The sequence below is a fragment of the Schistocerca nitens genome, chromosome 10 (assembly GCF_023898315.1).
Source record: "Schistocerca nitens isolate TAMUIC-IGC-003100 chromosome 10, iqSchNite1.1, whole genome shotgun sequence".
Lineage (NCBI taxonomy): Eukaryota > Metazoa > Arthropoda > Insecta > Orthoptera > Acrididae > Schistocerca > Schistocerca nitens.
In genome coordinates, this window is record NC_064623.1 from 46,094,732 (window position 1) to 46,566,935 (window position 472,204).

Genomic DNA, 472,204 nt, shown 5'->3' on the forward strand with positions numbered 1-472,204 from the left:
ATATATATATATATATATATATATATATATATATATATATATATAATTTTCGATTATTCGCTTTTGAGAAAGCGATAAAACTTGAGTAGTCATGATTTCTTCTTCTTTCTTCGTTCTTCCCAAATTCTCTTCATACGTTCACTGTGCTCTCTCTTGCGTTCTTCCGACCATCTTTTTCCCGTCCTGTTCTCCGTGTGTTCTTGTTTAAGTGTGTGTTGCTGTATGATGTTTCTAAACTCTTCTCTGTTGTTTATGTTGTCTTGCGTGATCCCCAGTTCTTTGTCTTCTTCTGCTCCAGTGATCCACTTTGTCTAGTTTTTGCTCTTGTTTACTATCCCCAAGATTTGTCTTGTGAGCCTGCTTCTATTCACCCTGCTGAAATGTCCTTAAAACTTCATCCTTCTCTTTCTAATGGTGTCTGTTATTGTTTCTATGTCTTTGTAAATCTCTCTCGTTGGCCTCTTCATCCAAATACCTTCCCGAAACACTGGTCCATATATTTTCCTCAGAATTTTTCTTTCCTGCTTTTCAATCTCTCTGGTCTTAGTATGACCATGAATCACTGTATGTTCTGCAGCATAAAGTGCTATTGGGTTCAGTCCTGATGGTTGATTATCTCTCCCAGATATATGAAGTGGGCAACTTGTGCCACTTTCCTGTATTGAGTAGTAATGGGGAGATTACCTAGAGGTTTGTTTCCCACATACTGTGTTTTCTCGTTGGAGATTTGTAGCCCAGTTTTCTGTGAGATTTCGTGTGGATTTTCCAATGCAAGTTTGGCTTCCTCTCTGTTGTTGGTTAGAATGGCAATATATATATGGAACATATAATTTTTTTCTGAAGAGAGAAAGAAATTGATACACCAGCCTAATGTCGCATAGGGCCCCCGTGAGCACGCAGAAGTGCCGCAACATGACGTGGGATGGACGTGACTAATGTCTGAAGTAGTGCTGAATGGAATTGACACTGCGAATCTGCAGGGTTGACCATAAATCCGTAAGAATACGAGGGAGTAGAGATCTCTTCTAAACAGCATGTTGCAAGGAATCCCAGATATGTTCAATAATGTTCATGTCTGGGGTGTTTGGTTGGCAGCGGAAGTGTTTAAACTCAGAAAAGTGTTCCTGGAGCCACTCTATAGCAATTCTGGACGTATGTTGTGGCGCATTGTCCTGTTGGAATTCCCCAAGTCCGTCTGAATGCACAATGGACATGAACGGATCCAGGTGATCAGACAGGGTGCTTACGTACGCGTCACCTGTAAGAGTCGTATCTAGACGTATCAGCGTTCCCATATCACTCCAACTGCAGACGCCCCACACCATTACAGTGTCTCCACCAGCTTGAACAGTCCCCTGCTGTCATGCAGGGTCCATGGATTCGTGAGGTTGTCTCCATACCCGTACACGCACATCCGCTCGATATAACTTGAAACGAGACTTGTCCGACCAGACAATGTGTTTCCAGTCATCAACAGTCCAATGTCGGTGCTGACAGGCCCAGGCGAGGCGTAACGTTTTGTGTCGTGCAATCATCAAGGACACACGAGTGGATCTTTGTCTCCGACAGCCCATATCGATGATGTTTCGTTGAATGGTTCGGACGCTCCCACTTGTTGATGGCCCAGCATTGAAATCTGCAGCAGTTTGCGGAAGGGTTGCACTTCTGTCACGTTGAACAGTTGTCTTCAGTCGTCGTTGGTCCCGTTCTTACAGGATCTTTTCCCGGCCGCAGCGATGTTAGAAGTTTGATGTTTTACCGCAGTCCTGATATTCACGGTACATTCGTGAAATAGTCGTACGGCAAGATCCTCACTTCATCGCTCCCTCGGAGGTGCTGTGCCCCATCACTCGTGCGCCGATTAAAACACCACGTTCAAACTCTCTTAAATCTTGATAACCTGCCATTGTATCAGCAGTTACCGATATAACAACTGCGCCAGGCAATTGTTCTCTTATATAGGCGTTGCCGACCGCAGCACCGTATTCTGCCTGTTTTCATATCTGTGTATCTGATTATGCATGCCAATACCAGTTACTTCGGTGCTTCAGTACATAATGTTTCAGAGCATAAACTTAAGAGCACGCGCCAGATCGGCTGCAGACGCCTGTTTACGTGGAAGGCCGCCACAAGGTTCCGCTTCTTCCTCCAGCTCCGCTGTCCACTTCCTCGTTGCTGGCCCACAGGTAAACACTTTCGCGCAGTCATCTTGTAAATCGCATGTGTTGGAAGTATCGCCAAATTACGTCATACGTTGGAACAGTGCCAGCCATGGCACAGTCGTCCATCGGATTTTGCATTGTTCGCCAAAGACAAATATTGCTGTTGCTAGAGAAAGAATGGATAATACTAACTGTCCTTTAATAGCTTTTCCAATATGGTTCACCGAGAACAACTTGTCACCTCATTCTTGTTCGACGGAATCTTGAGCACCAATAACTCTCACCCTCACCCAAATTCCTTAAAGAATCGATTTCCCGCGTAAAAAGCAGCTTCAAATTATGTCTGTGGTTTGCCGGAAGTGTCTAAGTGCTCTCGTTACCAAATAGCAGATGAATATAGTGTGGCTAATTTGCACACCGTAAGTTACTTCAGCCCAAGACATAGAAACAGTTTCTAACTTTAATAATTGACATATTGTTGTAAATCTTTAACGTAAAATTATACCTATCTAAGAGTATATTATCGCAGCATTCGAAAATTTTAAATTTCTTCAATAATTATGTGAAATACTCAAAATCAAAGGTTTGTTAACCCTGGTAGTCAGTAGATAGGCAACCTGGAGCTTTAACAGCCTGACAGTTTCATCCATTTAGTATCATAGAAGATTGCAGAGCCAACAAATGCATGAATTATCGAACCATCAGCTTAACAGTTCATGCATCCAAGTTGCTAACATGAATAATGAATATAAGAATGGAAAATAAAATTGAGGATGTGTCGGATGACGATATCTTTGGCTATACGAAAGGTAAAGGTATGAGAGAGGCAGCTCCAACGTTGCAGTTTGCAAGGGATCCGTGATCCCACGAAACTAGCCGTTAGTATCCGACACCCAGGTTGATAGCAGACAGGAATCGATTGTCGAGCGCTGCCGGTGGCAGTGAAATTAGTGTCGACTGAAAGCAGTACTGGGAAGACTCGCAAAAAAAAAAAAAAAAAAAAAAAAATGACGGTCGAGCTGAGTACGGTGTCAATGGCGCATGTGCCGAGTGAGGAGTAAATTGTAAATTCACCGGAGTGTGGGAACTGAGCGCGTGGCCCTTCTCGTCGTGGGGTTGACCCTCATCGATATCGATCCGCGAGTGATATAAAACCAAAAGTGACAAGCGCCGAATTACGTGTTTCGCGTCGACCGAGTTGGCCAGCAACAACCATGGATTGCAGTGAGGATTGTTGTGAATGTTAACCATCATCATTGCGTGTGACGAAGTACTTAAAATCAGCAACCAATTAAAGATATAACCGTAACTAACCGTGTAAGGCGAAGGTAGAAACTGCCTCAGAATTTGTGTGTTAATAGAAAATACATGTCAGTGTGTTTACCGCAACATTTGTGGTCTTTAATAATAGAAAAACTTTCAATCATTAACTATTCCGTCTCAGAACAGCCGCACTCTGTTGAAATACCCCCGACCCGCAGCAGAAAAACCGATGGCCTTTCATCCATTGAGCAAACGTCATATGTTCATAATAATTAAACGTTTGGCGGCTTCGATAAATCACACAAAACCCAATAAAGGATACAACGGAGGTGTTTCAGGTTGATAAAGAAAACAAGATTAAAGAAAATCGGGGGACGTTCATAGAATTTGTGAACCTGGAGAAGGCTGTCGACACTGTAAAATGGTGCAAGATGTTCGAAATTATGAGAAAAATCTCGCAAATCACGTGTGTTGGAAGTATTGTCAACTTAGTTCATACTTTCGAACAATGCCAACCGTGGCACAGTTGTCCATGGGATTTTACATTGGTCACCAAGACCAGGGAGAGACCGGTAATGTACAACACGTGCGAGATACAAGAGGGAATAATAATAGTGGACGACCGAGACCGAAGTGCTCAGATAGAAAAGGGTGTAAGGCTGGAATGTAGTTCAAAACGAAACTTCCTGGCAGATTAAAACTGTGTGCCCGACCGAGACTCGAACTCGGGACCTTTGCCTTTCGCGGGCAAGTGCTCTACCATCTGAGCTACCGAAGCACGACTCACGCCCGGTACTCCTTTACTTGTGCCAGTACCTTCTTCTGTAAAGTTTGGAAGGTAGGAGACGAGGTACTGGCAGAAGTAAAGCTGTGAGTACCGGCCGTGAGTCGTGCTTCGGTAGCTCAGATGGTAGAGCACTTGCCCGCGAAATGCAAAGGTCCCGAGTTCGAGTCTCGGTCGGGCACACAGTTTTAATCCGCCACGAAGTTTCATATCAGCGCACACTCCGCTGCAGAGTGAAAATCTCATTCTAGTTCAAAATGGTTCAAATGGCTCTGACCACAATGCGACTTAGCTGCTGAGGTCATCAGTCGCCTAGAACTTAGAACTAATTAAACCTAACTAACCTAAGGACATCACACACACCCATGCCCGAGGCAGGATTCGAACCTGCGACTGTGGAATGTAGTCTTTTGCCTGTAATGTTCAATCTATACATCGAAGAAGCAATGATGAAAATAAAAGAAAGGTTCAAGAGTGGAATTAAAATGCAAGTAAAAAGATATCGATGATAAGATTCGATGATGACAATGGGGAATGAATAATCTAATGGTTACAGAACACAAAATGAAAAGAAATCGAAGAAAGACACCAGTAATGACAAGCAGCAGATATGAACACAGCGAGAAACCAAACACCAGAATTGGTAACCAAGAACTAGACGAAATTAAGGAACTCTGCTACCTAGACAGAAAAATAACCCATGACAAATGGAGCGAGGAGGACAGAAAAAGCAGACTAGCACTGGCAAGAACAGCATTCCTGTCCAAGAGAAGTCTACTAGTATCAAACGAAGACCTTAATTTGAGGCAGAAATTTGTGAGAATGTCCTTTCGGAGCACAGCATTCTATGGTTGTGAAATGTCGACTGTGGGAAAACCGGAACACAGGAGAATCGAAGCATTTTAGGTGTGCTGCTACAGAAGAATGTTGAAAATTAGGTGGACTGATAAGGTAAGGAATGAGGAGTTTGTCTGGAGAATTGGCGAGGAAAGGGATATATCGGAAACACTGAAACGAAGAAGGGAGGATGGTAGGACATCTGTCAAGACATCACGGAATACCTTAAATGTCACTAGAGCGAACTGTAGGGGGTAAAACCCGTAGAGGATGATACGATTGGAAAACATCCAGCAAACAATTGAGGATATAGGCTGCAAGTGCTACTCTCACAGGGGAGGGATTCGTGGCGGTTTGCATCAAACCAGTCAGAAGGGTGATGACTCAAAACAAAAACAAAAAAAATTGTTGGTCAATATAAGACTGTTCTATTTGTTTTTGTTGTGCCTCTGTCCTGCCGCATTGGCGCAGAGTTAGCGAAGTTGGTATGGTTAGTTTCAGAAGTGCATGGATGTCCTTGCTGTTGCGATCCTATTATCCTTAGGATAGTATATGTGTACCCCATCTGAGTGGCCTATTATTCATGTGAAAGTGAGTGAAAGCTATCGAAATGTTAGCCAATCGTGTAACTGAGGTGGGACTTGGGTATCAGTCCAGTATTCACCTAGTGAGGTGTGGAAAAGCGCCTAACAACCACATGTGGGCTGGTCAGCACACCAACACTCATCGTTAATCCGTCGGGCAAATTTGATCTGGAGCCAGCGCATTTCCACGTCCCGGAAGCATCGCTTTAACACACACATCTATGCGGGTGGGTCAGTTCATCAGTATAAGACTCTTGCCAGAAACAGTTAACCTTCTTACTGCTACGTGGCAGAGTTTACAGCTATGTCTGATTTGTTACATTGTCATGCATCTCGTAATGTACTGGTTGCTGAACATTTCCGATGCCCTCCTATTTTTCAGCTTTATTGTTATTGTTTCAAGTGTTGGGCAGGCACTGGCAGAGTTAATGGTTTTTATTTACATTTTTTAGAGTACTGCATGCATGCTACAACAAAGGTACAGTCTCACAGAAAAACATTTCAGTCACCTGTAGGATTTACAGAAAACCACAAAGTGTCTTGAAATTCTGCAGAAAGTACTTACATCAAATACATGTAGTAGAGACTGAGAGATACCATCTGTATGGTGCGTTCTGTCCGTATTCTATTGTTGAGTTTAATTACAAAAGGCAGTTTGTCAAATTCACAGTTCCTGCGGATATACTTATCTGTGGTAGTTGGTTGTCTAGAGGTCGAAGTCCACAGTTCCGTTATATATTTGATGTGACCTTAACTTTATAGATGACAAACGAAAACTTAAAGTAATATTTGTGTATTACTATACTTTTCGGTACAAAAGCAGTAACACAAGTATCTCGTTACCTCATTCTTGCCACCTTCATCATATTCAAAGACAATATTCCGCCATCTCGAAAACATGCACATCTGTAGCTTTCAAAACATCTACTTGCTGCACTCATCGATTTCATGCCAAGACTCTCAACACAGCTGCCCAACTGACCAAATTCACCTGAGGCAACTGCAACTATTCTAGTAGCTTCTAACGTCATTCCCAAGACCCCAAACTTATGACATGTCTCAGTTATGGCTGATCAGATGAAAGAAACGAAATTTCATAAGCTTTAATTTATGCCAAGGACCATCTATATAGATAATTCGAGTGCAAGGGACTAAAAAAATCACTAAAAAATTCCAAAATAAATCTTATTCTGAGTGTTGCTGTTTTGCAAATCAAACGATTCCCTATGATCAGAAGATTCAAAAATTGAAAGTCAGTATAGACAAATGTTACGTGCTAGTTTATCTACAAACTGTAACACAACCTATTTTATATTATAATAAACACACCCCAATTTGCAGTGTAATCGATCCTTTCTTTGCATGATAACTGCAGACAATGTTCACTAGTGCCAATGATTGTGCAGCTAATTACCTCTTTCTCTCCTTTTCTTTTATTATGATGAGAAGGGGCCTGTTATTGTCTGCAGCTCAAATGGTTCAAATGGCTCTGAGCACTATGCGACTTAACTTCTGAGGTCATCAGTCGCCTAGAACTTAGAACTAATTAAACCTAACTAACCTAAGGACATCACACACATCCATGCCCGAGGCAGGATTCGAACCTGCGGCCGTAGCGGTCGCTCGGCTCCAGACTGTAGCGCCTAGAACCGCACGGCCACTCCGGCCGTTGTCTGCAGCCTCGGGAGTTTCTTAAGCCAGCTCTGGACATCGGAAGTTAACTTAAAAGTACCAGAGGGTCGTAAACTTGTTTGGCAATCTAAGCAGCTCCCTCAGCAGGTATTGGGCACAGAATTCACTGTGTCCCATTTCCACGCAGCAGGCACGTTGGGGACCACCTGAGTTCCATAAAACTACACATCTTTTTGGAAGAATAAATTCTGAAATCCATGCATAGCACTTAGAATGGGAGATCTTGCAATCGGTCACTGTCCGAGAACGTGGCACAAAATAATGTTCATTTAAATTTCAGTAGCAGGACCTGTGATGGACTCACAACATTCATTCCTGGAGAAGGTGTATTTTCCCACACAATTCTACGTGAAAATAAGCCTGTTGTTTGGTCAGGGTTTGAAATTGGTCAATAGTGGGAGAGATTTTCTGCCTTCAATCCCATGCTATGCCACTATTGGTTAAAAATGACAAGATTCGCGGAAGTAGCAATTTGCTAAACTTGTTCACAAAATCATTATTGGTCAGAACTTGCAGAGTCTGCTTCAACTGACCATGATACTACTTCACTGGTGGAACCAGCTGTGTTTCGGGGAGTGAAGTCAGAACACATTTGAGATCGATCAGTACGCTTGCTTCAGTGGCATCATCGAGAATGCCCTTCACTTTAGTCAGTCACAAAAAGTGCACGACTGGTGCCATAAGAGGATCACTTCGAAGATGAAATGCGATGGCGTGCCATGGTCCTCCGTAATGAAAAAAGATTCTGCTTCCACGCAAGTCATCGTCCTTTGCGTCTGCGACGTGTAGGACATGGACTGGGCGAGTGTTGCGTCGTAGAGCGTCATCATTCAAGACATACTGGCTCGCCGACCGGAGTGGCCGTGCGGTTCTAGGCGCTACAGGATGGAGCCGAGCGACCGCTACGGTCGCAGGTTCCGATCCTGCCTCGGGCATGGACGTGTGTGATGTCCTTAGGTTAGTTAGGTTTAATTAGTTCTAAGTTCTAGGCGACTCATGACCTCAGGAGTTAAGTCGCATAGTGCTCAGAGCCATTTGAACCATTTGAACATACTGGCTCGAACGCAGGCCTTGTGGTCTGGTGTGCAATAAGCTACAGCTCTCGTTCACCTTTTGAGTTTCTGGAGGGGACCCTAAACAATGCTTGGCACGTGTAGAGTGTTGTTAGACCCATTCTTTTGCTTTCTTGTAACAGGAAAGTGCTTTATTGTTCTAACAGGATAATGCTCACCCACACACTGCATGTGGAAGTCAACGTGCTCTAGCCAGTACAGTCTCCGAACTTTTCTCCAATTCATCATGTGTGCGATATGATTGGACGAGAAGTGACTTGTTTGTGAGACGCGTCGGCCAACAACTCTTACAGAAACGCGTGAACAGGCCGAGCTGGCGTAGCATAACATATCCCACGACAGTATTCGCCATCTGCACAGTCGACTGGATACCAAATCAGCACTGCTTCTACGCCCTTGGAGTCTACACCACACACGAACATGATAGTTTCAGCATGAGTCGATACTTGGTACTTTAGAACCGCTTGTGCTATTGATCTGTAAATGTAATGATTTCATGTACTCCACAAGCACTGTTGCAACTGTGGGATCTTGCCCACTCTATGCTAATAGGGTGCCTATGGGATGCAGTGTTCTTGGAATGCAATAGAACAATTTCAAAGAAATAATACACTCCTGGAAATGGAAAAAAGAACACATTGACACCGGTGTGTCAGACCCACCATACTTGCTCCGGACACTGCGAGAGGGCTGTACAAGCAATGATCACACGCACGGCACAGCGGACACACCAGGACCCGCGGTGTTGGCCGTCGAATGGCGCTAGCTGCGCAGCATTTGTGCACCGCCGCCGTCAGTGTCAGCCAGTTTGCCGTGGCATACGGAGCTCCATCGCAGTCTTTAACACTGGTAGCATGCCGCGACAGCGTGGACGTGAACAGTATGTGCAGTTGACGGACTTTGAGCGAGGGCGTATAGTGGGCATGCGGGAGGCCGGGTGGACGTACCGCCGAATTGCTCAACACGTGGGGCGTGAGGTCTCCACAGTACATCGATGTTGTCGCCAGTGGTCGGCGGAAGGTGCACGTGCCCGTCGACCTGGGACCGGACCGCAGCGACGCACGGATGCACGCCAAGACCGTAGGATCCTACGCAGTGCCGTAGGGGACCGGCCCGCCACTTCCCAGCAAATTAGGGACACTGTTGCTCCTGGGGTATCGGCGAGGACCATTCGCAACCGTCTCCATGAAGCTGGGCTACGGTCCCGCACACCGTTAGGCCGTCTTCCGCTCACGCCCCAACATCGTGCAGCCCGCCTCCAGTGGTGTCGCGACAGGCGTGAATGGAGGGACGAATGGAGACGTGTCGTCTTCAGCGATGAGAGTCGCTTCTGCCTTGGTGCCAATGATGGTCGTATGCGTGTTTGGCGCCGTGCAGGTGAGCGCCACAATCAGGACTGCATACGACCGAGGCACACAGGGCCAACACCCGGCATCATGGTGTGGGGAGCGATCTCCTACACTGGCCGTACACCACTGGTGATCGTCGAGGGGACACTGAATAGTGCACGGTACATCCAAACCGTCATCGAACCCATCGTTCTACCATTCCTAGACCGGCAAGGGAACGTGCTGTTCCAACAGGACAATGCACGTCCGCATGTATCCCGTGCCACCCAACGTGCTCTAGAATGTGTAAGTCAACTACCCTGGCCAGCAAGATCTCCGGATCTGTCCCCCATTGAGCATGTTTGGGACTGGATAAAGCGTCGTCTCACGCGGCCTGCACGTGCAGCACGAACGCTGGTCCAACTGAGGCGCCAGGTGGAAATGGCATGGCAAGCCGTTCCACAGGACTACATCCAGCATCTCTACGATCGTCTCCATGGGAGAATAGCAGCCTGCATTGCTGCGAAAGGTGGATATACACTGTACTAGTGCCGACATTGTGCATGCTCTGTTGCCTGTGTCTATGTGCCTGTGGTTCTGTCAGTGTGATCATGTGATGTATCTGACCCAAGGAATGTGTCAATAAAGTTTCCCCTTCCTGGGACAATGAATTCACGGTGTTCTTATTTCAATTTCCAGGAGTGTATTAGTAGTTTTATTTCCAGAAAATTAACTGACAGTTGTATATTGTGTATTAAACCAGGGACCTAGAAACGACAGGGAGGCTTGGTCCCGCCGTAGCCTCAGTGGTCCACAACCCCACAATAGGCCACAGCAGTCCACCCACCTCACCGCTGCCCCACACCGAAGCCAGGGTTATTGTGCATTTCGGCCCCCAGTGGACTGCCTCCGCTTCCCCCACAACCCCCCGGGAACATCACACTCCAGACGAGTGTAACACCAAATGTTTGCGTGGTAGAATAATTATGGTGTACGCATACATGGAGACAGTGTTTGCGCAGCAATTGCCAACATAATGTAACAATTTGTACAGAAACCAGATGGCAGTTATAAGAGTCGAGGGGCACGAAAGGGAAGCAGTGGTTGGGGAGTGAGACAGGGTTGTAGCCTCTCCCCGATGTTATTCAATCTGTATATTGAGCAAGCAGTAAAGGAAACAAAAGAAAAATTTGGAGTAGGTATTAAAATCCAGGGAGAAGAAATAAAAACTTTGAGGTTCGCCGATGACATTGTAATTCTGTCAGAGACAGCAAAGGACTTGGAAGAGCAGTTGAACGGAATGGACAGTGTCATGAAAGGAGGGTATAAGTTGAACATCAACAAAAGCAAAACGAGGATAATGGAATGTAGTCGAATTAAGTTTGGTGATGCTGTGGGAATTAGATTAGGAAATGAGAAAGTAGTAAAGGAGTTTTGCTATTTGGGGAGCAAAATAACTGATGATGGTCGAAGTAGAGAGGATATAAAATGAAGACTGGCAATAGCAAGGAAAGCGTTTCTGAAGAAGAGAAATTTGTTAACATCGAGTATAGATTTAAGTGTCAGGAAGTCGTTTCTGAAAGTATTTGTATGGAGTGTAGCCATGTATGGAAGTGAAACGTGGACGGTAACTAGTTTAGACAAGAATAGGATAGAAGCTTGCGGAATGTGGTGGTACAGAAGAATGTTGAAGATTAGGTGGGTAGATCACGTAACTAATGAGGAGGTGTTGAATAGCATTGGGGAGAAGAGAAGTTTGTGGCACAACTTGACTAGAAGAAGGGATCGGTTGGTAAGACATGTCCTGAGGCATCAAGACATCACAAATTTAGCATTTGAGGGCAGCTTGGAGGGTAAAAATCGTAGAGGGAGACCAAGAGATGAATACACTAAGCAGATTCAGAAGGATGTAGGTTGCAGTAGGTACTGGGAGATGAAGGAGCTTCACACGTTAGATTAGCATGGAGAGCTGCATCAAACCAGTCTCAGGACTGAAGACAACAACAACAACCATGTAACTGAAGGTGAATAAGGGGAACCAGCCAGCATTCGTCGAGGCAGGTGGAAAACCGCCTAGAAACCATTCACAGGCTGGCCGGCACACCGGACCTCGACACAAATCCTCCGTGCGGATTAGTGCCGGGGACCGGCACACCTACCCTCTCGGGAAGCAGCGCGTTAGACCGCGCGGCTAGCGACAATACTTAACTTTCTTTACGGCAAATGTCGTCAGCAGAGGCGACGTGGAAACAGTACTGTTGTTGCTATACACAGCGTGCAAGGAAAACACTTGATACGGATCACAACAGTCTGACAGCGTAGTACTAATCGCGTTGCAGATTTTGGTCGATCTCAGTGGTCGAGGCTAGCAGGATCGTCGTTTATATGCACTTGTTGCAGGGGGCGCGCCTGAAGCGGTGCGGTCCAATTCCGCTCACCATTGGCCGCCGTTTCCTCGCAGCCTTCTCTGCTCTTTGCCTCTTCGTTACGGTGCTTGTGGTAACGCTACAGCAGCAACAATAAATCTTGAGTGAATTGGAGACCTCTAAAAGGGTGTACTACATTTTTCTGGCAGCGTATTAATGAACTTAATGTACTGAGCATTATTGCACTTCATTTGCAGTGTAAGTAAAAATCTAAAATAAAAAAAATGTTTATGGAAAAGGATTGCAATCGCGGAAACCAACACAAAACATAAATGATTTAGTTTTTCTAAGCGGTTGCCCATGTAGAGCTCCAACACCTATTACTTTCCTTCTGGTCAAGTCCAGCCTGTATCACAGATCGAACGCAATTTGTGAAAACCGCACTTTACAGCTTCGTGATTGTGGAGCCAGCCCCCCTCCCCCCCCCTCCCCCCCTCCCTCCCTGTTGTCATTCATACTGCTGAATACAATTTCAAGCCGATGGTTACATTTTCACAGAGTGTGCGCAAGATGGGTGTCATGGCAGCTCATACAGACGAACCCAGAAGCAAACGTCTGGCCACTGGGCCGATGTTCCTCCAGAAGCCTTAAGAGTAAGGCAACGAGTTTCTCGCACCTATTGCCATGGTCACAGAGGTTAAAAGATAAAAAAAAAATATTAAAAAAGACGTCCTTGTCATGTTCTACACAAGAAACAATTTCGAACTCCTAATTATGAAATTATTTTTAAAGCTGCTTGGAAGACGCTAAGTGCTCCAGTTATCAAACCGGAATAAGAAATAAGAGATGAGATGGAAAGAAACAACCGCTAAGCAACTGTGTAAAACTCGTGAAGCGTTTATTAATGAATTTTTCGACAGCTGCAGTACGTATTTTGGTGACTAGTTTCGAAGCAGCCGGTTTATTTTCAAACCTGGCCTCCTGAACCTGCACTGAAAGTACCTGATCTCAATAACAGACACGGAAATGGCTATGCAAGCATTATGAAATGTTTACAGAATGATTGTCACAGTCTGCCTATGCCTCCTAGCAAGACTTTGATTTTGACTTGCTAAGGCTCACAGAATGAACGATTGTTTCCACTTTATTTTCGACACCTGTCGGATATCTCATTTCTTTTTTATGCACCCGATCGAGTATGTAATGATGTTTTGTCTTATACTTGATTTGTGAAAGATAAACGTATAACTTGGAACATGTCAAGTCACCAATGATTGCTCAGTGGGATATGGTAGACGCCAATAGTCATTTTCTCCTGATCGTATTGAGCAATGTACATGTAAATTTCTTTATTCAGCAACACTACCATTACAAAAAGCAATTATTCAGGTACAGTCTTGTTAATGATAAACAAAATGGCTTGTTTTTTTTTTTTTTTTGGACATCATAATTTTTGGCAACTTCGTTCTGCTATACACTGTCCAACAGAAACTGCTAATTATCTGTAACAATCAATATTGTTTTTAGGCGGCTTTCCACATCCCACTAGGTGAATACTGGGCTGTTCCCCACGTTCCGCCTCTGTTACACGACCCGCAGACATTTGAAAACGTTGGCACTATTTCATGGATTACACTAGACGCAGACAGCTGGTTTATACTAGTTCCATCCCAGGGGTTTGGGGTGGCGACAGGATGGGTATCTGGCCACCCTCTGCAACTAACATCTCCAAAACCATAGTAACGATGCCGACCCTGCGTTGAAGTGGGACAAAGGCCCAAAGAAAATGATGATGATCTTCAACAATCAATAGTTTCGTGAAGTAAATTTAATTATAGAAGGAAATTAGGAAGGTAGTAGAAACAGGAATTTGTCATTTATTAATTTCACTAATAATACATTCAGACATTAATCTTTAGTCAGCAACATCAAACAGTCGAAATATCTGACACTTTGTGCTACAAATTATATGCAACATAAGATGAAGACGATCATAATTCACTTACAAAAATGCAAATGCAATGCCACAAGTGTACATAATCATAGTAAATAGGTATACGAGGTGCATTCAAGTTCGAAGGCCTCCGATTTTTTTTCTCCGGACTGGAAAGAGATAGAAACATGCGCATTGTTTTAAAATGAGGCCGCATTCATTGTCAATACGTCCCAGAGATGGCAGCACTGTACGGCAGATGGAATTTTACCGCCAGCGGCAAGAATGAGGTTTTAAATACTTAAAATGGCGACGTTTTCCTTACTTGAACAGTGTGCAGTCATTCGTTTTCTGAATTTGCATGGTGTGAAACCAATTGAAATTCATCGACAGTTGAAGGAGACATGTGGTGATGGAGTTATGGATGTGTCGAAACTGCATTCGTGGGTGCGACAGTTTAATGAAGGCAGAACATCGTGTGACAACAAACCGAAACAACCTCGGGCTCGCACAAGCCGGTCTGACGACATGATCGAGAAAGTGGAGAGAATTGTTTTGGGGGATCGCCGAATGACTGTTGAACAGATCGCCTCCAGAGTTGGCATTTCTGTGGGTTCTGTGCACACAATCCTGCATGACGACCTGAAAATGCGAAAAGTGTCATCCAGGTGGGTGCCACGAATGCTGACAGAGGACCACTTGGCTGCCCGTGTGGCATGTTGCCAAGCAATGTTGACGCACAACGACAGCATGAATGGGACTTTCTTTTCGTCGGTTGTGACAATGGATGAGACGTGGATGCCATTTTTCAATCCAGGAACAAAGCGCCAGTCAGCTCAATGGAAGCACACAGATTCACCGCCACCAAAAAAATTTCGGGTAACCGCCAGTGCTGAAAAAATGATGGTGTCCATGTTCTGGGACAGCGAGGGCGTAATCCTTACCCACTGCGTTTCAAAGGGCACTACGGTAACAGGTGCATCCTACGAAAATGTTTTGAAGAACAAATTCCTTCCTGCACTGCAACAAAAACGTCCGGGAAGCGCTGTGCGTGTGCTGTTTCACCAAGACAACGCACCCGCACATCGAGCTAACGTTACGCAACAGTTTCTTCGTGATAACAACTTTGAAGTGGTTCCTCATGCTCCCTACTCACCTGACCTGGCTCCTAGTGACTTTTGGCTTTTTCCAACAATGAAAGACACTCTCCGTGGTCGCACATTCACCACCCGTGCTGCTATTGCCTCAGCGATTTTCCAGTGGTCAAAACAGACTCCTAAAGAAGCCTTCGCCGCTGCCATGGAATCATGGCGTCAGCGTTGTGAAAAATGTGTACGTCTGCAGGGCGATTACGTCGAGAAGTAACGCCAGTTTCATCGATTTCGGGTGAGTAGTTAATTAGAAAAAAAATCGGAGGCCTTAGAACTTGAATGCACCTCGTATGTTGTCAGAGCACAGTGAAGAGCACATAGTGAAATATGCTTCGTTAGGTGCAACACTTGAGGCTTATATATATACAAAGTTTTATGGAAAACAGTCCGAAATGAATTCTTGTGCGCTTCAATGATCTCTGGAAACATTTATGAAATTCTCTGTTCCTGAAAATGGAAACGGCAAGTTGAGCCAGAGGTATGTGGCTACTTAAGTGAAGACAATATTCGTAGTAAACATTGTACCTCGATGCTACCTGCACTGTCAGAGCCAATAACGATGCCTTATAACTTTGATTCCTTCAGTATGCACAGATGTATTCATAAGAAAAAGCCTGAGTCAAGAGCAGTTTCACCAGCTACGCGGTTCACGTAAGTCATGGAGACTGTAATGACCTCATTTTGTACGCTATCAGCTTGACAGTATCTGGTTTCTCACGGAGAGTCCGGTAGTAGCTGCACACGACTACCAGAGAGTACAGGTTGAACACTGGAAGAAAAAAGTGAGAGATACACAAAGAATGTAAGCAGAAGTTAAGCATATCAAAATATAATGAATATTACTGAGAAATAAATCACTAGGGCTATACATCAGAAAATGAAAACTTTTGTTTACATTGAAAGACACATCAACAAATGTTTTACGTCACCACGAAACGTCGCGCAGGTGTGTTGCAATTGTGACTGTTCTCTTACCATCAGAAGGTCACATCTGGCGCTTGTAAGCATACACACAGCTGCCATGAATGTTACCTAGAGGTAGAACGCCGTGCTCGAATGGACTGCACCATTTCAGTGGAAAATACAGCAAGAGTAGGGACGCGTTAGAGACACCGCTAGGACAGTAATGTGGACATCCATGATGCCGCGAACAACAATCGGCACGAATGATCGGGTCTGCATCAATACGTTACGCGCAGCGGGCTTGTCAACCAGGAGAGTTGCTCAAAGTCTGAACCGAAAGCAGTGGGATGTAGTGCGGACGTGGAATCGGTTCCAATTGACAGATAGTATTGATGACTTACCCACGTTTGACAGGTGCATTGAGGAGCGTTGCACCCGGGAGAGGTATCGATGTCGGTCAGTGAGGCCTAGCACGATGTCCGCGTTCCGAAACATCCCAAAGGTGTTATATACAATTCGGATCAGAACTCTGTGCAGGCCACTCCACTACAGAGATGTTATTGTCGTGTAACCACTCCATCAAAGGCCGTGCATTGTGAACAGGTGCCCGATCGTGTTGAAAGATGCAATCGCCATCCCCGAATTCCTCTTCAACAGTGGGAAGCAGGAAGGTGCTTAAAACATCAGTGTAGGCCTGTGCTGTGATAGTGCCACGCAATACAACAAGGGGTGCAAGCCCCCTCCATGAAAAACACGACCTCCACCGAATTTTACTTTTGGCACTACACACGCTGGCAGATGACGTGCATCGGTCATTCGACATACCCACACCCTGCCATCGGATCACCATATTGTGTACCGTGATTTTTCACTCCAAACAAAGTTTTTGCAGTGTTCAGTCGTCCAATGTTTACGCTCCTTACACCAAGCGAGGCGTCGTTTGACATTTGCCTGAGTGACGTGTGGCTTATAAGCAGCCGCTTGACCATGAAATCCAAGTTTTCTCACCTCCCACCCAATTGTCACAGTACTTGCTGTGGATCCTAATGCAGTATGGAATTCCTGTGTGATGGTCTGGATAGATGTCTCCCTATTACACATTGCGACCCTCTTCAACTGTCGGCGGTCTCTGTCAATCAACAGACGAGGTCGGCTTGTATGCTTTCCCTTCACATTTCCATTTCACTATCACATCGAAAACAGTGGACCTAGGGCTGTTTAGGAGTGTGCATATCTCGCGTACAGACGTATGGCACAAGTGACAACCATGTCACCTGACCACCTTCGACATCCCATGAGTTCCGCGATATCTAATGACTATTGAGGTCGCTGATATGGAGTACCTGGCAGTAGGTGGCTGCACAAGGCACCTTGTATGAAAAACGTGTGTTTTTGTGAGTACCCGAATACTTTTGATCACTGAGCAAGAAATCATGCTAATGGACGCACCACGATTGGAATCGGGGGTTGTTTACAGGCGAAACTCAGATCTGTTTGCACCCTGCTAATTGCAGACATCGTGTCTGGAGGTAATCAGGTAATACTGAACGCCTCCATCACTGTGTCCCACTTGTGTAACAAAGGTCATGGTGGAGTGATGTCCTGGAATGGCATTATGTTGGGCCACCGTACACCTCTCGTGTTGCTGAGGGCAATATCCGTGCACTACGGTCCAGAGACGAGATTCTGCAACCGGTAGTGGGTCTGTATCACCAACATTTTGGTAACAATGTTATCTTCGTGAATGGTAACTCGTGTGCTCAGCGCGCTGTTCTCGTCAGCAGGTTGCACCACCACTCTAGATTCACAACACTGATGTGGCCTGCCTGGTCACCAGACATAAACACAATCGATCATGTGTGATATCGACTGATGCGAGCTGTTTCTTCTGGATGTCGACAACGAGCACATATTCCGCATGAGTCATCACTGAAGAGCAGAACAGTTTGGACCAGGTGAGGATCAGAGCCTGTATCCGAGCAAATAGGATGTTCCACCACTTGGTGTCATCGATCAGGAGTGCTGTGAAACACCCATCATGGGAAACACATGATTTTGTCGTCACATTAATGTTGATTGTTACTGTTATTATTTGGTAATCTAACACATTGCAAATGAATATATACAGCCCGCAGCTCGTGGTCGTGCGGTAGCGTTCTCGCTTCCCACGCCCGGGTTCCCGGGTTCGATTCCCGGCGGGGTTAGGGATTTTCTCTGCCTCGTGATGGCTGGGTGTTGTGTGATGTCCTTAGGTTAGTTAGGTTTAAGTAGTTCTAAGTTCTAGGGGACTGATGACCATAGCTGTTAAGTCCCATAGTGCTCAGAGCCATTTTTGAATATATACACATTCCTCACAGCCAGTTTTTGTTTTCTGTATCTTGAATTTCGAAGTAAAGGGGTGATGCAAATCATTTGCTGGTGTGTGTACGTTTCACCTTTCTATAGAATTATAAACCATTCATTCAGTATTATGAGAATGAAAGTGACTACTCACCATATAGCGGAGATGCTGAGTCGCAGATAGGCACAACAGAAAGACTCTCACAATTAATGCTTTCGGCCATTAAGGTGTTTGTCAACAATAGAAACACATACCCACACACACAAGCGCGCTCACACACACAGAGACACACACTTCCGCAAATGCAACTCACACACACGACTGCAGTCTCAGACAACTGAAACTGTGGTTTTAGCTAACTGAGACTGCAGACTTTTGTATGAGTCGCGTTTGCGTAAGTGTGTGTGTGTGTGAGAGAGAGAGAGAGAGAGAGAGAAATATATTGGCACAAAAGTCATTCTACTGACTAGACGTGTTTATGTGCTACTAAGTAACAGAGTTAATTTTAACATCATCACCCGTTATCAAAACTGGGTATCTCCTCTCCCATTCTGCAGCTACACATATCCTCAGTCCATCACCAGCAGGTACTTCCTGAAACTCTTCTTCCCTGAGATTGACATTGCAGCTCTTTATGTGGAAACCTGTCTATCCTCTGGTATCTTAAGAACTTCTTGTTGAAAATTAAATCGGTATGTTTCAGAATGATGTATTATATATTCTACATGCCGCTGTTGCCACTACTCCTCTGCCCCTCAAAGTTATGCCACTTAGAGAATGTACGGATCTCATCTGTGTGCTGTTTATTCTGCTTCCATATTTTGTCAAAGAGCACTGCCTTCACTGGCGTACCAAGGAGCCAATTTTGATACAACATTACGAAATCTGAATGACATTTCTTTTCTCATTTAATTACCAAATCTTCTTTATAATATTTAATTCAGTATGCTTGCTGAGATTGTTCTCTAAGGCTGAGAGAGGTGGTTGTTAATGTTGTCGTATCTGTACTCCTGGTAATCAGAAATATTTTGCCCAGGAACGCCTTATAAAAGAGGGGTGTTTAACAAACTTATGATTCCTAGAAAGGGATGGCAGATAAAATGAGGGTGTATACACTTGTCACGACTCCGTTCATGATCAATGCTGATTATCATGTACTCCTAGCCACGACACAATCCTTACCTACAATGCTTGATCCATAAAATGAATTTATGTTTTGGAATATGGCCATTAAAAAAGGTTGGTAATATTTCTCATAACGGATAACTTGGAGGTCTTTAAGCTATAGGTGACGTTACGGACGTAGCATCTACATTTATTTCATTGCATATTCCGAATATGATTCTGATTTTCTTGTAAGGGAACACACATGTCGTGTTTACATTGTTCCTTTTTTGGTAGCTTCGTGGGAGTGGGTGGAAATTGGAATGCATGATATAAAAATCACCTAATGAGAACAAAAGATCCTTTTACCACAAGTGGTGACAATGTCTTTCAATTAGATATGTAATTGCCACCAAGATACACTTTAAAATTCATTCACAGTGTAGAGTGTTCATGGCACGAACACGGGCAAGTAATTCAATGTTCGATTACCACTTCTTGAATATTCATCAACTAGAGGGATCCTTAACGGTATATCAAAATGGGATGCAGAGAAAACATTGATTCTCTTGCAAGTGAATTCAGCCTCGTGTTTCTGACATTATTTGTTTCATATACACAAAAACAATAGCATAATCCTTCCAAGTGCATGATTAATTTCTGCGTATTGTACAATCATCTTTTTGTGGCACATTATATAAAATCTTGGCTTCAGAATTCAGGGTGGAATATGTCTTACACTGATAAGCCAAAACATTATGACTACAGCGCCGTTGTATCATGCATGGTGGCGCTGCGGGCACATGAAGCGATGACAAATGTACAGGGTTATTACAAATGATTGAAGCGATTTCACAGCTCTACAATAACTTTATTATTTGAGATATTTTCACAATGCTTTGCACACACATACAAAAACTCAAAAAGTTTTTTTAGTCATTCACAAATGTTCGATATGTGCCCCTTTAGTGATTCGGCAGACATCAAGCCGATAATCAAGTTCCTCCCACACTCGGCGCAGCATGTCCCCATCAATGAGTTGGAAAGCATCGTTGATGCGAGCTCACAGTTCTGGCACGTTTCTTGGTAGAGGAGGTTTAAACACTGAATCTTTCACATAACTCCACAGAAAGAAATCGCATGGGGTTAAGTCGGGAGAGCGTGGAGGCCATGACATGAATTGCTGATCATGATCTCCACCACGACCGATCCATCGGTTTTCCATCTCCTGTTTAAGAAATTCCGAACATCATGATGGAAGTGCGGTGGAGCACCATCCTGTTGAAAGATGAAGTCGGCGCTGTCGGTCTCCAGTTGTGGCATGAGCCAATTTTCCAGCATGTCCAGATACACGTGTCCTGTAACGTTTTTTTCGCAGAAGAAAAAGGGGCCATAAACTTTAAACCGTGAGATTGCACAAAACACGTAAACTTTTGGTGAATTGCGAATTTGCTGCACGAATGCGTGAGGATTCTCTACCGCCCAGATTCGCACATTGTGTCTGTTCACTTCACCATTAAGAAAAAATGTTGCTTCATCACTGAAAACAAGTTTCGCACTGAACGCATCCTCTTCCATGAGCTGTTGCAGCCGCGCCGAAAAGTCAAAGCGTTTGACTTTGTCATCGGGTGTCAGGGCTTGTAGCAATTGTAAACGGTAAGGCTTCTGCTTTAGCCTTTTCCGTAAGATTTTCCAAACCGTCGGCTGTGGTACGTTTAGCTCCCTGCTTGCTTTATTCGTCGACTTCCGCGGGCTACGCGTGAAACTTGCCCGCACGCGTTCAACCGTTTCTTCGCTCACTGCAGGCCGACCCGTTGATTTCCCCTTACAAAGGCATCCAGAAGCTTTAAACTGCGCATACCATCGCCAAATGGAGTTAGCAGTTGGTGGATCTTTGTTGAACTTCGTCCTGAAGTGTCGTTGCATTGTTATGACTGACTGATGTGAGTGCATTTCAAGCACGACATACGCTTTCTCGGCTCCTGTCGCCATTTTGTCTCACTGCGCTCTCGAGCGCTCTGGCGGCAGAAACCTGAAGTGCGGCTTCAGCCGAACAAAACTTTATGAGTTTTTCTACGTATCTGTAGTGTGTCGTGACCATATGTCAATGAATGGAGCTACAGTGAATTTATGAAATCGCTTCAATCATTTGTAATAGCCCTGTATATAATCGGATCAGACACCAACGATGGATCAGCCTAGCGAAGATATGGGCTCCAAACGGAGAAATCCGTTGAGATAAGCGACTTTCACAAAGGACAGATTATTATCACAGACAGGCTATGAATGAGTACCTCGAAAACGGGAAAGCTGGTCGAATGTTCACGTGCTACTGTCGTGAGCATCTACGGAAACAGGAAGAAGGACAGTGAAACTACCACTAGGCGCTAAATTGCTGGACGTCCACGACAAACGTGGAATTCGGGCGCTTGTCTGCTCTGTAAAGTAGGGTAGGTGGTGATCTGTGGCATCTCTGCCGAAAGAGCACAATGCTGGTGCACGCACAAGTGTTTCGGAGCACACCGTCCATCGTACATTGTTGAACATGGAACTCCGCAGCACACAACCCCTACATGTTCACATGTTGACTCAACGACATCGTCATTTACGATTGTAGTGGGCAAGGAACCATCGGAATTCAACCGTCTATCAATGGAAACGTGTCGGCTCTTTGGGTGAATTACATTTTTGCTACACTATGTCGCCGGTCGTCTGCACAAACAACCGTCATCGAGATGAACGGCGGCTCGAAACGCGCACCGCGCCACGGACGCAGTCTGGTGGAAGCGATATTATGCTATGGGAGACATTCTCCTGCGCTTGCTTGGGACCTGTAGTAGTAATCGGAGACACACTGACAGCTGCGAATCACTGTATCCCTTCATGCGTGATGTCTTCACCAACGGCTATGTCACCTACCACGTATATAATTATCCGTCTTGGAATCAGAACCGTGCTACAGTGGTTTGAGGACCATTATAGTGAGCTCACGTTGACGTTTCGGCCACAAAATTTTCCTGATGTAAATCCTATGGAACCCATCTGGATCGATACCAGGCGCCATCGATGCGTACGCAAATCAGCGGCCCATTATATACGCGAATTGCATTACCTATGCGTAGACTTTTAATGCCACATACCTCCGCAAATACAGCAGCAAGCTGTCGGATCCCTCATAAGCCGAATCAGTTATGTAATTCTTTCCATAGACGGAAAGAAAAGCTATTAAGCAGATGGTCATAATGTTTTGGCTCGTCAGTGTATGTGGCAACTCTTGACAACACCCCAATCGCTAGGTCTCTCTGTCGCCGTATTTCCAAAAGAATTCAAATATCACTCTTTCAAAAATGCCTCGTGGGATTAGCCGAGCGGTCTAAGGTGCTGCAGTCATGGATTCAGCGGCTGGTCCCGGCGGAGATTCGAGTCCTCCTTCGGGCATGGGTGTGTGTGTTTGTTCTTAGGATAATTTAGGTTAAGTAGTGTGTAAGCTTAGGGACTGATGACCTTAGCAGTTAAGTCCCATAAGATTTAACACACATTTGAACATTTCTCTTTCAAAAATGAAGTAACGCTCTTTAGGTGGATACACTGGTTACAAACTGTGCCATAGGTCATGTCGTAAAAGAAAGGCCAAAAACGTGTAAACTTTATGAAGCCTTATTAGAGAGAGAGAAAGAGAGAGAGAGACATGGAGAAGTATTGAAAAAAAATGAATTGTTCATATTAGTCCCCACTGGAGGAAGTTCGGCCACCACATGGAAGTTCTCTAGTTGCCACCACATTGAGTGACTTGCGTGTCAATGATGATAAAATGATGAGGACAACACAACATACAGTCCTCGATTGGAGAAAATCTCCGACCCATCCGAGACTCGAACCTGAGCCTACTACATGACAGTCAGACATGCTGACCCCTCATTTAAGAAGGAGAACTATTAATATGACGAGTAGAACAAAGGAATGTACTACTACTACACTATAAACCAAGTCCAAGCTATCAGTGAAGAAGATGTTTGAACGTTAGTTTGAATATTACGGATTCGTAAACAGTAATGCAGAATTAAGCTTAGTCAGTGCGTCACAAAAGTCATTTCAAACTTGTAGCACTGGGAAATCAAATGCGTTCAGTAGCAAGATTGAATCAGTTTTATATGTTTTGTGAAACTGGCTTAGCGGGACATTTCTAGTACCTTAAGAAATAATGAAAAAGGAACTGCATAATCGTAGTGGCTGTTGAGCGGATTTTGTCCGCGTCTGTGTCAAAATTGTATACTTACACACATAGATGATGATACAAACAAATACTCCTACTTTAAGGTGAACAACAGCGATTGCACTATCCGAAAAACCACCGTTGTATACGATAATGCCTATTACAGCCATTACTATGGTCACCAGGATTTCCGTAGCGACCCACGGAAGAACCATGCCGGACTTTTCCTGGAATATAAAAGAAAAAACTGACGTTACTGGGACAGATTTGCCTCTTTAATACAAGTATACATGCTATGTTTGAAGCACTATGTTTTTGTCATCCTGAAAAGAAACTTTTCCAACATACACTGATACAAAAAGAATCGTTTCAACAAAACTGATAAAATATATTTCTTATCAAAATCAAAACTGTAAGTATGGGGCCTATGCCAATGCTGGCTGAGTGATTTTAGACATATAATCCTTACCCCCACTTACCAACGAGTTATAACCCTTTTATCTCTATTCGCCTCTCCTCTGGTGGACTATTATCCTATTGGTTGTGGTTTAGATCTTCATCTTCAACACGCACTTAATTAGGATAATTTATCACACAATTAGAATAATTTATTACCTTGAATAATTTATGAGCAAATAAGGCACTCCAAGATGGTTGCCACTGTTGCCTGTCATTATTACCCTTATCACTGAGACAGTTGTGAAAATTTATTACCAATATGGCGGACACAAGATGGCTGCCACTACGATGTAGCCATCCAAGATAGCCAATTTATTGTAAACATAAAATGATGGGAAATTCAAAAAATACAAAGTGTTTTGTTAAAACAACTGCTGTAACATTTTATAAAATTACCTGAACATCATAAAGTTAAACGTTGTTAAAAAGGAAGCATAACTTTTTATTTACATCAAAACTTAACTGACAGCGACTGTAAGAAGCTCACCAACCACTTGTGCATGCACTGGAGGTGTGTGTGTGTGTGTATGTGTTATTGAGAGTCAGTATTCCCACCTGGCTTTCGCAAATGTAACAATAATAGATTATATGATATAGGTAGCAGAACTACTCTCCACCACACACCATAAGGTACCACGTGGGAGCTACACACCAGATTTTCGATATAGTTTTCATATAGACAATAGCATTAACTGGGAAAAGCCTTATGGAACACAAAACATTAATTATAGTAAACATTAGGGGGGGCACAGGCACAGATTGTGTAAGGATGGGAAGGAAAATCGGTTGTGTCATTCTCTAACAAATCATCAATCTCATCTCGTAAGGATTCCTTACCACACAACAGTACTCTAAAAGTAACTGTATTGCAGCACCTGTAGCGACCAGATCACTGCAATGCTGACCTGTACATTTCCTCGCAAGGCCAGTGACGAATTCCACGATCAACCCACCTTCTACTGTATATTTGTTTAAATAAAACATCTCTCCTTCAGTGATGATTAACTATACCTCTAAAATACTGCTATACACATGTCTGTGGGCTACTGTAATTGTCAAACATAGAATCAGGGGGTCTATGAGTGTACTTTGTTTAAAAAATGAGCCTTGTAGACACATAGTGTAATTGTTACATAGCAGGATAGCATTTTGTTTGTTACATAGAAAGAGCGTATATTGCTTAAAAAATGAACCCATCGCCTACACTGTGAAATTTTTATTACTTACGAATGTACTTTATTTTAAAAAATGAATCCATCACATATACAGTGTAATTGTAATGTAACAAGAGTATGTTGTGTTTAAAAAATGAACCCACCATCTACAAACTGAGAGTGTTACGTAGTAAAGGCGTCAGTTGAAAACTGAACAAATACAGCTGGTTTAAACATTAAATAAAGAATCCCTGCACCTCTCCTTCATTTACATGAAAACATAGCTGACATCTGCTGTAAGAGATCAAAAACACACACACACACGCGCGCACCTTCCCCCCCGCCTCCCCCCGCCACATATATATATATATATATATATATATATATATATATATATATATATATATATATATATATATACTTTCTTTAATTTTCTACCATTTTATACCTAGTATAAGAGGAATATCTTGGACTGTGACGTCATAGTGCTAGTCATCTTGGGCCCACAATACAGGGTAATAAATACTCTTCATTCTTTCAGCGATAAAGAAGACAGTCATAAATCAAGCCTCTTATCGTTCTCCCATCCTATAGGATAACAGCCCGTCATTTGTACGTATGGCACTTGGCCTAGGAAGATGGGGAGATGGTGAGGGGCAGCCAAAGGAAGTCATAAGTAACTGGTAACTAGAAATAAGAATCACAAATCATAGATCATTGGGCCGGAAATAGTATAGCCGCATACGAATGTACATAGAGCAGTGACAATGATATAGAGATATACAGCCTCAGAATTTCATTAAAATCAGCAGGACTAGAAAACTAGTTCTAAAAAGCTAAATTTTGTTCAGTTCCTGGTGATTGTAGTGTAATTCTTTAGTTATGCATTTTACCTGAATTGCTCCATAAAGGAGAAGTACACTACAGATAGCCTGCATAGCGGAATACACAAGGACTTCTGTCAGGAGTGTCTTAATAACTGAAACAGAAATAAGAAAAAGTATTAGTTGGCTTTCTGATAACTAATATACTAACAAAAAAGACAATAAGGAATCACATGAAAATATATAATTGTATCAGATGTGAGAGTGACAACACTGTGAGCGATCTGGCAACACTGTGTTTCTCTGCTTGTGTAGATCGGCGTGCCCATCCCTTCCAGATGCTCAGTCCGAGTTTCAGCTCCGTACTGCCACCATGTGATTTTTCAGAGCGTTATCAGCGAAGATGCTCTTTTGGTGTGTGCTACGAAAATGGAACAGCGGAATATAGAGCAACCTTATGTCATCAAATTGTGTGTAAAACTTGTGGAACCCGCGAGCGTGACCTTTGAAAAGTTGAAACAGGCCTATGGCGAACATTCCTTACCAAGAGCAAAAGATTTTCGGTGGTACAAATTATTTTTGGGAGGCCGAGAATACGTTGAAGATGAACCTCAATCAGGGAGACCTTCAACTTCCATAAACCGACGAAAACGTCGAACTTGTGCGTGCTCTTCCTCAAGGACAAACTGTCAAATAAGTTTTTACAAAGACGAACTTGAAAGGCTCACGGGAAGGATGAATCGAATGAGACCGGACACTGCAGATAAGTGGATGTTGCATCATGACAACGCCCCATGTCATATGACCACATTCATGACGGAATTTTTGACCTCCTGTTGATCCACAGCCCCCTTATCCAGATGATCTGAGTCCTTATGACTTTTTCTTTCACAGAAATTGAGAAATGTCTTAAAAGCAAATTCAAATGGTTCAAATGGCTCTGAGCACTATGGGACTTAACATCTGAGGTCATCAGTTCCCTAGAACTTAGAACTACTTAAACCTAACTAACCTAAAGACATCACACACATCCATGCCCGAGGCAGGATTCGAACCTGCGACCGTAGCGGTCGCGCGGCTCCAGACTGTAGCGCCTAGAACCGTTCGACCACTCCGGCCGGCCCCGAGGCAGGATTCGAACCTGCGACCGTAGCGGTCGCGCGGTTCCAGACTGAAGCGCTTAGAACCGCTCGGTCACACTGGTCGGCAAATGTCTTAAAACAACGTCATTTTGGAACTCTGGAGAACATTTAAAAGAATGTAACTGACATGTTAAAGGCCCTACCAGTTGAAACGCTGCTACCAAGTGTGGCAACAATGACTCCACCGGTTTATAGTTGTCGAAGGGAACTTATTCGAAGGAGGCAAAATTGTTCCCAGTAGTTTCACAATATTGTTGTTTCAAAAAAATAAAAAGCTTTGGTAGATAAAAAAATCAGAGTCATTAATTATCTTACACATCTCGCAGTATCCGCTCGTTCTACTGAAATGCTGAAGACTTTCGGTTTAAACTGTGCCAGTAAAATCATGATTCTTTAACGCTCGCCCCGCACAGTTGATCTGAATTACGTTACGCCTCACACTGGGGTCCACTGGACCCCAATACAGTGTTATCATATATGATGTTTTCGAAGCTCATTAATATATACATTGGACTGTCTTATGTCTATCGAGCATATTAAATAACTGTAGTGATTTTTTTATTATTACAACAATAAGTAACACATGTTATATATAAAATGTACATAGTATTATTAATAAATAATATTTTGTATTTCTTTATGTTTAACTTTCCCACATCTGAACGTGTATAATGCAACACAATGTCTTACTTGACTTTATTTAGTTATTACAACGAGTAATATACGGTATTTAAAAAATTTGGTATAAGTTACACTTCAACACTATACTGAAAATGAATTTTTATATATATACTTTATTAATGTATAAAATCAACATGAGTCTGAGCTAGAATGTATAAAGTAATATAATGTAATATAAAATAGTGGCGTATTTGAATTTTGCCCGATATTTTGGGATAGGGTGTTTACAAAATTACTATTATATCATATTTGCGCAAAAACACACAAGAAAAATGAAACTAATGTATATCAGAATCGAGTCACCATTTGTATTGTCAGTGAGCACACTCAGTACAAATTAGGGCTTTATGTTCTTCACAGACAGCCCTTTTACAATCCTGTCCGTTGACAACTGGTTTTCGTCAGTTCCTCTTTATCAGACAATAATTGAAAACTTTGGTTTGACAATGTTGGGAACTGTAAGAAAAAATAAACCTGAAATACCACAATCATTTTCACGTTCTCAGAATATCGCAAAAACAAAGTTTGCCTTTGATGTGAATAAGACGCTACTGTCATATGTCCGAAAGAAGAATAAAGTTGTACTCTTGCTGCCTACCATTAGCACCATGAACAGGTTCTGACAATAAGTGGGACGGATTCGTTTCTTTCTGTTACCACCTTGCCAATGTATGGAATTGCGTCTAGCATGTCCTACGTCTTGCAATCATTAAACATCAAAATCTTAATTCCATATTTGTCCGGTTTTGAAGGCATGTATGTTCTGAATGGGCATCTGCCATGGAAGCCCATTAGATGCTAGTCTGTTGTGCAGTAATCGAAAGGGGTGTATAGGGACTTGCAGTTATCAATAAATATAGTCCAGATGTACTGAATGAGTGAAAATTTGTCTTCTTGTTTCCTTTGCAATCGGGTTGCTTCTTAGTCATCAAATTTTAGACAACTCAAAAACTGAAATCGACTTTGTGACATTGTACCGCGAAACAGGAGAACTACAAATTTAGCGGACCAAAAATCTAAATTTTTGTGAGCAGCCTTCTTTACGTTGCAGAAATGCAAGAGTCCAATGGCAGCTCTACGATATTTGTAGTCTTATGGTAACTTTCCGCGTTTCCGATTGAAGAACAGTTGCGAGTAATTTTGTCGTTCGTGTAAGTGACAAACATGTACAGCATTTCATCTGTCACTAATAACTGCCATGCATCAATTGGACTAGAAGTGGACCTTGTTTGACCCTTTGGTCCTGGGAGGGGAGGAACTAAATTTCTGGATTTAGTTCTTCCTCTCTTAGATGGTGTAGTTGAAGACCACTTATAGCCATTCTAGAAGGATGTTGGCGTTGGAAGAACTACCATGAGTAAGATCATCGTCTTCTACACTCTCTTCCGTACTTGATGGTTCCTGTATTTCGAAAAAATTACGATCTTCATCAGAATCTAGGCCTCCAAATGTATCTTCTTCCTGCTCCAACAAGTCCATAAGTGCATTATACGCGTTTATATCTTCAACTGTTAAGAGTTGTTTGCCCATTGTCGCTGATAAATAAAATAATATAGGGCTACACTGAGCGGAAATAGTTATAAGTCACACACAATACATATTTCAGTATTGTATACTTACCAGGTTATTATTTTCAACCTACATAAATGAGTTACACAGAAAGCACACTTGGGTAATCAAGACCCCACGGACGTTCAACAAACTTTATAGCTTGTCACTACCGCAACAACAATGCAAATGTTTGACTTATATCGCATACGTGTAGGCAGTGTTACCAGCCTAATACACACTAAGTTTCAATAAACTATTGCCAACATACTCTGTAATACACAACAAAAATTACGCTTGGGTCCCTAGGACTAGAGTCTGCGGTGCGAGGGTTAAGAGTCGAATTCTCATATATAAAACAGCTTGAAACTTCTGATCAACTTGCAGATGAGTTAGTGCGTTAAATATTTTATTTTAAGCATGTAAGCGAGAAAATGTTTAGACAAGGTTTGAAATTATGCTTAAGATTTGTTGGAAGTTGCTGAGTGCTTTCCTTATGAAAGATTGTGTTACTATAATCAGAGCAATCTACTCTCCATTTTAACAAAAGCAAATTTTTCACACATTTCAATGTTTATTATGTCGTATCTGCGGAATTTTGTGTCGTCTCTGATATGATATTGCAGTTACATTCAGTGATATGTATGCACAGGCTGCAAAGCATACTGTGAATAGAGTTAATAGAAAAGAAATAATTGAATAAAGCGTCATATCTGGTGCTGAATTTTATGTAGTAAATCATAAACATTTTTTGCTTTCATCATTTTGTGGGGGTATAAGAAAGAAAATATTTTGTAAAGTTTGAAAATATGTGTGAAGTTTGTTGAAAGCCGCTAAGTATGTCATTCTCAAATACTGGATAAATGAAATCAGGGTATTTTACGTTGCCTCTAGATAAACACAATTTCTAACTGTGGTACTTGTCTTATTGTGTTAAGCTTTTAAGCCGGCCGAAGTGGCCGTGCAGTTAAAGGCGCTGCAGTCTGGAACCGCAAGACCGCTACGGTCGCAGGTTCGAATCCTGCCTCGGGCATGGATGTTTGTGATGTCCTTAGGTTAGTTAGGTTTAACTAGTTCTAAGTTCTAGGGGACTAATGACCTCAGCAGTTGCGTCCCATAGTGCTCAGAGCCATTTGAACCATTTTGTTAAGCTTTTAACAACAGATTATACCTCTTAGTGAGTGGATTTTGATAGCATTTTAATTTTTTAAATTCAATACATAATTACGCTAAATATTGCAAATCAATTTGCTGTTGCCCCTGAAATCCGTTAGATAGGCAACCTGCAAATAGTGCATCATAATATATTCCACTATACTAACGAACCTGGTTGCTAGTACTATCTCAGTTTAGAGAACCTGTTCCAACCTTAATCCTAAACGGCACAGAAATAATATTTTCTTCTAGTGCAAAGGACTTGGGGATAATTGTGGACCATCACTTAGACTCGGCAGAACACACAACTGCAATTTATAAAAAGATATCAGTGTCACTTTATTCAGTACAGAAACTTAAAAAAGTATTTCCTCTCGAGCTTAAAAAAAACTCATGGAGACATTAATATCGCCCATATTTGATTACAGTGACCATATACTACAAGCAACTGCATAGAGAACTCATCCTAGCTCGTACTGCAAATGAATGTTTGTGTACTATAAATACGTGACGTCCTCTATTTTGACCACATCACTCCTGCCTATGAACAATTATTACCGCTAACTGCCAATAAGTTAGAGATTATCTTAACCTATGTTTGCTCTATCGTCTTCTCAATCATTGCGCTTTCTCTCTCTTCCTTATCTTCAACTCTCATACGACTACATGAGCAGCGCAGAAGAAATGTTCGTTCTCAGCGAAGTCGTTACTGTACCACTGTGTAAGACTGCCACGTTCTCTAAATCATTTTCTGTTTCAGGAACACTTCTTTGAGAAAATCTTCCTTAAAATATCAAAAATATTTAATTCCTTTCGGACAAGGGAGCTTAAGGTCTACGTATCATAGTAAGCATCTCCTTCATAAACTTGTCTGCAGCTCACTATCGGCAACACTCCCGCACCATTCTGCTCTCCCCCTAGTTGACAATTTTGTTCTTTCTTAACGGCCATTACCACTTTCATTTCAATGTTCTCATCTTTCTTTGTCCCTTCCATTTCTGATAATACTAAACACAGCTTCAAATGTGCTAAACTAATCTACATCATTCGTAATGCCCTTTATTCTTGTTCTTAATTTTATTATTATTATTATTGCCATTTATTATTATTATTAATGCAAATTATTATTATAATGAATGTTATGTTTTTGTATCTGTTGTTCCTGGTTAGATGAAAGAAAGACCCTGAGGGCCCTCACTTGGTCAAGTTAAATAAGTAATAAATAAGTAAGCAAATAAAGAGAACAAGGTATATCCGGAAATGATACCAGCAAACACTTAAATCGATCCAAATTCAGAAAGTGAAATATGTTTGTTCAGGTGTGTCTTCTGAGATTAAAGACAACAACAAAAACGAATCTCTCTGTTTCTTGATATTCATCCCTTGCCGAAGTTCAGAGTTGAAAAAGATAATTCAGTTGCAAAGAATCTGAAATACTATCAAGTTCTCCATTTAAATTATTCTGGAAGAGAAAAAATCAAAAACGAACTATGAGAAACGAAAAAAGGCAGAAAAGAAAGAGGAAATAAGAAGCTTAAAGCCAAGTTTATGAAAATAAAGCATGAAATAGGAGACAAAAAGAGCTCAAAATCTAGCAAATGAAAATAAAACAACGTCTACGACATGAAGAAAGAAAGAAAAGAGTAAGAAGCAACCTTTTCTGCCAGTTGCAATGAGAGCTTTACAGATAATGGGGTGTAGTGTGGACACTGTCAGCGAAGGCGCCATGAGATGTGCCCTGATTATGCAGACTCAGAACGTTATGTTTGTGATCACTGTTAAAATTTAAAAGTTGTGCAGTCTTAACCACACCCTCTGTAGCCTTACCTGACAAGATCATTACGACTGCACAACTGTCATTTTTTCAATTGCTAGAACAAGTAATTTTTAGTTAGATTTAAGTTTTATATACTCGATATAGTTAGGTTATTAGATAAGAAACACATTGAGTATATTTTCATTTGTTTTAGAATAAAAGTTTTGTCCACAACAAAAATGTGTTAAATGCAGATACTCACCCAACTCTCCTCTATTCACGCCGTCATCGATGTCCTGATAGATGAGCAAATAGTACACTGATGTTCCTATCTGCACAAAGCTTAAACTCTGCAATGTAAAAATATTCTTTTGTATTCAATTGGTTCCAGGTTATGTTTGATATATTGATATATTTTATTAAAATACAGAGTCTGGCTTCTTAGTAATAACGATCTTGTTGTTTAATATCTTCAAAGTCTCATGCAGAAAAGTTAAGATGCTTTGTGAACGTATATGTGGATATGCACACACCTCAGACATTCAGCACTTTGCCTATGGGTTTCTGCAGTAAAACAAATTAAGGAGGAGACAAGTAACTGGCCAATAATATGATTTCCAGGCTTCTTGTATGTGACAAACTGTAGCACTCAGAAATGAGTACGAGCTGAAGTATGTAACTCTTTAATCACAGAGCACTTGCCTGCAAAGGGCAATAGGTTCCGAGTTCGAATGTCGATCAGGCACACGGTTTTAATCTGCCAGGAACTTTCATATCAGCGCACACAGCACTTAACAGTGAAAATTTCATTCTGGAATTCCTTATATAACTTACTAAGAAACACTATTGTGTCAAACCAGAAATATTTTCCAGCTGGTCTCAGACCATCATATTCAGAAACAATCACACTAAATGTGACTCTCCAGCAGGTCGAGACTTCATATGTACACTGCCATCTGATGAGACTGTTGACATTGTGCTGTAGATCTGCAGAAGTCTTAAAGAGAATTAAAGTCAACATTCCCTAGATCGCTCTTTCCCTTCATCATGAATGTTTCTACAATGTAGTTGGTCGCATTATAAAATCACAGAACTCGATTTAGTTCTTATATTTTGAAGCGAATTAAGAAATAAATGGCCAAGCAAAGCACAGGTATAGGTATTGAGTACAATGCAGAATAGAGACTTTCTTAACACCAAATAGTGGATGACAGAGTGGTGGAAGAAGGGACAGACTTCTCCTAGACTAGCTGAATGAAGTAAGCTGAGCTTACTTCAATAAAAGAAACTTGTATGGAACTAAAAATATTTCCCAGGAGTTTATATCTGGAATAAAAGAATCAGATCTGGAACCAGAAACATTTTCCTTGAAGTGGATATCTTGAATATGGAATCACATAGAGGTAAAATTTGGACCATTATCAATTAAGAAGAACAAGAATGGGATACTACAAGCTTCTGAAATAGAAAGCTATCCATGCTTGTCACAAATTTGGCTGGCACACAAAGTTCAAAATAAACAGGTACAAAAAAGAATAGGTTGAGAAACATGTTTAAGAATAGGGTGAGTAAAAAATTCTACAGAAAAACTAAACAGAAGAACCTAACACTTGCTAAAGCATCCAGTTATAGTTAACACGGTGACGGGAGCAGCAGAGGGATAAATAGTAGGTATGTAAACAATGGATATACCATGCAAAATAGCTCATAGAGTAGGTTAGGTGTAGTAACTACGTAGGGATGAAAAGGTTAGTACAAGATAGGAAAAGATGGAACAGCATGAAACCAGTGGAAAGACTGATGGCTTGAAAACCAGAGAATATTAGGTGGAACTAGAGTACATACATTATTGAGGTACAGCACCCAGGTGAAGTCATTGCAAGGAAGCTGCAATACCTTAATTACTGTCATTTTTTCCTTGTGTACTCACCACAAACAAGATGGCAATGATAGTCGTGCCCATTCTGAGTGTGCACCCACAGCAACATCGGTGCATAAGAGCCATCTCAGCAACAGTGTTTGGTTTTATAACTGGGACGATGCTCTGTAACAATGGGACGATGGTCACATTACATATGGAAGTTTGAAGCATATTAAGAAACTAATGGCCAAACAGTTATGAGACTTGATTGGCAACATTGATTCCAGTCCATATGCTCAGTACCTTCAGCTAGATGACTGATCATGTAACTTCCGTATTATTATCGATCTATTACTTGAATTTCTCTAGATGAGAGTTGCAACATGTGTGAATGCAAGTACTCTGACACTTTCATGTAGGCAGAACAATAGAAACAAGAACTACCTGCACCTCGATCTAGTTATCTTTGAAACAGAAACGAGTACAGTACACAGCTTGTTAATCTTCCCATTGAAATACAATGCCTGACAGATCGTTTGTTCACTGACAAATTTACTGATAATATGACTACAGAATATGGACCTTGGGTTAGTGAAAAAAATTTCTCGGTAAAGTAGTCATAACATTGCTGAAAGTTTTGGGAGGGTCACAGTGGGTTGTTTTAACAATGGTAAATTTGTCTACCGTTTGGCAAATGAATACACAGGTTTAAAGTAGCTCAGTGTTTTCTAAAAGTGGAGAAACTTACAGATTCACTTTTAATAAGAAAGTATCGTTCGCTCTCTCTCTTTCATAGTGTTCATACAATTGTAGAGACAATACTGATTTTATGATTTGGCATATTATCTCATTTCATTGTAACTTTGTTACCACATGCCAGGCCTGTTGTCAAAGTTGTCAGTTAAGATGAGAGAGGGGAGATCCTGCATGCCATCTATATGTGAATTGTAGAAATTTTGTTGTGTATGTTACCGTATGTAAACTGTTAATGTATCATATTTTCTGAGGCTTATATTGGTGACCAGCTCACCACTTACTAAACAAGCGAGAAAAAAAGCCTAGAGCCACTCACTATAGCCAGTGTTCCACATCTATGTTCATTAACCCAGATTGTTTTTCCGATCTGGGCATGGGTCATACCCTATTCTCACAAGAACCTGCCCGTCAGTATTGGCTATTTATTCAGATACTGGTAAATGGTGACCTGCTTATAAATATATTTTGGCATTTGAAAATTGTCATCACAAGCAATTTTCATCCTGGCCACAGGCATAACTTCACTCTGATATACACTCCTGTTATGTCAGCTCCATTTATTACTGCATTACTGTAGGATGACGAATGAACCATTAGTATGTCAGAGCACTAGATACACAGTAATATTTTTTGCATCTCATGCACTTCTGGACCCAAAATGTTTGTTTACTATTTCTCTGTCACAGACGGGATGACACTTGGGAGGTAGTTGAATGCAATGGATAGTGGGTTGTGAAGAAGTTATAAAATGACTATCAAAATAAGTAAAACAAAGATACTGGAATGGATTCGGATTAGGAAATGGGGCACTAAAAGTAATAGATGAGCTCTTGCTAATTGGGCAGCAAAATAATCGATGATAACCAAAGTGCCAATAGCAAGAAAAAATATGTAAAAATTAAAATTTATTAAAATCTAGTACTGTATGAATGTAATTGTAAAAAATATTCGTCTAGAGTGTATTCTTTCACTGACAGGAGTTGAACTTGGATAATAAGCACATCACACAAAAAGAGAGTAGAAGAGTTCGAAATATGATCCTACAGGAGATTGCTGGAAATGGTTACACTAGATAAAAAATGAAGAAATAGTGAATGAGATTGGAGAAAAAGGAGTATATATTACAACTGGTCTAAAATGAGGCGTTGGAAAATAGTAAACATTCTGAGGCATCACGAAATCGTCAGTTTGGTAATGGAGGGGAGAGAGTAAAAACTGCATAGGGAGACAAAAGGTAGAATAGAGTAAGAAGCTTCAAACGGATGTAGGCTGCAGTAATTACACAGAGATGACGAGATTCGCACAGGATAATCTAGTGTCGAGAGTAGCATCAAACTAGTCTTTGGACTAAAGGCCACAGAAAAAACTAACAGAAATTTCCTGTTATCTAATCTTTAGTGGCAGCTCTGCTGCCATAGCCTCTACCATGGCAGAATTTACTGCAATATGATTTCCAGTTAGATTACATCATGGTCAGACAAAGATTCCGAAATCAGAAACTGGACTGTAAGGTGTACCCAAGAGCAGATACGTTTAGATAACAATTTGGTAACGATCAAGTGCAGACTGAGGTTTAAGAGTCTAGCGAGAAGGAAACATCGTGCACAAAAGGTGGGACATGGAAGTGCTACAGAATGATGAGATACGCTGAAGCAGTAGATACTTCGATACCAAATAGCTCATTACGTAGTTCACTTGAAGACGAATGGACAACTCTAAAAAGGGCAGTCACAGAAGTTGAAAAAAAAGACATATGTGCAAAGAAGGTAACTGCAAAGATACCATGAGTAACAGAAGAAAAACTTCAGTTGATCGACAAAAGAAGGAAGTACAATAATATTCAGAGAAATTCAGGAAACCGGAAATACAAGTTACTTAGGAACGAAATAAACGGGAAGTGCGGGAAAACTAAGGCATAAGCTCTACATGAAAAATATGAACAAATCGAAAAAGAAATAACTATCTGAAGGACTGACTCAGCAACCAGAAAATTCAAAACAATCTTTGCTGAAATTAAAAACAATAGCCAGAGAAGAAAAAGTGCGATGTCAATAGCATTGCTTAATTCTGAGGGGAGAGAGAACCAGGTGGAAAGTCTCTATGAGGACGAGACTTGTCTCATGACATGATTCAACAAGATACAGGAATCGATAGGAAATAGAGAGGGGATGCAGTATTACAGTCAGAATTTAAAAGAGCTTTCGATTACTTAAGATTGAATGAGACAGAAGAAAAGATAAAATTCCATAATAATTTCCTAAATCATTGGAGCAAGTGGTAACGAAACGACTCTTCATGTTCAGATATAGAATTTTTGAGACTGGGGATATACCAACAGACTTTCGAAAAAACGTCATCCACACAATTCCGATGATAGCAAGAACAGACAAGTGCAAGAATTATCGCACAGTCAGCTTAACAGCTCATGCATCCAAGTCGCTGAGAAGGATAACACACAGAGGAATGGAAAAGAATCTGAGAATCTATTAGGTGGCTTCAGAAAAGGTAAAGGCCAAGAGAGGCAGTTCTGAGGTTGCAGTTGATAATGGAAGCAAGACTGAAGAAAAACCAAGACACGTTCGTAGGATTTATCGATCTGTAAATAGCGTTCGACTATGTAAAATGGTACAAGATGCTCGAAATTTTAAGAAATATAGGAGTAAACTACAGGGAAAGAAGGATCATATACAATATGTGCAAGAACAAAGAGGGAACAATAAGATTAAAAGAGCAAGAACGAAGTGCTCCAATTAAAAAAGGTGTAAGACAGTGATGTAACCTTTCACCCCTTCTGTTCAGTCTATATATGGAAGAAGCAATGATGGAAATAGAAAAAAGTTTCAAGAGTGGAATCAAAATTCAGGGTGAAAGGATATCAATGATGAGATTTACGTTGTTATTCTCAGTGAAAGTGAAGAATGATTACATGATCTGCTGAATGGAATGAATAGTCTTATGAGTACAGAATACCAATTTATAGTAAATCGAAGAAAGACGAACGTAATGAGACGTAACAGAAATGTGAACAGAGAGGAACTTAATATCATAACAGCTGATCACGAAATAGATGAAGTCGACGATTTCTGCCAGCTAGGCACCAAAATAACACACGACGGATGGAGCGTGGAAGATATAAAAAGCAGACTGGCACTGGCAAAAAGGACGTCCTTTTCCAAGAGAAGTCTACAAGTATCAAACACAGAAATTTCTGAAAAAGTACTTTTGGAGCACAGCGTTGTATGGTAGTGAGATACGGACTATGGGAAAATCTGAACAGAAGAGAATCGAAGAATTTGAGATATGGTGCTACAGGCTAATGTTAAAAGTTACGTGTGTAGACGATGGATAGACCACGCAGAGTTGGTCACAGAGGTAACGAATGAGGAGGTTCTCTGCAGAGTCGCTAAGGCAAGGAATATATGGAAGACACTGAAAAGACGAAGGGACAGGGTGATAGTACATCTGTTAAAATATCATGAAATAACTTCCATGGAACCAGAGGAAGCTGTAGATGGTAAAAACTGTAGAGGGAGACAGAAATTGGAATATGTCTGGCAAATAATCGAAGACGTAGGTTGCAAGTGACAATCTGAGATGAAAAGATTGGCACAGCACAGCAATTTGTGGCAGGCAGCATGAAACCAGAAGTATGATGACCCCAAAAAATAAAAGTACTTGTAAGATCCATAATAAAGAGCGCGAAGCGCATGGAGTATATAGCTGATGCATGAACAGTTCATCTCCTAAATATTGTCTGCTGCATACAATCCATGTTTACCGAGCGAGGTGGCGCAGTGGTTAGCACACTGGACTCGCATTCGGGAGGACGACGGTTCAATCCCGTCTCCGGCCATCCTGATTTAGGTTTTCCGTGATATCCCTAAATCGTTTCAGGCAAATGCCGGGATGGTTCCTTTGAAAGGGCACGGCCGATTTCCTTCCCAATCCTTCCCTAACCCGAGCTTGCGCTCCGTCTCTAATGACCTCGTTGTCGACGGGACGTTAAACACTAACCACCACCACCAATCCCTGTTTTTCGTTACAAATCTTACAAGTATTTACACAGGTAAGTTACAAACGTTCAGAATTACATGTATGGGGTTAGGAATCTGTATGGAGCTAGGAAAAATTATTTTATACCTCTTAGTCCGATTCGGAAACGCAATGAATAAAAAATTTAATTTCATTTAAATAATTTTCTGCTTAAAGATCACATAAACTATATGGGATTTGCATATGACTTATTTTTACTAGCTATTAACATTGAGAAGCGAGAAATCAAGTAACAAGTCTAAAAAATACAGTACAGGAAAAGGACTCCAGAAACCATTCAAAAATACTGAGATAAAGGTGGCAGTACCAATAATAATTACCCATAAGAGTAAATAATAGTAATGCGGAAATAGTAAAAACTAGGAGAAAATAAATCATACAATTTGGATGAGAAATGAGCATGGCAACTAGAACTAACAAAAAGAAAGCTCAAAAATTAACATGGTCAACATACAGTCTATTAATCAAAGCTAAATTAAAACATTACAAGATTGTAGTTCAACCAGAGTTGATACATGGAAGTGAAACGCTATTCAAAGTCATCCAGAAAAACAGCTTCGACAAAATCCTAAAAGCAAAGAGAAGAATAGCTAGAACATGGATAACTAAGGAATATCAAAAAGATAGACAATGACGGATAGTGCGGGTTAGGTTAGTGGTGTTTAACGTCCCGTCGACAACGAGGTCATTAGAGACGGGCGGATAGTGCGAAATGAAGTGGTGTACAGTGAACTGAAACCCATTACGGACACTGTATGGTCACATTATGACGACATCAGAAACCAGATTACCAAGAAAAAATTTAGATAAACTTTGGAAGATGAAGGAACAGGTAGAATGAGTAATGAAAATCTGGGAGCATATGAGAAAGTTAGTATTAATCCTGGACGATTTGCGAAACAATACAGGAAATTTTTAAGAAAAATGAAAACCATAAAAACTAGATTTAAATAAAAAATAAACAAAAACGATAAGCAATGAAAAGGGTATTTACAGAGGAGAAACGATAAAAAAGGCCAGCACTAATGAAAAGATATTGGGCAATTCGGAAAGGAAATCTACTGAAGAAGATGACCAAGTAGTCCAATGAGGCGGTAAAAGCGGAAGAAGACACATTCTGCTTCATTCCCTTTGGTAATATGGACAAAATTAAGAAAAGAGTTCAGTAAACAAGAGCTCTAATTTGTAAATCTTAGGTGCTATGAGCACTTGTTCATTTTCGCTAATTCTAAATACTTATCTTCTAGAAAACAATTGCCCATAGCTCTTAAGTTCTGTATTTTAAAGTCTATATTTATCAGACTTTTCTTTCTTGTTCCCATCTGTACTACCAGAACTCTACAATCTTGGCAACAACAGGACTAGTACATGTGTTCAGTCGACAGAGGTATTATAACGATTATCGCTTATATCTTTCGAACCGTTCGTTTCCCGATTAGTGTCTCTTGCCTCAAATTGATACCCTTACCATTCTCCTTCAATACCGAAAGTTGCTAACACCATCGTAGAATCACCATGTATTAGAGTTGTAAAACTACTGCTCTCTAACGTAGACTGCCATAAGCAAGAGTAGAGCTTCGGTAAGTCAAGATTGTAACTGCATTTCCTGTATGTTAGGTGTGTTGCATACATATCAGGCGCTACCTCTTCCGATCGCTTTGTCTGTCTATGCAATCATTGTCTTACTAAAATCTGGATGTGGTGAACCGTTCAGAAAGTGAGTGAGTACATATAAAGGACTACGTAACCTATGAAACTTTTAAAAATAAACAATAATCATAGCAAAATTGAAACTGTCAGTGTTTGACTCAGGTTTTATTCGAAAATTATTGATCTGTAACCTGAAAAAGAGGGCTGTTGTAGTAAAGATGAAAAACAAACAAACAGATTTATTATACAGGGAGAGTCACTAACTATTTCCACCAAGAATAACTCCGAAAGTATGATAGGAGCCGAAACGTTTGTGGGACAGAAGTTGCATGGGAGAACGGGGCCATAATATGACGTTGGGTTTTTGTCGCTAGTTGAGGTCACTGCAGAGATATGAAGGCCAATTTTTTTTAAATGGGATGCTATAGTTTGGTACTTATTTTTTGAGAGCGGCTATCGAGATGAATCCAATGACGTGTAACAGTAAGGTCAACGAAGGTCAGCGAAGGTCACATAGGTGGCATCAACGTCCATTTACAGAAGGTGTTCGAAGTGATGACCACTGGTATCAATGCAGTGCTGCAATCTTCTTATCACAGATTGAGTGGTATTCCTTATCACTTTGGCACTAATCGAAGCACATGCTCTGACAATTCTCTTTCGTTTATCTTCGTCTGTAGTAGGAACGTCTTTATAAACGATGACTTTTACGAATCTCCACAAGAAAAAATTGCAGAGGCTTCAACTCTGACGAACGAGCTGACCACGACACATCTCCTCCACGTCCAATCCGACGGTTTGGGAATTGTCTCTGCAACTCATTGCTAGCCATCAGCGAAAAATTTGCCGGACACCCATCGTTTTGATAGCACATTCTGTTCCTTGTTCATAAAGGTATTTCTTCCAATAACAGACATAATGTTTCTTGCAGGAATGAGGTATACTTCCTACCATTAAGATTTCCTTCTATTGAATGGGGGCCTATAATTCTGTCCTCCAGAATCCCACACCATACACTCACCGACCACGGTTTTTGGTGTGCAACTTGCCGCAGCCAACATGGATTTTCAGTTGCCCATTAATGCTTGTTACGCAAATTAACAATTCCACGGTTCGTGAATGTAGGTTCGTCAGTAAATTAATGAAATTAATAAATGTGTCATCCCTCTGAATCTGAAGTTGAGCCCATCGGCAGAACTCAGTGCGACGCCTACAATCCGTACCAGTTAATTCCTGGTGGAGACTGATGTGGTAAGGATGATATTTATGGCGATGCAGCACACGGACAACACTACCCTGTCTCATGCCTTGCGATTTGATGCGAACTAACACAAGGATCTCGAAGTACAGTTGCAAGACTACCAATTTCCATTTCCTCGTTAGTAACTTTCCATTGCCGAATATGTTTCCGATGTGTCAAACATCCAGTTGTTCTGAGTTTATCGTACACATATTTAAATGTACGACGCGTATGGTGAGTAAGTTGAGGATATCTTTCAGCGTATAAGTCTCTAGCTCTCACTGAATTTCGTTGGCATTTTCCGTAAATGAGAAGCATATCGACTTGTTCTTCGAAGGCATACATCATTCACATTTGCTTGATATGACGATAATAGTCTTACTGTTCCTGTTACGGTTGTATTACGAAACCGTCGAATGGTGTTTACATGTCTATGGCACGTTAGATTGATACGCCGTATTCGGCGAATATGTACTCTTTCAGGATATACGAGAGAGAATTGTCAGGGCATGTGCTTCGATAAGTACCGAAGTGATAAGGAATACCACTCAATACACGAGAAGATTGCAGCACTGCATTGATACCAATGGTCATCACTTCGAACACCTTCTGTAAATGGACGTTGATGCCACCTTTGTGACCTTCGTTGACCGTCAATGACCTTACTCTTAGACATCATTGGATTCATCTCGATAGCCACTATCAGAAAATAAGTACCAAACTATAGTATCCCATTAAAAAAAATTAATTTGACATTCAGATCTCTGACGCAACCCCACCTAGCAGCAAAAAACCAGCGTCATACTATGGCCCCCGTTATCCGATGCAACTTTTGTCCCACAAGCTTTTCAGCTCCTATCATACTTTCGGAGTTATTCTTGGTGGCAATAGTTAGTGACTCACCCTGTACAACTCTAGAAAACGCAATTTCCTTAAAGAAAAGATAAATTTAGAAAAAGAACGCAAAATAAAATCATATGAAACGTTTCTTGACTACTTTGTCAGGCTCATATGAAACATGTTTCTGTTATTCATAAACAACTTTCGCACTTATCAGTAATAACAGGAAGCGATTGCCTTTGACTAAGATGAAGAAAGTTCTATTGAATAAAAACAAGAATAATTATAAACATTTTTCTGTTTGTGCATGTACACTGTCCTTGCATCAGATATAAATGCATTGGTTACATAAAAGCGCAGAAGTTACGCGATCAACTAATTTTTAGTACTTGTAAAATGCAACTTGTATGTTGTAAGCATATAAAATACACAATGGACTAACACCGACCGATGTGTGGTTCTAATTATGTGTAGAACAAACAAAGAGATGTCGTGGGTTCCCTGTTTCTCTCTGACACATTCATTTATGTCTTTTTTCCCTTACGATGCCAGCACTAGTAATGGTAATCCTAACATTTACTACGCTATTTATGTAATGTACCAAAAGAATCGTACGGTAGTTTTGGTAGAGCGCCACTTACCGTATCTGCATGTGCTACCGCCGCATTGTGATGCCTGGGAGTAACTGTAAAATGGCGTCCGCTCGACCCCTCTGCATCCACTCGTAGCATTTTGTAGAACCTGCCCCTATGCTGCTCGTTGTCACTGCCGTCCATCAATCGCTTCTGTGAAATCTTCTCAGGGCTTTCCATCTTGACGTCTTCATCTATTGCTGGAATATTATCGACTGTGTTCACAGTATTTAATGCGTCCACTATCATAGCTCTTAGTTCCGCCGTTGGTACTTGAGTATTATCGCTGTCCATCTCACTTACCGTTCGTTTTGTCACCGTACGCGCCGTTCATGGTGGCGGTTGGTCGTTTTGAACTTAGATTTGGGCTCCTCGTAGATCCCAGCTGCGCCTAGCGGGATCCTCTGTCTCTTCTACACTGACTCTTCCACGTGTGCGAGGCCAGCGGTTAAAAACGACCCGAGTCAAGGAGCGGGAAGGAAACTGCGGTTTCGCTCTGAATGCGTCAGTGCAGGCACGCATATTGTGCGCAGTCAAAACTACCACCGTGGCCCTTAGCTGCGCTAATAATAAATCTGGAAATCCGTCGTGTCTGTTTGTCTTTGAAGATGCTGATCTCCAAAACTAGTAGAAGACTTTTCGTGGGGTTTTCGCAGGAAACGTGGTAATGGCTTGGGGTACCGTATATTTTTCAGTTTATCAAAATCTGATCACGAAAAAAACATAACGTTATTAAGATTGTAACAAAAATTACTTTTCCGCCTGACGTTGCGTAATTGTATGTATATTTATTGTCTGTGTGTGTAAACGTGACTCAATGATCTGTGTTTAGTGTAATTGTAACGTGTTGTATGAAATTGTCTTTTAAACAGATAATAGTTAATTATTTTTCCACAGATCTTCTTGCAATCATTTAAACTGCGAAAATGTTAGCAGAGACTTATTACACCCAACACTTCGGTGTGCTAAATAGCTGATTATAATTATTTCCTTTTACTGAAGTTGTAATCTCCCCCCCCCCCCCTTCCTTCTTCCATCTATTGTCCACTTTAAACAATGCCCAGCCCAAGAAATTAATAAGCAAAGTCTTTTATGAAGACATGAGACGAGTGAAGATTTCCATAAAATTTCAAGTTTACTTAGCTTGTCATGTTGAGATGTCTCCAGTTCTTCTTGCCTAGGGGTCTGATTCTTGAAGCTGAAAATCCAATATTAGGTTCTCACGGTTGCTTTGAACTAAATAAATTGGAATATTGTTGTTGCAGAATTTTTTACGTAAATGTACTTTCCACTGATTTTCTCTCATTTTAATATATCATACAGTATTTTTATTTTTCACATTAACAAAGCCGAAATTACATTGTTAGCACCTATTATACAAAAATACGTACAATCACATGGGGGCAAGCTTACGACTCTGCGGAAATAACTATATTCCAAATGGTTTACAATTTTTTCTTAACAAATGAATTCGTACTAGTTTTCGTTACATTATTAATTTCGATTATTATTTCATAAATGAATCCAGAAATAAACATAGGAAAAAGTACAGGATTGCGTAATTAATAACAGAAATTTTAAATGTGCAAATAATTCGTAACTTCAAATGTTTCTAAGAAAAATAATTTTAACTGTATATTCAGAAGTAGTACTTATCGATTATAGCATCGAAACTAAAATAATGTATAAAGTAATTCTTTTTCATAAATTTTAAGCCGGCCGGAGTGGCCGAGCGGTTCTAGCACTACAGTCTGGAACCGCGCGACCGCTACGGTCGCAGGTTCGAATCCTGCCTCGGGCATGGATGTGTGTGATGTCCTTAGGTTAGTTAGGTTTAAGTAGTTCTAAGTTCTAGGGGACTGATAACCACAGCAGTTAAGTCCCATAGTGCTCAGAGCCATTTTTTGAATCATAAATTTTAGCTTGGAATATAACATACTGTGTATAATGTTTTAAGAAAAGCAACTGAGATAATATTGACCAGTCTAAAATTCGAAAAGTAATAATGGTATTGACAACTACTGTTGAGGAAAAGTAATGCTAGAGGTGGGTGTCCCGTTACAAAGTTACAGTATCATGCATATACGTTATTGCACATCAAAGCAAAAACAGCATATGGACGTGAACTCTTTTGGTCCCAGGGGTTGAAACTTTAGGGTTTGTTTGAATGTATGTTTATTAATAGCAGACTGGTTTGCTAATTGTTATTGCATGAAGAGTATTCAGTTATAGCTTTCCCTGTAATGGCGCCTAAGTGGAAAATAAAGTACTCGACATTTGTGGTCCACCACAGCAAAATTTGCAACAGAAAACAAAAATCATGACTGAGCCGCTTTAGTATTTTCATAAATGCATAAACTAAATAAGTTAGGTTAATAATATCGGGGCTGTAAGAGCCATGATTACCAAAAATAGTTGTATAGACCGTAACTGCGGACAACAATATAGTAAGATCATAACTAAAAAAACATTTAATAGTTGTTGGAAAGGAAACAGTTCTTCCACAAATGTAAGATTGTTTCAATAGTAACAAATAACATATTGTATTCTGAAAATTATTTAGCGAAATTAACATTTATTACACTTGTTACAGTTCGCAGCTTATGGTCTTGTGGTAGCGTTCTCGCTTCCCGCGCACGGGGTCCCCGGTTCGATTACCGGCGGGGTCAGGGATTTTCCCTGCCTCGAGATGACTGGATGTTGCAGTGTCGTCTTCATCATCATCATTCATCCCCATTACGGTCGCAGGAAGGCAGTGACAAAACCACCTCCTCTTGGACCTTGCCTAGTAGGCGTTGCGGGTCTCCCGCATCGTCCCCTACGCTCCTCTGAGTATGGGACCTCATCATCATCATCATCATCATCATCATCATCACACTTGTTACAGCCCTCTTATTATGGAACGTAGGAAGAGTGCGTCTTTCTAGGTCGGCGGTACTACATAAAAAGGTAAACGTCTTTTCTTTTATCAGACAAATGAAAATTAACAGAATCTATATTGTCTTTTTTAATCATTGACTACACCGATAATAAATCGTGCTTATTGCCTTTGTCCTTTTCACTCGAAGTACTTCATATGAAAAAATTCCAACGTTTTACTCGTATAACAGCCGGCCGGTGTGGCTGAGCGGTTCTAGGCGCTTCAGTCTGGAACCGCACGACCGCTGCGGTTGCAGGTTCGAATCCTGTCTCGGGCGTGGGTGTGTGAGATGTCCTTAGGTTAGTTAGGTTTAAGCAGTTCTAAGTTCTACGGGACTGATGACCTCAGCAGTTAAGTCTCATAGTGCTCAGAGCCATTTGAACCATTTTTTTACTCATATAACAGGAAAATATTAAGTCCTTTCTTTTTTTCAAGTATATTCGGAGAGAAAAATACCCCAAGAGACGCCACACTGCCTCCCTGTCGGTCTGAACACGTTAATCTCTGAAACTACTAGAGGGATTTTATGGGGTTATCACTGGTAAATTTAGCGTCTCTAAGGGAACCGTATAGGCTATATTTCATCAAAATCCGATCAAGGAAAGAAATAAGACCTTCATATATATTACACTGAAGAGCAAAAGAAACTGGTACACCTGCCTAATATCGTGTAGGGGCCTCGCGAATACGCAGAAGTGCCGCAGCGTGACGTGGCATGGACTCGATTAATGTCTGAAGTAGTGACGGAGAGAATTAACACCATGTATCCTTCAGGGTTGTCCACAAATCCGTAAGAGTACGAGTGGGTGGAGATCTCTTCTGAAAAGCGCATTGCAAGATATCCCAGATTTGCCCAATAATGTTCAAATGTGGGGAGTTTGGTGGCCAGCGGAAGTATTTAAACTCGGAAGAGTGTTCCTGAGCCACTCTGTAGCAAATGTGGACGTGTGGGGTGTCGCATTGCCCTGCAGGAATTGCCCAAGACCGTCGGAATGCACAATGGACATGAACGTATGCAGGTGATCAGACAGGATGCTTATGAACATGTCACCTGTTACAGTCGTATCTAGACGTATCAGGCGTCCCATATCACTCCAACCGCACACGCCCCACACCATTACAGAGCCTCCAGCAGCTTGAGCAGTCCCCTGCTGGCACGCATGGTGCACAGGTTCATGAGGTTGTCTCCATACCCGTACACGTCCGTTCTCTCGATACAATATGAAACGAGACTCGTCCGATCAAACATGTTTCCAGGCATCAACAGTCCAATGACGGTGTTGAGGGGCCCAGGCGAGGCGTAAAGCCTTGCGTCGTGCAGTCATCAAGGGTAAACGGGTGGGCCTTCGACTCCGAAAGCTGATATCGATGATGTTGCGTTGAAAAGCTCGCACGCTGACACTTGTTGACGGCCCATCATTGAACGATTCTCTTCAGTCGTAGTTCGGCCTGTTTTTGAATGATCTTTTACCGGCCGCAGCGATGTCGGAGATTTGATGTTTTACTGGATTCCTGATATTCACGGTAAATTCGTGAAATGGTCGTTCGGTAAAATCCCCACTACCTCGGAGACGTTGTGTTTTGCAACGCTCGTGCGCCGACTACAGCACCACGTACAGACTCACTTATATCTTGGTAACTTGACATTGTACCAACAGTAACATATCTAACAACTGCGCCAGATACTTCTTGTCTTATACAGGGTGTTACAAAAAGGTACGGCCAAACTTTCAGGAAACATTCCTCACACGCAAATAAAGAAAAGATGTTATGTGGACATGTGTCCGGAAACGCTTAATTTCCATGTTAGAGCTCATCTTAGTTTCGTCAGTATGTACTGTACTTCCTCGATTCACCGCCATGATTTCATACGGGATACTCTACCTGTGCTGCTAGAACATGTGCCTTTACAAGTACGACACAACATGTGGTTCATGCACGATGGAGCTCCTGCACATTTCAGACGAAGTGTTTGTACGCTTCGCAACAGCAGATTCGGCGACCGATGGATTGGCAGAGGCGGACCAATTCCACGGCCTCCACGCTCTCCTGACCTCAACCCTCTTGACTTTCATTTATGGGGGCATTTGAAAGCTCTAGTCTACGCAACCCCGGTACCAAATGTAGAGACTCTTCGTGCTCGTATTGTGGACGGCTGTGATACAATACGCCATTCTCCAGGGCTGCATCAGCGCATCAGGGATTCCATGCGACGGAGGGTGGATGCATGTATCCTCGCTAACGGAGGACATTTTGAACATTTCCTGTAACAAAGTGTTTGAAGTCACTCTGGTACGTTCTGTTGCTGTGTATTTTCATTCCATGATTAATGTTATTGGAAGAGAAGTAAAAAAATGAGCTCTAACATGGAAAGTAAGCGTTTCCGGACACATGTCCACATAACATATTTTCTTTCTTTGTGTGTGAGGAATGTTTCCTGAAAGTTTGGCCGTACCTTTTTGTAACACCCTGTATAGGCGCTGCTGACCTCGGCGACGTATTCTGCCTGTTTACATATCTCGTATTTGAATAAGCATGCGTATGGCAGTTTCTATGGCGCTTCAGTGCATAAAAATGTATATGTTCCACACTTCCTCCAAAAGCACTGGACCGATTTTAACCAAACGTGATGAAAATCTCACTTACTGTCTGGCAAGAATCGCTGTGGGACTAAGAACCACCTCCCTATCTAAGTGGTATGAGTGGGAGTGAAAAAGAGGCGTCGGCCACGGCGCGCGAATACTCACTTTTTATTCATCTAGTGTTTGAGAGCGGACCGTTTAGTGAGTTGTAACAAACTTTATACATAATTTCAGATCTTAAGCAAACTTTTTCTTCCGAGACCCCCCCCCCCCCCCACCCACACAACATGCTTACAACATTTTACATACAGGGTGTTTCAAAAATGACCGGTATATTTGAAACGGCAATAAAAACTAAACGAGCAGCGATAGAAATACACCGTTTGTTGCAATATGCTTGGGACAACAGTACATTTTCAGGCGGACAAACTTTCGAAATTACAGTAGTTACAATTTTCAACAACAGATGGCGCTGCAAGTGATGTTAAAGATATAGAAGACAACGCAGTCTGTGGGTGCGCCATTCTGTACGTCGTCTTTCTGCTGTAAGCGTGTGTTGTTCACAACGTGCAAGTGTGCTGTAGACAACATGGTTTATTCCTTAGAACAGAGGATTTTTCTGGTGTTGGAATTCCACCGCCTAGAACACAGTGTTGTTGCAACAAGACGAAGTTTTCAACGGAGGTTTAATGTAACCAAAGGACCGAAAAGCGATACAATAAAGGATCTGTTTGAAAAATTTCAACGGACTGGGAACGTGACGGATGAACGTGCTGGAAAGGTAGGGCGACCGCGTACGGCAACCACAGAGGGCAACGCGCAGCTAGTGCATCAGATGATCCAACAGCGGCCTCGGGTTTCCGTTCGCCGTGTTGCAGCTGCGGTCCAAATGACGCCAACGTCCACGTATCGTCTCATGCGCCAGAGTTTACACCTCTATCCATACAAAATTCAAACGCGGCAACCCCTCAGCGCCGCTACCATTGCTGCACGAGAGACATTCGCTAACGATATAGTGCACAGGATTGATGACGGCGATATGCATGTGGGCAGCATTTGGTTTACTGACGAAGCTTATTTTTACCTGGACGGCTTCGTCAATAAACAGAACTGGCGCATATGGGGAACCGAAAAGCCCCATGTTGCAGTCCCATCGTCCCTGCATCCTCAAAAAGTACTGGTCTGGGCCGCCATTTCTTCCAAAGGAATCATTGGCCCATTTTTCAGATCCGAAACGATTAATGCATCACGCTATCTGGACATTCTTCGTGAATTTGTGGCGGTACAAACTGCCTTAGACGACACTGCGAACACCTCGTGGTTTATGCAAGATGGTGCCCGGCCACATCGCACGGCCGACGTCTTTAATTTCCTGAATGAATATTTCGATGATCGTGTGATTGCTTTGGGCTATCCGAAACAGGAGGCGGCGTGGATTGGCCTCCCTATTCGCCAGACATGAACCCCTGTGACTTCTTTCTGTGGGGACACTTGCAAGACCAGGTGTACCGCCAGAATCCAGAAACAATTGAACAGCTGAAGCAGTACATCTCATCTGCATGTGAAGCCATTCCGCCAGACACGTTGTCAAAGGTTTCGGGTAATTTCATTCAGAGACTACGCCATATTATTGCTACGCATGGTGGATATGTGGAAAATATCGTACTATAGAGTTTCCCAGACCGCAGCGCCATCTGTTGTTGAAAATTGTAACTACTGTAATTTCGAAAGTTTGTCTGCCTGAAAATGTACTGTTGTCCCAAGCATATTGCAACAAACGGTGTATTTCTATCGCTGCTCGTTTAGTTTTTATTGCCGTTTCAAATATACCGGTCATTTTTGAAACACCCTGTATTTGCTGTTTATTTTCGCATCAGACATGATGTTTTAATTTGTTACTTCTTTATTACAACTTGTGCCAACGGCCTTTCAGCAATGGTAACACTTCTTTCCATCATATGATCGAAGTTAAACAATAACGGGATGGGCTAGATCTTGGGTGGGTGACAGTCCGGGTGGGCCAAGTACTGTAGGCGAGCTGGGTGCAGTCAGCCCTGGTGAAGACAACTGAGGAGCTACTTGACTGAGAAATAGCGGCTACGGTCGTGAAAACTAACGATGGCTGCTAGAACCGTGTGCTGAGCACATGCTCCTACATCCACGACGCCTATAGACTCAGGATGACGCGATGATCGGTCGGTACCGACATATATTCGATGTCTGTTCGGAAGTAGTATGTTCTATTCCGATGTCTGTTCGGAATAGAACATATCTGGCAAACTGAGAAAATACCTGAGGACTGGAGAACTGCCCTAATTCATCCATTGCATAAAAAAGGGGAAAGACCAGATGTTAATAATTACCTAGGAATCTCTTTCCTCCCGGTCACATACAAAATTCTCTCGCAGTGTTTACTTGATCGAAACCACGAACAGTTAGAACCTAGAACTGATGAATACCAAGCAGGCCTTAGACCAAATAGAGCCTGTCCGGAACGAATTCTTATTTTAAAACTAGTCCTTAGGCACCAAAGGATTTCTAATAACAATATTGTATGTACATTCGTGGATTTTAAAAGGCCTACGACTCAGTTGATCGTGAATCCCTTATTCAAATTCTAAAGGAACAAGGGCTAGATAATAAAAATCTAACACTGATTAAGGAAACGTCAACCGACACTATCTGTAAAGTCAAATTCGAGGGAGCCGTTTCTGGACCATTTGATATAAAGGCTGTTGTTAGACAGGGAGATGAAATCTTCCCATTAGTGTTAAACTGTTTTTTGGGAAAAGTAAAAATATAATGGCAACAGCAAAGTCGAGTCAAAATATAGATCAATCAGTCAAGTTAGGTAGAAGTAATATCAGAGTAGATTGCCTCGCCTTTGCAGATGATCTGGCAGTTTTAACTAGGGATATTACCACAGCTCATAAAGAAATTGAAATTCTTAAAGAAGTTGCGGAAAAAGCAGGACTGCAAATATTATTCGAAAAAAGGGAATATATGACATGCAAAAACCAAGCACCAAAGTTTTTGAACACGATACATGGAAAAGTAAAAACAGTTTATCAGTTTAAATATCTGGAGGAAATCATACAAGAAAACGATCTTGAAAAAGGTGCAAATGAAGTTCGCTGTCAATAAATGGCAACCGCATTCAGATTAACACAAAATATTTATAATAAAAAATCACATTCTAAATTCAGTAAACGCAGTCATTACAGCACTGTAACCACACCTACATGTCTTTACGGAATAGAAACGTCCATTTTAAATAGAAAGAGGGATATTGAAGAAATTCAAAACAAAGAAAGAAAGATTATTAGGAGAATATTAGGCCCCAAAATTACTGATCGAGAAACTTATAGGCTGAGAAGTAATAAGGAAATAGAAGAATACACAGACATACATGGTGAGATGCGAAAACGGAGACTTAAATATTATCGGCACATTAGGAAAATGGCACCCACTAGGTTGACAAAACAAATAGTAGAATTCTACGAAAACAGAAGTAAGATCAAAACTGAGCCAATGAAATGGATTGCTGCGATTAAGGAGGATCTTAAAGCAGCCGGTATAACTCAGGCAGACCTTACAGATAGGAAAACATTCAGACAAAAGATATTTTTTACAGAGCGAAATTATAAAACGAACTGGAACACCGTTGTCTGATGAAAGAAAGAGACTTCATTCTGAAAGAATGAAACAGATTTGGACACAAAGGAAGGCCAACCATCAAAAGCGACATTGATTGATTGTAATTCGCGAGGTCCTATTGAGTCCACACGTGAATAATAATAAAAGCCAAATGTCTACTAGTCTGCGTTATGCTGACGATTAAGGCAATCTACTTTTCACTAATGCAAGTTCTGACAGAACAGCCAGTGGTTTATTTGAATACGTAAAAACGGGTGTAGATGACTCAGGATGTTCAAAAACCTTGTTGTTCAAACTGTCGGTGGTGCAGCAGTAATGACAAGACATGTTCTGAGCTCCATACTTTAACACCAGTATCATTCTGTTACCTTCATCCATTGTTACAGTCATATACTTCATCTCTTACTTTCCCAGTCTGCGAATTATATTAAGAAACAAGCCAGCTCTTAATTTCTCTTAGTGCTTTACCGTTTTTTTCTCACATTCCGTTTCTAATACAGATTCTCCTAAAGCCTTTGCTGAAAAGAAAATTCAAGTGTCGCACCTGCACGATGGAATTTCACTTCTGGGCTTAGCAGCACAGTTCGACACGTATTTCTTTTCCTTTTCATTTCTCAATGTAAACTCCCCATCGTAGCCCCCTCAGATTTAGCGCAGAGATAGCTCACTGAATAGCCCGTAAAAAACTGAACACAAATCAAGCATGAAAACAGGAAAAAGGTGTACTGAAGTGAGGAAAAAGAAGCAAAATAGAAACAGTGAAAGGTCCAGGTCGAGATGTACAACATCGACCGAATGTGAATAGCAATGGCGTAGTGGATATGTGGTCACGGTGTTAGACTGCGAAGGGCTGATCCTTGCTCAAATCTTCCTCGTGCTCCATTTTTTCACAAAATTATACCTATTCGTCCGGTCTGTTCGCTGTATTTAAATTTGTGTCCGCGGCTCGTGGTCTTGCGGTAGCGTTCTCGCTTCCCGCGCGCGGGGTCCCGGGTTCGATTCCCGGCGGGGTTAGGGATTTTCTCTGCCTCGAGATGACTGGGTGTTGCGTGTCTTTCATCATCATTACATCCTCATTCACTCGCAAGTCGCCGTAGTGGCGTTACAGAACTTATGGAGCGGCGGCCGAACCGCCTCGCGAGGTGTCTCCCGGCCACCAATGCCAATTATCATTATTCAAATTTGTGTCTATGTCGTGGAGTAATGTCCATCTGCAAGAGCGAGGTGTAAGAAAGTGACCTCCAGACGTATGTATTTTCAGGTACCACATGTTATGACTCTCACATTCCGTTTTGGAAGTTTTGACTCTTGAACTGCTTTGTTGTAACACCGTTTATTTGTTGTTCTTTATTTCTACGAGAGGTTTATGCGGCATCTCGCCCTCTCTCACTATTCATCACGTTTTCTTGCGACGGTAATATGTCCTTAACACACAACTCATATTCTGTAGCCAATGTATAGTCTGACAACAGGAAGAGAACAGACACATCAATGACCGGAAAAAGAGTGGTGGACGAGGAAGATTTGTACACACATCCCCCGCTTTGCAGTCTCACACCGTGACTACACAACCACGAAGGCGTGGTTCCTGCAATTCGTTTGATGGCCACATCTTGAGCATGGACTGTTTCTATTTTGCTTCTTTTTTCATGACACCATCTTCCTGTTTTCATGCTTGATCTGTGTTCAGTTTTTAATGGGCTATCCACGGGCCATTTTACCACTAATTACGAGGGAGGGGGGAGGGGGGGATGCGATGGGGCAGGTTCCCTTGTCAGAGCAGCACTTGCAACCTACGTCCTTAATTATTTACTGGTTGTATGCCGTCTTCCCCCCCCCCCCCCCCTGTTCACGTTATATCCACTGCAGCTCCCTCTAGTACCGTGAAAACTATTCCCTGATGTCTCAGCAGATGTCCTATCATTCTGTGCCTTCTTCTTGTCAATGTTTTCCATATATTCTTTCCTTGCTGATTCTCCGGATAACTTCCCCATTCCTTACCTTATTACGCCACCTAATTTTCAAAATTCTTCTGTGGCACCACATCTCAAATGGATCTATTCCCTTTTCTTCCGGTTTTCCCACAGTGCATATTTCACTACTATAGAATGCTGCGCTTGAAACGTACATTCTCAGTAATTTCTTCCCGAAATTAAGGGCTACGTCTGATACCAGCAGACTTCTCTTAGACGGTAATGCCCTTTTTTGTGAGTGCTAGTCTGTTTTTGTCGCTATTTTCATTTCTGCTATTCCTCATTGCTTTCGTATCTCCTCAACTCACTCTCAATGCACATTATGTACTGATTAGTTCCTTCCATCCAACAGATCCTGTAAGTCTTCTGCACTTTCACATAGGTACAAGGGAGATAACTGCGAAAAAACCTTGGGTAATAGAAGAAATACACCAACTCATCGACGAAAGAAGGAAGTACAAAAGTGTACAGGGAAAGACAGGAATACAGAAATGTAAATTATTCAGGAATGAAATAAATAGGAGTTGTAGGGGAGCCACGGAAAAATGACTGCAGCAAAAGCATTAAGAAATCGAGGACGAAATGACTGTCGGAAGGACTGACTCAGCGTATAGAAAAGTGGAAATGGCACCGCTCGAAGTGGCGCAGTGGTTAGCACAATGGACTCGCATTCGGGAGGACTACGGTTCAAACTCGCGTTCGGCCATCCTGATTTAGGTTTTCCGTGGTTTCTCTAAATCACTCCAGGGAAATTCCAGGATGGTTCCTTTCAAAAGGCACGGCCGACTTCCTTCCCCATCCTTACCTAATTCGATGGGACCGATAACCTCGCTGTTTGGTTTCTCCCCCAAATCAATCATCGAACCAACCAACCTTCGACGAAATGAAAAGCAAGGGTGGAAACATTACGGATGCAATGGGAATTCCACTGTTAAATGCAGAGGAGAGAGCGGATTGTTGTAAAGAATACAAATAAGGCCTATATCGGGAGAAGGAATTGTCTGATAACAGAAGAAGACATTGGAATCTATACGGAGGAGATAGTGATTTCATTATTTAAAAGATCTATGAAAGAGTCGATCTCTAATAATGCGGAAGGAATGGATAAAATTCCGTTGGAATTCCTAAAAACACTGGGAAGAGTGGCCACCAGACGGCTATTCACGTTGGTGTGTGCAAACTGTGAGAAAGGCGAAGTACCGTCAGACTTTCGGAAAAATATCATCCACACAATCCCGAAGATAGCAAGGCCAGATAAGTGCGAGAATTAGCGCACAATCAGCTTAACACCTCATGCATCCAAGATGCTGACAAGAACAATACGCAGTAAATGGAAAAGAAAATTGAAGATGTGCTAGACGACGATCAGTTTGGCTTTATGAAATGTAAAGACACGAGATAGGCAATTCTGACGTTGCGGTTAATAGTGGAAGCAAGACTAAAGAAAAATCAAGACACGTTCATAGGATCTGTAGACGTGGAAAAAGTATTCGACAATGTAAAATGGTGCAAGATAATTCTGAGAAAAGTATGGGTAAGCTATAAGGAGAGACGGGTAATATACAATATGAAGCCAAGAAGGAACAATAAGTGTGGAAGACCAATAACGAAGCGCTCGGATTAAAGACGTGTAAGGAAAGGCTGTACAATTTCGCCACTACTGTTCAGTCTATGCATAAAAGCAACAATGACGGAAACAAAAGATTCATTGATGGCATTGCTATTCTCAGTGAAAGTGAAGAGAATTACAGGATCTGTTGAATAGAGTCACCAGTCTAGTGAGTACAGAATGTGGATTGAGAGTAAACCGAAGAAAGACGAAAGTAATGACAAGAAGATTAGCATTAAAATTTGTGATCACGAAGTAGACGAGGGTAAGGAATTCTGCTACCTCAAAGCAGTGTAACTTGTGACGGGCGAAGCAAAGTGGATGTAAAAAGCAGAGTACCATATGCAAAGAGGGCGTTCCTGACCAAAATAAATCTTTTAGTATGAAACATTGGCCTTAATTTGAGAAATAAATTTCTGAGAATGTACGTTTGGAGCACAGCGTATATGGTAAATATCATGGCTTGTGGGAAAACCGGAACGGAAGAGAATCGGAGTGTTTGAGATGTGGTGCTACAGAAGAATGTTGAAAATTAGATGAACTGATAACTTAATGAATGAAGCCCCACAGAATCGACGAATGAAGAAATATATGGAAGGCACTGACAAGAAGGTGGGGCAGGATGTTAAGACCCCAGGGTAACTCTATAGAGAAAGGCAGAGGCTGGAATACGTCCAACATATAATTCAAGACGTTGAGTGCTAGTGCTCCTATGAGGTGAAGAGGTTTTCAGAGGGGAGGAATTCGTGGAGGGCCGCATCAAACCAATCAGAAGACTGGTGAGCCAAAAATATGTGCAGAACACACTGAATAGATTTGTTATTACCTTTTTGTGTATTATTTATCTTTCCTTCCGATATTAATAACAATTACTTCTAAATGTTATGGATCGATCGTAGTGCACTGATGGCAGGGAGTCACCACATGGGGAAGTTCGGTCACCGAGTTGCAAGTCTTTTCAGTTGACGGCACAGTGGGCGACTTGCATATCGGTGATGATGAAATGATGATGTGGAAAACACAACGCCCAGCCACCAAGCATAGAAAATCTCCAACAGGAATCAAACCCATACCTGCTGCGTGGCACTCAAATGCACTGACCACTCAGCCAACGGGGCAGACTTCTAAATGTTAAAATTTCCATCTCCCGGAAAAGGCAGACAGAAGAAAATAAATCCACAGAATAATTATTACTGTGATCTGTGACCTATAATCCAGGTCGCATTTAATCATTGCTAATAGCTTTATTTATATCAGAATTAATGGTTAGTTTCATAACCATGTCGAAAGCGGAAAATAAAAATATATTACAGAATTCCATACGTAATCCACCTTCCTTTAGGAATTAATCGAAATCTTACAGTTTTGCAGATGGAAAATAAAGGTAGAGAATTAGATCTCTTGGAATAATTTTCAATTGCTACGTATGTGGAGAAAAATTACAATATGTTAAATGAACGAATTACAAACAACACAAATAACTTTCTTCTTTATTTGTGGAGCTGTTATAATTTGAAAGTGGTATGTTTAGCTACCTTAAACGTCTTTTATATTAGTGAAATGGAAGCTTTTAGGACCTGCTGCGTGATATGATTAGTACATGCGGTCATTTCCATAGGGGATGTTTGCTGGACGAGATCTTTGGTAACAGTGTCTTTGATTCCTTGACAACGACCATAGAGTAGGAATATCTATGGAGTGAGCATGTCAAGATTGAAATGGAATTTTTGCGTGACGTTCGTTTAATGCCGTTTGTTTACATTTTGTGCTAAGACGGAAACTTTAATATTACACATATTAGTTCCATTTTTATTCATTCATTTATTAATGGCAGCAATGGTGAATAATCGGTGCAAATCGAAGTACGTTCCGGTGGTAAGTAATACGGAGATATAATTGTGGTATTCGTAGCGGGACTCTCTTTCCTCAGTATCGAGACAAAGTATAACAAATTTATTGTTGTGTAGTCACATTTGTGATTGCATAGCATTAAATTTACGAAAGAAATGCTAGATAAATCCGAAAGTGGGGAAAGGTGCCAGTCAGTATGTAGGCCTACGAGTGTACGCATTTCGAGTGGTTTTTCACTTGCACAGAAGATTTATAAATGAAATTCAGAGTCATCACATCCGTACTGTACAGATAGCCAAGCCAATTATTGTTGTCTTAATGGGATATCTATAACTGTGTGATTAACATTTTATTTTCGCTAAGGATTAACAAAGATTGCAGCAGAAAGTAAAAAAGAATCTCGTTCATGAAAATATTTCAAAGTAAGACAATTTGTTAATGTACTGCTTGTTATAATTCCAAACTCAGAGTTCCGGTTCAGAAATATTCGATAATAGTCGTCAGCCATTACCAATGGCGTAACGAACATGCAACGAACGTCGTAAACAATATGGCTACTACAAACGGCCTAAGCTAGATATGTGTGTCACCACAATCAGACTTTTTTTGTTTCACATTCGCAGTGTTCGCCAACTGTCCACAACGTGAGAGCTGCCAACATAACCTAGACCTCGGGCTAAGTTACGCATCGGTCGTCACCGAAAATAGTGTTCTTTTGCTTTCGTGTGTGTTGGCTTAGTCAAGTCTCAACCATACTATTACCGTGCAGCCTAACGTACATCTCGAGCTATGCTAAAAATCTGTAGGCTACCACAACTAGGTTTTCTCGGTTTCACATTCGTTGTGTTTGCCAGCTCACAACCAACTTGTGGAAGTACCCACTAAAACCTGACGTCATAGCAGCCATTAACATTAGCTCAGTGCTCAAAGGCTACTACTAGTTAGTTCTCTAAACCCGGCTCGATTTGATTCTAGGAGCTGTGACGTTGTGGTGGATGATCTGGTACGAGTGCGAAGCGGCAGTCTGTTTTGTTTAGGGTCGCTAGCGCTTTGTTCTATTCTATGTTTATGTAAGGACGATGTTATTTGTACTGGTGCGACCAAGTGGTGTAAGCAGGAATTATCACTAGTTGTGTTGGGGCTCTGACACAGATAGCTTTAGCTCTTGGCTCAAGTATTACTGATTTTGAAATGGATCAGTCATTGTTCACCAGACGCATTTTATAGTGAAAAATGGAAGATTTGCAATCCGCGGTCTCAATCCGCCGATGCACCTGGTTCGAGTGCTCGAAGTTCAGTTTGTTCGTTATAGTTACGTCGACGTGTTGATTTTGTTACACGAAACCGGTATCATTGATGTACCATGACCGATTTCATTTATCGTGAAGTGTGTAGGGAAGGGAGGTTTCGTTTATATTTGTTTCGCGCATGTCTCCGGGCTTTGTCTCTCTAGACCATTCTGGTGGTTTTATCATTTTTTGTTAAATTTGTGATTTTTTATTATGTTTTTCAGTGTTTTTCGCATTTTTTTTATCTTTACTGAGTATCTCTGTTTCATGATGTAATGTATGTCTGTTAAGCTGATTGCGTCTAAATTTGTTTATATTTAGTTTGCCCCCCACCCAAAACACCCCATGATGTCATGGGTCAAAGCAGACGGGCGGGATCGGACGCTTCCGTATTTCCCAGTTTTTTGTTATATCTGTTTATGAGCTCATTTCAGCTATATCGGTTAAGTATTTTTTTTTTTCGACACCAGTTGTTTGTTCGCTCTAGTTTCTAGTGTACGTGACGCCAACCGACGTTTCGTGGTTTTCTTATTTTGGTGAGTACATTGTGGTATTTTCGTGATTTTGTGGTTGTTTTGTTTTCTCCAGTTTGCCGCAATTGCCCCATTAGGATCAGTACTTATTATTAATACTTTATACGATACCGTAATTAAGATCACGTTTTTTCGGTATTGCAATAATTATCATGACGTCATGTTCTCCATCGTTCATGCCCACGAGAAAGACTGGATGTGGCACTTACGTCATGTCAAAGTGTACGGATGATATCGAAGACTTGTTACGTTTTCGGGACACTTTCGCTTTACCATACTACGAAGAAACGTCGTAATGCCACCATAGCATAATTTATTAAACCAGAGGTCCGGCAATATGAAGATCGGTACAAAAATTTAGAAAAAGTTCTATTCCTCTAACGACGAATAAAAATATAGCGACACCTGTTTTGTGACACAGCAAATAAGCAAAATAATTTTGATTTTATCTCTTCTAACCTTAAAACCACGTTCACTTCAGATTTTGAATGCAATTATAAACATGTTAATGAAGTCCTGCTGTAAAATCTACGATGCTTTTGAATGGGATCTGCCTGTGCTGGCAATGTAACAATATTCAAAATCTGCACAACGTTTATCAACAAACCTTACGCCACGTGTGACTTTGGGGTCATTGTTTGTCGGCAACTACATTTCGGTTTTGCACATCTAAATGCTCACTTCAGCTAAATGTAATTGTTAATTCGGACCGAAGGGAAATTGTCGGTGCTAAATGAGAGTTGTAACAGCGACTCTAGTGGATTATGTACGAACTAGTGTCGCAAATCGAATGGAAGAAAACTGTGGTGACGGACTTACCTGTAGCGTAGCTCGAGGCCTAGGTTGGGTTGGAATAAGACAGTTTGGTCGTTAACTCTCAGCAATCACATTTAAAATGATTGGTTCAAAACCTTTGTGGAGGATTTGCGCCGATGGTGGTTAGGCAGGAAGCTAATAAAACAGATTCAACTTTTTGTGGAATATTCCGTTTTATATGACAGCATTCCACACAACTATAATTATGGTGCCACGTATTGCCATATGCTCGACGTTATGATCACATTTATCGAACGCTGTTTTCTCATTGATTCCGCGATTGTACTTAATCAGTCGGCACTACATGTTGCCAACTGGTATTCGGTATTTCACGAATTTTTCGTAAAACACAATTTCCAGCGCACTACATGCTAAGTAGCTGTTGTACTTCTTACCTACATTCCAGTACCGTAAATATGTTTCTTATATATGTTACCGAGCGAGCTGCCGCAACTGTTACAACACTGGACTCTGATTCGGGAGGACGTCGGCTAAGAACCGCGTCCGGCAATCCTAATTTAGGTTTTCCGTGATTTCCCTAAATCGTTTCAGGCAAATGCCGGGATGGTTCCTTTGCAACGGCACGAACAATTTCCTTCCCCATTCAAACTCATTGCTGATAGCTTTTCTTATACCAAAATTACTCCACGTTGGAGGCGGAAAACAAAATATTATAGAATCCTAAATGCAAGCCGCTCTCCGTTAGGAACTGATGGAAATCTAATAGTTTTGCAGATGGAAAATAAAGGTAAAGGATTAGATCTCTTGGAATAATTGTCGATTGCTGTGTACGTGGAAAAAACTAAAATGTTACAAATTACACACAACTCTATTTTTAATTTGCGGAACTGTAATTATTTAAAATGATCTTGTTAGCTACGTTAAACAGCTGTTATATTAGTGACATGGACGCTTTTAGGATCTTCTGTGTGTGATATGATTAGTACTTGCGGTCGTTTTCATAGAGGATGTTTGTTAGATACGAACTTTGGTAACAGTGTCTTTGGTTCCTTGACATGAACCATGGAATAGGAATATCTATGGAGTGAGCATACTGTAATGTCAACATGAACGTGGAATTGTCACGTGACGTTCGTTTAACACTGTTCAAAATTTGCGCTAAATCTGAAACTTTAACGTTACACGTATATGGTCCATTTGTTTCCATTTATTTATTAGTGGCAGCCATGGGGAATAATCGGTGCAAATCTAAGTACGTTCCAGTGGTAAGTACTACCGTGATGCAATCGCGGTGCTCACTCTAGTTGGAGTCTCCTTACTTAAATCAACACACAGTGTAATAAATACGTAATATCTTAAGACAAATGTGACTGTACAGCAATTCATTTACGAAAGAAGGGCAAGATAAATTCGAAAGTGTGGAAAGATGCTGTTAGTCTGTGTATTGGATGTACGAGTGTACGCATTTCGAGTGGTCTTCACTTGGAAAGATTATTTGTAAATGATACTCGGTCATCACATCCGTATTGTACAGATGTCCAAGCCAATATGCTTCTTTTACTGTGTTCTTAATGGCATACCTACGATGTGAAAAATAGCTGTAAGATTAATATTTTATTTTCCCTAAGGATTAACAAAAATTGCACGAGAAAGTAAAAAAGAAAACACTTCGTCCCTTCTTAAGTTTTATCGCACACTTCATAGATACTTCTACTGTATGCTGTGTATAAAAGTTCCTTCATCGTGGTGCATGTGTATTTACGTTCAGACGGTGTTCTCTCTCTCTCTCTCTCTCTCTCTCTCTCTCTCTCTCTCTCTCCCCCCCCCCCCCCCCTGCCCGGTGGGTAAGAAACGGAGCAAACGATTTGCTGTCACTGTGTCATCACCAGTGTTCATGAGTGGCATACACCAATTTATTTTTGTTCCAGTACAATTGCTGATCAGCTACGTTTTAAAAAGAGCACGTAGTTTCAGAGAATGTTAGAACGAACTTTGACTTTTAGGGTCGACAGAAGCGTCCGATCCCACGCATCGGCTTTGACCCGTGACGTAAGGGTGTTGTCGTGTGTGACGTCGTCATGGCGCGGAGTTTGGCTTGTGAGTGAGTGTGGCGTGTTTGTAGATGTCGTCGTGTTGGGGTTTCTTGTGCTCTCTGGTGGTATGTTCAGGGTTTTCGTTTGTGTGGTGTAATGGGCTCAGTTTGCTTTTGCTGATTATCCAGAACTGTTAGTGTGTCGGCTGTGTTTGTAGTGGAATTCGTTTCAGTGAGTTAACGATTTTGTGTGAAGGTTAACTTAGTGTTGTTCCCTGTACATCGTGTGGTAATTTTAGTCAAATTAATGGGTTGTTGTTTTTCTTCAGGAATGGATATGACGGATAAAATGAAGTGCGCAGGTCAAGGGAAGTGTCCGATCCCAAAGTGTGGCTGTGAATATATTGGTATCGGGAGATGTTTTTGAGCTATATCGGCCAAGGGAAGTGTTTGATCCTAATTTATGGGATCGGGTGCTGCTGTTGAGCTGTATAGCTCAAGGGAAGTGTCAGATTCCAGATGATATTGTGTTTAGTGGTATTTGGGGAGTTTTATGATGTAGGTTTTTTTTTTCGTCGTTTTGTGTGGTTTTGTATGGGGGAGGGTGCCTAAATTTGTTTATATTTAGTTTTCCCCCACCTAAAAACACCCCATTTCCCGCGCTTGTCCCGTTAGTGTCATTAGGGTTTTTGTGGAAAGTGTGTGTGTTTGTTTTTCGATGTATTTTCGTCCTCATAATGTGTACGTACCGACTTTATATGCGGCATATTGGAATCGTGGTTTCTGGTCGTTTCCGCCATATTTCTGACGTCATGAGTCAAAGCAGGCGGCCGGATTGGACGCTTCCGTATTTCCGATTTTTATATGGATGTGTTTTCACTCTATACGATGATGGCACTACTGTGGACATTTCACAGGGCCGAACGTTATTAAAACTTTGCATCCGTGCAGATTCTTGAGTAAAAGTTAGCAATGTCTCCCTTGCATTCTCCATAGTCTATATATTATAAACATGCATAACATACAGCAAAATGTGTGTCGCAGAATTCTGTTTTATCTTATATAAGTTTTCTGAGTTAATGTCGCAGTTTTAGTTTTCATGAATTCAATCAAACTGCCAGCATCAAACCTAACCTAGACCTCGGGCTACGCTATGAATCAATCTGCCGCCACAGCCAGTGTGTGGTGGCACCCACTACTCTCGAATTACATCTTGACTGTCGTAACTGACTGATCTGTAGCATAGCCCGGGGCCTAGGTTAAGTACGAAATGGAAGACTTGGTTGTGAATTCATAAAGAACTACAACTGCAAAGTTATTTCAGAAAACGTATACCAGACAATACACAACCTGCGACTCGTATTTTTCTGACTCTTACGATGTAAATGTACCATACATAAACTACTAAAAGGCCAACTGGGTCAGGGGGTGGGTGGTCCAGATAGAGCCACGATTTCCTTGCAGATTTAAGTTCCAAGCATATTTGCATGTTTTGGCCATTTCGGGACAAATGCATAGTTTGAAGATTTCAATCATGTAACTGCATGAATTTAGACATTCTTATTACATGTTATATCATTTGTCTGTTCTCGGTGCACATATTGCTATAACTTGTATGATAGCACCACTTATTCATATTTTTACATATGAATTACCCCAAAAATACATAAGATGAGTGATTCCGCGAATTTTGTTAGTCTTTAAACAACTCCAGCATCCTGGGTCACCTCGATAAATATCTGTAGAAGTCACTATATTTCACCTTTATAAGTTTAAACAAAAAAGAAAGGTACCAGGATTTTTAAACGATGCTGCCCCCTTATACGATGTTAACCGCGAAAGGAATTAAAATATTATATCCTAACCTCAAGAATCTTACATGTTTACACCATGCACTTCAACTTTTAGTGACACAGTACGTCTAAAGTATGGCAATGTGAATACACTGATATCCTCCACATACGAGATAAATAGACGCACAAAATACTAAGGTTTGATGATTCTGACAGTATTAACTCATCGTTGACTTCTTTCTTATTAAATGCATTCTAGAAAGCATCTGTGTGCCTGGATAAATGCTGCCATTTTTTACTGTAATAATTTTGATGAATTGAAGTCGGCAAGAGACCGCTGTATTCCCTTAAATTTTTTTAGCATTAACGTCTGTGTACTTCTTTCTATTGAAAATCCTTCAGTTACTATCCCTTAATTATATATACGGTCTCTCTTCTCTCGGATATGTCCGAATGAACAGGTACCATTTTGATCCAGCACCCATTATGAATTAAGACAGTGGAATTACAGACATTACATATTATAGGTAATTCTGCGAATTTTGTTAGTCTGTAAACTTTATAGTGAGCTCAAGCATCCTGGTTCGCCTCGGCAAATGTCGGTAGAAGTCACTGTACTTCATCTCAATAAATTTAAATAAAAAAGGTCCTAGTGTTAAGCGGTGCTGCTCCTTATACGATGAATTTCAGGAAAGCAATTAAAATATTACACCCTAACCCAAAATATCTTACATGTGTACTACAACGTGTAGTGACAATACGTCTGAAGTATGACATCGTGAATACGCTGATATCCTCCACATACGAGATAAATAAACGCACAAAATGGTTCAAATGGCTCTGAGCACTATGGGACTCAACTGCTGTGGTCATTAGTCCCCTAGAACTTAGAACTAGTTAAACCTAACTAACCTAAGGACATCACACACGTCCATGCCCGAGGCAGAATTCGAACCTGCGACCGTAGCAGTCGCACGGTTCCGGACTGCGCGCCTAGAACCGCGATACCACCGCGGCCGGCTAAACGCACAAAATACAAGGGCTTGATAATTCTGACAGTATTAAGTCATATGTTGACTTTTTCCTATTAACTGCATTCTTGAAACCACCTGCCCATATTGCCGCATTTAGAGACAAACTATCAGATTTAGCTTTGCCACCATAAACTTTTTGCCTTGATGAACGCTGCCATTTTTTTCTGTGATAATTTTGATAAATGTAAGTCGGCAGGAGAGCGTAAATTTATTGAGCTTAGCATCTGTTTGTTCTATTCTATTTCCTAATTATAGTGTCTTCTTTCGGAGATGTCCGAATGAACAGACACCATTTTGATCCAGCACCGATTATGAATTAAGACAGAAGGGAATTACAGACATTGGCTAAGAGTGGTTCAAATGGCTCTGAGCACTATGGGACTTAACATCTGAGGTCATCAGTCCCCTAGAACTTAGAACTACTTAAACCTAACTAACCTAAGTACATCACACACATCCATGTACGAGGCAGGATTCGAACCTGCGACCGTATCAGTCTCGCGGTTCTGGACTGAAGCGCCTAGAACCGCTCGGCCACCACGGCAGGCGGCTACGAGTGGGTGTGGATTAAAGTCAACGCTCGAACCCAGCGGCCATGCTAGTACACGGACTACCCTTGCACGCCTCCCGACAGATCCAGATTCTCAACTGATCGACACACTAGTAATTTAGTAGCTCTTGCCCCATTACTCGCATCGTTTTGCCGATTCCTGTAAGTGTTTGAGACTGATGCGCGTCTACACTTAAGGGGAGCCGGAGGTGCGTATGCTGCCCATGTTAAAATCACTAAGTTTGAGGAACATTTATGAATAAACTACCAAATAGAAAAATTTGAATTTTTTTAACATATAGAGTGGTTTAGTATTGCAGTTATGGCAGAGGGATTTTGGAGTATCTTTTCTAGTTTCCTTCCAATTATTTTTTTATTAATGACCCAAATTTTTTTTTACAAATAATTGCTTTATAATTAAACTGAAATGAAACTGAAACGTCCCCTTAGAACAATTATACACGACTGTCCTTAAACTGACACACAATATTTTTAGTGCAACGCAGATTTTGTTCCATTATGTCTAACTTTTGAAGCTTTTGCTGTGTTTGTCTCTGATTTTGTTCCATTGTGTCTAACTTTTGAAGATTTTGTTCCATTATGTCTAACTTTTGAAGCTTTTGTCCCATTTGTTGCATTAATTGTAATAACAATGCACTGGTGTCTGAAACATGTTCCTCTGTGCTATTCGGCAATGCATTTGAACCGGCAATATTCGCAGTTTGAAAAGCAGAAAATGTGTCTTGACTTATTTGAGAAAACGGTGAGGACCCAAAACCTGAATCTACAGTATTTGCGAGATTGTTTCCTGTCATTTCGGATTCCTGAGGCGAGCTGTTGCCGACTGATCGATCGATAATGCTTCCCTGTTCACTGTGTACACCATTATTTGCAACCCGCTCCATTTCCCTATGCGCAATTACCAAATTACTACTTTGAACATTAGTTAATTCATTACTCTGTGGCGTTAACACACTGCTTTCGTTTTCACTGTCATTTCTCAGTTTACTTCTGAGCCTAGTATTACGTTTTTCACACGCCATAATTGTCACAATATTTCACACGATAACACAGAAAAGCACAATTTCAAGAGCAAAAAAAAAGAGAACACATTAACATAACACTGAAAATATCTAGTTAATTGCAGCTGCGAAATACTTGGTGCAAATCTACATGCATGCCACAACTGTTTTACTGTACAACAATGAAAAACTAAAACTACAAAGGAAATTCTCTCTATGATTACGCGCTAGCAATAAACAAAAGCTACACTAATTACAAGAAAAAATCAGAATATTCCAGTGAGGTATCCTCGGCTAAGGGTCGACATATGAAACGTCCCCTTATTAACAATTATACAAGACTGTGCTTAAACTGACACAATATTTTTAGCGCAACGCAATCTGACTTTCAAAATTCCCTACAAAAGAATGGCCCTGACTAACATTAACCTATACCTTTCACAAATCACTTACCTCACAAAAATCTTAGTTACTCAAACTACTGCAATACAGCGAGCGCCACTACTGGCAGCTAAATAAAAGATTCAAACTACTGAAGGCACTAACTACTGATAGGCATAGTTAGCAAATGAAAGATTTTAATAGAGAACAAACAATGTATTTACCTCAATAGTCATAATATATATAGTAGTTCATGGCATCCAGTCTTAAAAATTTCATAACTCCGCCATCTCTCCCCCCACATCCACCACTGCTGGCGGCTCACCTCCAACTGCGCAACGCTACGCGCTGTTCACATCCAGCTGCCGCTGGCCAACACTACAATGGCAGACAACAATGCAAACTAGCCACAGACTGCACACAGCACAGCCAGTGATTTTCATACAGAGCGCTACGTAACGTTGCCAATAAGAAAACATAAACAGCCTACTTACAAAACTACTTAACATATAGCCAAATGGCTGTGTAACAATGTAAGTTTGATCACTAGGAGTGCTGTATAAAAATTTCATCTCTCTAGCTTGAGTGGAGTTTGAGAAAATGTTCCTTATATTCGAAAAATTCTAATTTACGGGAAATGGCTATCAAAGTTTCTCAATACATTCCTGCACTATAGAATGGATTATCAGGGTCTTCTTCTTCATCCTCCAAAAGCTTCCTCTTCTGTCTTTTCTGGCATGTTGTTCCATCATACTTCATATGCCTTTCCCTTCTTTTTGCTCCCCTTATCCTTTCTCTGTCAATTTTTTCTTAGTGCTCGTACAGTGTTCACCCCAGCTGTAAATCCTAATGCCTTCAGAACTTCACACTTCACACTGTTCCCTTGGTTGTAGGTTGCTATTGCATCATAAATGCCAAAGTGCAGTGTTTTTATGCTTACAAACACCCCTTTAGGAATCACTTTCCAAATCAAATTGTTTACGCTCTCATTAGGATTCTGCGTCTTTCCGTGCAGACATTTGTGTAACAATTCTGGCTGTGCTAAGTCATGAAAAATTGGTTTTATTGTTCCCTCCTGATTCTTGTACATACTGCATATTACCCGCTTTACACAAGAAGTATAATACTACAAACAACAGGCGCAACACTGAACTAATTCGAAACGGTAAACAGCCAAGAGACGATGTTCCGCGCTCTTATTCATTGTAGTATCGCAACTTGGTATTAGTGTTAATTTTCTTTTCCCTACGTTCTTCCTCTTCTTATATACACGGTTACTAAAACGTGGCATCGTAACCAGAACAAAAGTGTACGACAATATTAAATGGAGCAAGATGTTCGAAATTCTGAGGAAAATAGGAGTAAGCTGTAAGGAAATCAGGGTAATATTTGTCACAGAAAACAACGTAGCCAACCCTTGCACACTCGCTGTATGCGTAACAGGCCGAGAAAATCCCAAGCAGTTCGCCAGGAAGTCACGAGAGGGTGTTACGTGCATTCAGCGGCCGCCCATTTCCTCTGCAGGCGTGGGGGTAAATGGTAATAACTCCACTTCTAGGGCGAGTAGAACAATAATTTAAAGTTTACATTAAAGAGGAATGTTCCAATTAATTTTCGGTAGCAAAGAAATCGTATTTTTTTGGATTTGACCACCTCCGGCTCCCCTTAAGAGATCATTGTCAGTCTCGACTTAATTACATATAGGTAGTCCGTGTTGTTGCAGTGAACACTTGAACTTGGATGGCCTAGGGGTCGCCGCACGGTAGCTCAGCGTGTTCGGTCAGAGGGTTAGCTGCCCTCTGTAATAACTGAGTGAACGGAAGAACGTTGAACTGGAAAGGGTGTCATGGGACGTCCACCACGAACAAATGCAACGAATAATAACGAACAAGATGAGATTAAAAGAAAAAAGTGGTCAGAGTATCTACTCAGTAAGCAGGGGACCTGGGTTCGAATCTCAAGCCGTCACAAAATTTCAACTTTCCCCATTGATTTCACTCACTGCGCACTTGCAGCCGAGATCTGTAATTACTTTGTGTCTTTATCCTCTAATTGTTTCTCTTTTCGGTTTTGGATCCTAGACACTTCCGAAGCCACAATGCAACTTGAATTGCACCTGCGGGAGTGGCAGTCAAGAAAGAGTTAAAGCAAGACCTGATTTACATCAAATTAAATTTCTCGCATTTTGTCATTTGTCTGCGGCAATAACGATGTTGAAAGCCACAGCTAGATTAGATTTAGATTAGATTAGATTAGATTAATACAAGTTCCATGGATCATGAATACGATATTTCGTAATGATGTGGAACGAGTCAAATTTTCCAATACATGACATAATTAGGTTAATTTAACAACATACTTAAGTTAATATAACAACTTTATTTTTTTGTTTTTGTTTTTCTTTATTTTTTATTTTTATTTTTATTTTTTAATATTTTTTTCCTTAATTTATATCTAAAAATTCCTCTATGGAGTAACTGTTTGAACTGCTGATAGTGTGTTATTTGAGAAGGTTGAAAAATCTTTGCACTCGTCGTTTGGAGAGGTGGGTGTTGAGCAAACGATAAGATGAACAAAGTTATGGGATCAAATCCTGATTTTGAGTTTATTAAGTTGACAAAACTGCGGCCAAAATGTAAAAGACTTTCAGCTTGATCTGACTTCATCCGAAATTTCTTCACGTAAGTATGCATTTGTCAGCTCTTGTGACGTAAATAGGTCGCTTACTACGTACAAAAATGTTCTGTCTGCTAAACGTATGAGCGTAAGTGAAGAACAATTGGAGAATTTGGTTGTTGTGTACTGTTCTACAAGAAAGTATAAATATATAACTGAATTATGATATCGCATATTTTTGTTTTGCTGCCACATTGTGCATGTTAAACGATATGAGACAACATGAATGGATGCAGGTTATACGATTTGTTAGTATATGAAAGTCCGTGCTCTAGTTACGAAATTTCTGATAAGGAGGGGAAATACCTTCGAAATGCCTAAAAATCTTGTACTTTTGCAGTGTGACTGAACACACTTGTTAGCTTTGAGGAAGAGGGGACGCTGAGGCGACAACTGAACAATCTTGAATAGAGAGAATTTTCGACCTACTGAACAACGTGAGCCGTCAGTATAGTCTTCGAAGTCTGACGTCACATCTTACGTAGATAATGTCTAGGATGTTTCTGTTCACATGTTTCTGTTTGTTATATCTCGTGTAGTTCTGTGTTCGGTGACACATGTATGCCTAGTGGGGATGAAGATCCATTGAGGGAACAATGTTTTGGATTGCGTTGTATATTAGACCCATAATTATAGGTTTGATTATGGGGTACCGTAGACCGAGGTCTAGGTTAGGCGAATCCTACGAATGTGTCAAAAGTGAATTTCCGGATGGTATGGCCTTGGTTCATCAAACTTTTCCGCAGTTAACGTTTCGTCCAGAGTTGTATTGGACATCTTCAGAGGAGCTCCTAGTTCCACTGAGTGTTGGCGGCTGAATTAGCATCCTATGACTACAGTAGAAATGAGTCACAATTGGAATCAGCTAATTTCTGAAAAAACCTGGGTGTAACAATTTCTAGAGATAAAAAATGGCCCTTTAGATTCACTGGTAGATTGCTGTGATGTGTAGATCGTCTGCAAAAGAACACTTGTGCGTGCCATCCTAGAATATCGCTCACCTGGGTAGGACCCATATGAGGATATTGGACGCGAGCAGAGAAGGGCTGCACGAATTGTCACAGATTACTTTTACCCAAGGCAGAGCGTCACGGAGATGCTGAAGAAACAGAACTGATAGGAGCTTGAAGATGGGCGCAAATTATCCATAAAGTACCTACTTAGTGTTTCGAGAACTATTTCACAGTGGTTTGCAGAGTATACATGTAGATGTTAGTGCATAGGAGCCGATCTTAATGGTTTGAGCACTATAATTTTACAACGAGAGCTACTGTTCACAATTATTAATTATAAATTTACGAAACGTGACAGTGTAACTCAAGGTACATTAATACTATAATGGATAGTTGTGGCATAATAATCCGGTCGGTTTTATTTACGTGCTGGTTTCATTGCCGTGCTCCGTCTTTGTTATCGGAATTGCTTAAACAATATAATTGCAATAGTGCAGAATACCCCTAAAAGCAGATATAGTCATTAATTTTGCAATACTGTATTCTAAATATATCCCAGTCCCACATCCTGGTGTTGCTTGTTTGTGCTAATGTATAAATTGTACGACAAATTTGTTTACAACAAACTGCTTTGGTATTCTAGTTCTCTATCAGTGTGGATGGTACAGATGCTGAAGTCAAATGGAAACATTTAACAATAGTATAAGTTCGTAAGGTGCCACGGCCTTCGTCATTTTGAAAAAAAAAATAATAATTTTGGGTATTAACTGAAGCAATTAGAACGCCGACGTTTCGACTTACTTTGCAGCGGTCTTCTTCATGAAGACATTTAATCTTTGGTTCGGGACCTCCGCTGTCTCTACAGCGTATTTTGTGGACTTTACTGCACGAAGAAGTCTTTGTTCTTAGCCCAATTTACTTCGGTCGATTCGGCTTAATGATTAGTCACTTTTAAGTTCTTTTACTTCCTGATATTCTAAGGCTATGACATGGGCGCTTATGACTTTAGTTGTATTTGCGCCCCAAAACAAACTAAAACCAAAAAGTTTTCACGTTTAACCGCCGTGTAGAGGACCGTTGGGAAGTCCGTCTAAACCTCGGAAATTCCGTTGCTTTAGTTTCATATTGACGTTGCCTAATGTCCTCATCATCGGCCGCAAGTCACCCAATGTGACGCCGAATGAAATAAGACTTGCACTTGGCAGTCGAATCCGAATGGGACATTGCGTCCAACAATGCCATACGATCATTTCATTTCACTTCCAAAATTATTTTGCTCAAAACTTGTTTATGACTTTAATTTTACCCTCTGTTTGTTGATTTGAGCACTGTTGTAGAAACTGTTAGTAATTTACGATGATCTACAAATTCAACGAAGTTTGTGTGCGTGTGCATCTAATATATTAGGTTGGTGAATAAGTTTTGTTTTGCATGCTGGTATTCCTGTTGTTATGGGTTCATTTATCGATTGTCATTTTTTATTTGTAGTTCATTGTGTCTATTTGAGTTTCCATATTGTCATTTTGTCATTTGGAGATAGCGAGCGAAGGTGAGGACGCTAGAAAATAGAGTGCGAAGTAGAGAAATCGGAACATTCCCGAAACGTTTTTCTTTTTTAGTTCATTAGAGGTGAGGACAGCAGCGAAGGCAGCCAAAAATATTTGCGGCGTGTATGGGGACAGTGCCATAGGACATACCACGACAAGAAAATGGTTTTCTCGTTTTCAGGAAAATCTTTTTGATGTTAGGGACTCTCCATTTACAGGAAGGCTTCAGGGTTTGATGGATATTGTTTAAACATTGTGTAAACACATTAATGCACAATGATTCACATCATTGTAATCGATAACTGGCAAATGTGATGAACTGTAATCATTCCACCAATCTTCAACATTTTCATGGACTGGGTAAGGTCCAAAAGACGGGTGTATGGGTACCGCATGTTCGAAACCTAAATCACAAAAAATCTGCGGGTGGCCATATGTGCTTCTCTCCCTGCTCCTCATCAACTGGCCCTTGTACAACATCGACCATTCCTAACCTGTATCCTTACTGGTGAAGAGAAATGGTGTCTTTACGCTAAGATAAGTAAAAAAAAAGGAATGGTTGAGCCCAAACAAAGCAACACCGCCCCATTCAAAGAAATGTCCACATCCACAAAAGATAATGTTATGTATTTGGTGGAAAAGCGACAGTGTGGTGTACTACGAATTGCTTTCCCGAGGTGTAACCATCACTGGTGACATTCATTGTCAACAACTGAGACGTATTGAAGACGCAGTCCAAGAATAACTAGCAGGAAGACTGTGTGAAGTGATGCTACTCCACGATAACGCCTGCTCGCATTCTGCTAGACTGACAAAAAACGCTAAACAGGATTTGGGTTGGGAATTCATTCCGAATCCTCCTTATTCACGTGATCTTGCACCCTCAGATTTTCACCTTTTCCCGCTCTCTATCGAACAACCTTCAAGCAACATCCGTTCCGAATGAAAATGCGCTCCGAACGTGGATCGACGAGTTCGATTTAAGACCACGTGATTTCTACAATTCGTGGTATCGAAAAGTTACCCAGCATTGGCAGACTCGTAAATAATTGTGGATAAAATATTACTGATGAATAGTCTTTGTAATGTGCATCTATTGTGTTTATTAATGGAAGAACGCTAAGAACTTACGCAACAACCTGTTACAAACATCATATGGGGCGTTTATACCGTAAGAATCTGTTGCTGTTGTTGTTGTTGTTGTTGTTGTTGTGGTGGTGGTGGTGGTGGTGGTGGTGGTGGTGGTGGTGGTGGTGGTGGTGGTGGTCTTCAGTCCAGAGACTGGTTTGATGCAGCTCTCCATGCTACTCTATCCTGTGCAAGCTTTTTCTCCCAGTACCTACTGCAACCTACATCCTTCTGAATCTGTTTAGTATATTCATCTCTTGGTCTCCCTCTACGATTTTTACCCTCCACGCTGTCCTCCAGTACTAAATTGGTGATCCCTTGATGCCTCAGAATATGCCCTACCAACCGATCCCTTCTTCTAGTCAAGTTGTGCCACAAATTTCTTTTCTCCCCAATTCTATTCAATACCTACTCATTAGTTATGTGATCTACCCATCTAATCTTCAGCATTCTTCTGTAGCACCACATTTCGAAAGCTTCTATTCTCTTCTTGTCCAAACTAGCTATTGTCCATGTTTCACTTCCATACATGGCTACACTCCATACAAATACTTTCAGAAACGACTTCCTGACACTTAAATGTATACTCGATGTTAACAAATTTCTCTTCTTCATAAACGCTTTCCTTGCCATTGCCACTCTACATTTTATATCCTCTCTGCTTCGACCATCATCAGTTATTTTGCTCCCCAAATAGCAAAACTCCTTTACTACTTTAAGCGTCTCATTCCCTAATCTAAGTCTCTTAGCATCACCCAATGTAATTCGATTACATTCCATTATTCTCGTTTTGCTTTTGTTGTTCATTTTATGTCCACCTTTCAAGAAACTGTCCATTTCGTTGAACTGATCTTTGCTGTCTGTGACAAAATTACGATGTCATCGGCGAACCTCAAAGTTTTTATTTCTTCTCCATGGATTTTAATTCCTACTCCGAATTTTTCTTGTGTTTCCTTTACTGCTTGTTCAATATACAGATTGAACATCGGGGATCTAGAATCTATACTTGTAAAATGTGTGTGTGTGTGTGTGTGTGTGTGTGTGTGTGTGTGTTCGTGTTCGTGTTCGTGTTCGTGTTCGTGTTCGTGTTCGTGTTCGTGTTCGTGTTCGTGTTCGTGTTCGTGTTCGTGTTCGTGTTCGTGTTCGTGTTCGTGTTCGTGTTCGTGTTCGTGTTCGTGTTCGTGTTCGTGTTCGTGTTCGTTCCGCATGTCATTCTAAACCAATGCACCGATAATTTATTACTTCTGTGCTGCTAACATCATTCACAATAATTTTCGCAGAGAGTATCCACGCCACGTATAGCGCTAAATGCACCTACAAAATATCATGGTACCACGCATAGTTCAAGAGATACGACATTATAAACTCGAAGAAGTTATTGGGGGCGAACTATGTAGACACAAGCCACTAGCTCTTAATTTATGGGAATTTTCGGACCTACGGATAAATGATAAAAGGGGGCTGTGCATTTTTCATGACGGTTTTCAGGAAGTTTTGGCCATAAATGTGAATGGAGTAACGAATTTGATAATTGTACTGCCGCATCCTGACGTTTAAATTATTACTTCTTTGCAACTTATCCTATTCGCAACATATTTCGCAGGCATTGTCCACATAAACCGATGAATGTAGCTACACAAGTACATTATTGTATGACACACAGTTAAGAGATATGACGTCACAAACACTGAGATACGTGGAAAAGTGCCGCACCATGCATCAAGTTTTAGTACATTTATTCTTTACTATTAAGACTCTCCTATAGATGCGTCAACGTGCAGCGCTTCTGACAACTTTCAACTGGGAAGTGCAAATGGCTGTAGCCGAAAACGATAGCTGCGTGTAGAGCTATGAAAAGGCGTTACCATAGAAACGTTTACAAAATCACATTGTACACACGCGAAGCAGCTATACGTGTTAATTTGTACATAAGTCATAATTCTTTGTACAACTGTTTCATAATTTCAAAGGTGTTTTTTCGAATAAATGGAAATGAAATTTTTTCTTTATTACGCTACAAACAGTCCTTTTTTCCGTTTCTGATAGGAACTTGGCAAAACGAATACTCGGGCAATGCCGGATTTGTCAGCTAGTCATCCAGAAATGGGCTCGAAGACGGCGTACTTGCTGTTTGACTCAGCCGATTCCTTTTGCGAAGACATAAGTATCCACATACACCGTTGGATATACACCGACTTCTCCTCGATAGCGTGTTGTTCCTTATTTGGATCGCAATGCGGCAGCGATTTTGCGTGGCATACATTCGCAAGCCCATGGTAGCATTCTGAGGCATGTGGTACCAGATGTTGAAAGTTGCTTGTATATTTAAACTCGTGTTCGTGTAAATGTCAAGCTGGTATGTGACAAATGTGTAAAACTTCTTTTTTAAGTCGAAATACGTAAGTCTCAGTGCAGTGCAACAGAACTATGTGTAAATTTAGTCTCGAACGGAAGTCGTGAAGCTCACGCTACACGATGCGAAATTCAGACTAGCCGGTACATCAAACAATTTGTCTGAGATAAAGCGATCAGTTTTCGATGAAATTTACCTATGCCATCTGACTGCAGAACAAAACGACTCAGTTTAAAATGTGGGCCCTGAATATTGCTAATCTTTATCTTAAGTCTTGCAAATAATCACTGTATCAGAACTGTTATTGTAGTTGCACAGAAAATGCATATATAAATTAACAATCTGCGTTTCTGATCAAAGTGCTTGAAAGTTCACAAACTAGCAATTTACTGAAATCTTTTACTAGTATTAAGCCTCTGAACTGATAACTGATATTGAAACGTCCCCTTAGAAAAATTACGTTATTTGATTTTCAAACAGCTGAGCAAAACTGAACGCATTCAGACATTTCTCTCTTTACTTATTCGGATCATCACTAAACAGACACACATTATTTTTAGCGCAACGGAATCTTACTTTCAATAATCTCTACAAAAGAATGGCCCTGACTAACAATAACCTATACCTTTAATGAATCAGTTACCTCACAAAAATCTTCGTTACTCGAACAACTGCAATACAGCGAGCGCCAATACTGCCAGCTAAATAAAAGATTAAAACTACTGAAGGTACTAACTACTGATAGGCATAGTTAGCAAATGAAAGATTTTGATAGAGAACAAACATTCATGACATCCAGTCTTACAAATTTCCTTTTTCTGACGGATAAACGTCCAGATCGTCCGCTCTTAAAACTCTGACATATCTCTCCCCACATCCACCACTGCTGGCGGCTCACCTCCAACTGCACTACGCTACGATAGCGAATATTCCAACAATGCCAACCAGCCACAGACTGCACACAACACAGAGATTTTCATACAGAGCGCTACGTGGCGTTACCAACATAAAAACCTAAACAGCCTACTTAAAATATAATTTTCACAGACACACTCTGACAATCACTATTCCTAACAGTGGACATGAACTTTGACGGTAATTAAATTTATTGGCCTACCTGCGCGCACGGAACGTTCCTCTGCTCTGCAGCTTGTTGCTATGAGGAATAATGATGTGACAGTCAAAAACCAAATTTCATTTGCCGCAATTGTGATGTGCAATGCAAAACGGTTCTTATCAATTTTCATACATACTTCTCAGTGCACAGCTTGCGTTGTGCAATGCAGATGTGCTAACATAGTCGTGAAAGTAAATGAAAATAGGGAAACTAATCTTACCGATGATAAATAAGAAGGAAGACTCTAGATTTGTGCTTCATTAGACAATAGCATAAACAAACCTTTTCATAAAGTTATCACACCTAGAGAAATTATTTAAATTATGAGACAAGACCTTGTGCTTCATTACAAAAAACTTCAACCATACGCAGTGTTCTAACAACGAGAAGCTACAAATATAAAAAAAAGTGGATTACCTTCAAAGTTGGCTTTTATCATTCTTCCATTCCAGCTTCCATCCTTTTTAAACCAAAAAGTTTGCCAGACCATCCGAAAACTCTGCTACTGTTACTCTCTGACTTACCCTGACAAAGCAAGCTTAACCTGAATGAGATTTTCACTGTGCAGAGGAGTGTGCACTGATATGAAACTTCCTGGCAGATGAAAAGTGTGTGCTGGACCGAGAGTCGAACTCGGGACCTTTGCCTTTCGCGGGCATGTGCTCTACCGTCTGAGCTACCCAAGCACGACTCACGCTCCGTACTCACAGCTTTACTTCTGCCAGTATCTCGTCTCCTACCTTCCAAACTTTACAGAAGCTCTCCTGCGAAAGGTCCCGAGTTCGAATCTCGGTCCGGCACACAGTTTTAATCTGTCAGGAAGTTTCATATCAGCGCACACTCAGCTGCAGAGTGAAAATCTCATTCTGAAATCATCCCCTAGGCTTTGGCTAAGCCATGTCTCCGCAATATCCTTTCTTTCAGCAGTGCTAGTTCTGCAGGTTCGCGGGAGAGCTGTGAAGTTTGGAAGGTAGGAGACGAGGTACTGGCGGATTTAAAGCTACGAGGACGGGGCGTGAGTCGTGATTGGGTAGCTCAGACGGTAGAGCACTTGCCCGCGAAAGGCAAAGGTCCCGAGTTCGAGCCTCGGTCCGGCACACAGTTTTAATCTTCCAGGAAGTTTCAAAGTTAACCTCTTTGACCAATATCTCTAATCTCAAACATAATATTACAAGGAATATGATTATATCGATATTACAGAGGTTGAGTACATTTATCAAATTCGTAAATTCATTCACATTTAAGGCTAAAATTTCCTGAAAATCGTCGTGAGAAGTAGTATAGCCCCCCTTTTCATCGTTTATGCATAGGTCAGATAATTGCCATAAATTACCAGCTGGTGGTTTGTGTGTGTATAGTTGGCGCCCAACAGCGTCCCAGACGTGTCCCACGACTTTCCTTCATTCATCAAAAGCGGACAGTCACAGATCGCAGACAGAGCGCTTAGTGAAACGTGAGAGTCATGGTCCGTCGTGACGTACACAGAGCAGCCTGAGAAGTGGCGCCTCCCGCGTATTTGCCAGCATCTGGCCGTTGCGACACGGGCTATCATCGCCATGTCGGCTAATGCGGACTTTAGCATGGAAAGCGAGGAGCGAGGCGGCCGCCTGGGTGCGTTACGCTGAGTTGCGTCACACCAGCTGAGCTGCAGGTAACTGGCGGACGGGCGAAAGTTGCCGGACTGCGGACCGCAGCCAGTAGGGATGGGGGGGGGGGGGGGGTGGTGGTCTGCTTCACATTCAGTTCAATTCACATTGAGCGTCAACGGATCGTCACGTAAAGGAAGCGAACACATCGTCAAACGGCGGTTTGTTCACTCTAGACGGAACGTCACCGTAACGCTATGTTGCGTCGCTGCAGGGTAGGTTGGTTCTTTATTTACGCTAGACGTCAAAATGTCGCCCAACAGATGCGAACGTCAACGTAATGCCACGTTGCCTCCCTGCAGGACGGCTTGGTCCCTCTTAATGTCGAATCACAAACGACGGCAAAGTAATGCGGCAGAGTGAAAGTGAACGTTAACGTCAAATGAGTGTCTTCACACTAGGCAGAACGTCAACGTATTGCCACGTTGGCTCCCCATGTGGTAGTCTATGTCCCCATTAAGTTGGTTTTACATTGGAAGTCAGGATGATTTCACAGAACAGGAACAAACGTCAACGTCAAATGACGGTGTGTTCACGCGAGACGGAATTTGAATGTAATGCAAGGTTCCCTCCCTACTAGGGGCTTGGTTCACATTGTCGTCGATTTACAGTGGGCGTCAAAGTAACGGCCCGGGACGGAAACGAAAGTCATCGTCAAGTGGTGGTGTGTTCTTTCTAGACAGAACGTCAACGTAAGTTAACATTGGATGCAGAACAGCTTGGTTCCCACTAAGGTCGATTTACGCTGGACGTCATAGTAACGACACGGAACAGACGCAAACGTAAACATCAAATGGCAATGTGCTCAAACTAGACGGAACGTCAATTGCCTTCCCGCTGGGGGCTTGGTCCTAATTAAGAATAGTATGCGAGTAATCGTTGAAAAGTCGATTGTTTATGTCTTAAATTCTCTGTTTTTCTGAACAAGAACAAATTTGCTTCGAGGAAACTTTACCGAAGAAATCCTCAAAATTAGCGGAATTCTTAAAAGTAACTGCACATATGACGACGCCTCTATCTGACGGAGGTACACCTGTTAAAAATAGAATTTATTTGTAACTTGTTTGTTTTTTATGAATTTTTAGTCTCTAATGCTGGCTAACCTGTGAAACCGTCATGGCCGCATCGCTTTTGTTTGTACGGACAGTTTAGTCATTGTTTTTTCCGCCGTGTGTGGGAACGAATACCAAAAACTCTTCTCATAGCACTAAATACTTTGAAAATAGGTGTCCTGAATGCTCTGCTATATTTCAATGATGGTGCAGTCTCTCGGTTTAAGGTTATTCAGTTGATGTGGGTGCCTGGTGGACTAAATATTCAAAGAGCTTTAATGGATGTTGACCGCAGGAGACTCTTCAAAGCATATAAATCAATGTTGGAGGCCACCACAGAAGCGAGAATAAGTAGTAGTCTGAAAAGGAAAGGGAAGAGGAACAATACCAAAAACAAGATAAGTATGGACCTAGGATGCGTTAGTGTCATGAGGCTTATATAGAGAAACCAGTTATAAAAGGATCGTGGCATGAGGGTTAGATAGAGAAACTAATTTTAACTTGAATTTCCTGAAAGTGCACTTTCTCATAGTCTCGTACACATCGCTAAAAATCATTAAAGATAGAAGTCTGAAATTTTCTGCACTCTCTTAAAACATACATAACAAAAAAGGAAGGCTATTCTATGGCTTAAATTTAAAAATGAACAACTTTTTCAAAGAAACATGATGAGTTAAGTACTGAATTTTTTTATAATTATCATTAAATTTTTTCAGTCATAATTTGTGGCATTAGCATCTTTTAAAAGACTGCTTTAAAGAAAATAGTGTTTAGAACTTCCAAAAAAAATAGTTTATTTTATTTTTATTCTGAGGCAATTGTAAGTATGCCGTATGTAGATATTTAACTGGCTTTATTTCGCTTGCAACGCAAAACACAATTCAGAAAAAAGTAAGACCAAAGGCTGTGGATCATACATCAAAATCTTCACTTAAAACTTCGAAAAACGAAGTTCGCCGCTTTACCTCCGAGGATGTCTCCCGCAGTCGGAGACGAAACGTCAGGAGAGAGTTTTATACTTCGACCACGGCCTATCTGCCCGGAAGTTTTAAGTGAATACCGGCCGTGAGAGCTTACATTGTATGATACATCAAAATATTGCCAAAACATCTGGTAAAAGACCCCCCAGGGGGCTCATGGTTCGTGCGTGGCGCACATGGGGCCCCGAGCTATTGCAGTCCATTTCTCCTTCCCTGGCTGCATTTCCTTCACCGAGCCGCTCCCTACCTTCGCTCCTTCGCCACTGTCCCTTCTTCCTCTCTCTCGGTGTTCTGATTTATGTCGACCTGGCTATCCAATGAGCCACGTGCGGCTCGTGTTCATGCCGTTTATTGCTTGATATCTTGTCATTGCGGTTATGGCATCTCGTTTCTTATTCGATTTCTAGCATCACTAAGTTGCTGGTTTGCCTACCCGTGAGTAGCAGCAGCAGCAGCGCTTATAGATATGAGTACTGTGGTACTATATTTGCAGCGACCGAAAGTATTTCGGGGTCATGTTGTGTGGAGCAGGGAGTGGCGAACGGACATCAGTTTGGTTGGGGCGCAGCAGTGAGCGTGTCCGTGCAGCGCAAGGGCAAGCCGGAGCCACGGGCGGCGTGCTGCCACTGCCGGATCCTGGAGGGGTAGATGCGAGAGCGAAGACTTCGTTGCACACCAAACCCTGGACGTTTGAGTGAAGAGTTCACTGCTAATGCGACCTCGACTATTCTGAGATCTCGCCTTTGGTCGGCGGGTTGTTGCCCCCAGGGCCGCTGAGCCTGGCGGCAACGAGTGAAGTGTTCACAGTCGGTGAAATATTGCAGCCGTCTTTCTCTGTGTTCACCGAGCGAGGTGGCGCAGTGGTTAGCACACTGAACTCGCATTCGGGAGGACGACGGTTCAATCCCGCGTCTGGCCATCCTGATTTAGGTTTTCCGTGATTTCCCTAAATCACTCCAGGCAAATTCCGGGATGGTTCCTCTGAAAGGGCACGGCCGACTTCCTTCCCCGTCCTTCCCTAATCCGATGAGACCGAGGACCTCGCTGTTTGGTCTCTTCCCCCAAACAACCTTTCTCTGTGTTATTCATCAGTGAATTTAGTTTTGTTCTTCTTAGTGAGGAGCAATCAGCGGTATTTCCTGCCTTGTGGCTGCTAACGCCCCAGTTACCTGCCCTGGATGTTAGTGTACTTTTCCAGCAGTGTAACTTTCCTCGTCGTCTTGATGCTGTCCGACACGGGATGTAGTTCGACAGCCTCTTGTATTGTACTGTGCATATCTACATTCTACATCTACATTTACACTCCGCAAGCCATCCAATGGTGTGTGGCGGAGGGCACTTTACGTGCCACTCTCATTACCCCCCTTTCCTGTTCCAGTCGTGTATGGTTCGCGGGAAGGACGACTGCCGGAAAGCCTCCGTGCGCACTCGAATCTCTCTAATTTTACATTCTTGATCTCCTCTGGAGGTATAAGTAGGGGGAAGCAATATATGCGATACCTCATCCAGAAACGCACCCTCTCGAAACCTGGACAGCAAGCTACACCGCGATGCAGAGCGCCTCTCTTGCAGAGTCTGCCACTTGAGCTTGCTAAACATCTCCGTAACGCTAACACGCTTACCAAGTAACCCTGTCACGAAACGCGCCGCTCTTCTTTGGATCTTCATCTCCTGTGTCAACCCGACCTGGTACGGATCCCACACTGGTGAGCAATACTCAAGTATAGGTTGAACGAGTGTTTTGTAAGCCACCTCCTTTGTTGATGGACTACATTTTCTAAGGTCTCTCCCAATGAATCTCAACCTGGCACCCGCCTTACCAACAATTAATTTTATATGATTATTCCACTTCAAATCGTTCCGCACGCATACTCCCTGATATTTTACAGAAGTAACTGCTACCAGTGTTTGTTCCGCTATCATACAATAAAGGATCCTTCTTTCTATGTATTTCCAATACATTTGCCTATGTTAAAGGTCAGTTGCCACTCCCTGCACCAAGTGCCTATCCGCTGCAGATCTTCCTGCACTTCGCTGCAATTTTCTAATGCTGCAACTTCTCTGTATACTACAGCATCATCCACGAAAAGCCGCATGGAACTTCCGATTCGGCCTTGGTGTTTTCTGAAGACTTAGTGTTGTCTGTCTCTTCATCCTTGCCTAAAAATATTCCATCGTTGTACCGGTGATCGGACGTTAGGCGCATTGGTTAGTCGGTCGGTCGGCGCTTAAGCTGCCCCTAGTTTGAGTTGGCATTATGTTACGTGAGTAAAACTTTGGCTGACTGTCTCACCTTACCTTACGTTTGAGTTACTTTTCCAGGCCGATCCTTGGAACACTTGCTGAGAACCGCTTGTCTTGATTCCTTAGATTGTGATGTTTGTTTTAAGGATATTTGTAATTTTCTACTTTTTGTTGGTGTGGCCTTCAGGCGAGCAATAATTTCACTTCTTTCGTGATACTGCCTTCAGCCGTGTTACAGTAAGTTTTTTAAGCAAACTTGTCTTAAAAGCAAGGTATTTATTTTAAAAGGTGCTGTTTGGAATTGTTTTGCTGTCTTCTAATGCAGGCCTTCAACCGTTTGTTATTTGAAATTGTTTGTGGCCTTCAGCCGAGTAATAATTTCACCTCTTTTTATAATAAGGCCTTCAGCCGTGTTATAGTTTGTTTAAAAACGAAGTATTTATCTTAATATATACTATTTGGAATTGTTCTTCTGACTTCTAATTCAGGCCTTTCAGCTGTTCTTTGATTGAGGTATTGTTGGTGGCCCTCAGCCCTCAAAATTGTGGAATTTTTTTTTCCTGCGATAAGGCCTTCAGCTGTCATACAGTCAATTGTGTTTTTTTAAGAGATTGTTTTAAAATTTTAGTTTCTTGAAATAAAGTTTACTTATTAGTTGTGCAACCGAGAATAACTGATTATGGCCCCATCCACAATCATAGCCTTATCCTGCCCTATCCTGAGAACCCAACTCTCATCCACCTAATTCGATCTATTGCTTGCAGTTTTGTTCCTTCTGCCTGTTCTTTCATCCATCTAGGAGTTTAGCTCCCCACGTAAGTTTTGACCTCCACTTCTAAATTTTCTGTTTTTAGTGTAGGCCCTCCCTAGCAGCTACGTTGAGGTTTCCTCTCCTCCCTTCCTTGCACTCTTCCTTCCCCACCGTAGCCGCACTCCAATCTGACAGGTCACCAGCCAGTCCGTGTGGTGGGGCTGTTACGTACCCATCTGGCTGAGCCCCCTGACAACATAGGGATCACATTACTATACCTGAGCTGTTCCTCCCCATGTATCCCACGGAGTGGTTGCTTGTCTCCCGGGACCATCGGAAATCCTGGCAACAGCCACCATACCAACCAGCCCTTGCTGTGGCTGAGTGGCGCTCATGAGGAGAGCCCCTGATTGGAGTGGGTGGTATCATGGTGGATGCTGAAAATATTCGCCGGCCATTTCATCAAATGGTAAGTGATCACTGAATCCTGCTTTGTGTGACCTGGCAGCTTTCCTTTCCCCCACTACACCATGGGAGGAGGGCCAGGCTCGCCGTCTTGCGATGAAACACTTCCCCCACTACCTCGTCTACACTGTGACAAAGCCATTGTTTTTGTGGAGTCTTTTAGTAAGATGCGGTCGGGCTCCGTGTTGATCAAAGCTTCTTCTGCCGCCCAACCTGCTGCTCTTCGTCTTGTGATCGTGTTGGCAATGTCCCATTGTCTATTACCCCTCACTAGTCTGTATATTGTCCAGCGAGTGATTTTTCATAGGGAACTTACCCTGCAAACTGATTAAGAACTCTGGGCTAATCTGGAGTGATGCAGCAATTGTTTTGTTCGACATGTCCAGAAGGGTCATTAAGACAACCTCACCTATAACGGAGCCTTAGTTCTGGCTTTCGAGGGAGATACGCTCCCAGAGGACGCCAAGGTTATGTGCCACAGATGTGTCCCACCATCCATGAGGTGCTTTTGGTGCTTGGGCATCTCTCTTCCCACTATATAGCGGATCCTTTGTGTAGTGATTGTGGACACCCACTTCATGAAGGAAGCCTTTTCCGCCACCTGCGTGTATCAATTATCATGTACGCCACTCTATTCGCTCGCCAGATCGTCCAGCTAACAAGAGAAAAAAGAAGATCCAGGAGTACAAGTTCCTGGATCGCCCATCGTATGCTGAGGCTCGCCAAAAATGACAGACTCCATTCAGTGTCATTTTCAACTTTTTCTCTGCTTTTTACATCCTTTCCCCTCCTACCTCTTCCTTATCCCAGCTCCAGCCCCCTCTCCCCCTTTCCCCTCCTGCCCTGGGGGCTCTGCATTTGGTTGCTGGGTAAGGGCTTAGCAACTCCAGGTTCCTGAGCTGAAAACTGGTAAGCGCCATCAGTTCTCTTCTACCATAAGCTACGTGCATGCTTCAGCGACCACCGTGCAGCGCAGCAGTGGAATGTTGTGTGTTTCGGAGACCGACAGCCTCGAACTCACCCCCTGGATCACGACAAAGGTACACACCACCTTTAAAAAAAAAAAAAAAAAAACTTTACCCTCAAGGAGTGCTACGTGCTGATGACGTTAATGGCTCCAGAATGAGATTTTCACTCTGCAGCGGAGTGTGTGCTGATATGAAACTGTCTGGCAGATTAAAACTGTGTGCTGGACCGACACTCGAACTCAGGCCCTTTGCCTTTCGCGGGCAAGTGCTCTACCATCTGAACTACTCAAGCTGGACTCACGCCCCGTCCTCTCAGCTTTTATTTCTGACAGAAAGCTGTGAGGACGGGGCGTGAGTCGTGCTTGGGTAGCACAGATTGTAGTGGACTTGCCAGCGAAACGCAAAGGTCTCGAGTTCGAGTCTCGGTCAAGCACACAGTTTTAATCTGCCAGAAAGTTTCAGGTTAATGACTGTTGATATAAAACAATCTCCTGTGGGCAACCTATGGGACACCTGCTGCCCCCAATTGTATAAGGCCTTCTCAGGCATGCAGGGCTCTTCCTGGATCGACGTTTGTTTCCTTAGCGTCTCAAGGGATTCCTATGGAATGGTGTCATCAAACTACTTCTGACAGGACGGGTGTACCATCAGGTAGCACCTACACTCTCTCATAAAAAAGAGCTCGGTTGGTCAGTCCTCCCAAGAAGCAGTCTCAGAATCTTAGTAACAGGGTATTAGTGTGCTATAAAACTTTCGTTGCAACGAGTCGAACAGGGGAAACCTTTGAGAAGGTCTCGCCTTTCTCACAAGACAATGAAAGGTATTGCTCGGTTTCTAAAATGTGTAAAACAACTTCGTAAAGGAACACTTTCAAAACTGCTAATTCAAACCAAGTATTTAAGCTTCTGGGGTGTAAGGCCTTAAGTGACTACTCAGTCAAGACTGAGTTGCGTAACAACCTTAACTTACGGGAGTGGTTTCCTGCTCCAACATAATGGAGGTGAATGCCAAGGAGTTACATGAAGAATGGAAAAATATGGGCGTCACGGAATTGCAGAACTATATGAGGACAGTTCATGACAAATTGGAAAAATCTGCAACATTTATTCTATCGTTTAGCACTCCAGAATTACCTGAATATGTCCTATATCTGTCTTAAGGTTCACCTGTTTGTTACTAACTCATTGTGATGCTTCATATGTCAAAGATTTGGCCATGTCACTATGGAATGTAATGGGAAGGCTATGAGCTGTGGCGGCTTAGCTCACGATTCAGGCAATTCTTGTACACTTTCTCCAGAATGTGTAAACTGCTCTGGGGATCACCCAGTGTGGAGCACAGTCTGAGGTTTACAACAAGGGAAGGAAAACTCAGGAGTTGAAAGCCAAGAGATGCATACCCTATGGTGAAGCTAAAAAAGTTTTCAAAGATATGGAACCTCTGGTTTTTGTTACTTTTTTTTGCATCAACCCTTAACATGCCACTCTCGAAGTGTGATGCCTCCACACAGACCACAGATTCAAGTATGAGCACATGCACTTATCAGTGTAGCTGTGGGGGAAAACGCTACACTTGAAACAGAAGTCACTCAGAAGCTGTCAGCCATGAGCTTACCACCTAAGCCACATTCCACTGCTCACCGTCAGAAACCTACTAAGCCATCTCCTCAACAAGCAACCACCTGCTCCCATAAGTAAAGAAAAAATGTCCGTCGAAAAGTAGTTCCAAGTACAAGAAAGTGGTAGTTAAACTTTAGGATCGGCGAGCTCTCACCTTCTCTGATGGGTATTGTGCTAATGAGGATATGAACTTCCATCGGAGGAATTGGAGAGCCGGGAACCGGCTAATGTTCCCCCTGACCCCTCTGGTAAATCACTGCCTTCGAGGGAGAAAGAAAAGAACAACATTCTCTGAACAATTTCCACCTGCGGGTCTGGGAGTTAGAATAGGCCCAAGGTATTCGTGCCTGTCGTAGGAGGCGACTAAAATGAGTGTCTCACTTTTCGGCGCTATGAGTTCAGGTCCCATTCTATGGGTTGACCTGCCACTTCCAAAATTCTACAGAAGTGCGGACCATAAGGACGCCTTACGTGGTGCATGAGTGCCCTTAGATTCAATTTTCTGAATCTCTTGTCATGGCTTTGCATCTCCACCTGCGATTTAACTATTTTGGTGAGGACACCTTCTGGGGTATGTCGTCTTCTTCCATTGTCTCCTGTCCTCTTTCGCCCCCATGACAATTTTGGATTTCTCTGCATCAAATATGCAGCATGGTAGCCAGTCCATTGTGGTGGGGCTGTCATCTACCCAACACAAGGATTGCACTGCTGATTCCTGGGACATCAAGACTCCTGGAAATGGCCATCATGCCCTGTGGCTGGTTGGCGCCTGTGGGGAGAGCCCCTGATCGGAGTGCTGGCATTGGGGTAGATGACCTGCAATGAAGCAGACTGTCATCTCTTTCTGGTGACCATACGGCACCAGCAGTCTCAAAGAAGGGCAAGATAGAATACAATGCCAACAGGTATGACCCTAAATCGTTTCCCTCCCTCACTAGACCTTGGGAGGAATGTAGAGCTACAGAACGGAGAGAGCCATATTCGCCTCGGTTCTTAGTCTAGCAAAACAGATGGTGACTCTTTTCTACCAACGACGCCCCAATTTTTCGTTGAACACCTTGAGGATACGTTTGGAGAAGTGACATGCGAAATGGCGCAGTCTTGATTCAGACAGCATCCCCAGCCCAATCCTGAGCGTTACTCGCCTGAGACAAGCTGGGTGATTTTCCTGTTTCCATCACTCCCCATAAAAGCCTCAACATGATCCAGGGGATTATTTACCATCATGATCTCCTCTTGCAGTCTGACGACGAGTTCCGCGCCAGTTTAGAATGGTAGGGTGTTCATTTCATCCACCCCCGTTTACAGGGGACCCAAAGAGAACAAGGTTGCTACTGGTGCCTTCATTTGGCCTTGGAGGGTGATTCATTGCCTGAGAAGGTCAAGGTGATGGTTCACCGCTATGAGGTTAAGACATACGTCCCTCCCTCTAGGTGGTGCTTTAATTGCTGGAAGTTCGGGCACATGTCCTCCCACTGTACTTCCAGCGCCACATGTCGAGACTGCAGAAGTCCACTGCACCCATTTACTCCATGTGCGCCACCTCCCAATTGTATCAACTGTGGAGAGCACTACTCCCCCCTGCTCGCCAGACTGCACAGTACTACAAAAGGAGCGGAAAATCATGGAGTACAAGACCCTGGACCGGTTGACTTACACAGAGGCTAAACGTAAATTCGAAAGATTACACCCCATTCAGTTGACGTCGACATACGCTGCAGCTACATCACCATCGCCATCACAAGTGCCAGTGGTTCCCCACTCTGCGCCACGAACAATGGGCCCTCTGAGCCACCAGAATACATCCGCCCCCTTGGTGGTAGGGTACAAGTCTTCCTCCGTTGCTCCAAAAGCACGTACTTCAGGAGCAAGCCCCCCCCCCCCCCCTCAAACGCAGGGGGCATCGGTTCCCTCCCCCCTGCCGGAGAAGCAACAGCCTCCTCCAGCTTCTCTCATGCGTAAGGGGTCCCTTGGGGCCCTCTCTCCCAAGGTCTCCACTAATGCCACAGCGAACACTCGCCAGTTGCTCAAGGAGCCAAAAGCTACCGGATTAAGAGCTTCACGGTCTTCCTCCGTGCCTGAAGCTGCTTTGGAGAAATCTTCCCAGCAAGCCCCTAAAAAGAAGCGAGAGAGCAATCAAACTAAGTATTAGTCTAAGAAACAGGGCCCTCTTGTATCCTTAACACCACCACTCCCCATCAATTCTGCATCTGAGGATACAGTGAAGATCTTACCGTATCCTGCGGACCTCGAACTCACTCATGCCTCATTCACCATAGAAATGGATACAAATACTCTGTCGGAAGCAGCAGGTGACCCTGAGGCATAACCTGCCTCCTTGCGTGCTTCGTGCCTTCCCAGCCTCACTATAACGTCACCCTTCAGTCTGTCTGTTAGAAAACTTTGTCCAACCGCGTATGTCATTGGATAGATCGTAAGCGCGCACTTTTTGTAGCAACCGACAGCGCGGAACTGAGTCGAACGCCTTTCGAAAGTCTAGAAATATGGCATCAACCTGGGAGCCGGTATCCACAGCCTGTTGTATATCATACAAAGAGGGCCAGCTGTGTCTCGCATGACCGTTCTTTCCTAAAACCGTGCTAGTTTCTGCAGACTAGCTTCTCAGTGTCTAGAAAGGTCATTATATCTGAACACAAAATATGTTCCATGATTCTACAACAAATCGACGTCAGTGGGCCGGTAATTATGTGCATTCGATTTTCTATCCGTTTTATAGATTGCCATGACCTGGGCATTCTTCCAGTCCCGTGGAACTTTCCGCTGCTCCTGTGAACTCTGATAGACGATGGATAAGAATGGTGCTATATTTGTAGCATAGTCAACATATAATCTTACGGGGATCAAGTTTACACACGGGAAAGGTGCTTTGTATGTTTGCTGGATTATTCGCGGGGTTGTTCATTTTGAAGTGCTGAAACCTGGACACACTGTGAACTCAGACCCTTACTGAGGACAACTGTATCGAGTAAATGAGTTTCAATTGAAAATTACCTAGTATTTGTCAACAGAAAATGCGTTATTTTGGAACATTAAAATTCAAAACCACACTGGCAAGACGAAAACTTGGAAAAATTAATTGATTGAGGATGAAGTTACTGCCTCACCCACCATACTCGTCAGATATTGCGCCGTCGGATTTCTATTTATTCCGATCACCACATTTTCACCCTTTAGAAAATTTTCTAAAGGGTGAAAATGTGGATGTCCAAAATGTCATCCCCAGATATTTTGCTCAAAAACCAATTGATTTTTTATCGACCCTGCATTGAAAATACATACACTAGATGGCAAAAGATTGTTGATAACGAGGGCGATCACATCATTAGTAATAAGTAAAAACTTTTTAAAAAATTGTGTGTTTGAACTGAATGTAAAGAACGACATTACTATCAGATCCCCTAATAGCAGTCTCAGGGTTTGGATATGACGCAATTATATCTAATGAAGTGTACTCCGAAAAAGCTGCACAAATATTTAGAAAGCTATAGGTAAGATTTCAAAGTGGTTCATAGACTGACAACTTGAATGAAATGTTCAGAAGTGTAAAAGCGTGCCCTTCACGAATGCAAAGTTGTACTATTCTATGACTACAATATCAACCGCAGTTTCATCAAATCACTTCATATAAATGTTTGTAAAGTGACATGAGCCGTGTTTCTGGTATGAGCGTGGTTATAATAATAATAAGCTCCGTCTTTAGGCCCCAAGGGGCCCTTCCGGGACCGTCCGGCCGCCGTGTCATCCTCCGAGGAGGATGCGGATAAGGAGGGGCGTGTGGTCAGCACACCGCACTCCCGACCGTTAGGACGGTATTCTTTGACCGAAGCCGCTACTAATCGGTCGAGTAGCTCCTCAATTGGCATCACGAGGCTGAGTGCACCCCGAAAAATGGCAACAGCACATGGCGGCGGGATGGTGACCCATCCAAGCGCCGGCCACGCCCGACAGCGCTTAACTTCGGTGATCTCACGGGAACCGGTGTAGCCACTGCGGCAAGGCCGTTGCCTGAGCGTGGTTATGCCTCGTAATAATTTCGCATTCGAAGCTCAAAATGAAATTTCCTGCCTACTTTAGGATCATTACTACACTTTGTTTGTGAAGAATCTTGTTGCAACTTCATCTAAATTTCTTAGAACAGTGGCACATTTGATTTTTTTCTTTACCCATAAAAAATTCAGTTAAACTCTCCCATAATATTTGTGCTGTTGCTACATGCGTTTCTATGACAGATGTCATAATAATGCAGTCCATTAATCTCTGAATAAAGGTTGTATATTCAGACTAAATTCAAATTCCGAGTTTCTTTCTGTCAGTGATCACTTTTAAAATAATTAAACTATATAGTTTGCACTGACATATTGCCCTTAATTTCTGCCCTTCGAGGAAGATTGTATTACTCTAATACAAATTAGGTTCAACGAAGTCATGATCTACTGTTATATTTTTCCGCAATATTTACTTTTTCTGTCTGATTCAGATATAGTGATGATTTTTAACTATCCTTCCAGTAGCCAGATAGCATAACATTTTGATTTAAATATTTTCAAAAACAGTCAATAGGCAAACACATTTTTACCTCTTGCTCTTTAAATTTATTGCACATAGCAACGTGAGCTACGTGTTACACCACGTAATCGAAAAACTTCAAGATATTAAAACATAATGTTTGAAAGCAAGGGTAGATAAACAAGAACTGTTACAAAGTGAACATCAACATTTTTTTCAATGCCAATCATAGACTACAGGATTCTTGACAGACCATCTATCTACTCAGGAGGGACGGCTGTCGACTCGGAGATAATCCGATTGTACAACATTGTATTGCACCCGGAAGAGCTATCTGCTTACGCCAGGTGCCCACGACGAGCGTATAACAAATAGAAAACAGGAACAAACATTTCTAATCTTACACAAATAACGATCAGTAACACAAAATTCATTAACTAGCATTAAAGTGTTTGTGACATGCACTACGAAACAAGTTTTCGATCAGCCATCACAATTACCACAAGTATAGAGTTGTTGTTAAAGCAGAGGTTTAGCTGCTCGGTGTGGGATTCGTACCACGTAGGACTGATGGAGGACATGGAGAAATTTCGAAGGAGGAAAGCCCATTTTGTATAATCGCGAAATAGGAGGGATAGTGTCATAGATACGATACGTGTGGTGGACTGGCAATCATTTTTCGTCGCGGAAACATCTTTTCACGAAATTCAATCACCAACTTTCTCCTGCGAATGCGAAAATATTTTGATGACGCTATCATACATAGGGGGAAATTATCCTCGTATTAAATTACGAAAAATCGGAGCTGGCACGGAAAGAATTAGGTACTCGTTTTTCCCACGTGCTATTATGGAGTGGAACGATCAAAAAATAGTCTGAAAGTGGTTCTTCGCACCCGCTCCCAAGCGGTTAAGTGTAAATTGCAGGGTAGTCATGCAGATATAGAGGGACGCAAAATATAAGATGATTATAATTAAACTATCGCTACTTCAGAGCTTTAAGAGGAAAGCCCTGCTCAGCTTGTCCCGACCCATGTAGACTTTCTGCAACTGTAATGCACACAGATGCTTGCGATTCAACCCTACGTCGCCCTACGAGTATCGGCGCTTAACGGTAAGCCCTAACATTAACTCATTAACTCACAAATGGTTCGAATGGCTCTAAGCACTATGGGACTTAGATCTGAGATCATCTGTCCCCTAGACTTAGAACTACTTCAACCTTACTAACCTAAGGACATCACACACAACCATGCCCGAGGCAGGATTCGAACCTGCGACCGTAGCAACAGCGCGGTTCCGGATTGAAAAGCCTAGAACCGCTCGGGCACCGTAGCCGTCTCATTAACTCTACATACAACGTAAATACTGTAACGCACCGTCTGAACATCAGTCCTATTAAGGTGGCGACCCTTACGTAAATAGTTTTCCGTCTGCACTGGCTCAAGTAGCGTAATTATAACCACCATGTGAAAGCGTAATTTCAACCTTTCAAGAACCATATATACACTCCTGGAAATTGAAATAAGAACACTGTGAATTCATTGTCCCAGGAAGGGGAAACTTTATTGACACATTCCTGGGGTCAGATACATCAAATGATCACACTGACAGAACCACAGGCACATAGACACAGGCAACAGAGCATGCACAATGTCGGCACTAGTACAGTGTATATCCACCTTTCGCAGCAATGCAGGCTGCTATTCTCCCATGGAGACGATCGTAGAGATGCTGGATGTAGTCCTGTGGAACGGCTTGCCATGCCATTTCCACCTGGCGCCTCAGTTGGACCAGAGTTCGTGCTGGACGTGCAGACCGCGTGAGACGACGCTTCATCCAGTCCCAAACATGCTCAATGGGGGACAGATCCGGAGATCTTGCTGGCCAGGGTAGTTGACTTACACCTTCTAGAGCACGTTGGGTGGCACGGGATACATGCGGACGTGCATTGTCCTGTTGGAACAGCAAGTTCCCTTGCCGGTCTAGGAATGGTAGAACGATGGGTTCGATGACGGTTTGGATGTACTGTGCACTATTCAGTGTCCCCTCGACGATCACCAGTGGTGTACGGCCAGTGTAGGAGATCGCTCCCCACACCATGATGCCGGGTGTTGGCCCTGTGTGCCTCGGTCGTATGCAGTCCTGATTGCGGCGCTCACATGCACGGCGCCAAACACGCATACGACCATCATTGGCACCAAGGCAGAAGCGACTCTCATCGCTGAAGACGACACGTCTCCATTCGTCCCTCCATTCACGCCTGTCGCGACACCACTGGAGGCGGGCTGCACGATGTTGGGGCGTGAGCGGAAGACGGCCTAACGGTGTGCGGGACCGTAGCCCAGCTTCATGGAGACGGTTGCGAATGGTCCTCGCCGATACCCCAGGAGCAACAGTGTCCCTAATTTGCTGTGAAGTGGCGGTGCGGTCCCCTACGGCACTGCGTAGGATCCTAAGGTCTTGGCGTGCATCCGTGCGTCGCTGCGGTCCGGTCCCAGGTCGACGGGCACGTGCACCTTCCGCCGACCACTGGCGACAACATCGATGTACTGTGGAGACCTCACGCCCCACGTGTTGAGCAATTCGGCGGTACGTCCACCCGGCCTCCCGCATGCCCACTATACGCCCTCGCTCAAAGTCCGTCAGCTGCACATACGGTTCACGTCCACGCTGTCGCGGCATGCTACCAGTGTTAAAGACTGCGATGGAGCTCCGTATGCCACGGCAAACTGGCTGACACTGACGGCGGCGGTGCACAAATGCTGCGCAGCTAGCGCCATTCGACGGCCAACACCGCGGTTCCTGGTGTGTCCGCTGTGCCGTGCGTGTGATCATTGCTTGTACAGCCCTCTCGCAGTGTCCGGAGCAAGTATGGTGGGTCTGACACACCGGTGTCAATGTGTTCTTTTTTCCATTTCGAGGAGTGTACATGTGATGTCGGTTCTTTTAGTTATGTAGCTATGTAGCTCACTATCTTCTCGGATAGGGAGCCACAAGTCCCGTCGCCAGTGAAACATAATACAGGACAATCGTTGTCCAAGGACCGGGTATCCATGGAAAATCACCCGTAGCGTAGTAAAAGAAAAAAAAATTATGAACATACAGGGTGATTCAAAAAGAATACCACAACTTTAGGAATTTAAAACTCTGCAACGACAAAAGGCAGAGCTAAGCACTATCTGTCGGCGAATTAAGGGAGCTATAAAGTTTCATTTAGTTGTACATTTGCTCGCTTGAGGCGCTGTTGACTAGGCGTCAGCGTCAGTTGATGCTAAGATGGCGACCGCTCAACAGAAAGCTTTTTGTGTTATTGAGTACGGCAGAAGTGAATCGACGACAGTTGTTCAGCGTGCATTTCGAACGAAGTATGGTGTTAAACCTCCTGATAGGTGGTGTATTAAACGTTGGTATAAACAGTTTACAGAGAATGGGTGTTTGTGCAAAGGGAAAAGTTCTGGACGGCCGAGATCGAGTGATGAAAATGTAGCACGCATCCAGCAAGCATTTGTTCGCAGCCCAGGAAAATCGACACGCAGAGCTAGCAGAGAGCTGCAAATTCCACAATCAACTGTATGGAGAGTCCTACGAAAAAGGTTAGTTATGAAACCTTATCGTCTGAAATTGGTTCAAGCACTGTCTGCAGCTGATAAGACTAAAAGAATCGATTTCTGTGATTTTATCCTTGCTCAAATGGAAACAGATGAATCTTTCGTTTCAAAGATTGTGTTTAGTGATGAAGCAACTTTCCACACTAACGGGAAAGTCAACAGTCACAATGTCTGTATATGGGGCACTGGGAATCTGCGGGAAACAACTCAGTATGAACGTGACTCGCCTACAGTGAACGTTTTCTGTGCCATTTCAGCCAATAAAGTTTTTGGTCCCTTTTTCTTCGAAGGTGCTACTGTACCTGGACTACAGTATCTGGAGATGTTAGAGAATTGGCTGCTCCCTCAGCTCGAACAAGAAGCACAACAATTCATATTTCAGCAGGATGGAGCGCCACCACATTGGCACTTATCTGTCCAGAACTACCTGAACGTCAAGTACCCGAGGCGATGGATCGGCCGCCAGGCAGCCCGTGACAGCACTTCATCACTGGCCTCCAAGAAGCCCTGATCTTACCCCCCTGCGATTTTTTCTTATGGGTGTATGTTAAGGATATGGTGTTTCGGCCACCTCTCCCAGCCACCATTGATGATTTGAAACGAGAAATAACAGCAGCTATCCAAACTGTTACGCCTGATATGCTACAGAGTGTGTGGAACGAGTTGGAGTATCGGGTTGATATTGCTCGTGTGTCTGGAGGGCGCCATATTGAACATCTCTGAACTTGTTTTTGAGTGAAAAAAAAACCTTTTTAAATACTCTTTGTAATGATGTATAACAGAAGGTTATATTATGTTTCTTTCATTAAATACACATTTTTAAAGTTGTGGTATTCTTTTTGAATCACCCTGTATTTCTAGTAAATTCGCAGCAATATGACAGTGTAAATTATGGCAAAACTACGGATATTCAAGGTAGGACAAGTTACAAAAACTGGTGTTTGCGCGTATCATGTGCGCTCCACACAGTTTTCAGCACGTGCATGACAGTGGCATGATACGTTATGGACATCAAATTGCGCACGACATGGTTTTAAGTGATATCAAGAGAAGCAGTGGATGGTTGCACAAATTCAAACACTGTTACAGAATTGTAAGACGTAAGATAACGAAATTTCAAACAGAGCATCAACTTAATCGTGCACATCAGACTGCAGAATCGGACCGAATATTTGTAGAAGAGATAATCAAACTTACCCGATCGTTCAGTACGGAATTGCTTTTCAATTCCGACCTATCGAGACCTGAAGAGGAAACGCATATGAATGGAGCCCTGGAAATTACAGGTACAAAGAGAGTTGTATCAAGATCAACAAACATCAATCTATTCATGCATTCGTATGGATTTATATCGATTGTTAATCTGGATGGTGAATTGGTTGGAAAGTTATTGTGCTGCAAGAAGTTTTAGGTGCTCAGCCCCCGACGATTTTTTCTCGTGAGCGTGATCTTGCAAAGCCACAAAGGAATATTTACGTCACAGCAAGCGAAAGTGGTGAAATGGGCCTAAGAGAACTACGACTATGGTGTGAACACTGCTTTTGGCCAATAGCTAGGCAAAATAACTTGATTTTCCTTGATTCCTGATCTGCGTATAAGGCTCATACTCCTTTAGAGCAAACTACCCAGCGTGAAAATTGTGTGACATTGCATTTCATACCACTGGACAAATTCAGCCTCAAGCTGTCTGTTCCTTCCCTGCCTATAAAACATACACTACTGGCCATTAAAATTGCTACACCACGAAGATGACGTGCTACAGAGGCGAAATTTAACCACAGGAAGAAGATTCTGTGATACGCAAATGATTAGCTTTTCAGAGCATTCACACAAGGTTGGCGCCGGTGGCGACACCTACAACGTGCTGACATGAGGAAAGTTTCCAACCGATTTCTCATACACAAACAGCAGTTGACCGGCGTTGCCTGGTGAAACGTTGTTGTGAGGCCTCGTGTAAGGAGGAGAAATGCGTACCATCACGTTTCCGACTTTGATAAAGGTCGGACTGTAGCCTGTCGTGATTGTGGTTTATCGTATCGCGACATTGCTGCTCGCGTTCGTCGAGATCCAATGACTGTTAGCAGAATATGGAATCGGTGGGTTCAGGAGGGTAATACGGAACGCCGTGCTGGATCCCAACGGCCTCGTATCACTAGCAGTCGAGATGACAGGCATCTTATCCGCATGGCTGTAACGGATCGTGCAGCCACGTCTCGGTCCCGGAGTCAACAGATGGGGACGTTTGCAAGACGACAACCATCTGCACGAACAGTTCGACGACGTTTGCAGCAGCATGGACTATCAGCTCGGAGACCATGGCTGCGGTCACCCTTGACGCTGCATCACAGACAGGAGCGCCTGCGATGGTGTACTCAACGACGAACCTGGGTGCACGAAAGGCAAAACGTCATTTTTACGGATGAATCAAGGTTCTGGTTACAGCATGATGATGGTCGCATCAGTGTTTGGCGACATCGCGGTGAACGCACATTGGAAGCGTGTATTCGTCATCGTCATACTGGCGTATCACCCGGCGGAATGGTATGGGGTGCCATTGGTGACGTGTCTTGGTCACCTCTTCTTTGCATTAACGGCACTTTGAACAGTGGACGTCACATTTCAGATGTGTTACGACCCGTGGTTCTACCCTTCATTCGATCCCTGCGAAACCCTACATTTCAGCAAGATAATGCACGACCGCATGTTGCAGGTCCTGTACGGGCATTTCTGGATACAGAAAATGTTCGACTGCTGCCCTGGCCAGCACATTCTCCAGATCTCTCACCAACTGAAAACGTGTGGTCAATGGTGGCCGAGCAACTGGCTCGTCACAATACGGCAGTCACTACTCTTGATGAACTGTGGTATCGTGTTGAAGCTGCATGGGCAGCTGTGCCTGTACACGCCATCTAAGCTCTGTTTGACTCAATGCCCAGGTGTATCAAGGCCGTTATTACGGCCAGAGGTGGTTGTTCTGGGCACTGTTTTCTCAGGATCTATGCACACAAATTGCGTGAAAATGTAATCAGATGTCAATTCTAGTATAATATATTTGTCCAATGAATACCCGTTTATCATCTACATTTCTTCTTGGTGTAGCAATTTTAATGGCCAGTAGTGTATTAGTGCATTATATGCAGCTATGCGCCGGCCAGTGTGGCCGAGCTATTCTAGGCGCTTCAGTCTGGAACCGCGCGACCGCTATCGTCGAAGGTTTGAATCCTGCCTCGGGCATGGATGTGTGTGCTGTCTTTAGGTTAGTTAGGTTTAAGTAGTTCTAAGTTCTAGGGGACTGATGACCTCAGATGTTATGTCCCATAGTGCTCAGAGCCATTTGAACCATTTTTTTGCAGCTATGCCTTAATGGATAGTCAGTTTCACGATAAACTCCACGACAGATTGTTTCACGTTCGGTTGCATGCCATCACATTCCATTAGTTCTCATCACCTCGTTACAACAATATGTTTCTATATACGTTCTGTAAGAGTGGATACCTAGCTGAATGTCCTGCACGTTTTGGAAGTCCCAAAGATTTGGATTTCGATCTTGATGGTGCGAACCTTTGCGATCACTGTAGCGCGCTGTTTTTCATTCGGTGTTCATGGTGCAAGTTCATGGTCTGTTTTGAACATTTATTAAATGTCGACGATGTCCATTTTGGAAGGTATAATACATTCTCTGTACTTCTCGGATACTCATTTTCCTTCACCCCCCCCCCCCCCTGATGCAGACAGTGATGAGCCATTGGCTGCTAATATTTTTCCTGTCATAATTGTTAACACAACACGTTCATACGAGCCTTACTAAAGATGGAACTTGCGACCTCGAACTGAAAGGGTACTTTGTAAGATTCGTCAGTTGAATTTCCTCTGGTATTTCGGCAGAAAGCTTCGGGTCAATTTGTTTTCTTTACTAACAATGATTTCTAAAGCGGTATTTTATGTGTCCGTCAGAAGGAGCGTTCCCAAATTAGTCTAGTGCAGCATTTGTTTCATCGATATGTGTTAAGAGGGAGAGTACACCATGAAGAATAACCACTATAATCAGTACTCTGGCAGCTTTAAAAATAATTTTGTTTGTAACAGGAAACAAACGGACGCTTTCTATCGACGTCGGGTGCCACGTGAAAGACGTGATGAGAAGTATTTGTTCGGGCTGAATTCAATTACATATTCCAAAGACGAAACCGGAAATAAGTGCTATACTGGCACTGTTTGCTCCCATTTAGACTGCGCAGGGCATTGTGCCATCCAGTTCACAAGTATGACACTTTTGTGGTCGAGGAAATTTCACCTATTTCAAGACAAAACGTAATTTCGGCTCTAATTATAATTGATAACAGTTCTAAGACATGGTTAGAACCGAGCGAGGTGGCGCAGTGGTTAGCACACTGGACTCTCATTCGGAAGGACGACGGTTCAATCCCGCGTCCGACCATCCTGATTTAGGTTTTCCGTGATTTCCCTAAATCGCTCCAGGCAAATGCCGGGATGGTTCCTTTGAAAGGGCACGGCCAACTTCCTTCCCCATCCTTCCCTAACCCTATGAGACCGATAACCTCGCTGTTTGGTCTCTTCCCCCAACCAACCAACCAACATGGTTAGAAGCCCTCTTGAAATCTGTTCCATAGGCGACTTTCAGAATTTTTGCATGATTTTCGTAGGTGATCGAGCTTCACCAACTTCATGCTAGAAAAAAGGAAAAAAAGACACAATTTTCCAAACGTATAAATAGGAAACACGAAACTTTCGCCCCCCTGCGGGTCCGGGGATTAGAATAGGCCCGAGGTATTCCTGCCTGTCGTAAGAGGCGACTAAAAGGAGTCCATCCCCCTCACGGGGGTAGTTAGCGCCTGCGTCCGGAGACGGACGGTTTCACGACCTATAATCGTGGTCTTTTTGGTTTTTCACTTCTCGTTTCTTCCTTCCTTTTGTTGGTTCCTTTCTTTGCTCTTCTCCACTTCACTGTCTTCCTTACTCTTTCCCTTGACTCCTCCTTGCCTTCTCATTGCCTTTTTCTCCTTGCCTTCTCATTGCCTTTTTCTCCTTGCCTTCTCATTGCCTTCTTCTCCTTGCCTCCTTCTCCTTGCTTTCTCATTGCCTTCTTCTCCTTGCCTTCTCTGGTCTCCGCCTCGGCGTTTGAGACAGTCTGTCCTCTTTCTCCCTCTCTCTTCTTTTTCCTCTTCTTCCTTCCTCCCTGTGCGTGTCTGAAGGCCGACCCACGCGTTCGCACGCGTAGCCGGTGACGGGGTAACGCGTAAGTCCCCGCCCTGGGTAGACATGTAAGGCACGCGCGTACCCCCTGGTAAAGGCCAGGCCCGGGGAGGGGTGATTGCCTGAGCTGATACCTTCTGACCATGCCGATTGGTCCCTCCGTCTGTTTCTCGGGAGGTGTGACCTGAGGTGTAAACATTCACCTAAGGCGGGAGTGCCCTCTGAGAGGGTCCCCACAAGGAAGGAGCGCGCCATCGGAGACGCTGGCAATCATGGGGGATTCCTCCGCAATGGATTCTACTCCATCGCTTTCGACTTCGACCCACAAACGGAAACGTGACCAGCCAACAGTGACAAAAATACTACCGCCTGCCCCACAGTTCCTCGTAGTTTCTCGATCTGAGGACGGAAAGGATTTTTCCTCTGTCAACCCTTTCGTTATCCAGAAGGGCGTAGATGCCATAGCCGGATCTGTCAAATCTTGTACCAGGTTGCGTAACGGTACCTTATTACTAGAAACTGAGAGTGCCTTTCAGGCACAAAAACTGCTTCGGGCCACACTCTTGTACACGTTCCCTGTCCGGGTGGAGGCCCACCGCACTTTGAATTCGTCTCGTGGTGTAGTCTATAGTAGCTCTCTCGACGGATTGACTGACGAGGAGCTTCAATCTTTCCTCGCTGAGCAGGGCGTGACGGCTGTCCATCGGGTCATGAAAAAGGTCAACAATGACCTTGTACCGACCCGGACACTTTTCTTAACCTTCGATAGTGTTAAGCTGCCATCGCGCATCAAGGCGGGCTACGAGGTTATTTCTGTTCGCCCCTATGTCCCGACACCTACGCGCTGCTACCAGTGTCAGCGTTTCAATCACACTCGACAGTCTTGTTCCAATGCGGCTAAATGTGTCACTTGTGGCAGGGATGCCCATGAGGGTGACTGTCCACCTCCGTCTCCTCGTTGTGTGAACTGTCAGGGTGACCATGCCGCATCCTCCCGCGACTGTCCTGTCTATAAGGAAGAATGCTGTATCCAGGAAATTCGAGTCAAAGAGAAAGTGTCCACCTCGGCTGCTCGCAAGCTATTGGCTAGTAGGAAGCCCACGCTGCTCCCAGCGGGGAAATACAGCACTGTCCTCGCCTCTCCTCGGACTACCCGGGAGGTAGCAACCCAGACATGCGATCTGACCTTCAGCACCACGGTCGTCCGTTCGGCCAGTGCTAAGATCGCGCGGTCGACGTCTCCTCTTCGTCCCATCACCCCACAGACACCAGCCCCTTCATCAGCTTCTGCTAAGACGAAGACCCAGAAGTCAGATGCACGGGCCTTCAAGAAGGAACCGTCCCGTGCAGACTTCCTACGTACCTCGACCTCCCAGCCTTCGTCCGGTACTTCCACCAAACGACCATCCAAGAAGGCTAATAGGAAGCACAGTTCTCCTTCTCCGCCACGGCGCATTTCTTCTCCTGCGCCACCCAGCGGTTGCCGCCCCAGGCCGTCATCCCTTTCGCCTGGCCGCACCGCTGGTAGCCGAACATCTGGCCGTTCACCGGCGGAGGAAGCTCCCCCTCCCGGCCATCTTCCCAAGATGGCCGATGAACCTATAGAACCAATGGACGATGACTGTCCGCCTACTGATAGCGGCGGCAGTGCTCGCTCGAAGCCAGGCCCTCAGCGGCCTTCGAGGTGACCCCTTCTCTCATCTTCCTTTTCTTCCGATGGCACTTATTAACTGGAATATTCGCAGCGTTCGCTCCAACCGAGAGGACTTGAAGTTGCTGCTCCGCTCGCATCGTCCGCTCGTCGTAGCCCTCCAGGAAACGAAGCTACGCCCATGCGATCAAATTGCCTTGGCACACTACACCTCTGTGCGTTTTGACCTACCCCCTGTGGTAGGTATCCCAGCTCATGGAGGGGTTATGTTGCTGGTCCGGGATGATATTTACTACGATCCCATCACGTTGCACACCGGCCTGCAGGCAGTTGCCATCCGCATTACTCTCCCCACTTTTACGTTTTCCTTTTGTACCGTTTACGCTCCATCGTCATCTGCCGTTACCAGGGCAGACATGACGCAACTTGTTGCTCAGCTACCTGCACCATTTTTGTTAACTGGAGACTTCAATACCCACCATCCTCTTTGGGGCTCTCCAGCATCCTGCCCGAGGGGCTCCTTGTTAGCAGACCTTTTCAACCAGCTCAATCTTGTCTGCCTCAATACTGGCGCCCCTACTTTTCTTTTGGACACATCTCATACCTATTCCCATTTAGACATCTCTATATGTACTCCCCAACTTGCACGCCGGTTTGAGTGGTATGCCCTTGCTGATACATATTCGAGCGACCACTTCCCGTGTATTATCCATCTCCTGCAGCATACTCCCTCTCCGTGCTCCTCTCGTTGGACCATCTCCAAGGCAGACTGGGGGCTCTTCTCTTCCAGGGCGACCTTTCAGGATCAAACCTTCACAAGCTGCGATCGTCAGGTCGCACACCTCACGGAAGTCATTCTCGCTGCTGCTGAATATTCCATCCCTCACCCTACCTCTTCTCCACGTCGCGTACCGGTCCCCTGGTGGACCGCAGCATGTAGGGACGCTATACGTGCTCGTCGACGTGCTTTACGCACCTTTCAACGCCACCCTACAGTGGCGAATTATAAACGATTACGTGCTCAGTGTCGTCGTATTATTAAAGAAAGCAAGAAAGCCAGCTGGGCTGCTTTCACCAGCACCTTCAACAGTTCTACTCCTTCTGTTGTCTGGGGTAGCCTGCGCCGGCTATCTGGCACTAAGGTCCACTCCCCAATTTCTGGCTTGAAGGTCGCGAATGAAGTCCTTGTGGCCCCTGAGGCTGTCTCCAATGCCTTCGGCCGCTTTTTCGCCGAGGTTTCGAGCTCCGCTCATTACCACCCTGACTTCCTCCCCCGCAAACAGGCCGAGGAGGCTAGGGCACGTGACTTCCGCTCCTCGAATTGTGAAAGTTATAATGCCCCATTCACCATGCGGGAACTCGAAACCGCACTTGGCCGATCACGGTCCTCCGCTCCAGGGCCTGATTCTATTCATATTCAGATGCTGAAGAACCTTTCTCCTGCGGGTAAAGGTTTTCTTCTTCGTACATACAATCGCATCTGGATTGAGGGACATGTTCCCGCATGCTGGCGCGAGTCTATTGTTGTCCCGATTCCTAAGCCGGGGAAGGACAAGCACTTGCCTTCCAGTTATCGACCTATCTCGCTTACCAGCTGTGTCTGTAAAGTGATGGAGCGAATGGTTAACTCTCGATTGGTTTGGCTGCTCGAGTCTCGACGCCTACTTACCAACGTACAATGTGGATTTCGAAGGCGCCGCTCTGCTGTTGACCATCTGGTTACCTTGTCGACCTTCATCATGAATAACTTCTTGCGGAAGCGCCCGACCGCGGCTGTGTTCTTTGATTTGGAGAAGGCTTACGACACCTGTTGGAGGGCGGGCATTCTCCGCACCATGCATACGTGGGACTTTCGCGGCCGCCTCCCTCTTTTTATTCGTTCCTTTTTAATGGATCGACAGTTTCGGGTACGTGTGGGTTCTGTCCTGTCCGACACCTTTCGCCAGGAGAATGGGGTGCCACAGGGCTCAGTTTTGAGCGTCGCTCTCTTCGCCATCGCGATCAATCCAATAATGGATTGCCTCCCAGCTGATGTATCAGGCTCCCTTTTCGTGGACGATTTTACCATCTATTGCAGCGCGCAGTGTCCACGTGTCTTGGAGCGCTGTCTTCAGCGTTCTCTTGACCGTCTTTACTCCTGGAGTGTCGCCAATGGCTTCCGTTTTTCTGCCGAGAAGACGGTCTGTATTAACTTCTGGCGCTACAAAGAGTTTCTCCCACCGTCCTTACGACTCGGTCCCGTTGCTCTCCCACTCGTGGAGACAATCAAATTTTTAGGCCTTACCTTTGACAGGAAACTTAGCTGGTCTCCACATGTGTCATATTTGGCCGCCCGTTGTACCCGTTCTTTAAATGTCCTCCGTGTTCTCAGTGGTATGTCGTGGGGAGCGGATCGAACCGTCCTACTTCGTCTATATCGGTCGATCGTCCGCTCCAAGCTGGATTATGGGAGCTTCGTATACTCCTCTGCACGGCCATCCATCTTACGTCGCCTCAACTCCATAAAACATCGGGGTTTACGACTTGCGATCGGAGCATTTTATACCAGTCCCGTAGAGAGTCTTCATGCTGACGCTGGCGAATTGCCACTCACCTACCGGCGCGATATACTGCTTTGTCGGTATGCCTGTCGGCTACTGTCAATGCCCGACCATCCTTCTTATCGTTCCTTTTTTGACGACTCTCTTGACCTTCAATACGGGTTGTATGTCTCTGCCTTGCTACCCCCTGGAGTTCGCTTTCGTCGCCTCCTTCAACACCTTCATTTTTCACTCCCTGCAACCTTTCGAGTGGGCGAGAGCCGCACGCCACCTTGGCTCCAGGCTCAGGTCCGCGTTCACCTCGACCTCAGCTCGCTCCCAAAAGAGGTCACCCCCGGTTCGGTCTACCACTCCCGTTTTTTGGAACTTCGTTCGAAGTTCAACAACATGACTTTCATTTATACAGATGGCTCTAAGACCAATGACGGGGTCGGGTGTTCCTTTATTGTCGGGGCACAAAGTTTCCAATACCGGCTCCATGGCCATTGTTCGGTCTTCACAGCTGAGCTCTTTGCCCTCTACCAGGCTGTTCTGTACATCTGCCGCCACCGACATTCTGCTTATGTCATCTGCTCAGATTCCCTGAGCGCCATCCAGAGCCTCAGTGATCCGTACCCGGTTCACCCTTTCGTACACCGGATCCAACGCTCTCTTCAGCAGCTGGTGGACGTCGGTACGCCGGTTAGCTTTATGTGGGTTCCTGGCCATGTCGGTATCCCTGGGAACGAAGCTGCAGATGCCGCGGCCAAGGCTGCGGTCCTCCAGCCTCGGACAGCTTCTTGTTGTGTCCCTTCGTCCGATTTTAGCAGGGTCATTTGTCGGCGCGTTGTGTCGCTGTGGCATGCCGATTGGGCTGCACTTACCGACAACAAGCTTCGGGCCTTAAAACCTCTTCCCGTGGCTTGGACGTCCTCCTCACGCCCTTCTCGGCGGGAGGAGGTCGTTTTAGCAAGGTTAAGAATTGGACACTGCCGGTTCAGCCATCGCCATCTGCTGACGGCTGCGCCGGCGCCGTTCTGCCCATGTGGGCACTTGCTGACAGTTCGTCACATTTTAATGTCCTGTCCCGATCTTAAAACACTGCGCCTCGATCTTAACCTGCCTACTACTTTAGATGCCATTTTAGCGGATGACCCACGAGCAGCTGCTCGTGTTCTTTGTTTTATCAATTTGACAAATCTCGCTAAGGACATTTGATGATGTTTTTTAATCCTATGCCTGTCAGTCTGTCTTTTATTGTGTTTTCCCTTTTAGTTGTTGTTGTCAACTTGTGCCTCGCGGTGCATTCTTAGAGTAGTCAGGGCGCTAATGACCATTGAAGTTGTGCGCCCGAAAACCACAAAAAAAAAAAAAAAAAAAAAAACGAAACTTTCGAAACATCTGTGGCCGAACGCAAGTAATTTTTATAGCCACCGAAAAAGCGTCTTTCACAAAGTTCGGTAGCTTTAGAGCTATACAAGTTGTTCCAGGAGGAATGGTCAGTCTTCAGGAATGTGACAGAAACGATCATTCGAATGGAAAAAGTCTCGTGAAGACGTCTCTAAAAGGCATAACTTACGAGCTACGAGCACTTGTTCGTCTTTGCTTCTGTCAATCACGTCTCATCTACTTAAAAGTGCTCACAGCTCGTGACGTATGCCTTTTAAAGCCCGTGTTTACGAGACAATTTTTTCTCGATTTGATCCGTACTATCTCTTCCGAAAATATGGAAAGCAAAGAGCTTGCAGAAGAAGACATTTGTTTAGAGCCCTTGTTATCGCGTTTTTGCTTCGAAAGATTCTTCCTGACATATCCTCGAATACTGGCCATTCATCCTTGAGCAACCTGCATATATGTGTATGATGAATGTGTGTATATATTATGTAGTATGTAAGTGCATGTATAAAAACGTCTGAAGAGTGCTACGAAATTACAGAGCAAGAATACAACTATTTCATTTTGCACTGGGCGAACTTCGTAAGTTTTCCAGCTGCGTCAAATTTCTTCCAGACATCACTCTTCCTAAGCTGGGGGCAAATTTGAATCTGTATGCACTCCATCGCTTAATTTTCGTCTTACAACTTTTACAGTCTCACGTAAAACAGCTTCGTTGAAAGCCATCTGATGTCGAGAGTAGGTATTTTGTGTTACACCACAACATCGCTCGACTTTCGTTCTACGTCATGGCTTCAAGCTCAGCTCCGCATCAGTAATGCTGCACACGGGACGAGTTAGCTTACGTTTAGGTGCCACTGTACGAGTTTTGTGACGTCACTTCCTGACATATCTCGTTGAGAAGCCATAACTTCACGTGAAACACAAAATAAGTATTGCGAAATTTCGGCAGTGTGCCACGAAGTAGAACCAATGGGAAGCAACAACGCTCCCTACGTCAGAAACAGAAAGCAACACGCCATACTGCATTTGTCGTGTTCAGCAGAAGCCCATATTGGGTGGGTTTTATGTTATACCCTATGAATGTACTTAGGGTTGGAACTTTAATACTGGCAACTATTTATTTAGAGTTCGTAAAAAACAGATAAGTGTTCCAAAGGTTTACTGATCTTCAGAGTAGTCGCCAGCATTGTGTATCACCCGTTGCCAGCGATGTGGAAGTCGTAGGATACTCTTAGCAGTGTCAGTTGTGTTGACAGTTCGAGCGGCGCGGTCTATTGCCCGACAGAATTTGTAGCAGTTCTGAAGCGAATGCCGTGAAGTGTTTCCTTCAGTTTAGAAACTGGGTTCAACTCAAGAGGGATTATGTGTGGGGAGTGCAGTAGGTGGTATAGCACTTAGCAGCCCCATCAGTCAAACAAATCAGTAACAGGTTGCACAGTACGTGCTTGAGCATTGTCCTGCAAAATGATGGTCAGGTCATGCAGAAAGTGGCATCACTTCTGCCTCTATGCTGTTCAGTTTTGGAACACAACCTACGACCAGCTTAGAGACAGAAGTGATGACACTTTCTGCAGGACCTGACCATCATTTTGCAGGACGATGCTCACGCACGTACAGTGCAAGCTGTTACTGATTTGTTTGACTGCTGGGTGTACTAGGTGCTATACCACCTACGCAATCCCATGACTTAAGCCCTCGTAGGTTCATCTCGATTTCTAAACTGAAGGAAACACTTCACGGCATTAGCTTCAGAACTGCTACAGATTCGTCGGGCAATAGAACGCGCCACTCAAACTGTCAACACAACTGGCACTGCTAAGAGTATCCTACAACTTCCACATCGCTGGCAACGGGTTATACACAATGCTGGTGACTACTTTGAAGGTCAGTAAAACTTTGAAACGCGTATCTATTGTGTAAGAGCTGTTTCTGAGCACCAGCACGTTGAATGTCTCGAAAAGGAATCGTTGTCATGAAATGACGGGAAACTCGTATTGGTGGTTAAAGAATTTTCGTATTTAGTTATTTTGGCGTTATAACTTGCGTGTAATGAGAGTAAGTAGTTTTAAAGCAACGACCCGATTAAAATTCATGGAGCCGGCCGCTGTGGCCGAGTGGTTCTAGGCGGTTCAATTTGGAACCGCGAGACCGCTACGGTCGCAGGTTCGAATCCTGCCATGGGCATGGATGTGTGTGATGTCCTTAGGTTAATTAGGTTTAAGTAGTTCTAAGTTCTAGGGGACTGATGACCTCAGTAGTTAAGTCCCATAGTGCTCAGAGCCATTTGAACCATTTGAAAATTTATGGAAACACGTCATTTTTATAATGATTTATTATATTATTAAATTTCAACGACATTTCGGAAGCTAATGTAAAGGAAAAGAACGTCTTCAATAACGTAGTTGGTTGAGGCACTGCACCAGAGAATGGGCATTAGATCTTATGAGGATCCACATCCTGCTATAACCAACTTATTTATCGCCTTCGCGTTTTCTAGAAGATTGTGGGAGTTCTTTGTCAGGAGCGAATGTGTTTGATTTGGTGAATTTTTATTTGTGCAAAATGTAATTTAACAGGCGGAAAAACAAATTAAATAAAGCCAAATCCCTGACGAATGCTCGCATGAGACGTCCTATACTTAGTCACACACAAGCTTGAACACTAGCATATGAATGTATAATCGGAATTTGATCAAGCATCAAGCTGCTTGCATAGTCCTGATGCTTTTCGCAAATGTATCCTACACGCCCTCAAGCATGCTTGGGCAAGCACACTTGCTCATGCATGCTTGTCAAGCATTTAGTACCTGTCTGGCCACCTTCACCCTTCAGTAGATTATAAAGCTGATGTCTTTCCTAAGTGGGCATGTATCTTCCATTTTTGTCTTATTACACGTTCACGGAATTAAAGTTTTTATTTATGTACACTACGGACGGAACAACATGACTAGCATATGGTCAGGAAAGGAAACGCTCGTGTTAATAGAGGTAATGTAGGAATTCAACGTACCTCCATTTTTGTGAGCGATCTGTACGGTTTGCGAGCCGCATAAATCCGACAATCGTCGCCGGAGAGCTCTGAGGCGCAAAAGTCGCAACACCTGGCTCGTGCCGTGTGCCGACGCGCTGTCTTTTCGTGACACTGGACATCCCTTCAACGTTAGCTGCCTCGTCCCGTACTCTGGCGGCTTAAGAGGAAACGAGTCGACGTGCGTGTTGCGACCACAGCGCCTCCATTCCCACATTCGTCGTATTCGCGGAATTACAGCGAGAAGAAAGGGTCAGTGTAGCCCCGACGTTAAAGCGACGCCTTGATTCTAATGTATGCAGGCCTCATCACTGGATTCGTATGCCCACGAGAAAGACAGGTCATGGCACGTACGTCACAGCACGTGACACTGCAGGTCTCACGAGTGCCAGCAGGCATCTCTGGCGGGGAGCGAGTAATTACTTCAGACGATTTTCGTAAAACTGTGTGCTTAAATACACGCAAGCTCTCGAAAGCACACGACAAAATGTGAGCGTCGTTTCAATTAAATATTTACTTCCCATGGGCCCTGCGCGGTGCCTAGCATACGCGAAATGTGGCGAAACAGCAGCCTATTGTGACGTCACAAGTTCGTTCCAGGCACGGATATTTGGTTGGCCCCGACCCGTATTAGCTCCATGGACTGAAGGGTGAAGGCAGCCATGCATCTACTGTTTGCTTGACAAACATACATGTGCAAGTGTGCTTGCCCAAGCATACTTGAGTGCATGTAGGATAACTCTGCGAAAAGCATCAGGACTTTGCAAGCAGCTTGGTGCTTCATCAAATTCCGAGTATACATTCATACGCAAGTGTTCAAGCGTGTGTATGTGTAGGGAGGGAGTCTTGTGCAATCATTCGTAAGTGATTTGGCTTGATTTAAGGTGAGACTGAAGGCAAGTGGGCTTCAAAAACTCGATTTTTAGATTTTAGCATATTTAAAATGCCTGGTCTTTCCTGCGTGAAACAGTTTTTGTTTTATATAAGTAAGACAATTTTTTTTGAGAGATATGATGGTTTTCCTGACGCTCTGTGCAATCTGGCATTAAAATGCCATGCCTTCCTTTTTGCGCCATGCAGAGATAATGCACAGCGTTTAATTAAATGAAATTAAACCCATATTTAGAGACCTTTGTAAAGATATCTTGTTGAAGAAATGTCTTCATGGGAAAACCCAAAATTTAAATGAATGTGTCAATTCTTTCATTTGGAACTGGTTACCAAAAACTGTATTTGTTCAGCTTACAACCCTCAAATTTGGTGTTTATGATGCTATTTTATGCTTCAATGATGGTGTAATTAGAAAACTGGATGTTTTGGAATTATGAGTATAAAATCTAGTGGAAATACTGCAAAATCCTTGGTGCAAATAGGTAAAGACAGAATCCGCAAAGCAGATATTGCTAATTTAAAGTGCACAAAAGAAGCCAGACAGAAAAGAAGAGGGACGAAGAGAAGAAAAGAAGATCAGTATGATTCAGATGATGCTTAGTATGGTGCAGGAAAATAGTAGTGGTAAGTAATTCTCATCAATAGCTATACTAGAATCGAAATATTCAACTTTAAATGGATTCTTTTCAAAACTACATTCTTTCACATTGAGGTACCATTATTTGATAAACTAATGGGGTTTGAAACATGAAATTTGGTTAATTTGTACTGCAGATGGTAATAAGTTATTAGAAGTAAATTGAGAACCACCAAATAATCCGAAACTTTCATGATAATTAATGCACAAAAAAAGTTAAATTTTACTAGTGGAAAAGTAATTTTTTTCTTCAAAACCATAAGAGGCATTATGTTCATTTTACTTGTAAATTGAGGCATATGTTACATATATGCAGTAAAAATTTTGTTTTATCGCTCATAGTTCTTTTGGAAAGTGTACCTATTCAAAGGGTAAAATAGCATTGGCAGAATAGGGATCAAAATTGCCTTCCCCTTAATTTTTGTTCTGGTCTGTTAAATTACTTTCTGTACCAAGATTGTATAGTAATGTAGAAAAAGTCGAAGAATACAATATTAACTGCAGAAAAAAAGAAAGATAGCAATACTGTGAGACAGGTTCCATAGCGTGTCTTCCCTGACTGGTTAACGTGCCATGCACCCCACAGTGGTCTGCAGTGTGTATGTCTAGATGTAGGTGAATAATATTTTAGTTTCTTTAACCACTTTTTACTGCACATATTACGTTATCTCTCTAAGCCGTTTTGGTCTCACAAGCAAAACTGCTGCCAAAGCTCTGAGCACAACATTTTCTAGTAAACGAACTGATGCTTCTATGGAGCGTCTCACATGAAACTGGTACGTCTCACGCCTGAGATTCAAGTAACAATGAACTAACTAAAAAAGGATGGGTAGTAGTAACGTCAAAAAACTTGTTACCTATTTATGAGAGATGCTGGAAGCGATGACCTTGGGGATCCAGGCATCGCTGACAACGTTACCAGCAGCATGCTGTAATTCTGCTGGCGTGCTGTTGCTAATTTCTCTGGTAATGTTTCGTTTGAGATCGTCTATTGTACGAGGATTGTCAGCATACACTTTGCCTTTTAGTGAGCCTCACAAATAAAAATCTCACGATCTTAAGTCCAGGGATTTTGTGGGCCAGAGGAAGACTTTGTGATGTGGGCCACACTTCAGTTGGATGTGCGAACGGTTGTTCCATCTTTTTGGACTACTGCAGATAACTTGCCGGTATTTGTTAACTGTGCATAGAAGGAGTCAAAGTTCTGTAGATACCTGAGAGTGTTTAAGGTGTAATTGAAAAATATGGGGCCAATAATGCACATCCCAGACAGTGCACACCAAACTCCTATCTTCTGTGAGCGGTGAGCTTCTTAACGAAGAATATGTAGGTTGTCCTCTGACCAGTACCTGCAATTCTGTGATTTTACATTACGTGACAAATGAAACTAGGATTCATTTGACATGAAGTAAAGAAAAAGGTCTAAATAACCGTTAGCAATTGATGATGTTAACACCCAGTTACAGTATCTTTTTTCTTGATACTCAGCTTCCAATTCTTAATTTCATATGTTTTAGTACACGATGACACGCTGTACAAGATACAACAGCCTGCTGCGATGACCACCTTGCTGATTTGCGGAGACTTCTTGTATTGTCCATGCGAATTCTGTCTATAGTTTCGGGGATCCTCAAGTCGCTCTCCTATGCCTCTACACATTCTGAACGGAACTTACACCCCTAGGTTTTTGTACAGATCCTAAATAGTGCTGGCCGTGAGCAGTTTCCAACAGGATACGCCACCTGAAACATTTCTTTACATTCCTTGATGGAGCCTCTCCTTATGTAACACTCCAAAATATCATTTCGCTGTTCTAATACAAAACTGCCCCATTAAATCGAGCAGAGATGATTAACCATTTCTTGTGCAAGCTTTAAATAAACTGTTATCTATATGTGAATGAACTGAATACATTGATTTCAAAAACTTTCTCCTCATCAAAAGTGTACTTTGGATGATACTCTTTTGCTGAGCAAAACTGACTGTTGGTTGCTCCTGTGTTGCGCAGGTGAATAATTTTATGAAATAAAACTTTAACTTCACGAAATAAAAAATCTGAAATAAAGCAAATGAATCTAAATGCCAAAAGAAAGTAATGGTGTGCTTAACGAAAACTATATAACTGAAACACAGTAGTGAAACGCATTGTGATAGATACGTAATATGGAAGTGCAATGGTAGACTATGAATATTCTCAAAAATAAAGCACTGTTCTGCACCGAAGAAAATGACTGAAAGTAGCAACAATGTTTACACCTGACAATCTTGAAGACACACTGTTTGCACAAGATCTGCCCTGACATAAAAGTGACTCACTTCTTGCTCAGCATGCTGTCTGGAGTACTGACGTCCTCGAAAGCAAATACAAATCAGCAGAAGCAGCAGCTAGGGATAAATAATCTACTCTAAATTTACCCTTGTCAGAAACAGTCCGTTGCTTCGTGTGGTGTAAGGTGTAATGCCCATACAATAAAAATTTAAAACTTCTTTATGAATCATGGAGGTGAGTTTTGCTTTAAAGAAAATCGTTTCCGAGAAATCAAACTCTGATTATTGAAAGAGAGCAAAACATAAGAAGACTAACAATTACGAAATTCCTCATTAGAAAAATTACCTTTAAAATGCCTCCAAAATCTTCTGTATCAAACTAAATAACAAGAAAGTATTAAATGAATTTTCATCTCCATAATAAAGTATCTTAGACAGCTTCTCCCACATTCACAATAACAGATCTCATACTCTGAAAACGTCAGCTGCTCACTACTATGACTCTAAAAATAACGTTGCAGCGCTGCGCAAATGACTGATAAACTAGACGCTACCTGTGCTTTCTTACGAATGGGGTGATTTATTAGGTAAAATTGAGAAAAGATCTCTCTATGTAATTACTGGGAAAGCAAGAATACAACATTTCATTATAATGAATTTCTCTTCCCACATTTAATAATGGGAATTGCACTTCAAATATATCCTTTACGTAAAGAGAAAATATCGTGACGTTGTGAATTATTATTCTGGGATCATAGATATATTTTAGTGCTATGAAAAATTATTTCTGATAAGGATATTAAATATTTTTCTTTCTGACTCGAAATAAATTGAAAATTGTGACAGTTACCTCGTCTTGGTCAATCTAAATATTAATATATTCGAAGATGGTATCTGTTCTTTCGGACATGTCCCAAAGAACAGATACCATCTTTATACATATAAGGGGTGTTACAAAAAGGTACGGCCAAACTTTCAGGTAACATTCCTCACACACAAATAAAGAAAAGATGTTATGTGGACATGTGTCCGGAAACGCTTACTTTCCATGTTAGAGCTAATTTTATTACTTCTCTTCAAATCACATTAATCATGGAATGGAAACACACAGCAACAGAACGTACCAGCGTGACTTCAAACACTTTGTTACAGGAAATGTTCAAAATGTCCTCTGTTAGCGAGGATAAATGCATCCACCCTCCGTCGCATTGAAACCCTGATGCGCTGATGCAGCCCTGGAGAATGGCGCATTGTATCACAGCCGTCCACAATACGAGCACGAAGAGTCTCTACATTTGGTACCGGGGTTGCGTAGACAAGAGCTTTCAAATGCCCCCATAAATGAAAGTCAAGAGGGTTGAGGTCAGGAGAGCGTGGAGGCCACGGAATTGGTCCGCCTCTACCAATCCATCGGTCACCGAATCTGTTTTGAGAAGCGTACGAACACTACAACTGAAATGTGCGGGAGCTCCATCATGCATGAACCACATGTTGTGTCGTACTTGTAAAGGCACATGTTCTAGCAGCACAGGTAGAGTATCCCGTATGAAATCATGATAACGTGCTCCATTGAGCGTAGGTGGAAGAAACTAAAATGAGCTGTAACATGGAAATTAAGCGTTTCCGGACACATGTCCACATAACATCTTTTCTTTATTTGTGTGTGAGGAATGTTTCCTGAAAGTTTGGCCGTACCTTTTTGTAACACCCTGTATAGTTAAGGCTCACCGGCCATTTTGACCATCTTCTTGTGTGCGGATGCACAAACAGTGCCCGGGAATCGGCAGTAAAGCCGCGAGTAATGAGTATAATGGGCGGGGGCAATATGAAAATAGTGCGGGACAATAAGCTGCGAATGTGGGTCCCACAGGAGGCGTGCCAGAGATAAGTTCCTGCAGTCGCACTATCATCTGTGTCCTCGGTGGCTCAGACGGCTGCACGGTAGTTCAGCGTGTTCCATCAGAGGGCTACTCGCCCTCTGTAATAAAAAAAACTCAGTAAAGGAATCAACGATCAACTTAAACGGATGTCCTGTGACGTCCTCCCAGACGAAACACAAGGAACAATACTGAACAAAATGCAAAAAAAAAGGGATAGAACGTCTGCCATGTAAGCAGGAGATCCCGGTTGGGGCACACATTTTCAGCTGTCCCCGTTGATTTATATCAACGCCTATATGCAGCCAGGGGTATTCATTTCATTGTAATTTCACACTAAATATTAATGCAAGTTTCTCCTAGTGTAGTTTTACGTAAAGATAAATTTTCAACAATCAAAGATAACCGTCCCATGTTAACTGAAAATCTGACTTCGTAAATAACTTTCAAATGCAGGTTGGTGAGAATGCAGAGTGCGAGAAATGAAAGAAAACTAATTTTAAGCTATTTTTGGAATTAAAATACCACACGAGCTTCCTCCCATGGAAAGCATTGACCACATTTACGTAAATGGCAAGGAGAGGAAACGTTTGCGTTTCCGACACTGAGCCAGGGACCTTACTACTCCTGCAGTGCACTCATTCATCTTTCTCCCAGTACAGAAAAGCTGCATTACACTGATGAGCCAAAGAATTATGACCACTGCCCATCGCGTGCTTGTATGCCGCCTAATGGCGCTGAGGGCACGTTCAGCGGTAAGGGGAGTATGTGAGCGGAGCAGAGACGAATGGGAATCATTATAGGGTTGATAAGTGCCGCAAATGCAGAAATCCGCCGACTTAAGCGGCTTTGAAGACAGACAAATTGTTGTGGATCAGTGCCTGCGACCGATCATCTCGAAGCTGGCGAAGTTGGTAGGCTACTGTCGTGGGAATCTATGGAAAGTGGTTGAAGAATGCTGAAACCACGAGTAGGCGACAAGGAGTTGGACATCCAACCTCATCACTCATAAACAAAACAATGTTGTCATTTTGCTCAAGTACGGCCTCAATTTCTCGAGAAAAATTTAGCCGGTATACATGATCTCTAGGCACCATCACAATTTTTTAGGAATGAGGTCGTAAAATGGTTGAAATGGCTCTAAGCACTATCAAACTTAAGATCTGAGGTCATCAGTCCCCTAGACTTCGAACTACTTAAACCTAAGTAACCTAAGGACATCACACACATCGATGTCCGAGGCAGGATTCGAACCTGTGACCGTAGCAGTCGCGTGGGTCTGGACTGAAGCGCCTAGAACCGCTCGGCCACATAAGCCGGCAATGAGATCCTAGATCAATAGGCAAAATACGGCTTACTGAACAAATAGCGACGCGCAGTTCAGCAGAACATTTTCTGGTAGATTGACCAGGACTATAGAGTATCGCTTGCCGAACTATTCCAACATTTCCTGCAGTGCGTACTGAGCGAGGAGCCACTGGCGGTTTTCTGTTCATCACTGTTCCTTTAAAACGAAATGATTCAGGCCAGCGTAATATGGTATTGCGAGCGGGCACACTGCCATGTCCCGCAGGACTGAAATGGTGACGAAACTCTCACTGAACTGCAAGAATAGACTCATTATTACAGACAAAATTATCGTAAGCAAACACACAACGATGCACAGTCCACTGCTCCATGGCCTCGACTAAACAGAATGACAGGAGCTACCAAACACGTGACCACATGTCACCCTACTCCTACAACCTGATCCTGTAAATGTCAGTCCTTTCCAATTATTCAAAAACAGTCTTAATCGCATTTATTATTATTATACCGCCAACCGGTTTCAACCCGACGTAGGGGTCATCTTCTGGGCGTTTACACTGTGAAATTATAGATATCAGTCAGAAAGACTACATTATACTACAGCTAAAATTACGTAAATTTAAAATATGTTACCCACTGGTCGACTGCTGGTGGTGTCACTCCTGTCTACATAACGGCAGGAAAGTATGCCAGACTAACCCTTCGTATGGGCTTAAATAGCGTGCTGAGATCACGTGAATACACTGCAACACCCCCAGCGTCGAACAACGGCATTTAATACAGTTTATTATATGTGATTACTAGTCACCTTGGTTTAACATAAATTTGTTGTTGTGGTCTTCAGTCCTGAGACTGGTTTGATGCAGCTCTCCATGCTACTCTATCCTGTGCAAGCTTCTTCATCTCCCAGTACCTACTGCAACCTACATCCTTCTGAATCTGATTAGTGTATGCATCTCTTGGTCTCCCTCTACGATTTTTACCCTCCACGATGCCCTCCAGTGCTAAATTTGTGATCCCTTGATGCCTCAAAACATGTCCTACCATCCGATCCCTTCTTCTAGTCACGTTGTGCCACAAACTTCTCTTCTCCCCAATCCTATTCAATACCTCCTCATTAGTTACGTGATCTACCCATCTAATCTTCATCATTCTTCTGTAGCACCACATTTCGAAAGCTTCTATTCTCTTCTTGTCCAAACTGGTTATCGTCCATGTTTCACTTCCATACATGGCTACACTCCATACAAATACTTTCAGAAACGACTTCCTGACACTTAAATCTATACTGGATGTTAACAAATTTCTCTTCTTCAGAAACGCTTTCCTGGCCATTGACAGTCTACATTTTATATCCTCTCTCCTTCGACCATCATCAGTTATTTTGCTCCCCAAATAGCAAACCTCCTTTACTACTTTAAGTGTCTCATTTCCTAAACTAATCCCCTAAGCATCACCCGATTTAATTTGACTACATTCCATTATCCTCGTTTTGCTTTTGTTGATGTTCATCTTATATCCTCCTTTCAAGACACTGTCCATTCCGTTCAACTGCTCTTCCAAGTTCTTTGCTGTCTCTGACAGAATTACAATGTCATCGGCGAACCTCAAAGTTTTTACTTCTTCTCCATGAATTTTAATACCTACTCCGAATTTTTCTTTTGTTTCCTTTACTGCTTGCTCAATATACAGATTGAATAGCATCGGGGAGAGGCTACAACCCTGTCTCACTCCCTTCCCAACCACTGCTTCCCTTTCATGCCCCTCGACTCTTATAATTGCCATCTGGTTTCTGTACAAATTGTAAATAGCCTTTCGCTCCCTGTATTTTACCCCTGCCACCTTCAGAATTTGAAAGAGAGTATTCCAATCAACATTGTCAAAAGCTTTCTCTAAGTCTACAAATGCTAGAAACGTAGGTTTGCCTTTTCTTAATCTTTCTTCTAAGATAAGTGGTCTGGTCAGTATTGCCTCACGTGTTCCAACATTTCTACGGAATCCAAACTGATCTTCCCCGAGGTCCGCTTCTACCAGTTTTTCCATTCGTCTGTAAAGAATACGCGTTAGTATTTTGCAGCTGTGACTTATTAAACTGATAGTTCGGTAATTTTCACATCTGTCAAACCTGCATTCTTTCGGATTGGAATTATTATATTCTTCTTGAAGTCTGTGGGTATTTCGCCTGTCTCATACATCTTGCTCACCAGATGGTAGAGTTTTGTCATGACTGGCTCTCCCAAGGCCATCAGTAGTTCTAATGGAATGTTGTCTACTCCCGGGGCCTTGTTTCGACTCAGGTCTTTCAGTGCTCTGTCAAACTCTTCACGCAGTATCTTATCTCCCATTTCATCTTCATCTACATCCCCTTCCATTTCCATAATATTGTCCTCAAGTACATCGCCCTTGTATAAACCCTATATATACTCCTTCCACCTTTCTGCCTTGCCTTCTTTGCTTAGAACTGGTTTGCCATCTGAGCTCTTGATATTCATACAAGTGGTTCTCTTCTCTCCAAAAGTCTCCTTAATTTTCCTGTAGGCTGTATCTATCTTACCCCCAGTGAGATAAGCCTCTACATCCTTACATTTGTCCTCTAGCCATCCCTGCTTAGCCATTTTGCACTTCCTGTCGATCTCATTTTTGAGACGTTTGTATTCCTTTTTGCCTGCTTCATTTACTGCATTTTTTATTTTTTCCTTTCATCAATTAAATTCAATATTTAATCTGTTACCCAAGGATTTCTATTAGCCCTAGTCTTTTTACCTACTTGATCCTCTGCTGCCTTCACTACTTCATCCCTCAGAGCTACCCATTGTTCTTCTACTGTATTTCTTTCCCCCATTACTATTAATTGTTCCATTATGCTCTCCCTGAAACTCTGTACAACCTCTGGTTCTTTCAGTTTATCCAGGTCCCATCTCAAATTCCCACCTTTTTGCAGTTTCTTCAGTTTTAATCTACAGTTCATAACCAATAGATTTTGGTCAGAATCCACATCTGCCCCTGGAAATGTCTTACAATTTAAAACCTGGTTCCTAAATTTCTGTCTTACCATTATATAATCTATCTGATACCTTTTAGTATCTCCAGGATTCTTCCAGGTATACAACCTTCTTCTATGATTCTTGAACCAAGTGTTAGCTATGATTAAGTTATGCTCTGTGCAAAATTCTACAAGGCGGCTTCCTCTTTCATTTCTTCCCCCCAATCCATATTCACCTACTATGTTTCCTTCTCTCCCTTTTCCTACTGACGAATTCCAGTCACCCATGACTATTAAATTTTCGTCTCCCTTCACTGCCAGAATAATTTCTTTTATCTCGTCATACATTTCATCAATTTCTTCATCATCTGCAGAGCTAGTTGGCATATAAACTTTTACTACTGTAGTAGGCATGGGCTTTGTGTCTATCTTGGCCACAATAATGTGTTCACTATGCTGTTTCTACTAGGTTACCCTCACTCCTATTTTTTTATTCGTTATTAAACCTACTCCTGCATTACCCCTGTTTGATTTTGTATTTGTAAATCTGTAATCACCTGACCAAAAGTCTTGTTCCTCCTGCCACCGAACTTCACTAATTCCCACTATATCTAAGTTTAACCTATCCATTTCCCTTTTTAAATTTTCTAACCTACCTGCCCGATTAAGGGATCTGACATTCCACGCTCCGATCCGTAGAATGCCAGTTTTCTTTCTTCTGATAACGACGTCCTCTTGAGTAGTCCCCGCCCAGAGTTCCGAATGGGGGACTATTTTACGTCCGGAATATCTTACCCAAGAGGACGCCATCATCATTTAATCATACAGTCCTCGGGAAAAATTACGGCTGTAGTTTCCCCTTGCTTTCAGCCGTTCGCAGTACCAGCACAGCAAGGCCGTTTTGGTTAATGTTACAAGGCCAGATCAGTCAATCATCCAGACTGTTGCCCCTTCAACTACTGAAAAGGCTGCTGCCCCTCTTCAGGAACAACATGTTTGTCTGGCCTCTCAACAGATACCCCTCCGTTGTGGTTGCACCTACGGTACGGCCATCTGTATCGCTGAGGCACGCAAGCCTCCCCACCAACGACAAGGTCCATAGTTCATGGGGGAAGAACAATAATAATCTATGGCCAAGGAGTCCTCACCACAGGGTTTGTAGTCCTATATTAGCCGTTTTAGTAAATTGAGTCAAATGTTTTCTACGTAAATGTACGAATAGATACAATACAAGACGACACCAGTTTTTGTGTCACAAATTGTTTTAATTTATATTATGGCACATTATGTAATATACTTTTACGAATTTTACGAGTTGACTACGGAACATTTGTTATTATTTTATAATAGTAACTCTTTTTAAATGGTACGGTTCCGTTTTCTGTTATTTACTGTAACTTAAATTTATGTTAAACCAAGCTGACTAGTAATCACATATAAACTGTATTAAATGCCGTTGATCTCCGCTGGGGGTGTTGCCGTCTATTCACGTGATCTCAGCACGCTATTTAAGCCCATACGAAGGGCTAGTCTCGCATACTTTCCTGCCGTTATGTAGACAGGAGTGACACCAACAGCAGTCGACCATTGGGAAACATATTTTAAATTTACGTAATTTTAGCTGTTGTATAATGTAGTCTTTCTGACGGATATCTACAATTTTACAGTGTAAACGCCCAGAAGATGACCCCTACGTCGGGTTGAAACCTGTTGGCAGTATAATAATAAGAAATGCGATTAAGACTGTTTCTGAATAATTTATTAATCATACTAATCGCTGCTTCATCTCCACAATCATGTTGTCCAAAAATCAGTGCTTCTATCTACATCTATATACATACTCCGCAATCCATCATACGGTGCGTGGCGGAGGGTACCTCGTACCACAACTAGCATCTTCTCTTCCTGTACCACTTCCAAACAGGACGAGGGAAAAATGACTACCTATCTGCCTCTGTACGAGCCCTCCCCCCAGGGGGTCCACAACTCTTTTGTGGATACGTGCGTGGCGAGCACGGGGCCCCGAGCCATTGCAGCCTTCTTTCTCTCCAGGGCTGCATTTCCTTCCCATCCTTTCCCCTCCTTGTTCCTTTCCCCTCGCCCTCTCCTCTCCCTCTCTTGGTGCCCCTGCTTATGTTGGCCCCGCTATGCTCCTGGTTCTGTTGGTTTTCCAATTCGGCTTTGTTGCATAATCGTCTCCTCCTTTTGGCATTCCTTGCTACCCCTCTGGGGTTTGACCTCCATTCCAAAATCTCTCCTCCGTAATGTGAGCCATTTGGGGAAGAGCACCTTACCTAGTGTCTCCGACGTGCGCCCTCCTAGTACATTCCACCTTTTCTTTCACGTCGTTGTCTGATACTAGGGTGCATAGCCAGCACGGTGGCCAGCCCGTGTGGTGGGGTCGCTATGTACCCTTTTGGTTGAGCCCCCTGAACACACAGGGATCACACTTCTGATACCTGAGCTGTGACCTCCTCATGCATGCCTTGGAGTGGTTGCTCGTCATCCTGGAGCATCGGAACTCCCGGCAATGGCCGCCGTGCCAGACGGCCCTTGCTGTGGCTGGGTGGCGCCCGTGAGGAGAGCCCCTGATCGGAGTGGGTCGTATCAGGGCGGACGCTATGCACATGAAACGCATACGGGTCCAGAACTCTGGCCGTTCTTCTGCGGCCGTCTCTCTGCGTGGAACTGATTCCTCAAGTGCTGCTTCTCTTGCCCCTTCGGCCTTCCCTTCCATGGCTCCCCCTTGGGAAGAGGGCCAGGCCCGTCGGCTAGGGGCGAAACCTTTCCCCCGTTATCTAGTTTGCACCAGGACTGATGGAGATACTTTCACCAATACCAAACCTTTATTCTCTGTGGAACACATTGAAGACAAGTTTGGCGAAGTGGACTCCCTGAGCAAGATGCGGTCGGGTTCGTTGCTGATAAAAACTACTTCAGCTGCCCAATCTGCGGCCCTTCGTGCCTGTACCCATCTTGGCACAATTCCTGTGTCCATTACCCCCCACCAGTCTCTAAATATGGTTCAAGGTGTGATTTTTCACAGGGACCTCATCCTTCAAACTGATGAGGAACTTCGGGACAATCTCGGACGGCGGGGTGTTCACTTTGTTCGGCGTGTTCAGAAAGGTCCTAAAGACAATCGTATTGATACTGGTGCCTTTATCCTGGCCTTTGAAGGGGATACCCTTCCTCAGAAAGTTAAGATTATGGTCTATCGCTGTGATGTGAAGCCGTACATCCCACCTTCTATGAGGTGTTTTAAGTGCTTGCGTTTTGGCCACATGTCTTCCCGCTGTTCCCAGGCCCCTCTCTGTGGTGACTGTGGACGTCCACTCCATGAGGGGAGTTCTTGTGTTCCCCCTCCTGTATGTGTAAATTGTCATGGTAGTCATTCTCCACGTTCACCAGATTGCCCAGTATATAAGAAGGAAAAAAGCTGTATATTATACTCCTGTATGTCCCTCGATCGTTTAACCTACACAGAGGCCCGTAAGAAATATGCACGACTTCACCCTGTGTCCATGACATCTAGTTACGCCTTGGTTACATCTTCACCCCTTCATCCCCCTTCCTTACCCCCATCCCGGACCCCTCTCCTCCTCCCCTCCCCTGCGGCTCCCACACCTTCTCCTATGGGCGCTGCTCCCGCTCCCCAGCCGTCGGCGTCTGCCGGTCAAGGGCGCCTCTCCCGGGATGCCCCTTCCCGGCACCTTCCAGGCCAAAGGTCTGCTGCCGCGCGACGACCGCGAGAGCCGCGATCTGTCGGCCCCCAGGTCGCCCGATCTCCGATCTCTTTCTGTTCCTGATCTTGCTGCAGCTGGCTCCTTTATGCCACACAGCCCTCCTCGATCTCAGCCTGAAAAGAAGAAGAAACATAAGTCCCGGGACAAAGAGCCTCTGGTGTCACCGGAGGTCCCTCCCCCGGCTTCACAACCGGATTCTGACCTGTCGTTCATGGATGTCGCCCCCTCCTTGTCGGTGACGGGTGGGGACCCGGCGGTATGACTGGATTTAGCGTGTTCAGCCTCCATTTAAACTATCGTTCTGAGGTTCTCCAATGGAATTGTAATGGATACTATCGTCACCTTCCGGAATTGAAATGCCTTCGTCTTACTCTGCAGCTTGTGTGGTCCTCCAGGAATCTCATTTTACTGATGCTCACTCACCGACCCTCTGTGGGTTCCGTGTTTTCTGTAGAAATCTGGTCGGACCCCTTCGGGCTTCTGGTGGCGTTTGTACTTTGGTCCGTACAGACATTGCTAGCACGTGGATTCCTCTTCAAACTACATTGGAAGCGGTTGCTGTTAGGGTCCACCTAGACTCTGCAGTCACAGTTTGCAATCTTTATCTCCCTCCTGGCAGGACTCTTACACCTGCTGCCTTAACCGCCCTTCTTCAGCAACTTCCTCCTTACTTCCTCCTCCTTGGGGATTTTAATGCTCATCATCCTTTGTGGGGCAGTGCCTTTCCATCTAGACGAGGTCTTCTTATAGACCAATTTATTGCTAACCACGACCTGTGCCTTCTTAATGATGGCTCCCCTACTCATTTCAGTGCAGGTCATGGTACCTTTTCTGCCATTGATCTTTCTCTTTCTTCTCCCTCTCTCCTCCCTTCATTACACTGGTCGCCACACGACGACCTTTGTGATAGTGACCATTTCCCGTTGATTATCACGCTCCCTTCCCGCTCCCCGATGGACAGGTTACATCGTTGGTCTTTCCAACGCGCCGATTCGCCTCTCTACACAGGTCGTGTTTTCTCCCACTTTGTCGGTTTGTATTGATGACGTCCTACGTGACGTGTCTGACGCGATTATTCGCGCTGCTAGCCTTGCTGTCCCGCGCTCATCTGGACCGTTTCGTCGTTGGCAAGTCCCGTGGTGGAGTACGGCCAATGCCATTGCCATCCGTGATCGCTGTCGAGCTTTGCAACACTTTAAGAGGCACCCATCCGTAGCCAGCCTTACTACCTTTAAACGCCTCCGCGCTAAAGCCCGTTATTTAATCAAACAGAGCAAGCGGATATGCTGGGAACGATTCGTTTCTTCCCTTGGTTCTACTGTCCCTCTGTCACGGGTATGGGCTACACTTCGCTCTCTCCAAGGTTGCCATCGGCAGTCCACCCTCCCAGGCCTTCACCTCCCAGATGGCATTTGTACAGACCCATTAGTTCTTGCAAAACATCTTGCGACCCATTTTGCAGTGGCATCAGCGTCAGCCTCCTATCCAGCTGCTTTCCTTCATCAAAAACAGCGGGCTGAAGCTCCCACCTTATGTTTCACCACTTTTGAGTCGGAATCTTACAACGAACCTTTTACTGAATGGGAATTTCTTTCTGCTCTATCTTCTTCTCATGATACGGCCCCCAGCCCAGATTCCATTCATAACCAACTGCTTCAACATCTCAGTGCTCCACAACGGCAACATCTTCTTCGGGTGTTTAACCGTATCTGGCCCCAGGGTGACTTCCCTTCTCAGTGGAGGGATAGCATTGTGGTTCCTGTCCTTAAGCCTGGTAAGAATCCCCTATCTGTTGACAGCTATCGGCCAATTAGTTTGACCAATGTTGTTTGTAAGTTACTTGAACGGATGGTAGCCCGTCGGCTCAATTGGGTCCTCGAATCTCGGGATCTATTGTCCCCTTGCCAGTGTGGCTTTCGAGAGGGACGATCTCCAATCGATCATTTACTTCGCTTGGAATCCGCAGTTCACCAGGCTTTTTCCCAGCGCCGCCATTTGGTTGCAGTGTTTTTTGACCTTCGCAAGGCCTATGACATGGCCTGTCGCCATCACATCTTACTTACCCTTCATCAGTGGGGTCTTTGGGGCCCACTCCCGATTTTTATCCGCCAGTTCCTGATCCATCGGTCATTCAGAGTTCGAGTTAGTACTGCTTTTAGTTCTCCACGGACCCAGGAGACGGGCATCCCACAGGGTTCTGTCTTGAGTGTCCTTCTTTTCCTCATTGCTCTCGATGGACTTGTGGCCTCTGTCGGTCCCTTGGTCGCCCCTGCCCTGTATGTGGATGATTTCTGCATTTGGGTTAGTTCCTCCTCGATGGCAACTGCAGAACGGCAGCTCCAGGTGGCTATACGGCGTGCCCCTGCATGGACCCTCTCACACGGGTTTCAATTCTCTCCTTTAAAATCGCGAGTGGTCCACTTCCGTCGCCGTACTACAATCCACCCTGATCCAGAGCTCTATCTCGCTGCACAACGATTGCCTGTGGTCCCACAGTTTCGTTTCCTGGGTCTTCTTTTCGACAACAAGCTCACTTGGCTGCCCCATATCAGACTCCTGAAGGTAGGATGTTTCCCTAAACTCAATGTCCTTCGCTTTCTTGCCCACTCCTCTTGGGGTGCGGACGGTTCCCTCCTCCTCCGTCTTTATCGTGCTCTAGTTCTGTCTCGCTTGGACTATGGTTGTCAAGTTAATTGTTCAGCTGCTCCTTCCACACTGCACGTGCTGGATCCAGTCCACCATCGTGGTGTCCGTTTGGCCACCGGTGCCTTCCCTACTAGCCCTGTTGATAGTCTCCTGGTTGAAGCTGGGATCCCCCCCCCCCCCCCTTTCTGTTCGGCGGTCCCAGCTTCTGGTGTATTATGCACTCACTATCCGTTCCTCTCCCACTCACCCTTCCTATTCTATCCTGTTCCCAGACCATGGACGTCGCCCACCCGACTCCCGCCCTCGGGCGGGTTTACCGGTTGGGATGCGCCTTGCATCTCTTTGCCGTGATTTTCAGCTTCCTTCTTTGTCCTGTCTTCCTCGCTCCCTCCCCTCCACCCCTCCTTGGTTAGTTCCTCGGCCTCGAATTCGGATGGATCTCCGCCGAGGTCCGAAAGAACCCATCGCCTCGGTGGTGTTCCGTTCCTTTTTCCGCCAAATTTTATGGGAGTTTCGGGATGCTGTTGTTTTTTACACTGATGGCTCTAAATCTGCTGATCATGTTGGGTATGCCTTCACGTCCTCTGTTGGAACGGAAAGTCATCTGCTGCCACCTACATGTGGGGTGTTTACTGCGGAATTGATGGCAATTTCCCAGGCCCTTACCTTTATTAAACAGTCCCAACACAACCGCGTTTTGTTATGTACGGACTCGATGAGTGGCCTTCTTGCTATTGACCGGTGTTTTTCGCGCCATCCATGACCATCTCGCTGATATTCACCGTGCTGCTTGTTCCATTGACTTCCTTTGGCTCCCTGGCCATGTGGGTATCCCGGGTAATGAGCTCGCTGATCGTTTGGCTGGGGGAGCAGTTACTTACCCCGTTTTCTGTAACCCGTCCTGCAGCGGATTTACGGCTTCACATCAAATCCCACTTCGCGCAGTCGTGGGCCAATTCTTGGGAGGCTACTCCCCTGTCTAATAAACTTCGTGCGATTAAGGTGACACCAGGACCGTGGCGTTCTTCCTTTCGCCTCTCCCGAAAGGACTCGACCACACTGTGTCGTCTCCGCATTGGCCATACCAGGCTGACCCATGGTTTTCTTTTGCGTGACGTGCCGCCCCCACTTTGTGGTTGTGGAGCCTTCCAGTCAGTAGCCCATATTTTCGTTGAATGCCCGCTTCTTTTGGCTCTGCGTGCTAAGTACAGACTCCCCCACACTTTAACTTTGATGTTGGCTGACGATTCCCGGATGGTCTCTCTGGTTCTCAGTTTCCTCCGGGAAAGTGGTTTTTATTCTCAGTTTTAAGGTTTTTAATCTCTCTCTGGGTTTGGGGCAGGGCGGTGAGTGTTTGGGTGTCTCCCACTGTAGGCAGTGTTCGGAGATTCCCGATTCACCTCCCTGACCGAAATCCTCTTTTCTTCCCCTTTTACTCTGTTTTTACCCTTTTTTTAAGGCTTGGTTAGTCTCTCTATTCCCATACGTACTTTCTACATTTTAGCAGTTGTACCTTTTAAGTCACAGGTGGTCTTGCCTATGCAGCTTCAGCATAGTGTTGGGTTCGTTCTCTTGCCGACTTCCCTCATTTTTTTTTTTTTTTTACCAATGACAACGTGACTGCCCTTTTACGTTTTTCCCTTTTTCCGTTTTATTGTTCTGACTTTACTGAGATGTCCCATTAGCGGAATGGAGCATATTTGAAACAAGGGACTGATGACCTTGCTGTTTGGTCCCTTAAACCTCAAATAACCAACCAACCAACCTGTACGAGCCCTAATCTCTCTTATCTTTGTGGTCTTTCCGCGAAGTGTAAGTTGGCGGCAGTAAAATTGTACTGCAGTCAGCCTGAAATGCTGGTTCTCTAAATTTCCTCAGTAGCGATTCGCGAAAAGAACGCCTCCTTTCCTCTAGAGACTCCCACCCGAGTTCCTGAAGCATTTCCGTAACACTCGCGTGATGATCAAACCTACCAGTAACAAATCTAGCAGCCCGCCTCTGAATTGCTTCTATGTCCTCCCTCAATCCGACCTGATAGGGATCTCAAACGCTCGAGCAGTATTCAAGAATAGGTCGTATTAGTGTTTTATAAGCGGTCTCCTTTACAGATGAACCACATATTCCCAAAATTCTACCAAGGAACCGAAGACGACTATCTGCCTTCCCCACAACTGCCATTACATGCTTGTCCCACTTCATATCGCTCTGCAATGTTACGCCCAAACATTTAATCGACGTGACTGTGTCAAGCGCTACACTACTAATGGAGTATTCAAACATTACAGGATTCTTTTTCCTATTCATCTGCATTAATTTACATTTATCTATATTTAGAGTTAGCTGCCATTCTTTACACCAATCACAAATCCTGACCAAGTCATCTTGTATCCTCCTACACCTTCCCGTACACCACAGCATCATCAGCAAACAGCCGCACATTGCTATCCACCCTATCCAAAAGATCATTTATGTAGATAGAAAACAGCAGCGGACCTACCACACTTCCCTGGAGCACTTCAGATGATACCCTCACCTCCGATGAACACTCACCATCGAGGACAACATACTGGGTTCTATTACTTACGAAGTCTTCGAGCCACTCACACATTTGGGAACTAATCTCATATGCTCGTACCTTAGTTAGGGGTCTGCAGTGGGGCACCGAGTCAAACGCTTTCCGGAAATCCTGGAATATGGCATCCGTCTGATACCCTTCATCCATGGTTCGCAAGATATCATGTGAAAAAAGGGGGAGTTGTGTTTCGCAGGAGTGATGCTTTCTAAAGCCATGCTGATGCATGGACAGCAACTTCTCTGTATTAAGGAAATTCATTATATTCGAACTGAGAATATGTTAGAGAATCCTGCAACAAACCGATGTTAAGGATATTGGTCTGTAATTTTGAGGATCCGTCCTTCTACCCTTCTTATATACAGGCTTCACCTGCGCTTTTTTCCAGTCGCTCGGGACTTTACGTTGGGCAAGAGATTCGCGATAAATGCAAGCTAAGTAAGGAGCCAATGCAGTAGAGTACTCTCTGTAAAACCGAATTGGAATCTCATCAGGACCTGTCGATTTATTTATTTTCAACCCGTTCAGCTGCTTCACAACCCCAGGGATGTCTATCACTATGTCCTCCACACGGGAATCTGTACGAGACTCAAACGGCGGTATGTTTGTACGATCCTCCTGCGTGAAAGATTTCTCAAATGCTAAATTTAAAATTTCAGCTTTAGTTTTGCTGTCTTCCGTTGCCAGGTCAGACTGATCAGTGAGTGACTGGATGGAAGCCTTCGACCCGCTTACCGATTTTACGTAATACCAGAATTTCCTTGGGTTTTCAGCAAGATCTTTTTCTAAGGTAATTGCGCAGGTCGCACCAGTGTTTAAGAAAGGTAATAGGAGTAATGCATCGAACTACAGACCTATATCATTGACGTCGGTTTGCAGTAGGGTCTTGGAGCATATACTGTATTCAAACATTATGAATCACCTCGAAGGGAACGATCTATTGATACGTAATCAGCATGGTTTCAGAAAACATCGTTCTTGTGCAACGCAACTAGCTCTTTATTCGCACGAAGTAATGGCCGCTACCGACGGGGGATCTCAAGTTGATTCCGTATTTCTAGATTTCCGGAAAGCTTTTGACACCGTTTCTCACAAGCGACTTCTAATCAAGCTGCGGGCCTATGGGGTATCGTCTCAGTTGTGCGACTGGATTCGTGATTTCCTGTCAGGAAGGTCGCAGTTCGTAGTAATAGGCGGCAAATCATCGAGTAAAACTGAAGTGATATCAGGTGCTCCTCAGGGAAGCGTCCTGGGTCCTCTGCTGTTCCAGATCTATATAAATGACCTGGGTGACAATCTGAGCAGTTCTCTTAGGTTGTTCGCAGATGATGCTGTAATTTACCGTCTAGTAAGGTCATCCAAAGACCAGTATCAGTTGCAAAGCGATTTAGAAAAGATTGCTTTATGGTGTGGCAGGTGGCAGTTGACGCTAAATAACCGAAAGTGTGAGGTGATCCACATGAGTTCCGAAAGAAATCCGTTGGAATTCGATTACTCGATAAATAGTACAATTCTCAAGGCTGTCAATTCAACTAAGTACCTGGGTGTTAAAATTACGAACAACTTCAGTTGCAAAGACCACATAGATAATATTGTGGGGAAGGCGAGCCAAAGCTTGCGTTTCATTGGCAGGACACTTTGAAGATGCAACAAGTCCACTAAAGAGACAGCTTACACTACCCTCGTTCGTCCTCTGTTAGAATATTGCTGCGCGGTGTGGGATACTTACCAGGTGGGATTGACGGAGGACATCGAAAGGGTGCAAAAAAGGGCAGCTCGTTTTGTATCATCACGTAATAGGGGAGAGTGTGTGGCGAGTTGGGATGCAAGTCATTAAAGCAAAGACGTTTTTCGCCGCAGCGAGATCTATTTACGAAATTTCAGTCACCAACTTTCTCTTCCGAATGCGAAAATATTTTGTTGTGCCCAACCTTCATAGGTAGGTTCAAATGGTTCAAATGGCTCTGAGCTCTATGGGACTTAACATCTGTGGTCATCAGTCCCCTAGAACTTAGAACTATTTAAACCTAACTAAACTAAGGACATCACACACATCCATGCCCGAGGCAGGATTCGAACCTGCGACCGTAGCAGTCGCGTGGTTCCGGAGTGAGCGCCTAGAACCGCTAGACCACCACGGCCGGCTGCATAGGTAGGAATGATCATCAAAATAAAATAAGAGAAATCAGAGCTCGAACAGAAAGGTTTAGGTGTTCGTTTTTCCCGCGCGCTCTTCGGGAGTGGAATGGTAGAGAGATAGAGAGATAGTATGATTGTGTTTCGATGAACCCTCTGCCAAGCACTTAAATGTGAATTGCAGAGTAATCAAGTAGAAGGTGGTAGTGGTTGAATGCTTCGCGCCTCACTCAGCAGAAAACATATGACAGCCTTACACTTGAGGCGTACCGATTTTATGTGGGACACCCTGTAGAAGGGTAATTGAGACGTGTGGGGACGTGACTAATTTGCGCACGATTGTCTGCGAAGCACGCAGTACCGTGTGTGGCCGGCTTAATGCGCTAGGCGACGCGCGTCCTCGGCAGAGGTCGCCAAGGTTGTTGACCGCGGCCGGGTTGCGCCGGCGTCGCCGTCGGTATTACGGCGGCCGCCCCTCACCACGCACCCTCCTCCCTCCACCCTCCTCCCTCCCTGTACCTCCTGCCTCGTGGCGCTGTCTGCGGCGGAGGGCCGACACGGAGTCAGCCGCCGCGACGGCGAGTGAAAGTGAGAGCTAGTCGCTGCCGCCACCAGAAGCCGTCTCCAGTCGGTCGTCCGCGCGCCACCGAAGAGGCCCGCCAGCGAGCGCTCGGGTCGAAGACGTCGCTATTGTGCACCGCACTCCGCCTGCCGGGACTGTCCGCTAGCCGTGGGAAGGTACGTTCGCAACGTCGACACAGTGTCGTAGTCGCCGTCATCGTCACTTTCGTCATTGAGAATGATGTCAACTGTCAGACATAACAAATATGCATTCAACATCGCGTTGTGATTGAAGACAGAAAATTTTGGAAAATAACAAATTAAAACCTTCTTTTTAGGGTTCAGTACCTCATATATTCCTGATGGGAGGCGATCTGCAATGTATGGTAACTGAAAAAAAAACACAAGCCAAATCGCTAAAAAGCATGTTATCGGATGGCTGGTTTCGACTTACCTATCCTTTCAACATCGGATCTTATGCTTTTGAATTTACACAACACATTATCTAGCAGTGAAAAGGTTCTTTGACACAGGCAGCACCAATTCGTCATCGTTGTTGTTGTTATCATCGTCATTCTCGCTGTTGTTGTTGAGAATGATGTCAACAACAAATATGCATTCAGCATCGCGTTGTGATTGGTGACCAAAATTTTGTAAAACGGCAAACTAAAACCTTCCTTTTAGGGTTATGTGCCTCATATATTCCTGACCTGGTCAGTCTGGGCGCCATCTGCGATGTATGGTAACTGAAGAAAACTTCATAAGCCAAGATCGCGAAAAGAGAATTTTATTGGCTAGCCGGTTTCGACAGAACTATGCTTTCATCATCGGATTTTATGCTTCTGAATTTGTACAACATATTATCCAGCAGTGGCACCGGCTTTGCCGCAGTGGATACATCAGATCACCGAAGTTAAGCGCTTTCGGGCGTGGCCGGCACTTGGATGGGTGACCATCCGGGCCGCCATGCGCTGTTGCCATTTTTCGGGGTGCCCTCAGCCTCGTGATGCCAATTGAGGAGCTACTCGACCGAACAATAGCGGCTCCGGCCAACGAAAACCATCATAACGACCGGGAGAGCGGTGTGCTGACCACAAACCCCTCCTATCCGCATCCTTAGCTGAGGATGGCTTTGTAGCGTTACAACTAAATAGTCTATAGCAGTATTATCGTTGTCGACCACCGTTTCATATTCATTGTTATGCAACCCATAATCTACATTTTCATCTATTGTGCCCATATCTCTTGACACTAATTGCCTTTTCAAGCAGTTTTCCATCATTAACTGTGACGACACTTTCACAGCCAGTTTCTAATAAGCCACTCCTAGCAACGTTAACTCAAATTCCACCGACACACTGCTGTGATTTAGCCACTCTCTCACCAAATCATCTTTGTGATCGGCCACATCTGAATGACCTCGTCATTGGTGCCGAATTGTGACGTCATAGTGTTATCTCCAGCCTACTGCATACGGCACGAGAAGAGGGACCAACTAACTCTTCCTGTGAGATCCTCAAAATTAAATTCTAAAATCACGAAATCTAGACATAAATTAACAACTTCTGGTGCTTATTCACGGTTATTTATAGCCTGAGAAACACGAAAGGAAGGTGCAGTTCTTATATGCCACTAAATTTGAATGAGATAATTATTAATGCCACAGCACTTTGTGTACACTGTCTGACAAGAGAAGTGAGGCGCCCAGAACACATGCTCAAATGTCAGTGTACTTTCGTGCACATATACACCATCGCCCAGTATGTAATTTCTGTGCGATAGCTAAAACAGCCACCAGAGTGCGTTAGAGCTGTTCATGTTTAGGGTTGTTACCAGACCTGGTAGGATAAGAGGCGTGAGCAGCGTCATATGTTCAGTGATGACTGTGGAGCGCGTGGAGACGGCGCCTACACGTGTCAAATCTCTGCCAGGTGCTGATTACGCTGTCTCACACGAGTACGCGGCATCTCCGTGCCCTTCACAGTGATCAGTCAACATCTGACACCGATCCCGCCCACTGCATATCCTATCCTGGTAACAATCCTAAATACGAACAAACTAAGGTATTATGGCTTCTGTTCTACTTGTCACGGAGAATTGAAGACCATTTTCACAAATTCAGCATCTATAAAAAAAAGGAAAAATTTTATTGAATTACTTGAACTATATACATTGCTGACGTCTCTCAAAATTATATTTCACAAATAAACTGTGGACGCATAATACAGCAGTGGAAAAACATTTCTATCAGCTTCTAGTTACAAATAAAAATATCTGTAAATATCGTGAATTTTTCAAAAGCTGAATATACTGAACAAACAATTTAATAAATTATTTCAGTAAGTTACAGTAGTTCACTATTTTCATTGTCATGTTCACAGCTACATTGTAGAGCTTTCCCATAGAACTATCGAGCTACTTTTGATGATGTATCAAAAAATCTCCTAGTTCCTTTACGTGACTGGATTTGTGATTTCCTGTCAGAGGTCACAGTTCGTAGTAATTGCCGGAAAGTCATGGTGCGAAAAGTGGCAGTTCACCGTAAATAACGAAAAGTGAGGTCATCCACATGAGTGCTAAAAAGAACTCGTTAGACTTCGGTTACACGATACATCAGTCTAATCTAAAACCCGTAAATTCAACTAAATACCTAGGTATTACAATTATGAACAACTTAAATTGGAAGGAACACATAGAAAATATTGTGGGGAAGGCTAACCAAAGACAGCGTTTTATTGGCAGGACACTTAGAAAATGTAACAGACTTGCTAAGGAGACAGCCTATATTACGCTTGTCCGTCCTGTTTCGGAATACTGCTGCGCGGTGTGGGATCCTTACCAGATAGGACTGACGGAGTGCATCGAAAACCTTCAAAGAAGGGCAGCACGGTTTGTATTACTGCGAAATGATACAGGATCTGGGCTGGACATCATTAAAAGAAAGTCTTTTTCGTTGCGACGGAATCTTCTCACGAAATTCCATCACCAGCTTTCTCCTCCGAATGCAAAAATATTTTGTTGACACCTACCTACATAGGTAGGAACGATCACCACGATACAATAAGGTAAATCAGAGCTCGTATGGAAAGATATAGAGGTGTTCATTCTTTCCGCGCGCTATACGAGATTGGAATAATAGAGAATTGTGAAGGTGGTTCGTTGAACACTCTGCCAGGCACTTAAATGTGATTTGCAGAGTATCCATGTAGATGTAGACGCAGATGTTTTTGTCACTCACATGGTTTCTAGGTTTCGTTACAGCTGATTGAGCAATGTCCTTCAAGCTATCTATGTTAGTTTTCTTCACTTAAACAATGATCGAAGAAGGAAAGTACTTTGTTTGGACTTTGCAGGTAGCCTTACCTTTATATAAGAGCTCTGCTGGAGACATTTTGAATGGTAGCTACTCCTTTATTAATTTTGATAGCAGTAGTGTTGAAATCGTATGCATACTAGTCCTAGCCCAAAACCATACAGCTACCATGGTGGCTCAGAAACTCACGATAGTGTGATGGTAAGGCTACGGTTCCAAATTTTATCAATTCCTTTTTTAATGGTATCCTATATCCTATCACAACTATCCTGTCAGAGGGCGTGCACCTGTGACCCCTGATTGGGAAGTAGTGAGCTATTTTGTGTAACTTTCTACCACAAGCAGCAGATGTTCACATTTTGGAAAACTAGTTTTATGTATACGTCGATTTTAGACAAATTTTGCAGTTTTATGTGTAAGATTGAACTAGCAAATCGTAAATTTTCATAAAATATCTGCAGTGTGATGGATTGATTTAGAAGTAGACGAATACATGTTTAACTCATTTTTCGGAAATTTTGTTGTTGTTGAGTTTTGTGAAAACGGTTCTCAGCTGCAACCCTAATCATCTACAATGGCCTTTCGGAAAGTAAAGTACGATCGGACGCGAAATGGAAACTAGAGTGCACAGTACACAGATGTGTCAGGAAGTGTCTCTAGTATGACTGTAGATAGTGACACGTCGCTCTTTTCAGTTCTGAGCCCAAAGTGAGCGCGTAAAGATACCTAGAAAATGGTGTTTCCCGCCATGTAATGTAAAGCATTCCGTCTTGAGGCCACAAGTGGCCCATCGGCACCATCCGACCGCCGTCTCATTCTCAGCGGAGGATGCACATAGGAGGGGCGTGTGGTCAGCACACCGCTCTCCTAGTTGTTATGATGGTTTTCTTTGACTGGAGCAGCTACTATTCGATCAAGTAGCTTCCCATTTGGCATCACGAGGCTGAGTGCAGCCCGAAAAATGGTAACAGCGCATGACAGCCCGGATGGTCACCTATCCAAGTGCCGGCCACCCCCGACAGCGCTTAACTTCGGGGATCTGACGGGAACTGGTGTATCCACTGCGGCAAGGCCGTTGCCTTCTCCCACCATGTATGGGTGCCTATCTAAAGATTTCGCCTGAATTCATGCAACCCCACGTAACGTAACTGTCACGCATTTCCTTCTTCATGACAGTTCTCAGACCCACACTGCACGGTCAATGAGGACTCTCCTACAGCGTTTTTGGTGGGAAGTGTCCGATCACCCATGATATAGCCCGGACTTGGTTCCGTCTGATATTCATCTCTGCTGAAATAAACCGCTGCCGGTGGACACATTTTGGCTTAGACAACGAGGTTCAGTCCAGCGTAGAAAATTGTCAGGAAGGAGGCTGTCTTCTGTGACAAGGGTACTGGAAAGTTGGTACAACGGTACGACAAACGTCGAAGTTGGAGCGGCGACTTCATTGAGAAGTAGCTGGAAGAAGTAGCTAACTGTTGCAAATAAAGTTTTGATTTTCACTTTGGTTTCCATTTCGCGACCGATCGTTCGTCACCTTGTGAATAGCCCTTGTACATACTGGTCGGGTGTGTACATGTAGGAAGTTACATCCTACCATGTCTTGCCAGGCGGTGATACATTATGCAAACCTCTGTGAATTACATGGTGTAGGTTACTTTCCATTGCAGCACGTATTGGAGTTTCTTCCGGCTCCATTCGTGAGTGGAGCACGAGAAGAGTAATTAAACGCTCATCACTTACATTGTAACGAGACTAACCTTGTCGTAACTCTTCTTATTTTAACGACATGTTGGGGTTGTACCTTTGTAGATTCCTCACTTAATATTGGCTCTTGAAAGTATCTAAGTACCATTCGAGGGATACTTGGCGCATATATCTCCAAGAGACTGCCAATTCAACTTTTACGTGACCATCTCCCTGAGTCAAACAAACCTTTGACAATACATGCTGCCTCTCTCTCTCTCTCTATATATATATATATATATATATATATATATATATATATATATATATACGTTCGGTATCCCGTCTTAATGTGCTGCAGCTTTCATGAAACACCTACCATCTTGCGCCATTCTGGAGATGCATTTTGCGCTCCTGCCTGTCTTTGCTTTCTCTCCTCTCCTCTTCTCGTTCCAGAGATCCTGTCCCGGAGCGCCTTCATTGCGAATCGATTTAATCTGGAAATTGCTACGGACTGTCAAGTCAAAAGCTCAGAGAGAGATCGACTCGAAACGGGGTGACATCAGTAGCATTGCTTGCAGGTTTCTCCCGCCGACAGATAATGTACTCTTTCGGTCGGAAGACTGAACATCACGAAGACGTCACAGAGAGACAAAAAAGTTGTTACACATGTCACTTATCTGATAAGCGTTAAAGTAAAAACATTCCTATACTACGGTATATTGATAATTTTTACTTATGGACCGTCTGACAGCAACTGAATAAAACACAATTTTAGTGCCATACGCGTTTCGCCTTTATTTTCTACAAGGCATCATCAGTGGCCTGGAATATGTACATACGTTAGCTATTTAAATTATATTTTTGTCACTGTGGCTATGGGTTATAAACAGTTCTGGTGGTTGGCATTTCCTATTAAGTAGTAATATTTTGAACTGTACTTACAGGTTTCGTGGACAATTTCTTACATATTACGCTCCTGTTGCGTTTTTGGTGTTGTTCTTCTTCTTATGAATGCCAATTTGCGGTTTTTTTCCCGCATTCCACAGCACTATGAACTGAACGCTTGTTTCCATGCAACGTTTTGGTTTCTGTTGCCGACTGTCAAATGTTTTTTCCAAAGATCGAATGCTATTGCCAAAACTCTAGAGTGTAATTATTGAAGTATCTGTGATCCACACACACACACACACACACGGCAATAACATTCGATCTTTGGCAAAAACATTTGACAGTCGGCAACAGAAACCAAAACATTGCATTGAAACAAGCGTTCAGTTCATAGTGCTGTGGAATGTGGGAAAAACCGCAAATTGGCATTCATAAGAACAACAACACCAAAAATGCAACAGAAGCGTAATATGTAATAAATTTTCCACGCAACCTGTAAGTACAATTAAAAACATTACTACTTAATAGGAAATACCAACCACCAGAACTGTTTATAACCTATAACCTATAGGCACAGTGACAAAAATGTAAATTAAATAGCTAACATAGGTACATATTCCAGGCCACTGATGATGCCTTGCAGAAAATAAAGGCGAAACGCGTATGGCATCTACATCTACATGACTACTCTGCAATTCACACTTAAGTGCTTGGCAGAGGGTTCATCGAACCACAATCATACTATCTCTCTAGCATTCCACTCCCGAACAGCGCGCGGGAAAAACGAACACCTAAACCTTTCTGTTCGATCTCTGATTTCTCTTATTTTGTTTTGATGAATATTCCTACCTATGTAGGTTGGGCTCAACAAAATATTTTCGCATTCGGAAGAGAAAGTTGGTGACTGAAATTGTGTTTTATTCAGTTGCTGTCAGACGGTCCATAAGTAAAAATTATCAATATACCGTAATATTACACGCAACTGAGGAAGACAGGACTACAAAAGTTGATCACATTCCTATACATTACCTACAACGTTTTGTGGTGTCGTGCGATGCTCAAGCATTACATCCGACTCAGGAAGCCAGGCTAAATCACCTGTTACGTAAATTGAAAGTGGAGGGGGAGAAGGGATAGAATAGGGCAGGAACTGCTGATATCAGCTGCATCGAGACTTTATACGGGATCACCAGTGACAAGTGAAAGTGTGCTAGAGCGGGATTCGAACCCAGTGCCTTCGGCTTGCTAGCCAGTTGCATTAGCAGCTGCACTACTTGGACTCCGTGTCCATCACAACTGTGCAGACTATCTCGGTGAGCCTCCCCTAGGCTGACCCATGTTCCCACCCAGCGCCACCTATCTGCAGTCCCCACATTGTCCTCCATACTCGCTACTTCGAGATTCCCGCAAAAGGTCCAACGTAACTGCGCTTCCGCAGTGAAGGTGGTGGATTCAGTGCCCATCGATACGAATCAGTGAATGTGTGCTGACACAATACTAATAGCCGAGGCACATCAGGCCACACTTTGTTATTTTGATAGAAACAGCATCTGTGTGATAAATGGCTTTAGGCTACGTCTCGTAACTTCATTATTTTACTATCTAGTAGCCCGTTTTTAGCATAACTTTATTCAAGATTTTAAGTTACTGCTCTTGTATCGGCGCTGTATTTGATCTACGGGCAAGTTTCTACTTTATGTGGCCGTTTGCACCTAGTATTTATGTTCTGCTTTTATCTACTTTCTGTTTCTTTTTATAAATCTCGCTATGACTTTACGTCCTTAGTAACCTTCACATAATTGTAAGTTACTGTATTTCAGCTTTGACAGATTTTTACAAAGGAATTTCGTACTGAAAATTACGTACGTTTTCCTGACGCGTTGTTTGAAGACGATGTTATTTACTTAAAAAAGTTTGTAAATAGCATTCTTATAAATAATGCTTAGTAACTCACGGTGAACTGGTTGCCATCTACCGTAGTGAATGCACAGTTGCCGCAGACCTATTGGGCCTCGGCGTTCAGCAGTGTGTACATGGCAGCAGGATGTAGAACAACGCTTCCAGCGTGTTTACCATATGACAGTTTATACGGCCTGATCCTGCCTTGTGTTCACTGGAACACATTACGCATCCCGACAAGGTAATTACTTCTAATCTTTTTCCGCTTTGTCCTCTTTCACTTGGTGGACTATAACTTTCGTGCAAGTGACTGCTTGCAGTTTCTGCTTATTTTAAATTCATACCCTTTTGCTTCAAGGTTACCGGATGTTATGCTTTTAATACTTGACGGGAGCAAATATTTAATTCCACTCTCTTTTCTTGCACATGATGAGGGCAATTGATTTTTGCGGATGTCTTATCTTCGATAGCCATAGCTTTTTGATCAACATTTATCGGTGAGTCCAATTTTTAATTTTCTTAATTTTGATCCGTAGCAAGGGAGGCTCAAGCGTTTGTAACTGGATTGTATTTTAATGTAGGCCAATCTGAAGATGCCTTGAATTAGACGAAACGCGCGTCGCTAAGGGGAAAAAAGGGAGTAATTTCAACATCACAACCAATACTGTTTCCTTCTCCTCGCCTTCATTGATTGATTGAGATATATTCGTCATTAATAAATAACTGTGATTTTTTTTTTCTTCAAAGTTACGAAAGCCGGCCGCGGTGGTCTTGCGGTTCTAGGCGCGCAGTCCGGAACCGTGCGACTGCTACGGTCGCAGGTTCGAATCCTGCCTCGGGCATGGATGTGTGTGATGTCCTTAGGTTAGTTAGGTTTAAGTAGTTCTAAGTTCTAGGGGACTGATGACCACAGCAGTTGAGTCCCATAGTGCTCAGAGCCATTTGAACCAAAGTTACGAAACTTTGGTGAATGCCTTGATAAAATCTCACTGAAACTTACGAGGAATACCACAGCAGCGCCTCAGGTGAGGGTTAGATAATGTCATTGATCGGCTGGTAATTGGGTTATTGACGGCCGAATGCAGCCATTGTGGAATATCGGCTGATGTTGCTTTGACCGTTACTCCTGGAAACGCTTGCTTATTCACGAGACGGTAGCCGAATGGCACGCAAATCGTGTAGCATCTGACCAGATTAGCTCAGAACCGTGAATACGTTAAGAAAAAGAAATAAAATAGAAAAAAAACTGGGACATCCTCCGCAGTTTGCCATCTGTCAACAAGTGATGAACTGGATGTCAACGATTGTGTACCGAAATCTGCAATCTAGAAATCACGGTGAAAGTTCTTCCTAAAGCTTACTAGGTTATTTACTATCTACATGTTCTATTAGCGGGGTGTATGTGGGAAAAGTGACTCTTTATGCCTTAAAGCGAAATTTCACGATCATCTTCACGATACTTACGAACGAAATAATTACGTAAGGTAAAAGTTTGAGAAGCCTGTCGACTCCGGGATCACTAAGCTTTCAATCTGCAACACAGTGGGCGCCATCACGAAACATCGTGACTGATGAAAGCTGCGTGCCGGGCCTCGAACTTGGAACCTTTCGCGGCCGATTTAGTGGAACAAAGTTAATGGCAGGTTAAAGCACTTCCAGGAGGCAAGTCGCACCGGGATAGCTAAATACCGGGTGATCAAACAGTCAGTATAAATTTGAAAACTGAATAAATCACAGAATAATGTAGATAGAGAGGTACAAATTGACACACATGCTTGGAATGACATGAGGTTTTATTAGAACCAAAAAATACAAAAATTCAAACAATGGCGCTTCATCTGATCAGAATAGCAATAATTAGCATAACAAAGTAAGACAAAGCAAAGATGATGTTCTTTACAGGAAATGCTCAATATGTCCACCATCATTCCTCAACTATAGCTGTAGTCGAGGAATAATGTTGTGAACAGCACTGTAAAGCATGTCGGAGTTACGGTGAGGCATTGGCCTCGGATGTTGTCTTTGAGCATCCCTAGAGATGTCGGTCGATCACGATACACTTGCGACTTCAGGTAACCCCAAAGCCAATAATCGCACGGACTGAGGTCTGGGGACCTGGGAGGCCAAGCACAACAAAAGTGGCGGCTGAGCACACGATCATCACCAAACGACTGGCGCAAATGATCTTTCACGCGTCTAGCAATATGGGGTGGAGCGCCATCCTGCATAAACATCGTACGTTCCAGCAGGTGCTTATCAGCCAGGCTGGGGATGATGCGATTCTGTAACATATCGGCGTACTTCTCACCCGTCGCGGTAGCAGTTACAAAACCAGAATCACGCATTTCCTCGAAGAAAAAAGGCCCGATAACGGTAGATGTGGTAAATCCAACCCATACCGTGACTTTCTCGTCGTGCAATGGAATTTCCACGACAGTTCTAGGATTTTCGGTAGCCCAAATTCTGCAATTGTGGGCTTTGACAGACCCTCGGAGCGTGAAATGAGCTTCGTCGGTCCACAACACGTTACTCAACCAATCGTTATCTTCCGCCATCTTTTGAAACGCCCACACCGCAAATACCCTCCCCTTCATTAAATCGCCAGGTAACAGTTCATGATGGCGATGGATTTTGTACGGATAGCATCACAGGGTACGCCTCAGTGCCAACCAAACAGTAGAGTATGGAATGCCGGTGCGACGTGCAACTGCACGAGCGCTGACTTCCCCGTGCACAGACGAACCCGCTACAGTCTCCATTTCTTTCGGAACTGTCTCAGCAGCATTACGCCTTGTGCTCGGTCGGCCACTACGGGGCCTAAACAACCCGTGGCTTCGAACTTCGAAATCATTCTCGCCACAGCTGCATTTGTCAACGGACTTTTACCCATTCGAATCCCCTTCCTATGGCGATAAGATCGGAACTCTGAACTAGCACATTCCCCATTTCCCCATTCTGATAATACAGCTTCACTAAAAGCGCCTTTTCAGGTGACGTCAACATGCTGCGACTACTGGCGCATCTGATTCTCTCTCTCATTACAGCTCATTTTATACAAGATTGTCATGCGCAGTCACTGACGTTTTGCTGTCCAGCGCCATCTATCGGACATTTTGTGAACTGTTTTTTTTTTTTTTTTGTTCTAATAAAACCCCATCTCATTCAAAGCATGTGTGTCAATTTTTAACACTCTATCTACATTATTCCGTGGTTTATTAAGTTTTCAAATTTATACTGACTTTTTGAGCACCCGGTACATACGACTGATTTTTTTCACTGCTAGGACAACCTCCTCACCGTCTTCTGAGCTATACGGGATGCCGAGCTTAAATCCAAGCGAATGAAACTTTTTTTAAACGCAAATTTATTAATACAAAATACTAATAAAATACTGTTACATATTGGTAATGCTATCTTACAAGAGTAACCTTACCCAATGTAACCCCCTTCAGCCGCTATGTCCGCCTCCATTTTGTCCTGAAGCGATCGCACGCACTCTTTAAAACAGCGCTGTCCACATTCGCGAACACTGCTTCGATAGCGGTGCGTTGTGGTGTGACGCTAGGGTGCCTCGTCTAATGAATAACACTTTCCACTTCGCTCTAAACATAGCAGTCGAGGGGGTGAAAATCCGGGCTATTCGGGGGGGTCAGGACTCCTTTGACCAGAACATGTCAACGATATCAGAGAGCCAGTTTTGGACTAAATGGCTCGTATGAGCTCCTCTTCTGCCATTCGACCCATTGTTCGCTCGCTGACATTCAATACTGATGCCGATTTCCTCAGCGGTTGCCCCGGGTCCTCAGAAACAGGCGCCTGAGCCTTTTCGACGACTGCTGCAGTTGGTGACACGCGTTTTCTCGAATGAGGTTCCCTCGCCGGGTTAGTGGAACCTTCCCCAGACTTTTCCCAAGCATTATACTTGCACACAGTATCATAAACAGTTGATTGGGGTGCCCAAATAATCGAACTATTTCAGTGGGCGAACGCCCAGGGCGAAGACTTTCGATAATCGTGGCTCTTCGGCTGTACTCCGCACTTGTCAGTAACATCTCGGCCATTTTGACGTTCTGATTGTTTACTAAATGCCTACGGCTTTCAAGAACGCCAGTCGCGACCTCTGGAGGAACTATGATATGGCGGGAACTTCAGTTTGAAATTTGTTCTCAGTGCCGCACCCTGTATATAGTGATATTCTGAGATCTCGTTTTCCTTGTGTTCTATAGTTAATACTGGCGTTGTTAGCTTCATCTCGGTGTCATATCGATGCTTCCAGCCATTTTACTGTCTCTGTTTCATTAATTCGTTGAGTAAGCTCCCAATTCAACTTCGAAGTCATTGTTTATCTGCTCCCTCAAACTGCAATCTTTGGTGCGTCTCGTAAATTTCTTTTCAGTTCCGTCTCACTTTCGTATTGTCAGCGTCTGTCTCGCAACAAAACACTCGAGTCACTGCTTTATAACTTTTATTTTTATTTCTTTCCACAATTTACTGCCTACAGTTCTGTGTATTGTATCACTCAGCATCAGATGTTTACTTTATTCTGCATACCAGTATCAAGACGGTAGCTTAGGTCGAAACCTAAGAAGTTAAACACGAAACTTGTTCTAAAACAAGACCATTTAGTTCTATCTGGAACCTGCGGAGTCATTTTCTTCATAAGCTATCATCTTAGTCTTTCCTTTAGAAATATTAAAATATTGTAGACCTTGCGTATTTTCTCTCTGACTTCGTTGTAGTGCTCCAGTTGATGTTAGTTTTCCCTTGACTAACAAAGCAGTCTTATATACTCGCAGCTATTAAAAATTATAGCCGATAAGCTACAATTGTCTCACACATCTATTAATTGTTACGGTTCCAATAACTATCTACCCATGTACATTATGACTTGTTTCTTGATACAGTCTTCCCGATTCAATTACTCGTACATTAACAGAACATCTATAGAACCTTCAGAAGTAAAGTAAGAAATGAATGAAGGAATAATAGGGTTTAATGGACCGTCGACATCTAGGTCATTGGGATACGGTAAAGTAAGAAAGGAAACTTAAGTTTTGAAACGTCCCCTTTTTAACGATTTATACAGGACTGTCCTTAACCTGACACACAATATTTTTAGCGCAACGCAATCTGACTTTCAAAAAATCCCTACGAAAGAATGGCCCTGACTAACATTAAACTATACCTTTCACAAATCACTAAATCACATACCTCACAATAATCTTCGTTTCTCCCACTAATGCAATACAGCAAGCGCCACTACTGCCAGCTAAATAAAAGATTCAAACTATGGAAGGCACTAACTACTGATAGGGATAGTTGGCAAATGAAAGATATTAATAGAGAACAAACAATGTATTTACCTTGCTATCATCATATATATAGCAGTTCATGACAAATTACAAAACTCCGCCATCTCTCTCCCCACATCCACCACTGCTGGCGGCTCACCTCCAACTGAGCAACGCTACGCGCTGTTCACAGCCAGCTGCCTAACACTACAATGGTTGAGTATTACAACAATGCAAAGCAGCCACAGACTGCACACAGCACAGCCAGTGATTCTTTTATACAGAGGTGGCGTTACCAATAAAAAACCTAAACAGCCTACTTACATAGCCCCCATGCTCCCCACAAAAAAATTTTACAAATTTTTTTGGGCACTGGCCAATACATATTTGTTAAAATTTTTCATAATCGTAATTACAATAACAAAGAAATCAAATGCACACACTTATTGATACAATGTTGGTCAAAAGCTAAAATTTTCTCACAGTCCATAAAGACAGTCCTGATTATTCATCACATTGCAGTGTTTTTCTCAAAGTCTGATCAGTAAAAGAAAATGCAAACGGAAGTAGTGGATTTCCATGCAGTCTTGAAGAAGTAGCGTTGTCCTTCCAATGGAAAGACAGTGCTGACTCTTGACATGCTGACAGGTAATGGGCCACAACAGAGCAAACCCACAGCACAGTCAGTCGAAGTTGAAGAATATTGGTACGTAGGTCATCACAGAGCAGACCCACAGTAGTCCTGGTAGAGATTATGGGATTGGTAGGTCATCAAAGATGCAGACCCACTGTAGTCAGCAAGCGCCACTACTGCCAGCTAAATAAAAGATTCAAACTATGGAAGGCACTAACTACTGATAGGGATAGTTAGCAAATGAAAGATATTAATAGAGAACAAACAATGTATTTACCTTGCTATCATCATATATATAGCAGTTCATGACAAATTACAAAACTCCGCCATCTCTCTCCCCACATCCACCACTGCTGGCGGCTCACCTCCAACTGAGCAACGCTACGCGCTGTTCACAGCCAGCTGCCTAACACTACAATGGTTGAGTATTACAAGAATGCAAAGCAGCCACAGACTGCACACAGCACAGCCAGTAATTTTTTTTATACAGAGGCGGCGTTACCAATAAAAAAACCTAAACAGCCTACTTACAGTTTTACAATCGATACCACATGGTTCAAATGGCTCTGAGCACTATGGGACTTAACTTTTAAGGTCATCAGTCCCCTAGAACTTAGAACTAATTAAACCTAACTAACCTAAGGACATCACACACATCCATGCCCGAGGCAGGAATCGAACCTGCGACCTTAGCGGTCGCGCGGTTCCCGACTGTAGCACCTAGAACCGCTCGGTCACCCCTGCCGGATATACCACATGGAAATGAGTCGAGAACTGCACAAAAAAGACAAAGAATACAAGCATCGAACATGGGATTTCTAATAAGAGTAACTGGGTACACTCTGTCCAACAGGAGGAGAAATCGTCCGCAGCTCGTGGTCTTGGGACTAACGTTGCTGCCTCAGGATAACGGGGTCCCGGGTTCCACTGCCGGCCGGGTCGGGGATTTTCTACGCCCGGGGGATGGGTTTTATGTGTTGTTTCCACTTTAAATCACTCCGTACGCATACTTGTAGGTATACTATGTAATCAAAAGTATCCGGACACCTGGCTGATGACTTAAAAGTTCGTAGCGCCCTCCCTTGGTAATGCTAGAATTTAATACGGTGTTGGCCCACCCTTAGCCTTGATAAAAGCTTCCATTCTCAATCAGGTGCTGGAAGCTTTCTTGCGGGTGGTGCATTGAGGAGAGGTATCGATGTAGGTCGGTGAGGCCTGGCACGAAGTCGGCGTTCCAAAACACCGCAAAGGTGTTCTGTAGCAGTCAGGTCAGGACTGTGCACGCTGGCAGATGACGTTCACCGGGCATTCGCCATACCCACTCCCTGCCATCGGATCGCCACGTTGTGTACCATGATTCGTCACTCCACACAACGTTTTTCCACCGTTCAGCTGTCCAATGTTTACGCTTCTTAGACCAAGCGAGGCGTCGTTTGGCGTTTACCGGCGTGATGTGTGGCTTTTGAGCAGCCGCTCGACCATGAAATCCAAGTTTTCTCACCTCCCGCCTAACTGTCATAGTACTTGCAGTGGATCCTGATGCAGTTTGGATTTCCTGTGTGATGGTGTGGATACATGTCTGCCTATTACACATTACGACCCTCTTCAACTGTCGGCGGTCTGTGTCAGTCAACAGACAAGGTCGGACTGTACGCTTTTGTACTGTACGTGTCCCTTCACGTTTCCACTTCACTATCATATCGGAAACAGTGGACCAATGGATGTTTAGGAGTGTGGAAACCTCGCATACAGACGTATGACACAAGTGACACCCAATCAACGGACCACGTTCGAAGTCCGTTAGTTCCGCGGAGCGCCCCATTCTGCTCTCTCACGATGTCTAATGACATCAGAATAGTATCTATTTCCAGTGATTGTTCTGCACTCGTGTAATCATATAAAATCTGTGTTTCTGTCAATGTACACGAAATGCGTTACATCTGTTTATGTCGGAGGTCAATTGCCACTCTTTGCATGAGGCATCGACCTTCTGCATGTCTTCCTGCATTTCACTACAATTTTCTAGCGTCGCGACTTCTCCTGTATACAACACCATCCTCTGCGAAAATCCTCGCGGAACTTCCGATCCGGTTTCGCCTGCCATGTGGTATATTGTGGAAAGAAAATGACGTATAACACTCCTTTGTGGTACGTCCGAAGACTGCTCTCCGTTAAGAGTAACATGTAATGTTCCGTTTATCAGGAAATCTTCAATCCAATCATACAGTTCGTCTGATATTCTGTACGTTCGTATTTCGTTCACTAGGCGGCAGAGCGGAACTGTAACGAATGCCTTTCTAAGCTCAAAGAACATGGCACCAGCCTGGACGCCTGCACCCACTGCTTCCTGGGTCTGTTGGACGGACAGAGCGAGCTGGGTTTCATACTGTCTTTGATTTCGATACCCATATTGTTTTCTACAGAGGAGATTTTCGATCTCCAGAAATGTCACAACACGCCAGCATAAAGCATGTTCCAAAATTGTACAATACATCGACATCAGAGATGTGGATCTGCAGTTTTGTGTGTCTGTTCAACGACTCTTCTTGAGAATGGAAATGACCTGCTCTTTTTTTTCTCTTTCTTTCAATCATTAGGAGCGCTTTGCCCCAACAGAGATCTGCGATACGCTACTGCTAGAAGAGGAGCAGTTTACCTCGCATTCTCACTGTAGAATCGTGTTGGTATCACGTCAAGCCCAGTGGTCTTCCCTGTGTTCAGCGATCTCTGTTTTTCTATCCCATGGTCACTTGCTTCGATACTGGCCATTTCGTAGTTCGTAGGACGATTTAAAGGGGTATTACGGTTTTGGAAAAAAATGTTTAGTATTTCGCCCTCTCATGTATCATCCTCCATTTCAGTGACATTATGGTCACATTGTATCTGCACAGATAGCGTCGATCCGTTTACTGATTTAACGTAAGGCTAAAACTTCTCCGAATTTTCTGTTGCTCGAACTAGCCCCTTGTATCCTCTCAGTTTTTATGTAGCACATACGCTACATCGAATTTTTTTTTTGTAGGTCAGGGAATAAACTAAACTCGCTGTGCCTGATTGTAGTGTATGCTTTAGACAATGTGCTTCACAAGTTATTTATTCGCTCATGAAGTATCTAGTAGATAATCCACTCCAGTTCAAAGAGAACTATGAACGACATAATGATACTATCAGCAGGATAAATAACATTCATTATTCCACATTAATGTTATCTTCGGCACAAAGAGGGGTCACAATACCACAACTACAATTTAACTTACTCGGTAATACACAAAGACTGAAAAATAGCAAAGCAAAATTTGAAAACAATCTGGAGAAGGTTCTCCGTAACAATTTCTTCTATTCTGTAGAAGAATTTCTGTGTAAAAGGTGGTGGGTAGGAATCACTAACATCTGTATAGTTAATAATAATAATAATAATAAGCAGAACTGGCTTAAGAATTTCCGCAGAAAGACACTTTTTTACAAATTATTAAGGATAGCCCAAAATTCCTGGCAAAATAGGAAGGGTAAAAAAATTCAAATATCTATGCGAGATAATCCAAGAAAATGCTTTCGTAACATCTGCACTAGGAGAAAGGTTTCATAACATGGCGAGAGGATATGGTATCACCAAAAAGCTCTACAGTAAAAAATGCCTATCCAAAAATGCAAAAACAGGCATTACAGCACAGTAGTGAAGCCAGAAAACCTGTACTCGTATGCAAGCGAATTCCTGGCATTAAACTATAATTTAGATAAATTACAAGTACTAGAAAGGCGAATTCTAAGGAAAATATTAGGACCACAAAACACAGCAGCAGGTTGGAAATTACGAAGTAATGCTGAAATATACCAAAAAAATAGAAAATATTTTAAGCGTAAATGAGAAAAAGAAGACACATGAGTCTTGGACATTTATTTCTAATGCAAGACAGTAGATTAACTAATAAGACTTACAAATATTTGTGGGGTAAGAAGTCCACATCAAACTGGGTCAACGAGGTAAAAAAGGATTTAAAAAGAAACAACATAAAACCACAAGATATAAACAACAGGGAAGCCTTTCCAGGGTAAGTATTGAAAACGGATGGATTCCAACGCAGGTTAGTTAAAGAGACTGGTTCAATATGGTGTGAAGACAGAAAGAAGAAACATAGCGAAGAGATAAAAGCATACTGGAAGAAAAGAAAAGAACAAAAAATGAAGAACTGAAATTCGAACGCAGTCCTCAAATGGCCTATTTTCAGCACAAAAAAAATCCACATCATTACGGTCCAACGTGCAAATGCTCCATGGGACCTGAAACTTACATCATTTGTATTCGTTTCTGCACTTCCCGGCAGGTTGTGGTATCCGCTTAAAAAACAGTTTATCGCAGTGTCAGCTTGTCTTAGAGAAATAAAAGTAATATTTTTTTTTTGTTTTTAAGTAATTTTGGACTAGACTGTGTGTGTGTCACACGCTGTAGTATGCTAATAAGCCGTATGTCGAAAACGTTCCGTCACTGGTTTATTCGAGCCACGTCAGCGCATTGACTATTATGTCACGCTGAACTAAAATTCACTGCAGATGTGCAGAGTTAAGTAGCGGTTGTTGACCGCAGTGTATCAACGCTGTGCTGTCACAGGTCGCAGTGGAGCAACACCTCTAAATGAAGCGTTCAAGACATTATCCAGATTTTTTGGAAGAAGAGAAAAGTATGTGCTACGTTGTCCCGCACTCCCTGATTCTCGACAAAAACAAAAACACGTGGCCTCCTGCTACGACTTGACTGAACTGCAAAACGCGGGTAGTTCTTTTCCTGAATATCATCACCAGAGGTGAGCACACGTGGTGTTATCAATACGAACGTACCACAAAATGACAAGGGCTCAAAAATTCACGTGAAGAGTCAATGCCTTGACGATATAACCGATGTTCAAGCCAATGTCTCGCGCAAGTTGAACAATATACCAAAGAAGTTTTGTGTGAGTTTCACATGGTCACATGAAAGCTGTGTGTGTTGTGCTCAAGTGGGGAAGGGGGCGAGACTATATAGGCATTAAAAACTCAATCTTTTCTCTTGTTTTTATTAATCTAATTCCAAAACTTTTTGGTCTTGTACCGGTATACTCTACACTATTGAATAAGTTTATTTCATCGCAAAAATACAGCGAGATATTGATTTCGATGTAGCAACAACCTATACTTTCACATTTCAGTGGCACTATTATCAAAAGTTTTAGGTGTTCAATAATGCATTATCTGAGTACTGCACATACATTATAAGTAAAAATCAAATGAAACGCAACACGAAGGAATTATCTGAATGATGAATGGGACGGAAATCGGCAGACATGATGCACGTCTAGACACATACAAATTATTACAATTTATGGAATATTGGATGATCTGTTCAGGGAAATGACTTCACAAATTGAGCAAGTTAATAAAGCATTGCTCCACCTCTGGCCCTTACGCAAGCAATTGTTCGGGTTCGCATTAACTGACAGGGTTGTAGGACGTCCTCTTGAGGGGTTTCATGCCAAATCCTGTCCAACTGCCGCGTTAGATCGCCAAAACCCCGAGCTTGTTGGAGGACCAGTCCATAATGCTCCAAACGTTCTCAATTGGCGAGAGACCCGGCGACCTTGCTGGCCAAGTGGCCAAGGTGGGATTTGGCAAGCACGAAGACAACCAGTAGGAACTCTCGCACGTGTGTGGGCAGGCATTATCTTGCTGAAATGTAAGCCCAGGATGGCCTGGCGCGGAGTGCAACAAAACGGGGCACAGCATATCGTCGGCGTGCCGGTGTGCTGTAAGTCTGAAGCGGATGATAGTCAAAATGCTTCTGCTATCCGCAGGCTGTCACTACTGGTTGTCAGGCCAATAGTCAGATTGGTATCCCACCACTGTCCACAGCATGTCCAGACGCGTCTTCGGCTTGGAATCTCATTGAGGAGCGTAAAACTGTCTTCCGTGATAAATCCCGCTTCGAGATGACTCCCAAAGACCAGCGTGTCGCATGTCGAGCCAAGAATGCGACTCACGAACCATGCCCTGGCAAGAGTGCCTTAGCTCTCGGCATAGCTGCACACGTCCTTCACCATCACACCACACTGTCAGAGGACAAGCCGGAGGCAGGCGGGGAAACTGCGAACGTTCCGTTTTTAATTGGCACTGCAGTCGCATTGCATACGACTTGTCTTTGTATTTCACAACAACACAGATCATAAAAGAAACAAATTTTCAGTATTATTTAATTACTTCCGGCACGCTGAAGACATATAATTTCTATCTGACACAAACTGTCAACTTATGGATAGACGAAGAAAATTTCACGGATTTTCGCGCTCATGTTTCCACGTAATCGTGACTTACTTGGTTTCATAACCGAAAAAAGGTCTTGGACACAAATAGGTGGACAGAAATATTGTAGCACTTTTGCAACTTCATTATGGAGACGTGAAAACTCTGCCTGAAAAAAGGCACGTAGACGTCCTGGACACTTTTATCGTCAAAGGCTTTGTATTTAAAATGGGACTTACATTGCACATCAGCCTGTTACGTGTGCAGATGTACAGTGTTGCTTTCTAGTGAAACAGCAAACTGTCTCGAAAACAGAAGTTATAACTGCAGTGTGCTCAAAACATTTAGAAAGCCCTCCTTGCAATTTTTTTGAAAACCGCAATAACTGCTTCTAATCTATCGTTTTCTTTAAAGCCAGTGGTCTTAGTGAATTGGACGTTGTTCCTCGTAATTTGTTCCATCTACATTGCGATTTTCTTTTTAAATACATCCATCATCTTCAAATCAGAACTAAGTCGTTTCACACCTAGCAAAGTGTCCTCAGCTCGTGGGCTAGTGTTGCTGCCTCGGGATCATGGGATCCTGGGTTCGATTCCCAGGCGGCTTCGGGATTTTCTCTGCCAAGGGACTGGGTTTTTGTGTTATTTCATGATCATTCATGGCAGTGGCTAGATTGGACTGTGTAAGAATTGGACTGTGTAAGAATTGGACTGTGTAAGAATTGGACTGTGTAAGAATTGGACTGTGTAAGAATTGGACTGTGTAAGAATTGGACTGTGTAAGAATTGGACTGTGTAAGAATTGGACTGTGTAAGCATTGGACTGTGTAAGCATTGGACTGTGTAAGCATTGGACTGTGTAAGCATTGGACTGTGTAAGCATTGGACTGTGTAAGCATTGGACTGTGTAAGCATTGGACTGTGTAAGCATTGGACTGTGTAAGCATTGGACTGTGTAAGCATTGGACTGTGTAAGCATTGGACTGTGTAAGCATTGGACACTGTGTAAGCATTGGACACTGTGTAAGCATTGGACACTGTGTAAGCATTGGACACTGTGTAAGCATTGGACACTGTGTAAGCATTGGACACTGTGTAAGCATTGGACACTGTGTAAGCATTGGACACTGTGTAAGCATTGGACACTGTGTAGGAATTGGACACTGTGTAGGAATTGGACACTGTGTAGGAATTGGACACTGTGTAGGAATTGGACACTGTGTAGGAATTGGACACTGTGTAGGAATTGGACACTGTGTAGGAATTGGACACTGTGTAGGAATTGGACACTGTGTAGGAATTGGACACTGTGTAGGAATTGGACACTGTGTAGGAATTGGACACTGTGTAGGAATTGGACACTGTGTAGGAATTGGACACTGTGTAGGAATTGGACACTGTGTAGGAATTGGACACTGTGTAGGAATTGGACACTGTGTAGGAATTGGACACTGTGTAGGAATTGGACACTGTGTAGGAATTGGACACTGTGTAGGAATTGGACACTGTGTAGGAATTGGACACTGTGTAGGAATTGGACACTGTGTAGGAATTGGACACTGTGTAGGAATTGGACACTGTGTAGGAATTGGACACTGTGTAGGAATTGGACACTGTGTAGGAATTGGACACTGTGTAGGAATTGGACACTGTGTAGGAATTGGACACTGTGTAGGAATTGGACACTGTGTAGGAATTGGACACTGTGTAGGAATTGGACACTGTGTAGGAATTGGACACTGTGTAGGAATTGGACACTGTGTAGGAATTGGACACTGTGTAGGAATTGGACACTGTGTAGGAATTGGACACTGTGTAGGAATTGGACACTGTGTAGGAATTGGACACTGTGTAGGAATTGGACACTGTGTAGGAATTGGACACTGTGTAGGAATTGGACACTGTGTAGGAATTGGACACTGTGTAGGAATTGGACACTGTGTAGGAATTGGACACTGTGTAGGAATTGGACACTGTGTAGGAATTGGACACTGTGTAGGAATTGGACACTGTGTAGGAATTGGACACTGTGTAGGAATTGGACACTGTGTAGGAATTGGACACTGTGTAGGAATTGGACACTGTGTAGGAATTGGACACTGTGTAGGAATTGGACACTGTGTAGGAATTGGACACTGTGTAGGAATTGGACACTGTGTAGGAATTGGACACTGTGTAGGAATTGGACACTGTGTAGGAATTGGACACTGTGTAGGAATTGGACACTGTGTAGGAATTGGACACTGTGTAGGAATTGGACACTGTGTAGGAATTGGACACTGTGTAGGAATTGGACACTGTGTAGGAATTGGACACTGTGTAGGAATTGGACACTGTGTAGGAATTGGACACTGTGTAGGAATTGGACACTGTGTAGGAATTGGACACTGTGTAGGAATTGGACACTGTGTAGGAATTGGACACTGTGTAGGAATTGGACACTGTGTAGGAATTGGACACTGTGTAGGAATTGGACACTGTGTAGGAATTGGACACTGTGTAGGAATTGGACACTGTGTAGGAATTGGACACTGTGTAGGAATTGGACACTGTGTAGGAATTGGACACTGTGTAGGAATTGGACTGTGTACAGGCGCTGATGACCTTGCAGTTGAGTGCCCCGCAAACTAAAAATCACCACCTATGAATGAATGTCTTTCAGTTTGGCACGCCTTGGTCCGCCCTGCTCTATCGGGTCTTAATCGTGAGTTAGTGGTTCAAATGGCTCTAAGCACTATGGGACTTAATATATGTGGTCATCAGTCCCCTAGAACTTAGAACTACTTAAACCTAACTAACCTAAGGACATCACACACATCCATGCCCGAGGCAGGATTCGAACCTGCGACCGTAGCAGTCGCGCGGTTCCGGACTGAGCGCCTAGAACCGCTAGACCACCGCGGCCGGCTGAGTTAATGGCTGCATTTAGATATGGGATATTTGCGATCTCTCTCTTCCGTTCCGAACTGAGACGTTTAGCAAGGCTAGAGGCAGTTTTACACGGGGCACGGAGGTTGGGGAGGGGTGGGGTGGATTCCGGCGTTATTAAATGCTCAATGTTCGCTGATACGGTGACATGATATAGGTCGCATTTACTTCAGCAGTATTTAGGTGTGTGCATTGGCAGAGCTGTCTCAGGTGACTGCCGTGAAAAGATTGCTGACGTGATTACAGCCACATGATAGGAATTAATAGACTTTGAATGCGGATTAGTAGTTGAAGCTCGACGCTTGGGACATTCAATTTCCGAAATTGGTAGGAAATTCAGTATTATGCTATCCACAGCGTCAAGGGTGTGCCGAGAACACCAAATTTCATGCATTACGTCCCACCAAGGACAACGCAGAGGCCGGCGGCATTCACTTAACGACCGAGAGCAGCGGCGTTTCCATAAAGTTGTCAGTGCTAACACACAAGCAACACGGCGTGGAATAACCGTAGAAATCAATGTAGGACGTACGAAGAACGTATCCGTTAGAGCACTGGCGTGGCAGCAGACGACCGACGCGAGTGTCTTTGCTAACAGCACGACATCGCTTGCAGCGCCCCTCCTAGAGTTGAGCCCACATCGGCTGCACTCTAGAGGACTGGATAATCGAGCCTCGTCAGATGAGCCTCTATTTCAGTTGGTAAGAGCTGATTGTACGATTCGAGTGTGGTGCAGACCCCACAGAGCCATGGGCCCACGATGTCAACAAGGCGCTGTACAAGCCGGTGGTGGCTACACAAAGGTGTGGGCTGTCTTTACGTGGAATGGATTGGGTCCTTTGGATGTTCGGCTACTTGCCATTGCAACCATTCGTGGACTTCGTGCTACCAAACAAAGACGGAATTTTTATGGATGAAAAGGCGCCATGTCTCCAGGCCACAGTTGTTTGCGAACATTCTGGACAATTAGAGTGAGTCATCTGGCGACCTGAATAACCAGACGTGAATCCCATCGTTCGGTTATGGGACGTAATCAAGATGTCAGTTCGTGCACGAAACACTGAACTGGCAACACTTTCACAGCTATGGACCGCTACAGAGGCAGCGTGGCTTAATATTTTAACATGGGACTCGTTGAGTCCACGCCGCATCGAGTTGCTGCACTACGGTGGGCAATATGAGGTCGGACGCGATATTAGGAGGGGCACCATGACTTTTGTCTCCTCGGAGTACAGTATCCCGAAAAACGCATTCTTCTATCGCACCCTGCTTCCAAACCTTCCGTTTTATTTTTATCAGAACTGTTAATTGACCAATTTCCACTTCCAAACAAGGCTACCTACAGACAGATACAGTACTGGCCATTAAAATTGCTAAATCAAGAAGAAATGCAGATGATACACGGGTATTCATTGGACAAATATATTATACTAGAACTGACATGTGATTACATTTTCACGCAATTTGGGTGCATAGATCCTGAGAAATCAGTACCCAGAATAACCACCTCTGGCCCTAATAACGGCCTTGATACGCCTGGGCATTGAGTCAAACAGAGCTTGGATGGCGTGTACAGGTACAGCTGCCCATGCAGCTTCAACACGATACCACAGTTCATCAAGAGTAGTGACTGGCGTATTGTGACGAGCCAGTTGCTCGCCCACCATTGACCAGACGTTTTCAATTGGTGAGAGATCTGGAGAATGTGCTGGCCAGGGCAGCAGTCGAACATTTTCTGTATCCAGAAAGGCCCGTACAAGACCTGCAACATGCGGCCGTGCATTATCCTGCTGAAATGTAGGGTTTCGCAGGGATGGAATGAAAGGTAGAGCCACGGGTCGTATCACATCTGAAATGTAACGTCCACTGTTCAAAGTGCCGTCAGTGCGAACAAGAGGTGACAGAGATGTGTAACCAATGGCACCCCATACCATCACGCCGGGTGATACGCCAGTATGGCGATGACGAATACACGCTTCCAATATGCGTTCACCGTCATGATGCTGTAAACAGAACCTGGATTTACCCGAAAAAATTACGTTTTGCCATTCGTGCTCCCAGTTTCGTCGTTAAGTGCTGCACCATCGCAGGTCCTCCTGTCTGTGATGTGGCGTCAAGGGTAATCGCAGCCACGGTCTCCGAGCTGATAGTCCATGCTGCTGCAAACGTCGTCGAACTTTTCGTGCAGATGGTTGTTGTCTTGCAGACGTCCCCATCTGTTGACTCAGGGATCGAACGTGGCTGCACGATCCGTTACAGCCATGCGGATAAGATGCCTGTCATCTCGACTGCTAGTGATACGAGGCCGTTGGGATGCTGCACGGCGTTCCGTATTAGCCTCCTGAACCCACCGACTCCATATTCTGCTAACAGTCATTGGATTTCGACCGACGCGAGCAGCAATATCGTGATACGATAAACCGCAATCGCGATAGGCTACAATCCGACTTTTATAAAAGTCGGAAACGTCATGGTACGCATTTCTCCTCCTTACACGAGGCATCACAACAACGTTTCACCAGGCAACGCCGGTCAACTACTGTTTGTGTATGAGAAATCGGTTGGAAACTTTTCTCATGTCAGCACGTTGTAGGTGTCGCCACCGGCGCCAACCTTGTGTGAATGTTCTGAAAAGGTAATCATTTGCGTATCACATCTTCTTGCTGTCGGTTAAATTTCGCGTCTGTAGCACGTCATCTTCGTGGTGTAGCAACTTTAATGGATAGTAGTGTACTTTCAGAAAAGACTTCTTAACACTTACATTTATTTTCGATGTTAACAAACTCATGTTTTTTAGAGAATCTTTCGTTGCTCCGATAGCTGAGTGGTCAGCGCGGCGGTCTGTCACGCTAAGGGACCCGGGTTCGATTCCCGGCTGCGTCGGAGATTTTCTCCGCTCAGGGATTGGGTGTTGTTGTCCTCATTATCATTTCATCATCAGTGGAAGGCAACAGGAAACCACCACTGGAATCACTTCCCTGGACGCTCATGCGGTGGACCTCTCTGACGAGGCTTCCTCTATGACAAGACCTGCCATAAGGCAGAACACGAAGTTTTTTCTTCGTTGCTATAGCCAGTCTGCATTTTATATCCTCTTTACTTGCGCTATCATCAGTTACTTTCCTGCCCAAATAATAAAACTCACCTACTACTTTCAGTGTCTCGCTTGCTAATCTAATTCCCTCAGCATCACCTGATCTAATTTGACTCCATTCCATTACCGTTGTTATATTCTACCGATGCTCGTCTTATACTCTCTTTTCAAGACATCTATTTCTTTCATCTGCTCTTACATGTCCTTTGCTGTCTCTGAGAGAATTACAAAAAAAACCTCAAAGTTTTTATTTCTTCTCCTTGACCTTGCATTAGTTCTCCAAATTCTGCTTCGATTTCCTTTGCCGGTTCCTCAGAGTACAGTCTGAATAACGTCAGGTGGTATACAACCCTGTCTCACTCCCTTCCCAACCACTGCTTCCCTTTCATGCCCATCGACTATTACAACTGCCGCTTGGTTTCGCTACAACTTGTAAATGACCTTGGACTCCATTTTCCCCTGCTACCTTCAGAATTTCAAAGAGAGCATTCCAGTGAATATTGTCAAAAGTTTTCTCTAAGGCTACACACGCTGTAAACAGAGGTTTGCCGTTCCGTAATCTATTTTCTAAGACAAGTCATAGGGTCAGTACTGCTTCGCGTCTTCCTACCCAAACTGATCTTCACTGCGGTCGGTTTGTACCAGTTCTCTTGTTCTTATACAAATAATTCATATCAATATTTTGTAACCATGACTCATTTAACTGATGTTCGGTAATATTCACATCTGTCAGCACTTGTTCCTTTTGGGATTCGAATTAGTACATTCTTATTTAAGTCCGTCTCATGTATCTAGCACATCAGGTGGAATAGCTTTGTTATTGTTGGCTCTCTGAAGGATCTCTATAGTCCTAAGGGAATTTCGTCTACTAGGTGGCAATGCACATGGGTTGTGGGGGAACCCACAAGTGAGAGTAGCGTTTAAGGGTTCAGTTCGAGATGGTCCAGAATAAATAAAGAAATCGACCGTGTCAACTTTCAAGAACTCATCCCTAGGATTTATATAAATCAGTTAGATCGTTGATGGCCAAACGAGAATTGCAACCCTATTCTTCCGCATTGAGAGTCCACTGAGAGAATGGCAGATCTCTGTTCAATCTCATAGTACGCAGTCTAGCCGAAGTTACGTCGCACAAGCCAGCGCTCTTCTTGAGAAATTTCCAGTTAGGTTCGTTCCAGCAAGCGTGGCGTAACAGCTTTGTTTCCTCGGTTGTCCTTTCGATCTCGATCGGAGGTTGTCTGCATCGCAGTCGACTGTGGAGAGGCTTCACGCGCCGACGGCTTCAGCTCACCTCGGGCAGTGGGAAAGTTTTTTCTGTAGCCGGACGCTGATTGTCAAGAGCATGGTTATAGCACGCCCCGCCAAGTTACGGATCAGCCTTGCTCTGGGGCTTTCCTTTAAGTGAATCTGCTCGTCTTAAGTGTTTTTTTTTAATCCAGCATGCTCCCCATCTAGGGGTCCGATCATCTGAAACATCTTTTAACTACACGATATAAAAATTTATTTATTATATCAGTTACACACTGCATCACTTTCAGGTGATTAACGAGTCATCGTGGCAAGGGTCATGATGTAAATCCGTGAGTATTCGGGACACAAGTTGTGAGTAGAATAGTACGAAACCAGATATACCTCCCACACCAACGGTTCTAGAAAGGAATGAACTCCCATGTATAAAAGAACTTCAAACGTACGATTACTTTACAGATCAGTTAATGTGCTAAATACACACTTCAAAACAAGTTTTCCATCACCTCGGTTCCGAGAGTTCCGGAATCTGTACAGAAAATTGGAATAGAGATAACTATAAACATCTTTTCCGCCCTTTTTATTGCTCATGAACACCACACACTGCATGTTGTACCACCATACAGCGATACCTTCCGAGGTGGTAGTCTAGATTTCTGTACACACCTGTACTTCTATTACCCAGTAGCACGTCCTCTTGCGTTGATTCATGCCTGTATTCGTCGTGGTATACTATCCACAGTTCATCAAGGCACTTTTGGTCCAGATTATTCCACTTCTCAACGGCGATTCGGTGTAGATCCCTCAGAGTGGTTGGTGAGTCACGTCGTCCATAAACAGCCCTTTTCAATCTATCCTAGGCATGTTCGATAGGGTTCATGTCCGGAGAACATGCAGGCCACTCTAGTCGATCGATGTGGTTACCCTGAAGGAAGTCATTCACAAGATGTGCACGATGGGGTCGCCAGTTTCCTGCCGATACGATTGCACTATCTCTCGGAGCACGGCATTCACATATCGTACAGCCGTTACGGGGCCTTCCATGACCACCAGCGTCGTACATCGGCTCCACATAATGCCACTCCAAAAGAGTAGGGACCCTCCACCTTGCTGCACTCGCTGGACAATGTGTCTAAGGCATTCAGGCCGATCGAATTGCCTCCAAACACGTCTCCGACGATTGTCTGGTTGAAGGCATATGCGACACTCGTCTGTGAAGAGAACGTCATGCCAATCATGAGCGGTCCATTCGGCATGTTGTTGGGCCCATCTGTACCGTGCTGCATGGTCTCGTGGTTTCAAAGATGGAACTCGGCATGGACGTCGGGAGTGAAGTTGCGCATCATGCAGCCTTTGAGTCGTAACACGACGTCCTGTGGCTGCACGAAAAGCATTATTCTACATAGTGGCGTTGCTGTCAGGGTTCCTCCGAGCCATAATCCGTAGGTAGCGGTCATCCACTGCAGTAGTAGCCCTTGGGCAGTCTGAGCGAGGCACGTCATCGACAGTTCCTGTCTCGCTGTATCTCCTCCATGTCCGAACAACATTGCTTTGGTTCACTTCGAGATGCCTGGACACTTCCCTTGTTGAGAGCCCTTCCTGGCACAAAGTAACAATGCGGACGCGATCCAGCCTCGGTATTGACCGTCTAGGCATGGTTGAACTACGGCCAGCACGAGCCGTGTACCTCCTTCCTGGTGTAATGACGAACTGATCGGCTTTCGGACCCCCTCCGTCTAATTAGCGTTGGTCATGCATGGTTGTTTACATCTTTGGGGGGGGGGGGGGGGTTAGTGGCATCTCTGAACAGTGAAATGGACTGTGGTTCAAATGGCTCTGAGCCCTATGCGACTTAACTTCTGAGGTCATCAGTCGCCTAGGATTTAGAACTAATTAAACCTAACTAACTTAAGGACATCGCACACATCCATGCCCGAGACAGGATTCGAACCTGCGACCGTAGCGGTCGCTCGGCTCCAGACTGTAGCGCCTAGAACCGCACGGCCACTCCGGCCGGCAAAGGGACTGTGTCTGCGATACAATAGCCACAGTCAACGTCTATCTTCAGGAGTTCTGGGAACCAGGTCATGCAAAACTTTTTTAGGTTTAAGTTGTTAGGTTTAAACCTCTTTTAGGTTTAAGTTGTTCTAAGTTCTAGGGGACTGATGACCTCAGACGTTAAGTCTCATAGTGCTCAGAGCCATTTGAACCATTTGAAGGAAACATCCAAATGAGGTGAAATTTGCAGAATGTGTTTGCAGCGACGAGAGGTGCATAGAATTAGCCTGAGCACAGGCGCACATCGCGCTCGCTTCAAGCGCTATATAAAGGGGGAGCAGACAGCCGTGTAGATGTACTGGAATTGCTCTTTCGTGCGATTGTTTTGCATAAGTGGCTTCAGTATGCCTCGTAGCAGGCAGCGAGCGTCTTTCGAGCACGTTTCAGAGTTAGAACGAGGCAAAATTGTTGCCTATATGGATTGCGGATGCAGGAAGTAACGATGTACTCACGGGATCGATTGCATCCACCTCGTTACATCACTACGCGTGATGACAGGCATGTTGTGCGAACGGCAGTGGTGGATTGCTTTGGCGCATCAGGAACCATATCGCAACAAATTCCGTCCGTTGGTGCGTACCATTCGACGTCGTTTGCAGCGGAATGGACTGTCCGCAAGGTGCCCAGTGCTGCGTTTGCCAATGAATCGATGCCGCAGACGCTTGCTCCGGCAATGGAGCGTTAAACGACGGACATGGACAACCAAATGGAACGACATTGTTCTTACCGACGAATACCGATTCTGCCCGCACCACCACAAGGTTCGGATTGGAGTTTGGAGAGACCGTGGTGGGAGACTGTTGAACTGTTATCTGTTGCCTTATCTGTTGCCTTATCTGTCGCCTTATCTGTCGCCTTATCTGTCGCCTTATCTGTCGCCTTATCTGTCGCCTTATCTGTCGCCTTATCTGTCGCCTTATCTGTCGCCTTATCTGTCGCCTTATCTGTCGCCTTATCTGTCGCCTTATCCGTCGCCTTATCCGTCGCCTTATCCGTCGCCTTATCCGTCGCCTTATCCGTCGCCTTATCCGTCGCCTTATCCGTCGCCTTATCCGTCGCCTTATCCGTCGCCTTATCCGTCGCCTTATCCGTCGCCTTATCCGTCGCCTTATCCGTCGCCTTATCCGTCGCCTTATCCGTCGCCTTATCCGTCGCCTTATCCGTCGCCTTACTGTTCCTGCACCCGGTATTATGGTTTGGGGTGGTATTGGATTCCACTTCTGTACCCTCCCCCCCCCCCCCCCAGCCCCCAGTACGCATTGCCGTTACACTAACCAGCCAGCATTGCATCACAATTGTTGGAGCCTCATACCTTCGGAGCTTGCCGACGGCCACATTCCAACAGGATAATTCGTGACCATAGCTGGTACGCAATGTGCAAGATATCTTCGTCGCCCATCGGATTGTACTGCTGCCTTGGTCTTCCTGTTCTCCTGATCTCTCGAAAACGTGTGGTCGATGACTCCGGGACAACTGGCCCGAGGTACATCACCCGCTGCTTCACCAGATCAGCTTCGGCAATATGTGGAAGCAGCGTGGACTGCTGTACCCCAACAACGCATCCAGAGCGTTGCAATTCCGAGGCGTGTAGCAGTGGTTAAAGTCAGCAATGGCGGCAAACCTCAATACTCCTTTCATCATCTTCCTCACTTTACATGGAGCTGCATTTTTCTATCATGTGGTCTTCGTACAACGTGTTAACTCCCAAATCAAATTGGCTATAACATCTCCCCTCTTTCTTCGTGTTGCATTTTGAATGGTCAGCAGTGTATCTCTTCAGTCGGCCTCTCGCGGCTGACTACACCTCGTCCCAGTCCCCCGCCGAGTAAAAATTCCTGGAATTATAGGGAATCCAACCCAGATCCTCCACATTGTAGTCAGCCGCGCTGGGCACTTTTTTTTGTTATCTCTTTTTGTTATCTCTTTTTGTTCTATATTGTTCGTAGAATTCATTCGGGGCGGATCTCCGATGACACCCGTTTAGGTTCTTCAGTCAATTTTTTTTATTACAGAGGGCAGCTAACCCTCTGACCGAACACGCTGAGCTACCGTGCTGTAATGGCACTCAGCTACAGAGGCGGACATGTTAAACCACGTAAGATTTTCAAAAGTTATATCGCAGTGTGTCTGAAAAGGGAAGTTTTCTATCGATGTATATGACAAGTGCTGCTTTCAAGGCTGCAAGACGGGAAATGTAAATATGGAATGAAAATGAAATTGAGGTGAATAGGAATTGTGAAGATTCTGAAGGTGAGTTGGGTAGATCACGTAACTAATGAACAGGTACTGAATAGAAATGGAGAGACCAGAAATTTGTGGCACAACGTGACTAGGAAAAGGGACTGGTTGATACGACACATTCTGAGGCGTCAAGGGATCACCAATTTAGCACTGGGAGGAAGTGTGAGGGGTAAAAATAGTAGAGGGAGACAAAGAGATGAACGCAGTAAGCAGATTCAGAAGGATGTAGGTTGCAGTAGTTATTCGAAGATGAAGAAGCTTGCACAGGATAGAATAGCATGGAGAGCTGCATCAAACCAGTCTTAGGACTAAAGACAACAACAACAACAGAAATCATGGCCGCGACAATGCCTGGAAGGTAGAGCAAGCAAGTTCTTTCTTCAATTGCAAGTGATAGGAGATCAGAAACTTTGTTGCTGCTAAAGACGACAGCAATGTATGCTAAATTTCTCATCCCGTAGCCCCCAAATTATTTACAGAAATAATAATGTATTCATCGTACTTTACTGTAAATATACTACAGGTAAAATTTCGGTAATTCTGTCCTTCCAGGTGTTTAGTTTTAGTGGCCGGCACTTGACCCACAGAAGACACTAATTGCATCAAACTGGGTGGTATGTCTTCGCGACAGGCATCAAGTTTTCCCCATCCTGCGAGGAGAGATACATATTCATTAGCACTCACGCTTCCAAACTCATGTGCATTTTTTTTCTGTATTCCGTACTTCCTCAGCTCTACAAGGAGCAGGTAAAATAATACACAGAAACCTTCTTTTGATACTGACTGGTTAGGTGTAGTAGATACTAAGAACTTATTTTTGTAGCACGCATTCACTGGCTTTTAGTACTAATCAAAGTTTTCAACCCGTTCTTTGCAGTACGGCGCGGGCGAATGTTGTTTGATTATCAAGGACCTCAAAATTTTCCTCTGACCAAAAATACCTTTTCTTGCACCTTCATTCTTCTCACTAGTTTGGTACAGCCCGCAGTGAAATCCTCTCCTGTGCCAACCGCTTCATTTCAGAGTAGCACATGCACCTTAAATCTTCAGTTATTTGTTAGATGTATTCCAATCTCTGTCTTCCCATACAGTCCTTACCCTCTACAGCTCGCTCTAGCAGCATGGAAGTTATTGCCCTATGTCTTAACGGATGTCTTTTCATTCTGTCGCTCCTTCTTCCACCTCTCCACGCCTATCAGTCCATCTAGTTTTTAACATTCTCCTGTAGCACCACGTTTCAAACGTTCGATTCTCTTCTGCTCCAGTTTTCACACAATCCACCTGCTGTGCTCCAAACGTACTTTCTCAGAAATTTCGTCCTCAAATTAAAGCCGATTTTTGACATTAAGATACTTGCCTTGGACAGGAAATCACTCTGCCTGAGCTATTATGCTTTTTATGTCGTCCTTGCTTCGTCCATCACTTTTTATGCTGCATGCAAGGTAGCAGAATTCCTTAACTTCCTGTACTTCGTAATCCTCAATTTTAATCAGTTTACCGCTAATATTTCTGCTACTTCTCATTAGACTGTTCATTCCTTTCAGTGGGTTCTGTTATTTTTGTCCACTTCCACTGAGGATATTAATGTCAAAAGAGAGCATTATCATTGATACTGATGTGTCGTACACTTCACGATTCGTATCATTAGAAATTGAGCTCTGGGTATAAAACAGCATGCAAACTGGGCTGTAAATTTCCGCTTCTGCCGCTAGCTGCAATTTATTGGCAGCCCCTTGCGATCTGCGCGACAAGGTTGACCACTGGTAGCAAAAAAAGGTTTCGCGAACTTTACTGATCCCAGCGAGGCGAGACGGAGAGACCGTACCGTAATCCAGCATTACGTCTGTTTCGTGGCAGCCGATTGTGTAAAACCCTGTCCCCTGTCCATCAGGGACGCTCGAACTCACTGCCGAGGACAAAAATGCAACTGCTGGCGTGTCAGCGATCGATTACGTCTGGCCTCTTGAGGTGCAGACACTGTACCTGCATTGCGCCGCTAAACAAAAATCCTCCTACGCGGACAGAACAACCTAAAGGATAGCCCTTAGCGCTTCTTTCTCTGAAGCAGAGCTCTAGGATATCGTACATATTCGTTAGTGATTAACGAATACTCCACGAGACTTACAGTACCTTTCCGTTACCGGCTGAAACAATTCATTAGTCACGTTGTACTGTAATAAAATAAAAATTTTATTTTTGGGACTCCTTTTCTTTGCTATCAGTGTAATATAACAGAATGAATATGAGCCGTGACTTATATAAAAAAGAAACACACATTAATGCAATGGCTCAGCATAAAACAGAAATAACTAATTTAGGAATATTATTAACAATGTAATATGTTGTTTCATTTAGCCCGACGTGTATAAGCACTCAGTAAACTAGCTCAGTTCTCAGGGTAGTTACGTAATCGTCGATAATTAATTGTTCTTTTCTTATTTACCCACCACTACCGATATTATTCCAGACTCGTGAGAACTCGTGTGCTTATTGCACCAGAGAATATTTGCCAAGTCTGTTCGATGTACACTACTGCAATACGTAACTTAACATCGTGGTTTCGTCTCGATTCCCCCAATATAAGATAACAAGAGTAGCATCTACAAATGAAATTCTATAATGGAACTGGAATCCTGTGAACAGACCTTTTCTGCCTGGGATGTTATCTCGTTATATAAAGAAAATCTATAAATAAAATTGTTAAATTATTAGTAGCTGCCTCCGGTCTCGTGGGATCTGAAATAAAGTTAATTGTCCTAACCGACGGCACGTCTCGTAGATGAGCTAAGAGAAAAATGTTAAAGATTTTTCTAAGATGGCGCCTAACAATGAAAATTCTTTGTTAAGGTACATATCTACTTAAGACAGTCCAGGTATCAGACTAACAATAGATAGACCACATACACAAATTCTTTTGACAAAATAACCATTATATTTTTCGGGTTTTAAGTACGACTTCCATTATCAGCTGGTACAGCAAGATGAGCTTTACACAAGAACGTCCGCTTAGGTCCGAATCCAAGCAGACAAGTGAAAGACAAAGGAAAGATAGTTCATGCATAGAAGCGCAAGAGTCCATGGAATAACATGTCCATTGTAGTTCTATCTCTTCTTCTTTGGCGTACTTGTCGATTATTTATAAAATTTATCGTAATATTTAGTTTACTTTTTTTTAACCCAAGTCCACCCAGGAGAAACAGTACAACGTGTATTCTTTCACGCATTGCAACATGCCCTTTCAGTGGGGATTATGTTTGGAATGACGTATAAACTTTAGAGACATTTGCCATTCTAAGCAAACTTAGTTGTTACGTCCAACATAAATTACAAAATCTGATACTTAACTGGTTTTTTGTTGGCCTCGTTGGCTTCTTCGAGATAAGACTGTTGGCACAGGCTCTGTCACTTAGAAGAAATTACCGAAAGTTTCATTTAGACAATCAGAGTAGCTCCAACTCGTAAATAATATTTCCCGTAATTTTCTCTCTTCAGTATATTTTCTTAGTAAGCCAGCAAACTGTTTTGCAATGAACCAACTGCCACAGAAATACAACTCCGTAGACTGCACAAACGTATCCCTTTCTTACAATACTCCAAACATGTCTCACTCTTACAACCGCTTTGACATGATCCACTAATGCTACATCTCTTCCCGCCAAGCGTGAGGTACAAGAACAGAGGTACCGCAATTTGAGACAGTGTCTAAGCATTTACATAACTGGCAACGAAAGTATTTTACTTACGACAATTTTTTACGTAAATATTACAAAATTTAGTGAAAAAATTATTATATATATGAAGATAGTAACTGTTCTCGAAAGAACAGCTACCATTGATGACCGTGCAGCTTCTCTAGAATAAATGATAATTACTTGAACCCCTCAGCTGCCGACAGATGTTGTTGACATACCTCAATGGGGACAGCTGAAAATGTGTGCCCCGACTGTGACTCGAACCCGGTATATCCTACTTACATGGCAGACGCTCTATCCATCTGAGCCACCGAGGATACAGATGAATAGCGCGACTGCAGGGACTTATCCCTTGCACGCATCCCGTGAGACACACATTCCCAACTGTCCACAATTCTACATATGTAATGCACCTAATAAATAGGTGGCTGAGATCAATAAAGCGTCTGCCATGTAAGCAGGAGATCCCGGGTTCTAGTCCCGGTCGGGGCACACATTTTCAGTTGTTCCCATTGAGGTATATCAACAACACCTGTCAGAAGGTGAGGGTTTCAATGAAAAAAATATTGTTAAATAATTCTTATAAAACTTATGTGTTAATGTTTCTAGTAATTAACTACAAAATTTCCAGTGCACTCATGTGAAACTTCCTGGCGGAAACCGGGTCTCGAACTCGGGACGTTGGCTTTCCACGGGAAAGTACTCTACCAACTTAACTAAGCAAGCATGACTCACGACCCGTCCTCGCAGCTTTACTTCCACCAGTACCTCGTCTCCTACCTTCCAGGCTTCACAAGTGGTCTCCTACGAAATACCTGCGACTAACGTCATCGATTAAAATCGGCAGATAACTGTAACGATTTCACATACCCCGTACGCAGAGCTCCAGTCGGGCGGTCTGAGGTTCGTCTACGAGATGGTTCATCAAAACGCTGACATTTGAGAGTGTAATCTGGAAGTGTTGGCTGTGTTGCAGCACAGCAGGATTCAAGACTCCAGGTTTACGATCAGACACAGCCAAAACCTGTTTGCCCGTCGACCTGGATTTCTCGTATTACGCTGGCGTAGTCTGGCTGTTTCTGCTTCAGGGCGCACAAAAGCGCACGATCTCTGCGTGTGAGCTCGCTGGTTGCCAGTCTTGCGAGCAGCCGAACACAAACATCGCTTAATGGAGAGTGCGAACTTTGTAAAGGCAACTTACAGACTGATCCTTCCTCAGTTTTGTACATACTTATAAAATTTTAACGTCAGTTCTCGGATATCAGTCCGCAGCTCGTGGTCTCGCGGTCGCGTTCTCGCTTCCCGAGCACGGGGTCCCGACTTTGATTCCCGGCGGGGTCAGGTATTTTCACCTGCCTGAAGATGACTGGGTGTTTTTGTTGTCCTCATATTTCATCATCATTCCTGAATGTGGCGAGTTTGGACTGAGCAAAGGTTGGGAATTTGTACGGGCGCTGATAACCGCGCAGTTGAGCGCCCTACAAACCAAACATCATCTCGGACATCAGTTTCCTATCGGTTACCAGGCAGTTCTCGAAGGAACTCGATAACATCGCCTTTGAAATTTGGATTCTCTCTGAGCGCTTTTAAATACGAAACGGTACCATCATGTTGCGAGATTCGCCAATAGCTGGGTGCATAAAGTCTTACAAGAGGAAAGTCCGTGGTTCGATTCTGCTAGCTTTTAAAACTTACGATTGTAGACCTGGCACAAGTCGCATTTAACTTTTTCTTAATTTTACATGTTTCACTCGACCGACGGAAGAATTTTCAGATACCACGTAGCCGAGGGCCACACGCTACAAATATCAGTCCGCCGTTATGCTATTCGTGGAGGCTCCACAATTTTAATTTTTAACTCTCGCTGTTCCCATGCAGGCAAATGCCAGCGCTCGTTACTAGCTTCTCTGTACTTTTATTTAAATTCTGTATTTACCAGGCCCCGGGAGTAGACAACATTCCATTAGAACTACTGACAGCCTTGGGAGAGCCGGTCCTGACAAAACTCTACCATCTGGTGAGCAAGATGTAAGAGACAGGCGAAATACCCTCAGACTTCAAGAAGAATACAGTAATTCCAGTTCCAAAGAAAGCAGGTGTTGACAGATGTGAAAAATACTAACGCTAATTCTTTACAAACGAATGGAAAAACTGATAGAAGCCGACCTCGGGGAAGATCAGTTTGGATTCCGTAGAAATATTGGAACACGTAAGACAATACTGATCCTATGGCTTAACTTAGAAGATAGGTTAAGGAAAGGCAAACCAACGTTTCTAGCATTTGTATATTTAGAGAAAAAGACTGGAATACTCTCTTCAAAATTATGAATGTGGCAGGGGTAAAATACAGGAAGCGAAAGGCTATTTACAATTTGTACAAGAACCAGAAGGCAGTTACAAGAATCGAGGGGTATGAAAGGGAAGCAGTGGTTTGGAAGGGAGTGAGACAGGGTTGTAGCATATCCCCGATGTCATTCAATCTGTATATTGAGGAAGCAGTAAAGGAAACAAAAGAAAAATTCGGAGAAGGTGTTAAAATCCTTGGAGAAAAAATAAAAACTTTGAGGTTCGCCGATGACATTGTAATTCTGTCACAGAGAGCAAAGGACCTGGAAGAGCAGTTGAACGGAATGGAAAGTGTCTTGAAAGGAGGATATAAGATGAACATCAACAAAAACAAAACGAGGATAATGGAATGTAGTCGAATTAAATCGGGTGATGCTGAGGGAATTAGATTAGGAAATGATACACTTAAAGTAGTAAAGGAGTTTTGCTATTTGGGGAGCAAAATAACTGATGGTCGAAGTAGAGAGGATATAAAATGTAGACTGTCAATGGCAAGGAAAGCGTTTCTGAAGAAGAGAAAATTGTTAACATCGAGTATAGGTTTAAGTGTCAGGAAGTCGTTTCTGAAAGTATTTGTATGGAGTATAGCCATGTGTGGAAGTGAAACGTGGACGATAAAAGTTTGGACAAGAAGAGAATAGAAGCTTTCGAAATGTGGTGCTACAGAAGAATGCTGTGGCACAACTTGACTAGAAGAAGGGATCGATTGGTAGGACATATTGTGAGGCATCAAGGGATCACCAATTTAGTATTGGAGGGCAGCGTGGAGGGTAAAAATCGTAGAGGGAGACCAAGAGATGAATACACTAAGCAGATTCAGAAGCCCGAGTGCGCCCGGCCCGAGTGCGAGTTGGCGTAACATCTGTGTTACAGCATTTGCGATGTAGCGACGTGCGTTGTCATGAGGCAGCACCACCCCTCGTCGCAGTATTCCCTGATATTTCGCCTTAATTGCACGCCGTAAGTTTTCCAGCGTTGCGCATTTCCATTTCCCTATGATGGAGGTACCAATTTCCTTGAAATGAATTTAAGGTTGCCCCCAGTAATCAATCGGCCGGCGTCTTGTGTCGATCGCCACCTGTACGGAACTTCGCGCACCATTCCGTAACGACAGTTTTCGATAGACGTGCTGCCCCTTATACAGTCTTCATTCTCCATAGGGTGTCTACTGGTGGTTGTCCTTCGGCAGACAGGAAAAGAATAACAGAACGTTAGTCCTGTTTGGACGCATTTGGTCATAACGTCGCCATAGTTCACGTTTTCACATCGCACACTAATCCTTTGCCTAGATGTCAGTGCTTATATACCCGCATCACAGTCGCACTACGTCGCATTCACGTAGCAGCATCGCCCTCAAACGGGACCTTGCTGACCGTCCCCTTATACAATATGCACACAGCTAGAAGCGACTTTGTTAAAACTGTAGAAATGTTTTGTTATTAACAGCTGCCGGTTTTACTCGAACCTTCGTAGGTGTTACTTTCGGTGTGTGTGTGTGTGTGTGTGTGTGTGTGTGTGTGTGTGTGTGTGAGAGAGAGAGAGAGAGAGAGAGAGAGAGAGAGAGAGAGAGAATTAGGTTATTGAAGTGCGAGTTCTGAGCTTCAAATCGTACAAGCAAGACTAAAATCGATGAGGTAGCCCTTATTAGGGCAAAAAAGTTTAAACGTATATCGCATAATGGAGACTGACAAACGTACAGCGGAAATGCCTCTTGGTAAAGAACCGGAAGACGTTACCCAAGTTGCTGGTGATGAAACACAGACGATGTGGTTATACCCTTATACTAGCTACCAGTTCAACAATTGGAACTAAGGAAGTTAGTGTACTCGATCTAACTTACAAGCGTGGACCGAAAACTGCACTAATAGACTACACTGACGGCTCAGGAATAAATCCTGTGAGCATAGGTAAACAGCAAGGGTCGTGGAAGGAAGACTTTTTCTATCCATCACTCCAATGATATTAGACTCCTTGTGACAGCTCATCTGTGTTGTGGCTCCTTCTCCTTTCTTCAGTAGTTGAATCCTGGATTGGTCGACATGTTTTCTTGAGGATCTCTCACTCAGATGTAAGCAGTCGGTTAAGATCTTTTCGAGTACTCAACGTTTGAGAACCAAATAGTACTACAGGCACTATTGTTTTACACAGTCTTCGTTTCAGCTACTGAGATATGCTTCTAGACTTTAATTCAGAGTTTACAGAGTTAATGTTTTATACTTTCCTTTAAGCAATATAGCGTTCCCGAAGGGTCTGGAAGGCTGTAGTTTTTGCAAGTCGCTGATTATGTAACACTGGATGAATGTAAACTGGGTGATCTGGGCTCCATTTTAAGAAAAAGCTAGTCTTTCATGTTTATGACGTATTTCCTGAACTGTGCGTCGTACAGTGATATAATTCATTCAGAGCTATTTGTGGATTTTGTGTACTAACTGTCTTGTTCAAATGTGTGTGAATTCCTAAGAGACCAAACTGCTGAGGTCATCGGTCCCTAGACTTACACACACACACACACACACACACACACACACACACACACACACACACACCCGAGGGAGGACTCGAATCTCCGGCGGGAGTGGCCTCGCAATCCGTGACATGGCGCCTCAAACCGCGGGGCCACTCCGCGCGGTTAACTGTCTAGCACATAGTCAGTAGTAAAAAAGTAATGAATTAAAATGTCAACTCTGATGTTAAAGTTTGACTGCATCAACAGCGAAAATGTACAGGGTGGAAGAAATAAAAGTTGTTTGGACAAGTGGATATGACTGGACGTGAATGTACGCATAGAACCACACGCCTGCCACGTGACCCACAGCGGTTCCTTGGAACACATTTACAGTCTTCACGTCTGACAGAGCTGTTGCCAGAAGTGACTCTGGTCGCGGCCATAGCTGGCCACCCAGGTCGCCTGATCTGTCAGTGAGCGATTACTTTGTGTGGAGAGCCCTCAAGTCTAACACTCACAGTCCGCAAGAACTGCAGCAGAACATTTCAGATGAGATGGCAGCAATTCTAGCAGTCCACCTTCGATCCGGCTTCAGTAACTTGCCGACCAGGGACCAGAAGTGCCAAGAGATGAATGGTGGTCACTTTGAACATTTGCTACATTCATCTTAGTACTGTATTACCTTTCCCGTGCTGTGTTTCTCTCTACCTCGGAACTCCGTTCTCCGGGCCAGTTTTATTTTCCCCACCCTGTACTAAGCGATAAACTTTTTTTCCTTTCATCATTTTTGGGAGGTGTCAGCGAGAAACAGTTATGGAAAGGTTTGAAATTATGCACAAAGTTTGCTAAAAGTCACTAAAGGGTCTCATTCTCGAATACTGGATGAATGAAGTCCGTGTATTTGCGCACCGTCATTTACTCTGCCTCAAGACAAACACAAGGTTTCTAACTGGTTGTCACATCATGTTGAACTTTTAACGAGTCGAAATAAAGCTTTTTAAATTTTTAAGTTGAAAATCGAATTTTTGTTACCCTAGACGGCCTAGACTGGACACTGCACACCACACAGTCACCCGATGAAGTTGAGACTTCTCGGTCGTGAAATGCGGATTCTCAGTCCGCCAAATGTGCCAGTTCTGCTTATTGACGAATCCATCCAAATGAAAGTGGGCTTCGTCGCTAAAACAAGCCACTCCATTCCCATCATGCCCCGCTGCCAACCGAAAGATTGAACGTCTTAACACAAACTCTTCAGAAGCTATGACGATTTTATTTCATGTAGTTCAATAATTGTCACCCTGTATTATGGCATTGTGACATTATGCTTATCTTCTGAAAATAGTTATCTTTTCAGTTACTTTATATTTTAAAATTTTGAAAAAATATTTATTGCTTGTAATGAAATTTCCTACCAGATTCCCTGTCTGTTTTAAATTTTTCATTTTAGCTTAACCCAAAAATATTAGTCTCAGTAGTAGATGTCACTTTCCCCACTGAATGTCATATGCAACATTTCCAGGTTCAGGGCCTTGTATTTCTTTGAAGAGGATGTTGTGAGTAAAAGTCAACAAAAACGAAGGAAATTTGCATTTTTAAAACTTTTTTGAGGTAGTCATAAAGTACTCCGCCCCCTCATTAATACTCATTATTGAAAGTGCATTAATATTGCTAAGTATTCTGTGCACCTTACTTGCTCATCCATACCTCTTTCAAATGCCTGTTGTTAATACAAATCAACAAAAATTGGCGAATATTTTAAAAAATATTCTTAGGTGGGAATAAAGAATATCTCTATCTCCCCCCCCCCCCCCCCCCCCCCGCCTAATGCGCATTAGGAAAATGCGTTATAGCTCTAGGGTTAAATTTAGCTAGTTTTTGATTGAGAAGTTTGTGTCTACGTGCTGTTCTGAAATGAAAAAGTTGGCACAGGATGGAGGATCACATCAGAAGACTTATGACTCAGAAATTTAAAAAAGTGAATAATTCGTGTGTGTGTGTGTGTGTGTGTGTGTGTGTGTGTGTGTGTGTGTGTGTGTGTGTGTGTGTGTGTCAGTACAGCGCAGCTAGGGAGTATTATGGGAAACCTATGGTCTTACAATCGACGATCGTCTTTTCCAGTGCTCCTCGGCAGGCAGTGTACCAAATAGACCTCGCTACATGCCCCACTCTGCCTTAGAGAGTACGGATATAGTTTAAGCAAGTAGTCACAACTCAGAGATCGCTGATGGCTTTGTTTCTTTCGGCCGATGTTACGCCCTTAAAGCGCACTATTGGCAGATGAAGAGCACAAGTTCTTGCTATACGTTTTTAGATAGTCCACACCCAGGGGGCGATAACACCACAGATGTTTCACCCCTTCAAAGCAGTAGTTCTCCTTTGCGTCTACGCTTGTTAGCTGGAGCCCCTGTAATTTAAACGTCTCCTCTGCAACGTCTCTCTAATTTTACTCAATGAGCGCCAATGTATGCGTGAAAATCAGGGAGTAAGCGTAGCTTATTCTGAAGCCTATTTCCACCCTACATCGAGAACCTTCTTCTGTCCTCCCACCCATGTGAGATCCTCCTGTTGTAGTCCTCGCTAATAATGGTGGATAACGACATCAACAAATCGGCTGATATGGTATTACTGTTACCGGATCCCCTTCCTGTTGCCGTGCCGTTAAGTCTTTCCTTTACTTGAAGAGAATAAAATCTTAAAAACAGAAAACGTAGGATCACCCTGGAAATTATATGACAGTAATAAGATTAAATACGGAGTGGGGTAAAATTAAATAAGGTGCTCCGCAGCAAGGTTCGCTGCTAGCGCATGTGATCTTGGCCTACATAAACGATCTGACCTGAATATTTTTTTTAATCTCCGTGCTGACCAACTGCGAGCACGTAACAAATTCAGTTCCTCTTCTTTCCTTGTTGTTTACTATGTTTCCGTACTTCTTTTTGTTTCCTTGTTGTCTTCTTTCTATTTTTTCCCGATTTCTTATTCAGCTGCCTCAAAAGATTTCTAAACTTAGCATTGTATTGTTAAAAACGTTATTTCTGGTTCTTTTATTCTGTTTTTTTTTTGTTCTTTATACAATCAGTGCTATAATCGATTTCTTTGTATCAGAAATAAATGAATATTTGTTTCGTTAGGCTGTTCCCATTCGTTCGGTAGCAGTGCCCAAAAATATTTACCTTCGAATTGCCGTTACTTCTGATATTTTGTAAATATTTATGTAGATCTCCTCGTTACTTCTCATGCTCCAACCATCTGCAGCTTGTAACAACTATTTTTCTAATAATCTGTTTTTAAGGTACCTCTGTTCCGTCCAGTAACGTATTAAACATTGTAATCGTACTACGGCGGTGTAGTGTTTGTTTCGTTTCTCTAGATATGAAATTGTTGCCGTAGATATTTTTTGCCAAACAATAAACTCTTTCCATTTTCTTAACTCTTACATTCTATTTCAAACTTCTCTCATCCCTCCTAATGTAAAGTTTCTCCGAAATATTACAGTTTTATAACATGCTCTGTTCCATCTATTTGTGTTTCTATGTATGAATTTTGTTCTTCGCCTGAAATTTTTGAGACTAGTTTTATTCGCTATTTTTCTTTTCTGAAAAGGTGTGTTTGAGTAGCTATTCCTGTGAAATTTCTGAAAGTTCTGCAAAATAGTCTGCAAAACGCACGAAGCTCACCTTAATTCCATTTCATTCCCTTCACAGAATTACTAGATCAGTTTAATGATTTTTTTACTCAAATTCCAGGCCGGACCGTTTTTTTGTAAAACAGTTACAGATGTGATGTCCCCTTCTCCGACATCAGTTTTTATTTCATACTAGCTGCACCCGGCCACACATTGCTGTGGCGACTCTGGTTAAACGTGGATGAAAGAAGAGAGAAAACACACGCCTCTAACACACGCTTCTAACTTATAAGCGCATTGGATATACGTCCTAATCTCCTTCTCCCCTCCGTCTTTGTCAATCTCCTCCTGAACATCCCTTTGTCCCTCTCTCCTCCCCACCCCTTTGTCCATCTCCTCCTCCTTCCTGCTCTCTCTCTCTCTCTCTCTCTCTCTCTCTCTCTCTCTCTCTCTTTCTCTCTCTACATCACTTCTTCTATATCTGCCCCTTTTTTCTTTCCTCTCTCCATCTTCTCCTCCCACTTCTGTCCACCTTCTCCTTTCCGCTCTCTCCATTTCCTCCCATCCCACTACCCATCTCCTCTACCTCCCACCACCTCCTCTCTGACCTAAAGCCTTTATTATTGATATTGCAAATTCAGATTCTGTCGTAGTATTCCAATATCAAGCCGATAAGCCACATACATAACTTTCATGTTTTCTCTAAAAACCTACTGTGGGGTGGAAAACAAAACAGTGTATTGTTGTCTGTATACTTCACGTTTAAAAATATACACGCAGGGTGATTCAGTTGTCCCTACAGATGTCGTTTTATCCCACCCGCACTACATCTTTATCAGTAACGGTATCCAGAAACACAACAGCCACGTAATCGATAGTTCCCTCTCAGAGATTTGGATGACTGTTAGCAACTGGAACCACAAAGTAAAAAATAAAAGTGAGCCTTGTCCGTAAGTCACAAGTTATTTTTAGATATACCTTCCGTCTACTACACTTATTCCAGTGTCATCAATCTTTCTTTGTGTTCCAAATGGTTCAAATGGCTCTGAGCAGTAGGGGACTTAACGTCTGAGGTCATCAGTCCCCTAGAACGTAGAACTACTTAAACCTAACTAACCTAATAACATCCACACACATCCATGCCCCAGGCAGGATTCGAACCTACGACTGTAGCGGTCGCGCGGTTCCAGACTGAAGCGCCTAGAACCGCTTGGCCACCTCGGCCGGCTTCCTTTGTGTAATTAGCGGTGCAGACATACATATTTTGGGTGTCTCTCTATGCTTATTCCGTTCATAGTACTTCATCTTTCGTAAATGATTCAGAAACGTTGCCTTATAAAGTGTATCTCACCATAGGCAACCACGAAATTAACAGGAGATTGCAAAATGGGAAGCGTGGGGGTAACAACTTTCTGGTATATAGCCTATGAACCATTTACGAAAGATAAAGTACTATAAACGGAAAAACATACAGAGACATACAAAACCTGTATTACTACACTGCTTATTACACGACGACACATTGAAACTCTTCGGTAACTATGGGAGGAGCAAGGTACATCATCTATAGCGTGTAGCTCACAGATAATCCTCACTTGCATTTCGTACAGTATGATTCAGTTTGTAAAGAGTTGCACAAAGCTCTGTTTCGATTATGTGGTTGTCGCCTGGCTGGATACCATTCCTGATTCAGACGTAGTGCAGGATGCATAAACCGACGTCGATAAGGACAGCTAAATCAAGCTGCATATATTGATAAAGAATATATGTGGGAAAAAAATTTGTATAGTGTTTCTAATGCCTTACCATCGTTATTAAAATTAGCATGAAGGGAAACAAAACAACACATTTTTACAGCAGATCGCAGCATTTTGTTGGTCTCACCTCATTTTAACAGGGAACCTGAACATTGTTGTTTGCAAGAATTTTACTCTATGTCCATCTGAACAGTTTAAAATAACATCGTTTAAAACTTGAAAAAATCGATCCAACAAGATTGGCCGGTCCATATCCGAATGTTGATTAGTTTGATTAGTGTTGTGTAAAAATATGAAGAATATCACTCAGGAACTTTTCGAGATTTTTGATAACAGAACCTCTGTCGGCCCGAACTTTTATTGCATCATCATCACCACAAATTCACAAATGAATGTGAAGAAAATTGGTCGACAACTTTCCGGGATTTTTGGTAAAAATCTTTCCCTTTATATATTATACATATTTCTTACATATTATACAGGGTGTTACAAAAAGGTACGGCCAAACTTTCAGGAAACATTCCTCATACACAAAGAAAAGATGTTACGTGGACATGTGTCCGGAAACGCTTAATTTCCATGTTAGAGCTCATTTTAGTTTCGTCAGTATGTACTGTACGTCGTCGATTCACCACCAGTTGGCCCAATTGAAGGAAGGTAATGTTGACTACGGTGCTTGTGTTGACATGAGACTCATTGCGTTACAGTACTAGCATCAAGCACATCAGTACGTAGCATCAACAGGTGAGTGTTAATTACGAACGTGGTTTTGCAGTCAGTGCAATGTTTACAAATGCGGAGTTGGCAGATGCCCATTTGATGTATGGATTAGCACGGGGCAATAGCAGTGGCGCGGTACATTTGTATCGAGACAGGTTTCCAGAACGAAGGAGTCCCTACAGGAAGACGTTCGATGCAATTGATCGGCATCTTAGGGAGCACGGAACATTACAGCCTATGACTCGCGACTGGGGAAGACCTATACAAGTACGACACAACATGTGGTTCATGCACGATGTACATTTTAGTCGAAGTGTTCGTACGCTTATCAACAACAGATTCGGTGACCGATGTATTGGTAGAGGCGGACCAATTCCATGGCCTCCACGCTCTCCTGACCTCAACCCTCTTGACTTTCATATATGGGGGCATTTGAAAACTCTTGTCTACGCAACCCCGGTACCAAAAGTAGAGACTCTTCGTGCTTGTATTGTGGACGGCTGTGATACAATACGCCATTCTCTAGGGCTGCATCAGCGCATCAGGGATTCCATGCGATGGAGGGTGGATACATGTATCCTCGCTAACGGAGGACATTTTGTACATTTCCTGTAACAAAGTGTTCGAAGTCACGCTGGTACGTTCTGTTGCTGTGTGTTTCCATTCCATGATTAATGTGATTTGAAGAGAAGTGATAAAATGAGCTCTAACATGGAACGTAAGCGTTTTAGGACACATGTCCACATGACATATTTTCTTTCTTTGCGTGTGAGGAATGTTTCCTGAAAGTTTGGCCGTACCTTTTTGTAACACCCTGTATATGGCACTGCAGTAGGTACATTAAAACGTGCTCTGTACAAACGAACATTTACATTTTTATTTATATAGATGACTTGGATACAGCCCGTATAAATTTAATCATGGCATGTCTGATTTATTTAACCTGGCAAGAACACGGCCATCAGGACCTCTCCGTATTTAACTAAGTAATATACACATTTTTATGATAAATGTAACTATAATTACGTTATAAATTACATTTAATATACTGTATTTCAAAATAAGTCATTACTATATCGCAGAAAGAGGGAAAACAATAAATACCGTTTACATTCGTCCAAGAGTATAACAGTACAGACAAGATGCAGGAATTTAGTTCAAACTTTGAGGACTAGCAACAAAGTAGATGAGGTAAGGATCACAGAGGGACAGACAGGGAAACGTGATAGCATGAAGACGTGGAATAATGGAAGTGGAGTGACTGACTGAGAAATGGAAAGAGAAAGAAGCGCAAATGGCAGAAGATGCCAGCATTGGCTTTACTGTTTGACTGAGGAAAAAGTGGCCTTACGCGTTAATTTTTGGGGAACTGTTACGAGGATAACACAAGGAACAATTTCAGCTACTTCTTAAAAGCAGTGCGGCAGTGGATTTTGCGCACGGTGGAGGTCAGCTTGTTCCACATGAGGGCGGTGGCAACAGTTACTTGCAAGTGTTTCAGTTCTGTGAATGGTTACAGCTACGTTAACCCTTTGAACGCTGAACTTTTTCTGGAGGAAGGAAAATTTTTCTTTATGTGGTAATGGTCTTAGGTGGTTTCTTAATGATTTTTAGATGCAAGATTTACACAAATATATGCACTCGTTTTCAAAACACTTTGTAAACCTGGCTTTATTTTATGGAGTACAGTAAGTAGCTACGAAATATTCTCTATTGTAACAGATAATAAAGTGATTATTCAATAATTACCATGCAAAATATTGATATCAGTATTCAGTTATGCAGTGGAATGTAACAAACCAACCACATCCGTGTATTGTGGCGGTCAAGAGCTGTTGCGCACTGTTGACTTACTGATAATTTCATAGTGATTCCCCACAGCTGGCAGCACTCGTCCATGATAAAAGGATTGAATGTTCACAAATGTGTGCCTCAGGTTTCCATAGGGAAAAAATAGTTCTGTTGCAGCTAAGACACTCTAGAAGTTAATGTACACAATTGTAGCTAGGGGGGTCTGAAATAGCTATGTGAGACCTTGTATTTCGGTTAAAATGACACTACAGCTACTATGGTCTCTGATGCGAGGTACAAGAGTGCATGCACAGCAGGGAAACGATGAAGTGAGACATTCTACAGCGGGGGTGGGGGAGGGGGGGGGGGCAGCAGTCATGTACGAGGGTGAGTCAAATGAAAACCTTAAATTTGTAATAACAAATCTAAATTTCGCGCCGTTATCCTGTAAGGTGGTAAGCGTGCTACAAACAGCGTACGGAATGGCCTGTAGGTGGCAGCGTAGTGCAGATGCACACACATCGTCGCAGTATCAGTATAAAGATGGCCGCCCCACTTGCGAATTGCACCAGGGAAGAACAGCGTTCTGTTATTCGGTTTTTGCGCAGTGAAGGTGTGAAACCTATTGAAATTCATCGACGAATGAAGGTTCAGTACGGTGATGCATGTATGTCACAGCAGCAAGTCTACGAATGGAGTAGGAAGTTCGCAAATGGTGTGACTTCAGTGGAAGATGCTCCTCGTCCAGGTCAGGCACAACGAATTGTGACTCCACAGAACATTGCAGCAGTTGAAGCTATAGAGAAGGAAAACCGCCGAGTGACACTGAATGACATTGCAGCATGTTTACAGATGAGTCATGGGCCAACACACCACATTGTGCATGATGTGCTCCAGTTTCACAAAGTGTCTGCAAGATGGGTGCCACGGCAGCTGACTCCTGAAATGAGAGAACGACGTGTTGATGCTTGTGAAGAACTTATTCGGTGCTTTGAACGAGAAGGTGATGGCTTCCTTGCAAGAATCGTTACTGGGGACGAAACCTGGGTTCACATCCACCAACCGGAAACGAAGAGAGCGGGCAAGGAATGGCGCCATTCCTCACCACCAAAACCAAAGAAGTTTCGAAGAGAACCATCGTTAGGGAAGGTTATGCTGACTCTGTTTTTGGACGAAAAAGGCGTCACTTTGGAGCATTACATGCCTAGAGGAACCACTGTCACCAGTGCATCATACACAGATCTCCTAAAAAATCATCTGCGGCCTGCAATCAATCAGAGCGACGTGGATTGCAGTCAGCAGGTGTCCTTCTGCAACATGACAATGCATGGCCTCACACTGCCTGTACAACAGTTGCAACAATCACAGACCTGTATTTTGAGTGTCTTCCTCATCCACGATACTCACCAGACCTTTCCCCAAGTGATGATTTCCATATGTTTGGACCACTCAAAGATGCAATGGGAGGAAAGAAGTTCCATTCTGATGAAGAGGTACGCCACGCGGTGCACGAGTGGTTGCGCGGACTACAAAAAATCTTTTTTCTAAAGGAATTTATGCACTTTGTAAGCGCTGGAGGAGTTGCATTGAGCGTGGGGGAGATTATGATGAAAAGTGATACAGCTTTGTACCACTTCTGCAAAATAAATAATATTTAAAAAAATATTTAAGGTTTTCGTTTGACTCACCCTCCTAACTTTATTGGCCGCGACCAACCTAACTGGGCTTCAGATAGACGGATATTATGGATGTAATATATGAGGGCGTGCTGTTCTCAATGTCAGATGAGGTGTTACATGTCATGCGTATTATTCGATCGACTTGCCTAGCGGTGCCGTAATAACCTTCTGCCGCTAGAGTGCTAAGAAGTGTAGCGTGTAACGTGGCGCTGTGTAACGTACCTATGTTGGCGCGTGAAAAACAGCATACTGTAATCCGGTTTCCCCACCGCAGAATACCTGCCTCAGATCCATAGAAGAATGAATGCTAGGTGCGGTGGTGATTGTATCGACATCATGAATGTATCGATATCAGTAATGCGCGACGTTGGGCTGTTGGTGCTCGTGATGAAGGAAACGGCGGTGCTACGCTCAACGTGTGTGGCAGTGATAAAAGTGGACGACCCCGTACACCAACTGACGAGACTCATCGGAATCGGGTTGACGAACTCGGCAGAGAAAATCGTCAGATAACACAGCCACAGCTCTCACGAGAGGGCGTACAGAAAACTGTGTACCAAATGAGCGCCTCGAATACTCACTCCTCACCTGAGGAGATGGACATCGGTCAACAGTTTCTTTTGTGTTTTGAGAGTGAGGGTGATGGTTTTTCTAAAACACTGTGACTGGCGATGAAAGCTGCTTCACCATTTCGATCCCAGAAACAAGAGAGCGTCAATGGAGTTCCGCCACTAAGAATCAGCACTATTCAGGCCACAAGTGGCCCATCGGGACCATCTGACCGCCATGTCATCCTCAGTTGAGGATGCGGATAGGAGGGGCATGTGGTCAGCACACCGCTCACCCGGTAGTTATGATGGTTTTCTGTGACCGGAGCCGCTACTATTCGGTCGAGTAGCTCCTCAATTGGCATGACGAGGCTGAGTCCACCCCGAAAAATGGCAACAGCGCATGGCGGCCTGGATGGTCACCCATCCAAGTGCCGGCCCCGCCCGACACCGCTTAACTTCGGTGACCTCACGAGAACCGGTGTATCCACTGCGGCGAGGCCGTTTCCCACAAAGAATCACCCATGCCAAAAAAGGTTAAGACCATCAACAGGCAAACTCATGCTCACAGAGTTCTCGGATGTTCAAGATATGGAGCATTTAGACTTCATGCCTGAAGTCACCGCCATAAAGTTCGGAAGTTACTGCGAAATCCTCGGAATACGGAAAGCACGAATTCGAAGAGTTGACGTGAAGTACCCCCTCTTGAGCATGACAATGCCAGACGACATGCGAGCGCTGCAAACAAACCGACGGCTTGGGATAACTGTCATCGATCATCCACCACACAGTTCCGATTTGACCCCATCCGATTTCTACCTGTTTGCGAAACTCAATACTTTCGAGGAGTTCACTTTGACAGTGATGGTGCGGTGCAAGCAGAGGTGAGGTTGCGGCCCCATCGACGAAGGCTAACATTCCGCAGTGACGCTATCAAGAAACTGGTCTCTCGTTGTGAGAAATATGTTCATCGATAGGATGACTAAGTTGAGAAATAAATATATAGACATGAAAATTAAGCTGTAGAATGGTAGTAAACGCCGTTTAAAATTTTTCGCATAAAAAATCAGAGGTATTACTTTTTGTCACGCCCATGTACATAAGCATGCGTAGTTAGTCACAATCATCTAGTATTGTCACTCCTGGTGCCATGTTACACTACATCGCAATAGTGCACACTGGAGGATCGCTGTAGTGTTTGCTGATTCCACAGCTTCTCCTGCTGATGGAGATAGCCTTCCTTTGGATTTTTTTGTTACAAGAAAACAAGCAGGAGATAATTCAGGTTAAAAAGGGCAATGAGTATTTTAATTGGACACTTTTCTCTGTCTGTCGTGCTCTTGGTTGACAACTGGCATTGTCATGAAGAACGATGCGATGTTCTGGGATGTTTTCCCTGACGTCACCGACGAATTACGGCAAAAACAGAAATTATGTTTACCATTCAACATTAGCTGTTCTTAGACAGTCTAGAGAACTGTTCACGATTTGCCCATTGTCACCAGAGAAACAAGTCATCGTTTCCAGAATGAGATTTTCACTCTGCAGCGCACACTCCGCTGCAGAGTGAAAATCTCATTCTGGAAACATCCCCCAGACTGTGGCTAAGCCATGTCTCCGCAATATCCTTTCTTTCAGGAGTGCTAGTTCTGCAAGGTTCGCAGGAGAGCTTCTGTAAAGTTTGGAAGGTAGGAGACGAGATACTGGCAGAAGTAAAGCTGTGAGTACCGGGCGTGAGTCGTGCTTCGGTAGCTCAGATGGTAGAGCACTTGCCCGCGAAAGGCAAAGGTCCCGAGTTCGAGTCTTGGTCGGGCACACAGTTTTAATCTGCCAGGAAGTTTCATATCAGCGCACACTCCGCTGCAGAGTGAAAATCTCATTCTGGAAACACGGGAGGACGACGGTTCAATCCCGTCTCCGGCCATCCTGATTTAGGTTTTCCGTGATTTCCCTAAATCGTTCCTTTGAAAGGGCACGGCCGATTTCCTTCCCAATCCTTCCCTAACCCGAGCTTGCGCTCCGTCTCTAATGACCTCGTTGTCGACGGGACGGTAACACTAACCACCACCACCACCATCATTCTGGAAACATCCCCCAGGCTGTGGCTAAGCCATGTCTCCGCTATATCCTTTCTTGCAGGAGTGTTAGTTCTGCAAGGTTCGCAGGAGAGCTTCTGTAAAGCTTGGAAGGTAGGAGACGAAGTACTGGCAGAAGTAAAGTTGTGAGGACAGGGCGTGATTCGTGCTTGGGTAGCTCAGTTGGTAGAGTACTTGCCCGCGAAAGGCAAAGGTCCCGAGATGGAGTCTCGGTGCGGCAAACAGTTTTAATCTGCCAGGAAGTTTCAAGTCATCTTTGCCTTGGACGTTTGCGAACCAAACCACTGCGATTCGTTCCGGCTGTGATCGCCTAGTTGGAATCAACGTGTAAAGTCACACATGGCGTGAGTTTAGCACTACTGACAGCGTTCCTGTTCAAGGAAACAGGCAGGCACGATCTACTTACCAGAAGTTTCGATGTTCTACACGAAGTCTAGTCTGGGTAAATTAATGCATTGAGGCTCACAGTTTCCTGTAATTTCATAGTGAATTTAGCTGACATAAATAAAAACTGATTTCGTACTTCAGGCAATTTGTTCCACATATATCAGAAATTCATGAACATTGCAACAAGAGCGCTAACATTGCGCAATATCAGCTCTTAAGAAGCATTTATGCAAGACGTCCGTCTCCCAGTTTATCGCATCAGCTGTGCTCTTGCTGACTTTCAGTGGTAAACTCAGAGCACTCGCATCAGAGTCGATACAGCTATTACATTTTAATCTTTTTTGCGCTGGTCACTGGCCGAGCGGGGTAGCCGCGCGGTCTCAGGCGGCTTGTCACGGTTCGCGCTGCTCCTCCACCCCCTCCCCCGTCGGCGGTTCGAAACGTCCCTCAGGCATGGCTGTGTGTGTCGTTCTTAGCGTTAGTTAGTTTACGTTAGGTTAAGTAGTGTGTAAGCTTAGGGACCGATGACTTCAGCAGTTTGCGTCCCATAAGACCTTACCACAAATTTCCAAATTTTACGCTGGTTACTAATAAATGTTCAGATTTATGTTAAATGAAATACATTTTTTTAACTTTGATGTAACCTTTCTCCTTTTTGTAGTGATCAATAACTATAAAAATGTAATTTAGCGTTCCTGATCTTAACAGTGCAATGATCCTGATGTCGACAGTTTTTGTGATATTTTTAAGACGAAACAGCACATTAATGTTGACTGATCTCTGAAATCGACTTTCCAGTTTAAGTGTTAAAAATTAACATTCCATTTGGATTATACGATGTTAGCGTCACTAGTGAGAAATAAGTATGTTTCAGAGTTTCGATCTGAGACATAATCTGTGTTCACTACTGCGATTTCAACCCAACGCAACAGTTTCGACATGAATCACAGTCCATTATGTTTACTCTGTTCTCTAAGCTTTCTAATAATAGTGAATTATCAAAAGATAATGATTTATTATTATACGTAAATTATGTAGCTAAATGTTTCGTCAGTGATGTATCAGTTTGTATTCTTTAAAGTTTGGTTGGTTTTTCCGTCTTTCTCTCATGATGTGGTCATTATCGAACTAAATCAAGGGTTATCCACAGTTAAAGTGCTTTCCAATGCTATATTTTAATACTTACATGACTAAAAGTTGTTGTTATTACTGTTCGTCAGGAATATATCTTTCCTTAATTAACTCACGTGGATATAAACAGAATATTATTATGTTATGTAAGTATAAACGTCGGACATAGTATCCTGATGTTTCTTTGCTAACTGGCATTACATTCAGATATCTGACGTGCAGACGTCTAGCGAAGTACCTAATACATGGGATATACTATTGTGCTAGCCGATACAAGATCTAATTCATTTGTGTCCGTGCAGTGTAATATGTTAAACGGTTCATCTTGGAACCCCCAGTTTCCAGTTTCCGTCTCCTGTTGAAATCCTGATAAAGGATTTTACATTTCCTCTCTTGAATTTTTTGAGCGTTGTCTTACGCAACTGAAACGAGTCTTGTTTGTGAGCTTGAATAAAACTGTGCAGGGCCCATAGGGACCAGGTATTTTTCACAGCTAAATGCTCATGCAAACTCGAATGTACTGCAGTCTTTGATATGACAAGGAACACATCTCTCTCACTGTAAGTAACATGACAGACTGTTTTAATCAATTTCCGGAGAGCATCCGCGATTTTTGGAACGACGAACGACAGCCAATTTCGGTCGACCTCCAGGAAACTAATCGTACAACGGAAGCGCGACGACAAAATTCTGTTAATCGATTCGAAAGCCAGCTCATTCAGAGTTAAACGAAGCTATTAAAGGCATTGTTATTGAGTTAGGGCTTTGCAAAAATCTTCAAAAAAAATCATCCAACGAAAGCCTTCAAGTGAAAAACTCATTTTTTCACAATGCTGTATCTTCAAACACCCGCCGTAAACGACAATTTCATCAGTTTTTGAGCTGCCATTGTTTTAACGATAAAAAAAGTCGGGTCTCTCTGCTGTCGCGGCGACTCAGCGAATCCGCCCAGGAAATTGGCCACACTCTGTAATTAAAAAAACTGAGTAAAGTTTTCGTCGATAGACTTTGAAAGATGTCATGAGGTGTCCGAACAGAATCGATCTCCCGGACGGAGAAAGACAACGAAGAAACAGGCATAAAAAAGGTGATATAACAGTAACGCATGCCTGAAAAATAATCTAATCCCGGATGTTTCAGTCTTCGTTTTGACCTACCCTTCAACTCTCAGTGACGTGAGGAGTCATCAGAAACGACACACAGTTCGGATTCCACGTCAAACTGTAGGTTCCCTTTCCCCGGTTGAGTGACTGGGGTAGGTTAGGGACATTGAAGTCGCTGGAATGGCGTCGAAATGAAAGACTTGCACTCGACCATTGATCCACAGGGATTTATTATCATCATTATTATTACAGGTAAAAAAGACATATTTTGAAACAACAGTAACGTGGAACGCCAGTACTGGTGTATAGTAATGGTCGGTGCGGACTTAAGAGCCAAGCATAGTATGGAATATGTCGACGCTGTGTTCCATCGTATATACCATCTTATATTACGTTTCTTCTGTATGTATACACACACTTTGTAAGCCACCATATGATGCATGGTATAGGATACCTCACAGCACTGCTTTTCATTCCCTTTCCTGTTTCACTCGTAAAAAGAGCGAGGGAAAAACGCTTCCGTAACAGCTCTAAATACTTATATTCGCTGTCTCTAAGCGAAAGGCACGTTGGTTACAGTAGTATCGTTTCTCAATGGTGTTTTGCAAAATGAACGTCGTATTCCCTCAGACTCCCATCTGAGCTCATGAAGTATCCCCGTAATATAAGCGTGTTCTAACCTACTGATAACAAATCTACCAGCATGCCCCTGAATTGCTTCGATGTCTTTCTTTAATCCGACGTGTTGAGTCAGCCACACACTGTAGTAGCACTCAGGAATACGTCCCATTAGTGTTCTAAACGCGATCAGATGAACGACACTTTGCTAAAATTCTCCCAATAAACCGAAGGCGAACGGCGGCCCTCCCTAGAGCCGACGTTAGGTGCACTTTCTATTTCATGTCGATTTGCAACAGTGCGCCCAGATTATGTAATCATTGTGACTGTGCGAAGTATCACACCACTGTACTGTATTCGAACATTGTAGGCTTGTTTTTCCTCTCATCTGAATTAACATAAATTTTTCCATATTCAAAGCGAAAAGCCAACCAATACAAATTCTATATGAAGATGGTACCTGTTCGTTCGACGTGTCCGAAAGAACAGATACTATCTTCGTATGGGTAAGTCTTACCGGCCAATGATCTTCTTCAGTGCGGATGCACTCTCATTGGCCGAACTATTACGGGAACTGATAGTTTGACTGCGGCGAGTAATGAGTTTAGTGGGCAGAGGCACTACAAATGTAGTGTGTGGACAGTAAGTTGGAAACGTGAGTCTCACGGGGGGCGTGCCAGACATCAGTCGCTGCAGTTGCAATATCCTCTGTGTCCTCGATGGCTCAGACCGATAGAGCGTCTGCCATATAAGCAGGAGATCATGAGTCGGGGCACACACTTTCTACTGTCCCCATTGATATTTATCAACGCCTGATAGCAGTTAAAGGTCTGGATTTCACTGTAATTCACTGTAATTTCAATACAAATTCTGTCGAACCATCTCGTATCCCCCTACAGTTGCTGGAAGACGACACTTTCCCCATACAGTACCCATCAGAGCGTTTATTTACATAAAAAGTAACAGCGATCCTGTAACATTCCCATGGAGCATACCTGACGATTCCCTTGTTTCCGATGAACACTCGCCGTCTAGGGCAGCACACCGGATTTCTATCGCTTGCGCCTTCGTCTCGCATTTTGCGCGGGGTTGGCGTGGTTAAATCGGATTTGGCATGTTAATTTGAAGGGATGGCCGGATGCCCTTCCTGCCGCCACCCCGTACCCCCCAGGATGGAATCAGAGTACCCCAGCTGTCTGCGTCTAGTGTAAATCGTGGAAAAGTGCGGATGTGTTTCAAATGTCTGTGAGTCATATAACTGAGGCCGGCCGTGGGGACCAGCCCGGTATTCACCTAGAGGGATGTGGAAAACCGCCTAAAAACCACATCGAGGCTGGCCGGCACACCGGCCCTCGTCGTTAATCCGGCGGGCGGATTCGATCCGGGGCCGGCGCGCCTACCAGAGGCCAGGAAGCAGCGCAATAGCGCTCTTCGCTAACCTGGCGGGTGACAGCACACTGGGTTCTCTCACTTAAAAAACATTCGAGTCAGTCATGTATCTGAGTACCTTATTTCCACATCGACTACAGTTTTTTGAGAGACCGGATTGTGTTGAAGCTGGTGTGCTGGATACCTCTAGAATGGTTTACTAGGTTAAGACCGACACTATAGAGCCAGGGCAGGGTCTCCCACTGTCGGTAGAAATAGTTTTGAAGATTATGACGGTAGTGTTTCATGCACAAGTGAGGAAATAACTCTGGAGTTTCTGCATAGAACGAGCAGTCTAATGAGAATACTCTGTGGAGTGAGAGTAAGCCCAAGAAAGACGAAAGCAATGAGGAGTAGCAGATATGAGGATAACGATAAACATATAACTAAAATTTGAGACGACGAAGTAGGTGAAGTGCAGGAATTTTGCTATCCTGGAAGCAAAATAATACCCCATGGACGAAACAAGGAGGACGTAAAAAGCAGAGTAACGCAGGCAAAGAAAGCATTCCTGGCCGAAATCAATTAGTATTGATTTGAGGAAGAAATTTCTGACAATGTATGTATTGTGGTGAATCATGCATAATGGGAACCCGGAAAGTAAGAGAAATGCTGTGTTATAGAAGGATATTGAAAATTAGATGGACAAGTACGATAAGGAATTATGGGAGGTTTACCACAGATCAGTGAGCAAAGGTATTATGGAAAAACTGAATTTGCTTAATATATGATGGACGTATAGAAGGGATTGAAATTGTACCGACGGCAGATATTGGAATATATCCAACAAATACAATTGAAATTAAGAAAACTTAAACTGGAACGGTGTAATAGATAATGTTGTGGGGGGAAAAGCGATCCAAAGACTTTATTTTTGACAGGACACTTACAACATGCAACATGTCTAGTAAAACCTACACTCTTCTGGAGAACCGCTGCGCTGTGTAGGATGCGCATAAGATAGGACGGAGATCATCGAAGAAATTCAAAGAAGGCAGCTCGTTTTGTATTATCGCGAAGTAGGTGAGAGAGTACCACAGATATGGTATGCGAATTGGGGTTGCAGTCGTTAAAACTAAGGCGTTTCTCGTTGCGGCAGTATACACTATTGGCCATTAAAATTGCCACACCAAGAAGAAATGCAGATGATAAACGGCTATTCATTGGACAAATATATTATACTAGAACTGACATATGATTACATTTTCACGCAATTTGGGTGCATAGATCCTGAGAAATCAGTACCCAGAACACCACCTCTGGCAGTAATAACGCCCTTGATACGCCTGGGCATTGCGTCAAACAGAGCTCGAATGGCGTGTACAGGTACAGCTGCCTATGCAGCTTCAACACGATACCACAGTTGATCAAGAGTAGTGACTGGAGTATTGTGTCGAGCCAATTTTTCGGCCATCATATACCAGACGTTGTCAATTGGTGAGAGATCTGGAGAATGTGCTGGCCAGGACAGCAGAACAACATTTTCTGTATCCAGTAAAGGCACTTAAAGGACCTGCAACATGCGGTCGTGCATTATCCTGCTGAAATGTGAGGTTTCACACGGATCGAATAAACAGTAGAGCCACGGGTGTTAACACGTCTGAAATGCAACGTCCACTGTCCAAAGTGCCGTCAATGCGAACATGTGGTGACAGAGACGTGTAACCAATGGCACCCCATACCATCACGCCGGCTGATACGCCAGTACGGCGATGACGAATACACGCTTCCAATGTGCGTTCACAGCGATGACGCCAAACACGGATGCGACCATCATGATGCTGTAAACAGAACCTGGATTCATACGAAAAAATGACGTTTTGCCATTCGTGCATCCACGTTCGTCGTTGAACACACCATCGCAGGCGTCAAGGGTAACCGCAGCCATGGTCTCCTAGCTGATAGTCCATGCTGCTGCAAACTTCATAGAACTGTTCGTGCAGATGGTTGTTGTCTTGCAAACTTCCCCATCTGTTGACTCAGGGATCGAGACGTGGCTGCACGATCCGTTACAGCCAATCGGATAAGATGCCTGTCATCTCGACTGCTAGTGATACGAGGCCGTTGGGATCCAGCACGGCGTTCCGTATTACCCTCTTGAACCCACCGATTCCATATTCTGCTAACAGTCATTGGATCTCGACCAATGCGATAAACCGCAATCGCGATAGGCTACAATCCGACCTTTATCCAAGTCGGAAACGTGATGGTACGCATTTCTCCTCCTTACACGAGGCTTCTCAACAACGTTTCACCAGGCAACGCCAACCAACTGCTGTTTGTGTATGAGAAATCGGTTGGAAACTTTCCTCATGTCAGCACGTTGTAGGTGTCGCCACCGGTGCCAACCTTGTGTGAATGCTCTGAAAAGCTAATCATTTGCATATTACAGCATCTTCTTCCTGTCGGTTAAATTTCGCGTCTGTAGCCCGTCATCTTCGTGGTGTAGCAATTTTAATGGCCAGTAGTGTATTTTCACGAAATTTTAATCACCAATTTTCTCCTCTAAATGCGAAAATATTTTGTTGCCGCCAGCCTACTTAGGGGGAAATGATCATCGTAATGAAATAAGAGAAATCAGAGGCCTCACTGAAAGCTTCAAGAGTTCATTTTTCCCACGTGCTGTTCGAGAGTGGTAAGGTAGGAAAATAGCTTGAAGACGGTTCGATGCACCGTCTGCCGGACTCTAAATTGTGAATTGCAGAGTAATCATGTAGATGTAGATGAATAAGTGAGGGCAGACGGTGTTAGTGGTAGTCTGAGATGAAGTAGTTGGCACAGGAGGGACCGTCGTGACGGGCCGCAGCAATCCAGTCTGATGATGACCAAAGAAAGGTATCATTGTTAAACACCCGTTATTCTTGAAACCGAGTCGACGCTGAAGTTCACAGATATGCAAATGGTGCAATTTTTTCCACCCGTTTATACAGGGCTCTCGACAATTCCCGCTACAAATTTGTGGGACTTGTGGGACTTGTGGGACTTGTGGGACTTGTGGGACTTGTGGGACTTGTGGGACTTGTGGGACTTGTGGGACTTGTGGGACTTGTGGGACTTGTGGGACTTGTGGGACTTGTGGGACTTGTGGGACTTGTGGGACTTGTGGGACTTGTGGGACTTGTGGGGGGGGGACTGAGTAGACAATATTTTGAATTGTAATGCATGTATGGAAAGGTACAGTTGCTGTGCTACAGCTGTTTGAAAAGATGTTTGCTAGGCAGGTATGCAGCAGGATGTCGTTTAACGTCTATCCTACCTCTCTGAAATCAGTAGAGTGTCATTCACATGTCTGTGAGAATTAGAGCAACATGGCTGAGGACACATTTGCAGAATATACCGACGTGATTCTTCTGAATGATGAAGCTCACGGTAATGGAAGAGCTACTCATCACCTGTATCAAGATCGTTCCCCACAATGTCCGACTCGGCCGCATACCCTTTTCGCCTCAATTACGCAACAGCATTGAGAAAGGATTACCTTCACCATCAGCAAGGCTGACGGGGTGCTCCAAGGAGACGGCGCGCACACTAGAACAGGCGTTACTGCATCACGTTGAAGAGAACCCGTCAATGAGTACACGTGCAATGGATCTTGCTCCCAGCACCACCTTGTATGTTCTACAGAGGCAACAGTTATATTCATGCTACCCTCAAAGGACTTTTCAATTTGGTTGTAGAACGGAAACAGTACGTTTCCAGACATGGGTTCTTATTCGTAATATCATGTACACACTCCCCTCTACAAGACCTAGAAGTTTGTAACGGGAATTTCCGAACACCTTGTACAGCAAGGAGGGAAGTTTCAGTGGGCCATCTTGGTAGTGCACGTCACGCAGCAGTAGGACGGCGTTCGCTGGCGACGGCAGCCCTCCGGAACGTTCGGCGACGCCTCCCCAAGTTTCGTGGGAACAGCTGCGTGTCCTCTGTGGCCAGGCCGTCTTTCTTGCGAGTGCGGGGGCGGAAAAACAGGCGCCACTCTGGCGTTCTGTGGCCAGCGGCGCGTGAAGACGGCCAGCCAGCTGGTCTGCCCTAGCTGGCACCACCACCGCCTTCTCTCCTTTCCTAAGCAGCACCTGCTACACAATCCTATACCACACGACATCTCTTAACTGCTCGTTTGTGTATGAAATGTATGCGCATTTGCGAATACGAACAACTATCAGCTCTTTAAGGAAATGACAATCAGAATATGTGCCGCACCACATCTCGAACCCGGATTTCCCGCTTTATGCGAGTGGTCACCTTAACCGCTTCGGCTATCCCTGCACGACACACGCCAGACTCAATCTCCACAAAATTTGAATTGTATTAATACCTTGAGCTGCCGACGGGCGTTGATATACCGGGTGATCAAAAAGTCAGTAAAAATTTTAAACCTGAATAAATCACGAAATAATATAGATAGAGAGGTACAAATTGACACACATGCTTGGAATGACATGGGATTTTATTAGAGCCAAAAATATACAAAACTTCAAAAAAATGTCAGACAGATGGCGCTTCATCTGATCAGAATAGCAATAATTAGCATAACAAAGTAAGACAAAGCAAAGATGATGTTCTTTACACGAAATGCTCAATATGTCCACCATCAGTCCTCAACAATAGCTGTAATCGAGGAATAATGTTGTGAACAGCACTGTAAAGCATGTCCGGGGTTACGGTGAGGCATTGGCGTCGGATTTTGTCTGTCAGCATCCCTAGAGATGTCGGTCGATCACGATACACTTTCGACTACAGGTAACCCCAAAGCCAATAATCGCACGGACTGAGGTCTGGGGACCTGGGAGGACAAGCATGACGAAAGTGGCTGCTGAGCACACGATCATTACCAAACGACACGCGCAAGAGATCTTACACTCGTCTAGCAATATGGGGTGGTTCTAATAAAACCCCATATCATTCCAAGCATGTGTGTCAATTATTATCTCTTTATCTACATTATTCCGGGGGTTATTAAGTTTTGAGATTTATACTGACTCTTTGATCACCCGTATATCAACGGAGACAGGTGAAAATGTGTGCCCCAACTGGGACTCGAACCCGGTATCTCCTGCTTTCATGGCAGACGCTCTATCCATCTGAGCGACAGACCCCAGGGGGCGGTGCGAGCGCAAGAAGGCACCGATAATGTCCGAAAGAACAGACACCATATCCACATAAGTATGTAGTTCTGGCAATACCGGCCACGACCACCTCCTTCTGGGCGGATGCACAAATATACCCCGAACTCTTACGGGACTTGGTAAGAATGTCTTCCAAGAGTAATGAGTGTGTTGGGGTGGAACACTACGAATGTAGTGTGTGGACATACAAGGTGAGGATGTGCGTCTCACGGGAGGCGTGCGTGAGATAGTCCCTGCAGTCGAACTATCCTCCGTGCCCTCGGTGGCTAAGATGGATAGAGCGTCTGCCATATAAGCAGGAGATCCCGTTTCGAGTCCCGGTCGGGGCACACATTTTCACCTGTCCCCATTGATATATATATATATATATATCTCAACGCCCGTCGGCAGCTGCAAGTATTAATATAATACATATTTCGTTCGATACCGCTGCAAGTCATCCATAGTGTATGTTCTTTCAGACGTGTCCGAAAGAACAGACACCATATCCACATAAGTGTCAATCTCCACATGTCTTCTTTGCTGCCTCACAATCTGTACTTGTACACACCTTATATAATTCTAATACTGGGGTGGACATTTTAATTGAAGGTCGTTGCGAGGTACCGGCTGATAAATACTATACAGCAGTGAATGAGTTATTGAGAATAATTATGCATGTTTGTCCCAAGGAACACTGCATCGTTCTTAATAGCGACACAGGCACTGCAGTATCGTAATGTTTGTGTTCTTAAGATAGCAACGGAGAATTAAGCCTTGAAGTACGTGTAAAGGTGCTATCAAAATTGCACATTGCCGACAATGTGGCCCAACAATGTTGTCTCGCAACATCTCAGCAATACCAAATGCAACCGCATGTAAGCCGCAATGGCTTGCAATCGTGCCCAGTAACATTTGTGGCAATACATCTCCGGCCAACGACTGTTAACACGAGCCACATTGCGGTGTTAAATGCATGAAAGGCAGATGGTGGCAGTGAGGGCAGCTCCCCTGCACTCGCATTTCACAAGGAAAAAAAGCTGCAAACAAAATAAAAATTTGGCTTCTTATACACTGGTCATCCACAACATTGACCACCTACCTTACGAGAGGAGTTTGAAAAGTCCGTGCAAAAATAACTACTTACGTGTTTGGAGTAAACCTTTTTTTATTTCTCGACATAGTCTCCTTTTAGACTTATACACTTCGTCCAACACTGTTATAATTTCTTGATCCCTTCCGAATAATAGGAATTGTCAAAGTCTGTAAAATAGCTATTAATTGCTGCAATCACCTACTTGTTTGAATAAAATCTTTGTCCCGCCAGCCATTTCTTCAAATTTGGGAACAAATAGTAGTCCGAGGGAGCCAAGTCTTGAGAATAGGAAGGGGGGGGGGGGAGGAGAGTGAAACGAGTTGGAATCCTATTTCCCTTAATTTTGAAACCAAAACTGCTGAGCTGCGTGCTGGTGCATTGTCGTAATGGAAAAGGACTAATCGCCGGCGTTTTTCTTGCGGCCCGGTTTTCAAACTGTCCAACTATGAATAATATGCACCTGTAATAGTTTTACCCTTTACCAGATAGTCGATGAGGATTATCCGCTGCGAATCCCAAAAGACAGTCGCCATAACCTTTCCGGCCGAAGGAATGGTCTTCGCCTATTTTGGCGCAGATTTTCCCTTGGTAACCCATTGTTTAGATCGTTGTTTGGTCTCAGAAGTATAGTACTGTATCCATGTTTCATCCACAGTGACGAAACGACGCTTAAAGTCCTGCGGATTCTTCCTGAACAGCTACAAACCATCCTTGCAACACTTCACACGATTCCGTGTTCGGTCAAGCGTGAGCAATCGCGGAACCCATCTTGCGGATAGCTTTCTCATGTCCAAACGTTTATGCAAAATATTATGTATCCGTTCATTCGAGATGACCACAGCACTAGCAATCTCACGCACCTTAACTGTTCTGTCATCCATCACCACATCATGGATTTTATCAATAATTTATGGAGTTGTAACCTCCACAGGGCGTCCGGAACGTTCAGCTTCACTTGTGCCCATATGGCCACTCCGAAAATTTTGAAACGACTTATAAACTGTTCTAATCGAAGGCGAAAAGTCACCGTAATGTTTATCAAGCTTCTCTTTAGTCTCCTGAGGCGTTTAGTCTTTCATAAAGTAATGTTTAATGACCACACGAAATTCTTTTTCGTCCATTTTTTGACAATCACTCGGCTTCCTTGATTCACACGAATGCCAAACACAAAGAAATAGACCAATATGGCTGAAACTTGGTGTTCGTTCTTTCCACAGATGCTACTATCCACCTTTGGCACGGATAAGAGTGGCGACGCGTCGTGGAATGGAAGCAGTGAGGCCATGATACGTCGCTGGAGCGAATTGGCACCACATCTGCACACACAAGTCACCTAGCTCCCGTAAATTCCGGAGAGGGAAAGCAATGAGCACTGAAGCCTCATTCAGACACATTCCAGATGTGTTCGATCGGGTTCAGATCTGACGAGTTGGGGAGCCAGCACATCAGCTGGAACTCGCCACTGAGTTCCTCGAACCATTCCATCACACTCCTGGCCTTTTGACATGGCGCATTATCTTGCTGAAAAATAACACTGCCGTCGGGAAACATGATCGTCATCAGGGGGTGTACATAGTCCGCAACCAATGTGCAGTACTTCTTGGCCGTAATGGATCCACTCGACCCACGGATACCCACCTGAGTGTTCTTTTATCGAGAAAGCCTTTATTTTTGAAAAACCGGATGTATCTAGAAAAAATAAATATCAATTAATTTTTTCAAACAAATATTTCTTTTCCTTGCCGCATGTTATGCCTGTACTAAATGGCAAGTAAGGGAACGTGAGTGTTAACGAGCAATGGAGACCCGATATTTAACGGCATTTTCGATATATCTCGGAAGGTAAGAAAGCAATGGATATAAAAAGCAATCAATAGATCTTTTTATACCCTAAAATTCACATTTAACATTCATTGGTCGGAGCTATAATTTTTTATTCATTTAAGAAAAATATTTTTATTTTGTAAATTGGCGGTTATTTTTGGCCATGTCCTCCCTCTTAGATCGAGATTTATCGAATAAAAACGCTGTTTAAAACGTAATTTTCTATAAGCTTATATTTTCGGGTTTTCAGATTTTTTTTTTTTTTTTGTCATCACTCTACTGACTGGTTTGATGCGGCCCGCCACGAATTCCTTTCCTGTGATAACCTCTTCATCTCAGAGTAGCACTTGCAACCTACGTCCTCAATTATTTGCTTGACGTATTCCAATCTCTGTCTTCCTCTACAGTTTTTGCCCTCTACAGCTCCCTCTAGTACCATGGAAGTCATTCCCTCATGTCTTAGCTGATGTCCTATCATCCCGTCCCTTCTCCTTATCAGTGTTTTCCACATATTCCTTTCCTCTCCGATTCTGCGTAGAACCTCCTCATTCCTTACCTTATCAGTCCACCTAATTTTCAACATTCGTCTATAGCACCACATCTCAAATGCTTCGATTCTCTTCTGTTCCGGTTCTCCCACAGTCCATGTTTCACTACCATACAATGCTGTACTCCAGATGTACATCCTCAGAAATTTCTTCCTCAAATTAAGGCCGGTATTTGATATTAGTAGACTTCTCTTGGCCATAAATGCCTTTTTTGCCATAGCGAGTCTGCTTTTGATGTCCTCTTTGCTCCGTCCGTCATTGGTTATTTTACTGCCTAGGTAGCAGAATTCCTTAACTGCATTGACTTCGTGACCATCAATCCTGATGGTAGATGGTAGATAATAAGTATTGCAAATTTAACACTAGGCTGTCACAGAACGCTTGGACAATGTTGTGGTAAGGCCCGATCCTGTTCTTACCTATGGTGAGCTATTTCCAAAGGGTGGGCGCTGTTTCCTAACCGCCCTTCGAAAAAGAATCTTCTCAGACGGCTGGAAGGAAGCTGCACCTCACAACGAGACATATGTAGAAACCTCAGTTGCCCATTTCCTGCTGACGCTAACATAGCGTCAGCAGGAAATGGGCAATTGAGGTGTCTACATATTGGTTTGGAGGCCGATTGGCGGAAAGTGCTGCATGTTAATACAATTTCAGTCGTTTGTGCGCCAACTGAAACTCCCTGGCTGATTAAAACTTTAAACCAGTTGGGGGACTCGTAACTGTGATCATCATCTTTCGCGGGTAAGTGGTCTGCCGACTAAGGCATCCAAGCACGATCCGCCCTTATAACTTGACTATCGAACTTGTGTGTCGTGTTTCCATGGCTCAGTCGGTAGAGCACTTGCTCGTGAAATGCAAAGGCGCCAGATTCGAGTCTCGGTCACGCACAGAGTTTTAATTTGCTGGAAGTTTCAAATCAAACCACACTCCGCTGCAAAGTGAAAATTCAATCTGGAAAGGTATGAGCGTTTATGCAGTCGTCCTATGTAAGCGTTCAGTATCCCGTGTTTGGACTATTTGGTACGGGTCCAACACACTTGAGCGTTATGGATGGATCCCACAACTATTTTCTAATTAATGCTCTTCGTAGATTGCTTACTTTTCCCAGTATTCTATTGATGCACCGAAGCTTCCCACTTCGTCTTCGACTGATCCTGTGCCACCACTCCTACAAATCGTTAAATCTAGCTATTTGCGTAAATTCATTGATTCCTGCTGTGACTTCTCGACGTTGCAGTCATAGGATGGTATGGTTTTGCGTTTTATCAAGTGCACTGATCATTTAAAGCATGATGTCAATCCTTGCACCACTTTCAGATCATATTAAATCTTTCTGAATATCTGTACTGCTTTTACAGACATTACTTCATTATAGAGTGCTTCGTCACGCACAAATTCTGTGGTTACTATTAATACTCTATGACAAACTGTTAACATACACCATTAACAGCATTCGTCCATACTCACTTTTCTGCGGCACACCTGAATGTACTTTTTCATTTGTCGATGACTGTCCATCCAAGATGTCGTGCCGTGTCCGCCCTTTCTAAAAATGTACTGTCCGGTCACAAATTCCGTTTGGCAGCCTGATAGACCGTACTTTTCTTTTTGAAAGTCAAAAAACACTGCATCCACCCAATTTGCCTTGATCCAAGACTTTCAGGATGTCCTGTGAGAAAAATTCAGGTTGAGTTGCGAACGTATTGACTACGATCAAGATAATGATGTTGTAATGATTATGCTCACCGTGTAACATACGTTGCGGGGAAATTTTACCTCTGGGAAGTGCTCGAATTTGAACTGAAATAGCCGGATCTCCGGACAGCCTTGGCAGTGTTGGAGCGGTGGAGGTGATCGCCCAGCAAGAAGAGCGGCGGTTTGCAGAGAAGGCATCGGCAGCGATTGGTCTCGCTCCGCCGGGAGCCTCACGTCCAAGGGCGGGCCCAGCACAGTGTTTCGCCAGACCGGCCGCTCGGCGCTCGCTCAGTTCCAACGGGACGCTTTTTACGGCTATCAGCCAGCGCGACGTGGCCGGGGCAGCGTGCTATCGTCCCGAGAGCCTAGTCACTGTGCATGGCAGGGAGCTACTTAGTGTCATTGCCGCTTCCTTTCCTACATCATTCGCGAAAAATACGTTGGATATTGGGCCCATCTTATACAAAGGACAAATTTTTTTATCATGATCATCATTTCATTGCCATTGTCATCATTGTCGTCGCCGTTTTCAAAATTGCCATCATCATCATCATCATCATCACCCATGGGGTCCCAGGTTCGATTCCCGGCTTGGTTGGGGATTTTCTCTGCCTGGGGACTGCATGCTTGTGTTATCATCGTCGTCTGTGGCAGTGGCTAGAGTGGACTGTGAAAAACTAGACTGTGTAACAAGTGGGACTTTGTACACACGCCAATGACTCCGCAGTTGAGCGCCCCACAAACCAATCACAACGACGACGACGACCACCACCACCACCACCACCATCACCACCACCACCACAGTTGTCGCCACTGCCATCACAATTTTCACCATTCTCATCATTGCCATCACAATTGTCACCATTATGGGCATCAGTGCCACCCTTCCTGTGTCAGTGCCACCCTTCCTGTGTCAGTGCCACCCTTCCTGTGTCAGTGCCACCCTTCCTAGGTCAGTGCCACCATTCCTGTGCCAGTGCCACCATTCCTGTGCCAGTGCCACCATTCCTGTGCCAGTGCCACCATTCCTGTGCCAGTGCCACCATTCCTGTGCCAGTGCCACCATTCCTGTGCCAGTGCCACCATTCCTGTGCCAGTGCCACCCTTCCTGTGCCAGTGCCACCCTTCCTGTGTCAGTGCCACCCTTCCTGTGTCAGTGCCACCCTTCCTGTGTCAGTGCCACCCTTCCTGTGTCAGTGCCACCCTTCCTGTGTCAGTGCCACCCTTCCTGTGTCAGTGCCACCCTTCCTGTGTCAGTGCCACCCTTCCTGTGTCAGTGCCACCCTTCCTGTGTCAGTGCCACCCTTCCTGTGTCAGTGCCACCCTTCCTGTGTCAGTGCCACCCTTCCTGTGTCAGTGCCACCCTTCCTGTGTCAGTGCCACCCTTCCTGTGTCAGTGCCACCCTTCCTGTGTCAGTGCCACCCTTCCTGTGTCAGTGCCACCCTTCCTGTGTCAGTGCCACCCTTCCTGTGTCAGTGCCACCCTTCCTGTGTCAGTGCCACCCTTCCTGTGTCAGTGCCACCCTTCCTGTGTCAGTGCCACCCTTCCTGTGTCAGTGCCACCCTTCCTGTGTCAGTGCCACCCTTCCTGTGTCAGTGCCACCCTTCCTGTGTCAGTGCCACCCTTCCTGTGTCAGTGCCACCCTTCCTGTGTCAGTGCCACCCTTCCTGTGTCAGTGCCACCCTTCCTGTGTCAGTGCCACCCTTCCTGTGTCAGTGCCACCCTTCCTGTGTCAGTGCCACCCTTCCTGTGTCAGTGCCACCCTTCCTGTGTCAGTGCCACCCTTCCTGTGTCAGTGCCACCCTTCCTGTGTCAGTGCCACCCTTCCTGTGTCAGTGCCACCCTTCCTGTGTCAGTGCCACCCTTCCTGTGTCAGTGCCACCCTTCCTGTGTCAGTGCCACCCTTCCTGTGTCAGTGCCACCCTTCCTGTGTCAGTGCCACCCTTCCTGTGTCAGTGCCACCCTTCCTGTGTCAGTGCCACCCTTCCTGTGTCAGTGCCACCCTTCCTGTGTCAGTGCCACCCTTCCTGTGTCAGTGCCACCCTTCCTGTGTCAGTGCCACCCTTCCTGTGTCAGTGCCACCCTTCCTGTGTCAGTGCCACCCTTCCTGTGTCAGTGCCACCCTTCCTGTGTCAGTGCCACCCTTCCTGTGTCAGTGCCACCCTTCCTGTGTCAGTGCCACCCTTCCTGTGTCAGTGCCACCCTTCCTGTGTCAGTGCCACCCTTCCTGTGTCAGTGCCACCCTTCCTGTGCCAGTGCCACCCTTCCTGTGCCAGTGCCACCCTTCCTGTGTCAGTGCCACCCTTCCTGTGTCAGTGCCACCCTTCCTGTGCCAGTGCCACCCTTCCTGTGTCAGTGCCACCCTTCCTGTGTCAGTGCCACCATTCCTGTGTCAGTGCCACCCTTCCTGTGTCAGTGCCACCCTTCCTGTGTCAGTGCCACCCTTCCTGTGTCAGTGCCACCCTTCCTGTGTCCGTGCCACCCTTCCTGTGTCAGTGCCACCCTTCCTGTGTCAGTGCCACCCTTCCTGTGTCAGTGCCACCCTTCCTGTGTCAGTGCCACCCTTCCTGTGCCAGTGCCACCCTTCCTGTGCCAGTGCCACCCTTCCTGTGCCAGTGCCACCCTTCCTGTGCCAGTGCCACCCTTCCTGTGCCAGTGCCACCCTTCCTGTGTCAGTGCCACCCTTCCTGTGTCAGTGCCACCCTTCCTGTGTCAGTGCCACCCTTCCTGTGTCAGTGCCACCATTCCTGTGTCAGTGCCACCATTCCTGTGTCAGTGCCACCATTCCTGTGTCAGTGCCACCATTCCTGTGTCAGTGCCACCATTCCTGTGTCAGTGCCACCATTCCTGTGCCAGTGCCACCCTTCCTGTGTCAGTGCCACCCTTCCTGTGTCAGTGCCACCCTTCCTGTGTCAGTGCCACCCTTCCTGTGTCAGTGCCACCCTTCCTGTGTCAGTGCCACCCTTCCTGTGTCAGTGCCACCCTTCCTGTGTCAGTGCCACCCTTCCTGTGTCAGTGCCACCCTTCCTGTGCCAGTGCCACCCTTCCTGTGCCAGTGCCACCCTTCCTGTGCCAGTGCCACCCTTCCTGTGCCAGTGCCACCCTTCCTGTGCCAGTGCCACCCTTCCTGTGCCAGTGCCACCCTTCCTGTGCCAGTGCCACCCTTCCTGTGCCAGTGCCACCCTTCCTGTGCCAGTGCCACCCTTCCTGTGCCAGTGCCACCCTTCCTGTGCCAGTGCCACCCTTCCTGTGCCAGTGCCACCCTTCCTGTGCCAGTGCCACCATTCCTGTGTCAGTGCCACCCTTCCTGTGTCAGTGCCACCCTTCCTGTGTCAGTGCCACCCTTCCTGTGTCAGTGCCACCCTTCCTGTGTCAGTGCCACCCTTCCTGTGTCAGTGCCACCCTTCCTGTGTCAGTGCCACCCTTCCTGTGTCAGTGCCACCCTTCCTGTGCCAGTGCCACCCTTCCTGTGCCAGTGCCACCCTTCCTGTGCCAGTGCCACCCTTCCTGTGCCAGTGCCACCCTTCCTGTGCCAGTGCCACCCTTCCTGTGCCAGTGCCACCCTTCCTGTGCCAGTGCCACCATTCCTGTGCCAGTGCCACCATTCCTGTGCCAGTGCCACCCTTCCTGTGCCAGTGCCACCCTTCCTGTGTCAGTGCCACCCTTCCTGTGTCAGTGCCACCCTTCCTGTGTCAGTGCCACCCTTCCTGTGTCAGTGCCACCCTTCCTGTGTCAGTGCCACCCTTCCTGTGTCAGTGCCACCCTTCCTGTGTCAGTGCCACCCTTCCTGTGTCAGTGCCACCCTTCCTGTGTCAGTGCCACCCTTCCTGTGTCAGTGCCACCCTTCCTGTGTCAGTGCCACCCTTCCTGTGTCAGTGCCACCCTTCCTGTGTCAGTGCCACCCTTCCTGTGTCAGTGCCACCCTTCCTGTGTCAGTGCCACCCTTCCTGTGTCAGTGCCACCCTTCCTGTGTCAGTGCCACCCTTCCTGTGTCAGTGCCACCCTTCCTGTGTCAGTGCCACCCTTCCTGTGTCAGTGCCACCCTTCCTGTGTCAGTGCCACCCTTCCTGTGTCAGTGCCACCCTTCCTGTGTCAGTGCCACCCTTCCTGTGTCAGTGCCACCCTTCCTGTGTCAGTGCCACCCTTCCTGTGTCAGTGCCACCCTTCCTGTGTCAGTGCCACCCTTCCTGTGTCAGTGCCACCCTTCCTGTGTCAGTGCCACCCTTCCTGTGTCAGTGCCACCCTTCCTGTGTCAGTGCCACCCTTCCTGTGTCAGTGCCACCCTTCCTGTGTCAGTGCCACCCTTCCTGTGTCAGTGCCACCCTTCCTGTGTCAGTGCCACCCTTCCTGTGTCAGTGCCACCCTTCCTGTGTCAGTGCCACCCTTCCTGTGTCAGTGCCACCCTTCCTGTGTCAGTGCCACCCTTCCTGTGTCAGTGCCACCCTTCCTGTGTCAGTGCCACCCTTCCTGTGCCAGTGCCACCCTTCCTGTGCCAGTGCCACCCTTCCTGTGCCAGTGCCACCCTTCCTGTGCCAGTGCCACCCTTCCTGTGCCAGTGCCACCCTTCCTGTGCCAGTGCCACCCTTCCTGTGCCAGTGCCACCCTTCCTGTGCCAGTGCCACCCTTCCTGTGCCAGTGCCACCCTTCCTGTGCCAGTGCCACCCTTCCTGTGCCAGTGCCACCCTTCCTGTGCCAGTGCCACCCTTCCTGTGCCAGTGCCACCCTTCCTGTGCCAGTGCCACCCTTCCTGTGCCAGTGCCACCATTCCTGTGCCAGTGCCACCCTTCCTGTGCCAGTGCCACCCTTCCTGTGCCAGTGCCACCCTTCCTGTGCCAGTGCCACCCTTCCTGTGCCAGTGCCACCCTTCCTGTGCCAGTGCCACCCTTCCTGTGCCAGTGCCACCCTTCCTGTGCCAGTGCCACCCTTCCTGTGCCAGTGCCACCCTTCCTGTGCCAGTGCCACCCTTCCTGTGCCAGTGCCACCCTTCCTGTGCCAGTGCCACCCTTCCTGTGCCAGTGCCACCATTATCGTCCCCTTTATTTTTGCTGTAGTCCCGTCCACTCGCCTCTGTATGCGCTGCCTGGCAGCAGCGCTGCAAATGCCGACAAAACATTCCCTGGGACATCTTCAGATGGGGGAGAGCAGACCACATATCACGAGCTATGCTTACATGAGGAGGCACACACGTGAGGGCAGCTAACGTTACTACATGTACAATACCTTAATTACTCGCCATAACAAAGCTACTGATATGTGAGTGCAGCCACAGTGAACACTGGAGTGCTCCGGAGCTCGCAGTGTTGAGTTGCGCGACGGTCCTGGAGGTGAGTAGTATTTGTGTTCGCTCTGGAGCGGGTGGGAGGGAGGGGGGGTGATTTTGTTGTGCATTTCTGAAGCCAGGAGTCACTGATCCATCAGTATTGACCAAGTTATTTATGGCAGTACAGAAGAGTTAGAGAATTTGAAGTGCAGTGGATGTGAGTGTCAAGTTCTGTTCAGGCAAGCTTTGCTGTTTAGTAAGTGTAAACTCTTTCAGTAAACAGATCAAACTCAGAGCAGGGCTCGGAGCCAATCATTAGCATACTATGCTTCGCAGTCGTGGCACCACTCCCACTGCTGACGGTTGTATTGCGGTGTTAATGGCAGCCTATACGTGGGGCAGTGATTCCCTACTCCAGCTGCTGCCTGTCTCTGGGCAGTGGTGTGAGATGAGACAGAATGTTGCAGAGAGTCTATTACTTCTTCTCCGAGGGTAGGTGCAGAATGTGAAGGCGTTACAATGCGCATGGCGCACAATATAGCGATCTTCCCTAGTGGTGGTCAGACGACGGTTATGCCAATTCTCAGGTGCCCATGCAGTCCAAAGCATCGCCCCGCTGTCACATCCAAATGCCTCAAAAATCGGGATTTTGCATGACTTGTGCAGTCGGTCAGATAGAGATCCACCCTGACGCCCCTTCAAACTCTGTCGGGTGCTGATGAGTCTCTCACACGAGTATGCGGCATCTGTCGCCTTCACATTTGTGTCTCAACATCTGACGCTACTCACGTCCCATGCATACCCTATCTAGCATAGTAACAACACTAAACACGAACAGTGCTTATGCACGCTGCTCGCCGTCCCACCTGTCAGAGAGATTTGCAACTCTAATCATTTACATACCCGTCGAACATTATTACATTACCTACATCTTTCTCCGCACCATCACCTTCAAAGCAGTCTCCTTCAGAACGAATACACCGATCCTAACATACACCATCTTGATAAGGCATAAAAAACAGCGTCTCGTTACGAGAGAGATAAACACAGTTCTCCTGACTAATTTTACTGGTATGTAACGGATTAGATTCAAATTTTTGAAACTAAACCGTGATTACTGAACATGTTAGTTTGCACTACTTCAGATCTTCTTCAGGCAGATTATATAAGTTCCCTGCTGACTTCCAGACAGCATTAGTTCTGATCGTCTTGAAGCATTCGTGGTAGAAACTTCGCCGCAATCCTCTTTATGTTACGTTCGCTTGTGCCTCGTCTTATTCTCAGAGATATGCAGAGGTCTTGTATGGTCTGTCAACGAGCTTCCAGAATCATACCCTTAACTTCCTGAACATTTCATGCTGTGATACCTGTTGACGATCGACCGGAATGGCATTCATCATAAACCTGTGCCCGGCCATTTTTGGAAACGCTTACACCAGTCTGTGTCGTGCAAAACTGTCGTCACCAAAAGCTCGCCTCTAGTGCTAAAATCAGATTGCAGTTATAAGAGTAGAAGTATGTGACAGGGAAGCACAGATTGACAAGGAAATCAGACAGTGATGTATGTCCCGGAAATTACTCAGTCTGTATATTCAATTAATGGTAAATGAAACCAAGGAAAAAGTTGTGGCAGAATTTGACATAGGAAGGGCTCGGCTGATAAGACATTTCCTGAAGCATCAAGGTATCGTCTATTTCGTAATGAAGGGAAAAACGGGGGGGGGGGGGGGGGTGTAAATATTACAGAGGGAAATCTTGGCACGAATGGAGTAAGTAGGTTCAAATGGATGTAGGTGACAGTGTGAGAAAAGGTTTGTAAGGGATGGACTAGCGTGGAGGGCTGCATCAAACCAGTCTTCAGACTGAAGACCATAACAACAACAACAAAAACTGTATGCAGGCATTGCTCTTTCCAGTTGGACAAAGCAAAACGGCAACTTACGGAAGCACAGCAGTTGAAACTGATGTTGTTGTTGTTGTTGTTGTTGTTGTCGTTGTGGTCTTCAGTCCTGAAACTGCTTTGATGCAGCTCTCCATGCTACTCTATCCTGTGCAAGCTTCTTCATCTCCCAGTACTTACTGCAACCTACATCCTTCTGAATCTGCTTAGTCTATTCATCTCTTGGTCTCCCTCTACGATTTTTACCCTCTGCACTCCCCTCCAAAACTAAATTTGTGATCCCCTGATGCCTCAGAACATGTCCTAACAACCGGTCCCTTCTTCTTGTCAAGTTGCTCCACAAACTCCTCTTCTCCCCAATTCTATTCAATACCTCCTCATTAGTTATGTGATGTAAACATGTAATCTTCACCATTCTATGCTCAGCGAAAACTAAACGAAGTGCTCATCTCACAGCTCCATCTGTGGAGACACGACTGGCACTCTCGCATCCCATGTTGGGCACTGACAGAAGATTTTTGCCATGGGCTACGACCAGAAACACTCAGTGTTTTCGTGTGGTTTCATGTGACATCAAAGTCTTTTCTTCTTGAAGAATGGGAAAAGAATTGACCGGTGACCACATCGAAGTAGTTATACAACTGAACTTCAAAAGAAATTGTTTGTAAAAATTGACCCATCAACACTACACAAACAGGAAAGTTAGAAATAGGGCGTACATAAAGATGGCTGAAATTTTTCTGGAAGATACTGCAACCGAATCGCCACATGCTAAAAGGGTCTCATTGAGGAAAACCCAAAATAGAGTGAACCACATTGATGTGTTGCTGAAGGGTAGGTGCATCTGTGAATGCTAGAAGGTAGTCGATCAGATACTTGGTTATAGTAAGAAAGATGCTACAGAAAGCATGTCTTTTGCTATGAGGACCTCAGCCAATGACTGAATATCTCCTAGCACGGCAAGGGAGCCCTTCCAGCAAAAACTAGAGGAGCTATCCGGCAAGACATCGAAAGATTTCCACTAAAAGAAAGCCATTATATGGACAAGGATATAAATGTTTAAATGCCAGACTTAACATTCTGTTGTTGTTTTGCTCTTCAGGCCAGAGACTGGTCTGATGCATTTCTCCATGCTACGCTATCAAAATGGTTCAAATGGCTCTGATCACTATGCGACTTAACTTACGAGATCATCAGTCGCCTAGAACTTAGAACTAATTACTAATTAAACCTAACTAACCTAAGGACATGACACACATCCATGCCCGAGGCAGGATTCGAACCTGCGACCGTAGCGGTCGGTCGGCGCCAGACTGTAGCGCCTGCTACTCTATCCTGTGCAAGCTTCTTCATCACCCAGTACCTACTGCAACCTACATCCTTCTGAACCCGCGTAGCGTATTCATCTCTTGGTCTCCCTCTACGATTTTTACCCTCCACGCTGCCTTCCAGTGCTAAATTTGTGAGCACTTGATGCCTCAGAACATGTCCTACCAACCGGTCCCTTCTCCTAGCCAAGTTGTGCCACAAACTCCTCTTCTCCCCAATTCTATTCAATACCTCCTCAGTAGTTATGTGATCTACCCATCTAATCTTCAGCATTCTTCTCTAGCACCACATTTCGAAGGCTTCTATTATTCTCTTCTTGTCTAAACTATTTATTGTCCACGTTTCACTTCCATACATGGCTACACTCCATACAAGTACTTTCAGAAACGACTTCCTGATACTTAAATCTATACTCGACGTTAACAAGTTTATCTTCTTCAGAAATGCTTTCCTTGGTATTGCCAGTCTACATTTTATATCCTCACTACTTCGACTACCATCAGTTATTTTGCTCCCCAAATAGCAAAACTCGTTTATTACTAATGACATATAAATCGTTTAAGGAGAAACATCCCCAAATAAAAGCCACCTTATGCATCAGTTTTCAAGGAAAATTCCAGTTTGCATTTCGGACGCACTCAAATAGTCTTCTGCCGCACATATGAAGAGCTGAAGGACTACATGTAAAATGTCCCTATTCCACAGATTCTTGTCCAGGATACATTGTATCTGCGACATTTGACAGTCAATATAATTTGAATTCAAGACATTTAAAAAATGCACTTTGCTCTATAAGTAAATTGAATGGGGATCACTGCTGTCGGCCGCAGTGGGACATTAAGCGGAATCAGTGGCGATGTGAGAAAATGTGTACCGGACCGGGATTCGAACACGGGATCTTTTTCTTCCTGATCTCATTTGGTTCACACTTGTTCGTTGCACTTGTTCGAGGCGGCTGTTCCACGATAGCTGTTTCAGTTCGTCGTTGATCCGCTCACTCAGTTTGTTTGTTTCTTTGTTTTTTATTATTACAGAGGGCAGCTAACCCTCTGACCGAACACGCTAAGCTACCATGCCGGCACACCATCCGGGGCACAGCGTTAGCCCAACTGCACGGAGTATCTCGGTAAGCGCCACGGCCGACCCACACTACCACCGAGAGCCAGTATCCGCAGTCCCGCGGCTTCTCTAAGTTTCTGCAAAGCGTTCCTCCATCAGTCACTGAATTACATTTGTATTCCGAGAACGAAGGAGGACAGAACACAAATTATGTTGTATCGAGTCTGTTACTGGCACTGAGTGACTGTAACCGCTTTGAGAAAACTGAACACTATCTGCCTGCCAGGGGACGTTCGCTTTTCCCTTGTGACAGGGATTTCAGCATACCCAAAAGAGAATCCAGAATATATGACAGGCTCTACACGAACTAAAAAAACCCACAAGAAATTCCAGGAAAGACCAAAAATTTTTTTGTGACAGAAACTGATGTCAAGGATATACTGTATTTCGAGATTTGGCGGCCGAAACTTCACAAGAAGCCTTGTGTTTCAGTCGAAACTTGCCGTAAAAGTGTTTCAACAGAAAATTCACTTTGTTGTCAAAATATGGCACATTTTACACACAGAAACAGTACACCTTTATAACACATTCTTAATTATTGGTTATTATTATAGCCACTGTCAAACACAGTTATTAAGAGAAAAAAAACAGCAACTACTATAGGATATCCGAAAACGTGATAAAAAGATCTCAATCATCGAACGTTTTAATGTGCACAGCTTTTATTTTTTCACGTTGTGAAACGAACCCTGATACTCGCCCCAGAAATCCGCTCGTGCGTGATCAGCTATCTTTGATCGTCTGCAGGAACTACTTAACACTTCGCCGTCCGGCGACACCACAGTGGTGTTGTGTGCATAGTATCGCGCAGTGGCTGGCGACAGCACTGTAGTATCTTTTGCATTCTGTTGGTGTTTTGTTTAGGTAACAATAAGTTACACACATCAACAAGTTTCTTGTTTGTTGCACCTTCATCATGGCAGACGAAAGAGACGATACGATTATTTACGATGAATGCACGGACGTCTTGTCTGATGTTCCGGACGACTTGCCCGATTGGGAAGAAGACACTGGTTATCAAAAAAATGAAAGTGAAGCAGAATCTTCAGAAGGTAGTGAAATACGTCCAAGAATAATTCGGCGAAGCTACGGTTGCCAACTGATTCGGCTGAATCAGACGAAGAAGACACTGCACAGTGGTCAGACTTTGATTTGCCGAGGATGAATTTGAAAGATCCCCGGGTACAAACATATTTCCCAAAGATACACAGAGCGTCGATGATATCGTGCAATTATATATTGGGAACGATCTATTTGAATATATTAGCAACGAAACCAACAAGTACACTGTCAAAATTGCAACAGAAGGAAACTGGATAAAAAGGAATGCCAAATTTGTCGACGTTACGGGACCCGAACTTAGAAAATGGTTTGGGTTTGCTATCCCTATGGGAATTGTAAAAAAAGCAAGGATCGATGTTTATTGGTCAACGAATCCGTTGATAGACACACCGATATTTCGCAAAACGATGTCCTGCACCCGATTCAGACAAATATCATTTTTACATTTTTCCGACAGAAACAATAAACCGAATACTGCCGACCGTTTTGTCAAAGTGCAATTCGTAATTGATTAGTTTTCCAAAAAGTTTAAAGAAACGTTTAATCTAAGTCACTAGAGTAATCTAATTTTCTTATTTAATCTATTGTCATGATGTAACTCTGATGTGTGAAATACTGCATGTGTGGAACACTGGTCCGATGTAAGAGAGGGCCTGATGGCCCTAATCTGATCAGGTTAAATAAATAAATAAATAAGTGAAAACATCTCAATTGCTGAAGGAATGATACCGTGGCATGGACGGTTAAATTTTGAAGTTTACAATCCGTCAAAAATTACGAAGTACGGCATACTCCTTCGGATGCTGTGAGATTCGAGTACGGAATACATTTCCTCATTCAAGATATATTCCGGCGCTGGACGACCTTTACCAAAAACAGTGACGGAACTATTGACACCTTCTGATGGAAACTGGCATCATCTCCGCATGGGTAATTATTATAACAGTGTGGAGCTTGCAGAGAAGTTACTTGAAAATAAGAGTTTGTGGAACGATACGGCAAAATAGAGGATTTCCGGAAAATTAAAGCGCGCAAAAGTCAATGTGTTTGAAGCTTGTCATCAACGGAAAGCTGACAAGCGGCAGGCGACAAGCCAAGTAATCCGAATTAGCACTGCTGGCGCCAAGCGAATAAATTTGTACGAGACGTCCGGACGGCAAAGTGTTAATATGCTCCGCTACCGGTTACATTTCAGCAACCAGCATCCCTGTTACGACGAACCGCAGCTGTATTCCGTGACAGGATTAGAGCAGCGCTCTGCTACTAGGCCATCACAGTGTTGGGCATAGTTTCAAGTTTCGTCACAGACGTAACTGGGGTCGCAAGCTGAACCAGTAGCAGCTCCGTGGCGAAACGTTACCGGAAACCGCAAGCGGCGCACACTTTAAAATCACGTCTGCTAGCGCCGGCGAGGTCACCCCAAACCACAACACAGCCGCTTTTCGGCGGTAGCGAGCTTTGCAGCTGGGACAATGTTCTGTCTTAACTGTGTCAAGGTCCCTCCCTGTACGTCAGACGGCCGTGAGCACGTCTGGAGCACAGTACGTTACATCAGCCGACTCGCATTCCTACTTCTGACGTTTCTTCCGGCTAACCTGGAAGATCAGTGACCCCAGGCCCGATTCTTTAATGAATCGAACTCCCATCCGTGAAACAGCTCCACTACTGACCATTAAAATTGCTACACCACGAAGATGACGTGCTACAGACGTGAAATTTAATCGACGGGAAGATGATGTTGCGATATGCAAATGATTACCTTTTCAGAGCATTCACACAAGGATGGCGCCGGTGGCGACACCTACAACGTGCTGACATCAGGAAAGTTTCCAACCGATTTCTCATACACAAACAGCAGTTGACCGGCATTGCCTGGTGAAACGTTGTTGTGATGACTCGTGTAAGGAGGAGAAATGCGTACCATCACGTTTCCGACTTTGATAGAGGTCGGATTGGAGCCTATCGCGATGGCGGTTTATCGTATCGCGACACTGCTGCACGCGTTGGTCGAAATCCAATGACTGTTAGCAAAATATGGAATCGGTGGATTCAGGAGGGTAATACGGAACGCCGTGCTGGATCCTAACAGCCTCGTATCACTAGCAGTCGAGGTGACAGGCATCTTATCCGCATGGCTGTAACGGATCGTGCAGCCACGTCTCGATCCCTGAGTCAACAGATTGAGACATTTGCAAGACAACCATCTGCACGAACAGTTGGACGACGTTTGCAGCAGCATGGAATATCAGCTCGGAGACCATGGCTGCGTTTACCCTTTACGCTGCATCACAGACAGGAGCGCCTGCGATGGTGTATTCAACGACGAACCTGGGGGCACCGAATGGCAAAACGTCATTTTTTCGGATGAATCCAGGTTCTGTTTACAGCATCATTATGGTCGCATCCGTGTTTGGCGACATCGCGCACATTGGAAGCGTGTATTCGTCATCGCCATACTGGCGTATCTCCTGGCGTGATGGTATGGGGTGCCATTGGTTACACGTCTCTGTCACCTCGTGTTCGCATTGACGGCACTATGAACGGTGGACGTTACATTTCAGATGTGTTACGACCCGTGGCTCTACCCTTCATTCGATCCCTGCGAAACCCTACATTTCAGCAGGATAATGCACGACCGCATGTTGCAGCTCCTGTACGGGCCTTTCAGGATACAGAAAATGTTCGACTGCTGCCTTGGCCAGCACATTTTCTAGATCTCTAACCAATTGAAAACGTCTGGTCAATGGTGGCCGAGCAACTGGCTCGTCAGAATACTGTGGTATCGTGTTGAGCTGCATGGGCAGCTGTACCTGTACGCGCCATCCATGCTCTGTTTGACTAAATGCCCAGGCGTATCAAGGATGTTATTACGGCCAGAGGTGGTTGTTCTGGGTACTGATTTCTCAGGATTTATGCACCGAAATTGCGTGAAAATGTAATCACATGTCAGTTCTAGTATAATATATTTGTCCAATGAATACCCATTTATCATCTGCGTTTCTTCTTAGTATAGCAATTTTAATGGCCAGAAGTGTACTTCTGTGGGCACATTCACAGGTGTGTGCAAAATGTGTACCGAATGGAGTAAGTAGTAAAGCAGTAATGAATTAAAACGCCATGGCTGATGTTAATGTTTAACTACATGAATAGCGAATACTTAGTGAGCAATAATTTTATTTTCCCTTCAGTATTTCGTTGGGGATGTCGGCGAGGAAAAGTTTCGAAAATATTTCAAATTACTTGTAAAGTAAGTCCCTAAGTGCTCTCATTTTTATGTATTGTGTGTGTACACTGACAAAAGTTCCGTCATAACACCTAATATCGTGTCGGGCCTCATTGTAACCGGCTTAGTGCAGCGTTTCGAGGTGACAATGACTCAACAAGTCGTTGGAAGTCGCATGCAGGAGTATTGATCCACGCTGCCTCTATAGCTGTCCATGACTGCGAAAGAGTTGCCAGTGCAGGATTTTTGCAAGAACTGACCGCTCGATTATGTCCCATAAATGTTCGCCCCGGGAGTAGACAACATTCTACTAGAACTACTGATAGCCTTGGGAGAGCCAGCCCTGACAAAACTCTACCATCTGGTGAGCAAGATGTGTGAGACAGGCGAAATACCCTCAGACTCCAAGAAGAATATAATAATTCCAATCCCAAAGAAGGCAGGTGTTGACAGATGTGAAAATTACCGAACTGTCAGTTTAACAAGCCACGGCTGCAAAATACTAACACGAATTCTTTACAGACGAATGGAAAAACTAGTAGAAGCCGACCTCGGGGAACATCAGTTTGGATTCCGTAGTAATATTGAAACACGTGAGGCAGTACTGACCCTAAGACTTATCTTAGAAAATAGATTAAGGAAAGGCAAACCTACTTTTCTAGCATTTGTAGACTTAGAGAAAGCTTTTGACAATGTTGACTGGAATACTCTCTTTCAAATTCTGAAGGTGGCAGGGGTAAAATACAGGGAGCGAAAGGCTATTTACAATTTGTACAGAAAGCAGATGGCAGTTATAAGAGTCGAGGGATACGAAAGGGATAATTGATATTCAATCCAATCTTCCTTCTTCGATCCTCGCTGCTAGAAAGCGTATCATTCTTGTATCACGAATTCTGTTATGAGATAATGACATCTTTTGAGTCATTTTCGACTTTATTCTGGCAGTTAAGTGCATTACCGTGACATTCGTACAAAACGAAATATTTTGTGTGTTTTTTGGCCTTTCCATTAGTTGGAAGTAGTCAGTCTGGTGATACAGCGCCCGTGCTTATGCTTATTTCAACATTTTTGAGTCAAACCTGCAGTCTACGTTTTTAGCGTAATAATAATTGTTATTATTATGCACACTATTCCTCTGTTTTGATAATTAACAATAACACGGCCTTGTGTCAATATGGTTGCTGCTTTCCTACGACTACTTCTGGACCTGTAGGAAAACTGGCATGACTAAAGAAATAATTCCTTACAGAATCATTTTATGTCATAAGAAATGTGAAAGGTTCAATGATTTCTCTCTAATTTTCATAACCATACGTTTTCTTTTCGTGCCTGTAGTGTGATGTGTCCTTTTGTCGTTAACATTTTACTTTCTTATTTAAATTCGAAATGACAAAAATCAACACGGGTGGGAAAGGGTTCATTAACAGGTGATGAGGTTTCGACAGTAAGACGGCGTCTTATCTCGGAGCAGCATCACTAATTTTTAATTTGGAGGCTGTGAATTGGGGCCCCGCCTGTGGTCTGGAAGTAGCTTTCAAAGGCGGTTATAGCAACAATAGTGACGGAAATCACTACACATATCTGTTTAAAGCGTCCCAACGAAGACGCTACTGTGTGCAATAACCGAGACTTAGAGAGAACATCTGGTGGCATGAATGAGTTGCCAAAACACCAATCATTTTCTTTTCTAAAAAATTTACTGAGAGTAAGGACTTTGCTATCATAAAATTTTGTACCTGGCTGGGCGTTCAGAGACCGTGAACAGTTACAATCAAAAGAAAACAGCCCTCGTCACTAATTTTTAACGAATTAACCGGGTTTCGACACTGCTAGGAGTGTCTTCCTCAGAATTTAAACCAAAGAATGGTCTATAACATGGTCACAGAATTATGGTTAAAAAAGTATGATACAAATTATAAGTACGGAATTATCTTGAAAGACTGGCAGTACTTATACGTTATTTATAAAATAATAAATATGCCAAAAGGGCATTAGTCACAAAGAAATTTAAGATGAACAAACTGTGATGGCGAGCCACTAAGGACTGCTCGATACTTGCGTGGTGCAGGTTGTAAACCGACTGAGGTGCCCGCGTTAACAAACGCGGCCAGGTGAACATGGCACTGCAACGAGCGCACCATCTAGTAGCCGGAGGTACAATTAGGCTACTTCACATTGAGATATAGGCAGAAATGATTATAAATAAACAGTATTTGGTACATAATGGAGGGCAATGTTTATTTGATACTAGCATACGACATAACATTTTGTCTACATCAAAGCTTATGACAGTAAGGTAAAACATGAAAATATCATTATGAAAATGTATATAGGACTGAATGACAACTGTTAGAAAGCAATATTGACGTGAAATACAGCCAAGAAACGTTTGATAATTAGAAAACAGAGGACTACCTTAGAAGGAAAAGAACATTTCGGCAACCTGCACAAGGAGACCCGAAGTCAGATATCGAGTAACGGCTTTATACCGTCGAAGAAATTTTTGTTACGTAGCTGTAGCTGTTCGTTAAGGATGAGGCTATCTTTTCGAGCTATATGCTTGAAAATCTCTAATTCTTCTATAATGTCTAGTCTACGCCCTTTCTTTTCGGTGCGCAAAATGTTGATATCGCAGATGGCTTTAGGTGAATGCTATCAGACTTCTTTGGTACACTGCAGACACCCTATAGTTAGAGAGGTGATATACGAATGTTCCGTGAGAACGGGTTATAATTTTCAGTGTAGCCATTTCATTTCAGGTTTCCGTAGCTTACCTAAGAGAGGCTGTAGTGCGATCGCTTCTGAAGTGTCACGGCCAAGTGCTTCCCTTTGTCTCTGCTTGTCAGAGCGTGCCATTTAGCTCCATTGGCTGCCGTGTTGCCTGGACCCGCAGAATCAACAAAGAGCTGTTACGGCAGGGAACCAAGGACTCGGCTGTACTGATAAAAGCGCGGAACGCCTCTCTCTTTTCTGACGAGATGGGGCAATAGCAGCAGTCTGGCGATGAGATTAACACAAGGAAGAAGACTCCCATTACACGGAAAATTGCCAAATTAACACCTGTATTTACTAAAGGCCAGCAGAACTATACAGGCAGTTATCGTGGTATCGTCATCGTCGGCACTATCGTGATTCCCGATGCCGTCATGATCATTGGCGTTGTCATCAGGCAGTTGACTGTAGTCTTCTCCATTACTCATCCAGTCGGGTCAAAACCACAGCGGAAGATTCTGCCCTAAGGTAACCCGATGTACTTGCGGAGTATCTGACTTTGATTACTGAACTAACGTGCCTGACGATGAGCGTAGAAATTGTTTGCAAACTGACACAAAAAACTACAAGCATGTGGAGTGATTCTTACAAACAAAATCACGGCAACCAGCTACTATTATTGCACCGAGCGAGGTGGCGCAGTGGTAGCACACTGGACTCGCATTCGGGAGGACGACGGTTCAGTCCCGCGTCCGGCCATCCTGATTTAGGTTTTCCGTGCTTTCCCTAAATCGCTCCAGGCAAATGCTGGGATGGTTCCTTTGAAAGGGCACGGCCGACTTCCTTCCCCATCCTTCCCTAATCCGATGAGACCGATGACCTCGCAGTTTGGTCTCTTCCCCCAAACAATCCAACCCAATCCTACTATTATTGCTATCTTTTTTTTAAGTAAATAGCGACGTAATCAGTTTAGAATTGATAGGTTCATCTTCAGACGGCTGTTCAAAACATGTACATTTGTTTGATGTTTACATTAAGTTTACACAAGTCTTTCGCTCATTATTCCCCGTCGTGGTGAAGACTCTTGGGATGGTGGTGTTCTACGGTACAAAGCGAAGTTGGAAACGACCTATTTAAACGTCATAACGATGGACAAAAGAAAACTTCGGAATGAGAATTAAAATCCATGGCGAAGAAATAAAAACTTTGAGGTCCCCCGATGACATTGTAATTCTGTCAGAAACAGGAAAGGACCTGGAAGAGCAGTTGAACGGAATGGACAGTGTCTTGAAAGGAGGATATAAAATGAACATCAACAAAAGCAAAACGAGGATAATGGAATGTAGTCGAATTAAATCAGATGATGCTGAGGGAATTACATTAGGAAATTGGACCTTAAAGTAGTGCATGAGATTTGCTATTTGGGGAGCAAAATAACTGACGATGGTCGAAGTAAAAAGGATATAAAATGTAGACTGGCAATGGCAAGGAAAGCGTTTCTGGAGAAGACAAATTTGTTAACGTCGAGTATAGGTTTAAGAGTCACCAAGTCTTTTCTGAACGTGTTTTACATGGAGTGTAGCCATCTATGGAAGTGAAACGTGGACGATAAATAGTTTAGACAAGAGGAGAATAGAAGGTTTCGAAATGTGGTGCTACAGGAGAATACTGAAGATTAGATGGGTAGATCACGTATCTAATGAAGAGGTTACTGAATAGAATTGAGGAGAGGAGAAGTGTGTTGCACAACTTGACTAGAAGAAGGGATCGGTTGGTAGGACATGTTCTGAGGCATCAAGGAATCACCAATTTAGTACTGAAGGGCAGCGTGGAGGATAAAAATCGTAGAGGGAGACCAAGAGATGAATACACTAAGCAGATTCAGAAGGATGTAGGTTGCAGTAGGTACTGGGAGATGAAGAAGCTTGCACAGGATGAGTAGCATGGAGAGCTGCAGCAAACAAGTCTCTGGACAGAAGACAACAACAACAACAACAACAACAACAACAACAACAATGGAACACACTGTAAAGGTATATTTAAGACTGAATGGTAGTAGTATTCAGTTTTATATATTTGTTTACATTGTGTTCGTTGTTGTTGTTGTTGTTGTTGTTGTTGTTGTTGTTGTTGTGGTCTCCTGTCCAGAGACTGGTTTGATGCAGCTCTCCATGCTACTCTATCCTGTGCAAGCTTCTTCATCTCCCAGTGCCTACTGCAACCTACATCCTTCTGAATCTGCTTAGTGTATTCATCTCTTGGTCTCCCTCTACGATTTTTACCCTCCACGCTGCCCTCCAATACTAAATTTGTGATCCCTTGATGCCTCAAAACATGTCCTACCAACCGATCCCTTCTTCTAGTCAAGTTGTGCCACAAACTTCTCTTCTCCCCAATCCTATTCAATACCTCCTCATTAGTTATGTGATCTGTAGCACCACATTTCGAAAGCTTCTATTCTCTTCTTGTCCAAACTGGTTATCGTCCATGTTTCACTTCCATACATGGCTACACTCCATACAAATACTTTCACAAACGACTTCCTGACACTTAAATCTATACTCGATGTTAACAAATTTCTCTTCTTCAGAAACGATTTCCCTGCCATTGCCAGTCTACATTTTATATCCTCTCTACTTCGACCATCATCAGTTATTTTGCTCCCCAAATAGCAAAACTCCTTTACTACTTTAAGTGTCTCATTTCCTAATCTAATCCCCTCAGCATCACCCGATTTAATTTGACTACATTCCATTATCCTCGTTTTGATTTTGTTGATGTTCATCTTATATCCTCCTTTCAAAACACTGTCCATTCCGTTCAACTTCTCTTCCAAGTCCTTTGCTGTCTCTGACAGAATTACAATGTCATCGGCGAACCTCAAAGTTTTTACTTCTTCTCCATGAATTTTAATACCTACTCCGAATTTTTCTTTTGTTTCCTTTACTGCTTGCTCAATATACAGATTGAATAACATCGGGGAGAGGCTACAGCACTGTCTCACTCCTTTCCCAACCACTGCTTCCCTTTCATGCCCCTCGACTCTTATAACTGCCATCTGGTTTCTGTACGAATTGTAAATAGCCTTTCGCTCCCTGTATTTTACCCCTGCCACCTTCAGAATTTGAAAGAGAGTATTCCAGTTAACGTTGTCAAAAGCTTTCTCTAAGTCTACAAATGCTAGAAACGTAGGTTTGCCTTTTCTTAATCTTTCTTCTAAGATAAGTCGTAAGGTTAGTATTGCCTCACGTGTTCCAACATTTCTACGGAATCCAAACTGATCTTCCCCGAGGTCCGCTTCTACCAGTTTTTCCATTCGTCTGTAAAGAATTCGCGTTAGTATTTTGCAGCTGTGACTTATTAAACTGATAGTTCGGTAATTTTCACATCTGTCAACACCTGCTTTCTTTGGTATTGGAATTATTATATTCTTCTGGAAGTCTGTGGGTATTATTACGTTTAAATAGGTCGTTTCTAACATCGTTTTTTGCAGTAGGGTGACACCATCCCAAGAATCTTTCACAGCAAGGGGGAAATAAAGATCAAGAGTCTAACCCAAACTTCACATAAATGTGCATCTTATGAGCAGCCATCTGAAGATCAACTTGTGCGTTCTAAAGCGCTTACGGCGTTATTCGTTTAAATAAATAGCTTTATTAATAGTTTTTGGTTGCTGACCTTTTCTTTGCAAGAATCAACCCACATGCTTATATTTTCTTTTTCAGTTTCAAAACAATGTCTAGCGCTAAAGGTTTCAGCATCAGATGGATTAGTTTGGTATTCGAAGTCTTATCCCTCTGCAAGTATAACTGGTTACCTTACGGCAGAGTCATCTGCTGTGGTTTTGACGCGACTGGATCAGTAGTGCAAAAGACTAAAGTCACAAATGGTTCAAAAGGCTCTGAGCGCTATGGAACTCAACATCTGTGGTCATCAGTCCCCTAGAACTTAGAACTACTTAAACCTAACTAACCTAAGGACATCACACACATCCATGCCCGAGGCACGATTCGAACCTGTGACAGTAGCAGCAGCGCGGTTCCGGACTGAAGCGCATAGAACCGCTCGGCCACAGAGGCTGGCGAGGTGTTTTTACTTTGCGGGTGATGTATTTGATTTTTACTTTGAGGGTGATGTATTTGGTATGTAAACATAGTTCATACGACCAAGAGTCGGCATTCAATGGGAGACTGTTACAATAAGACGGCTTGGTTGTTGAGTAATAAGATCTCTGAAACTTCCTGGCAGATTAAAACTGGGTGCCGGACCGAGACTCGAACTCGGGACCTTTGCCTCTCACGGGCAAGTGCTCTACCAATATAGCACTTGCCCGCGAAAGGTAAAGGTCCCGAGTTCGAGTCTCGGTCCGGCACACAGTTTTAATCTGCCAGGAAGTTTCATATCAGCGCACACTCCGCTACAGAGTGAAAATTTCATTCTAATTACATCTCTGTTCCTTCGTTATAAATAATACCCTGAGAGAATAAATAATACCCTGAGAGAATTTTCGTGTGACTTACCATTTATACTTCACAGTTGTATCAGAAATATTGGCAATTTTGTTTTACAGTCATTCCATCTTCCCGATCTTCATGATTACTTTATAACAAACTAGCTGTTATACTCAGCTGTGCGCGCATATCAGTAGTTTCGTTATGATGAGTGGTGGTAAATAAGTAATTTGCAATAACGTCAGCTGCCCTCACGTGTCTGCCTGCACATGCAAGCACAGCCCGTGATTTGTGCTCCTCGCTTCACCCTCCTGAACTTTCAGATGCGCGATTGTGTATGAGGAGTAGCGTGGGCAGGAGCGTGCATCTACACGTCATGCTATTGAAATAGCTATTCATCATACAACGTTTTCATATGCAACGAATTTGATGTTTTTTTAACGCATCTTACTTCACTCTCTTATGAACATTTTTTTTTAATGTAGCCTTCGTTCTTCCTCAGGATTCAAATTGTCGCAATACCAAATTTCACTGAAACTGGCTCAGCGTTTAAGTCATGGAAACAGTAACAGGCAGAGCTGTTGTCGCATTCATAATATCAGTACGGATTATCTGAGCCACGACACTTCACACAAACGAAACTGTACCGACTGACTTAACCAAAAAAATGGTAGAACTGAGTGACTGACCGAATTAACTGTTGACAGAATTTGAAGAGCAGGATTATGCATTACATAAAAGACGAAAAATGTTTTACATAATCTGAATTTTTATCAAATTATATTTTCTATGCATACTATTACAAAATATAATTCGTAAGCGGTTAGTTCCGAAAAACTTTAGATTTCTTCTTAGTTATATAATTCTTTCAGATCTCGATGAAGAGTTTTATATTTTAGTACAGTTGGTTTCTTATTACGTTATTGTACTCATATACATTACTAAACATATCTGGTATTACTTTATCATTTTCAAAATGATAATTCTTACATTAAAGCTGCACTTACGCAATTGCAACAGCATTCTTTTAAATTAGATAATATTGTTTTAGCCACTCACAAGCTCGTAAAACCCACTGTTATGGCTTACTAAAATTTTGTAGTATTGACAACATCACGCATTATTTAATATCAGCAGGCTTTTAATTCATAATTCTTTCATACTATAGTAAATAATGAAGGATAAATTTAGTGTGTGTGTTACTGTAAATGACGCCCAGTCTGTTTCATTATATTGGTCACAGGAAGTGGACGCAGGCGCAAAATAGTCAATAGCGAGGAGAGCTGAATCAAACGAGTCTTACAGACGACTGCGACAACAGCAGCAACAATAACAGGTTGAGCTGTTTACGAAGAGATTAGCACTGAGGACAAAATTAAACGCGCCTTTCCGTCTGCGCGCAAAATCCCTCATTTATTTCGCTTCGTGCGTGAGCTGTTCTTTAGATAACAACGCTTCAAGCACTGGAGCCCCGAATGGGGTGACGACAGTACCTTGACCACCGCCAAGACATTCCTCCCGCTCCCGATAGGTGTGTGCTTTTCGACCTTCCTACGCGCGAGACTTTCTCCGAGTACGGCTTGTTTGCACGACATAGTTTTTCCTGAGTGTTACGCCGAAGTGCGTAAACCGAAAGCTGCAGTCTTTCCCGTCGGCCAGAGTCGTAAAAGATTGCAAACTCTGTGCTTAAAGCGAGGTTCTTGATGTACTCGTACATCTAACTTTCCCAAAAAGGCACTCTTTTCAGTATACTTTAGAAAATCGTTCTTTGTAGAATAGCGTCCAGTCGCATCCGTAGTATATCGCTTTTTAATATTGGTATCCGACAAAGTATCAGCTCGCCGGCACACCCACTAGGTGGTGTACAGTGCTTACTGATACGCACGGAATTGGCGTTGGTATCGAACAAATCTGTGCTGTTAAAAGTTTACAACAAAAGTGGAATATTTTACTAGGAAGCTCGGGAGCAAATGGTTATCTACTTACGAGGTGTGGCTAGAAAAAAACCGGACTAGTACTGGTGAAACAATAAAACGAATGCAATAAGGCTGAAAGTCGCGTGGCCTGTCACGTGACTCTCGCTCCGCCTACTGCTTGTTCGACAAGATCGCCGTTTAACAATCAGAGCAGTGTCTGAGTTAACAGTTGACAAGGAAAGTGTCGAACAAGTTTACCGATTTTTTCAATGTTTGCATCAGTTTTTGCTGACAATGGTCTGCCAGTGCGAGTGTCATCACTGGTGTCTTCGCGGCCATCTTTAAATCGTTTAAACCACTCAAACACTTGTGTTCGCGATAAACAATCATCGCCGTACACTTGTTGTAACATTACAAACGTTTCACTTGCAGATTTTCCTAGTTTGAAACAAAATTTGATGTTAACACGCTGTTCTTTCTGTACACTCAACATTTTCCGACGCACAGACAAAACGTCAACTACTTAAAACAGACGCCACGGGCAGACTGAGTGCAGGAGGCAGATGAAACTCGAGCAGTAGGCGGAGCGAGAGTCACGTGACAGGCCACGCGACTTTCAGCCTTATTGCATTCGTTTTATTGTTTCACCAGTACTAGTCCGGTTTTTTTCTAGCCACACCTCGTATGCGAGGCTTGCCCAGAATAATGCGCTTTTTTTTTTCGTCATAAAACAATGCTACGAATGCGACACGTTACGTATGTATTATTTGAAGATTCCTAAATGAGCACTTCCGACAGATAGCGTAACTGCAAGGCAGTTACAAAACGGCGTCTGTAGGTGATGTACGTTACAAGCAATGTGCCATCATTGAATTTCTCACTGCAGAGAAAAAACTGTGAGAAATATTCACAAATACTTGTGAAAAGTCTATGTAGCATCTGCTGTCGACAGAAGTTCAGTTAGTCGCTGGACACGGAGGGTGAGGTCATCAGAAGCGGTTCGGCGAAGCTCCACGATTTGCAACGGTCGGAGAGACAATCCACGGCTGTCACACCTGACATGTTGCAGCGAGCTGATGTCATTCGCGGGGACGGACGCATTCATGGCAGACATTTTGAGGACGATCAGGTGGTGGTTCACCTTGTGAACTACTGGCTCCCTCACCAGGGCATACACGCCCTTGTTTTGCGCTGTAGGAAGGCCATAGAACTAGATGGAGATTACGTGGAAATATAGGGTGTGTAGATAAAACGCCATACATTCGTGCGTGCAATTCTCATTATGTTGAATAAAGAACTGTTGAAGAAAAAAATGCCATGCATTACTTACTGGGTAACCATGGTACATCTACACACATACCACGCAAGCCACCGTACGGTGCATGGCGGAGGGTACCACGTCCCAGCACTAGTGATTTCCTTTCCACACGCAAACAACAGCGAGGGGAAAAACGACTATCTATTAGTCTCCGCTCTAATTTCAGTCTTCAAGAAGGCCTTACACGAGATTTTCGTCGACGGCGGTAGAATCGATCTGCAGCCAGCCTCAAACGACTGGTCTCTAAATTTTCTCAGTACTGCCTCGCGGCGAAAAGGGTGTCATCAACCCCCCCCCCCCCCCCCCGAGGGATTCCCTTTTGAGTTTACGAAGTATTTCCGTAATGCTTGCGTGTTGATCAAACTAGCAAGCAACAATTCTAGTAGCCCACCTATCAATTGCTTCGATGTCTTCCTTCAATCCGAACTGGTGGGGTTCCAAAACACTCAAGCACTACTCAAGAATGGGTCGCATTAGCGTTCTATACGCCGTCTCCTCCACAGATAAGTCACACTTACTCAAAATTTTCCCAATAAAACGAAGTCAAGTATTCACCCTCTAGACTACCAACCTAACATGCTCGTTACATTTCATATCGCTTTGTCACGTTACGCGCAGATATTTAAACGATGTGACCGTGTCGAGCAGCACTTTCCTAATGTTGTATTCGAACGTTACAGGATTGTTTTCCTGCTCATCCACATTAACTTACATTTTTCTACATTTAGAGCAAGTTGCCTTTCATCACACCAACTTAATAGCGTCATCTGGTATGCCTATAGAGTCTCTTGAGGACAACACCTTTCCATACACCACGGCGTCACCAGCAAACAACCGCAGATTGCTGTTCATCCTGTCCACCAGGTGATATACAGGGTGTTTCAAAAATGACCGGTATATTTGAAACGGCAATAAACACTAAACGAGCAGCGATAGAAATACACCGTTTGTTGCAATATGCTTGCGACAACAGTACATTTTCAGGCAGACAAACTTTCGAAATTACAGTAGTTACAATTTTCAACAACAGATGGCGCTGCGGTCTGGGAAACTCTATAGTAAGATATTTTCCACATATCCACCATGCGTAGCAATAATATGGCGTAGACGCTGAATGAAATTACCCGAAACCTTTGACAACGTGTCTGGCGGAATGGCTTCACATGCAGATGAGATGTACTGCTTCAGCTGTTCAATTGTTTCTGGATTCTGGCGGTACACCTGGTCTTTCAAGTGTCCCCACAGAAAGAAGTCACAGGGGTTCATGTCTGGCGAATAGGGAGGCCAATCCACGCCGCCTCCTGTATGTTTCGGATAGCCCAAAGCAATCACACGATCATCGAAATATTCATTCAGGAAATTAAAGACGTCTGCCGTGCGATGTGGCCGGGCATCATCTTGCATAAACCACGAGGATGCAGGGACGATGGGACTGCAACATGGGGCTTTTCGGTTCCACATATGCGCCCGTTCTGTTTATTGACGAAGCCGTCCAGGTAAAAATAAGCTTCGTCAGTAAACCAAATGCTGCCCACATGCATATCGGGGTCATCAATCCTGTGCACTATATCGTTAGCGAATGTCTCTCGTGCAGCAATGGTAGCGGCGCTGAGGGGTTGCCGCGTTTGAATTTTGTATGGATAGAGGTGTAAACTCTGGCGCATGAGACGATATGTGGACGTTGGCGTCATTTGGACTGCAGCTGCAACACGGCGAACGGAAACCCGAGGCCGCTGTTTGATCACCTGCTGCACTAGCTGTGCGTTGCCCTCTGTGGTTGCCGTACGCGGTCACCCTACCTTTCCAGCACGTTCATTCGTCACGTTCCCAGTCCGTTGAAATTTTTCAAACAGATCCTTTATTGTATCGCTTTTCGGTCTTTTGGTTACATTAAACCTCCGTTGAAAACTTCGTCTTGTTGCAAAAACACTGTGTTCTAGGCGGTGGAATTCCAACACCAGAAAAATCCTCTGTTCTAAGGAATAAACCATGTTGTCTACAGCACACTTGCATGTTGTGAACAGCACACGCTTACAGCAGAAAGACGACGTACAGAATGGCGCACCCACAGACTGCGTTGTCTTCTATATCTTTCACATCACTTGCAGCGCCATCTGTTGCTGAAAATTGTAACTACTGTAATTTCGAAAGTTTGTCCGCCTGAAAATGTACTGTTGTCCCAAGCATATTGCAACAAACGGTGTATTTCTATCGCTGCTCGTTTAGTTTTTATTGCCGTTTCAAATATACCGGTCATTTTTGAAACACCCTGTATATAACAGCGGCCCTATCAAACTTCCTGGGGCACTTCTGACGATAGCCTTGTTCCTCATGAACACTCACCGTCGAGGACAATGTTCTGGATTCCGTTACTTAACAAGTCATCGGGACACTCACATGTCTGATAACCTAATCCGTATGGTCGGACCTTCTTTAACAGCCTGCAATGGGGCACCGTATCAAACGCTTTCCGGAAATCTAGGAATGTGTAATTTACCTGTCACCCCTCTTCCATAGTTCGCAGTATATCACGTGAGAAAAGGGAAAGCCGGGTTTCGTACGAGCGATGTTTTCTAAAACCGTGCCCATTTGTGGTGTACCGTCTCCTGGAAAGCATTCTAAAAACCGTAGCAAAATGTTACAATAACTAAAAGTGAACTGTGTGAATAACGAATAAAACTATGTGCGTTGATGTATGTAAATGTACTCTCAATGACGATATATATAATTTTTTTTTAACGAGAAAACTTTCCAACTTTATAGGTTTCGAAAACAAAAAAATATTAATATATTTCTGTGTAATAAATACTAAGAATAACAAAAATTATATCATGTCACGGAATTTCCATATAATTGCGGAATAAAGACTTGAATGATTAAAATAATAACTCTGGTGTCAGCTAACGGACCTATTAGGCGCTTTTGTACGAGGTTGCTTCTGAACGCACGATACTGTTAATTGTACACAATTTTTTTCACGGAATATGTATAAAAAGTATTTGTCCTTTTAATCTCATTTCATACCTCTCCTTCCAAGTGAATATAATGACGTGGAAACAATTAATTATCGCTAGAATTCAAGTTTTATCATTTGCCATCTGCCACTCTTTTCTCGTAATGGCGCGTTGGCAGCCATTACGTGAAATATAATTAATCACATGATTTTCGGGCTTCACCCACAAGATAACAAAAAATAATTTAAATATTTTTTATGAGGAAAAGAAAATTTTTTCATTAAATATGCACTACGAACGCTAAGATAATAAATAAAAATCTGAGGTACAGGTTGCTTACGAGTAAATCGTTAACTGGTAAAAATCTTGTTTTCACTGCCGTAAATATTATTCAGATCACAATTAACAGTATAAACGGTCAACGTTTAACATAGATTTTACGTAACATTGAGAATAATAGTGCAGCTACGTAAGTGATTATATCGTGTCTCTCTCCAACAATATTTATTTACCAGGCATTAACTACTAAAAAATGGTTCAAATGGCTCTGAGCACTATGAGACTTAACATCTGAGGTCATCAGTCCCCTAGTACTTAAAACTACTTAAACCTAACTAACCAGAGGACATCACACACATCCATGCGCGAGGCAGGATTCGAACCTGCGACCGTAGCAGTCGCGCGGTTCCAGATAAAAGCGCCTAGAGCCGCTCGGCCACACCGGCCGGCGTCAGTAACTACTACATTTTTAACCAAACCACGCGTATTTCTGAATTAGCCGTGTGTGTTGACAACATAAGTAAACTGTTACGACTCAACCTACGAGGGCAGTTCAATAAGTAATGCAACACATTTTTTTTCTCGGCCAATTTTGGTTGAAAAAACCGTAAATTTCTTGTGGAATATTTTCAAACATTCCCGCTTCGTCTCGTATAGTTTCATTGACTTCCGACAGGTGGCAGCGCTGTACGGAGCTGTTAAAATGGCGTCTGTAACGGATGTGCGTTGCAAACAACGGGCAGTGATCGAGTTTCTTTTGGCGGAAAACCAGGGCATCTCAGATATTCATAGGCGCTTGCAGAATGTCTACGGTGATCTGGCAGTGGACAAAAGCACGGTGAGTCGTTGGGCAAAGCGTGTGTCATCATCGCCGCAAGGTCAAGCAAGACTGTCTGATCTCCCGCGTGCGGGCCGGCTGTGCACAGCTGTGACTCCTGCAATGGCGGAGCGTGCGAACACACTCGTTCGAGATGATCGACGGATCACCATCAAACAACTCAGTGCTCAACTTGACATCTCTGTTGGTAGTGCTGTCACAATTGTTCACCAGTTGGGATATTCAAAGGTTTGTTCCCGCTGGGTCCCTCGTTGTCTAACCGAACACCATAAAGAGCAAAGGAGAACCATCTGTGCGGAATTGCTTGCTCGTCATGTGGCTGAGGTTGACAATTTCTTGTCAAAGATTGTTGCAGGCGATGAAACGTCGGTTCACCACTTCGAACCTGAAACAAAACGGCAATCAATGGAGTGGCGCCACACCCACTCCCCTAACAAGAAAAAGTTTAAAGCCATACCCTCAGCCGGTAAAGTCATGGTTACAGTCTTCTGGGACGCTGAAGGGGTTATTCTGTTCGATGTCCTTCCCCTTGGTCAAACGATCAACTCTGAAGTGTATTGTGCTACTCTTCAGAAATTGAAGAAACGACTTCAGCGTGTTCGTAGGCACAAAAATCAGAACGAACTTCTCCTTCTTCATGACAACGCAAGACCTCACACAAGTCTTCGCACCCGAGATGAGCTCACAAAACTTCAGTGGACTGTTCTTCCTCATGCACCCTACAGCCCCGATCTCGCACCGTCGGATTTCCATATGTTTGGCCCAATGAAGGACGCAATCCGTGGGAGGCACTACGCGGATGATGAAGAAGTTATTGATGCAGTACGACGTTGGCTCCGACATCGACCAGTGGAATGGTACCGTGCAGGGATACAGGCCCTCATTTCAAGGTGGCGTAAGGCTGTAGCATTGAATGGAGATTACGTTGAAAAATAGTGTTGTGTAGCTAAAAGATCATCACACCGATACCTTCCTTTTACGCACCAAATGAAAGAAAATTATAGAAATGATCGTAGCTACCCGAAGCACAATGACGTAACTAGACGCTGGTTCAAACAGATTTTCATAATATTCATATATGAGCAAATAAATGTCAAATGAAATCATTATTCCTGCAAGGCTACGTGCATATCCAACAGAATTGTTTATGGTGGCCACTTTCGAATCTTTATTAACTTTCAAGTGGACAGACAATAAAACTTGAGCACCTTGAAGGAATAACCTGTCGTTCAAGCAATTCTACACCCTTATATACTTTCAGCAGATAGTAAATAACTAGAGTTCGCAGATGATCTCTGGCTGTTACCAATGTCACCAGAGTGCGCTGATGTTGCCACCGCGTGCCCAATAGGTGTTGTTTTCTACTTTACCAGTAAACGCCTGATTCTTTAAAGAATACCCTCCTGGAAATGGAAAAAAGAACACATTGACACCGGTGTGTCAGACCCACCATACTTGCTCCGGACACTGCGAGAGGGCTGTACAAGCAATGATCACACGCACGGCACAGCGGACACACCAGGAACCGCGGTGTTTGCCGTCGAATGGCGCTAGCTGCGCAGCATTTGTGCACCGCCGCCGTCAGTGTCAGCCAGTTTGCCGTGGCATACGGAGCTCCATCGCAGTCTTTAACACTGGTAGCATGCCGCGACAGCGTGGACGTGAACCGTATGTGCAGTTGACGGACTTTGAGCGAGGGCGTATAGTGGGCATGCGGGAGGCCGGGTGGACGGGTGGACGTACCGCCGAATTGCTCAACACGTGGGGCGTGAGGTCTCCACAGTACATCGATGTTGTCGCCAGTGGTCGGCGGAAGGTGCACGTGCCCGTCGACCTGGGACCGGACTGCAGCGACGCACGGATGCACGCCAAGACCGTAGGATCCTACGCAGTGCCGTAGGGGACCGCACCGCCACTTCCCAGCAAATTAGGGACACTGTTGCTCCTGGGGTATCGGCGAGGACCATTCGCAACCGTCTCCATGAAGCTGGGCTACGGTCCCGCACACCGTTAGGCCGTCTTCCGCTCACGCCCCAACATCGTGCTGCCTGCCTCCAGTGGTGTCGCGACAGGCGTGAATGGAGGGACGAATGGAGACGTGTCGTCTTCAGCGATGAGAGTCGCTTCTGCCTTGGTGCCAATGATGGTCGTATGCGTGTTTGGCGCCGTGCAGGTGAGCGCCACAATCAGGACTGCATACGACCGAGGCACACAGGGCCAACACCCGGCATCATGGTGTGGGGAGCGATCTCCTACACTGGCCGTACACCACTGGTGATCGTCGAGGGGACACTGAATAGTGCACGGTACATCCAAACCGTCATCGAACCCATCGTTCTACCATTCCTAGACCGGCAAGGGAACTTGCTGTTCCAACAGGACAATGCACGTCCGCATGTATCCCGTGCCACCCAACGTGCTCTAGAAGGTGTAAGTCAACTACCCTGGCCAGCAAGATCTCCGGATCTGTCCCCCATTGAGCATGTTTGGGACTGGATGAAGCGTCGTCTCACGCGGTCTGCACGTCCAGCACGAACGCTGGTCCAACTGAGGCGCCAGGTGGAAATGGCATGGCAAGCCGTTCCACAGGGCTACATCCAGCATCTCTACGATCGTCTCCATGGGAGAATAGCAGCCTGCATTGCTGCGAAAGGTGGATATACACTGTACTAGTGCCGACATTGTGCATGCTCTGTTGCCTGTGTCTATGTGCCTGTGGTTCTGTCAGTGTGATCATGTGATGTATCTGACCCCAGGAATGTGTCAATAAAGTTTCCCCTTCCTGGGACAATGAATTCACGGTGTTCTTATTTCAATTTCCAGGAGTGTAGAAATCTCTTATGTAAAACAGTTTATCTCATGACTTTGCAGACGAATCAAGTATCTTAAATATTCGACATTAAGAAAATCAGCGAGAAATGTAGAAAAGGCTTGAAACTACGTTTAAAGTTTGATGTAAGTCGCAAACTGCTCCCATTTGGGAGACAATCTGAGCAGCCGTCTTCGGTTGTTTGCAGATGATGCTGTCGTTTATCGACTAATAAAGTCATCAGGAGATCAAAACAAACTGCAAAACGATTTAGAACAAATATCAGAATGGTGCGAAAAGCGGCAGTTGACCCTAAATAACGAAAAGTGTGAGGTCATCTACATGAGTGCTAAAAGTAACTCGTTGAACTTCGGTTACACAATAAATCAGTCTAATCTAAAAGCCGCAAATTCAACTAAGCACCTAGGTATTACAATAACGAACAACTTAAATTGGAAGGAACACAAAGAAAATGTGGTGGGGAAGGCTAGCCAAAGACTGCGTTTTATTGGCAGGAGACTGCCTACATTACGCTTGTCCGTCCTCTTTTAGAATACTGCTTCGCTGAGTGGGATCCTTACCAGATAGGACTGACAGAGCACATCGAAAAAGTTCAAAGAAAGGCAACACGTTTTGTATTATTGCGAAATATGGGAGAGAGTGTCACAGAAATGATAGAGGATTTCGGCTGGAAATCATTACAAGAAAGGCGTTTTTCGTTGCGACGGAATCTTCTCACGAAATTTCAATCACCAACTTTCTCTTCTGCATGCGAAAATATTTTATTGACACCGACCTACATAGGGAGGAACGTTCACCACGATAAAATAAGGGAAATCAGAGCTCGTACGGAACGATATAGGTGTTCATTCTTTTGCGCGCTATACGAGATTGGAATAATATAGAATTGTGAAGGTGGTTCGATGAACCCTCTGCCAGGCACTTAAATGTGATTTACAGAGTATCCATGTAGATGTAAATTATGGTGGGTAGGTAAAAGCTAGTTTTTCATGCACCTCCATATTTATAACGTCACATTCGCTAAGCAATGGGTACATTCAGTGGTACATGTGAATTGTGCGTGCAGAATGAGTTGCGAGTAGAGTTAGTGATAAAGAAGTAATAAATTGAAACACAATGCTGAACTTTCACAGCTTTGTAAAGGTTTTAAATTATGTGTAAATTTTGTTGGTGGTTGCTAAATGCTGTCATTCACATATTCTGGATGAATATAGCGTCACAGCATCTGAAGAACGACTTCTTGTTTTCTACCGCGAAGTGTATGGGGATCAACGCTTCAAGGAAACGGGATGTTTCATTGAAGCCCTTTACGCTATCCCCCTGTGGCCATTTTGCACCAGTTGCGAGCAACGGTGTGTGTGGAACATTTTTCTGGGCCACGCATATGAAAACTACGTGTTTTCAACGCTGGGTGTTGCGGTTCTGGCCCGAATCGCAGGGGAGTCCAAAGAACGGGTGAGGTGTGTTTAAGAGGGAATGTGACGACCTTCCAGTAGTGCAACACGTCCACGGTGACATTGGGTAGGGTTGTGAAATTTTGTGGCAGTGGGACATCACTAAGCCAAGTTACACGTCACCCGAACTTCTGACCTGTGGCCTACTTTTCGCAAGTCTCGACATCTTGCTGTATGAAGGGTCGCGAAGCCCGACGCTGACGTCACACGGTGCCACACTTTTGCACCGTTACAAAGGAAGTTTGTACTCACCTTTGGACTAAATTTAAAACTTAGTCGTCGCAATAGGTAGGAGTCATAGAAAAAAAGCAGTCCGTTTTCAGGCCACAAGTGGCCCGTCGAGACCATCCGACCGCCGTGTCATCCTCACAGAGGATGCGGATAGGAGGGGCGTGTGGTCAGCACACCGCACTCCCGATCGTTATGGTGGTTTCCTTTGACCGGAGCCGCAACTATTCGGTCGAGTAGCTCCTCAATTGGCATCACGAGGCTGAGTGCACCCCGAAAAATGGCAACAGCGCATGACGGCCCAGATGGTCACCCATTCAAGTACCGGCGACGCCCGACAGCGCTTAACTTCGGTGATCTCACGGGATTCGAAAAAATGATCCTTTAATTCAGTGGCGCAGTGAATTAGGTCGCTTCCTTGTCTGTCTGTTGGGTACAAATTTTCCAGTTGATTTTAAGCTAACTTAACGGTTAGCTAGAGACTTGAAACTTTGAACAGAACTCAGAACTCGATGATAATGCAATATTAACCCTCTTTACGGTCTGGTGTGTGGCGGAGGGTACTTTGTGTACCAGTGCAATTTCCTCCTCTTACTTTTCCACTTGCGAATGTCTTGTGGTAAGAACCGTTGCTGGTAAGTCACGGAGTGAGCTAGATTCTCTATAATTATTAGCTTTGACACGTTTCCATGAGATAAGTGTAGGAGGAAGCAATTTATTGGTTGACTCAGATGAAGGAAAAATGAAATAATCCCGAAATTTACCAGACTTTTCCGTTATAATCTCATGAAAATCTCTTAAATTTACTGAAAAATTTGACACACGCAGGACTTAAACAAAATACTTATTTACATAAAAACTTTTTAATATAACATGTTTACAAAATGGAATAAAAAGCATAAAATAACTTCTTGTAGCCCCATAAATATTCCTAACCCGGATATACAGTCCCGAAAATTTGTGATTGCACATCTTTAATAGCTATGAAAATACTTGAATAATTTCAAACGAAAAAACTTGGGATGCAGGTAATACATAGCCACTTCCTATTTTCTTTCGTCCTTCCACTTACAAACCATAGACTTTTCCACGGTGCTTATCACGCACGTGGGGAGCCCTAGAAGCCATTACATGCCGCCCCAGCAAAGATAGAGATAAAATTACATCAGTTAATCTGAAATCTAACGGCAGATTCGTACAGAAGACGGAAAATACGTGTCCAATAACCGCAATACCGGGTCGACTGCGTGTATATTACGGCGAAAAACTTTAATATGAGAATGTCACCTGTGAAATCAATTTTGCTCGAGATTCTAGGCCCATAGATGTGTTGCTTAAGTACAGGATCATCTGTTGTAAGGCAAAAATTTGTGATACCCCAAAAGAATGTCATTTTAAAAAAGTTCCAAGATGGAGCCGACCATTAAAAGAAAAACTGTTTGGTTCAAATTTACGCTTTGGCCACGCTAACTCGGAAGGACACGTTTTTTCTCGGCGTCCTCGAGTTTGCTGCTACAGTGGTGTAGCCAACTTCTGAGTTACGAAGACATCGCCGCCCCCGCAGCCAGGAATTAGTGGGAGAGATGCGCAAAGCGTCCCCTCTAAGGTTGGTAGCGCCGACTATGTTGAAGGGGAGCAGGCACTTCACCAAGGTAATAGAAATAGCGGGGACACGCTTTCCAGATCGATCTTACCCAGGCTCTCGCCTCGTCATAATGACGCAGTAGTCTGCCTCCATCTTACAAGGGGACCATCAGACCTATTAATCACGAATTTTGATAACGTCGGTTGTAGACGGACCTGTACTGAATACAAGGCTAGCGGATTTTCATGCGACAGCCCCGAGTCCCCGAGAAAATCGATGTTGAAGTTTATGCGTACCTCTTGTAAAGGTAACTTTAGTACTACTACGTTCAAGTGAAAGCAGCGCAGCAGCTAAAGTTGAGGGCTATCATAAGGCCGGTGTAGGTTCACATCCCACGTCCTTATTTCGTTTTATACGGGCTAGAATTAAATAGTATACAAAATTATTCAGAAATAGCAATTATCACTGTAGTAATTATATAATACGAGTGTGAGTCAAATGAAAACCTTAAACTCGTAATAACAAATCGAAATTTGGCGCCGTTATCCTGTAAGTTGGTAAGTGTACAACAAACAGCGTGCAGAATGGCCTGTGGTGGCAGCATAGTGCAGATGCACACACATCGTCGCAGTATCAGTATAAAGATGGCTGCCCTACTTGCGACTTGCACTAGGGAAAAACAGCGTTCTGTTATTCCGTGTTTCCGTAGTGAAGGTGTGAAACCTATTGAAATTCGTCGACGAATGAAGGTTCAGTACGGCGATGCATGTTTGTCACAGCAGCAAGTCTACGAATGGAGCAGGAAGTTAGCAAATGGTGTGACTTCAGTGGAAGTTGCTCCTCGTCCAGGTCAGGCACTACGAATTGTGACTCCACAGAACATTGCAGCAGTCGAAGCTATAGAGAAGGAAAACCGCCGAGTGACTCTGAATGACATTGCAGCATGTTTACAGATTAGTCACGGGTCAGCACACCACACTGTGCATGATGTGCTCCAGTTTCACAAAGTGTCTGCAAGATGGGTGCCACGGCAGCTGACTCCTGAAATGAGAGAACGACGTGTTGATGCTTGTGAAGAACTGCTTCGGCGCTTTGAACGAGGAGGTGATGGCTTCCTTGCCAGAATCGTTACTGGGGACGAAACCTGGGTTCACTTCCACCAACCGGAAATGAAGAGAGCGAGCAAGGAATGGCGCCATTCCTCATCACCAAAACCAAAGAAGTTTCGAACAGAACCATCAGCAGGGAAGTTGTGCTGACTCTCTTTTGGGACGAAAAAGGCGTCATATTGGAGAATTCATGCCCAGAAGGACCACTTTCGCCAGTGCATCATACACAGATCTCCCAAAAAATTATCTGCGGCCTGCAGTCAAATCAAAGCGACGTGGATTGCTGTCAGCAGGTGCCCTTTTGCAACATGACAATGCAAGGCCCCACACTGCCCGTACAACAGTTGCAACAATCACAGACCTGCAATTTGAATGTTTTCCTCATCCACCATACTAACCAGACCTTGCCCCAACTGATTTCCATATCTGTGGACCACCCAAAGACGCAATGGGAGGAAAGATGTTCCGTTCTGATGAAGAGGTACTGAACGCGGTGCATGAGTGGTTGCGCGGACGACCAAACGAATTTTTTTCCAAATGAATTTATGCACTTTGTAAGCGCTGAAGGACTTGCATTGAGCGTGGGGGAGCTTATGTTGAAAAGTGATACAGCTTTGTACCACTTCTGCACTGTAAATAATATTTTTAAAAAATTTAATGTTTTCATTTGACTCACCCTCGTATATCAATAATTACAGCACACTATCTTCAAACGTGCATTGCGTTTGTGGTTCATAGTTAAAATGCCAAATATCTGGATAACGTTCGGTTCTGTGGCCGAGCGGTTCTAGGCGCTTCAGTCTGGAACTGCACTGCTGCTACGGTCACAGGTTCGAATCCTGCCCCGGGCATGGCTGTGTGTGATGTTCTTAGGTTAGTTAGGTTTATGTAGTTCTAAGTCTAGGGGACTGATGACCTCATATGTAAGTCCCATAGTGCTTAGAGCCATTTTGCTTCATGTGTGGGGCTGGTAGATGATCAGACAATTCATCATCAAACCTTTGTAGATAAAAGAAAAGACTCCACCTGCAACGTAAAAATTCCCTCCCAAATGTACTCCACTTCATTAACCCTGTGATGTTTATGTTATTGCAGTGAAGAACAATGCAGTTTTCCTTTGGATACGAGTGTCTGAAGGAACAGGCACTGCGGCGACTACAGCCGTTACGAAATACATAAAATGTATACGCAGTTACGAATGCGGACACCCGTCAGCTGTATAAGGAAATGACGACAGTGAAAAGTTAGTGCCGGATCGGGACTCGAACCCGCATTCTCACTTTACTCGAGCGGCCGTCTTAATCGCTTTTCCTATCCGTGCACGACTCTCGGCCAGTCAAAAACCTCGCAGACTGTACTATAGTTCAATTCATTTATCTTGGCGGTTCGCGCATGCCCGCCCAGACGCGGGAGATTGCTGCGTTGCCAGTTGCACGCGCCAAGAGAAGCAGCGCCATATTATAGTATAGTTCGCAAACTTACGTTTAGCGGGGAGCGCGCAGTTTATGAAGCAAAGCCACCACGGCCGCATTAACCCTTTCGCTGCTACAGACACGTGCTCCCCGCATTCCGCGCTGTGCACGATTTTGTTATCACTGCACTGCCCGCCTGTGCAGACATATGGTGTTCCGACTGCTTTGACACACTTATCATTCGATTTCACAAAACAATTTGGCCCAAAAATTTGATTTTTACACATCTTCTTGACTGATACCTTCCCCTCATAAATAACTTAATTTTGTTTCGATGTTCAACGCTGTTATTGTGCAGCATTAGATGTAGTAAACCATTGCACGAAATTTTGAAGAGTTTGCAGAGTTAGAAGTCCATAGCGTATACTTTCCGTATGGTCAATTTTAGTTGCCACTAGAAATTTCAAGAAATTTCATTCAAGCAAATAAAATTCATGAAGTAAGACACATCGATATTGTTTTTAAATTAAGAAAATATTAAGCACCGAACAAGGTATGAACTCAGAACCTTTCACTTAGCAGCAAAACACTATATCCATTACGCTAACGCAGCTCATCATTCATCAGCTTTCCTGGAGGACTTTATAATATCACGCAACACACCGACAAACACTGTTGGTATGACTATGAATTACTCGCGTTTCGCCGGAGTACAATAGGAAATAAACAATTACCACTGTTCTTTGTTGTGAAAAAGCAATTAGTGAGAATGATACAAACACCTTTCCTTGCTATCGCCTAAATTAGAAGGCTTATTGCTTGTTTGGTTTAATTAATTAATAGAATATGAAGCAATTGGTATAAAGAATTATAAAAGAAAATCTGCTTTAAAGACATTGCTTTTGTTCAATTACTTTATTTATGACTGAACGTTTCTAAAACTGAAGACACTCGTCCGTGCCCTACACTTCAGTCGAGCTCTGGCAACGTCGTTCTCTGTTCATTGGCTGACTGTATTTTGCGACGTCAGATGTGCAGAACTAACCTAAACTCGGCCGCCGTCGTAAATGACGTGCACTTTAGCTCAGACATTATGTAACTCCCGTACCAGTGGAGGACCTTTTTATTGAAAGTCGCCGCCTGGTATCAACGAATAAATAGGATACTGCAGTGCCTGTATTGTTAAGAAGAATGATGCTATGTTCCTTCGGACACACATGCAGCTCGCGGTTGTGCACATTGGAAACAGGGAATACATTTCCTGAACCTGCAATGTTTATTTTTACAGGCAGGTTAAAATTTTCATGAAAGAAAAAAGCTCAAAATATTTCCAACTTGCTAAAGACTAGTAGAGGAAACGCTTTGAGGGAAGATTCCCTAGAAATTAGTTCTTTAATACTGCAACAGTTTAGTGGACCTGCTTTAAGAAGAACGATCAAAGAAGCGTGATTCGAAGAAAAAGTCTTTTTGAATTCAAGCGAACTGTATTTTGCGGTATCGCTCCTGAAAAATCTACGTACCTGCAAGGCAGGTAGCTTTCTTTAGACGTGCGTGGTGCTCTAACAATTTGTGTTTGTTGCTTCTTCGACAAATGCCATCCGAAATTCTGTTCTTGGAACTCTGTCCTAGCACAGCAAGCGATACAAGCCATGACGAGTAACACTGAGAGACACCCACGTGCCTTGCTCATACCGTGGCATCAAGCAGTCAGGCCTGCAAGATGAGTGGTCTGCCAAGCGAGTGGATTCATTCTTATTTATCGAGTAACATGAACTCTCGTACTCACAATTAAGTTACAAATTATCCTCCTGTATGAATAATACGCAACAGAAACGCATATCTGACTATCAGTGATTTACAGAACTCTGACTGTTCACTACGCACTGGCAATACCACATTTTCTTTTTGTCTTTTATTTAACGGCTTTTATCAACACGTGGCCACCGCACTGAATATGAATGGCGCACACATTATAAATTCGGTACATCATGACAACATACAATTCGAAGGAAAAGTCCACCAATCTTTTTCTTTTCACTGTCTTATTTATTCCGATAAATTCTATAACCTAAACACACAAATTCTATAACCTACAACAATAACACATGAGAAATTCCGCCCAGTGGGCCATGGCTTTACATTGGTGAATCTCTATATTATGGTCTCGTAATTACTTAACGCTACAGTGCACTTTCTGGATAGGATGGTGGATCTTTTATTATACCTCACACTTCGACTCTCACAATCATCATCACGAAACTTTCCTCCAGACCGAGTGGTACCGAAGGAACAAGCATAACCCACTAATCTTTTGAAACTACCTCGCTACTCTCCCATGCAAACCACACATACCCAAATTACATGACATACACCACACTACAATATGCAATACTACACAGGGAATAGTCACAACATTATCACTTTCAGCTTTCCCACTTCAATTAATATTTATCCCAGTTTCACATGACACTGCCCCACTTCGTAATTCTACTTTCCTACTATGAACTCTGGAGATATATGCACGTCTTCCTGTGCAATGCAAGCCAAGTGGCGTTGCTGGATAGACGGCCGACTCACCTTGCTTCTCTCTCAGAGTTTGAATCTAGCGTCACACGGAATCATATCACGAAAAGTAATATTAAGAACGTATTCATCACACACGCGAGTTCTCAACTGATTTCATGGACGAGTACTTCTCTTTATCTTTTGTCTCATACACAGTTTGAGACTCACCACGTGGAAGTACTCGTCTCTAATTTCAAGTCCTGCACACGCCATTTCTTAAATATTTCAACTTATGGTACATACGCTATTTCTTAAATATTTCAACTTATTGTACACACGCTAGTAATTCAGCTTAACTTAAGCACACGGAAGTATTTCAACTTATTGCTACACGTGGTTTCAATGTGACTGTTGGTCACTTCCGAAGATTACTACGATCCCATTAATATTACCTGCCTGACATTTAATTCTCCCCACAAAAGTTCCTGAGATAGAGAAATTATTATTCCAAACTACTCTTAAATATTTCACATGCATACCATGTCTCCACTCTTTCGTCATTACGGAGCACAACTAAAACAGGTCTTAACAGCACAAGATCCAGTGGCAGAGTGCTGAAACATGGCCGTTCTTCAGGTCCTCTCGCACCTCTGCCGAAGTGGGGGAGCACCTACCTACCGTATTGGTCAGCCACATTTCAGGCGCTCAAAGCTCAGGTAAATTTCATCTCTTTGGTCCCACCAAAGGTGGCCAAAGGATCGTCTCAAAGATGATCATATATTCACATTCACTATCTGCGGTTAGCAGACGACCATACATTCATTCATTTCACAGATCTCACCAAACTGGATGTAGGGATTTACTTTGTGGGAGTGCACATGTGTTCAATTAAATAAATAAATTGTCATTCTTTCCCACACTGGTATCCGGCTTCGCTGTATTAATTGAAATTGAGTTATTTTACAAAAAAAAATGTGTTGTGCTGACAAAAATAATGAAGTATGTTGTACCTATTTTCAATGTCGGGCGGTACTGTACCCTTTCAACACGATCCTGTAATCTATTCTGTAACAAAGAGAACAAACATTTGAAGGAAGGGTACTCTAACGATTGATTTATTAATGAAATTACTACAGAGAACATGGCTGTTTTTGAATAACCGAGTGAGGTGGCGCAGTGATTATCACACTGGACCCGTATTCGGGAGGACGACGGTTCAAACCTCTGTCCGGTCATCCTGATTTTGATTTTGCGTGATGTCCCTAAATCCCCCCCAGGCAAATGACGAGATCGTTCCTTTGACTGCCGGCCGGTGTGGCCGAGCTGTTCTAGGCGCTTCAGTCTGGAACCGAGCGACCGCTACGGTCGCAGGTTCGAACCCTGCCTCGGGCACGTATGTGTGTAATGTCCTTAGGTTAGTTAGGTTTAGGTAGTTCTAAGTTCTATGGGACTGATGACCTCATATGTTAAGTCCCATAATGCTCAGAGCCATTTTTTTGTTCCTTTGACAGGGCACGGCCGATTACCTTCCCCATCCTTGACACAATCAGAGCTTCTCCACCTTCCTTCCTTCTTCTGTTTTTGGATAATTCTTCATGACACTGTTTAATGACGTTCTGTACGAAAACATTGGAAAAATAAAAAGCATTACGCGGGCTGGACTTTAACCAGTGCTGTCTGCGTGATAGCTCTGAACCTTAGCCGCTGCACCATCTTCGCTCGATGATTGACACGTGTAACGTTACGGGTACAGGAGGCACATATAAAACATCAACATCGATTTTCTCGGAGACTGTGGGCCGTCGCATGAAAAGCCGCTAGCAGGTACTCAAGACAGGTCCGCTTACAACAATCCTAAACCTCATCAAAATCTGTCGTTAACAGGTCTGAGGTCCCCTTATAACTAACAGCGTGTACTGACCTCCATCACCTTGGAGTCACATGTGCTATGTTGAATGGCGGTAGCTGTTAGGTCGTGTCGCGAGGTGATGTTTTCGATTACCGCACCAGCCGTGTCAACGGGCGCCCGTTGTCTCCACTACGAGCCGACTACAAACAGCGCTCTTGAGGTCAATTTGGTATGCTTGCCGCACACGCCGCCCATCGCATCGAGTCCCAATCACTTGTGGGCAACCAGTGTCTCCCCATCTTTTCTCACAAGGGTACCATACGAACTTCCCCTCATACATTTCCTTCATGTTGAGGTGGTGTGCAAGGCACGACCAGGACTTTAACACACAGCGTCTGCCGCCCCTACCGTTGGGTTTTATGCAACCCGCAACGACTCTAAAAACCACACACTTGGTTTTCATATTCTCTCGCTTGCTACGTCCAAATCACTAGTCATACAGAAATAAATGAACGCGACCTTTTTGTAGGAAATTTAATGTAGTTCATTTTTGTAATGAGATGCAGTTTCGCTGGAGGCCAGGGTTTTCGAGTTATTAAGGAAAAATGCATTTGAATGTCATTTCTGCAAGTTTTTCTTGAATAATTAGAAAACTATGGCCTCTAGCAAAAATGTGTCCCAGTTCAAATTTTAATTACATTAGATTTTCTACAAAAAGACCCCGTTCATTTTTTCTGCAAGACTAAAAGTTTATGTGAAGCGGGCATGAGAATACGAAAATTTTTCATGTGATATTTGAAGGTAGTGGTGTGGGTTGCATAAAATCCATCTGTAATGACAGGTGAATGACCCTGTATGTATCAGTTTAATAAGCCATGGATGCAAAATGGTAACACGAATTCTTTACAGAAGCATGGAAAAACAGAAGCTAACCTCTGAAAAGATCAGTCTGGATTCAAGAGAAATGTACGAACACGTGAGGCAATACTGACTGACCCTACGACTTCTCTTAGAAGTTAAATTAAGGAAAGGCAAACCTACATTTGTAGCAAATTCTTTATTGTAATTCTGTCTCATTTCGTTTTATTAAGCAGGCGACTAGAGTCTAGTTCAACTGCACTTCATGAATACATGTATATTCTGAAATTGGTTGTCCTTCCATGTGACTATCTCTCGTGTGTGTGCCACCTATGTGTGAACTGATTGTTGCCTAATCAAACAGGCTCTAAGCACTATGGGACTTAACACTTGAGGTCATCAGTCCCCTAGACTTAGAACTACTTAAACGTAACTAACCTAAGGACATCACATACATCCATGCCCGAGGCAGGATTCGAACCTGCGACCGTAGCAGCAGCGCGGCTCCGGACTGAAGCGCCTAGAACCGCTCGTCCACAGCGGCCGGCTGCCTAATCAAACACTGTTAGTGCAGATTTAATAGACTTGGCTTGAAAATTAACTTCGTAGTTCGAAACAAGTCGCCGGCTTAATAAAACGCAACAGTGGTGGAATTACAATAAAGAATTTGCTACCTAAGTTGCTGTTCCTGCCTTGGCTTCGTGCTGGAAATAAGCAGCTACATTTATAGCATTGGTTGCCTTAGAGAAAGCTTTTGCCAGTGTTGACAGGAATATTCTCTTAAATTATGAAGGTTAAAGCGGTAAAATACAGGGAACAAAAGGCTATTTAAAACTTGTTCAGCATCCAGACGGCAGTTGTAGGAGTCGAGGGGTCTGAAATGGAAGCAGTGGTTGAGAAGGGAGTGAGGCAGGATTGTAGCCTTTTCCCAACGGTATTCATTCAGTATACTGATTAAGCAATAAAGGAAACCAAAGAAAAAATTTTGAATAGAAATCAGCGTCCAGGGAAAAGAAAAAGTTTGAGATTTCCCGATGACGTAATTCTGTCAGAGAGAGCAAAGGAGTTGGAAGAGCAGTTGAACGGAATGGACATATCGAAAGAAGTGTAAAAGATGAACAACAAAAGCAAATCAAGGATAATGGAATGTAGAATTAAATCAGGTGATCCGGAGAGAATCAGATTAGGAAAGTAGATGAGTTTTGCTATTGGTGCAGCGAAATAACTAATAATTGCTGAAGTAGAGGGTATATAAACTGTAGACTGGAATGGCAAGGAAAGCATTTATAAAAAAGAGAAATTTGTTAATATCGATAAATTTAGGTGTTAGGAAGACCGTTATGAAGATATTTGCCTGGAGTGTAGCGTTGTATGGAAGTGAAACGTGAAGAGTAATAACTTGAAAGGAGAAGAGAATAGACGTGTTTGAATTTGAAATGGGGAAGGACTGACAAAAAAAAGAGAAAGAGCAGCAGATATGTGACCGACTGTAGCAGTAGGAACATTATCTGTCGGATTTTTCGTTTCCACGACTAACTCGTGATTTCAGGTGAGCCTTGTAACTGCGTGCTAGATCTTCAGGCGGCGTGCACATGTTAATGAACTCCTACTTAATTATGAATCGTGTTCCACAAGGGGCTACAATCATCTCGCACTTAGTCTTGTCTCAGGTCGTGGCAGGTATGCCATCTTGTTGTGAATGAAAGGTTCCGAGGTACACTATACTGGTATTAACGACCTGACACCTGGAGAAAGTTGATTACTTGGAAATTTTACGTTTTCAGTCACGTGTAACCTCGATCCTTTAGATACGAGCAAGTACTGTAGGTATTTCGACAGACGAAGTCTTGAAAGAAGTAAGTTTATAAATAAACATCTTGTCCAATTACTTCTCATGTATTATTCGCCTATTGGGACACACATCTCGTCCACTAACCCTTACTGTCAGTCAAAGATCGCTGTGGGGATAACAGACACCAACCGACCATAGTTCAGGATATATGACGTCATAAACACTGAATGCATGAAAAACTACAGCAGCATGCAAGACGTTTAAATTTATTATTTCTTTGCCACTAACTCTGTTCGCAGTATATTTCGCAGACAGTATCCACATGGTCCGCTGAATGTACCTACACAAAAACATCATTGTATGTCATATAGTTAAAGAGATACGACGACATAAACACTGAGATGCGTGAAAATATTACGAATCATGCATGAAGTTTTAATACATTTATTCTTTACTAATAAGACTCTGCTACAGTGGAGTCAACTCTAGGAAATCCCTGACACCCGGCAGCGCTTTTCACAGCTTTCAACTACGAAGTACAAACGGCTGTAGGCGAAAACAATAGCAGTCTTTAAGCTATGAAGAGGCGTTGGCAAAATACATTTTTATATTATACATATTCCTTTGTACGACTGTTACATAATTGCAGAGGCGTTTTCACAAAGACATGGAAATGAAACTGTTTCTATATTACACTACAGTTCTTTTTTTTTTCGTTTCCAATATAAAATTGGCAAAATGAATACCCCGACAATGCCGTGTTTGACAGTACCAACAAATACAGCATTTGCCGGCCGGTGTGGCCGAGCGGTTCTAGGCGCTACAGTCTGGAACCGCGTGACCGCTACGGTCGCAGGTTCGAATCCTGCCTCGGGCATGGATGTGTGTGATGCCATTAGGTTAGTTAGGTTTAAGTAGTTCTAGGGGACTGATGACCTTAGAAGTTAAGTCCCATAGTGCTCAGAGCCATTTGAACCAAATACGGCATTTCACACTTCCTATTGCACACTTCCAGAAATTTCAGAAAGGCAGATTTCCTGTTAGCTTCTGTCTCGGGTTCTTCGGCTGACGTTTGACTTTTTTATGGTTTGTAAATACCCTTTCGACGTGACTGACCAATCACCGGTCGATTCTGTTCGTCAACTTTAACATGTGTGCCAGAAAGACGGTACCCGATATTTCTTCTTTCGTCGCTCACAGTCCGCAGCTCTTGCTCCGGTGGCTAGCATTCTTTGCTCTGCATCACGGAGTTCCAAGTTCGATTCCCGGCCGGTTAGGGATTTTCTCTGCCCGGGGACTGGGTGTTTGTGCTGTCCTCATCAATTCATCACCACTACCCTTCGTGACAGTGGCTAGATTGGACAGTGTAAAAAATTGGACTGTGAAAACAATGGGAAGTTTGTACGGGCGATGATGACCGCGCAGTTGAGCTCCCCACAAACCAATCATCATCGTAATCATGTCGTCGGTCACGAAGCATAAAGATTATTTTTGAAACCGGCCGAAAAGATGAAAAAAGGGGCCGACGTTCAATAGCAGGAATATACCGCTTGCCCTGTGCATGGTCTATACGGAAATGACTGTACAATCCGCCAACTCCAGGATCGCCGAACACAGATAGTACTGCAGACGACAGGTGGAGAAATCAGCCGGGTCGGAGCACGAGCTGTGTGAGACGGACTCTCTAAGAAAATCCTCCGAAACCGAAGTTCTCGCTTTGGGCCACCATTTCCGCTTGTCCAGGGAAGCCATCGAAATTGAGAAATATGATAATAGCTTCAACAAGAAAAAGAAAATGTTTGTAAATTAATTCCCCGACTGCGAATTCCTTGACAACAGCTATATTTGGTACAGATATACCACCCAACAGTGGAATACGAAAATTTGTGCCGGACCGGGGCTCGAAACCGGATTACCCACTTGTCACGATATCCACCTTAACCGCTTTGGCTCTCCATGCGCTCTCTCCAAACTGAATCAAACTGTCTAGATCCTTCTATCGTAGTCTACTAAATTCATCACTACGATGAAAGCATGCATACAGTATGACTTCTGGAAGTTTGGGTCGGTCCAGGGAGTGTACATGCATAGCTGAAGTGGTTAAGGCGGACATAGTGAGAAGTGGGAAATCCGGATTCGAGTCACGGAAACAGTGTGTTCGCCGTATCGAATGTTGGACAGACCACGGATTTTTCAGTCTTTGTTTTGATCTAGCCTTCATCTCTCAACGATGTGGTAAGTCACCAAACTCAATTAGTGGTTCGCATTCCACGTATGTGTATGCTCCATTTCCCCAGTTGGATAAATGGTGTTGCTGGCGGCAGGAATGTCGCCGAAACGGCGTCCAATAAAAGAATAGACAGCGGGAGCTGCATATTTTGCCTTCTACATCTACTACCATACTCCGCAAGCCATCTGACGGTGTGTGGCGGAGAGTACCTTGAGTACCTCTATCGGTTCTCCCTTCTATTCCAGTCTCGTATTGTTCGTGGAAAGAAAGATTGTCGGTAAGTTCCTTCGCGTACTCTGTGTAAAATCGAACTGGTATCCCATCAGGTCCAGCGGCCTTTCCTCTTTTGAGCGATTTTAACTGTTTCTCTATCCCTCTGTCGTCTATTTTGATATCTACCATTTTGTCATCTGTGCGACAATCTAGAGAAGGAACTACACTACAGTCTTCCTCTGTGAAACAGCTTTTGAAAAAGACATTTAGTATTTCGGCCTTTAGTCTGACATCCTCTGTTTGTGTACCATTTTGGTCACAGAGTGTCTGGACATTTTCTTTTGACCCACCTACCGCTTTGACATAAGACCAAAATTTCTTAGGATTTTCTGCCAAGTCAGTACATAGAACTTTACTTTCGAATTCATTGAACGCCTCCTGCATAGCCCTCCTCACACTACATTTCGCTTCGCGTAATTTTTGTCTGTCTGCAAGGCTTTGCCTATATTTATGTTTGCTGTGAAGTTGCCTTTGCTTCTGCAGCAGTTTTCTAACTCGGTTGTTGTACCACGGTGGCTCTTTTCCCTCTCTTACGATCTTGCTTGGCACATAGTCAACTAATGCATATTGTACGATGGTTTTGAACTTTGTCCACTGATCCTCAACACTATCTGTACTTGACACAAAACCTTTGTGTTGAGCCGTCAAGTACTCTGAAATCTGCTTTTTGTCACTTTTGCTAAACAGAAAAATCTTCCTACCTTTTTTAATATTTCTATTTACGGCTGAAATCATCGATGCAGTAACCGCTTTATGATCGCTGATTCCCTGTTCTGCGTTAACTGTTTCAAATAGTTCGGGTCTGTTTGTCACCAGAAGGTCTAATATGTTATCGCCACGAGTCGGTTCTCTGTTTAACTGCTCAGGGTAGTTTTCAGATAATGCACTTAAAAAAATTTCACTGGATTCTTTGTCCCTGCCACCCATTATAAACGTTTGAGTCTCCCAGTCTATATCCGGCAAATTAAAATCTCCACCCAGAACTATAACATGGTGGGGAAATTTACTCGAAATATTTTCCAAATTTTCCTTCAGGTGCTCTGCCACAATAGCTGCTGAGCCAGGGGGCCTATAGAGACATCCAATTACCATGTTTGAGCCTGCTTTAACCGTGACCTTCACCCAAATTGTTTCACATTTCCAATCTCCGTCAATTTCCTTCTATACCATTGCATTTTTTATCGCTATAAACACGCCTCCCCTTCACTGTGCAGCCTGTCTCTGCGGTATACATTCCAATCTGAGTTTAGTATTTCACTACTGTTTACATCTGGTTTCAGCCAACTTTCTGTCCCTAGTACTATGTGGGCATTGTGACCGTTTATTAATGAGAGCAGTTCTGGGACCTTTCTTGGTTTCCGTCACTTTGGCCCTCTTCTGGAATCTTTTAGACGCTGCATTTGTCGCCCGCACAAACGTGATACCGTGCCAAACCGAACCCACCACACACACACACACACACACACACACACACACACACACACACACACACACACACACACACACAGAAGGGCGCTAACTGAAAACTCCGTCCGAACAGGCCATGAAGAACCAACGGTAGCGACCGGCCGCCGTGTCATTCTGTTGTCACAGGCGTCACTAGATGCGGAGGAGCATGTGGTCAGAACACCCCTCTTCCAGCCGTATGTCAGTTTACGAGACCGGAGCCGCTACTTCTCAAGTAGTTGAGTTTCTCCCACAAGGGCCGAGCGCATCCTGCTTGCCAGCAGCGCTCGGCAGACCGGATGACCACGCATCCAAGTGCAACACCCGTCCGACAGCGCTTAACTTCGGTGATCTGACGGGAACCGGTGTTACCACTGCGGCAAAGCCGTTGTCAGCCAAGAGCGATAGTTCGACTTAACTATAGTGAATAAGACAGCAAGAAAAAGATTGGTCCCAATACTGAACCCTATGGAACACCAACAGTAATACGTCCCCACTCAGAAGGAGGTCCACCATGAAAACTCCATCATCTTTCATGCCTCCTTGAAATTAAGTATGAAATTAAATGGAACACAAATATTGTACTTTGAAAGAATTTTGTGATCTGCTCAATTCAGAGGCTAAGACAATCATTTTTTTTTTTTTTAATTTGTGGTAAGTTTCTATGGGACCAACTTATGAGGTCATCGGTCCCGAGGCTTACAAACCAATTAAACTAACTTATGCCAATGATGACACACATACACCCATGCCCGAAGGAGGACTTGAACCTCCGACTTAGGGAGCCGCGTGAACCGTGGCAAGACGCCGTAGACCGAGTCATAAAAATGTTGATTGGTTCATTTGAAGGAGGGGACCAGACACAGAGGTCATCAGTCCCATCGGCTTAGGGAAGCATGGGGAAGGAAGTCGGCCATTCCCTTTCAAAGGAATCATGCCGACATTCCCCTGAAGCGATTTAGGGGAATCACGGAAAACCTAAATCAGGATGGCAGGATGCGGGTTTGAGCCGTCGTCCTCCCGAATGCCAGTTGAGTATGCTAACCATTGCGCTACCTCACTGGCATAAAAATGCTCAGGAAGGTAAATTCTTGCGTCTCATATCTTGTCCAGTCTGGACTTGGACCGAGTCCCTAATGATGTCGTCATTCATGGGACGCTAAATCCGAAACTTACTCCTTTCTTTGGTCAACTAATGACATGTGTTGGTCAATCAGGGAAAACAAAGTGATTCATTGCTTACATGGATATATACAATAATGATATCGGAAGGATATGCTTTATTTGTTTTATTTGGAATTTTACCACTCCCTAAGAACTTTTGGATTCCGTAGAAATATTGGAACACGTGAGGCAATACTGACGCTACGAATATCTTAGAAGCTAGATTAAGAAAGGCAAACCTACGTTTCTAGCACTTGTAGACATGGAGAAAGCTTTTGACAATGCTGACTGGAATACTCTTTCAAATTCTGAAGGTGGCAGGGGTAAAATACAGGGAGCGAAAGGCTACTTACAATTTGTACAGAAAGCAGATGGCGGTTATAAGTGTCGAGGGACATGAAAGGGAGGCGGTGGTGTGGAAGGGAGTGAGACAGGGTTGTAGCCTATCCCCGATGTTATTCAATCTGTATATTGAGGAAGCAGTAAAGGAAACAAAAGAAAAATTCGGAGTAGGTATTAAAAGTCATGGAGAAGAAATAAAAACGTTAAGGTTCGCCGATGGCATTGTAATTCTATCAGAGACAGTAAAGGACTTGGAAGAGCAGTTGAACGGAATGGACAGTGTCTTGAAAGGAGGATATAAGATGAACATAAACAAAAGCAAAACGAGGATAATGGAATGTAGTCGAATTAAGTCGGGTGATGCTGAGGGAATTAGATCAGGAAATGAGACACTTGAAGTAGTAAAGGAGTTTTGCTATTTGGGGAGCAAAATAACTGATGATGGTCGAAGTAGAGAGGATATAAAATGTAGACTGGCAATGGCAAGGAAAGCTTTTCTGAAGAAGAGAAATTTGTCATCATCGAGTATAGATTTAAGTGTCAGGAAGTCGTTTCTGAAAGTATTTATATGGAGCATAGCCATGTATGGAAATGAAACATGGACGATAAATAGTTTGGACAAGAAGAGAATAGAAGCTTTCGAAATGTGGTGCTACAGAAGAATGCTGAAGATTAGATGGGTAGATCACATAATTAATGAGGAGGTATTGAATAGGATTTGGGAGAAGACGAGTTTGTGGCACAACTTGACAAGGAGAAGGGATCGGTTGGTAGGACATGTTCTGAGGCATCAAGGGATCACCAATTTAGTATTGGAGGGCAGCGTGGAGAGTAAAAATCGTAGAGGGAGACCAAGAGATGAATACACTAAGCAGATACAGAAGAATGTAGGCTGCAGCTGGCACTGGGAGATGAACCTTGCACAGGATAGAGTAGCATGGAGAGCTGCATCAAACCACTCTCAGGACTGAAGACACAACAACAAGATCTTTTAAGAGAGTTATTTATATTATTGATTTCTTTGGATGGAGTATCATTAAATTGATTGGATACTGTGGTTCCTGATGATTTTCACATAGAATCAATGATGCTTTCGAACGTATGGTCAATGGGGAGATACCAGTTCATTTCACATTTGTACACATAGGTATTAGGCTTCATAAAGTCGTAACAGACGCTTCTCGTCATTAAACTTTCATGTGCGGTTCTTCCCAAAACTCTCCGTGCATCTCGTTACGCCTACGAATGGCAACACCGACGGCTTCCCAAATCCGAGCCCGCCCTCTCGGAGCGATCGAAGGATATCTGGGGCGTGCTATGCTGTCGCTTCGGCCGGCAGGTCTTCCATAAATTATCTAAGCGGAGGCCACAAGTTCTATAGACCAGCCAGTTATACGCGACCACGGAGAATCTGCGTCGGAGCCTCGCTAGTCCTTGACCGGGAGGCACGCACCAATGCCATCGCGTGACAACCCCGGAGTGACACGCAAAACCGCAGTCGCTTTCACTTCAGGGTAATGACCACAAATTTCACTGCCACTTCCTTCAGCAGCAGCCATCATTCGTCGCCGCTACCTGACCGTCGATTCCTCCAGCATCAAAATGCAGCATACACTATTTTGTCAGGAGTATCCTGACACCTATTAGTTTAAGACGGCTTGAAATCTGCTGGGGACACTTTCAGTGGAATGTCTGAGTGTCTGTGGAGGTGCGGCAGCCCATTACTCCTCAAAATCCGAAAACAGAGAATGTAATTATGCTGGACGCTGGGGTCTAGAGAGAAACTGACGTTGTAGCTCCTCCCAAAAGGTGTTCCTTTAGGTTCAGGTCGGGATTCAGAGCAGGTCAGCAATTCTCAGGAACGTTATTGTCCACAGTCCATTGCCTCACAGGTACTGCTTTATGACGTGGTGCATTGTCATTTGATGCACTCGTCGTCTCCGACCTGGTCCCTTACACAATGCTGCAAAATGTGTTCATGTCCTGCATTTAGCGTTTTCTTAAACACGATAGGGGACCACACCCTAACCACGAAAAACACCGCAACACGACATCCTCCATATTTTACTTTTGGCACTACACATGGTCTCAGATGACCTTCTCCAGCCATTCGACGAAATCAAACATTTCCGTCGATTGCCACAGAGTATAGCGTGATTCATTACTCCAAATGACTTGTTTCCAGTCATCCACTGGTCAGTTACGTGAGTCTCCAGATAATGACAAGTATCTCCAATCACTGAATACCGAAAACTGTGGCTTATGAGGAACTGCTCGAACCCTGTACTTCATTCTCTTTAACTCCTTACGGACAGTCACCATGCTACCTGGATTCCTGCCAATTCTTTGGAACTCATGAGTGATTCCTTCCGCTGATTTTACGTGGTATTTTACGAGTACAATCACCCACCGTTGTAATGGTCGACGGTCTCTGTCTGTCATTACATGAGGTCTCTCTGGTCTTCGTTTAGGTATGGTTGTTCTTTCGCATTTCCACTTCACAGCCACATCACCAGCCTTAGAAGTCTTGAAATGTCGCTGATAGATTTTTTACTCTGGTTACATCCAATGGCTAGTCCACGTACGAAGTCGCTGATCTCTCCTGACCCACCCATTCTGCTGTCACTTCTGTTCTACTGCTAACACAACACTTCTGCCTCCTTCCGACAGATCCACCCCTAGTGACATCTAATAATCAATCCCATACGACATAGCGGGGTCCTGTTAGATTTTATCGGATAATGTATGCTTTAAATCAGTACCTGTAATACTCCCGAAATTACATTTATGCTCATATACTTCATTGCAGTGACTATACACAACGTTGTAGATAATAAAATGTATTTTTACCACTATTGACCACTACATTACCGATTACATTTTTTTACAAATGGGGTAATCTATATGTTTATAAAAATTGTCACTATTCTCATATGCAGAACAAACATTTGAAGAAATGAGCTAATTCACTGTCAAGTTTGTTCAAAAATGGTTCAAATGGCTCTGAACACTATGGAACTTAACATCTTAGGTCATCAGTCCCCTAGAACTTAGAACTACTTAAACCTAAGTAACCTAAGGACATCACACACATCCATGCCCGAGGCAGAATTCGAACCTGCGACCGTAACAGTCCCGCGGTTCCGGACTGCAGCGCCTAGAACCGCACGGCCACCACGGCCGGCGTCAAGTTTGTCAAATGTGTCTCTTGCATATCATAACTGTGTCAATTTTCATGAATTGTACATTTCATCATTGGGAAAAAGGTAAAATAAAAATAAAGTACAATCCATAATTTAGTAATCAATAAGGGTAAAAATATATTTTATTATCTACAACATTGTAGTATATACATAATGTAAACCAGAACACTTTAACACCTCTGAGTGATACAAACTCTTTGCGAAGCCATAGAGTCATATCATCCTCCTACCATGTTTTGTAAACAAACATTGTAAGTGATGATTCGCGTGTGTGCAATATTCTGTATAATGGAGGACGCACAATATTTGTAAATAAACAAACCAAAATATTATTTGTAACATTATCTTTAAAAAAAGAAAAAAACTCATACATTTCGTCCAATTTTACGATTGCAGTCTCACTTCGAAAAGACGCAGGAGAGGTGGAAAAGCACACATGCAATCATCACCAAACATATTCATCTAAGAAAAAACACAAATACACTTGAAAATGAGAATAAATTCTCGAAACGCGTTGTGCTCACCAGCAAAAAATAACTGGTGCAGTTTTCATTATTTGAATCATGAATGATACAGCTACACGCTTTCCCAAAGCACCTAATACGATAAAACAAATTATGAAAATTTTATGTTGTTCATTCCGTCAGGTAAATACACTTCAGAAGTTTCTGTTCATATCTCGCTTCCCGCGCACGGGGTCCCGGGTTCGATTCCCGGCGGGGCCAGGGATTTTTCTCTGCCTCGTGATGACTGGGTGTTGTGTGTCTTTCATCATCATTTCCTCCCCATCGACACGCAAGTCGCCGAGCTGGCGTCACCCCTAAAGACCTGCACCAGGCGAACGGTCTATCCGACGGGAGGCCCTAGGCACACGGTATTTACATTTTTTTAGTTCAAGCTGCGCCTTTAACATGGAACGTGGAAATGGAGCGTCCATAACAGCAAAATACATTCTAAGCCAAAAAACAAAGCCCCATGAAGGAAATATCGGAATGAACTCAGAAAAACTGGATGATTTAATGAACAGAAAGAGATTCATAAACTGAGTAACTAAACAACGCCTTGGTCCATCTCTGGTCCTTCCTTACGCAAGCAGTTATTCGGTTTGGCAATGATTGAGAGAGTTGTTGGATGATGTTCTAAGGAATATCGTGAAAAATTCTTTCCAGCAGGCGCGTTAGATCGTCAAAACTCTGAGTTGCTTGAAAGCTCTGTCCACAATGCTCCGGATGTTCTCAGTTGGGAGAGATCCGGCGACCTTGCTCACCAAGGGTTTTGCAAGCAAGAAGACAAGCAAGAGAAACTCTCGCTGTGTGCGGGCGTACATTGTATTGCTGACATGTAAGGCCAGGATGGCTTGCCATGAAGGGCAACAAAAGGGACGTAGGATATTGTCGACGTACGTCTGTGCTGTGAGTGTACCGCGGATGACAACCAAAGGAGTCCTGCTATGGAAAGAAACGCCATACCAGAACATCACTCCTAGCTGTCGGACTGTAAGGCAGCTGCCCATTCAAGTTTGTATTCAGCTGCTGGGTCTCGAGACACGTCTTCTCTGGTGATCGGGGCTCAGTTCGAAATGGGGCTCATCGCTAAAGACAGTTCTGCTGCTGTGGATAAGATTCCAGGCCGAATGTGTACGACACCACTGCAGGCGTGCTTGTTCGTGTACACAGGTCAATGGTAGTTGGGGTAAAGGTCGCCGTGAGCTCAGCCTCCTTTATCTGAGCCGCCTATTAACGGTCCATGTGGCCACTGAAACACGAAATGGCTGTCGTATCCCTGATAATGGTGAATTCAGGGCTCTGAGTGCCTCTCACGTTTGCTCGGTCCTCGTATTCTGTCATGTCTCTAGCTCGGTCGCTTCTTTTTTTGACGATGCGTTCGGCCGTGGTTCACAGATTACTGTCAACATCGTCGAATAATGGCATCGTTCCTATTCAAATGTAGACTGATTTGTCGACTACTCCAATCGGTTTCTCTCTCAGCTCAACTATACGCCTTCTTTCAAATACAGACATCTACACTACTGGCCATTAAAATTGCTACACCAGGAAGAAATGCAGATGATAAACGGGTATTCATTGGACAAATATACTATACTAGAACTGACATGTGATTACATTTTCACGCAATTTGGGTGCATACATCTTGAGAAATCAGTACTCAGAACAACCACCCCTGGCCGTAATAACGGTCTTGATACGCCTGGGCTTTAAGTCAAACAGAGCTTGGATGGCGTGTACAGGTACATCTGCCCATGCAGCTTCAACACGATACCACAGTTCATTAAGAGTAGTGACTGGCGTATTGTGACGAGCCAGTTGCTCGGTCACCATTGACCAGACGTTTTCAATTGGTGAGAGATCTGGAGAATGTGCTGGCCAGGGCAGCAGTCGAATATTTTCTGTATCCAGAAAGGCCCGTACAGGACCTGCAACATGCGATCGTGCGTTATCCTGCTGAGATGTAAGGTTTCGCAGGGATCGAATGAAGGGTAGAGCCATGGGTCGTAACCCATCTGAAATGTAATGTCCACTGTTCATAGTGCCGTCAATGCGAACAAGAGGTGACCGAGACGTGTAACCAATCGCACCCCATACTATCACGCCGGGTGATACGCCAGTATGGCGATGATGAATAGCCGCTTCCAATGTGCGTTCACCGCGATGTCACCAAACACGGATTCCACCATCATGATGCTGTAAACAGAACCTGGATTCATCCGAAAAAATGACGTTTTGCCATTCGTGCGCCCACGTTCGTCGTTGAGTACACCATCGCAGGCGTTCCTGTCTGTGATGCAGCGTCAAAGGTAACCGCAGCCACGGCCTCCGAGCTGATAGTCCATGCTGCTGCAAACGTCGTCGAACTGTTCGTGCAGATGGTTGTTGTCTTGCAAACGTCCCCATCTGTTGACTCAGGGATCGAGACGTGGCTGCACGGTCCGTTACAGCCATGCGGATAAGATGCCCGTCATCTCGACTGCTAGTGATACGAGGCCGTTGGGATCCAGCACGGCGTTCCGTATTACCCTCCTGAACCCACCGATTCCATATTCTGCTAACAGTCATTGGATCTCGACCAACGCGAGCAGCAATGTGGCGATACGATAAACCGCAATCGCGATAGGCTACAATCCGACCTTTATCAAAGTCGGAAACGTGATGGTACGCATTTCGTCTCGTTACACGAGGCATCACAACAACGTTTCACCAGGCAACGCCTGTCAACTGCTGTTTGTGTATGAGAAATCGGTTGGCAACTTTCCTGACGTCAGCACGTTGTAGGTGTCGCCACCGGCGCCAACCTTGTGTGAATGCTCTGAAAAGCTAATCATTTGCATATCACAGCATCTTCTTCCTGTCGGTTAAATTTCGCGTCTGCAGCACATCATCTTCGTGGTGTAGCAATTTTAATGGCCAGTAGTGTACGTGAATTATGTGTTTTTGAGTGGAATTCGCCTTTAGCAAAATACAATTTTGTTTTTTGTCCCTGACATGTTTCACTGCAGCTGGAGCATCATCAGTGGGATTTTTATTATTATGGCTGTTAAACGTGAGGAATGTTATTTACTGTTTAAAAATGTATAAATATAGTTTCTAAATGGTAATTACAGGTTTTTGAAGAGCACATAAAACTGTGTATTCATATCTTCTTACCACGTGGTGTGGTTTTCCTGCTGTATTACGTTTTTACAGTGACTTTTTCGTATCAGTTTGCCACCTGCAACTATATACGACTTACTGTAGGCAAAACATTCACGCAAAAATGACGCTTTCTAAAACTGTTATGGCTATGTGTGACATTAATAATTCATGTCAAAGGTTGTGTGTGTGTGTGTGTGTGTGTGTGTGTGTGTGTGTGTGTGTGTGTGTGTCTGTCTGTCTGTGTCTGTGTAGACAGACTTGTAGATGGTCACCCACACCGTGCAGACGTAAAGGTGAATTCCGTTCAACCACAGCAATAACTTAGTGTCAGCACATAACGCCTTCCCAATCTGACACCAAGTAAAGGGGCTTAGCATTGATCGCACTCCACTTTTGGCGAGCCACCAAGTGCCGCCGCCCAGTACCATTCGACCCGCAGCAACGAGGAACTTCCTTCACGGCGAAATATCCATGAGAGCCCTGACACAACGGCTTAGCAATACGTCACAAATTGCTCTGCATCCATTGGTATGTACTAAAACTTTTAAAGTACACCACGGGCCTGCAGTAAACTGAGCTTCGACGGAGCGCTGCAGTCCTTTCCGTGGTATGCGACCAAAAGGCAGATCAGAATCAGAAGGTTTTTGAGATCGACTTTGCTTCCATAATCTACATTCGATTACTTAAAATGGTTCAAATGGCTCTGAGCACTATGGGACTTAACATCTAAGGTCATCAGTCCCCTAGAACTTAGAACTACTTAAACCTAACTAACCTAAGGACATCACACAACACCCAGTCATCATGAGGCAGAGAAAATCCCTGACCCCGCCGGGAATCGAACCCGGGATCGATTACTTAAATTATATGTCAACTGTAGCGCACAATTTCGGCGCTAAATTGGGGATTGGCACAATCCTGTACCCTCACACTGTTCGGTTTAGCTTACCGGACACATGAAAGCAAGCATCGTCCGTGAACGTCACCTTTCTCAGAAAGTCCGACTCAGATTCTCAATTGCAAATGCTCTGGCTTTTCGCCTGTCCTCAGGATGATGATGCTGCATCTTGCAGGCATGAAGCTTCAGTCTCTTATGTAGCAACCTATGCTTCGTGGATGGTGGTGGTTAAAAGTTGAGCTGGATCTGGGTGTCAGTTTTCGTCCGTCTCTCTCTCTCTCTCTCTCTCTCTCTCTCTCTCTCTCTCTCTCTCTCTCTATCTCTCTCAAGTCTCAATGGGTTGTGAACCTCCTGCCCCTTTATACCATCGCCATTTCTGAAATAAACGTAATCAAAGTTCTAAAGATTATTTTGGCACACCCTGTAAATTTTCGTTTCAGCGAGTGAACGGAGTTTTAAAAAGCAATGGCTAACTCGAGTGAAAATTACAATGTTGTGTTTGTATATGTAAGCTGACGGCAGATAAAATCATCGTAGGGATCTTTTACTAGTTCAAGACGTAGTGAATTCAATATGAATCATAGATTTCAATTTCATGATCCTTGTTTCATCATGTTATGTTCCTCTGGTTACTTATTTTGAAGAGCGGAAGTAGCTGATCGGGAGATCACATCTCACATAGGCACACGGTTATATGAGGAACACGTTGATACGTGCAGTACGTTGCCCGGAAATGCTGTCCAAAAATCTCTGGTGCCAAATAATTACGACACCACAGCTCAGAAATGTTCATGAGCCAATAAAGGAAATACACTGGAGAGCCAAACAAAGCGGTACACCTGCCTGATATCGTGTAGATTCCCCGCAAGCACGCAGAAATGCCGCAACACGACATGGCATGGAGTCGACTAATGTCTGAGGTAGTGCTGGAGGGAACGGACTCCATGAATCCTGCAGGGCTGTCCATAAATCCTTAAGAGTACGATGGGGTGTAGCTCTCTTCTGTACCGCACGTTGCAATGCATCACAGATATGCTCAGTAAAATGTCTGGGAAGTTTGGTGACCAGTAGAACTGTTTAAACTCGGGAGAGTGTTCCTTGAGCCACTCTGTAGCAATTATGGACGAGTGGGGTGTAGCATTGTCCTACTGGACTTGCCCAAGTCCGTCGGAATGCACAATGGACGTGAATGGATGCAGGCGATTAGACAGGATGCATACGTACATGTCACCTGTCAGAGTCGTATCTGCACGTATCAGGTGTCCCATATAACTCTAACTGCTCACGCGCCACACCAGCTTAAACAATCCTCTGCTGACATGCAGGGTCCATGGGTTCATGAGGTTGTCTCCATACCCGTACACGCCCATCCGCTCGATACAATTATACACGAGTGGGCCTTCGGCTCCGAAAGCCCATATTGATGACGTTTCGTTGAGTGGTTCACACGCTGACACTTACTGACGGTCCAGCATTGAAGTCAGCAACAATTGGGGGAAGGATTGCCCTTCTGTCACGTTGAATGATTGTCTTCAGTCGTCATCGGTTCCGTTCTTGCACGATATTTTGTCGGCCGCAGCGATGTCGGAGATCTGATGTTTTACCGGATTCCTGATACTGATGGTACACTCGTGGAATGGTTGTAAGGGAAAATTCCCACTTTATTGCTACCTCGGAGATGCTGTGTCCCGTCGCTCTTGCGCCGGCAATAACACCACGTTCAGACTCATTTCAATCTTGATAACCTGCCATTGTAGCAGCAGTAAGCGGTTTAACAAGTGAGCCAAACACTTGTTGTCTCATAGAGGGGTCGCCGACCACAGCGCCGTCATCTGCCTGTTTACATCTCTCGGTATTTTAATACGCATACCTATACCAGTTTCTTTGGCGCTTCAGTGTATTAGGTCGTCAAACGGCCTGGAAACTTACAAAACTGAAACAGTGAGTGAGCTTCAAACGTCTGTAACAGCATACTTACTCTTGTAGGCGATGTAGTCAAAATGATGCAATCAGTCATGTGCAGATAGCCGCAATTAAGGTATGACGAGGTACACTAATGGAGCAACCTCAGCACAGTCTATGTCACTATTAGTATTCTATATTTCTGTCTACCAGCCGAAAGCAGAAAAAATTTAGCTTAAATCCAAAGCAGTGATCTAAAGACGTGATTTTGATACATTTACTTTTAGCTGCGCTTACAAATGTATAGAACGCGTGGTAATAGACACCTCTGATTTATATGGGCAATAACGCGCTGCTGTCAGAAGTATTTGAAGTACGTGTTATGTTTCATGGAAATAAACTGATTGAGAAGTAAATGCAGGTCAGGAGTCAAAGAGACTGCAGACGACAGATGTCGGACACTTATCGACCTTTTAAATACCATCGATTTTTGCGGGCGTCAGCACATCCCTTCTGAGATTACGTCACTGACTAACAGAAGTAGTTTGGTGAAGGCAGGGGGACGACCGGAAAAAAGTATGGACTCTCGACGTACTTAAACTCTTCGCCCTCCTTCCCCTACCAACACAATATTTCGTGTAATATGGGTTTACGTAACTTCTGCTTTCGAGTACGTAACGTGGAAATCATAGGTATGCACTTCCTGAAGATCAGTAAAACATCTCCGAAACTAGTCCCGATTGCATAGAACAGAATAATATGAATGTGTAATGAGACTGGTAGCTGGGAAGCTTGAATGAATGTTTCATTGTGGTCACGACGACTAACCCCTCTCACCCCTGATAATCGAATCGCTCAATTTTAAGAAAAGCTAGTCTTTTACGCATTTCAATATTTATGACGACGTACCTCCTGAAGTATATGTCGTACAATGTTATAGTTTTTCAGGTATATTCAGTGGAATACGTGGATACTATCTGAAAAATATGCTTTAAAAATAGTCGTTACTAAGCAAGTAATAAACTGAAATGTCCTGCCTGATGCTGAAATTTTACGGGATGAACAGCAAAAATGTGGTAAACAATAAAGTTCTTTTCCTTTCATTATTTTCTGTATGAGTGGCAGAGGACGAGGGAGGAGGAGGAGGCGTGTCAGCGAGTAGTAGTTTCGAAGTGGTTTGAGATGATGTGCAAAGTGTCTTGGAAGCCGCTAAGTGCTCTCGTTTCAAATACTGGAAGAATATAGTCTAGGTAATTTACGCGCTATTAGTTAAACTGCCTCAAGACATGCACATTTTCCTAATTTATTACTTGAAGTTCTGTGTTAAACCTTTAAAGAAAGATAGTACCTCTTAGTAAGCAGATTATTGGGCCTGCCCGGTTAGCCGAGCGATCTAACGCACGGCTTTCCGGATTGGGAAGGAACGCCTGGTCCCCGGCACGAATCTGTCCGGCGGATTTGTATCGAGGTCCGGTGAGCCGGCCAGTCTTGGGTGGTTTTATTCGCTTTTCCATCTGCCTCGGCGAATGCGGGCTGGTTCCCCTTATTCCGCCTCAGCTACACAATGTCGACGATTGCTGTGCAAACAAGTTCTCCACTTACGTGTACATCACCATTACTCTCCCACACAAACATAGAGGTTACTTTCGTCTGGTGTGAGACGTGCCCTGGGGTTCCACCGGGGGCCGAACCGCATAATAACCCCTGGGTTCAGTGTGGGGCGACGGAGGGTTGAAGTGGACTGCGGTAGTCGTCGTGGGGTTGTGTACCACTGCGGCTGTTGTGTGGACGGAGGCTCTCCGTTGTTTCTAGGTCCCCGGTTAACATACAACATACAAGCAGATTATGAGAGTAATTTAAATTCCCTCGCTAATTACATGAAATATTGAAAACCAAATTTTCTTGCCCCCAGAAACCGTGAGACACGCAATCTTCAACTAGGACTGGGTGACCCTTTAGCTGTTAAGTAATATAGATTCATATCAGGGTCGTTCAGTAAGCGGTGCGACACAGTTTTCATCTGAAAGCAGACCGGTTTATTTCAGGAATCCAATAGACCATATTACTACACACTTGTTTGGCTACAAAACCATATTTTCCAACATAATCTCCGATCATTGCAATGCCCTTGCGTCATATCTCTGGGTTGGTCTATATGCTCTCATGATACCACTCTGCTGGTCGACGTCGGGGCCACCGTATTGCTGCACCAATCCACCCACGTTGTTTCCCGCAGAGTGCCCCTTTCGTTGGCCAAAACAGATGGACGTCGGAAGGTCCGGTATCCACAGTGTAGGTTGGATGAGGAACAGCAGTCCAATGATGTTTTGTGAGACAAACAGATGGACGTCAGAAGGTGCGGTATATGCGGTGTAGGTTAGACGAGGAACAGCAATGATGTTTTGTGAGCCAAACACTTGGACGTCGGAAGGTGCGATATCCGTGGTGTAGGTTGGACGAGGAACAGCAGCCCAATGATATTTTGTGAGCCAAACAGATGGACATCTGAAGGTGTGGTATCCGCGATGTAGGTTGAACGAGGAACAACAGTCCAAAGATGTTTTGTGAGCCAAACAGATGGACGTCGGAAGGTGCGGAATCTGCGGTGTAGGTTGGATGAAGAACAGCAGGCCAATGACGTTTTGTGAGCGAAAAAGATGGACGTCAGAAGGTGCGGTATCTGCGGTGTAGGTTGGATGAAGAACAGCAGGCCAATGATGTTTTGTGAGCAGGTGCACAGAGCAGTCTAATGATGTTTTGTGAGCGGGTGCACAGAGTTGTGTGAGACCTTGCGTTGTCATAGAGGAGTTCGTTCTAATTTTTGCAACGACGAACACGCTGAAGTTGTTCCTTCAGTTTCCAGAAGGTAGCTAAATACGCTTCAGAGTTGATCGTTCCACTGTGAGGGAGGGCATCAAACAGAATAACCCCTCAAAAGTCTCAGAAGACCGTCGCCATTACCTTACCGCCTAAGGTTGCGGCTTTAAACTTTTTCTTTGAAGGAGATGTGGTGTGGTTTCCAGTTCGAAGTAATGAACTGGTGTTTCATCAGTTATGACGATGTTCGACAAAAAATTGTCGTGATCAGCGTCCTAGCAGTTCCGCACAGATCGTCCTTTGTTGCTCTTCATGGTCCTCTATTAGATGGCCAGGATTCCATCGGGCACGCGCCTTTGAATACCCCCACAGGTGGACGAGTGTGTCAGCACTGCCAACAGAGACATACAGTTGTACAGTGAGGTGTGAGATTGTTATCTGTCGATCACCTGGTATCAGTGTGTCCGCATGTGTCAGCATTACAAGAGTCATAGGTGTATGCGGCTGCCCTGCGTGGATGAGATGGGACAGGTTTGCGCGACCTTTTTGCCATGATGACAGTCGCATCCTCCATCGGCTCAACCAGATTTTGTTCATTACTAGTCCTTAGACATTCTGCAAGCGCTTATGAATATCTGTGATGCTCTGGTTTTCTGCAAAAAGAAACTCAGTAGTAGCTCTCTGACTGTAATGCACCTCCATTACAAACACCATTTTGAAGGCTGTGTATCTCACCGCCACCAATCGGAACTTAATGAAACTGTAGTGGCTGAAGCGAGAATATTCCATGATGTCCCATAAGAAATTCTGCGTTTTTTCAACCGAAACTAGCCGAGAAAAAATGTGTTGAAATACTTATCGAGAGCCCTTCATATAAGCTCATCCAAGAAAACACAGCAGGCTCTGTGCCTTCTGTAGAACTGGTATGAGGTGGTCATGTGGCCATCCACCGTTGTCTTAAGTCATGACATTGGAGAGCTGTTTACGAGGGTGTGCTGAAAAGCCTTCGAATTTTTTTGTGGAAACTCTTAAAGCTTTTTAAGTAAAACAGAAGTTATTAATATTCTGCATCTTTACTCTTCATGTCTGCACATTAGTTTCACAACAAAGCCACCCTGGTGATGAATACAGTTCTCTCACCAAGATACCAGCTTCTTGATACCGTCACTGTAGAACGTTTGACTTTGTTGATGGAGCCACAACGTCATCTTCGTTCGCAGCAATTCATCATTGTCAAAGATATGTCCTCTAAAGTGTTTTTTAAGTTTTGGAAACAGATAAAAATCGGATGGGCCAAGTCGGGACTGTATGGAGGATGGTCGATGAGTGACCCCAAGGCGTCGGACTGTTGCGGATTCCGCACTGCTCATGTGTAGTATGGCATTGTCATTCTGAAGGAGAAGTTGACCCATATGTGGACAACCTCTTCGAATTCGAAACTCGATTACAGCACGCTGTTTCTCATGCACCGACATCGTTTCATTACCCTTCATCTTGTTACACACTACCATTCGAAGACCTGCGACGACAGATGGTTGCAAATATATGTTAATATTAGTTATCTTTGTTTTATTTAAAAAGCTTTAAGAGTTTTCACATAAAAAATTCCGAGGAAATACTTTTCATCTCATACTCGTATTGGACCTGTGTGATTTCACTGAATTATTTCATTTCAAAATCACGCACTTGAAGGTAAAGTATTTTTTTCTTCTAACACTACGTTGGGTGTCCAACAAACCTACATTTTGTATTCGTTACAAGGAACGCTGTTTGCATAGCCATGGCCTCATTACACCCTCTACGTGATATGATACCATCCAGTGTTGTGCTAAAATAGAACTGAAGAGTAATTATAGCAAGATATTGACTTACCCAGCCGTCCAAGAACAGACTTATCAGTGACATTCTTCTGTAGCAGGTGGAGCCTCTGGAAAGATGGAGGGGTTTGAGTACAACGCGACGTCCGGTGACTCACCTCTGGTGCTGCCACCTGTGAGAGTGTCGGCGATGTCCGTCAACAGGACAGCTGGTGCCACCTGTGAGCCTGAGATGGTACCCTCTCTAAGGCAGTACTACACCGGTGAGTCGAGCAGCCCCTTTCTTTTTATAGCATCTGTCTGTTACTTACATTTCCCCAGTTGGGGAAGGCCCGTTGTTATCGGACATGTTGCCATTCTTCACACTTTGATTAAAACAATTAAAACATGTAAGAAGTGTACAGTGCTTTGAATAGAGAAAGATGACCTTCAGCTTCGTTGTGTGGTGTGTGTGGGTTTAAAATTTGTAGTGGCGGCATTTCGGTGGGCTCCTGGAAATGCTTTCTAGTTGAGGAATTTGGATGCAGGTGGGATTGGAGAGGAAGCAATATGAATAAGGTTCTGAAGTCACTGTTTGGAAGGGTAAAGGGACAAGATTTAGATGATCACCCAAAAAAATTACAAAATGAAAGGGTCTTGTGGCCTTGAGTTTGGGAAAGGGCGGATTTCGTGATTGATGTCATGGATAACATGGAGAGGATGGCAGTTTAAAATAGCCTTGGAAAGAACAGATCGTTTGTGAAATGATAGTGGGATGGGGTGATAGAAGTGTGGTACCAGACCATTGTTCCCAAGACTGAAAATAATGTATTTATCTATTTACTTACCATCACCCTCCTAATTGGTTGTTTAGAAGCAAAAGCGTTCCTGTAAATTAGAAAAAGAGTAGAAAACATTATTTATATAACAAAATAAAATGAAGCAACAGACTCTGAATACCTTACAGAAATCTCAGACTAATGTAATTCTAAATGGAAAGTGTCATCTTAACTGTTTATCAGCCTGCAGTATGTTGGTTACACCAAAGTAGTCTGATCTGGTTCTCCGTGACATATGCCACTGGTTCCTAGATGTGCTGCCTGCCATTATGCAGGGTTCAAAATTGCTGACCGACATACGTTATGCGTCTCCAGCTGATAGGGGTCACTGCATTGCAGATATGGAGGGACATGCGATCACCACACCACACTCCCAGCCATTCTGAGTTTTCATGTGCAGAGCTGCCACTTCTCACTCAAGTAGTTCCTCAATTAGTCTCACAGGGGTTGAGTGCACCGCACTCGCCAACAGCACTCGCTACACCCAGACAGTCATCCATCCAAGTGCTGCCCAAGCCCAACAGCGCTTGGCTTCAGTGATTTGACTGGAACAAGTACTATCACTATGTAAAAGACATTGGCATTTAACGGTGTTTCAAAATTCCTATTACAAGCTCCTAGTTGTAGAGGGGACTTAGTAGACAAAGTTTTGATGTGGAACCACTGTCCAGAAACAGACCGTTTGGATGTAAAATAAGCTTCAGGATCCAAACACTTTCAAATCTTCTGCTTCACGGTATGCACACATTGGGGACAACGAGCCCTGACCTCTCTGGTGCACGTAGCATGTGGAACATTATGAGTACTTGTCGTCGGGTTCTCATCTGCATGTCGAAGGACATCCGCTTGAAAGGCGAGAGTATGAGGCATCCGTGAAACACCATAGTCAACGAGTATGAGGCATCCGTGAAACACCATAGTCAACCATCATAGTTTCTCGCAGCCGTTATTGTAGTCAGGCGAAAATTGTATGTGATGTCACTGACTGTGGACTGATGATAGCGCCCTCTTCTCAGTTTGTGTGCATACTGTAAAGTGGGAGACTTGAAACTGATCCGGTCTTCAAACTTACTTTATATCCAAATGGTACATTTCCTTGGTTCCTTATCAAAACATTATTAAGAAGCCTGTAAAACCTATTGTGAAACACGAAGTATACCACATATACGGTCAAGTCGTGTTTGTGTGTCCATCGCATATGTTCGATGTCAATGTACAATAGTCACATGCAGACAACCCACCTGGATAGCCACGCGGTCTAACGCACTACTTCCCAGGCGGGAAAGCGTGCCGGTCCCCGGCACGAATCCACCCAGAGGATAAGTGTCGAGGTCCGGTGTGCCGGCCAGTCTGTGGATGATTTTTAAGGCGGTTTTCCATCTACCTCGGCGAATGAGGGCTGGTTGTGAACCACTGAGGGCTACGGTGGGACGAAGCCTCTCTGTCGTTTCTAGGCATCCAGTGTAATACACACACACACACACACACACACACACACACACACACACACACACACACACACACACACACACACACGCGCGCGCGCGCGCGCGCGCGCGCGCGCGCGCGCGCGCACACACGCACACGCGCACGCGCACGCGCACACACACACACACACATACACACAGAGTAGGTGGCAGCACTAGTAGTGGTGGTATATCAAGTATGTCATTCTTGTGAAAGATACCGCGGAGTCTTGCGATTCAGTGTTGCAGGATATCGACAGGCGTATTTTAGGTGTCTGAGGGGTGTGAAATTTATCGTCTGGTGGAGGATACAGGTGGGTGATGGTAAATCGAGGTCTGTGTAACATTTGCACAGCTGAGATTTAAGTCCCATGTTTATATAATTAGAAGTTTTTTCTTAATATCGGGCTTTTCAATGGTTGCTAGGTTAGCTTCTGGTCTACTGTTGCTCCAAGGTATTTTAGTTGCGTAAACAGAATGCTTGTCATGTGTGAGGTAGAGGTCTTGCGGACGGAAAGCCCCGGTTCATTTTCGCATAACCATTGCCTGTGCTCTCGCAAGCTACCTAGGAGGTAGCACTGTTTATACCGGTAAGTGAAATTATTGAGGTAGAATTGGAGAGATCAGTACGGATGGAGAGAATAGAAAGCGGTATAGTCACTGAACAGCACCCACTGTACCTGCTTCACATCAAATTACTGTAAAAAAATCTGAGAAAGTATACTTATGAAACCAGAGCAGCTGCAGATTTTGTTCCATTCTGATGTGGCTGTAATCGATATTTTACGCTATGCTGTGTTTCCTACACACAGCTGCATCCTAAAAGCAGGTGAACACCCTGGAATCCCTTACCGAGTCCGCTACCTGGTGGGAATTCCCACTTCGTCAACTGAGCAGCCTTTCAGAGGTAATCACACAGCAGAGAGCGACAGAAGTTTTTATGCGGCCCCAGTTCCAGACAAGTTGCTACGTTAAATGTCACGAGATTGCCCAAGATGTTGCAGGAATCAGTACAGCGTGTCCGAAATCTTTAGGATAAAAATTCTGCTGACGGTAGATAGTCTGAGACAAAGTGTTTTGTGATAACCAACCAATAGCGGGAAATGAACATGTCAGACTACCTGGGGTATTACACGATTAATGTGTGAGTCACAGCCGGGTTCTGTGGCCGACCGGTTCTAGGCGCTACAGTCTGGCACCGCGCGACCGCTACGGTCGCAGGTTCGAATCCTGCCTCGGGCACGGATGTGTGTGATGTCCTTAGGTTACTTAGGTTTAAGTAGTTCTAAGTTCTAGGAGACTGAGGACCTTAGAAGTTACTTTTTTAGTCACATGCTGCTAATGTCTATGTGTTTTATAGCAGAGAACTGTCTGCTGCGTCGAAGTTTGTGGTCCTACCATTAAGAGAACTCACAAACATCTGTACTGTGCCCATCGCAAAGAGTACCACTGTTTGTGCTCCATGACTATTTGATGAAGATGGAACATCACCCGTCACAGGAACTCAGTCATGCATGTAACGTATGTTGCAACAGAAGATAACCCTCTTAAAGCTGAATTAACGGAGAGAGAGAATTTTCGCCACAGTTGTAACCATACGTGCAAGAAATTCGTCATCGTGGATGGAATCAGGTTGCTCAAACAACACAGAAAGTTAGCCAAGGTTCTCAACAATGACTTGTCTACAATGTAGCCTCTGTAAGAGATGGGGTTGGACCTTGTGAAAGAAAATTCGCCAATAAGCGTCCAACAACTTCAACTTGAAATGCAAATTTCAGAGATTTCCACATGGGGAGTACCGATGAAGCATCAGTCACATCCCAATATTAACCAATGCATGCATGGAACGAGCCTAAAATACTCTGGACAGGGAGTTCACATCTGTCAGTGGATTATCAAATCAGTACTCTAGTTTTCAACGGTTACAATAGTGTTAACCGTATGCCACCCTCTTCTCTTACCAGCAGTAATAATTTTCTATCAGTTTGTAAGCTTTTTCTGTACAAGATCAACTTACAGTCTTCAATCCAGTTTCCGTGCAACATTGGTCAACATTAGAAAAATAATACTTCTAATTGTTCATGATAGGGTGTTTCAACATCAAGGTGCACCATGTCACTCTGATATTAATGTCCATGAGCACCTGAACAACAGATACCTTTATCGTTAGTCTGAAAGCGGAGGTCAGCTCGTGGTCTCGCAGTCGCGTTCTCGCTTCCCGACCCAGGGTCCCGGGTTCGATTCCCGGCAGGGTCACGGATTTTCACCTGCCTCGAGATGACTGGATTTTTGTGTTGTCCTCGTAATTTCATCATCATTCATGAAAGTGCCGAGACTGGACTGAGCAAAGTTTGGGAATTTGTACGGGTGCTGATAACTGCACAGTTGAGCGCCCCACAAACCAAACCATCATCATCATCACCACCGGCCGAACGGTTCTAGACCCTTCCGTCCGGAACCACGTTGCTGCTACAGTCGCAGGTTCGAATCCTGCCTCGGGAATGGATATGTGTGATGTCCTTAGGTTAGTTAGGTTTAAGTCTAGGAGACAGATGACCTCAGACGTTAAGTCCCATAGTGCTTAGAGCCATTCGAACCACCACCACCACCACCACCACCACCACCACCATCATCATCATCATCATCATCATCATCATCATCATCATCATCATCATCATCGTCGTCGTCGTCTCCTGTTTCTATGCTAGGTCTCCAGAGCCATGGAAAGAAAGAGATGACAGAACACTGAAAAGTTAAATTCGGAAATATATAGGGACACTTGGATGTATATAGCCCAACAGTGGCTGGCAAATGGTTGTGGTGGTAGTGGTGGTAGTGATGATGGTGATGACGACGGTGGCGGTGTTGCTGGTGGTTTTGGCAATGATGGAGCCGATTGTGAAGAATAACGTAAAAATAAAATTGTGAAAATCTAGAAGAGATCAGAAATCACTCCGTGAACTATACACATGATCCGTGTATAAATGCTATGGCAGAATTCTTGATACTACAATAAGAGGTTATCTTGCTCTGAGCAGTCATTTCTCAAGAAAGGAAAGCAGTAGCTATTAAATTAACAACTTCATGCAATACTCAGTTTGGCTCTGTAAAAGGTTCGAGAAAGAAGTTCAAACTGCGTATTAATAGTGAGAAGCAGCAAGCGGTTCAAGAGACAGCTGACTTCAGAGGAGCGAAGAATGAAAGCTTTGGTGAGTCACGAGCAGCGAAAAACTAGCGTAGCCGCCAATGAGAGCTGGTAAGCCATTGTCCTCTGGAGTTTCTTGCAGCTGGCGCTGACTTTTGCCAACCGCACCCTCTGTATAAAACTCTCAAGACAAAAAAAACGCCGCTATTAAGTCTCAGACTCGGTTTCTTCCCCACAATCAAGTGACACTGCGCACTACTGAGTAACCAAGCCCCTCTGTTTAATGACTAGGACTCTCTCTCTCTCTCTCTCTCTCTCTCTCTCTCTCTCTCTCTCTCTCTCTCTCTCCATCCCTCCCTCTCCCGTCCCCTTCTTTCTTTTATACACACACACACACACACACACACACACACACACACACACACACACACACACTAGCACTTACATTCCACGTCCTAAATTATCTGTTGAATGTACTCCAGTGTCTGTCTTACTCTACAGTTTTTACCTTCTACAGCTCCTTCTAGCACTACTGAGATTATTCCATGATGTCTTCGAAAATGTCACACCATTCTTTTACTTCTTCTTTTCGATTTTTTCCATACGTTCCTCTCCTCATCGATTCTTCTCATTTCTTACCTTACCAGTCTGCCTAATTTTATACCTGCTTCTGCACCACCACATCTCAGACGCTTCGATTTCCTTCTGTTCCGGTTTTCCCACAGTTCCTGTTTCATTACCATACAACGCTGGGCTCGAAACGTACATTCTCAGCTATTTCATCGAATTAACGCCTGTGTTTGATACTAGTAGGCTTCTCTTGGCCAGAAATATCCTTTTTGCTAGTGCTGGTATGCTTTTGATGTCCTCCTTGCTCCGTCCATCGTGAGTTATGTTGCTTGCTAGGTAGTAGAATTCCTTAACTTCATCTACTTCGTGATCACCAATTATGGCGTTAAGTTTATCACTGTTCTCATTTCTGCTACTTCTCATTACTTTCGTCTTTCTTCAATTTACTCTCAGTCCATATTCATTCCATTCAGCAGATCTTGTAATTCTTCATTTTCACTACAGATATCAATGTCATCAGCCAATCTTAACATTGATATCCTTTTACCTTGAATTTTAATTCTATTCTTGAACCTTTCCTTTATTTCCATCATTGCTTCTTCGATGTATAAATTGAACAGTAGGGGCGAAAGACTACGTCTTTTTTTTTTTTTTTTTTTTTTTTTTTTTTTTTAAATCCGATCACTTCGTTCCTGGTCTTCCATTCTCATTCCCCCTCTGGTTCTTGCACAGATTGTATATTACGCGTCGTTCCCAATAGTTTATATTATCTTTCTGAGAATTTCAGACATCTTGCATCATCCCACGTTGTCGAACGCTTTTTCCACTTAAGGAACCATACATGCATGACACGTTAAGGTAATTGTGAGAGAGTTCTGGAAATTATATGCCCTGGCTATCTTCAGGATTGTGTGGTCGATACTGTACCGGAAGCCTCCAGATTTACATGTTCTGCAAATCAGCTGGAATAGTCGTTTGGTTGTCATTTCCCCCATTCCGTACGAATCTTTTCTATTCCCTCTGCCTCGTGTGATGACAAGTCTTCCAAAGCTCTTATAAACTATGATTCTAATACTGGATCCGCTATATCTTCCATATCAACTTCCATTTCTCCTTCTTGCCTGTCATCTGACCGTTCTTCCCCCTTTTTGCACCTATCATCTCTCTCACTTGCACTTAATAGTGAAATTCCCATTGCACTCTTAATGTTGACGCCCTTATTTTAATTTCACCAAAGATTTCTGGACTTCCCTAATGTTGAACCTGTCCTTCGGACAACCATGTTGTTCTTTATGTATTCGTATTTTTCCTGCAGCTGTTTCGCCTCTGCCTTCCTGCACTTCCTATTTATTTCATTCCTTAATCAATTACATTGCTGTATTTCTGTTTTTTCATGACCATTTTTGTTCGTCCTCCTTCATTGAATTAAATGAAATATTTTTTCTGTTACGCAGGATTTTTTTGCAGTTTGCACTTATATTTGTTTGCCTGACTTCTGTGATTGCCCTTTTTAAACATGTACTTTCCTCTTCAACCGACTTGCCTGCTCTGTTATTTATTATCGCCGTATCTACAGCCTCAGAAAACTTCAAGTGAACCGCATCTTTTCTTAGTACTTGAGTATCCCACTTGTTTCCACGTTCATTCTTCATGAAGGTTCCCTTCAGCCTACTCTTCATCTTTTCTATTGTACATTGTGATCTGAGGCCATATATGCTCCCGGGTACGGCTTACAATCCAGTATCCGGCTTCGGAATCTCTTCATGACCATGGCGTAATCCGTGCCTCCAGGCCTTTTCCCAACATACCGCCTCTTCTTGTGATCACTGAACAGTGTGTTCGCTACTACTAGCTAAAACTGATTACACAACTCGTCTTTCTCCTCTCTCATTCGTACCACCAAGCCCATATTCCCCAGTAACCATTTCTCCCATTCCTTCCCCTATAACCACGTTCCAACTTCCATGATTATTACAATATCATTCCGCTTCACGTAATGAACTACCGGTTGAATATGCTCATATACTTTCTCTATCTCTTCATCTTCTGCTTGCGACGTCGGAATGTATAGCTGTACTGTCACCACCCTACTGTTCACTGTAACGTACTCTCTACTCTACCTTCCTATTCGTAACGAATCCTACCCCTCTGCTGTCAATATTAACCTATAACCAGAAATCCTTGTGTTCTTTCCATTTCATTTCACTTCACTGAACCCCACTAACAAGGGGAGGCCGCCAATTGTGAAATTCAGATTCGATTCATACTGCGCATAATAAAAGCTCATGGCCAGAGGTGTAATGTGGCAAAGCACCAAGATGCACTTCTCAGCCGTTGTCGAGAAAATCGACAGTTAAAAGAAACCGTTGCGGTGAAATACGCTCGACGTTTAGTAATTTTCTACAGCGTCGTGGCGCAGCGGTCAGCGCTCGGATTCGTAATCCGAAGGTCGCCGGATCGAAACTCGCGCCATGCAACTTTTTTTTTAGTATTTGTTTTTTGTAATTCAAATGTGTATACACACACACATATATATATATATATATATATATATATATATATATATATATATATAATTCTCGGCAATCAGTTGCAACAATTATGCATATAAGAAGTTGTTGAAAGTCGTTTCTCGTGGAAAAACTGGAGACTTCGAACATCATTATGTTTTCCGCAAACAAAGTTGTATTTCACAAATGTTATTAATTGTCTTCATAGTGTTAACCACGTATAGTTAACGGAAGACGTAGAAACGATATTCCGAAACGAATACGTATAGCGTACGTCAAACGTTCGAATTAGAACAGAGACCCCACGAACACAAATTTGCTGTGGCAGGTATGAAATATAAACTCCGTTACTCGCTCGTTACGCTTGAAGGACAGAAGTTGAATGGGCCGAAACGAGCAGCCGCATAACAGCGTAGTTGCCTGCTAACTCCGAAAGAAGGTAGATGCGGTCCCTAGCGCAACTTATAACATCGTCGAAAATCAGTGCGGACGGGAGAGCTTTGGTACACCCTGTTAAACAAACGGAAAAATGGAGGCGGTACAATTGTGAGCGATCCGCCTTCACCAACATGCATAAGCAATTCATTAATATATATATATATATATATATATATATATATATATATATATATATATATATAATTACGAAAAACTAATAATAAAAAAAATTGCATGGCGCGAGATTCGATCTGGCGACCTTCGGGTTACGAACCCGAGCGCTTACCGCTGCGCCACGACGCTGTAGAAAATTGCTAATCGTAGAGAGTATTTTATCGCAACAGCTTCTTTTAACAGTCGATTTTCTCGACAACGGCTGAGAAGTGCATCTTGGTGCTTTGCCACATTACACCTCTGGCCATGAGCTTTTATTATGCGCAGTATGAATCGAATCTGAATTTCACAATTGGCGGCCTCCCCTTGTAAGTCTAGATTGAGCCTTAGCCTTTCCCTTTCCAGGATTTCTAGCTTCCCTACCACGTTCCAACTTCTGATATTCCACGTCCCGACTTGTACAACGTTACCCTTACGTTGGTTATTCGATCTTTTTCTCATGGTCACCGCCCCATTAGCAGTTCCCTCATGGAGATCCGTATTGGGAACTAGTCGGAAATCTTTTGTGAATGGAGAGTCATGAAACTTGTTGTGTTACAGGACAGATGACCTGTGGTTTCCATTCCCTTCTGCCTCCTTATGCCTTTGATCGTTAGTGATTCTTCCATCTTTAGGGGCAGTTTCCAGCCCGAAGGACAAGATAGTGCGCTGAATATCCGCCAGCTTAGGACGTAAGTCTTCAGCCACCGTGACTATTGATTTTTATTCAAAATTTAAGTAGTGACTGGTTTCGAACCGGGACTAAGAATGTTTATGATTACCAGTCGAAGACTCTGCGCTATTTTATTCCTCCTGCTCTCCTTACTGCTTACTGACGTCAATATCGGCCTGGCTTCAGTGGTTTTAATGTTGTTCTCTGGAATCGTAAAATAAAAGGCTAAAATCCTCTCTCATGAAAATAAATCCAAACAAAAACTCTTGTTACTGAAGGACACAAAATGTTTCACAGAAAGTAAATCAAATATTTTATGGTACATTTATGTATTAGTTCTCCTGAGACAGTAAGGTTGTTCAGAAACAGGAACTTTCTTACCAAATTAGTTGGAATCATTACGCAGTTGGTGACAATTTTCTTAACGGAAAGCCAAATGAAAATTTCCGTAAGCTCCGAAGTAAATATTTTTGAATTAATTCTTTGTATTTTGGATACAAAGGGAACAATTGACAGGAATGGGGGAAAGAAATACAGTAGAAGAAGAATGGGTAGCTCTGAGGGATGAAGTAGTGAAGGCAGCAGAGGATCAAGTAGGTAAAAATACGAGGGCTAATAGAAATCCTTGGGTAACAGAAGAAATATTGAATTTAATTGATGAAAGGAGAAAATATAACAATGCAGTAAATGAAGCAGGTAAAGAGGAATACAAACGTCTCAAAAATGAGATCGACAGGAAGTGCAAAATGGCTAAGCAGGGATGGCTAGAGGACAAATGTAAGGATGTAGAGGCTTGTCCCACTAGGGGTAAGATAGATACTGCCTACAGGAAAATCGGAGAGACCTTTGGAGAGAAGAGAACCACTTGTATGAATATCAAGAGCTCAGATGGCAACCCAGTTCTAAGCAAGGAAGGGAAAGCAGAAAGATGGAAAGAGTATATAGAGGGTCTATACAAGGGCGATGTACTTGCGGACAATATTGTGGAAATGGAAGAGGATGTAGATGAAGATGAAATGGGAGATAAGATACTGCGTGAAGAGTTTGACAGAGCACTGAAACACCTGAGTCGAAACAGGGCCCCGGGAGTAGACAACATTCCATTAGAACTACTGATGGCCTTGGGAGAGCCAGTCATGACAAAACTCTACCATCTGGTGAGCAAGATGTATGAGACAGGCGAAATACCCACAGACTTCAAGAAGAATATAATAATTCCAATCCCAAAGAAAGCAGGTGTTGACAGATGTGAAAATTACCGAACTATCAGTTTAATAAGTCACAGCTGCAAAATACTAACGCGAATTCTTTACAGACGAATGGAAAAACTGGTAGAAGCTGACCTCGGGGAAGATCAGTTTGGATTCCGTAGAAATGTTGGAACACGTGAGGCAATACTAACCTTACAACTTATCTTAGAAGAAAGGTTAAGGAAAGGCAAATACGTTTCTAGCATTTGTAGACTTAGAGAAAGCTTTTGACAGCGTTAACTGGAATACTCTCTTTCAAATTCTGAAGGTGGCAGGGGTAAAATACAGGGAGCGAAAGGCTATTTACAATTTGTGCAGAAACCAGATGGCAGTTATAAGAGTCGAGGGGCATGAAAGGGAAGCAGTGGTTGGGAAAGGAGTGAGACAGGGTTGTAGCCTCTCCCCGATGTTATTCAATCTGTATATTGAGCAAGCAGTAAAGGAAACAAAAGAAAAATTCGGAGTAGGTATTAAAATTCATGGAGAAGAAGTAAAAACTTTGAGGTTCGCCGATGACATTGTAATTCTGTCAGAGACAGCAAAGGACTTGGAAGAGCAGTTGAACGGAATGGACAGTGTCTTGTAAGGAGGATATAAGATGAACATCAACAAAAGCAAAACGAGGATAATGGAATGTAGTCAAATTAAATCGGGTGATGCTGAGGGGATTAGATTAGGAAATGAGACACTTAAAGTAGTAAAGGAGTTTTGCTATTTAGGGAGTAAAATAACTGATGATGGTCGAAGTAGAGAGGATATAAAATGTAAACTGGCAATGGCAAGGAAATCGTTTCTGAGGAAGAGAAATTTGTTAACATCGAGTATAGATTTAAGTGTCAGGAAGTCGTTTCTGAAAGTATTTGTATGGAGTGTAGCCATGTATGGAAGTGAAACATGGACGATAAATAGTTTGGACAAGAAGAGAATAGAAGCTTTCCAAATGTGGTGCTACAGAAGAATGCTGAAGATAAGGTGGGTAGATCACGTAACTAATGAGGAGGTATTGAATAGGATTGGGGAGAAGTTTGTGGCACAACTTGACTACAAGAAGGGATCGGTTGGTAGGACATGTTCTGAGGCATCAAGGGATCACAAATTTGGCATTGGAGGGCAGCGTGGAGGGTAAAAATCGTAGAGGGAGACGAAGAGATCAATACACTAAGCAGATTCAGAAGGATGTAGGTTGCAGTAGGTACTGGGAGATGAAGAAGCTTGCACAGGATAGAGTAGCATGGAGAGCTGCATCAAACCAGTCTCAGGACTGAAGACCACAACAACATTTTGGATTCTCGAAGACTATGACGTCTTTCTATTACACGTGGTATCCCAAAAAGACTGACAAACTTTAGAGTCAGGTTCCTTATACGGAAATAAAGAAAAATGTCGTTAAACATGGACACTAAAATGAATATCTTAAGAGTTATGAGCATTTGCTCATCCTCGCTAGAGTGAAACAAATCTTTTATACTGAACAAATCTTTTATACTGAACAAATCTTTTATACTGAACAAATCTTTTATACTGAACAAATCTTTTATACTGAACAACTCTTTTATACTGAACAAATCTTTTATACTGAACAAATCTTTTATACTGAACAAATCTTTTATACTGAACAAATCTTTTATACTGAACAAATTCTCATAGCACTTTGGGTATGCTGTTTAGAGCCCAGTACGAGATTTTTTCTTGTTTTGGACCATACTACCTCCTTCCAGAATATGAAAAGCAAAGAAGTTGCAGCAGAAGAGATGTGTTTCATAGTATCGACGATGAACAACTGCCCATATCGCTCCGGGTATGCGGTTTAGAGCCCTCGTTTACTACATATTTTTTCTTGTTTCGGTGTACGAAACCTGTGTCTAAAGTTAGTCTTTTTTTTGGGGGGAGGGGGGACACCAGGGACGACAAGCCCTACAGATGTGGGAATCCAACGACGTAAACGACATTTTTTATGATTAATGAAGATCATCATAGCTGTGTACAAACGCTTGCTTCCGCGGAGATATCCGTTAATAAAACATTCTCGAGTTTCAAGCCGAGTCAAGTGGTTTGCTGGCCACGAGCTTTCGGCAGAGATCTCCTCTGCCATTGTCAAGTGGATGAGTGTCGTGTGGTTGTCATTGCCGTGCTTATACAGCCGCGCCGCCGCTCGTGACGTCACTGGTGCTCGGTCCCGCACCATATATGGTAATGTTTTGGCCGCGCGACCGCCGGGCTCGTTTCAACTCCCTCCACACCGGATCCACGCTGTACTCAGCTGCAATCCACCGTCTTTACTGAAGGTGTTGTCAGAAATTCTAATCTCTATGGCCTCCTTTATTAAGCTACCCCAGAAGCCATTAGTCCGTTTAATAATAGACGTCTCATCGAATGCAATTCGGTGTCCGTTTTCCAGAGCATGTTCTGCTACAGCCGACTTTTCGGAATAGCGCAGACGGTAACACCTTTCATGTTCTGTGCGGCGCTGTTCAATAGTGCGAACAGTCTGGCCGACATAGAACTGCCCACATCCACACGGTATCTCGTAAATTCCTGGCGTTCTGGGGCCTACATCGTCTTTCACAGATTTCATTAGTTGCTGGAGCTTTGCCGGAGGCCTGAAGATTGTGTCTATTTTATGCCTCTTCAGGAGCCGACTAATCTTCCCTGTTGTCGAACCACAAAACGGTTTAGAATGCAACCTGCTTGGTGTCTTCTTCAGAGGTCGTCTTCCTTTGAGGCTTGGTACAGTTCTTCCGACTGCATTTCCGGCCAGAAGCCGATTCATTAAAACATTAATGATCGGGTATGAACTACAAAGGAAGGTCAATATAACATCAGAACAAATTTTCAAACGGCAACTAGTGTCTAATGAAATACTATGGTCTATATTTACGACCAAAGAGCCGGCCGAGTAAAACTCTGAGGGTCGGGTACAAACCAGAAAATAATTAGGAGGCCGAGTAGACAATGACACCAATCACTACGAGGATTACAGCATGTTACTCCCGTTTATCAGGAAGCAGCTCCATGGATCTACGGTGCGTCACAGCGGTTACTGACAAGGGAACCTCCCCATCGCACCCCCCTCAGATTTAGTTATAAGTTGGCACAGGGATAGGCCTTGAAAAACTGAATACAGATCAATCGAGAAAACAGGAAGAAGTTGTGTGGAACTATGAAAAAAATAAGCAAAATATACAAACTGAGTAGTCCATGCGCAAGGTAGGCAACATCAAATGGTTCAAATGGCTCTGAGCACTATGGGACTTAACATCTATGGTTATCAGTCCCCTAGAACTTAGAACTACTTAAACCTAACTAACCTAAGGACAGCACACAACACCCAGCCATCACGAGACAGAGAAAATCCCTGACCCCGCCGGGAATCGAACCCGGGAACCCGGGCGTGGGAAGCGAGAACGCTACCGCACGACCACGAGATGCGGGCGTAGGCAACATCAAGGAAAGTGTTGGCTTACGAGCGCCGTGGTCCCGTGGTTAGCGTGAGCAGCTGTGGAACGACAGGTCCTTGGTTCAAATCTTCTCTCGGGTGAAAATTTTAATTTTTTATTTTCAGATAATTATCAAAGTTCAGGCACTCACACATAATCAACTTCGCTCTCCAAAATTCCAGGACATGTTCAGATTTGCTTGGACATATACAGAATTTGACGGTCTACGCACGGAAACATTTGAAAACGTAAAAAACATATGTTTTGACAGTGCACAGGGAAAACTGTGCGACTCTGAAACTGTTGCATTCATTTGATGCAGTTTATGTGACGAACTCTTATGTTTTCATCACTTTTTTTGGAGTGATTATCACATCCACAAGAAAACCTAAATCGGGCAAGGTAGAAGAATCTTTTTACCCATTCGCCAAGTGTGCAAGTTACATATTCCTGTCATGTGACGCACATGCCGTCACCAGTGTCGTAAAGAATATATCAGACGTGTTTTCCTGTGGAGGAATCTGTTGACCTATGACCTTGCGATCAAATGTTTTCGGTTCCTATTGGAGAGGAACGTCCTTTCGTCTACTAATCGCACGGTTTTGCGGTGCGGTCGCAAAACACAGACACTAAACTTATTACAGTGAACAGAGACGTCAATGAATGAACGGAAAGATCGGTACTTTGCGAAAATAAAGAAAGTAAAATTTTCACTCGAGGGAGGACTCGATCCAAGGACCTTTCGTTCCGCAGTTGCTCACTCTAACCACGAGACCATGGCGCTCAGCGGATAATATTCTCCTTTATGTTGCCTATCTTGCACATGAACTATTCAGTTTGTATATTTTGCTTATTTTTTCACAGTTCCACACAACTACTTCCTGTTTTCTCAATTGATCTGTGTTCAGTTTTTCAAGGCCTATCCACTGTGCCAACTGATAACTAAATCTGAGGGGGGTGCGATGGGGAGGTTCCCTTGTGAGTGGTGCCGATGAAAGCCACGCAGAAGAGGACAGCCAGGCCACGACCGGTCGTCCGACACGAATGTTGCCAACCAACCGACGGGATGTCGGCCTGCTACTTGTAGTCGACGCTGACCCCGGTGAAGTACTCCCGCATCTTCGCTCAGTGCAGGCCCTCCTTGAGCAGCTCGCGGCTTCGGCCGCTCGGACCTAGTTATCACCTCTTGTCGCGACGCTACCGCCAATACCCAAACTTAGTGCCTCTCTCTCTGCCCAACTAACCCCGCATATACATCGGCAAACAAAGAGCTTCTGAGGACACAACCCACAGATACCAACTCTACCTCATAGGTATTGGCAACGGGGCCGCAAGAGGGGTAGTCGATACCACCCTTGAGCTAGTGGCGCCAGACAGAACAGCCTATTAACTTAATGGCGCCACGGTTCATTGACGACCAAGTACACTGTTGGTACATGCCGAAGTGTCCAGCGCATAGTGTTAACTATGAGATTCTGCAGTTGACCAAACTGCATCGTCAATTACGATTACAGTGGACACAAGATCACTCAGGTAGGACCATCTGTCAACGAAAGTGATGTGTCGGCAGAAGTGCCAACACCGTGTTGTTTGAGGAAGCCGAAATGCACGCTATAAGCTCACGCAGGATGGCGTGAGGTCTGAAACAGGATACTTAATGAATGCTATAAAGAAAAGTACGTAGCTGCTGGAATACTTAACTTTAATCCACAATTGGTGAACATTGGTCTTGTTACTGTACATGCTTCATTAGATACATAGCAAAGGATAAATGGCGCCTTGCTAGGTCGTAGCAATTGACTAAGCTGAAGGCTATGCTATCGTCTCGGCTAATGAGAGCGTAATTCTCAGTGAACCTTTCCTAGCAACGTCGGCTGTACAACTGGGGCGAGTGCTAGTAAGTCTCTCTAGACCTGCCGTGTGGCGGCGCTCGGTCTGCAATTACTGACAGTGGCGACACGCGGGTCCGACGTATACTAATGGACCGCGGCCGATTTAAAAGCTACCACCTAGCAAGTGTGGTGTCTGGCGGTGACACCACAGAAAGTGTATTGCCTGGTTAAATGAATCGTGTCTCTTGCGTCAGGAGAAGCTGCTCGAATATGCACCGTGCCGTGTACATAAGCTGCTTTGAGAAGAGGGGAGGGAAGCCATAATATGCAATGCGGCCCTTCCAAAAGACCTATAGTAGTAATCGTGTGCGCAATGACAGCTGTGGACTACGTGAACATTATCGCGGTCAACCTGCATCCCTTAGTGCCTGATGTCTTCCCCGATGGTAATGGGATCTTCCAGCAGGATAATTGTCCGTGCCACGAGACCGGAATCGTGCAACAGTGGTTTGATGAGTATGACAGTCAATTCAAGTTGACGTCTTGGCCACCAAATTTGCTTGATCTCAGCCCAACGGAATCCAACAGGAACGCCAGTTTCTCCTCCACAAACTAGAGGTTCGTACCTTGCATGTACTGAATGATCTGTGTATAGACATGTACCTCCGGAAATCTACCAAAGACATGTCGTATTACGTTCCAAAACTGGACCAACACACCGTGATACAGGCGGCCACAACGTTGGCTGGCTGGCTGGCTGGCTGGCTGGTTGGTTGGTTGGTTGGTTGGTTGGTTGGTTCATTTTGGGGAAGAGACCAAACAGCGAGGTCACCGGTCCCATCGGATTAGGGAAGGACGGAGAAGGAAATCGGCCGTGCCCTTCCAAAGGAACCACCCTGGCATTTGCCTGAATCGATTTAGGGAAATCACGGAAAACCTAAATCAGGATGACCGGACACGGGTTTGAACAGTCGTCCTCCCGAATGCGAGTCCACTGTCCTAACCACTGCGCCACCTCGCTCAGGGATCATACTGTTTGCCTCAGTAGTGTATATGAGCAGGATGGACGCATTACTGCTGAAGACTGTAATGAGCCAAAAATTCTAGAGTAGACCTTTACCCAGCACGATGATGATGATGACATAATTTGGTTTTCTTACTCACCATTTCCCTTTCTTCTGAGTAAAATGAGATGAGTTGACAGAGAAGACAATTCGTAATGATGTGAATTCTCCATAACTCACGACATTAAGCCCAAATTACAGCCAAACACGAACACTGATGACTCGATACTCATAGAATCATGCAATAAAACTTACGACTCTTGCAAGTTCTCGTCACTAAACTTCACGTGTATTGAGTAACTCATCATCAACAGTTAACAGTTTGCTTAGGATGAATTTTAAACAAAATAAAGTGTGATTTCGGGTCGACCAGTAAGCCAAATCTCAGTTATTAATTTTTGCTTTGGCATTTCAGGGTAATAGACCTAGCAACACAACTACATAGAAAAACGAACTTTCAAATTAGCTCAGTCAGTTCACCGAGAAATCTTATCTAATGATATATATTTCATTTAGTAGCTCTAGGACTCAGTTTCTTGGAATTACATTGTCTCCTAAAGAGTCCCCAAAAGAAAAGCTTTCTCATATTTCCATATGACACTGTGGAACTCACCAACACCTGGTACACAAAAGCAATTTTCCGATTGACTAATTATTTCTGTTTATTGCAGAATTTAGTAGGTGAAGTGAACCCCTCGTCTCCCTTCCCTCTTTCTACCTCCACCACCCTTCTCTCTGCCCACCTCCTTCACCCCCTTACTCCTAACCACCACTCTCACTCAATCTGCTCCGTCTTCCTCTGTCCATCTGCTCCTTCTCCCTCTGTCAATCTTCTCTTCCCCCATATCTTTGTCCTTCTCCTCCTCTGCCCTCTCCCTGTCTCCTCGCCTTTCCTTTCTTTGTCTATCTTCTCCTTTCTCCTTCATCCATCTTCTCCACTTCCTTCTCTCCATCCATTTCCTTCTCCCCTCTCTCTGTTCGCCTCCTCTTCCTCCCATCTCTCTCTCTGCCTCTTCCTGCCTTGTCTGCATCCATCTCCTCCTCCTTCCTTTCTCTGTCCATCTCCTCCTCTTGGTCAAGGGGTTTAGGAGGAGATGTGGAACATACATCTACTATGTGATTAAAAGTATCCGGACACCTGGCTGAAAATGACTTACAAGTTTGTGGCGCCCTCCAACGGTAATGCTTGAATTCAGTATGGTGTTGGCCCACCGTTAGCCTTGATGACAGCTTCCACTCTCCCAGGCAAACGTTGAATCAGGTTTCTTGGGGAATGGCAGTCCATTCTTCACGGAGTGCTGCGCTGGGGAGAGGTATCGATGTCGGACGTTGAGGCCTGGCTCGAAATCGGCGTTACAAAAGATCCCGAAGGTCTCCTGTAGGATTGAGGTCAGGACTCTGTGCAGGACAGTCCATTACAGGGATGTTATTGTCGTGTAACCACTCCGCCACAGGCCGTGCATTACGAACAGGTGCTCGATCGTGTTGAAAGATACAATCGCCATCCACGAATTCTCTTCAACAGTGGGAAGCAAGAAAGAGCAGAAAACATCAGTGTAGGCCTGTGCTGTGATATTGCCACGCAGAACAACACGGTGTTCAAGCCCCCTCCATAAAAAACACGACCACACCATAACACCACCGCCTCCGAATTTTTTTATTGATGCTACTACACACGCTGGCAGATGACGTTCACCGGGCATTCGGCGTACCCACACCCTGCCATTGGGCCGCCTCATTGTGTATCGTGATTTGTCACAAAACACAACGTTTTTCCACTGTTCAATCGTCAAATGTTTACGCTCCTTACACCAAGCGAGACGTCGTTTGCCATTTACCGGCGTTATGTGTGGCTTATAGCAGCCGCTCGACTGTGAAATCCAAGTTTTCTCACCTCCCGCCTGTCATATTACTTGCAGTGGAACCTGATACAGTTTGGAATTACTGTCTGGATAGATGTCTACCTGTTAAACGTTACGACCCTCTTCAACTGTCGGCGTTCTCTGTCAGTCAGCAGACGAGGTCGGCCTGTACGCTTTTGTGCTGTACGTGTCCCTTCACGTTTCCACTCCACTATCACATCAGAAACAGTGGCCATAGGGAGGTTTAGGAGTGTGGAAATCTCGCGTACAGACATATGACAAAAGTGACACCCAATCACCTGACCACGTTCGAAGTCCGTGAGTTCCGCGGAGCGCCCCATTCTACTCTCTCATGATGTCTAATGACTATTGAGGTCGCTGACGTGGAGTACCTGGCAGTAAGTGGCAGCACAATGCACATAATATGAGAAATGTATGTTTTTGGGGGTGTCCAGATACTTTTGATCAGTTAGTGTATACACAAACATATATACATATATACCTATGTACATACTTTTTTTATAATTTTTGTGGATTTTTCTCTTTATCGCTAGCACGAAATATTCCTTTTCTTATGGGAGGGGCGTTGGGTCCAGCCGATGGACAGTTCAGTCCTAAATGACAGGCTCGGAGGAGCGTGTATGTGGGGCCTCTAAGACACTATTTGCGTATACGCGATCCAGTATCCAGCGGGCTCTGTTTCGTCAGCCCCGCGGCTCTACCGCGCTGGTAGCGAAGAAAGCGCCTCCGGCACCTCCGGCGTCGGTGTTGCGTGACCGAGGCGACTAAGCGAGAGGCTGAGTTCCATCAGCGGAGAAAGTGAGCCCTCACTCAGCCCAGGGACAGCGGGAAGGCGCGCGTCTCCTCCACCTGGCCGTCCCATCCGATACTCACTGGGCGCCTACCAGCACGGCGCAGCTGCAGCCTCACTCCACGCGTGTTTCCCAAACCGAGGGTGGGGGCTGGCCACACTAATACGAAGGACGTTCAGTAAATAATGCATCACTTTCTTTTCTCCACCAGTTTCGATTGAAGAAAATGCGGGAACTGTTCTGCGACGTCGTAGAATATTCCCGCTTGTGCCCCTATAGTTTCATGAGGTTCCAATGGTGGCGAAGCTACAGGGTGTTTCAAAAATGACCGGTATATTTGAAACGGCAATAAAAACTAAACGAGCAGCGATAGAAATACACCGTTTGTTGCAATATGCTTGGGACAACAGTACATTTTCAGGCAGACAAACTTTCGAAATTACAGTAGTTAAAATTTTCAACAACAAATGGCGCTGCAAGTGATGTGAAAGATATAGAAGACAACGCAGTCTGTGGGTGCGCCATTCTGTACGTCGTCTTTCTGCTGTAAGCGTGTGCTGTTCACAACGTGCAAGTGTGCTGTAGACAACATGGTTTATTCCTTACAACAGAAGATTTTACTGGTGTTGGAATTCCACCGCCTAGAACACAGTGTTGTTGCAACAAGACGAAGTTTTCAACGGAGGTTTAATGTAACCAAAGGACCGAAAAGCGATACAATAAAGGATCTGTTTGAAAAATTTCAACGGACTGGGAACGTGACGGATGAACGTGCTGGAAAGGTAGGGCGACCGCGTACGGCAACCGCAGAGGGCAACGCGCAGCTAGTGCAGCAGCCTCGAGTTTCCGTTCGCCGTGTTGCAGCTGCGGTCCAAATGACGCCAACGTCCACGTATCGTCTCATGCGCCAGAGTTTACACCTCTATCCATACAAAATTTAAACGCGGCAACCCCTCAGCGCCGCTACCATTGCTGCGCGAGAGACATTCGCTAACGATATAGTGCACAGGATTGATGACGGCGATATGCATGTGGGCAGCATTTGGTTTACTGACGAAGCTTATTTTTACCTGGACGGCTTCGTCAATAAACAGAACTGGCGCATATGGGGAACCGAAAAGCCCCATGTTGCAGTCCCATCGTCCCTGCATCCTCAAAAAGTACTGGTCTGGGCCGCCATTTCTTCCAAAGGAATCATTGGCCCATTTTTCTGATCCGAAACGATTACTGCATCACGCTATCTGGACATTCTTCGTGAATTTGTGGCGGTACAAACTGCCTTAGACGACACTGCGAACACCTCGTGGTTTATGCAAGATGGTGCCCGGCCACATCGCACGGCCGACGTCTTTAATTTCCTGAATGAATATTTCGATGATCGTGTGATTGCTTTGGGCTATCCGAAACATACAGGAGGCGGCGTGGATTGGCCTCCCTATTCGCCAGACATGAACCCCTGTGACTTCTTTCTGTGGGGACACGTGAAAGACCAGGTGTACCGCCAGAATCCAGAAACAATTGAACAGCTGAAGCAGTACATCTCATCTGCATGTGAAGCCATTCCGCCAGACACGTTGTCAAAGGTTTCGAGTAATTTCATTCAGAGACTACGCCATATCATTGCTACGGATGGTGGATATGTGGAAAATATCGTACTATAGAGTTTCCCAGACCGCAGCGCCATCTGTTGTTAAAAATTGTAACTACTGTAATTTCGAAAGTTTGTCTGCCTGAAAATGTACTGTTGTCCCAAGCATATTGCAACAAACGGTGTATTTCTATCGCTGCTCGTTTAGTTTTTATTGCCGTTTCAAATATACCGGTCATTTTTGAAACACCCTGTATTTACTAAGATGGTATCTGTTCTTTCGGACATGTCCCGAACTCTTACGGGAATCGGCAACACGCCGCGAGTAATGAGTATAATGGGCGGGGGCACTACGAATGTAGTCCGGGACAATACGTTGAGAATGTGGGTTTCGCGGGAGGCGTGCCAGAGATAAATCCCTGCAGTCGCGCTATCCTCCGTGTCCTCGGTTGCTCAGATGGGTAGATCGTCTGCCATGTGAGCAGGAGATCCCGGGTTCGAGTCCCGGTCGGGGCACACATTTTCATCTGTCCCCGTTGACGTATGTCAACGCCTGTAAGCAGCTACGGGTGTTCATTTCATTGTAATTTCCTTGCAGAATGCCTACGGAGATCTGCCAGTGAACTAAGGCTCGGGGAGTCGTTGGACGAGGCATCTGCCATCATCGCAACGAGGTTCCGCAAACGCGTCCAATCGCCCCCCTCCCCCCTCCTCCGTGCCGGCTGGCTGTACACAGCTGTGACTCCTGCAGTGTTGGAACGTGCGGACACTCTCATTCGAGGTGATGAACGGATCGCAAACAAACACCTCGCAGCGCATCTGGACTTCTGTTAGTGGTGCTGAGACACTCGTCGACCAGTGGGGGGTACTCGAAGGTGTTTTACGCACTTGGCTCCTCACCGCTCAGCAAAATACCGCAAAGAGCAGTGAACTACCATCTGTGCGGAATTGCTTGCGCGTTAGGAGGCTGAACGTGACAATTTTTTTGTCGAACATCACCACAGGCGACGAAACGTGGATTCATCACTTCGAACCGGAAATAAAACGGCAGTCCTTGGAGTGGCGCCACGCCACCTCTCCTCCAAAGAAAAGAAAAGTTCATGGCGACGGTCTTTCCGAACATTGAAGGGATTATTCTTTTTTTTTTTAAAGAAAAAAAAACTTTATTCATCAAAACCAACATCGTACAACATAACCCACTACCTAAAGACATTAGTGGGTCGAAGTTACATACAAAGTTACAATTTCCAGCAGCATTTACCAAGACTCTATTTACCTATTATTAGTATCAACTACAGGATGGGAAGTTAGTTCTCTGGGTATTCCTACTATTTGACCTACTGTTAGTCTACCATGCTATCTACTCTATCCTACTCTACTAGCAGTTACATCCTGCAGCGTTACAGGTGTGCCAATAAGAAGATATAAACCTACTCTCTCTTGGCCGTGTCCCACCGAGCTAATCCCAGTGGGCGTGCCCCCTGTCACTGGGCTGGCCTTAACTGGAAATCGCTGCAGGTCTTTAAAAATATCCTACTGTCTATTTCCTACAAGTAATTCTATCTACTAAGTCATAATCGGTGTGCTGTGTCTGTATTCGGTAAGTTCGCACCCTCCCCCCAGTCCTGGACGCGACGGAGATCGTCACGGCGGTCGGCCAGTGCGCATCCTGGCGGAATGGGATGGTGCGTGATGTCACGTTTTGGTTCTTTCACTACTCAATCTCCCAACGATATTCTCTCAGGACTTCGGCGGATACCTCACTAGCCAATTTATCAACGATAGTGAAGGTGATTGGGTTCCTAAGTAGATGGAAGGTATCTGTACTTGGCAGTGAATTCCGTAACTCAGCGGCAACGTCGTCGAAAAGGGGACACTCGTAGACCACGTGGTCCGGCGTACCTACCCCGGCACCACAGTCACACGAGGGTGTCGCTCTTTTCCCGAAACGGCAGAGATATGCCGGGTAAGGGCCATTCCCAGTGAGGAAATGCAACAGTCCCTTACTAGGCTGAAAATGCTTCATTCTCAATCGTTCTTGGATGTTTGGTAATAGTTGGTATGTTCTTCTCCCTGTCTCATCCCCATCCCAGATTTCTTGCCAGAGTTCCATCCCCCTCCTTTTGATTGATAGTTTATCCCCCACTCTGACCCCCATAATGTCCCCGGTTTTTTCGATCTGCCCCTTTTTTACCCAGTACCATGCGGCCTGCTCCCTGATTTTTACATCTAGGAGGCACAACCCCATGAGAATCAACAATGCTCCCCCTGGTGATGTACGATATGCCCCGACTGAGCGTAGTAGCATGTTTGATGTCCTCGCTAATGGTGGAATGATCAGCTCAAAATTGTATTGTGCTACCCTAAGGAAATTGAAGCTTCAGCATATTCGTCACCACAAAAATGCAAACTTCTCATTCTCCATGACAACGCAAGGCCTCACCCAAGTATGTGCACCCGAGACAAAAATTCGTAGGACTGTTCTTCTTCGTCTACCCTACAGCCCGGATCTGGCACCTTTCGACTTCCACATGTTTGGTCCGATGGAGGATGCACTCCGCGGGAAGCAGAGCATGGTTGATGGGGAGGTTACTGATGCAGTAAGCTGCTGGCTCCGACATCCACCAGTAGAGAGGTACCATGCGGGTATACAGGCCTCCCCAGTCAAGTGGTGTAAGGCCGTTGCATTCAACGGAGATTATGATGAAAAATAGGGTTTTGTGGCCAAAAGAATGGGGAATAATATGGTGAACTGGAATCTTGAGTAAAAGCAACCCGCTTTCAGAAAAGATGTGTTGCGTTACGTATTGGACGCCGCTCGTAAGGATTTCTAAGACTTCAAGAGGAGTGTAACACTTCAATTTACTTTTTTAGGATTCCAGACCTTAGTCGGTTTTTTTTAATAGAGGTGGAGCCCCTCCACGCCCACACCGGCATGATGGCCAACACAAAAGGTCTACTGCCATCTCTGCATAAGAGTTAGTATTCACTAAAGTGAGGTGTCGCAGGACGTGGGTACTGCGATGTTTGCGTACGTCTGGTTAGGATTAACCATTAATACGCGCTCATCTGGAGATAGATTGGTCGAAATCTGACGAAGGGTAGCGGTTTGAAGGGCAGAGGAAAAAAAGTGCCAAGGCAAGAGCCAGGGGAAAAAAACCTCTGCAAAAGTTAGGTCGGGTGGTAAGAGCAGTAGCGGTTGTCTTGCTGCCTGCAATAGGTTGTGCAAGGATAGGCTTTGTTAGTAGTGGCTATCATGCATGTCGATACCTTGACGTTGTGCGTTTGTGCTGCTCGGCGGCTGGCGCTGGGTGCTGGTACAGAGTCCTCGTTCAGCGTCAGCAACCTGCAACAGTTAGGTTTGTTATCAATCTTGTGTCCGATAGGTCATATACCGGAAGCACAGTGTGAGGGAATGTTGGCAGATTGTTTGTGCGTCTGTGGGCGAGCTCGTCGGTGTCCCTGCTGTGGCCTTTTGGTCGGCTCTAATAGCAGCTGGTAGTTGCCAGTCAGTGTTGCTGATATGCAGGGGCTTGCCGACGTTTGTCGCTGTTTGCGTATGTTAGTTTACCATAGGTGGCTATGTCCTAGCCAGCGGTGTCTTTGGCCGCTTGTGCTTCCACCTATGGTTGTGATCGTAGTTTCCCAAAGTGAGGATGAAAGGATTGTTCGAGTGTCTCAAGTACCTGTATAGTCGTGCGGCGTGTTTTTTGAATACTTCCTTGAGGGTATCAAGGCGGTATTCATGGTGAAGATCCACGGTGCGTGTGTAGCGTGGAGCGTTGCTAATGATTCGTAGCACCTTGTTCTGTATGATCTGCAGGCGGCGCAGTCGTGTAGTAGCTGCATATCCCCAGACGGGAGCTGCGTACGTCATCAGAGGTCTAATCAGTGTCATGTATATGGACCTCGACACCCTCCTATTCAGTGTGCTTTCCCTGTTGAGCATTGGCTAGAGCTGTTTGAGCCTCGCGTGCGCTCGGTTGGCAACGCATTCGATGTGGTCCCCCCATGTAAGTTTCCGGTCCAGCCAGACACCAAGGTACCTGACTTTCTCTCGGAAACGTATTGGGCGTGTATGTAGTGTTATTGGTCTACAGTGTTGGTGTTTGCGCAGTAGTTTCGGTGCGTGTGAACAGAACTGCTTCGCACTTGTCGACGTTTACTTTAACACGCCATCTCTCCAACCAAGGCTCAGCTGTTCTGAGTGCTGTCTGTATTCGTGAATTGATGTTCGACGGTTTCCAGTCTTGCGCGAGGATGGCTGTGTCATCCGCGTAGACGGCTAACGTCGTGTTTCGTGTCGCTGGGAAGTCATTAATGTACAGGTTAAACAAGATGGGCCCTAGGATGCTTCCTTGGGGTACTCCAGCTTGGATACCGTGTTGTGTTGATTGTTTATCCTGCACGTTAGTGTTGAAACATCTGTTCGTGAGATATGAGTGTATGAGACGTACGAGTCCGTCCGGGAAACCAGCTTCGCTTAGTTTGCGTATGAGTCCGTAGTGCCAGAGACGATCGAAAGCCTTTTCGATGTCTAGGAACACGGCCCCTGTGGCTTTGTTCATGTTGTAGCCGTGTGTTGTGTGTTCGACTACGCGGAGGAGTAGTTGTGTTGTCGAGTGGCGATTCCTAAAGCCGAATTGCTCCGGTCTTAGGGTGTCGTTGGCGATGTAATGCCTAGTGATACGTTTTAGTATTACCTTCTCAACAATCTTGCTGAGCGAACACAGCAGACTGATGGGTCGGTAATTTTGTGGGAGGGAGTGGTCTTTCCCTGGCTTCCTGAACATCAGGACCTTGGCCGCCTTCCAAAAGTCAGGGAAGTGTTGGTGTGTCAGGATGGCATTCGTTAAGTGTGTCAGGTATTCTACGGCTTTATCCGTGAACTCCTGGAAGACACGGACACCTTAGTCGGTAGAAACGGAACCATTATAGGCTCTCTTTGTTGTCCGTCTGTCTGTTCGATTGTTAATACTCCTTTCTGTCAGGAACGGGTAGACACATGAAGTTCAAATTTGTGCCGCATACTCTGGTCTATGACTTTCGGCCGTACAAGAAATTGAAATTTCTACGTCAATGCAACCAAAAGGTACGGCTATTTATGTCACACACTTTGATACCCAGTCGGCACGTGAACAGTTTGCAGACTTAGCCGTTTTGGAAATACTTTCCCCACTGGCCCGAAAGACAACCATCATACCCGTTTGGAAGTCAGGTAAATCGCTCCGTTTCCACATGACGACGACGACGACGACGACGACGACGACGACGACTGCCCTGTTCTCCGCGTCCGCCAATACTCTTTATACACCCTCCACTGCAAATGCTGCCACCTCCCATCTGGGGGTACTTATAGCACGTCGACGTCAAACTTAGACGGTGGTCACATTAATGTGACTGGACTGTGTATAATGGCGTGGCGTTTCTCCGTGTTGAAATTAGTAAAGAAAGCAGTGCCATAGTGAATCCTCCACTGACCCGCCCTAAAGTGGTAGTTACGACCGCTAATGCATAATATTAAAACTGCTTTGAGTTCAACTTTGTGAGAGATTGAATCTGGGGTCTTAGGCTCAAAGAGAAACTGGAAACATAAACAACGCACACTAACGGTTTGTGGCTGGTTTGCGAAGCTCTAAACGGTGAATACACTCATACCATCAATTCTCGACCTCAGAAGCTCGTACGGACTGACAATACCAAGAATACTTTTGGGGCCATTAATACTGCTCGTCAGTGTCTCTAGTATTGCAATACTTCGATACGCGCCCTCAGGCAGCCAAAACATTGACCGTTGGACAATATTCTTGAACGTGGGAGCACCCCTTCAAAATGCCAAGAACACATGTTCCAAGAATATGCAGGCAACATATTACTTCGTCCTACAACTAACTCATACCGATGGTTCTTGCCAAGCACCAATCGTGAATGGAGATGTACCTGAAGAATTCTACTCCATCCATTGTAAGCCGGACTTAGACGTAGCGGTAGACTTAACCACAGAAGAATGAAACACCTGGTAAATGTTGCTCTGAGAGAACATCCGTTTGGGTTTAGGAGAAATGTAGGAGCACACGAAGCGACATTGACCCTAAGATAGGGTAAAGAAAATTAAATGTACGAAAATATTTTGACAGTGGTAATTAGAATACTATATTTTAAATTCTGATGTATCATGGATAAAACAGAGGCAGTGAAAGGTTTTGTACAGTTACAAAAGTCGATGGACGTGAAAGGGAACCAATGTTACAGCCTGTCCTTTGTGTTATTGTCAGTATACAGGATGATTTTGCTGAATGGGGACAAATCGCCCGAAATGGTCTCTGAGATGATCAGACAGATAAGACAGCATATGGACATATAACCGGAAATGTGTTCCAAAGGAGGTGAAACTTGATTTATTTTCAAAGAATATTCTTAAGAATTTATTTTATTTACTAGCGATTCATCAAGAACATTAACACATTTGCTTACACTATGTAAGCATTGAAGCAGTTGCCAGGGAGTAACTGATGAAATCATAACCAAATTCCTTTTAACAAATGGGAATTTTATTCACTTTAATAGTGCCTAAAAGCATTTTTTAAAAGAAACGATTTAAAATTATAATCAGAAAGTACCCTCTAAATATCAAAGTTACAATTTATTCAGAGGCAGAAACAAACAAATTTTGACTGTATGAGCTTTCGGGCAGAGAACCTTGCCGCTCCCTTTTGACACAGCCGTAGTTACGACCGCTCACAACAGCCTCTGAAAGACTACACTGGTGCAAATCTGCAACACATCAGATAACTTTACACTAAGAGTTTTAACAATTTACACAAGCACACAAACTATGCACCCCCGTAGGAGGGATGGAAATGGTACAAAACACTAACAATTAAAATATTAACCTTGCCACCGAAGGTGCAACTTGATTTTAACTTCTAAGAAAAGTCTTACGGCGAAAGGGTGGCAACTTTATATACTAAAATATCATTTAAATAAAAGCCCATGAAATGCAATCTTATATAAAATTCTGCAAGGTTGGCCAAACAATAGTTAAGATGCTCTACAGTACACAGATACCGCCTCTCAAGATCACAGGCAATAATATCAAAGTTTCCAAAGATCAAAACATACTTCCAGTATTAGCCCGTCACACTCCAAGCAATAAATTCGTTAACACACCAAATCCGACAAACATGACAGAGGCAGCTACTAACGTACGGTAGATTGATAGGGAGATTACGGAACAACCCGAACCGCAGGTTGCTCTAACCCGCTCCTACTCCACAAGGGAAAAACGGACCACCCAATTTATAAACAACCACCTTCCCGCGGGTGGGCAAACGGAGAAGAATGGTGGGATGACCCCAAAGCAAAACGGCTGGTGACCTCACCAAGAAAACAAGTAGAATTTAACAAGAGCAAAACAAACAAGATATCACCAATCACTTAACTTCTAATAAACTGCGATTTCTCGAGAAGACCTGGCGCAGCACCCCCAAAGTGCTCTCCCGAACCGTCCGCTTCCAGCCGCTTAAACGGACGCATGAAGGCGCGCCGATCTCCCGTCTCTCGGCGTCGCAGCTCTCACCGGCCAGGCCGATGTCGTGGGTTGACTCCGGTTGCTCTCGTGTCGACCGCGAAGCCACTACCCCTCGCTGTACGCCGCGGCCCACTGGACTGACGTGGCGACCTCACCTGCGCCGACGCTCAGGACGGACAAGTCATCTTGTGTCTCAGTGCGAGACCGACCAACCGATCGATCCAACCGCCAGTGACCACTGCCTGAGCAAACTCGAGCAGACTGGCGGCCTAACGCGCAGACTCAGATGCAGGAACTAAGCCCCGACCGGGCGACCACTCGCTGAGTTCTCTTACTGGCGGAGTGGAAAGACTCTCATTTTGCCGGCTTTAAAGGTTGGTCTGAACGACGGACATTCTAGCACTCCAAACGATAGACAGACACTAACTGCCTAACAAATGCGGACGAGAGACAGACTAGCAAGCCGGGGGCATGAGACTGACCCAGACTGACCCACTGGCGAGCTCATAGCGCCCCTTAAATGCACGTGAACAGGCAACCTTTCCCATTTCCCACCAGAGGGAGATACCAAAGCTGCGATTGCCACAGCGGCGCCACTGTCAGAAACGGAGGGCGACTGCTTCACACTACGCACTGCGGCGCGCTCTTCAAAACAGCAAATTTTACCACGGCTCAGGAGGCACACCCACTTGAAGGTGGAGATGAAAGATCTTTGACAGTGTCGGTTTGAGTGATTGAAAACACACATCAGAATATACCAGGTAACTGGGAATGATTTGTCCAGTGTTTTATCTCCACACTCAGGAGGGCGATGATCTGGAGAACCATCACGTAGTAACCACATTACCATTTGTACCACCAAATGCACGTCATCCGGCAGGGTCACCAGCAGGAAGGGCACGTATGCCACCGCCTGTGAGGCGTTGTGGGAGTACGATTGATCCCACGAGGCAGTCGCCAATAAACTCCCCCAAACACTGACGCTGAACCAATGCTGATGGTTCACTGCCATTATACTATGACGAATCTCCATAGCCCAGAGTTAGTGTTACAGAGGTTAGCGATACCGTCGCTCGTAGGTGTACCTTCATCTGTGAATAGGATGGATGGCAGAAATCGCAATACTTTGGCGGTCTTTGTGACGAACCAAGAATCGAAAACGTCACAGTGTAGTTGAGACCATAGGCTATAAGGTCTGCAAGCATTGAAAATGATGTAGATAGTGGCAGTTGTCAGAGTATGTACCATACAGTCATCTAGATTACTCCATGTGATACCAATCAGGTTCCTTCCATAGTATGCAGATACAATAGCGCCTTTCTTAGCAATCACATACAACCACTCACTTGACGAAGGGTCTGCTCCTATTGACTGGAAAGTAGCACAGGTCATACCAATATTCAAGAAAGGAAATAGGAGTAACCCATTGAATTACAGACCCATATTACTGACCTCAGTATGCAGTAGGATTTTGGAGCATATACTGTAATCGAACGTTATGAATCACCTTGGAGAAAATGACTTATTGACACATAACCAACACGGATTCAGAAAATATCGTTCTTGTGCAACACAGCTAGCTCTTTATTCCCATGAAGTAATGAGTGCTGTCGACTGGGGATCTCGGATCGATTCCATATTCTTAGATTTCCAGATGGCTTTTGATACCGTCCCTCACAAGCGACTATTTATCATATTGCGTTCATATGGGCTATCGTCTCAGTTGTGTGGCTGGACTCGTCATTTCCTCTCAGAGAGGTCACAGTTCGTAACGATAGACGGTAAATCATCGAGTAGAACAGAAGTGATATCCGGCGTTCCGCGAGTTACTGTCATAGGCCATCTACTGTTCCTGATTTACGTAAATGATCTAGGTGATAAACTGAGCAGCCCCCTTAGATTGTTTGCAGATGACGCTGTAATTTACCGTCTAGTAAAATCATCAGATGATCAATTCCAATTACAAAATGATCTACAGAGAATTTCTATATGGTGCGAAAAGTGGCAATTGGCACTAAACAAAGAAAATTCCGAGGTCATCCACATGGGTATTAAAATAAATCCGATAAATTTTAGGTACACGATAAATCTTACAAATCTTAGGGATGTCAATTCGACTAAATACATAGCAATTACAGTTACGAGCAATTTAAATCAGAAAGACCTCATAGCTAATATTGTGGGGAAGGCGAAACAAAGACTGCGCTTTGTTGGCAGAACACTTAGAAGATGCGACAAACCCTCTAAAGAGACAGCATACATTACACTTGTCCGTCCTCTGCTGGAATATTGCTGCGCGGTGTGGGATCCTTACCAGGTAGGATTGACGGAGGACATCGAAAAAGTGCAACGAAGGGCAGTTCGTTTCGTGTTATCGCGCAATAGGGGTTAGAGTGTCACTGATATGATACGCGAGTTGGGGTGGCAGTCACTGAAACAGAGGCGGTCTTCTTTGCGGCGAGATATACTTACGAAATTTCAGTCACCAACTTTCTCTTCCGAACGCGAAAATATTTTTTTGACACCCACCTACGTAAGGAGGAATGGTCATCATAATAAAATAAGAGAAATCAGAGCTCGAACGGAAAGATTTAGGTGCTCCTTTTTTCAACGCGCCATTCGAGAGTGGAATGGTAGAGTAGTAGTATGAAAATGGTTCGATGGACCCTCTTCCAGACATTTAAGTGTGAATTGCAGAGTAACCATGTAGATGTGGATGTTAGCGGGACACCTGCCTGGTGCCGATACGGGGGTCACAGCTATAGACCTTTTGTTATTACCAGGCGAAACTACAATCGTTGGGCCATAACCTTGGGTTCGTTGATTGGTCTGGGAGAGGTTCATCAGACTACAGCATCCCAAGGGAGGTACACCGACTTGAAGCTGTAGACAAAACTTTTGGTGTCGTCCAGAGATCGCTGGGTCGCTGGTAATACAAATCGATACTAAAGGTGTTAGTGAGCTCTCGCTGCAATCCACAACTATGAACGGCAGGTGCTCCTGAAGACCACGCTTCCCTCCCAGCTCTGCATCGCCATCAAACAGAGCTCAATATAGAGCCTAGATTGCAAGTGCACTGCCCCAATGTATGACATCAGCTGAAGCAGTCATCACGATGGGGTAGGACCAAAGAGCTATTCAAACCTGTATTACATGAATTAATAAAATAATTTACTCAACCTGACAATCCTTTGTCACAGGAGAGTGTAGAATATTTACAACTGCCATTGACTATTAAAGCACCCTTTAATGTTTATGAGCATAAATTCTCCTCTTGAAATACAATGTGCAACATTTACAAAACTACATTTCCATCTGAGACTCGAATAGCTCTTTGGTCCTACCTGATCGTCATGACTGCTTTAGCTGACGTCATACACTGGGGCAGCGCGCTTCCAAGTTAGGCTCTACAGGGTATTACAAATGATTGAAGCGATTTCATAAATTCACTGTAGCTCCATTCATTGACATATGGTCACGACACACTACAGATACGTAGAAAAACTCATAAAGTTTTGTTCGGCTGAAGCCGCACTTCAGGTTTCTGCCGCCAGAGCCCTCGAGAGCGCAGTGAGACAAAATGGTGACAGGAACCGAGAAAGCGTATGTCGTGCTTGAAATGCACTCACATCAGTCAGTCATAACAGTGCAACGACACTTCAGGACGAAGTTCAACAAAGATCCACCAACTGCTAACTCCATTCGGCGATGGTATGCGCAGTTTAAAGCTTCTGGATGCCTCTGTGAGGGGAAATCAACGGGTCGGCCTGCAGTGAGCGAAGAAACGGTTGAACGCGTGCGGGCAAGTTTCACGCGTAGCTCGCGGAAGTCGACGAATAAAGCAAGCAGGGAGCTAAACGTACCACAGCCGACGGTTTGGAAAATCTTACGGAAAAGGCTAAAGCAGAAGCCTTACCGTTTACAATTGCTACGAGCCCTGACACCCGATGACAAAGCCAAACGCTTTGAATTTTCGGCGCGGTTGCAATAGCTCATGGAAGAGGATACGTTCAGTGCGAAACTTGTTTTCAGTGATGAAGCAACATTTTTTCTTAATGGTGAAGTGAACAGACACAATGTGCGAATCTGGGCGGTAGAGAATACTCACGCATCCGTGCAGCAAATTCGCAATTCACCAAAAGTTAACGTGTTTTGTGCAATCTCACGGTTTAAAGTTTACGGCCCCTTTTTCTTCTGCGAAAAAAAACGTTACAGGACACGTGTATCTGGACATGCTGGAAAATTGGCTCATGCCACAACTGGAGACCGACAGCACCGACTTCATCTTTCAACAGGATGGTGCTCCACCGCACTTCCATCATGATGTTCGGTATTTCTTAAACAGGAGACTGGAAAACCGATGGATCGGTCGTGGTGGAGATCATGATCAGCAATTCATGTCACGGCCTCCACGCTCTCCCGACTTAACCCCATACGATTTCTTTCTGTGGGGTTATGTGAAAGATTCAGTGTTTAAACCTCCTCTATCAAGAAACGTGCCAGAACTGCGAGCTCGCATCAACGATGCTTTCGAACCCATTGATGGGGACATGCTGCGCAGAGTGTGGGAGGAACTTGATTATCGGCTTGATGTCTGCCGAATCACTAAAGGGGCACATATCGAACATTTGTGAATGCCTAAAAAAACTTTTTGAGTTTTTGTATGTGTGTGCAAAGCATTGTGAAAATATCACAAATAATAAAGTTATTGTAGAGCTGTGAAATCGCTTCAATCATTTGTAATAACCCTGTATATTGACTCTGTTTGCTGGCGCTGCAGAGCTGAGAGGGAGGCGTGGTCTTCAGGAGCACCTCCCGTTCATTGTTGTGGATTGCAGCGACACCACGCTAACATCTTTAGTATCGATTTGCGTTGCCAGCGACCCAGCGATCTCTGGACGATACCAAACGTTTTGTCAACAGCTTCAGATCAGTGTACCTCCCTTCGAACAAATTTCTGCCCAAATGTCCATTACATCTTTTCTGCTGCTTATCCTCCCAGGGACAGTTACCTGCAGTTTGTTCCCATTTAGCAAAATCAGCCTTCACAAGAGCACACAGTGAAGGAAACTAAGGAGAAATTTGGAAAGGGAGTTAACGTTCACAGTTAATTCAAAAAACGACTGTGTCATTATACTACCATGCTCTGACAGGATGGTCATCTAAAGTTGATCTCGAAACTCTGTGATCGTGTTATAAATTGGAAATGAGCGGCATAATAATTATGAATCATCATACTAAACGAACGCTGTGTGCGGTCTGGATGGGGAACACAATCACCACTTGGACGCAGGAAATACCGAGTCCTAAATAAAGCAAATAAATAGCTCAAGGTGGTCGTGGAGCGGCGGAAAGCGGTCAAGCTGCAAAGCTCCTTTGAAGGCTTTTTCGCACCTTTGCTAATGACGTTATTGACAGAGAAACTCCAACATTTCTCTAGAAGGCGGGAAAAAAGTGCAGTCAGATCCGTCACTGCGTTACATAACTTGGTGAGAATACGTGTCGAAATCTGAATAAATACAGAGAGGCAGATCGATTACGTAGTGAAGGCCAGACAGCGCTATACAAAATACTGCAGTCTTTAACACCACCTCTCCTTTGACTTGTAACCGCTTTTCAGACCATTGTTTCATTCCTGAGTGTTCTGTACTTCTACGAGGGCTGCCCTCTACGTTCCTATGAAAGTGAAAGAAAAATACTTCCAGATGCAGATCTTCTCTCAAAATAACTGCGTTTGAAATTTATACACTTTTGTGTGTATTCGAATTCTTTCAGAAAACTTTTTTGTCTTTCTGATGCAAGTACCTCAAAAACTCACTGTTTTTAAAGGATTTAATGGCTTTTTGGAGTGATGAAAATGAGTCCACGCAATTTTTTGTTGACACGAGGAAAAAAAGATTTGTTATGCAATTAATCTGGCGAGTAGTGGCAATAAGAATTAATGAGACGTTGTACTCCTTAAAATAAAAAATTATTTCAACTGCTATGTGACAGCTGGCATTTGCGTGACGAAAAACTGCACGACATTTTCCGTTGTTTTCCCCATTTCATAGACGACTTGCGGCAGACATATCGTTGTATACTATTCAGCATTAACTATTCTTCCATTCACTGTAGCAATGGTCGCGACGACTCTAATGTGATGAAACAAGCCATCATTTTCTGATGAGTACCTTTGATGTTTTCTGTTCACCTTGGAACACCCAGACAATACAGTGCTAGTTAGTTTCCTGTCGCTGTGTTATATATAGATTTTCGCTTTTCCGCAGTGGAACTTTTTGAGGGTTTCCTTACACCATTTGAGAGAAGCACGTATTGAGCTTCGTTAAAATCTACGGAATCCACCAGGAACACGATTTGTTCACAGCTAAATGGTCAAGCAAAATGGTACATTCCTAAGGACGCTTCCGTCACATGGTGACTCAAATGTTGATCCGCTTTAATAACATCCGATTTTAGTCAATCTTCACGAGATTCGTCGTTGACGGTGACACCAGCACGACTAAATTCTGCACACGAATTATACAGTCTTTTGTGAATGTGATCAGTTACCAAAATAGCTAAAACTGCCACACGGGCACGTATTGCCTGTTGCGAGTTGCACTTCTAAGAGCTTCGTGGGGAAATAAAAACTTGATTTTCAGTATTTCGAAGAATTACTGGCCGAATTTGAAAATTTAAAATCGTCTCAAAATGTACTCTGAAATGCTGGGCTAGCAGGCCAGAGCGGGTTAGGTTGTGGAAAGGGGCCAAAATAGGTTGCTGTCAGTTGCACTCAATATACAAATTTATTTATTCATCCACAATATTACAACTAGAACACAAAACACTCAATTTTAATCGACCTCCTTGATTAACTTTAGATTGGCTGAAGGCCACACTTAAAATAGGAGCCACCAGGCCTAAGCAAGAAATTGAAATACAAGGTTTTTCAGGAGGTTTCACCCAAGAATTTTTCTAAATCTTCAATCTAATCGGCTGAAGGTCTTAGCAATTTAATTTTAATGGAACTTGGCTGGAGGTCGCATATTAAGCAATAAGAAGAGTTTCAAACAAAAGTCAGAAGGCCTTAAGAGCAAGACAAGAACATTAATTTTAGAAATATTAAACCTCGGCTGAAGGCCACACATCAACACAATAATTTAACGGCTTAAGGCCTTAAAAGATTTGATGTAAAATTCGGCTAAAAGCTCCATATGAGGAATAACAATCTTATGCCTGAAGGGCAAGAGAAGAACATTAATTCAGGATATATAAAAACTCGGCTAAAGGCCACACATCAACCAAATAACTAAATCTCAAACAGGGAAGTTACTATGTAACAGACACGGAACAGCGCTCAGAAGAGTCGAAGGGTCGGCCTGGGATTGTGACACTAACGCCCGTTTAGGTGAGTCAGGCAGCCTGTCCAACGACTTCTTAATCTGGAGGCAACCGAACCGACAGGCAGCCGGCCGACCCAACCAACTACCTGATTTCGATCACCAGACCAAAAACACTACAACTAAAATGCCGGCGAGGCGAAAAGACCAGTAACACTCGTCTTCAAATATTGGTGAGTTAATAAGCCAAGACACAATAACCTCTGACATACATGAAAATCGCAACGTCTGTGGAAATAAACGCCGTGGCGGACAGCATCAACACAGTAAGCAAACACTCACTCGTTGCTCTGTCGCAGCCGACCAACTGGCTACCGCAGTACGCAGACAGCATTACAGCATTTAAAGCATTGCTCAGTCGAATTGACACAGGGTACACAGTGTTGCACGGAACACTACCACAAGAAACTCGAACACTCGTAAAACGTAACACTGACGAACAACTAGAAGAAATCAGAAGCGAACACACACACAAAACCGAAAGACGGTCGGTGACGAAACACACGTCGTCTGACCACACGACCGACCAACAACCGACCAAGGTCGTTGCCACTCAAACCATGTGTGTCACTTCGACCATAAATATAATAGACTGGCCCTGACGTCATTTTCGTGGCTCCAACATCTCTGGGCTAAAGTCACGTGAATGTTGGCAAGACATGGTTGTTCCGTGTTGCGCTTATGGCTGTACTCAGCGTTTTGTCTGGGGAAATGGCATTACATTTCACGTGTGTTTCTATGATAGTGCAGATACGTTTATTCAAATCTGCTGAAGTGACTTTTATATGCTTTTTACACTTGAAATAGAGTATCACGTAAATTAAAGTGTTCAAAGTGATGCCTGTAAAGTCAGACTCGTATTACATTTTGGAACGTATCTGCGATAATTCGGTTACAGAAGTAAGTATAACTGTTTCTCGTTCCTACTCATAGGTTCACTAAGGATGAAAACCGAAGGCAGCTTTGGATACAGGCCCTGAAACGGAAAAACTTTAAGCCATCTGCACATACGCACCTTTTTGTATATACAAGTGAGATTAAAATAAGGTAAGAGCACCTATAGTCGACACATGAAGAGAATTTTTTCTACCTTCTAATACTATTAAATAAATGTAGGCTCCAAAATTATTTTCTGAAACTTCAAAGTCTCACCTTTCATCTAAAATATCATTTTTTTAAAACTGATAGTTCAAACTTTTGTAAAAATAGTAGGAACTGAACCGTTGAAGTGCACCTAAAATTGATGCTCTAAAATGGACCAGCTCCTAAAGTCGACAATTTTGGCACCTATAGTTGACATAATTCCCATATCCCATTTTCTTTTATAAGTGAATAGAGCCCAAAACGCGGCGAATCCAATGTTTAAAGTTTTGACACGAGCCCACTCTTACTGTTTAAAAGAATTTTAACGTTTTACTGTAATTGATATTTTGTAGTAATTTCGACCCGCGACCAAATGGGCGTTCGATATATTTGTTAGATTTTATAAATGGTACTGTGAACAAATCCAGGTCAAATGTAGTTCTGACATAATTTTTCGCAAATAAAAAAGTAATTTTTGTTGGAAGCGTTTGGCAGTCAATTGAGAAATGTGGGTAAAATGCGATACAAACATAGGATGGCAGACCGCTGATTTGAAATCCCGCCACGTTTTGCCAACAGTCACGTGGTTTATGTTGGAGTCACACCAACCCTATAGCTTCCGCACAGCAAGGCCAGTCTACTAGTGTCTATGGTAGAAGGTGTGTCAGCAACGGTCGGGCGAGTCTTGCCTATCCGGAGCTCACTGCAGCTCTAACCCGATGTCCGTCGGGAACTGGGAAACACGGCGCTCCGGGCACACTGGCTCGGACCCATTATCATGCAGAGGTAACTCTTGCCCATCGGCCACGACGTCTCCGCACAAGAAGGAACCGAGCCACGACCAGCAAGATGACCCAGTGACGAGGCCCAGAAACGGTCAAAAGACCAAACACGCGCCGCCCAAGAGGGACCAACTGAGCGACCGACCAACGGGCGATCCCGCTGCCATCTCCGTCCGTCGGACAGTTCATCCTGTGTCGCGAGCGGTCGGTGAGTGCTGGCTGTCTGCGCCTCCCTAAAGCCGTCGGCACACGGACCGTGCTTCCGAGCGTTGAGCGTGCCGAGTTTCTGACGTCATAGCGTGGAATAGCACGTTCAGGAGACTTTCCGAACGTGCAGAGCAATATCTGGCATGTCAGATATTCTGAGCGTGCGTTCGAGCGTTGACCAATGAGATGGCACAACGCCACCTACGTCACACGCACGCCGTCTCCCTTCAGTACAGAGTTGTGAGGCAGCATATTGGCATTCATTTCGAGCCTGTATGTATATATGCCGTTTCTGAGCACCAGCAAATTGAGAATCACTGGAAAACCCGTTGTTAACTGTGTCATTCGTTCCAATAAAATAATGAGAAACATCATATTCGTGGCAAAAGAATTATTCTAACTTCAGTATTATGACAGTAGGCTATTCGAAGGCAGCGACACACTGAAGATCCACTCAAAACGCATTGTTCTCGGTACAATTTATTGTAGTTAAATTTCAATTAGTAACATATCTACGAATAAGGTTTTCATCAACTGGTAATATAAATGATTATTCGGCTCAGAGGACTGTTTTTGCCGGCACGGTAGCTCAGCGTGTTCGGTCAGAGGGCTGCGTGCTCTCTGTAATGAAAAAAAACTGAGTCAAAGAATCAACGATCAACTTGAACGGATGTCTTGTGACGTCCGCCCAGACCAAAACTAACGAATAATATCGAACAAAATGAGTAAAAAAAAGCGTAATGAGTAGCGTCACTGTCCTCATTGGAATTGCTTGATGGGGCTGTAGTTCGCATCTTGACACTTCCGATTTTTTTCCTTAACATTCGCGTTTTTATTAGGTTCTGATACTTTATTATTAGTTTAATATAAATATATACTATAATATTTGATGTTATGTAAATATAAGTTCACCTTTTTTGAGGGGTGACATTGTTCGATTGGCTTAATCTACACGACAGCTTGCGCTACTTGTATAAAGATATTTTGCTCCTTTTTCTTTTACGCTTCGTAATTCACATGTTGCAAGGATTCTGCTACTGCGTAGGAACAGTGATCAAGTAAGACTGACCTTGGGGCTTTGCTAAAATATGGGAATGATGAAATAATGTTTGTCTCATGCGCAGAAGAATTCCAAATTTGTAATGCACTGTTTGTAATGGAACTTTTATAAACCTGTGTCCTTATTGATTGGACATGGTACTTTCCTTTTCGTGGACGATGGAGGAAATGAACGTTTTAATAGAGCTAACGTGGTAATTTTACGCGCGCCCGTTGAGTAAACTGTGTGATTTACGAACTAGAAACATCCCTCAAATGGCGCTGGAGTGCGTTGCGATCGCGTATCCCACGTTGGGGCCCACCTACCGTACGCACAAGTCCCATCGTTCCTGAGCGTTCAGCAGCACGTTGAGCTCGGCACGCTCAACGTTGACGTTCGACAGCACGGTCCGTGTACCGACAGCTCAACGCTCAGTGTCCGACTGCTGCTACGTCCCGACTGCACTTCGGCCGCGTTGCAACTCCAAACGCTCCGGGTCCGATCTCCCCCTTCGACAAGCGACGACCGGGAAGTAATAGCCGTCCAGCAGAGATAATATCGATAAGCGCTGCTACTGCCACTCACGGACAGGGAAGGCAGCAATTCAGTGACCCAGTAATTGAAATTAAAATTACTAGGCGGCCGTATGGTAAAAAAAAAGTGTGTGAAATCTTATGGGACTTAACTGCTGAGGTCATCAGTCCCTAAGCTTACACACTAGTTAACCTAAATTATCCTAAGGACAAACACACACACACGTGCCCGACGGAGGACTCGAACCTACATCTACATCTACATTTATACTCCGCAAGCCACCCAACGGTGTGTGGCGAAAGGCACTTCACGTAACACTGTTATTACCTCCCTTTCCTGTTCCAGTCGCGTATGGTTCGCAGGAAGAACGACTGCCGAAAAGCCTCCGTGCGCGCTCGAATCTCTCTGATTTTACATTCATGATCTCCTCGAGAGGTATAATTAGGGGGAAGCCAATATATTCGATACCTCATCCAGAAACGCATCCTCTCGAAACCTGGCGAGCAATCTACACCGCGATGCAGAGCGCCTCCTTGCAGAGTCTGCCACTTGAGTTTGCTAAACATCTCCGTAACGCTATCACGCTTACCAAATAACCCTGTGACGAAACGCGCCGCTCTTCTCTGGATCTTCTCTATCTCCTCCGTCAACCCGATCTGGTATGGATCCCACACTTGATGAGCAATACTCAAGTATAGGTAGAACGAGTGTTTTGTAAGCCATCTCCTTTTTGATGTACTACATTTTCTAAGGACTCTCCAATGAATCTCAACCTGGCACCCGCCTTAACAAAATTAATTTTATATGATCATTCGACTTCAAATCGTTCCGCACGCATACTCCCAGATATTTTACAGAAGTAACTGCTACCAGTGTTTGTTCCGCTATCATATAATCATACAGTAAAGGATCCTTCTTTCTATGTATTCGCATTAGATATGTCTATGTTAAGGGTCAGTTGCCACTCCATGCACCAAGTGCCTATCCGCTGCAGATCTTCCTGCATTTCGCTACAGTTTTCTAATGCTGTAACTTCTCTGTATACTACAGCATTATCCGCAAGAAGCCGCATGGAACTTCCAACACTATCTACTTGGTAATTTATATATACTGTGAAAAAGCAATGGTCCATAACAATCCCCTGCGGCACGCCAGAGGTTACTTTGTCTGTAGACGTCTCTCCATTGAGAACAACATGCCGTGTTCTGTTTGCTAAAAACTCTTCCATCCAGCTTCACAGCTGGTCTGATATTCCGTAGGCTCTTACTTTGTTTATCAGGCGACAGTGCGGAACTGTATCGAACGCCTTCCGGAAGTCAAGAAAAATAGCATCTACCTGGGAGCCTCTATCTAATATTTTCTGTGTCTCATGAACAAATAAAGCGAGTTGGGTCTCACACGATCGTTGTTTCTGGAATCCATGTTGATTCCTACAGAGTAGATTCTGGGTTTCCAGAAACGATATGATACGCGAGCAAAAAACATGTTCTAAAATTCTACAACACATCGATTTCAGAGATGTAGGTCTATAGTTTTGCGCATCTGCCCGACGACCCTTCTTGAAGACTGGGACTACCTGTGCTCTTTTCCAGTCATTTTGAACCTTCCGTTCCTCTAGAGACTTGCGGTACACGGCTGTTAGAAGGGGACAAGTTCTTTCGCGTACTCTGTGTAGAATCGAATTGGTATTCCGTCAGGTCCAGTGGACTTTCCTCTGTTGAGTGATTCCAGTTGCTTTTCTATTCCTTGGACACTTATTTCGATGTCAGCCATTTTTTCGTTTGTGCGAGGACTTAGAGAAGGAACTGCAGTGCGGTCTTCCTCAGTGAAACAGCTTTGGAAAAAGGTGTTTAGTATTTCAGCTTTACGCGTGTCATCCTCTGTTTCAATGCCATCATCATCCCGGAGTGTCTGGATATGCTGTTTCGAGCCACTTACTGATTTAACGTAAGACCAGAACTTCCTAGGATATTCTGTCAAGTCGGTACATAGAATTTTACTTTCGAATTCACTGAACGCTTCACGCATAGCCTCCCTTACGCTAACTTTGACATCGTTTAGCTTCTGTTTGTCTGAGAGGTTTTGGCTACGTTTAAAGTTCCAATGAAGCTCTCTTTGCTTTCGCAGTAGTTTCCTAACTTTGTTGTTGAACCACGGTGGGTTTTTCCCGCCGGTACCAGCCGCACAGTCCATGACTGCAGCGCCTCAGACCGCTCGGCTAATTCCGCGAGCCGTACGGTAAAAACAATATGTTAAATAATAGATGATACGAACATGAGCCACGCACGCCTCATACTCTCTGAGAGGTTTAATCATCCGCCGGCGTGTACACTGCCCAGTCTCGATGATGTGACCACCCGTCGAAAACCTGAATAACCACCTGTTGCAGGCGGACCGCTGCGAAGCGTGCAAGAAGAGCGTGAATGAATTTCTGGAAGGTACCGACAGGGATGTGGAGCCATGGCGACTCCTGCGCCGTCATCAGTTGAGCTAGGTTTATCGGTTGAGGATCGATGGCGCAAACAACCTCATCGAGGTGGTCCCACAGATTCTGGCTTGGGTTTAAATCCGGGAAGTTCGGTGATCAAAGAAGTGCGGTAAACTCAAACTGGTACATACGAGCACACATAATTTCAAACCATTACGAAATTTTTTTGCCGACGACCTTTACAAAATGATGAAACGAAAAATATTTGTTTACTACTTTCCTGGCGTTTACGCACTAAAAGTACTGCATTAAGTTATAAATTATTACTTCTTTACTACTTTCGCAATCAATTTTACAGACAGTATGCACATATACCACTAACTGTACCTACAATATTTTATGCACTACTGGCTATTAAAATTGCTACACCATAAGAGATGCAGTGATAAACTGGTATTCATTGGACAAATATATTATACTAGAACTGACATGTGATTACATTTTCACGCAATTTAGGAGCGTAGATCCTGAGAAATCAGTAATAACGGCCTTGATATGCCCGGGCATTCAGTCAAACAGAGCTTGGATGGCGTGTACAGGTACAGCTGCCCATGCATCTTCAACACGATACCACAGTTCATCAAGAGTAGTGACTGGCGTATTGTGACGAGCCAGTTGCTCGGCCACCATTGACCAGACGTTTTCTATTGGTGAGAGATTTGGAGAATGTGCTGGCCAGGGCAGCAGCCGAACATTTTCTGTATCTAGAAAGGCCCGTACAGGACCTGCAACATGCGGTCGTGCATTATCCTGTTGAAATGTAGGGTTACGCAGGTATCGAATGAAGGGTAGAGCTACGGGTCGTAACACATCTGAAATATAACGTCCACTGTTCAAAGTGCCCTCAATGCGAACAAGAGGTGACCGAGACGTGTAACCAGTGGCACCCCATACCATCACGCCGGGTGATACGCCAGTATGGCGATGACGAATACACGCTTCCAATGTGCGTTCACCGCGATGTCGCCAAACTCGGATGCGACCATCATGATGCTGTAAACAGAACCTGGATTCATCCGAAAAAATGACATTTTGCCATTCGTGCACCCAGGTTCGTCGTTGATTACACCATCGCAGGCGCTCCTGCCTGTGATGCAGCGTCAAGGGTAACTGCTGCCACGGTCTCCTAGCTGATAGCCCATGCTGCTACAAACGTCGTCGAACTGTTCGTGCAGACGGTTGTTGTCTTGCAAACGTCCCCATCTGTTGACTCAGAGATCGAGAAGTGGTTGCCCGATCCGTTACAGCCATGCGGATAAGATGCCTCTCATTTCGACTGCTAGTGATACGAGGTCGTTCGGATCCAACAGGGCGTTCCGCATTACTCTCCTGAACCCACCGATTCCATATTCTGCTATGAGTCATTGGATCTCGACCAACGCGAGCAGCAATGTCGCGATACGATAAAGCGCAATCGCGATAGGCTACAATCCGACCTTTATCAATGTCGGAAACGTGATGGTACGCGTTTCTCTTCCTTACACGAGCTATCACACCAACGTTTCACCAGCCAACGCCGGTCAACTGCTGTTTGTGTATGAGAAATCGATTGGAAACTTTCCTCATGTCAGCACGTTGTAGGTGTCGCCACCGGCGCCAACCTTGTGTGAATGCTCTGAAAAGCTAATCAATTGCATATCACAGCATCTTCTTCCTGTCGCTTAAATGTCGCGTCTGTAGCACGTCATCTTCGTGGTGTAGCAATTTTAATGGCCAGCAGTGTACTTGTACGACACACTGTTCAGGAGATAGCACGTTATAAACGGAGAGATGCGCGAAATCTCCCGTATCGTGCGTGAGGTTCAAATTTATTATTTCGTCGCAGTGAGTCTATTCGCAACACATTTAGTAGACAATATTCGTATACGCCTCTGAATGTAGCTACTAATGATATCATAAACATGAAGCACGAGGCCAGACGCTGTGTGGTATGGCTGCGGATGCACAGCTATATATACATCGGCAACGCCGGGTTTCTCCACTACAAATCGATTTAAAAAAAAAATCATAGATGGTTCCTACGCTGGGCAACCTGTCGGATGAAGAGAGAAAGATCCTTTGGGGTGAGTAAAGAGTTGACTACCGAAAGAACACGATATTTCTCCAAAACTGCTCGAAGTCATACAACATCAAATTGATCCGATGGAGATCTGCTAGGTAATGCCTACGTTCAATTTTTAACCTCTCCATGCTGCCAAGTTCACCCTTCCGAGTTGGCAGCACAAGCAGATTAGCACCAACACGCTTTTCGGCTGTCCCCGCTACTCCACGCAACACGGCCGAGTCCAAACGCAACCGTCATACAGACAGTTTTTTACCTACAAGTGTCACGAATCTATGTCAGAAAGAACAGACACCACACACATAACTGATTCGCTTCGATGGACAATGAATCCACAACTTTCAGTGCGGATGCACATTTACGTTTGATCGCAAGCAGGAATCTAAAATTAGCGAGCGTGGAGAAACATGGACGGGGACAGTGGCTAGATGGCGCTAGATGGGTATATGGGTCGGTGGGGAGCGAGCAGAGATAGCCCGCGCATTTGTGACAAACACTGTGTCCGGGTGGAGCAGTGGTTAAAGAACTTCCCAATAAGTAGGAGATCCCCGGTTCGAATCCCCACCCAGCTCACATTTTCACTTGTCGCCGCTGATTCCGCATAATGTCCCGATGCAGATGATACCATTACTTCCTTCCCCCTTCTCCTCCTTCCACCTTCAGTTTACATAATTTGTTTACCAGTTGTGTTTCACAGGAACGATGTTTTCTATACCCATGTTGACTGTGTGTCAATAGACCGTTTCCTAGGAGGTAATTGATAATGTTCGAACACAATATATGTTCTAAAATCCTGCTGCATATCGACGTTAACGATATGGGCCTGTAATTTAGTGGATTACTCCTACTACCTTTCTTTAATATTGGTGTGACCCGTGCAACTTTCCAGTCTTTGGGTACGGATCTTTCGTCGAGCGAACAGTTCTACATCTACATCTACATTTATACTCCGCAAGCCAGCCAGCGGTGTGTGGCGGAGGGCACTTTACGTGCCACTGTCATTACCTCCCTTTCCTGTTCCAGTCGCGTATGGTTCGCGGGAAGAACGTCTGAAAGCCTCCGTGCGCGCTCGAATCTCTCTAATTTTACATTCGTGATCTCCTCAGGAGGTATAAGTAGGGGGAAGCAACATATTCGATACCTCATCCAGAAACGCACCCTCTCGAAACCTGGACAGCAAGCTACACCGCGCTGCAGAGCGCCTCTCTTGCAGAGTCTGCCACTTGGGTTTGCTAAACATCTCCGTAACGCTATCACGTTTACCAAATAACCCTGTGACGATACGCGCCGCTCTTCTTTGGATCTTCTCTATCTCCTCTGTCAACCCGATCTGGTACTGATCCCACACTGATGAACGGGTGTTTTGTAAGCCGCCTCCTTTGTTGATGGACTACATTTTCTAAGGACTCTCCCAATGAATCCCAACCTGGTACCCGCCTTACTGGTTGTTAAGTATGGAGCTAATGCATCAGCATACTCCGAAAGGAACCTAATTAGTATACAGTCTGGACCAGCATAACTATGGGTCACAGTGTTTCTGAGGCTAAATTGATGGAACGGTAATTTTCGCACCGCCTCTTCCATCCTGCGGTGTAACAGAAGCCAGAGGTGTTCGTACGTAGTACGGCGTCAGTTACGTGCCTGGTGCTTTTGTCACAGACCAGCAATGACCGTCCACATGCCTTTGGCTCTGCCGTGAATGTACATAGCCGGGCTAAGCTGTAGCGAACGTGAAAGCGTCACGCGCGACTGCGTAACCGCAGGACAAAGCAGGCACATCCGTTGTTCGGGCCGGCCGTAAAGCCTGGCCGGTGACGACTGAGCCGCCGCTTTCTCCTGAGGATGGCGCGCGAGGACGAAACGAATTCCACGGTGATGCACTGCGTCCGTAAACACGTCACCTCTGACGGGGTCCCAGTACCGCGGTATATAACAGCACAGCTCCTCTGTATCTGGGAGATAATTGCAAGCCGGCTCTAACTCAGCCCATGACACCAACCCACTTAGGTGTCAGGCTTTACATAACTGCGAGGGTGAGCCAAATGAAAACCTTAAATTTGTAATAACAAATCAAAATTTCGCGCCATTATCCCGTAAGTGCAAACAGCGTGCAGAATGGCCTGTAGGTGTCAGCATAGTGCAGATGCACACATACCGTCGCAGTATCAGTATACAGATGGCCGCCCCACTTGCGACTTGCACCAGGAAAGAACAGCGTTCTGTTATTCGGGTTTTGCGTAGTGAAGATGTGAAACCTATTGAAATTCATCGACGAATGAAGGTTCAGTACATTGATGCATGTTTGTCACAGCAGCAAGTCTACGAATGGAGTAGGAAGTTCGCAAAAGCTGTGACTTCAGCGGAAGATGCTCCTCTTCCAGTTCAGGCACAACGAGTTGTGACTCCACAGAACATTGCAGCAGTTGAAGCCATAGTGAAGGAAAACCGCCGAGTGACACTGAATGACATTGCAGCATGTTTACAGATGAGTCATGGGCCAACACACCACACTGTGCATGATGTGCTCCAGTTTCACAAAGTGTCTGCAGGATGGGTGCCACGGCAGCTGACTACTGAAATGAGAGAACGACTTGTTGATGCTTGTGAAGAACTTCTTCGGCGCTTTGAACGAGAAGGTGATGGCTTCATTGCAAGAATCGTTACTGTGGACGAAACCTAGATTCACTACCACCAAGCGGAAACGAAGAGAGCGAGCAAGGAATGGCGCCATTCCTCATCACCAAAACCAAAGACGTTTCGAACAGAACCATCAGCAGGGAAGGTTATGCTGACTCTCTTTTGGGACGAAAAAGGAGTAATTTTGGAGCATTACATGCCTAGAGGGACCACTTTCACCAGTGCATCATACACAGATCTAAAAAATGATCTGCGGCCTGCAGTCAAATCAAAGCGACGTGGATTGCTGTCAGCAGGTGTCCTTTTGCAACATGACAATGCAAGGCCCCACACTGCCCGTACAACAGTTGCAACAATCACAGACCTGCGTTTTGAGTGTCTTCCTCATCCACCATACTCACCAGACCTTGCCCCAAGTGACTTCCATACGTCTGGACTACTCAAAGTCGCAATGGGAGGAAAGAAGTTCTATTCTGATGCAGAGGTACGCCAAGTTATGCATGAGTGGTTGCGCGGACTACCAAAAGAATTTTTTTCTTAAGGAATTTATGCACTTTGCAAGCGCTGGAGGACTTGCACTGAGAGTGGGGGAGGTTATATTGAAAAGTGATACAGCTTTGTATCACTTCTACACAATAAATAATATTTAAAAAAATATTTAAGGTTTTCATTCGACTCACACTCATATGTTTGCAGACCAGCACACGACAGCTACGATCAAAACTTAGCATTCGAACTACGTCATCATAATCAGCTGTACTAGTGAACCCATCTGACCTGTTCCGATTTAACATTCTATCTGTTCCTCAGAGATCCCATATTACGTCTGCCAATGGTTACATCACTTATACGTCTACATGACTACTCCGCATTTTACTCTGTTTGTCAGAGGGTTCATAGGACCACTTTTAAACTATTGCTCGATCGTTAAATACTGAAATAGCATTTGGGAAACTGAACACCTATATTTTTCCGTACGCATTCTGATTTCCCTTATTTTATTACCATGGTCATTTCTCTCTACGGAGGTGGAAATCAACAAAACATTTAGATATACGGATGAGAAAGTTGGTGTTGAAATTTCACGAAAAAATCTCACCACAACGAAAAGGTCTTCGTTTCAGTGATTGCCACCCCAACTCTCCAATAAAATGCATTCTTTGGTTCACCTTCCGCACAATATTTTCTATATGATGGCTCCAGTTTAAGTTGTTCCTAATTACAATTCCTACGGTTTAGTTGGATGGACAACATTTAAGTCTGTATTATTCACCGCGAAACCGCCGGCCGCGGTGGCCGAGCGGTTTTTTTCGCTTCAGTCCGGAACCGCGCGACTGCTACGGTCGCAGGTTCGAATCCTGCCTCGGGCATGGATGTGTGTGATGTCTTTAGGTTAGTTAGGTTTAAGTAGTTCTAAGTTCTAGGGGACTTATGACGTAAGATGTTGAGTCCCATAGTGCTCAGAGCCATTTGAACCATTTTTTAGTAGTTAATGCCTGGTAAATAAATATTGTTGGAGAGAGACACGATATAATCACTTACGTAGCTGCACTATTATTCTCAATGTTACCTAAATTTCGAGACAGCAGTTTTTCGCGATGAGTTGAACAACATATTACTTTCTCCCACATATTAAGTCTTCAACTCTGCTTCCACCGTTGGTGCAGGTGGTAGTGCGTAAGTGTTACACAATAAGCTTAGGTATTTGTAAATGTAGCACCCTCAGTAATTGACTTTTGATTGCACGATAAAGTTATTCTCGAGTGAATATGTCAACTTAAGAGCCCAGTTCTCGTCATGCGCAGGAAGTTTTAATTTTACGCTTTAAGGGGGGACGTTGATGAAGACCAAAGGTGTCAATTTTCGATTTATTTTTTATTTTTCAGTACAACTCATGGACAATAAGTTCCCAAAGTTTCAATGTTGAAATCGCTTCCGAAGTACCTGAAAATTGATTAAAAGTGTGACGCGGCCTCCCTGCCACGCCCACGTTTTGAAGCAGCACTTCAATAGCAGCTCAGTGAACCAAGATTCTGTGTATTACTTTCAACCAAACGTGTGCGCGATACACCTAGAAGGCCGTGATATATACTCTTTGGTTTTATAGATCATCTTTGTCCGATCCTGCACTTCTCAAAAAGTGTGTTCATGGCAAAACCCAAAATCCAAATGAGTGCTAAAAGGAACTCGTTAAATTTCGGTTACACGATAAATCAGTCTAATCTAAAAGCCGTAAATTCAACTAAATACCTAGCGATTCCTATTACGAACAACTTAAATTGGAAATAACACACAGAAAATGTTGTGGGGAAGGCTAACCAAAGGCTGCGTTTTATTGGCAGGACACTTAGAAAATGTAACAGACCTGCTAAGGAAACTGCCTACACTACGCTTGTCCGTCCTCTTTTAGAATACTGCTGCGCGGTGTGGGATCCTTGCCAGATAGGACTGCTGGAGTACATCGAAAAAGTTCAAAGAAAGGCAGCACGTTTTGTATTATTGCGAAATGTGGGAAAGAGTGTAACAGAAATGATACAGGATTTGGGCTGGACATCATTAAAAGAAAGGCGTTTTTCGTTGCAAAGGTAACTTCTCACGAAATTCCAATCACCAACTTTCTCCTCCGAATGCGAAAATATTTTGTTGACACCGACATACATAGGACGGAACGATCATCACGATAAAATAAGGGAAATCAGAGCTCGTACGGAAAAATATAGGTATTCATTCTTTCCGCGCGCTATACGAGATTGGAATGATAGAGAATTGTGAAGGTGGTTCGATGAACCCTCTGCCAGACACTTAAATGTGATTTGCAGAGTATCCATGTAGACGTAGATGTAGAAGTCTCTAAATTCACTCACATGGAAACGATGCCCTAAAAACACATTTCCATCTGCTACAGTTGTCATAATTGCAGCTTATGATGCAGTTATTGTATTTAATGATGGAAACGTCGGGAGGATGAAGGTATTAGAAACAAATTTTACACAAGGCATCCTGAGAAAAATAGAGTTACAGTGCATCTCTGCAGCTGAAAAGTCAGTTGAAGACCTGGTAAAGCAAAGAAGACAGACAACAAGAAACCAGAAGAGAAGCCTTGAAGAGAAAGACGACCCAGAGTACAAATGTGGTGCCTTCTGAAGAAGAGACATAAGGAAAAAAGTTAGGTTGAACTTTAATCTGCGTTCCTGAAAAGTTTGTTTTTTAAAGTTTATGTACCTTTTCTTCAGATCCTATGAATGCTAGAATTACGAAATTTTGTATACATATTTCTGTAAGCCTAATAAACGTTGTCTCAAGAGCAAATTTTGACATCCTGATTGCAAACAGAGATATCGGGCAAATTGCTTGGAATTTTGCGTGAATTTAAAATTGTACTTGTGGAATTATAATTGAAAAGTTATGAAAATTCTCCTATTTGACCTATTCCAAAAATTTTTGTAGAAATCTCTTGAGTACTTTCTGAGAAAAAGGAACATACATTATTTTTTGAAAATAAAACTTCAAATTTTATTCAAAAAAAGTTGAATATAGATAAAGGATTTTATATGTAAATGTGTTACTTTCATGTAAGGCATGTCCGCCCCCGGTAGCTGAGTGGTCAGCGAGACAGAATGTCAATCCTAAGGGCCCGGGTTCGATTCCCGGTTGGGTCGGAGATTTTCTCCGCTCAGGGACTGGGTGTTGTGTTGTCCTAATCATCCTCATAATTTCATCCCCATCGACGCGCAAGTCGCCGAAGTGACGTCAAATCGAAAGACTTGCACCCGGCAAACAGTCTACCCGAGGGGAGGCCCTCGTCACACGACATTTTTTTATTTATGTAAGGCGTTGTGTAAAATTTCGTTGCCATATCTCCAAAACTGTGGATTTGGTGCATTTTTGAAATAGTGAGTGTTTTTCATCAACGTCCCCCCTTAACACGAAGAAATCTGCGGCTGAGGCCCATAAAATGCTGGGTAAGACCTATGGTGAGGAAACTATTAGTCAAAGAACGTGCAAAGAATAATTTCAACGCTTGAAGGATTGTTATTTTGCCGTCGAAGATCGGCGTGGTGGTGGAAGAGACAAGCCACTGATACCGACGGAAACAGTCGCAGGGGATGGTTATCGAAAGCAGTTAATGCGTTTGAGCCGAGCAATGAAAGGGAAATGGCCAGAATACAGTGGTAGACACCCAAGAGCATGAGAGTCCTCGACCTTATGTCACATACTTGGAAATGTTGAAATGGGAATTCTTACCCCACCCACCGTATTCTCCAGGCATTTAACCCTCCAGCTACGATCTTTTTCGATCAGTGGCACACGGCCTGGCTGACCAGCGCTTCCGGTCGTATGAATAAGTGCAAGACTGGATCGATTCGTGGACCTCCCTAGAGCACGCCAAGTTCTTCCTCCGCGGGATTCGTATGCTGCCCGAAAAATAGTAGGTAGTAGCGGCTTTCTCACTCCAAAACCTCAACGTTCAAGAAAAAACGGCGGAAGCAAAGTTGTGGATATAATACATCTCACGGAATGATCACGACGAGAAAATTCGAGGAATTAGAGCTAATACAGAGAGAGACCTACCGGCAATCATTCTTCCCATGTGCCAGGGAAGGGGGGATCGGTTAGTGGTACCAGAAGTACCCTACGCCATGCACCATCTGGCTTGCCGAGTATTGATTTAGAGACAGACGCAGATGTAGGAGGAGATGTTGGACGCACGCCCACGCCTTGGCGCGGACTGCATACAGAGGGCTAGGTCGAAGGGATGGGGAGGAGATATAAGCTCTGCGTCAGCTCCTGATTTGTCTGCACTCCTGATGATGGCTACGTCGTCGCTTGCCGAAATATTGTGTCCGCTGAACACTCACATGCAACCATTTACCCGCGAACTATTTCGTTCTTATTTACGCTTGGGGTAGTTGTAGAATCAATATATTGGTTGATTCTTCTAGGAATGTACACTCTCGGAACTTCGACAGTAGAGCACACTGCGACGCAAAACACCTCTCCTGCAACGTCTGCCTCTGGAATTGGCTGAGTGTCTTCATGACGCTTCCGCGTTTCCTAAATGAACCTGAAACGACAAACATTGGATCTCCTCTAACTCCTCTATCAATCCTTTCTGGTGCGGATCCTAAACTGAGGAACGACAGTCAACTGTTGGTCTAACGAGATTTTTGTAGGCTTTCTCGCTTGCGGGTTCACTACACTTTCTTTCTTCCAGTGAATATCAGTCTGACATCTGTCTTACTCGGGATTAGTTTTATGTGGTCATTCCACTTTAAATCGCTCTATACGTGCAATGGATGTAAGTGCTTACAATAATTGTTCTGCAATCGTATAATCATACAATAATGGGTATTTCTCAGTAGTTATCCTCAGTACAACACAGTTGTTAATGTTGAGGGTCAACTGTCTGTCATTGCATCATATTCTACAGGTCTTCTATCACTTCGTTTCAATTTTCTAAATTCTGTGACTTTTATACATACTACGTCGACAACTGAGAATAGCCTCAACGAACTACATACGTTATTTTCTAGTTAATTTATATACATATAGAGAAAAATGAAAAGTAACGGTCCTATAACACTCGCATGGTGCGTCCGATAATTCCTCTCAAAATGGTTCAAATGGCTATGAGCACTATGGGACTTAACTTCTGAGGTCATCAGTCCCCTAGAACTTAGAACTACTTAAACCTAACTAACCTAAGGACATCACACAGAGCCATGCCCAAGGCAGGATTCGAACCTGCGACCGTAGCGGTAGCGCGGTTCCAGACTGTAGCGCCTAGAACCGCTCGGCCACCCCGGCCCGCTAATTCCTCTCAGTTAAAGATGACCTGTTATGTTGTTATGTTCTGTCTACGAGGAACACTCTAATCCAGAAACTTAATTGGTCTAATATTCCGTATGTCCTATTCTCTTCCTGTACTGTGGAACTGTATCAAGCGCCTTCCGCAAATCAAGAACATGTCATGAACCTGGGTGGCAGTATCTGGCTTCTTGATCTCCTAAACACTCGCTAACGACACTCCCAGTAAACCATAGCCGAAGAGTCACCTTGCAGCCAACTTATTATATTTGCTCCTTACTTTCCATTTCGTTTCACAATGTTATGCATAAAGTCAACTTGTACCCCATCCATATTACGAATCGGCTAAAACGGATAATTGATACAACTAATGACTGATTTTAAAACTTTAAAATGCTGTCGTAATTTACTCATTAAGACGTAGAGGTATTGGACAAAACACTGCGACAAATCAATGCTTGGACAGAGATGCAGATGCAAGCCATGTCTCAGGTTGTGCTGTTATACGAGGCGTGTTTTTTTTTTTTTAAGTAAGGTCCGTTTTGTTGTAGACACTAGTAGTTGGCGCGCATACCGCAACGAGCGCGTGCGTCGCGTACCGGCATGCCTCGGGAGCAACTGTGCTCAGTTTCAGCTCTGTATCCAATCTGTACGGTTCTGCTTTCAGAATGTTTACGACTATCAACTCACCCGCCGTGTGCGAGGTTCGCTCAATTATAAGGTTTTTGTCAGCAAGGAACCTGTCTGCTGCAGAAACTCATCGACAGATTTGATAAGTGTACGACGATACTGTTATGAGTGAAAGCAAAGTGCGTAAGTGGGTACGAGAATTCAAAGATGGCCGTGACAACGTCCATGATGAGGACCGCACCAGTCGCCCTTCTTTGATTACAGACGGTTTGGTGGCTTCAGTTGAAGCGAGGATTCGTGAGGACAGGGGCTTCACAATAACAGGTCTCTCAAATGAATTTCATGACATCTCGAGATCAGTACTTTACAACATTTTTTCTGAACACCCAAGGTTTAAGAAACTGTGCTCGCATTGGATCCTGAAGCTCCTAACAGAGGACCACAGAAACCAAAGATTTGAGTGTAGGATGAAGTTCTTGACTCGTTATCACAAAGAAGGTGACAGCTTCTGGAGTCAGATCGTAACTGGAGACGAAACATGGATTTCGCATATCACGCCCAAATCGAAGCAACAGAGCATGGAATGGAGACACACACACACGCGCGCTTGTCAAGGTGAAGGCCAAACAGACTCTGTCCAGCGCCAAATCATGGAGTAGGTGTTTTGGGTTAGGCATGGTGTTACGTTGGTCGACTTCATGCAACGAGGAAACACTATCAATGCAGAAGCATACTGCCAAACCCTAAGAAAGCTATCCAGAGCGATTCAAAACAAAAGACACAGTATGCTGTCAAAGGGAATTGTCCTTCTCCATGACAGTGCAAGACCTCACACTGCAGGTCATACCTGCGATTTATTGGACAGTTTTGGCTGGGAAGTTTTAGACCACCCACCCTACAGTCCTGAACTTGCACCGAGCAATTACCATCTGTTCCTCCACCTCAAACAACACCTCTGTGGCAACCGTTACAATGACGACGACGACGTGAAAACGGCAGTGAACTCGTGGTTGGCCGAGCAGTTCTAGGCGCTTCAGTCGGAACCGCGCTGCTGCTACGGTCGCAGGTTCGAATCCTACCTCGGGCATGGATGTGCGTGATGTCCTTAGGTTAGTTAGGTTTAATTAGTTCTAAGTTCTAGGCGACTGATGACCTCAGAAGTTAAGTCGCATAGTGCTCAGAGCCATTTGAATTTTTGAAAACATGAAAGGGCGAACACAGTACCACTTACCATAAGTACAACAATAGTTGCAGTACAAAATTGCAAATAACTTCATAATACAATGTGAGAAGTGTCTCAAATAGACAGACATACTTAAAGTAAAACAAAAACCCTAAACGAAAAACACAATACAACCAGCGATATGTACAATAGTACCAGTAGAAAAGTGACATAAAAAGCACAAGGGAGCAATAACGAAAATTTAATATACGAATGGATGTCTGTACGCAAATTAAAGCACGAAGTTACGGACGCGAAAACGAACCGGGCTGAGACCATGTGAAAATGCAGACCTTGCACCTCATAAATTAAATTTGGATGCCGGTGGTTTTCAAATAGTCTGTGAGCAAGTTATATTTATCGCAACTGTGGAGCAAAACAGGAACTGTGGTGGGGAGCGGGTAACCTCTCGCAACCAATTTCTTACACAAGTCTGACTGTGCAGTCGTGTAGTTGGAACCTGCCAATATGATGTGGTTAAGATCCGCTACTGCCGTTGTGTCCTTATCGCAGTGTCCAGGCATGATAATATTCAACCGATATAGGTGTGTTGCGGTGACACCCATGTCCCAGCCTCATGGGGATGATAGAAGTCACATGATGTCTACGAAGCTGCACCGGGGCGAACCGTGATCGAGAAGTTCAGTTGTATGGCCTCTTGGCAAGGCAGTCAGCAGTTTTATTATGAAGAACGCCATGATGTCGTTTAATCCAGAGTAATTGGACGGCCATGCCCAAGGTCTGCGGGTCTGTAAGGGCCGCTAAGACATTCAGAACATGTCTGCTGGTCTGTTTCCAAACGGAGGATGTTGCAATTTCTGCAGCACAGTTTGAGAGTCCGTAAGTATCAGGACAAACTCAAAGGTCCGGGTACCATAATGAATAGCTTCCCTGATGGCCAGTAGCTCCGCCGTGTAGATAGAAGATTCAGGTGGAAGCGCAAACATTTGGTAGGCACCACTAGAAGGGCCAAAGAAGGCGTATACTACACCCGCCTCAGATTTAGAATCGTACGTATAGATATGAGTGCGAGTGATGTTGGTCTTCGGTAGGCATGCCACTGGGCCTGGAGTAAACAATCGACTAAACGGAAAACCAAAACCGGAGAGTTCTGTGTCCTGTAGAAAGAGTGAAAAGAGAGAGCGTCATTCCTTGTAACTACGAACTAATTAAGGAGTTCTGTTCATTCTCGGAGGTGGATTTGCTTTTTCATATTTAACCCGTCGTTAGGGAAACAACTTGCTACATATGTCTGTTTATAATTACAGTTCTTTGAAGCCTGCTATATAATCGTTCGCGCCACTGTCTGTGGGAGAGTAAAGAAGCTTTCGACGCACGTTTCCGGAAACAGTGTCGCAGTGAAAGCGCGCCAAGAAATTCGCGGGTCGGGACCGACGCGGTTTTCTCCCTGGCCGCGTCATTACGTTCGTTTGGTAACTGCTGATGACGTGAGTTACCCAGTGTAGAAACATCGAAGCTCTGTCCTTGCTAGGCCGTCTGCGCCTCTAACTGTGGACCGCTCTGACAACGGGTTCCTTTGGCATGGGTCGAAGTCCACACTCCAGGTCGCGGGGCGCACTGCCTGCGAAAGGTAGGTTCCAGTTCATCTGTTTTTTACTTTGTGGGAACGGGTGTTCTATGTATAGAGGGGCCCCAGAAGGAACGGTCAGTATTCAGGTATATGACAGGAACGATCATTCGAAGCAAGAAGTCTAGTTAACAAAGGCTGTAAAATGTATACCCTTTCCTTAAGGTCTGTGAGTACTAATTTAACCATTTTACTGGCTGTTGAGCTCCATGGCTGTGGGCTATATTATTTTAATAAGTACAACAAACCAGCCACTTTGTTATGTATTTTCATTTAAGCTAATACGTGTTTCGGGCGTTCATCCATCTTCGGTTAGCGTAATACGTATGTCGATGTCGGCTCATAGTTACAATATTGACAGAAGACTGGATGTTGTAGCTGCCTTACAGAGTGACATAAACACATGTTTATCTCTATTTCGCACAAAAACGGCTCAATATCCGTCATGTTGCCTACTAATATTTGTGTTTACATCTGAAAAAATGTAAACAAAACTGTAAGTTGGCAACATGGCGGATACTGAGGCATTTTTGTGCAAAATAGAATTTAACAAGTGTTGGTGCCACATCCATCAGGGTGAAAATTGAGATAACGAAAAGCAGAGTACAAAGGCAGCTGCAACATCCAGTCTGCTGTCGATGTTGTAACTATGTACTGACTGAAGAGCCAAATACGTGTTACGCTAAATGAACATGGCTGAAAGCAAGCCCAGAACACGTATTATCTTACATACAAATATATAAAAAAGTAGCTATTCACTATATTTATCAAAATAATCTACCAGCAGTTGTTGATCAGAAGGAACGTGTTTCAGATTAGCGAAGATAAACAAGTGCTCCTAGCACTTAAGGTATACACTTCAGAGACCATGTTTACTGAAAGTTTTTTCTCTTTTTGGTCTACACTACCACCTCACAAAATATGAAAAGCAAAGAGCTTTAAATAGAAAAGATATGTTTCGCAGTATCGAATATGTACTATAGTTCAATTCTTTTATCTTGGCGGCTCGCGCATGCCCGCCTAGACGCAGGAGATTGCTGCGTTGCCAGTTGCACACGACGCACGCGCCAAGAGAAGCAGCGCCATAATGGCATAGTTCGCAAGCTTACGTTTAGGGGGGAGCGCGCAGTTCATGAAGTAAAGCCACCACGGCCGCATTAACCCTTTCGATGCTACAAAGACGTGCTCCCTGCATTCCGCGCTGTGGGCGATTTTGTCACTAAACTGCTCGCCTGTGCAGACACATTGTGTTCCGATTGCTTTGACACTCTTTATCATTCGATTCCACAAAAACTATTTGGCTCAAAAATTAGATTTTTACCTATCTTCTTGACTGATACCTTCCCCCCATAAATGACTTAATTTTGTTTCGATGTTCAACGCTGTTATAATGCAGCATTAAATATAGTAAACCATTGCACGAAATTTTGAAGAGTTTGCAGAGGTAAAGTCCATAGAGTATACTTTCCGGATGGTCGATTTTAGTTGCCACAATGTTGAGAATGAAATGTGGACAAGATACCTATATATTTCATTTAATTTAAGTACCACATAAGTGTCGTATGTAATATTGAGAAATATTCCACCTTTTGCGACTGTAACAAAAGTTTTACTTACACTGGGCACGTTTGGCTTTATTTTAAAGCACTTCAATCAATCAAAAGGAAGTACACAAAATACATTAAACAAAACTGTGGACTTACAAAAACATTAGGACTTGAATATACCGTCTGTCAGTGAAGTGCTCAGAGATATGTCAAATATAATTTTGTGTGTGGCACACACAAACAGCATTTATTTGCTAAAACACTGATGAGCCAACACAAACGTTGAATATTGTGCTACCGCAGCACAAAACTACGAAAGGTGACTTGGCAATGGAGGACACAAAATACAGTCCTCTTATGATGCTTCAAAAGAGAGAAACGCGTCTGGTCTAAATAAGTCGCTTATTACAGTTGCAGAAGAGGGATATATTTCAATACCATTGGTAAAACTGCGACTGTGGAACAAAAACAAGAAATAGAACATGAATACCATTGTGTATGTGCCATACCTTTCATCGATGGAAGTGCTTTAAAATAAAGCCAAACGCGCCCTGTGTAAATAAAACTTTTATTACAGTCGCGAAAGACGGAATATTTCTCAATATTACATACGACACCTATGTGGTACTTAAATTAAATGAGATATTGTTATACAGTAAATATTATATGAAATTTAGGTATCTTGTCCACATTTCATTCTGAACATTGTGGCAACTAAAATCGACAATATGGAAAGTATACGCTATGGACTTTTACCTCTGCAAACTCTTCAAAATTTCGTGCAATGGTTTACTACATTTAATGCTGCACATCAAAACAAAATTAAGTCATTTATGGGGGGAAGGTATCAGTCAAGAAGACGTGTAAAAATCAAATTTTTTGGCCAGATAGTTTTTGTGAAATCGAATGATAAGTGTGTCAAAGCAGTGGGAACACCATGTGTCTGCACAGGCGAGAAGTGCAGTGATGACAAAATCGCGCACAGCGCGGAATGCGGGGAGCACGTGTCTGCAGCAGCAAAAAGTTAATGAAGAGGCAAAGCACTAGAAATTTCATTCAAACGAATAAAATTCGTGAGGTAAGGCACTCAAATATTGTTTTTAAATAAAGAAAATATTAAGCACCATACAAGGATTGAACCCATAATCTTTCACTTGTCAGCCCAACACCTTAACCGTTCCGCTACCTCAGCTTATCAGACACTGTAATTCCATAAGGACTCTAAAACCTCACGCAACTACTTATAAATACTGTTGGTATGACTATGAATTACTCACGCTTCGTCGAAGTACAATAGGAAATAAACAATTACCACTGTTCTTTATTGCGAAAAAGCAGTTCGTGAGATTGAAACAAACACCTTTCCTTGCTATCGCCTGAATTAGGAGTCTTATTGCTTGTTTGGTTTAATTATTGAATAGAATATGAAGCAATTGGTATAAAGAATGCTTTTTCCAAACTTTCTATAAAGGAAAGTCTGCTATCAAGACATTGCTTTTGTTCTATTACTTTATTTATGACTGAACGTTTGTAAAACTGAAGACACTCGTCCGTGCTCTGCACTGCAGTCGAGATCTGGCAACGTCGTTCTCTGTTCATTGGCTGATTGTGTTTTGTGACGTAAGATGCGCAGAACGAACCTAAACTCGGCCGCCAAGATATATGACGCGCACTTTAGTGCTCGTAGCTCTTAAGGCATGCAATTCAAAGCCCATGTTTACTTCGAATGATCGTTCTTTCCAAATCCCTGAATATTCTACATCCACATCCATACTCCGCAATCCGCCATACGGTGCGTGGCGGAGGGTACCTCGTACCACAACTAGCAACTTCTCTCCCTTTTCCACTCCCAAACAGAACGAGGGAAAAATGACTGCCTATATGCCTTTGTACGAGCCCTAATCTCTCTTATCTTATCTTTGTGGTCTTTCCGCGAAATGTAAGTTGGCGGCAGTAAAATTGCACTGCAGTCAGCCTCAAATGCTGGTCCTCTAAATTTCCTCAGTAGCGATTCACGAAAAGAACGCCTTCTTTCCTCCAGAGACTCCCACCCGAGTTCCTGAAGCATTTCCGTAACACTCGCGTGATGATCAAACCTACCAGTAACAAATCTAGCAGCCCGCCTCTGAATTGCTTCTACGTCCTCCCTCAATCCGACCTGATAGGGATCCCAAACGCTCGAGCAGTACTCAAGAATAGGTCGTATTAGTGTTTTATAAGCGGTCTGCTTTACAGATAAACCACATCTTCCCAAAATTCTACCAATGAACCGAAGACGACTATCCGCCTTCCCCACAACTGCCATTACATGCTTGTCCCACTTCATATCACTCTGCAATGTTACGCCCAAATATTTAATCGACGTGACTGTGTCAAGCGCTACACTACTAATGGAGTATTCAAATATTACGGGATTCTTTTTCCTATTCATCTGAATTAATTTACGTTTATCTATATTTAGAGTTAGCTGCCATTCTTTACACCAATCACAAATCCTGTCCAAGTCATCTTGTATCCTCCTACAGCCACTCAACGACGACACCTTCCGTACACCACAGCATCATCAGCAAACAGCCGCACATTGATATCCACCCGATCCAAAAGATCATTTATGTAGATAGAAAACAACAGCGGACCTACCACACTTCCCTGGGGCACTCCAGATGATACCCTCACCTCCGATGAACCCACGTACTGGGTTCTATTAGGTTCCATTCGCCGTTCCTCCTGCGACACCCGGTATAAAAACTGCGTTATAGAAGTAGAATGATTCCAGATATGTTACTATATTATAGTTGCTGTTAATATTTTATTGTTAAGCAAGAAACAGTTTTCAGAGCGCATCTTTTGTAAGGCCAAGTTATTACTTGGTTCTGCTCAGGATTATGTGACCTCACGATTCCATATGTGTCGCTCTGGAGTCGTACTTATCTGGCGTACGTGTTCCAGGATGTCCAATATTCGGCATTTTCGAACATACTTCAATTCAACACTTCATTTTCAATGAGTGTCGGCTGTGTGTCTTCAGTGCATATACCAGGGCGTGCTGAAAAGGAGTGCTTCCGAATTTTTATGTGAAAACTTTCAAGGCTTAAAAAAAACTTTATTAGAGTACTACATCTCTATTCTTCAAGTCTATATTTGCAGCCCTCTTGCCCCAGAGGGCTCCGAATCGAAGCATGTAACATGGCGGTGGGTGTCAGTGCACGAGAAACAGTGTACCGTAATCGAATTTCGAAATCGAGGAGTTCGTCCTCTCCTTCAGAACGACAATGCCAGACCACACACGAGAGCTGTGATGTATGCAACAGTTCTACTCCTTGAATTCACTGTCATCGGTCATCCTCCATACAGTCTCTACTTGGTCCCATCGATTTTCATCAGTTTCCAAAGCAAAGAAAACCGTCGAGGACTTTGGTAGTGATGAAGCGGTGCAAGTAGAGGCGTGGTTGTGTGGCTCCGTCAATAAAGAAAAAGAGTCCACACTGATGGTATCAATAAATTGGTCTCTCGTTGGGAGAAATGTCTGTCATCAGGGTGCATATGTTAACAAATAAATATGTAGATATGAAAAATAAAGTTCAGGATCTTATTAAAGTTTGTTTTATTTAAAAAGCTTTAAGTGTTTTAGACAAAAAAAAATCGGAGGCAATACTTTCCAGAACGGCCTCGTAGTGTTGCTGTGTGTTTTTCGTTCGTCTTTTGTGTTGTGGTATCTGTATGCAGTTTGATATTCGTGTTTTTGGTTATGTATGTGCATCTGTTATTGTGTATAGTGGATCCTGCTCTGGAAGAAAGATGGAATCTTGAGTGAAAATAATCGCAAATAAATGTTGTTTTTTTAATATCTTTGGTGGTGAGATTTTTATTTAGTCTGGTTACGTTGTTTCTGGTACGAGGTAGGCAGTTGCACGATTGATAACACTGATGAACAACCATGTTGCATCTGGTGTCTGATACATCAATTCTTATGTACTTTTTAACAAAAATTTACTCTTAGAAGTGTGGTGAAATATAAGGTTTATCGAGCTATTAAAATCATGTCTTCTTTATATGTTCAATCGATCTTATTTTATTTCCTTATATACCTGAACTATAAAACGTTTCACAATTAAGTTACTTTTGCGTTACGTAGTGTCAGTTCTAAAAAGAGTAGCTAGCTGGCAAAGGAGTTCCATTTGCCAGATTCTTTGCTAGAACGTTTTGATGTGCTGATAGTTCGTACTCCAGTGGATAAGCAGGAAATATATGAAAGTATGGCCCTGCTACTGGGGACTCTGAAATACAAAGATCGTGAGTGGATTATATTATGTTGCAGTTTAAAAGCTGATACACTACATACAGATTAACAAGTTTGTTCCTCAAAATATTGTTGTCTCCTTTATTTATGAGACAGCGGAGACATCAAAAACAACTAAACTGTGATGTAATGTTGTATGAGACACATTTATATTGCAGGAACGGGAAACCTTAAGAACAAACCATTAGTTGTGCCAAGTCAAGTCATGTTGCCTTCGCCTCGTATTGAGTTAGGCCTGATCAAGAATTCTGCAAAGGCTCTTGAAAAACTCAGTGAGACTTGAGACTTTCGATCACCTGTAAGGTTACTTTCCGATATTATTGAGGCCAAGAGGAAAGAAGGTGTATTCATTGGACAAAAAATGTTGTTGATCGACAAGATCTTTGCCGCTAAACTCACGAATGTCTAGTTCCATGTTTCGACTTCTTTACGAGTCATAGCTCATGACTTTTTGGACAATAGAAGAGAATCGTGCTTCTATAGTTGCTGAATCGTTGGAAAAATATAACAGAAATCAGTTACAGAGTTTCACTAAAAATACGCTTTTTAGGTTCACATTTTCATGCAAAACTTCGCCCCATGTTGGAAAAAAGACGATACCATTTTATTATTTGGTATGGGACGTGTCAGGGAAAATGTGGTTGCACCTCTGACTTCAGAACTCGAAAATTAGGTACATCCGCCCACTTAGAAACCAGATACAGAAAAATAGACCAGTGTACTGTAATAGAAGCAAGACTTCATGAAAATGCAGGCATGTTCGATAGGATTTGTCGATCCAGATGCAGCATTCGACAACGTAAATTGGTGCAGGAAGTCTGAAAGTCTCAGAAACGTACATGCAAGGTAAAGGGAAAGGCGGACAATAGAGAATACGTAGAGATTGAAAAGATATCATTGATAATGTGAGGAATTATAACAAGACCTTTTGGTAGATGTTATCTATAGAACACAGAATGGGGATTGATATTAAAGCTAAGAAAGCTGAAAATAATGTGCAACAGCAGAAATGAGATTGGCGGTTATCTTAACATTAAAACTGTAGACGAATCGAGGGAATTCTGCTACCTCGGAAGCAAAATAACAATTGGCGAACGAAGCAAGGAGGACGTAAAAAGCAGTCTAGCAATGGCACAGAGGGGATTCCGGGACAAAATACGTCTGCTAGTATCTAACAACGACCTTAGTTTGAGGAAGAAAATACACTCCTGGAAATGGAAAAAAGAACACATTGACACCGGTGTGTCAGACCCACCATACTTGCTCCGGACACTGCGAGAGGGCTGTACAAGCAATGATCACACGCACGGCACAGCGGACACACCAGGAACCGCGGTGTTGGCCGTCGAATGGCGCTAGCTGCGCAGCATTTGTGCACCGCCGCCGTCAGTGTCAGCCAGTTTGCCGTGGCATACGGAGCTCCATCGCAGTCTTTAACACTGGCAGCATGCCGCGACAGCGTGGACGTGAACCGTATGTGCAGTTGACGGACTTTGAGCGAGGGCGTATAGTGGGCATGCGGGAGGCCGGGTGGACGTACCGCCGAATTGCTCAACACGTGGGGCGTGAGGTCTCCACAGTACATCGATGTTGTCGCCAGTGGTCGGCGGAAGGTGCACGTGCCCGTCGACCTGGGACCGGACCGCAGCGACGCACGGATGCACGCCAAGACCGTAGGATCCTACGCAGTGCCGTAGGGGACCGCACCGCCACTTCCCAGCAAATTAGGGACACTGTTGCTCCTGGGGTATCGACGAGGACCATTCGCAACCGTCTCCATGAAGCTGGGCTACGGTCCCGCACACCGTTAGGCCGTCTTCCGCTCACGCCCCAACATCGTGCAGCCCGCCTCCAGTGGTGTCGCGAAAGGCGTGAATGGAGGGACGAATGGAGGCGTGTCGTCTTCAGCGATGAGAGTCGCTTCTGCCTTGGTGCCAATGATGGTCGTATGCGTGTTTGGCGCCGTGCAGGTGAGCGCCACAACCAGGACTGCATACGACCGAGGCACACAGGGCCAACACCCGGCATCATGGTGTGGGGAGCGATCTCCTACACTGGCCGTACACCACTGGTGATCGTCGAGGGGACACTGAATAGTGCACGGTACATCCAAACCGTCATCGAACCCATCGTTCTACCATTCCTAGACCGGCAAGGGAACTTGCTGTTCCAACAGGACAGTGCACGTCCGCATATATCCCGTGCCACCCAACGTGCTCTAGAAGGTGTAAGTCAGCTACCCTGGCCAGCAAGATCTCCGGATCTGTCCCCCATTGAACATGTTTTGGACTGGATGGAGCGTCGTCTCACGCGGTCTGCACGTCCAGCACGAACGCTGGTCCAACTGAGGCGCCAGGTGGAAATGGCATGGCAAGCCGTTCCACAGGACTACATCCAGCATCTCTACGATCGTCTCCATGGGAGAATAGCAGCCTGCATTGCTGCGAAAGGTGGATATACACTGTACTAGTGCCGACATTGTGCATGCTCTGTTGCCTGTGTCTATGTGCCTGTGGTTCTGTCAGTGTGATCATGTGATGTATCTGACCCCAGGAATGTGTCAATAAATTTTCCCCTTCCTGGGACAATGACTTCACGGTGTTCTTATTTCAATTTCCAGGAGTGTAACTGAGAATTATGTCTGGAGCACAGAATTACACAGAGGTGATGAATCTTGGACTGTGGGATAGCCGGAAAAGAATCGAAACGTTTATGATGTGGCGCTTTAGAAAGACGTTGATAGTGAGGTGGAGTGATAAGATCAGGAATGAGGTGGTTCTCCGCAGAATTGGCGACAATAGCAACATACGCAAAAAATTGATAAATGAGATGGAACAAGATGAATTCATAGGCCATATGTTATCACATAAAGGAACCCATATTACTAAACGACAATCCCGGAACCCGGTACCACTTGTAGGTTGCGTAGCTAACGGCTTGAAGAGGCAACGAAATTTTCATCTTCCATATTTCGCGTGATTACTGACATAACTTAAAAATTTACAATGCTTTCCTTCTCTTAAAAGTTTAACATAATAAGACAGGCATTGCAGTTAGAAACTGCGTATTTGTCTTGAGGGAGCGTAACCAATGGCACGCAAATACACTCGAGAATGAGAGTGCTCACAGACTTGCAGAAGACTTTAAGCATCATTTCAAGCCTTTAAGAAACCACTTCTCGCTAGCACCTCGGACAAAACGATGAAAGAAAAAAATGGAGTACCGCTTACTACGTTTTCGGTGTTGATGCAGAAAAACTTTAGCGACGAGCATGACGTTTTAACCTAGTACTTCTTTGCTAATAAGTCTATTCCCAATACATTTTGCAGATAGTATGCACATACACCACTCAATAGACTTGCAAAATTTTGTCATTGCACGGTACATAGTTCAGGAGCTATGACGTCATAAACACTGAGATGAATGAAAAACTTGTTTTTGCTTTAGAACACAAATCACCCTCGATTATATTTATCCAGTGTTTCATATTGATTCTACTTAGCGACTACCAACAAACTTCCAGCATAATTACAAATCTTTTATAAGCTCTTAATCGCTTCCACGCTTAAAGTTAAGTGCTTGTAATCTCTCTTTATATTCTACTAATTATCCCTGCACAATTCTATGAGTGAATTACGTTTCCTACTTTACCATTTATATACTCGCAGAATCGATGCGCAAAGCAGTACAGTACTATTACTATTCCATGAGGGCATAATTACTCTTTGTAATATTCTCTCTGGTCTGTTGAGGGGATTTCTAGGATCTTCTCCGTGCCGAATATCCGCATTGAATAATTGTAATTTTGCTATCGAGATTACTGGAAGAAAGAGATTGAAAATATATTGTATGCTACTCAAGAAAATATATACTGAGCATTTACATCAAAGGTGTGTGAGGAATTTCATTATATATGTATTCTCTAATTGGAAATATGCACGGAGGTGTCGTTTCGTTGGTAATCAGAAGGAAACTGCCGATGAATTGGAAACAAACCTGCAATTATTAGATCCAAGAGCTCCATTATTTCGTCCGCAGCTCGTGGTCGTGTGGTCGGGTTCCCGGGTTCGATTCCCGGCGGGGTCAGGGATTTTCTCTGCCTCGTGATGACTGGGTGCTGTGTGATGTCCTTAGGTTAGTTAGGTTTAAGTAGTTCTAAGTTCTAGGGGACTGATGACCATAGCTCTTAAGTCCCACTCAGAGCCAAGCTCCATTATTTCATCGGATAATTAAACTCTATCAAAGCAAACTTTTTGCTTGATCTGAGGTTTCCCGACTGACTACGCAACGCAAGAAAACCAAGACATTTTATTTACACAGGATTGCAGATCGCTTCGAATCATCGAGACTGCGGACAAGGAGAGTCATCGTGCGATTCTGATTAAACAAGTAAAGTTTAATTATAACTTTCTTGAGCGACTATGATGACTGTGATATGGCGGCTTACGAATGAGATCATTAATAAAATACTAATAACTAACTTTCCTCCTCACTAGCAACCAGTATAAACACAATATTAATTAAAATTATATGCTTAACTAATTTATTGGTAAAGTAATTTGGCGCTGTTTTATACATGAGAGTTCGATTCTTTAACGAATCGGTTGTTTGCTTGTATCTCCTCTGGCTATAGATGGAGCTGTAGAGGGTAAAAATTGCAGGGGAAGCTATTTCCAACGAATAAAATGGTTCAAATGGCTCTGAGCACTATGGGACTTAACATCCGAGGTCATCAGTCCCCTAGAACTTAGAACTACTCAAACCTAACTAACTAAGGATATCACACAAAGCCATGCCCGAGGCAGGATTCGAACCTGCGACCGTAGCGGTCGCGCGGTTCCAGACTGTAGCGCCTAGAGCCGCTCCGCAACCACGGCCGGCCCAACAAATAATAGAGGGCTTTGTGTTGTGTGTTACTCGAAGGTAATTTACTGTAGTTAGAGTTTCCTGTCATTTATCGCTAATAGTGTAATCGAGCAGTAAAGGTTTTATTCGCTTTTTATACACAATACGTTAGATTTATTTTCAGGATCAAGGGACACACCTTCCATTAATTATCGATCCTTTGCAGGTTTTTCTGCAAATTGTTTGACGTCTTCTGGCGTTGCTTCCTTGCTACAGATATCGTCTTCTGCCTACTGTCAGATTGAGCTTTCGACGTTGTCCACTATCACTGCTGAGTATCAGGTGTTGCCCAGGCAAGTATTTATTCCAGTCTTCTATTAATCCATCTCCTCCTCCTCTCTCTCTCTCTCTCTCTCTCTCTCTCTCTCTCTCTCTCTCTCTCTGTCCACCTAGTCCAATCCCCTCTCTCTGTCCATCTCCTACTACACCCTCTCCCTGTCAAATCTGCACCGTCACCTTCTGTCCATTTCTTCTTGCCCCTCTCTTTGTCAATCTTCTCTTCTCCCATCTCTCTTTCCATCTCCTCCTCTTCCGTTTCTATATGCATTTCCTCCTCTCTCTCTCTCTCTCTCTCTCTCTCTCTCTCTCTCTCTCTCTCTCTGTCCATCTCGTCCTCTCTTCTCTCTGCCTATATCTTCCTCACACTCTCTCTGTCCATTTCACCTTCTTTCATTTCTCTCTACATCTCCTCGTCTCTCTTTCCACATCCTCCTCGGATATTTCTTTCCATCTTCTCCTCCTATCCGTGCCTATTTTCTCCTTCCCCCTGTCCATTTCCTCCTCTCTCTGTCCACATCCCCCTCACCTCTCTCTCTCTCTCTCTCTCTCTCTCTCACTCACTCACTCACTCACTCACTCACTCCCCTCTCCTCTTATCTGTGCCCATCTGCTCCTTCCCTCTCGATGTCTGGCCATCCCCCCCCCCCCCCCCCCCCCCGCGTCCGTTTTCACTTCATCAGGTTTGCCCCAATAGGAGGCTGGTCATTCTTACGCCTTAAGCATTTCTTTCAGATTGTAACTAATGTGTCTACCAAATTTGTTTGAAATCGTTCCAGGAGTTTGTTTGAACAGTCAATTCGCCTGGAAAATTTTTAAATTCACATCGTTCCAGGAGTTCAGGATGAGCTTTTTTCCCGGTGCTTTGCAAGCACACGCTCATGTCAAAAATATTTCACATATATTTACCTGTATTTGAAACCTATTTGTAAACATATTTGACCCGTATATCTAGCGAATTCCACCCTGCAGTTTCATTTTCACACAGCTCAATGTTTGTGACATGTCTGCTGAAAGATGTGCTTTACAATGATATAATTTTGCAAGTACATCCAGTTGTATTTGTGGCTACTGCCTGCGAAAAGTGTTGTGAATAGAGTTATCAGTAAAGAAATAATAAATTAGTCATGCAAGATGCGGCAGTTAATGAATTTCAGTGTTTATGACGTCACATCTCCTAAACTATAATACAATAATGTTATTTTTCAGGTTCATTCAGTGATATATGTGAATACTGTCTAAAAATGTGTTGCAAATGCAGTTAGTAGTAAAGAAATAATAAATTAAAACCTCATGAGTCAGTCAGTTTCGCTTCATGAACAGCGGAAGTGCAGTACACGATAAATTTTTTCTTTCATCATTTTGAGCAAGTTTAAGTGCTCTCATTCTCAAATAGTGAATGACTAAATTATGGGCGTAAATTATCGGCGTACTGCTGTCGTGAGGGCCGATGACGATGACGTTTGGTTTGTGGGTCGCTCAATTGCGCCTTCATCAGCGCCAATACAAAGTCCCAATTTTTACACAGTCCAATTTTTTCAGGTCAGGTCAAACTTCAAAGCTATGCTGACAGTTTCCTTTGACTTTGAATGATTATTTCATCATGAATTCGTGCCACAGCGACAAACTGTTATTCGAGGCTACTGTAGGGATGAGTTGCGACGCCTGCGAGAAAAAGTGAGAAGGAAGTGGCCCGAAATGTGGCGAGACAATTAATGGCCCTTGCATCACGATAACGCACCCACACGTTCACCCCCGTTGGTGCGTGGCTATTGCACGAAAAACGAAATCACTGTGCTGCCTCAACATCCGTGCTCTCCAGACCCGGCCCATGCGGACTTTTTTTATTTCCAAAGTTAAAAATTCCGTTGTAAGGACGAAGATTTGCAACGCTAGATGAGATATAAGAAAATTGGCAGACGGCGCTTTGCACGATCCAGCAAGTGTACCAAGTGTGGAAGAGAATGTTTCGAAGAAGACCATGCAAAATAAGCTAAAGGTAAGCGCAGAAAAATTTTGTGAAAAAAGCTCCGGAATTTTTTGAAGTGCAATGATCCTATCACGCGTCACTGAGGCACCACTCAGATAGTCTCAGAGAGCATTATGTCCAGTTTTTGCCGAATACAGCGAATTCAAGTACTATGGAAGTTGATTGGCGACTCCATGGAGTGTTCTGTGCACCACGACCAGATAATGGATATATAAAAAAAAATGAGAGCCTGTCCAAATGGGACGAATGATATGTGCATTATCACGTCGTTAAATATGATAACAAAATTGATAGTCTCCACCCCCAACCTATTTTTTGTCGTAATGAATATTGTTTAATGGCATTTGAATTGTTACTTAGTGGCATTTTCGTACTATTAATATTTTTTTAATATTTGACTTCTCAGTTTTAACGTAATATTTACGTAAATTAAGAACGATATACTTCTAACTTCCCACCCCAAATGATGGGTGCTATGTTTTACAGTAAGCAGCCGTGTATATTTGATGTCATGTATGTATGGGTTCTGACCCAGTGGTTATGCGGAAGCGTATAACCACTGTTGTAATAATGCTAGCTTGTCCAAAGGGACAAACGAGGTGTACATCATGTCGGTTAAATATGATAACAAAATTGTTTATCCACACCAACAAACTTTTTTGTAATGAAGATTGTGTTTCATGGCATTTTAATTATTACGTAATGGCAGTTTCGTAGTATTACTATTTTTATATATTTGACTCCTCAGTCTTAACGTAACATTTTACGTAAATCAAGAACATTGTACTTCTAACTTCCCACGCCAGATGGTGGGTATTATGTTTTTTAAAAACCTGTGTTATACCTCATTTCATGTTATTCATATATTATTCTTTTTCGTTGTCTTTTTCTCTTTTACCTGTCCTGCACTCTGACAACGTATTATCGATCTGTTTTATGTTTTGTAAGTTTGTTTTTTAAAAAAAACAATATGCCAATGTATTTTAGATCTTTCCTTTCCCCGTCATCTGCTGTGTGTTTTACGTAAATTTTAAATTTCAATTACTTCATGATTCACAAATGCACACGAGTTATTTTGTGTTAATATCTTACAAAACCAGTAATATTAAGTCTTCACGTGACACAAGTCACATAGAGGGCGTTCCAAGCCCAGTGACACTGAGGTCTGCTGAACAGGTGCATTTAAACAGCGGCCTCAGTTTAGGTGATCGCTCTAAGCTTGTTGATACCAGTGCCTACAAATTTTAATTGTATATTACAGGTATGTTCATAGCAACTGTTATGTTCATACGCAAGGTGTAGTTGTGATTTTCTGTTTTATACTCTGATCGTTAAGTGAAATCTTTAACTTCTAGCACTGAGGATGGTCACTAAGTGACCGAAAATCGATTTTGCGGATAATAAAACAACAAAAAATACGACCAATACTGTTTGTCCTTCCAACTACAGAAGTTGTTTCCTGATGTATTAACACATCTATTATCTTGTCCCCTCTGCTAGACAGTTTCCTTGAGTCGTCAGTTCTGCGAGTAACCCCCTCATTTAGTATCTTATCAGTGCGCCTAACTTTCACCATTTTGCTGTATCGCCGCATCTCAAGCGCTTTACCGTTAGCTGGGTGTTACTGCGCGGGAGGTCGTCCAGTCACGACTGCGTCAGAAGTCGTGCTTTCCGTCCTCCGGCACAGACGCACGCGGAAGCTGGCCAACTTTCGTTCGCACCACCTCCGGGCGCGTTCCAGCAATAGCGGAGCCAGCGGCCACGATGACGCAAGGCGCAATGTGCGCGCGCAACATATCCTGGCGAGGAGAAATGCTCCTCCCTGTAACAGACTAGCAGACACCCAGCTGCAGGTCAGTGCGGCGAGGGAATTGCTGTCTCCATCCGTAAGCATTCGTCTGCCAACAGTAGCCTACCGAACCGCTCCCATTGCTAGTATCTGTGCAGAGGCTGGTGAGCCACCTCTTCTCATCGGGCGGGAACTCCTCATTGTGCGACATGAATACAAAATGAGGTCCATATCCGAACAGCATGACGTCGGTGTTGGAGATGAGCAAGCCATACAACGACGCTTCACCTATATCGGCTTGGCAAGCCGTTTTCCGTCCGCGCGAAGGAATATCTTGAGCAACTTTGTGTAGTAGACACACACTATGTGATCAGGACTATCCGCACACCTGGCTGAAAATGACTTCAAATGTCGTGGCGCCGTCCATCGGTAATGCTGGAATTCAATACGGTGTTGACCCCACTCTTAGCCTTTATAACAGCTTCCACTCTCGCAGGCATATGTTCAATCAGGTGCTGTAAGGTTTTTTGGGGAATGGTAGCCCATTCTTCACGGGGTGCTGAACTGAGGGAGGTATCGATGTCGGTTGGTGAGGCCTGGCACAAAGTCAGCGTTCCAAAACATCCCAAAGATGTTCTATAGCATTCAGGTCAGGACTCTGTGCAGGCCAGTCCAATACAGGGATGTTATTGTCGTATAACCAACCCGCCATAGGCAGTGCATTACTAGTAACAGATGCACGATCGTGTTGAAAGTTGCAGCCATCATCCCCGAATTGCTCTTCGACAGTGAGAAGCAAAAAGGTGCTTGAAACCTCAATGTAGGCCTGTGCTGTGGTAGTGGCACGCGAAACAGCAAGGGGTGCAAGCCCCCTCCATGAAAAACACGATCACACCATAACACCACCGTCTCCGAATTTTACTGTGGGCACTACACACGCTGGTAGATGAAGTTCACCAGGCATTCGCCATACCCAGCCCCTGACAGCGGATCGATATATTGTGTACCGTGATTCGTCGCTCCACACAACGTTTTTCCACTCTTCAATCGTCCATTGTTTACGCTCCTTAGACCAAGCGACGCGTCTTTTCGTATTTACCGGCGTGATATGCCGCTAATAAGCAGCCGCTCGACCGTGAAAACCAAGTTTTCTCATCCCCCACATAACTGTCATAGTACTTGCAGCGGATCCTGATGCAGTTTGGAATTCTTGTGTGATGGTCTGAATATTACACATTACGACCCACTTCAACTGTCAGCCGTCTCTGACAGACAACAGACGAGGTCGGCCTGTACGCTTTTGCGCTGTACGTATGCCTTCACGTTTCCACTTCACTATCACTTCGGAAACAGTGGAACTAGGGATGTTTAGGAATGTGAAAATCTCCCATACAGACACAAGTGACACCCAATAACCTGACCACGTTTGAAGTCCGTGAGTTCCGCGGAGCGCCCCATACTGATCTCTCTCAATGTCTACTGAGGTCGCTGATACGTAGTACTTGACAGTAGTTGGTAGAACAATGCACCTAAGAAAAACGTATATTTTGGGGGGTGTCGGGATACTTTTGATCACATAGCGTACCAACTGTTTAACAGGGATGGAGAAAATACACTCTCTGGATGACTGACAGGCCCCCTCGTACCTTGGACATGACTGAGTACAACAAGTCCACCATTGCGCCTTCAGTTTTAAAAAGCATTTTAACACCTTCTTATTAGACTATTCTGAGCACATGGTAGTTTTACCGATATTTCAAAGAAAAGTGATAATACAATCAGTTCTGTTACCTAACCAGATCTTATCATTAAAATCCTCTTACCAAGCCACTTCTCTGTAAGCTAAGAAAGCTGATCAACAATGACTGAGAGTGATTTTTTTCCTGTACCTTCCGAATATCTGAAAAATAGTGGATTTTTGTGTACAATGTCCATAGGCGGCAGCACTGTCGTATCAGTAGGTTGGTACTGATGCTCTGTTTTGTAGACGGTCTTTGCATTTCGCATACCAAACAGTGGACGTGACGCGGGAATAGTAGTACGGCGGAATAAAATTGGGTGCGCTTTTAAACGACACAGCCTCTGAAACTTACGAAAAGTGCACAAGTGTTCAGGTGCCTCAGGGACTTCAAACAGGAGCGACTTCTCTGTGTTAAGCGAGGCGTTTCGGCTTCTGCTGTGACTGAACTCTGAACATCAACACAGCTACTGTGTTTGTCCGTGAGCTTAGTGAGGTGTTGAGAACTTCATATGGCATGGTCTTTACGATCATGCATAATCATCTCCATATGACCCTTGTGTGTGCACGTTGGGTACCAGTCTGTTGATTCCCGAGCAAAAGTCTGTGCGAATATAGACAATCCGTAAGGTGCTGCGTCTCTTTCTGATGGAGGGGACGAGTTTCTGGAATCGATTATCACTGGTGACGAGTGAAGGCTACATTATTACGATCCTGAGGAAAGACGAGCCAGCACAGCGTGGAGATTGGCAGGTTCTCCAACACCAAAAAAGGCGATAGTTGTTCCATCTGCAGGGAAAGTGGCTTTGATCACACTTTTCGACTGTCATTGAATGATTTACCAGCATGCATTTCCCACTCACACTACAGTTACAGCAGCATAGTGCACGTCGGTATTGGCTAAACAGAGGAAGCACATTGCAAGGAAACGATCAGAACTTTCTAGGACTGGGTGGCGATTTCATCATGACAACGCGCAGTCTCACGTCGCTTCTGCCTCAGTTCAACCTTACCTGTGTACCTCATCCACCGTACAGCCCCGACGTAGCACACTGTGGGTTTTTTATTCCGATCACTAAAGGCAGCGCTTCGGGGCTTTCGGTTAGAGAGCTCTGAAGCAATGCTCAAGGAAAGTGGGGCGATTCTGACAAAGAATGGCCCGATCTACGTGAAAGAGGACTGAGGAGATGCTATAAAATGTGCAATCAAGTAGGAGTGGAGTACTGTGAAGAATATCATGTAAACATTGAAATGGAGTAATAAAAATCTGTGAAAAAAAATCAGCGTCAGTCTTTGTTAGTCAGCCCTCGTATGCAGAGCTTTGGGAGGTCAAGAGGCACCGAAACACATGGTACTACTTCGTGGACCGTAGTTTCATGTTGCACTGACACTCTTAGTGATTTGCAGACTCTTCAGCAGATTTTTCCAGCAGATAGGACAGTCCAGGTGGTCCAAGACACTATCCAACTCCTTCACAGGAAGAGCTGCCTTTTTGCCGGATTCCTATTCACATGGGAATCGTGGTGAATGAGAAAGCTGACAGAGGAGCGAAAGCAACCTGTCAGGAAAATACCACATTTCAACTTATCCATACCATATAGTAGCTGACAAAGCGAGTGTCGGTTGAGTGGGAAAAGTATAGCTGGAAGTGGGTACCAACAAGCTACTGTCGGTCAAACCGGCTGTGCAGCCACGATGCACTTGCTTTGGGACTCCGTGAATGGACGAAATGGTCCTCACTCGTATTCATATCGGTCATTGACAACCGGAACGCAGTGTTTGCGTTGTCACTTTTACGGTGCGCCATGTTTTAGCGCCCTGCCTGTAGTACGCTAATTGGGCGGTAGCCTTTGGTCTTTACACTCCATTTCAGGCGGTGACAAAACAATGGCACGATAACTGTTGAAACTGTTGGCATTTTTAGGACTCCTGCAAAGGTCTAATTGGACGGAGGCTTTAATGTCCTCCTTTTAGTTCCGAGCTCAACCAGACTTCTTACTGACTTCCACTGTTTCATGAGTTCTTCTGATTGGTGACTACGGTGTGACAAGATCTACTGGAAGTAGTATGTGATATTTTCTATTCCTTTGGCTATCTTTATGTGTGCTTTGGTTTTCGTTTTAATAAGAGTATTTCACCAGTACCATGATCTTGTGAAATTACTCTGATTACCAGGTGCTGAGCGTTCAATATCTTTTTATTCATCCATCCACCCACCTGCTTCTGCAACCTACCCTCGTAAGTCTTTGATCCGTATACGTGGGTATTAGGGTAATGACATACCAGGCTACATTCACCAGTAAATTTAAAGGGGGTAGACCAGGATAGCATTTTTTATCGTACATTTTTGTTAGCTTGCAATGTTGCTTAACGAGTCTATTTTCAACATTCATTCATATGAAGGGTGTGCCATAAATGTTGAAATACAAAGAATCAGAAAGAATCATCCGATTTGGCAGGATTTCTGAAACTAATAAAATTTACAAAGAATTTTGTTTTTTGGTGTACGGGAAACTTGAATAGTTTTCGTACCTTTTCATAGATGTTTAGTATGCCCCCCTTGAGATGCACGGCATATGTCAGTGGGGTATTCCAAATTGTTTCCACACTGCAGCAAGCATGTGTTCACTTACAGCTTCCATAGCTGCTGTTATGCGATGTTCAGTTCATTCATTGTTGTTGGTAACGGAGACACACAAACAATGTCGTTTACAAATCCTCACAGGAAATAATAATCAATACAGTCAGGTCAGGTGACCTTGGGGGCCAGTAATGTAAGGCTGAATCATTTGCTCCAGTGTGACCGATCCATCGTTCAATAATCCTTTGATTAAAAAATTTCCGCACTTTCAGATGGTGCCATGTGCAAATGTCAGCGCAACACACGCCAGACGGACATAGAGGGCATGTTGAGCTGTCTAGCTGCATGGCGAACGGATTTCTGTGGACTCCTTGTGAAACTATGGCGGATACGTTCGACGTCTTAGTCAGACACTCGGGGACGGCCCGGGTATTTGCCTTTACACAAACAACTTGTTTCTCGGAATTGTTGATGCCGTCGTTCAAATGATCTGTACTGTAGGAGGACTTACACAATACCTAGTACGAAAGTCACGCTGAACAGTTATTATTGACCCGCACTGTGCAAAACGCAGAACACAAAACGCTTTCTGTTGTCCCGAGCCGGCCGCTGTGGCCGAGTGGTTGTAGGCGCTTCAGTCCGGAACCGCGCTGCTGCTACAGTCGCAGATTCGAATCCTGCCTCGGGCATGGATGTGTGTGGTGCCCTTACGTTAGTTAGGTTTAAGTAGTTCTAAGTGTAGGGGACTCATGACCTCAGATGTTAAGACTCATAGTGCTTAGAGCCATTTTTATTGCCCCGAGACCATTTTTACTCTAACTGAAGTGGGTAAAGCTCTGTATAAAGGAAAGTATGTCCATCCTTTTCCCCTGCGTTTGCCGCCGTCCGCAATTCAGGATCGTCACGTGACATTAGCAGCCATTGAGGGCCCAAGCGTTACGTGTGAAGCACAGGAAGTGTTGTGTATCTTCGAAGTTTTAAGTAGAATAATGCCTCAGTGCTGTGCTTTTAGCTGTTTGTTTCGAGGCGAAAGGGAGGAAAACTGTGCAGAATTCCTTCCGAGGGGAGAGACGCAATAAGGAGGAGAATATTAGTCGCAATGGGAAAGGTTACACGAACTCGACTTAACCATTCAGTTAATTTTATTCATTTCTGGCCTTTTGTCTTTGTCTCCTTTTTACATTCCTGTTACTTAGATTCCAATCTACTCGAAAGCAAAAAAGTCAGAAGAGCTTATAAGATGGTTTTATTAGAATTTAATTACAAAATAGTAATCTTAGAGATAAAACTGCCACTGTTAGGACATAAAATAAAAAACAGTGAGCGGTATCGTACAAAGTTATCGTGACTGGTAAAAAATTTGACCTTAGTGACTGTACAGTATGGTGGAAACTTACATTTACCATGTTCACAATAATAAATTGTGCTTTGTTCCACACAATATAATGTCCAAAAAAAATTGTTTTTGCAGTAGGAAAATTCTGAACCTACAACCTTTCATTCAGTAACCGTTAACGTTACCAGGAGACTATTACTCCTCTTGCAACCTCGTCGCTAATCTACAGTGAATTAATACAAATACAGTTTTTACTGCCGGCCAGGGTGTCCGAGCGGTTCTAGGCGCTTTAGTCGGGAACCGCGCGACCGCAGGTTCGAATCCTGCCTCGGGCATGGATGTGTGTGATATCCTTAGGTTAGTTATGTTTAAGTAGTTCTAAGTTCTATTGGACTGATGACCTCAGATGTTAAGTCCCATAGTGCTCAGAGCCATTCGAACCATTTTTTGAACAGTTTTTACTGTTTTCTATAACCTAGTTTTGAACGTAGGCCTAGTTTTATTCGAACACACTTTAAAAATATTGTATTCTCTTGTACTTTCGTAATCATTCTCCTAATTTCATAGAACAACTAACTTGCAGACAAAAATTTATGGGATAGATCTGACAAAAATATAAAGTGTTAGTAATAATATAGGCACGTTTATCAATTCTATTTACTAAGGTACCTCGCATATAATATATATTTGAATCCAAAGCTTTATTTCGTATAACAAAAAAGACATTGGGCGAATTCTCGTAGTACAGAGTAGCAGGAACAATAAGTAAGTCGATATAGAGCTTTAAATTAGCGATGGATTTTTTTCTTGCACTTGCGAATTAACATTGGTTCCCTTTGGTCCTGCTGACTATTGGATAGGACCAATTTAAAGCTAATTACGAAAACAGGTGTTCAAACTCGATACCGCAAGAATAACTGCGAAATCTGCTTTCGTTACTAATAAAGGATAGCAGGGAAAAAAACTGTGTTTCATGCCTGCCACGACAAATGCTTTTCGACTCGTTTAGCTTAAATTTGTTGAGATTTTCTGTTGCTAAATATCCGACATGTTCCGTCTGAAGCCACTGATTAGTTTTAGCAGTGCAGTAGACGGTTGAGGACACTTCTGCAGTATACAAGGTCGGCCAGTGTGGCCGAGCGGTTCTAGGCGCTTCAGTCTGGAACCGCGCGACCGCCACGTCGCAGGTTCGAATCCTGCCTCGGGCATGGATGTGTGTGATGTCCTTAGGTTAGTTAGGTTTAAGTAGTTCTAAGTTCTAGGGGACTGATGACCTCACATGTTAAGTCCCATAGTGCTCAGAGCCTTCTTTTTTTTTTTAATATGCAGGGGTAAACATGTTCCAGAAGTCAGTGTATCACCCGCGGCGCAATGGGCCCAAAATGGCGGCCACTGCCAAGTTAGCCGTACTTTCCCTATACAGAGCTTTAGAAGTGGGCGCACACTGCAAAAAAAAATGGTTCAAATGGCTCTGAGCACTATGGGACTTAACTTCTAAGGTCATCAGTCCCCTAGAACTTAGAACTACTTAAACCTAACTAACCTAAGGACATCACACACATCCATGCCCAAGGCAGGATTCGAACCTGCGACCGTAGCGGCCGCGCGGTTCCAGACTGTAGCGCCTTTAACCGCTTGGCCACCACGGCCGGCGGCGCACACTGCCACTACCCAGCGGGAACCATGTAAAATTCGAGTCTTTGCTCTTTCCAGCAGTACGTTGTTCACGCACATATCTCAAATAACACAATAGTTCTGATTTTCTTTTTTAAATCGGATGTTTCTTTTTGATACACCCTGTATGTTAACACCGCACTCACTGCGTAGGGTATGGCGCATCCGAGCGCTCGAATCCAATCGATGTATTAGTATAATAGCTACTGACGGAATAGGGGCCTGATAGTTTAGAAAAGGATCACAGAGGACATTAGTGTCAACTGAAATATTACTCCCAACAAGATTTGTCTTTGTAACATGATTCGTTTGTAGTAAACAGTCTGAAAGCATGTCCTTGTCTTCCGTCTGCTTAACTTGTCGTTTTGCTAGTTTTTTATGCAAAGTAAATCGTGACTGTTTGAAAGCAAAAAATAGGCGTATTTACAGGGATGAAATAAGTTCGAAAAGTAATCCTAATCGTGCAAAGAACGCTTCGATTCGTAAGCAGAAGCCAGTTAATCGATATAATTTCGTCGAAATGAGAGAGTTTCGCCATCGACGAAATAAGGCAAACTGCACGATGCTGGCATTGCCAGTTAAGGGTTTGTTCCATTTCAGTATTAAAAAACACATGTTGGAATTTTAAATACTAGTTTTTTCAATAGAACATTTCTCAGGTTGGAAGCAGCTATAACTCATGAAACATTCAAGCAGTTACGAGTATAATATACCTTATTGTAATTTGTGCGGCAGCGTTTTTTGTACCGTAATACGTAGAAGTTTTGCAGTATACTTTAATTTACATTTTTCGTGCACTTTTTGTAACGAACTTTTTGTCGAAGACATTGATTTTTATTTCAGAGTGCCACCATGTTATTAAAAATCATTTTTTCAATATACCTATTTACTATATTAGTATCATCAGTTTCAAAGCAGTTACTGAAACTTTACTCTACGCTGAAAATTGTGGCGTTCTGAGCTCCCAACAACCGCCCTCGGTTGGGAAGACACCGTCGGTTGGGAAGACACCGTCGGTTGGGAAGACACCGTCGGTTGGGAAGACACCGTCGGTTGGGAAGACACCGTCGGTTGGGAAGACACCGTCGGTTGGGTAGACACCGTCGGTTGGGTAGACACCGTCGGTTGGGTAGACACCGTCGGTTGGGTAGACACCGTCGGTTGGGTAGACACCGTCGGTTGGGTAGACACCGTCGGTTGGGTAGACACCGTCGGTTGGGTAGACACCGTCGGTTGGGTAGACACCGTCGGTTGGGTAGACACCGTCGGTTGGGTAGACACCGTCGGTTGGGTAGACACCGTCGGTTGGGTAGACACCGTCGGTTGGGAACTTGTCGACCTTCATACCTGCCCTCACCTTCCCAAGTAGTCTAACATTGGTCATTGTCACACACGAACGAGCGACACATCTGGATATTGCTCGATTCCACCTGCTGTTCAGAGACCTACAGGTGCTGATAAAGCTGTCTCATACGAGAAGACTTCATCTCTGTGTTCTTCATAGCTGACGCTGTTGTATGGGGTAACTGAAAGCTGTTCCTTTAGCTCCCTATATACCCTACCAGGCCTGGTAACAACACTAATCACGAACAGAACTAATGCACGATGATGGCTGTTATACCTGTCGCAGCGAACTGAAACTAATCTTTTACATGCCATGCGATTGGGGGTACGCGTATGGAGTTCAAATGATATTTCACCACGTGTTCTGGGTACATCACTCTTTTTGAGAGGCAGTGTCACATGATAAACGAACTATGTGACTAATGTTTAGTTTAAGTTGCTTTGTGTGCTTGTTTCGTGGATGTGGAACGTGTCTATACGCTCAAGAATATGATACACTCTGTCTATAAGAACACAATTATGTAACTGGCCTTTTTAAAATTTTAATGTTCCAAAGACGTTGACAAATGTTGCACAACCACATGCGTATTACCTATTTAGGAATATGTATGCAGTAGAAGGAGTTGTCAAGTGCAAATTATTTCAATTGGCTTTTAAAACTCTCGCTATCGGCCAGCACTTTTTGAACCCAAGGAAGGTGAGGCAGTGTTTTTATGGCTCCATACTTTTCTGCTTTCAATGCAAGCGTGATATTAAGTTGTGCGTAATGAAGAATATTAGTTTTTCTTGCTGCTGTGTGTATGAATGCTACTGCGCGTTTTAAAACAGTGCCAAATTCGTTACAAAAACCGCCATAAGAGACTAAATGTGTTATGAGACTTTAACTAGTACACTTAATTTTTCTAACAACTGCATACATGAAGTTCGAGGAAGAACACAAGATATCCATATATATTATAGACTCTATCCATGTGTGTATGTATCTCCCACATCTGCTTTTAAACTACTGGACCGATTTCAAACAAATTTGATATCAATATCACTTACTGTCTGAGAAGAATCGCTTTGGGGGTAACAAGCAGCTACTTATTAAAAGGGTGGGGGGGCGTAGCCCACACGAATTTGAGAATAAGAGCGCTTAGTGACTTGAAACAAACTTCACACATAATTTGGATCCTTTACGAAACGTTTTATAGCTGACGAGCACACCCCTACCACAAAAAATGATGAAAGGAAAAGAAGTTACTCGACTATTACCTTTAGCTGTTCATGCAGTACAACTGCCGCACGAAGCTTGACGTTTCAATTTATTGCTTCTTTACTACCAACTGTATTCGCGACACATTTTGCAGACAGTATCCCCAGGTACCTCTCAAAGTACCAGCAAAATTATATCATTCTACGACACACAGTTCAGGCAAAATGACGTCACAGAATGTGAGACGCGTGAAAAACTGCTGCATCATGCATTACGTTTAAATTTATTACTTCTTTGCTACTAACTGTATTGACAACACATTTCGCAGACAGTATCCACATATATTGCTAAATGTACTTACAAAAATATATCATTCTACAACACGTATTTCAGGAGATGTGACATCATAAACAGTGATTTGCGTGAAAATGACACTGTAGGGCGACTTTCGCTGGAGATACAAGTGAACTACGTGTAAAAATAGGCATGAAATGTATTACTTATCTGTGTATAAGCGGTCAAAGCCACGGGTAAAAAGCTGCTGGAACGATTTCAGCCAAATTTGGTGCGCATGTTAGTTACAAGAAATACTGTGGGAGTAAGAACCAGACTTTTATTGGGAAGGGGATGATAACGTGGAAAGAGGAGGAAGAGATGGGTACAGATAGGTGGGAGGAAGAAATGGACAGAGAGGGAAGAGGAACTGAGATAAAGGAGGGGCAGGAGGAGACGGCTAGAGTGTCGGGGAGGGGGGGGGGGGTGCAGAGAGGAAAAAAAAAACAGAAGAACGAAAAACAAATGGGTGTAACGGACGACGGGAGTCGAACTCAGTTATAACAACTCCTGAATTATGTGTCGTACAATGATATCATTTTTGCACTTACGTTCAGTGCTATATTTGAGTAATGCCTCTACAATTTGTCAAAAAATGGTTCAAATGGCTCTGAGAACTATGGGACTTAACATCTATGGTCATCAGTCCCCTAGAACTTAGAACTACTTAAACCTAACCAACCTAAGGACATCACACACATCCATGCCCGAGGCAGGATTCGAACCTGCGACCGTAGCAGTCGCACGGCTCCGGACTGAGCGCCTAGAACCGCTAGACCACCGCGGCCGGCCTACAATTTGTCGCCAATAGAGTTAGTAGCAAATAAGTAATAAATTGAAACATCATGCCTGATGCTAAAGTTTTAGTGCATGGACAGAGAAAACATAATAAGCGATAAACAGTTATCTTCTCATCATTTTGTGGTAGGTATCAGCGAGAGAAAGATCAGAGAAGGTTTGAAATTATTCCTCCCTTGACTATTGTTAGGATCTGCCCCGTGTAGGACATGCCACATTCTCACGGAATGATTTCGGAGACCTAGACCGCTTCAACATTACAAAGAAGACTTTCTACGTCGTTGGCGGGAGCAAAACACACTGGATGTCGGTCAGCTGTAGAGATATACGAGCTTCCTAGGGACTGTGCCAGCTTAAGGCAGGAAAGCGATTCTTGGTTTACCTTTTTCTCTGTCAGATGTAGGTAAACCTAGTCACTCCGAGAGGGAGATTTCAGTTTAAACAAGGATTAGGGACCGGCGCTCAGTGCCAGATATCACATCCATCAGAGTTGCGGAACGCCGAGAGAACGTTCCACTAAACAATAGACACGAATTCAGCGAGACCGGTGGCGTGAAACAGCTCGCTCCGTTCATTCGCGAGATGAAGAGGGCACCCAGACAGAGGAGCTGTTTCTCGGGACTTTGGATACGTGACCAGCTCGTAGTCTTGTGAGCAACATACACTCCTGGAAATTGAAATAAGAACACCGTGAATTCATTGTCCCAGGAAGGGGAAACTTTATTGACACATTCCTGGGGTCAGATACATCACATGATCACACTGACAGAACCACAGGCACATAGACACAGGCAACAGAGCATGCACTAGTACAGTGTATATCCACCTTTCGCAGCAATGCAGGATGTAGTCCTGTGGAACGGCTTGCCATGCCATTTCCACCTGGCGCCTCACTTGGACCAGCGTTCGTGCTGGACGTGCAGACCGCGTGAGACGACGCTTCATCCAGTCCCAAACATGCTCAATGGGGGGACAGATCCGGAGATCTTGCTGGCCAGGGTAGTTGACTTACACCTTCTAGAGCACGTTGGGTGGCACGGGATACATGCGGACGTGCATTGTCCTGTTGGAACAGCAAGTTCCCTTGCCGGTCTAGGAATGGTAGAACGATGGGTTCGATGACGGTTTGGATGTACCGTGCACTATTCAGTGTCTCCTCGACGATCACCAGTGGTGTACGGCCAGTGTAGGAGATCGCTCCCCACACCATGATGCCGGGTGTTGGCCCTGTGTGCCTCGGTCGTATGCAGTCCTGATTGTGGCGCTCACCTGCACGGCGCCAAACACGCATACGACCATTATTGGCACCAAGGCAGAAGCGACTCTCATCGCTGAAGACGACACGTCTCCATTCGTCCCTCCATTCACGCCTGTCGCGACACCACTGGAGGCGGGCTGCACGATGTTGGGGCGTGAGCGGAAGACGGCCTAACGGTGTGTGGGACCGTAGCCCAGCTTCATAGAGACGGTTGCTAATGGTCCTCGCCGATACCCCAGGAGCAACAGTCCCCCTAATTTGCTGGGAAGTGGCGGTGCGGTCCCCTACGGCACTGCGTAGGATCCTACGGTCTTGGCGTGCATCCGTGCGTCGCTGCGGTCCGGTCCCAGGTCGACGGGCACGTGCACCTTCCGCCGACCACTGGCGACAACATCGATGTACTGTGGAGACCTCACGCCCCACGTGTTGAGCAATTCGGCGGTACGTCCACCCGGCCTCCCGCATGCTCACTATACGCCCTCGCTCAAAGTCCGTCAACTGCACATACGGTTCACGTCCACGCTGTCGCGGCATGCTACCAGTGTTAAAGACTGCGATGGAGCTCCGTATGCCACGGCAAACTGGCTGACACTGACGGCGGCGGTGCACAAATGCTGCGCAGCTAGCGCCATTCGACGGCCAACACCGCGGTTCCTGGTGTGTCCGCTGTGCCGTGCGTGTGATCATTGCTTGTACAGCCCTCTCGCAGTGTCCGGAGCAAGTATGGTGGGTCTGACACACCGGTGTCAATGTGTTCTTTTTTCCATTTCCAGGTGTGTATGTGTAAGCGGAATATCCGAACAGATCCGACACTGATGTGGGACTGATAGAAGAGTGGAATAAATGCATATCCGAGCAATTCCGGGTTCTCAGCCAGTTGCCTATATTACTAAATAGCTGAAAGTGTAACGTGACTAATTGCAGGCTGCCTACCTTTTGGCTCCATGGGGAAGAAAAATTTGATTTTCAGTGTTCCATGTAACTGCTGATGGAATTAAAAAATTTAAAATTCTGTCATTATTTACGTTTTAAGAGGTACAATCTTTCGTTGAAGGTTTAACACAATAAGACAGCTATTAAAGTTAGAAACTGTGTGTGTCTCGAGGCAGCATAATTCTCAGCGCACAGATTACCCAGATTGTATTCCTCCAGTTTTTCCGAACGAGAGTATTTAGCTACTTCCAACAATCTCACTTTTAAACACAGTAAAGGAAAAGATTGGGTGAAAATAATTACGGTGTGCAGACAGACAACTAAACATACTAAAATAAATACAATTTTCAGATGTAATCAGACAAATCTGAAGTGATAGTTATCAACATATATACCACACAAATGAGGGTGGTATAGGAACAAAAGCTGAGGAACTTATCAAGTCTTTCTCACACACAGTTCCCTGTACACGTATCTTCAACACATGATCTTTATAGTCTGGAGATCTTGTGTCATACAGATTGTAATATTTATCCACCTAAATTGTTTTTTAAGTTGCGTCCCAGATGCTACTGGAACGCCATCTACTACACAATATGCGTACACATACCGGTATAATGCAATAAACCCCGAGGCTGGTGATATAAACAGCCTAGTGTGGCAGGACTGCCAACGATAGCTGCAAAGAATAGAAAAAAATAAAAAAGATCCTGTGCCATTCCTAGGCGACAGTTGCAGGAGGAAAAAACACGGAGCGGACATTTCAGTCTAGTGTGGCACCTTCCGTTCCAATAAGTTAGTTATTTTTCTCTCGGGACAAAATTGTTTCCAGGGGGTAGAACAGGGCGACGCTCAACTCTGGAATCGCTATTCATGATTTTTTTTCATTAAAATAAGAAAACTGAGGGGGTTGTTACCGAGCCCCGTAAGAGTTATTGCCCGAACTCTTACGGGACTTGGTAAGATCGTCTGCCGCGAGTAATGAGTGTAATGGGCAGAGGCACTACGAATGTAATGTGTGGACTAGTTGGGTATGTGGGTGTCACGCGGAGCGTGCAGTGGGTATGTCCCTGCAGTCGCATTATCCTCTGTGCCCTCGGTGGCTCAGATGGTATGCCGGCACGTTAGCTCAGCGTGTTCGGTCAGAGAGCTGCTTGGCCTCTGTAATAAAAAAACTGAGAGAAAGGATCAACAACGAACTTCAGTGGATGTCATGTGACGTCCGCAAAGACCAAACACAACGATCAACAACGAACAAAATAAAAAAAAAAATGGATAGAGCGTCTGCCATGTAAGCAGGAGATCCCGAGTTCTAGTCCCGGTCGGGGCACACATTTTCAACTGTCCACATTGACGTATATCAACGCCTGTCCACAGCGTAGGGTCTTGATTTAATTATTATTTCATTCTACACCGCTGCATGGGCACCGATGGTATCTGTTCTCTCGGAACAGATACCATCTTCATAAAAACGTTATTAACGTTCCACATCTTTATTCTTCATGACTGCATGTTTATTTCTCAACATAGTCACACTGCCGACACACAGTTTTCTCAACGAGAGACTAGTTTGTTGTGACCGTCAGTGTAGACCCCCTCTATTTGCACCGCTTCAGTCACTATCAAAGATAAGCCTTCTAAGGTGTTCTTTAAGTTTTGTAAACAGATGGAAAGAGGTTGGGGCCAAATCGGACTGTATGGAGGATGATCGATGACAGTGACCCCAAGGTGTCGGATTGTTGCAGACGTCGCAGCTCTCCCGTGTGCTCTAGTGTTGTCATGCTGAAGGATGGATGCTCCTTGGCTGGACGAACTCTTCTAATTCTAAACTCGATTACAGCATACACTCTCTCACGCACCGATCTACACTCACGCTCATAAATTAATGATAATGCTGATACATGGTGAAACAACGCTCTGGCGGGCGGTTTGCGGCTTTAAATCACCTCGGGGTATGACCATGCAGTGCATTTGACCTGCGGTCGTCGCATGGTGGCGCTGGCAGCAGTCCACATACGCAGAGGTGTGTTGGTGCATGTCAGAGTACGGAGCAGCGAGTGAGTGTGCAGACGTTTTCAGACGTGCTAATGGTGACTGTGTGTTGAGAATGGCTCAAAGAACAAACATTGATGACGTTCTGAGGGGTAGAATACTAGGGCGAGTGGAGGCTGGTCGAACACAGCAGGTCGCAGCATTGACCCTCCGTGTGCCACAAAGTGTGATCTCAAGATTATGGCAACGATTCCAGCAGACAGGAAGCGTGTCCAGGCGCTAGAGTACGGGACGTCCACTGAGTACAACAGCACAAGAAGACCGATATCTCACCATCAGTGCCCACAGATGGCCACGGAGTACTGCAGGTAGCCTTGCTCTGGACCTTTCCGCAGCCACTGGAACAGTTGTCTCCAGACACACAGTCTTCAGACGACTGAACGGACATGGTTTATTCGCCTGGAGATCTGCAAGGGGCATTCCACTGATCCCTGGTCACAGGTCATTGGAACAGTGGTCCCAGGTTTAGTCTGAACAGTGATTCTCTCCGGGTTTTCATCTTGCGTGATCCAGGAACCAGATACCAACCCCTTAATGTCCTTGAAAGGGACCTGTATGGAGGTCGTGGTTTGATGGTGTGGGGTGAGATTATGATTGGTGCACGTACACCGCTGCATGTCTTTGACAGAGGAACTGTAACAGGTCACGTGTATCGGGACGTCATTTTGCACCAGTATGTCCGCCTTTTCAGGGGTGCAGTGGGTCCCACCTTCCTCCTGATGGATACCCCACCGAGCTTCCATCGTGGAGGAGTACCTTGAAACAGAAGATATCCCGCGAATGGAGTGGCCTGTCTGTTCTCCAGACCTAAACCCCATCGAGCACATCTGGGATGCTCTCGGCCGACGTATCGCTGCACGTCTTCAAACCCCTACGACACGTCAGGAGCTCTGACAGGCACTGGTGCAAGAATGGGAGGCTATACCCCAGCACCTGGTCGACCACCTGATCCAGAGTATACCAACCCGTTGTGCGGCCTGTGTACGTGTGCATGGTGATCATATCCTATATTGATGTGGAGGTACATGTGCAAGAAACAGTGGCGTTTTGTAGCACATGTGTTTCGGGACGGTTTTCTCAACTCACGACCAACACCACGGACTAACAGATCTCTGTCGTGTGTGTTCCCTATGTGCCTATGCTATTAGCGCCAGTTTTGTGTAGTGGCTCGTTGTGTGGCACCACATTCTGCAATGATCCATGATTTATGAGCATGAGTGTAGTTGCGTTACACACTGTCATGTTACACGCTACAATTCGAAGCCCTCTATCGGCAGATGGACACAAAGAATGCATATGTAGTATGTTAATAACATTTGTTTTACTGAAGAGTTAAGAGTCTTCACGTAAGACATTCGGAGTCATTACTTTCCAGCACGCCCTCGTAATATTGACACAGCAGTTGCCAGCTGATACATGAGCCTCATCGCAGACACCAACCCTCAGTTGTTAGCATTGTCCCCTTCTTGCAAACTTCCCTCCTTGGCCGTCAGCGCCGTGAGAATTCCTGCGGAAGTAGCAGCGGCCAACACCTGTTGGAGCTCGGAGAAAGCTACGCCAGTGGAACACGAGTTTATGTGAGGTTCGCGCGTCCTCTTTTCTTCCTCCGCGGTGTGCCGTATTCCAAAAATGTCTGCGAGGTGTCGTCTGTAAAATACGTTGTTCTCATATGTCTGTGTTACATTACTTGACATCCGACGTGTAAGGTCAGGAACTGTTACGTTGTAGCGTTATGTACTGTCTGCGAGCAGCGCCGGTTGAAAATCGCTTTAAACTCCCTGTCTCCTATAAAAGTTACACAAAAATCTTCAATTCACTTATAACGCCTCCCCTACTTCTGAGTCTTAAAAGAACAGCTTCTGATTATTTTAGAAATAAGTAGATGCGTTAAATACTAGACGTTAAGGGTGTAAAACGTTTGACAGAAGACGCGAAACCGTAATTACGTTGGTTTTATTATTAGTATCAGATTGTTCACCCATAGACTAACGAACAAGTTAAACGAAAATTGGTAAATAAAATTTGATAACTGCTTTATATATTCGTGTAAGACCATGTATGCCAAATAGTGATTGATACCTACAATCCATTCATTTTAGGCTCCATAATAGCAAAAGCAAGTTATAAATGAAAGTCGCTAAATTGCAATTTAACAATGTAATCTTGTAGAAATATGAGTGTGGTTAATTTGCGCTCCATTTTAAGAAAAGCTAGTTCTAAACATCTCAATGTTTATGACTTCGTATTTTCTGTTCTGTGTGTCGTACAATGATATAATTTTGCGGGCACATTCAGTGACATACGTAGATACTATACATACCAAGGGTGTTGCCAATAGAGTCGCAAGTAAAGAAATAATTAATGAAAGCGTAATTCCTAAAATTGAAATTTTACTTCATGAACAACGAAAATGCAGAAAGCGACAAACTTTTTACCTTTCATTACTCTGTGTGAGGCATTCGAGAGTGAAAGTTTCGAAACTGTTTGAAATTTAAGTTTGTTGGAAGTCGCTAACTGCTCTCATTCTCAAGTAGTGGATGAATTATTGTTAAGTCGGTAACGGAGTGTTGCTGGTGTTGTTGCTCTGTACAGCTCCTAGTACCATAGAAGATATTCTCTGATGTCCTATCATCCTGTCCCTTCTTCTTGTCAGTGTTTTCTTATAATCCTTTCGTAGCTGATTCTGCACAGAACCTCCTCATTCTTTACCTTATCAGACCTCCTAATTTTCATCATTCGTCAGTAGCACCACATCTCAAATGCTTCGATTCTGTTCTGGTCTGGTTTTCCCCCCAGCCCATCTTTCACTGACATACAATGCTGTGCTCCAAACGTACATTCTCTTTTAGAAACACTATTCATTCCGTTCAATTTACACTATGTGATCAAAAGTATCGGACACCTCCAGAAACATACGTTTCTCGTACAGGTGTATTGTGCTGCCACCTACTGCCAGGTACTCCGTATCAGCAACCTCAGTAGTCATTAGACATCGTGAGAGAGCAGAATGGGGCGCTCCGCGGAACTCACGGACTTCGAACGTGGTCACGTAATTGGGTGTCACTTGTGTCATACGTCTGTACGCGAGATTTCTACACTCCTAAACATCCCTAGGTCCACTGTTTCCGACGCAATAGTGAAGTGGAAACGTGAAGGGATACGTACAGCACAAAAGCGTACAGGCCGACCTTGTCTGTTGACTGACAGAGACCGCCGAAAGTTGAAGAGGGTCGTAATGTGTAATAGGCAATCTATCCATACCATCACACAGGAATTCCAAATTGCATCAGGATCCAATGCAAGCTGTATGCCAGTTAGGCGGGAAGTGAGAAAACTTGGATTTCATGGTCGAGCGGCTGTTCATAAGCCACACATCACGCCGGTAAATGCCAAACGCGCCTCGCTTGGTGTAAGGAGCGTAAACATTGGACGATTGAACAGTCGAAAAACGTTGTGAGGAGTGACGAATCACGGTACACAATGTGGCGATCCGATGGCAGGGTGTGGGTATGGCAAACACCCGTAGAACGTCATCTGCCAGCTGTGTAATGCAAACAGTAAAATTCGGAGGCGGTGGTGGTATGGTGTGGTCGTGTTTTTCATCGAGGGGGCTTCCCCTCTTGTTGTTTTGCGTGGCACTATCACAGCACAGGCCTACATTGATGTTTTAGGCACCTTCTTGCTTCCCATTGTTGAAGAGCGTATCGAGGATGGCGATTGCATCCTTCAACACTATTGAGCACCTGTTCATAATGCACGGCCTGTGGCGGAATGGTTATACGACGCTAACATCCCTGAAATGTACTGCCCTGCACAGAGTCCTGATCCGAATGCTATAGAACACCTTTCGGATGTTTTGGAACGCCGACTTCGTGCCAAGCCTCACCGACCGATACCTCTCCTCATTGCAGCAATCAGTGAAGAATTGGCTGCCATTCCCCAAGAAACCTTCTAGCACCTGGTTGAACGTATGCCTGCGAGAGTAGAAGCTGTGATCAAGGCTAAGAGTGGGCTAACACCACACTGAATTCCAGCAGTACCGATGGAGGGCGCCACGAACTTGGTCATTTACAGCCAGTTGACCTGATACTTTTGATCACATAGTATATCTTCCAAGTTCTAATGGCTCTGAACACTATGGGACTTAACTTCTGAGGTCATCAGTCCCCTAGAACTTAGAACTACTGAAACCTAACTAACCTAAGGACATCACACACATCCATTCCCGAGGCAGGATTCGAACCTGCGACCGTAGCGCTCGCGCGGTTCCAGGCCATAGCGCCTAGAACCGCTCGGCCACCCCGGCTCTTCCAAATCCTTTGCCATCTCTGGCAGAATGAAAGCGTCGTCCGCAAACCTCAGAGCTCTTATGTCTTCGCCTTCGTACTTAATGCTACCGCTAGTATAATTTCTTCGAGTCAGATTTCTTTGATACATTTGACTAAAGATGTGTGGTGCGCTAATTTTGACTGTCTCCGCTCTTACGTACTTCTTCAGAAATGTAATAATTAAATTCTATTCCGAATGTGATAGGGCTTTCCCCTAGCAACACAAACCTCACTCACGAGCCTGTTTATTCCTTCCTCTGATCTCTTCCATTTCATAAGTACCGAGAGAAATTACATGCTGATTCGAATTATGTTTGATGTTTGATGTTTCGCTAGGTGCCGGTGATTACGACGTTACTAATGAGAGAAACTGTTTCGCCGTCGACCAAAAGAGGTGAAAGTTAGTAACACTCAGAATGAAAGCGCAGTGTATCGCATAGTGCACCATCATTCCGACGACGTAACAGCGCATTCTTCGTAAGCGGCGCTGCTAAACGCGGAAGATTCCTGTGAGCTGGACTGAGTGAGAAAGTACGTTGGGTCACCTTCGGCTGTACAGTGGTGTGACAAAAGTCATGGGACAGCGATATGAATATAAAAATTGCGGTAGTATCGCTCACGCAAGGTATAAAAGAGCAGTGCATCGGCGGAGCTATCATTTGTACTCAGGTGATCAATATGAAAAATATATAAGAAATATATATGAAGGGGGTGACCAGGCAGCTCGTTAGAATGAAATTACAGTTTAATGAATACCCCTAGCTGCATACAGGCGTCGATATGAAGCAACGGGGACAGTAAAATATGTGCCCCGACCGGGACTCTAACCAGGGATGTACTGCTTACATGGCAGACGCTCTCCATCTGAGCCACCAAATACACAGAGGACAGTGCGACTGCAGGGAGAAATCTCTAGCATATATATAAGTTAAGACTCACCGGCCATTTGACCATCTTCTTCTTCAGTGCGGATGCACAAACAGTGCCCGAACTCTTACGGGAATCGGCGGTAAAGCCGCGAGTAATGAGTATGATAGGCAGGGACACTATGAATATAGTGCGGGACAATAAGCTGGGAATGTGGGTCACACAAGAGGCGTGCCAGAGATAAGTCCCTGCAGTCGTACTGTCCTCTGTGTCCTCAGTGGCTCAGATGGATAGAGCGCCATGTAAGCAGGAGGTCCCGGTTTCGAGTCCCGGTCGAGACACACATTTTCAACTGTCCCCGTTGACTTGTATCAACGCCTGTATTCATTTCATTGTAATTTCAATATGAAGCCCGCATGATGGGAATTAGTCCGCAACTCGCGGTCTAGTGACCGGCATTGCTACCTCTGGATCACGGGGTCGCGGGTTCGATTCCCAGCCGGGTTGGGAATTTTTTGTGACCGTTGTTAGATTGGACTGTGAAAAAAAATTGGACTGTGTAAAAATTGGGACTTTGTACAGGATACGATGACAGCGCTGTTGAGCGCCCTCCAAACCAAACACCATCAAATGATGGGAATTAACAGACTTTGAACGCGGAATAGTAGTCGGTGCTAGACGCATGGCACATTCCATTTCGGGATACGATAGGGAATTCAGTATTCAGAGACTCACAGAGAATACCAAATTTCAGGCATTACTTCTCAACACAGACAACCGAGCAGCCGATGGCCTTCACGTAACCACCGAGACCAGTAGCGTTTGTATAGAGTTGTCATTCATGATGATCCAAACAACGATGTACCATGCCACCAGGCCACAACTGTTTGCGATTCCTTTGGATATTGTGGACAATGGGAGCGAATGATTTAGCCACCCATAGAATATTCATGGGGCATATTCGAGCGGTCAGTTCGTGAACAAAATCTGCACCGGTAACACTTTTGCAGCATGGCTCAGTATTTCTGTAGGGGACTTACAACGGCTTGTTGAGTTCATACCACGTCGAGTTGCTGCACTACACGTGACAAAATTAGGTCCGACGCGATATAGGATGTCGGCTCGGTGTCCAGCATGAACAGTGCAGTGGCCCACGGTGTAGTGGCGTAGGCGTATTATACAGGGTGGTCCATTGATCGTGACCGGCCAAAATATCTCACGGAATAAGCGTCAAACGAAAAAAAACTACAAACAACGAAACTTGTCTAGCTTGAAGGGGTAAACCAGATGGCGCTATGGTTGGCCCGCTAGATGGCGCTGCCATAGGTCAAACGGATATCAACTGCGTTTCTTTAAATAGGAACCCCCATTTTGTATTACACATTCGTGTACTACGTAATGAAATATTAATGTTTTACTTGGACCACTTTTTTCGCCTTGTGATAGATGGCGCTGTAATACTATGGCTCGCAATTTTAGACGAACAGTTGGTAACAGGTAGGTTTTTTAAATTAAAATACAGAACGTAGGTACGTTTGAACATTTCATTTCGGTTGTTCCAATGTGATACACGTATCTTTGTGAATTTATCCTTTCTGAGAACCCATGTGACTGGTCCCGGCGGAGGTTCGAGTCCTCCCTCGGGCATGGGTGTGTGTGTTTGTCTTCATTTTAAATTAGGTTAAGTAATGTGTAGGCTTAGGGACTGATGACCTTAGCAGTTAAGTCCCATAAGATTTCACACACATATTGAACTTTTTTGAGAACGCATGCTGTTACAGCGTGATTACCTGTAAGTACCACATTAATGCAATAAATGCTCAAAATAATGTCCGTCAACCTCAATGCATTTGGCAATACGTGTAACGACATTCCTCTCAACAGCGAGTAGTTGGCCTTCCGTAATGTTCGCACATGCATTGACAATGCGCTGACGCTTGTTGTCAGGCATTGTCGGTGGATCACGATAGCAAATATCCTTCAACTTTTCCCACAGAAAGAAATCCGGGGACATCAGATCCGGTGAACGTGCGGGCCATAGTATGGTGCTTCGACGACCAATCCGCCTGTCATGAAATATGTTATTCAATACCGCTTCAACCGCACGCGAGCTATGTGCCGGACATCCATCATGTTGGAAGTACATCGGCATTCTGTCATGCAGTGAAACATCTTGTAGTAACATCGGTAGAACATGACGTAGGAAATCAGCATACATTGCACCATTTAGATTGCCATCGATAAAATGGGGGTCAATTATCCTTCCTCCCATAATGCAGTACCATACATTAACCCGCCAAGGTCACTGATGTTCCACTTGTCGCAGCCATCGTGGAATTTCCGTTGCCCAATAGTGCATATTATGCCGGTTTACGTTACCGCTGTGGGTGAATGACACTTCGTCGCTAAATAGAACGCGTGCAAAAAATCTGTCTTCGTCCCGTAATTTCTCTTGTGGCCAGTGGCAGAACTGTACACGTCGTTCAAAGTGGTCGCCATGCAATTCCTGGTGCATAGACATATGGTACGGTTGCAGTCGATGTTGATGTAGCATTCTCAACAACGACGTTTTTGAGATTCCCGATTCTCGCGCAATTTGTCTGCTACTGATGTGCGGATTAGCCGCGACAGCAGCTAAAACACCTACTTGGGCATCATCATTTGTTGCAGGTCGTGGTTGACGTTTCACATGCGGCTGAACAATCCCTGTTTCCTTAAATAACGTAACTATCCGGCGAACGGTGCGGACACTTGGATGATGTCGTCTAGGATACCGAGCATCATACATAGCACACGCCGGTTGGGCATTTTGATCACAATAGCCATACATTAACACGATATCGACCTTTTGCGCAATTGGTAAACTGTCCATTTTAACACGGGTAATGTATCGCGAAGCAAATACCGTCTGCACTGGCGGAATGTTCCGTGATACCACGTACATATACGTTTGTGACTATTACAGCGCCATCCATCACAAAGCGAAACAAGTGTTCCAACTAAAACATTCATATTTCAAGGTTACATCAACAGTTAGAGCTACATTCTCAGCAAGTAGACCAAGTCCTTTAATCCATACAAGTATTTTTTCATCATTACTAACTTTACGACAGGAGCGGGTATACAGTGAAAATGGCATATTACTATATACATAACAAGGTCTAGATTGGGACTTAGCATCTGTTCCACAATGGCAGGTCTTATAAGCGATGACATCTCGGTCGGCGAATGATTCCAATCCAGGTAGACAAGCATTCTCACATCGGACTATAGCGAGGGTAAACCATCCACTTCCAGTACTCCCTGTGGCAACGTCAAGTCTGAAATTAACTCAACATCCACAATCGGTCCATTCAATATGACACTTTGTGCAGTTCCATTTGTGCCAAGTTTATTCTCCAGGCTTATTATGTGTTTGTAGACGGGCATGCGATGGCGACGTTGACGTTACACACGTCGACGAGGCATAGTGCTTCAATGCTGTTACAGATATAGCTCGCAGCGGCTAAGTCCGTTATCAGCGCTCTTATGTAATCAAGGTCATCCGCTCAGTATACAGGGTGCTACAAAAAGGTACGGCCAAACTTTCAGGAAACATTCCTCACACACAAAGATAGAAAATATGTTATGTGGACATGTGTCCGGAAACGCTTACTTTCCATGTTGGTGCTCATTTTGTTACTTCTCTTCAAATCACATTAATCATGGAATGGAAACACACAGCAACAGAACGTACCAGCGTGACTTCAAACACTTTGTTACAGGAAATGTTCAAAATGTCCTCCGCTAGCGAGGATACATGCATCCACCCTCCGTCGCATGGAATCCCTGATGCGCTGATGCAGCCCTGGAGAATGGCGTATTGTATCACAACCGTTCACAATACGAGCACGAAGAGTCTCTACATTTGGTACCGGGGTTGCGTAGACAAGAGCTTTCAAATGCCCCCATAAATGAAAGTCAAGAGGGTTGAGGTCAGGAGAGCGTGGAGGCCATGGAATTGGTCCGCCTCTACCAATCCATCGGTCACCGAATCTGTTGTTGAGAAGCGTACGAACACTTCGACTGAAATGTGCAGGAGCTCCATCGTGCATGAACCACATGTTGTGTCGTACTTGTAAAGGCACATGTTCTAGCAGCACAGGTAGAGTATACCGTATGAAATCATGATAACGTGCTCCATTGAGCGTAGTTGGAAGTACATGGGGCCCAATCAAGACATCACCAACAATGCCTGCCCAAACGTTCACAGAAAATCTGTGTAGATGACGTGATTGCACAATTGCGTGCGGATTCTCGTCATCCCTCACATGTTGATTGTGAAAATTTACAATTTGATCACGTTGGAATGAAGCCTCATCCGTGAAGAGAACATTTGCACTGAAATGAGGATTGACACATTGTTGGATGAACCATTCGCAGAAGTGTACCCGGGGAGGCCAATCAGCTGCCGATAGTGCCTGCACACGCTGTACATGGTACGGAAACAACTGGTCCTCCCGTAGCACTCTCCATACAGTGACGTGGTCAAAGTTACCTTGTACAGCAGCTACTTCTCTGACGCTGACATTAGGGTTATCGTCAACTGCACGAAGAATTGCCTCGTCCATTGCAGGTGTCCTCGTCGTTCTAGGTCTTCTCCAGTCGCGAGTCATAGGCTGGAATGTTCCGTGCTCCCTAAGACGCCGATCAATTGCTTCGAACGTCTTCCTGTCGGGACACCTTCGTTCTGGAAATCTGTCTCGATACAAACGTACCGCGCCACGGCTATTGCCCCGTGCTAATCCATACATCAAATGGGAATCTGCCAACTCCGCATTTGTAAACATTGCACTGACTGCAAAACCACGTTCTTGATGAACACTAACCTGTTGATGCGACGTACTGATATGCTTGATGCTAGTACTGTAGAGCAATGAGTCGCATGTCAACACAAGCACCGAAGTCAACATTACCTTCCTTCAATTGGGCCAACTCGCGGTGAATCGAGGAAGTACAGTACATACTGACGAAACTAAAATGAGCTCTAACATGGAAATTAAGCGTTTCCGGACACATGTCCACATAACATCTTTTCTTTCTTTGTGTGTGAGGAATGTTTCCTGAAAGTTTGGCCGTACCTTTTTGTAACACCCTGTATAAGCGGCCAACGCAGACCAGCGGAATCATTCCGCTGTGAGCTATATCTGCAACAGCATTGAAGCACTGTGACTCGTCGACGTGTGTATCGTCAACGTCACCATCGCATGCCAGTCTACAAACACATAATAAGCCTGTAGAATAAACTTGGCACAAATGTAACTGCATAAAGTGTCATATTGAATGGACCGTTCACTTCTGGTAAACGGGGGCTCAAGGATGCAACCTGTGGCAGCGGCATCTAGCGGGGCCAACCCTGGCGCCTTCTGGTTTCCCCCTTCAAGCTAGACGAGTTACGTTCTTTGTAGTTTTTTCGTTTGATGCTTGTTTCGCGAGATAGTCCGGTCACGATCAATGGACCACTCAGTAGGTGCACGTCGGCAGAGACGCACTGAGCGATATGGGAGAGCAGTGTTGTGTAATTGCGGCTGGCCATGGACCGACGGCAGAAGGAGCGCTCGCGGGCGGCGGAACTAACGAAGCGGCCGTTTCTGCCACTGACCGCCGCAGCCACCAGGAAGGAGAGAAAGCGGCGAGGCGGGACACGACGGGGAAAGCGGCGGCCGGTGGCCGGTGTGGGCCATACGGACACAGCCGCGGCTGACCGCGCCAGCCTGCGTTGCGTAAGGCAGCACGTGGCTGCGTCTGGCTCCACAGTGGGGGGAGCAGAGCTGCGCAATGTAGGCGATTGTGGGGGCGTAGCCAGGAGGCGCTGTGGTAAGGGTAAGGTACACACACGCCTGCACAGGTTGAACAACCTTCGTGTTCAGCCAGGCATCTTTCTTCTGCATCTACATCTACATTTATACTCCGCAAGCCACCCAACGGTGTGTGGCGGAGGGCACTTCACGTGCCACTGTCATTACCTCCCTTTTCTGTTCCAGTCGCGTATGGTTCGCGGGAAGAACGACTGTCTGAAAGCCTCCGTGCGCGCTCGAATCTCTCTAATTTTACATTCGTGATCTCCTCGGGAGGTATAAGTAGGGGGAAGCAATATATTCGATACCTCATCCAGAAACGCACCCTCTCGAAACCTGGCGAGCAAGCTACACCGCAATGCACAGTACCTCTCTTGCAGAGTCTGCCACTTGAGTTTGCTAAACATCTCCGTAACGCTATCACGGTTACCAAATAACCCTGTGACGAAACGCGCCGCTCTTCTTTGGATCTTCTCTATCTCCTCTGTCAACCCGATCTGGTACGGATCCCACACTGTTGAGCAAGTATAGGTCGAACGAGTGTTTTGTAAGCCACCTCCTTTGTTGATGGACTACATTTTCTAAGGACTCTCCCAATGAATCTCAACCTGGTACCCGCCTTACCAACAATTAATTTTATATGATCATTCCAATTCAAATCGTTCCGCACGCATACTCCCAGATATTTTACAGAAGTAACTGCTACCAGTGTTTGTTTCGCTATCATATAATCATACAATAAAGGATCCTTCTTTCTATGTATTCGCAATACATTACATTTGTCTATGTTAAGGGTCAGTTGCCACTCCCTGCACCAAGTGCCTATCCGCTGCAGATATTCCTGCATTTCGCTACAATTTTCTAATGCTGCAACTTCTCTGTATACTACAGCATCATCCGCGAAAAGCCGCATGGAACTTCCGACACTATCCACTAGGTCATTTATATATATTGTGGAAAGCAATGGTCCCATAACACTCCCCTGTGGCACGCCAGAGGTTGCTTTAACGTCTGTAGACGTCTCTCCATTGATAACAACATGCTGTGTTCCGTTTGCTAAAAACTTTTCAATCGAGCCACACAGTTGGTCTGATATTCCGTAGGCTCTTACTTTATCAGGCGACGGTGCGCAACTGTATCGAACGCCTTCCGGAAGTCAAGGAAAATAGCATCTACCTGGGAGCCTGTATGTAATATTTTCTGGGTCTCGTGAACAAATAAAGCTAGTTGGGTCTCACACGATCGTTGTTTTCGGAATCCATGTTGATTCCCACAGAGTAGATTCTGGGTTTCCAGAAACGACATGATACGCGAGCAAAAAACATGTTCTAAAATTCTACAACAGATCGACGTCAGAGATATAGGTCTACAGTTTTGCGCATCTGCTCGACGACCCTTCTTGAATACTGGGACTACCTGTGCTCTTTTCCAATCATTTGGAACCTTCAGTTCCTCTAGAGACTTGCGGTACACGGGTGTTCTGCTTGGACTGCTTGTATTTTGCATTTTCAACTGAGGGCTTTCCCTACTACACCGACACCGACTCAAAGGAAGGCCTCGGCGCTTGTTGGTGACGTCACGTCAGCTAGGCACGGCGAACGCCAGGTCTGTTGCAGGCAGAAACGCCTCGGCGTGCTTATCACTATAAATCTCTTATTTTTGGACAAAATGTTTGGTATTGTTTTGGATTCATCTAAATAATACTGCAGAATCCAAAACAATACCAAACATTTTGTCCAAAAATAAGAGATTTATAGTGATAAGCACGCCGAGGCGTTTCTGCCTGCAACAGACCTGGCGTTCGACGTGCCTAGCTGACGTGACGTCACCAACAAGCGCCGAGGCCTTCCTTTGAGTCGGTGTTGACTACACTCGTGGGCAAGTGGGCACGTCCATGAAAAACACACACTACTTCAAAGCTGTACCTGATCCACAGTTCTGAAGATACGGCGATGAAATTTTGTACCATTCTTTACATTAAATTAATTCATTTGCTGTTACGTTCACTTCATTGCATTACAAGTATTTAACCTTTTCGAGTATTGATTTAAGTGTCAAGAAGTCGTTTCTGAAAGTATGGAAGTGAAACATGGACGATAAAAAGTTGGGACAAGAAGAGAATAGAAGCTTTCGAAATGTGGTGCTACAGAAGAATGCTGAAGATTAGATGGGTAGATCACATAACTAATGAGGAGGTACTGAATAGAATTGAGGAGAGGAGAAATTTGTGGCACAACCTTACTAGAAGAAGGGACCGGTTGGTAGGACATGTTCTGAGCCATCAAGGGATCACCAATTTAATACTGGAGGGCAGCGTGGAGGGTAAAAATCGTAGAGGGAGACGAAGAGATGAATACACTAAGCAGATTCAGAAGGATGTAGGTTGCAGTAAGTACTGGGAGAAAATGGTTCAAATGGCTCTGAGCACTATGGGACTTAACATCTGTGGTCATCAGTCCCCTAGAACTTAGAACTACTTAAACCTAACTAACCTAAGGACATCACACACATCCATGCCCGAGGCAGGATTCGAACCTGCGACCGTAGCAGTCGCGCGGCTCCGGACTCAGCGCCTAGAACCGTGAGACCACCGCGGCCGGCAGTACTGGGAGATAAAGAAGCTTGCACAGGATAGCGTAGCATGGAGAGCTGCATCAAACCAGTCTCGCGACTGAAGACCACAACAACCTTTTCAAGGAATTTAAACATTTTCGAAAATGTTTTAAGAGACCTCTGCAAAACTTTCTCTGTTTAACCTTTTTCCATGTCCACTGAAGAGCCAAAAAAACTGGTACATCAACATCTACGTGATTACTCTGCTATTCACAATAAAGTGCTTGACAGAGGGTTCAATGAACCTCCTTCAAGCTGTCGCTCAACCGTTCCACTCTCGAACGGCCTAATATCGTGTAGGGCCCCACACAAGCACGCAGAAGTGCCGTAACACAACGTGGCATAGACTCTAATAATGTCTGAAGTAGTGACAGAGGGAACTGACACCATGAATCCTGCAGGGCTGACTATAAATCCGTATGCGTACGAGGGGGTGGAGATCTCTTCTGAATAGCACATCGCAAGGCGTCCCTGATATGCTCAATAATCTTCACGTCTGGGGAGTTTGGTGGCCAGCGGAAGCGTTTAAACTCAGAAGTGTGTTCCTGGAGCCACTCTGGCAATTGCAGCAGGACAATTCGACACCCAACACGTCCCTTATTGCTACAAAGTCGATCGGTATGCACTATGGACATGAATGGATCCTTACGTACGTGCCACCTGTCAGAGTCGTATCTAGACGTATCAGGCGTCCCATATCACTCCAACTGCACACGCCCGACGCCATTACAGAGCCCCCACCAGCTTAAACAGTCCCCTGCTGCCATGCAGGCCACATGGATTCAAGGTTGTCTCCGTACCCGTACACGGCCATCCCCACGATACAATTTGAAACTAGACTCATCCGATCAGACATCATGTTTGCAGTCATCAAAAATCCAATGTTGGTGTTTACGAGTCCAGGCGAGGCGTGAAGCTGTGTGTCGTGCAGTCTTCAAGGGTAACACGAGTGGGCCTTCCGCTCCGAAAGCCCATATCGATGGTGTTTCGCTGAATCGTTCGCACGCTGACACCTGTTGATGGCCCAGCATTGAAATCTGCAGCAATTTGCAGAAGGGTTGCACTTCTGTCACGTTGAACGATTCTCTTCAGTGGTCGTTGGTCCCGTTCTTGCGGGATCTTTTTCCGGCAGCAGCGAAGTCGGAGATTTGATGTTTTACCGGATTCCTCATATTCACGTTACACTCGTGAAATAGTCGTACAGAAAAATCCCCCATTCATCGCTATTTTGGAGATGCTGTCTCTCATCGCTCGTGCGCCATAACATTACGTTCAAAGCCACTTAAATCTTGATAACCTGTCATTGCCGGCCGAAGTGGCCGTGCGGTTAAAGGCGCTGCAGTCTGGAACCGCAAGACCGCTACGGTCGCAGGTTCGAATCCTGCCTCGGGCATGGATGTTTGTGATGTCCTTAGGTTAGTTAGGTTTAACTAGTTCTAAGTTCTAGGGGACTAATGACCTCAGCAGTTGAGTCCCATAGTGCTCAGAGCCATTTGAACCATTTAACCTGTCATTGTAGCAACAGTAACCCATCTAACAACTGCACCAGGCACTTGTTTTATATAGGCGTTGCCGACAGTAGCGCCGTATTCCACCTGTTTACATCTCTCTGTAGCAGTTTCTTTATCGCTTTAGTGTAGTAAGCTTCTCTCACGAGGTTTTTTGAGTATATCGAATAGGAGAATTTTGATAATTTTTAATTACAACTGAAGTATAAAATTCTTGCGGAATTCAATTTGCTTCATATCTCACCTTACACTCTAAACTTACTCTTTACATACCATTTATTGGCTTTATATATATATATATATATATATATATATATATATATATATATATATATATATATATATATTCCCTTCAAGGTTTCTCTTCTGGTTTCTTGTTTTTCTTTACCAGGTGTTGAACTGACTATTCAGCTGCAGAGAGGCGCTGCAAATCTATTTCTTTCAATGTGTGTTGAATGAAATTTCCTATCTTAAAGCCCATTTTTTCTGATAGTTTCATCCTCCCTTCGTCCCCGTCATCAAATACAAGAACTGTATTATAAGTTGCAATTCTGACAACTCCGACAGTAGCACAAGGCAAAACAAGAACTGAATTTTCTCATTTTGAGAGTCTGAACGCCTCAGTACGAGCTCTAATTTCCCTTACCTTTGAATGGTGATCATTGCGCGATTTGAAAGTTGGTGGTAATAATTGCTCTACGTCCTCGACGAAGATCGGATTTCGGAATTTAGTGAGCAGCCCCTTCCGTTTAGCGCGTCGTCTATCTGAAAGTGTGTCCCACTTCAAACTTACAATGAGATTTGTAACTCTCTCGCGATGGCTAAATATACCACTCACGAATCTTGCCGCTCTTCTTTGGACCCTCTCAATCTCTTGAATCAGACCCATACAGACGAACAATACTCTAATACTGGACGAACTAATGTATTGTAAGCAATTTCCTTTGTTGAAGGACTGCATCGCGTCAGGACTCTACCAATAAACCGCAATATGGAGTTCGCCTTGCCCGTTACTTGTGTAATCTGATCATTCCATTTGAGATCATTTCGAATAGTCACACCCAGATACTTGATGGACGTTACCGCTTCCAAAGACTGGACATTTATTTTGTACTCGTACATTAATGGGGTTTTTCGCTTTGTTATACGCAGTAGGTTACACTTACTAATATTGAGAGATAACTGCCAGTCATTACACCACGCATTTATTTTCTGCAAATCCTCATTGATTTGTTCACAGCTTTCTTGTGATACTACTTTCCTGTAGACTACAGCATCATCGGCAAACAGTCTAATGCCGCTGTCAATACCATCAACCAGATCGTTTATGTACATCGTAAAAAGCAGAGGACCTTTTACGCTGCCCTGGGGCGCACCTGAAGTTAGGCTTGTTCCTGTTGAAGTCTCCCCATTCAGGACGACATACTGCTCTCCGTCTCTTAGAGAAATTTCTATCCAACAGCATATGTAACCGGATAGACGTAAACGCGCACTTTTTGGAGCAAGCGACAGTGCGGAACTGAGTCGATCGCCTTTCGAAAGTCGAGAAAATGGCATCAACTTGGGAGCCGGTATCTGGAGCCTGTTGTATATCATGCACAAAGAGGGCCAGCTGTGTCTCGCCTGTGCGTAGACATCTAATGCCACATACCTCCACAAACCTACAAACTAACTGTCGAATCCCTGATACACAAAATCAGTAATATATTTCGTTCCAAAGGCGGACAAACAAACTATCAAGCAGATAGTCATTATGTTTTGTTCATCAGTGTAAAGGCAAACTCTTTATCAGTAAACCTGTGCATGGCTCGGCTTACACCAGGTGGGTGGTCATATTCGAGAACGTCGTCATACGGGCGAGCGGTTGCTTGAAACATACACTGCACTTGTAACACCATGGCTCTAATGCTCTACTGATTTATTTTGCCTTTGTTTCATTTAATGTTACATCATTGAGCTTCTGTAAATGTGTTTGTTTGAATCGATAACATAAAATTGTATACTCCTTTCTTTGTTAAAACTTTGATGTCATGATTTGATTCTATGCAATGTAGCGTATCTGTCATTTAAACTCTTTGTCCCATTTGGAGGGAACAAAGCTTACTATATATAATTGTAATTTTGTGTGAATAATTTTTTTGTAGAAATGTCTATATGAGCAAATGTTCTGTTTTGTTTAAAATGGTTGTTTATTGTTATGTAAATTGCTGATCCTCACTTAGGGCTCTTAGTATTCTGTGTATATGTAAAGGTTGTTGTGGTTCCCTCGGGAACGGAACTGTGTAGCGCGCGCAAATTGTGGTTGGACTAGGTGGAACTGATAGTCAGTCGGGGACGAGCCACCGGTCGGAGACGAGCTACGAGTCCAGGCACTGCCATGTAAAAGATGCATATTGTGCTGGTTCCGAGAGCGGCTTTTCCTGCTACTTTCTAATGCCTCGGATGGATGGATAAATAGCTGGAACTATTCTGGAATTTGTATCTGTCGTCGCCACCAAGAAATGACAGAGTCCAGCAATTTAGTCTGCGAATCCACCTACCAACATGCAGTTGCCACCACGTTGCGCAATCACTGTAACGTAATACTATAATGATGTACAGTGAAGGATCAGCTTAATGGATGTGTTATTGTGCTCAAATACAAGGTAATTTATATCTGAATTTATGTACCAACCTTGAATTTTCTCCTCATCATAACACCTCCGTTTGAACTAAAGTGATTACCGAGTGTCCTTACTGAAAGTACGTTAAAACCCAGTTTTCTATTTAATGCCTCTTGAACATAGTAAAGAGAAAGTTAAAGTTAATGTGTCTAGAGAGTGAGTTGAAGTTAATGATGCTTGATGAAAATAATTTTCCTAGTAAAACTGCTTATTAATGTGTTGTTGCCAACTTCAAATTAAAAGTTCTTAAGACTGAGGCTTATAAAGTTTTGCTTAGTAAATGATCACATTACTGCCTGTTGTAAATCGCAGAAAGTGAGTCAGTATCTTACATAAATCTTAATTTTATGTCTCACGGCAGTAAAAGTGGAAAACTGCATAGTAGGAAATTATACGTTCATGACTACTAAGTGTTTGTCTCTCTTGTGTGCTTATTAACAGTATAAAGACTACTCAGTTTGTGTAAGCCGTGAAAGTGATAGTGTTTTTCTGTACCTGTTATAATTTTGCAAATAGTTTGTGCTGCTCTAACTGTTAGTTTCAACCTTACCGTAAACATATGTATGTGTCAGAGTTAATTGCACTCGCTTGTGGTCAAGTATAGGTTGTGTTTACCCATTAGAGTTACTAATAACTATTTTCTTGAACGAGAATGTTAATCATTCTCTTGCCTAGTTAGGCTGGCGACCGTTTTCTTTATCAATTAATCAGTGCAAATAGGCAATATTTTGTTTGTCACTGTTTAATTATTTACGTAATTCTGACTTTCACTTCCGATAAGCCACTCCCATTAGGAATAATACGGTCAACACAACAAAATTCCTCTCAGAGGGTAACACTGTTCTGTTGCTTTATACCATAATTGCTATAACGAAATAATTCTGTTTGGCAAACTGACTCCTACTTTAAGGTTATGGTGTAGCAGTAGCAGACGGGAGTGTTACACGTGGCTTTTCCGTGACAGGACTATTTGTTCTGTTGGGGCATACTACGTAATAAACCAAACTTGGTATTTCATAGGATAAGCTACGTAAATACGCTGTTGTAGTGTTATACACTGTGTAGTTAAGCCGGTGAGTACAGTAGTAGACTGTCGATGACATTCACATTCGATTCCATGGAACCTGTGATAGTAATCAAAGGCACCTTACAGATCTGGACTACGTGAACACTGTCGCGGACCTCTGCATCCCGTCATGCTTGATACCTTCCCCGACGGAGATGACAACTTCCAACAGGATAACGTTCGTGTCAAAAGACCAGAACCCTGCTACAGTGCTGAGGAGCGTGGTTTTGTACGGACGCTGATGTCGTGAGCACCAGACTCTCCTACCCTGAATCCGCTGGAACGCACCTGGGACTCTATCGGGAGCTGGTTCCTTGCCCACAAACCACCGGCCAGGACAGCTACCGAGGACTTGCCGAACCCTTGCCGCGCAGAATCGCTTCTGTATTACAGTGGGTGCACAAAAATACGGAAACCAAAAACACCGTACATTACCATGCCTAACAGGAAATGCCGCGCGGGATTAGCCGAAGCGGTCTCAGGCGCTGCAGTCATGGACTGTGCGGCTGGTCCCGGCGGAGGTTCGAGTCCTCCCTCGGGCATGGATGTGTGTGTGTGTGTGTTTGTCCTTAGGATAATTTAGGTTAAGTAGTGTATAAGCTTAGGGACTGATGACCTTAGCAGTTAATTCCCATAAGATTTCACACACATTTGAATATTTTTGGTTAGGAAAAGCAGTGGCATTCAAAACTGCTTTCAGTGGTCTCGGAATCGATAAAGCTTCCATACGGTTTTCAAGGGAAATTTATGCCACTCATGCTGCAAAATATTGACAAGTTAGGGCGACGACAATGGAGATCAATAGCGATCAAGCAACCTTCTTTCCAAAGTAGACGACAAAGGCTCAATAATATTGAGATCTGGTGACCAAGGTGTCCAGGGAAGACGCAAAAATAGTCGTGGACGATGTGAGCCGAGCGACTAGGGACCGTGTCGTCTCGGAACACAGCATCTCCACTGGAGAACTATCACCGTACAATGGGATGAACCTTATCAGCCAAAATCGCCACATAGTACTTGGCGACCTTGCAGAGTAACAATATGGTTGCCCAAATTATCACCAAACGCCCGCCACGTTCCATTCCTGCGGGCGGAAACTCGCTTAGGAGTTGTAAACAATGTGAAACGACACTCATCCAAAAAATGGTTCCAATGGCTCTGAGCACTATGGGACTTAACAGCTATGGTCATCAGTCCCCTAGAACTTAGAACTACTTAAACATAACTAACCTAAGGACAAGACACAACACCCAGTCATCACGAAGCAGAGAAAATCCCTGACCCCGCCGGGAATCGAACCCGGGAACCCGGGCGTGGGAAGCGAGAACGCTACCGCACGACCACGACCTGCGGACGACACTCATCCGACCAAATGACTTTCTTCCATTTTTCCACAGACCAGGTTTCATGGCTTCAGCCTCATGTTTCTCCACTTTCATCACTGATGAATGCTTTTATAATTCCAGCTCGCCCTACAGTTCCCTGCTTCTAGATCTCCTTTCGTATTCAGAATGAGATTTTCACTTTGCAGCGGAGTGTGCGCTGATATGAAACTTCCTCGCAGATTAAAACTGGAAGGTAGGAGACGAGATACTGGCAGAAGTAAAGCTGTGAGGACCGGGCGTGAGTCGTGCTTCGGTAGCTCAGATGGTTTGAGCACTTGCTCGCGAAAGGCAATGGTCCCGAGTTCGAGTCTCGGTCGGGCACACAGTTTTAATCAGCCAGGAAGTTTCTTTTCGTATTGTTTTGGTGCTGATAGGGTTCGTGAGTGCGAAATTAGATTCTGTAGTGTCTTTTGCGCCTGTCCGCTCTCACTTATCGTCACTGTGCTCTTCAATGACAGTCCGTCACGATCATGATGCTTTTACGCTTTCCCTGTTTGCGGTATAAATGTTCTATACGGTGCCTGTTGAAACAAAAAACACTTTGGCTACATTGATTACAGAAGCACTTACCATACAAACACCAACAATTTCCCTACGTTCGAATTCCCTTAGTTCGACGTGATACATTCACGACTAAAAAGAACACTCTTATGACCACGATGTGAGGATCAAGTAGGTAAAAAGACGAGGGCTATTAGAAATCCTTGGTTAACAGAAGAAATATTGAATTTAATTGCTGAAAGGAGAAAATAATAAAACGCAGTAAATGAAGCAGGCAAAAAGGAACACAAACGTCTCAAAAATGAGATCGACAGGAAGTGCAAAATGGCTAAGCAGGCATGGCTACAGGATAAATGTAGGGCTTTAGAGGCTTATCTCACTAGGGGTAAGATAGATACTGCCTACAGGAAAATTAAAGAGACCTTTGGAGAAAAGAGAACCACTTGTATAAATATCAAGAGTTCAGATGGAAACCCAGTTCTAAGCAAAGAAGGGAAAGCAGAAAGGTGAAAGGAGTATATAGAGGGTCTATACAAGGGCGATGTACTTGCGGACAATATTATGGAAATGGCAGAGGATGTAGATGAAGATGAAATGGGAGATACGATACTGCGTGAAGTGTTTGATAGAGCACTGAAAGACCTGAGTCAAAACAAGGCCCTGGGAGTAGACAACATTCCATTAGAACTACTGACAGCCTTCGGAGAGCCAGGCCTAACAAAACTCTACAATCTGGTGAGCAAGATGAATGAGACAGGCGAAATACGCTCAGACTTCAAGAAGAATATAATAATTCCAATCCCAAAGAAAGCAGGTGCTGACAGATGTGAAAATTACCGAACTATCAGTTTAATAAGTCACGGATGCAAAATACTAACGCGAATTCTGTACAGACGAATGGAAAAACTGATAGATTAGAAAATGAGACACTTAAAGTAGTAAAGGAGTTTTGCTATTTGGGGAGCAAAATAACTGATGATGGTCGAAGTAGAGAGGATATAAAATGTAGACTGACAATGGCAAGGAAAGCGTTTCTGAAGAAGAGAAATTTGCTAACATCGAGTATAGATTTGTGTCAGGAAGTCGTTTCTGAAAGTATTTGTGTGGAGTGTAGCCATGTATGGAAGTGAAACATAGACAAGAAGAGAATAGAAACTTTCGAAATGTGGTGCTACAGAAAAATGCTGAAGATTAGATGGGTGGATCACATAACTAATGAGGAAGTATTGAATAGGATTGGGGAGAAGAGATGTTTGTGGCACAACTAGAGTAGAAGAACGGATCGGTTGGTAGGACATGTACTGAGACATCGAGGGATCACCAATTTACTATTGGAGGGCAGCGTGGAGGGTAAAAATCGTAGAGGGAGACCAAGAGATGAATACACTAAACAGATTCAGAAGGATGTAGTTTTCAGTAGGTACTGGGAGATGAAGAAGCTTGCACAGGATAGAGTAGCATGGAGTGCTGCATCAAACCAGTCTCAGGACTGAAGTCAACAACAACAACAACAACAACAACAACAACATGCCCACGACCACGACTGACACCTGGGACATACTGAGGCCAATGCACAGGTGCCGTCGTTGGTCAGAAATAACAGCCCAACCTGCAGGCTTGGCTAGCATATGCATTCATGTTCAAGCATGCATCTGTGGCGTTGTTTCCATACTTTTGTGTAACCCCTGTACATTTCAAAGCTAGACCAAGTCACTGTTATTTCCTCGTCTTTCCACCATGTGTGTCTTTTTTTATCTTCAAGCCACTTATTCCTTCAACCTTTGGCTGCTTCTAAGTTTAACACTTTCCTCACAAACTTTTTAATTCCTTCTGCCTTTCTTCTCTGCGTTGTTTTTGTTGCTGTGCTCCGTTTTCCATGTTTCTTTATTATTGACCTTGGGCATTTTCTTCCCCTGGAATTTTTATCTTGTGCTTAGAATGACTAATGGATGGTTTCCCTGTGCTCTGTGTGCTTATGAAACAAGGGACCGATGACCTCTGCAGTTTGGTCCCTTTCATCCTCAAACCAACCAACCTCACAAACTCTATCTTTCTCTTGCTTCTTCTGTTTTTGTATTGTGCATCTCTGAATACTTTTTTTAACTTCTCTGATCCAGATTCTTGCTAATTTTCTTCCCAGGGATACTTCAATAACATATTGTGTGTCTGTTCTCATTCATACTGTGTAAACCCCCAAAAAGTATCACTCTTCTTTCTTTATTGTTTCTATAGTTTTAGATGTTTGATCATAACTTTTTAATTTCCTGCCTTCTTCGCTTCTTGTTGGGCCTAAAACATCCACGAGGATCTTCTCAGCACGGATCTATGGAACAAAAAACTAATCTAATCTAAAATTTTTACTCATGATTTTTCCTTCTGGTATTTCTAGATTTACCCGATTTATAATTCAATACCAGCTTTTCACTTGCCTAGAGACATACTGAATTCAGTATCATGTTCTAATGCATTATTTATTGACATTCCCTTTTTTATTAAGTTGCATTAAGCAAAATAACAAAATTGTCGAGTAGATTCTTTATGTCCCTGGTCATGTGGCCAAATGTTGTTACTGAAATTTATTCCTGAAATTCAACTTAACTGTGACAGATATAAATGTGGTACATATAGGTATGTATGAAAATGTGACTGGCCACGGCTCGAACCCAGATTACCCGCTTATTGCGAGTGGTCGCCTTACCACTTCGGCTATCCGAGCACGTTCCCCGGTCCTACTCAAATTTCCATCTGTTGTACGTATTTGTTTCTTCTCATAGATTATTAATTCATTTACCGAGACTTGGTTCGGTCCAGGGTGCGGGATCGGGTAGCCTGAGTGGTAAGGCGAACGGTCGCTATCGGCGGGGAATCCGGTTTCGAGTCACGGTCCACCACAAATTTTCATACGTCGATTTAGGTAGTACATCTGTACCTGTTACAGCTGAGTCTCGGGAATAAATTTCAATATTTGAAACTGTAATTCGTTACGAGATATAAACAGATATTCTTATGGCTAAATACTTTCTTTGTGACACTAAGGATAAGTGAAGAATAGTGCCATTCATTTCTACTGGTGAAACTCTAAGTAGAGATTATTGGGTATAGGTTTCGCCGCTTATGAAAAACACTGGTTATTCTTGCTACTCAACCATGTTTCGGCACCTTTGTGCCATGATCAGTGGGTTTTGTTTATTGAACAACTGTAAAAAGTGAATATATTTTAGGTTGTAACAGATCTAACAAAATGAAACTACTTCGTCTTTGTTCTTACCTTGATTTTAAATTATACGGTTTTGCAGGGTTATCTGTATGGTGTCTTACACTGCTAGCTTGTCATCTGCAAACTAAACGATGTAAATGTGAATTTTATCAGCGAGTTAACACACCCTTTGATTTTTAAAACGTGATTTTGGTGTGGCAAAGTGTTTTGCGTGTACATTTGTTGTTACGTGCTGCTGTGACAGATTCTTCTTCTTTCGCGTCACACACACACATATATATATATATATATATAACTTTGTATAAGTTTGCTTTAATAAACGCCCTTGTATTCATTTAAAAGCTTGTGTGCCTTCCGTTATTGCCTTCTATAGCCGAAGTTTTCTTGTATTCTTAGTTTTTAATGCACGCTGTGGCTGGATTTCAGTATTTTTCAATTTGTTAGTTTTGTAGTTGAGTGATGGTTATAGTCTATTAGGTGGTCAGCAAGTGTGCTGTGGGTTCTGTTACATTTTAGGACTTTGATATGATCTGACTATCTTGTTTTAAAATTCCTGCATATTTGTGCTAATCATACTGCTTAGCAAGTGCTGCATGTGAGTTCATGTGTTCCTGATCTGTCGAATTTATCTGTAGATATCTCCTGCTTTCTTAGTTTTTCTGTGTTGTCTGTCCTCTATCCAGTTTGAAGTCTCTGTTTTTTCAATATCTTGCCTATTCTGCGGACAAATTTGTAGATGAATAACAAGAAAAAACAGTGTTTTGCATAAAAGGCGGAATGTATATTCCATAATTTTAACTGAAAACAGGGAAAAAAATCTAAGAGCTGAGAATCCCAAAGATGAATACTTTAAATAGAGCTCTGGGGCCGAGACAAGCGTAGTGGAACATGGCTACCAGTTGCTCAGGCTATAAGACAGAGCACTCCGCCACAGGCAGTAAACACGCCCTACCCGCTAAAATGCAGGCCGTTCGAAAACCGCGACCTTTCGGCTGCCGTTTTGTGGCGAGGCTGTATTACAAGACACTGCAGCAAACTCTCAATGGCCAACGGTTGCATATAATCGGCGAGTCAGTGTATCTGCGGTTACCAATTTAATTCCTTCCGCAGTGTGAGGGGAACTAGACCTTAACAACGGCGTATGCCGGACAGCAGGAAGTACAATCCTTGTGTAGAAGGGAAGAATAGAGGGAGACACGGTAGCACTTGAGATCCTCGTACTGGACGTACACGGAATGGAGACACGGCTAGGAATGCGTGCTTGAACATAAATGCTTGCAACGTGGTCTGAGGCGCCTTGCTACGGTTCGCGCGGCTCCCCTCCCCCGTCGGAGGTTCGAGTCCTCCCTCGGGCATGGGTGTGTGTGTTGTTCTTAGCGTAAGTTACTTTATGTTAGATTAAGTATTGTGTAAGCCTAGGGACCGATGACCTCAGCAGTTTGGTCCCATAAGACCTTACCACAAATTTCCAAATAAATGCTGATGCCAGCTAAGCCCACAGGTTCCACTGTTGGTTTTGACCACAAACAGCTTCTGTGCAGTGTCTCCAGTAGGTTACAAGTGTTAGTCGTGATCACATTAGTGCTCTGTGTATTTGTGAGTGCATTATGTCGGAGCTCAGTGCATTCGAACGTGCGTGAATGGTCGGTGGTCGTATGGTGGGAACGCAGCCGAGGGTTTTGGTGTATCAAGAGGCACTGCATCGAAAACTTATACCGCAGTCAGGGAAAACGGAAGAACACCATGCGCTAAGTTACAACGCGGCCGAAAGTGTGTGTTAAGCCTTCGTGACGGACGCTCATTAAAGATGATTGTGACGGAAACTAAATGGACGACAGCTGCAAAAGTCTTTGTAAAACTGAACATCGCACTCGCAAACCCCGTCAGCACCAGATCTGACGCCAAGGGAGCTACAGAGCTGGGAATTTCAGGACAAGCTTGTTGTATGTATGTTGTATGTTAACCGGGGACCTAGAAACGACGGAGAGGCTCCGTCCCCGCCGCAGCCGCAGCCGCAGCCGCAGCCGCAGTGGTCCGCAACCCCACGACGACTACCGCAGTCCATTTCACACCTGCGCCCCCCCCCCCCCCCCCCCGAACACAGAATCACTCTGTCTGGGTTATTGGGCGGTTCGGACCCCCCCCCCCCCCCCCCCCCGCACCCCTCACCGCCAGGGAACGGGAACGTCTCACACCAGACGATTGTAACCCCTATGTTTGCGTGGTAGAGTAATGGTGGTGTACGCGTAGGTGGAGAACTTGTTTGAGCAGCAGTCGCCGAGATAGTGTAGCTGAGGCGCAATAAGGGGAACCAGCCCGCATTCGCCGAGAGGTGGAAAACCGCCTAAAAACCATCCACAGACTGGTTGGCTCACCGGACCTCGACAGAAGTCCGCCGAGCGGAGTCGTGCCGGGGACCAGGCGCTCCTTCCCAGCCGTGCGTGATGGTCTGGATAGATGCCTGCGTATTACACATTACAACCCTCTTCACCTGTCGGCGGTCTCTGTCACTCAACAGACGAGATCTGCCTGTACGCTTTTGTGCTGTACGTGTCCCTTCACGTTCCACTTCACTGTCACATCGGAAACAGTGGACCTAGGGATGTTCAGGAGTGTGGAAATCTCGCGTACAGACGTATGACACAAGTGCCACCCAACCACCTGCCCACGTTCGAAGTCCGTGAGTTCCGCGGAGCGCCCCATTCTGCTCTCTCACGATGTCTAATGACTACTGAGGTCGCTTATATGGAGTACCTGGCAGTAGGTGGCAGCACACTGCATCTGATATGAAAAACGTATGTTTTCGGGGTGTCCGGATACTTTTGATCTCATAGTTTAGTATCAATACTGGGAATAAGAACTATCTACAGAAAGACCTAAAATCTCTTATCTTGGTGCAAAAAGGTGTCCAATATTCAGGAACAAACATTTTCAATTAATTGCCAGCAACCACTAAAAGCTTGGTTTCTAATAAAGAACGGTTTAAACAGAGTTTGAAAGACTTTTTGACAGGCATTCCCTTCTACTCTGTAGATGAATATTTAACACGGACTGTTAGACAAGCTTAAATAAAAATGTCAGGTTTCAGTTTTGACACCACTTGGTCACATCAGTCAAGGTTATGTACTTTGTGAATGATAAATTTATTAAAATGTATAGCTATGTGTCTTTCTGGCATTGTATTAATTGTGTAAATATTAGCATTTCCATTTTACTGTAATGCATCCATATGTCTGGACAATTTCCTGACAAACGATTACGGAAGTGAGTATTATATTCAAGTGTTCTACGTTTTTTATGTTATATTTTCCGACACGTATCACAACCACGAGAATCATCTCATTTTTGTCTCTATGGGACGAAAATTGAATCTAATCTCTAATGTAACACCGAGGAACCTTGATATTCTGCGTCTGCCCTTTGTGGGAGATACACTGCTGGTCATTAAAATTCCTAAACCAAGAAGAAATGCAGATGATAAACGGGTATTCATTGGACAAATATATTACACTAGAACTGACATGTGATTACATTTTCACGCAATTTGGGTGCATAGATCCTGAGAAATCAGTACCCAGAACAACCACCTCTGGCCGTAATAACGCCCTTGACAAGCCTGGGCATTGAGTCAAACAGAGCTTGGATGGCGTGTACAGGTACAGCTGCCCATGCAGCTTCAACACGATACCACAGTTCATCAAGAGTACTGAATGGCGTATTGTGACGAGCCAGTTCGTCGGCCACCATTGACCAGGCATTTTCAATTGGTGAGAGATCTGGAGAATGTGCTGGCCAGGGCAGCAGTCGAACATTTTCTGTATCCAGAAAGGCCCGTACAGGACCTGCAACATGCGGTCGTGCATTATCCTGCTGAAATGTAGGTCTTCGCAGGGATCGAATGAAGGGTAGAGCCACGGGTCGCAACACATCTGAAATGTAACGTCCACTGTTCAAAGTGCCGTCAATGCGAACAAGAGGTGACCTAGACGTGTAACCAATGGCACCCCATACCATCACGCCGGGTGATACGCCAGTATGGCGATGACGAATACACGCTTCCAATGTGCGTTCACCTCGATGTCGCCAAACACTGATGCGACCATCATGATACTATAAACAGAACCTGGATTAATCCGTAAAAAATGACGTTTTGCATTTTCGTGCACCCAGGTTCGTCATTGAGTGCACCAACGCAGGCGCTCCTGTCTATGATGCAGCGTCAAGGGTAACCGCAGCCATGGTCTCCGAGCTGATAGTATATGCTGCTGCAAACGTCGTCGAACTGTTCGTGCAGATGGTTGTTGTCTTGCAAACGTCCCCATCTGTTGACTCAGGGATCGAGACGTGGCTGCACGATCCGTTACAGCCATGTGGATAAGGTGCCTGTCATCTCGACTGCTAGCGATACGAGGCCGTTGGGGTCCAGCACTGGCGTCCGTATTACCCTCCTGAACCCAGCGATTCCATATTCTGCTAACAGTCATTGGATCTCGACCAACGCGAGCAGCAATGTCGCGATACGATAAACCGCAATCGCGATAGGCTACAATCCGACCTTTATCAAAGTCGGAAACGTGATGGTACGCATTTCTCCTCCTTACACGAGGCATCACAACAAGGTTTCACCAGGCAACACCGGTCAACTGTTGTTTGTGTATGAGAAATCGGTTGGAAACTTTCCTCGTGTAAGCACGTTCTAGGTGTCGCCACCGGCGCCAACCTTGTGTGAATGCTCTGAAAAGCTGATCAATTGCATATCACAGCATCATCTTCCTGTGGGTTAAATTTCGCATCTTCGTGGTGTAGCAATTTTAATGGCCAGTAGTGTACTGCTTTTCGAGTAAACGTGTGCGTTTCGTGCCGGCCCATGTGGCCGCGCGGTTCTAGGTGCTTCAGTCTGGAACCGCGCGACCGCTACGGTCGCAGGTTCGAATCCTGCCTCGGGCATGGATGTGTGTGATGTCCTTAGGTTAGTTAGGTTTAAGTAGTATAAGTCTAGGGGACTGATGACCTCAGATGTTAAATCCCATTGTGCTTAGAGCCATTTGAACCGTTTGTGCGCTTGTGGTGTTGCAGCGATGAACGTGGTGGGGATGTCGCTGTTCTCTGCGGGGGCGATGGCCGTGGCAGCGACACTGCTGCTCTACGTGGACACCCTGCGGCACGTCATCGGCAGGGCGCCCTCCGCCGTCAAGACGCACACAGCGCTCGTGCTCTCCATCTACCCGGTCAGTCCCTACCTCTGCTAAACCACGGTTAAGTACTTAAGGTGATCAGTGTAAGTGAAAACGTCGGAACACGAGCTGTTGTCGCGACTGCTCCAAATACGGGAAGAGGCGTAAGCTCAAGAATGTGGAGTCGTTACGAACAATCTGGCAGACCGAAAGAAAGGCCAAGACGCATTTTTGCCTTAGAGCTCTAAGATTTATCAAGCTTCACAAACTGAGCAAGTCAATAACGGGTTCGTCCACCTCTGGTCCTCATGCAAGAAGTCACTCGGCTTGGTATTGACTGATACAGTTGTTGGATGTCCTCTGAGGGATGTTGTGCCACATTCTGTCTAATTGGTGCGTCATATCGTTGGAGGGCCCGGCTCATAATACTCTAAACGTTCTCAATTGGGAAGAGATCCTACGACATTGCTGGCGAAGGTAAGATATACCAAGCAGTACGTATAGTGCACATATTTTGATTTGGTTGATTTTGAATGTGGGTGCAACAAGTGGGTCAAGGAATAGTCACTAGGAAGAGGCATGTTCTGTGAGAAGTGTCTACCCTCAATGTGAGTAGTTAGCTTTGTTTTCTCAAGAGGAGTTGTAAGTAGCACTCGCAATGCCCCGAGACTTCTGAGATGGTATAAAAGGACATTGTTAGAAATACGCCAAACTGACTGTGTCACTCGCTCATTAGTTCGTGGTCAAGAAAGCACCTACAAAAAGTAAACATCATCTATTACTCGTCATTTTAAAAATGACAACGTTCGAAGGAAATTCTTTTGCATTCTAAAGTTTAGTTAGGACTAATCTATACTGTGGTGGGTGGGATGGTACCGGCTAATATCTGACTGCAATTAGAGGTAATGTTCTCAGAAACCGCCGTGCCTGTTTGCTCGTAAGGAACAGACTGTCACAGGGTCATATTAGAGAAAGCTCCTCGACAAACTGAAGCCATTATTACGCAGTGTAAGCGTGGTATTTGCTGGTTGTGATTAGCTTTTGTCGTGTGTATTTCCGCAGAATCTGCAAAACCTGTGACGTGTTTGGCTGCCAGCATTGTGAGACGCCTTGCATCCGCTAATAAGGCAGATGATGTAAGTTGGGTTGCCTTTCATAAGGTGCATATAAGACACAAACCAAACTGTCTCTGGAACAAACTATTTTTTTTTAAATTAAAACTCATAAAAGGTCTCTTTGCTTTATTCGGGGTGAACATGAATAGAAACGAAAATCTGCAGGGGCGGATTCATGAGTCCTTTCAGACAGTCGAGCGTGCGGAGAGTCGGCGGACTGTGCATAGACCAGATTTGGAGGACCGGATTCTGAAGGATATTGAGACGAAACCCTAGCACAAGCTCCAGGCACGTCGCTCGTTAACATGATATAAACGAAAGTACAGTTATGTGTATCCTGCATTACAAACACTACGCTCCCTATCACCTGCAATGAGTGCAAGGATTAACAGCCCTCTACTGGAAGTATTTGTCGATGGTTTTTGCACCAGACCATCACAATTTTTGGATACCTATCATCAGTCATCTTAACCGGTGAAGCAGTCTTTATCGGAACTGGTATCATCAGTCTACATAATCGTCATCTGTGGGCTGCAGACAATCCACGGGTATTGTCTGAGGCGTCCCATCAACACCAGAGTGTGAGCAGGGATTCTTGGTGACCACATACTGTGACCGGTTATTATTCCATAACGCCTCGACGGGGGAACGTACCTAGGATTCCTGCGGAATACTCTGCCTGGGCTGCTTTAGAATGCACCTTTGGGAGTACGACAGGTTATGTGGTTTCTGCATGACATACAACCATCCCATGTCGGCATTATAATTTCCTAACACATCAGCCCCGGACGCTGGATAGGACGCGCAGGCCCTGTAGCGTGGCCTCCTAGCTCACCGAACTTAACCCCCTGGATTATTACCACTGGGGGCATCTGAAAAGCATTGTGTATGCTGAACCGGTTCTTGATGTGCAAACCCTCCATCAGAGTGTTCACAACACTAGTGACGCTGAGGCCGGAACGTGCGATAGAGTGAGGGAATCAATGATGCGACGCGTGAACTCGTGCATTGCATCCCGTGGAGGTCATTTTGAACATATTTTGTGACGTGGATGCTATACAGGGTGTTACAAAAAAGTAAGGCCAAACTTTCAGGGAACATTCCTCACACACAAATAAAGAAAAGATGTTATGTGGACATGTGTCGGGAAACGCTTACTTTCCATGTTAAAGCTCATTTTAGTTTCGTCAGTATGTACTGTACTTCCTCGATTCACCGCCAGTTGGCCCAATCGAAGGAAGGTAATGTTGACTTCGGTGCTTGTGTTGACATGCGACTCATTGCTGTACAGTACTAGCATCAAGCACATCAGTACGTAGCATCAACAGGTTAGTGTTCATCACGAACGTGGTTTTGCAGTCAGTGCAATGTTTACAAATGCGGAGTTGGCAGATTCCCATTTGATGTATGGATTAGCACGGGGCAATAGCCGTGGCGCGGTACGTTTGTACCGAGACAGATTTCCAGAACAAAGGTGTCCAGACAGGTAGACGTTCGAAACAATTGATCGGCGTCTTAGGGAGCACGGAACATTCCAGCCTATGACTCGCGACTGGGGAAGACCTAGAAAGACGAGGACACCTGCAATGGACGAGGCAGTTCTTCGTGCAGTTTATGATAACCCTAATGTGAGCGTCAGAGAAGTAGCTGCTGTACAAGGTAACGTTAACCACGTCACTGTATCACTGTATGGAGAGTGCTACGGGAGGACCAGTTGTTTCCGTACCATGTACAGCGTGTGCAGGCACTATCGGCAGCTGATTGGCCTCCACGGGTAGACTTCTGCGAATGGTTCATCCAATAGTGTGTCAATCCTCATTTCAGTGCAAATGTTCTCTTTACGGATGAGGCTTCATTCCAACGTGATCAAATTGTAAATTTTCACAATCAACATGTGAGGGCTGACGAGAATCCGCACGCAATTGTGCAATCACGTCATCAACACATATTTTCTGTGAACGTTTGGGCAGGCACTGTTGGTGATGTCTTGATTGGGTCCCATGTTCTTCCACCTACGCTCAATGGAGCACGTTATCATGATTTCATACGGGATACTCTACCTGTGCTGCTAGAACATGTGCCTTTACAAGTACGACACAACATGTGGTTCATGCACGATGGAGCTGCTGCACATTTCAATCGAAGTGTTCGTACGCTTCTCAACAACAGATTCGGTGACCGATGGATTGGTAGAGACGGACCAATTCCATGGCCTCCACGCTCTCCTGACGTCAACCCTCTTGACTTTCATTTATGGGGGCATTTGAAAGCTCTTGTCTACGCAACCCCGGTACCAAATGTAGAGACTCTTCGTGCTCATATTGTGGACGGCTGTGATACAATACGCCATTCTCCAGGGCTGCATCAGCGCATCAGGGATTCCATGCGACGGAGGGTGGATGCATGTATCCTCGCTAACGGAGGACATTTTGAACATTTCCTGTAACAAAGTGAAGTCACGCTGGTACGTTCTGTTGCTGCGTGTTTCCATTCCATGATTAATGTGATTTGAAGAGAAGTAATAAAATGAGCTGTAACATGGAAAGTAAGCGTTTCCGGACACATGTCCACATAACATATTTTCTTTCTTTGTGTGTGAGGAATGTTTCCTGAAAGTTTGGCCGTACCTTTTTGTAACACCCTATATAGCTCTGTACTGTGTTCCAGGACGATTTTTTGTCGTTGCACGCACACCGTCCATTTCCGGACACATGTTCATAGGACGTTTTTTCCCCTCATTTTCAGTTAGGAACCGGTCCCAGCAATTTGTCGGTTTTATTAACGTTCACGCTGTATGTTTCATATAAATTTAACTGAAAATATGTGCGTAACATTACGTAACTTTGTAGCAATATTCAACCATTTCATTACACAGGTTTTTTTGAGAATAAATAATGCAGCAAGTGAATTGTAAAGCAACAGTCATAGAATAGGGTATTTGACGGTTTTCTAGAAATTATATGATTAATTACGCCATTTTATGCTTCTAACAAGCTTTTTATCCTCTTGAATTCAGTATTCTTTTATAAAAACGGAAATGAAATTCAAATAATCGAAAGCCCGCTAAAACGCTACATTCGTGTCACGTAATGCCCGTGACGTCACTGGCTAGCTCGCCGCTCCTACTCTCATATGCTAATCATACTGTACAAATACATTTATGAAAACTCCTGAAAGGTTGTTTTTGAGTGTTGCAGAGAATTTCAAGATGCGTAAAATGTGGTAGTACTCTACCGGCAAATTGTTACCATGTTGACGCACAAGTTCAGGAACTTAATTAAAATGCGTTAAACTGTGAAGATAACATTAATTAAACTCGGAGACATGCTTTCGCACTGTCACAAGGAAGAATACCGTCGTTCAACGAAATTAAACTCATGGTGAAAATTGCCGTTTCATCCAGCTTCACACAGTTATTAGGTAGCTCAGTTGTTAGAGCGGTAGATGGTCGAGTTTTATAAAACGGTGTCCATAGATCGCTGGTTCGAATCCAAACCGAAAAACTATCATAACTTATTTGTAAAACGACTCAACAGTCCTCTCTTACAAAAGCCAAATCACAACTACGAAACTTCACCACACCGATCAGAAAGAGAATATGATTGTGTTTTCCATGCTGTTTACATGCGCTTACATTTGCAATCGCTGTTCATGCACGTCACGTTCAGAAAGATATTTTCTAGTTGGTGTGACAACACTATTTTTACTTTATTAGAAACAATGTTTTTCTCTATCTTTCTAGCGTCCAGCGGGATCCTTATTGTGTAAACTTTAGAAGTTTCATCATCTCACGTACAGATGGAGTAAGTCTGTCTCAGACACCGCCGTTAATTTACACTCACAAACATGACAGCCCTTGCGTTCGTATTACCGCATGGTGTACATGCGTTACATCTCTCTGTATACAAATCGTCATCTTAGGCGTCGCTGTGCTGTGGGTGTGTGGTGATATGCTCACTAATAGCAATACTTTTCCAAAAATTGAATTGTTTTCTCGCAAAGTAAACGCATTTATTCTCTGCTGCCGATCTCTCAGACTACGACTGATGTGAAGCTGTATATAATACATCCCACCAGCGAAAAAACTGCTACAATCAGTTCTTGCTGACGCTTTTTTCAAATTTCGTGAACAACTTTTAAAAATATATGTCCCTTACTAGACTCGAACGTCATGCGCAGTCAGATGTCCTAGAGCCATAGAGCGGCAGATAACGTCAGCTGGTGATGATCTATAGAAGAAATCGGCACTGACATTTGCCAAGAATAATTTTATTGGGCTTTGGATCGTAGCTCATGACTGATAGTTGACAATCTAGTTATAATATACGGACTCATTTGCAAAAGATCAATAATTCCGTAGTTTTTAGCAAGTTTAAGGGTGCAGAAGGGAGGAGGGAAAATAATGTGCGTCGTTGCACATATCGCCGCTCTAAATGGGTGGAACATGAACGCATCAACTTTCGCAATGCTTCCACTATCGACGTTCGCAAAAATCCTTTCTATTGTTACTTAGAGCTTGTAATTGCATCTTCCATCACTAAATGGATGTTTGCAGAAAAAGTAGGCAAAAACTTCGTAACTTAGGCTAACACGCCTTAACACACGTATAGCTTCGTCTTACTCCTAGCCTGTGACGTCACCAGAGCATCAGCCAATAACAGAGTGTTTTCGAACATGTGACCAGATTTAATGATTTTTAAGCTTTAATTACATAAAAATGAAATATTTTGAGAGAATATTAAGAGCAAATGCTATTTAAATGTTATAATCAAAAAGAATAAAAACAATGCGAACTGTATTTTTAACATAGGAAAATACACTGAAGCGCCGAAGAAACTAGTATAGGTATGCGTATTCAAATACGGAGATACGTAAATAGGCAGAATACGATGTTGCATTCGGTAACGCCAATATAAGACAAGTGGCTTGTGCAGTTGTTAGCTCGGCTACTGCTGCTACAATGGAAGGTTATCAAGATTTAAGTGAGTTTGAATGTGGTGTTACAGTCGGCGCACGAGCGATGGGACACACCATTTCCGAGGTAGCGATGAAGTGCAGATTCTCCCGTACGACCATTTCACGGGTGTACCGTGAATATCAGGAATTCGGTAAAACATCAAATCCCCGGCATCGCTGCGGCTGGAAAAAGATCCTGCAAGAACGACTGAAGAGAATCGTCCGCGTGACAGAAGAGCATCACTTCCGCAAATTGGTGCAGATTTCAATACTGGGACATTAGCACGTGTCAGCGTGCGAACCATTCAACGAAACATCATCGATGTGGCATTTCAGGGCCGAAGGCCCACTCGTGTACACTTGATGACTGCACGACACGAAGCTTTACGCTTCGCCTGGGGTCATCGACACCGACATTGGACTGTTGATGGCTGGAAACATGTTGCCAGGTCTGACAAGTTTCGTTTCAAATGGATGGACGTGTACAGGTATGATGGACACAGCCTAATTAATTGATGGATCCTGCGTGTCAGCAGGGACTTTTAACTGGTGAAGGCTCAGTGATGGTGTGGGGCATGTGCACCCCTGATACGTCTAGATACGACTCTGACAGGTGACACGTACGTAAGAATATTGTTTGATCACCTGCATTCATTCATATCCATTATGCATTCCGGCGGACTGGGACAGTTCCAACAGGACACTGCGACACACCACACGTCCAGAATTGTTACGGAGTGGCTCCAGGAGCACTCTTCTGAATTTAAACACTTCCACCGGCCACCGAACTCCCCAGACATGAACATTATTGAGCATATCTGGGATGCCTTGCATCGTGCTGTTCAGAAGAGATCTCCACCCAGCCATACTCTTACAGATTTATGGACAGCCCTGCAGGATTCATGGCGTCAGTTCACTCCAGCACTACTTCAGACGTTTGTCGAGTCCGTGCCACGTCGTGTTGTAGCACTTTCGAGTGCTCGCGGAGCCCTACACGATGTATGACAGGTGTACCACTTTCTTTGACTCTTGAGTATAGCTTATTGTGAAGTTCATGAATCCTTAACATCCTTGAGTGTCAGTAGTGTTTTGGTACCTGTTAGTGATAGCACTTCGTTTAGAGTTACGTTAATTACTATTTACAAGGAACTTTTTAAAAAATTCTGGCAGTTGAAGGAATTTTAGAATGCAACAGAATTTCCTTCGAAAGTTGTAATTTTTAAAATGACGAATAATAAATGGTATTTAGTTTTTATAGGTGGTTCCTTGAACCACTAAGTAATGAGTCAGTGACACAGTTTGGCTTATTTCTAACAATGTCCTTTTATACAATCTCAGAATTCTCAGGGCATTGCGAGTGCTACTTACAACTCCTCTTGAGAAAGCAAAGCTAACTATCAACATTGAGTGTAGACACTTCTCACAGAACATGCCTACTCCATTCCATTCTTCTTCCTAGTGACAGTCCCTTCACCCACTTATTGCACCCACATTCAAAATCAACCAAGTCAAAATATGTGCACTATACTTACTGCTTGTATATCCTACCTTTGCCAGCAATGTCGTCCGATCTCTTCCCAATTGAGAACGTTTAGAGTATTATGAGCCGGGCCCTCCAACGATATGACGCACCAATTAGACAGAATGTGGCACAACATCCCTCAGAGGACATCCAACAACTGTATCAGTCAATACCAAGCCGAGTGACTTCTTGCGTGAGGACCGGAGGTGGACAAACGCGCTATTGACTTGCTCAGTTTATGAAGCTTAATATATCAAGTTTTTCTGAAATTTCAATGATCTGTTTTCCTGTACATGTGCGTCACATTTATCGATTTCCGTCTCATTCGTGTAATTGCTTCGTACTGCATCGGTTCTTTCTTTTTTTTCCCCTGAGAATGTGTTTCACAAACCGAGCGTACTCCTGATACTACATTCACATCAAACTCAAAATACTAAACCTATGGTTCCGTGCGAGTAAACGGTACTAACGTATCGATCATTTGACATTATAAGAATGAGTGGGAAAAGGGAGCGTAAAAAGAACGCGTAATTGCTCACGCACAAAGTTTCGAAAGCAAAATTCAGCACTTAACACTGCTAACTGAACCACCAAAGCCAGCTCGTGATTATTTATAACAGTCACCCAACGCTGCGGTAACTTTTCGATTCCGCGACTTTTTTGAGGCGAAGAACTCGTCGAGGCATGCTCAGAGCGCATTTTCATCGTGAAAGGAAGTTCCTTGGAAGTTGTACGATAGAGAGCGGAAAAGGTGAAAACCTGGGGGCGTAAGATCAGGTGAATAAGGTTGGTGCGGAATATCTTCCCAACCCAACTCCTGTATAGTTTCCTTCGTCATTCTAGCAGAATGCGAGTAGTTTGACATCATGCAGTTCTTCGATTGCTTCTGCAAGACGTCTCAGCTGTTGACAATAAATGTCAGCAGCGACTGCTTCACCTCGTCGAAGCAATTCGTAGTGCACCGCACCGTCGCTTTTCCACCAGATGCATAACATGCGTGCAGATCTTTGTACTGGGAGCTGCAGCTCTGTTTGGGCTGAGCCATTCCATTCCTTTCTTTTCCATTTGTTAACACAGAGACACCATTTCTGGTCACCAGTGGTCCGAGCACGGGGCTCACAACCCGAACCACGCGCCACTGTTAAGCACTAATGAAGGACTGGGTCCCTCACTACGATTGCACATAATTCATTAAGGTCAATCCAACACATTTATTTCAAATAACATAAATGAAGTTACCTTTGAATCTGTCTGACATTAAACAGGAATAAAAAAACAATTTCAATATTAGCTGATTTAGTGCGTGAAGCCCGAGTTAAGCCAATAACCAGATAAACTAAACAATTCTCCGTAATTCAAAAGAAAGAGAAAAACAAAATTGAATCACTACACCCCACTGACAAATATCCAAAAAACCTTACAATACTACTCAACAGAATACACTGAAGTCGGGAGCAGTCATTCACCCGACAGAACACTTCAAAATGAGTTCAATAACACAGCTGCGGGCCGCAGAAAACTGCAAGACATTAAATACACTTCATTTGACGAATAACAAATACTCATTAACATTACGCCACTCCTGTTTGAACTGCAGTGTCCCAAAGAAACAGGCGCTAAATCTAAAAGAACAATTTTTTTATGTTAAAATTACGGCATTAAGGAATTCCAAAAGATGTCCACTCGAACCCCCCCCCTTTTCAGTTGAGGCACAAATCTTCCCCATTCTAGGCGGAGGCTGAGCCAGAAACACAGAATGCCACAAAAACACAGTTTCGCTGTGAAATCTTACAGGACACCCGGAAGCAGAAACAGACAAGGGGTCGGCACCCACAAATAACACAGGCTCAGAGTCAGGCTGGGAGCACATCCTACGAGAACTCGTTCACACTATGCTCACCACAAACTGTAGACATTCCGGCCGAACATCCGCTTGCGGTGGCTGCCAGAAGGCCGAAGCGACCGACAGGCCCACGCCGTGCTTCTCACACAGGCACCTCAATTTGTACAAACATCTAGGCCAACACCAACTCCGGACTCCCCTCTCACTGCCAGGCTTGGCACATTTTATATGAAATGCCTTCCAGGCAACCAGTAACCGCCGCAGGAGTTCCACGATTAGCAAACAGCCCCAGCGTAACAGGCATCATACATGCGCTTACGCCCGAGCCACAACTCCGCCAGTCTCACCGGCCGCCCCAAACCGGCTGCCTCTCGCCACCCCGCGCGCCCCGGCCGAAAACTCAAAGATGCTCATGCCCGGGGACGCGCCAAAGATAACAAGCCGATCGCTGATGATCGACCAGCGATCTGGCTCAACCAGAAAACGGTGCTGGGTAAGAATGGTCGCTGCTGTTCACGAGCGTATTGATCCCGAGCAAGCAGAGATGCACATATGGCCACCAGCTGATTTTTTTTTTTGTGCTTTTGGCTTAGAGTATGCAGTACCCATACATCAGATTTTTTATCTTTCCCCATTGCGTTAAAATGTCGTACGATGGTGCAATGATTGCTGCTCAATACACTCGCCAGTTCTCTAGCACACTGACATGGTTCACGGTGGATTAATGCGTTTAAATGATCAACAAATGTCGAAGGTATTCGTAAACGTGGAGAGTCACTAATGTCAAAACCATCCTCCCTAAAACGAGAAAACCATTGCCATTACCCCATAGACGGCGCAAATGGTTCTTCTGCCTCCGCTGCTGCCACCGCTCTACCGAACTCAAACAGAAGAATATGTCGGGAATATTCATCTACAACTACATCTACATTTATACTCCGCAAGCCACCCAACGGTGTGTGGCGGAGGGCATTTAACGTGCCACTGTCATTACCTCCATTTCCTGTTCCAGTCGCGTATGGTTCGCGGGAAGAACGACTGCCGGAAAGCCTCCGTGCGCGCTCGAATCCCTCTAACTTTAAATTCGTGATCTCCTCGGGAGGTATAAGTAGGGGGAAGCAATATATTCGATACCTCATCCAGAAACGCACCCTCTCGAAACCTGGACAGCGAGCTACACCGCGATGCAGAGCGCCTCTCTTGCAGAGTCTGCCACTTGTGTTTGCTAAACATCTCCGTAACGCTATCACGGTTACCAAATAACCCTGTGACGAAACGTGCCGCTCTTCTTTAGATCTTCTCTATCTCCTCCGTCAACCCGATCTGGTACGGATCCCACACTGATGAGCAATACTCAGGTATAGGTCGAACGAGTGTTTTGTAAGTCACCTCCTTTGTTGATGGACTACATTTTCTAAGGACTCTGCCAATGAATCTCAACCTGGCTCCCGCCTCACCAACAATTAATTTTATATGATCATTCCACTTCAAATAGTTCTGCACGCATACTCCCAGATATTTTACAGAAGTAACTGCTACCAATGTTTGTTTCGCTACCATATAATCATACAATAAAGGATCCTTCTTTCTATGTATTCGCAATACATTACATTTGTCTATGTTAAGGGTCAGTTGCCACTCCCTGCACCAAGTGCCTATACGCTGCAGGTCCTGCATTTCGCTGCAATTTTCTAATGCTGCAACTTCACTGCATACTACAGTATCATCCGCGAAAAGCCGCACGGAACTTCCGACACTATCTACTAGGTCATTTATATATATTGTGAAAAGCAATGGTCCCATAACACTCCCCTGTTGCACGCCAGAGGTTACTTTAACGTCTGTAGACGTCTCTCCATTGAGAACAACATACTGTGTTCTGTTTGCTAAAAACTCTTCAATCCAGCCACACAGCTGGTCTGATATTCCGTAGGCTCTTACTTTGTTTATCAGGCGACAGTGCGGAACTGTATCGAAAGCCTTCGGGAAGCGAAGAAAAATGGCATCTACCTGGGAGCCTGTATCTAATATTTTCTGGGTCTCACACGATCGCTGTTTACGGAATCCATGTTGATTCTTACAGAGTAGATTCTGGTTTTCCATAAAAAATGAAATGGCGTGTGACGAGGGCTTCCCGTCGGATAGACCGCTCGCCTAGTGCAAGTCTTTCGATTTGACGCCACTTCGGCAACTTGCGCGTCGATGGGGATGAAATGATGATGATTACGACAACACAACACCCAGTCCCTGAGCGGAGAAAATCTCCGACCCAGCCGGGAATCGAACCCGGGCCCTTAGGATTGACAGTCTGTCGCGCTGACCACTCGGCTACCGGGGGCGGACTGGTTTTACAGAAATGACATGATACGCGTGCAAGAAACGTATTCTAAAATTCTACAACACATCGATGTCAGAGATATAGGCCTATAGTTTTGCGCATCTGCTCGACGACCCTTCCTGAAAACTGGAACTACCTATGCTCTTTCCCAATCATTTCGAACCTTCCGCTCCTTTAGAGACTTGCGGTCCACGGCTGGTAAATAGGGGGGCAAGTTCTTTCGCGTACTCTGTGTAGAATCGAATTGGTATCCCGTCAGGTCCAGTGGACTTTTCTCTGTTGAGCGATTTCAGTTGCTTTTCTATTCCTTGGACACTTATTTCGATGTCAGCCATCTTTTCGTTCGTGCGAGGATTTAGAGAAGGAACTATAGTGCGGTCTTCCTGGAGAGTCACTAATCTCAAAACCATCTTCCCTAAGACGAGAGAACCATTTTCTTGCCTTGTTCTGTCCAATGGCATTACCCCAATAGTTCTTCTGCCTCGACTGCTGTCACCCCTCTACTACACTCAAACAGAAGAATATGTCGGGAATGTTCCGATTTCTCCACTTGACACTCCATTTTCTGCGTCCAAAGGCCCACTCACTACATCACAAATGACAAAATGACAACATGTAAAGTCATACAGCGACAGTGAACTACAAATGAAAAATGACAACACATAAATAAACCCATACAACCGGAATACCAATATGCAGAACAAAAACGCTACGAACGTATGCTTCACCCAAACAATTAAGGTGAAAATAAAGACATAGAAATTCAGGTTCCCAGCGTGATCTCTCCCTGGCACGGCAAAAATGAGCATGGAAAATACTAACAGGTGCAGGCAGAGAAAAGATACGTCGCCGAACTTGGTCACGGAAGACTAACTAAATTATGTGAAAGTCGGAGTGACTGATGCTTTTCAACGTAGCTATAAACAAAAAAACTTATCTATGTAATTAAAACCTTCACTGCCGCTATTATACTATGGATAAGAAAAGATCATTTTTTCTCGAATGAGATTTTCAGTCTGCAGCGGAGCGTGCGCTGATATAAAACTTCCTGGCAGATTAAAACTGTGTGCCGGACCGAGACTCGAACTTGGGACCTTCGCCTTTAGCGGGAAACTGCTCTACCATCTGAGCTACCCAAGCACGACTCACGCCCCGCCCTCACAGCTTTACTTCTGCCAGTATCTCGTCTCCTACCTTCCAAACTTCACAGAAGCTCTCCTGCGAGGAGACGAGGTACTGGCAGAAATAAAGCTGTGAGGGCGGCGCGTGAGTCGTGCTTGGGTAGCTCAGATGGTAGAGCACTTGCCCGGGGTCCCGAGTTCGAGTCTCGGTCCGGCACACAGTTTTACTCTGCCAGGAAGTTTCATCATTTTTTCTGTTCAATAGCACTGACCCAGTAATGATGTGCCTTAACATAACTGTTATCCTTGGGCCTTAGCTGTGTTGATTCAGTGAAACAGCTCTATTCGTACTCCAGGAAACGCTGCGCAGAAGCAAACGTGTTTCTGCCACTGTGCATTTGACATCAGAGAAGAACATGTCTCCTACTTGATAAAACGTAATTCTTCTTACTTTTCTTGAGCAAATAAGTTTCAGCAAATCTGTGTCGTCTGATGGCAGTTATTTTTCTCACACCTGCAAAATATAAAATGTGTTGTTATAACAGTAACGTTGGAAAAAATAGGACTAAATATTATGTGTGCCTACGGGATTCTGTTCTTTCTTTTTTTACATTTCCTACTGTGTCCGAAGGAACATTGCATCATAATACTTAACAACACAGGAGTATCGTATTCCTAGAAGAATTTTGTACTGGTAACGAACCGTACAAAGGCTGTATAATACAATAAACACCCCAAGTGGCTTCGTGTAAGCTTAGAGGTACTACCTGACCACGATGTCACTCTACTTGGCCTCCCGTGGCTGTTATCAGAAACACGTGGAGACGTTCCAGTGAACAAGTACAATAGTGATTAAGGAAAGCGCATCGGACTGTGAATGATTTAAAGGTGGTTGTACACACAGAATAAAGTCGTCCACCGTGTCCTCGTGAGATGTCACGATAAAAACTCTCGATAAGCCGACCGCAGCGCCATCATTGCCAGGTGCAATAATATTGTGGTCGTCTTAATACATGTCACTTCAGCCTGTTGACATTACAGTTCTCCTCAATCTTCATCTCGTATCTCTGTATAGGTGGCCCAATGTAAGTGCATCTAAACCTTAAGCCGTGCTGTCCAGTGTTAACGTTGAGCGTGCCGAGCTCAGCGTGCTGTTGAAAGCTCAGAAACGATGTGACTTGTGCATACGGTACGCGGGGCCCAACGTTGGTACACGCGATCGCATCTAGCTCCAGCGGCAGCTGTCGGCTATACTTGGCTCATAAATCACACTGTTTACGAAATGGACGGCCGTAAATGTCCTACAAAGGCTCTAATAAAACCTTCTTTCCTCCCTTGTCCATATACTAATCAGGTTATTCTGTCTGAAGTACACATAAATAAAACCTTCGATATCCGTGAAAATATCATCCAAAAAGGAAAGTGCCATGTCCAGTCAATGAGGACACTAGCTTAAATGTAAACGTTCCATTACAAATAGCGCAATACAAATTTGCAATAGTTTTTCGAATAAGATAAATATGTCTATCTAGAGTGGGGTATCAAAAGCAGTAAGAGCCAAAGCAGAAGTCTCCATTATGATAAAGAAATCATGGAAAGAAAGAATCACAAATTGGACATTCATCAATCAACGTATTATAACTGTTGAAATGACATTATTTGCTAGGGAAGTTGTGATTATTGGCGTATATGCACCCACGAACGACACAAAAGATAAGGAGAAAGATACATTTTGGGACACCCTCAGGGAGACTATTGAAAAAATCCCAAGAAGAAAGGAACTGATTATCATGGGAGATCTGAATGGAAGGGTAGGAATTAGAGAATCTTGTAGAATAGTAGGAAAACATGGAGAGGACGAATATAATGACAATGGGGAACGATTGATTGCAATTTGTGAACAATTTGATCTAAAAATTACCAACACATTTTTCAAACATAAGGACATTCATAAATATACTTGGCAACAGAACACCAAAGAACTTCGTTCTATAATAGATTATATGATCATTAGGAAAACAAGTAGTTTCAAAGCAGTAGACGTCAGATCTTATAGAGGAGCCCAGTGTGGATCAGACCACTATCTAGTTAAAATGAAGTCTATCTGGCCATGGAAGAATGCAAGGAGTGATACAAGTAACATAAAAAAACGAACCAGACTGAGAAAGATGAAAATTTACCTTTTAATATTGACAGCCTACAAGACGAAAGTATCAGAACACTCTTTGCGGCCAGGATGGAAAGGAAACTGGTTGAATCATTTCAAGGAAGTACAGAGGAGATATATGACTATATAAAAGCTAATGTGAAAATCATAGCAACGGAGGTGTTGGGTAAAAAAGATAGCAACCACAACCGTGCAGCAGAGTGGTGGTCAGAGGAACTAGAGGTCCTCGTTAGAGAAAAACGAAATGCGTTCCTTCAGTGGTTGAATGATAAATCAGAAGAAACAAGATCAATATACAAGGAAAAGAAGAATGAAGTGATGAAAAAAATAAGGATGGCAAAAAATGAAGCATGGAAAAGAACATGTGCCAAGGTGAATAGCAAATTAGGATTTGGGAGAGCAAAAGAAGCATGGTCAGTATTGAAAGGGCTTCGACAGGATGCAAAAAGCAAAACTAATCTCCAACTGATAACACAAAAGGAATGGGAAGAGTATTTCCAAAAATTATTAAATGAGGACAGAGAAGAATATCTAGAAGAAGGAACAGGGGAAGATAAAGGACATGAAGATGATGAGATCCAGATTTCAGAAAGTGAAGTATTTCAGGCGTTGAGAACAGGAAAGAATGGTAAATCACCGGGACCAGGCAATATCAATCTGGAGTGTCTGAAATATGGTGGTGACAAAATTGTGAAACTGATAACACAGCTCTTCAACAAAATGATAAATGGAGATTCAATACCCAACGAGATGAAGCTAGGTTACATTAATACAATATTTAAGAAAGCGGATCGCAAAATTTGTTCAAACTATCGAGGAATTTGTGTTACAAACACATTAATGAGAATTTTTGCAAAATTAATTAAAAACAAACTGGAAAAAAATTTTAGAACCCAAGAAGAACAATGTGGATTCACGGCTGGGAGATCATGTGTAGACCATATTTTCACATTACGACAGATTTTGGAGAAACATAGGGAAAAATCAAAAAATATAGGATTAATTTTCATAGATCTAGAAAAAAGCGTATGATACTGTTCCAAGAAAATTACTTTGGAGAGCACTACATATGGCAAACATAAACCCTTCCTTGATTAAAATAATACAACAGATGTATAAAGATAACATTTGCCAAGTGAAAGTTGGTAATAAACTTTCACAGAAATTTAGAACAAGCAAAGGCCTTTTACAAGGCTGTCCCATGTCACCATCATTATTTAAAACCTATATAGATATTAGCCTTAGAACATGGTCTCGTAAGTGTAATACTACGGGATTAGAAATAAGAGATGGAGTTTACGTACATCATTTATTGTTTGGTGATGATCAAGTAGTCGTAGCACAAGATGGGGAGGATGCTAACTATATGTGCAATCAACTAGCAGTAGCATACAAAACTTGGGGTTTGAAGATTAATTACCAAAAAACAGAATACTTGACTAAGGATTCAGATGAGCTACAGATTGAAGGAAAGAAAATCAAAAAGATAAACACTTTGTTATTTGGGATCCATTTTAGAAATCGAGGGAAAATCAGAGTCAGAAATCAATAAAAGAATTAGTAGTGGACGGAGGGTCATTGGGATGCTTAACTCAGTCTTATGGAGCAGGAATGTAATGAACAGAACTAAAAAATTAATATACAAATGCATATTAGAGAATGTGGTTCTGTATGGAACGGAGACCTGGACAATTAACATGAAGCACATTAAAAAATTACAAGCTCTGAAGATGGACTTTTGGAGAAGATCGGCAAGAATCTCCAGGAAAGAAAAGATAAGGAACACCGAAGTAATAAGGAGAATGGAAATAAAAGAAAGAATATATGACGTAATGGATAGGAAGAAATTACAGTGGTACGGGCATGTACGACGAATGGAGAAAACCAGAATACCAAAATTGATACTGGAGTGGGAACCGGAGGGGAGAAGAAGAAGAAGAGGTCGACCTATGACAACCTGGCTCCAAAATGTACAGCACATAATGAGGAGAGCCGGCCGAAGTGGCCGTGCGGTTAAAGGCGCTGCAGTCTGGAACCGCAAGACCGCTACGGTCGCAGGTTCGAATCCTGCCTCGGGCATGGATGTTTGTGATTTCCTTAGGTTAGTTAGGTTTAACTAGTTCTAAGTTCTAGGGGACTAATGACCTCAGCAGTTGAGTCCCATAGTGCTCAGAGCCAGCCACATAATGAGGAGAATGGGCGCAGAGGAAGAGGACACACAAGATCGAAACACCTGGAGAAATATTTTGAGATTATAGTTTAAGAACGTTTATTGTTTGTATTGTAATTTGCAAGTAAATTATTATGTTGGAGATAAGCCTCTGTAATGAGGAAAAGCTCAAAATAATAATAATAAAAAGTATGTCATCATTCCCACATTTTAGTAAATCCTTAAGGTTATTCTTGGTTGATCACTGTTCCTACTCACTAGCAGAATCTCTGCAACATGTGAATTGCAAAACTGGAATAAAAAAAGGACAAAATATCATACTGCAAGTATTTGAATTATTATTTTAAAAAAGAAAGTTTTCTCTCCTTTTTTGGCACTCATTAGTGGTAATTGAAAAACAAACTTTGATAAGAGGAAATTAACTCGAGTGCAGTTAGTTAAAAGAAGCCGCCAAGTAAAAAAAAAGATAATTTTAAATTATCACGCGGCACAGGTGAATTTACTACCGAGAGAGAGAAAATTAATAATTCAAGATTTTGTCTAACCTGCTTTGATGCCCTGGCGTAGACTAACCGCGCACATCGTTTATTGGCCGTATGCCGATCATTAATATTACGCGTCATGCACAGAAGTCCTGCCCGGAAACTGCGTTTGCAGATCGGCTTACCAGATCTCCGGGACGTACTCGTGGCTGCTACAAATTCGAACGTCAATTATGTTCGACAACGGCCAGAAAAAGATATGTCGGCAGTCTTGCAGTTCTCCTAGCTGAAAAATAGAAAAGTTGGCAGGCAAGGTTAGTGTCGTTGAAATGAAGCATTGGTAAACAATAACAATTATTCATATATTGACGACACTTTTACATAGATACATACTTAACATACCTTGAAAATAACTTTCAAGTACAACTGCCTGTTACAAAATCATTCGAGAGAGCGATCATTAAGAGAAAGCGATCGACGAGAGCGGAGACATCAATAGATAGCGGGCCTCAGGGGGGGGAGAGAGAGAGAGAGAGAGAGAGAGAGAGAGAGAGAGAGAGAGAGAGAGAGAGAGAGAGAGAGAGAGAGAGTGAGAGAGAGTGTTAGACGCCGCTCGTGTTTATATACAAGTAGACAACTGAAGGCAACTTAACTGTCGTTTTTCCTCAGTCTCTTCCTGTTCCGGGAGCCTCTTGCGTGGAAAAATATTCGAGAGACTTCGCTGCGCTCCTTTCCGGTGAGGCTGATCGCATATAATTTGATTGCTGACGCCGCTCCCGCTGCGTCTGATGCATTTTTAGCCGATTAAAAAATATAATTGGTCTCTCTCGCTAATTTTAACATCTGTATGCTCTCTCACATTTACGAATTAATTACAGTTTTATAATATAAGACACTCTAAAGACACGGAATTAATACGAAAATACAGCGTTTCTCACGTAAATTTACATAAATTATTTTAGTTTTGAGGCTTAAATTTATTGACACATAAAAAGAAACGTTTCATAGTGCAAGTTGTAGATTAAGCCAATCGAACAAACTCACTCCTAAAAAAGAGTGCATTTATATTTACATAACATCGAATATTATAATACCGGCTGATCAAAAAGTCAGTACAAATTTGAAAACAGAATAAATCACGGAATAATGTAGATAGAGAGGTAAAAATTGACACACATGCTTGGAATGACATGGGGTTTTATTAGAACAAAAAAAAAGTATTGCTAGATGCGTGAAAGATCTCTTGCGCGCGTCGTTTGGTGATGATCGTGTGCTCAGACGCCACTTTCACCATGCTTGGTCTCCCAGGTCCCCAGACCTCAGTCCGTGCGATTATTGGCTTTGGGGTTACCTGAAGTCGCAAGTGTATCGTGATCGACCGACATCTCTAGGGATGCTTAAAGACAACATCCGACGCCAATGCCTCACCATAACTCCGGACATGCTTTACAGTGCTGTTCACAACATTCTTCCTCGACTACAGCTAATGTTGAGGAATGATGGTGGACATATTGAGCATTTCCTGTAAAGAACATCATCTTTGCTTTGTCTTACTTTGTCATGCTAATTATTGCTATTCTGATCAGATGAAGCGCCATCTGTCGGACATATTTGGACGTTTGTAGTTTTTTGGTTCTAATAAAACCCCATGTCATTCCAAGCATGTGTGTCCATTTGTACCTCTCTATCTACATTATTCCGTGATTTATTCAGTTTTCAAATTTATACTGACTTTTTGATCACCCGGTATACTCTTATATTAAACTAGTAAGAAAGCATCAGAACGTATTAAAAATGCGAGGTTTAGAAAAAAAGAAATTGGATGTAGTGGGACGCAAGCCACAAATACTTCATAAAATCAGCCATGATTCCGTAACGCTATTCATTGCTCTAAAGCGACCACTTACACTGTAGTAACTTACCTAGCTTGTCACCATGTCCTAAAACATTATCTTAGCTATATTACTCATTCAAATTTAATTACAATAAATTATATCAAGAATAGCGTGAGTTTAATGGATCCTCAACAATCCGTTGCCTTCAAATGGCGTGCTCTCACAATACGCAAACTGCAGTAATTCTTTTACCACGAATATGACGTTCTTCGTCATTTTATTGCAACGCATCATATAATTAACACCGGGTTTTCGACGGCTCTTCAGTTTGCTGGTGCTCAGGAACGATATATACACAAACGGGCTTCAACTGAAAGCCAATATGGCGCCTCACAACTCTCCACCGAAGGGAGATGGCGTACATGTGATGTATGTAGGTGACGGTCCGCCATCTCATTGGTCAACGTTCAAACGCAAGTTCAGGATGTCTGACATGCTAGATATTGCTCTGCACTTTCGGGAGGATTCCCGAAAGTGCTATTGCACTCTATGACGACAGAAACTCGACACGTTCAACGCTCAACGTTCGAATGCACGGTCCGTGTGCCGACGGCTTTCGCAGCAACAGTATCAACATTTCCCATTGACAGTGGTAGCCCCTGCGATGGAGAACGTGCGTAACTCAGCTGTATCACGGGTTGCCGCGTGCCATGACGTAGGCGAACTCCGCCGTTTCGCTGCTCCCACACAGTGCAAAAGATGATTGATGGGCAAAACATTGTGCCCACGTGGTTAATGGTGTGTCGGTCCACCTTCGAAACGGTATACAGCAACGATTCTGGGTGGCTTTCGTTCAACAAGCCCTTCGTAAGTTACCGGAGGTATTTGACGGGTCCATTGTTTGAAGTTGCATAGCTGGCGCAAAATAGCGTCCCATATCTACCGAAGCTGGTGGCCAAAACTGCAGCGTGAGTTCGCTGTCAAGCTCGTCACACCATTACTCAACGATTCTGCCCCCGTGAAAGGGGCATTTAAGCTGCTGCAAGACGCTGAGCATAAAGGAATGCAGGTGGTCCACAATAATGTTCACATTTCCATCAGCGAGAAGAAATCGAAAAAGAGATGATTGTCGGAACGACTGACACATCTTACGGACAAGTCAAAACAACATTCGGGAAAATTAAAGGCAAGAGTGGTAACACTAACTAGGCAAACTACCCATCGCACCCCCTTCAGATTTATTGGTAAAATGGCCAAGTGGATAGCTCGTCACAAACTGAACACGGATCAAGCGTGAAAACAGGAAGAAGGTGTACTCAGCTGCGAAAAAAGAAGAAAAATAGAAACAGTGAGGGGTCCAAGTTCAAGATATGCCACACTGAGAGACTTTGAATAGTCACGGTGTCGTGTTTATGTGGTCACAGTATTGGACTCCGAAAGGGAACATCTGTGTTCAAATCTCCCTCGTGCCTTTTTTTAAGAAAATATCACTTGGTTCAAGAATCATAAAAGAAGGTTGTATACCTGGAAGAATCCTGGAGATACTAATAGGTATCAGATAGATTATATAATGGTAAGACAGAGATTTAGGAACCAGGTTTTAAATTGTAAGACATTTCCAGGGGCAGATGTGGATTCTGACCACAATCTATTGGTTATGAACTGCAGATTGAAACTGAAGTAACTGCAAAAAGGTGGGAATTTAAGGAGATGGGAACTGGATAAACTGAAAGAACCAGAGGTTGTAGAGAGTTTCAGGGAGAGCATAAGGGAACAATTGACAGGAATGGGGGAAAGAAATACAGTAGAAGAAGAATGGGTAGCTCTGAGGGATGAAGTAGTGAAGGCAGCAGAGGATCAAGTAGGTAAAAAGACGAGGGCTAATAGAAATCCTTGGGTAACAGAAGAAATATTGAATTTAATTGATGAAAGGAGAAAATACAAAAATGCAGTAAATGAAGCAGGCAAAAGGGAATACAAACGTCTCAAAAATGAGATCGACAGAAAGTGCAAAATGGCTAAGCAGGGATGGCTAGAGGACAAATGTAAGGATGTAGAGGCTTGTCTCACTAGGGGTAAGATAGATACTGCCTACAGGAAAATTAAAGAGACCTTTGGAGAGAAGAGAACCACTTGTATGAATATCAAGAGCTCAGATGGCAACCCAGTTCTAAGCAAAGAAGGGAAGGCAGAAAGGTGGAAGGAGTATATAGAGGGTTTATACAAGGGTGATGTACTTGAGGACAATATTATGGAAATGGAAGAGGATGTAGATGAAGATGAAATGGGAGATAAGATACTGCGTGAAGAGTTTGACAGAGCACTGAAAGACCTGAGTCGAAACAAGGCCCCGGGAGTAGACAACATTCCATTAGAACTACTGATGGCCTTGGGAGAGCCAGTCATGACAAAACTCTACCATCTGGTGAGCAAGATGTATGAGACAGGCGAAATACCCACAGACTTCAAGAAGAATATAATAATTCCAATCCCAAAGAAGGCAGGTGTTGACAGATGTGAAAATTACCGAACTATCAGTTTAATAAGTCACAGCTGCAAAATACTAACGCGAATTCTTTACAGACGAATGGAAAAACTGGTAGAAGCGGACCTCGGGGAAGATCAGTTTGGATTCCGTAGAAATGTTGGAACACGAGAGGCAATACTAACCTTACGACTTATCTTAGAAGAAAGATTAAGAAAAGGCAAACCTACATTTCTAGCATTTGTAGACTTAGAGAAAGCTTTTGACAACGTTAACTGGAATACTCTCTTTCAAATTCTGAAGGTGGCAGGGGTAAAATACAGGGAGCGAAAGGCTATTTACAATTTGTACAGAAACCAGATGGCAGTTATAAGAGTCGAGGGGCATGAAAGGGAAGCAGTGGTTGGGAAAGGAGTGAGACAGGGTTGTAGCCTCTCCCCGATGTTATTCAATCTGTATATTGAGCAAGCAGTAAAGGAAACAAAAGAAAAATTCGGAGTAGGTATTAAAATTCATGGAGAAGAAGTAAAAACTTTGAGGTTCGCCGATGACATTGTAATTCTGTCAGAGACAGCAAAGGACTTGGAAGTGCAGTTGAACGGAATGGACAGTGTCTTGAAAGGAGGATATAAGATGAATATCAACAAAAGCAAAACGAGGATAATGGAATGTAGTCAAATTAAATCGGGTGATGCTGAGGGGATTAGATTAGGAAATGAGACACTTAAAGTAGTAAAGGAGTTTTGCTATTTAGGGAGTAAAATAACTGATGATGGTCGAAGTAGAGGGGATATAAAATGTAGACTGGCAATGGCAAGGAAAGCGTTTCTCAAGAAGAGAAATTTGTTAACATCGAGTATTGATTTAAGTGTCAGGAAGTAGTTTCTAAAAATATTTGTATGGAGTGTAGCCATGTATGGAAGTGAAACATGGACGATAACCAGTTTGGACAAGAAGAGAATAGAAGCTTTCGAAATGTGGTGCTACAGAAGAATGCTGAAGATAAGGTGGGTAGATCACGTAACTAATGAGGAGGTATTGAATAGGATTGGGGAGAAGAGAAGTTTGTGGCACAACTTGACTAGAAGAAGGGATCGGTTGGTAGGACATGTTTTAAGGCATCAAGGGATCACAAATTTAGCATTGGAGGGCAGCGTGGAGGGTAAAAATCGTAGAGGGAGACCAAGAGATCAATACACTAAGCAGATTCAGAAGGATGTAGGTTGCGGTAGGTACTGGGAGATGAAGAAGCTTGCACAGGATAGAGTAACATGGAGAGCTGCATCAAACCAGTCTCAGGACTGAAGACCACAACAACAACATATCAACTGTCCGTCCGATAATTGATACGTCTGTTCGCTGTACTCAAATTTATGTCTATGTTGCGATGTAACATCCGTCACCAACAGAGAAGTGTAAGGAAGTGACTTCCAGACGTACTATCGTTACGACTCTTGCATTCTGTTTGGGAAGTTTTTGTTCTTCAATTCCTTCATTGTAACATAGTTCACACCAGTTACTTGTTGTTTTCCATTTCTGTGAGGGGTCTACGAGGCACATCGCCTGCTCTCATTTTTCATCACATTTACTTGCGACGGTAATATTACAATCAAGAGGCAAAGGTACCTGGTACATGTGCCTAATATCGTGTATTGCCCCCGCGAGTTTTAGAAGTGCCGCAACACGACGAGGTATGGTCTAAGGTCTGAAGTAGTGCTAGAGGGAAGTGGCACCATGAATCCTGAAGGGCTATCCATAAATCAGTAAGAGTACAGGGGGTGAAACTCTCTTCTGAACAGCACATTGCAAGGCATCCCAAATATGCTCAACAACGTTCATGTCTGCGGAGTTTGGTGGGCAGCGCAAGTGTTCAAACTCAGAAGACTGTTCTTGGAACCACTCTGTAGCAATTGTGGACGTGTAAGGTATCGCATTGTCCTGCTGGAATTGCCTAAGTCCGTCGGAATGCACAGTTGACATTAATGGATGCAGGTGATCAGACAGGATGCCTGTATACATGTCACCTGTGAGAATCGTATCTAGACGTATCATATCATTCCAACTGCACATGCCCCACACCGTTACAGAGCCCCCACCAGCTTAAACAGTCCCCTGCTGACATGCAGGGCCCATGGATACAAAGTTGTCTCCATGCCCGTACACGTCCATCCGCTCGATACAATTTAAAACGAGACCCGTCCGACCAGGCAACATGTTTCCAGTCATAAACAGTCCGGTGTTGACGGGCCCAGGCGAGGCGTAAAGCTTCGTGTGGTGCAGTCATCAAGGGTACCACGAGTGGCCCTTCGGCCCTGAAAGCCCATATCGATGATGTTTCGTTGAATGGTTCGCACGCTGACACTTGCTGATGTCCCATCATTGAAATGTGCAGCAGTTTGCAGAAGGGTTGCACTTCTGTCACGTTGAACGATATTCTTCAGTCGTCGTTGGTCCCGTTCTTGCAGGATCTTTTTCCGGCCGCAGCGAAGTCGGAGATTTGATGTTTTACCAGATTCCTGATATTCACGGTTCACTCATGAAACCGTCGTAAGGGAAATCCCCACTTTATCTCTACCTCGGAGATGCTGTGTCTCATTGCTAGTGCGCTGACTATAACACCACGTTCAAACTCACTTAAATGTTGATAACCTGTGCCATACGGCCCGACAACCGGGAGAGATGGTCTGAAGTGCCATTTCATTTCATAGCATTGGTTGTCATCCGCCGTACTCTTACGCACAGCGGTACGTCGACGATATTCTACGCTCCGTTTTGTTGCCCTACATAGCGAGCCATCCTGGGCTTACGCTTGAGCAAGATAATGCCCGCCCGCACACGGCGAGAGTTTCTGCTGCCAAACCATACCTTGACCAGCAAGTTCGCCTGATCTCTCCCTGATTAAAAACGTTTGGAACATTATGAGCAGCTGGCCTTAGTGGCCGAGCGGTTCTAGGCCCTTCAGCATGGAACCGCGCGACCGCTATGGTCGCAGGTTCGAATCCTGACTCAGGCATGGATGTGTGTGATGTCCTTAGGTTAGTTAGGTTTAAGTAGTTCTAAGCTCTAGGGGACTGATGACCTCAGATATTAAGTCCCATAGTGCTCAGAGCCATTTGAACAATTTTTGAGCATTATGAGGAGGGGCCTTCAACCATCTCGGAATTTTGACGATCTAACAAACCAATTGGACAGAATTTGGTCCAACATTCCTCAGAACATCCAAGAACTGTACCAATCAATGCCAAGCCGAATGACTGCTTGCATAAGGGCCGGAGGGGGACCAACGCGTTATTGGCTTGCTGATTTTGTGAAGGTCTTTCTCTTAAATAGATCATTCAATTTTTCTGAAATTGCAAATCACTTGTTCGTCTGTATGTGCACATCACACCTATTGATGTCTGTCCCATTCGGATGATTCCAACGAGCTGATGGAGCTAAAGTCACATCATCCATTTAGTTATACTGCACACGTATATTCCTGGATGGTAGCGTCCAGTACCCTAGGCAACAAAGAAAATTTGAGAGCAGAAGTCTCGCGAACCATGTCGGTTCTCCTGTAATACCATCATGTCAGTTCATTATCGCATGTGATTGTAGCCAACACACTCACAAACTCAATTTAAAACACCTCAAAACGTTTGCAGGTGTGCAGTCATTTTTTCATACACTATCTGTGTATACGGATACTTTTCTCTCTAGTGTGTAGTGTTAAGAATGATCTTATATTTTAGAGTATATCTACAACTTTTCCTCGTTTTGTAATTAACCAAAGAAGTACGTAATACTGTGTATGATGCACTTGTGGCAATGGTCTCTCTACATATGTAATGCTCCAAAATGACGCCTTTTTCGTCACAAAAGAGAGTCAGCATAACCTTCCCTGCTGATGGTTCTGTTCGAAACTTCTTTGGTTTTGGTGATGAGGAATGGCGCCATTCCTTGCTCGCTCTCTTCGTTTCCGGTTGGTGGAAGTGAACCCAGGTTTCGTCCCCAGTAACGATTCTTGCAAGGAAGCCATCACCTTCTCGTTCAAAGCGCAGAAGAAGTTCTTCACAAGCATCAACACGTCGTTCTCTCATTACAGGAGTACCGATCTTGCAGACACTTTGTGAAACTGGAGCACATCATGCACAATGTGGTGTGCTTGACCCATGACTAATCTGTAAACATGCTGCAATGTCATTCAGTGTCACTCGGCGGTTTTCCTTCACTATGGTATCAACTGCTGCAATGTTCTGTGGAGTCACAACTCGTTGTGCCTGACCTGCACGAGGAGCATCTTCCACTGAAGTCACACCATTTGCTAACTTCGTACTCCATTCGTAGACTTGCTCCTGTGACAAACACGCATCACCGTACTGAACCTTCATTCGTAAATGAATTTCAATAGGTTTCACACCTTCACTACGCAAAAACCGAATAACAGAAAGCTGTTCTTCCCTGGTGCAAGTGGTAAGTGTGGCGGCCATCTTTATATTGATACTGCGACGGTATGTGTGCATCTGCACTATACTGCCACCTACAGACCATGTTGCACGCTGTGTGTAGCACGCTTACCGTCTTACAGGATAACGGCGCGAAATTTCGATTCGTTGTTACAAATTCAAGGTTTTCATTTGACTCACCCACGTAACTGTCTAGCGCAGGCTACTGCGTATGATCTAAATTTGGGCTGTAGCCAGATTTGGAACCATGTTGCCAGTATGACTAATCGGTGGCGTCAAGAATGAACCAAAAATGTAGCCTGCCGAGAAAAAGGAGGAAGAAACGGAACGAAGCAAGTTTGACGAAGGTTATTCGTGCAGTCGGAAATCTAAACTATAGGGAGACTGAAGGCTGCTACAATACACAGGACGATCAAAAAGTTTCCGTTTGAGGGCGTTGCTGCAGCGCGTATACGAGTATGCAGCGAATACGTAGGCAAAGGATTAGTGGGGCACTCGTGTCTTTCTGAAGTGCATGCGGTAAATGTGGAAACGTGGACCATGGCGACGTTATTACCAAATGTGTTCAAACGGGACCAACGTGCTGTTATTTTTTTCTTGAATGGCGAAGGACAAACACCGGTAGCGATCCATCGGCGAATGTGAATTTCTCTCTGTCGAAACCCACCGTTGTTGAACGGTGCGCTAAGTTCCTCGCTGGTCGCGACAATACGCGTCCCCATATCGCACATGTCGTTACGCCAGGTCACGTGGGACACACGCGAGCACCCTCGGGAGATCTCCTCCCCCGCGATTACTACGACTTGGGTCTCTTAGAACAGGCCTTCCAGCGTCGACAATTACTCTCGGATGAGGATACGTAGCAGGCAGTTACCGACTTATTCACACAATAGAACACGATGTTTTACCAAATGGGTCTCAATGTGGTGCGTCGATGGGACGATTGCCTCAATGCTCACGGCGATTCTGCGTGATTTGCAAACTGATTCTAGACTGCAACGCCATCGAGTGGAAACTCTTTGTCTGCCCTTACATTTAACGTGCCACACTCGACGTTACAAGCATTTAGCAAGAATGAAGCTTCTCCTTCAAAAATACTTTCATGAAAACTTGATAGGCGCAGAATTGCAAGAGGAACTGATGTCTTACCTACTCAACATATGAGAGATATTTTAAGGCTTCACCTGTGGTGACCTACATCGAAGGGCTTAAAAGTTACATGGTTGGTTGGTTGGTTGGTTTGGGGGAGGGGAGCAAACAGCGAAATCATTGGTCCCATCGGTTTAGGAGATGATGGGAAAGGAAGTCGGTATTGTCCTTATAAAGGTACCATCCAGGCATTTGCTCAAAAATGGTTCAAATGGCTCTAAGCACTATGGGACTTACCATCTGAGGGCATCAGTCCGCTAGCCTTAGAACTACTTAAACGTAACTAACGTAAAGACATCACACTCATCCCTGTCCGAGGCAGGATTCGAACCTGCGGCCGTAGCGGTCGCGCGGTTCCAGACTGAAAGCTCGGCCACTCCTGCCGGCGAATGCCATGAAATGTTCCTTCAGTTTAGAAATCGAGTTGAGCGTACGAGGGCTTAAGTCAGGGGAGTGCAGTAGGTGGTATAGCAGTTAGCAGCCCCATCAGTCAAACAAATGAGTAACAACTTGCACTGTACGTGTTTGAGCATTGTCCTGCAAAATGACAGTCAGGTCCTGCAGAAAGGGTCATCACTTCTGTCTCTAAGCTGGTCGTAGGTTGGGTTCCAAAAATGAACAGCATAGTGACAGAATTGATGACACCTTCTGCAGGACCTGACCATCATTTTGCAGGACAATGCTCAAGCACGTACAGTGCAAGCTGTTAGTGAATTGTCCGCCAACTGGAAATTTGACGAAAACTATGAAGGCAGTGTAGTACCCCTTTTTAGCGCCACACCAAAGATGTTTGTCAAAGAAATTTGACGAATTTTTAGTCATATTTCTTTGTCAAAGAAAATGATAGTGCAATACCAGCCTTAGGTTCAAACGCCTCTAAGCACTATGGGACTTAACATCTGAGGTCATCAGTCCCCAAGACTTAGAACTACGTAAATCTAACCAACCTAAGGACATCGTACACATCCATGCTGAAGGCAGGATTCAAATCTGCCACCGTAGCAGCCACGTGGTCCCGGACTGAAGCGCCTAAAACCGGTTGGCCACTGCAGCCGGCAGCCTTAGGTGGTAGTATTGATGATCTACTGCGCTGTAGTTGTGACACACACACACACACACACACACACACACACACACACACACACACACACACACACACACACACACACACACACACACACACACACACACACACACACACACACACACACACACACACGCAGCTGCTGTTGGAGGCAGTGATGCAGGGCAGCGTCACGGTGCGCTGTATCAGCTGTTCCTCAAGCACTCACCGATCCTCCTTTGTCAGGTGGTGGCATCAGTGACCGACTGCACTGTGGTGTGCCGCGTGTGCAGCTGCTGTCGGAGGCGGTGATGCAGGGCAGCATCACGGTGTGCTGTATCGGCTGTTCCTCAAGCACTCACCGATCCTCCTTTGTCAGGTGGTGGCGTCGGTGACCTACTGCGCTGTGGTGGTGCCGCGTGCGCAGCTGCTGTCGGAGGCAGTGACGCAGGGCAGCGTCACGGTGTGCTGTATCAGCTGTTCCTCAAGCACTAACCGATCCTCCTTTGTCAGGTGGTGGCATCAGTGACCGACTGCACTGTGGTGTGCCGCGTGTGCAGCTGCTGTCGGAGGCGGTGATGCAGGGCAGCATCACGGTGCGCTGTATCGGCTGTTCCTCAAGCACTCACCGATCCTCCTTTGTCAGGTGATGGCATCAGTGACCGACTGCACTGCGGTGTGCCGCGTGTGCAGCTGCTGTCGGAGGCGGTGATGCAGGGCAGCATCACGGTGCGCTGTATCGGCTGTTCCTCAAGCACTCACCGATCCTCCTTTGTCAGGTGCTGGCATCAGTGACCGACTGCACTGCGGTGTGCCGCGTGTGCAGCTGCTGTCGGAGGCGGTGATGCAGGGCAGCATCACGGTGTGCTGTATCGGCTGTTCCTCAAGCACTCACCGATCCTCCTTTGTCAGGTGGTGGCATCAGTGACCGACTGCACTGCGGTGTGCCGCGTGTGCAGCTGCTGTCGGAGGCGGTGATGCAGGGCAGCATCACGGTGCGCTGTATCGGCTGTTCCTCAAGCACTCACCGATCCTCCTTTGTCAGGTGATGGCATCAGTGACCGACTGCACTGCGGTGTGCCGCGTGTGCAGCTGCTGTCGGAGGCGGTGATGCAGGGCAGCATCACGGTGTGCTGTATCGGCTGTTCCTCAAGCACTCACCGATCCTCCTTTGTCAGGTGATGGCATCAGTGACCGACTGCACTGCGGTGTGCCGCGTGTGCAGCTGCTGTCGGAGGCGGTGATGCAGGGCAGCGTCACGGTGAGCTGTATCAGCTGTTCCTCAAGCACTCACCGATCCTCCTTTGTCAGGTGGTGGCATCAGTGACCGACTGCACTGTGGTGTGCCGCGTGTGCAGCTGCTGTCGGAGGCGGTGATGCAGGGCAGCATCACGGTGTGCTGTATCGGCTGTTCCTCAAGCACTCACCGATCCTCCTTTGTCAGGTGGTGGCGTCGGTGACCTACTGCACTGTGGTGGTGCCGCGTGCGCAGCTGCTGTCGGAGGCAGTGACGCAGGGCAGCGTCACGGTGTGCTGTATCAGCTGTTCCTCAAGCACTAACCGATCCTCCTTTGTCAGGTGGTGGCGTCGGTGACCTACTGCGCTGTGGTGGTGCCGCGGGCGCAGCTGCTGTCGGAGGCGGTGACGCAGGGCAGCTTCATGGTGTGCCTGTACCAGCTGTTCTGCCTGCTGGTGGCCTACTGCGGCGGAGAGGCGGAGCTCATCCGGCGTGCCAAGCCCAGCTCCCTGGACCCAGCTGTGGGGCCCTGCTGCTGCTGGCCGTGCTGCCGGCTCTGCCTCAAGCCGGCCGCCGTCAACAAGTATGTGACAAATTGGTTCACCTCCCCACCTGCACAGCTGGATGTTATTAACAGTGTAGTCTCATGCTGATCTGCTGTCACCTGGGAATCTGAATGAACAAAAATTACCTGACATATTGCCTGTTGGCATGTGGGTAAGGGTCTTTGGCAAATGCTAGTTTCATGATTTTCCCGACATTTCACCAGCATGAGTGACTGCCATCACTGGTGACGGAAGGTGAACTTCTGACAATGCCAGCCATTTGTGCTGGACAAACATCAGGAGAATAAATAAACAAATGTTGGCCGAAAATCACGTGACAGAAGCCACCAAGCAGTACATGGACAGATGGCGACAGGTGTTGTTCTGCTGTTATCCTGGACTCCAAATTAGCAGAGTTCTCTGACTGACGTTTTGCCAGTAGGAGTGGCTGGCATTGTTACAAGTTCTTCTTTTATCGCTGGCGACGGAAAGTGCCAGCCACTCATGCTGGAGAAACAGAGAAACAAGAGTTCGAGTATGAAATTTTCACTCTGCAGCGGAGTGTGCGCTGGTATGAAACTACCTAGCGCATTAAAACTGTGTGCCGGACCGAGACTCGAACTCGGGACCTTTGCCTCTCGCAGTCCGGCTCACAGTTTTAATCTGCCATGTAGTTTCATATCAGCGCACACTCCGCTGCAGAGTGAAAATCTCATTCTGCAAACATTCCCCAGGCTGTGGCTAAGCCATGTCTCCACAACATCCTTTCTTTCAGGAGTGCTAGTTCTGCAAGGTTCGCAGGAGAGCTTCTGTAAAGTTTGGAAGGTAGGGGACGAGATACTGGCAGAAGTAAAGCTGTGAGGACGGGGCGTGAGTCGTGCTTGGGTAGCTCACTTGGTAGAGCACTTGCCCGCGAAAGGCAAAGGTCCCGAGTTCTAGTCTCGGTCCGGCGTACAGTTTTAATCTGCCAGGATGTTTCATCAGGAAAACAGTTAGATAAATGTCAGCCAAAGACGCCAAGACAGAAGCCAACAGGCGTGGCCACAAAACCTCAACAATCTTTTTAGTTCTCTGATTACTTGTTGCTTCAGGGATGACAGTAGAGTGTCACCAAATATGGGCCTAAGAAAAACTTGTTCTACTACATATCACGAGTCCCAGATATCGGCACCGAGCGAGGTGGCGCAGTGGTTAGCACACTGGACTCGCATTCGGGAGGACGACGGTTCAATCCCGTCTCCGGCCATCCTGATTTAGGTTTTCCGTGATTTCCCTAAATCGCTTCAGGCAAATGCCGGGATGGTTCCTTTGAAAGGGCACGGCCGATTTCCTTCCCCATCCTTCCCTCACCCGAGCTTGCGCTCCGTCTCTAATGACCTCGTTGTCGACGGGACGTTAAACACTAATCTCCTCCTCCTCCAGATATCGGCAACCCTAATTCAGCTACCGTTATTTCTCCATACCATTACAACACACAAAACTGGAAACCCAGTAAATATCATATGTAACTATCACACGTTAGTTTCGTGGGATCAGTTCTCTTCTATTGTTTTACTGCACAAAATTGTGTAACTAAGACTGAAAGCAATGAAAATGGAGTAGTTTCGAAAATTTATTTCCAACAACTCTGTAAACCTATATTCACAATTATTCACACAGATTTCGCTAATATCACCTACCAGATGAAAATAGGAACGTCTATTACAGGAGTTACCTGTTCCTCGTAACACAAAAAATCTTTGTTTTACAAGGTACGTGAAAGTAGTTGGATTTAAACGCCGAGAAAGAGCTCTGTTAATATTTTTATTGAAAACAATTGGAAAAGCAGATTGGTCATACAGTACGTAGAGTGTTCATCCCTGCTCAATTATCTATAGCCAAGATAAATGACTAAACTTTGCAGTTGGTACCAAGATTGTGTCTCCACACAACAAATGTCAATTAGAAAGGACGAATTAATAAATTACGTAACTTATTTTTATTTCTTTATTGGTCCTGTAAACCGTGATTTAGTACACAGTTTGCACATATGATACAGGACAGTCCGGTTTGAGATAGCAAATAATACATACTGTAATTTTAAAATACTAATTCAATACATACTGCATATTGGTAACATAATTATAAAAACGGATAATGTAGTTTATCATAGATCAAAATTTCGTCTTTTGCAGCTGAACGTTTTATTTGTATGCACGAAATTTGTTTCGGATATTCTTGCTAGGCATCTTCAGTGGTCTGTAATATAAAGAAAATTATGTATAATTAAATATTTTGATATGAGATCTGTAGTAGTTCTTGGGGGCTGTAGAGGGAGAGGGAGGAAAAGGGTGTTGGAATGGCAATGTATGGGGGGGGGGGGGGGCGGGGGAGAGAGATTATAGGTGAAACATTTCCGGTAGACACAAATAGAACTTTCACTTGTAAAAGAGTAAATTTTTTCTCAGCTACACGATACAGCAAAATCCATGAAAATGGCTGCAAATATTAACAACACATGTAAGATGATTGATGGTAATAATTACACTTAAACATGTTTGATCAGTTTTCCAACTTTTTATGGTGATCCAAAATCTAAGAAAAGAATAGAAGCAATGGTCAAGCAAATACTCCTACAATTTCACTTTGAACTTATATAAATTTTGTTCCAGTATCAATTACCGAGGACCACCTTTACAAATGTTTGTACTTACTATACATTTATTTTGTTACGCTTCTACCTAGTATCATAATTACACTTGAAGATATTTTCTTCTTTTAAGGTGCTTCCTTTTGTGAAGATTAGTGCTCTACAAGTAAACAAACAAGCAGAGGTAGTTTATAGAGACTTTTAAATATTAGTCTACAGGTGTGTCTGTATTTAGCTTGCTTTAATATTCTGACAACCTTTTTCAGTAGTCTGACCGAATTGGAAGGAATTAGAGGCTGTTGATGGTGAACATGGGTATAGTGTATTTCTGAAAAATGTTTTATATGTACGAAATGTAATCGAGATGACTGGATGTTTTTGTGTCGGTCTTCATCATCATCCTCATTCATCCCCATTAAGGTCGCAGGAAGGCAATGACAAAACCACCTCCGCTAGGACCTTGCCTAGTCGGCGGTGCGGGTCTCCTGCATCGTCCCCTACGCTCCTTGGAGTATGGGACCTCATCATCATCACTGCAATATTAAGGCGTTATTCACTTTGACGCCTGGATTTTCAAAACCGCCGACAACCTGAAAATTATATCTACGTCGTTATCCATACTCTGCAGATTATTGTCAGGTGCCTGGCAAAGGGTATTTCACATTCCATTCCCTTAAGGAGTAAGGCAAGAACGCCTTTTTAAACATACGTGTGCACACTGTGATATTAGTCTAATCCTGCCCTCGTGGTCCCTCCAGGAGTGATTGTATGGGCTTGCAGTATATTCCTAGAGTCATCACTTAGTTATTTCTAGAAACTTAGTAAGTAGGCTGCCGCAGTATAGGTGGCGTCTTTCTTCAAGTGTTTGTCGGCTCATTTCTCTCAACATCTCCGTGATGGTCTTCCACGGGTCAGACAAACCTGTGACTTTGTGCTGCTCTTCTCTGCCCACATTCAATATCACCATTTGATCTATTTGGTGCGGGTCCCACACATTTGAGTAATATTGTAGGATGAGTCGTACAAGTGATTTGTCAGCAGTCTCCTTTCTAGACTGATTACGTGTGCCTAGTATTGTAGCAATGAACCGAATACTGACACCTGCATTCCTAAGCAGGTTTCCAATCTGTGCATCACTTTGAAACCTTATCTAATCAGACTGAATATTTGCATCACTTTTGTCAGTACTTTTGTCTTACGCTGGTTTACTTTCAACCCTTACTCTATACACAGTAGCCTGATCACTCCATCTCGTCAATGTCAGCAGTGAATCTTATCGCCGATACTCTTTCATCCTGAATTTTAATCATACATCTGAACATATCTTTTATTTCGTTAGTTGATTACAGGTTCATTAGTAGAACACTGCTTCCTCGCATTACACTCTCATTAATGTAAGCACTACTGTCTTAATCTTTCGCTCTCATAGTTTCCTCTCGTCTCTTTCCCTGCAGTGTGTATCTACTTTTGTGGAAATTCCAAACGTACTGCACCACGTCACGAGGTCTGTTCAAAAAAATTCCGTAACTTCCTCCACGATTTTTTTCTACGCTTACCTTCTACTTACTGTGCATGTTCTCCTTCGAAATACTCTCCTCCACAATTGATACATTGCTCCCAACGACGTTCCCACGTCCGGAAGCAGTCAAGGTAGGCCTCTTGCTGGATCGCGAGAAGCGCCATCTGCGAATTTTCTTTTATCTCGTCTGTCGTTGCAAATCTTCGTCCTTCCAACGGCGTTTTCAGCTTTGGAAATAAAAAGTCCGCAGGGTCCAGGTCTGGAGAGTACGGAGGAAGAAGCACGACAGTGATTTCCTCTTTCACGAGGTGCATTCAAGTTCTAAGGCCTCCGATTTTTTTTCTAATTAACTACTCACCCGAAATCGATGAAAATGGCGTTACTTCTCGACGTAATCGCCCTGCAGACGTACACATTTTTCACAACGCTGACGCCATGATTCCATGGCAGCGGCGAAGGCTTCTTTAGGAGTCTGTTTTGACCACTGGAAAATCGCTGAGGCAATAGCAGCACGGCTGGTGAATGTGCGGCCACGGAGAGTGTCTTTCATTGTTGGAAAAAGCCAAAAGTCACTAGGAGCCAGGTCAGGTGAGTAGGGAGCATGAGGAATCACTTCAAAGTTGTTATCACGAAGAAACTGTTGCGTAACGTTAGCTCGATGTGCGGGTGCGTTGTCTTGGTGAAACAGCACACGCGCAGCCCTTCCCGGACGTTTTTGTTGCAGTGCAGAAAGGAATTTGTTCTTCAAAACATTTTCGTAGGATGCACCTGTTACCGTAGTGCCCTTTGGAACGCAATGGGTAAGGATTACGCCCTCGCTGTCCCAGAACATGGACACCATCATTTTTTCAGCACTGGCGGTTACCCGAAATTTCTTTGGTGGCGGTGAATCTGTGTGCTTCCATTGAGCTGACTGCCGCTTTGTTTCTGGATTGAAAAATGGCATCCACGTCTCATCCATTGTCACAACCGACGAAAAGAAAGTCCCGTTCGTGCTGTCGTTGCGCATCAACATTGCTTCACAACGTGCCACACGGGCAGCCGTGTGGTCGTCCGTCATTCGTGGCACCCACTTGGATGACACTTTTCGCATTTTCAGGTCGTCATGCAGGATTGTGTGCACAGAACCCACAGAAATGCCAACTCTGGAGGCGATCTGTTCAACAGTCATTCGGCAATCCCCCAAAACAATTCTCTCCACTTTCTCGACCATGTCGTCAGACCGGCTTGTGCCAGCCTGAGGTTGTTTCCGTTTGTTGTTACACAGTGTTCTGCCTTCATTAAACTGTCGCACCCACGAACGCACTTTCGACACATCCATAACTCCATCCCACATGTCTCCTTCAACTGTCGATGAATTTCAATTAGTTTCACACCACGCAAATTCGGAAAACGAATGATTGCACGCTGTTCAAGTAAGGAAAACGTCGCCATTTTAAGTATTTAAAACAGTTCTCATTCTCGCCGCTGGTGGTAAAATTCCATCTGCCGTATGGTGCTGCCATCTCTGGGACGTATTGACAATGAACGCGGCCTCATTTTAAAACAATGCGCATGTTTCTATTTCTTTCCAGTCCGGAAAAAAAAAATCTGAGGCCTTAGAACTTGGATGCCCCTCGTACGCAATAGTCACGCACCAACAGGGATGAATATGGGGGTTTGTTAGTGTGATGCAAGAGCCATGAACTGTTTCGCCATATTTCAGGCCGTTTCCTTCTCTCATTTTGTTGCAGAGTCGCACACGTCGCGATTGTGCCATCGAATAACAGTTTGTTCCTCTAGTAAGAATTCATGATGACCTAATCCTTCAAAGTCAAGGAAAACTATAAGCTTGGCTTTGACATTTGACTTGATGAGCTTTGCTTCGTGTTGGAGGAGCTTTTCCGACCCATTCTGAAGAGTGAATCTTTGTCTCAACATCATAAGCGTAGACTCAAGTCTGATCACCAGTTACGATTCTGTCAAGGAACATCTCGTTCTCATCTGCGCGATCCAAGAGCTCCTCACAAATTGCGAGGTGAAGGTCTTTCTGGTCTTGACTCGTGAACCATGGGACAAACTTCGCAGCAACACGATGCTCTCCAAGATGCTACGTCTGGATTTCATGACATGATGGAAAAAACTGTGAAGAAGATGAATGGGGGAAAGGCCCAGGACCTGATGAAGTATCAGTGGACATGATACGAGCAGCGGGTCCAGTGGGAATGCAGTGGCTGTATAGAGTACTATCAAGCGTCTGGAGAAATAGTACAATAGACGACTGGAGAACAGGAGACATTGTTCCCATCTTCAAGAAAGGCAATAAAAGACTTTGTAAAAACTACAGAGGAATAACCCTTATGAGTCATACAGCCAAGATTTTTGATAGAATTTTACTACATCGAATAAGTGAAAAGATAGAAAAGGAGCTGAGTGCAGAACAGCATGGATTTAGGAAAGGAGGAAGCACGATCGACCTGATATTTTCTGTCCATCAACTGATGGAAAAAAGTTGGGAGTATAACAAAAGGGTGATAATGGTTTTTATAGACATAGAAAAGGCATATGACTCAGTTGACAGGGAAAGATTCTGGGAAGAAATGAAGAAGATAGATATAGAAGATGGATACATTAATGTTATAAAGACAATGTACAGTGGATAAAATCGTAGAATTAGAACACCATTGGGGAACTCTGAATACTTCGAAATAAGACAAGGACTTAAGCAAGGAAGTATTCTATCTCCTGCACTTTTTAATGTTGTGATGGAGGGAATGAATAGGGCAGTTAAAGATATAGTAAAAGAAAAAGACAAAAAGATGATTTTTGCAGATGATATGGTAATATGGGGTGATACAGAGGTAGATGTACAGTTACAGCTTGATGCGTGGAAAGAAATAATGAAAAGGTATGGATTAAAAATAAATAAAGATAAGAGTGAAGTAATGGTATTTGGAAGAGAGAAAGGAATCAACGGAAATATTACCTTGAATGGAGAACCCCTCAAAGTGGTAGAAAGTTTCACTTATTTAGGAAGTGAAATATCTAGGGATGGAAGAATAACTAACGAAATTAATAGGAGGTTACAGAAGGGAGGCAATTTCTACCAAACAATAAAACACCTGATTTGGAATAATGAAGTTTCAGATAGAGCAAAACTCCTTATGTATCAGAATTATTACATCCCTATTGTCACCTATGGTGGAGAAACATGGACAATGACAGAAAGGGACTGGAGCAGACTGCAAGCAGGGGAAATGAAATTTCTCAGAGCAGTTAAGGGAAAAACAAGAATGGACAGAGTAAGGAATGTAGAGATTAGAAAGGACCTCAAACAAGAAAGTATGAGAGAAGAAATTGAAAGAAAGAGATTAAGATGGTATGGGCATGTTAAGAGGATGCATGGGCAGAGACTCCCCAAAATTATGGAAGAACTAAAGATGGATGGGAAAAGACCTAGAGGGCGCCCAAACATGTTGGAAAATGGGAGTGAGAATATCTGTAGAAAGGAGAGGTGTGACCTGACAGCAAGTGGAGGAAGAAAAGTGGTGGGAGGACCGAGCCAAATGGAGAGGACTCATCAGCACCCAGACCCGGCAGTAGCTGGAGCGGGATTCGGATATAGATAGATCGAACTGAAATGTTACATTCTTCTGCAACTCTCTGACAGTCAGTCTTCGACTGGCACCCACTATTTCGTTGACGTTCCTGACATGAGAGTTGTCGGTAAAAGTCGAAAGCCGTCGTGAGCTAGGGTCATCTTTAACTTCCATCCAGATTAGATCAGATTAGATTAGATTAGATTAATACTAGTTCCATGGATCATGAATACGATATTTCGTAATGATGTGGAACGAGTCGAATTTTCCAATACATGACATAATTAGGTTAATTTATTAACATACTTAAGTTAATATAACAACTTTATTTTATTGTGTTTTTTTGTTTTTCTTTATTTTTTATTTTAATTTTTTTATTTTTTTTAATATTTTTTTTCTTAATTTATATCTAAAAATTCCTCTATGGAGTAGAAGGAGTTGTCATTCAGGAATTCTTTTAATTTCTTCTTAAATACTTGTTGGTTATCTGTCAGACTTTTGATACTATTTGGTAAGTGACCAAAGACTTTAGTGCCAGTATAATTCACCCCTTTCTGTGCCGAAGTTAGATTTAATCTTGAATAGTGAAGATCATCCTTTCTCCTAGTATTGCAGTTATGCACACTGCTATTACTTTTGAATTGGGTTTGGTTGTTAATAACAAATGTCATAAGAGAGTATATATACTGAGAAGCTACTGTGAATATCCCTAGATCCTTAAATAAATGTCTGCAGGATGATCTTGGGTGGACTCCAGCTATTATTCTGATTACACGCTTTTGTGCAATAAATACTTTATTCCTCAGTGATGAATTACCCCAAAATATGATGCCATATGAAAGCAATGAGTGAAAATAGGCGTAGTAAGCTAATTTACTAAGATGTTTATCACCAAAATTTGCAATGACCCTTATTGCATAAGTAGCTGAACTCAAACGTTTCAGCAGATCATCAATGTGTTTCTTCCAATTTAATCTCTCATCAATGGACACACCTAAAAATTTGCAATATTCTACCTTAGCTATATGCTTCTGATTGAGGTCTATATTTATTAATGGCGTCATACCATTCACTGTACGGAACTGTATGTACTGTGTCTTATCAAAATTCAGTGAGAGTCCGTTTACAAGGAACCACTTAGTAATTTTCTGAAAGACAGTATTGACAATTTCATCAGTTAATTCTCGTTTGTCAGGTGTGATTACTATACTTGTATAATCAGCAAAGAGAACTAACTTTGCCTCTTCATGAATATAGAATGGCAAGTCATTAATATATAATAAGAACAACAAAGGACCCAAGACTGACCCTTGTGGAACCCCGTTCTTGATAGTTCCCCAGTTTGAGGAATGTGCTGATCTTTGCATGTTACGAGAACTACTTATTTCTACTTTCTGCACTCTTCCAGTTAGGTACGAATTAAACCATTTGTGCACTGTCCCACTCATGCCACAATACTTGAGCTTGTCTAGCAGGATTTCATGATTTACACAATCAAAAGCCTTTGAGAGATCACAAAAAAATCCCAATGGGTGGTGTTCGGTTATTCAGATCATTCAAAATTTGACTGGTGAAAGCATATATGGCATTTTCTGTTGAAAAACCTTTCTGGAAACCAAACTGACATTTTGTTAGTACTTCATTTTTACAGATATGTGAAGCTACTCTTGAATACATTACTTTCTCAAAAATTTTGGATAAAGCTGTTAGAAGGGAGATTGGACGGTAATTGTTGACATCAGATCTATCCCCCTTTTTATGCAAAGGTATAACAATAGCATATTTCAGTCTATCAGGGAAAATGCCCTGTTCCAGAGAGCTATTACACAGGTGGCTGAGAATCTTACTTATCTGTTGAGAACAAGCTTTTAGTATTTTGCTGGAAATGCCATCAATTCCATGTGAGTTTTTGCTTTTAAGCAAGTTTATTATTTTCCTAATTTCAGAGGGAGAAGTGGGTGAGATTTCAATTGTATCAAATTGCATAGGTGTGGCCTCTTCCATTAACAGCCTAGCATCTTCTAATGAACACCTGGATCCTACTATATCCACAACATTTAGAAAATGATTATTAAAAATATTTTCAACTTCTGACTTTTTGTTCGTAAAGTTTTCATTCAATTTGATGGTAATACTGTCTTCCTCTGCTCTTGGTTGACCTATTTCTCTTTTAATAATATTCCAAATTGTTTTAATTTTATTATCAGAGTTGCTGATTTCAGACATGATACACATACTCCTGGATTTTTTAATAACTTTTCTTAATATAACACAGTAGTTTTTATAATGTTTGATAGTTTCTGGGTCACTACTCTTTCTTGCTGTCAGATACATTTCCCTTTTCCGGTTACAAGATATTTTTATACCCTTAGTAAGCCATGGTTTGTTACAAGGTTTCTTACGAGTATATTTAACTATTTTCTTGGGGAAGCAGTTTTCAAATGCATTTACAAAAATGTCATGAAATAAATTATATTTTAAATTGGCATCAGGTTCACGGTACACCTCATTCCAGTCTAACTGCTGTAGGCTTTCCCTGAAATTTGCAATTGTTAAATCGTTGACTGAACGTACTACTTTGGAGGACTGTTTAGTATTGCTGAATGGAGCTATGTCATATATTGTAACTAGCTGTGCACCATGATCAGAAAGACCATTCTCAACAGGCTGAGCATTTATCTGGTTAAACTTATCTTGGTCTATAAAGAAGTTATCTATCAGTGAGCTGCTATCCTTTACCACCCGAGTAGGAAAATCAGTAACGGGTGTCAAATTGAAAGAACCGAGTAATACTTCAAGGTCATTCTTCCTATTACCCTCTTTCAGAGAATCTACATTGAAGTCCCCACAAATAATAATTTGCTTCCCCCTGTCTGACAAATAGCACAACAAGGAGTCCAAATTTTTCAGAAATAGATGAAAGTTTCCTGATGGGGACCTATATACAGTTACAATTATAAATGTGCCTTTATTTAATTTAAGCTCACAGGCACATGCTTCTATATGTTTCTCTACACAAAACGTTTTTGTTTCTATACTTTTTGCACAATGATAACTTTTGACATATATGGCAACTCCTTCTTTCTCCATATTTTCTCTCATTACATGTGCAGAGAGCTTATATCCACTTACATTTACCTTATCCATATCAGTAACAATGTGATGCTCAGACAGGCGTAGTATATCTATTTCATTCTCAGCTTCTAAATCTTCTAAACAAACCAGAAGCTCATCTACTTTATTCTTTAAACTCCCAATATTTTGATGAAATATACTTACATTATTTTTAATTATACTTTTATGAAAAACTTTCCTTATTCTAACATCTGCAGTACTCTCCTGTCTGAGTTTCTCATTGTGCTTAGGCCTAGTTCCTATACCAGTGGTCACACGGTGTTCAGAGAGGCAGATTATGTCAACTGGGTTGGGTGACTTTAATTCATAAATGCAATTACCTAGGACTGAGATACAACTTGGTGGAGATAGAAAATTTATAATTGATAGCTGTGATTGGTGATCCAATGTGCTAGAATTGTGCTGTTTAATTTCTTTCCTAAACTGAAGATTTGTTTCAATCCTGACCTCTCGTAGAACTTGACATCTTTCTGTCTTACCTATCCTAAAAAAGGTGCTGCTCCAACACCTGTAACCACTGGTATTTTACCATTCATGGCAGTGCCTCCCCCCCCCCCTTAAATTTCCTGCTATTACCCCAGCCAGTTTCCCCTTCCCTTTCCTGTTGAGATGTAGGCCGTGCCTGGTATAGTCCCACCTACTGAGATAATCAACAATCACGATTTTAAATCTCCTAACACTGAGTACGGCTTAAGCACTCCTCACCGTAGGCTTTGTGCAGCATATGGTATGTCTCTGTAAAGGTTTTATTGAGTTTCAAGCAAAATTTAATGCAAACGCGTTGTTTCTCTAACTGTGCTATCTCGAAATTCGCAAACTGTGTGACACAACGTTCTACTCAATATAGCACTGAACAATACTAAGTAACATATAACAATGGCACTTCCGGCAGTTACACATTAAACACAGGCGTGCGCAGGGATGCCAACCACATTTCACTCAACAAAACATTGACGGAATTTTTTGAACAGACGTCGTACAATCTTTGGAAAAATTTCTAGTTCAGTAAATCCTATGAATGTGCGTCGACTTTTTTTTTTTTTTTAAGTGTTGCGTCTATTGTCAAACGAAGTATCAGAATTGCCTGTCTGGTACGTTTCCTGCTCCTAAAGCCAAACTGATCTAACAAGTCATCACTTTCCTTTGACCATATGGTGAGTTTGCTGCAGATGTTGACGCTCTGTCTTTTATGTTTAGGTGCAACGTCCGCAAGTTGCGACTGTTGGTTCTGCAGCTGCCGATGGTTCAGGGCCTTATCTACATGGTGCTCCTGGTCATGTGGGCGGAAGAGGAGGTGAGCACTACTTCACTGACACTCACATTCTTACACTAGTTTCTTCTACCACGTACACAGGCCAACGAAATTTTTATTTTTATTTTTTTAAAGCTTTATTTACTTTGATAGCTGATTTTTATAGATTTGTGTGAGCTGAATCCAAACATAGCCTTAGTTTTTTTGTATCACCCATAGTTTTCGAATAATATGTTTTTTACTACATAGTATAAAAATCCTATGCTATACGGTAAATGGAGAAATTAATAAAACGCTTTATTACAACATAACCATGGTTTGTTTTTACAGTAAGCTACTTAAAACAATGGCATGTATTAGTACAGGTTTCACTCGTCAGGGGGAATTGGTTTGTATTTTCTTTGTCTTTTTTTTCTTTGAAGCTTATTATGTAGCTGTTTTCTACGCTGAGTCCCTTCTGAACTTCTCAGTGAAGTGACCAACAATAGTCTCCCATCATGTTGGTTTCCAGCGGTCTGGGTAGCGTTTTCCCATCACTTTAATGTCCTGGTGAAAACGCTCTCCTTGCTCCTCACTAATATCTCCCATATTGTCCGGGAAGTAATCAAGGTGACTGTTCAAACAGTGAACTTTCAGGCTCATTAAACATTCTAAAGTTTTAAACTTCTTTAACATTGTAGCTATAATAGACACACATTCTGGGTCTTTTTCATATCCTAAGAACTTTGTAACGACTTGCTTGAATGATACCCATGCTTCCTTCTCATTTATGGTCAGTGTTGATTCAAAGTTAACATCAAATATCAATTTTCTAATGTTAGGTCCGACAAAGACACCTTCTTTTAGTTTAGCTTCTGAAAGGTATGGAAACTTTCGGCAAACTGTTTCATTAGGCCTAACTTTATAGATAGATGTAGTAGGAGTGCGTTTTTTGGATCTACAAGGTTTTTGCGTAGAATGTTCTTCTCATCAGGTTTTAAAGACACTCTCACACGCCAGTTCTTTCTGCACCAGTGTTGATCCCTAGCCCTACTGTCCCATTTACAGCTCAAACATGGAAATTTGGTAAATCCACCTTGCTGACCAAGGAGCATGCATGTTACTTTTAGATCGCCACATATCATCCAACCATGAGCAGAATAGCCTATTTTATTTAGCACTATTTCTAGGTTTTCATATCTTTCTTTCATTTGACAGAATGTCCAACAGGTATAGATGCATACATGTTACCATTGTGTAATAAAACAGCCTTTAAACTAGTTCTGGATAAATTAATAAACAGCCTCCAGTCTTCCTTTTTGTATTCAATACCAAACTCATTCCTCAGACTGGGAATGTCTGAGCAGTACATTAAATCACCTTCTTGATGAAAAACCTTGGAAAATTGCTTCTCTCTCTTTCTATGTATGTATGTGCTGGTTCTTTTCTTTTAATCTAGAGCCAAGCAATTCAGCTTTTTCATTCGTTAAGCCCAGATCCCTAACCGAATCGTTAAGCTCAGTCTGAGTAAACAATTTGGGCCCTAGACTTTTAGTATTGCAATGGAATTCATCTCACATTACGATTCAATGCAAATATAAGACTTTAAATGTTATAAATTGCCATGCTCCAACAGAGGATAAAGAGGACAATATTAAAGAAGAATTTTACAACAAATTGGAACAGGTATATGATACATTCTCGAAAAATTCAATTAAAATAATTCTAGGAGATTTCAATGCCAAGTTAGGACATGAAACTCATTATAGACCTACAATTGGACCTCATAGTCTACATCAGCAGAGTAATGAAAACGGAACAAAACTTATTAGCTTTGCCACTTCCAAAAACATGTTGATCAAAAGTACATATTTTGCACATAAAGATATACATAAACAAACATGGGCTTCAAGAGATGGCATCACAAAAAATCAAATTGATCATGTATTAATCGAAAAACAACATCATAAATGCATACATGATATCAGAAGTCAAAGGGGAGCAGACTGTGATTCGGATCACTTTCTTGTAAAAGCCAAGTTCAAGATCTCACTCTCAAGACATAAATGGTCTAAATTAAATGGTGTTCCTAGGTTTAATACAATGAAACTGAAAAACCCAAACATTCTCAACCAGTACATTAGAGAATTAGAAACACACAAACCTGAAGTGGAAAGTAAAATTAACAATGATGATACTAATCAAGCTTGGAACGCTCTGAAAGAAAATATCATACGAGCAACTACCTCAGTTTTGGGACATTTTACTACAACTAAGAACCCCTGGTTTGATGCCGAGTGCTCGAACGCTATCGAAGATAGAAAATTAGCAAGGGAAAAATTCCTACAAAAACCAATAACACAAAACAAACTTATTTTTGAAGAGAAACAGAAACTTGCCAGGAAACTCATTAGGAAAAAGAAAAGGGATTTTATGAATTACAAATTAAAAAGAGCTGAGAATGACCGTACCACAGACTCCAGAGGATTTTTCAAGAGCATAAATATGTTTAAAAGTGGGAATATAAAAAATTATGGACAGTTCATAACAGACCCAGATGGCTCCTTGCTAACAGAAAGAAGTGACATTGCTAACAGATGGAAGGAATATTTTAATGAGTTACTAAATGCTCCAACTATAAACGTCTCTCAGGAAGATGACAATGAATATCTTACTGCTGACCCATCGGACGAAGAGCCCAGCTTAGCAGAAATTAAAGAAAGCATCAAGAAGCTGAAGAGACATAAAGCTCCTGGAAGTGATGGTATAGACACAGATATATGGAAGCTCAGTAAATTTCCTTTTGTAAACTGCTTACACAAAATCATCACCAACATCTGGAAGCAGGAACAGGTCCCACATGATTGGAAAGAAGTAGTTGTGTGCCCTATATACAAGAAGGGGGACCCAACAAATTGTTCAAACTACAGAGGAATTGCATTACTAAACACAACATATAAAATTCTGACAAATATACTGTTAGCAAGGATAAGCCCTTACGTTGAAGACTCCCTAGATGATGCCCAATGTGGATTTAGACCTAACAGATTGACTATTGACAATATATATGTCCTAAGGATGTTGGGTGAAAAGAAATATGAATTCAATCAAAATGTACATATGCTTTTCATTGATTTTAAAAAAGCTTTTGACAGTATCAACAGGGAATATTTATGGAAGTGCATGAGGCAGATTGGCATCCCTAACAAATTGATAAATTTAATAAAATCTTGCACTTTAAACTCAAAATACAAAATAAAAGTAGCCAGCAAACTTTCTGAAGACTTTGAGGTTAAAACTGGAGTCAAACAAGGGGATTCACTCTCACCAGTTCTTTTTAACATAGTAATCAATAGAATAATTCAAAAAGTAAAGCTACTACAAATTGGAGCACAACTGGAAAGCAAAATTAATATTGTAGCATACGCTGATGACATTGCATTATTATCTGACAGTGAGAATGATTTGAAGCTTCTTACAGCACAATTAATTAAAGCCACAAATGGCACAGGCCTCCAGCTGAATACAGACAAAACAATGTACTTTATCTTATCCCGCTATCCATCAAATAATAATGTACTGCAAATTAATAACACAGCTTTCACAAAGACAAATGAATTTAATTACCTTGGTACAATAGTAACCTCTGACAACTCCATAAAAATTGAAATAGAATCACGAATTCAGAAGGCTAACAAATGCTACTATAGTCTCTTGACAGTTTTCAAAAGCAAGTTAATTTCTAGGAACACCAAACTACAAGTATACAAATCATTGATTATACCAGTACTCACCTATGGATCTGAAACCTGGACTCTCACAAAAAAAGAGGAAAACAGATTAAGAGTATTTGAACGAAAAATTTTGAGAAAAATATTTGGACCCATAAGAGATAGGATCAGTGATGAATGGAGATTGCTAAATAACAATGAAATTTACAAATTATATAAAGACTCCGATATAGTGGCCAAAATTAAAGCCAAAAGACTGAAATGGATAGGGCATGTCATCAGAGCACCACCAAACAGGACCATCAAGAAAGTGACTGAAGAGATTCCCACCGGAAGACGACCTCTTGGACGCCCACGCATGAGATACTTGGACAATATTCAAGACGATCTCAGAAAACTAGGACATGACAGACAGTGGCAAATTACTTGTAAAGACAGAGCAAAGTGGTTCAACATTGTCCATTCTGCAGCAAAAAGCCTTCATGGATTGTAATGCTTAATAATAATAATAATAATAATAATAATAATGGAATTCATTATCATCTAAATCAGATAGTACATAAGAAAATATTACTTTTGGAATAGAATTTAAATCAGGAACCAGCAAATCTACACCATGCCCTACTGGTCGGATGGCGGACAGAAGGTTAGGGTAGCTTATTACCTTCTTGTTTTTCGAATTATTGTCAGTAATATCAGCACTGCGAAAGTAGCAATCATCGGAATGATTTCTTGGCTCCCTCCATATCATAGGAACAGCAAATCTAAAGGCTTTTTTTCTCCTTTTTGGACCATTTTCTCAGATATTCAACACACACAAACATACCTTATGCAGCGCCCAAGTTTTATCTTGATCACCAATTTTAGATCCAAGGTATGATAGATAAACCTTTTTCCCAAAGTCGGTAATGTTTCTTTGGTGTTTTTTTAATCACAAATTCAACACAAATATAACAAAAACTGTCAGCAGAGTTTTTCCAACCATGATTAGACATTGTACTGAGCACATGTACAGGCAACGGGAAAGTGAGATTAGGTTGACAGTAAACACAATACCATCTGTTAACACAAAAATAGAATATGCAATGATCACTTTTCTCGTCCTGGTCATCATTTTACCACACCTTCCCCTACCGATCTCACTATTAGCTGATAGCCTACATGAATTAAACAGTTTTTGATGTGGCTGAGCAACAGCCATACAATATTTTTTAAAGGAACACACCGCCATTAGACTGTTTTATTGTTCATTTAAGTATAGACCAGATTTCGGCCTTTTATGCCATTTTCAAGTACTTGATGTTATGTTTTTGACATATATTTCAGGACACTCAACATGTCAAGCTCAAAGCTGGCTATAAATTAGTATGTTATACTAATTAATAACAGTAATTACAATATGAGACACGATCGCAGATGTTTACTAAATGTTTTGAGTGTCATTCGTCTTTTATTCAATGCATTGTATTACAAGAGCCTTAGATTGATTTCATATTACTTGCTACAAACATGTACCCTATGTGAAGATGGCTGTTTCTATAATGTGCATTCACGAATCCATGTTACTTCTGCTTGACATTTATACCACAGCAGCCGATCGGTGCCAGCTGTGCTCGTCCGTGAGTTGTCAGCATCGGAAAACAAACAATAAAACATTCCCCGTCTCACTTCTGTTTACGAGGGTGGTTTGAAAAGTTCTCGGAATCACCACGAGAGGTCAGCACTAGCACAATGAGTTGTCCACGTGATATTCATTCGACTGTTGCCTGTAAATGCGTGCCACGTCAGTGCTCTGGAAAGAGAGTTATGGCGGTGATGTGGCTATGTTGTTGTTCCCACGTAGTGATTCGCGAAGATGGAAAAAATCGAGATTCTAGCAGTGATTAAGGACTTCGTAAAGAAAGATAGGAAAGCAAAGGACATTCATGCCAATTTCCAGAATACACTGAGGGACTCTGCTCCTTCATAGTCAACTGTTGCCAAGTGGGCAATAAATAGAAATTTGGTCGGGAGAGCTTAGATGATGACCTGCGCAGTGGTCACACTCCAGAAATCATTGCAAAATTGTACAAAATGATCATGGAGGATCCCCGATTGAAAGTGCATGAAATTGATCACGCTTGCCAGATATCATCTGAAAGGATATACCACATTTTAACTGAAGAATTAGAAATGAAAAAATTATCTGCAGCATGGGTGCCACGACAATGGCCGCCTGCATATATGTGCCATCGCCATGGCAAAATTACGTAAACTAAGGTACGAACTGTTGCCACACTCGCCTTATTCACTTGATGCGGCTCCGTCAGACTTCCATCTCTTCCCAAAACTGAAAATTTTTCTTGGTGGAAGAAGATTCTTAACAAACGAAGAATTGATAGCCAGAGTTGACAACTATTTTGTAGGCCTGAAGGAAACTCATTTTTGGGATGGGATGAAGGCACTGGAACATCGTTGGACCAAGTTTCAGTGATGTAAGTACTTTTTTTCTATTCCGTTCTGAGGACTTTCAAACCACCCTCGTTCAAATAGCTCTGAGCACTATGGGACTTAACATCTTAGGTCATCAGTCCCCTAGAACTTAGAACTACTTAAATCTAACTAACCTAAGGACATCACACACATCCATGCCCAAGGCAGGATTCGAACCTGCGACCATAGCAGTCCCGCGGTTCCGGACTGCAGCGCGTAGAACCGCACGGCCACCACGGCCGGTCCCACCCTTGTACCCTGCAGTGGCGGCACATAAGTGGCAGTCTTAACTTAGCTCACCGCCGAATTCACCAGCAGCGATTAAAAATAAGCACATCTAAAAATATTACTGTTTCTCTAAGTATCACGTCCTCCTCGGATTTTGTGGTAAGGGGACCCAGTGGGAAGCCCGTCAGAAACTGAAGACAGATCAAGCATGAAAACAGGAAGAAGGTGCACTGAACTGTGAGAAAAAAAGCAAAATAAACGTAGTGAATGGTCCAAGTCCAAGAAGTGCAACACAGAGCTGCCATGGCGTCGTGGTAAAAAATTCACAGTGCAAATTTGTGTCTGTGTCTTGTAACATCCGTTTGCAACAGTGAGGTGTAACGAAGAAGGGACCTATAATGAAAGTTGATTCTATACATGATGATGACCCGCGCAGTGGGCACCATTAGCAGCCGAAAGAAATTGGTTTTCAAATGGGAAACACAAACATTTGATGACAAGGCAACAAGTCAACCGAATCCTCCACCGGAAAACATGTATCGTGTGTCATACACGGCATTACTGATAGTATGTGTGTCATATGGCAGAAATCTATTACTGGTGCGCCTAATTTGTTCAACTGGTGAGTGAGTAGATATGCCTCCTTGCCTGATTTAGGTGTTTGTGTGAATGTGATCACTGCCAAGGAAATGATGGAAACCTAATAGTCTGTCACAAAAGCTGCAATAAATGAATGCAAGTTTCATAATCACACAGTTCCTTTATGCTCTGTCAAAACCTATCTTATTAACGTTTTTGAAGTCGTGTTCCGTTTTGGAAGTTTTGACTCTTGAATTTCTTTGTTATAACACATTTCACACCGTTTCTTTGTTGTTTCCATTTCTATATTGTATCTCACCTGCTCTCACTATTTATCACATTTACTTGCGATAGTAATCTGTGCTTACCACATGTCTCATATTCTATAACAAGTGCATAGTATGACAACTGCCAAGACTGCAGAAGAGAACAAACATTTTGATGACCGGAGAGGCAGCTCATAATGTTGGGGGGAAGGGGGCAGGGGGAGGGGGAATTAAAATAAATGGAACAAGGGAGTTTAGAACCCGGCTCATCCGCTTTGGAGTCCAACAGCCAGCCCCCCCTCCCCGGTGAGTACTGAGATTCAAAAATAAAGAAGGAAAAATTGCCACCGCCACTTTTACCCTAAATAAAAAGAAAAAAAACCACCGCAATATACGAGGTGCGACCATAAAGTAATGAGACTGATGTGAAAAAAAAAAATGTTGCTTACCATTTTAGTCAAGTTTAGTGTTGTCTCCTTCAAAGTAGTTCCCTTCTGATTGCACACACTTTTTCCAGCGCTTCTGCCATTGGTGGTAATATTTCTGGAACTCATCTTCTGTAATATCCTCCAAGACCCTCGTCACAGCTTTTTGGACATCTTGTGTTGTTTGAAAATGGTGTCCCTTGGCAGCCGTTTTGACTCTTGCAAATAAAAAAAAAGTCGCATGAGCGATATCTGGTGAATAAGGTGACTGTGGTAGTAATGAAATTTGTTTTGAGTTTAAAAATTTCTGTACTGACAGAGCAGTATGGGATGGCGCATTATCGTGATTTTGCACAAATCTTTCTCATACCAAGATCTTCACTTATTATTAGACGAACCGTTTCTCGATTGACGTCCAGTTCTTCTGCAATCATTTTCACGGATAATCTTCGATCAGATCGTAGGAGTTCATGCACCCTGGCCAAGTTGACATCCGTCCATGAGGTTGATGGTCGTCCACTGCGATCTTCATCTTCAACATTCGTTCTGCCTTCACCAAACATTTTATGCCAATGAAGAACTTGTGCTCTTGACATAACCTCCTATCCAAAAGCCTTCTGAAGCTTACCGTAAGTTGTCGTCGCGTTTTCACCCAATGTAACGCAAAAACAAATGCATACCATTGCTCAATATTATGCGGTTCCATTTCCGTGACAAGAGACACAAACATGTGTTAACTTATTACAGCACAACTCACGACTGAGCAGTAGCATCGATGTGACAGCTTATAGATCAAGGTCAAAGATATTGTGCCTACGCAAGCCTGCAGGGTTGCTACATCTTGCAAAGAAAATCTGTCTCATTGCTTTATTGTCACACCTCACATATATATATATATATATATATATATATATATATATATATATATATATATACGAGGTGTGGCTAGAAAAAAACCGGACTAGTACTGGTGAAACAATAAAACGAATGCAACAAGGCTGAAAGTCGCGTGGCCTGTCACGTGACTCTCGCTCCGCCTACTGCTCGAGTTTCATCTGCCTCCTGCACTCAGTCTGCCCGTGGCGTCTGTTTTAAGTAGTTGACGTTTTGTCTGTGCGTCGGACAATGTTGAGTGTACAGAAAGAACAGCGTGTTAACATCAAATTTTGTTTCAAACTAGGAAAATCTGCAAGTGAAACGTTTGTAATGTTACAACAAGTGTACGGCAATGATTGTTTATCGCGAACACAAGTATTTGAGTGGTTTAAACGATTTAAAGATGGCCGCGAAGACACCAGTGATGACACTCGCACTGGCAGACCATTGTCAGCAAAAACTGATGCAAACATTGAAAAAATCGGTAAACTTGTTCGACAAGTTTCCTTGTCAACTCCTGTTAACTCAGACACTGCTCTGTTAAACGGCTATCTTGTCGAACAAGTTTGCCGATTTTTTCAATGTTTGCATCAGTTTTTGCTGACAATGGTCTGCCAGTGCGAGTGTCATCACTGGTGTCTTCGCGGCCATCTTTAAATCGTTTAAACCACTCAAACACTTGTGTTCGCGATAAACAATCATCGCCGTACACTTGTTGTAACATTACAAACGTTTCACTTGCAGATTTTCCTAGTTTGAAACAAAATTTGATGTTAACACGCTGTTCTTTCTGTACACTCAACATTTTCCGACGCACAGACAAAACGTCAACTACTTAAAACAGACGCCACGGGCAGACTGAGTGCAGGAGGCAGATGAAACTCGAGCAGTAGGCGGAGCGAGAGTCACGTGACAGGCCACGCGACTTTCAGCCTTATTGCATTCGTTTTATTGTTTCACCAGTACTAGTCCGGTTTTTTTCTAGCCACACCTCGTATATGAGCGCCTTGAGTAGCAGGTCATTTGTCGGCCAGCACATCCAAGCGTGTCTTCACGTTGAGTAGGCGTAGACTCCGTTAGCGGTTCTGTTCGGTTCTTGACCATGACTCTGCGGCTCTTGCACTTCCCTCAATGTAGCACTTGTTAATCTTGGACCGTTCATTGTTTCTATATTACTTTTTTTCATAATTCAGTACACCTTCATCCTGTTTCCATGCTTCATCTGTGTTCAGTTTCTGATGGGCTATGCACTGGGCCATCTCGCCACTAAATCTGAGGGAGGTGCGATTGGGAGTTTACTTTATAAGCACTAAAAATACACTCTTAAGAAGCTCTTAACATTAGTTTACATTTGTGGATCCTCATGTTAGTTGCTAGAAGCATATTACTATAAAACGTAACTGAAAACAGCAAGCAGCACGAACACTTGATTCGAGACACAGGCCACAATATGGACGACCACTGATCTAGCAGAAGGTGAAAGGCACAAGAGCTAAAGCTGGAATTTTGAGCTGATAAGAACTCGGCTCGAAACTGGGGAGCTTCTGAAGGTATTTCAACAGGAGAACTTGTTACATCTGTCGAAGTTTTAATATACCAAATTATTATTATACTGGTATTCCTCTCAGTCGAGCCATAATTGAGATTAACTTAAAATGGGCAGTGAAGCTATCCGCTTACCGAGACAGACATCACATGGTCCTGTCTGCACGATCTTCAACTATGTACTTCTCACTCAATCTTTGGACCCCCTGACCAGGAAATTATATATGAGTCTCCGGAATGAGATTTTCACTCTGCAGCGGAGTGTGCGCTGATATGAAACTTCCTGGCAGATTAAAACTGTGTTCCAGACGGAGCCTCGAACTCGTTACCTTTGCCTTTTGTGGGCAAGTGCTCTACATACTGAGCTAACCAAGCACGACTCACGATCAATCCTCACAGCTGTACATCGGCCAGCACCTCATTTCCTACCTTGCAAACTTCACAGAAGCTCTTCTGCGAAACTTGCAGAACTAGCACTCCTGGAACAAAAGATATTGCGGAGACATGGCTTTGCTACAGCTCGGGGTATGTTTCCAGAATGTTTCACGCTTTAGCTTTGTTATTTTTCTTTCAAAAATCGTGTACAGTCACAGCCTCTGCCAGCGTTGTGCTCTTTATTGTCGCGTTGTTAATGCCCAGTATAAAAATGGCTGAGGCTGCTGTCTTGTCTGTAGTGAAACACGCGCGTGGAACACGATAAAAAAAATGCTGAGAAATAGGCTTTTCTTACTGTTTAATACACAATCCTCCAATTAATTTGCACCATAGTCGGTAGCGTATTGGAATGTGAGCGAAATGCGATTATTTGTGCATTGGATCAAGCCGCCCCATATCACTTTTTTTTCTCGTTCAGTTTGAAATACCTACATCTCGTAATTATGTAACTCATCATCATTTTCTATGAATAATGCATGTCGTCTTGCTTCTAATTACATATTGGACGCGAAATTTCTGTTCCCATTTCAAATACAAATTCTTAACTATCGATATTTTATGAAATACTGCCCATAAAAGTAATTTAAATTAAGAAAACATAACAATTTAATTTTTAAGGCAAAAATAAGAAACCAAATCCTCTTTATCAGGACGACGTCCATCGTTTTATACCACAGAGGTAGATAAGTATCGTCGAAACATGAAAAACAATCATTTTCACAGCATCGAGCGCATCATAAAAGTGGTGCATTTTTACATTTGCTGCTGTACCATTACAAAATGAACCCAACAGAGCTGATATGGAGCCAAGCTGCAGGATTTCACCTGAGAAGTATCAAGAGTGTTAAGCTGCCAGACGTACTGGAACTAACGCACGCAGCTTTTTCACACTTCACTGAAGAACGCTGGCGTGATATAGAACGGCTCGTCATAAAAGAAGAGAAAAGGCTGCGCCTGGTTGGCTTCGTGGATTCTGTTGTTGATAGGCTCGTTATCAACTTAGCAGGCGACACATCCAAAACTGAAATATATTTCTCGGATTCGGATAAGGAAAGAGCTAAGAGATTACCTGACGACTCTGACTTCAAGTAATACCTTCAGTGGCTTCAGTATTTAAATACACGATGAAATCCTTCAATACTCTTGCGTTACACACAGCGTATGCAGAAAAACTACCCTGTGGTTAAGTCCGGAATTTTCATCTTTCTTGTTTATAGTTACAATAGTACGATAGCTAAAAACGATAACGTGTTGCAGTTTTCGTCTAGGCGTCTAAAGAGCGTATTGTGGGAGATTTGCAGTGTATTATTTCATTTCATTCTGCTTAAAAATTAAATAACATTCGAAGCTGTATTGCTCCTCTGCTGCCGGCCGGAGTGGCCGAGCGGTTCTAGGCCCTGCAGTCTGGAACCGCGCGACCGCTACAGTCGCAGGTTCGAATCCTGCCTCGGGCATGGATGTGTGTGATGTCCTTAGGTTAGTTAGGTTTAAGTAGTTCTAGGGGACTGATTACCACAGAAGTTAAGTCTCATAGTGCTCAGAGCCATTTGAGCCATTTCTCTCTCTCTCTCTCTCTCTCCAAGTTAAATGCGTCGGTGAATATGTGCCCCGTATTATCGCTAGGTACACCACTGGCCATTAAAATTGCTACACAAGGAAGAAATGCAGATTATAATCGGGTATTCATTAGACAAATATATTATACTAGAACTGACATGGGATTACATTTTCACGCAATTTGGGTGCATAGATCCTGAGAAATCAGTACCCAGAACAACCACCTCTGGCCGTAATTACGGCTTTGATATGCCTGGGCATCGAGTCAAACATAGCTTGGATGGCGTTTACAGGTACAGCTGCCCATGCAGCTTCAACACGATACCACAGCTCATCAAGAGTAGTGACTGGCGTATTGTGACGAGCCAGTTGCTCGGCCACCATTGACCAAACGTTTTCAATTGGTGAGAGATCTGTAGAATGTGCTGGCGAGGGCAGCAGTCGAATATTTTCTGTATCCAGAAAGGCCCGTACAGGACGTGCAACATGCGGTCGTGCATTATCCTGCTGAAATGTAGCGTTTTGCAGGGATCGAATGAAGGGTAGAGCCACGGGTCGCAACACATCTGAAATGTAACGTCCACTGTTCAAAGTGCCGTCAGTGCGAACAAGAGGTGACCGAGACGTGTAACCAATGGCACCCCATACCATCACGCCGGGTGATACGCCAATATGGCGATCACGAATACACGCTTCCAATGTGCGTTCACCGCGATGTCACCGAACACGGATGTGACCATCATGATGCTGTAAACAGAACCTGGATTCATCCGAAAAAAATGACGTATTGCCATTCGTGCACCCAGGTTCGTCTTTGAGTACACCATCGCAGCCGCTCCTGTCTGTGATGCAGCGTCAAGGGTAACCGCAGCCATGGTCTCAGAGATGATAGTCCATGCTGCTGCAAACGTCGTCGAACTGTTCGTGCAGATGGTTGTCGTCTCGCAAACGTCCCCATCTGTTGACTCAGGGATCGAGACGTGGCTGCGTCATCTGTTACAGCCGTGCATATAAGATGCCTGTCATCTCGACTGCTAGTGATACGATCCGACACGGCGTTCCATATTACCCTCCTGAACCCACCGATTCCATATTCTGCTAACAGTCACTGGATCTCGACAAACGCGAGTAGCAATGTCGCGATATGATAAACCGCAATCGCGATAGCCTGCAATCCGACCTTTATCAAAGTCAAAAACGTGATGGTACGTGAGGCATCACAACAACGTTTCACCAGACAAAGCCAGTCAACTGCTGTTTGTGTATGAGAAATCGGTTGGGAACTTTCCACATGTCAGCACGTTGTAGGTGTCGCCACAAGCGCCAACCTTGCGTGAATGCTCTGAAAATCTAATCATTTGCATATCACAGCATCTTCTTCCTGTCGATTAAATTTCGTATCTGTAGCACGTCATCTTCGTGTTGTAGCAATTTTAATGGCCAGTAGTGTAGATGTGCACGTAACGTACAGCACAAAACGTACCCTTATTGTCTTACTTGACAGTACTCGAGACAGCTTGGCTGCAGTCCCACGTGAAACGGGAATCCAATGGGGTTCCAGCAAACAGGGAAGAATACATAGTGCAATGTTTACATCAGGTTTTTTCTTATGATGAACGAATTATAGCATGCAGACACGCTGGTTGCAAGACGTTCTAATGGCCACTAGAAAAATTATTACGTATTCCTGATAAGAGCAAGAAGAACGAACAGACAAGCAGCCTCGAAAGTTTCTGCTGCAAAATTAATTTTCCCTACTGTTCCCTAATCTTACCAGGTCCTCTTTCCTTCATAATGTTAAAGGATTTAAAGAAATCTGTCCTTTGGTGTTACTTTATAATGTGAATATTGAAACTGACCTTTTCATCAAAAATAAAATATGTAGTGCTCTAGATCTTAATTACTGTCTTCCTGGCTGAAAAAGGCTAAATTATTAATTTTTCAATATTGCTTGGCGTCTCCGGAGTAAAATCGAGCGCACTTTAGGTTAAAGTTCCTCTTAGCAGCCAGCGTTAAGAAGCAGCTTTTCATGATCTGCGTCGTAATGTAGCTCTGAAAAATTCTTGACGCTGTTATTGAAGAGCAAGACAGATGGATACGATTCTGAACAACTATGATAGTCTATGTCGGTGGGATAACTTCCACAAATTTTCGCTTTTCACAAAAGAGAATCTGTTTGTTCCAAAAGACCGTGATATTCAATAGGAATCACACAGTACTACCTAGCATTCAAAATTCTAAGTCTTCTGCTTGCTTGCACTTTGTATCGTAATTACTGGGAGAGGAAAGGCGAGCATAATATTCCCTTCAAAAACGAGAAAAATTTTACGTTGTAAGATTTAGGTAACAATTATTATTTCATAAAACGTTCTTCTCAGTGCTCAAATATTACGACATTCATCTTCTTACAAGAGCGTATACTGACAAAAATAAATATTTTCTTATATCTCGCAGCAGTGGCGGCTGTCGTTTCCTTTTTAACAATGGTGTATTACACGCGCAAACAAAGTTGACGCTCGGTGCGGCGGCTGATGGGAGCGACCATAGACGCATTTCCCATTTATTTTAAACCGAGCGAGGTGGCGCAGTGGTTAGCACACTGGACTCGCATTCGGGAGGACGACGGTTCAATCCCGTGTCCGCCCATCCTGATTTAGGTTTTCCGTGATTTCCCTAAATCGTTTCAGGCAAATGCCGGGATGGTTCCTTTGAAAGGGCACGGCCGATTTCCTTCCCAATCCTTCCCTAACCCGAGCTTGCGCTCCGTCTCTAATGACCTCGTTGTCGACGGGACGTTAAATACTAACCACCCCCCCCCACCATTTCCCATTTACAGTAGCTCCCGTCAGCCAGCGCGCCAATTGTCAACTTTGTTTGCGCGAGTAATACACATCTTTTTAAAATACGTCATTTTCTAGTCAAGTGTACTATCAGAGAAAAAGAGAAACATTAGTAAAGTCACGGAATGCACAAGTGTGTTAAAAATCACAGAACCATAACAAGCAAATGATATTATTTACTACTGCGCTCTCACAGGTGAAAACGATAATTCAGTGATACTATAACCTCAACTAGCCGCCTCCTAATCAACACATTAGAGATGGGCAAACTGAAACACGTAACTGTTTCGAAACAAATGAAACAGTACAGTGTAATGTTTCGATACGCTGTTTCGAAACAGTGAAACAGTTTGTTGTTGTGGTCTTCAGTCCTGAGACTGGTTTGATGCAGCTCTCCATGCTACTCTATCCTGTGCAAGCTTCTTCATCTCCCAGTACCTACTGCAACCTACATCCTTCCGAATCTGCTTAGTGTATTGATCTCTTGGTCTCCCTCTACGATTTTTACCCTCCACGCTGCCCTCCAATGCTAAATTTGTGATCCCTTGATGCCTCAAAACATGTCCTACCAACCGATCCCTTCTTCTAGTCAAGTTGTGCCACAAACTTCTCTTCTCCCCAATCCTATTCAATACCTCCTCATTAGTTACGTGATCTACCCACCTTATCTTCAGCATTCCTCTGTAGCACCACATTTCGAAAGCTTCTATTCTCTTCTTGTCCAAACTGGTTATCGTCCATGTTTCACTTCCATACATGGCTACACTCCATACAAATACTTTCAGAAACGACTTCCTGACACTTAAGTCTATACTCGATGTTAACAATTTTCTCTTCTTCAGAAACGCTTTCCTTGCCATTGCCAGTCTACATTTTATATGCTCTCTACTTCGACCATCATTAGTTATTTTACTCCCTCAATAGCAAAACTCCTTTACTACTTTAAGTGTCTCATTTCCTAATCTAATTCCCTCAGCATCACCCGATTTAAATTGACAACATTCCATTATCCTCGTTTTGCTTTTGTTGACGTTCATCTTATATCCTCCTTTCAAGACAATGTCCATTCCGTTCAACTGCTCTTCCAAGTCCTTTGCTGTCTCTGACAGAATTACAATGTCATCGGCGAACCTCAAAGTTTTTACTTCTTCTCCATCAATTTTAATACCTGCTCCAAATTTTTCTTTTGCTTCCTTTACTGCTTGCTCAATATACAGATTGAATAACATCGGGGAGAGGCTACAACCCTGTCTCACTCCTTTCCCCACCACTGCTTCCCTTTCATGCCCCTCGACTCTTATAACTGCCATCTGGTTTCTGTACAAATTGTAAATAGCCTTTCGCTCCTTGTATTTTACCCCTGCCACCTTCAGAATTTGAAAGAGAGTATTCCAGTCAACATTGTCAAAAGCTTTCTCTAAGTCTACAAATGCTAGAAACGTAGGTTTGCCTTTTCTTAATCTTTCTTCTAAGATAAGTCGTAAGGTTAGTATTGCCTCACGTGTTCCAACATTTCTACGGAATCCAAACTGATCTTCCCTGAGGTCCGCTTCTACCAGTTTTTCCATTCGTCTGTCGTGTTTTGTAATCTAATAAACCTACACATTTTATCATCTCGACTGTCTACTGTATAAGTATGTCCACATAAACGCAAATGAGTTGCGAGAGCACTAATCATGTCGCAGAAAGTGTGAAATTATCACTTAGGCGTCTTGGCAGATTCGTATTTCTGCAGCAAATGCGCTGCTTTCGTGTCGTGTGACTTTCATACTTTTCAATTGGCTGAGGACAGCCATAGCTGAAGACAGAAGAACCATCACGAACGGAACTGGAGGTGGGAGCAAACTGCAGAAACAACGGATATGCTATTGGAATTCCCACATTCCGTTAGTATGGGTAATATACCCATCCTGCTAATTTCCATGCACACAAAGGGAATCATTGAGGATAATAGGCACAGTGATTATAGACTCACAAATAACGCCAAATAATTCGAATAAATAACAAAATCTAAAAGAAAAAAAATTTTTCTTTCAAGGTGTTTCGAACCGTTACTATAAATTCACCATGCTTCCTAGTCCTTCCCGTTCACTATCAGTGATATGTCAAACAGACTGCTTGCAATTATACCTACATCAAATTTATGTATATGTCTAATAACTGTCACTCTACGCCTTTTTTTATTCAAAATGTTGTAGGCTTACTTACGTTTCTTAATATGATTACTGTACATAAACAGAGAAGCGTATGTTATCAAAAAGTGTAATTTAACTGAATGATTTTCACATATTTATTATTTTGAATGTGAATAGTATGCGTTGTTTTATTGCTTGGTTAGTGTTTATAAAGCAGATGTTACGCCATTTCGGAATATGACAATCAGCTAGAAACGAAGCTTTATTTTCGGATATCTTAAGCTTCATGCTATTGCTTGTCAAAAAGATTTTGACACTCTTGAAAGTGTTTCATGAAGTGGTATGTTAAATGTGTTTCAGTACCTGTGCCGAGCCCGAATCTCGCACGACACAGAGGGGAATGAAACGTCACTGTTTCGATACAATTAGTCCGTTCCAAGCACTGGTGGGCTGAAACAGCCTTATTTTGAAACAATGATACAGTTTCTGTGTCTGGCTCGAGACCGTATCTGGTCCAGTTATCCGAGACAGGGGTGGAATGAAACACCACTGTTTCGAAACAGTGAACCGTAGCCGTTCCGAAACACTGAAACAGTTCCACGTATCGATACACTGTATCGAAACATAGAAACAGTGGCCAAGTCTACAACACATGGCCTTCGCAGGCACAGAGGCAGAACCAGCTTCCTTCAAATAACACATAATACCTCCACACTGCCCTCCAATGAGCTCTTCCTTGAAACCACAGAAGCCACAAACGGTGGTGGTTTCGGGTTAGTGGTATGCACACCGTAGGACATCTGGCTCAGAGTTGTCCTCGAAATAACTGATTTGTTACAGTTCATTGTGTCACTACGGTGCCAACTGCTGCTTGAATTGCAGCTGCAGATGCAGTACAATGTGCCAGAACCAACGCCAAAAAACAATGGTCTTCCCTCTCAGTAGTGCAGTAGTTGCAGTCCAGGGCCCAATCTTCCTACGACTGTACATTCTCATAGTCACCACTGCCAGCAATCATGTGCAGGGCTACGTTCCTGCCGTGTCTTCCTTCAGTATCACAGAACAACATCCAACTTCTTGCAGCCCTATTACACAACCTCATTCAAATTCAGTGAGGTGTTGATAACGGCATATTTGAAGCTTTAAAGGCATTCTTGGCCAACATCAACTCAACACATCCATTCTCATAGGTAACTAACTCTTACCATCATTATGAGTGTGCTCCCTGCCGCCGTTGGATAAGCAGCTGCAGCAGGAAGTCGTATACTCCTAGCTCACTCATTTGTTACATAGTTTAATTCTTAATTTCTTTGCGTGTTTTTGGTACTTGCATTGTTTAATTCATAAATTTCGGGCGTATTATAGTATTTGAGAGTTCTAGCATCGCGTTTTATTACCTGAATAGTGTAAAATCGCGTAGTCTCCTTCCGCCGCCGAGCAGTGTGTCAGCAGTGCGCAACTAGCAGCATTACTGCATTTACTAGGCAATCTTGTATTTTAATAACCGTTTAAATTTTGTGTCGATTTGTTTGCGCTCTCTGTAGATTAGTTCAGACGTTCTTTGCACAACAGTTTTTAGCATGGATAGGGACTGCAACTGCTGTGTTCGGATGCAGGCTGAGTTGGCATCACTTCGCGCCCAGCTTCAGGCAGTGTTGGCATTGGTCACACAGCTTGAGGCTGTTGCCAATGGGCATCACTGTGGGGGTCCGGATGGGGGTTTGTCGGGGACGGCCAGCTCGTCCCACGCATCCCCCGATCGGACTAAGACTGTGGTTGCCCGGGATACTGCCCGCATTGAGGCTGATCCCTCGCCTGTGGTAGAGTTGGAGGTCGTCTCAAGGTGTGGCAGGGGCGAAAGACATTCCGGAGGGCTGAACGGAAGGCCTCTCCAGTTCGTCTGACGAACCGGTTTCAGGCTCTGTCTCAGGCTGATACTGATCTTCGGCCGGACATGGCTGCTTGTCCTGTTCCAGAGGTTGCCCCTCAGTCTGCAAGATCCGGGCGGTCGCAGAGGGTGGGCTTACTGGTAGTTGGGAGCTCCAACGTCAGGTGCGTAATGGGGCCCCTTAGGGATATGGCAGCAAGAGAGGGGAAGAAAACCAATGTGTACTCCGTGTGCATACCGGGGGGAGTCATTCCAGATGTGGAAAGGGTCCTTCCGGATGCCATGAAGGGTACAGGGTGCACCCATTCGCACGTGGTCGTTCATGTTGGCACCAATGATGTGTGTCACTATGGATCGGAGGAAATCCTCTCTGGCTTCCGGCGGCTATCTGATTTGGTGAAGACTGCCAGTCTCGCTAGCGGGATGAAAGCAGAGCTCACCATCTGCAGCATCGTCGACAGGACTGACTGCGGACCTTTGGTACAGAGCCGAGTGGAGGGTCTGAATCAGAGGCTGAGACGGTTCTGCGACCGTGTGGGCTGCAGGTTCCTCGACTTGCGCCATAGGGTGGTGGGGTTTCGGGTTCCGCTGGATAGGTCAGGAGTCCACTACACGCAACAAGCGGCTACACGGGTAGCAGGGGTTGTGTGGCGTGGACTGGGCGGTTTTTTAGGTTAGATGGCCTTGGGCAAGTACAGAAAGGATAACAGCTTCAAAGGGTGCGGGGCAAAGTCAGGAAATGCAGGGACCAAGCAGCAATCGGTATTGTAATTGTAAACTGTCGAAGCTGCGTTGGTAAAGTACCGGAACTTCAAGTGCTGATAGAAAGCACCGAAGCTGAAATCGTTATAGGTACAGAAAGCTGGCTGAAGCCAGAGATAAATTCTGCCGAAATTTTTACAAAGGTACAGAAGGTGTTTAGAAAGGATAGATTGCATGCAGCCGGTGGTGGAGTGTTCGTCGCTGTTAGTAGTAGTTTATCCTGTAGTGAAGTAGAAGTGGATAGTTCCTGTGAATTATTATGGGTGGAGGTTACACTCAACAACCGACCTAGGTTAATAGTTGGCTTCTTTTACCGACCTCCCGACTCAGCAGCATTAGTGGCAGAACAACTGAGAGAAAATTTGGAATACATTTCACATAAATTTTCTCAGCATGTTATAGTCTTAGGTGGAGATTTCAATTTACCAGATATAGACTGGGACACTCAAATGTTTAGGACGGGTGGTGGGGACAGAGCATCGAGTGATATTATACTGAGTGCACTATCCGAAAATTACCTCGAGCAATTAAACAGAGAACCGACTCGTGGAGATAACATCTTGGACCTACTGATAACAAACAGACCCAAACTTTTCGACTCTGTAAGTGCAGAACAGGGAATCAGTGATCACAAGGCCGTTGCAGCATCCCTGAATATGGAAGTTAATAGGAATATAAAGAAAGGGAGGAAGGTTTATCTGTTTAGCAAGAGTAATAGAAGGCAGATTTCAGACTACCTAACAGATCAAAACGAAAATTTCTGTTCCGACACTGACAATGTTGAGTGTTTATGGAAAAAGTTCAAGGCAGTCGTAAAATGCGTTTTAGACAGGTAGGTGCCGAGTAAAACTGTGAGGGACAGGAAAAACCCACCGTGGTACAACAACAAAGTTAGGAAACTACTGCGAAAGCAAAGAGAGCTTCACTCCAAGTTTAAATGCAGCCAAAACCTCTCAGACAAACAGAAGCTAAACGATGTCAAAGTTAGCGTAAGGAGGGCTATGCGTGAAGCGTTCACTGAATTCGAAAGTAAAATTCTATGTACCGACTTGACAGAAAATCCTAGGAAGTTCTGGTCTTACGTTAAATCAGTAAGTGGCTCGAAACAGCATATCCAGACACTCCGGGATGATGATGGCATTGAAACAGAGGATGACACGCGTAAAGCTGAAATACTAAACACCTTTCTCCAAAGCTGTTTCACAGAGGAAGACCGCACTGCAGTTCCTTCTCTAAATCCTCGCATAGACGAAAATATGGCTGACATCGAAATAAGTGTCCAAGGAATAGAAAAGCAACTGGAATCACTCAACAGAGGAAAGTCCACTGGACCTGACGGGATACCAGTTCGATTCTACACAGAGTACGCGAAAGAACTTGCCCCCCTTCTAACAGCCGTGTACCGCAAGTCTCTAGAGGAACGGAAGGTTCCAAATGATTGGAAAAGAGCACAGGTAGTCCCAGTCTTCAAGAAGGGTCGTCGAGCAGATGCGCAAAACTATAGACCTATATCTCTGACGTCGATCTGTTGTAGAATTTTAGAACATGTTTTTTGCTCGCGTATCATGTCGTTTCTGCAAACCCAGAATCTACTATGTAGGAATCAACATGGATTCCGGAAACAGCGATCGTGTGAGACCCGACTCGCTTTATTTGTTCATGAGACCCAGAAAATATTAGATACAGGCTCCCAGGTAGATGCTATTTTTCTTGACTCCCTGAAAGCGTTCGATACAGTTTCGCACTGTCGCCTGATAAAGTAAGAGCCTACGGAATATCAGACCAGCTGTGTGGCTGGATTGAAGAGTTTTTAGCAAACAGAACACAGCATGTTGTTATCAATGGAGAGACGTCTACAGACGTTAAAGTAACTTCTGGCGTGCCACAGGGAAGTGTTATGGGACCATTGCTTTTCACAATATATATAAATGACCTCGTAGATAGTGTTGGAAGTTCCATGCGGCTTTTCACGAATGATGCTGTAGTATACAGAAAATTGTAGCGAAATGCAGGAAGATCTGCAGCGTATAGGCACTTGGTGCAGGGAGTGGCAACTGACCCTTAACATAGACAAATGTAATGTATTGCGAATACATAGAAAGAAGGATCCTTTATTGTATGATTATATGATAGTGGAACAAACACTGGTAGCAGTTACTTCTGTAAAATATCTGGGAGTATGCGTGCGGAATGATTTGAAGTGGAATGATCATATAAAATTAATTGTTGGTAAGGCGGGTACCAGGTTGAGATTCATTGGGAGAGTCCTTAGAAAATGTAGTCCATCAACAAAGGAGGTGGCTTACAAAACACTCGTTTGACCTATACTTGAGTATTGCTCATCAGTGTGGGATCCGTACCAGATCGGGTTGACGGAGGAGATAGAGAAGATCCAAAGAAGAGCGGTGCGTTTCGTCACAGGGTTATTTGGTAACCGTGATAGCGTTACGGAGATGTTTAACAAACTCAAGTGGCAGACTCTGCAAGAGAGGCGCTCTGCATCGCGGTGTAGCTTGCTCGCCAGGTTTCGAGAGGGTGCGGTTCTGGATGCGGTATCAAATATATTGCTTCCCCCTACTTATACCTCCCGAGGAGATCACGAATGTAAAATTAGAGAGATTAGAGCGCACGTAGGCTTTCCGGCAGTCGTTCTTCCCGCGAACCATACGCGACTGGAACAGGAAAGGGAGGTCATGACAGTGGCACGTAAAGTGCCCTCCGCCACACACCGTTGGGTGGCTTGCGGAGTATAGATGTAGATGTAGATGTAGATGTAGATGTAGATGTAGATGTAGATGTAGATGTAGATGTAGATGTAGATGTAGATGTAGATGTAGATGTAGATGTAGATGTAGATGTAGATGTAGATGTAGACATCTGTTTAAAGCGAACCTGATTTGTACCCTCATAGTGGTGCTACTAGCACAAATCTTACATGACTGTTGCATAATCTGAATAGACATTATCTTTAAAATGTAGAGACACACATACCATCTTTCATTTATGTTGCACGTCTTTTCCTGGCATATGTGTAAAAATCTGAAATAAATTGGTCAAGTACTTTCCAAGATTTTTGGTAGCATTCTTAAACAACAACTTGTCTTTATGTAGTAGTATAGATACAAGGGTATTCAGAAACATAAACCCAATTAATTAATATTTATTTCATGAAATTTAACCTAAGTGTGAATAATGAGCACACTCTCTATTAGAAGAGATTATGGAGATTGGTTACCACTAGTAGAACATTGATGGTTGCTGAAACAACTGCTAGAGTGACTGAGCCAATAAAGAGCCTCTTTGCATCAATTGTAAGGTGCAGTGTATGTTTCTCTGCGTTCCAAAATTGGGAAGAACTGCATCAGCAGTTTAAGTGCAAAGGGCGTTTTGTGTCTGATATGGCTGCTATGAAAGGCATAAGCTGTTGGTTTAAGCAGTTTCAACAAACTGCAGCTGTCTGCAAAGGTTTAAGCACAAGTGCCCACATGTCAGATAAGAGATAATGACATGAGGTGAACTGGAGTAAGTAGCGTGCATACAGGATCAGAAATAAGTCGACCAACAGAGCAACTAGAGAACTGGGAATATCTCAACTAAATGTATGGAAAGTTCTGAGACAGCATTTATTCTACAAGCCCTACCACTTAAAAGTTGTGCTGGCTTTTGTTGAAAACCACGAAGAAAAGCATATTGAATTTTGCGGCAACAGGATAGGAAAGATGGGGGACAAAACATTTTCTTGTGCTTAGTTTTAGATGGCAAAGTGACCATTTATAGTGGTGGAAATTTGAATAGCTACAGTGTTCTTGCGTGGGGTCTCTGAAATTCCCCTGGAACATAGAAATATTAGAGAGAGAGAGAGAGAGAGAGAGAGAGAGAGAGAGAGACTCAGCAAAGCTCAACATAGCTAAACATGTCCTTTGCATTACTCCAGCCTCCACCAACAGTTCTGGCTGACCTGCAAAACTGCATCACAGCTGCTGGCCACTCAGATGATACTCTGCATGCGGGATGTGTTTTGCTACTGATCACACTTGTTGTGCTGGAGGATGTGACAGACATCTGGAACATACCGTGGGCAGGGACACACACTGCCAAGAGCCCTGCAGCTACATTCTCAGTTTTTCTGGAGGGAAATCAACGATTTCAATCGAAAATTGCAATACTATGCATGATTGTGCAATAGCGTGAGAGTCAAAATATTCATTCCAAATTTTTTCAATGTAAAATAATATTTTATCGACATAATTATAAGGACTGTATACAGTGACTGCATCTACCCCTGCAGCTGAGTGGTCAGCAAGGTTTACTGCTAGGCAGTTAGGTTTCTGGCATTGCCGCTGATATTTCTTTGATGGGAGGGCTGGTATGGGATGCACTCAGCACCGTAGGGCCAACTGAGCAGCTACTTCACCAATTAATAGCAGTTCCAATGTCATGGAAGACAATGACTGGGAGAGTGGTGTGCTGGCCATATGCCCCTCCATATCACATAACAGCATAGGTTAGTCAAGCCCAACAGGCTGCTCTAGAGCCAGAACGCACCTCCTTGCCTTACCTACCTTGTACAGATACTGCCTACAATATAAACAGTAAAACATTAACTACAATAAGAAGCACATTGAAAATCTGAATTAACAAGTAAAATGACAAATGTCTAAATATTTCCCTCTAGAGGGGTATCAGCAAGACACAACAAAACATATTATCAAACATTGAAATAATCAAGGCTTGCAGCAAAAGAGTTTGTTGTCAGTGAAGGTAGAATCTTCTAAGCTGTTAATCTGCATCATTTTTCTCTTAAATTTCTTCTACATGATCAATGTTTTTGCCTCTCTATGAGGATCTTCTTCAAGATCTTGAAGCATAAATCACGTAAAAGAGACTGAAGAGAAAAATGACATGCCCTAACAACCTAGAAAATTTTATCTTCAATAAAAACCTTTGTCAGAATTATGATGTGTCGTGATCCCTGATTTTGGGTAAAATCATTTTAATGTCTGATATGGAAATAATGGATACTGCCAATACACTGCAGAAAATATACTTCCCATGATATATCACATTTATTCAAAGAAAGCTTATTTCAAACTCAAATGACTGTTTTCTGCAAGATACAACCTTGTCTACATAATAAACTTTGTCTTCAGCTTTAGGTTCAACAATCAGATAATCATTGCCATTAACAAGTGGTTCACTCCCAAGATCACAAAAATCTTGTCAGTTCAGAATTAGAAGAGTCTTGAAGGGTGGTCTTGTCTTCAGCATTTCCAACATTATTTTCTCAAATAATTGTTTCCTTGGCTTCTTCATACCTTTCTGGTGATTCATTTTTCTTATCACAAACTCCAGTTTTTCTGGTGCAGCAGATGGAAATGAAGGGGTCAGAGGAACTACCCTCAGTTCATTAAGGGTCAATATGATCACCTTGTCTGTAGTGTATTCAGATGCGCCAAGAGCTGGTAACAGATAATTAAACATGTATCAATAGAAATAACTGTCTTCTGTATAAATTGTTTTGTCTTGTATTTATGTTCTTTTATTTGCATTAAACCAAACATATCATATGCAACAACTCTAAATCTGGTCTTGCGGGTAAGCACTTTCTTCCACTGATTCCTCCACTTCTGGTTTTTCCTTTTAGTTTCCTTTCTATTTTCACTCCTTTCTTTTTCTTTTGGGTGTCCTTTATAGCATTACTTTTGTAAATAACTTCTCCTGACTTCTCCTGACTTCTATTGCTTACCTGTAGACATCAATTCACTTTTAAAGTACCTGAGTCATTATGCTTACTGGCTGAGGCACATCAGCCCTGCTCCCAGAAGAGATGTAGCAAGCACACTATTTGGTGTAAATCTTGTAGGAATTCATCACCAATAAAAAATGTGTCTACCACAAGGAAATATTACCAGTTTTTTCCCCAGACATGATATTAATTGAAGTCCTTGCCCTTGGATAGGCAATGTCAACACAGGAGGCAACGTTATAGGTTGAAAATGTTTCTGCTGGGTGTGACATCATCCAAGAATGTACAGCACCAGTTTTAAATGGTTTCAGAACCTCAACAACTAGAAAAACAATAGCACTTGAACAGTGAGACAATCCCCCACCAGTCCCCTTGCATCTGTAACTCACTGTTCCTATATGGCATTCTTCCTTATAACAGGTGTCATCACCGGTGGACTCGAACAACATATGTGTAGCGTCTTGTGTCATAACCTCAAAGATTTACACTACTTCACAGAATGAATGAAACTGTGAAGTACCTAACATAGCTTTCTTTTAAAAAATAAACGTGTAAATAAATTAATTAATTAAACTCTCACACAGATGTTAATAAAATGTTTGTCTATACATATTTCAAGAATATACTGACATTGCTGGCAATATCTACACACTAGTAGCTAACACAAGATCCTAAATGCCTCACTATTCTCCTTGTTGTCCATTTCTCTCCTATATTTAAAACACTAAAAGTGATATATCAGTTATGTAATATTTGAATAATTTCATCATAATTCTAATTTAAAAAACCACATTTATGCTGTTATAAATGGGCACGATTTATTTTTACATGTTGTCTTCCACTCAACTGTGCAGTATTATGAACTTGCACCATTTTTTTTCATTGGGGTTGTTTGCTGTACATCTTTTTTAAACAAAGATTGCCTAAAAATTGTTTGATGATTACCCTGACATCTCATGGTATGGACAAGAAAACATTACATATGAACAACACAGAGACTCTCGGAATCTTTCTGCCTTTTCATAAAGAGTTACTACTATTCCATATTGTAAGGAATGTCCTGTATTTGAGGGTTTAAAAAATGCTGTATGGACCTGGTACACAATGCTAAAATCCCGTATTTAATATTTTTCCACTAATTTATATTGTTTATTTAGCTCATTTGTCGATATTACATGAATATTAAGTCTGTATCTCATTGACCAATATATTTAAGTATGAATTTGTCAAAGCAACTTCACCATGATAATACAGTCTATGCATTACCAAACAGTACTAACTGAAGCTATGAATTACTGGTAAGTACACATAGACAATAGATATCAGTTGTCAACAGACATCACTTGACATTAGTTGTACAAATGATCTTAACAATGATTGTAATTGACCTCCAGAGCAAGTTAGACAGTTATGTGTTGGTTTAGAAAGATGGGAAGACTAATACAAGTATTTTATGCTAAACTGCATTTTACATGTATTTTCTTTAATGCGATAACAATTGATCAGGCTAAAAATGTGGAGTTATTGTTGACGCCTCACATCAGTGTTTATGGAGAAGTTGGAAATGGTATACTTGGTGCTATTTTTTGCTCTCCTGAAATTTGTTCCTTCCACTAGTTATAAGTTCAGTCAGTGTGCCTTAATGGTGTGTTTGTGTACCATGTTTCAACCAGACACAGTTTCAAGGATGAGTTCAGGAAGGGTGGGGAACAGAGCAGGGCTCACAGTTTCTTTCTTTCTCAGAATAAGCATTTGAAAGGAATAATTAATCTCAAAGTTTATTCTGAATCTTTAATACAAAATGATGGTTGAGCTGAAGTGTCTCCTCATTAAAGTCACATCCTTGCACATTGACAGTAACTAACTATCCATCATTGTTCCATCTTTGCTGGACACCCAGTCATAGCGTTTTGTTTGCCTTTAATCTTGGACTCCACCAGTCACTCCCATGATGGAGTGTCTAAAGCTTCACATTGCCTGTTAGGTATATTGGTTCAGTATTCTTTCATAGGCTGTGTGGAAGGGTTAGTGAAGCCTTCCCTATGTTGTTGTTGTTGGTGTCTGCAGTCTGAAGAGTAGTTTCATGGAACTCTCCAAGCTATTCTATCTTCTGCTCTTCATCTCCAAATAACGTCTGCAACCTACACCCTTTTGAATCTACTTACTGTAGTCATCTCTTGGTCTCCCTCTACATTTTTACCCCTCACGCTTCCCTCCTGTACAAAACTGGTGATCCCTTGATCTCTCAGAATATGTCCTGTCAACTGATCCCTTCTTTTAATCATGTTGTGCCATAAATGTCTTTTCTACCCAATTCTATTCAGTACCTTCTCATTAGTTATGTGGTCTATCCATCTAATCTCAGCATTCTTCTGTAGCATATTTCAGAAGCTTCTCTTCTTTTTACATCCAAACTGTTAATCATCCGTATCTCACTTCCATACATGGCCACACTACATACATATGCATTCATAAAAGACTTCCTAACACTTTAATCAATATTCAGTGTTAACCATTTCTCTTCTTCAGGAACACTTTCCTTGCCATTACTGGTCTACATTTTATATCATCTGTAATTCAGTCATCATCAGCTATTGTACTGCCCATACAGTGAAACTCATCTACTACATTAACTGTCTAGTGTCCTAATCTAATTCCCTCAGCATCACCTTATTTGACTGGACTGCAATCCATTATCCTTAATTTGTATTTGTTGATGTTCAGCTTGTATCCTCCTTTCCACAAACTGTCCATTCCGTTCAACTGCTCTTCCAATTCCTTTGCTGTCTCTGACAGAATTACAATGTCACTGGCAAACCTCATAGTTTTTATTTCTTCTCCCTGAACTTTAATTTCTGCTCCAAATTCTTCTTTACTACTTGCTCAAAGTACAGATTGAATAACATTGAGGATAGGCTACAACCTCGTCTCACTCCCTTCTCAGTCACTGCTTCCTATTCATGCCCTTCAACTCCAATAACTGCCATTTGGTTTCTGCACGCATTGTAAATAGCCTTTTACTCCCTATATTTACTCCTGCTACCTTCAGAACTTAAAGGAGAGAATACCAGTCAGCATTTTCAAAAGTTTTCTCTTAAGTCTACAAATGCTGCATATGTAGGTTTCCCTTTCCTTAACCTATCTTCTAAGATAAATCATGGGGTCAGTACTGCATTGTGTCTTCCTACATTTCTCTGGAATCCAAATGGATCTTCCCCAAGGATGGTTTCTACCAGTTCTTCAAGTCTTCTGTAAAGAATTTGTGTTAGTATTTTGCAACCATGACTTCGTCAACACGTGAACCGGTGCTCAGTGTATGCCGCCTTTAGCATCTGAAGATGGTCATTGTATGGCCGAAACCGGTTATGACTGTGTCATAAACATGTGATTGTGTCTATAAATAAATTTAAAAAATTTACAAGAGAATCAATCACACACTCCATAGACAAAATGTCGTTTTTTTCCAAAACTTACTAAACTAACAGTTCAGCAATATTCATACCTGTCAGCACCTGCTTTCTTTGGCATTGCAATTATGTGGTGACCAAACTTGCCCCAAGCCTTCCATTGGCTTCTTGTGACATATTGTAGCCCCCACCACAAGCCTCTCCCTGTTTTTATCTTACAGCTTGTGTTCTCTGTCTTGCAACTATTACCTGAAGACCTTATTCATTAATTGTTTCATCTATTTTATCTTTGCTGTCTAAGGCCTTTGCCTCACTAACCCTTCTAAATAACTTATCCCTAATTTCTTTAGGCCTCCTGATTCACAGTCCTGTAGCCCAGACACTTGATTTATCTCTATAATCTTCCAAGTCAGCTTCTGTAGCCCATCATGTGTAGCCCTTGGGGCTTCTTCTGCCACACCAAAAGTCCCATCTTTACTCTAACAAACTTGCAGTATTGTTCGCAGGGCTTGTCTTTTAGCTAAGGATGTGACACCCCTCCCTCCTGGATCCATTTTTGTAAAGTCATCATGCATCCCAACATTTTACTGCATTGCATTGTCCTGCAGAGCATGCCATGATATTTTGTTTTGTTCAGAGGTGGTTGATCCCTTATGAGAGCCCCGAGATACACAATACAGACTGCAGAGGTACTAATGATTAAATCTACAGATCAGAGCACAAGTATTGAACAGTACTAGTGTTGAAATATGTATGTGGATTTTTTTTCCATATTATCCTTAATGTTGAATGAGATGGGGATAATCCTGCCTGTACCTCAGACTTAAGTGATATATTAATCATACAAAATTGTATGTTCCAAAGACACATTGAGTCTCAATTTTATCTACAATAATGAATACAGGCCAAAGCAGAGAATTAAAATTTATACCAAAGCTGGGATTCAAACCCTGCCATCTCGTTCACTAGGCAGATGGACTGAGGCATGAATTGGAGTTTATATTAGGGATGGAGACATACTAGGATGATCCATGCAGCTGTGTTAGCCACAGTGTCAGGGTTGCACAGCGATTAGCATAGTTGCCTAGTGTGTAGAAGACCCATGCTCAAATCCCTGCCTTGGTACAAATTATAATTCATCGCTTCAGCCTGAACTCATTATCACAGATAAGATTGAGACTTAAAGTGTGTCTGGAAGATAAAATTTCATATTCTCATTGACGTAAAATGTGAGGCGGAAATGCTTATCCAGATTACCAGTTCCTAGATGAGAGTGAGTAACCCCCTGAAAAATACACTGAGGGTTACTAGCAGAACAGGCTCTGAGAGACCTGGGTGTCAAATCAACAAATGGAGACAGCACTCCAACTTCATCTGTCTGGAAATGAGACCTCACTGAAGTAACAGTTTTCTCTCTCGGAAGGGACACAAAGCATTTAACTATTTTCTTGTCCAAACAATGATTTTTCCGTAATATGTTAAGTCATCTTTAACAATAATTATGGTGTCTTGACTAATATTTAGCATTTTCATCAAATAATAGTTAAAGAATCTGTTAGTAATTATATTACTTAAACAAAACTGTAATACATATTACCTTCTTTAAACTTAAAACAGCTTCGCAGAAATGGAAGAATACGTGTACAGAGATGTGATGAGAGACATGATACTGCAAGAAGAGTTTGATAAACAGTGACAGACCTAAGCCAAAACAAGGTTCCTACTGCAGACAACATTTCCTCAAGTTTACTGAATTCCTTAGCTTGTCAAGATTAATGAGACAGGCTAAATACCCTCAGACTTCCACATAAAATTCCAATTCTAAAGAAGGCAGGTGCTGACAGGTGTGAATACTGTCAAACCATAGGTTTAGTAAGTCATGTTTGCAAAATTTTGACATAAATTATTTACAGAAGAATGGAAACACAGGTAGAAGCTGACCTCAAGAAAGATTGGTTTCGGTTTCACAGAAATACAGCAATGCACAAGGCAATAATGACTCCACACCTTATCTTAGAAGATAGGTCAAAGAAAGGTAAATCCACATTTATAGTATTTGTATTTTTATAAATAGCTTTTTTTGAAAAAGACTGTGTCCACAGCCTTGGTGAAATTTTTTAATGAAGTCAGTTCAGTATAGGCTGACAACAGCCTAAAGTAGCAGGACTTCATCCGAAAGCTTATAGTAATGCTAACTAGAATACACTTCTTGAAATTCTGTTGTTGTCAGGTATAAAACACAGAACTCAGAAGGTTATTTACATGTGTATGCAAAACAGACTGCAGTTGTAGGAGTTAAAGGATATTAATAGGAAGCAGCAGTCAAGAAGGGAGAGAGACAGCATTGTAGCCTATCCCTTGTGTTATTCAGTATGTATACTGAGCAAGCAGAGATGGAAATGAAGGAGCAATTTGGAAAGAGAATTACAGTTCAGGGAGAATAAATTAAAACTTTTAGGTCTGCCAATGACATTGTAAATTTGTCAAAGATAACATGAGAATTGGAAAAATCGCTTGAATGGAATGAGCAGCACTATGGAAAGATTTTATAAGATTAATATCAACAAGAGTAACCCAAGTATAATGAAATGTAGCCAAATTTAATCAGATGACACCAAACAAAATAGATTAGGGAATGAGACACTGAAAGTAGTAGAGAGGTTCTGCTATTTTGGCAGAAAAGTAACTGATAATGGGTGAAGTAGGGGGGAGAAAAAATGTGGACTGGCAACAGCAAGAGACGTGTTTCTGCAACAGGGAAAATAGTTAACACTGAATATAAATTTAAAGTCTTCGGAGCTCTTTTCTGAAGGTATTTGTGTTGGACTGAAGAGTTGAACTGAAGTAAAACATGGACAATAAACAGTTCACTCAAGAAGGGAACAGAAGTTTTTGAAATTTGGTGTTGTAGAAGAATGCTGAAGATTAGATGTATAGATATCTACTGAAGAGACACTGAATCAAATCAGGCAAGAAAGAAGTTTATGTCATAATTAGATTGAAAGAAATGATACTTCTCTAGGAGACAGGACATAATGGAACAGTTTTGAATTAGGTAATGGAGGAGAAGCATGGTGTAAAAACTGCAGAGACGAAGCTTTGGCTACAGTAAGCAGGTTCCAATGGGTGTCTGCTGCACTAGTTACACAGTCGTAAAAAGACTGGCACAGACTAGACTTGTGTGGAGAGCTGCATCAAACCACTCTTTGGATAGAAGACCAAACATCAGCAGCTACCTACAAATGTCACTTTTTTTAAAATATTGTTTTAATGCATGGAAAGTCATGGTTGAGAATTGTGAATTATTTAAGAATAAACAAGATGACTTGCCAGAGTGTGTGTGTGTGTGTGTGTGTGTGTGTGTGTGTGTGTGTGTGTGTGTGTGTGTGTGTGTGTGTTTTCTGCCTTTCAGTGACTAACTTCCTTTATTCCTAAACAATTTACAATATTATTTCAGCTTTACACAAGTTCATGCAGCTGAGTAGGGACCATTTTGTAACTGCTACAGTCCTAACACAACTGGTGATCTGGCCATGAGAGGGGGTCATATTGAACATTTACAGTCTGTGTTAGTAATATTTGAAACTTCCCATTTTTCCCACCTGCATATATACTCAGGAACATTGAAAATAGTGCACCAAGAGGGGAGCATCAGATCACAATGAAATTTATTACATGTAATGAAACAGATGAGAGATTCAGTTGATCCCAAAATCATGACAGTTAAACAAATATGCTGAGTACAAGTGGAAAATGACAGTGCAACAACAATCATGTGTTGGACCAACTTCTGCTGCAGTACATGCCACATCAGTCTGTCAGTGAGTTGATCAGGTGTCTGATGTTGTCCTGAGGAAGATTAGCCCACAGTTCGTGAACAGCCACTTTCAAATCATAGTCATAGTGATACAATGGCATTGTAATTTTTGTTGGTCCCACATATGCACCACTATGAGAGACAAGAGACAAGTTGGAGGGGGGTGGGGGGGGGGGGGGGGCAGGCGGCAGGTGGCAGGCCAGCTACGGAGTAGTTGGAAAATGAGGTAGGAAGTCTCGAGCAACTTGAACTCTATACAGATGAGCATTGTCTTGCTCAAAAACTGCCCCTGGTAGACCATGTAGGAAAGGTCCCATATGAGGTTGAAGAATGTCATGAACATAATGCCTACCCATTAAGGTATGATTTACCACAATTGGAAGGAACCAGCCATTGTAAACTGTGGCCCCCCAGACCAATATGTCAGCTGTGCAGGCAGTGTGGTGTGTGACAGCATGTGTGGAACTGTACCATTCAAAAGTTTGCAATGACACCTGTACACAATTGTCATCCATCCCCAAAGCTTACCAGGATTCATCATTAACACCATGTTTCCCAATCTGTGGCAGTCCACATTGATCTAGCTTGGCACCAATGTATTTGGAGTCGCTGATGTGTCAGTGTTAATGGCAGTACATGACAGGTATACCTGGATTGCAAAATAACATACACAAGGCGTCTGGAAGTAGTCTATGGAAGAATTTGCACCTGTACACCTGCTTGTATCGTGGAGCGAGTCACTGTAGGATCCCTGATTACTTGCCGCATGATCCTTCAATTCTATGACTTTGTCACTTTCCTGGTTGCTCCACATGTGGGTGCTATGTTGTTTCCACTGCTCTCAATACTGCCTGATGGAACACTCCAGTCAGTCAACCCGGTGAGCCACACAGGGTGTTGACCAGCCTGTGCTTTTCATTCCGACGATTACTTCCCTTTCAAAGAGGCTCAACTGTGAGAAATGTAATCTAACATGTCTGCCTGGAATTCTGTGCCTAACATCACCCTAGAGTTGGCATGCAAGTGTCACATGCATTTTTAAAAATAGACTCCTCTGTCTCACGGCAGCCCCATCACAAGGTCACTGGGTATGTGCACTGGCATCAGACTTGGATCACTTGCATATCAGATCTCACCATTGCAAAGTTTCGCATTTGTAACTTCCTTTCCTTTGGGGGCATTATTTTCAGTGTTCCTGAGTGTAGATTATTCATGTCGGATTTATATTTCATGAAATACACTACTGGCCACAAAAATTGCTACACCAAGAAGAAATGCAGATGATTAAAGGGTATTCATGGGACAAATATATTATACTAGAACTGACATGTGATTACATTTTCACGCAGTTTGGGTGCATATATCCTGAGAAATCAGTACCCAGAACAACCACCTCTGGCCGTAATAATGGCCTTGATACACCTGGGCATTGAGTCAAACAGAGCTTGGATGGCGTGTACAGGTACAGCTGCCCCTGCAGCTTCAACATGATACCACAGTTCATCAAGAGTAGTGACTGGTGTATTGTGACGAGCCAGTTGCTCGGCCACCATTGACCAGATGTTTTCAATTGGTGAGAGATCTGGAGAATGTGCTGGGCAGGGCAGCAGTCGAACATTGTCTGTATCCAGAAAGGCCCTAAAGGACCAGCAACATGCAGTCGTGCATTATCCTGCTGAAATGTAGGGTTTCACAGGAATCGAATGAAGGGTCGAGCCGCGGGTCTTAACACATCTGAAATGTAATGTCCACTGTTCAAAGAGCCGTGAATGCGAACAAGAGGTGACCGAGACATGTAACCAGTGGCACCCCATACCATCATGCCGGGTGATATGCCAGTATGGCAATGATGAATACACGCTTCCACTGTGCATTCACCGTGATGTCAACAAACATGGATGCGACCATAATGATGCTGTAAACAGAACCTTGATTCATCCAAAAATATGCCATTTTGCCATTCGTGCACCCAGGTTCGTCATTGAGTACACCATCGCAGGCACTCCTGTCTGTGAGGCAGCGTCAAGGGTCACCGCAGCCACGGTCTCAGAGCTGATAGTCCATGCTGCTGCAAACATCATTGAACTTTTCGTGCAGATGGTTGTTGTCTTGCAGACGTCCCCATCTGTTGACGCAGGGATCGAGACGTGGCTGCACGATCCATTACAGCCATGCAGATAAGATGCCTGCCATCTCGACTGTTAGTGATACGAGGCCGTTGGGATTCAGCACGGCATTCCGTATTACCCTCCTGAACCCACCGATTCCATATTCTGCTAACAGTCATTGGATCTCGACCAACGCGAGCACCAATGTCGCGATACGATAAACTGCAATCGCGATAGGCTACAATCCGACCTTTATTAAAGTCGAAAACATAATGGTACGCATTTCTCCTCCTTACACAAGGCACCACAACGACGTTTCACCAGGCAACACTGGTCAACTGCTGTTTTTGTATGAGAAATCGGTTGGAAACTTTCCTCATGTCAGCACGTTGCAGGTGTCGCCACCAGTGCCACCCTTGTGTGAATGCTCTGAAAAGTTAATCATTTGCATATCACAGCATCTTCTTCCTGTCGGTTAAATTTTGCATCTGTAGCACGTCATCTTTGTGGTGTAGCAATTTTAATGGCCAGTAGTGTAAAAATTCATTAAATTGGGTCCACTGTTTTGAATATATCATCCAGATTAATGGTATTTTTGTGAGACTGCTGTACTGACGGAGTGGTTGTCGGTGTGCCCGCAGAGCCTGTACCAGGTGAACTACATGTACCTGCAGCCGGTGGTCGTGCTGTCCATCCTGTGCGCCATCTGGGGGATCTCGATGACGCTGCGGCTGCTGGCAGAGCTGCTGTCGGGCCACCGCGCCCAGGCCAAGTTCCTCGCATTGCAGTTCGTATTGCTGCTGGCCAAGCTGCAGGGACTGTCTGCGCGGGCAGCAGTCTGGACGGGGCTGCTGCCTTGTCGGCCCCCTATCACGCCTGCTGTCTACAGCAACTGTGAGTGTCCGACAAGCCCTTGCTCACTGTCTGATACATTTATTTATTCGTCAGTTGTACAATGTACACTACTACTCAAAAGTTTTTGGCCACCCATGAAAAATGCTATAGACTTTATTTCAATGTACATACAAATGATACAGACTAAACAGACCAACAAAATAAATATTTTCTCCTCTGTCTTTAAATACTGAATGGCTATGATTAAAGTGCAGTTACTTACAGGTGTCCTATGTGGGCTGTAATTATCATATGGCAGCAAAACTTGGTAGGTATACTACATCTACGTCTACATCTACATTTATACTCCGCAAGCCACCCAACGGTGTGTGGCGGAGGGCACTTTACGTGCCACTGTCATTACCTCCCTTTCCTGTTCCAGTCGCATATGGTTCGCGGGAAGAACGACTGTCTGAAAGCCTCCATGCGCGCTCTAATCTCTCTAATTTTACATTCGTGATCTCCTCGGGAGGTATAAGTAGGGGGAAGCAATATATTTGATTCCTCATCCAGAAACCCACCCTCTCGAAACCTGGCGAGCAAGCTACACCGCGATGCAGAGCGCCTCTCTTGCAGAGTCTGCCACTTGAGTTTATTAAACATCTCCATAACGTTATCACGGTTACCAAATAACCCTGTGTACTAATGTGTTAATGTGGAATCAATTCACCCTGGAAAAAAATTAGTTGCTATTTAGGCCACCAGGTGCAAATCTGGTGCTGTGAATGCAAGAAAGTTGTACAGAAATGTTTCCTTGTTCAATGTATCAGGAACAGAACACCAGCAGAAAAAGTCAGACAAGTGAGAAAGGTGTAATGTTGATTTTATTATTAATCATCACTTAAACAATTCATTCAATATGACGAATGGAGACGTCAACAAGATGCTGTACAGTGCCAGATTTGCACCTGGTGGCCAAAATTGGAACTAATTTTTTTCCAGCATTAACCGGTTCCACATTAGCACATCTACATAGTTTCACTGCCATATGATAATTATAGCCCACACTGGACCTCCATGGGTAACTGCACTTTGACTACAGTCATCCACTACAACTCAATATGGTTCAGTTTTTAGCCTCTTCAGTGTTCTTCAGAATAGCTGTATAAACTCTTTGCATTCTGTCGATAAGATTTTAGAGTGGTTTGCAGATGCTGCAATCCAATACATTTGTAAATTATTCTATAGCTCTTCAATGTTAGATAATCTCAGTTTTCTGATCTGTCTGTCAAGTTCATCCCATAAGATGGTATTTAAGTCAGGTGACTGACTTGGTCAAATCATATTCTTCAAAAAATGGCTCTGAGCACTATGGAACTTAACATCTGAGGTCATCAGTCCCCTAGGACTTAGAACTACTTAAACCTAACTAACCTAAGGACATCGCACACATCCATGCCCGAGGCAGGATTCAAACCTACAGACGTAGTGGTCGCGCAGTTCCAGACTGAAGTGCCTATAACCGCTCAGCCACCCCGCTGCGGGTTCGGGGGTTAGAATAGGCCCGCGGTATTCCTGCCTGTCGTAAGAGGCGACTAAAAGGAGTCCCTCCCCCTCAAGGGGTTAGTTAGCGCCTGCGTCCGGAGACGGACGGTTCCACGACCTCTCTTTGCGGTCATTTTGCTTTTTCACTTCTCGTTTCCTCCTTTCTTTGGTTGCTTCCTTTCTTTGCTCTTCTCCACCTCACTGTCTTCCTTACTCTTTCCCCTGCATAATCTCATTGCCTTCTTCTCCTTGCCTTCTCATTGCCTTCTTCTCCTTGCCTTCTCATTGCCTTCTTCTCCTTGCCTTCTCCTTGCCTTCTCATTGCCTTCTTCTCCTTGCCTTCTCATTGCCTTCTTCTCCTTGCCTTCTCATTGCCTTCTTCTCATTGCCTTCTTCTCCTTGCCTTCTTCTCCTTGCCTTCTCTGGTCTCCGCCTCGGCGTTTGAGACACTGTCCTCTCTCTCTCTCTCTCTCTCTCTCTCTCTCTCTCTCTCTCTCTCTCTCTCTCTCTCTCCCCCCTTTTTCCTCTTCTTCCTTCCTCCCTGTGCGCGCCTGAAGGCCGACCCACGCGTTCGCACGCGTAGCCGGTGACGGGGTAACGCGTAATTCCCCGCCCTGGGTAGACATGTAAGGCACGCGCGTACCCCCTGGTAAAGGCCAGGCCCGGGGAGGGGTGATTGCCTGAGCTGATACCTTCTGACCATGCCGATTGGTCCCTCCGTCTGTTTCTCGGGAGGTGTGACCTGAGGTGTAAACATTCACCTAAGGCGGGAGTGCCCTCTGAGAGGGTCCCCACAAGGAAGGAGCGCGCCATCGGAGATGCTGGCAATCATGGGGGATTTCTCCGCAATGGATTTCACTCCATCTCTCTCGACTTCTGCCCAAAAACGGAAACGTGACCAGCTACCAGTGACAAAAGTACTACCGCCTGCCCCACAGTTCCTCGTCGTTTCTCGATCTGAGGACGGAAAGGATTTTTCCTCTGTCAACCCTTTCGTTATCCAGAAGGGCGTCGATGCCATAGCCGGATCTGTCAAATCCTGTACCAGGTTGCGTAACGGTACCTTATTACTCGAAACTGAGAGCGCCTTTCAGGCACAAAAACTGCTTCGGGCCACACTCCTGTACACATTCCCTGTCCGGGTGGAGGCTCACCGAACTTTGAATTCGTCTCGTGGTGTGGTCTACACTAGATCCCTCGACGGTTTGACTGACGAGGAGATTCAATCTTTCCTCGCTGAGCAGGGCGTGACGGCTGTCCATAGGGTCATGAAAAAGGTCAACAATGACCTTGTACCGACCCGGACACTTTTTTTGACCTTCGATAGTGTTCAGCTGCCATCGCGCATCAAAGCGGGCTACGAGGTTATTTCTGTTCGCCCCTATGTCCCGACACCTACGCGCTGCTACCAGTGTCAGCGTTTCAATCACACTCGCCAATCTTGTTCCAATGCAGCTAAATGTGTCACTTGTGGCAGGGATGCCCATGAGGGTGACTGTCCACCTCCGTCTCCTCGTTGTGTGAACTGTCAGGGTGACCATGCTGCATCCTCCCGCGACTGTCCTGTCTATAAGGAAGAACGCTGTATCCAGGAAATTCGGGTCAAAGAGAAAGTGTCCACCTCGGCTGCTCGCAAGCTATTGGCTAGTAGGAAGCCCACGCTGCTCCCAGCGGGGAAATACAGTACTGTCCTCGCCTCTCCTCGGACTACCAGGGAGGTGGCAACCCAGACCTGCGATCTGACCTTCAGCACCACGGTCGTCCGTTCGGCCAGTGCTAAGATCGCGCGGTCGACGTCTCCTCTTCGTCCCATCACCCCACAGACACCAGCCCCTTCATCAGCTTCTGCTAAGACGAAGACCCAGAAGTCAGATGCACGGGCCTTCAAGAAGGAACCGTCCCGTGCAGACTTCCTACGGACCTCGACCTCCCAGCCTTCGTCCGGTACTTCCACCAAACGACCATCCAAGAAGGCTAATAGGAAGCACAGTTCTCCTTCTCCGCCACGGCGCATTTCTTCTCCTGCGCCACCCAGCAGTTGCCGCCCCAGGCCGTCATCCCTTTCGCCTGGCCACACCGCTGGTAGCCGAACATCTGGCCGTTCACCGGCGGAGGAAGCTCCCCCTCCCGGCCATCTTCCCAAGATGGCCGATGAACCTATAGACCCAATGGACGATGACTGTCCGCCTACTGATAGCGGCGGCAGTGCTCGCTCGAAGCCAGGCCCTCAGCGGCCTTCGAGGTGACCCCTTCTTTCATCTTCCTTTTTTCTTACGATGGCACTTATTCACTGGAATATTCGCAGCATTCGCTCCAACCGAGAGGACTTGAAGTTGCTGCTCCGATTGCACCGTCCGCTCGTCGTAGCCCTCCAGGAAACGAAGCTACGCCCATGCGATCAAATTGCCTTGGCACACTACACCTCTGTGCGTTTTGACCTACCCCCTGTGGTAGGTATCCCAGCTCATGGAGGGGTTATGTTGCTGGTCCGGGATGATATTTACTACGATCCCATCACGTTGCACACCGGCCTGCAGGCAGTTGCCATCCGCATTACTCTCCCCACTTTTACATTTTCCATTTGTACCGTTTACACTCCATCGTCGTCTGCCGTTACCAGGGCAGACATGATGCAACTTATTGCTCAGCTACCTGCACCATTTTTGTTAACTGGAGACTTCAATGCCCACCATCCCCTATGGGGCTCTCCAGCATCCTGCCCGAGGGGCTCCCTGTTAGCAGACCTTTTCAACCAGCTCAATCTCGTCTGCCTCAATACTGGCGCCCCTACTTTTCTTTCGGATACATCTCACACCTATTCCCATTTAGATCTCTCTATATGTACTCCCCAACTTGCACGCCGGTTCGAGTGGTATGCTCTTTCTGATACATATTCGAGCGACCACTTCCCGTGTGTTGTCCATCTCCTGCAGCATACCCCCTCTCCCTGCTCATCTAGTTGGAACATCTCCAAAGCAGACTGGGGGCTCTTCTCTTCAAGGGCGACCTTTCAGGATCAAACATTCCCAAGCTGCGATAGTCAGGTCGCACACCTCATGGAAGTCATTCTCTCTGCTGCTGAATATTCCATCCCTCACCCTACTTCTTCTCCACGTCGCGTACCGGTCCCCTGGTGGACCGCAGCATGTAGAGACGCTCTACGTGCTCGTCGACGTGCTTTACGCGCCTTTAAACGCCACCCTACAGTGGCGAATTGTGTCAATTATAAACGATTACGTGCACAGTGTCGTCGTATTATTAAAGAAAGCAAGAAAGCCAGCTGGGCTGCTTTCACAAGCACCTTCAACAGTTTTACTCCTTCTTCTGTTGTCTGGGGTAGCCTGCGCCGGCTATCTGGCACTAAGGTCCACTCACCAGTTTCTGGCTTGACGGTCGCGAATGACGTCCTTGTGGCCCCTGAGGCTGTCTCCAATGCCTTCGGCCGCTTTTTCGCAGAGGTTTCGAGCTCCGCTCATTACCACCCTGCCTTCCTCCCCCGCAAACAGGCAGAGGAGGCTAGGCCACCTAACTTCCGCTCCTCGAATCGTGAAAGTTATAATGCCCCATTCACCATGCGGGAACTCGAAACCGCACTTGGCCGATCACGGTCCTCCGCTCCAGGGCCTGATTCTATTCATATTCAGATGCTGAAGAACCTTTCTCCTGCGGGTAAAGGTTTTCTTCTTCGTACTTACAATCGCATCTGGATTGAGGGACATGTTCCCGCATGCTGGCGCGAGTCTATTGTTGTCCCGATTCCTAAGCCGGGGAAGGACAAGCACTTGCCCTCCAGTTATCGACCCATCTCGCTTACCAGCTGTGTCTGTAAAGTGATGGAGCGAATGGTTAACTCTCGATTGGTTTGGCTGCTCGAGTCTCGACGCCTACTTACCAATGTACAATGTGGATTTCGTAGGCGCCGCTCTGCTGTTGACCATCTGGTTACCTTGTCGACCTTCATTATGAATAACTTCTTGCGGAAGCGCCCGACCGCGGCTGTGTTCTTCGATTTGGAGAAGGCTTACGACACCTGTTGGAGGGCGGGCATTCTCCGCACCATGCATACATGGGGTCTTCGCGGTCGCCTCCCTCTTTTTATTCGTTCCTTTTTAATGGATCGACAGTTCAGGGTACGTGTGGGTTCTGTCCTGTCAGACACCTTTCGCCAGGAGAATGGGGTACCACAGGGCTCAGTTTTGAGCGTCGCTCTCTTCGCCATAGCGATCAATCCAATAATGGATTGCCTCCCAGCTGATGTATCAGGCTCCCTTTTCGTGGACGATTTTACCATCTATTGCAGCGCGCAGCGTACGTGTTTCCTGGAGCGCTGTCTTCAGCGTTCTCTTGACCGTCTTTACTCGTGGAGTGTCGCCAATGGCTTCCGTTTTTCTGCCGAGAAGACGGTCTGTATTAACTTCTGGCGCTACAAAGAATTTCTCCCACCGTCTTTACGACTTGGTCCCGTTGCTCTCCCATTCGCGGAGACAACAAAATTTTTAGGTCTTACATTTGACAGGAAACTTAGTTGGTCTCCACATGTGTCTTATTTGGCTGCCCGTTGTACCCGTTCTCTCAATGTCCTCCGTGTTCTCAGTGGTATGTCGTGGGGAGCGGATCGAACCGTCCTCCTTCGCCTATATCGGTCGATCGTCCGCTCCAAGCTGGATTATGGGAGCTTCGTATACTCCTCTGCACGGCCATCCATCTTACGCCGCCTCAACTCCATACAACATCGGGGTTTACGACTTGCGATCGGAGCGTTTTATACTAGTCCCGTCGAGAGTCTTCATGCTGACGCTGGTGAGTTGCCACTCACCTACCGGCGCGATATACTGCTTTGTCGGTATGCCTGTCGGCTACTGGCAATGCCTGACCACCCATCTTATCGTTCCTTTTTTGATGACTCTCTCGACAGTCAATACGGGTTGTATGTCTCCGCCCTGCTACCCCCTGGAGTTCGCTTTCGTCGCCTCCTTCAACACCTTCATTTTTCACTCCCTGCCACCTTTCGAGTGGGCGAGAGCCACACGCCACCTTGGCTCCAGGCTCAGGTTCGCGTCCACCTTGACCTCTGCTCACTCCCGAAGGAGGTTACCCCCGATTCAGTCTACCACTCCCGTTTTGTCGAACTTCGTTCGAAGTTCATTAATACGACCTTCATTTATACAGATGGCTCTAAGACCAATGACGGGGTCGGGTGTTCTTTTATTGTCGGGGCACAAAGTTTCCAATATCGGCTCCATGGCCATTGTTCGGTCTTCACAGCTGAGCTCTTTGCCCTCTACCAGGCTGTCCTTTACATCTGCCGCCACCGACATTCTGCATATGTCATCTGCTCCGATTCCCTGAGCGCTATCCAGAGCCTCGGTGATCCGTACCCGGTTCACCCTTTCGTGCACCGGATCCAACGCTCTCTTCAGCAGCTGGTGGACGTCGGTTCTCCGGTTAGCTTTATGTGGATTCCTGGCCATGTCGGTATCCCTGGGAACGAAGCTGCAGATGCCGCGGCCAAGGCTGCGGTCCTCCAGCCTCGGACAGCTTCTTGTGGTGTCCCATCGTCAGATTGTAGCAGGGTAATTTGTCGGCGCATTGTCTCGCTGTGGCATGCCGATTGGGCTGCACTTTCAGACAACAAGCTTCGGGCCTTGAAAGCTCTACCCGTGGCTTGGACGTCGTCCTCACGCCCTTCTCGGCGGGAGGAGGTAGTTTTGGCCCGGTTGCGAATTGGCCACTGCCGGTTCAGCCATCGCCACTGCTGACGGCTACGCCGGCGCCGTTCTGCCCATGTGGGCAATTGCTGACGGTCCGCCACATTTTAACGTCGTGTCCGAATTTTAACACCCTACGTCTCGATATTGGCCTGCCATGTACTGTAGAAGCCATTTTAGCGGATGACCCACGAGCAGCTGCTCGCGTTCTTCATTTTATCAATTTGACAACCCTCTCAAAGGACATTTGATTATGTTGTTTTCCTTTTTAATCCTATGCCTGTCAGTATGTCTTTCATCGTGTTCTCCGTTTTGTTGCTGTTTTAAACTTGTGACTCGCGGTGCATTCCTAAAGTAGTCTGGGCGCTAATGACCGTTGACGTTGTGTGCCCTAAAACCACAAAAAAAAAACCGCTCAGCCACAGCGGCCAGCTCATATTCTTCAGTTCCCCACAAAGTAGCTTGTCAATAGAACTGCATTGTTGATCAGTATCCTTTAATATAATTCCTTCTTTCATGCTCCATTAATTCTCACTAGATAGCTGACTTTATCACCTGCAAAACATCCCCACACCAAGACCGATGCTCCACCAAACTTCGCCATTGGTATCACACACTGACTTTACACATGTTATCCACAAAGTTGATGAATAAACATTCAGCAGTGGCTTCTGAGCATTTAAAATTTAGATTTGTCATTGAATAACACCTTGGACCATTGCCGCATGCTCCAGTTTTTATGTTGCTGTGCCCATTGCTCAATGGTTTTTTGGCTGCTGCACACCCTTTAAATCTCGTTCAGAGATGCTGTTGCACTGTTGAGACAGAGATTGGAGCTGCTCACTTACTATTTACTTCCTTGCAAGTTTCAGGTGCATTAAGAGTCCCCCTGACATTTACTCTGTACTCATATGAAGTGATCTTCCATGTATGATGTTACTCGAAGTCTTCCAGACCACGAACACTTGCAATGGTATCAGTTTGCTTTATCACTGCAGTGTACTCACCGCTGTAGATTAGGCTTCATCATCTTGTCTTACTAGAGTAGCCTTGTAGATGCAGAGCTACAATTACAGCACATTTTTCAATTCCAATCACATGCATCCACCCTATTAAGAGATAATACGGTTTGAAGCCCATCAAGTATATAAACACACTGTTAGATGCACACTATGCACTGTAAAATATTGTGAACTGATTATGGCACAGACAGCAGAAGGAATGAGGCTTATTCGAATGGAAAGTCACCTCATTGTTGTTGTGGAAACTCGTCAGTGCCCCTCTAGACAAACAACCACTCAAATGCACGACTGAGGCACTTGGCCTGTATCTGTTTATGCTTGTCTCACTATCAGAATGAGGATATGATAGAATGTTCAAAATGGAAACCCTGTTTTAATGATACAGCCATAGTTGTGATAGGTCACAGAAAACTTTTGACCACTAGTGTGCATTTTATGGTTGTTGTCAGTGATTGTTACACTGGGTGTTCTTACTAAAATAAGATACATGATTTCTTACAGTTTTTATAGCTCCTGTAATTAATTTATAGCATTTATAGTTATGACATATATTGTTACATATTATGGTGTGGAAAGTTCTAGTGGAATATAAATAATGTAGGAGGTAACAACTCACTGCCCACAAAGGAGGTAGCTTACAAAACCCTCATTTGACCAATACTGGAATATTGCTCTTTAGTCTGGTATCAATACCAAATAGGATTGAAGGAGGAAATAGTGAAGATCCAAAGAAGAGTGTTGCATTATCATCACTTATTACTATCACAGTACTTGTTATGTGTTTCTCACACCACATGAACTCTAAGTTGTAGGGTTGGATTACAACAATAGAATGCCAAATCTTCCCATTTTCTGCACACTTTTCTCAACGTGTTAATCAAAGCAAGAGAAAAAATAATACTTGTCTCAGTGCTTATTGATAATGGTCTTCAGGTTTTAATTTAAGAAAATCACACTTCTTATATGTTAAGAATGTGTTTGTTTCACAGCCTACTATTGTCCTCCCCCAAAAACACATTTAAAAACAGTTCTTTGTGAAATAAGTTCATAGGCTTCCTTGGCAAGTGTCATTACAAAACATCAAAGCAACTAAATTGCCAGCATTTAATGGACTTTGCAGAGGTTCTCTTCTGAGTGGCAATTTAGTTGCTTTAGTGTTTTATAATGATATGGCCTAGTACTCAAATTTATTAGGTTGACTGCATAAATTCGTATCATTTTGATTTTGCATGTTGGCATACAAGTTGTTATGGGTTTATTTATCGATTGTCATTTCTTTATTTGTAGTTCACAGTTGCAATTTTTGTTTGCATATTGTCATTTGGAGATAGTGAGTGGAACTGTGGATGCTAGATAATGGAGTGCCAAGTAGAGTAATCACATGTATTCTTCTGTTTGAGTTCAGTAGAGGGGTGACAGCAGCAGAGGCAACCAGAAACATTTAGGCCATGTATGGGGATAATGCTACTGGACAGAGCAAGGCAAGAAAATGGTTTTTTCTCATTTTACAGAGGATCATTTTGACATTAGTGATCCTCCATGTACAGGAAGACTTCAGGGTTTAATGAAGATCATTTAAATGCATTAATCCACAATCATCCATGACAGTGTACTCAAAAGCTGACAAATGTGGTGCACTGAGATCATTCCATCATCATGCAATATTTTCATGTAATGGGGAAGGTTCAAAAATGGGTACCACATGCTCTAAGCCACTTGCATTTCTGCTTGATTGTCACCAGTTGCTCATGAACATCACCGACCATTCCCATCCTGCATCACTACTGGTGTCGACAAATGGTGACTTTATGCTAACATAATGGAAAGAAAGGAATGGTTGAGCCCAAACAAAACAGCAACTCCCCATACAAAGACCTGTGCAGATCCACTGTGGCTCAAGTTTAAAAGAATAGTTGACCATGGACTGGATAGATATGTATTCAGTAGAACAGTTCATAATGGAAGAGAACCTCCATGGCATACAGTCACTGTATCAATACTTCTAAAGAAACAGGGATTACTGCATAGTAGGTGTAAAAGAAAGCGCAGTGCTATAGATAGAGAGAGGCTGAATAAAGCTGTCAAGAGAGCAATGCTTGACATTTTCAATGACTACTTTAGCAGAATATTGTCAAATAATATTTCATAAAACCCAAACAAAATTCTGATTGTATGTAAAGGCGGTAGTGGCACCAAACTTGGTGTAAAATCCCTAGCAAATGAGACAGGAACTGAAATTGAGGGTAACAAAGTAAAGGCTGAAATGCTTAACTCTGTTTTCAAATGCTCCTTTACAAAGGGAACCCAGGAGAATTGCCCCAATTAAATCCTTGTACCACTGAAAAGATGAATGAAATAAGTATTTCAAAAATGGCTCTGAGCACTATGGGACTCAACATCTTAGGTCATAAGTCCCCTGGAACTTAGAACTACTTAAACCTAACTAACCTAAGGACATCACACACACCCATGCCCGAGGCAGGATTCGAACCTGCGACCATAGCAGACCCGCGGCTCTGGACTGCAGCGCCAGAACCGCTAGACCACCGCGGCCGGCGAAATAAGTATTAATGTTAGTGGTGTTGAGAAACATCTCAAATCATTGAAACTGAATAAAGCTCCACAGCCTGATGGAATCCCTGTCAGATTCTGTACTGAATTTGCACTTGAATTAGACCTTCATCTAAATGTCATAGATCCCTCAAGCAAAAAACCATGTCCATTTCTTCAAAAAAAAAGCACAGGTCACACCCATCGACAAGAAGGGTAGTAGAAGTGATCCACAGAACTACCATCCAAAATCCTCGAAATCAATTTGTTGCAGAATCTTAGAACATATTCTGAGCTCAAACATAACGAGGTATCTGGAACAGAATGACCTCCTCAATGCCAACCAGCATGGCTTCCAAAAACATTTATCATGTGGACCCCAATTTACTCATCGCTAATATCGCTCACATGATGTGGATCAAGGCAGTCAGGTAGAGTAGTATTTCTTGATTTCCAAAAACCATTTGATTCAATACCACACCTATACTTAGTGTCAAAAGTGCAATCATATGGAGTATCAAGAGAAATGAGTGACTAGATTGAGGACTTTTTGGTAGAGAATACACAGCATGTTATCTCGAATGGAGAGTCATCATCAGATGTAGAAGTAACTTTGGGTGTGTCCCAGGGAAGTGTGTTGAGACTTTGTTGCTCCTGTTGAATATTAATGACCTTGCTGACAATAGTAACCTCAGAAATTCTGTAGATGATGCAGTGTTGTGTAATGATGTACTGTCTGGAAGAAGCTGCATAAATATTCAGTCAGCTCTTGATAAGATTGCAGAGAGATGCAAAGATTGGCAACTTGTATTAAACGTTCAGGAATGTATAACGTACACTTCACAAGATAGAAAAATATAGTTCCCTATGATTATAATATCAGTGATTCACTGTTGCTATTGCCCAACTCGTACAAATACCTGAGTGTAATACTTTAGATAAAGCAGATGCTAGACTTTGGTTTATTGGTAGAATACTGGGGAAGTCTCTACAAAGGAGATTATCTACAAATTACATTGCTTACAAATCACTCATGCAACCGGTTCTAGAAATTTCTCAAATGTGTAGGATCTGTACCAACTAGGACTAACAGATGATATTGAACAGATACCAGCATGAATGTTCACAGGTTTTTTTAACCCATTGGAGAGAGTAACAGAGGTACTGAAGGAACTGAACTGGAAGACTTTTGATGATATGCATAAAGTATTCTGAGAAAATCTAGGAGTAAAGTTTCAAGAACTGACATTCAATAATGAATCTAGAAGTATACTACAATGTAGTACATAGGGATCATGAGGATAGGATCAGAATAATTACTGCATGCACAGAGGCATTCAATCAATCATTCTTCCCATGCTCCATATGTGTAATGAAATGGGAAGTGTGGTGTCACTGCCAGACACCACACTTGCTAGGTGGTAGCTTAAATCGGCCGCAGTCCATTAGTACATGTCGGACCCGCGTGTCGCCACTGTGTGATCGCAGACCGAGCGCCACCACACGGCAGGTCTCGAGAGACGTACGAGAACTCGCCCCAGTTGTACGACGACGTTGCTAGCGACTATACTGACGAAGCCTTTGCTCTCATTTGCCGAGAGACAGAATAGCCTGCAGCTAAGTAAATGGCTACAACTTAGCAAGGCGCCAATTGTCACAGTGCATGTATCTTAAGAGTCTCATTTGTATAGTCAAGAGAGATGTACCAAAGGAAGCATTAAAAGTTAAGTATATTCCAAAAGCTACGTATTTTCTTTATAGCAGTCATAACTTATCCTGTTCCAGACTTGACGCCAGTCGGCGTGTGTGTACGCGTGCCTTTCGGCTTCCTCCTCAGTGTGGCGTGACTAGCTTGTTACGCCACAACAGGAAGAAACCCTATTAACTGGTGGAATTGGATCTACTCTCTGCAATTCACTTCCTGGTGGTTTTCAGAGTATAAATGTAGATTAAGATGTGGAACAGTGAGGGTGTGATGTACTACAAATTACTTCCTTGAGGTGTAACCATAACTACTGACACTTACTGTTAACAACTGCTTCTTGCACACACAATCCAAGAACAACAACCAGGAATACTGTGTGAAGTGACGCTACTTTATGATAACACCCACCTGTACTATGCTACACTGACAAAAGACTCTATACAGGAGTTGGGTTGGGAAGTCATTCTACAACCACTTTATTCACCTGATCTTGCACCCTCTGATTTTCATCTTTTCCGCTTTTGATTGAACAATCTTCAAGGAGCTCCCTTTACAGATGAAAAAGCACTCTGAACATGGCTTGACAAATTCTTCACTTGAAAACCATGTGATTTCTATTTTCACAGAATCAAAATTCACAGACTGTTGTCCATGTTGAAGGAGAATGTATTATTTGTGACTAGGGTTGCCATATGCCACAGATTTCACGGACAGTCTGCGATTTTAGGGTAAATGAAAACGTCCGGACCGAAAAGGCAAATGTCCACGATATTTGCTGGATTTGAAGTTAACTTCCGGTAATTTCAAAAATTGCTGTCAAAGAAGCATCAATATGTTATTGTGGAATTTTATTTCTCCATTCCCAGTCATAATGCCAATGTAGAGAGAGTCTTTTCCCTCATGAATTCTCAATGGACAGAAGAAAGGAATAGGTTAACAGTAAAATCAGTTAATGCAATGATGCAAATACAGTACAATATGAAAAATGTAAGTTGCAGTGAATTTCATAAACTGATTGAGAACCAGATTAAGTTCCTTTCATCTATTCAAGGTTCTGAGAAATAAGGTTGGTATAAGAAAAGCTCAAATGATAACAATAGAACTTCGTGTACTGAATAATGTAATGCATATTCTTATTTTTTGTAATAAATGCTTTCTTAATGAAGTAGTCCTTCCTAAACTCTGGATCATTAATTAAATGCACATTTCCCTTAGCTTATGGGCACGAGGACTCCTTATTCCTCTTATTTCCTTTGATCGGCTACGGTGGCCGTAAGTTTTGTCCTGGTTTTGGATTCCGAGATTATGGCAACCCTATTTGTGACTAAAGTCTCCATTGTGTTTATTAAAATTATTGGAAAATGCTATGAACTTATGCATTAACCCAGTATTTTGCTGCATGTCATTACATAAATATTTTTAACAATTAGTACGCTACATTGGTATTAGAACAATGTAATCAAAACTAACTTCAAAACATTACAGTAATTTTACAAAGTGTTTACAGGAACAAATTACTCACTTTCTTACTTAATGTTGAATGACATCTCAATAATTCCTCAAAATGTAAATTTTTTGGTCATAATTCAAGGTTTTCCACATTTTATGCTTTCTGTATTTTCTATGCCTAGTTTTCCATTCATAGTGGACCACAACATTTGCCCACACTTGTACAAGTTTTTAAATGGTTATCTATAAATAAATCTGCCTTTTCACACAAAGCAATTGTTTGTCTTGAGTATGGTGTAAGTTACGTTTTCTAACAGTGGAATGGGAATTCCAAGTACAGCATTTTTTCCATTTCCATAACAATCTTTGATCAACAAGAATTATTCTTAAGTCTGCAGGAGCAAAATTCTGATACAAGAAACTGTGCTACCCTGTTCCAGTGGTGTACAACTCTCTGATGCTTGGTGAGATGGTCATCCTCAGCATATGGGCACGGTCGCTGTACAAGAAGCCGCTTCCGGACATGGGGCTGCCGGCACAGCGCCCCATGGAAGTGTGTGTGCTCAGCAACCTGTATCCACATGTACTTTCCTCTCTCAACAACAACACAATAACCTGCAATAACAACAACACAGGTGTTGTCAATCATAACAGCAACAACAGAAATGGCAGCTGTAGCAATGGTGAAAGGAATGAAGATGACTCTGGAAAGAGCTGATTGGCAGATTTTGTGGCTCACTGAGTGATAGACAGTAACGTGTGATGTTTACTGGAGTGGATGATGAAAGACATTTTTATGGTGCTTAAGCCCCTAGGCTTTAAACTAGAATGTGACAGTGATGCAGATTTAATCTCATATCAGTGACTTAGTGTAACATTTCCAACAGGAGATGAACAAATGAATGAGAGGGAGACTCTGGACTCGCAGCCTGTCATTGCCAACTGTTTATGTTTTGGTCAGTACATTCTATTGATATTAGTGGTATTATGTTGGCAACGAACATCAAATTGCTAAGATTTTTAAAAGTAGTAAAAGTTCATATTTTGTACAGTACATTACACAGTGCAGTCATAAGCAATGTACTCGTGTCGATTGCTAAACGCATTTCATACAGTTGTAACACAAACAGCCTCACGTAGTACCAAGAAAACATGAGTTTTTCCTCTGTACATGTCTCACTTTCTATTTTGCACAAGTAATTGTTGCTAGAGCCTAACAAGAATACTCTTCATGACTGTTCTTTTGATGCACCAATGCACAATATGTTCAGGAATTCTTTTGAAAAATAGCATGTGTACATAGTAGTGAAATGCAACACTTATTGGTGTTGTATAATGTAATGTGTTGACCAAAACATCCAATGAATCACTATAAACTACAACTACATATATTTAAAAAAAAGAATACCAGACTATTAATTCCAAGTTTTTAGCTACACTTATCAACACCAACAATGCATTCAGAATAATGTATTCCATATAATAAAACCTCATGTTCAACAAGCAGGTGTCTGTCACATACTATTGTTATTTCAAATCCATAACCTGAAAAAATGTGTAGTATGTTTTTTTCATATTTTAATGAATGATAGGTGATAAACCAAACTGTACATCAATGTCTTAGGTGGCACATGGTTCTGTTGTACCAGATAGTTTTGAAACAGAGAAAAAATTCATTCTAGAAGTAATACCTAGGCTATGGCTGTGCCATTTTGCAATGATATTCTTTCTTACAGGACTGCTAGTCCAGCAACACAAACAAGAGGGCTTCTGTGAAGTTCGAAAAGAAGAAGAGACTACTGAAGCCATGAGGGAAGGTCAGGAATTGTGTCTGGATAGCTCAGTTGTCAACGACCATGAAAGTTAAGGTTCTAAGTTCTAGTCCAGTTCCATCATACAGTTTGTGTCTGTCAGTAAATTTTGGAACAGCACAAACTCCGCTGTAGAGTCAAAGTCTTATCAGTCAAAACCTTTAGGTCATTACTATTTCAGTCACTGTTTCCCCTCCAACAATTTTGTAATAAAATATACAATGTACCAAATCCCAGGCTGCTTTGAGAATAACTTTATACACAAGTGACATCTCATTTGTGTCCCCAATCCCGGTCAGATTTTAGATGACATTCCTCCCCCCCCCCCCCCCATCCACCCCCTCCCTCTATCTGTCATCATCTGACTGGTATGATACGGGCTACCACAGACTCCTCCCCTACACTAGCATCATCACCTCAGAGCAGCACTCACATCCAATGTCCTCATTTACTTATTGGATATATTACAATCTCTGTCATCCCCTACAATTTTTACCATGCTTCAAGGAATATGCAAGTTATTCCCTGGTGTCTTGGCACATATTCTATCATACTGTTATTCCTCCTCATCTTTTCCACATGTTTCTTTCCCCATTGATTCTGTGCAGAACATTCTCATTCCTTCTCTTGTCATTCTTCTGTAGCACCATGTTTCAGGGATTTCAGAAATTTCTCTTCTCCTTTGGTTTTCACACAGTCCATGTTTCACTACCCTTCAATGCTGTGCTCCAAATGTTCATTCTCAGAAAGTTCTTCTTCAAAATAATGGCCTATGTTTGATACCAGTAGACTTCTTTTGGATAAAAATGCTATCTTCACTGGTTCTAGTCCACTTTTTGTGTTGTCTTTGCTTCTGCCAAAATGAGTTACTTTACTTCCAAAGCAAAAGAAGTCCTTAACTTCATCTA

The 472,204-nt window shown here is 43.8% G+C and overlaps 2 protein-coding genes and 1 long non-coding RNA gene across 4 annotated transcripts; 1 reads left to right on the forward strand and 2 right to left on the reverse strand.

The window, feature by feature from the left end:
- Positions 1 to 14,024: 14,024 nt before the first annotated feature.
- LOC126210358 (uncharacterized) lies at positions 14,025 to 26,327 on the reverse strand. Its single transcript, XR_007540653.1, has 3 exons — positions 26,241 to 26,327; positions 23,799 to 23,961; positions 14,025 to 15,942 (listed from the first exon to the last, which is right to left on the reverse strand). It is a non-coding gene; the product is annotated as an uncharacterized LOC126210358 (long non-coding RNA).
- A 2,978-nt stretch (positions 26,328 to 29,305) lies between these two features.
- On the reverse strand, positions 29,306 to 43,914 carry LOC126209842 (uncharacterized). Its single transcript, XM_049938972.1, has 5 exons — positions 43,789 to 43,914; positions 43,495 to 43,685; positions 34,384 to 34,497; positions 32,716 to 32,803; positions 29,306 to 29,529 (listed from the first exon to the last, which is right to left on the reverse strand). The coding sequence occupies exons 1-5, from the start codon at positions 43,817 to 43,819 to the stop codon at positions 29,306 to 29,308; spliced, it is 648 nt and encodes a 215-aa protein (XP_049794929.1). The 5' UTR covers positions 43,820 to 43,914.
- Positions 43,915 to 130,603: 86,689 nt separating this feature from the next.
- LOC126210209 (organic solute transporter alpha-like protein) lies at positions 130,604 to 471,583 on the forward strand. 2 transcript variants are annotated; one of them, XM_049939388.1, is made up of 7 exons: positions 130,604 to 130,735; positions 261,567 to 261,731; positions 377,193 to 377,344; positions 407,560 to 407,801; positions 419,822 to 419,918; positions 455,314 to 455,566; positions 469,926 to 471,583. In XM_049939388.1, exons 2-7 carry the CDS (start codon positions 261,587 to 261,589, stop codon positions 470,201 to 470,203), a joined length of 1,167 nt encoding a protein of 388 aa, XP_049795345.1. In that variant the 5' UTR covers positions 130,604 to 130,735; positions 261,567 to 261,586; the 3' UTR covers positions 470,204 to 471,583. The 2 variants fall into 2 exon arrangements, with proteins under 2 accessions (XP_049795345.1, XP_049795346.1); XM_049939389.1 differs by having other exon boundaries at positions 130,610 to 130,735; positions 261,570 to 261,731.
- Positions 471,584 to 472,204: the final 621 nt, after the last annotated feature.

What these genes read in the sequence shown, in the direction of transcription:
- LOC126210209 (XM_049939388.1), top strand. Translation starts at nt 261,587, where the DNA reads ATGGAGGGGTTTGAGTACAACGCGACGTCCGGTGACTCACCTCTGGTG. An exon ending in TCGTGCTCTCCATCTACCCG is followed by an intron (nt 377,345 to 407,559) that starts GTCAGTCCCTAC and finishes CTCCTTTGTCAG; the next exon opens with GTGGTGGCGTCGGTGACCTA. An exon ending in TCATGTGGGCGGAAGAGGAG is followed by an intron (nt 419,919 to 455,313) that starts GTGAGCACTACT and finishes GTGTGCCCGCAG; the next exon opens with AGCCTGTACCAGGTGAACTA.
- LOC126209842 (XM_049938972.1), bottom strand. Translation starts at nt 43,819, where the DNA reads ATGAACGGCGCGTACGGTGACAAAACGAACG. An exon ending in GTACGGTGACAAAACGAACG is followed by an intron (nt 43,686 to 43,788) that starts GTAAGTGAGATG and finishes ATAATATTCCAG; the next exon opens with CAATAGATGAAGACGTCAAG. An exon ending in CGGTAGCACATGCAGATACG is followed by an intron (nt 34,498 to 43,494) that starts GTAAGTGGCGCT and finishes CCATTGTTACAG; the next exon opens with AGCATCGTCCCAGTTATAAA.